The 557,211-nt window shown below is 45.8% G+C and overlaps 39 protein-coding genes, 4 long non-coding RNA genes and 1 other non-coding gene across 94 annotated transcripts; 25 read left to right on the top strand and 19 right to left on the bottom strand.

Annotated features, from left to right (window-relative positions):
• The first annotated feature begins 23,717 nt into the window (after positions 1-23,717).
• On the top strand, positions 23,718-28,940 carry LOC130536816 (uncharacterized). Its single transcript, XR_008953476.1, has 2 exons — positions 23,718-26,830; positions 27,043-28,940. It is a non-coding gene; the product is annotated as an uncharacterized LOC130536816 (long non-coding RNA).
• Positions 28,941-51,910: 22,970 nt separating this feature from the next.
• Positions 51,911-99,011, top strand: cspg4 (chondroitin sulfate proteoglycan 4). Of its 2 annotated transcripts, none has more exons than XM_057052176.1 (11): positions 51,911-52,281; positions 78,210-78,373; positions 79,037-82,588; positions 83,712-83,900; positions 83,982-84,257; positions 87,622-87,798; positions 92,445-92,643; positions 92,760-92,891; positions 93,650-93,810; positions 94,471-94,654; positions 95,002-99,011. In XM_057052176.1, exons 1-11 carry the CDS (start codon positions 52,206-52,208, stop codon positions 96,879-96,881), a joined length of 6,990 nt encoding a protein of 2,329 aa, XP_056908156.1. In that variant the 5' UTR covers positions 51,911-52,205; the 3' UTR covers positions 96,882-99,011. The 2 variants fall into 2 exon arrangements, with proteins under 2 accessions (XP_056908156.1, XP_056908155.1); XM_057052175.1 differs by having other exon boundaries at positions 92,757-92,891.
• On the bottom strand, positions 82,250-89,884 carry LOC130536320 (uncharacterized). Its single transcript, XR_008953330.1, has 3 exons — positions 89,378-89,884; positions 82,505-82,545; positions 82,250-82,369 (listed from the first exon to the last, which is right to left on the bottom strand). It is a non-coding gene; the product is annotated as an uncharacterized LOC130536320 (long non-coding RNA).
• On the bottom strand, positions 92,677-93,572 carry LOC130536319 (uncharacterized). 2 transcript variants are annotated; one of them, XR_008953329.1, is made up of 3 exons: positions 93,422-93,572; positions 93,221-93,304; positions 92,677-92,905 (listed from the first exon to the last, which is right to left on the bottom strand). It is a non-coding gene; the product is annotated as an uncharacterized LOC130536319 (long non-coding RNA). The 2 variants fall into 2 exon arrangements; XR_008953328.1 differs by having other exon boundaries at positions 93,221-93,301.
• Positions 99,012-105,527: 6,516 nt separating the features above from the next.
• On the bottom strand, positions 105,528-116,302 carry snx33 (sorting nexin 33). The gene is made up of 2 exons (XM_057051632.1): positions 113,993-116,302; positions 105,528-107,689 (listed from the first exon to the last, which is right to left on the bottom strand). The coding sequence occupies exons 1-2, from the start codon at positions 115,419-115,421 to the stop codon at positions 107,436-107,438; spliced, it is 1,683 nt and encodes a 560-aa protein (XP_056907612.1). The 5' UTR covers positions 115,422-116,302; the 3' UTR covers positions 105,528-107,435.
• Positions 116,303-116,763: 461 nt separating this feature from the next.
• On the top strand, positions 116,764-120,570 carry snupn (snurportin 1). Its single transcript, XM_057051637.1, has 9 exons — positions 116,764-116,943; positions 117,770-117,936; positions 118,022-118,205; positions 118,341-118,445; positions 118,662-118,758; positions 119,097-119,194; positions 119,332-119,409; positions 119,648-119,728; positions 119,871-120,570. Exons 1-9 carry the CDS (start codon positions 116,935-116,937, stop codon positions 120,189-120,191), a joined length of 1,140 nt encoding a protein of 379 aa, XP_056907617.1. The 5' UTR covers positions 116,764-116,934; the 3' UTR covers positions 120,192-120,570.
• A 2,202-nt stretch (positions 120,571-122,772) lies between these two features.
• On the top strand, positions 122,773-137,428 carry ptpn9a (protein tyrosine phosphatase non-receptor type 9a). 2 transcript variants are annotated; one of them, XM_057051630.1, is made up of 13 exons: positions 122,773-123,243; positions 127,497-127,640; positions 131,089-131,178; positions 131,988-132,112; positions 132,188-132,293; positions 133,051-133,161; positions 133,325-133,641; positions 133,851-133,938; positions 134,126-134,195; positions 134,584-134,662; positions 134,748-134,898; positions 135,110-135,317; positions 135,490-137,428. In XM_057051630.1, the coding sequence occupies exons 1-13, from the start codon at positions 123,211-123,213 to the stop codon at positions 135,678-135,680; spliced, it is 1,713 nt and encodes a 570-aa protein (XP_056907610.1). In that variant the 5' UTR covers positions 122,773-123,210; the 3' UTR covers positions 135,681-137,428. The 2 variants fall into 2 exon arrangements, with proteins under 2 accessions (XP_056907610.1, XP_056907611.1); XM_057051631.1 differs by having other exon boundaries at positions 123,228-123,355.
• A 922-nt stretch (positions 137,429-138,350) lies between these two features.
• sin3aa (SIN3 transcription regulator family member Aa) lies at positions 138,351-151,210 on the top strand. Its single transcript, XM_057051614.1, has 21 exons — positions 138,351-138,474; positions 141,681-141,897; positions 142,005-142,175; positions 142,416-142,522; positions 143,836-144,130; positions 144,646-144,894; positions 145,077-145,229; positions 145,310-145,465; positions 145,558-145,647; positions 145,784-145,902; positions 146,017-146,227; positions 146,311-146,427; positions 146,520-146,758; positions 146,905-147,088; positions 147,223-147,796; positions 147,940-148,109; positions 148,198-148,371; positions 148,451-148,543; positions 148,637-148,731; positions 148,906-149,098; positions 149,333-151,210. Exons 1-21 carry the CDS (start codon positions 138,377-138,379, stop codon positions 149,561-149,563), a joined length of 3,936 nt encoding a protein of 1,311 aa, XP_056907594.1. The 5' UTR covers positions 138,351-138,376; the 3' UTR covers positions 149,564-151,210.
• Positions 151,211-154,236: 3,026 nt separating this feature from the next.
• crabp1a (cellular retinoic acid binding protein 1a) lies at positions 154,237-161,653 on the bottom strand. The gene is made up of 4 exons (XM_057051643.1): positions 161,353-161,653; positions 159,197-159,375; positions 155,785-155,898; positions 154,237-154,558 (listed from the first exon to the last, which is right to left on the bottom strand). Exons 1-4 carry the CDS (start codon positions 161,420-161,422, stop codon positions 154,508-154,510), a joined length of 414 nt encoding a protein of 137 aa, XP_056907623.1. The 5' UTR covers positions 161,423-161,653; the 3' UTR covers positions 154,237-154,507.
• Positions 161,654-162,764: 1,111 nt separating this feature from the next.
• skic8 (SKI8 subunit of superkiller complex) lies at positions 162,765-166,242 on the top strand. Its single transcript, XM_057051639.1, has 11 exons — positions 162,765-162,890; positions 163,307-163,356; positions 163,449-163,476; positions 163,599-163,704; positions 163,988-164,160; positions 164,681-164,829; positions 164,984-165,077; positions 165,231-165,324; positions 165,436-165,528; positions 165,602-165,680; positions 166,050-166,242. The coding sequence occupies exons 2-11, from the start codon at positions 163,345-163,347 to the stop codon at positions 166,137-166,139; spliced, it is 918 nt and encodes a 305-aa protein (XP_056907619.1). The 5' UTR covers positions 162,765-162,890; positions 163,307-163,344; the 3' UTR covers positions 166,140-166,242.
• A 1,401-nt stretch (positions 166,243-167,643) lies between these two features.
• On the bottom strand, positions 167,644-170,948 carry slc25a44a (solute carrier family 25 member 44a). Its single transcript, XM_057051638.1, has 5 exons — positions 170,806-170,948; positions 170,309-170,617; positions 168,925-169,632; positions 168,722-168,849; positions 167,644-168,333 (listed from the first exon to the last, which is right to left on the bottom strand). The coding sequence occupies exons 3-5, from the start codon at positions 169,556-169,558 to the stop codon at positions 168,142-168,144; spliced, it is 954 nt and encodes a 317-aa protein (XP_056907618.1). The 5' UTR covers positions 169,559-169,632; positions 170,309-170,617; positions 170,806-170,948; the 3' UTR covers positions 167,644-168,141.
• A 672-nt stretch (positions 170,949-171,620) lies between these two features.
• ireb2 (iron-responsive element binding protein 2) lies at positions 171,621-180,180 on the top strand. Its single transcript, XM_057051628.1, has 22 exons — positions 171,621-171,774; positions 173,000-173,086; positions 173,219-173,384; positions 173,468-173,605; positions 173,671-173,910; positions 174,026-174,095; positions 174,195-174,378; positions 174,468-174,607; positions 174,734-174,905; positions 174,987-175,087; positions 175,178-175,294; positions 175,375-175,534; positions 175,621-175,756; positions 176,739-176,823; positions 176,904-177,060; positions 177,168-177,292; positions 177,383-177,487; positions 177,563-177,705; positions 177,833-177,980; positions 178,350-178,472; positions 178,566-178,751; positions 178,849-180,180. The coding sequence occupies exons 1-22, from the start codon at positions 171,750-171,752 to the stop codon at positions 178,957-178,959; spliced, it is 2,919 nt and encodes a 972-aa protein (XP_056907608.1). The 5' UTR covers positions 171,621-171,749; the 3' UTR covers positions 178,960-180,180.
• A 60-nt stretch (positions 180,181-180,240) lies between these two features.
• On the bottom strand, positions 180,241-187,125 carry snx1a (sorting nexin 1a). Its single transcript, XM_057051629.1, has 15 exons — positions 186,841-187,125; positions 184,804-185,737; positions 184,528-184,670; positions 184,353-184,434; positions 184,232-184,275; positions 183,977-184,118; positions 183,816-183,894; positions 183,639-183,714; positions 183,395-183,508; positions 182,935-183,028; positions 182,564-182,769; positions 182,326-182,469; positions 181,836-181,916; positions 181,687-181,758; positions 180,241-181,578 (listed from the first exon to the last, which is right to left on the bottom strand). The coding sequence occupies exons 1-15, from the start codon at positions 186,955-186,957 to the stop codon at positions 181,528-181,530; spliced, it is 2,379 nt and encodes a 792-aa protein (XP_056907609.1). The 5' UTR covers positions 186,958-187,125; the 3' UTR covers positions 180,241-181,527.
• Positions 187,126-187,143: 18 nt separating this feature from the next.
• On the top strand, positions 187,144-191,678 carry sv2 (synaptic vesicle glycoprotein 2). Its single transcript, XM_057051633.1, has 13 exons — positions 187,144-187,420; positions 188,144-188,242; positions 188,458-188,619; positions 188,792-188,954; positions 189,087-189,208; positions 189,390-189,550; positions 189,644-189,724; positions 189,813-189,905; positions 190,008-190,096; positions 190,288-190,415; positions 190,672-190,767; positions 190,878-191,037; positions 191,109-191,678. The coding sequence occupies exons 1-13, from the start codon at positions 187,333-187,335 to the stop codon at positions 191,290-191,292; spliced, it is 1,626 nt and encodes a 541-aa protein (XP_056907613.1). The 5' UTR covers positions 187,144-187,332; the 3' UTR covers positions 191,293-191,678.
• A 2-nt stretch (positions 191,679-191,680) lies between these two features.
• LOC130536036 (AP-3 complex subunit beta-2) lies at positions 191,681-213,614 on the bottom strand. 11 transcript variants are annotated; one of them, XM_057051621.1, is made up of 28 exons: positions 213,345-213,614; positions 206,773-206,848; positions 206,536-206,610; positions 206,131-206,226; positions 205,837-205,997; positions 205,593-205,659; positions 205,155-205,337; positions 204,655-204,858; positions 204,095-204,192; positions 201,854-201,908; positions 201,701-201,772; positions 201,413-201,475; positions 201,136-201,268; positions 200,458-200,567; positions 200,208-200,384; positions 199,905-200,091; positions 199,631-199,761; positions 197,355-197,393; positions 196,624-196,738; positions 196,207-196,396; positions 195,817-195,985; positions 195,615-195,690; positions 195,410-195,519; positions 195,069-195,297; positions 194,721-194,805; positions 194,442-194,539; positions 193,344-193,482; positions 191,681-193,169 (listed from the first exon to the last, which is right to left on the bottom strand). In XM_057051621.1, the coding sequence occupies exons 1-28, from the start codon at positions 213,455-213,457 to the stop codon at positions 192,983-192,985; spliced, it is 3,438 nt and encodes a 1,145-aa protein (XP_056907601.1). In that variant the 5' UTR covers positions 213,458-213,614; the 3' UTR covers positions 191,681-192,982. The 11 variants fall into 11 exon arrangements, with proteins under 11 accessions (XP_056907601.1, XP_056907596.1, XP_056907597.1 ...); XM_057051616.1 differs by lacking the exon at positions 213,345-213,614 and adding an exon at positions 209,094-210,289; XM_057051617.1 differs by lacking the exon at positions 213,345-213,614 and adding an exon at positions 209,094-210,289 and having other exon boundaries at positions 199,643-199,761.
• A 2,496-nt stretch (positions 213,615-216,110) lies between these two features.
• snx22 (sorting nexin 22) lies at positions 216,111-219,749 on the top strand. 2 transcript variants are annotated; one of them, XM_057051642.1, is made up of 7 exons: positions 216,111-216,309; positions 217,627-217,710; positions 217,965-218,069; positions 218,576-218,670; positions 218,789-218,821; positions 218,990-219,057; positions 219,134-219,749. In XM_057051642.1, the coding sequence occupies exons 1-7, from the start codon at positions 216,223-216,225 to the stop codon at positions 219,229-219,231; spliced, it is 570 nt and encodes a 189-aa protein (XP_056907622.1). In that variant the 5' UTR covers positions 216,111-216,222; the 3' UTR covers positions 219,232-219,749. The 2 variants fall into 2 exon arrangements, with proteins under 2 accessions (XP_056907622.1, XP_056907621.1); XM_057051641.1 differs by lacking the exon at positions 216,111-216,309 and adding an exon at positions 216,456-216,783.
• A 1,957-nt stretch (positions 219,750-221,706) lies between these two features.
• Positions 221,707-226,914, top strand: adpgk (ADP-dependent glucokinase). 2 transcript variants are annotated; one of them, XM_057051635.1, is made up of 8 exons: positions 221,707-222,138; positions 223,281-223,522; positions 223,985-224,210; positions 224,312-224,374; positions 224,480-224,600; positions 224,669-224,865; positions 224,941-225,039; positions 225,127-226,914. In XM_057051635.1, the coding sequence occupies exons 2-8, from the start codon at positions 223,296-223,298 to the stop codon at positions 225,688-225,690; spliced, it is 1,497 nt and encodes a 498-aa protein (XP_056907615.1). In that variant the 5' UTR covers positions 221,707-222,138; positions 223,281-223,295; the 3' UTR covers positions 225,691-226,914. The 2 variants fall into 2 exon arrangements, with proteins under 2 accessions (XP_056907615.1, XP_056907616.1); XM_057051636.1 differs by having other exon boundaries at positions 221,736-222,138; positions 225,130-226,914.
• Positions 226,915-228,306: 1,392 nt separating this feature from the next.
• On the top strand, positions 228,307-230,865 carry ppib (peptidylprolyl isomerase B (cyclophilin B)). Its single transcript, XM_057051640.1, has 5 exons — positions 228,307-228,554; positions 229,376-229,489; positions 229,638-229,731; positions 229,844-230,028; positions 230,518-230,865. The coding sequence occupies exons 1-5, from the start codon at positions 228,420-228,422 to the stop codon at positions 230,638-230,640; spliced, it is 651 nt and encodes a 216-aa protein (XP_056907620.1). The 5' UTR covers positions 228,307-228,419; the 3' UTR covers positions 230,641-230,865.
• A 7,757-nt stretch (positions 230,866-238,622) lies between these two features.
• oaz2a (ornithine decarboxylase antizyme 2a) lies at positions 238,623-245,493 on the top strand. Its single transcript, XM_057053162.1, is given in 6 exon segments — positions 238,623-238,870; positions 242,278-242,344; positions 242,346-242,426; positions 243,260-243,432; positions 243,646-243,731; positions 244,251-245,493. Coding segments are annotated over 6 exon segments (558 nt in total). The 5' UTR covers positions 238,623-238,850; the 3' UTR covers positions 244,382-245,493.
• A 1,664-nt stretch (positions 245,494-247,157) lies between these two features.
• On the top strand, positions 247,158-252,622 carry LOC130536900 (flavin-containing monooxygenase 5-like). Of its 2 annotated transcripts, XM_057053156.1 has the most exons (11): positions 247,179-247,312; positions 248,248-248,401; positions 248,603-248,787; positions 248,985-249,173; positions 250,071-250,236; positions 250,353-250,495; positions 250,583-250,779; positions 250,922-251,057; positions 251,358-251,577; positions 251,678-251,750; positions 251,855-252,622. In XM_057053156.1, the coding sequence occupies exons 3-11, from the start codon at positions 248,656-248,658 to the stop codon at positions 252,252-252,254; spliced, it is 1,656 nt and encodes a 551-aa protein (XP_056909136.1). In that variant the 5' UTR covers positions 247,179-247,312; positions 248,248-248,401; positions 248,603-248,655; the 3' UTR covers positions 252,255-252,622. The 2 variants fall into 2 exon arrangements, with proteins under 2 accessions (XP_056909135.1, XP_056909136.1); XM_057053155.1 differs by lacking the exon at positions 248,248-248,401 and having other exon boundaries at positions 247,158-247,312.
• A 240-nt stretch (positions 252,623-252,862) lies between these two features.
• LOC130536901 (flavin-containing monooxygenase 5-like) lies at positions 252,863-257,665 on the top strand. Of its 3 annotated transcripts, none has more exons than XM_057053157.1 (11): positions 252,863-253,054; positions 253,262-253,325; positions 254,364-254,506; positions 254,901-255,089; positions 255,351-255,516; positions 255,633-255,775; positions 255,870-256,066; positions 256,174-256,309; positions 256,385-256,604; positions 256,716-256,788; positions 256,871-257,665. In XM_057053157.1, the coding sequence occupies exons 3-11, from the start codon at positions 254,375-254,377 to the stop codon at positions 257,268-257,270; spliced, it is 1,656 nt and encodes a 551-aa protein (XP_056909137.1). In that variant the 5' UTR covers positions 252,863-253,054; positions 253,262-253,325; positions 254,364-254,374; the 3' UTR covers positions 257,271-257,665. The 3 variants fall into 3 exon arrangements, with proteins under 3 accessions (XP_056909137.1, XP_056909140.1, XP_056909139.1); XM_057053160.1 differs by having other exon boundaries at positions 253,238-253,325; XM_057053159.1 differs by lacking the exon at positions 253,262-253,325 and having other exon boundaries at positions 252,890-253,054.
• A 3,359-nt stretch (positions 257,666-261,024) lies between these two features.
• Positions 261,025-327,796, top strand: LOC130536898 (unconventional myosin-IXAa-like). 6 transcript variants are annotated; one of them, XR_008953499.1, is made up of 45 exons: positions 261,025-261,441; positions 279,265-280,234; positions 293,507-293,601; positions 293,684-293,746; positions 294,145-294,244; positions 294,889-294,942; positions 297,469-297,566; positions 298,039-298,165; positions 300,891-300,980; positions 305,192-305,308; positions 306,487-306,621; positions 309,844-309,965; positions 311,223-311,364; positions 312,760-312,955; positions 313,344-313,457; positions 314,441-314,516; positions 314,596-314,739; positions 314,819-314,858; positions 314,942-315,064; positions 315,231-315,311; positions 315,406-315,516; positions 315,618-315,740; positions 315,823-315,972; positions 317,055-317,356; positions 317,440-318,543; positions 318,663-318,732; positions 318,982-319,185; positions 319,808-319,905; positions 319,979-320,079; positions 320,180-320,400; positions 320,527-320,643; positions 320,777-320,965; positions 321,050-321,097; positions 321,199-321,310; positions 321,990-322,051; positions 322,592-322,784; positions 322,982-323,110; positions 323,230-323,335; positions 323,617-323,748; positions 323,843-323,966; positions 324,180-324,233; positions 324,823-325,034; positions 325,213-325,349; positions 325,482-326,775; positions 326,808-327,796. XR_008953499.1 is itself a non-coding variant. In XM_057053149.1 (44 exons), exons 2-44 carry the CDS (start codon positions 279,332-279,334, stop codon positions 325,862-325,864), a joined length of 7,299 nt encoding a protein of 2,432 aa, XP_056909129.1. In that variant the 5' UTR covers positions 261,025-261,441; positions 279,265-279,331; the 3' UTR covers positions 325,865-327,796. The 6 variants fall into 6 exon arrangements, 5 of the variants coding, with proteins under 5 accessions (XP_056909129.1, XP_056909127.1, XP_056909131.1 ...); XM_057053149.1 differs by having other exon boundaries at positions 318,985-319,185; positions 325,482-327,796; XM_057053147.1 differs by having other exon boundaries at positions 325,482-327,796.
• A 963-nt stretch (positions 327,797-328,759) lies between these two features.
• On the top strand, positions 328,760-330,546 carry LOC130536902 (DNA polymerase III PolC-type-like). The gene is made up of 3 exons (XM_057053161.1): positions 328,760-329,047; positions 329,322-329,370; positions 329,912-330,546. Exons 2-3 carry the CDS (start codon positions 329,322-329,324, stop codon positions 330,433-330,435), a joined length of 573 nt encoding a protein of 190 aa, XP_056909141.1. The 5' UTR covers positions 328,760-329,047; the 3' UTR covers positions 330,436-330,546.
• Positions 330,547-331,219: 673 nt separating this feature from the next.
• LOC130536899 (ceramide kinase-like) lies at positions 331,220-338,065 on the top strand. Of its 2 annotated transcripts, XM_057053153.1 has the most exons (14): positions 331,220-331,557; positions 332,282-332,320; positions 333,169-333,297; positions 333,506-333,628; positions 333,710-333,835; positions 333,924-333,990; positions 334,072-334,217; positions 334,376-334,450; positions 334,625-334,777; positions 335,097-335,202; positions 335,380-335,459; positions 335,549-335,754; positions 335,850-336,070; positions 336,143-338,065. In XM_057053153.1, exons 1-14 carry the CDS (start codon positions 331,422-331,424, stop codon positions 336,228-336,230), a joined length of 1,695 nt encoding a protein of 564 aa, XP_056909133.1. In that variant the 5' UTR covers positions 331,220-331,421; the 3' UTR covers positions 336,231-338,065. The 2 variants fall into 2 exon arrangements, with proteins under 2 accessions (XP_056909133.1, XP_056909134.1); XM_057053154.1 differs by lacking the exon at positions 332,282-332,320 and having other exon boundaries at positions 331,221-331,557.
• Positions 338,066-341,460: 3,395 nt separating this feature from the next.
• LOC130535741 (cadherin-related family member 5-like) lies at positions 341,461-348,448 on the top strand. 3 transcript variants are annotated; one of them, XM_057050987.1, is made up of 16 exons: positions 341,462-341,621; positions 342,028-342,203; positions 342,297-342,350; positions 342,680-342,769; positions 342,857-342,943; positions 343,029-343,130; positions 343,299-343,475; positions 343,560-343,650; positions 343,734-343,831; positions 343,952-344,149; positions 344,312-344,422; positions 344,497-344,563; positions 344,978-345,184; positions 345,304-345,639; positions 346,964-347,133; positions 347,298-348,448. In XM_057050987.1, exons 1-16 carry the CDS (start codon positions 341,531-341,533, stop codon positions 347,823-347,825), a joined length of 2,583 nt encoding a protein of 860 aa, XP_056906967.1. In that variant the 5' UTR covers positions 341,462-341,530; the 3' UTR covers positions 347,826-348,448. The 3 variants fall into 3 exon arrangements, with proteins under 3 accessions (XP_056906968.1, XP_056906967.1, XP_056906966.1); XM_057050986.1 differs by having other exon boundaries at positions 345,244-345,639; XM_057050988.1 differs by lacking the exons at positions 344,978-345,184; positions 345,304-345,639 and having other exon boundaries at positions 341,461-341,621.
• Positions 348,449-348,563: 115 nt separating this feature from the next.
• Positions 348,564-356,542, bottom strand: LOC130535742 (GRAM domain-containing protein 4-like). The gene is made up of 19 exons (XM_057050989.1): positions 356,354-356,542; positions 354,211-354,459; positions 353,975-354,074; positions 353,566-353,686; positions 353,399-353,466; positions 352,997-353,129; positions 352,886-352,911; positions 352,689-352,780; positions 352,504-352,595; positions 352,282-352,330; positions 352,125-352,196; positions 351,986-352,029; positions 351,799-351,908; positions 351,443-351,597; positions 350,643-350,787; positions 350,398-350,491; positions 349,955-350,030; positions 349,751-349,819; positions 348,564-349,009 (listed from the first exon to the last, which is right to left on the bottom strand). Exons 2-19 carry the CDS (start codon positions 354,397-354,399, stop codon positions 348,902-348,904), a joined length of 1,743 nt encoding a protein of 580 aa, XP_056906969.1. The 5' UTR covers positions 354,400-354,459; positions 356,354-356,542; the 3' UTR covers positions 348,564-348,901.
• LOC130535749 (cytosolic 5'-nucleotidase 1A) lies at positions 356,542-359,481 on the top strand. The gene is made up of 6 exons (XM_057051002.1): positions 356,542-356,789; positions 357,079-357,186; positions 357,549-357,684; positions 357,773-357,895; positions 358,006-358,121; positions 358,196-359,481. The coding sequence occupies exons 1-6, from the start codon at positions 356,754-356,756 to the stop codon at positions 358,442-358,444; spliced, it is 768 nt and encodes a 255-aa protein (XP_056906982.1). The 5' UTR covers positions 356,542-356,753; the 3' UTR covers positions 358,445-359,481.
• Positions 359,482-360,424: 943 nt separating this feature from the next.
• On the top strand, positions 360,425-367,080 carry LOC130535747 (D(4) dopamine receptor-like). 6 transcript variants are annotated; one of them, XM_057050998.1, is made up of 7 exons: positions 360,425-360,554; positions 360,811-360,892; positions 360,973-361,078; positions 361,261-362,097; positions 363,530-363,642; positions 365,229-365,815; positions 366,607-367,080. In XM_057050998.1, exons 4-7 carry the CDS (start codon positions 361,852-361,854, stop codon positions 366,819-366,821), a joined length of 1,161 nt encoding a protein of 386 aa, XP_056906978.1. In that variant the 5' UTR covers positions 360,425-360,554; positions 360,811-360,892; positions 360,973-361,078; positions 361,261-361,851; the 3' UTR covers positions 366,822-367,080. The 6 variants fall into 6 exon arrangements, with proteins under 6 accessions (XP_056906978.1, XP_056906980.1, XP_056906979.1 ...); XM_057051000.1 differs by having other exon boundaries at positions 360,445-360,554; positions 360,814-360,892; XM_057050999.1 differs by lacking the exon at positions 360,425-360,554 and having other exon boundaries at positions 360,760-360,892; positions 361,261-361,502; positions 361,776-362,097.
• Positions 367,081-368,020: 940 nt separating this feature from the next.
• On the bottom strand, positions 368,021-370,410 carry LOC130535745 (zinc-binding protein A33-like). Its single transcript, XM_057050994.1, has 6 exons — positions 369,955-370,410; positions 369,753-369,848; positions 369,418-369,648; positions 369,314-369,336; positions 368,900-369,018; positions 368,021-368,813 (listed from the first exon to the last, which is right to left on the bottom strand). The coding sequence occupies exons 1-6, from the start codon at positions 370,339-370,341 to the stop codon at positions 368,263-368,265; spliced, it is 1,407 nt and encodes a 468-aa protein (XP_056906974.1). The 5' UTR covers positions 370,342-370,410; the 3' UTR covers positions 368,021-368,262.
• Positions 370,411-370,556: 146 nt separating this feature from the next.
• On the bottom strand, positions 370,557-376,362 carry rapsn (receptor-associated protein of the synapse, 43kD). The gene is made up of 8 exons (XM_057050995.1): positions 375,720-376,362; positions 374,868-375,206; positions 374,339-374,497; positions 373,161-373,259; positions 372,954-373,076; positions 372,813-372,866; positions 372,526-372,725; positions 370,557-372,446 (listed from the first exon to the last, which is right to left on the bottom strand). The coding sequence occupies exons 1-8, from the start codon at positions 375,942-375,944 to the stop codon at positions 372,374-372,376; spliced, it is 1,272 nt and encodes a 423-aa protein (XP_056906975.1). The 5' UTR covers positions 375,945-376,362; the 3' UTR covers positions 370,557-372,373.
• Positions 376,363-376,954: 592 nt separating this feature from the next.
• kbtbd4 (kelch repeat and BTB (POZ) domain containing 4) lies at positions 376,955-379,904 on the bottom strand. Its single transcript, XM_057050991.1, has 5 exons — positions 379,842-379,904; positions 378,978-379,452; positions 378,766-378,907; positions 378,379-378,485; positions 376,955-378,295 (listed from the first exon to the last, which is right to left on the bottom strand). Exons 2-5 carry the CDS (start codon positions 379,437-379,439, stop codon positions 377,435-377,437), a joined length of 1,572 nt encoding a protein of 523 aa, XP_056906971.1. The 5' UTR covers positions 379,440-379,452; positions 379,842-379,904; the 3' UTR covers positions 376,955-377,434.
• Positions 379,905-380,429: 525 nt separating this feature from the next.
• Positions 380,430-381,464, top strand: LOC130535750 (protein FAM180B). Its single transcript, XM_057051004.1, has 3 exons — positions 380,430-380,623; positions 380,761-380,837; positions 380,917-381,464. Exons 1-3 carry the CDS (start codon positions 380,551-380,553, stop codon positions 381,259-381,261), a joined length of 495 nt encoding a protein of 164 aa, XP_056906984.1. The 5' UTR covers positions 380,430-380,550; the 3' UTR covers positions 381,262-381,464.
• On the bottom strand, positions 381,340-384,520 carry ddb2 (damage-specific DNA binding protein 2). Of its 2 annotated transcripts, none has more exons than XM_057050992.1 (11): positions 384,420-384,520; positions 384,207-384,337; positions 384,031-384,137; positions 383,611-383,802; positions 383,358-383,524; positions 382,925-383,024; positions 382,623-382,800; positions 382,378-382,523; positions 382,128-382,283; positions 381,832-381,877; positions 381,340-381,737 (listed from the first exon to the last, which is right to left on the bottom strand). In XM_057050992.1, the coding sequence occupies exons 1-11, from the start codon at positions 384,497-384,499 to the stop codon at positions 381,481-381,483; spliced, it is 1,560 nt and encodes a 519-aa protein (XP_056906972.1). In that variant the 5' UTR covers positions 384,500-384,520; the 3' UTR covers positions 381,340-381,480. The 2 variants fall into 2 exon arrangements, with proteins under 2 accessions (XP_056906972.1, XP_056906973.1); XM_057050993.1 differs by having other exon boundaries at positions 383,611-383,793.
• On the top strand, positions 384,123-390,745 carry LOC130535740 (kinesin-like protein KIF23). 5 transcript variants are annotated; one of them, XM_057050982.1, is made up of 24 exons: positions 384,123-384,390; positions 384,486-384,544; positions 385,012-385,078; positions 385,252-385,380; positions 385,465-385,570; positions 385,819-385,955; positions 386,043-386,155; positions 386,238-386,408; positions 386,582-386,626; positions 387,031-387,143; positions 387,395-387,516; positions 387,610-387,712; positions 387,788-387,867; positions 387,940-388,059; positions 388,133-388,292; positions 388,545-388,706; positions 388,792-388,958; positions 389,049-389,222; positions 389,297-389,500; positions 389,577-389,810; positions 389,890-389,978; positions 390,069-390,147; positions 390,292-390,353; positions 390,439-390,745. In XM_057050982.1, the coding sequence occupies exons 2-24, from the start codon at positions 384,498-384,500 to the stop codon at positions 390,452-390,454; spliced, it is 2,700 nt and encodes an 899-aa protein (XP_056906962.1). In that variant the 5' UTR covers positions 384,123-384,390; positions 384,486-384,497; the 3' UTR covers positions 390,455-390,745. The 5 variants fall into 5 exon arrangements, with proteins under 5 accessions (XP_056906962.1, XP_056906965.1, XP_056906961.1 ...); XM_057050985.1 differs by lacking the exon at positions 384,486-384,544 and having other exon boundaries at positions 384,169-384,390; XM_057050981.1 differs by having other exon boundaries at positions 384,268-384,544.
• Positions 387,212-387,308, top strand: LOC130536980 (Z30 small nucleolar RNA). Its single transcript, XR_008953521.1, has one exon. It is a non-coding gene; the product is annotated as a Z30 small nucleolar RNA (small nucleolar RNA).
• A 40,387-nt stretch (positions 390,746-431,132) lies between the features above and the next one.
• Positions 431,133-448,620, bottom strand: tle3a (TLE family member 3, transcriptional corepressor a). Of its 4 annotated transcripts, none has more exons than XM_057052077.1 (20): positions 447,970-448,620; positions 447,355-447,518; positions 446,749-446,849; positions 446,556-446,619; positions 445,293-445,337; positions 441,293-441,355; positions 441,043-441,117; positions 437,913-438,125; positions 435,945-436,067; positions 435,574-435,624; positions 435,327-435,479; positions 434,728-434,860; positions 434,467-434,639; positions 434,138-434,211; positions 433,817-434,066; positions 433,322-433,569; positions 433,089-433,236; positions 432,853-433,003; positions 432,594-432,670; positions 431,133-432,472 (listed from the first exon to the last, which is right to left on the bottom strand). In XM_057052077.1, exons 2-20 carry the CDS (start codon positions 447,376-447,378, stop codon positions 432,365-432,367), a joined length of 2,274 nt encoding a protein of 757 aa, XP_056908057.1. In that variant the 5' UTR covers positions 447,379-447,518; positions 447,970-448,620; the 3' UTR covers positions 431,133-432,364. The 4 variants fall into 4 exon arrangements, with proteins under 4 accessions (XP_056908057.1, XP_056908055.1, XP_056908056.1 ...); XM_057052075.1 differs by having other exon boundaries at positions 441,013-441,117; positions 447,970-448,618; XM_057052076.1 differs by having other exon boundaries at positions 434,467-434,642; positions 447,970-448,618.
• Positions 448,621-481,745: 33,125 nt separating this feature from the next.
• Positions 481,746-485,781, bottom strand: morf4l1 (mortality factor 4 like 1). Of its 2 annotated transcripts, XM_057051949.1 has the most exons (12): positions 485,627-485,781; positions 484,955-485,001; positions 484,780-484,847; positions 484,612-484,698; positions 484,432-484,509; positions 484,166-484,191; positions 483,952-484,043; positions 483,718-483,819; positions 483,553-483,641; positions 483,287-483,459; positions 482,294-482,378; positions 481,746-482,223 (listed from the first exon to the last, which is right to left on the bottom strand). In XM_057051949.1, exons 1-12 carry the CDS (start codon positions 485,664-485,666, stop codon positions 482,139-482,141), a joined length of 972 nt encoding a protein of 323 aa, XP_056907929.1. In that variant the 5' UTR covers positions 485,667-485,781; the 3' UTR covers positions 481,746-482,138. The 2 variants fall into 2 exon arrangements, with proteins under 2 accessions (XP_056907929.1, XP_056907930.1); XM_057051950.1 differs by lacking the exon at positions 483,718-483,819 and having other exon boundaries at positions 483,553-483,674.
• Positions 485,782-485,871: 90 nt separating this feature from the next.
• LOC130536213 (kinesin-like protein KIF23) lies at positions 485,872-489,521 on the bottom strand. 4 transcript variants are annotated; one of them, XM_057051946.1, is made up of 10 exons: positions 489,412-489,521; positions 488,437-488,491; positions 488,326-488,348; positions 488,085-488,231; positions 487,832-487,998; positions 487,582-487,755; positions 487,300-487,503; positions 486,900-487,217; positions 486,591-486,818; positions 485,872-486,501 (listed from the first exon to the last, which is right to left on the bottom strand). In XM_057051946.1, the coding sequence occupies exons 2-10, from the start codon at positions 488,469-488,471 to the stop codon at positions 486,409-486,411; spliced, it is 1,389 nt and encodes a 462-aa protein (XP_056907926.1). In that variant the 5' UTR covers positions 488,472-488,491; positions 489,412-489,521; the 3' UTR covers positions 485,872-486,408. The 4 variants fall into 4 exon arrangements, with proteins under 4 accessions (XP_056907926.1, XP_056907927.1, XP_056907925.1 ...); XM_057051947.1 differs by lacking the exon at positions 489,412-489,521 and adding an exon at positions 489,027-489,276; XM_057051945.1 differs by lacking the exon at positions 489,412-489,521 and adding an exon at positions 488,790-488,868.
• Positions 489,522-489,657: 136 nt separating this feature from the next.
• pias1b (protein inhibitor of activated STAT, 1b) lies at positions 489,658-496,283 on the bottom strand. 2 transcript variants are annotated; one of them, XM_057051943.1, is made up of 13 exons: positions 496,236-496,283; positions 494,466-494,898; positions 493,933-494,017; positions 493,785-493,832; positions 493,470-493,560; positions 493,231-493,365; positions 492,927-493,032; positions 492,728-492,801; positions 492,390-492,550; positions 491,906-492,295; positions 491,664-491,803; positions 491,498-491,535; positions 489,658-491,423 (listed from the first exon to the last, which is right to left on the bottom strand). In XM_057051943.1, exons 1-13 carry the CDS (start codon positions 496,257-496,259, stop codon positions 491,094-491,096), a joined length of 2,055 nt encoding a protein of 684 aa, XP_056907923.1. In that variant the 5' UTR covers positions 496,260-496,283; the 3' UTR covers positions 489,658-491,093. The 2 variants fall into 2 exon arrangements, with proteins under 2 accessions (XP_056907923.1, XP_056907924.1); XM_057051944.1 differs by lacking the exon at positions 496,236-496,283 and adding an exon at positions 494,992-496,229.
• A 484-nt stretch (positions 496,284-496,767) lies between these two features.
• On the bottom strand, positions 496,768-502,025 carry skor1b (SKI family transcriptional corepressor 1b). 4 transcript variants are annotated; one of them, XM_057052925.1, is made up of 8 exons: positions 501,795-502,023; positions 499,760-501,495; positions 499,513-499,603; positions 499,320-499,424; positions 499,165-499,224; positions 498,862-498,936; positions 497,828-497,902; positions 496,768-497,462 (listed from the first exon to the last, which is right to left on the bottom strand). In XM_057052925.1, exons 2-8 carry the CDS (start codon positions 501,476-501,478, stop codon positions 497,365-497,367), a joined length of 2,223 nt encoding a protein of 740 aa, XP_056908905.1. In that variant the 5' UTR covers positions 501,479-501,495; positions 501,795-502,023; the 3' UTR covers positions 496,768-497,364. The 4 variants fall into 4 exon arrangements, with proteins under 4 accessions (XP_056908905.1, XP_056908906.1, XP_056908907.1 ...); XM_057052926.1 differs by having other exon boundaries at positions 496,768-497,459; positions 501,795-502,022; XM_057052927.1 differs by lacking the exon at positions 498,862-498,936 and having other exon boundaries at positions 501,795-502,025.
• Positions 502,026-529,297: 27,272 nt separating this feature from the next.
• c13h15orf61 (chromosome 13 C15orf61 homolog) lies at positions 529,298-530,548 on the bottom strand. The gene is made up of 2 exons (XM_057051884.1): positions 529,903-530,548; positions 529,298-529,809 (listed from the first exon to the last, which is right to left on the bottom strand). Exons 1-2 carry the CDS (start codon positions 530,243-530,245, stop codon positions 529,682-529,684), a joined length of 471 nt encoding a protein of 156 aa, XP_056907864.1. The 5' UTR covers positions 530,246-530,548; the 3' UTR covers positions 529,298-529,681.
• Positions 530,179-531,416, top strand: LOC130536184 (uncharacterized). Its single transcript, XR_008953303.1, has 2 exons — positions 530,179-530,319; positions 531,130-531,416. It is a non-coding gene; the product is annotated as an uncharacterized LOC130536184 (long non-coding RNA).
• A 13,335-nt stretch (positions 531,417-544,751) lies between these two features.
• aagab (alpha and gamma adaptin binding protein) lies at positions 544,752-547,181 on the top strand. The gene is made up of 10 exons (XM_057051883.1): positions 544,752-544,924; positions 545,144-545,334; positions 545,410-545,506; positions 545,590-545,679; positions 545,768-545,851; positions 545,927-546,006; positions 546,085-546,181; positions 546,314-546,418; positions 546,487-546,536; positions 546,608-547,181. Exons 1-10 carry the CDS (start codon positions 544,831-544,833, stop codon positions 546,683-546,685), a joined length of 966 nt encoding a protein of 321 aa, XP_056907863.1. The 5' UTR covers positions 544,752-544,830; the 3' UTR covers positions 546,686-547,181.
• smad3b (SMAD family member 3b) lies at positions 547,169-553,823 on the bottom strand. 4 transcript variants are annotated; one of them, XR_008953302.1, is made up of 11 exons: positions 553,422-553,823; positions 551,251-551,444; positions 551,040-551,174; positions 550,857-550,931; positions 550,736-550,786; positions 549,793-550,005; positions 549,559-549,696; positions 549,342-549,486; positions 548,904-549,281; positions 548,728-548,822; positions 548,516-548,656 (listed from the first exon to the last, which is right to left on the bottom strand). XR_008953302.1 is itself a non-coding variant. In XM_057051881.1 (9 exons), the coding sequence occupies exons 1-9, from the start codon at positions 553,622-553,624 to the stop codon at positions 548,533-548,535; spliced, it is 1,278 nt and encodes a 425-aa protein (XP_056907861.1). In that variant the 5' UTR covers positions 553,625-553,819; the 3' UTR covers positions 547,169-548,532. The 4 variants fall into 4 exon arrangements, 2 of the variants coding, with proteins under 2 accessions (XP_056907861.1, XP_056907862.1); XR_008953301.1 differs by having other exon boundaries at positions 548,728-549,281; XM_057051881.1 differs by lacking the exons at positions 548,728-548,822; positions 548,904-549,281 and having other exon boundaries at positions 547,169-548,656; positions 553,422-553,819.
• Positions 553,824-557,211: the final 3,388 nt, after the last annotated feature.

The following is a 557,211-nucleotide window of genomic DNA, read 5'->3' as shown; positions in this document are numbered from 1 at the left end:
GCAGTTTAGTACGTTCCCCGGGAGGACAGGGGTTGGATAACAGCGCGCCATAAACGTCTGCGACAGGATTAGTTCGATGTGCCATGTGCTGAATAAATTATCAGGCTGCATCGGTGCCACTCCGGCTGCCGGTTCGTGTTCCGGAGATGATGACAAACAGCTGTAATCACTTCCTGGATGCTGGCTGGGCTTGTTTGACACTTTAAATGTCACGACCCTGATGTTTTCACCTGACAGCGACCTCTGGAACATGACCCGCGGTGGTTACTGGAGCTGTCAGTTAAAGCCAAATCACCATACAGCCCGAGCAGATCGCTGAGGTTCCTCTCAGGTTTATAGGGGGTGGATGGAGATTAGATAAGAAGTTTGTGTCTGGAAGGTTGCTGGTTCAAATCCCTGGTGTTACAGGGGATGGTCAAGTGTGGTTTGAGTTCAAAGGTTCATTATTGTAGACATCTTTATAAAATTTGCTCCAAAACGTTTGCAGAAAAGAGACGGAGCAGCACTCTAGCTCGCTAGGATGAGGACCCTCCTCAGGACGCACCTTAAGACAACGAAGCCCTTTGACCTTTATAATATGAAGGAATACATATGTCAACACAAAAGTGGATTTAATAACCGCGTCCTTACAGATCTTTTTTTCAAAAAGCCGCATTTTGTCCACTCGTCCAGCACTTCCCACAGTTGTTCTATTCACGGAGACAGAAAAAGTAACTGGGATTTCAGGGCTCCTCAGGAGTGAATTTCTACCTTTGTCGGGCCTGTTGTGCAGCGTTTCAACCTGCAAAGGTTATGAAATGTGACAGGTAAAGCATGGCCTGCTGTGACCCGTGAGTCATGCCCTCTCCCCTCCTATGGCTCCCTCCCACTCTCCCCTCGCTCTCTCCCTCTGGTGATTTATTCAACACTAACGGGTGTTTGTGTGTGTGTGTGTGTGGTGTGTGTGTGTGTGTGTGTGTGTGTGTGTGTGTGTGTGTGTGTGTGTGTGTATACAATAGTGCTGAGAACTGAACCGTTGATCACCTGACCCCCTCCGGCCCAGCAGCATCTCTATGGAGCAGCCCGCTGCAGTAAACACAGCGAGTGCTTCAGCGTGAGCCGTTGATTTGATGTAACGTCACACACATTGATTAGCTCCCATATCGGGAGGAGATTAAGCGAGCAGAGCCGCGCTATCACCTGCGTCTGTGTGACACTGATTTATTCACTGTCAGCTGGTTCCAGACCATTCATCTGAGTAAACCGCGCTGGATTACACTCCGGAATAAAACCGCATTGCCGCTGTGATGTCAATCTACAACTGATGGAGGGTTTTATCTCCGCCGTGCAGCAGCTTGCTGATCACTCTTCTTCTAATTTCAGCTGATCCCTTTAGGGGTTGCCACAGCGACTCCGCTCTCTCCATGTAACCCTATCCTCGGAATCCTCCTCTTTGGCACCAACTTACTTCGGGTACTCTCTCATGACATCCATAAATCTCCAGCTTGGTCTTCCTCGGGGCCTCCTGTCTGACAGTTCTGGCCCCGGCCTCCTCCCACCGATGGCTTGCTGATCACTTTAGTTACACTTTAGTTTGTTGTTTTCTGGCTCTTCTTTCAAAGTTGTTTTTTGAAAAAAGGTGCAGGACTTTGAGACAGGTGCTGACCTCCCTGCCGATCTTCTGGAGCATCACAACTGTTGTCACAGATACTTTAAAACAGCAATTTAGAGGTTTTGGGATTGGTATCTGTCGACTCTCTGCAGTAAACGAGGCGCAAACTGCTCCTTCAGCCATTAATAAGCAATGCTTGAAATGTCAAATTGTGTGTTTTAGTCATAATTAGCTTACACACATTAAACTCTAGGCTTCAGTGATCATTACGCACTCCTCATGTCTATTCAGCCTCAAACATCACTAAGGACTCTTCAAGAAATCCAATTATTGGAATAAGATTATGTGGGCGTGGCTGCTCCACCAGCGTTTTATCCCACTCCAGCCTTCCAGCTTCAAATATTGGACGCCCAACCCCCAATTTCTCGTCCCCATCCCTCATTTGAGACCTCTCTCGGCAGACCCCTCACCTTTGATAACAGCTAAATTCATCAGCAGGGACCGGCAAAGTCTTAAGGGCAGGGCAGATTGGACCGAAAGCATCCCGTCCTGCCGTATTTCTCCTTATCACCGCTGGAAACCGTCAGCTATCTGTCTCCTCACCGCCACCGGCTGGCAGCTACTGTGTGAAGAGAAAGAAAATTATGGCTCCTCATTTTAAGACTCCTTAAAGGTCAAAACCAATAGCTCTTCTGTCTTTGTATGCCTCTTATTTAAACCTGTAATACTACTTCTATTCAGTTACAGACAGAGACACATCCCCCCTCGTTAGAGTGATTTGTAAGGTGCCGGGGAGAGATATTCATGTATAGTGTGCAACCTTTTAAAGCTAATGGTATTTATTTTAGGCTGTAATGGAGATATTGGACCACTCTGGTTTTAACAGTGTGGTGCAGGTGATGCTACTGTGAGTAGCTTTAAAATAAGTCATGACAATACATCGTTTCAAGCAACTGAAGCTTCCAGTCTTGTTTGTTCATTTCCATCTAAATACAACAATTTGATAAATGCATCAGCACAAAGGCAATATTGGACTCGCAGCATTAAATGGGGAGGTGAAAACGTGACAAACTGGTCGTCACGGAGCTCAATGACCCCCTCTAAGCTGTGCTAAAATGACTTAAGCACACCAAAGTCGCGGTGCTGAAGTGGTTCTAAAAAAGTCCTGACCTCAATCTAATGGGAAATATTGGAATAGAAGTGAAAAAGTGCGCTCGAGCAAGCATGTCTACAAACCTGCGTCAGGAGGAATGAGCCTTTTCCTGTGAGGAGCTTTTAAAACGTTTGACCAACAGTAAAACAATAAATGCCAGCAAACATTGTCCTAAACCTCGGAATGACTGGAAACCTGAAGAGAACCAGACAGAACAAACTGTCCCTGAGTTACGGGTTGAGTGGGGGAAACGCTCTGTAAATATTTGTTTTCACTTCTCCCTGCTCCGTCAGTCCTAATATTTTGACACTAAAATTTCCGCAGTCTGAAAATATTTGCCGTCCTTGGCTTGACTCTGATTGTGCAGCCAAAGTCATGCCGGCACCGTTTAAGGCGATGAGAGTGACCCCGGCACAGACCTCATCTCGCCAGTCCAGCTCGTGACATTTACACCTGCCCCCAGGGAGGGACGGAATCAACAGAGGAGACAAGAGAGGAGGTGCACCTGCAGAAGTTGTGTGAGGAGGCTGCTGCGTGGGTGCTCACCTCCGATGATCCCGCTCCTCTGTTTATTTGGACGGGCATTTTCCCAGCCTGCCACCCAGTTTGGGTTTTATTGTCAGTCCTTTGCTGAACGCAGAAAGAATGCAACAATTTTCTCTCCTAAAGGACAAAAACATGGCGCAGCAACTGCAGTCGCCTCTGACAGTGGCAGATGTTCATTTATTAACATTGAAGCCCCACAAGGTTGCAGCACAGAGGTCTTGGTGAATGAATCTGCATCTATGAATGACTGTATCACCACTTCATAATGTAAACTGAGATGATGAAAGTGCTGCTTTACTCTAGATGGAGAAAAAAAAACCCTTCAGGGGGTTTTAGTCATCTGGCTAATGTGCTGTGATCACCCTCAGATTCATATAAACATGAGCTTTGAATTGTGTTAATTTACTGAATTGTTTCCTTGGATGAGGCAGCCGCATCGATGGAGAACACTGAAGACAAGAATCGATGGTTCTTACGGAGCGCCGGGAATTTATCTTAACACATCGTGACGTGTAGGTTCTTTATAAAGACGCAGCTTTGGGGTCAGCCTCTAATTCAGAGGCACCTGCCACGTGGATGGAGAGGATCTTTGGCATTAAGCTGATGTATTTGTCATTAAGTAGTGATCTACGGCAAATTTAAACCAGAGTTGGATGTTTGGGTTCAGAAAGGGTGCACACGTGAGTTTAAACAGAATCTCAAGGTTTTCTCCAAGCTTGATCATAAGATCAGTGTGGACTGAGAACAGAGCCAGTTAGTCAGACGCCCGGGGAACAGCTTCACTCGTGGCTGTTTTCCTCAGTCACAGCACCTCAGATGTTTGTGTCGACCTCCTCGACGCGCCGCAGAGCAGCATATTCACATATTCAGGTTCAGGTGAGGTGAGCCAAGCTTAATGTAGTCAGCGCAGTGAAGGACGGACAAAGATTTAGGAAACTACTTTGCAAAAACCAAGGCCGTCTTTTTCCTACTGAGGTTGTAATTACTGTGAACGGTAATAAAAGGTTCCCAGAAGGATGCCACTGTTCTTATCGTAAGGCTCAGTTCTGTTGGTTTAGCTAATTACATCCACAAACCTGTCTGTTTGCATCTAATTGCTCAGAGGATGAACAGCAGAACAGTTTCAGAGTGGGCTGCAGCTGAGCTGGCTACCCAAAATGCACTTCTGCTTTAATATTCCTGGTAAAAATCCATTATACATTACAACATCAGAAGCTTCTCTCAGAACTTTAGCGGCCGCTGTGTGTCGCTGCGCATCCACAAGCACGTAAAATAATCTATATCAACAAAATTGTTGAGTCAATTGCAGAGCCTTGTCTTAGGAAGAGGTGACTGAACGGGTTTGGTATCTCGTGTGAGAGCTATCAAGAAGCCATTAACAAGTGATTAGCTTCAGCTTTGGCCCTTTGAAGAGACCAGCCAGTGTTATTGGACGGGTTCTCCAGCCTGGCCAGGACCTCCCAGCGTCTCTTAACTCCCTCTCAACTATCACAGATTGATCCCTCCGTATATGTGGGAGCCAACGCCGCCGTCTTCACTGCGACATCCATCTTTAGAGTTGTTCAAAGTCTTCTAACGGCTGGATGCCTGGGGGACAGTTCACTGCAGCCTGGCTGACCCACATACTCCAGGTTGCAATGCTTATTCACTTTGGTCTCTTTCCATTTGCCACCAGCCCATCTCTGCCCATTTACAGGCTGCTGTCTGACAGCCCATCCATCATTCTCTTTTGTGGCGTACAATAGCTCCATCTTAATGTATTTTCCCAGAGTTCTCCAGCTGTGATTTCTTACAGGGGGAGACGTGCGAAGTAGCAGGGAAAAACCCACCAGGTTCAGAGCTGAGCTGTTCCAGTAATGTGACACGCTGCTGGGATATGATTGTTCTATTAGTGTTTAAGTTTCTGAGTTCATTTGTGGTTTAAAAAAGAAAATGAAAGTAAGAAAGAACAGCCAGCATCAAACCTCTCTAAGATAAAATGATGTCATGGTGTCCTGGTGCACGTTGGTGTGTGGCTAACATAATACTCACAGAGACCATGCCGGTGTTACTGCACGCTATATAAAAGCACGTTTGTGTTTGTGTGTGACCTGACTGGTCTCTAGGACTATGAGCTGAACCAACCAATAACAAAGTAAGTTAGCTGTTAACTAACAACTAACTGGGCTTGGCTAACAGCGTGTCGTACGGCGGCAGATCTAGCGGCAAACATTTGCGTTGTGCCAATGAAAACTGGCGACATGCGTCTGAAAGGAGGTCGATAATATGACGTCTAGATATTTCTAATAAAGGAGGAAGTGTCTGCGAAGGCTGCGTGTCCCAATAAGATGAGCACATCACTTATCTGGACAGCAGAGTCGCGGACTTGAAGCAGCACAGAGGGGCAATGAAGCATCATCACGTCTCAAAATAAAGCCCCAGTCCGTGACCACGGACGATGGGGGAGCCCAGTGGGCTGGACGCTGACTATGTGGAACGTCAGGTGGCTGACTTTCTACAGATTTTACACACACACTGTGTAATTACTGTATTTAATTTCTCATTTAAACCTATAAGAACCAAGACTTATTTCCTGTATTTATTTGCTGCTTGATAACAGTTTGCCTTTATTCTAATTGCTTTATATTAATTTCATCGAGAAATATGGCCAGAGCAGGTTTAATGTAATAGAGGATGTGTTATAAAGCTCTTTAGCTCTAAAGTTACCTTTGGTATCAAGAAATAAGCTCCTTCCTTCACTTTGGTATCGGGCTGACAGTGTCCTTTCTGAGAAGTCACTTCCTGTTCCAGTCACATGACTGTCACCTGATCACCACTCTTGGACGTGTAGCACTTGTAGCTTAGGGACTTGATACATTAAGGCCAAACAGAAAGTGAGATTAGGTCGAGTTTAGAGCATTCAACGCTCCTCTCGCCGCAGATTTTATGGGTTAAATTAAAGGGTGCATTTATAAGCCTTTAATCAATCATTCAAATCCTGCTCTCTGAGGTGAAAGACCAAATCATTCGACATGAACAGCCGACCTAATCACCTCTCAATGACAAGCAGTGCGTAGATGTCCTCCCTCAAAGGCCACGTCAGATTATGTTAGAAAAATCCATTTTAACTGGCAAAAAACCACTAGGAAGAGAAAAGAGACTGGTGCCAGAGGTCGAAGCCATCTGGAGGGCTTCTGTGTTGAAGCAAATGCTCTCTTTTCATTAATATTTGCATGGAATCAGCTCCATATTTGGGCACAAGCCGCGAGTCCGTCTGCGGGCTCCCATCCGCGGTGAGTCAATATTATTTAATTCAATCCACTGAACCTGTGTTCAATAAGTAATTTCGCTCTTTGACACAAACTAGTTCCAAGAGCAGACAAAGAGTATTTGAATGTCAGAGGTAAAAGAAGATGGAAGGAAGCTGCTGGTTGACGTTTACTCAGCCTGAACTTCTGTGGACGTACTTTGCAAAATGTAAAACAGGCCCGCCGAGGAGAAATGTCACTTTAAACCGGCTTTTGACTTTGTGAATTACAGTGCAAACAAAACTGCCATATCGAGCAGAGTTTCTGTTCCGAGGCCTGTCATCTCACCGTTTCCTGGCCCAGGCTCAGGACTCAGGTCGCGTCTGGCTGTCTGTCCATCCTGTCCTTCTGCGTCGGGCCAAACCGAGTGCTACCGACTCATCTGTCACCTCCGAAGACTCAAACCCAGTCGCTGCAGCAGCCTCGCAGCGTTCCCTCTTTCCCTCTGACTCACCTCAACGATGATCCGATCTCGTCCTGTTGGACCGGGTCAAGGTGGCAGTGACCTGGCGTAGCTCTTAACCCCGGTCCAACGCCTAAAATCCAGTTTAAAATCCTCTGACTGGTTCAATGTTACATACAGACCCCAAACAAGGCAATAGACAATAATGTGTAGGTACACAGATGATGAACATGTATTATTGTGCAATTTATAAAACGTGTCAGTGAAATTGAGCTTATTTGACATTTACTAACAGTATTTTCTAGAAGGACCATCAGGGCAACATCTGACAGAGTAAACTGATCTCAGTGCAACTAAAATACAGGTCTCTTCATCATTTGTGAAACACCTGTGCCGTGAGGTTCTACAGTATTGTGAATTGATGGGAAATGAGGTCATTTAAGAGGGATCTGTTTATCTTTACATATTTGTTAGATACTCTGGCTTCCAGGCAAAGCTACAGACAAATAACCAGGTGCTCTGTATGATGGATCGGGACTGTCCTTTTGATCAGTAATTATTGGTGCCATAGATTATAGAAACAATCAACAGTGCTTTCCTGACAGAAAACTGGGGATTCATTTATACATCAAACATCGTTGGTGTTAAATCAGAGCATCTCAAAGCATCAAAACTGTCCTTTCATGTCGCATCATACGAGTTATTAGGGTATTAATGCACGCCGATGCCTCCTCGGTCATTCCGCTGATCGCTGAGCCCCACCTGCAGTTTAGGGATGCACAAATATCGAAGAATTGGTTGCGGGACGCCGTTATTTACTTTTAGTAATTGTAGTCGTGAGTCGTGATTGAGGGGCTCAGTCTGGGACTGGGACTGGGACTGGGACTGGGACTGGGACTGGTGGATGAGCCTTAAGAAATGACTGATAGCGTAGAGACTATCGATGCCACCTGATACGTGTCTTTGAGCCAGATAATGCCGCGATGTCGCCTCCATTTAGCTCTCGACCAACTGCCATGTCTAGTGCCGTCAATAAAGGCACAGTCATTTATGTCCCCCTCGTTCCCTCAAACAGGAAATGGTTGTACACAATAGTGGAGTTGTTCCCAAGCGATCTAATAAGTGGATTTCTTCTGATCCATCAGCAGAAGCTCGGCTGATGCGGTTCCTCCTCGTTGACTTGCTCTCTTGTGACGACACGTCTGGGTTTGTTGACCGCAGCTTGGCCACGCAGCAGCAGCGTTCCCTGTATATTTTAGCAGCTTCCTAGAGAACAGCACATGACAGCGGCTAAATTGGGCCACGGAGGTCTCTTTGTTGTCTTCTGTTCCTTTTCCGAACGGGCAGTTTCTATTAGAACGGCTCGAGCAGGCAGAACATATTAAGCTCCCTGTCTCTCAGCACTTTTATGCACTCTGGCTGTGTTCCGCCGAGCAGAACGAGCTCGCAGTGGCCATTTGAGCAGCGTCTCCTGGGGTGGCTGGGGGGGGTCTGTGTAATGTAGCTTCTCACGTGGTCTCCTTGGGCTGCTAATGTGGAGCTGATGAAACAATGCAACTATCAAAACTTCATTTGCTTGTCTCAGTCCACGTCTAAAGTTGCTGGAACCGACCCAAGAGCTGCAAATCTGTATTTCTGGCACGTCAGCATGTTAGTATACTGAGAGTGTGGAGGGGGGGTGATTATAGCTGCTCTCTTATCATTTACATCCTTTGATTTGCATCATTACTGAAGAAGATCTTTGCTGTCATGGCTGCTCCCCTGATTAATGTCGTCTGGCACCAGTCAGGTGACCCTCTTCTCTTACACAGAGGAGCAGGCAGGTTCCAAATACATCACAGCTCCATATGTTTATCTTCACCCCTCAAAATGAGTAAAGGCCGCAGCATAAGTGAATGTTCTTTGTGTTGTGGTTCACCTGATGCTCCCTTTGATCATCTCACTCCAGTGCACCAACTCAAAATAAAGTCTAGTCCAAAATATGCATTTCGTCCAAAAGTGGTTTCACAAGCTGAACACGGATAATTAGACCACATCATGTATGTTCAAACCTCATTTACATGACAAAACCCTCTGTATTCTCCTCCTCACCTGTGCTGACATGTGAGGGGAAAACAGAAGCACATCTCCCACCAATCGCCGGCCTCCTTTTGTAAATGGGTCTGTCTGAATCAATGAGCAGGCGTACAGACGCTGACTGTGTGCCAGGACAGGAGAGGGCCGCCACAGATTGCTAACGGCAGGTGCAGATGGCGCCGTGTCAGCCACTCCGCTTGTTTCTTACTCGGCGCGAAACGTGTAGCCGACAGGCGCCCGTGGCCGACCTGCAGAGTGGAAGAAGCGGGCGGAGCCTAATCAGATTAGGGCCCAGTCAGAGAGCCAAATGGCTGTGGAAGCACCTGTTGTGCAGCGTTCATTGACTGAATTGACCCTTTTCTCCCGCTGCCAGTGGACAGATTTCCCGACTACGTAGCAATAAAACTCTACAAAATCCACACAGTCAGAACCAGGATGTTGGAACAACTGTTGTCACTCTGCCTGGAAATTACAATCAGGATCTGAATAAAATGCAGACTTTCAGCTTTTCCACACAAAAAAATATGGCAATTATAGTTGAGAATGAGAGCTATTTTCTTTAAATTCTCCCCTTTGCAGGGGAGAGTTTGGCAGGACGTACTTCATTATGTACAGAAAGCAGCCCAAGTTTGCTAAAACTTAATGGGAAATAGATCATAACACACAACAAACTAAAGAATATGAAGACTGGGAATTGATTGGTTCATACGCCTAGCAACAAGCTACTGGAAGCCATCAGTAAGAACTTACAGTACAGCCGTGGCTCAAACCGCCTAGAATCTGCTCTGAAAGCTTCAGTTTAAATAGGAAACCTGCTAAATATTGAATTTAACTCATGTGATTAACAACCCCAGTCATCAACTAACCCTTTTCCTTCCGCGTTCTTGAAGGTTATGCGAGAGTCACGAGGTCAGGCCATAAAGAAAAAACAGAAAACTTTGGTTTGACCTTTTAAGCCCCAGAAACGTTCCACTCCCAGCATGGAACCAGTGGATGCAGGGAGGCAGATGAAGACGAGCGGATGACAATGAAGTCATTTGGGCTGACAGTGCTTGGAAAAGTCAGCAGTGCTAGCTCATGAAAAGGCCAAATCGTACATGTTGGCCCGCGTCCTGTCTCATGTCCAGGCTATTATCATAGCTGTCTGTCTCACAGAGGCCGTACGGTCGAGTCATATCAACAGTGGGCCACGTTTGTCATCAACATCCAGCGGGTCAGCAATTATACCACCGGGGTCAAAGCAACGGATTTAACGGCGTCGTCAGAAACGAGCGAGACTGGAGTCAAGAGCAGGAGACATGTCCAATCTGTGAGCGGGAGGTTTTAAATGTCAGGTCCTGAACTGGGCTGACAGAAGACTCTTATGGAGGCATGTCGGGTTATGCAGAACCAAGTACCCATGATTCAACAATCGCGGATGGTGACACACTTGGTGGAGCAGGCCAAACGTGACAAATACCATCGCCTTGAAGCGCTCAGCCAAAGAGGAGAGACGGAGGCAGACAGGGGGTGGGGGGGGGCTATTAATGCTGCTTTGTCATGTAAAGGTGATCTGTAGCAGCACCAGCACCACCTCATCCCGTCTAGCATCTGTTACAGTCAAGATTGTCTCTATGGAAACCCAGGGTTCGACCCCTGTACCACTGTGGAGGGAAAAGCTCCCTTTTAACAGGAAGGAACCTTGAGCAGGACCAGGTTCATATGGGGGACCCTGCTGCTGGTGGCCGGGTGGATAAAGGGGGAGGAGAAAGGGAGACGGGGAAGGACAGGCGAGAAAGATCAAAGCAATAAATCATGCAGAGCAAAAACGGATCTGCTCAATAGAGCCGGACAGCAGGTCAGAGGTCAACTATGGGGTCTATGTGTGGCGTCCATTACTGAATCTGGGGAGCCCTGCTGACAACTGGCAACTTTGTGTGATACAGTATGTATGAGCACTTTTTCTGTCGCCATCCTGCTGTTTTCCCATTTCCACACAGAGGCAGAAATACACCCTGAACAGGAAAGAAGGTCATCTCAGGGGACACACTCCTCTCTCTCACACACACACACACCCCTCTTCCTCATGGGAAGAAACTGGAATAGCGGGAGGGGACATTAAAAACTCCACACAGGCAGGCCCAAGCTTAGAATTGAACCACAAGCCTTCTATAAAGTGACCGTGCTGCTCCCTGCAGCCCGTCTGCGTGGATCATGACCTGAAATAAGGGCTAAATTCCAACTGAACTTTAAGGATTTTATAGATTACAGGCTACTTTAGCTCCCAACTTGGAAATCTTCCCTTGAATCCTGAGAATCACTGACCCTCCCGGCCTTCATGTCATTGGTCTCATGGGGGTCAAAGGACAAATCGGGCGTTACAATCCTGGAAGGACATCTTGAGACCACGTTACAGAGGGCTGGTCGTGGGAACGACCACAGGTGCTTGTGTAGCAGGTTTAAACCCGTCTTCCTTCCTTCCCTCTCCTGTCACACTGTGGACATTGAATACGTCCTATCTTCTCTAAATGCTCCCCTGTGTGTACTTCAGGACGCCACACACGGAGCTGGTCTACGTGCACTTTAGTGTTTTCTGTTCGGATTGAACCATTTTCCATCCAAGTTTTGACATTTGAAATGTGTCATTTGTCAACTCGTCCCATAACTGCCTACAAGACTTTGACATGTGACCCCTCATCTGTGAGCAGGATGGGCAGCTGCTGGCCCTGCTCATCAAAGTGAATAAAGGCCACAGAAAGTCAGTGCCAATCAGCTTTTAGTCCACAGAGGGAAGCTCACCCGGTACAAAAATACCTAGGAAAAAATACTTTGGGTTCATGGAAAGTTCTGATCATCAAATAAATGCTCCAAAATGCTGTAAATGTTCTTAAAATGAATGTTACTCAAGTAAAGGTCCATAAGTCAAATCTTTCTGCACGCTGAAGTCTCTCCACTTTGGTTTTTAAAGTCGATAAACAACTACACAGGTGATGTTTGCCTCCGTTTTTCACACCTTCCCTCAGGTTTCAGCCTCGCCGGGGCTCCGCCTCTCACCACACCTGAAGTGCTCCGCTATAAACGCTGCCGCGAGTCGTGAACAAGACATTCTCGCCTCCAAACCACAAAAGAAATGACCTGTCAGTCATGTTCCAAAAATGACACCCACGTGCTTTTTTGCAGAGCAGCGGGACACTTTAGTCCCATTTGACAGCAGCTAGTCTGTTAAAATGAGGGGAACTCATCAACATTCATCCGATGTTCATTATTAAGCTGCTTTTATTGTATATTTTATCTGCGTCTCTGGGTTTAAAGCAAAGGCACAACATTTAAATTATCTTGTCAAGTCGGTTACGTTAGCATCCTAAACACTAACACACTCGCAACAAACCTTATATTAATAAAGAGAAACCCCGCTGAGTGCTTCTGGGCTCTTTTGGGGTAAGTTTAAAGTATACAAGGAGCAAAGTCACCTTATTTTTATTTAGTATTTTAATGAGGAATCTAAAACATCTGCAGCTACAAAACCCAGCAGTGTTGTTTGGTCCAGAATGTTTCCAGAGAACGGACAGAGCCGAGCGGAAACGTTGCTTATGGAGCGTGAATCAAGTGAACCCTCCGCTGATGTGGGCTGGCCACGATTTCAGCTCATTTAACCGCGATGGCGCGCTGAACTCGACTTCGGTAGCTCGCCTGAGTGAGCACAAATTTGCTTAATTTGCTGATGTAGCGCTCACTTACGAGACAACACGAGTCTGATCTGTTTACTCTCCGCTCCCCTCTGGGATCTGTACGCCAATGAAACGCCTGAATCCCAGCGACAGATGCTAATTTTCACCTCAAGGTGGACGTGTTAGCACTGCGGGGTGGACAAAAGTCATTGACGAAAAGTTCCATTTTGGACTCAGGGTCGAAAATAAAAGTGAGCTTTACTTGTATCCATTCAGCTTTGCTAGATTAGCGCGTTAGCGTTTACACATCCCATTCATGTTCCGATGAGCAGAGGCTCTTCTGAGGATCACACTTGCAACCATTCATGCAAAAATAAGCATTTTAGAGACAGACAGTGTGTGCAGAGGTATTCTAATATTCCACAGCAGCTTCCTGGGTGGAAGCACTGACTGTTCCGGAAGCTTTTCCAGTCAATATTTTTAAAGCTGTCATTGAGAGGAAGGTCTCATCACGTGCCAAGTTTCTCTGAGCGCGAATCGCTCTGGCGATGCATTTGTTAGCTGCTTTTAATGCTAAACACGTGCAAACGCTGGCCCGTGGCATCCATCCCGTCAGACCTGGTTCTAAACTGAATTTCAACTGTTAAGGTCACACCGTGGATTTGGAAACTTTCCTCTTTTTTGGCCGGAACTGAAGGTTTTTGGTTTGTGTTATTTTTTTCTGGGCGAGGTTTGGGTTTATTTTGACTTTGAGGCGTATTTCCATTCACCTAATGTGGCAGATGGTTTGTTAATGAGGAACCATCTGAGAGGCTTTGGGAACTGGAGCGGGGCAAATGTGGGAGGGGTTTGAAATCAAATATATACGGACGAAACTGAAAATAAGGGCATCGATTTATCAAAAAGGTCTGTTGGTAGCTCCCCCTGTGGGGGACAGTAGAAGCGGACGGTTCAACCCCGGTGTGGAAAATCATTGATGGTTGGAGAGTGAGGTGCCAGGATACCTCCAGAGCACCGCCAAGGTACCTTTGAGCAAGGTACTGAACCCCCAGTGAATCACCTCCCCATCCTTTTCTAACTCACAACTGCAACGATCAAAATGCCAGAAGAAAAGCTCCAACTATGGGTGCTAAATATCCTGATTGCTAAGCTATAAGGTGTATAAAACCCATGCTGTGTGTGTGCGTGTGTGTGTGAGATAACGGTCTGTTGGTGTTTAACACAGTGTCAAGCAGGAGCTTTGAGGGAGGAAACATTGTGCGTATGAATACATTACAGTGACAACAGAAGTGACATAATGGGGCTACAGTGTGTTTTGGCTGGTTTAGTGTCCCTCACTTACCGAGGCTCAGGTTAGCAGCACCGAGAAGCGATCAGACAGCCGTGGCCTTTCTCTGCGTGTCCTCAACATCAACCGGACTGGAAATAGGATTAGTCTTTCAGTGCTGCACAGAGTAATATTGTGCATTTGTTTCTGCTTCATGTGCAGCCTGATAACGGGCCAACACATGCACGCTGTCGGGCCCACACTTGGGAGATGACTCATCCCTGTTATGATTCATATTGTCTCCTCATAAAAGAGTGAGCAGTTTAGTGAAAAGCTGTTTCCAGAAAGGCATTTTCATAACACAACCCTCTGCTGGACTCTGTGACGCAGCAAAGAGAAGAAGGTCCAAACCTGGAGGTGGTCAGATTCAAAGATAAGGGTGTTCTGATGCTTAATTAAGACTGAAATGGATCCTTCCTCTGTCTCAGACTGGTCTCTGGTCTCACAGGGACTCCTTCTGCAGGACATATTTGTTGTTTGTGAGGGTTACCTGGAGCGCCGCCAGAGCCGAACAACAACCCTAACAATGTAACCCTCCCCCAAAATCCTATCACAGCACTGTTACCACCCCGACATGTACACGAAGGGCGTGTTTGAAGCAACGGCTAGCATGTTTTCACCAGCTTGAGTCCTCTGAGACGTAGGGTCATAAAGATGGACATGAGTTCCACCCCCTCCATGTGAAACACTCCTGTATTCACATTTCTAGCAAAGCTCACACTCTCCAAACACCTTCCTAGTCCCTTCTACGACCTTGAGGGCATGTAAATATAAGAACAGTGTTTGCATGCAAAAAGAAATGATGTCAAAACAACAAATTAAGCAGATTTTATAGTAAAATTAGCAAAACTGCTCATCAAATATCCTGGATGCATCTTGATTGTCCATCGTGGCAGCTTAGTGTTGCTCACTTATGTACCTGGGTGTTTTTATTGTCTTAAGGGCCGTTTTCTTCCACTCCTGTCGGGTTTCGCTGGTTATTTTCCTCTTCCAGGCTCGCCCTGTGCTTGATATTCCAGAACCACGAACTGTGGGTCGTTCCCTTAGGCAAAGTCTGCACAAACGTGCACATAAAGGGCTGAAGAACAGCTCCACAGTTTGACAGTGGGACTGTCCCTGGACCCTGGCAGAGCTGCTGGGAATCCAGCTCCAACCCTGCGACTGCGGACGCTGGGATTTGTTCACGCAAAATCGAACTTTCCCCCTCAAAAAAAGGTCCCTTTGAGGGCTCTGAGCAGTGGTGCTCTCAGGGAACGAGAGGATCTTCCTTCCTTGTAAACCCTGCAAAACCCTAAATGGACTCATAGCTTTTTACAACCACACTGCTGCAACATTTTCTAAATTAGAAGCAGCATTCTTCACTCGAGACTCCGTAGAAATGTCCTAATTTAGCTCTTTCACAGAGCACACGAGGCTGAATGTCTCTGCTTTATTGTATCGCAGTCTGTCCTTCTTGCAGGCTTATTCACGCCTGCTCTGTTGTTGTCGACAAGTTCTCCCAGACAGAACTGCACAATTACCAGTGAGGCACCATCATGGGGGCGCCATAGCGGTTCCTTCTCCCACCAACATCGTTAGCCACGCACAGCCAATTGGGATCCACAGCTTCCCACTCACCACCTCCGGAATGTCTTCGCAGTCATCAGTTGTCTGGGTTTGTCTGGACTATGAAGCTGCGTCCACCTGGATGGAAGCATTTGGGCTTTTACAGCCTTCACAGCTCATTGGAGCATGCCGTCAACAAAGTGCTGACAGCCCTCAACCCATGTTGAACCTGAGTCCTCGCTCTCTTCTTTCTCTTCCTCCTCTTCACCTTCCTTGGAAGCGTCTTCACACTCCGCAGCACGCCACTCCCGTTTGTGTGTGTGTGTGTGTGTGTGTGTTGGATTTCAAGGCTGCTAATAGCATCTGCCGTCTCTGACGGCTTTAAAGTCTTTTTTAATCTTCAAAACTGTTTTTTTTTTCACGGCAACACATCCAGAAGCCGAAGGACTCGACACGTGAAGCTGTCTTTGCTGAAATGTGAGAACAAAAGTCACGCAGGGTTTTCCAGCGGAGTGTTTAATTCCTCCCCAAACGGAGGCACTTCCTGAATTTAATCGGGTTGTTTCAAACATCAGCACAGATGTGGCGGACACGGCCGCCTGCTCCGGTTAGCGTATGTGGACGGGATGATAACCGTCCTGATCGTTAGCTTCTTTCAGCTGTTTAGCACCAGTTTCTTCGTTGTCCGTCCGATCCCTGCGTTCAAACACCCCTCTGTCTAATCGATCCCACAGTATCGATTTTATGAGCAATGATTCAGTCCGCTGGAACGGAAATCCTTCAAATATGGCGACCGCGGGGACTGGAATGTAAACGATTGGCTGGATTAAAAAGAATAACTAGCTTCTGTTGGGTCATTTGTTATTGAAGCAACACAATTATGTGTTTTAGAAGACTTCATTCCACAAAATAGGTCATTACTCACCTTAAATTCCCACGCAGGCTATCCTAGCGCACGTGGCTATCTCTTATTTAATAACGCTGTCTGCTCTTAGCTGGGACGCGCGCAGGTTCAAGGTCAGGGACAAGGACACTTGAGCAGAACACGGAACAGGGCCAGGGAATCGGGGGGATGGGGGGGGTGGGGGGTTAAGGCCACGGAATCACACCAGCAGACGCAAAGCAGCTAAAAACAAAGTGGTAATTAAAACCCAACAGCCCATCAACAGCCTGTCAGCATCACTGCTATTGTTTGTCTCCGAGTCCCCCCCCCCCCCCCCCATCACAATATGATAGCACGTGTGTTGTGTTTCCCTGTCATCCTTGTTCACCTCTCCGCACTGACAGACACGTGGAAACTTCACAGTAGCGCCGCGCTGCGCCAGATTTGATTCACGCCCCGTGATTCGGCTGATGAATGGCGCGAGGGGAAGCGGGGGTCTCGGGCCTGTCGCGCGTTAAGATGCAGAGGATGGTTCTGAGCCCAGAGGCGTGCGCTCTGGTCAGGGAGCAACATCTCTCTAATCTGTCATTTGAATTCTATTAGGCCCCGACTCCGCGCGGCGCCGTCATCGGCGGTGGACTTCTGTGGGATTTGGGGTGTGAAGGAGACGTGGGGGGGGTGGAACATCTGTTTGAGAGGAACCTCAGGGCACGTTTTGACCTTGTGTCAGCAGGCTGGGCCGTTATTCCCTGAGTCACGCTCGCCTTCACGCTCACTGACGTCCAAACGTCCTCCCGCGTCCGTGCTGGGAGCACTCACGCACATCCCTCCGTCCGTCCGTCCGTCCCGGGCGACTGCAGCGCGGGGTCAGCCCTCAGATGCACACCTGCCTTCCCCCACCCGCAGGCCATGTAACCGAACAACTACATTCCTCATGCGCACGTGCGCAGGCACTAGCCGCACGCGCCGCTGTGCACCGACGGACGCAAATAAAAGCAGAAGCGCCTCTGCAGCCACAAACACACAGACGCTCCAACAGGCCTGCCGGCTTTATTTGTGTAAACAGAAGTTTGCCAGAATTGTGCAGCCAACCTGCTCTGTCCTCAGCTGTCCTCGTCCCGGCTTCTGTCCTCCTGTCCCCCGTTTGACATGTTGCGTTACAAAAGATGGCGTTAAATAAGACGCTCGCCGCTTCCCCGGCTCTCCCGTTCCCTCCTCCCTGCTTCCTGTCCCTCTCACCTTCTACTCTCTCTCTATCACACACAGGAGGTGCCAAAGCCTTTTCCCCCCCTGCAGCATCGGGCGAAGGACGAGGAGGAAGAAGAGGAGGAGGAGGACGAGGGGGAGGCTGTTTGCAGGAGAGCAGCTCGAGCTGGCACTGCTGTTGGCATCTGGCTTATGGAGCACCCAGCTTAGAGGAATTAGATCCAGTGAGCATCTCTCCGCGGCACTGCAGTGAAATAATATTCCCTGCCCCACAAATCTGCATCTGTCTTCCTCCCTCTCTGTCTCTGTTTCAAGTGGGAAGATATTTAAGACCTTTTCTCTAATCAAATCAACTTTAACCCCTGAAACGATTAAATTAGTAAGTGTAAGAAATGAGCTAATGCTTGTAATATTGTAATCATTGGAATAATTATTGGAATAATATTTAGACATAAGCTAAATCCATGTGCAGTTTATTGTTCCTGCAACACTGAGCTACTTAAGCTAGCCAGATTAGCCCGTACTTGATTTTTTGTTGGTATGATTTGGCGTTCTGTAGCTCCCTTGCACTCTTCCTCATAAGCATTTGTGCATATTTTCTGTGCAGTAAACAACATTAATGTTCAGCAACCCTCCCCCTCTCCGCAGAAATCAAATATACAGTATGAAGCCCTCTTCTCAACGGGACTGAATAGAAGGTCATAAATTTGAATTTGAATGTTTTTGCTTCCGGTCTGCCGATCCTCCGTGATTTCCCCTCCGTGCACAGCCCTCTGCTGCCCGATTTCATCTGTCTCCCACCTCTCCTGGTCTCCTTTTATACAGCAGCCTCCCATTACAAAGTGATGCCATATTACAGGATGGGCAGAGACGCGTGTCTCAGCATCTGCAGCTCCTGCAAATATGAGACTCCTCTATGAAATGTATACATCAAACCGCACACGCACTACACATCACACACCCAGTGCCGCTTTCAGAGCTTCCCCCGAGCAGCTGATGGAAGGTGAGTTGTGTTTGGATAACGTCTCCAAATGCTGCGGCACAACTTCGCCCCCTGGTGGCCGAAGGGGGCGGTGCAGGCGCTCTGCAGAGGCTCCTCTCTGTCAGATGCCTGGGCTCAGCTCTCATTAAGCTCACACAGTCTTTGGGTGCTCACTGTGAAGTCTACAGCTGATTTAGGACACATCCTGCACCCTAAAGTGGCATTCAAAGCCTGCGGATTCCATTTGGAAAGCAGATGGTCTTCCCTCAAAGTGAATGAGGAGAAAACAATTGCTGTGTTTATCGTTTTAATATAGTCGGCGACTGGAGCGTCTCCACAGAGACAGACTGGTGCCAGATTAAAGGACGGTTAATAGTGATCACCTACCTTTCAATTATTGTATTGGGAGGTGGAAATTATATAGAAGCCAAAGTGCAAGCAAGATGTAACATGAGTGTTAGCGTTCAACACCATTAAACCTGAGCTTGAGCAGCTTTGCAGTATTTTCCTGTTTTCCCCTCGAACACTTTCATTTTCTAGTAGCGCAACAACATAACAGGTCTGATATGACATTGGAACCTCAGTGGCAAAATAAAGACTCAGCAGCACTTTTAAGCCATAATGACGTAATGAAAACAATAACACCCCCCTTCCCCCCGGTACCAAAGCATGAGTCTCTCTGTCAGCACCAGGAGACGCAGAAGAGGACGGTGGCATCGTGACAGACGTGGGGGCGTGAGGTGTCAGCATAATGGGTCCAACCTACCTGGGTTCTGTGGGGAATGCAGCATGCAGGCAGCAGAACTCAGGACTAACATGTTGACACCAGAAAAAGGGCGTTCTGTGGGTTCTCACTCCGGTTCTGGGTTCATTCGTGCCACAATAACAAATCCTTTGCATTCGTGGACGCGCGGACCTGCTTCATCAGCATGCAAAGCAGTCGGCGAAATCAATAGTGATAAAAGTGAACCTCGGCGGTCTGCTTTGTCCTGACCCAGCACAGCGGCCACAAAACCCAGAGCAGCCAGAGCTGCACATCCTCTTCCTCACGCACTCGGGTAACCATGCTAACATCCGTTCAGGAGTTATTTGCAGACTCACGGTGCTTCTCTTTGCTTGTATTGCAGGAGGGGGGATGAGGGGGAGCAGCTGCAGCTACGTGGGCTGTTCTCAGGACGCACATGCAGGCTAGCCTGGATGTGAGCGCTCTTTGGGGTTGAGGTTAGTCCACGAAGGCTTTCACAGACATTTGTCTGTTTCCTTAGGTGCAAAGAACTGGAGCAACGATTGTTCTGGCTGGAAAATGTCATATTTTACAAGAAACTGCAGAACTCCTGGGAAATCCTCACTGGAGCCTCCCACTGCAGAACATTGATGCAACCGCCATCTTTTTGCTGTTCTCTGTGCAACATTCGGGTCCATCTTCCCACAATTTACTTTTGTTTCTCCTCATTTGCCTTCGATGATATATGAGCTTCTTTTTATGTCCTCACGTCTCGTCCAGCTGTTCCTCTAAACCATCCACTCCTCGTCAATTTTAGCACTAGCGGTAAAGGAGGAAAGGCCACGCCCACTTCAAACTTCTGACCAATCACGTGACAGTTCTCGAGAGCAAGTCCCAGGAACTGAACTTAGTAACAAATGGAAGCGAACAGGTGATTCTGGCCCATAATGGCTGAGATTTCTTCATGTATAAAAGCTATAGAAACAATTACAATTCAAGAGGAGTCGTATCTTCAGCTCTGCATTAATAGTCTAAAAAGGCTGGTGAGAAGTTCTCCACTGCAAACATCAGGTTGTAACCCATCTGTTCCCCCCTGCGGGATGTTGTCTTTCACCTGTTGCTAAATTATTCATTCAAGATGAAGATCGTGGATGACTGACATAAGGCCGGAGCTCATTAAGCCTGAATCTGACATGCATCACTTTGAGTGCCTCCTCTGATGTCGCCACCAGCGCACCACAGATGGAAGGCCCGGGCTTCCAGGGAGGGCCGTCGGTCTCGTGGCGGTTGAGGTCATTTTATCGGGGAACAATGGGTTTCTGTCGCTTTGTGTGGCGGCGTCCGGAATACAAATGGCGAGAATTGAAGAGAGCCAGAACTGAACAAAATGGATTTTTCCTCTACGGCACCACAGAAAACACCCGTCCAGAGGGGTCTTTGTAACATTACGGTATTTAGAAGACGTGGAATTCTTCGAGTGTGTTGGTCAGAAACACGGAGCGGCACTGTGACCCGCCCTGGAGGAGGACCCGGGTCACATTTACAGAAATATCGTGATCTTACGTGGACAAAAAGGCAGCCGTTAATAAAAGAGACGCCCCACGTCGTGAACTCTGGGACTGACGGAACCAGTTTGTGGAAACATGAGGCCATAACGAGTCTCCTCCACGGGACCGCCGTGCTCGGCAGTCTTTGTGATGAGGTGAGGGGCTCAGACATCCGGCGGGAGCGACTGGCCGAGCCGCTGCCTCTTCATGTAGAAAGTAGCCATTCGAGGAGGCTGATGATTAGGATATCTCGCGAGCACACCCGACTAGGGGAAGACCCCCCTGGGTGGGCCAGGAATGTGCTGGAAGGGTCCTGCATGTCATGAGGCCTGAAGATTCCCAGAGGAAGAGGATCCTGCTGATGGGGAGCACCATCTGACCTTGCTGCCCCAGTTAAAAGGAAGATGTGGAATGGCCTGACGGATGGAGGAGGGGTCATTAGCAGAGCGTCTTTCCCAGGGTCCTTCATGCCTTCTTCATTTGAAGCTTCTGTCTTCATTCTTTCCCCACTGTGAAGGTTCACGCTGTTGATTCTTGGAAAGGGTTTCCTTCAGTGCATCCTTCCCCGTCCGCAGCCACTGATGACAGGAGGAAGCCTTCACATCTGCTTTTGCCTGTAGACGTAAGAGTTTCTCATTATCGGACGACAAACAGCGCCTTGCTAAACCGTCACATGCGGAAACCTGATAAAATGCCCCTTTACAACTCGTGGCGGCGAAAACGATCATGTCCCAGCGGCTACGCTAATGATCCGTACTCATTCCAAAGTGTCTGTTATTGATTTTTATGTCGCGCCCCCGCATGACACAGACACAGGAGGCGCTCTCGTGTGCAGACAGAAGTGTGCACGTGCGCGGCACACGCCTGCGTCACGTGGCGTGTGAACACGTCCTCGGGTAACCTTGGGGCTGTGATGAAATGTAGCCTAGCATAGCTTAGCTTGAGAAAGATCTCAACAGTTCTGGTGTGTTACTGTTGAAATATGAGCACAAATATGGTTGAGTTCGACGTGGTTGAAGAGCCTCAGTGAACATTTAGGAGTGTTTGTTTTCCTCCGCGACCGTCTCATGGTGGCTTAAACGATCTTAGCCTAAATAGCGGCAGGCTTTTGCTAATCTAACTGTCCTTCTCAAATGGGTTCATTTAACGGTGGAATCGTGATAAATGTGCTAGAAACGGCGCTGCCTGAGATTTAACTTCTCACTGGAGTGAAAAGCCTAAATTTATTTTACCAGATCTCAATATCGTCATTTAGTTCTTAGCTCCCTCTCTTGGTTTCCCTCTAATCCTTTTTACTCCCACACTGATGGTTGGAAAGAGGAAGGGGGGGGGGGGCAGAAATTGTGAGGGAGGGTACGGATATGGAGGGGAGTGCAACAGTGAGGAGGAGGGTGTGAGACTGGGAAATGTGAACGTCAGGATGAAGACTGTGAGCCGGAGCAGCCGAGAGAGCGGAGGGAGCAGGAATGATGGGAAGACGTGAGGGAGAACGGTTGAAAGCGCTCCTCGCCCGCCCATTTCCACTTTGGCAAGATGCTCTCAGCCTCCGTAAAAAAGCAGCAGAAGTGACATTTTCCTGATTATGAAACCATCTCAGAACGCCAGCGCTGTTTCCCAAACTGGTGGCTCATCCATGGGAGAAGAATCGCTATCCTTACGGGGACCAAACATGCACATTTCTGCTGCCAGTCTTCATTTTTATTTCATCTCGTTGTATAAAATTCTCCAAATCGTCCTCTTCACAGCAGGGTTTGACCTTGAGCTTGGGTCTCAATGCCACATGTCGGCCTCGCCGTTTAGGTTTAGCATAAACTCGCTGCATCGTGTTGCAGCACCAAGGTTGTGGAAGGCAGCGCGACAATAAGCTGCATAAATCATGTTAGCGGCTCCGGTACTGAACAATCTTGATTTATTTCTGGGAAATACAGTATTCATTCTGTTCAACTCTATTCCCGTCCTTCCATTTTTGATCCTGTTCTAGGGAATTTTCTACAAGTGCTTGTGTAAATATATCCTCTTTCGAGGTCACGAAACTGCGGAGCCTCGTTATAACTCAGGCCACGCCCACTTCGCTGTCTTGTGAATGGCGATGGCAGAGCCACCGCCGCCGTGTTCTCAATGCATGTTTAATTGAGTGAGACTGTCGATGATGCTCACGTGTTGAGCATGTGTGGACGGCAGACGGTGGGGGGTGTGGGGGGGTGACATGTCTGACTTAACACCTGGGACACACAAGCCTCATCACCGGGGCAATTAGCACACAGGTGTCCTTCCAGATAGACACTCATTACACCCCATAAACAACTGTTCCATTTGGCTCCTGGTTGCTTCAACATAGCATGCTAATGCACACACGGGTGACGCACGCTCAGCCTTGCATGTCAGCAGAGGTTACGAGATACCCACATGGTAGGTGAAGGTTAGCATAGCGCTCTTGTGCATACGAGCCCTCAGACGGGACGGTTCAGAGACTCCTCAGAGCCATATCGCCCACAGCACAACCGATCTCTGCGGGCTACACGTGTGAAGTTGCCCCATTAGCACAACCGGGTGCGGGAATTCTAGGAACCTGCATCCCAGGTAGGCTGCGGGGGCCCTCGGGTAGAGTTTCAGTGGGTGAACGGTGGTGATTTAAGGACAGAGGAGGGTCGTGGAAATGTGGAAACGTCTTTGTTTGAGGCCAAAACTGTTTGTGCACAGAAACGTGAAAAGAACCGTCAGACGGACAGTCGTCATTCTGATGCACTCCGAAAAGTGCTGAGTCACTGTTGGCGTGAAAAGTTTAGCGCGAAGTCAAGTTGGCGCTGCAAGGGCATCTATTAGTATGCATTATTAGATGGGAGAGATTTTGGGTTTGTGCAGAATGCAATTTCATTTCCAGTGTCGCCCGATGAAAATCAACCGAATCATCGCACGGGCAGGATTATTGAAAACAGCTTTCTTTTTCTCATTTTTCACTATCCAGAGGAGGAAAGAAAAAAAAAGAAAGTCAAATGGCATTTATTATTAAGTCGACACGACTAGGCTAGGGATAATGGAAAATTGCTCATGAAAGCCAGGAAAATTACTTGAATAGAAGAAGAATCGGGGCTGGATGTGGCTCGGAGCCATTACAATAGTATAGAGGCAGAACCAAGAGAGACTGCAGGGTGAGAAAATGAGTGGGCACAATTGAAGATATTGTGGACCTGAAAAGTTCGATTTTAGGGAGGTTGGAGCGGGAGAAAGGAGGGCACGCCATCCTGAAATGAACAACTCTATTTGGGTCTATATTTGGCCCGCCATCGACAGTGGGTGCAAGTTAATCCCAGGTCTGTTTCATCCTGCACCGGCGCCTTCAACCTGCGTCCCTGGCATAAGGCAGAGTCGCCCCCTCCCGCCTGCGTCGCGCTTGGCCAGCCTCCCTCTCGCAGCTTCATTTTGTAGCTTAATAAATAACGGAGATCTGCTTGCTCTGAGGGGCGTCTGCACGCCGTGCACCTGGACACCCCGCGTGTCTGCTGGCAGCCAGACGCGAGAGAGTCCGCCAACACAACTGACACAGCTAGCACCCCCCCCCCGCCGCCGCCTCCCACACCATCGTGCTCAGAAGAGACGGGCGTTTTGGCCAGACCAAGACTCAATAAACTCAAGAAAATCCATGTAGCGGCGCAGAGTTGAACTGTTGTTGCTCCTCCCCGACGGTTAATATCACAAACAGGATTCTGGACTTTCTTCACCATCTGTGAGGTGTTTTTCTGTCTTACACTTGTTCAGTCTGCTAAAATGAAATAGAAATGCGCTCCAGAGGTCCGTATCAGTGGATGCGTTGGGAATTAGAATGACTCGGTAATGGAAAAGCTTTGATCAGCCTTGAATCAAAGCATTAAAGCGGTCTTGCCTTTTGGACCCCGGGGGCGAACGGAGATCATTGAGGGACACGCGATGAATTGCCTTCCCTCCAGCAGACGGCAGATATGTGGAGACACGCTGCACCCGTGTTTGACTAACCCTTCGCTCACTTCTGCCGCAGCAGGAAGGAAACTTTCAGACTCCGTCCAGAAGGAGCTGGGAACGCTGAGCGCAGCCAGGAAGCGTCACATTCAGCCGTGGGCATGAAAGAGCAGCGCTAAAATAGAGAAGCTGGAGGACTGAGGAGGCTGTCAGAGGGTTCGACTTCCAAAACACACCACAAACAGGTTCACAGGGAAAACCACCTCTGCACGAGCTGCCGGACATCACCAAGCTTTACTCCTGTCCCAGCTGCACCATCGCCATCATCGCCGGCGCCGTCTGATGCAAAACTAATCCGTTAAGACTGAAAATGTGCTGATAACCAGGTAAAACGCAAACCGGGGGCTGTTTTGCTCGGCCGTTCCCTCATTTTCCCTCATTTTCCTGCTGACCAGGCATCGGTTCTCTTTAATAAGATTCGTTCATCTTCCCTTCGTGCTCTTTCTGCTTGCTTCTTTATTGGATCACACTGCTGGCGGCTATTATTCCCCACGGAGACTATTTACCTACCATTTAGGTAATATTACACTCACTTTGTATCAGTGAGAGGCAGCAGGGTAGTATATTAAATCCTGCAAGATGTTTTAATAACCAGGCTGCACAGACCTGCTCACGCCACCACGAGGTGTTTTAGGATAGAAAACCATGATGAACCAGGACCTGATGGGTTCCTTCAACACTTGAAGAAGATGAAGAGTGTGAAGGGGAAAGTGGCCTGATGCGACCTCCTCAAATGACCTTTGGACTCCAGGAACGTTGGCCTCTAAACAGCATCATCCCTGGCTGGTTGGTTCATTTTGACAAACCGTTGCTTCAGCGCTAGCGTTTGCACGTCCCCCTTCTTCAAGGCGAGCGTTTTCTTGTCCTCCCAGGCTTTTGCCGACGTCACGGCAGATTTCCTGATATCGTTAAGAGGAGCGATTACAAACTCTTTGTTCCTTCGTTGTGGTGAGTCACACAAATGCAGCAAATCAGGCTGAAGCCGTCAAACTGCCACCAACGATGAGATAAAGTTTTTGGGTTATTTTTATTTTCTAAAAGAATGCTTTTCCTCTGCACTCGTCTGTCCTTTGGACATTTTTCCCAGCAGCCTCATGGCTTGTCTGTCTGCTCTTTATCAAACCACAGACATGCTAGCTTCTTTTCTCCTTGTGAGGGCGGAGGCTTTCTTCGTCGTTGTTATTCACTGCTGATGTCGGACTCATTCATATTAAGCGACGGCTCTTTTGTTCACCCGTTACTCAGAGTTCCACGGTTTGATCTTTGTTGGTCCATCACTCCTGAGCGGTGGCAGCGAATTAGTCTGCGGTGCCTTGTTTTTGTCGCAGTTTAAAGCCTGATGTGCATCAACAATCGCTGGATGCTGCCGGTCCTGAGGAGGTTCTGTTCTTAATGCTGGAACACAGAGGTGCCTGTGTAAATATGCAGCTGTACTCATCCTCTGAGCTGAGCGTGAGGATAATATGAAGACAAAACAAGGGGAAAGGCCTTTATAGTGCTGAAGTGTGAACTTCCCTTTGGTGTGAGCTATAGGTGTGTGTCCCCTGGATGAGCTCCAGCCGCGGCCTAAAACATTGATCAAGAGAAGATGAATGAATAGCAAATGTCATTGATCAGATGCTGAAGATGCTGTAAAGCACAGAGACGCCTGGTCTGCACGCTGTCATCTGGAACTCAACAGCAGGGAGCAAATATCATTTGTAGGTACTTAAGGTGGCTCCTCTGTTGTCAGGGTAACGATACACTTGCAGGTTTCTGTCCTACGCTTGAGTTTGGCCAATTGGAAAATTTGAATTTGCCACTTCAGCAATGAGTCTGTGAGAGCCCCCCCCCCAGACTGAGAAATGCCATGAAGAAAAGAAGAATTGATATCGACTGACGCTGCTCAAGCTATTAGGATCAATCTATACATTCTGATTTGTAAGTAATCCTCCAACTATGACGATTGATCGCTTCACTTGTCACTTGAGTTAAATATAAATGTAATGGAAGCCACAACAAGATAATAAACGGATTTTGCCAACTCAACACAAGCAGTCAAAGATTAGAAGCGATAATAATAAAGAACATGTAGCCTTGAGTTCCACTTATGAACCAATCTTCAACGAGTCTTTTCTCCTTTCCTCCTGTAGCACCACCCCCGTCGCTGGGTCATTCATCTGAGGTTATGGTGCAGTAAAACACACTCGGCTGCCTCCACTGACCCTGTCCACCACCATAGATCTACATTACAGACCCGCTCCTGCACGTCTGCATGACGGATTCTCTCCTCCGACTTCTTCGGCAAGGGCAGAGCGCCGAGTTTCCTGCAAAGTTTTCAAAGGGGTGTCACAAGGCCTTTAACTCACAGGTTTTTCCATTTGTTTGTGACGGCGCCACAATGTGGGGCTTCATCAATAATGAAAGGAGACGTGGAGATGCCATCTTCTTAGGGAATCTTTACAGTTGAGCTCATGTGGCGGGGCCTTGATGATGAGGATGCAGATGTCCTTCAGCCCAGCCAAGGAGCTCTGATGCTCTCACATTGATAATTTTCTTATCACTTAAAGTTCTGACAGCCAAATTCAGTCGGCCCGCAGCGTCGAATCTAAAGAGCCTTTCCTTTTATTAGCCACTCTGTTCATTGCTTAGCGACCCCTGTCGGGTTCTGTCCAACAGTCCACTGCTTCCTCGAGGCCCACACTTTATGAGCAGGTATCCAGCTCTGCTTTTGGATGTTGAATTAATGGCAATAGAGGATATTGATGGGTTGCACCAGGAATCTGTCAGGATTCATTTCGGCGGAGGGTCCAGTGATGCCTCCGCTCACCGACGACGTGTGGAGTTATTACCTCCTTGTTATGGGTCGGCCTCTCGCTCTTTGCTCTGCCCCTATATCTCCCCCTTCATCTGTCTCTTCTTATCAGTTTATCTGCTGCAAGAAGAGGAGGGGGCGGGAAAAGGAAAGAGAGGGAGCGATGGAGGGCGCAACAACATCTCAATACCAAGTAGCCTTCAAAGTCTCAGCCACAGGAACAGCAAACCCACCCCGACGCTGGCGAGGCCGTGCTGGACTGTATCAGAGGTGTCAGACGAGTGGCTGACACGAGCCGTTGGACCTGTGATGGGATCATTTTAGCCAAGTCTTACTCGATAGGCCTCAGTCCTACCGTGACATTTACTGCCTAACTGGGGCTTTTTGTAAGACTGATGGAAAAAAAGCCCCCAGATTTTTCTAACAGTCCACAATAACCATGAATTAAGAATATATATCGTAGTTCCTGTCTTAAACGAGGTGTTTGACCCATTTCTTATTCATGTATGAGTGGTAAAAGCATGTAAACGGTGCCGGTTTTTGCATTTTAGGTCTTTAAGATATTTGAGCCAAAATTTTACATCTGACAAAGAAAGAGGGCTCGGAGAGGCTCCCAAAGAGAAAGTTGGTTTAATTAAAACAGAAATTCTTAAATACATACTGTATTAATGCAGCCTGACACAGACAGTTCTGAACTATTTTCATGACTTCCGAATTCCCTCCATGAAAGGATTCTGTTTGCACTGATGTGAAGCCATTCTAAGATGTTATGGTGATGCTGGTGCATTTACAGATAACACTTTCATTAAGCTTAAATAAATCAATTTAGGAAGGCAAAATTAAAATTACCCAACTATGAATAATTTGAGGCGGTTGCGTCTTGGCAATCTGTAATTAAAGTGAAATGTAAGACCCGTTAGTCACGGCTCATTAGAGGCAAGAACCCTGCTGGAAACGTTACTTCAGTCCAGGGTTTACAAGTTCAGTGCATCTGAACACGAAACGTGCTCGCTGGAGAGGGTATGGCAAAGTTTTCTAGGCTGTTATTTTTTTATCGCGATAACAAAGATGATTATCAGTTGATTTTCTTCCTCTAAGAGAGGATGAAGTGTTCCTTTAATGCTCTCCAGTATCTCCATCTAATCCTAACTCTAAATTTCATTATTTCTTGTCTCATGTATCAGTGGCCGAACATCTATCAGGGTGAGATTAAATATTAAAACCATTGTAAACACAGTGAGGCTCAGTGTTTTCTAATACCCAGGGCCTTGCTCTGACTCACCCTGGAAGGAGAACTGGGCAATAAAGTGCAAGGACATTGCCCCCCGCCCCCTCATCCCCGCCCCTCTGCCCTCCCACCACCAACATCCTCCCCTCCCCGCTCACAGCGAGGGAAATGATGCGTTAAACACGGTCGAGCAAGTCGCTCCACAAAAGGGTGGCACAACAGAGGGGAGATACCGCCTGTAAAAAAGAAGAAATTACAGATAAAACGGAGCATAAATGTTTCTTTAACCCCGGCTACAGCACCGCACATCAGTCTTAAAGGACTCGGCTGCATAAACAAGCGTTTGGAGCCTCCTCAGAAACATTTAAGATGGACTAAAGGGCAAAGATGCTTTGCTACACTGTAATTGTTTTTCAGTGGGGCGCTGATCAGCTAACTGTCCTGTCAGAACTAATAATCATTCTACCTATAGTTATCCTATGTGACATTTCCTGATGAGTGGTGCCTTTTGTCGATATGCAGCCGTGTGAGGTGGAACCTTTGAAGTCAACCGTCCAACATCGGGACACATCGGCACCAACATCACACACACCTCCAGCGAGGCCTTTACGTCAGACCTGCATCACCTCCACGCACGCTTGCCAACGCGAGTGCGAGCCGCCTGATCTGCGGCAAAAGACGCAGCCTTTGTTCGCTCTTTTTCTATTAAACATTGCACAAAGAAACAGATGAAAATCTTAATTGCCCCGAGGACAAAGTCATAAAAAATATGTGCGATGCTGTTATTCGCTGTTGTGTTGAGTTTGGCCCAGGGGCCTTCAAAGTCGTCGCTCAGCAGTAAACAGGCTGCATTATTGAAATTGTGCTCCGGCGGCACTGGGGCAGCTAATAAACCTGAGCGTGGAGGAGCCCGGCCAACACCGGCGCCCCGTTCTAGCCCACTCCCCTCACCGGTGGCATAAAGGCAATAAAGATGTCACCAGCTGCTCGTGCCGATGCGCCCAACCTGAGTCAAACCTGATACCAAAAAGACCTTCCATTTTCAGCGAGCCCCTGACTAGTTTGGTCAGATTATCTGGTGCCTCCAGATGAGACCGGAACATGAAACCTTGCGGAGAGCACTCGCGTCAGGGTCTATTGATTTAGCAGGCAGCCTCCCGCTATACTCAAAGCCCATCCCAGAAGCAGGCGCCGTCACCGCTCCACTGCACCCCAATCATATTTGTGCTTGATCACATCCCAAAGAGCTTGTCCCCTCGGTGTTTAAACCCAATATATACAGTCCTGGTTTGGAGGCTGACCTTCTCTCCTCAGGTAAACTGCAGCCGGCAGGTGGAGAGCTGTCGTTTCATCCTGGAAAACGGAAGTGTTCACTACAGAAGAGCCAAATAATGGCTGGCACCAAATAGAGACATGAATGTCAGGAACTGCACAGCACTTGTCAAATGAATATTCACATGTTTTAAATACTCAATAAAAGCATGTGAACATTAAAAGCATCTTGTTTATTAGAGGGTTTGAACAAGCTAGTGCGTGGGAGGCTATTATAATTGAATAATTTTCCAGTGAGTCATCATTCAACCCACTTTTATTATATTTTCTTTTTATATGAGCCACAAGTCTGTGCGGTATAGCATGAATTTACATATTCTCCTCTCCAGGATGCATTCCTGTTGTTGTTGTTGTGCCTGTCGGCATGCAAACGCGAGACCGCGTCGCCCTGGGAAACAGTAGACTTACCTGTGGGCTACGAACAGGAGATTTGCAGAAAGTTAGCTGAGGCTGTCTGGAATGTTCAGCATCAGTGAGCTTCCACCATGGAAACTCCTCAGAGACGCAGCCGGATATTCCTCCTGTCTATCCACCAGCCCTGAACTGGCATTATTTAGCTTAGCGCTGTCTCAGATGGACTTTCTCCAGCCTGCTTGTCTGCTGTAATCCACTCGCACAGTCATTCTGGCTTTAAATTCAAGGATCATGTCGGCAAATATCAGAAACTTCACCCATTTCTTTCCCTCTTCGTGCGTCCTGCCTTTTAGCAATCTCTGAAAGGTTGGGACCTTTGTTGGCCGTCTTCCTCGGGTGAATCCATTCTGCTGGCTCCCGAAAAACTATCAATGAAGCATCGGCGCCGCTCCGTAATGCTGCTGTTAAATGGGGCATGTCACAAACAGACTTGACCCTGGAAAAAGCAATTGATTGATAGATGCTGGGACAGATTAATGACACGCGTTATTCCACCGGGGACCGCCTGGCAAAAAGACATCTCCGGTAAACTGCGCAGCTCGCCATTCTCTCCAACACCCCCTGCCCCCTTCCTCCCTGTCAGCCTGCATCTGGCTGGTGTTGCAAGTGATTGATGGCAGCTGTCAGTCCGCGATCCGCTCCACCTCGTCAACCCTGTCCGGTGCAACTTCTGCCTCGGTAAGAGTCCATCTCCCACTCCTGGCAGGTTTGACAGGGTAGAGCCACATCGAATTTAGGTCTCATCCGCCCCGACAACAATGGCCGTCCTCTCCTTCCTCCCCACATCGCACTGACAGAAAACAGGCTCGGCAGTGGGACGTGCATTTATTTTGATCATCAGCTGAAATGGTAACTTAAAGAAAAGGAGGCAATTTAAAATGTCAAGCGTGCAGAGTAGGTGACAACCAGAGTTGCTGATCATTACGCAGCAAATGTGGCTTGGCTGCAGGTAAATTGTCCAAAATGATGACTAAAAGGCTTTGAATGTCAGTAATTAATGAGCGTAAGTAAGACCGCGAGACTCGACATCTACATCAAAGAGCGTAGCGTCGCTTTAATTTCGCTGGCAGAGCCAGGAAGCAGGCCTCTGGCGGCGTGGGGGCGTGGGGGCGTGGGGGCGGGGTGGGGGGCGCTTCTGCTTTGGAGGTGGTTCACTTTAAACGGTCTCAAAGTAACACAGGAGCCAGTCAAGTCCACGTATTTCCAAGTTTAAAATCAGCCGATGCTGGACAAAGCACCCTTTGGATGAAAAAAGCATGTCATATAGCACAGCTACAACATGTGGTTTACACATGAAAACATGAACGTACTGAATATTCATGTTTATGGGCAACACACAACGCAACAAAGTTCCAGGTTAGAACTCTGCTTTCAGTGAGGATTTTTCCCATTTCCCTCGTGTCCGTGCTGCATCCAAAGAGCTCAGGTTGAAAGGAGACGTGCATGTGAGCGTGCATGTGTGCGTGTGTGTGTGTGGTGGGTTGTGTTCTTGCCCTTCACCCAATACCTACTGAGCTGGGCTCAGGACCCCTCGTCACCCCAATTAGGAATAAGTGGCAGCCGAAAGTGTAATAACACACATATATGCAGACATATGCACATGAGTTATAACATGCTATTTATCCAGATATGCACATCTAAACAGAAAGAAACAGCAGATTGTGGTTGTCCAGCAAAGACACTGACCAAAACGTGTCTCGGTCACACATCTGAAACAATAATTCAGGGGAGCGTGTAACATAAAGGCAGCCGGTTCCTGTGGAGGCGGGGCAGAATTCGCAAAGTTCGCTATTCATCTTTGGCTGAAACTTATCTCACGGTGGACGCGCGTTGGTGGCGAGATGCAGAAAGACACGAATTAGTCACATATACAGAATGGCAAATGTCCCATTTGGGACGCTGCTCAGTGCATTTCAGATCAGTCGCCGCAGGCTAGTGTGTACGGTAAACAGATCCCAAAATAAAAGCATCTGTTTGGGCGCTGAAGAGCGCCGACGCCCCTTCAGATGACTCTGGAGCTCCTGCAGGTGTGAATCACTTTATGCAGAGGTTTGCCTGTGGGAGATGACATATGCTGCTTTTAATAACGGTTTTATCTCGCTCGGTACGGATCGTGCTGAAGAGTGAAGTTGCCGGATTCGCCATCTGCTTTGTGTGAACGCGGGCCGCCTCAGCCGGGCGAACCTTCGGGCGGCCAGCTGCCTGGTGGCAACGAGCCACAGGTCACGCATGGAAAGGTCAACCTCTGTGCCAATCTGTTCCCCTTTCTCAGGCGCTCACGTGCAGCACATCCATGTTGTTACCGCGGTATCAGCCACGCCGCTCAAGAGTCGTCGACGGCAACAACGAGGCTTCATTGAGCGTGATGAGTCATGAAATTGATGATTGATGATTATGCGTAAACCACGTCCGTAAACTCCACCTGAGCAGGCTAGCACAAGGGCCCGGCTGTGATTAATCTGCTGTCTGGAAATGGTTCTGACCCAAATATGCACGGGCGAGTCGTGTTATCGTATATCTGCGTTTGAACCAGCTAAAACAATGTGCATGTGCACACGCAGGCTCCTCCTCGTAACTCTTGTCACGGGGGATTAAAAGCAGGAATATGGTCGAGGAATCCAATAACCCTGCGCAGCGAAGGGAGAACATGCAGCGTCTACACCGCACAAACAGAAAGTGTCAGCAGGAACGGCCGTGGCTGTAACCTCGACAATGGCTATAATAGCTATTAAAGGGGGAATCATGGCGGCTTTGTCCGCCGGGATTAGCACATCTCATCTCTGTGCATCTGGAATCACCATGCCGTGCTGCAGTATAATCACAACAGATGCTAATCATTCTCAACACAGGCTAACAATGCTAACGGAACGACATAATGAAGGGAGTGGGATTACAGTGATGTTGCTTCATCCACATCGGGGCCGTTCGGAAAAATGCGGCAGTTGTGGAGATGGTTGGTGATCATTAGAGCGAAGAGCGACCGCTACGTTTCCTCGCTAATCTAAACTTCTTTGTTTGCGTCCGAAGCGTTTTCTGCAGCCGACATTCAAGATTCAAACGTGAATAAATCTGCCGACACAGAAGGTGGTGTTTGATGTTCCTCTGCCCAGCTGGAGGTGGTGGGCTCAGCAACGGCCGTGTGAGTCGTTTAACGGGAGCCTGCATTCAAGCGACATCTTCGATTTCATCTTTTATCTTTTATCATTTATCGTTTATCAGACCCAGACCCAGACCCAGACCCAGTGTTCTGTATTCAGAATTCTAGGGTGCTTTTTTATTCCTTGACTGAAGTATGAGTGCACTTATGTTGCTATTACGTCCTTGCCCACACAGAAAACTTTAAATTTCTTTCAAACTTAAAAATCTAAGTATGAATGCAGTAATATTCCACTTTGAAATGAAGTTTCACTGAGAATCATATTTTCATATTCCATCATCATAGTCCGAGAATCACTGGAGGCATAAAATAAAGAAAATGTTGTGCACACATTATAATCCCCATGCTCATTTCATGGGGAACATGTGCACAAAGTGCCTGGATGTGGAAAATCACCAATGTGGACTAATTATGGTCAAGACGGCCTGATTTAAATTTTTTATTCAGGATCCTGAACATGAACTGGAGGCTCGCTGGTTAAAAAACTGAAAAAGAATTTCTAAAAACCTTTGAAAGCGACAAAAAAAACCCCAAAACTCCTGACCCAGATTTGAGCAGCAGCCTTTAAGAGCAGCGTGTGTTTGGGCAGTACTTTTCCTCCAACTCTGCTGTGTAAACAAGTGCTCTGCAGGGTTTAGTTAGAGGTTTTAATCCCGGCCATCGGTGAATATAAAGGTCAGAAGATCCTCTCGCTCACACAAAATAAGTCGGATCACAGCTGCGGACAATCGAAGGCATTGTTTGATCAGTTTGATCAATTGATTCTATTCATATTCTTTACACAGATGTCTTTTTTCTCCATCTGGATTCACTTTTAACAAATAAAATTCTCTTTTCCAGCTAAAGCAAAGATGGTGCAGCTCCCTGTACTGGTTCACTTAATGCATAAATTAGAAAAGGTCATGTGTGAGGCAGGTTCACAAACACAAGTAAACATGTTGATTCATCTTTTTTTTTTAAATGTGGCTGTTAGATGTTTGTCCTAGTCATCATTGCGCTGCTCACAGGTGACTGGACGAGTGAAGATAAAGCCTTTCCTCTTTATAGGCTGATGTTTCCATTAATTAGGAGGTGGTCTCTCTGGTGCAGATAACTAGTATGTGTGTGTGTGTGTGTGTGTGTGTGTGGTGTGTGTGTGTGTGTGTGGTGCGTGTGTGTGTGTGTGGGAGAGAGAGAGAGAGAGGTTTATTTGACCATAATAACATTCATTTTGCACGTGACATTCAGACACGCATGTTTTGCCGCTTCCTCATCAGCAGGAAGATTTCAACTCCGATCACAGGAAGTGATGTCATCCTTGTCCATGTAAACCAGGTAGAACAAAGAATCTTGTTGGGGGGGGGGGGGGTTATTAATTGGAAATATTGGTGAATCCAACGGCGCAGATTAGTAATAGTAGAACTGTTGATGTATTTGTCTTTGCTCTCGGTAGCGCTCATTGTTTCAATCCATGCCTGTATATTAAAAGGAGTGATTATCGCTGTTGCTAGATCAATACAAGCACATCTCTGGTTGTTTTCTTCCCATTTTTTCTTGGATCTTCACTGATGTGTCACAGACTGGACAGATGTGAAACACCGCGCTCTCAACGCTCTAATTCTGTGATTGTTGTGATGAACAGATGAGTCGTGATAGTGAATTTAGAGTTCCAAGAGCACCATAGTTATCAGTCTGTCAGTAAATGAACAGCTCACAATTCAGAAACGGCGGCGTTTGGCGGTGGAGCGGCGAGGCGATGGGATGTGAAACACTGCTGTGTACACTCTTCTTCTCTGTATAAGTCATTTTTATGTAAGCTGGGCTTCAAAGGAGGCTAAAATCTTTGTTCTTCTGACTGTAAGCGGCGGCAGAAACGTTGGCTAATACGGCTCTCCTAGAGCTCGAGAGCCACACACAAAACTAAAAATCAGTATTATCCTTCTTTTCAAGCTCTTAACGACAAACAAGGAATTCTTTATAGAGCTTGCAGAACACACATCCTCACATTTCTATCTTTGGGGGGACTTACGTAGGCATAATAACTACCCAGCTGGCTCCTAACCCCTGAGCCCAACCATCCCAACTAATCCCTAACCCTGACCCCCACCCTCACTCAAACGGACCCAATACTCTCCTCAACCTCAGAACCAGGTCGGAACACTCAAATAGTCCTTTGAAGTTGTGGGGTCCAGAGAAATGGCCTCACTTGGCTGGTAGAATGAGGATATTTTTGGTACTCAATATCTATTAAATGTGAAGAAACTCTCCCCCCCCCCCCCCAAGCGCCCCCCACACACACACACACACACACACACACATGCCCACACACAGTGCAGTATTGAATAACAGCCTGATTTAAGTGCCCATCATTGTCCTAATTGGTTTCCTCTGGCTCCGCATCCTCCAGCTCTCCAACATTCCCACTCCCAATCTCTCTGCCTGCTTCAATTCTCTGCATTCTGATTCACGTGCAACAAGAAGCTGTTTACATCCATCATTTTCTAATACTTCCACAATAAATAACAACAAAGCTTTTCCCCGGGTGGTGACGGCGGACTGAATCCTCCTCTTGAATTCCCAATGAAGACTTGAACATTCTGGGCTGCCATTTTCTTCCTTGTGTTGTTGATGTAAAGGAAGAGGAAAGATAAATTACATAAATAAAGGAAAGTACATAAATAAAGGCATTTACACTCGCTAGACATTACACAGCTCATCGGGCAGCTGTTGCAGATGTGGGTCGGATGGATTCGACAGTACAAGGACTTTCATTTTTTAATGTAATCAGATTATATATTGTAGCGTTCTTCAAACATCTTAATGTTGTGACACACAAGCACCCCATTAATAGTTATACACAGGAAACCAGATGTGGGCCAGGTGTGAAAATAGATTTTCTCTGGGTCCGGGAGGGCGATGGCATGCTGCAACCCCATTTAGTAGCAGTGACAGTGTTTGTACACAGTGGACTTCCTGCACAGCCGTCAGGGTTTCGTGTTAGATTCGGGAAGACAACATCTGAGTCTGCAGTGGAGAGCTGCAGACACGCTTCTGCTAGAGTGGAAACAACAAATAAAGCTCAGTCGAGTGTTTCAGAGAAGCCCCGGCACAAACCGCCTCAGTCAGCAACGCAGCTGCAGGATTTGCAGGAATGATTACAAATGTGTTGTAATTTCAACGTGCGTCCTCTCCGTTCTATCATCCTTTCAGCTTCAGCATGCTGCCGTCCACCACTGGCAATTATTCAAATGCACACAAATCCAAGATCTTTTCATGGCTTCTTATTTGTGCTAACTCCAAACCAAGCTTTTGTCTTGTTAAATCTGGGTCAAAATTAAGGCGTCAGCCAGCAACAGTGAGCGCACGGACCTTATCTAGGACACAGAGACTCTCCTCCTTTGGGTATCAGGTGATTGACATGAAGTGGAGCATAACATATTGAGTTCACTGATGTAAAAAATACTTTGAGCACACTAAGAAAACACAGACTCAGCCAACAACAAACCTAAATTCAGGCTCTGGGTTTGTTGTAATGGATTAGTTCTGTCTGGCAAAAGTTTTTTTGTTCAATTTTGATACGATGTGTTGACAATGGATGGAAGCAACAGAGAAATCCCAGACTATGGAGTCACAGTAACCAGCTAAAGCTAACAAATCCAGATTTATGAGTGCCGTTTGGTTAAATACACATATTCAGACTGCATCACAGTTTGGATATGAACTCTCATATCCAGAATGCTGCACCCCACCTGAGCGTCTTGCGTCTTTGTTGCACCTGTACACGGTCTCATGTCTGAAACGGGATAAACCGTAAGTATCCGTGACATTTGTAATCAGGGCCTCATGCTGCAAATGTGCCCTGAACTCTGCGTCATGTAATTAGCAGCTCCCTCTGCTGCTCTCCTCTGCAGCTCTGACATCAGTGGAAGCATCACAGAGTGTCTGGAAACCCAGCAGTGACTCAGAAATGGCCTGAAGCTCTTCAGAGCAATCAAGCGCTTGTCAGGTATGAATGCAGATATTGCCCCAGGAGGAGCAGCAAAAGAGACATTAAAAGTCTATATATTTGTTTTTTTGTTTACGTTTGCTGGATGGCCTCAAATGAAAAATGTCTTCGTGGCTGGATGTACGAGTGTCCCCAATGGATTTTTCTTTTTTCCGGATCAAAATGAGGGAGCACGGAGCCGCTGTTTTAACACATCAGCCAGAGCAGAAGACGCTGCTCTAATTACGCATCACTGTTGAAGATTGTAGTTTTGTGATTCCGGCCTGGCTCGCAGAGGAGGCGTTTTAGAGGGAAGGGAACCGCTCAGAGCTTGTTTTTTTTAATCATTTTCCTCGCCATCTCTGAGCTGAACATCTGCAGTGATGAGTGGCTGTCAGTGCAGATGGCATCACCATTGCTTTATTCAGCTTTACTGCTTTTTTTAATGAAACAGCACAGTCCAACTGTTGCTTGGGTGACTATTATGGTGACTATCTATCCAGAAAACCACACTCAATATGACCCTCAGTTGCAGCTGAATGCAGACTACAGATGTTTTCTCTGCTACAGTGATGTGAGGTTGATCTTTTCACTGCAAACGGTCGATTAAAATGTAATCATCGGGCGTGCAGCAAAATGTGCTTGAGGCTTTCGCCATATTCATAGCTTCAAAAAGTGCTGAAAATTGTTTTCCAACATATATGCAGGTGCAGATGTATCATTTCTATTGTGTGTGACATCGTGGAGCTATAGAACATAGAGTCTGCCTCCTTTTTCTCCATCTAATTGGTCATATTTTTATGCATATAGACTCTCAGTCATGATGAACCTTATTTTTCTCCTTTTTTCCACAGTTCCTCCAGGACTGTAGTGCTGACAGAGTTGTGCAGACTGTGTAAAGGTGTGCATCTGTTAGCCTGCGCTGTCACACTCGAGCGCTCATCCTGTGTAGCTGGACACATCCAAAGACACCTGATCTCCAGCAGCTGAACTCATTTTATCCGTCCTGAATTAGCATCAGCCCTTCAGGGTGGAAACAGGGAAGGTCACTGAAGCAGCCACTGTGGCGTTTAGCTGACAACTAAAGGATCTCTGTTGTTTGTTCTTCCTCACTGGAATATTTTCAGAAAAGAAACAGAATCATTAATCGTCTACTGAGGCACAAATAAAACCCTTATAAGCAGCAGAGTTAGCACACTTGAATCAGACACACTTTACTGTTTTGGTCTTAAAGATACAAGAGCTTTGTGAACAAAATCCATGTAAATAGTGTCTGTTTATCAGACCTTCAACAATGTTCACAGTTTACAATTGTACAAAAGGTTCAAAGCAAAATAGGATCATGTCATTTTCTGGAAAATAAATAAATAAATAAAACAAAATAATAAATTCTACATGAATTGATCTGTGTTGGAGCAGTTAGACAGTCTTTTGGACAGAAAAGTCATATAATGTTTGTCATTCACGTAGTGGTGATGCGTTCAAACTCAACGTGTACCGGAGAACACAAACACATCAGCGCCGTGTTTATAATCTGGGTCCAGCTGTAGGATACACACCCCGTTCATCCCACCTTTGGCGATAGGTTGACAATCTATCTTTGGACCGTAGAAATAAACCCGAATGCCATCAGAACAGTTCTCAAGGAACCACAGCCGGAACCATCGCTCCAAGCGCCCCCCTTTAAGTTCCTGGTCCTGCTCAAGGTTTCCTCCTATTATATGGGAGGAAGTTTGTTTGTTTGTTCGTTTGTTTAGAAATACATTTTAGTATAAGTGGAAAGACCAGGTCCGCTAATGGACGTCGGTTCTTGGTTCCGGTCAATTCTCACCCAGAATTATGACATTTATCAAAGGAACGGACGGAAAAATGGACATATTATCCTGGAGGAGTTGTGCAGACACCAAAGTATCAGCTTCGCAAGCGAGATGGACGCCGACAAATGGTCCTGACTGAGTTTATTTATCATCGGGACCGACGCGCCTCCAGTTAAAGTAAGAACCAATATGCTCGCACTTTTCATTCTTGATGGGCTGATGAAGGACGCGTGTGTGGGTTTTGTTGAAACACTTGTTGTGGCGTAGATGCTGGTTTAATGGTTCTAAAGATCCCTACACAGGGGTCCATTCTGAGCAGGTGCGGCCAGATCATTTAACCTGAAACCTCCTCCATCGCATGCTGCAGCCCCATTTAGGAGCGGTGAAGGTGTTGGTGGACACTGGACACGGGGCTCATGTTAGATGGAGAGCTGCAGACACGATTCTGCTGCAGCGTGGAAACAACACATAAAGCTCAGTCAAGCGTTTCAGAAAACTGCCTCAACACAAACGCAGCCTGCACGTTGGCGTCGGTGACGCAGCTGCAGGAGTCGCCGCAATTTTAGGGTAATTTGGCGCGTAGCACGAAGGTTCCGGTGGTGGTTCCGTGAGAACCTTTCTGCTGGTTGCTTTATGGTATCGTCCTTTTGGCTTCAGCGGTCTGTCTGATTTGGACAACACGTGTCCAACACATGTCCATTAGACGTGTGTTGGACGTGTGTTTGGTAGGTGTCGGCGCCATGTGGAAGCCGCAGCTTGCTTTGTAACACGTGACTCCACTCTGCATCAATAAATTGATTTAAGATTTGACAGCTTGTGTGATGCTTGTGTATACATATACGTTTTTATACACTACATGCAAATATTGCTTGTCAGTGCCAGCATGTCCTAATGGATTTCTTTGTTGATCTTTACATCTCATTTCATAAAGGTTTAGCCAAATGCAGATCAAATGAGCAAGGCTGCACCTTTGAGCCACCATCCGTGACCTCCGTGGTCTCGGACACGTGCGCTCCCGGTCCGTGTCCTGTCTACATGCTATAATATGATCTATAGTTTGTATGACTTTCCCCGTAATAGCTAACGCTAAAGCTGCTGATTTTAAGGTCAGAATTGGGGAAGAAGAAAGAAGTCCTGTTCATAGTAACTTTAACTGCAAATTTTGTGTGTCAAAGACTGGAGGAGGAAGTAAAGCCAATTAGTTTTATATCTGTTTGAACTCCACTGAGCAGATGCGTCCTGGGGGGAGAGACAGACTTGTCTTAAATTTCTTCTCTTCCTCCTAAAGCAGAGCAGACAGCCGTGGAGACGCATCCATTCCTGCACCGACTTCACTGGGTCGGACAGATGGGCGTCTGAGTATGAGCAGTTCTCTTTTTCCCTTCTTTTAAGCGTTCGCCTTCATAATAAAACGTGTGCCGCTTAAAATTCTGCACTGAAATGATTCATTCGGCTTCTATGAAGTTCTCGGACCAGCTACTGATTTGTACATTTAAGTTGTAAAAATGCTCATTTGTAATCAGTTGATGCTTCAGAATAAGTTTCAGTTCCAGCAATGGTTCCCAGCTTCACATAGAGAACAATAGCTCACTGAAAACGGGCATAAATCCTCCAGCGCGACCTTGACTGCACAGCGAGGTCCGATCCCGGATCTCTATCGCTTGTTGGACTCCTCCAGCATCTCCTCACTTCCCACTAATGGCTTTATGTCATCATATATTCCTCAGTGGAGTGTATTTAACTATATTCAATTGCATCTCATTGTTTTCATCTTTAATGAGCTAAAGTATAGACAAATGGATTTTATAATCCGACGATCAAACCACCATTTAACTTCAAATATCAGCGACTGGAGCTGCTCCTCCTGAGGTAGCTATTCTTCCCTCGTCTGTCCTCTGTCGCCGAGCCTCTTCCTCTCTTCCTCTCTCTCATTTCAAATAGCAACGGGGCCTTCTTGCCTTCCTCAGAATACCCCTCTAACATAATCTATAGAAAGTCAGCTGGTTCTTTGCACTGTGCAGGAAATTTTGATTCTGACTAAATATCAGGGTCTCATTCAAAGCAGCCAACTGTCTTTTGGGGGGAGCTTAGTGTTCAGCTGCTGCTCCATCATGATACAGATGGATTTATCTGTCTCTGCTACCTCTGCAATAAGCAGCGTCCCTGTGAAAGGCAAGCTTATTTACCTCACACACACACACACACACACACACGTGCATGGAGGCACTGCAGAACACCGTCGGGACACTCCTCACTGCTGTCTTCTGCTGTGGAACATAACAAAGCTATGGTTTTTTTTTTTAAAGGGTTTTTAAAAATGCACGTTTTATCGGAGAAACTAGTTCATGTACTTTAAAGACATGAATGCATTAAATAAGACGCAATAAGATTTGTTTTATTAATACAATCTAACCAACTCTGAGTTTTAATATGCGTTACTGGCTACGCTGGAGCCCCAAAAACGGGGCTCCCGCTCAGTTTCATCAGGATTTCCATTTGTTATTGTGAATATTTTTTGGATATTTTTGGTTTAACAAGATCAATCAGTTTAATATTCAAGTTTGCTCAACTTGTTCCCATTTCCACGTAATGCCGAGCGATAAAACACCTTCTGAGCTCAAGAGAGAATTCTGATTCAGAGGAAAAGCGGTGTTCAAAGACACATGAAACCATAAAAGTGTCAATAGTTTCTGGTGACACATTTAAAAAGGCTGTTCACCCCTCCGCTGTGGTGGCCCTCGTTCCTGACTTATTCTGGATTTTCTTTCACGTATTCCTTAAAAGTGAGTTCAAAATGATAGTTTCTTCTTAATTATCTCTATCATTTAACGTAATTGCTGTAATATTCCTATTTAACACAACTACACTGTGGGTGCAGGCGTGCAACCTGCTGCTCCACCTCAGGAACATGGACGGTCACCAGTCCACATCTGCCAGGTGCTGATTGGAGTCTGTAGCCCGTTCATCCAGCAGAAATATCTTTTTTTGTTGCGTAGAAGTGGACCTTCGTTGAAACCGCAGCCGAGACCTTGGATGTATGAGATGCTTCCGCTCTGGCCCACCTGTGAGTTTATCTCCATTTTCGCTCTGTATAAAGGTTTTACCCCCCCTTAAATGTAGAATTTAAGGAAGAATACTGTTCCAGATCCAGTCCACCAACACCCCCTGAAGGATTAAGGGATGATCCATTTTTAACCAGCCCGCCCGAATCAATAATACATCCAAACATATGAAACATAGCGACTTTGCGTCGATGTTTGTTACCTCTACCTCACCTCTTGCTGCAGCCGTCATGTGTGAAATGAAAGAAAAGCAGAAGATTTGCTCGGCTACGTGCGCATCAACCAAAATTCATTACTGCTACAGAAATATTTATATAAGCAGAAAGGAGCGTTGGCCAAAACTGACAATGATGAAAATTGACTCTGCTGAAGCTGGTAATTATATTCCAAGTAGGTACAACTGAAGAGGCTTCAAATTTAAGGTGCCAGGCACATTTTCCGCGTGCTAACGTGGCCGTGGAATAGAGCGCGCGCACTTCACGGTGTCCCCTCCGCTCAGACTCTTAAAGGGTAATAGTGTACAATTATGCATAAAAGGCTGCACAGACACTCCAAATATTTTATCTGTAAAGACAATCGGATTTAATGGGTGGATTAAACAAATGATAGCAATTATGGCTGTCTCGGATGGAATTTCGCCTGCAGTGATGCGGGGAGGCTCAGTGCTGTCGCTGATAGAGTCATTCCACTCGGATCTTAGGGAATTTTTCAGCGTTCTTAGCGAGTCAAAGTGATGCTAACTGTCGCTCTCTTGAATGGCCAGATCTGGCGTAGCCATCATCATTATGTCAGAAGTGAAGTTTCCCTCACTTTTTTGAATAACTTGGTACCAAGAGCACAACCCGACCAATCTTGATGTCTGTTGTCGGGTGAATGCGGGGGGGGGGGTGCACCTCATTCCTTGTCTGCCTTCAGTGAACTGTCTTCCAACTCTTTCAAAGAAGCAGAGAGGATTAACGGAGGAATAATCAAGCAATCGTGCTTTGAGTTGAACCGCAGGGGCCGTTCATTTGTCTCCGACTTGGTTTTATCAAGTGCAAAAGTCCAGCAATTACGTTCCGCCCGACCGTCGGGAGATCAGGAAGGAAGCTACTGTAATCCTCACCCTTCTGCTGCGAGAGTGGCGTCTCCTCACATCCACACCAGAGTACCGTCTCAGTCCTGCGCTTGTGGTGAATCTCGGCCGCCGCGTTGGTATTTTTTTGTCCGTCAAGGGTTGCATTTAATTAACTGGCAGAATGTCAGTTCCTGTGAGTCAGAAGGTTTAACATCTGGTCATGTGACTGCTGCTATTAAACTGCTCCAGCATCATCATTACTGTTAATCCAAATGACACCTCTGTTTCATTAACTGGTGGTTTAGCATTGAGAAGCTGTTCCAGAGGGCACCCACGGTCAGTTCTCCCTGTGATTGTGGGTTTGGATGGACGGCACTCCCATGTCCTCTTCATCACTAATGCGATGGACCAGGCAGCGCCGCTCATAATGCTGCTAATGGAGTCCGACTTCAATAAAGAGCCAACGTTGGTCAGCTTCTACCGCTAATTTGAAAAAGGCCGTGGCATGAAAAAGGCCGCGCAGAGCCATCTGGAGCTGTCGCCCAGTGGCGGTCTGCATATGTCACTGACAATAACTGTATCAAGGACTATTAGCAGCACGAGGAGCTGCGCAGAGGTCGTTTGTTCCCTGTTTAGGGTTGGATTTGCTCACCCCTTAAATCAAATCAAGATTTCGTCTTCCAAAAGGCACAATTTCTGTCTACATGTGCTTATTCGGCTCAGCCATAAAACACAACTTGATGTTGGACTGTGGTTGTAATTATTGGTCAAATCAGCAGGCGGGAATCTGTTTTTGCTGATTCAGGTGTTAAAAAGCAGCATGAATTCATATCGCATCTCCACGTCTGTTAATTGGATAAAAAGGGAACGCTTGTTTTGCTAATTGGAAAATGCCGACTACACAATCTCAACCATGCCCGTCTAATGAATCATTGTAGAACTGTAATAATGTCGTTATTACACAGTAAATTTTCTCTCCCGATGCTATGGCTGCAAAAATCTACATTGTTGTTTTCAAGGCACTGGTGGGAATTCAAAATCTGCCGGCCCTTCCGCTCCTCTCAGGCAGGTCACCCTTTAAAACACAGAACAAACCCATTCGGAGCAGGAAAATGTGGCGACGCGCAGCATCTGCAGATGAAGCCGTGCGCAGCTTTACTGTGTTTTCTTTTGGCAGCGTGTGAGGCCTGATTATTGCACTGAAACCAGGAATCCTTAATCCACACGGCTCTCAGAGGAAAAGAAAAGCTTTTCGAACAATCCCCATTCTTGGAGCCTGCGGTGAAATCCAGCGATCAGTCAACCCTGAGCCCCTGAGCCTCCTGGGGGCTCGGGACTCAGGCCAGTGTTTTACAATGGCACCAGCACACCGAGGACGAGGGGGGTGAGGGAGGGGGGAGGAATGAGCAGGAGATGTGGCAATTGTGATAGAGACAGCCCGAATCTCCAGGGATGAAACTACCATAACACACTCTGACATAAAAAAGTGTCTCTGAATGGGTGCAGTGATAGAGATGAGTTCCATGGCTGGCAGGACATGAGTGGCTACACACACACACACACACACACACACACACACACACACACACACACACACACACACACACACACACACACACACACACACAAACAAACATGCAGGCTACACATCTGCACCAGCCGCCCGTGTGTGGATCTGCCTACCAGCCCCTGCAGTGGCGACAGCTTCTTTATGAATAAAAACTCACCATCCGCATCTCTGAAGACATCAACAGAAGCTCTCCAGGGACCGGCGTCATCATTTCAGAACCGCGCTGAAAAAACCCACTCACGCCGCTTTGCATAATCTGGCTGTTGTATGAATGAAGCGCAGCAGGCTCAGCAAATCAGCAGCTTGTGGGAGGGGGGGGTGAATAAAGATTGATAAAGCGCAGTAAAATACAATCAAGAGGTGTGGAGGAATGTGGCTGTGATTTGACATCATTTCATTCTGTTTCCACGTCGGTCATGATGACTGAGTCAGGCTTTTGAAGCATAAACATTGAGTTCCGCCAGCGTGCTGATGCTGCGTGGTTCCCAGGGTCCGGGCACTGACCTCGCATTTCTGTCCCGCTCGGCCTGACCACTCCGAGAACACAGTCGGCTGTTTATTTATGTTTGTTGACATCGCTTCCGTGTTTGTGACTCAGCAGTCGTGTGAACTGGATGGTGTGAGAGGAACCCCCCACCCCACCCCCCCGTGGGACAGATTCTAAGGGGCATTTTTCTGTCAATTTCTTGCCATGGATTGAAACTTCTGCTCGAGTGTAAATGGGGGGGTGGTCAACGCTAATGAGATCCTCCAGCAGAGGGCAGTGCTCTTTCGACCTCAGCGCTCTGCTGGACTCCCTGGTTGGGTTTCACCCCCTCAACTCACCCAGGTTAACAGATAATTAATGACACAATAATGACACGATAAATTTAATCATGCCAACACAAGCAAAAAAAAACCTTGGCAAATTTCACTTCAAAATAAAGTGTGGGAAAATGTATGTGGATTAGATAAATGGAGTGTTGTTGTCAAAGCTATGTATTATTCAGCCCTCAACATATGAAACATGCATGAATGCACATGCGGTGGCCTCGTTATGTGACACGTTTGCAGTTAAATACTGCGTTCGCTCAGAGAGTTGGAGAATAATGATCCCAATCTATGTCTGAATCTATCTCGGAGCAAACGATGGCGAGCTCCAGCGTATAGAGAACATCTGCTGAGCATCTGCCCTCAAGTTGGGAACAAAGTTTGTTTTCTAATGATCACATTGTTTCCTGCCACAGCGCTGCAACGCCTCATCAGTCAGGTTGCAGCCATGACCTCACAGTTAGAACCAACATTCACTCAAACAGAACTTTCTGCATATATGCATATATGTATAAATATACAGTATATACGGTATATATCCCATAAATCCAACAAACTTAATCAAAGCAACTTAGTTTAGGAAGACATTTGTCTGGAGGGTAATTAAATGTTCAGTTCAAATGGAGACAAAGTGATATAAATGATTGGGCCTTTTGCTGAATATCCATGTCTTATATATTGTACATCAGCTCTATGCGTCACTACAACACACTCACACACACACACACACACACACACGCACCAGAACATGGCGTTGATCTCTGCGTCGCGCCTGCAGCGGCTGACTCGGGTCAGATTCATGTAATTATGGCTCATCAGGACTTTTATAGTTGGACTTGAACACCGGGGACAGCAGAAGGCCAAGCTCACTGTATTGATTCATATTGTATTTGTGCCTCAGTTACTGGATTTTCTACTTCTACTTCTCTAAGGAGACTAAAAGTGTCGATACCAAAGCTGACAAGGAATCGAAAAGCTCATCTTGGTCCTAGTTTTTGCTCTTTAAGGGGTGTCTGGGTAAAACACGCCGCTGCCACACGACTGCGTGTTGACAGTTTAAAGGCTAAGCAGCATTGTCAAACGTAGTAACGGAAAAATGGGTCCAAAATGCTTTTTTTTTTTTTTTTTTTTTTTTTTTTGGCTGCATGTTGCTGAGTGAATTTCTGCTGCGTTTAACGTGATTTGCCCTCAAAATGGACGCCGCCTCTCAAAGCTGAGCGGCTGTTTTCGCACCACTCTGCGTGCAAATGTGAAATCATTTATAATAAAATTTTAAGCTGCTGGGAAAGTTTGAGGGTGTACGTTTTTCCTGCAACTCTGCAAGAACAAAAGCCCGCTATGACATCTGAATACTCCGCTGAGTCGGCGAAACTCTTTCACACTCCTCCAAAGTCTGAAAAGTAAACAAAAGGAGGCGAACATATTTGGAATGCCATCTGATCTGAAGCCAGCTGGGGCGTCGGACGGTTTTGCCATATGAAATGATTGAAGCGCGCGGCAGCAACAGGCTCAGAGCTGGATTTTTATACAGGTATCTATGTGCTGAGGATTAGTTTAGTGTGAGGAGAGCCTACGGCTGCGAGCGGATCCCCTCACAACTTCGGCATCATCCTCGCCGTCTGAGGCCTCGCCAGAGAGAAACGTCTGAAGCCATCATCACTGAGCCGGTGTAACATGCTCGGTAATTTAGCATCGCCCTCAGAGGATGTTAAGGGAAAGATTTACACCACTGTTGTGTCTGGAAGGCTAGCTGCCAGATTCAGTTGAGTTGTAGTTATGGACTCCAATATATGTGTGCAGGATACTGTAAATAATCACTCTCTCAACGTACCAGCCAAGAGGGTGCATATATGACTGGGAAGCTTACAAAGAGCTCTTTTAAGCTTATTACCTTGCTTCTGGAGTCACCGTGGCAACTAATGCCAACTCTTGGAAGTGACTTGAAGCTGCAGCTGCAGGTTTTAATCTTCAGAAACTAAAGGTTGAAGAATATTTGGGGGGATGGTAGCCATAAACTGTTGGCAGCAGCCTGGATTTAGTGTGTGGATAAGCCAAGATGATTCCCCGCTGATGCTGCTGCAACATCATATTTAACTTGGAGACAAATGAATGAATAAATCTGCGAGATATTGTGCAGAGTTACGCTTCTATGCACAGCTGGTCGTCTGCCACTTTTTTCATATAGCTTAATACATATGTAGGATACATCTCTTTATGTTCCTCACCTGAACTAGGTTCTTTGATCTTTAGATAAAAAAGCTATCTCACATGGGTCGAAGGTTTTTTCCATCGTTATTTTTATCACTGAAACTCCATTTAACTGCATTTAACTGTACTCTCAACAGCATGTGCCACCCTCCACCCTTCCCAGTTCATATGTGTGCAGCTTTTTCTGATAAAACAGCAATTGTGAGGTTTTTTTTAATTGAATTTTAACCAGGAAGGCCTGAAAAAACATGTTAATGGAGCTTAAGAGCCTGAAAAGCACCTATCATCAAGCCAGATAGCTTCATGTCCTACCGAGGTATCGGCGAGCTTAATCCGCTCCTCTTTTCTCCTTCAGCAAACAAATCTAAACAAGTCGCAGGAATTACCCTCCTTAATAAATGCAGCACATACGACATTAAACGTGTTTTCCGGTGGTGTCGTACATTAGCCGAGCTGCGGAAATTAAGTCGACACTGCCAGCGGAGCGTCACGACGGGCTTACGTTGGCGAGGAAGTAACTTTGACAAGAAGCATCTGCTAATGCCCTGCCCAAAACACACGTCTGGAAATGATATTTCCATGCTTTTTACACTAAACCACTGGCTGTTGGTCGTTTGGACGTGTTCTGAAAGTGCCACGAGTGACTGAGAGGACCCTCGGGAGGCTCCGGTGATTAATAACTACTGTAATTATCTTTAAAGCTGCTCTTTGTTCCTGCGGCATGATGGAAACGGGCTGAACCTGGAAATCACAGATTAATCCGCACCTTTCCAACAATGTTAGATTTGTTAACAGCGCTACCTCTGAGAGCCGGACAGAGATTTTCACAGCTTACAATGGATTTACGTGAATTAATAGTCCACCACAATGTATTCCATATAAGCCTGTTTGCATCGCCAGTACAGGATGTATTTCGGGTTCTGGCTCTGTGCCCTCACGCAGATTTATAAAAAGAAGCTGGAATTCTAATCTTATCTTAATTCTGGATGCGGAAAATTTCTCTCAGGACTCAGCGCTTGTTCTTGGATAGAACACTTAAAATTCATGGAATATCTGCCATGGAGTCACCGGCGACAGCAGAAGGTTCAGGTATAAATACAGATTAAGGAGCGGAGAGGTGAATCAGAGTTTAAAGCTTCTGCTGGAGAACATTTATCCCTAACTCACTGAGTTGGAAGTTTGATGGATGAAAGGTGAAGAAAGGCAAATATGACAATTTATTTGGATAAATCGATGAATAAATTAGAAACTTACTTATTGATGGAGTGTAATTCATTCTTAATAGCTACATGCTGATGCATTTTTCATCCGGAATCGTTGCGTTCCAGATGTGCCCATCTAGGCCTGCATCAAAGTGTTCCACTTGTGCCGTTTAATGACAGGAATCACAACCTGCAACCACCTCAAGAGGCTTTTCCACTCATAAAATCCTGTCTGACGACCTGCACTGGAGGCTCAGAGGGAGCCGCCGCTGCGCAGGTGTGTCTGCTTCACTCTCAACTATCAAAGAAAGTCATAAACGAGTAAATAAAGAGCAGCATTAGCACTGTGTCAGAGACGAGCTCAGCTAATTAAAGGCAAACGCCTGCAATTTGTTGTGGATTAGATGTGAAATTGAGAAAGTGAAATAATAAGAGAATCATTGTGTTTCCTCCTGGACTATCAAAGTATCAGAAGAGCTTTGTTCTCAGGCTGCTCTTTTCCTTAAATTGGGTTTTCAATCAAATGACTCAAGATGATCAAAGCAATCTTAGCTTGATTTTCTGCCATTTGGCCCCAGTGTGTATCCTGAAAAGGGGGTGAAGAATAGTTTGAAACAACAATGCCGTGCTCTCTGTGGTCTGATCCAGTCTGGGGAGCGGAGCAGTGGTCCAGCCAGACGGCTGCACCAGCAGAAGACGATATTTAAGAGCGTGTGGTGAAAACGGAGCCGCTGTGCTCCGCCAAAGACAACCCGAGCAGAGATATTGCTGCAAAGAGCCCAGAGTTGCTGCTTTATGTGAGCATCTTGGAAATAAATTTGATATAAGCTGACCCCGACCCACCACCAGATAGAGGTGCCAATATAGTTTGTTATGAAATATATCAGATGCTGCATATAGTTATGAAAATGCGGAACTATTTTGGTTTATGGGACAGCAATAGAACGGTCATGCATGAATGAAACCTATTTAATAAAAGGCTCCTTTCTCTCTTTCGGCCGGTCGGTGAATAAAAGTCATTGTGCTCCAAGTCTGGATAAAGTTGTTAAACGCTGTGGGGCCGATTTTTCAGCTCCCAAAGATACAATATTCCCCTCAAGAGGTTATCAAACCAAACTAAAGGAACTTCAATATCGGTTTGGACGATGCTAAGAAGGTTTTAGATGTAACGTGGTCAACAAAAACACTGTCGGCCTCACGCTTGCGCGTCTGAAGTTGAGCCTTTTTGAAAACTGCCCGACAGATGTGGGAATCTGCTGCATATTTGCTGATCACAGATCTGCTTGGATCGTTTTAAGAGCGTTTGCAAGTGCCCGCGCTCTCACTTGTGCCACACGGGCCCACACATGTCAGTGGGTGACATTTCTCCTGGTGATTTAACGCATCCCCAGGGAGACCAGAGTGTGTCATCCTCACAAACGGCTGGCTGGAGCTCAGAGGCAGCGCTTTAATTGTGGCTGGTGCCATGCTGAAATAATCAGGGACCCTGTAAAGTCAGAAAAGGTTGCCTGCAATAAGCGGTGTAGCGTTACGTGTGCCATGTGTTATTTTACGGGTTGTCTTAAGGCTACAACCACGCACATGCGCTGGTAAATACATGTACTCTTTAATGTGTGTGCGCGCTGTTTTTTGGTGGTGTTTTTTTTAACTATTTATTCACTTTAATATGAAACTGCGGCAGAATGTGAGTGAGATGGAAGCCATATTATGCATAATTCATAAATGAATCAGGAATATTAATGTCAAATGACAAAAGGCTTATTTTTAGGGAAAATAATCTAGAATATTTGCATTTTAAAAGGCTATATTTTATAAATATGGAACCGTTGGATACTTGGAGACTTTGCAATTTCCGCTTTAATCATAATTCCCTCGAGTTCATTCACGTCCACTGTAAAAAGACAGAGGGAGAAACTCAAAGCTAACTGTACATCAGTCAGCAACGGCAAACTCTGCACACTCCAGGTGCTGCGTCCATCACTTCCCTTTTGCCCTTGAACTCACCTTTACCAACCCGCTGGCATCAGCTGCAGGTTTGAGGCACCGATTGAGGGCGGTGCCAAGGACATAAAAGAGAAATGGAGCTAACGGTGCCATCGAACCCACAGCTGCTTAGTCGGGGTGAAAGCAGCAGCGTCGGATCCAGCTGCTGTCGGCTAGTTGGAGGTGTGACGGAGCTTCTGTGTGCGTCTAAATGCACGCGCCCGAGATACACCTGACTGGTGCTCTTAACCGGACAGGTTGGGAGGGAGGAAATGTTGGTTGTCGGTTCAAACAAGACGGTGTATCTGGAAAATGCTGCGTGTGCATGATTGAAAATAAGGGAGAACTTTCTAAAACTACTGGGAGACCCTCAGGATCCAGAAGTCCGGATCCCTGTGAGCAGTTCTGGGGGATCTCTTCCTCGTGTGAAATGTCTGGCCCTAATAGAGCGAAGAGGTCTTGAATGTTCTTATGTGAGTCACAGAAGACAGAGAAGATATGATTTTTCTTTTTCGAGGAGCAGGCTGAAGGGGGTGGAGGTTAAAGAGGGCGTCCCTCTCGCAGTCCCTCCCCAGCCCTGCCCCTTCACATAGAGGAGTATCCTGTAGCAGGTCCCATAACTGGAAACTCATTCAGTCCCCTCTGAATGGAGCGTCTTTAAATTGAGTGTGGAGGACTAAACTTTCAGCACGAAAACATGAGAGCCCTGCATTCGGTCCTGGTGGGTGCCTTCCTGACCCTGCTGCTCTGTCTGCCCAGCCCCAGTCACGGAGGTAAGCGCCACTGCCAATCACTCTGTTAGAGAGGGCACAGAGGAGATTAGATCATTTTGCTTATTGCATGAATGAAAGCATGAGAAGCTGGAGTTGGACTCTAATTTTAGGTCTTTTTTCAAGAAACGTGTTTCAAATTCCAATCCGATTCCTTTTTTTCTTACATTCTTAGTAACATTCAAAGCTTTGAATTCTTACTTTTCTTAAGATCAAGATCAATAGATGAGAATGATTACGCACCCAGAATCTGACATTGACCCACAATAACATCATGAAAACGTTTAATCTCACACGGGGCCCTTTTCTTCGCCGACGCTACGCTGCGCTTACCTTGAGAATGTCTGCATTGAAGGCATGTTCCAAAAGGCCGGAGGTAGCGGCGATGAAGCCCCTCTTTGGTTCGAAGGTGAGCGATGAATGGTCCTTTCATTGAGGAGCACGCGGCGGCCGGCAGTGCTGCTCCTGATCCATCCAGAGAGACGAAAATGAGAGAGGAGCTAGCAAAGCAGTGAGAGAAGCAGAGTATTTGCTGAAGGGGGGGAGGCCTCAAACCAGTGATGTCAGCTGCAAGTGTATCTATATTCAACTGGGTTTTTTTTAGGTAGTGGTGGGGGGCATCTGTATAACCAGACTTAAATGACACATGTGAGTTGGCAGGATGAAGCTTTGAACTCGGAGCAGCCTTCTTGCCCATTGTCTTCCACTGTCTGTCAGATGTTTTACCTCCTGACTGCAAACTCGCCTTCAATTAGGTTCCGGGGGCCTCTCATTGGCAGTTGGGGTGAAAAAGCGCACTCTTGATCTGAGCGGAGGAGTGCGGCTTTGTTTCTGTGGCACCAAATCAAAGCTCGGCTGGGAAGCTGGAGTGGGTTCCCTGTGATCTGCACACCGTCAGCATGAAAGCAGTCATCTGCCCTTCTGTTCGCTCGTTTATAGATAAACCCCACTGACTGGCGTGACAGAAACACCTCCGCTGAAGAATTAGATCTGTGTGTGTTCACATTGTCTTTGCCTCCTGCTTCCAGGAAAAATGGATGCATCTGTAGTTATTAGCATTAAAATAGTGCTAACTGGCTCGACGGACACCCGTTTTCCTCAGTTTCTCCTCATTTACCCTGGTAGCAGCAGCAGCGTGAAGGTATTCAACCAGTGACCCCGTTGGACGGCATGCTAATGCTAACCAGATGTACAGTCCCTGATTAGATTTTGGACCCCCCCCCCCAACCCTTTTGGTGCACAAAATTCTTCCCCCAAGCCATCGAGAGACGAACCTCCGGGAAGGCTCACAGAAGCTCTCATTTCTTCCACGAGTTTACAACTTCAAGCCGTAACCACATGAGGTCCAGATGCTTGGGCGTTCCTCAAGACACTGAGACCTTTCTTCACCAAGGCATGTGGCAGCACCTCCTCAACACGTCCTATATTTATCCACCTTTTGGAACATCTTGCTCAGTTGTACTCATGAAAGGGGCTAAACTAATGTATTCAGCACAGTCTTTCCCTATAATAACATTTTCCATGAAAATGTTTCCCTGTTGGACAGACCCACCACTTTCCCATAGTCTTACATCACGGCTCTATTTTTCACCCACACAATCTGCCACAGGGTTTATTGGGATGTTTTATTTGCATAAGCAGGAGCTCAAAAACTTGCCTCTGTAATTTTCATGTCAAATGGAATGAATGAAAAACCGGCATCTACGTGTGTGTATCCGTTTGCGTGTTTTTGGTTAAAGTCCTGCCTAATTCGCCTCCTCAGGACATCCTAATTTTAGTCGCTTTCACTAAGAGCCTCTCTAGAGGTTGGACCATTTGAAGTTTCCTGATCTTTGCTGGGCGTCCCACGCTAAGCCGGTTCACATTCCGCGCTGCCTGTTCTTTTATGAATGAGGAGGTTCTGGTGTCATCACGGGTCATTCCCAAACTGCCGTGGTGCGGTTTTCCCGCTCGGAGTGGTGGCTACGGCCCATCGCGCCATCTCTGCAGCAGATGGCGCTTACTCGTTCGTGGACCACTGACCAGCAGCTGGAAAGATTGCCGGTGTCTCTTTTCCAAACCATAAAGTGTGTGTCAGGATCTCTCTTGTTTGGTTGGCCTGGTGATGAAGTTTGGAGTTAGTTCTGTTTTTATGACTCCATTTTTGTCAACTGTTGTTAGCTTTGGCTTCTATGGAAACCTCTGTTGATGGCTGCTTCCTCCTGATGGCCAGACAGTCGGGAAAGCTATTATTATGCTGTAAATCTCTCTGGGAAGCCTCCCAGCATGGCTGATTTTGCAGATATACCTTTACAACATACTGATATGTCATAATTAATGATACTGCTCTACATGTGAGTGCTGTTTGCTAGCGTTGGTTTAGCATATAGCCCAACCACCGCCGCTTCCCTTAAATAGTTGGAATAACATAACAAGACAACAGCTTAGGGCAAACATGGTCTGATGATTTATTCATATTTCTGAGTGCTTTAGTGACATCCTGCTCCTGAATGTGTTTGCATTTTCAATTGTGAAGCTTAACGAGAGGATTTCCATCTCAAGAGTGCACACGGGGTCCTCTGCCTCCCAAGGAGTATAATGTTTCCAAGGCAACAAGGAAAAAATAAACGTGAATTTTGCCTGGGCACTGTGAAGCGTCTGTGCACAAGGCCTCCATGTGTCCCTCATGAATGTCTGCGTAGAAGATTAATAAGGACAATATTTGCATTTGGAAATCGAAGACAGTCGTGTTTGGTTGCGACAGCCTTTCGCAGGAGCAGCTCATGACCCACTGCTCAACTTTAAGTTCAAACATGAGGTAATATTTAGTCAGACAGTTGGAGTCCAATCAAGAAAATCAGAGTGTTTAGGAATGCAGACAGTGCACTGCAGCTAAAGTTGATCTGGCCGTCTTCTTGTGTTGATTTGAATCTAGTTGGGCTGCAGATGTCTGCGAACACTTGTGAGATGTGGAGCGCGATCCTCTCAGACCCTGGAGGGGAATCAATGCTGATGACGTTTGCCATGCTGTGCTTTACATTCTGAAGCAGCCTGCTGCACATGCGCCTCCTCGGAGCTTGGTCCAGAGAACCTCGCAGAACCTCGCACGGTTTGCTGCTGTGTTTTGGGGCGAGACTGTTGTCCAAAGTTAACAGTGTGGATGCCCTCACCCCGCTCCTCTCGCTAACAGAATCCGCTGCTACAGGTCAGCTTTACATTTGCAAGGGTGGACATCACGTCTGCATCGGTGAGCAGACCAGATCGGTCCTGTGAGCATGAACGTGCTCTTTAACTCCTGCACAAAATCTACCCAACAGATTAGTAATAAAACTCGACTGGATGGTAACGCTGCTGCTGAGATCTGAGCTCTGCTGGGGGACAGTAGGTGCAACACTGCTCACTTTAATAGTTGGGAGATTTTTGACTACATCTTTCAACACAAGCTCAGAAAACATTTTATTTTGATGAAAATACTCTATTGATGCTCATTAAAAGCAGCACAGGATGGGTCATGAGTCTTACACGGGGCAAATTCAACTCATCTTTCTTTCCTCCTTTTTAAAAAAATGGCTGAATTAAAGGGAGCGGCATTTTATCTTTTAGTTTTTTACTGGCATTTTTGTTTAAAAAAAGACTTTATGAAGTTATGTTGTAGTTACAAATCAGAATTTTTGATTCTTCTCTTGAACTGAACTTAATCTACACAAGAACAGCAACGATACGTTTTAAAGTCCAATCCTGATTCATGGCAAACTCTTTAATCAGAAGTAATCCACTTTGTGCTTCCCACTGATCTCTGAAATGAAAGCGTTGGCTTCAGAAAGGATTGTTTTAAAAGTGACAAACGCATTGTAATCTAGCAGAAACACAGTTATCAGGCTGCTGCTCGTGTGCTGACGGATCTGTAGGAGAGATATTTCTGTCGCTCCAGAATTCGCTGGCGTTGTAGCGCACTTCAAGGCAGAAAAACTTCAGTCGCTCGGTTTATTCTCATCCTGATGCAAGAAGACGGCAAAGAAAGCTGTGTCCCTCGCCTTGAGGACTATTCCTCTGCCAGATGATCTTTCCCACATAGCTCTCTTTGAGGATGTTGGTTGTCAGTGGCAGGCTGCTTGGATTATATTTTAGCGTCGTGATCTGCTCTGAGCGGGCAGGCGGCCCACACACAGGCCTCATTTAGCTCTGGGTGTGTACACAACAGGCTGTCTGTGCATAAACACAGGCCCAAACTGTCCCCAGGTGGAAGGTCGGAGGCCACCTCGCGTGGAGCTCCTGTGTAGTTTTAATCCTCTCTCCTTCCATCAGATAAATCAGATTAATGATGTATGGCCAACGCCCACTATTTCGGTCCATTAGCGGCAATTTGGGATTTCAAATTGTTGTGCGCTCGTGAATACCTTGTGTGCAGGCAATTTAGGACAGTTGTGAGGACGAACGGCTGCCTCCAGCGGTGACAGCAGTCGCTCAGACGGGGAACTCGGTAGCGGTGGAAGAGACAAAGTTCTTAGAAATTCACGCCCAAAACATTTGTCACAGTCATAAATCCGGAAGAGTAGATGAGACTAAATTTGTCGGACATTTATGAAGATATTGGGGTTTCGCAGCAGCAGCAGAGAACAGGATGTGGACGGTAACGGCGTTAAAGCTCATTAGCATGTAAAGTCAAACCCAAGAAGGCAAAGGGGGACCAGGGCAGAGGAGCAGCGCCACCGCCACCGGCTGCTTATGTTATGCGCATATTTTATACCTGCTAGGTCACGAGAGGATGGTTTTTAAAGAGTCATGACCCTGAGACAAACAGGCTTATACCCTCTGCTTCTGCCTCGACTGAAGTGCGCATGTTTATTTTTGATAAGAGCTATCAGGGAGTTTAGTGCCCAAAATGAAAACTCCAGAGAAAATTCTCACCATCACGGACCTGCCAAGTTTTCAATAAGAAGGAATTATGCATGACCAGATGTCTCCTGGATGGCCTCCGTGGATTTTTTTTGTTGTTTGTTTGTTTTTAGAGTGGTCCCTTTTATCTGTTTTGGGTGAATACAGCGATAGCAGCTTTATTCTGCTCTGACTATCATTATTTATCTCATCCATTCAAAATATAGCTGCCTCATAGTCTTTGTGAAGGAGTGTTCGCCTTCCGTCATCCAGCGCTCTGTCCATTTCCGTGGCAGCCGAGAACCACGGTGAACGACGACTTCTTGTGCCCCGTTGTGCGTATCGCCACTGTGCTGGTCCCTTTTTTTCCACTTTGTGGGCCAAAGGGATGTTAAAAGTCAGAGGGATCTCATCCATATTGGTGATGTGGCTGGGCGCGGTTATCTTGTCGCGGCAGTAGGTGCGGAAGATGGCCGCCCTCTCCTGGCTAGGGTTAGGGAAGATGGCCACCCTCTCCTGGTTAGGGTTAGGGTTAGGGAAGATGGCCACCCTCTCCTGGTTAGGGTTAGGGAAGATGGCCACCCTCTCCTGGTTAGGGTTAGGGAAGATGGCCACCCTCTCCTGGTTAGGGTTAGGGAAGATGGCCGCCCTCTCCTGGTAATCCGCTGGCAGCCGCTGCGCAACAGTTGTCCTCGCGCGTATGGAGAGATGCCGCCGCCTCATAAAGCAAAAACACTAAGATTGCTCGATTGCCATTTTCAGCCGCATATTTGATGGCCTGTAGTTTAAAGTAAGCCTCATTCATACGCGTCTCGCTTGACCGGCGCCATTTTAGGGGATCCTTATGCGGCGGTGTGCCGCTAATCAATTGGCGGAGCGTTTACCGTAGTGCACCCACCAAAGGCGCACAGCAGATTTTGGAACTCAGTCCACACACGGCGCTCCATATTATAAGGCGCACCGTCGATTTTTGAGAAAATCTCAGTGTTTTAGGTGCGCCTTATAGTCGTGAAAATACGGTAACTTTTTACCTCGACAGGATTTTATGGATTAAGTCTTATCAGCAGTTCTCACCATCCGATAAATTATAATCTGTCCGTATAAATCAAATCACATTTATGAACAAAACCCGCTCTGTGCAGGTCCCTGCATTGCACGTAACTTCCTTCAGTGGAATGAGCCTGATGTGGCCAGAGGGGTAGTAACAGGCTGCCAAGACAATGGAAAAACAATGTGAGTCATGGGAAATGTTTGGCTGATTCATCTGAAACGTGTCAGGAAAAGCCTGAGGTTTCCACTCCAACATCTGGAGCCTGCTTGGTCAGTAACAAGCCAATGCTGGATGCTTAAACCTAAGCGTCTTTCTGCCTCTCGGCCCTAATATGGAGAAAACGGCGATAGCCAGCCAGCGTGCGCGCGCAGCGGTTCGTCAAGCTGCTGTGGCTATTTTACTCAGGATCTTCCTGCGGTGCCTCCAAAACCAGCAATATCATAAAACCTACTTCTGTTTGTTTTTTGTTGCTTTTCTTACTGTCAGGTTTTATTTTGCATACCAGTATTCCTCTGGGACTTGAGACTATTTTTACAAGTCTAACAGGGACAGTAGCTCACACACATGAATATGAGTCACTATTTCAAATATAGAGAAGCAGTGTGAGTATGGGGACTCCCTCCAGCCCACAGGGTGCATTAGTCATGAGCACAAGGCTGCACTGGTTAATCATGAGACTGCTAATAGTTTTGTGCTTCTAATTAGTTCTGAGTGCTCAGACACCCTCGGCTCCTTTGCCAACTGATATGTAGCCACATGATGCTATACTATAAAAGATTTCTGCAGAAATGTGAAATTTATGTCATCTTCTTGATGAATTTTACCCAGCTGAGGCGTCCCATCAGTAAGAACATCTTTATTTTGGACGATTTTTCGAGTTATATCCGAGGACTCTTCGGAACAAGTGGGCAATTTCTTAGTTTATCATTCTTAACTTGGCAGCGGGAGCCTGGATTCAGGAGGGCCGCACTTTGCAGCCTGCTGGCACAGAGGCAAATCGGCATCAGCCTCCATTCTTTTGAAAGGCTTTTGCGCCGCACAGGGCACCACGAAGCGTTGCAAGTCATTTGATGCCAGACGCCCGCGCGGCACGAACGACCAAGCAGGCTGCAGATAGAACGAGATCACAGTCAGAAAAGATCCCACGGAGCAAATATAAGCAGACGGGACCACCAGGAAAGCTACACGCTACCATACAATGACAACAAAAGTTTGAGGGGGGAGGGCCCGTGTGTGATGGGGAGCATGCGTTCTGGTTGACAGAGACCTCAGTGTTTGGCCAGAGCGAATGTCGTCATCCCACCAGTTACGAAAACTTAAAATAACAGAGGGAAATTATGTGTCTCTAGACGTTAGCTTGGATTGACTGCGTGGCTGCCTGCAGTAGCACCAAGTAGCTAACAGCTGCACGCAGCTAAGGCACACGTCACCAGTCAGACAATAAAGCTGTCTGTGCCATGATGTCATCCACTCTAAATCAAAAAGTGTTCTGCAGATTCATGGAAAACTGGAAGATAAGAAACCTTGTTCCTTCGCTCTTTCAACTGTCTCATCTTTGTCACATAAAAAGCCGTGGCTGTAAACAGGTATGTTCCCTATGTTGCTGTTTGAATAAATACAATCTCAAGTGTCTCTGAGCAACAGAAGTTTGCAGTGTCAGAGGCTGAAAGCTGGTTCCATGTCCTGCTGAGGAGTATATGAACAGACTGATGATTGCTCTCGTCTCTCTGTACACTGTATATAAAAACTGAAGCTACTGTATCATCCAGCTGGAGAGGTGGGAACAGCAGAGCTGTAACAAAGGTAATAAAATTTACCATCCCACACACAAACCCAAGTTGCTTTTGTTCAAACACTGGGAGGAAAAAAAAAAGAAATGTTTGTGTGATAGATTATGCTGCTGGCTGCAGCTTTATATTGGACAGATATGAGCACCATCTAATACCATTGTTAAGTGCTGCTGTCCTCATTTTGTGAAATATATATAGCACCACATATATTGGTCTCCTTCAACTTAACAGGGAAACATTATTTTGTCACGAAACATTTGTCAAAAATCATCTTTTCTTTGTTACTTTTGTATACATATTTGCATTGCCTCACCTTTAAAATCATTCAGTTTTGGTCCAAAAAATAGGTGAACTGTTGATAAATTGCACAGAAAGAAGAAAAATGTGTTTATCAAAGCTGCTGTATCGGGAAGAGAGTGAAACAAATGGCAAGCAGTTAAATGCAGTGAGCTCAGCAGCTGATCCCCCAAACCTCGAGAAATGCAGATGACAGGAGAGACGAGTCCATGCCAACAACAACCGACACTTCTGTGGCCAACCGACCTATCTGATGGCTGGATTTGTGCTGGAACGGTCCGTGATCAGGGACCGCCGGGGGATCGAGGGGCTGCTGACTAGAGTGTTCCGAAACCATTCCTAAAAATTTCTTTAAGAAACCATTGTCTGACTGTCCGCAGAAGACTGCAGGGGTTTGAAATGTGGCTGGGTTTATTTTAGGCCTGCCAACTTTAATGGTAGTACTCTAAAATTTATGTAGATTTCTACAGTGGAGGCGTTGACTTGTAAAAGGAGCCTCACCTATAGAGACTTTTATATCTTTTCTATGCAGTGTAAGACATATTCCTGCTACTAGAGAGAGACAGTTAGCAATAGAGGCTACGCTGTTAATGCAGCTGGGCAGTTCTTTCAAATCTCTCTGAGGGAATTTGGTCTGTTTTGAAGCGGTTCCAATCCTCGAGGTGTTCAACTAACACTAACCAAGTCGATTGTTGAAAGGTTCCTCCGAGTTGTCAGACTAAATGTTAAAGAAATCAGCAGTTGAAAATACGCTTGCTCTTCTTTAAAACCTCCTAATCGGTGGATTTTTAGCTGTTTCTAATTCTTTGTATTCAGCCCCATCAGTAACTCACCCAGTGGAGACATCAGAGCCATCTGAAGTTCATCTTCATTCTCCAGTCAGAAGACATCCCATTCAATAACAACTTGCTTCATTCGGAGAGGAATTTTTGTTGTGTTTGTTACTTAACATATACCAACGATGCGCTGTGTCCCCGGATGACATGATTCAATCGGAGTCTAACAAAAGTGTCCGGCCAATTACGAGCCGGTGAAAGTCGAAACACAAGCCTCTAGAACTGGCATCTGTCTTACACGCCGGCCAGCATTCCTCAGCCGTTCGTACGGCTGACTGGTTACAGACCGGGCGCTAATGTCGTATCTTCAAGTGGAAACAGAATGTAAAACAGCTGCATAGACATGGAAGTTATTATTTCAGTACGGCTGAAGCATTTTTGCGGTTCAACACTTCGAGCTGTTCCTGACACCCAAAGGACAGCAGCCGCTAAAAGTCTGCAAGTTCCAAGTGGGGAGAATCTACTAATGTCCAAATGTGCTGCCGTGTTAATGCTTGGTCATCATGAAATGATCACGTGCTTTCAGTCGGATTGTCACATTAATCTTCACCAGTTTATAATCCGACGGTCTTTCTGAAATATCATGAGCTCTATTCGGGAGATGTTTTGAGAGAGTGAGCAGATTTTGCATGATTAATCAAGTTTGTGAGGAGTGAAGTCAGCATGCTGACGTGCAAGCTGCTAACACTCATCATGTTAATACATTTTTGAGATTTGGTCGCGTTCGTCAAGAGAACAAAGAGCCACTTTGAGACGTTTTCCTTGTGATTGTTGTTAAAAAAATGTCACATGCCACTGAAATTTAAAAAAACCCTCTAAAGTCTTAAGAACTATAAGATGATAATGTTTTTCACCAACACAGATCATAAAGAGTTGGTGGTCTCCGTATGCAGCCTCCAGAGTGAGGTCTCTTGGAAACAAAGCCTTTAACGTCTATGGTCTGTAACGGCTGGATTTATGAATGAAGCTTTAACTGTGCGCAGGTGCTGTTTAACCCAAACGTGTGTTGTTTTGTGAAGGATGTTCTAGAGACTTCTGAGTGAAATGTAGATAAATCATGTGAACCGACTCAACCCCAGGCGTGCCAAATTTTTGCGAATCATTGCTTATTACGGCCAAATCCAACAGGAAAAGCCCCTCTCGGCCCAGCTGGCTCCACCTTACTGCATCTGTCCGTGCCAGCTGTTCCCCTTGGCAACCAAGAATGGACTCTTTGAAAAATAAATGTGCCTCTTCTACCAGAGTCTTCGCCCAGGCCAACATGGGACAAGTCAGGACTGGGACGGCAGAGGCAGCCGCTTGGTTCATCATTTAGAATGTTTCATCCCCCTGGGCAGTAATTCCCGCTCCAACGAGAGGGCGTGTGAGATCCCCACCAGGAAACTTGCCAAGAAGATTGCTGGGTATGTGACACAGTTGAAGAGGATCCAGAGGGGTCCAGTCAGAGTTATCCCCATCAAACTGCAGGAAGAGGAGAGCGAGGAGGGGCAACTACGTTCTTTTGTGGCTGTTTTTCTGCCGATGATACTTTATTCTATGTGCGACTCTCCCTCCGAACTCTTTACAGACTACCTTCAAGCCCAGAAATGATCAGTTATTCTGGGATATTTATTTATTTAGTCTGGAAACAGATCGCCTAATATTTTGGGAAACTTTAGGTCATATTTATAAGACGAAGGATACACATGTGAACCCAAGCAGATTATTTTCACTACAAATATCTTTAGTTATAATGTCTTACGTATTTTGTGATGAGTTATTAGTCAGTTAGTGTTTTGGTTTTCTGTTTTGTCTTCATTCCTATTAAGACATCCGTTTCCGTGCAGACAGCAAAAATAAGTCTTACAGTCTTTGGTGTTCTAGAATTTTCTAATTTATACACACCATATCATCCTGTGGAACCAGCAAACAGCAAAATGATCTCCACGGTGTTTCTCATATCCAAACAGTTGGCTCGGAAGTCACACCGCTAAGCATGTTTATGAAAATGCATCATCCACACATTCCGTGCTCTGCACTGCAGTGCTGGAAGTGGAGTCGTTTATTCCTATGGGTGTTATTCTTGGTGAATCGAGCACATCTGTAGAACATCTGAATGCCAGCTGGATGGTATTAGGGGCCTCCGGCGGGATTATTGAGAATCGGTGCATTTCAGAGCAGCGTTCATTAGTAATCAGAGATTTACAGGTTCCATTTGGCCTGTGGAATTCAATTCTTCAACCTCATTTAAATTCTAATGAACATAAATAAATTCATAAATATATTCATAACTTAAGGCTGCAGTTCATTTACATCACACTCACACTGATGAATTTAGAGAAGAGAAACATGTAGCTTGTTCCTACCCTATTGGTTTCAAACATTAAAACCTCATCTCAAACAGATTTGGCATCACAAACGTGCAGAATAAACAAGAATATGCGAGCTGTGCTATCATTTTCACATTTATAATAATAATAATATCTTTATCAGGGGTGGTAAAATGCTGCAAATTGATTTTCTCTGCATTCTCTGGCCATCAGTCATACTCAGCGGTCTCCGAATGCATCGTTTTTGGTAAAAGGTGTGATACATGCAACTATTGATTTGTCTACATGGTGGGCGCCCCCTTACTGTGTGCGGAGTAACTGCAGTCTGTCTTTGCGCTCTGGCTGTTGGCAGTGCCACATCAACCAAGTTAAAAATACCGTAAGGACCGAGAAATGATGCTGTTGGAAACAAGGCCAACGCCCTGGCAATAAATGCCAAGACCTTCTAAAGAAACTGGCACCAAAGCTACACAATTACACCTTTTTTCCTCCTCAAACGTTGTTGTGTTGTTGTGTACCTGACTCTTTCTTTCCATTTGACTTTTCAGGACATTTACGCAAACATCCTCTGGCATTAAAACTTTTAATATCTGAAAACGCCTCCTTGGCCTTTCTGCGGGTAGGTGAATGTTGCCTGGATTGGACCGTCCAGATTTGTCCCGCAGTTTGACATGCCTAAATAAAAGCCTTCTTTTCCTGATTCAAAACCACCTCAAAGCCTGGCAGAGTTAAAGGGCAAACGCTGTAAATCCAGTAAACACACTTCTGCTTGCATCTGTAAGGGTGATGTGTTTGTGAGGTAGCACCATGTGTGCAGTTTAGTGACTCTGCTAACTCACCAGGCATTTGCACGCCTGCAGGTTGCTTCCTTGTGTGGCGGCATCGTGAATGTCGACATACCGTCCGTGCGGCAGGGTTAGAGTTAGCACGGGCGTCGGAAAAAGAGATTTTTAACACCGAGCCTCTCTCTGCTTCCATTCATGTCATTTGGCACCTCACACTGGGGAGCTATCGCTGTTAACTGCAGCTTATATGTCTTCCTCAGAGGCACCTCAGTTTTGTGGGAGGAAACGGCATTACTCAACCACCCTCCAGCTCAGCTGGGGATTCAAATGGGCTTCCAATTCAGGCTTACAGTCTCTCCTAACCTTCATGGCACCAGCACATCTTCACATGCTTCCTCTTACCCTGAAGGTCCCCTTAATCAGAAGGTTATTTGAATTGAAAGCTGTTTTTGCAGGGGTTGCTGAATCGAGCGGGTTTGTGGGGGTGGGAATGGAGATCTTTGTGAGTTTATGTGTGTGTCTCTAATGTTTGTTGTGATGCATATACGTCTTCACTGCTTCACTTTTGTTCTCCTTCTGATTTATGTTTTATAGATATGTATTCATACACATATATAGTTATGATGCAAATTAGCAATAAGGCAAATTCTCGCTAATCTGTTACTTCAGCAGACTGACAGCAAAGTTGGTGAACAAACTGGCTTGAGAAAAAAAAAAGCAGATACAGCCAAAACATATTCTCTATTATTCACGTCATATTCAATTAAGGCGAACGTTAGCCGCTTCGCCGCGCCTGCTGTCAGTATCCAGAACTGTGGTTTAAAGCTGCAGCTAATAACAACACACTCTCCTTTCATTTATTTATTTATTTATTTTTCGGCGTGGTGACTTTTCCATGTCATTATCGCATATGTGAGGTGTTTGTGATCCCTCTGCAAAACTGTTGGTTTTAGTTTGTTGGAAGAAAAAAATAAGCGTCTCGCCATCCGACGACATAAAAGCGCCTCGACATCGGCGGCCATTAGTCGCCGCTCGTCTTTGTATCTGCTCAATTTTCCATGGCTTGCTTACAAAATGGTTCAAAGAGGTCGAGTCAGTGGAATCAAAAGGAAGTCAACACGGAGCGACAGAGATAGAAGAGATATCGCTCACACACACACACACACACACCACACACACACACACACACACTCTCGATGGGGTGGAGGGGCTTGTGATGAGACTTTCTCAATGTCTGACCCTAATAGCAGCCTAATCGCATTGGGAACTGTGAAATCATGTGTTCTCCCATTTGCAGAAGAACACACTTCTCAGTCTCTCTGATTAGCCCGAGAAGCTCCCAAATGGGCCATTAGCATGCACGTTCCAAGATGTGTTTAAATCCAGAGGAATTTTAATTGCACTCAGATTGCTTTCAACCGGCTTCACTTCAGTTGATGTTAAATTAATGGTTGATTAGACTTCATCCATAAACTCAGACAGGAAGTAAACACAAACCTCACAAATAACGTGACACAAGGCATTCACACAAGAGTCAATTATCTAATTTAGATGCTGTTCTTTCAACCCAGAGTTTAAGAACTTTGGCTGGACAGACGCCTCGGTACATTACTTAAACTACTTTTATAAAAAGAAGTTTCAGAATCATCAGAATTCTCTGCTTAGTTTATCACTAACACATATTGTGTGTAGCATAAATTAGGGCAAAGAGTTTTCTATCACTCGTGTCTGATATTCAAGACTTGAAATGTGCTGCCAGCTGGAAAGATCATCCAGATTTGAGGAAATACGCAAAAAGCTAATCCTCAGATTTCTGCTTATTATATCCGCAGGCTTGGAATTTGATCTCCCTGTGAGGAATGAGTAATGTAGGCATGTTTGGACCATGTGGCGCATCAGTTCTCACACACATCGCTGTTCTGTGATGTTTGCTTACCTAATGGCTGAGCACCAGTGAACACATCTGCTCATCATTTGGGTCTGTACCCCATCGCGCCTGTTGGCTCATTTTCCCTGCATTTTACAGGTGAAGGAATTTCACCAAATAGAGAAGCGTTTCATCTTCACATCTCCTCCTCCTTTTCCTTCTCTTCCTCTTCCCAAAGCGGTGAAATGAAGGTCACTGTAAATTCCTATCAAAAGAAAAGTGCAAATAGTTTCGGGTAACAGGTAATGAATGGTGGAGAACGTCTCTGTAGGTGTCTGCGGGGTGGGGGTTTTCTGACAGAGGTCAAAAGAAGAAGCTGCCAAATCTCTGCTGAAGCCTTCTGACTATAAATTCAAACTTTAAAAGGATTTCATCATTTTCTAGGCTTCTGGGAGTTTGACATTAGTGAGTTTATGCACTGGTCTTGAACCTCTGTGTCAGTTTGGCAGAGAAATTTAAAGCGCTGGGTTTTCTATTTGTATAGAAAAATACATCAATCAATGACCCAGCTCCAAATGAAGCCACAAACAACTCGGAATGCTTAAATCTGGGACGTGAACACCGAGCACCCTGATAACAAGACCGGTTATGGAATCCGTGAAAGACCTGTCAGTCAAATCGAGCCAGCCTACCTGCACATCCGATATCATCTTGATTCAAACTAGACGGCATGAAATTAGCAGCTGCAGCCTTCGGATAGTTTGGGAAGAATTGCTGCCGCAATATTTACAATACTCGGTCCCGCAAACAGTGCATTTAGATTCCAAGACGGTGCGTTTCATTTGAGCAATCTTTGGGGGAAAAAAAACATAGACAACCTGCACAATAATGAGGAACCAGTCTAGGAGGGGAAAAATGATTTGAATATTAAATATTTGGCTTCAACTCATTGTTTTAGCACAGTCACCCGTGGGTGAGCACGATTGCATAGTTGAGATAGAGAAATCAACTTTTTCTTTAAGGTGATGCCATCCTCTCATTTACCCAGAATCCAACACTCATTTCTGAAGACATTTACATGTTTGGAATAAGGCCCATTAGTTGTTTGCAGCATGATGGATGTTAATATCACAGTTGTAGGCTATTATACTGACTTTGCACATGCAGCTGTCAAACTGAATAAATACAGCTCATAATTGTAATAAATAAACTATCTGCAATTAGAGATTCCAGCATGGCTGGAGACCCCCTGTGTCATGCTGATGGCTTTGACAGTCTGTCAACGTTAATACATCATGTATCAATATCAATCTGGCAAAATGTGTCTAGCAAACCACAATAATATCATGCATCTATTTAAACCCTGCCGTGCCCAGCTCTCCCAGTATCCAGACTGGTGGCTTCTGTGGAGTAAAATTGTTCTTAACTGAAGCTCTGAAAAAGCTGGAACATGCATTTCCCAACAATCCCGGCTCCGTGCAGGATGCCACAAGCTCAGTTAGTGTTAGTAAAGCTCTGGTTCACACCTTTGCGTAGCTTATTGGGAAATCTCCAGTATCCCAGCAAGGCCATTGTGGGCTGTTTAGAAGATGTGCGAGCAACACTTCTCGTTACCCGATGAGGCAGAAAGTCAACGGTGAGAAATGAGAAGCCTGCTGTTGTCTGCGTATGCGATTTTAAATTACAGACTCAGACCTCACAGAAAAGCCTTTCATAAAAATCAATACTCTGTCATCTGGCTGGATTTTAAGCCCTCAGATGTTTTGGGGGTTTTGGTTTTTTTTTTTTGGTATTTTGATTTTATATTTTGTGTGTGTCCCTGTTTCCTTGAGTATTTGTAGAGACAGGCAGTGATTTATATGTTGGGCCTGAGATTTCACTCAGACGAGCAGCGGGTAAAACCAAAATACATATTCCATCCCATTTGGCAGTCCCCATTTCTTCATCCTTGTTAATGATCTCTCTGTTTCTCATTGATCCTTTGTTTCCAAATTGCGCTTGCTAAGATGTCGATATCTGGCAGCCCTGTCCATACCCGCCATGAAAAGTGGCCAAAAAGCCCATCTTGCTCCTCAGTGAGACGAACAAATGTGATCATAAATTTCAATCCAGTCAATTAGCTGTCAGCATTGTGCAGAAGACGACATATAGAGATGAAGGAGTGCACGAGCCATCTGTGTCCGTGGCGTGTCTTCCTCCACCAAATTACTCATCCATGTGTGACACTTTCATCACTACACATAATTGCACTCTGGCAATATTTTTTTAGTGATGATGGATGAAATTTCCGCGAGAGCCACCAGACACAGATTAACGGGACTGTGCCGCCAAAAGGAGGAAAAAAAACTTGCTAAATTGTCGAACGCGCTCATTCCAGCACACTATTACATGCAATTAAGAGCGATGCAGTGAGCTTATTTGCATAGAAAAGTAACAAGTCACCCATTCCACTCTGTAAAGATGTGCTGTAAATAGCTGTGTGTGTGACGGAGAGGAGATGTTGCTGTCGCTAGCATGCTTTTTCAGCAGTTTGGAGTTGGTGGCGCGCTACAAAGGACAGGACGAGAAGGCTGAGCGAATGTTTGCGGCGGCAGATTTCTGCCTTCCAACGTCTTTGCGTGGTGAAGCGCGTGTGCGTCTGCAGGACCGTCGTCCTCCTGCTGGAAGATTCACTGTGGTAGTCGTGAATGAGGGTCATCATCGACATTTTTGCTGAATCGGAAATGTAAAGAAACACTTATGAGCAGCCTCTCTCTGCTCTAAGGAATAATGCTGGAATCAGAGCGAGGCACTAAAGTGCATTACTGGTAATTACATCTGTTCAAGACTCCTTTGTTGGTACAACGACCCCTTTAAAGTCTTGTTATTGTCTAAATCCAAATTAGTTGTAATAAGGAGTCTGTCTGTCTGTCTGGATGCTTTGTAACAATGGATGGGACCAGTAGAAGAGAATAAAGTCTTCTGGTGTTTAGGTTTGGGTGGTTTTGAAGATCTATGTTAGTTTCTCTGCTTCCCTTGTTTTTATCCCTTTTCTTTCACTTTGAACATTTCTGAATAGATTCTTTTGCCCGTTTTGGAGGCATCCTCAGGGCTCAGAAAGCTCTGGTGCGCATGATGAAGCTCAATAGGACTGTCACAAGTCTAGGTTTCATTCAGAAACTGTTCAGAGATCAACATAATGGAGCTTCTAATGACATACCGCATGCTCCCTTTATGTGTGATGGATGATTCTCAATAATGTCTACCCTCCACTGTACCCAATGATGCTAACGGATTCTAGCTAACCAGCACTCATTTCTCTGCATCTGCTTCTCACTAGACATTGTTTAACTTTGTATTTTCCTCTCAGACTCATTCTGATTCTACAATAATGATGCAATAAAGAGCAAAGTGTGCGTTGCACATGTCGCATGCATTTCTGCCCAGAATGTGTTTGTGCCATTTCTGAAAAGTAACATTTTTTCCTCTTACGTTATACGGACCCTGTGACAGACGGCTGTGCAGATAAACATTAGTTGTAAGCCAGCCAGGTAAAGGCAGGTGGGGCCATCATAGATTACACAGTTGGCCTTCTACTGATCGTCTGTACACAACAGAGCTGCAACACAGCAGGAGATAAATGCCATAAGCCGTCGCTCATGTAAGAGGATGTGACGCGTCGCCGCAACAACCTCTGGACTCTGTGTGGAGTTCCGAATGGTTCCCGACGCTGAATGATTCGGCAGACTCTCGCTTTTTGTTACCCTCCTGGAAAACATGGTCACCACATGTTTAAACCGTTCCCACAGATGCAGCGTGCAGTTTTAGGCTGAACATAACCTGTGTTTACGTTAATGAGGGTTCTGTGCTGCTGTATTTGTCGTGTGTAGGCAGAATTGAGCAGATGGACTGGAAAAACAGTGACAAAGATTCTGGCTTGTGACCAACACTGAGAGAGATGCATAATTAATCTGGGAGAGACGAGGTGTTTGTTCTTTTATTACTGAGCTCCTATTGTCGATTTATGGGTATGTATGTGTGTGTTGCGAATAGCGCTCAGTGAAAACTGCTATTTAGATTAGACAACATCTGTTCTTGTGCCTTTTCTATATAATGTGTGCATATGAACTGATTATATGAAATATGAAGACTTCCAACAACTCTGATGACAATTTGTTGAGAGGGGAAATGCTGGACGTCTCCAGCTGAAAGCCACAAAGAGCCTCTTTTCATCAACCACAACCTTCTTCCATGGAAACCCAGTGCTATTCGGTTTCAGGCCGATCCTTCAATAATCAAAACAAACAGTAAAGAACCGTGGAACAAAATATATTGATGTATGAGTGAGTTGGAGCTGAAGTGGCTTTCCCGGGCTTTCCATGCGGCAGACTGTGTGCCGTTGTTACCGCCGGTCGAGTCAGAGAGAGGCAAGAAAGAGCAGTTGTGTTGGAGGAGGGAGGGTGCGCCTTCTCTCTTGAATGAAAGTCAAGTCGTTGTGTGGAGAAAAGTGGCTGGACGTGCTGGGTGGGGCAGGGTGGGCCTCGTCAACAGTAGCCGGGTGGAAAAAAGGTTGAGTAATTGGCCGGAGACGGTGAGCTGACTCAGACTGTGGAGGTGGAGAGAAGTCCGAGTCATGATGGCACGGGTGTGGGTGTGGGGAGGCTACATCCTTGTGTCTCTGGATGTGTGGACGGGGCCAATAGCAAGCATCTGGAGAAGGCATTCATCCTGGGTAGGGTTAGACGAGACAGGAGTGTCTCTAGGGTTTGAAGAAGGGAGCTAATGGCTGGGGGTGCAGTGGGGGAGCGAGTCTGAACTGGGGAGAAGGTCACTGGGTGGTGTGTACCCTCAGCTGGTTCTCATTACAGGGCTAATGTGGTGCTCTGATCTCCAACACACACTGACTTTGCAGAGCCAGGTTAAAGCCGGATATGGGTTTGTGGAGGCCCCTTTCACTGCAGCTTCTGTATCACAGTTTCCCTCCTCGGAGCGCCGCGAAACCGAGGGCCTCTTTTATAGAAAGGATTCGCTATAAACTTTGGTCACGGAAAAGTGTTGAGTTATGAAAGCGAAGGGGGTCTTTTCTGCGCAACCTAGTACACCTTTTATGCAAATCTAGCCATAAAATGTCTTTTATATTCTAGCTAAGTCCACCCTGAAGGCTTTTTCCTTCATATGCAGTGTGAGGAAGCCTTGGCCAATGGCCAGGCCAACAAAATGCATCGCCCCAAGGAGGCTTCAACACAAAAATTCTTAAATATCATTAATGGACAAAGTCTTCTACCTTTTCAAGCAAAGCCAAAATAATGAGAGAAAAATCTGTTAAACTGATCTCTCACGGTGAAAAAAGGGAAAACAATACAGGAAGCTCAACTATTTATTTATGAGACATGTCTGGGAAATATTTGGATCCCTGAAATAAAACAAGTCCAACTTAAACATCTTCATAATGTAGTGCTCTGCTCCAGAGATCTGAGTCAGGTTTCCCATGGTCTGGGTCTTAAATCTCTCCCAGTGTGCTGACGTATAAGTGGAGTGATTTATGATAGTGAGCTGCTACTCAGCAAAGTGTTTTCCAGCCCACTGCAAAGCCAACGTCATGCTCATAATTAGCGGTGGAGTGACTGATTTCTGCACTTACGCTTACTGCATGACGACAGATAAGGGGCACGCCGGGCCAGGGGCCAAACGGAACCATTGATACGAATTACCTAAGGGGAGATTCGGTGTAAATCTGGATTATCAATATTCCCAAATAAATAGTGAGGGTGGAAAAATGAGCCCAAATCGTTGCAGTTTAGATCTCTGCCGCTCTCTCCCTGCGTCTATACTTCAAGTCCTGACAGTCTCACTGATGCCTCTGTCGCTGCCGTAGCAACCGCAGGCGGAACGTCTCAATGGACACATTAAGACCCACACTGGGAGCACAAAGCTCGTGTGAGTGCTGACAGGAAGTGAAAGATCAGGAAGACACGGGGATGCAGGCTAGCTGCCTTACATCAATGTATGTCTGGGTTATATCAAAGCTTAAGAACATCCAGATGCTGATCTAAAACGATGCTTAAAGGCTTTTAACCTTTGGGGATTTCTGCTTTATATATTTTGACACAGGAAAGAGAACAACATTCATGACTTTTGTATGTAAATCTAGATATTTGCAGTGCAGTCAATTAAGCTAAAGTAAGTCAATTAAGCTAAATGCACGCAGGGTAAAGCTTTACAATAATCACAAAAATAAAGTATGTACAGACTTCATGGATGAAGAAAGACTTGTCTTTATTCTATCGCTCACTCATTCCTCAAAAGGGCTTTGTCATTCCTACAAAATCTCAAGAAACACCTTTACTGGTTATTTGTGTGTCGTATTTACATCAAACTTCCACATCCTGCTTACTACCATCATTACAAATATAACCTCGGTTCGCTAAAATATGTAGCATAATTCACCTAACACTTCTACTAAAACCTACTCAAGAGCATTAAAATGTACAGTGCTTTTAGATTAGGTTGTGGGTAAACTGACGATCTACAAAAACCATCATAAAAACAATTTCATTTAATTGTCTGCAGTAATTAGAAGATGCACTATCAGAACATGGGACCACTCTGCTTTCCTCTTCTGTAAATATCAGAAAGTCAAGTGGCTGTACAGCCCTTAACTGCTTTCTAATTTCCTCCTGGTAATAACTGTGGAGCATCAGCGGTGTGGAACAAAGCTGGAGCAGCCTCGCCAGCCCCGCTAAAAGCTGGGATGAGTATTTCTACAGTAATAACACCGCTGCACTCCATCAGCAGAACGCAGCAGTGCCTAGACATGTTGTATACACACCACCGCCACCACTAGAAGGAGGGGGGGAATTACCATCCCCGAAGCTACTGGTAACATAACTATTTTACTGCAACTGTAATCGGAATTATAGGTGTAACATAAATTTCTAACCCATGTGTGTGTGTTGGTGTGAAGAAGGGTTTAGGTCGAAGCAGTATTGATGGGGGTCAGCCCTCTGATGTCATGGAGATTATTTTAACAGGACCCGCCCACTGGGACCTTGGTGGTTGATGGCTTCCGTGGCCCAGCCGGCCTCACAGAGCCACGCTTTGTATTCGCCGCTCATAAAGTACAGCAGGACCCCGAGTGGCCACAATGCTTCTGTTCATGGCCGTGTTTGTCTGATGGTGTTGTTAGGTGAGTGAGATCATCACTCCAGACTCATTATACTCCAGACTCCACCAAGTGAGAGGAGCCAACACACCGAACACACCTTATTTTTATACGAACTTGGAGGGATGATGTTTACCTTGTTACCGATGCCATGCGCTGGAAACGTACAAAAGGTCCCGCCATGACCTTCTGAAGGAGCACAGTGTTTCTTTGTTCCGTGTTGTCTTGAATTACAGTATAGGAAAATAACATGAGGCCGTAATGCAGCCAACATTTGGTGGAAGTATTTTCTTTGGCAGCTGTGCAACAGTGCGCAGAGACCACAGAGTAGATGTAGACTTCAAGCTAAATCTCTCCCTGAGTAAAAAATATTGATTTCCAATGACCTGATTAGATGATATGTGGCTTAGATACTCTCCTGTAAATTGAAAAGACTCCTGATTTCCTGTTCTCAATCCCATCATAGCCCAGAGACTTAGAAGAAAAATAACCCTTTTTGCCATATTCCTCCAAACGAAGTGAGCTTTTCTATTAATTTTCCTCAAGATTGCCTTTCTCCTGCACAAATCCAGCCAACACTGAGGCGTTCACATCTCTAACACCCTTCTCCACCCTTTTTTCACAGGTCTGGTTTACTCAAATGCCTTAAACCACCTTTGTTCTTTTATAGGGGGAGGTCATAATTTTTCATTGCTGCCGCCCTCACTAAGTTCTTGTGTAACTGCCAGCTTTATAGAGAACCTGAAAAGTTTTAATTATTGCAAGTAAGTGGCGACCCGCTGTGCCTCCACAAGCCTGTTTTTTTTCCATGTTTTGTACCTCTTAAGTGAGCCGACGGCTCGGGACTTCAGAGAGGGCTGCAGATGTAGACGGGGATTCAAAAATAGATGAAAATGGTGATCTGCTTGCTTTCACACTGACTCAATCCGCTCTGAGAAACGACTCTATAAAACCCACAAAGGTGCGTCCCCCCGTGACTTCTGAAAACTCAGCGGAGATTATGGAGGGGGGGGTAGTCCTTGTAAAGCACTGCTGTCAAGGTATGTGGAGTTGTGGCTTTGCACTGTGAGGTTTAACAATGCTGCCTTTAGCTGTTTTTCCTATACAGACTCCTGCATTCACAGTCAAGCCTGTAAAAGGAACAGTCGTTATTGTTCTGTGATTACTGTGGCTCTGTTGATAAATGAGGTTTATGGTTTTTCCAAGGAGTTACATAAATTTGTGATTCTAGCTTTTTTTAAAAACCTACATGTATTTTCCACATGCATGCACATTTTCTAAATAGAACCTACAGTAAAGGGAGAGTTTGAGTTTAGGCTAATGCATTTAAAGATGTCTTTGTGTATCCTTGAATATCTCTGCAAGACCAGTACCAGAAGGTATTAAAGTATCTGGCAACATAAACAGGAAACCTCTGAGGGTGTCATTTGGTGGGGGTCATGTACCTAGTGACCCCAAGGGTCGTGAGAGGTGAAGGAGACTCCACCCTGGATTCCAACACAACCCAGGAACACACAATTGGACTGGGATCAGGGGAGTTTGGAGGCCAGGTCAAAGCCTTGAGCTCTCTGTAATGTTGTGCAAGCCACGGGTGAAAAGGTCATGGACAGGTGGGGTACGTTCTCCTGTTGGGGTGGGGAATAAGATGAATTGTTGTTTTCTTTCTTTCTTTTTTTGCCCATCGTGATTGATGACTGTAATTATTTACCCTTTGTTTGTTCTTGGACAAACATATTACAGTACACACATTAACATACAGCCTCTCGTCTCCTGGGTGCCTCGCTGCAATGTGAGGCAGAAAAGAAATGCTCATCACAAACACATGCTATTGAAGCTACAGCTCACTATGTTAATGCTATGTTGATCATTGTGGTAAATGACATTATGCCATTAAAATGCTACACCGTAACTGTAGATAGCACTACCCCGTCCCTCATATAATTAAGTTAAAGGCTTTTTCATTACGGGGACAACAGCAATAGAAACAAATGACTGGCATTACCACTGTTTACTAAAGCAAACCATGGTTTAACCAGGAGTTATAGAGCTGATTTGTTTGGATTTCAGACAGAGTTGCCAGGGCAACAGTGTTGTATGACTTTCCCTTTTCAACCAGACACATCCAATTATTGGATTTGCGGACAGCTTCCTTTAACTCACGGATAAAAGTTAAAAAGATAGTTTTTCAAACCACATCAAGACAGTTATTTTGTTTTGAACCCCATATTATCATATCTATGGATCTTTAGTCACATTAAATATGACTCTGATTCGTCGACGTAGACGAGACACGGGACACAGCATCAACTGAGTGTCTTCAGTCTTCATGCACTCGTGATCGGTGCATCCAGCTTTCCAGGTCATGTGTTTCCAGGGCTGGATGAAGAGAGGGTGGGGAAGATTAGGAGGAGGAAAGGCAGGGAAACACAACAGGGTAGTTCATTCTGAGTGTGAAAGAGAGGAAGAGTCCGTTCCTTTGGAGCAGCATGAATACAAATGAAGTCAGTCATCAAATTCTAGCCATCTGCATTGGCCTGGGACCAGGATTCTGCTTGGCACAAAAAAAAGTAGTGTGAGCAGGAGTCTGGTATATCTAAAGGGGATCAGGGAGTGTCCTATTGAGTTGTGAGAACCCCAGCCTGGCATTAGGTGTGGCAGGAGTCTCTTAACTCAAGTCTGTGCTCTTGATGATCCTGTACGGATAAGCATGGCTCATCAGCGAAATTATCCGTGTTGTAGCCCATCTTCAGCCAGCTTAAGGTCCCTGCAGTGTGAGGAGAGCGATGTGTTGTAGTGGCAAACATGATATTTTTAATCTTTTTGTTTTATCCGTCCTCAAAGGCTCCAGTCTCTCTTTTTTGTCGCAAGCAAAGGCACACAGCACAAAAGAAATGTCACAGAGCAGAGCATTTAACCAGATAGCATATTGAAAATGTGCTTTTGCTACATGAAGCCTATTATCTGTCTGAGCTTTACACAGCTTAGCTGGGGAACTAATGAATTCCAGGTCCAGGTACACTGTGGAGACTAGTGTGTGTGTGTGTGTGTGTGCGTGTGCGTGTGCGTGTGCGTGTGTGCGTGCGTGTGTGTGTGTGTGTGTGTGTGTGTGTGTCATTAGGAAATGTGTTCCTTTTCTCCTGAAGGCAACAGCAGCAAATCTGAACCAGAAAATCCCCAGGCAGAATTGTCTTGGCATCTCTTACTCCTTCAGCTTTTTATCCCCATGCTCAATGAACAATCCAACAAAAGCTCGGGTTTAAGAACCACGGAGCTCATTGCAATTTTCTTTGTTAATGCAATTGCCAGTGAGAAAAGATTCAGTCCGCTCATTTTTCACTTTCAGCCTTGAAGCTCCTGTGCAATTAGTACTGTATTGTAATCTGGCCTACCTTAGTTGCACCTCAAGCCCTCAGCGGTGATAGCCTCTAACATCCCAAGAAAAGTGACATTTGGAAAACAATTTCACAAAAAATTTCCATTCAGCACAAATGGTGTTCACATTTTTGTTTGCACCAAACAAAAGGCTTGTTGCTTCAGCATTTGTCAATTTATTTCAGTTGATGCGGTTTATTTTGGATTGCTTTTAAAAAGCCACTAACATGGTGTCTTTCTGGCTGCGAGAGAGCAGAGCTGTGCTGCAGCATGTAATCAATAGTCTGCGAATCGGCCCTGAGCTGAGACCGTTCATCACTGGCATTGTTTATGACAGCACGACACCAGAGCCAAAAGCAAAACGGCTCTTAGTAAGAATCCAGAAAAGCTTTGTTTTTTATACTCGGTACCATAAGAAAAGGATTGCCTTGGACCGTGGTTCTGTTTGCATCCTTCATCTTTGGGGTGAACGTGACCCTCCAGTGTTTAAAAGAAGTGTGTAAAGGTGCCCTTTAAGGGCACACGTTCCGACAGAGATCCACCCTCCCCAGGACACCATCGACCAGGCCAAAATGCTTTTCCATTTATAGGTATGAATGCGAATGTTTAGCGAAGTATTTGCACTTCCTCTTTTTATGACTCAGTCGTGTCTGCGAAGTTATTTTATGAGATTTCTTGATTCATGGCATGAAGTGCGTGCTCTAGACGTTACTGTTGATTCTGAGAGGGATACTTTGGTCCCCATGATGTCAGAGTAATGTTCTAACTTTACCACAACTAGTTCTCTCGCTCTCTCTCTCTCTCTCTCTCTCTCTCCTCTCTCTCTCTCTCCTCTCTCTCTCTCTCTCTCTCTCTTTCTCCCTCTCTCTCTCTCTCACTGATATTCCAAATATTCCAATGGCTGCCTTCCTAATCTCCGAACTGCAACCTCTATGAGGGCAAAGGGCCGGCTAATGGAAACACCCCCCCCCCCCATATCTTTTGGCTAAGATCATGGAAAACCCATATAATAGAAGTTATTCCTGGAAGTAGTCCAGTTTAATTTCTGAACATGTACACTGGAAAATAATTGAGTTCCTCTAGGGTTTACATTTTGTCGAGGGCTGTGTAGAGCCATCCGAGGCAGGTGGTCGAATTTGCATTTCTCTGGATACGAGACAACTCAAGCCTGGGAAATTGGGCATCCCACAACTCATGTGCCCTGAAAACCTCCACAGGGTAATGACTGATCTCTCGGTGAGAGAATCCTTTTGAGGCCAGAGGATCTCCTCTGCAGCCCGGAGCAGCTGGTGAACACCTGATAATACAGAGATCAACCACAGTGCATGCTGAAATGTGAGACTGGAGAAAATTAACACTGGTTACTGGTAACTCTGAGATGATTACTACCATTTCAGAGATTCAACATTCAGCAGTAGTAGAATGAATATCTGGCCGTGTGTTTGCATGTGTGGGTTATCCAACTGGATTTATTTTGCTGTTACATAGAAAATGAGATATTGTTAAAGCAATTTTTTAAGCTTCTATAATTTGCTTCCCCAGTCAATGAAATAGCAAAAAAAGCTGCACACATGGTATATACTATTATTATTAAAGGCTAATACAATGCATCCTTCTTTTTCTCCTCAGAATCCTACTTTGGTGACAGCTTCTGCACCATACAAGCCTTCCAAGATGTCTCCACCTTCCAGTTGTCACTTCAGATCAAAACAAGCCGACGAAGTGGGCTGCTGTTTTTGGCTGCAGGAATGGAAGATTACCTGTTCCTTGAGCTCCAGAATGGAAGAGTTGAGGTACATAAAAAAGAAATAAAATATATATCGTAAAATAGGTGCAGCAAAGAAGATCAAAATGGAAATCCGCCCTGCCAGTTAGATGTATTCATAGACACTGACAACCATTCTTAATACATAAAAATTGAAAATGAAATCTGGAATTGGTTGTTAAAAAATGCAGCAGAGGTCTGCTGTACAAAGATCTCCTAAGAGAGGTTGTGTTACCATAGGGACATACATGTGGAATAATTCAATGGCGCCTGAAAATAGGCTAAATTGATTAGATTTTTGTGCCTGCAATCTCTTATCGTCTAACTGGACTGAGGACTATGTCATCTTAGATTAGAATGGTCATCAAATTTGCTGCCACAATGAATATTTTCTCATATTTATACCTGCCTTTGGAACCGCAGCATGTGTCTCTTTATCTTCAATGGGTAATTGCAATCCTTTTCCCTATGTACGAAAAGTAAAATAGTTCAGTGCAATAATTTTTTCTATGCATTTGTAAGAATCCCAGTGCAAATTTGGTTTAAGCACAGTGGCTTAACAGTACGAACTCTCCCAAATCTTCAGTCTTTAATGGTTTTTGTCAACAAACATAGAACTGAAAATGAAATGAAACTGTAAAACTCTGTGAAATGAATTTATAATATGTATGCTGTGTATATTTATCCATAGGCACGAATGAACATGGGGTCTGGGGAGGTAACACTGTCCTCATCCCAAGTAGTCCAGCTGAACAACCTATTGGATCACCAGATATCACTCACGCTGCAAGATGGTCAACTCACCATGACGATTGATGAGCTCTACCCAACATATGTTCCTGTGACTGATGATGGGGAGGAGCTCAACATTGACCAGGGTATTTGGCTTGGAGGAACTGGAGCTCTGGACACTCCATACCTCAGTAATGCCATTCCTCCTTTCCGTGGCTGCATGAGTGAGGTCAGATTTGAATCCCATCAGTTTGATATTCTCAGGACAGCCTTCCAACAGTGCCATGACACAAAGGAATCATGCAGCAGTGAGTTCCAAGCAAGTGACGGGGAGGCGACAAGTTTCAGCACTCCTGATTCCTTTGTATCCTTCTCAACCTGGAGCGGCGCAAGTGATGCTCCAAGGGCTTTAGAGTTCCTCATGAAAACCACCATTGAAGATTCTCTGCTTGTTTTCCATCCAGGCCGGGACACTGACTTCTTTGCTATTGGTATTGTGAAAGGATACCTCAAAGGCATGGTGGACCTCGGCAATGGCGTGGAGGTGTTGGACAATGTCCAGGTTCAGCTGGACGATGATCAGTGGCACAGAGTTGTGGTCCAAATCCGTCAAGATACTTTTGCCATTAATGTTGACAGCCAGTCTGCCTCCCTCCCTCTTGACCCCTCACAAACATTTGATCTGGTTGGGAATTTGTATATGGGAGGCATCCAAGGTAAAATGAAGGAAGTATTTCGTGACAGTGGCCCTTTAGATCGTATAGAAGAGGAAATGACGACCGAGTCCTTTATTGGTTGCTTGGGTGAAATCAAAGTCAATCAGAAGCACAGAAGCCTGCAGGATGCTTTGGTGACCAAAGATGTTCATGTTAAATGCGAAGGAGAAGACTATGACTACTCGACTTACTATGACGTAGACAGCACCACAACTTCTCCACCCGTTCATATCCGATATGTTGACATTGACCTTAATGAGCAGCATTGCTACGCAACAGATGAAACTCCAGAGGAGTTCAGAAATGTAAAAAAGCTACTTGACGTCACCCCATTATTGGTGACTGAAGGTGGAGAAATGCTCCTGGACGTCAGCCACCTAAAGCCTACGTTCGACCTGGGTGCTGCGGGAGTGCATCAGTCAGAGATTGTTTTCAGCCTGGAGAACGAACCCTGGTACGGCTTAGTTGATATAGAAGTCCCCACAAAACACACACAAAAGTTTACTCTTCTCGACATTGCCAATAACAAAATTAAGTACATGCATGATGGAAACGAGAGGCATCCGGATCAAATCAGGTTAGAAGTTGCCGTTCACACAAACAGCTATCTTCCAGAATGTCTAAAAGCTCCTCGGGAGTATGTCCTTCCAGTGGAAATTGTCCCTCTTAATGACGTGCCACAACTTGGTGGAGACGAAATCATGATCACAGAAAATGGCAGGACTCTCTTAATTCCCAACATTATTAAAATTACAGATTCAGACACACGTTGCGATCAATTAGAAGTGACTGTAACCTCAGAGCTCCTAATAGATGTTGGTTACTTTGAAAATGACAAACAGCCAGGAAGAAGAATCTCAGAGTTTAGCTGCAGGGATCTGAATGATGGAAGTATTTATTTTGTTCACAGAGGTGGTACTCCGAGTGCAATTACCTTAAAAATCTCTGATGGTCAGTCTCTAAGCCATTCAACTACTCTGAAGTTGTCTGTGACACCACCACACATAACTATTGTCATCAACAATGGCCTTGCCCTGGCTCAAGGAAGCAACACGTCCATAAGTATTCAGAATCTGGCAGCCCTTGCTCGCCCCCGTAATGGAGACCTTGTGTATAACATCACCCAACCTCTGCAATACGGAGAACTCCAGAAAATGACAAGCAGTGGAATGTACAAGCAGGTTACAATGTTCCATCAGTCTGACCTGGAGCGAGGTCGGCTCAGGTACGTCAGCACAGACTCCAGTGACCAGGAGGATGTTCTGGCCGACATGATTCAGTTTGACATCCATCTGGGGCAGTTCACTCTTTGGAACAACACCTTCTTAGTGAAAATAATCCCTGCTCCAGTTAAAGTTTCCAATCTGGTTGCGCTAGAGATACAAGATGACGAAGAACAAACAATTGGATTGACGGAGCTTCAAGCTGAAGTACGTGGGAAAAACCCAGATCCACAGTCTGTAAAATACATCCTTATGAACCCTCCAAAACTCGGTAGTCTAATATTGTTGAACAAAGAGTTGACTGAGGGTGACATCTTTACTCAAAAGGACCTTTTGGACGGTACTGTGAGCTACAGGGTGCGTGTTAAAAGAGCAGTGGACAGTACGGACCAGTTCCAGTTTCGGGTCTTTGCCGATGAGCAATACTCCCCTCTATACACCTTCCCCGTGAACATCCTCGCCAGCTCAGCTGGTCCTGTTCTGACCAATGAAATATTAGTTGTTTTACAGGGTGGTGAACACACACTAAACAAAGACTATCTTTGGCTTGAGTCCCCAGACTCTATAGACTATGTGTACCAAATCGCACAACAGCCAAAATTTGGCCACCTGATAAGAGATTCCCCTCCAGGTCAGCCCAGGTTTGAGGGGGCAATAAGAGTATTCAGCAATGAGGACCTGCAACGCAACAGGCTGATTTACAAGCATGACGGTTCCAAGTCCAGCAGCGATGAATTCCACTTTTCAGTTTTTGATCAAAGCACAGACTCAGGCAATGACGAAATCATCAGTGGAGTTTTCAGAGTTTCCATCCAGTCCAAGAATGAGCATATACCTTTCAGAGTCGTGGATAAGGTCTTCAATGTGGTGCGCTACGGCCAGCGTCTGCTAACAACCGATGTCATTAGGTTTAAAGATGATGACTCGGGATTCAACGACTCCCAGATTGTCTACGCCCGCGAAGGGATCCTCTCAGGCAATATCGTCTCTACGTCTAATCCATCGCAGTCCCTTTTCCGTTTCACACAAGCCGACCTGCGCAGTAAGAATGTTCTCTTCGTTCACCACGGAGCAGACAAGGAGCGCTTTCCGCTGCAGGTGTCCGACGGTTTCCACAAGACCACTGCGCTGCTTCAGATCCAGGCCGGCGAGCCCTACCTGCACGTAGTAAACAACACCATAATTGTCATTGACCACGGAAGCACCAAGACCCTGAACACCACCCTGCTGAGCGCCGACACCAACATGGACATCAGAGATGACGGGGAGATCAGGTTCCTGGTTACGTCCCCACCGAGCGACGGACGGATCATCGTGAGCGGCATCGAGGCTTCAGAGTTCACCCAGGAGGATCTGAAAAAAGGAGTCGTATCGTACGAACACAATTACGAGAGTTTGAGGTCCAAGGACTCCTTCAGCTTCACCCTAACAGCAGGGGGACATTCCAAAGAGGGTACATTCAGGATTAAAATCTTCAAGCGAGCCTACCTGTCTGAGCCTGAGGTCATGACCAATGAGGTCATCATTTCCTATGAGGGAGAGCACACCATTATCAGCCAGGACAACCTCAAGGTAATATGTACTCTAAATATACTGTATGAATCCGTAGAGCTTTAAAATTATCATTTCTGTGTGATGGTATGTATAGTGCAAACAAAGCATCTTGAAAAATGTGAAACTTTATTGACATGGTCAAGCAAAGCTGCGAGGGTAACCTAACATACAGCCTCACCAAGCTCCAAGATTATTGGACATCCTGGCCGTGAGAAAATGTTAATGATTGATTTTTGTCACTTTGTTCGTGACAAAACACGACCTGATTCCCTAATGAGGCGTTTCATAACATTGTCTCTGATCTGCTTTACAGCAACACGAACAGGGCAATGTGGCCCGCAACGTTGCTGCTTTTAATTTAGTTTATGTACTAAATTACAGTCTATTAAGTGTCGAAAACAGCACTAAGCACCCCCTTAGGATGTCAAGCCCAGTGTAATTTCAAAGATGAGCCTGCCTTCATTTAATCTCGGATGCAATTAAAGAGGTTTAAATCGTCCGAGCATGCGGAACTTTTTTTTTTTTCAAAAAGTCTTCTTTTGTTAAAACTTTAATTTCGCTACGGTTCATCCATTTTTAAGGATAACAACAAAAACACGCACTGCTGAAATATGCAACAAATAAAACCTTGATAAATTGACCCTTAGAAGAGCTAAAATGTTGACGGGGCTTAGAACATTCGCCGGGGTTTCATTTTTTAGTGCTGAATACCTCTGAGATATTACAAAAGGCACTCAGGTGTTGAATTTAACAAATCTATTCAAAGTTAGGTGGCCATATTTGGAAAGTGCAGCACTCTCAGATATCATGGATGGATTTTGTCAGCTGTCCTGAACAAATCCAACACTGACAGAGTGCTTTTCTGAAGTTTTATCTTATTTGCTCCACCGAGTGTCATTGGAACTGTTTGCGCAACCATCTGCTATTTTTGAAAGTTTCTCCATTTAATAATGTAGTACTGTGGAAAGAGAACTCCGCTACAATGCAGAAAAAACAAGGGATTTGATGTGAGTTTGGAGGTACACAGGATGACTCAAGCCACTTAGACAGCCCACAATCTAAAAAGTTAATGAGGGGGATGTTTAGCACACTGCACCGTTAATGAACGCAACTCTTAACTGTAGCTTCGGTCCTAATTCAGGTGGAGCAGGCTGATATTCTGCCTACGGAAATGGTGTTCACCATTAAGAGCCCTCCGTCCCATGGTCATGTGGTCAAACTGACCAACAGTTCAGACGCATCGGCCTCTCCTGTCCTCGACTACATCCACTCCTTCACCCAGGAGGACATCGACCAGGGCCGCATTCTTTACGTGTCTGCGTTCGTCCAGGTTTTGTTCTGTTGGATTCAAATCAGACATTCACTCTAGTACAGAGGCGCGAGGTCGATCATTTCCTCTGTCTTTTTCCAGGGCAGAGATGGCCTCACTGTGGACGTCAGTAATGGTTTTACCACCGTGGAGAACCTGCACATTTCTGTGGACATCGTGCCCCGGCTCATCCCCGTCCAGGCCTTCAATTTCAGCGTGAAGGAAGGACTTTCCAGGCCAATTAATGCCGAGATAATTAATATCTCGCATCCCTTCTACAGCTCAGCCAACATTGAGTTCTTTGTGGAAGAATCCCCGCAACACGGAGACATCCGCTACCTGAACGGAGATGAACTGACTTATTTCACATGGGAGGAGGTAGGTCGTGATATCGCTTCTGTTCACTTTCTCCCTCTGACCCTTGAGCAGCTCTTCATGGGGTAAACTAATCTACATTACAGCTCCACTCAGAAGGTGCCATTAGGAGATCTTTAGACCACGTGTTGGTGATCTGGGTTTCACCTCTGCGCGAACTTAAAAGCAAGACATGATATAAATCTACCTTTTATGTAAAAATAAGAGTGACGGGAATGTGATGTGACTCCAGGCCTTTAATAATCAAGAAGGAGCACCTCTGCCTCTGGCTCTCCTGGAGAAATCCTCAGAACTCAGCAGCTCCAACCTGACTAGAATTTGTCAGGAAATATCAGCAGCATTCAGAGCTCCAGAGAAAACATAAGAACCTCACTTATGCCACGTGTAAAATACTTGATTGCAAAACCTTAAGCGCGGATCTCGGGATCTCCTGCACCCTCAGTTGCTTTGGGTTTAGTAAACCGTGACGGCAGTTTGTATCCTCACAACTTTAAATTCAGCTGATTCCATCTCTACACTCAGTTACTATTACAGAAGACCAGACTATAAATACACACTGGGCAATTTGCAGAAGCAACTTCACATTTACAGCCAGTTGAGCAACACTGTCAACAGGTCTAATTTGATTCATAACAAATGTAATATGAAGCTATTAGTGCAGACATTTTATCTAATATTGTAATTCTAATTTTATTCAGGGAGGACTAAGTTGAAATGGCTCTATTAGTTGGTTATTAGCACATTGATGTGTCACATATTCCTATTTCCTGGTAGTTTCTGTGCTGTTTCTGCACCCAAACCATTAGAAAACATTTTTATTTCAGTAGTTGATACTCAACACTTGGAAAGGAGCTCAGACAATTAGCCATATTTAATCTGGTTTTAACAGCTTGTAAGAATATTAGTCTTGATCATGTTTTTTTTTGGTCAAGCAGTAACGCAGCATTAATGTTCCGCTGTCCTGAGAGAACTCCCGGCCGTTTGGGTTTGGTTGGATTGTACCAAATATAGCGAGGAGGCAGAACATGGAGGCTGCTGCAGCTGTGTGCTGTGAGGCAGTAGCTTCAGGAAAGTATTAAAAATGCAGTAGTTACGGATGGAAACTCCTTATACATCCTGAAAAGACCACAGAGTTTAGCAGAGCTACTGAAACACTTACAGTTCCTACTTTTAGTGCTGCTCAGACGCAGCCTCCCTCTACTTTGCTGAACTATTGTGGAAAAATTGACGATGCCCCTGACCGCCTGAGGCCAAAATAAACTGGCCTGATACAGGCCTGTAATAATGTGTGAGCGCACAGAACAGTTCCCCGCCTTTTGTGTGTGTGCGCGCTTGTGTGTGTGTGCTGTCTAACTTATGCTGCCTCTCAGAGCTCCTGTTGTGTTGCTCCAATGAAGCAGCGATGATGGTGGAGGTGGGGAGGCAAAACTCAACATTATCATTCGCCGCTATGGCAACATATAATCAGAACTGGCATTTGTTTTATTTTTAAACACAGGGAAAATAACCTGTGGATTATTGAAGCCACATTGTAATTCTAATTTAAATCATCCAGTCTGGCAACATGTTCTGCATGAGGGGGAGGATGGAGTCAGAACTCTGCTCATGTGAACGTGACTACATGCGCCGTTGGATTCCTCAGCATTCTGTGGAGGAGGGATGAAGATAGAGGAGCCTATCTTAGTCACTACTTTTCTCAATATGCACAATATTTTTAGTTTGCAGGTCACTGCTGCCATTTTGAGACTGTTATTTTGGACGCTCTTCCACTAGAGTAGCAGAACAACGATGTCTGTTGAACCCAAGATGAGAATATGGAGCAGAAGCAGCTCGTCACAGAGCCTGAAGATCACAGACCACACATCCAGGAACTGCCTATTGTTTAGTTTTCCACCAGGCTCTGTTTTGATCGTTATTCCACATTGATTGGGGGGGGGGGGGGTACTGCAGTAATGAGCAGAGGCAGATTTTTTTCTCAACAAAGTTCAGTCTGTCTTCGTTGCAGAGGACTCTGGAGAGCACACTGCATTTAATGATAAAGGCTCATGCCTGCTCTACGTCCCTTAATCTGCCCTGACGTGGCCCCGGATAAATAAAGCTAATATAAGTCGACCGCGCTGGCAGATCAGAATACAAGAGCAGGAATCAAGAAAAGAACCTTCTTTTTTACGTAAAGGTCACGTGTCTCTGAGGCTACAGGTGCTGTTTACTATCGAACTGACTGACACTGGGTGACGGATTCTACTGTGCATCTGGTCCCCCCCCCCCCCCCACACACACACACAGCGACCTTCCTGGGTCCAACATTAAGCTCTAAATATAACCTATAGTACATTATCAACTTAGAACAACACAAGATATCATGAGTTTGTAAACCGAAGTGTGTGTTTCTGACGACCGCGCCCAAAAACATCCAGTAATTACCACATCACAACTGTGCCCCTTTGAAAGTCTCACAAAGTTCCTGCATCAATAATTTATTCCTGAAGTTTTCGGCAAATAGCAGCACGCGTTATCACCAACTGATGTTATTAGACCCATTTTACAGAGAAAATTCAAAACTCCAGGGATGAATCAGAGCTTCCACAGACCTTCCAGCCAGTCAGGGTGGACGTCTCCATCTCCTTTAATCCTCCATCTGAATCAATACCAGTTGTAATGTACAGGAACAGAAAACTGGGACCCTCTAATTGAACTCTAACCCAGTTAGCCTAGCTTGGTTAGCGCAGAAATCCCTGTATTTTTACAAAAGTCTGTTCGGGAATATCAATTAAATTAGATATATAAATGTAATATTGGTGTATATGATGGAACAGGGGAGCATCCTGGAGCTTGGCTGGCTGCTTTAATGGTGCCGCCACACGACAAGCAAAGGTCCAACCCTGATCCAGGGTCCTAACGCTCGCTCCCCCTGAACCTCTCCCACCTCCCAGCAGACAGCAGCCGGCCGTCAAATCTTCTTTGTTTACTTTTCCCCCGCATGTTTCAAACACAGGCATTCTGTTATAAATATTTGTAATCCTCAAACCGTGGCTGAAATAATCATGTTCCCAAAAGACAGAGAAGATGAGGAACAACTGTTTTCACAGCTGAATATTATTCTGAACCAACTCTTATTATTCCAATTATATGAGTATGAAGGAAGCGCAACAACCAGAGGGAAAACATGGAATTTAAAGAGTTTGTGTTTCTTGAAATTAAAGATTTTAATGGTGCGTAACGCCACCGTGCCTGTTGCTCATATCTACATGTGATTTAATGTCTTTAGAGGTAAATAAAGCAGAATTTCATTCTCACCCCCCAAGATCTGATCTGGAATGAAGCTGAATGACAAGTGAGTTTTTTGGTTTTTTTTCTTCCTCTCCAGATGAAGCTTGGACACATCTACTACATGCATGACAGCACAGAAAGCACGGAGGACAGCTTCACACTCTCTGCCTCCGCTTATGAGATCGAACGGCGGAGCCTCCCCTTCACCATCTCAGTGACTGTCATCCCGGTCAACGACGAGCCGCCCAAACTGACGCGTAACACGGGACTGGAGGTAGCCCTTTTCCCTTCCTTTAACACGTCACGCTCAGCTCCTCTGGGACTGGAGGAAACAACCAGCACTTCAAATTTAACAGTATTTGCTTCTCTTTTTTGATTTCCTGCTGGTGATTTTTCAATTATAACGGCTCGAAGAGCAAATCAAACAAGACACGAGTCACTATTTAACTTCCGCCCACTGGTATCTGAGGCTGATGTGAATATTTAAAGTCTCCAAAGATGTGAAGCCTTTGCCTTTAATCATATAGCGTCAGATTTTAAAGGCGGTCTAGACTCTGAAAGAGCTCCGGTCCTCTGCTGAGCTCTCCAGCTCCACTGGTGCCGATCCTGTATGAACTGAATCAAATTCACCTCATGCTGCGAGGATTAATACTGCAGCGCGATTCCACGGCCGACCTCTGAGACGCCGGTGCCGGCCGCGGCGCCACGTATTCTCTATATATAAAGGGGCATGAAGTATAGGTTAATTAGCACATTCTCGGCTGGATTGCTCCCGCGCATGGAAAGCGGGTCACGTGAGTCACCTGCGCGCTCCAGGTCAGCGACTCTCTGCTGAATTCTGATGCGCTCTCGGATTTGCCGGTGTGGCAGTTTGCAGCAGGAATACAGAAAAAGGGGGCGGGCCTCGTATCCACGCCAGCGATGCTAATCTCCGCAGCTCGGCGCCGGCCGAGGGTGCGTCTCGCCGGCTCGCCTCAAATGTCGAGCGACATTTGAAATGTGTGTTTGGAAGGTTTTCATCAGGCCCGGCACAAACCCGTGTTTGTCTCAGGGCTTCCTGCACCAGGACGCCGGCTTTGCGTCCCTTTGTGTCTCTCGCTCTGCAGGTTGAGACCCCCATTCCGTCCACGGTTCTGTATTTCCTTTGTGAATGCTCGGGCGGATGGGGGGAACGGCGGGCTTTGAAGGCCGGGTCAAAGCCTTCATCATGTTCTTGAATGCGATTTGCAGCCGGGCAGGACACAGAACCACCGGGAGTCCTGTAGCAGGAGGCGGGCTTGAAAAGTGTCAAGGTACATAACATCCACGAAGGTCGGGAGGCCAGAAGGCAAAGTTTCCCAACAGAACTCCGGCGGTTCCAAGGCTGAGGCTGATGGGGATTTGAAAATACCGTCCGTCCGTGTTCTGTGGCGCTGTGACCGTCAGTGGCGTCGCTAGATAACTTCCCCCACTGCAGCCACATAAACCCACATCATTTATCTAACGGCGTCTGCACTCGTCTCTGAGAGCGTTTGTGGCGCACTTTTGAGTTGATTTACTCCGGCCATAAAGGAAGTTGTGCAGCATTTTGGACCGTGCGCCAGGCGCTCGGAACCAGGCGGCGATAATCAGCCCGCAGAGCTGGAGCCCAACTCTGTCATTCAGCCCTCCCTGCCCTGCTCTGCCTGCCCGCGGCTCCGCGTCTCCCTGGCAACCCATATTTTTGGAAAACCAAGATGGTCGCCGTGACCGCGGGTTTCTGGCGGCGCGAGGGAGGCGGGATAACGCGCGGGTGTCTGCGCGCACGCTCGCGGCCGATCTGGGGAATTGATTTAAAGCAGGAAACGCACGCGTGCCCGCGTGTGTGTCCCGACCTTTTGAACAGATGATCAGACATGATGAATAACAAGCCCGCGCTCCGGCTCTGCTCCGGCTCTGCTCCGGCTCTGCTCCGGCTCTGCTCCGGCTCACCATTGATTTCATGTGGCCTGGTCCGTGCAGCTGCTCTCCATTAGTGTTTACACTGCGTCTGTCTGCTCCGGCTCAGCTGCTCCGGCTGTCTGGGGCCTCTCGGCTCCGGCTCAGCCTCCTTTCCTACATTTCCAGGACTCCAAATATTTGGACCGCCAGACAGACGGCATTAGAGAAGCGTTGCAGTTGTACACAGAGAGGAATAAACACAACATCAAGTTTGTCTGAGTGGTTTCGGAACTCCAACGCTCCCAGACAGCGACGCCGTCGAGTCCTCGGTCCACCGTCGAGACGTTTGTCCCAGCAGCGCCTCCTTCGTTAAGAACTCGCTGTCATTTTCCACCCGCAGCCTCTCGTAGTTGCTAAAAGCCCTGATTGTTATATAAACCTCTATTTGCACAGATTACCTGCCCCAGATTGGCTGGTGACTGGCTGGGTGGGTCAATGTGGCCATCTAGTGACAGCGGCCGGGTTCTGCACCATCAGAACCTCCGGAGCTGCTGCAGAAGTCTGGCCGTCTGTGAATTATTGACACATTTTTATCAGAAGTGGGGACCTTTTCCCGTCTAATCAGGGTTTTTCTTCTCTCTGTGTTGGTGCTCCGTTTCCTAATCTCGCTCGAGGTCATTGCAGCTTTTTTGTCTCATTGCTGTCATGGAAACCAGTGAAAATGGTGCAGAAATCGTTTAAATCCCTCTATTTCCCAAACACGCGACGCGTCTCTATGTTTGATCAGTCGATGATTAGCTGCTATTCATATTAGTGAAGTGATTCTTCAACAAAGATCTTTTATATATCAGCTCCATCAAGCAAGTCACCCGGTTTTATTCCGCTTTGCTAAAACTTCCGATTGCTGTTCTGGAACACCTTCGGGTTTAAAAATTGATCATCCATCCCTCCCACACATAAAAGATTCATTCATTCCTCCGTCTGTGTCTCGCCTTCCACATGATACCACAGCTTTGGGGGGGGTGATGCGTGTGGCCGAAGATGAAACCAGCTTCAAAGTTATCGCAGGAGGCGGCGGAAAAAGTTGGAATATTCCAGCCTTGTGTGAGATGACTGCGCACATCTGACTCCCACACATCCGAATCTGTATCGATTGGAAACGAAACACCACCGACGGTGTTTGAATGTTTGCATTTCTGACTAAGTCGTTGGAAGTTTCGTCCAGAGGCGGCACTCGGAAAGTGTGAATCTGCCCACAAACATCAACTCTGCCCCTGTATGGTGAGATCTGACCAGGTGGGCAGCGCCAGAATCCGCTGAGTCATCCCTGCACAGTCGCAGCTCTCTGGACTCTGAGGATGCTGTGAAGCAGGTCTGGCTGCGTCGACCATGTTGGAGGTGCTAGCTTTAGCCACGCAGCTGCACCTTCCCTCACAGAGCTGTTGCTAACTGGTAAAATTTCCCTTTATTGTGAGGGAATAAAAGAGATTAGCTTTGATATTCATGAAAAGAAAGTGCTGTTTACTCTGATTGTGATAAAGGACCCTGCTAATGTTTTAGCAATTTGGAAGCAAATATACTCGATGATTTCTTTATCTCTCATCGAATACTGGCATATGGATCACCACATGTTTGGAACGAAGAGGAAATCAGCTTGTGGAATCAGAAACGAAGGCTAAATGGCCAGCTGATGCTGTGTGCCACCGTTGCAGAGCAACACGGAGGTTCGCGTTGACTTAAATCACGCGCATTAAATCTGCCACATCCCGCCAACTGACACTTTTTCTTATCATCAAACATCTGAAAATGTTGATGTTCCCATCCCAGCTAAATATGAGCACATTAGCATTTCCATTGTGCACTTGTTAGCATCCTGGCATCAGCAGTTAGTTAAAAGTACATGTGTTTGCCGCTAGCGTGGCTCGGCTATAGTTTTGTTTTAATTAACGATTTATGTATTTGTGATGACGCCCTGGCGCTGTATTATTTATATAGGCATTATTATAGCGACACTTTAAGCTGTAATTATAGCCCACAGTGTAAACTTAAATAAACAGAGTAATTAGGATGCTAATACGCTAAATTATAAAGGTAGTCCAGCCTAAAGCGTCTCATCATTGTTGAGAACAGATAATGGATGCCGCCATCTTCTCCTGTTCTTTTCTGCTTCCTTTTCACTAAACCCCTTTGAATACAGCACACGTGATGAGTAACCAGCAGCGATAAACCCTGGAACTGCCGGGATCACTTACGCTCACCACAGACAGATTATTTCAGGTGCACGCCGGGTCAACACTGCGGATTCTGAAGGAAAGTTAATTACAGCAACTCTGCTGCACTTCATTGGAGACTGCATTACACACACCTTAAGCTTTGAGTGATGGATACCTGGAGCTTTAATATCCACAACACAGCCTCCTCCTTGTCCTTTTTCCCCGCTGGAGGCCTCTAGCTGTTCACAGCGAGCCTCCAGAAGGAGGGAGCGCTGAAGGTGCAGCCGGGGAATAGCTCCTGCGATCGATACGTGCCTCTGACTGCAGGGCACCCTCATTTCATTCCCCCAGCTGATTGCTACTATTTAAGAATGTCTTTCTGTGGATCTGGCCCATTTCTTTCAATTAATGCTGCTTTCAGCCAGCCGACCATTAGAAGTCTATTAAGGCCGCTCCTTTCAGCCCGAGCCGCTGCGCTCCATCTTCTGATAAGAGGAGCATCTAGACGGCCAAAGAGGGATCATTATCCTTCTTAAAAAACGTTGCTCTGGCCGCGGCGGGGTTTTGTTGGCTTTAATATTATAGCTTTCCTCCTGGTTGGATTTTTTTGTACGTGTGCCTCCTGTAAAGGTCCCCTGGACCCTTTGAGCATCTTCAGACTGATTTGGTGTGACGTAAAGAGGTTCGAATAATTTCCCAATGAACTCCTGACCCCTGCTTTAATTGGATTCCTCCAAACATAACTCAGCCAGAGTAATCTCAGACTCTTCTCGTCTCCCTTTCTCCCTCTCTTTGTCTTTGATTTAAGGTTCTTGCTGGGGAGGAAGCTGACATCACCGCCAGCATGCTAAATACTGAGGATGCCGACACCCCTGTGGAGGCACTGGTCTACAACCTCGAGGCGCTGACCGGTGGGAGGGTGGCGTTCAAAGAAGCACCTGAGGAGGCCATCCTTAACTTCACCCAGTCTCACGTCAACAAGGGGGAGGTCATCTTCATCCACCAGGGTGAGGCCCCGCCCTGGCCACAGTACTCACTCATGAGTAGTTGCACATTAATGGTGCAATTTTATTTAACTGATAAAGCAGTTCGACATGTGTTAGAAACTCTTGTGTTCCAGCAGGTGAAAAGTCTGGAGGTTTCGGTTTCACTGTGACAGATGGCGAGCACACCACGCCTCTTTACCAGTTTGTCGTGACCGCCCGGCCTCTCACCATCACGATGGTAACGCAGGAGGAACTCGTGGTTTTTCCAGGTAGCACAGACATCCTTCAGACACACAAACTGCAGTTACTTTATTGATATTGTTGGAAAGAAGCTCTTGAATTTGCCCTTTTCACCATTTTACACATGGGAACACGCCCTTTTCCGCCATCTAGTGTTTAAACGCAGTATTGCAGTTGAATAACTTTTTTTTTTTTTTAATTAAATATTAATATTAATACTTAGACCTCAAAACGAAAGGAATTAAATCAGGTTATGGGTTAGAGATCCCATTTACGTTACTGTGCGGGTCCAGTGTGAGCAGACATCTTATCATCTTATTTGTTGAAAATGAAAAAGGTGACTTTAGTGCCTGCATACTTCTCAACTCCCGGGAAACCGTCTCACACCCAGACGTTTCATAGCAACAGCGGGTCACAGCAGCTCCCACATCAGCAGCTGCTGCTGGTGTCCATGTGAATCAGCAGGAGAGAACAGGAGGTTAAGAGCTGCAGCAACTGTATTTATTGGATTAAATGGATTTTATTCTGTATTTGTAGTTTTAAAAAAAGTAGCTCTTACCTCATATTCCATTTGATTTAAAATGCTCCAGGATCCTGAGTGTTGAACTGTTCTCATTTCACTGTGGAACTAACATGTCAGCTTGAATGCTTAAAGAACCACTGCAAATTTTTTAGAAGTGAAACTATTTCACACGCTCGCGCCTGTGTGTGTGTGTGTGTGTGTGTGTGTGTGTGTGTTGTGTGTGTGTGTGTGTGTGTGTGTGTGTGTGTGTGTGTGTGTGTGCAGGGAAGAGGCAGCCCATCACAAGTGCCAATCTGGGGGCTGTAACCAGTGAGGACGGAAACGAGATAAGCTACTCGCTGATCCGCCCACCTCGTTTAGGGAGACTCATCCTGGCCACTGACAAGAACCAGTATGAGGAAATTACCCATTTCTCACAAACACAGGTAATTACCTTCGCAGCACATTCTGAGCACATTTTTCTCGGATGTGTTTCTTTTAGAGGCGTGTTGATTTAATCCCCCCCCCCCACCACCACCACAAGATTTATGTCTCACTTTAACCCTACTGACAAAATAAAAAGGGGAACCCGGATTCATCATTAAACACAGGCTGGATTTCAAAAGGAGTTTTATTTAGGAAGTGTTTGTCCATCACCAGATGAATGAATGGGGCTGAGTTCCTGTTAGAACGGGTTCCTGTTAGAACGGGTTCCTGTTAGAACGGGTTCCTGTTAAAACAGTTTTGTCCTCATCATAATCGAACAGTAAAAACAAAATACATTTTTATGCACCTGAAAGCACAACTTATGTTTGTCAGGATGATTCTCTTGTTTTATCTACCACAAGTGCAAGTAGATTTGATGTTCATTTAAAAACAAAAAACTCTAAGAATGTAAAATGTAATGTTCATTTTTGGATAAAAGAATGCATTTTCTCCTTCGCCAGCAGGCGGCGCCAAACACAACCGGACGTTCCCCTGTTGTTTTACCTGTTAGCGTCACAGACAAACGTCATAAAAGGAGCATCATGACAGAACGGAGATGCTTTACAGAGGCTCTGGGTTTAATTGAGATAAACTCATCTGTTTTTTTCCCTGGCCCACAGCTGGAGTCAGGAGTGGTCTACTACGAGCACCAGGTACCAGAGGAACCATTCTGGGTGGCCAAGGACTCCATAGAGCTGGCTCTGTCGTCCCAGCCGGCCCCGGACGTCCGTCACATCCTGCCCATCGTCATCTCTTACTATGCTGCTCACAGCAACGTCTCGTCCCAGCTGTGGAAGAACAAAGGTAAAGGACTCAAAGCTCTGGTCATGTGTGATCTGTTGGTTCAGGAGACTTAGTGTATAGACTTAGTGGCTGTTTTTGTACATATTTATTCTTATTTAGATTTTCTCAGAGGTTTTAGTCTCTGTCATTAACTAGCGTTAGCTCCAGACGAACGTTTCTGCTCTGCGCTGAGGTCCGGCACCATCTCCTCGCCTGTCCAGAGAGATAAAGTGATCCATCACTCCATCCTTCCTTCTGCTCCGGCTGCCTCTGCTCACGTGCCAACATCGTTCTGCCTAATTAGTTGTAGACGGGGGTGGGCCGGATCAGGATTTACATCTCTGGCCTTTTCTTTTGTTTCTCCTCAGGTCTTGAAATAGTGCAGGGCCAGAGAAAAGCCATCGAGGTCTCCATTCTGGACGCCTCCAACCTCCTGGCCAGCCTCCCCGAAGAGCAGCGCTCCGATGCCGACGTGGTTTTTGAGCTGAAGCGCTTTCCCGGCCACGGTCGGGTGACGGTGGAGGGGCGGGATCTGCCCCGGGACGCCCCAAGGTTCACCCAGAGAGACGTGACCGAGGGCCGGCTGGAGTACCTCCACGATGACTCGCCGGCCTCCTTCGACAGTTTCTCTTTCCAGGCGCGGCTCAAGTCCGACATCCATGTTTTGAGCTCGCCCGCAGAATCTGTCATCCTGGAAGAAATCTTTAACATCTCGGTCAAACGGCGCGGCTCGGAGCCCCCCGAGATCGTCACCACAGATGTTCTCTTGGAGGTTCTCCAGGGGTCCGTGACCATCCTGACCCAAAGGCATCTGAACACCCAGGATGAGGACAGCCCACCAGATGAAGTCTTCTTCAAGGTGACCAAGGCGCCCACCAACGGTCGACTGGTCCACTCGCTCACGATGGAAGCCGTGTCTGAGTTCACCCAAGACATGGTGAATCTGGGGCAGGTGGGCTTCTACAGCGATGGCAGCCTCGCCAACGGGTTCGTGGAGTTCGTCGTGTCAGACGGGCGGCACCAGACGAAGCCCCACACGCTCCACATCGGCGTCTTGGCTCGCACCCTGATTCTGGAGAAAGCCCCGGAAATCAAGGTGAAACAAGGCGACGATGAGACGCTGGTGACCGAGGAGATGTTGAGGGCCACCGCCGGGGGCGGCAAAGAGGAGGACGTCCTCTACAAGATCACGAGTGTCCCCAAGTACGCAGCGATCATGGTGGACAGGCAGCCCACGTCCGCCTTCACGCAGAAGCAGATCAGAGAAGGAAGAGTCAGCGTTCGCTTCGTCAAGTCCACGTCGCCTCGCGACAGCGTCGCTTTCGTGGCTCGCAGCCGGGCGGCCAACGTCTCCTCTGTCCTCAACATCACCGTGCAGCCTCTCGCTAGCATCGCTCAGGATCCCCTCCTACCACAGGGCGCTCTGGTCCAGCTGGACAAGAAACTTCTGGACGCAACCGCGTTGGCCAACAAGACCGGATCCTCGCCGACGTTCAAAGTCATCCAGCAGCCAAAGGGGGCTCGTTTTGTGCGGTCTGGAAATCCCGGCGCGGGTCAGCCAGTCGACGTGTTCAGCCAGAAGGACCTGGACGAGGGACGCGTGGCCATGGAGATCCTCAACAGCTCTTCTAATCCACAAGACGGCACCGGTCAGGATGAAGCCCGCTTCCTGCTCAAAGCCCACGGAGTTCCTCCAGCAGAGTGCGTGCTTCCCTTCCAGACTGGCCCCTACAACGCCTCCGGGGTCTATCCCGCCACGCTGCTGAGAATTCCCTCTGAAGACCCATCAAGAGACGGGTTCAAAGGCCCCCCGCAGGTGGGCGGGTCCACGCGCGCCCCTCCAAGCAGACCCCGCTGGGGTGGCAACATGGATGGGACCCAACCCGGATGGGACGGACCCACCACCGCCCCTCCCGGCGACAGCCCCCACGGGAAACCGCACGTAGCTCGGCAGAACAACCTCTGGTCCATCCTCATCCCCATCCTGGTGGTCCTCCTCATCCTGCTGCTGGCAGCCATCGTGGCCTACTACCTGATCCGTAAAAACAAGACGGGCAAGCACAACGTCCAGACGGCGGCATCAAAGCCCAAGAACGGAGAGGTCGCCGGCTCGGAAACCTTCCGCAAAACGGACCAAGTGAACAACATCCCCATGTCCAACATGGACTCCAAGGACACCGACCCGGAGCTGTTGCAGCACTGTCGGACAACGAACCCGGCCTTGAAAAAGAACCAGTACTGGGTTTGAGACCCCTCCAGACGGGACTGGGAGGGACGTGAGCGCTCGCCTCCTCCGATCATTCCTCTTTATTAACAGACTCCGTTGGTTAGTTGCGTCTCTCGCGGTCACTGTGGACGGATTCTCAGGCTGCAAAACACTGAACTCTGATTGGCTAAAAAAGAGGCAGTTTCTTATCGAAGGAGGCTGAAATCTATTTATTGTAGTTTTATCATTCCTCTCTGGGGCACGAAGGACGACATAAACATGTCACATGTTTGCAAAAGGGGTTTTTTTTGGGGGGGGGGGGTCTGCAGTTTTATTCCGTATGATATTGAAGGCCATTATTAGTTTTTTCCTTTTAAAATTTTGGATTATTGGGGATTAAATGTGTACTGTGTGAGAGCGAAGATGAAAAACTGCCTCTTCTCTTTTCTCGTGTTTATGCTAATCTTGTTTTTTTTTTCTCAGGGCTAAATTCAGCTAAAGTGTCTCTTTTTAAAAAAACATGCTAATGTTTTCCTTTTACTTTAGCATTAGATGGTAGATGGACGCCACTTCTCTACCGGTCAAAATGCATAGAAGCAGCTGTCTTAACATCAAAGCTAATTGTACACATCAAAGCAGCCTGTTGTGGCTGGCCAAACGCTTGATAGTTGCAGCTTTTTAGCGCACAGCTAGCTGTCAGAGTGGCGTCCGTCCCCTCATCTGATGCTCTGGGAGACGGCAAATATGCTTAAGTATCCAGAAATCCAGTGTTTGATGTCACGCGGTAGCGTTTGAGATTGTTTGATACTGACAGTTTAGAATGAAATGGAAGGAAACTGGCTGCAGCAGTTTGCACAAGGTCTGATTGAATTTAGCTCCGGGTCACTTCCTGTATGACATCACAGGCGTCGTAGTTATTAAGGAGCGCTCGTAATTCCTAACTGGAGCGGCCCAGCAATGGCCACATAACTACCCGGTTTATAGACCAGACAGGAAGTCACAGGAATGATTTCAGTGGGATCGGCCTCCAGCACGTCCCTGTTTACCAGGAATGAGATCACCTCCAACTGGGACGTTCCCAGTCTGAAATGAAGAATCCTAAATAAAAAAAAGTGGGATGCTGTTGTAGAACCTGACACTAATCCTGGCTAATAGGTTTAAAATGAAGTTATATTATAACAAGAGCTGTTTTTGATTATGTTTAATCCATATTTGAGTCGTATCTTTGACTTTGGAAGCTAAAAGAATTGCTGTAAATCCACGACTTTGTGTGCTCCGACCCGTGAAGGTCCTGATTGTTTCCAATGTGGAACGCAGAAAAGTGACTCTACAGGTTTAAGCTGAGGCCGCTCTGAGTGAGTCAGTGCTCAAAACATTCTATTTCCTTTTTCCAAAACCTGATTTTTGCTGTAAATGTCTTTTTCATTCTTCACAACCATTTTCTACCACATTGATGATACAATAATGTCTTTGCAGTATTGTTTTTTTCTGTGTTGATGTATTATTTCGTACTATTGAGAGGAGGAAGACTCCGGTTTAGGTTGATCCAGCAGGTCTGACTCTCGTTAGAATCGTTAGCGTGCACGTCTTCAGATTTTAAGATCTTGATTTTAGCTCTAGTGGTTTTTAGCTTGATGAACATGTTGATAAATCAGAGAGACTGGAAACCCGACATGATTAGAAAAATGCACAATAAATATATATACATAGATTTATTCATGTGTGTGTGTGTGGTAAGGAGATTTTATTGGTCATCACAAGGTCAGGAGTCCATGTGGGGGGGTGAAGACGTAGTTTGGTTGGTTTTATGCTCTGGTGGGGTTGGCTTCCGGGTCAGGGGTCAGGCAGAGATGTGATGGTTACCGTACGGATCAGGAGCCGGAGGATCTAGTACTGTATCTCATAGAGTCCTTGGAAAGATGGAAGTACAAGTTGTGTGTGCAGATGTGTATGTTTGTGTTCTCTGTCTCTTGTGCGTTTCAATGCTGAAATTTCTTTGCAGAGTTTCATTTACGTTATTTATTTTTCCACTTTTCTCGCCGCCATCATCAAACCTCTGGTCCTAAGTGTCTGATATCCAAGGCCCTTCGCAGCGGTACTGAACAGTCTTTAGGTTCTGGAACTGAAATGTCTTTCTCAGCAGTTGTACTAATAAACACATTATTGCAACAAGGTGTTCTACTGTCGTTTATGACAACAAAGGAAAATAAGATTTTGTTTCCTGAGGAAACATTTTTTTTCCATAGTTGCTATAATCGTGTCTGTCCGCCAGGGGGCAGAAACGAGGCTTTACAGACCCCAGATGAGCTCTGCGGCTGTACTTCTGCATTTAACAAGTACTTCTGTGTCCGTCATTCTTTCCAGTCAAAGACCTTTCATTGAGACGTTTCTCTCCGTATTTTACATCCTCCTGTTTTCTATTTCCCCTCCAGAATAACAGGCTTTCTTTGATTCCTCTCCTCTCGGCAGGTTTTCTTGCTCGGCCATAGTCGCCCAAAAATGGGCCAAAAAGTGCAGATTAACTGTGAAACCTGGACGGAAACTGAAATGTGGAGACGCTCGGTCCATTTCTGCTTCAGATTCCTGTTTAAGTGTTTCATAACTGGACCCATCTGCTGTGTTGGGTCCAGTGGGAGACGATGAGAGTCTCATTAGCTGATGTTATCCAACAGTTTGGAACAAAGTGGCTCCTCCTTTCACCCCCTCAAGAGGAACGAAAGCAGACAAGGCGAGGCCAAGGAAGCATTTTTCAGATGCCATCAAGATAAAGGTCTGAAATCGGCGACTGCGCAGCGTCACACCTGACTGCTTTAGCTCCTTCCAGAGGTTCTGACAGGCTGATGTTGTGGCTTGTGTTGATAAAGACGCTTCATGCCCTCCAATGGGAGACTGTGTTTTGGCGCTCCCCCTTTAAAACCTTCACGTAAAGTTTCCCGGTTTGCCGCGAAAGGTCACGACCTAAAAAACAAACTCCTCCTGCTGGATTTAAGCGTCGCGGCTGCTGGACCGACCCCACAGCTGAGTCAGCCTCGGTTTTCCACAGAAATTCCGGTTTTGTTTTCAGCTCGGCGACGCAGTTTGTGTGGAGCTGCACCGTTGCCACGGCGAAGGCGTCCGGATTCGGTCGCACCGCGACGGCCTTTCACTTAGAGTTTAATTCTGCGGCTTCCTGTTCACTTATTCCAGTAAAAGCGCCGTTTCAGTGGTGTGTGAGGATGATTTAATGTATTCAGACAGTCGCTGATGTTCTTGAGCGACCTGCTTTCGTGGTTTTCACCCTCAATTGCGGGCTGAGTTTAGGAATAAAGGAGGAGAAACGATGATGTAAATTGTCAAGGGAGAAAGAAAAGAAGTATTTTTAAACACCATAAATGGATCCTGTGTGAGCGCGCGAGCATTCTGTCTCAGTTCTGAAGGATTGTGAGATTAATAGAAGCAGCTGTGGGTGAACCTCAACATATGGGGCCCCCATATGTTGAGGTCAGGACAGCCCTGTTGTTGCTGTCAGTCCTGAGGGAAGAAAAGGCTTTTCAGTCAGCGGGACACGGATGGACAGCTGGACCGGGCGGAAGCCCTCAGGTCCGAGCTTCTAACGGTTTTCCTCACTTACGTTCACAGCAGGTGACTCTTCCACTCTGACCTCTCCAGGCTGACGGAGAAACAGTGAGAAATTTGTCCCAAACGTTGCAATAAAAGATAAAAACACTCAGCAGCGAAGACGCCTGAGAGCAGCTCATTAATGTGACGGATTTAGTGTAGAAGGCTGGAAATAGTCGTGATGGTTCTCTACTCTTTCATTGCTTTTATTAGCAGCATTTTTAGTCTTAGCTGGCAGCTATTTCCTGGGAAAATGTCTGACTTTACTTAAGTTGCCCACCTCAAACTGCAGCCAGAATTAGCAACTAGCTAACGAGCATAGATTTCACGTGTAAACGCAGTTATTTATTTAAACCTACTTTAAAATGAAGAGCTTACAACCCCTTTTCCCCCCTGATTAAGTCGTCGTCGTCCCCCTTTAATCATTTGCCAAGGTGCCAGTTTGCATTTGAAGTGCTCGGGCAGCTTATCTGGGCCTGTGGTCGGCCCAGCGGAGCGGCTGATTCCTTGGGTGGAGCCAGACGTTGTGTCTGTCCTCCTCTGTGAGAAAACTCTGGTCGCCCTGCTTTGTTACTCCCACCGGCTGAAACACCATTGTCATGGAAATCCCTGCTGTTCCTCTCCCGTGTGTGTGTGTGTGTGTGTGTGTGTGTGTGTGTGTCTGTGTGTGTGTGTGTGTACACGCTGCAGTGGGAATGGACAGAGTACAAAGCAGGCCAAGAACAACACGGCTGGTTTAATATTTCATCCCACCTTACTCTCATCCCTCCCTCCCGTCCTCCACTGCGCCTCATCCCTCACAAGGAGCCAGGAGTCCGAACCGGGCCGGAAGTCTCCCCAGTCTTTGTTGGTTCAAAAGCACAAATCCATGAAAAACACAGAACAGGATCTGGTTTGTTTTCTTGGAGAACCTGACAACTTCCCCACACGCTGATGGCGTGGGGCTTTTAGAAGGTAACACACCGTTGTGTTGGCGGCAAAAAGGGGAGAACAACATCTGCAACGCGGTTCCTGCTGGGTTAACGGTGGTCACATCAGGGTGAGGTGGGCTTTTGTGGTATGTAGAACCGGACCGGCAAGTTGTTTTAACCAACAGCAGCTTCTGGAAACTCACTCGGAACATTCTGCTGCTCCGGATCACCGAGGGGTTACACAATGCTCCACAGCGCCCCTGTAGGCCGAGTGAGGGAGGACAGGTAGTGTGTTAGCCAGTCCAGGAACTGTCCCTGTCCTACAGGGAGATGAGCATTGTCTTTGGTTTTAGAGACAGTTTAGCTCGTTGCTGTTATTAGAGCACACAGATGACCTTTGTGACCTTTGTTGAGGTTAAAAATACTTTTGGTAAAAAGGAGGTGATTTTACTGGCATCGTGCATTTGACACCTCTGAACTCTGCACAAGTTCCGTGTTTACGAAGCGGGCGGCCGTCAGACTGCTTCTCTGTCTGAACGCTGGGTCACAGATCACAAACGCTTCCAACCAAAAGAGGGAAGTGTACAGAGGAGAGAACACACAGGCGTTAGCCAGAGCCGCAGCACAATGGGGGTTTTATCTCCGCCTCCCTCCTTGTATACTGTTTGACTTGTGGCATTTGCACAAGGCGTGATGTGAGCAGATCAACCACATCAGCTGCTCCCTCCGGCGTCGACGTCTCATCCATGTCACCATCTGGGGCTCAACCAGTGCAAATACAGGACATGTTGAATGTGATGTCAGCTATTTTCCGTGCAGTGATGGATGTTTCCTCGGCAGAAAGTTGGATCAGCCTCATCTGAAAGCATTAAAAAAGGGGTGTGGAGGACTTTGTCAGCAGCAATTGGATAACTTTGATCCTTGCTGCTGAGCTAAAAGCTTGTGCTCACAATTGGCTGTGAACTTTATACTGGCTGATGGTAGTTTTCCAGTGTTGATGTTTGCTCTCCTCCTGGGGGAGAAGAGGTTGTGGTCAGCGTGGTATGAGACAAGATGGCCGACGAAGCCCTTAGAAGTTTGGCGTTAGCATCTCTGGAAGGGAAGTGAGCTGCTAGCCGCCGCGCTTGCTCCGATCTTCAGGGTCCAGGTGGAGGGCTGTAAGAGAGGGCAACAGGCAGGCAGAGATGGTGATAGCGTGATTTGAGTTTATTTCTTTTGTTGCATTTCCCAACACAGGAATGTTGTTTACCAGGATTAGACGGCCTTCCAGGAATGCAGACTCCACTCCAAGGAAACGGCCCTCGTCTCCGCAGGGAGATTCTATGGCCAGACCGCAGACACCGAGGGGAAATGTTGACACGGATGCGGTGCATGTATAGCATGCCGAGGCGTCCTCTTCGCGAGGCGGTGACATCACGGTGCCTGCGCAGGCTGACTCAGCCACGGCGGGAGCTTGGATTTCACAGGGATATTCTGCGTGGGAGTCGGGTCGCTGCAAAAGCCCCAGTCTGCACTTTAATGCTCCACATCTCGCAGATTTATGGCGAGGCTGATTTTAGTGGATGTCATACAGACGTTCTCTTGTTTTACAGGCTGGAAATGGAAGCATGGCTGAAGATCGGTGTGATCTCCCACTTCCTGATGCAGATATTGCAGTGGTTTATGTCCTGGCAGGAGGTTTTACCAGGACGGTATTTGTCTGATCTGAACTGCGATTTTCCCAGCAGCCCTTGGAATCTTCACCCATTTCCCGCGTCAGATTCCCTTGTATCCAAAGACTCTGTTTCACAATCTCCAACTGCTGGAGGAACGAGTGTTTCACACATAGTTTAACACGCTCCAGTACAACCAGTACAAGCCCAGGCCTGCACAGTGTGTGTGTGTGTGTGTGTGTGTGTGTGTGTGTGTGTGTGTGTGGGGGTGGGTGAATAAGTGACACCCAACCATCTCCCTCGGACCTAAACGATGGGGTGACACCTGATGTAAATCATTTAAATTAGGGTCTAATGGGACAGCAGTGAGGATGTGGGGGGGGGTTGTCAAACCCAGTTGCCACGGTGACACAGAGATCACTCCTTCCCTTCAGCGCCTTTTCAAACGTGACCCCTATTAGAAGTCACTGGCGGCCGCGCGCAGGCATGTGTGGCCCGGTTTGCCGGTCTGCAGACTCGCTTTGGGGAAGAATGTGGAGTGAGTTCAGCTCCAACCCACTGGAATGTTCTGTCTCTCAGCCGGGCAAAGTGTCAGGGGCCACCCTGGCTTCGGATCACGGTCGGTTCTCTACACGCCAGTCTGATCAGGATCTGACACAAACGCTTAACGCCGGTCCCGGCGAACCTCTGGCCTTTAACCTCAGTAGATGTCAGATCCCGGTCAGATGATTTACTGGGAACGGGACTTAAATTGGAAGTGAATTGATTGATTGAATCCAAAACTCACCCCCCAGCCCACCCTCTCCTGGTTTCTATATCTGGGTTATCTGTGTTCCGTCACGCCGATCTGAGGCCAGCGGACTGACAGAAGCTGGGCTTTAAACCCAGCAGGACCATGACTCCTGCAATCTGGAATCCACTGCAGATCAGAAGAAAGCTTAATAACCCAGCTGAGGACTTTTCTGATGGGCAGATCCAGATGTAAACGGCATCTGGATCCAGTCAGTCTGGGGTCCAGGTCACCCCTCCCCCGACGTGATTGTCTCCTAGAGAACTTGTTTTTTTATTTTGCTGCAAGGCTAAAGGTTCCTGTTGACCCCGTGCGTGACCCTCGTTCAGACGGGTGGAGATAAGAAGCAAGTCGTTTTGGCTTCAAGCCCGATCCGACCTCGCGGCGTCCCGAAAGTGTGAAGGTCGCTCCAGGAACGATGCTGAGAGCATGACTCAGGTGTCTGACATCAGATATGAAGTCACAGCTGCTTCCTGGGACAGTCTGGGAGGTAAAACGCACCCTGGCAGCTGAAACGAGCCTTTGTTCAGATTTGAACCTTTTCGGGGGAGGACCTGATTCTGACTGATCATCAAACCCGTCAGCCAGGGTCAGACTGAGCAAGTCCCACCGACAGTCAGACGTGTTTCGGCGAAGAGACGATAATTACCCAGAAAGCCTCGACGTGCGCAGAATTCTCACACGTGCCTCAGATGTCCCACAAAAATCCCGTGACATTGAACGCAGCCTTTCTTTTTTTTTCCTAATACTTGTGTGAAGGTGTGTTTGCATGCATGTGTGTAGATGTCATGTGTTCCATGTCTGTATGGCTGAACAGGAGCACCCCCCCACCCCGGAGTCCAGACGGATTTTCCATGAAGGAAAACAAATGAGAGGACGTAAAGTCCTAGAGGTGCATTTTTCCTTCCGAGGTAAAGCTGCCCCTCTTTCCTTCGCTCCACATCGTGCTTCTTTCTCGCTCTTTTTATAGACATCTGCTGGCACTTTGGCTCCTAATGTGTTTCCCATGTGCCCCAGCAGCAGCCCTGCATACCTGACACATCCCCTCTTTTCCCTGTAGCAAGCAAAATGCGTCACTCTGGAAGTCTGGGCCCTGGAAAGAGAGCTAAGAATGTGCTCGTCCATGTCAGGTTTGACTCCATCATTGACAGACAAGCATGACCAGACCAGTAGGGGCACGCAGGTACCCCCCCGCCAGCCCCGCCCACAGACACCTAGATGATGGCGTGTTCCACTCCTCCTTCCTCACCAAGGCCTCACAGTTCCGGAATCTTTCGTGTCGCTTCGAGGTCTGGATCTCTCCTGGAAATGTAGAGATTTAAATGAATCTGTCAGATTAGCCTCCGGGCAGATGCCCACAATGTGACCTCAGCCCGAAACCACGCCGTCGGACCCAGAGCGGCACGCGTTTCCTGATATGTAACGTTTTAATCTGTTCCACAGCATCAGTGCTTTGGTTCTCAGATGGTGATTGGGGCCATGCTAATGGAACCTGTAACATCTGGAACGCGTCAGAGTGCCGATTTTCACATCACGAACCGGGTTAAAGTTTGGAACTCAGCAGCTGGGAGGAAGTGTTTAATAAAACAGGATGATGAGTGGAGAATAGTGGTTCAGTCCATCTTTTTACCTCCCAAAAGAAACACAAAGCTTAATTAGACGCCATGAAACCAATTGTAAAATGTGCCGATATGGCTGCATTCCAAACATACACAAGCGAAAAGAAGACACGAGAAAGTCGCCAGCAGCACTTTTATTAAGATTTCTTTTTGTTTTTTGGTCCCTGTTCCCTTAAGTCACATGACATCACCAAAACTGAAGCAAAGAGCTGCTGCAACACCCGGCTCACATGTCCACGCCTGGCATTTAACTCAAGAGAGAAACCAGCTTCTCTCCTGCCTGTTTTTGTCTTTCTGGGCTTTTTGTTTCTGTATTGTTTGTTTTTCCATACAATCTCTCTGCACCCCCCCTCACCCCACCCCCCTCTCTGATTAGAAAAGCAGAGAACGTGACCGGAGTGCACGCTCGGGAGAAAATGCCTGACTTCTTTGGTCTCTGGAAGTGCAATTTCTGAGCGGAGCTTCAAAGTCACATGAGCCCAGATGCATGAAAAGCAAAGGTTCGCTCAAATGGAGCATAAATAGCACCACATGTGGACAGCAAACAGTTAAAGGCTGCAGATGTGGACAGAACAGTACCAGTAACTGACACAGCACTCCCTCCCCACTCACACACACGCACGCACACACACACACACACACACAAGGACCATTTGGTTAGACAGAAATCTGCACTCTGATTCAGCACTTTTCTAACAGATAAACCACGTGGCCTCTTTCATCCGGATTCTAACCCACATGAGAAACCTCGGCTAACAGTTTAACCCCCCCGAACCCATCAAAACATATAAAGCACGGCATCATTGCTGAACACATCGGGACTTTCTTAAAGTGGAACTGTCTCAGTTGCCATGGAGGTTTTTGTTCTCCTTTTAAAGGGGATGCAACAACTCCTTAACCAGTAACAAAGTGTAAAAAATATTTATTTTAAAATGAGCCTTCGCTGCGGTTACAGCAGAAATAATTGGTTGGCTAATTAGCTATGAACCATTTCATATGACAAGCTTTATAGGATGTTTACAGGCAAACTAAGCTGTCAAAATGTTGAATTAACACATTTGTAAGTCACTTTTCCAGCTCCAAACAGAGCTACGCTAACCTTCCTAAAAATGACAGTAATGATATGTTGGTTTTGTGCAATTAAAACACTTAAAAAACCCGAGAGCTAAATGTAAATCATGAAACAGGCCCTGGAATCTGCCTCGGCTTCACCCACGTTCCGACGTTTTCATTCACTGTTTGGCTACGCTAACCTGCGGCTAAACCCAGAGGGGGGGGGGGTGTATTAATCAGCACAGTGGTTGACTCATGTCACTCACCCACGATCCAACACACCCCGAAAAACTATGACCCAACAGATAATGAAAAACATGTGCAAACTTTGTACCCACGACTCGGTCAGGAACACGTCCCAGTAACACAGACAAACGCTCCATTCAAAACCAGTTTGTTCCATTAGAATGTCTCAGGTCCTTTAGGGCACTTGTAGCATGAGTGAAGGGAGGGAAAAACCACTTCAACAAACTGGGTTTTTTTCTTCTTCAGGTGCAAAATTTCAGAAAAACCCTAGTCTCTGTGCTGCTCGTTGAGTTGCTGTTGAAGAATTTGCTTATTTGGCCCGAAATGTTGTTGTTTTATGACCTGTTGATAGAAAACAGTGACTTCGGCAAAAGCCTCAACATCTGGAGCGCTTCAAAATGTTGGAAAACCAGCCAAACTAAAAAAAATAAAATAAAATGATATGGCTGTTTTTTTTCTTTGATCACATGGAATCGGACCTGAAAGGAAAAAAAAAAAGTGCGGGACGATGGCGAGAAGGGGGAGATCATCTCGTTACAAACACCTTAAATTATGTCAAATTAACTATATACTGTCATGTAGCCTAAATGATGCGTATTTAAGAACTAAACGGTACAGTAGCTTTCTGGATTTAAACATCTTTAATCCATCAGAGATCAAATGGACCCCCCCACCCCGACCCGGAGTCCAGTCCCCGGTGCTGCTGTCCACCCCCACCGCTCCAGTCTTCACAGGCACTCGTACATGCGCAGCGTGCGCTCCAGCTGCTGCACCACCCGCTGGTAGAAGGCGATCTGCTCCCTGAGGTAGGCCTGCATCATGTCCTTAAAGTCCACCTCCCGGCGCTGGTGGAAGTGGCTCATCTCCGCCTGCAGGGCGAACCCAACCGTCCGGCAGCGCTTCCTGATGCCGTCGGCCTCGCTCTGGTCCATCTTCCCCTCGTCGCTCATGCGCTGGCTCTCCTTCACCTTGGCGAAGGCCCCTGAGGGAAGAGGAACGGTGAGGAGTGAGACCGGAGTGATGAATCAAGCCGGGTCTGGGTTTCACCAACACCAGAACCGAACAAAGATGGATTTTATTAGTTACACATTGGACTCGTTTTCACCTCGTAGAAACATCCCACACGTGTGAACGATAGCACGAGCCCGAATGGTGGTACCAGACACCAAAGAGTCGCACAAATACAAATAAGCCAAATAAGTGTCTCTTCTCTTTCCAACCCCCCCCCCATAATTCCAGTCATGTTCCAGGTTTCTTTCCCATTAAAGGAAGTTTTCCCTGGACGCTGTTGCTTGTTTGGGGGGGAGACTCTTAGTTTCTGATCGTAAGAGACGCTTTAAAAGTAAAGTATTGAATTGCACATAGTTTCCTCTTTGCTATGGCGACCCCACCCACCCTGAGGTGGGACTCAATTATACTGGAAAACGTCCAAAACACAGCCGAATAGAGGCTAAAGCTGCGTAATGGAAAAGCAACATTACACAGCCCTTTTCTATTCATCCCCTCAAAGCAGTCACGTGCATGTGCTACATGCTAATTAGCACAAGCTACATGCTAATTTATATTTTGTCTTTTTTTTTTCCCTCTCTTACCTCAAACCATTGAAAAGCAGTGAACCACATTTCTGTCCAGAAAGGAAAACCTTAAAAATAGTTGCAGTAAAAGTCGATTTCAGTCTTAAAAATGTTTTATTAGATTTTATTTTATTTTTATTGCTCATTGTCTGTTTCAGTTAGAGCTGATATACGAAATAAAACTATGAAGCGCGATTACTCTAAGAATAGAATAAAACTGTGAAGATTACTCTGAGAGTTGTTCACTTTATAGATAAAGCTGGGAACAACTCGCCGCTACTTTTTTGGTTTTTACTGCGCACCACACGGCTGCTTTGGGACGATGTGGACAAGTAGCAACCGCAGTCGCCCAGACTGCCATGACATCATTTTCCAAGCGGTGTGCGTTTCTCATCAAATCCAGCGAGAGCGTCTCTCCAAATCCAGGCTGCCCTCAGGTGGCGCGCTAATTAGCCTGCTAGCAGGGCTGGTTTTAGACAGTCTGGTTATTTAGTGCAGCCGCCACAGCGTCCGGGTTTGTTCCATCAGACTCTTCATACTGGAGTTTCTATAGCATTCCAGGCAGCACTGGGAGAACGGGAACAGCACTTTGTCTTTTTTAGCAGGCCCTGACCTACATTTGCGTGTTCTTTTTTCCACATGAGGGGAGAATGAGCATCAGCAGATAACACGTATAAAGGAAGAGGTCTGGGGGCCGTCTGGAGGGTGGTGCAAGCTTATCTGTCACACTATTGAGGCAAAAGCTGGACAACAACTCAAATACAAACATTTTTAGCTTCCAACATGTTTCTTCGGCCATTTAGCTTGCGGACTCTCCCCTTCCTGTTTTCCCAGTTAGCCTCTGCTCAGCACCACATGGCCACTGGTCTGGAAAGTCACCAGTTTTGTTTATCTGCTGCAACCAGACGGGCGGCCACATGCTTCACGGCGGTGGCCGGAGACAGGACGGGAAGCGTGTGAGTCTACAAAAGACAGCGATTAAGGCTTTTCTGCTGGAATCTCAGAGACAAACAGAATGTTTCTTTAAATAAATCCATCATTGCGGGTTCCAAAGGTGGTGCGGTGTGCAGGTTCTCCACTTTTTTTCTTTTTACAGGCTTCTCCTCACTGTGATGGACTGGTGCTGGTCCAAGCTGGACTGAGATCAGCACCAGCACTGCCGAGACACCAACAGTTCAGTGCTAATGGAAACATCGTCCTAACCCGAGCGCCCCAGCGGGGACCTTTGTCATCCACTAAAGGTCAGATAACCTTCAACACGGACTTCCTGCTCCACCATTCCCACAGCTCATTTTTCAACAGAGGTCTTTCACCATCTACGGGTGACTGAACTCAACTCCCGCTGAGCTCCCCGCATCTCCCAGCAACCGTCACCGGGTGGGAGGTGGACATTAACACAGGAAGTGCAGCATTTTTGCCACACTGACATCAACCTTTTGTCGTTTCTGTCTCTATTTGTTTCCAACACGGGGCCGTGACGACACCCGCGATGTCATTTCAGGCTACAGACTTCTTTTTATGGTGATGAGGGTAATTCCACAAGCCCCTCAAGTGGGGTGATGGTTCCCAGCAACAGTAGTGAAGCCCTTTCTGGGCTTCCGTACCTTCTTTTCACCACCAAAAATGAAAGAACACCACGAGACTTTCAGAGGCATAAACAGTCTCAGAGAGTAAACACAGTTTGCTGCCGAGCTCGTGTGTGATGAGTGAAATATTACCGCGCTCACACGTCACTATTAATGGGAGCCACAAATGATCCAGCACGCCCTCGTTCTTGGAACACAGAGAAGGTTTCACTCTTCAGCAGTGAAAGGAAACAAAGGTTTTGGCAGGTAAAAGCTGCAGCCTGTGACTAAACAACAAACACAACACAAAAAAATGCAGTCACGGCGCATGAACACACAGTTTCGAGTTTCAGACGCCGTTTTAAACTGCGTTTAAGGGTGGGAGGATTAACAAGGCAGCGCGATCAGTGGAGGCGTTTCATAAGAAGCAGGAACAAGAGCGGACATGTGAGGCTGACTGAGGCAAGAAGGAAGGAAGGAAGGAGCTTTTGAAGAGGGAAAAGAACAACAAATTCTTACCCCAGTAATCGTCCTGTTTACAACAACCAATCAGGTCTACTGTCCAAGCTAACATTTTGTCCTCGATTGGAATGTTTTTGGCCACCTTTGATAAGTCTTATGTCTGTTTATCTTTGACAGTCGTGTTTACTCTGAAGTGCCGGACAAAAGCAAATCCATCAGGAGGAATGTTGAAAACATTTCAATTGGGACCGAAAACTGAAACGGGGGCGGGGAGAATTAATCTCTTTGTCCAAATCGTGTCAAAAATGTGTTCAGCAGATGAGGAAATGCAGTGATATTTATATACAAACTATAATCTCTGTGCTGGATCATAAATCAGAGCAGAGAGAAGAGCAGGTGGAACGTTTTTCTCTGTGTTTGCGCTGCCACGAGAAGTTTGTGCAACAGTTTTGAGGGGCTGCACGAATCTAGAACGGCATAAAGTGATCCAGGACAATAGAGGAGGGGTTTGCCGCTTTACTGCAGTCAGCCATCAGGGGGCGACATTGATGCTTCACCTTGGAGGAGCTCAGAGAAACTAGTGAGGAAGACTGCAGCCGTGCCCAACATGTGCAACAGCACCATAACTCAGGCGTCCAGTTAAAGCCACGTTATTAAGTCTCAGCCACTTGGACTAAAGAGGCCTATAAACCTGTCAGCAAATAAGAACGTCACATGCTAGCAGGAAGGGATGTTTGAGCCAAGCCTCTGAGAAACGGCCAAATGCGTTAATAATGTTTCATTTTCGTTAGTGTTGACAAAGGAATGTGGCCGGAGAGGGAACAGGTTCAAATTCAAACTCAACACAGCTAAAAGACACATTTGTGGAGACGGAGCTCATTAGTTGTCCATCGCAGGACACATGACTTAATTGTGAGTTGGGTTTTTTTTGAGTATGTTGCATTAAATGAGAGGTGGATGCAGCAAAAAGCGATCACAAAACACCCTCTGGCCACAGTAACCGTGTGTTTTTTTAGAGCTCAGCAGGGAGGTGACGGTAACAACCGAGTTCTTGGAGACGTGTGTAATCGGTATGAGACAATGCTCTGCCGGGCCAGCGCTGTCAGGAATGTACAGAGTTCCACTGTGCCTGAGCAGCGCCGAGATTTACGAGTCAGCAAAAACAGGAAAGGGGCGTATTTGTGCTTCACAGCCGAAACAGTCAGCTGTGGAGGCCGGCGCCAACGAAGGAGACGAGAGATGCACAACCAAAGGTCAAACGCTGGTTCTGCAGGCTGCACGGTTCCTAATGGACCTCTCCTTTCTTATCTAATGTCAGAAATACAAATGTGCTCTGGATTCAGCACCGATTTGAAAAGCTGATGTTAAATGGCCCTCTGTTATCAGCAGAATTTGGCAGGAAATCTTCTTCTATGAAACCCCTGTAGAGCTGTAATCTGCCGTGCGGAGGGTGACCCAACTCGAACCCATCTTAAACATCTGACTGATGTAGGCGGAGGCGTCCCAGAGGAGCCCCCGACCCTCAAATCTGTGGATAGGCTAACAGCCACTGTGTTTACTGATATTTAAGTTCCAAAGACGCCACGATAAAGCCAGCGCTGCTGATTATCCCAGCAATCCTACCTTGACTTCTTTGGTTTCAGTCGTTAAGAAGCCTTGAATTTCAGGGTTTTGGCTGTAATTGCTCCCATGATTTAGTCAAAACATCAACTTGAACACTGCCGGATGTGGAGATTCCTCAGTCTCTTCACATCAATTTCAACCCCATAAAGTTAGGCTAGCTTGAAATAGGCATTTTACTTTATACACCAAACAACAGAGTAGACCAGCGTTTATCACCACGTGACGGCTAATGAGTTTTCCTTGACGTCATTTGGATGTTTTCTGCCCACTCAAACAGTGAAATACTCTAAAAGTTGCTAATTTGTGTTACAATAGCTCGAATAAAACTAAAGAACTGAATCAAAACCAGAATTTGCACCCAATTTTACGCATTTAACACGACCTGCATAAGCTTTACACGTCTGCGGATGTTCATAGCGCTTTAATGTGCAGTTAGCAATGGGAAACAGCATAACAGATATCCTGAGTCTAATGCTAACTGTTTAATCTTTTATGCACCATCCAGGCCGTGGGACCAATCCTCAGATTTAATCTAACCTGAGAGACGTTTAGTTTCAGTCAGCTGATCACTCATTTGTTCTCCACAGAGCAGTAACCTGCTAATAATGCCAAATATGTAAACACACCTTCATATTCTGTCATGGGTGCGTAACGAGAGGATTGATTTCCTGGCTATCATGTGACTGATCTTGACCAATCAGGAGCCAGTAACATGCCCTGATCAGAAAGGCTGATTAATCAGATTAAACTATATTTTCGCAAATCGACTGATGGCAGTCCAACTATGGGATTTTTATTGGCAGATGATCAGAGGGCAAAATGGGCCAAATAAATAAGGCTGACCTCAGGTCAGCGTGTTCTCCGTGCTGCCAAGGCTGGATCTGCCGTCACATCAGGCACATGTGCCACAGAAAAGTTCTGTTTGGCATTTTCTTCTCCCGCGTCTGCCTGGTTATTGAACAACGACCTCATGGGTCAGGCAGGTTTTGTTACCACTGAGCAGAATCAGCCTTTGTCCGTCAGTAATCTAATAGCACCCAGTGACACCAGTGACACCATTTTCAATTCTCTGGACACATTCCAGTCGGACCCATCGGCCTGTTTCTCCCATATGGGAGAGAAGAGCTCTCAGCAGGGGTCCGCCATCGTTTCTACTCTGCTGTTGATGTAATAACTCATGATGGTAATACCGTGACGGTATTACAACAGAAGCCATCCAGATCTCTCCCAGTAAATCAGAACAGTGATAAATCTGAATTCTGGCTCGGTGGTGATTAAAAAGATTTGTGTTGATCCATTTGGACCGCATGCTGATCAGTCTTAGGCGTTCGTGACCTTTTTAATATCTTCCTGATTGTTTTGTTTTTCTCATGCATCACTAGGCGGGGTGAGTGTTGCCGGGCACAGACGCCACACGAACGAGCCAGAGCCTCCGCCAAGCCTGGAAATCGCCGCCATACGGAACCGCCCGTGCGAGACGCGTTTAAATGCTCCTCGGTTGTGATGTTTTCAATCTTTCCGAAGTCCCTGCAGCAGCATTCCTGCAACACGCCCCACATTTTAAGATCTGAGATTATTTGTGGAATATCTGAAATTTCATGCATCGGCTTCTGGGCGTGCACGTGTGGCCAGAACTTCTGCATTATTCTCACAAAGAGAACAAATTTGCGTCATTTAGGAGACCTGATCTCACAGAATGCTGACATTCTGGGAACATGACAGTTTTCGTGCATTCAGGCATTTCCGTTGCCTCCGGCAACCGAGCAGGCAAACAGAGTGACCCTGGTTCCACCCGGACACACGCGCATGTGAGGCGTGCACGTGCAGCGGATCGTTCTGAGTTGGAGGCCGTTCATATCTGCAGCTGAGAGGAGGAGATGCTGGAGGTCAAACCTAAACTTTCAGTCATAATTAAGATTAAAACATTGGAGGAAGCAACCAGAAACCCAGAGTTTCTCGCAAGAAAACAATTTCGTGAAGCACGAATTAGCCGCCGAGCGAGAACTCACGTCGACGTCTGCACGTGCTGCAAACATCTGCAGGGGCGACAGGTTACTTTACCTTTCTGGAGATGAATGATATCAGGGAAGTTGGCGAGCAGTCCTTGGTAGAGGGACAGCTTGTCCAGCATCTGGAAGAGGTCGTACTTGGGCTGCTCTGCAAACAGCTCTCCGATGTTCTCGTACGTGCGGCCCGTGTGGGAGATGGCGTTGTTCAGGGCCTCCGAGCTGTAAGGGGGGTCCAGCATGAAGGCCTGGCTGATGGACTGGAAGGAATTTCCCAGCCGCTGGAACTCCTTCCTGAAGCCACCCAGGTGTTTACGCACCAGCTCGGAGGCGACGTGCGTCAGCTGCATCACGCTGTCGTCCATCTTTTTGGCAAAGGACTTGAAGGAGTCGACGCGCTCCTCCACGTCCTGCAGGTCCTGGTGCTCGGTGGGGATCTGAAGGGTCAGCATGAAGTGGGCCCCCACCATCTCGTCCTTCTCCGCCCGCCGCTTGCCCAGCTTCCACTGTTTGTCGTCGGCACACATCAGAAAGTGCTCGAAGCCTTCGTACTGGGAGAGGACCGGGTGACTGGTCATGTGGTTCATCCACAGTATCAGTCGCCTCTTGCGCTTCTCAATGAAGTCCTCCTCGAAGCGCCCCGTCGCCTGTTTCTCAGGCAGGTGGGGCACAGATATCACAGTAAACTTATGCAGCAGGCGGTTGTACAGCCAGTCAAAGTGTTTGTAACGCCTGTACACAGGACTTCCCGTGTGACTCGGCGTGACGCGGTACGAAATGTACGTCTTGATGCCCTTGAACTTTGTCTGTTTTGTGGGATCTTCGATGGAGCAGGAGAAAGGCTGCGGGCTCTCCATCCACTGAGCCCCCAGGGGACCCATCTCGATAGTGTACGACTCGGCTATTTTTGCCATCATGGGAACGTCTCCTAGCACAAACGCTTCCACCCCCGAGCGGACGAAGCTGGAGAACCTGTTCAGGTTCCTGCCCACCATGCTGCCCTTCCTGGAGCTGGACATGCTGTCCTGTCTCTCCATGGGTGGTTTGGACCTGTAATGTACGTTGGGGTTGTTGGGCGGCGGGCTCGGGTGGGCATGTCCATTGGCCCCGGGGCTCCTGTTGTGGTCACCTTCGCCCACCACCGTTGATTGGTCGTCCCAGTCATCCCAGTCGTCGTCGTCCTCTTCGTAGTAACTCTGCTGCGAATACAGAGTGGTGTTTGCCGATGGGAAATAGGAGGTGTCGTTTCCCAAAGATCCAGCAGGACTTATGGAACAGTCGGTCACATTAGAGTCTGAACGAGTGCGGATGATTTCCACGTAGGACGCGGGGAAGAGACCCCGCTCTCCTCGGCTGTTCTCCCCCTCATACCAGCCGCCCACAGAGTTCTCATCGAAGATAACCAGCTCCTCGTTCTCCTGAATGCTGATCTCCTCCTTGTTTTCACTCAGAAAAGTGTAGAGTGCTTTGGCTTTCACTGCCATTTTAATACTCCAGTGGGCTCAAAAGTGACTAGTTTAGTTTATATTTACGTTAAAGCCTCGACGCATGCTGCACTGGAAACATCAGAACAATATAACATTCACGGACATCTCCAATTACATAGCAGCAGTGGGATCAGGTGTGCAACAGGCAGAATGTAAATTAAATGATAGGACAGTTAGTAAACACCAAAGATGTTGCTTCTCTCCGAAGCAACAATCTGAAATGTTCCTACTGTGACCACTAGTGTCTTCAGCCCATTGAGACTATGTCTCCGTCTTTGCGCCTCTGCTGCTTTCAAAACAATCACTTCAACTGAAGGAAAAGTCTTTCGAGATTAACTTTCCTCGGTCCAACTTCGCAGGTCTCCTTCTTTCTCTCCACCAAACACAACAGCTACGAAAACAAAGCTGGTTTCCCCAAAGATCTCCTCCAAAAGCGCCGACGGTTGTCTTAATCCTCTCCGACTGTTCTGCGCCTCGCGTTGATCATTGAGCGGACATTTGATACTCATTACGACGCCTAAAAATTAATTCCTGGCAAAAACCTTTGCAAGACAACGTGGCTCTGTCGAGGAGAAAAACAAAGGGGATGAGTAATGCATCCCAGTTCCGAGCGTGGTCCGCATTCCCTCAGACTGAAACTTGCAGGCTTTTCCTTGTAAACAGGTTGGTGCGCATCTTCAGTCGGTCCTTTATGTCAATCAAACAAAGGAGAAGCAAAACTGTCTTCCCAGCTGTTTAGTAGCATCGATGCATACGGGAGGACTTGTTACCTCTTTAGGGTTATTCCAGTGCGTGCAGTAACAAAGTAACTCTTTCCATGACGTGAGGATCAGACAATTGGAGGCAAGTTTTCATCAGCTCCTTTATAGTCTTTGTAACAGGAGAGACTGGCTCACTGTCGCCCCCACAAGGAGAAACACATAATGACACATTCTGGATACAATTGATGTCATAACTGTTAGTGGGGGGGAAACACACATGCGTGATAAATTGGGGTTTTGTTTCACTTGTGAGGAAACTGTTTCTCCTAAAATGACAACTAGAACTATTACTACACCCCAATATAATGCATTTAATTAAACATAAACCTGTGGGTCCTCATAAAAATATGAAAGCGTTTTTGTTGTGTTAAACTCCGGGATGGTTTTAATTTATTGTTGACCCAATTTAAAAAAATAAAAATAGTACCGGTAATGTTTAACAGCGTTCACGACACGCCCACCTTGATCTCACGACACACCCCTTGACGTAACTTCCTAGTTTACCTACTTTTTAAACGATAAGCAAACCTTCTGGGGGGGGGAGGGGTACTTTCATTCAAATAGATTTTTTTTTTCAAATTATTAACAAGTACGTTGAGTTAACGTAACCACATGTATGAACCTAAATCATTAAAGATAATTTTGACGAATGTGCCTGTGGTGGGCGTGTTTTGTAGTACGTATCTTCACGCCGCCCTGCGTGCTTTGGGAACCATGACATCGTGACGATTCTGTACTCGCTGCTCTGTATGTCCAAGGTATGTATGTTGTTTTAGCATCAAGTATCAAATGAAACCAGATGGGGTTTTTTTGTAGTCTCTGGAGTTTTTTGTAGTTGTAAAGTCGAAACGTTAACGCCACGTTCTTGAATCAACCTGTCGGCTAGTCAACCTACGATGCTAGCACAATTAGCAAGCTGCTAAACACAATGATACCAGGCAGTCTTCCCCCGAGCTTTCTCGTGGCTTCTATCTCATATGTCACCAGTTCGATGTGATTTGTATACGTCAGAGCGTCACAAATATGTATATTTGTAATATTGTGGGAAAACCGATGCCGTTATCTCTAGGTGGTCTATGATTTACAATAAAACCATCCAATCCGGTGTCGCTCCCTTCTTCTTCGGTGGTGTTTTAGCTCAGTTCGACCAATAGGCGAAGCTTCTGAACAGCACAGTTGTTTTTCCATTGGTTTCATTGTACCGCACAAGTTTAACAGGATTTTTTTCATGATGGGTTCAGTCCAGCTGCATTTTCTTTAAAAAGTGATGAAATCCTCCATAGGTCGAGTTATTCGTGCAACTGCCAAAATGGATTTTGCTAAAATACACAGAATGGCAGAAGCAAATGATGTTAATTTTAATGGTGTAATGTTTAGTTTGCATTCTTATGACACAAAAGTCTGGTGAGGAATCAACCGGACAGTTGAAAGCAACTGGAAACATTTTGCCTCTCATCCAAAAGGCTTCTAACCTTCTTAGAAAAGCCTTTTGGATGAGGTGAAATCATTATGTTTAAATTGAGCAGAAAGAGATGGTCTGTTAAGTTGAACTGATTTAACTCTGACTTTATGGATTTGACATAGTCGCCTCCCATGGATGACCTGACCGCAGCCCTCTCAGCCAGCTTTGCTGTGTCTAAAGAGCACAACAGTACAGCGGCTCCCCACCCTCGGCTGGCTCAGTACAAGTGCAAGTACAGTGTGCTGGAGCAGAGTGAGCGACGCCGGCGCTTCCTTGAACTACAGAAAAGGTGAGAATGAAATCTGCCTGTTTTTGTAATCCCATTGGTGTCATATTGCATGTGGTTTATATTTTTGCTTGGTCGCTTGTCTCAGTAAAAGGTTAAACTACGTGAACCATGCTCGGCGTCTGGCTGATGGGGACTGGGCTGGGTCAGACAGCGATGGGGAGGAGGACATGGAAAAACAGGAAGAGGGGAAACGGGAACAAGATGTCTCTGCGGAGGAAGAGGGGATGGAGATTGAGAGGAGGAAGCTGCCAAAGCATTATGCAAACCAGGTCAGGCCAGTGCTCGACATGCTTCTTATGTTTGAAGGCGCTCATATCTTTTCCAGTTTAATTCAACATTTCGACCAGTAGATGGCGCTGATTTCCCAACCTGCGTCTATAAAACAAAGTTCTTTTGCTCCTCAGCTGATGTTGTCAGAGTGGCTGGTGGATGTCCCAGCAGAACTGGACACAGATTGGCTGATGGTGGTCTGTCCTGTGGGGAAAAGGTCCCTCATTGTGGCCTCCAAGGTAAGCAGTGCTTAATGCATTCAATCCTTTGTTTTTCCACATTTTCTCAGAAATAAAGGGAGTTTTTCAGAACATACCCGTGGAAAAAACACCACAAACTTTAAAAACCAAACTCCCGACCAAATGTTTATTCCAGACAGTATGAGGAAATAATCTCATTGTTGCAGCGATCTTTGTTTACGTATTTTCTGTTTGGTCCTGTATTATTTTTCCAAGGGTTCCACTGCAGCGTACACTAAAAGCGGCTACTGTGTGAACCGCTTCCCCTCCCTGCTGCCCGGTGGGAACCGGCATAATTCAGCCATGGGAAAAGGTAGGTGTGCCTGTTGTACTCAGACTATTTGTGTCATGACAGCAGAACAGGAAAAGATTTGCTGACAGCAGGTGCAGCGCTCTGCGCCACTGGTGTCAATCAGTTTTTGAAATTAGGTCAAACCTCAAAAGTTTTGTTGATTTTTATTTTTTTGATTTTTTTTCTGTTCGTAATTGTAGCTAAAGTAACAAGTGAATAGGGATTAGTCGGGTACGGCTGCTCAAAAGGGAAACTAGAACATGTAAGCTGTGGTGCCCTTTACTGCTCCCTACTGGTGATACTTGGTCATAGCGCCTCCGATCTCAGCACGCTAACTGTTTCATTAATAATCTGTGCAGACTACACCATCCTGGACTGCATTTACAGCGAGGTGGATCGAACGTTCTACATCCTGGACGTCATGTGCTGGAGGGGCCACCCGGTGTACGACTGCGCTGTAAGATTGGCCTCTTAGCCAGGCAATTCAAGAATGCTTATCTGACAGCTCATGTTGCAAGTCGGGCTGGTAGAAGTGCTTTTCTGCCTCTCATTGGCTCCGCTTTCGTTAGTCTTGTTCTGCTTCCTCATCAACAGACCGATTTCCGATTCTACTGGCTCCAGTCAAAAGTCCAGGAGGCAGAAGGCCTGTCAGAGATTGCCAAACGCAACCCTGTGAGCAAAGCCACCATTTTCTTCAATTCCTATTATTCTTTCTCGCGCATAGTCCTTTTGGCTTTGGTTTTCATTGTCCGAGGTCAACGTCCGCCTCGTCATCTGTAGCGTTTGTATGGTACAGCCCAAATGGATGCAATAAACACACCATTCCAAAGACCTTTTTCAGTTTTGACAAACAGACTCGTTTTGTTTACAGGATCTGATGTAGCTGTGTGTTGTTGTGTTGCCCTGACAGTTCCGGTTCGTGAGCCTCCACAGCACTGACTGCACAGTGGAGTCCTTTCAGAAGGCCCTGGCAGCCGAGTACACTTTTAATGTAAGAAGAGCTTTTTTCCATCAAGTCTTGTGACAATTGAACGTCATAATGCAAGTTGACATGAACGATTTGGGAGAGAAGGCTTCATGTGTTTATGAAACTTCATCTGAGCATCTGTCTTGGGTTTAATTCCTGGATGCAGGTGGACGGTCTCCTCTTCTACCACAGACAGACTCACTATACTCCCGGCAGCACTCCTCTGGTCGGTTGGCTTCGCCCCTACATGGTCTCTGACATTCTGGGCATCGAGGTTCCTGAAGGGCCCCTCACAACTAAGCCTCAGTACGCCAGCCATCAGATGCAGCAGATCCTGGAACACAAAAAACCATCCAGCGAAGTCCGCCCGGCTAACGCCAGCGGAGGCTACGAGTTGGAGTACCTGTCCACCCCGGTGCAGGACCGTGGGGACAATGGGACGTTTTTACATCAAAATCCAGTGAGAGAAGCACACATGGAGCTCTGAGTGGCTGAGTAAGCTGTCTGAGAACCATAGAATGTTTGTCCCCAGCCGCGCTGTTCAGGGTGCAGATGAGTAGAGCCACGATCTGTGTTTTTATGGCTAAAGCTACAACAACGTGCGTAGAAAGGTGTCAGTTTGTGACTATTGTGCTTCTGGGTCTGGCTGATGCTCTGGCCTCATCGCTGTCGGCAACCGTCGTTGACGCTCACAAAACCAAAAAGAAGCGGAGGCGGTTTGAAGAGCGTGTGGGATGCCGTGTAACGCCTGGGGACCACGTTGCTGCTGAGGCTCAAAGACAGCGTGGTGTACTTTTACACCCTTGTGTGTAAATCACGTATTTTTAGATTTACCTTCCTAAATAAATGTGTTTTTTTTATCGGCACGTTGTCGCTTTCTTTCGCACGCTTCATTAATGTAGACACAAATGTGCCCTGGTGTTTGTTCTTTCTTTGACAGGAATTTCTCAGCAAATGACAGCAAATCCTGTGTTTATTTCTTTATATTGATGATAGGAAACGCCAAGGTTGATATCAATGTTTCTACCATTCCACAGGTAGATGAAGAAACGTGCAATTAATGTGGTTAAACCATGCACGCTTCTTTTCAACGCGACCCTGCTGAGTTTGAAGCGTCGTCGTGGTGATCGTTAGAGTTTTTTATTTTTTTTTAAAGGTGTTGATAATACAACTACACACTGAAGTGCAAAGCCATCACCACACTGGAAACTGTCAAACACCAGCTCGTCTATCTAAACGCCATGTTTGTGTTTGCTGAGCAGTGTTAAGGTGATGTCGTTGCAGATGCAACCGCTCAATTTGTGCAAAAACACACAACTTTGCAAAAGAGGTTTTTTTTTTTTATTTTCCCCCCTGCAAAAAAAAACGTGTCTATACGGCAAACAGCGGGGATGTTTTTTCTTTCACACTGAGTCACCCGGCAGCCGAGAGCGCTATCAAGGACAGCGAAATCGGGCATGTGGTCGGCAGAAGAATTCAGTTATGAGTAAGCAAAACCCATCACTTTCCAGGAACTGAGCACCTGAGCCTTTAGGTGCACGTTTAAGACTGGCTTCCCACACACACACACACACACACACACAAACACAGGTGGATGTTTGTGGGTCTGATTTGTTGAAGGAGGAAACCAGATTTAACTTTCTCATGCGACTACATAAATAAAGATGATTTGAGTTGATCTAAAGGACCTGATGTTCATCATGTGCGGTTAACCTTTGTATCTTTGTGAGGCCCGGGGGTGTTCAGTGGCGGATATTTTGGAAATTAGAACTCAGATTTCTATCTAACTAATACACTGAATCGGACCTTTATCTTTCGAATTCTACGAAACAACGCTGAGGCAGTTGTAACAGGCCGACTTGATGTGAGAGGTTAAATCTCAGCCAATCACATTTTCCCGAATGACATGATGTCAGCGGGGTTGACAGGAAGTCTATTGTCGTCCACTCCCTTTTCCCTTTGCTTTTCAGGTCGGACTTTCTCACGCCTGAGTATTTACACTACTTCTATTGTGGAGATCTTATTTTAAAGAAAATGCAGAGCTTGTGAACACACCTAACCTAAACATAGAGGAGTAAACAGCGATCTGTGACACAGCGCTTCAGGCTGCCTCTTTTAAAGCAATACATGATGTTTCTTTGGCTCATTAAAAACACATCAAGGTATCAATTAAAGGATCTGATCCTGCTGCAAAGGCAATTTCCGGACTGTATTTTACAGTAATCTGGCGGCTGAAACGTATCTGCAAGCAATAATCTTTCAGTGGAGACCTGCGATGAGCTGCTGGGTCGTGTTACAGAGACTTTCTCGTACGTGTTTTGCGTTTCCTGTGATGTCATGCTGTTCCTGTAAAGTGTATCAGATTAAGATGCAGCCTGGGGATGCATGAATCTAATCTAATTGCTCTCCAGTTGTGGAAGTCCCTGCGAATATCGCTCATTGCTTCCTCTTGCTTTTACGTGCAACCCCGCAGGCCGCTGACGTGCACCTTTGGGTTAAACACTGGAAAAAGTTGATATTCTAAATGTTACCGTGCCCCCAATAAAGTAATGGTTCATTTGTCCCATTTGAAAAAACAGGAAAGTGAATTTCAATAGTCTGCACACTAATTTCTCCCCTTTGGTAACACAGCACAAGGCTGTGTTGGTCCAAGAAGAGTTTCCCCCTCCAACAAATATTATTATGGGCCCATGAAAGCCCACCGAGGTAAACTATTAACTGGTATGAAGAAAATCAAGATATTAGCAGAAATTGGAACTAACTTCAGCTTTGTTGTCAATTTTGGATCATATTTTGACAATTCCAAAATAAACAATACTCGTCAGTCACTGGCTAGAATATACAATGAGCTCTTTAAAACGATGATTTGCTTATTTATTCTTGTCAGAAATTACCTTCCGGTCAGTCTGTGTAACCTGCTGTGCAAAAATACAGTGATTAAAAGGTAAAACGATCCCGATAATTCTTGGTTTTTATGAATGAAGGCGGAGGTCGTGTTCCCGTCTCCGCCGCCAGGGGGCACTAGAAAGGAACGTGCACTCTCACGCTTCGGGAGACGTGCGTGTTTGCGCGTGCGTTCCGACAACATAAAGGCAACGTTCAGAGCGAGGAGGGGAAAAAAATCTGCAAATCATGGCACGGAGGAGTCGACGGGCAGCCTCAGCCCTCAGATGTGCGTGAGGTTCCGCGGATGAGGAGCTCGACATGATCTGAGGCCCCAGTGAGCCGAACCGAACCGAACCCCGAGCGCTGTCCTCCGCGTTTGTTCCGTGTGTAATCTGGCTCCCAATCGTCGGGTTCTCTCTCTCTAATGAGGCTCATTCTAACCCAACACTAAGAGAGAGGAAGCGCTGGAAACGGCAGGGATTCCGATGCCTTCAACCTAGAACACGAACCACCTCCAGGAACCTTTTTGTAGTCGAGGGACGGAACCTCCGTCACCCCCCCGCTGCATGAGAAAGACGCTTTCGCTGAAAACAGTGTGATCACAGATCCGACGGGGGACCATGGCAGCTACTTTATCGGCAGAGGAAGAACAGGTAGGCCCTGACGTGCGTTTTAAAACGCTTTGCGAGTCTTTCGGGAACGTTCGGGCCTGTACCTGGAGGCACTTCTGCCGTGCGCACTGCGAGGGCACCGGGCCCAGTGTCGGTAAGTGATCCGGAAAGCAAAGCGGAAATATTGTGTGGCTTTCTGGGTCTCGGGGCCGCTGCTCCGGTTGCACCACGACCAGTTCCCTCTTCGGCGGCTGCGTGTTGCGAAAGAGGCCGAGTTCGCCTCCAGCAGCCTCCGGTGATTTCAAACATCCGTGCGGGCGGTGCGGAGGGATGGAAACGCGGTCCGCGGGCCCGCGGTGCGGTCGTGCAGAAGACTCTTTATTGACAGATCAAATTAGGTTCAAATCAGATTCGATTAATTATTTTAAAAAGTTAAAAAAAAAAAAAAAAAAAAAGGAAGAACAGTTGAAGTCACATTGAGCGAGTTTTCCCCACAAACCAGGTTATTACATCATTTTATTCCTGCATCCAGTCTTGAGTTATTTGGATTTTTATAATCAAAGAGATTAATTAATCTGAAACGCAGGATCCCACTGAAGGCTTTGGGGCCCACTATGAGTAGGGCCCACCTAAAAAAACCAAAAAAACCCAGCAACAACTAATAAAAAACGAGTCCTTTTCTTGTTGTTGCAGATGCATCAATAACAGGAAATAATCTCAGAATTTGGGCAGTTGCCTGCAGAATATCACGTATTCTTCCCCTCAGCACAAGCGGACGACTTTTATCTGCGAGGATGAAGCGCTTTCTCTCATCGGCCTGTTGGCTGATTGTTACAGACGGGACCAGGAAGAAGAAGCTCAGCTCCAGAAAGATCTCTACACAGGGAATGAGATTAAGGTGGACGCAGAAGGCCCAGTTTACTACCGCCTTCTCTCTGGTAACACCGTGTCCATGTGTCACTAATATGAACTCAAAACAGACAGTTTGACTCGCATCGATCAGGAGTTTCTTCACACATACGACGGTCATCAGCAGGTTCTCCACAGCAGATGAACCCTCAGATTCTGGAGATCCTCCGGGTCGTTGAAGTGGGTGGTGGGGTGAGGGTGGAGCGATCCCTCCGTGTACGTGGAGGCGCTTGTGCCTCGCTGTCAGTCTGGGACAGCTTGCTGGTGCAAATATTTGGATAACACCCTTATAATATTAGCATCAAGCTCTGTGTGAAATGGGCTGATTAGATTGTGTTCCGATCAGATTGGTATTCCGTAAACTGTCCCCTCTACCGCCGGACGGGGGGACGGCGGCCTTGATTGTGGTCGGAACTGTTCCGAACTCGGAGGAACCCGACGTAAACGCAACACAAGCCCAGAGCCGTGACTGTGGGCCATCTGTCCAGGTTGCTGCAGGAGCGCTTTGGAATCCTCCTTTCGGCTCCTCTCCCCCACTTCCCGCTGACTCCTCATCATCTGGCCAGCAGAAAGCCTTATCTGACTACTCCATTTCCTGTGTGAGCCAGGGCCTCCGCTAGAGTACCGGAGGCCTTTATTATATCCACCGCCATATGGGGGGTATTTGTGTGTGTGGGGGGGGCAGGGTGGACTCTCTCAGGGACACACAGTGTAGTGGAACTTTATTCTGTAGGCAGCTGTTAAAAGCATTTCCACCATGACGTGAGGGGGATGGGGAGTTTATGAGTTACTGAGGCCATGTGTGTTTGTGTGCCTATCATGTGCTTTGTTTTGTGTGTGTGTGTGTGTTTGTGTGTTGAGTCTGCTCCCAGGAAGAAATGGAGTGCGAGAAATAAGGGAATAGGGACTTCCTGTTTTGGTGTCGACTCGTGCCAAATGGTGGAAGTGAAGGGGAGCTGCCTGGAACCAGAAGTGCGTCTGTAAACAGATTAGCGTAGCATCTGTGATCAAACAGATCCTGGAAGGATGATGACAAGCGCATGAATCTCTTTATGAGAAGGAAGAAATGAGCCCTGTCAGTAAAGGTGTAATAACAGTCCAGACACTTCCCAGAATCCTCCGGTACAGTTTCAGCTGGGACATAAAGACAGACGATGACCAATGATTAATGAAGGGATTTGTTCACTTCATGCCAGTTTCCAGGCAACCCTAATTTAGCACATCTGCTGCTTCAGGATTCCTTACAGCGATCATTGACCCATGACTCAGATATACTGTATATTTACTCACTATTTTTGAAGTGACAGGGATATCTATTATTGGTAAATATTGTCAGCTGAAAACAGCTATTAGTAATGTAATTCCAACATTACCAACAACCCTGGTTTGGTTCAGCCGGTGCTTCTGTTGCACCGTTGACATGTTATTTTCATGTCTTGAGCCAAAACTCGGCACGGTGACTCAGGAATTGATGAAGTTCAGAGGAAGTCCACATCCCATTTAGAACAGGTCAGGCAATGTGATCCAGATTTAAGTGTTTTTAAACGTGTTATCAAGTGCTCAGTGGAAAAATCTTGTTCCCTATTAGAGCCGGAGCTAAATGTTTATGCATCTTCCAGGAACTGAATAAATCACTCCTCCACAGCGACTCTTCCAACGCAGCCGGGTGTGCTGCAGTGAAAACAAGCTGGTCCAGAGCTGAATCTGGACGGATACGGCCCCTGTTTCAGAATAAGACCAAACAAGACGGAGTTCTGCAGGAGCAGACGGTTGCTGCTAAGATCTGGCACCTATTCCTTAAAAGGTTAAGGGCGCGAGAGCAGCCGTCGAGAGCTTGGAGGTCCACGTCTACCTGACGCTGACCGTCAACACGGCGGATTGGTTTTAACTTGGCTTCGTGTTTAGTTTCCCCAACCAAGACGTCTACAGTTATTTATTTGATTTATTATTCATTTTAACCTCATCTGCCTGACGAGCACGCGTGCATTTATCCCCAGGTATTTCCCAGTAAAACATGCGGGATATGGGATCGTTTTGCCTGATTTTAAGGGCACTTTCTTGCATCGTTGATATCAGGATAAAAGGTCACATGCTGGCATTGAATATCAAAGAGCTTTGGGGGAGAAATGATGCGTCTCGTGTCTTTAAACTATATATTTTAAGCCTATATCTGCCCACCCTGCTCTCAAACGGAGACATAATGTATGCTGTGTGTGAAGAAGATTGAATTAAAATGGAGAAACGACTTCAAAAAAGGGCCTTTAATAACATTTTGTGGCGCTTGTCCTCACTTCTCAGTGGTCGTCTTCTGGGAACGCGTTGAAATGCGCTGCATTGAGGTCATGCGTTCCCCCATCAGCCTCCGGCTGCCAATGTCCTCGTCATAGGTTCTGACCCTCTCTCTGTCAGCGCCATCTTGTACTCTGCACATCAGAAACTACAGAATGCTTAAACAATACTGTATTTGGTCAAAATGATTTGGAATCTGCTGGAAGTGTGGTCAGAGAAAGTGGCCCTGTGGTATTTTCTCACCACAGGGTTTGGATCTGAAAGCCCGAGCCCTGTCAGGTGCAGGCGTCCCACGTCCCTTGCATGTTAAACCGACTGCCCCCCCACCCAGAAGAGACACTGACTTCCTGTCTTCGGGCTCGGCACCGCTCACTGATGGTTTTTGTATTCCCAAAGAGCCGCGGCCTCCCACAACTTGACTTCCTGTCCCCAGCTCATGCCCTTTTGCGGAGAAAGCGGATCCCCACGTTTCAGGCGCGAGCTTTCACTGCCTCCTCTGTCGCCTTTTGACGATTCACAGGGTGCCGAGTCTCTCGCCCTGCGTTGGGTGGGGGCTGTTTTCTAATATGAGGTTTCTGTGGGGTGAGCGGGTGGATGGCAGGAAGCCCCTTTAAGGCAGCTGGCTAAATGCTCTCATTCTTATCAGCAAGGCGTTGTGGAAGCTCTGGAAGGTGGCCGTAAAGGCTGGTCTTTACCCACAAACGGGACTGCTGCTTGTCCTTTTTTCTTTTGGCAGAGCCAGAATTCACAAGAAAGTAATTAGTGTCTCCATCCGGGAACAGATTAGACGCACATGTAAGCCGTATCATCAGTGTGATGGCTAGTTTTCATCAACAGCCTCTTGAGTGGGTGTTTTTAATCTGCAGTATATTTCCGTCATTCTGTGTTTTCTTTGGCCCCTCATTGCCTATATTTTTGCCTGAACGTGTATTGAAAACCCATAAAAACTCATCAACTGCTCATCGGGCCGTAAACCTGTCAGATGTTCTGATGCTGCAGATGCTACTTCCTGTGAGGATGTTCTGATTTCACATCCTGGTTCTTACCGTTGGATGATGGGAACCTGGTGTTTATGACCACATCCTTGTCTGTTTCAGGCCACCAGGCAGTTTCTGGAGGAAATCAACAAGTGGACCACTCAGCACGGGGTCTCGCCACTGTCCAGGGAGTTGGCCGTCAAGTTTCTCATGGCGCGCAAGTTTGACGTCCTCCGAGCCATCGAGCTCTTCCACAGCTACAGGGTAAGAAGAGATCGTGTGATGATGCGTCAACAGCTCCACATTTATACAGACGCATTAGTTACCCCGGCAGATGTTCGGTGTCGCTTGATTAGATTAGAAAACGCCACACCAAATGTTTTTATGGCGTCTTTGATAGCCCTCATAAACAATAGAATTACACGATGAGCGAGGAGGGATGGCTGATAATCTCATCCTCTGCTCACGTGATGGATCGTGTCCAAACCTTGTATTGTCTTTGGTTTCTCACTTCCTATTCTTGCCTTTTTTCTTCTAAGTCTGCTGCTAAAGGCGGCTAGCTGCTTCAGACTCATTAGACACTTGCTGAATGCGCATGGTGGACGCAGATCTCCGTGTTCTTATTGCTGTTTTGGGCCGATTCATGTGGCAGAAATCATATTCAGGAATTCAACAATATTCAGATTCATCAGGAGGCAGAAATGTGGACTTCAGGTCAAGAATTTACCACCACTCGAGGCTTTTTCATTCAACAAATCTCTTAAGAAGGAAAGCAAGAGATTGCATGAACAGATGCACTGATACCCTGGGGCCTCACACACACACACACACACACACACACACACACACACGTGCTTGCTGTTTTCTAGGGGACTTTCAAGAAGCAACATGCAGACATTAATCTTCCCTGAGAGTTGGAAATGAAATAATCGGCCTTTGGTTGGTACAGCTGTGGAACAAATGAGGAACATAAACTTGCAACAACGGTGTCCAGGGTGCGTCCACACTGCCGAGCACCCACCATTCTACAAACGTGGCCATCAAATATCCAGCCGGAAGGGTTTTTTAATTTAATCCTTCGCTCTGCTGAGAAACACCCACAACTCTGTTCAGTGTTACCGATCTCCTTGTTTACTGTTAACAGAATAAAAATGTGTTTGATTTGCTGTTTGTGTTGGTGTTTTGCAGCACGGGGTTGGCCGGTGATGAGATGTGCACATGGTGCCTTTATCCCCGCTTTGATGGAGAACACGGCGGAGCCGTTCATTGACTTTTCTTCTTGGTGTGGGAGGATTCCCAGAAAACCGAAATTATTGGCAGCGTGCATGAATTGGTTAAAGAGATGACATATGTGCACGTGTAACTCTGCAAGTCCAGTTGAGGGGCCCCAGTTGAGAACAGAGCCAGGCAGATGATCATTGCCAAACGCAGCCACATGGCAGCACTGATAACTTGTGACTTCGATGATGGTATTAACACCATTATTAGGATGACGAGGAAGCCGCGACAGAGCCTGCAGGTCTCTCTCACCTCCCGCTCCTAAAATAGCACCTTGGTAATAACGCAATCAAGACTCTCCTCTCTGAGCCAGTGATTATCAGAGTTGGGGGTAATGTCTTTTTGTCCCTAAATGGTCTAGACTGCTGGAAGTAATTCTGGGCAGGTTCAGACAGGGAACATTTGGATTTATCTGGTTAGATCTGTTCCAGTTTCTCCCCACACAGACCATAATTCCACCTTATCGCACCTTTACCCACCTTTCACCTACTTTTTTTTCAACTCCTGTCAGCCTCGATTTCTGCAACAAATATTCGGCCTTTGGTGGAAGCCGAATTTGACCCTGGGCAGGATTAGCCTCCCCCGCCACGCCGCGGTCGGTTCAACTTGGTTCAGAACTATAATCTCTGACGTGGGATGAGAAACCGGGACAAACCTGGAGAAGGGAAGTTTCCAGTCGAGGAGAATCTAACGTGCACAGTGTTCATGTTGGTTGATTTTATACCAATAATATCAATCAAACCCTGAGAATATTTTAAAACTGGGAACAGCCCAGAATCTCCATGTGGTCTGAATGGTGACGAGACAGAACTTGTGAGGAGTTTCTTCACTTTTCTCCTGACATCAACAGGAGTTCTTTCACTCCCACATCCTCAAAACACGTAAGCTTTGTGGTGAAATCTTGACGTGGATGCACAGCGCCGCGCCTGCGGGTGCGTGACAGGATGACCATTACAGGAGTTCATAGATGCCGGTGCTGTCTGAACATGCTGCCACTGATGTTCTGTGGAGGCTGGGCTGCATTGTGCCTTTGCCTCCTGTGTGAGGCTGCAGGCCGATGAGGGCAGGCTGGCTTCAGGTTAAAGGAGTGTTGCAGTTGAATAATAAGTAGTTTACGAGTCATTTTGTATTTGCATTATGTGGGTTTATGAGACAAACGAAAGATTTTGAAGTGGATGTTTGATTTTCAATGTACCGTAGTTCACACTGCTGTTTGATGTTTTTACCGTGGGCTGGGAGCAGAGTGGAGATATTCAGAATATGATGGAAAATTTAATTATATTATCGTGCAACCAGTTTGGAGAGTGTTAAAATCCTCACAGGTTTTAACAGCTGTCTGCTGGCGTATAAATTATTAAATGGCCTTTTTTGTTCCCAAATGACGGTTGTAATTTGAATTTCACAAGGCAGCGGGACGAGATCTGCTGGGATATGCAGGCCTCCAGTCTAAGTCTGTTCTGTTTACTGTACACACAGTGGATCGCCTCCGGTGCAGAGTTATTGTTTATTTGTTTTCTGCTCCTCCAGCGAACGGCGTGATGCGCCGGTGACGTCGGCTATAAAAGGCGCCGTTATTCTAATGAAACAGTTGCATGATTGGGTTCATAATGGGTCGTCTCTTGGATTCATGTGGACTGTGTTTCTTTTGTTTTCCTTCCGCTGGGGCCTCTTTGTAAATGAGAAGCTGATCTTACCTGCTAAAATAAAGCTGAAATAAATGAATAAAAATAATCGGCCCTGAGACAAATCATTTGGAGCCACGCAGGAAATGTTCTTTTTGGTTTGCTGCAGTAAGGGCAACACATTTTAACCAAAAAACATCATCACATGATTCATTCAGTTGCAATCTTGCACAATTTAATGTTTCATTACAGTGATAAAAGCCTTTTTAAACATCAGCCATGGCTTGAAGTCAAAAGCAGGAGGGAAATCCAGCAATGCACTGGCCCCATACGATTCATTTAAATAAATGTCTTTTGTCAATAGTTGTGTATGGCAAATGGACACTTTAACTTATGTGTTAAACATGTCTAATATGTGTTTAATCTGCAGCTAAGACCATGAAAGAAACTTCAACTGATTGTGACTGGAAATAAGACTCAATCGTGGTCCTTGTTCAAATCTGAAAAACAAAACTAGTAATAAATGTTTCATGCAGGGACGAGCAAAAGTTGAATTTAACAGGAAATGTATGTTTATCTGAGGTAAAGTCTCACTTATCTGGGTGGGAAAATGTTTGCGCTCTGTAATTCTGATTATGAGGCAATCCGCAGCAGCCTTATTCAACCTCGTGGGTAATATTCCACCGAGAACCTGAGCCCACTCTGCTACGAGGCATCCTCATTGTTCACGGAGAGGAATTTCCGCTGGAGTTGACGGCCTGTTGCGGCCACTGCACCGCCTGATCTCACCTGCCGTCTTCTGCTCTTGACAGGAAACGCGTCTGAAAGAAGGAATCGTCCGACTCCAGCCTCAGGAAGAACCTCTGCGCTCGGAGCTGCTCAGTGGAAAGTTCACCGTGCTGGTAAGAACATGTCATCCCTGAAATGGAGTGGTCCAGTCTTATGGAGGTGGGCGGGAGGGCGGGGCTCCATTGTTAGTGCTCCTATTTTAAAAGAACTTAAAGTAACTAAACTAACTCGATTATGGAACTATTCCAGCCCAAAAGGAATTGGGGTAAATGGCAAAGTATTGATTGACCGATGTGCCAGCTGGATATCCTGTGTCAGATAAATCACGCCCACCCCCGTGCGTTTCCCCTCTTCCTTCCCTGCTGACGTGCCACAGTGGCGTTGATGCTGCACATCCTCTTGTCTGACGTCGGCGTTCTGTAGCCTCAGCGGCAGGCTTCATTTCCTGTCTGAGGTATTTTTATCCTCCCCCGCCTGAGAACCCAGGGCCCCCTTTGCGTACACAGGACGGGGGAGGCTGTCGCATCTCTGGTCAGCGGCGTTGTTGAGGCGAAGGATGACACATTGGCGTCGGGAAGGCAGGACACACGCGCGTTTAGCGTCAGACAGGCAGGAAGTGAAATGACCACTGCTGACAAAATGTGTTCCTCCTGCTGAGTTGTCGATTGCTCTTCTTTTTGGTTGGATGTCAGTCATTTAGGCAGCAACAGAAATGAGATGCCCCCCTGTGGCTGATTGTGAGTCCTTCATTTTTGTAGCGCTTCCCTTCATTTTTTTTATTTTTTTCCTCAGTTTTCTCATGACCGATAAGACAAATCCAGGAAGTTCCTCCATGAGTTCATTGGAAGTCTTATCACAGATGTGTTTTTAGAGTCATCTTTGATGGTTGTTGCAGGGGAAACTCTCACCTTTTCTTTTGCAGAGTGTGCGGGACCCTTCAGGGGCCTCCATTGCCCTGTACACTGCTAAACTCCATCACCCGAACAAGACGGGCAACCATGTGGTGCTGCAGGCGCTCTTCTACCTCCTGGATCAGGCTGTGGAAAGGTGAGGTGGTGTCGGGTAGATTCAGCCAACAATAATGTTTGTGGACCTACTCCAGCATTGCTTAAATACCCACAGCTTTGAGACCCAGAGGAACGGCCTGGTGTTCATCTACGACATGGCGGGCTCCAACTACACGAACTTCGAGCTGGACCTGAGCAAGAAGATCCTCAATCTGCTCAAGGTTGGAACCACAGCGCCGCATATTTAGATGTAGAAATTAAGTCTTTATACAGAAGAGCGTGAAGATCCCTAGCGTGTCTTCTGCTTTTGCACGAGTGAATGGCTGTATGTCAGGGTTCGGGTTAGAAGTGGTAGCACGTCATTGGAGATGAATGACTGGTCTCTGTCCTGATAATCTGCTGACATAATCGCCATGAAGAGACTGAATGATTGCATGCAATACCCAGAACACACCCAAGGGTGAAGGGCAGAAAATGTCTGGACGGTCTGCAGGATATAGTGCTTTAAATCAATCAAACAAGGGATTGTTGTGGAGACTGCTATTTTTCCATTCCCACCCACTTTTTCTTTGATTTTAAGGCACTTTTTATTCCATTTTAATCAAGTTGTATTAATGGAAGCTTAAGAGTTTGATGAACGTAGGAATACCGGTACTTGGTTTTAACCACAGCATATCTTGGGTTCACACACATAGTTAGCATTAGCCTTTTTCGCATTGCTAGATAATAAGTTGACTTTTCTGGTGGCATTTCCTGTGTATTAAACAGTTCTTCAAGTTCTTTGTTCTTTGTTTGTCCATCAAAGCCGGAAAACGAACAAACAATCAAACCAAAATTATGCCATGAATGTCATATATAACACAATTATGTGTGTTAGTTGCTAATGGACACAAATTAACTGTTGTCATGCACATCTTCCAACAATAATGCCCTAAAGTCTGGTTTATTGGAGGTTCTTCTGTGCTCTCTCTCATCCAGGGAGCATTCCCCGCCCGGCTAAAGAAGGTGCTGATTGTCGGTGCCCCTGTGTGGTTTCGAGTGCCCTACAATCTGCTCAGTCTACTTCTGAAGGAGAAACTCAGAGAACGTGTAAGTAGAGGTGAACATTGGTGGTTTTCTGATGAAACCCTGTTGGATATAGTAGCAGAGACACTTGTTAAAGCATCAATCACTGTTGTTTACCTTTGTTCATTACTGTCATGCATTACATCCGCCTAAACTTGGCATCTGTTTGCATCTCGTCCATGTCCAGGTTCAGATGGTCAAATTAGATGAGCTGCGCAAACACCTTCCCAGAGACTGTCTCCCCCAGCATCTGGGCGGCCTGCTCCCCTTGGATGCAACCAGCTGGAACCAACAGCTGCTGGCCGGCCAGAACGACCGTGTTGACCCTGTGGACGAGCTGGTGGGAATCCCTGTGGAGGAGACTTCTGTGCACGTGCCCGGCTCAGAGTCCATGCGCCCGCAGGAGCTGCTGAACCACCTGGGCCGGCTTCAGCGCTCGGGCATCCACCAGGAGTACGAGGAGCTCCTCAAAGAGCCGCCGGCGGGAACCTTTAACTGCTCACTGTAAGCTCAATCCAAAAGAAGACAGCAAGAGATGTCTTATAACACACACAGATTCGAAAAGTAATGGATAAAAATCCATGTAAAGTCAATATTTCTTATTGTTTTCCTACCTCAGGTTAAAACTATGAATGAACTAAATTACCCGTTGTAGGTTATCCCGTTAAACTCTTGGTTGATGGTTAACTGCAGCATGTATCACCACCCTACAGGGCGGCCAGCAATCAGGAGAAGAATCGTTACGGGGACGTGTTGTGCCTTGATCAAACAAGAGTCCGTTTGACAGCCAGAAGGAATGAGGTTGGTGGGGGCATTTTTAAGCGGCGTCTGTAATTTGGGACCAATGAAATTGGCCACGGATACTCGTAGCCAGCAGAGCGTTAACAAGGATCGCTACTGTATTCCCTTTACCTCCCAATCATAGTACAATGCTGCACAAACCCTAATACCAGGTCTTGAGTAGAACAGAGTTTTGTTGTTTCCACAGAGATCCGACTACATCAACGCGAGCTTCATGGATGGCTACAAACACAGGAACGCGTATATCGGTACTCAAGGTACATCCACGACATCGACGTTCGGTCAGATTGCAAATGAAATTGGAAGCAGAGTGATCTTATTGGGTGCTTTTCCCAAAAATTCTACATAAAAAGAACCTTTTTTTAAAAGTAGATTATCGATATCCTGGAAATAAGATGGAGGGGTCAATGTTGGACATGAGAATAAATGGAAAAGTACATATCATTGTTATATATTTACTAAAACCTTGATAAATGCCCCGGCCAGGCTTGACTAATTGCTAAAGAGTCCTTACGAGCAGGTGAGATGGTAATAACATTAGAGCGGGTGATTGTGGTCTTGTTTTGTGCTGTTTGGATGAAGGCTGGGTCATTAGACTGATAGCCCTTCTAACCATCCCTTTGGTCCTCTTGTTGACCTGTGTAGGACCCCTGGAAAACACCTACGGTGACTTCTGGAGAATGGTGTGGGAACAAAATGTGCTTGTTATCGTCATGACAACCAGGTAATTAAGGGTTATCGCACGTGGACGTGAAGTCTAGGTTTATTGTTTTGTTTTTTCCTTAAATTGAACCGTGTGTCTATTGCAGGACAAATGAGGGTAATCGCAGGAAGTGCGGACAGTACTGGCCCCTGGAGGAGGGCGGGCAGGAGGTCTATGGCCATATGGCAGTGGTTAACCAGAGGGTTGATCACCACACTCACTACAATCACACCACCCTCGTTCTGCACAACACAGAGGTACAGTCGTGGCCACAGCTGCCAAATGGGGGCAGCGGATTTGTTTTCCAACTTTAATAAGTCTTTCAGAGATAAGAAACCAAACGCTGCATATGCTCTTCCTCCTCCAGCTTCATAATTATTACACATGGTTTAAAAACATCCACAATGTTGCTTCAGCATTTTCGCCCGCTAAAATGTCACTTTTACCTTCTTTTTTTTGTAATCCCAGACATGTGAACAGCGGCAAGTGAGTCATTTCCAGTACCTCAGCTGGCCTGACTACGGCGTTCCCACCTCAGCAGTCACCCTTATTGATTTCCTGGGTGCTGTAAAGAGACAACAGAGGAAAATGGTGAATACTCTGGGACCTCAGTGGACAGGCCACCCGCAGGGGCCCCCAATGGTGGTCCACTGCAGTGCCGGGATCGGAAGAACAGGTGAGATCCTGACACGGTAGTTTTTTTTTTGTTAGTATATAAGGGTTTTCTTTGCATTTTTAACATGAACTCTATGATGTATGCGCTCTAGTGATGACTTAAGGTCTAACAACACTGATTTCTTTCTCATCATCTCCTCCGTTGTGGTCCCTTTGACGGGTGTTGTTGGCAGGTACCTTCTGTGCCCTGGATATTTGTCTGTCCCAGCTACAGGACGTAGGCTCGCTCAACGTGTGCCAGACGGTGCGGCGGATGAGGACGCAGAGGGCCTTTAGCATCCAAACGCCGGACCAATACTACTTCTGCTACAACGCCATTTTGGAGCACGCCCAACGGCAGGGCCTGCTCCCAGCCAATCAGTGAGCTTCAGCCTCAACTCTCCAAGTCTGCTTTCACCATAGACTTTAAATAAAGATGTCTGACATGAAACTCCCCAGAAGTGAGCCCAAAGTGTCTTGATTGTGGATAATAAGCCCAACCCACCCGCCTCTCCCTCCAGGGGACTCTCAGCCCCCCCTCCTTAAATCAATTAGACTTTCATTTTCTTTTTATACACCTAAAACCGGGTAAATGTGATGATTGAGTTAAGCTGACGGTTGGCTGGTTGTACAGGCAGGAACTCTTTCCACTTCCTGCTTGGTTGAGTTTTCACCATCTTCCAGATTCATTCCAATTGGAGTAGTTGTGCGACCAATTAAGAAGCCTGGGAAAAGTTTGGAAAACAATAAAACCAAGTTACTCTTTCAGCCGAATTTAGGCGAGGAAGTAAAGCCTTAGTTGCCTTCAATGTCACGGTGTTTTCAGTGTGAACAGATTCAGGCTGCCATTAATGTGACTCTGTGTGTGTGTGTGTGTGTGTGTGTGTGTGTGTGTGTGTGTGTGTGTGTGTGTGTGTGTGTGTGTGTGTGTGTGTGTGTGTGTGTGTGTGTGTGTGTGTGTGTGTGTGTGTGTGTGTGTGTGTGTGTGTGTGTGTGTGTGTGTTAGCATGAACAGCTCCCCCGATCTCTAGTCGGGAATAACAGGTTGAAATGACCAAGATAATCTTTAAACCTTTTTTCCTCCCTCCCAGTTTAATTTGTTTTACACCACCTTAAAGGAATGCTGCCAGTTGTTGAATATGTGTCTGTAGAACACAGTGCATGTAGCTCACAGTGTGTGTCACATTAGTGGCACATGGTACGCCTTTTCATGGCCTTCATCACCTCTTCCCAAGATGCAAAGAAAAGCCCATCGGATTGATCGTTCTGTCCCTAAACATGCAACGTTCCAGACTGGCAGACCTCTGACCACTGTTGCTCAGCGGTGACTGTGGGAATCTCTAAGCCCCTGACACTCGTGCACACACCAGTCCGCAGCCGTCATAGCTGTGGAAGTCATCAGCCAAGACCTCATGAGTAGTGCAATATTTTCTTTTTTATTTTATTTTACACAAATTGTCAGCACTTTTGAATTCTCAACGTTCCGAGGTGTCCCAGGTCAACACGCGTCACGTTTAGGTGCGAATAAAGTCGCGGTAAATAAACGTCCGTTCTGCAAGTGTTCGGAGTTGCTTTGGCAAATTATTATCGACGGATTAAAACATCTGCAGGTTTCCTCGGTCGGCCACAAATCGTGGACGCATATGCAGACCTGTGCCTACTCCTTATGTTACTGTTGGACGCCTAAGACTCATACATTTTGTATAAGAATATTTTCATTATTACTGTGTTGAAGTTCTATGGACTGGTTGTAATCAGCGCTTTCATCTGGTCCCAGTATCTTGCCATTGTTAGGGTTCGTGTACAAAGGTGTCTTCTTGCCTCATCTTGTTGCTGGATAAAATAAACGTGTGTCCTTTACTACAGAATTCATATTGAATTTGCTTGTAGTGAACTATTAAGTCTGTCGTCCTCACGCGCTCTGGATTTATTTTTCTTTCATCTTTCAGTGATAGATGCAAAAGTTGCCCCATTTTATTGCTCTGTTGTATTCTACAACTGTTTTTCATAAGATTGTCCATGATATACAGTTATATACATTGATTTTATATTTGTTTTATTAACCGATTACATTATCATTTATATGGCTGTTAAATTGAGTTATACTGTAATAAAGACAAACTGTCGATTCAAGCGTCAGTGTTTTTTTTTGGTTTTTTTGTCATGCTAATGTGTTGAATTGTTTGCAGAAGGCAAAAAGGATGTTGATCATATTTAAGGTTTGTCACTTCCAAAAGGAGACATAAATCTCTCTTCACCCACATATGCGATATTTGTGGTGCATTCCTGGTAAAATAAAACCATCTCAAAATCAGTGTAATTTCAGCAAATGACTCATTAGATTGGGCCATTAAATCTCACTGGCAGTGGAAGGAGAACCAATCCACAGTATTTTGTTATTTCATTATATATGATTATTATTAATTAACCATTTGAAACCCCCCTGCTGTGCATTCACATAAACGTATCACGGGTTTAAACCCATAAGTAAGTACTAGAGAAACAGCTGGTCTGTTACCATGACGTCAGACTAAATGGTTTAAACTGGCAATAAAAGAGGCTGATAAGAGATGTGTGGTTTTGACTGCAGATACAGCTGCTTGTAATAGAAGTGCGATAACTTCAACACCAGCAATGCTGCAACTTGGTTCTTGGGGCTAATTCTGGCTGAATTGACATCAATGTCAAAGTCCTGAGTGATAAAATATTCATGTATATATTTGTAGTCATCTGTGATTCAGCTGATTGGCTCTCATAAATTATAGTAATGTGTTTATATATATTACAGTAATGCTTAAAATTAAGATTTTGTGTGGGAGGACTCTGGAGCTTCTGGGGACGGAAGATGATGCTTCAGCTCTGGATTTTTCTGCAGAATATTCACGCACCAAAGTATAAAACCTGCCCAATAAAGTAGTGCGGTTTAATGTGCGGGCCTCTCATCATCGTGATTAAAGACTTTTGCAGCCACTTTTCTTTGTTCAATGCATTTGTGTGGTGGTTTCAAGGAGAGGTTTGGAGAACTGCAGCCCCAGTGTCGCTGAAGCCTCCTCGGTTTTAGCGGGTCGTATTCAAAGTAAAATGACGTATATCGCGCTGTGCGCCAATGCCAGCGGAGGGGGGCGTCTCCAACTATTTTGTTACAAACACGAATCCGGAGTAAGGAGTCTTTTTCCTGGGTATGTAACAGCTGTTTAAACTAAATATTTTTGACTGTATGGCTTGTTTAGCAAGGGGCTCGTTGTGCATTTGGTCGCGGAAAGCGCCCGGTGGTCAGCGGTGCGTTTTTACGCGGTCAAGTGAATTGAAGGGGGGGTCTTTTCTTGGCCGTAAACGATTGCAGAATGGCCAGGAACATAACGTGGTAAGCGGCCAGATCTGCGGGTCGTCATCGTTGGGTGGACAAGTAAACAGTCTCCCTGTGGTCGCGTAGCGGAGATCCGTGACACCCCTCTGTCTGGAAGTCGAAACATTTAGTCTGCGGCGTTTGTGTGCGCGTGTGACGCTAATGGTTCGGTGAGGGGGGAGTTGTGGTGAGACAGGTTAGACATTTTACTCTCGGGCTACACAAGTAAACAAAGAATATGATTTAGGAGCACGCTCGCCCTCTCTGTTGGGCAAAATGGGGGCGGTTTGACCGAGTGCTTGTGTTCTTCGTGAACGGAGTAGAATGGCGTGGCTCCTCCGCGCCGCTGTGTCCAGAACCGCCGTAGTTCTCTTTTCGTTTGACTTTGGCATTGTTTAGTAAGGGCAACTGGATTAGCTCTTGCCGCCTTGGGGGGGAGGAAAGATGCAGCGTTAAGACGTTAGGCCCCAGCGACGTACGTCCACGACGTCAATCAGATGATGTGTTTTGGTGCTGGGAGTCTTTGTTTGGGCAGGGTAGATTGCGTCGAACTACGGCGAGAGCTCGGGGCTTGCAGATCGTCCGGCAGTTCGGTGCCGTGGCGGATCTCTGAAGCCCGCACTGCGTTGTCTTGCATGCTTTTGCACAAAGCCTTCATAAAGCACTTGTTAGGTCACCTAAAACACAATTGCGCATGTGAAAACGGCATTTCGACGGCCGCTTTGGTCTTCGGAGCCTTGTCGAAGAGATGCGCAGTTCTGTTGGGACAACAACAAAACCCCTCGTCAGGGTGTCGGAGCTCTGCTGAGTACGTGCGATGCGCTCACGGACGCTGCTGAAATCCTCCACCCGGGCTGGAAGAAGGAATCCCGGGCTGGTATTGCAGCTCCGCCTGTCGTGGGCGAGGGTTTATTTTGGAAGTCCCACCTTTTCGGGATTTGTAATGACGGCTGCATGTCGCCATTGGCTGGACAGCGGACAAAGAGGAGGGACGCTGGTGCAGAAACTGGCTCCCTCCTACAATGTCACGTGTTTAGTAAACTCCAGGAAGTAATGTCGTTAAGGGCATAAAGCAGACAAAATATAAAAGGTGTCCATCTATCACTCGTTTGCCTTAACCCTTAATGAGGCGCGATGAATGTTAGTTAAGTAATGTTAAAGTCGCGAATACCAGTGTGTAAACACAAACACCGCCTGATGAGTAGGTTACAAACTTTCATTCACATTCTATAGTGACCAAGGCTTATTAATAAAGGACTCCGGTGTGTATCTTTGTGCAGTTTGTGCGTTCTCGTTTTATGTGGCTTGATTGACACTTCCAATTCACAACCCAGTCCCATAACCACGCCCACAACCGGGTCCTCGGTACGAACTGACCAATAATGACGCCCGGGGGCGGGGACGCGCCGTAGCCCCACCTCCCTCCAAAGCTAAGCGAACGGAGATTGTTTTCCTATCTTGGAGAGATTTTCACTTTGCAGTTCATAGCGTGGATTGTTTATTTTATATCACAAGCCACGGATGAGCTGTTTTTAGCAAACGGACTACTTTAGTATCGTTACAAGCCAGCAGTGCACGAATTAACCACAGAATAACGGAGACTCAGGGCACCGTTGGGATCTTGCCATTAAGGAGAGGGGTGAGTTCATCTGAATTCATTCAGCAAGCTAGCGGAGCTAGCTCCCTACATTCGTTTTGAGTTATATTAAAGCCGTATTTTTCGCAGATATCCGCGCGTAACGGTGCTTATTGTGAGATCTCGCGCAAATGGGTGGCGATTGCGCCTTTCGCCGACCCGTTCACCAGCAGTTAAAGCAGATCACTAATGGTAAACTGCATGTGCTTCTCTGCTAGTCCGGATGGTGACGGGCTACTCATTTTGTTTACATTAGCTAGCAGCTAACTGGCAGCTCAATGCCCAGACGACAGGATGAGTTCTCGGTGCAATTAAATAAGAATAGCGCCTCCGAATACTTTAGGAATGGGATGGAAGTCCGGGCGACAGCAAGCCAGTGGCTTTTTTTTGTCTTACCTGCCCGAAATGGGGTGGAACTCGCAGCGCTCCGGCGCCGCGCGTTAATGGCGGGCGTGGGGGAAGCGCCGCGCTGTAACTCGAGGTCGGTGCTTGTGCTGCAAGGCCTCAAAAGGGGGTTGGTGTGTTGCCGACTGCCGCAGCCGTTGTTGCGTTAACGTTAGCGTTCGGCTTCGGTGGTCATTGTTTATTTATTTTTACCAAGACTTCCGAAATAGAAACAATCTGGGGGTGTTTGGAATTTCGGGAGCGTCACTTTCTCGGGTCGCGCCAGCCGTTCGCGAGCGGCGCGATGTTGCTGCACCGAGCGGAACGAACGAACGAACGCGCGGACGGAGCCGACGCGCCGCGTCTGCGTCACCCGCTCGCGTTGTTTGTCAAGAAGAGTCGCTCGACACGCCGTTTCATTGAGATGCTTGTGTGTCGCTGCTGCCCGGAGCAAGTTGTGAATGGCAGAATGGTTCCCAACTTCCCACGTTTTTCCAGCACCTGTTTGTTGCACCGATGACGTCGACTGTCGCGGTTTCATTGGCTGCTCGGAAGAGTGCGCGTTACCATCGGCTTATAGCGCTTGTGCATTGACTTTTGATACCATTTTCGGAGGACATGTCAGCACGGGGAAGCCGAGCGTCGTTTGGGATGGTTAAGAAATGCAACCTTAATCATGGCACAAGCTTGGGAAAAAAAATGCCTGCAAAGGTAAACTTATTTCAAACCTGCATGTCAGAAGTTGGTGAATCGACTCAAGTGCTTCACATTTGTCTACAGTCTTGTACATCTGCTCGGTATTGTGTTTGGAATATGATCAAAAGAGCCGTGATGATTTGATTGTGATGCCAGGCAGTGGTCACTACAGATGGCTACCATGTGTTTTGTGGGTTTTTTAGTTTTTTTTTTTTAAAATAAAAGGTCATAAGATCCTCCCCAAAGTGTTTGAAGTTAATCAAGAAGCCGATTGGCAGAGATTTGGTGATGTGAAAATGGGTCCGTGTGCTCTTTGTCCGCAGGTCTCTCGGCTCTTACGAGTATGAGTTCATAATGAAGCGGAGATTGGAGGAACAGGAAACAGTTTTTGCGTCCCAACAGCGGCGCCTCACCGGCAACGCGGAGGCGTTTCAGCATCGTGTCCTGGCCCCTGCTCCTGCCCCGACCGTGTATGAAGCCGTTTCTGACAACATGCAGCCAACAGCAGGTGTCCAGTACTCTGTCACCCAGGGATACCAGGTACATTTCACTCCATTACAAACTACATCTGTTAAACCTGTTTAGCCATAACTTAGGAATCAGAAGTCGTTGTTTTAGGGGGTTAATATATGGCTGTGCTACTCCAGGTGACCCAGAACAGCGGAGGACATGGACACACTCCAAACCCAGCGGTCCACGGTGGAGCTCACCATCACAGCCCAGCAGTTCAGCCCCACGGCCCCTCGGTGATGTCGGGGCACAGCCACACCGCCGCACCTCAAGCTTCTGCACAGGGCCAGCAGTTCCAAAGGCTTAAGGTCAGTCCACCCATTTTACTTTGGCGGCATATCTTATGTCAATCAGGGTGGGAGGATTTTAGTTAAGAATAGATGGTTTGGTCTGTGTACGCAGTTTTGCCTTATTACAGGTTAATATATGAGGTTTGTTCACCGGCGACCCTTGTCATCCTGCTTTTATTCTAGCTTGGGAAAAAGGGCTTTTTTTGTGTAGCACTCCTTTGAAATTTATGACTGACTTTCCTTTTCTGCTTCCCAAAGGTGGAAGATGCTTTGTCCTACTTAGACCAAGTGAAACTGCAGTTTGGCAATCAGCCTCAGGTCTACAACGACTTTCTGGATATAATGAAAGAGTTCAAGTCTCAAAGGTGAGGCGTTTGTGCATTGTTTAAACACCTCTTCTCACTTTATCAGCCGCCTTGTATATTTAGAGAACCAAACAACCATCCCAGACACAGCAAAAATCACTTTTGTAGCAGGCAATTTAAAAGAATGCAGCTTTGTGTGTAGTAACATGATTTAACTCTGTCGTGGGGATTATTGGGAACAGTAACGCTTCCCAAGAGTGAACATTGCTAAAACGCTTAACAACCTGCAGTAATGAGCTTTTAATACTGTCGTTTTTAAAGCTGACTTTTTTTTATTTTCGGAAAGTATCGTTTTAATAAGTAGTGTTTAGCCATCCTGATTCCTGCTGCGCTATTATCACCTGAATGACATCTGCTTCAATTATTGATCCTTTCCTGATATTTTTATTCAATTATTGTTTGTTTTTTTTGCACTGACTTACAATTTTCTGATATATATAATTTAACTAAGCAATGCATCACTTCAGGCTGTGAAGACACCCCCCCCCCCCCCTTAGCTTTGAAGTGATGTATGGCATTTATAAAACAGTTTCACGGATTTTAATATTAAATCAGCAAAAAGGTGGAGTGCCTTCTCCGGGTCAAGGAGGAGATCCTGCCCCAAGTGGAGGGGTTCCAGTACCTCGGGGTCTTGTTCACGAGTGAGGGAAGAATGGAGCGGGAGATCGACAGGCGGATCGGTGCGGCGTCCGCTGTAATGCGGACCGGTCCGTAGTGGTGAAGAGAGAAAGGCGAAGCTCTCGATTTACCGGTCGATCTTCGTTCCTACCCTCAACTGTGGTCATGAGCTTTGGGTAATGACCGAAAGAACAAGATCACAGGTACAAGCGGCCAAAATGAGCTTCCTCTGTCGGTGTTTCTGAGGAGGCGCCAGGCAGGAATAGCCTGGGTGGACACCGGTGAAGAGGATCGGTCCATATGGACGAGATCACCGATCCTGACAGGACCACCTCTAGGAACGTCAATGAAGTGCTGACGACACTTAACGACTCCTAAGCTAGGAGTTCGTTGTCGTTGGTCAGAGGCGCAGTAATATCAGGCACAACGGCACAATACGCTCACTACACTGGCCAAGAACCAATCAAATGGCGTGAATCCACCGTTCTGTATTATAAATATATCTATATTTGTTTATATTTTTATTGCAAATTTGTATTGTTGTAATTGCTGACTTTATTCAGCAGGGGGCACTTTGGGTTTTTGGTCGCTGCACACTTTTGAAACATGCGATCAACTGTTAAAATGGAAAACCAGTAAAAGTTGACTGGTACATTTCACACGGACTCCATTAAAAGGTCATTTTGGTTTTTCAGCATTGATACCCCTGGGGTCATCAGCAGAGTGTCACAGCTCTTCAAAGGCCACCCTGACCTCATTATGGGCTTTAACACCTTCCTGCCGCCCGGCTACAAGATCGAAGTCCAGACCAACGACCTAGTCAACGTGACCACACCCGGTCAGATCCACCACATCACCCCGCACGGCATTTCAGTCCAGAACATCCCAATAACAGGAGCGGCCCCCCAGCATCCCGCCCAGCTTCCACCTGCTCCAACCACCACTGCTCCACCCCTGCTGACTCAGCCCACACCTGCCAAGATGACTAAGGTAAGACATGGATGCACAATAATGTTCTCTGCTGGTGATAAATATAGGATTTGATTTCAGACCCCATGTCCCTTTTTAGATAATAGCAAAGGTCTCACTTTTCACCACGGCAGCTTAGCCGATTGGAGAAGGCGTAGCTTAGTTCTGATGTGTAGACTTCAGCTGTTTCATACTTCACACTGACTTCAGAGGCTGAACTGCCCCCCCCCTTCTGACATTTAGAGGTGTTGAACATGTGCAGGGATCTTAAACATGTGTTGAGCCGTTACTTTACGTGCACCTGCCAAGAAATGTAACTTCAAGTTGTCGACTACAACTGCAGCTTCTGTTCACATTCCTGCTATTATTGTCCCGTAAACATGACCCCCCCTTCCCCCAGCAGAGCCTGAGAACACATCTGCAGACACAAGCCTTTCCATGACAGTCGTACAGACATCCCACAGATTTTACAGATTTTTAAGTTGTCATGTTTTGCTCAACATCTGGATAAACCTAATTTTGCTGCTCTTCCAAAGCCTCTCCAACCTCAGGCACTGACACCAAGCGGTCAGAGCAATCCGTCCATCCCTGCATACACCTCCCCTCGATCCCCGCCCATGCAGCTAAACCAGCCACTCAGCGGTACCCCCACCGGACCTCCTATTCAGAACAATCAACCAGTGGAGTTCAACCACGCCATCAACTATGTTAACAAGATCAAGAACCGCTTCCAGGGCCAGCCTGACATCTACAAAGCCTTTCTGGAGATCCTCCACACATACCAGGTGAGTGGCCCAAGCCTTAAGGGCATATTTTAGAATATTGTCCTCTACACACTGTCTGATTATCATGGTTAATGCTGAAACGTCTCTTTTTCTTTTGCCACCAACTTTGCCTGCTCTCTGTGGCTTTTGGAACTTATATTAATCAGAAGTGTCCGAGAGTAAACTTGTTTTTATCATTTTAGAAGGAGCAGCGCAATGCTAAAGAAGCTGGTGGGAACTACACGCCGGCCCTGACGGAGCAGGAGGTGTACGCTCAGGTGGCCCGACTCTTCAAGAACCAAGAGGACCTCCTCTCAGAGTTTGGCCAATTTCTTCCTGATGCCAACAACTCAGTGGTGAGAAGAGCTGTGACCCCTGACCCCTGTCTGAAGGTGCTCCGAGCCCTCCTTCATAATCACCTTTGCCACGTCCACAGCTGTTGAACAAGACCACGGCTGAGAAGGCAGAGTCGGTGCGAAACGACCACGGCGGCACTGCAAAGAAGCTGCAGCTCAACAACAAGCAGAGGCCCAGTCAGAATGGCTGCCAGATTCGCCGTCACCCAAGTCAGGGGGGCCCAACTCCCGTCAAGGTAGACATGCGCGCCTTTGTTTTTAACCGTCCCTCTGCATTGTTTCTCATTTCTCCCAATGTTTTCTCGTCTTCGTTTGGGCGACGCCGCAGAAGAAACCCAAGTTACTGAATTTAAAAGATTCTTCTGCGGCAGAGGTCAGCAAGCATGGGGTCGGAACAGAATCTCTCTTCTTTGAGAAGGTGAGTTTTTTGTGCTTGATTTGTCTTTATTGATGTGGGGGGGGGCAGAGTTGAGAATTTTTGTTGTCAACAGGATCCGAATGGTGTTTTTTTTTTTTAGTTTTGTCTAATTCAGTAACTCTTTTTTTAACTTCAGGTGCGGAAAGCGTTGCGAAGTACAGAAGCTTATGACAACTTCCTGAGGTGTCTCGTCATCTTTAATCAGGAGGTGGTCTCCAGGGCTGAGCTGGTGCAGCTGGTGCTACCGTTCCTAGGGTGAGCCCACACACACCCTACCAGGAAATGGCCTGGATGTTTTTTGTAATTGTGTTTTATTTATGTAGCACCAATATAATCATTTTCATCTCCTTTAAAAAAAATCCTGTTTAGAAAATTTCCGGAGCTGTTCAACTGGTTTAAAAACTTTCTTGGCTATCGGGAAATGTCCCATATTGAAACCTACCCCAAGGAACGGGCCACTGAGGGCATCGCCATGGAGATTGATTATGCTTCCTGTAAAAGGTTGGGCTCCAGTTACCGAGCGCTGCCCAAAAGCTACCAGCAGCCCAAGTGCACTGGCAGAACTCCACTTTGTAAAGGGGTAAGACTGGGCAAAGGTTTCAAAACAGGTCTGGAAACCGTATTTGGACCTTATCTAAATAAATAACCCCCCCCTCTCTGTAGGTCTTAAACGACACCTGGGTGTCCTTCCCCTCCTGGTCTGAAGATTCGACCTTTGTAAGCTCCAAGAAGACTCAGTATGAGGAGCACATCTACAGATGTGAGGATGAACGATTTGAGGTGCGCAGGAAACCACCACACTTATTGCAAGATGCGATTTGACGATTGGCTTCGCGGTGGAGCTGTAATTTGCATTTTCCTCTGGGCCGTAGTTGGATGTGGTACTGGAGACCAACCTCGCCGCCATCAGAGCTCTGGAAACGGTTCAGCGAAAGCTGTCGCGCATGTCTGCGGAGGAGCAGGCCAAGTTACGCCTGGACAGCACGCTAGGCGGTTCATCGGAGGTCATCCACCGCAAGGCTATTCAGAGGATATATGGAGACAAGGCGCCCGACATCATCGATGGCCTGAAGAAAAACCCGGCTGTTTCTGTCCCCATCGTGTTAAAGAGGTTAGATTTTCTTTAAGACCCACAGACGCTAAAAGGCAAATCAACGGCGTTGAAATTAAACAGGAACCTTTGGTTTTAGTGTGAATTTGCCATTTGCGTCCGCGTCCGGGCGTTCATTCACCGGGTCTGCATCGTTTCCCAACCAGGTTAAAGACAAAAGAGGAAGAGTGGCGGGAAGCCCAGCGCGGCTTCAACAAGATCTGGAGGGAGCAGAACGAGAAGTATTACCTCAAGTCGCTCGACCATCAAGGCATCAACTTCAAACAGAACGACACCAAAGTGCTTCGGTCCAAGTCCCTGTTGAATGAAATTGAAAGTATTTATGACGAGGTGCGTTTCCCCCTGAGCTGGAGCCCGACGTCCACATTCCCCCAATATGTTGTAATGAATGTAGACAGAGGTGCTAATGCTAATTAGCCTGATTTTCATCCGTCTTCTGACATTATGCTTCCTTTGTTTGGCAGCGCCAGGAGCAAGCGTCCGAGGAGAATGCTTCTCCGCTCTCGGGCCCTCATTTGACTCTACCGTATGAAGACAGCCAGATCCTGGAAGACGCCGCCGCACTCATCATCCACCACGTCAAGCGCCAGACCGGCATTCAGAAGGACGACAAATACAAGATCAAGCAGATCATTTACCACTTTATCCCGGACATGCTGTTCTCTCAGCGAGGCGAGCTCTCTGATGTAGAGGAGGAGGAGGAAGAGGAGATGGATCTGGACGAAGGGGCCTCCAAAAAGCACAACGGGGTCCCGGGCGGCGGAAGCCCCTCCAAGTCCAAGCTGCTGTTCGCCAACACGGCGGCGCAGAAGCTGCGCGGCTGCGACGACGCCTACAACCTCTTCTACGTCAACAACAACTGGTACATCTTCCTGCGGCTGCACCAGACGCTGTGTTCCCGCCTGCTGCGGCTGTACAACCAGGCGGAGCGGCAGATTGAAGAGGAGGTGAGGGAGCGAGAGTGGGAGCGGGAGGTCCTGGGCCTGAAAAAAGAGAAGAACGACAATCCGGCCGTTCAGCTGAGACTGAAGGAGCCAAGTGAGTATCTCACCTAGACTGTGACTGTTATTACAGAGGAATTAGGAAAATCTGACATCACTAGGAAATCTGACGACATCAGAATAGCTACAGAACGAACTGAACGAGGTGTAACGGTTATTTTTCAAACCATTTTCCTCCAGTGGACATCGAAGTGGAAGATTATTATTCAGCCTTCTTGGAGATGGTGAGGAATTTGCTGGATGGAAACATGGAGGCCTCCCAGTACGAGGACTCCCTGAGGGAAATGTTTACTATTCACGCTTACATCGCCTTCACCATGGACAAGCTCGTCCAGAGCATCGTCCGTCAGGTCGGCTTCAGCTTCTTGTTCTGCTGTGATAAAAAGCACGGTGCTGGTTTTTGCGGGTTTCTAACGCAGCCCTTCCTCTTTAACACAGCTCCAGCACATCGTCAGCGACGAAATCTGTGTCCAAGTAACCGACCTCTACCTCTCGGAGAGCGCCAACAATGCAAGCGGAGGATCCATTTCCTCCCAGTCTTCACGGAGCTCCGCAGAATCCACCTACCAGCGGAAGGCGGAGCAGATCATGGCAGACGAGAACTGCTTCAAGGTGAGCGCGTGAACCTCGGCTGCATTGCGGCACCCTGCCAATTAGTTTCACACCTCGTGCATGTTTGTGGCTTCCTCAGGTGATGTTTTTGAAGAGCAAAGGCCAAGTGCAGCTCTCAGTGGAACTGCTGGATACAGACGAGGAGAACTCCGACGAGCCCATGGAGGCGGAGGTACGGAACCCGTCGGAACTCTTGGAAATCAAGTTAAAGTTTGCAGTGTGTATTTTGGAAATGTTGATTTCTTTATTTCTGCTTTGCCTGCAGCGCTGGTCTGATTATGTTGGGCGCTACTTAAACCCAGATTCCACCACACCAGAGTTGAGAGAACACCTCGCTCAAAAGCCAGTTTTTCTACCCAGGTAAGTTTTCACCTATTTTAAAATAGAGTTTTGTGGTTATTAATTAAGGGGTTATGTGTTGATTAATAGTCGTGCATAGTTTTTAGTGATACAGGATGCGTCTAATTGGGGTTTATCGAGTCTGAGGTCTGCGTTAGCCGCTGTGGTCACTCTTATCTTTTCTCTTCAAACAAGGAATCTGAGACGAATCAGGAAGTACCAGAAGGGACGTGAGCAGCTGGACAAAGAGGCATGTGAGGGCGGCAAGAAATCCCTCGAAAAGGAGAAAATGGAGTGCATGTTCCAACTCAACTCTTACAAGATGGTTTACGTCTTTAAGTCTGAGGATTACATGTACCGACGCACCGCCCTGCTGAGAGCCCATCAGGTATTTTTAGCTATTGAATCCTCACAGTTTGCAGTGATCCACATTCATTATTTAGTATATTTCTTGGCAGTTTTCACACAAAGCCAGTGTATACAGACCAGTACAGTTTATATGACCTTTTAAACGCGTTGTATTTACCACATGTCGCCACTAGATGGCGACAGGCTAATGCTCAGAAAACACAACTCTCATTTCTAACCGCTGGTTTCTGTGATTCTTTGTGTTGTCCTCCAGTCCCACCAGAGGGTAAGTACGCGGCTGCACAAGCGTTTCCACACCTGGTTGGATGCTTGGGCCACGCAACATGTGACCCCCGACATGAACGCTGAGACCAACAAGTGGCTGATGGGCGAAGGGCGCGAAGGCCTCATACCCTGCACCACCGCCCGCCAGCCAGAAGTCCTTCACTACGTGAACATCAACAAGTACCGAGTGAAATACGTCTCGCCCACCAAGGCGCCATAGCTGAGGAGTAACGGGGAAAAGACTGATTTCTTGGGGAGGGGTGGTGTGAGTCAAATAGGTCAGGATTTCAAGGTAGGGAAGAGGGCTATTTAATGTGTTTTTAAGGCCGATATGGGAGCACAATTAAGCTAGCTACCGCGTATCTTGCAGCTGGGGCGGCAGGATCAATCTGATTTTACCAGCGTTTTTAGCTGGGTCCGTTTTTTTTCACGGGGCCGTCGGTGCCAAAACTTGGGAATCGTTCTGATCCAGACCTAAGCTCTTAACCAGCACTCAAAGACACTTCTCAAACAAACTTCCCTGAGCTTTCTTTTAACAGAAGATAGCGTTGAGTCTGAGAAAGAAAGCGGTGCTTTTTGTACTTCACCCGCTGGGTTTCAGTTGAGCGTTTGAATGGCCATTTTCCTGGAGCCATCGGTCAGAGCGTCATCAAATCAAAGCGGCTCACGCAGGGATTTCTTCAGATAGCGTGATACTGTAGTATGCTTGGAGAACAATATGGCAGACAAGTGCACTTATTTCAGAAAAGGAAATGTTTCAGAAAGTCTGTTTCCTACATTGAATGTTGGGAGGGAGCACAACGAAGTGACAAAGTCTGGTTCAGACATTCCTGCGTTTAGGCCAATTCACAAATCTCTCGATAGGTGGAGGGGGTTAAGATTCCTCTTTTAAAACACATGGCAGCATTATTAGAAACTGTGCCTGAGCCCTAAACAGTGTTGTCAGGGTCATCATCAAAAGCACTGTTCCATTTATGTAAAAAAGGAAATAATTTTTAAACAAAAACAGCCTCACAGCACTGTTTGGTCTCAGAGTGTAAAATTGTATAGCTCGTGGATGTCAGATACTGGCATGTGTTCCAGTGTATGTGTTGTGTAAATATATTATATATAGTTCTATTAACACAACCGATCCTCGTCGCCCTGGAAGTCAACCTTTTTAAAACCGCCCTCCACCAACACACCAGCTCGCTCGCTCTCTCTCTCTCTCACACACACACACACACACACACCCGTCTCATTCTGGAAGGACTGTCCACGCGCCACTCAAGTTGTAAATATAATGTATATAGTCTCAGACTTTTTATGACAGATCTGTGTTGTTGTGCTAGTAATACTTTCCAAGCTTACTGTGGACTTTAGTGATAAATGGCTAAAGTTAGTATGTATATGGAAAAAGACAAATGCAAGACCATTTATTACAGTTTTTACCAAAGGGAGTTGATTATAAAAATAGCTGTTTACCCCCTTTTGTGTGTTCCTTTATGTCTTTTCTTTTAATTTCTGTAGTAAATATGTGGAAAAGTAGAAATGTATCCAGGTCTCTCAGTTTTTATATATGAAAAATGACTTCTTTTTTCCCCCTTCTTCTTCTGAATGTGACATTTGTTGAGAATCACTACCTTGTCGTCACCCAGCCGCTCTCGCTGCGGCGTTTCCTCTTCGGTTAAACAGACTTGGTGTCTGTGTCACCTTGTGACAAACACTTCCCCCTCTTGGATAGGTTTCTGCTATCACCCCCCCCCAAACACGCGCACCCAAACACTGTATTTTTGATATCGGAAGAAGTCACGCAAGCATGTCTTTAGTCCCTTTATTTAGACCTTATTTAAAGTAATAATAAAATGACATTTGTAGCCTAAAGAAACCCTGTCTGCAGTTATTGAGTATTTGTTTGGACCAGTTTATATTGTTCTGTCGTGACACCTTCAGGACCTCCTCCCAGTTAGACGACATCAATGCCTCAAAGTTTAATTACCTGCAAAGGTTCGACCAAGGTTTTGCTTAAATAGATGATGAGATTATCCCCAAAAGGTGTAAAGTTAAACTTGGAGCACTCCGTTTCATTGTTTTAAGCAATATCAGTGTAATGATTTTATTTTGTGCAATTTCAGAGTCGGACATTGAGAAATTAGGAGAGCCAATTGATGCATGAAATAATGGGGTTGTGTGCTTAATTTGTATTGGCTGTTTTGACCAGGGGTGCCTAAACCTATTCCTACCACTGTATATACTGGTTAACCTCTTCTGGAGTGCTACTCCCATTAATGTCCAACAGGGGGCGCCCTCTGTCGCACCGGGCATTACAAATGTGTTAACGTGAGCTCATTAACCCAAAGATGTCTTGTTAGTTCACAAAAATACATCAAAAATGTTCACAATCGTTAACTGTTGTTAAAGTCAAGCATTTTAAGAATTCACACCTGATTTCCTGAAAAAGCCTTTTATTGGTCATATCCCAAAGGTGTGTTTAATAGGACGGACCACCCATGTTTCACCTGACTTACCAAACCTGCAGGGTTCAAGTCCACTCAGACACACACTCGTCGACACTGTCATGGCTCTGAGGCCCCGGTGAGAGTGATCCTGGCCAGCGGGACCCCTCCGTGCCTCCGTCTTTGTTCCTCAAAGGCAGCACCAGCCTGAAGGGACTCACCCCCCCCCCCAAAGCCCTTCTGCATGAGTTCTTCCTGGGAGCGCACACTCCTGAACTTTCAACAGCTTTCCGCTCGCTGATGTTGGTGCTTCCGCAACTTCTGACTCAGAGAGCAGGGCCATTGTCACAAACAGAGCTCCTATTGTCCTTCAAGCACGGAGGCCTTGGCAACACACAATACAGAGCAATTAACTAACTGAGAGGTTAGTTAGTAGGTTTCTGTCATTTGTGTTTGCTTGTGGAGGGATGCTTCTGTGCATTTAGAAATTAACCTTTATTTAAATCACTTGGATCGAAAAAATACACCAACTTCCGTGTTTATGTTTGGAGAACCTCAAATGTCACTTTATCCAAACCTATGATATGTTTAGGTTTGGATGCAAACCACTATGTTAACCACTCTTTCTTGTCAACGCAATTGTAGAGACTAAATTTTAATTTCAGTGTAGCTGCTCGACTGCAGCCGAGGAGCCTCGCACGCCGATTTGTCTCCATTATGACGCGTTTCCCCTGCAGGCCTCGCTCCGAAATTAAAGGATCAGTTCAAACAAAGATTATTAAATTCCATTATTTGGCCTCCCCGTTTCAGCTGCGTCGCCGCATTCTGAGTTTAGAGGATGTAAACGTTGATTCAAAGGCCAGACGTCTGTTCATCAGCGTTCTCTTGTGATACAGGAAGCCAACGTAGCATTAGCGGTAGCTGTGACGCTAGGAACTGCTTAATCAGACCAAAAAAAAGACTCGGAATTGAGTGTTTTGTGTCTACATAAAGGAAAGGATGATTTATGTTCCAGAAGCTGGATGTAAAGTCAGTCCTGGAAGTCTTTCTCATCGTGTGAAAGCAACACTTTTGCGGTGTCCTTGACTTCATTCAGGTTTTGAGCGGAGCTGCATGGCGGCAGAAGAGGAAGGGAGGGGGTTATCTTTTGTTTTTATTTTTTCAGTCTTATGAGGCAGCGATGGAGGCTTCTACTCACAGAGGCTCCACTGTTTGGTGCCCAGAAGAGAGCAGCAAGACGGGCAAAGGGGCCCCTTTTGGGTGGGGGGGTACAACAATCCCTTTATTCAGCTGTTTGGACCTGACCTGAACAGCAGCTTGTCATTAAATTAACATCGCAGCAGGCGCTCGCCCTGGCCCCTGCCTCTCACATCATTGTGGTGCACTGAGGAGGAAACCCATTTTTCAGGGGATACCAGGTCAAAAAGCAGGGGTGGCGAAGGCTCATCCGTAGCCGTGGCGTCGATGGATGGCCAGAGCCGGCGTGCCACAGCGCTCGTCCTCTGTTTGAAAGGGCGGCCTTTTAATCGCTGGCAGCCGTGAACAACGGAGACAGATTCACTTTTTGTTTTTGATGTCGTGCCACTGGTTATATTCAGCCCAAGGACGGCCGGGGAGGGGGGGGCGGCGGTCCTCCCCAGAGCCTCTGATCGCCCGTCTCACAGTTGTCTGGATGAAATCTTGTCCGAGTTCGCTGACAGCTTTCCAAAATAAAGATTTGTGTTGCTCGGCTTTTCTCATTCACGCTGCAAATCAGCCGAAACGCTGGCGGGTTCAACTAACGTAGCAGGATCAAACAGGATAAACCAACAGGGAAAAACAAGTTTACACTCTTAAGAACCTGACCCACTTGGGCCCTGGAAGACAAACAGTCTAAGTGGGCCCATTTAGTTCCTTAAGCCCATTTTAATTTCCTTCTCAGAGCCAGAAACAAAAATAGCAAAAACAGCTCACCAGGGAAAAAACCTGTGGATCCTCTGAATCCCGATGAGGACTGCAGGCATCTATCCATTACCTATCCCTGTTTACCCCCCACAGAGGTCACAGGGGCTTCAGTCCACCCCTGCAATGTGGGGCTGATATCCAGGGATGGAGCAACTATACACAACCTCTTAACGTAAGTGGGACGTCTGGACGGGAGGAAGCTGGTGCTCCTCCCTCCAGGAGGGCCAGAGCGCTAATGGTTAATGCTGGGTAGCAGGCTGGATCTGTGGAGACTATCCCAGCACTCGCCAGGCAAAGCCAAGGTTGACCTGAAAGGCACTTTGACATCACTAAGTGTGTTTAACTCTTCTCCAGCTCCTGACTGAAGGTGTGTTTGGGGGAACATCCAGACCCAGCAGGTATGAAACCTCTCATAGACCAGGCATCTGCTGAGGTCACATCAGGACAGGTGAGGAGGGTCAATTTCTTTGCCTTTAACATCAGTTTATTTTAGAATAAAGAAGCCGAGACACTGTTGCTCCTCTCCTTTTATTTCCTGTCACTGGACATGAATAGCTAATGAGTACGTCTGGTAACTAAACCCTACATAAACAGCTGGTTCCAGGACCGTCAGTCCTGCACCTAAGAAGTACTGAGACATTTCTACTGTATGTGAACACTAAGCAGACCCACATGGAACACTTGGCATATTCGCCAGCACGTTAGTGAGACAGAATGTCGATGGGTTTGAACGCGGTGGGGTCCAGGTGGGCTTCTACCCCGGCGCTGAAGGAGGCCGCAGAGCTTCATTCACGGACGTAAATTCGTGTGCAGACGACATCGTCTGCCCCGAAAACCTGGAAGAACAGAGGGAAGAACATAAGATTCCTTATTCCCAGGTAATGTCAGTGGAAATGCGCACGATCCCGTTTACATGATAAAAGTTCCTGCAGTGGAAAAGAGGCTAACGGACGGACAACGACGCATTCTGTCAAAACGATGCTGAGGTTCAGATTCACCGGCTGCACCCTTTGAACATTGGAGCCCAAAACCCCGGGGTTCCGCCAGCTTTCGATTTCATTTCGGGCCGACGGAGCCGGAGAAAATCCTCGACTTTGCCCCAAAGAGTCCTCAGACTAAGCCAATTAAATGGATCATGCAAATCGTATGGAAATGTGTCCCAGTTACAATGTGCACTGTCACAGACAATCAGACGGTTGCTCTGTGATCTCCAGTCCTCAGCAGACTCCCCAAATACTGCAACTCTGCTATTGGACGGCCTTCTGCGTGTGTCTGGAGTGTTTTGCCCCCCCCCTCTAAAGTAACGGGCTTTCTCAGTTGGAACATGACTCCTCCATCGTTTTATGCAACCTTGTAGCATTTTAAATCTTTTGATTCTGGTTATTTATTCAGACGTCAGTGGTGTTTATGAGCTGAGGTGTAAATGTGCTTCATCTGCTGGTGCGTGATGGCGTGAGTGCAGAGACGCCTTCACACCTCCGGCGGGTCGATCTTCATCACCTCAGCTCCTCCTGGAACGACCTCGGGCTTCCTCCCTGCCCGAGCAGGAGCCTTTCTAAAGGTATGGAGTCTTGATTAAAGCTACTCCTCCTCACGGCACTGAGGGAGCTGTGCAAACATCCTGTGATTACTCAAACAGCATCGAAAATATCTATATTCTTCCAACCGTCTGCGTTTTGGACACACTCAGGAGGGATAACAGAGCGGAGCGTGGGAGCGCTGAGAGAAGAAAGCTCCTCTTCCTGTGCGTGGGTTTATGCTCCTCCTCTGCTCAGGGTTTGTGGGGCTTTGGACCCACGTCTGCACTTGTTAATCTGGCTAAACACAGGGAGGATGACTGCAGTGTCCCCTGGTCGTCCTTTCACGTCTCTCCGTGGGGTGGACGAAAGCTCGGGTCTTTGGGAAAGGGAGACTCTCATTTCCTTTGCAGAACCATCAGCTTCATGCCCTCCCCACCTTCTTCTTGTGGGCTGTTTCTGATGCTCAGAACACACCCAGACACACCACCAACACTCCCAGTGACTGGACTCTAGAGCAGTCGTCACAGGTTTTTAGAGCTCACCAGTGTGAGCTCGTCCCCGTTCAGCTCCCGGGTCCAGAAGGTTTTGGGGCCGTCGCCTTCCACCAGGGTTTGCTTGCACCGGATCTTGTTCTCCGACTCCCAGGTGGGGAGACTCTGTGGGCAGAACAAACAGAGCAAACGTGATCAGACCCTTTTTTAGACCCGTTAACAGCTAGCGTGTCAGCTTTGGCGACACCTAGTGGTCAGATACGGATCACTGCAAATTTCTGCAGCCAAAGTGTAAATTCAGGTAGAACACCCCCCCCCCCCCCCCCCCAGATGAACAAAGGCTGTCAGGAAGCAGATTAATGCCCATGATGTTCATGTGTCTGCATCCTTTTAAACATCTCTAGTATAAATGATCATTTCTTTAAGTGCACCATCCTTCATATTTGATATTTTAAATGACTTCAGCGGGATTAGCTCAACCTTTGTATTTGCTGCTAAGATTAATTACTCATGAAGTAACTGAGTTAAACAGCCACTCAGATCAGGACCGAGGTGACCCAAGCTCGTTAATTTGTGTTAATGGAGAGACTTTGTTCTTTTGGACAGCTCGGGATCCATTAACTGCAGCCTCGTTTCATTACCTCAACTGTCTGTCGGAAATAATCTTAGTTTTAGATCAATAAGTGGGCAGCTTGGGTCATTTTTCCCACCCAATGAGCCAAACTAACAGTTGCCATATTGAAATGTACGGCTTTTTTTGTTGTCGGGCATTCAATCTAAGCTACATATTTTGCTCAAGCTTGGACCTGCTTAGCACAGTGGAGATCAGCTAGTCTGAAAAAGGTAATCTGAAGTGAATCCATAGTTAAATTACATTAAATCCAAGAAAGACCTCTGAAGGTATGAAGACCTCAGCAAATAGTTTGCAGTTGTGAGTTTGGACTTCAAACATCATCTGAGGCAGCAGCTGAGTGTCTCAGGGGTCGATATTCAATCACCATATCAAAGATGTGCAAAGTCCTCTTGGATCTCTGCAGGCTGCCGTCTGCAGACGCTCAAGGCTGAGAGGGAGCAGAGGTTTAACTCTGCTTTCTTCAGCTGCTGCTCGGAATCTTTTTTCTTCGTCATGTAATAAAGCCCGACTGCAGAGAGCAGATTAGCCACGGCTCCATTTAAATCAGTCTGGATGGATTTTCGCCCGTTCTTGAAACCTCGACTCACAAACTCTCACACGGGAGTTTCTGGTGGCTGAAAACCCAGAACATCTGATCAACTCTTCATTTCGGCCTTTGCTCTTCTGATTATGACAACACGAGCTGCCTCCCTCGGTCTCCAGTCTGTCCTCGAGTAAAAGAATATCTCATTTTCTGAGCAGTTTTAATTCTTCTGCACAGCCTGAAATAACCTCTGTGTTTCCTCTTGAGCTACACTCTTTTGTGATCACATTGTTTCTGATCTGAATAGTGTCCCATTCTCAGATCCTAATTTACCAACTTCGTCTCTGAAACTCTACACATCAGACTTTAAAATCCCAAAGCCGGCGTTTCATTTTCCTTGAGTATTACCGGTAATTAGAATCAGGGCTGAAGCATCGCTCTTTCCTCCGTCTCTCTCCTGTCACAGCAGAATTTCGATCAGTCCGTCATGGCCTGCAGGACTGTTCCTGCCTCTCTGTGCTAAATTAGATGCTGCCACCAACAAAGAAACCCTGTCTCAGCCCTGTGGACCTCCATCTCTCCTGAAAATACCAGTACAGCCAGTCCCATCTTGTTTGATTTAAATTAATTTTGCTATCTTAAGTATTTGATGTCTGTAATCTGTTTACAGAGATGGCCCTGTCAGCCAGAATCCATTTCTAATGTGTGTCATGCCCCCCCCCTCCCCCCCCCCCCCCCCTCCCCCCTTCCATATGACCCTGATTAACATAGGCAACAGATAACAGGAAATTGATTGGTGAATAAAAATAATTTAACCAGAAACACATTAACAGTTTGTTTTACAGTCAAAACTCAAGTTTAATTACTTTGTCTGTGTAAGATCTGGCGCCATCATGTGGTGAGAATAGAGACCATTTTAATATCCACCTGAACTTCATCCATTTTGGAGAACCCACGGTGGCCCGAATGAGAAATAAAATCTCCACAACTGAAACTGCACGAATGATCCAGTTGGTTGTCAGATGGCAGATTAAAACTGATCTAAATAATTAGGCAAAAAAAAGCATATATCTGCTCATTTCAGAGTCCCATAATGCACCACGACAACAACACGACTTGTCAGCTTTCCATAATGGAGACATGTGGCTCAACCCCATGCAGAGAGCTGTCCAGACCTGCCCAGTACCCAGCATGCCCCAGGGCACAGCCAGAACGGTCCGCACTGTCTCCTGAGATCTAAAATAGGTCACGTTCTCACTTCCTGTCTCTGACACCTACTGTCCTTAAATCAAAACCTCCAGGTTTGAGTCCACTGATGTCTGCAAGTTTTCCAAACCTGCTGAATAATTTCCAGAAAAAAAAAAAATTCACTTTGCATCTGGTACTGGATGAAAAGAATTCAGATTTAAGAGAGCAGTATGAGTCAACATTGATGTTACTTAATCTTAATTTTGCTTAATTTAACCATTGACCAGTTGTCGGTACAATTGTGTTACAGCATCTTCATCCAATGCCTTTCTTTGTCCTCTAACATTAACAAACAGATATGAACTTATTTATGCTTGAACGGATGGACTGGACAACAATGCTGAATAGTTCCTGCAACGGTAGACTGGCGATTTGTTGTCCATTGGTCAGGAATTACACGATCCTGCTGGGTTTGCTGATACCAGATACAAGACTCTTTTTCTGCCCTCGCCTGACTCTGGCTGCTAAGCAACAAGGGATAAACAGGCATCAGCCTCTGGACCACTGAGACAAAGATTTTGGTTGCCTAAAGTAACGCGGTGACGGCCTGATTTCACGGTGACGTCTCCTCTTCAGGCTGCTCAATCTCTACATTGTTTCCAAAACAACAATCAAGATGATCTAGTGGGGGTTTTATTAACATTTTGTATCAATGTTAGATGTAAAACATCATCATTAGCGGGAGGAATGATTTAAACTCCTAGCAATCATAAAATAAAAAAATAAAAGCACACCTCTGTGGCCGCACCTCACACCTTTGCAGGAACCTGTGAGCGTATCAGGATGTCAGAATTTGCCCACAGGGACTGAAGGAGCTCAGCGAGACGCTCTAAAGACAGCACAGACGTGACCGTGATACCAACCAGGATGAGGGGGAACATCTCCTTCAACCCTCAACATGGAGGCATCCTGCCTCATCCCAAATACAATTTAATATAGGGAGTAGAGGAAGCATAACTCAAAGCAGCAGGGTACAGGAACTGATTCTGTTACATGATGATGTTAAAGAATCCCAACCTGTCAGTTTTGCCTCCATCGGGCTCGAGAAGACTCGTTACCTTACACTTCCTCCCGTCCACCGTCTCCTCGTCAAACTCTTCCCCGATGTGGAAGTTGATCTCGGTGGTGCGCACGCTGGTGGAGGTTTTGATGTAGAACTTCTCCCCGTCCTGACGGATCTCCACGTGCGGGTTGGAGGCGGCCGCCACGGCCACCTTCCTCAGCATGGTGTTGACCCCTGAGCAGCACAGAGGAGGCAGGAGACCCAGCGGTCAGATCGTCGTGAGCAGATGTTGATCTTTGACGATGACTTGTCACCGTTGCCCATTTATGGACGTGTGTATTCAGTTATCTTCCCCTCAATCAATTAACAACAGGAATAAAAGTGTCATCAACCTCCTGTTTCTTCATCTTTAGCTCCGCCCTGACCCTTGACCCCCACCTGGATTTAGACCTCTCCAAGCTCTGTCTCTGTCTTTTCCTCACATGCCCACACATGTTCAACCAACTTCACACATGAACACAGAAAACAAGTGCAGACTCCAGTAAGTGTCTGACAGACACACACACACACACCACACACACACACACACACACACTGCTTTGCTAAAAAGGGCAATAATCCTGTTGAATTCCAGCTCACATCAGTGTCCATTTAACTCTGGTCGTCTCCTGTCTTTGTTCGACAGCGTTGACACGGCTGATCCAGCATGTCAAGTGTGGCGCTGTCCACGCCCGTGGCGCCGCTTTGATGCGCCCTGTTTGACACTCCAAGGCCATCTGGCTCCACATGCTGCCAGAATACGTCCGACAACATAGCTGCAGCGCTGCAAAACATTCCCAAGGTTCCAGTTTTCCTTTTTCTTTCCCTAATTGAACCAAAATTATCTTTGAATCCTCCTCCCTGCTGATGATTATAGGGTGAACTCCACCCATGATCTGAAGATTGACGTCATGCTGTTAGAATATTAATAATAAATGGTGGGGGGGGGGGTGTTCTTAGATTTTAATTGGCTTACATCTGACATATATTTGCCCTGCATTTGCACCGTAAAGACTGTGGGTTCTGAGAGAACACCTGCTCTCCTGCAGGCAGTCGGATCGGTACACTAATCTTTTGCTGCTGGATGGAGCTCCGCAGAATCAACAGATAATTATGAGGATGTTGATGGGAAGTGGCGGACCTGCAGTAATCCACAGTGGTTGCCCTTCTCGGCGAACCCTCCTTTATAGTGGACGAGTGATCTGCTCCGGCAGATGTGGTTAATGCGTTCATGGAGGGATGAAGTGCCAGACTGGGAGGGTGACTGGGTTCTCCAAGGAGTTATACAATTCCACTGGAGAAGCAGTCACTGCATGGAGAGGAAAATAGAGTGGGCGGAGCCTCTGAAGAGACTGAGCTGAGGTTTGTCAAAATGAATCACTTAATTCCAATCAGTTCATTTTTCTGTGTCCAGTGGAGCAAAACCAATAAACAGACCGATCAATTTCTCATAGTGAAATAAACTTGTGGGAAGATTGTAATCCAGAATAATTAATCAGTTTATTGGTGACTAGTTTTAGCTACAGATTGAATATTGACAGAATATTTGCAGCAGCAGGACAGTGAACTCGTCAAAACAGTCTTGGGTTTCCACTTTAATGCCTAAAGGTTCCTGTTGTAAATGAGCTAACGGGAGAGTGGTTCCAGCAGCTCCCTGGACTCACAATAAGTCCCCTCCTGAACACTTTAAGCCTTATTATTGAGACCCTCGGCCTGTTCTGTCTGCTTCAGCGTGACGAAACGCCGCAACACAATTGAATGACCCAGTTAAACTGGCCCAAACCTAAAAGCATCTTCATCATTTAACTCAGACGGTGAAAGGAATGATTTTCTCTTAAAAATGGGACACAGGAGATTAGCACTGGGCTCACACCGGCCTACTTATATCCTTAACATAAATAATGTTTTGCCACCCTCGCCCCATATAACAATACCACGTCTGTTTAGGCAGGAATTCATCATCCAGTGCTTCATATCTCCCCTGAGTTCTCCTCCGCATCACCTCAGGCATCTTTTCCCATGAGCTTCTCCCAACAATACCATGCTGTTGGAAGTCCGGCATACCATTCTCAAAGAACAAGAAAGCCCTTTTCTGTATGGGCATGATGGATAGGCAACCTCATGCAGGGATTTGCTGTGAGAAATCAAGAGGGAGGAAGAGAGAGGGCTTACCCAAGGCTTTGAGAAGTTCATCAAAATTCTCACTGCTCTTCATCTTCCAGGTGCCGGCAAAGTTTGGCATGTCTGCTGAGGCTGAGCGCAGAGAGCTGCTGAAGGAGCCTGTTCCACACCGATGTGATGCTTCGCTCTGTCCTCTGACTCTTTCTCACCCTCCTCCTGCTTCCCTGTGCTCCTGTCCCTCCGCTCTGGAATCACACTCTTAAAATGCAAGTGTGTGTTTCTGGGCGTCCTGTAAATGTATATTTCTGCTCACTCGCTCTCACCTCTACAGCGTCTCTCAGTACACCAGCAGCAGTCTCGTCTTTATAGCTACTGTCCTCAATGGGAGGAGGGCCACCCACCCCTCCCAAAAATGCTGCCCTATGAGTACAGGGGGGCAAAACTGTAGGTTTTGCATTGATTGTCATCAATATTGTGTCATTTCTATAGAAACAGATAAGAAAAACAGATTTAAAAAATTGGCAGGTAATTTATTTTTGCAAAATACAAAATGTTTGGCATTCTGCCCAGTCCTACTAAAGAATACAATGTACATTTTGTAATTACACTTTACATATTTTTGCAGTGTACATAAATAATTTAATGGTGATTAAGGAAAAAATACAACTGTATTCTTTTTGCAGACACAACTTTAAAAAAAAGTTGTACCTCCTATTAAAATTTATTGTCACAATGCAGCATTACAAAAATAGATGAAAGATGTGTGTGCTGAAGCTCACCAACCAAAATTAGGACTGAGTCTGAACTTTTTAGTGGATTTTTACTTGGATTGTGAAAATATCTCCAGATGATTTCAGCTAGGAAATAGAAATAACAGTTTAAAAGCCTTTACAAATTTTTGCATCCTCATATCCAACATCAGTCTCTGAAGAACAGATTTTTAGCTTAACTTATCATGCAAAAGGAAAAAAAATTAAAATTATCATTATTTAACAAGACACTTTATTTAAGCCGGACTTAAGTGGCAGAGCTGTCTGTAAGGGTTTCCTCCTGTTGTGTGATCCTGTTGTTGTCTGCTTGTTTGCCCCTGTTTTCAGGTTGGGTGGGGCCCCTCTGTTGCAGTTCATCATCACAGCCTGATCAGCAAAACCACACCCTCAGTTCCCGGCCACTTTACTTGCTCACAGACTGTAAAGATACATTTACATTTTTTAAAATAGGATTTTGACCATTAGACTCTATCTTGCAGCAAGACTTGCATAACAGTGCTTATATAATCAAATACATAATTAATGTAAACAGAATGATTACGAAACAATCATCACTGATTAGTGTGTATTATTGTTAATATTATCCTAAAAACGTAATTGAATAATTTTGTAATAATAGCGAACAACTCAATTACCAATTTTCCCAATGAAGCAACGCTTTTTGTCCACTGGTGGCAGTAGAGCTCTGTGCGCTTATTAGTTAACTGGTATAGAAAAACGAAGAAGAACAAACCGGAAGTTTCGTCGTTGTTATGGCTTCTCCCTTATGAATACACGGGAACTCTTAATCGAAGAAACCCCATACTAGCTGAATTCAAGGTATGGGTATATTTATATTTATCGATATATTTAAAATGATACAATCGTCACCATACAGCATGTTGCTTCTTAAACGAGGCGATAATCTAGATCTGCTGACTGGGTTTCATTGCTGAATCAATGTAGCGCTAAGCTGTCAGTCGACGTTAGCTCCCGCTAAAGTTTATATTTCACAATGGTACTTCAACCAGCAAAGAGATTAAAACACTTGCAGTTTGTTCTGGTCATAAATGTCTAGAAATCTCTAAAATGCTATTACTCATGTGGAAATTCTCCTCACATTAATACCGGTTAAACTTAAAATGGTGTGGTTAAACTCAAAAATGTATCCCATTCTTACTGTGTTAACATGTTGTTAACATGAATACATTTGCAAGGAGCTGGTGCAGAATGTAAAACGCTTAATGTTTTTATAGGTTAGCTGTCTGACTGAATGTGACTCTCAGAACCAAAAATGAGCACTCAAGTAAGCAACAAGTTCAACCAACTTCACTTTCATTTTGAGCGCCTCCTATTTTATGGGTAAAATATTTACTGTTACTGTTTCTTTTATTTCAGTACAGCATTCTTTTCAAGCAAGAACACGGTAGGTTGGAAACATTTATTTCAGTTTCCATATAGAAGCCTGCTTGTTTTTACTGCATGGTTTCTATTGAAGCGCTAACATTAAGAGAACAAAGTATGAAGAGTGCATGTGTTCCCTCTTAGCCCACGATGATGCTATCTGGACAGCAGCGTGGGGTAAAAGTGAGGCAGATGGGACAGAAACTATCATCACAGGTTCATTAGATGACATGGTGAAAGTCTGGAAATGGTGAGTGGCTTTGTTTTTATGAAAATACCAATAACACAATGTTTAAACAGTTAAACATTGTTTCAAAATGTAAACCGTATCTCTTTGTCGTAATGACAACCAGTAACTGTGAGCTGTTGGATAATCAGTCATTTATCGTGAAAGGCACCAGTTATCCAAAACTGTCCAGATTCTTACCTAATATCATCACCACTAAGAGTAGAATTTGATATTTTTTTGCCTGAATGTTGATCTAATTTGCCCTGACGTCGGGGTTATTCTTTCCCCCACACTGCGCCTGCAGGTCAGATGAAAAGCTGGAGCTGCAGTGGACTCTGGAGGGACACCAGCTGGGGGTAGTGTCAGTGGACATCAGTCACAATGGAGCCATCGCTGCCTCCAGCTCCCTGGATGCACACATCCGTCTGTGGGATCTCGAGTCTGGAAAACAGATTAAGTCCATGGATGCTGGACCAGGTAAGCGTGGACCAATATTCAAGGCTGGCATTTTATGAATTTACTTGTATTGGAATAACATTTTAACACCAACATTCGTTCTGATTTTTGACTCACACTAGTCAACCTGCTTGTGCAACCTTCAAATAAATTATAAATCGGTTCTAATAGACTAATGTTACAGAAGACTAGAAGGATTAACAGCTGCTCTACTGGCTCAGCGTCATTTACATAAGGAGGGTGGGTTTTTTTTGTTTTTTTTTATTCGGTTTGCTGTTCAGAAAGTCCACACCAATAAGTGTGTGTGTTGAACGAGGTTGTGGTAAATGCCATGTCACCTTCTATTAGTGACGCTCGGGTCCCCTCAGCAGTTGGTCCATGTCAGTGCATTAAAGATTTATTTTGTGATGTAGAAAATGTAGCCTTGAACAATGCAGTAATGAGACAGTAATACATAAAGTCAAATTATATCATAGGTAGATGAAGCATTGCACTTATTTCTGTTAAAATAAACCTTTTCCTTCTCTGTGCTGTCCTCTAGTCGATGCATGGTCGGTCGCCTTCTCCCCAGACTCTAAGCATATTGCCACAGGAAGCCATCACGGCAAGGTCAACATCTTTGGTGTGGAAAGTGGCAAGAAGGAATATTCTCTGGATACCCGAGGGAAATTCATTCTAAGTATAGCCTATGTAAGAAGAACTTGCCATAAAATCCTGTTTTATCTCAGTTGACATTTGCTTCATAGCTAAAATAGTTTTCTGCCGGTTCAAATGTTTAACAGTGAGCTATGATGCTAAAGATGCTTTAATCAATAACCCTTTTAATTGCCGGTTCACCCCTCAGAGCCCTGATGGAAAGTATCTGGCCAGCGGAGCGATCGACGGAATCATCAATATTTTTGACATCGCCACTGGGAAACTTCTCCACACACTGGAAGGTGAGTTGGGTATTTTCAATTAGGTGATTTTCAGAGACCCCTGACCTAAATCCACCATCAAACACAACTAGAAATAATGCTACATTTAAAATAACAGTTTTTTTCAGAGTTAAAGGTGACTTGATGCAAGCAGACTGTTTCCCCTCTGTTCAGGTCACGCCATGCCCATCAGATCCCTCACTTTCTCCCCCGACTCCCAGCTGCTGGTCACCGCCTCCGACGACGGTTACATCAAAATATACGATGTGTGAGTCGAGCCGGAAGCTTGTCGACCGGCTTCTTCCAAGCTTATCTAAAGGAATGTTACAGAAATTTTAAAAAGTACAATAAGATCTACATAGAAGATTCTCATTTACAGGCAACATGCTAACCTAGCTGCCACGCTGAGCGGACACGGGTCCTGGGTTCTTAATGTGGCCTTCTCCCCAGACAACACCCACTTTGTCTCAAGGTAAAACTTGAAAAACATGAGTTTGAAGAAATAAAAGGCATTAAAAATATTCGCTGTTCTCTGCTGCCCGCAGCTCGTCTGACAAGAGCGTGAAGGTGTGGGACGCCGGCTCCAGAGCGTGCATCAACACTTTCTTTGACCACCAAGATCAGGTGACGCAACTTCTCCAGACCTCAGTGCACAACTGCTGTGTTGTGCTGGTCGGCGTCAGTAGGGGTGTGTAGGAGCGCCGCCCCTCCTGTGATGGTTCATCTCAGGCAAAACCAATAATCTCATATATTAGATGTTCTGCTTGCCTGTGGGGGGGCTGGCGTGCGGATGGAAACACAGCAGCCTCTCACGGGATCAGAGGCGGCTCATTCTGCCTCATTAGATTGTCTCTAAAAAATGATTACAAAACCTGCATCCTGAACCTGAGGGGCCAACAGGCAGCCAGCGAGGGTCTGATTTGCACATGTTAGATTAATGATGCGTCACAGAAACATATTTAGTTCAGCGGTTCATAATTCTTTTCTTTCCAGGTGTGGAGTGTAAAATACAACAGCAACGGATCAAAGATCATCTCAGCAGGGGACGACCGAGCCATTCACATCTACGACTGCCCCATGTGACCAAGGAGAGGACGATCAGAGGCCATTGTTTATTTTGATGGATTTTTTTTTTTTTTTTGCACTGGGCCACAGGAGCCTAATTAAAGTGTGATTTTGTACAGTTTTGTTTTGCATTTTCTTACTTCACTGGTTGCGAATAGTCATTTTTTTATATCAGAAATTTGCTGATGTAAAAGAAAAATGTCCCCGTCTTTGTCAAATATAAAATGTATTTGGATTTAGAACATTTAACAAGATAGTTTTCATGAAACGTCAAATCCTGCACACACACGCGCGCGCGCTCGCGTTTATGTTCAACGTCTCCATGTCGAGGCTGCAGCAGCGAATAGCCAACATGCGCCCCCTGATGGGCATCCAGAGGTACTGCAGCCAGATACGCTATTTATTATTTCAGGCATGTAAGACGCTACTTTCTAGCCATGAGGGTGAAGTAGACATTTTTATTGCTAATATTTTAAAATGTGTTACACTGTCACACTTTTAAAATTTTCTTTTTAAAATTATACATTAGTGGGTTAATACAAATAGAGCACCCTCCATCCAGCTGGTGACATGTGGAGTGACTTCACTGACACCACACAGCAGAAATAAAAGGCTGTGGATTTAATCCCTGAATGACAGAAAAACATCACAACACTCTGATCCACAGTGGGAAATATAACAACTTCCAATTTTAAATCTGTACAGAACAGCAGTATATCCTTGTCCCTGGCTGAACACTCACCAGCCACCTTACAGGTACAAATATTCAATTGCTCGTTAATATAAATAGCTAATCAGCCAATCACATGGCCACAACTCAATGCATCTAGGCATGTAGATGTGGTCATGACAACCTTCTGACATTCAAGCAGAGCATCAAAATGGGGTTACAAAGGGGATTTAAGTGACTTTGAATGTAATGTGGTCGTTTGTGCCGGACAGGCTGGACTGAGCATCTCTGAAAATACTGTCTGTACGGTTTAGAGTTCAGATTTGGCATAAACAACATGAAAGCATGGATCCATTGTGCCTGTAATGGTGGGTATATTTTCCTGGCACACTTTCGGTCACCTAGTACCAATTGAGCTTCGTTTAAACGCTACAGCTTACCTGAGTATCGTTGATGACCATGTCCAACCCTTTATAACCACAGTGGACCCATCTTCTCATGGCTACTTCCAACAGGATAATGCACCATGTCACAAAGTTCATATCATCTCAAACTGGTTTCTCCACAGTCGCCAGATCTCAATCCGATAGAGCAGCTTTGGGATGTCTAACGGGGGATTTGCATCATTGATGAGCAGCCGACAAATCGGCAGAAGCGCCTGATTCCATCATGTCAACATGTACCAAAATCTCTGAGGAATGCCTCCAACACCTTGATGTATGTCACAAAGAATTAAGGCAGTTCTGGAGGCAAAAGGGGTCCAACCTTTTACAAGCAATGTGGACCCATTAAAATGGCTGGTGAGTGAATATTTCTAGGCGCCTCTTCATACACAAAAAGATTCTGACCAGCTTTCACTCTGACCTCTGAGAAACATTTAATATTTCTCTTCCTGTAACTTAGCTGGCCTCCATTTAAATAAACTTGGGGAGAACATAGTGAAACAAGTAACAGATATTTTAAAATCCCTTTACTTGCTGTCAAAATTTAAAGTGGGATCCTTGGATGTACAGATTTTTTCTGGAATGCAAATTTTACCTCAGAACTGGCACACTGTGGTGACACTGTGCTTTTCCAGTGCTCTCACAATCACTAATTAATTAAAATACAGATCGTAGATCACGCGTATGCTTTTAAAACACGATGAAAGTGGCAGTAGATCCTGACAAGGTTGCTAAAGCCCTGGGTTGCAGGAGGCGTTGATCAAAAGGGATCAAAGGTTTCCCAACCCAGAATGAGTTTGTGTAGATAGGCTTGATCACAGGATGGACACCACCGTCTCACTGTCCCCTCTTTTAAAAGTTCACATCCGTCTGCAGTGTGTTGGCCTTATTTCAGCTCTCTGCAGTCTCACCAGTGTCTGGACTCAATCAAATCAGCCCGCAGGCTCAGCCTCTTCAGCGTCTCGTATCCCACCACGATCAGCACCGACGTGGGCAGAGAGGAGATGATGCGAGCCGACAGCCCCTTGGTCATCCCCCAGGCCCCCTCCTCCACCAGCAGCTGCCTGAAGGTCTTGATAACAGATGATCGGCCCTCCACCTTCAACAGATAATACAGCATTTCATGAGCTCTGATCTGTAAATACGTTTAGTTCCCCTCACTCACACATTTACCAAACATCATTTGATGTTGACGCGACCCTGAGCTCCAGCACAGCAACTCAACTTAAGAGTTGGACTGTTTCCTAACTTCTGCTTCCAAAGGGAAAAAAAGGGAAGTAATGTAAAAGTGTGCAGCTGCAAAAATGTGAATCCAGTAGTCAACAAGCTGAAAAATGAGAAATTTGACGAAAGAGAGGAAGTGGCAGCAGGCGCCAACTCAACGTGCAGATATTTGATTTACGCTTAAACGCTCAACACCAACTAACTGCTGTTGTAGGCCGAGTAGTTTTTGTCGCTCGCGGTTTACTGGTGTTTACTGGTTTTACCTGGACTCTGGCTCGAACAACATCCATGGGGTTGGTAATGGTGGAGGCTGTTGCTGCTGCCATTGGTCCTGCCAAAGCCTGCAGAATCAGATGGGGGCACTCGCTTGGTGCTAACAGGGACAGCTGCTCTGTTACATGAAGAGAAATCAACAATGAGTATTCAAGTAAATGAGACTAAACGAGCCACATATTTCCTTCCTTACCTGCATAAAAATGATAAAAAGGCCACCAGAGTGCACTGTTTGGGATGTACGTGAGCAAAGACGCCACGTAACCTCTGTAAAAGCCCCTGAAACCGTCAGCGGCAAATATTTGTACTGTTATGTCCCGCGTCTGCCCAAAAGTTGGTCTGTGCTTGGTTGTGGTGAGCACCATTTTGGGTTTGACCTTGAAGCGGGTGAGGTGCTCTCCCTGTCCCTGCATCATCAGCTGCTGCGACACCACATCTATGGGCACGGTGATGGTCTGGGCCACCAGGGACGCGGCTCCCCCAGCCACCACTGACTTCACCGTGTTGCTGGGGGAGTACTGCGACACGTACTTGCGCACCAGTTCATACGTGGTGATGTAAGCCTGACCTGAGACCAGGGTGAAGGTGTTCACCATGAAGCCACGGTAAAGGCCTTGCACCCCCTCGACTCGCAGGATCTTACAGAAAGCATCGATGGCGCCGGAATAGAGCGCCGTCCCTCTCTGGACCTGCAGCCGAGTGCGAATGACACTGGCAGGGTAGACTGTAACCCTGGTGGTTAAGGTCATGAACACACCCAGGGAATAGAACTTCCTCTTGTCCAGGTCCTCCCATTCGATAATCTGGATAGCACCTTTCTGCTGCATGGTGCCGGCTCAGGCAGTCCTGCAACCCTACAGCCATAGATCGCTGGTCATTGCCCCTCTGACCACCATCACACCTGTAATGAACAACACATCTTACATTTACATCAATAACAGCTTTTTCCTTCTAGGTTGACAGTCAATGTTTTGGTCAGTGCAATGTTTTGTTTTGAGATGCTAGAACCAATTGAAAGTTACTGACAAGCAGGAACTAGTCCGGGCGTGTTTACACAATGTGTTGCACAAATACAAAAAAAACAAAACCAAAACCATCGCCCCAATAAAGAGGCTCTGTGTGGTTTTACATTAAATACGCTGAAGATGAATGAAAGTCAAAACTTCCAGGGCCTCGTTTAAACCCCGACACTGTTGAACATCCAGTGCAGCCGTCGCTCATGTTAGTCCCGAACGACCCGCTGCAGCTGCAAATGGAGGCGGCAAAACATGCACGAAGCAGGCGAACACGAACGATGTGCAGTTTTAATAGGAAACATAGGATGAAGAGAAGGTTTTACTGTGCGAGGCAGCTAGGGGTGTGCTCAAATCGCTGAAACCAAGACGATCATTAGCAGGAGAATGTGACAACTTTGTTGACTACACGTTAGAATCAAGACACTTTCTGGCATAATACAGGTCAGCAGAGGAGGCACGTGCAACGGCACAGCGTGTGCTCGCCCTGGGTTTTATGCTAGCTAGGAGGATACTTTAGCCGCGTTAGGAAATAACCCAAATAAACACATGGATTAAATATACCTGTCGGTAGATCATGCAGCTCGTATTCACCTTTCTCCTCCCCTGCGATCACTGCAGTGAAAACGAGCTTCTCTCGGCCTGCTCGGCTACACGGTGGGTCGTGCCTTCCGACCATTACTGCTTAGGGCAAATATAAGGTTAAAGACTATTGACTATGTTTCACCACTGCGCGATGCAAACTGTCAGTATGTACTCTAACATCACCATAATACCTGAAATAGTTTTTCATTGTATTCCAGCAACAGAGGTATTATTACGGTGACTTTCTTCTGGTTTACTTAACTTGCGATGCGGCATTCAGGGTTTGACCTAAAAGTAGGAGTTTTGACCAAAGTACAATGAACTAGCGAAGACTGTTCGCGTACACACTTCGTGTAATGAGCAGTGACGTTGATTTTTTTTCCCCTGATCAACTACTATCAAAAAAACACAACTTATGTAATATTAATTGAAAAGCAACTCAACCGACCTATACAAAAACTACGATATTGACCTACCAGTATGGTGTAGTTAGTGTATGTGTTGGTTAATTATTTTCTTATTGGGCCAGAGGTTCATGAGATTGTTATAAATCATTTAATCGACGCAATCGATGAATGCTGGAAAGTTTGCATAGAAGGGTTCTATGTTTACCGCAACCGATTTTTTGTCGAATGTTGCTTGAAGGCAACAAACTCAACGTCATATCCGTTGATTGCTGCGTTATCGCTAGGAACGCGTCACGTGATACGGAAGACTGCGGTGTCTGTTTTTTGTTATTACATCCGCCAAGGGGATTTATGACAGCTGGCGTTTGTTTGTCTGTTAGCAGAATCACTCAAAAAGACACGAACGGATTCTAATGAAAACGGTTTATCTTCGTCTAAATAGTTTATTGAATACAACACGAGTAATGTACGTTGGCAGACAAACTCGTTGGGTGGTTGGGGTGTAATTACCACATATTGGGAACATTTAGAAATGTAAATACAGTTTCTTTTTCTCAGTGAGACAAATAAGTGTTTTTCCTTCCTTTTAAAAAACTGTATCAATGTTGACCTTAATTTTCAGCACAAAAAATTGCCATTTGATACAATAACCATATTACTCGATATAGCGAGCCATAGTTCGTACAATAAATAACTAAGCTCTAGCGAAATGAGTAAATCGGGTAGGGAAAGGTCAAGCCTAAATTTCAAAGTGACCGAGGCCAGTATAAACTGATCCAAGTTCTGCTCATTAAAAATGGGATCGCCATCAAATGGCACCATAAGTATAAATCCATGTGACGCCACTTAATTGGCTAAATCTGATGGATTTTAGTCACGCGAATTATGAAAATGTTTTTATTTTCGTCACCACCACTGAGGGGGCGTGGCCACGGATCTCTGCTCTCTGATTGGGCGGCTCCGTGTCAGCAGCGCAGTCGTGCGAAGGGGTCGTGTTGATTTCAGAAGTCATCATGGCGCACACTTCCTCTGTCAAAGGTAAAGCGGTGTCTTTTGCTAACCTTAACCAGCCGGTCGACATTCGGTCCTTAAACCTGGGATACCTCTAAGACGTACCTCCATTCCCCGAGAGTGCTGATGCTCGTGTTTAGTTACCGCTATACCGAGTGTACTAACGGCAAACTGGAGATAAAAAGGCTAACATTAGCTAGCCTGCCAATGATTGATCTACACAAGCATAGCCATTAAATGTGCTAACTCGACAGGCTAAATGTAGCATCTACTCTGTTCCGTTATCAACACAATGAGTAATTTAAACTAAAACCCCCCATCAGTAGCCTTTTTTCTTTTATCTCGGAGGTCGTACCGCAATTTCAGCAGTGACGCGATAAGTAGCTCGAGTGTGTGCTTTACGATAAGAACCAGTTAGCTAAGTTAACATTCGTTAGCTCTGTTCTTTATCCCAATACTATATTGTAGACAAGGGTCGCGGGTTGGATCAGGTTTATGGTTTATAACAGGGTAACAGTCATGCAGAATAATACCGTGTTAGCTCAGTTTTAGTGCATATCCTTGGTACACCTGAGCCAACAGGCCTTCACAAGTGTCCAGCACCTGCAGTAGTGTTTCAGGTAGTTTGCCCCTTTTTAGTGGTGCTGATTTTGCATTGTGCATTGCATTATTTGAGTAAGATCAGGGATATTGCATTGCATTAAGGATCTGCAGACTGCTTTTAGATGATCTGAAAAAAAAGCTACATTCCACAGAACGTGCTAGCTCCTTTACCTGAGGGTAATGACTGCTTCTGTAGATTAAGATAGGTTGCGTGGTTTTTCTGTTCGTTTTTGTTCAGTCTTAATGGTTTTGCTGGTGTGCCAACATGAGTGATCCACCATTTAAAGGAAAGATTGTAGATGAGGAAGATAGAAGTTAAGCTTTTTGACATTCATGGTGCAGAAGTAGGAGATGAGGGCTGCACAGGCTTGGCTTGGACTTTACTGCACGAATGGGCAAAATCCTTTTCCATGACAGCAGCTGGACAGGCGTATAGAACATGATGATGTCCCGCAGGTTAAGATTACCAGATTTTTCTCTGAGGAGAATGCAATGCTGTTCATCTCGCTTCACAACATAAGAGAGCATGTCTGAGTGTGAACGTGAGTGGCATGTATGTCCTGTGATGGACAGATTAAGAATTAGTGGGGGTAAAAAAAATGAATTAATGGCACCACAGGTATTAACAATGATTGTTTTCCCTCTGCAGCGCACCCGTATAGCAATCTAATTGAAGGGTTGAAAGATGGCCAAATCAAGTTTTTCAATCCACAGAAATTAGATGATCCCAGATATGGTGAGTTCACCAACATCTAAACGATTGTTCCTATTGTGAGGATAGAGTTTTAATTTGTTATAGCATAGAAAACATTAAATCATTCACACAAAGATGTGTGTCATCATTAATTGGGCTTCTGGTACTCTGCAGACAAGCTGCCTCTGTCCATCCGTGTCTTATTGGAAGCAGCAATCCGTAACTGTGATGGTTTCTACACTAAAGAGGAGGATGTTGAGAACATCCTGGACTGGCAGCAGCAGCAGAATAAAGCTGAGGTGGTGTTTACTCCAGCCAGAGTTCTCCTCCAGGACTTCACGTGAGTCTCACTAAGATCGACGATGATCCCTGTCATGGAAGCGAACGATATCTGATATTTCCCTCCTTGGTTTGTGTTGACAGTGGAATTCCTGCCATGGTGGACTTAGCAGCTATGAGGGATGCTGTTGCCAAACATGGAGTAGATCCCAGCCTCGTCAACCCTAAATGTCCCACAGACCTCGTCGTAGATCACTCGTTACAGATCGATTATAGTAAATGGTTAGTACGTGTTTCTTTGTTTGCCTTTATAATGCCACATTTATAACAGTCCTTTTGCTTCACAGTGCAATACAGAATACTCCAAACCCTGGTGGTGGCGTTGGTTCAAACCACAGTCAGAATCCTTCCCGACCTGCCCCCTCCAGGCCCCTGTCCAGAGGATCCCAGTGTGGTGGCCAACAGGGCTCCTGTAGTAAAGCTGCCTGCAGTGACCTGCCAGCCTCCTCAGGTCGACCTGGAGGATCTGTCCAGCAGATCGAGAACACGCCTCTCCTCTGTCCATTCCACCTGCAGCCCGTGTCTGAGTGAGTTTCAGGCATTGCTGACATTTACAGCTCCTGTTATATTTCATACCACCTCACCAAACTCCCATTTCCCTCGCGATACATGGCGGGTGTTGTTTTTCTTTTCTTTCTGAAGAACGGAAACTGCCTTGAAGAATCAGGAAATGGAACTTAGCAGGAATAAAGAGAGGCTTCAGTTTTTTAAGGTACAATGTGGAGAAGATTCCACTCAATTGCAGTAATTAACATGACTGCATTTCCCCCATTGGAATATAAATATTCCTTTTTTTTCTCTACCCAAACAGTGGTGTTCAAACGCTTTTAAAAATGTGAATGTGGTTCCTCCGGATGTCGGTGCTGTCCATCAAGTGAATCTAGAGCATCTGTCCAGAGTGGTCCAGGTGACGGACGGCTTCATCTACCCCGACAGTGTGGTGGGAACTGACTCGCACACCACCATGGTCAACGGCCTGGGGATCCTGGGCTGGGGTGAGTCTTTCTTCTCTCTGAATTGGCCCCAATGTGCCGGTTTTCTGGTGATTCACATTTTCAGAACTTTGTTTTCTGTCCTCCACCAGGAGTCGGGGGCATTGAGTCTGAAGCTGTGATGCTGGGCCAGCCAGTTCCTCTGGCCCTCCCTCAGGTGGTGGGCTGTAAGCTAGTCGGCTCCATCAACCCTCTGACCACATCCATAGACATCGTCCTCGGCATCACTAAGGTACCGCTGCCCGTGTTAATGAAGAATGTTACAGAATCTACGTATTGAGGACATCTCATTAGTTCCAGTGTTTACTCAGAGTTTCTGGTCTCTGTCTTTCTTTGTTTTTGTTCTGTGACTGTTTAGCATTTAAGACAAGCGGCCATCGCCGGGAGGTTTGTAGAGTTTTTTGGACCTGGCGTCTCTCAGCTGTCAGCTCCCGACCGAACCACCATCGCCAACATGTGCCCAGAGTACAACGCCACCGTCAGCTTCTTTCCCATCGACCAAGTCACACTCAAGCACTTTAAAAAGACGAGTGAGTCGTCTCAGTGACAGGGTGTTATTTTTTTAATAATTCCAAACGGTCCATTAATCACCAACCGTTTGATTTTTCCAGATTTCAGCCAGGAAAAACTTGATTTGATGGAGTCTTACTTGAAGGCTGTAAAAATCTTCAGAAGTTATGAAGATCCCTCAGAAGACCCCCAGTACTCTGAGGTATCACTTCTTACAGCTGCTGTTGTAATTGTTAAAATTGGGATTTTCTTTTCTTGTCGAGGGGAATAAAAAGAGTTCATGTTTGAGCAGGTGATCGAGATCAATCTGAGCTCCATGGTGCCCCAAGTGAGCGGGCCCAAAAGGCCCCAGGACAGAGTGGCTGTCAGCAGCATGAAAGAAGACTTCCAGAGTTGCCTTGATGAGAAGGTGCTCAACAGTCACGAGTCATTAACTGCTCGGCCCCTCTGCCTTTGTGAGGGATAATCCAACAAGTCATTTCCTCACAGGTTGGATTTAAAGGATTTCACATTTCCAAGGAGAAGCAGGACATCAGAATTCCTTTCCTGCATTGTGGTGAGGAGTACCAGCTCGTGCACGGCTCAGTGGTCATCGCCTCTGTCATCAGCTGCACCAACAACTGCAACCCATCAGCCATGCTGACCGCAGGTAGCTACGGCGCGCCCCACGTCCAGGATCTGTCATTCCCAATATTTTATTCCTGGTGCTTCATTAATCTGTGCTTTGATTGACAGGCCTGCTGGCCAAGAAGGCGGTGGAGGCGGGGCTTGTTGTCAGACCCTACATTCAGACCAGCCTTGCTCCTGGCGTCGGCATGGTCACACACTACCTCAATACAAGTGGAGTCCTGCCTTACTTTAGCCAGCTTGGGTAGGAGCGCACACACACACACACACACACACACACACACACACACACACACACTCGGGAACACGACCTGGAATGAACCCACTCACTCAGGCAGCCTGCAGCTCATGTAGCATTACAAAGAAAAGGTCAAAGAAGGGAGAGTGAAGAGAGTAAGCACAACACTGGCCACAGAATAGCCCCAGGATTTCACAGTTAAATCAACAGAAAATAAATGTTACTGTGAAAATAAATATTATAGTTGGATTAGGTCTCTTTAGCTCTTGTATTCCATTTCAAGATGTTTTTCTTTTATTCTTTTCACTATTCTGGTTTCATTGTTCAAATGACAAACAAAGGAGATTTTGTATTTATTTTGTATATATTCATGTCTTATTTTATGCCTCAAAAGCTGCTGAGACATTTCACCAGAGTTTCGTCTAGACCAGGCATGGGCAAACTAAGGCCCGGGGGCCACACGCGGCCCGTTAAACGTTTTAATCCGGCCCGCCAAACTTGAAAAATTAAATGAATAAACCTTGTTAATGTTAAATTTTCACTGCAATTCTGGTGTTTTCCCACTAGAAAAAAGACAGTCAGGAGGAGAGTGATGGTGATACCCTGAAGGATAACAGAACTTTCAGTACTTTAAAATAGAAATGGTTATTAATTTTTTTTAAAAAGGCACATTTTATTCATTTGATTTTAAGTGTTTTAAGACTCATTCCAAAGTCAGATATTTTGTTGTAATGCTTCTCTTCATTTTCATTTGAAATTAAAGCACATGTTTTCTCCATATCCCAAGATGTGTATTTTTTCTCCAATGAGGTGAGGTTACCAAAGCACTCCATCCATCCATCTGCTCCTGGTCCAACCCCTTTGTCAAATGTTAGAACCCATTGTGGCCCACGAATCAAAATGTTTGCCCACCCCTGGTCTAGACTGATGCTCTTCACTTGAAAAAGAGGATAAATATTTAATGCTGAAGGATTTTTTCACGCCACAGCTTTGAGGTGATAGGTTACGGCTGTGCCACGTGTGTAGGAAACACATCTCCACTTCCTGAACCTGTTGTGGATGCAATCAAACAGGTGGGAAGCGTCTCTGTCACATTCTAGGATTTAAGTTGCCCGTCACAAGGTTCAAATCTCAATCCCGTCCTGTGTTTTAGGGTGACTTGGTAGCCTGTGGCGTTTTATCTGGCAACAGGCATTTCGAAGGCCGCCTGTGCGCCTGCGTGCGTGCCAACTACCTGGCCTCACCTCCCCTGGTGGTAGCTTATGCCCTTGCTGGGACTGTAGCCATCAACTTTGAGCAGGAGCCTCTGGGTGAGGAAAGAGCAGGACTGGATCCGCTTCTGTTGGATTTAGACTTTCGTTCAGACACATTGAAGTAATGAGGTTGGTGTAGCGTCATCTCTCGTTGTGTGGTGCAGGCGTCACTTCAGAAGGGAAGGAGGTGTATCTCCGTGACATCTGGCCCTCCAGGGAGGAGGTCCGGGAGACGGAAGAGGACACAATCATTTCCTCCATTTTCAAGGATCTCAGACAAAGGATAGAGGTGAGAGCGCCATCTTTCTCTCCTTCACGTGTGGCTGATGTCCATCTGCTTTAACTGGTACCAACCACCATGGCTGTGCTGTCTGTCCAGAAAGGGAACATGTTCTGGAGCAACATCGAGTGTCCAGATTCGGTGGTTTTCCCCTGGGATCACAAGTCCACGTATATACGCTCACCGTCGTTTTTCAGCAAGCTGGTAGGTCTCTTCCGAGCAGATTTGACTGTGTGTGGGGGGATTTATCACACTGACCCCAACGTCCGTGTGCCTCAGAGTAAAGAGGTTCCAGCCCCTCAGTCGATAGAGAACGCTCACGTCTTACTGTTCCTCGGAAACAATGTGACCACAGATCACATCTCTCCCGCTGGCAGCATCGCCAGGGTCAGCGCCGCGGCCAAGTACCTGCTGAGCAAACGGTGAGTGTTGGATCAGGCATCTGGTCTGGAGGTGCAGCAGTCAGGAAAAATGTTGTTCTTTATATCAAAAATAGACAAAACGCAAGATCGCGTCAGAATGCTAATCATTTATCCATGTTTCTTTCAGCCTGACACCTCGGGAGTTTAACTCTTATGGCGCCCGCCGAGGGAACGATGCTGTGATGACCAGAGGCACGTTCGCCAGCATCAAGCTCCAAAACAGATTCATCGGCAAAGCGGGCCCCAAGACTTTGCACATTCCATCAGGGCAGACGGTGAGCGCAAATATCTGACGACCACATGAGGAAATAAACACAAATAGTTGGAAACGTCACCGTTAAAACCATCAGAATAAATAAAGATTAAGAACTAAAGAAAATGTGGAGCGAGATTGTGCAGCTGCAGGTGATCTGGATCTGGTTTACAAGCAGACATTGATGTTTTATGTTTGGGGAGTTTATGATAATTTAGGTCATCAGGAGAAAACCTCTTCAACCTAGAGTTTTTGTTTTGTCGTAGCTGATATTTAACAGCAATAGTTTAGGTGCTATACCATCTATCGCCACCAGGGGCGCAGTTCACCTTTTAAGTTGGTTTGTTTCAGCTTCAGTTGCAACACTTTCAGATTAAACTTCTTTGCTCAGGTTGACGTTTTTGAGGCAGCAGAACGCTATCAGAAAGAAGGAATTCCACTCATCATCTTGGCGGGAAAAGACTACGGTTCCGGAAACTCCCGAGACTGGGTGGCGAAGGGACCCTACCTGCTGGTAAACTTAAATGTCCATGTTTTTTCTTCACGTGATGTTTAGCATTCTCCCTTCTCGTCTCTTGTCTGACCTTGGCGGCTTCCTCTCCATCAGGGCGTACGCGCAGTCATCGCCGAGAGCTTCGAGAAGCTGCACAAGAACCAGCTGGTGGGCATGGGCATCATGCCGCTTCAGTTCCTGCCTGAGCAGAACGCCGATTCTCTGGGCCTCAGCGGGAAAGAGAAGTTCACTCTCGCGATGCCCGACAGCCTGAGTCCGAGGCAGCAGCTCACAGTGAAGGTAGGAAAACCGGCAGCAGCAGCCAAAGAACAAGCTTCCCTCAGGTTTTAGTTCCTCGCTCAGCGATTCTGACGTGTGTGTTTGTGCGTTCCTGCAGACCAGCGACGGGAAGTCCTTCGGCGTCACCGCCATGTTCGACAGCGAGATTGACGTTATCATCTTCCGACACGGAGGACACCTCAGATATGTCGCTCGGACTTTCCTCTGAAAATGACCCCCCCCGGTCCATCCTACCTGCTGTGGTGGAGACACCCCCCCCTCCTCGGCTGTGTGTCCTCAGCACAGGTGGAAAAAACAAATATCGCCTGAGTGTTCGAGCCGGACGTCCCTCAGGACGTCTCAGACATCTTGACTACATCATCATCGCCTTTCTGAACGGAGTTGAGGCGGAGTCACTTAGAAACACCTGCGTCGTCCTCGTTGATGTCCGAGCGCCGAGGACGCCGTTTTCATCCTCCTCCAGAACTCGAGACAAGATGAAATGAATTCTGTCCACTTCTGTTGTATTTAACTAAAACCAAGTCCTGCCTAGAAAGGCTAACACGGTGCTAGGTACTAACATTAGATGGGTTTTTGGGTGCAGCATGATTCGTTTATTTTCCTTAACATCTGAAAAAAAAATCAAGTGTAATTTTGTGAATTGAAAATATTTACAAAATTGATGTCACTTGCCTACATTTCTTATTGCAGCCAAATAATCTTATGTCAGTTAAAGTTCTGTCAATATTTCTTTAATTAAAATGCCTTTGGAAAAAAAAAAAAAAAAAAGGAATGCCTGATCACCCACCCTGTTTTAATCCTTTTTTCAACACTAGTCTAAATCACAAAGATCTCCACAAAGGTTTCTCAGCCTGAAGTTACCAGATCTGAGCAGAAGTTAGGGTCAACTTAATGTGTCCAGTCTTCTTACACTGGCCGCAGAGATACAGGTGAACGCAGGCTTCCCAAAGCTGGAATGAAACACGAACCTTTGCCAACACAATTGGGTTCAAGTCAATAAGGCAAAAAGCAAAAATGGTGGCGATGCTACAAATGTGTTTTTAAAAATGAAAGGATGGAAAGCCAGTCCTCAAGGGCCGCGATCCAGCCGGGTTCTCTGTCCTCCCGGCCAGTTTTCACCAAGGTGAGTGGGAACCCAGGTGAGGCTTGACTACCTAGTTGGTCAGAAAACCCCTTTTGGGTGTGACGGCCATTGAGGACCAGGTTCCAACACGCTGCTTAAGAAGACAGGTTTTTAATGGACATTAAGCTAATTAAAAAGGTACCGGTACAGTATTTTAGGCTAAAATGAGCACTATTGTAACATTTACCTGTAAACTGACATGAACTGCTATTAATGAATCATTGATTTATCAGGTCTTTATAACAGGCATGAATTTTTTTCACAAAAGTTTAATTCTGGTAAAATAATAAATGTCAGTTATTTAAACTAAGTGTGTGATTTGAAATGAAAAAATACCCAACAGACCCACATTAATTTCTCAGCGCATTTTCCAGGTGTAAACAGTGCAACTTTTATTGAAGACGTTTCTCTGCTCACACAGACGAGGCTGCAGCAACAGCCACTTTTCTTTTCAGTGTTGTAGAACACAAGTGTCTCCCAACTGTGTATTAAAAAGGACAAAAAGAAAAAAATCTAGTAATGAAAATAGCTTTGAATGGAATCAAAGCTGGCTGTAAAGCTTTAATGGTTTTGTCTTAAATCTCATTTTACTGAAGAATTAAACAGTAAATTAAAAGCTACTCGGAAGATTTATCAGTACAAAGGGGGTATGTTTACATCCAACATCCTTTCATCAAACAGCGTGTTTCTTTATCCCTGTGCGACCTCCTCAACAAGCACGTGTGAACACACGAATGAGGAGCACGACCTTGAACGCAGCTCCGCGTCGCCCTGACTGACCACAGCCTCCACTGATTGTCTGAAATAATTCCACTCGGGTCTGATATGGAAGTTTGGGTGACGCCTTCGACTCTGGGTAGCCATTGCTGCCAAACTGACACCCAGGCGGCGGTCCACAAACAGCAGGTCTCTCCAGCACCAGCGACTCTGGCCGTCATGGAAACCGCCGCACAATATAACAAAAAGCACCAATCTGGAAGGCACAGACGACTTTAAAGTTTGCACTATGATTGAAATCATTCCTGTAGTTTTTAAGCACGCCCACCCCACCCCCACCCCAACCATGGCCACAGACCTCAATAATGCCCCTGGACACCCCACAGCCCCCCCCCCCCCCACAATCCTCAAGAGTATCTAAAACAAAAACATGGCTGGTGTTTGCCCATTCAACCACCAGGTGGAAGTGCTCCTAATTTCTGATTCTCTGAACGTGAATCCCTTTGATACCCCGGAAACATCCGATGAGAGAGCGGCCGCGCTGTAAACAGTGTTTTTCCGCCGCTGACGCCGACCTGCTCACGATCGCGCCAGGGGAGAAAATCCTGAGAACCAAAGACTCCATTACTATCCGTCCCCAAAGTATCAAAGCAGCCTCTCATCTCCTCTCGCGTCCGTTTGTCCGTAATCTCTGTAGGTAAATGCAAACTCTTTTTATCTACTTAAGAAAATATCTGTAGGTGGTTAAATGAAAATATACAATTATCAATACAATAGAATACAGAGCTATATGTTAAAGGTGATTTAAAAAAAAAAAGAAAGAAGCTGATTGTGTCTCCCTTTACAATGCACACATCTTCCTTGGTTTTAAAGGCAAGAGGTAAAGTGTATCAGAAGAGAAAAGGCCGCCTATCAGTCGTCTGGAGGGCTGCTGGATTAAGCGATCGCTTTAGCTTCAGGTAAGAAAGCCTCCCAGTATTTGATCAGCTGGAGGAAACAGAAAAAAACAGGTTGGGGAATTGGATTGGGTTTGTCTGGAATTCCTAAAGTCAGCTGCAGCCAAGACCAACTTCAGGATTTCTGTCGTGGACTCACCTGATGTTGAGACTGAAGCAAAGACTCCAGGTACTTAATGATCTGACTTTTGAAGTTCTTGGTCTTTTCTTTCTGTGAGCGCATAAAAACATTAAATCAGAGAGCGCCCGAACAGTCTTGAAGAGACCCTGCGTGGGCCGACACCCTACCTCGAAGCGGATTACTTCCTTGCGCACCGTTGCGGAGACGCGTTCAAAGTCTCTCTCGTACTGCGTCACCTTGGCTTCCCACTGCGACCCAGAAAAGGAAAAGTTAAAAGCTAAATGCACCAATGTCGGATAAACCCACAAAAACAGAATTAATTTGCATTTCATGTCAAAATTTATGACGTGAGAGTATGAATGTGCATTTGTAGTTAAACTATCCTTTTAGTGCTTAGTACAAATTCATAATGGTTCCATTCAATGGCTGCGCGCTGTGCTAACATCCTCAAAAGATAACAACGGACATCGCAAACACGTGGCTGAGATAAAAAGGAGAGGCAGAGGACAGAAAGCAGAACCAACTCAAAAGAAAGAAAAAGAGAAGTGGGTGAGAAGAAGAAGAGACATCTGGAGGAATTCTCTTCAAAAGGGAAAGCTCATTTCAAGCCTCGGGACAAACGCGTCAGTCAGGTCCGTCGGTGGAGCCGCGTTTTACCTCCACAATCTCCTCTTTGGCCAACTGCAGCTTGTCTGGTTTATTGGCCCACAGCAGCTTCGCCTCCGTCTCCCTCTTCTTCTGCAGCACCGTCTGAGCGTCCTGCCAACGCTGCCACGTCTTCATCCGCTGGTCAAACGACCCCTGCAGGTCACACACACACACACACACAGATTCAGCTGTGGGCATTTAGCCGTTGATTATCCGGAATAATCTGACTTCTGATTCTGCTCAGTACCCTCACGGCTCCCAGCAGGCGGATGTAATCTGCGATGACTTCGGCGAAGCCAAAGGTGTCGTTGGCGGCCTGGTCCTGGTGCAGCTGCTCCATCTTGTCCTCCACCTCTGCCAGCTGAGAGAGAGCCCGGGACAGAGCCGTGTTGTCCTCCGCGCTGCCCAGCATGGCCGTGCTCTTGGCGAAGCTGGAGGTATTTAAGGACAGCTCTGCCGGGTGGGGAGGTGAGACAAATAAACTGATCAGCTGGGAGCATCGTTGATCTTTATGTTTCTGTGAACATCCCCAGAAGTGATTCAATTTCCACATTTAATTAAGAAATTATGAGCACAGGACTTTAATAAAAAGCTGTGGACAGATCAGAGATCACAAACCTTTCCTGTGGACAACCAGGGACTCGACCAGCGCGTGGAGCTTCCGGAAATACTGGTCTGTAGACTCCACCTCCTGCAGCTTCTCCTCGAACCACTGCAGCGAGACAGACGGCCGGTAATATCTGCTGCTTAATCGTTGTGATCATTTGTGCAACATTTCCTTCTTTTAAACAGATTGACAGAGTTTCAGAGGAAATGATTCTTCCCAGCAAAGTTAATCTGATTTGATGCTACAGATCACCAGATTAACACTGTCGACCATAGCAACAGACGACTCCTCCTGTAAGCAGACGGTTCTCATCTATTAATCTCTCTGGAAGCTTTTTTTTTTTTTTTAAAAGAAGCTGAGTGACGTTTTGCTGAAATGAGGAGGTTTTGTGGTTTTACGGTTACATCAGAGTTTCGGTGTAATGAAAAGCTGTTGGTAACAACAGGACGGGTTGTTTACTAGTGAACTCACCACGTCTGACTCGTTCATCTTGATGGTCATTTTACTGACGGCATCTGTCGCTTTGTTGATCATTTTCAGGAATCCGGCGCCGCTCAGAGCCTGAGTGCTGACCGCTCTGGGCAACTGAACACACACACACACACACACACACGATGAAACAGCAATTATCACGGCACACTTTAAGAAAGCAACAAATCTGGGATGAGGAGGAAAATAATGGCGCGTATTATTCAACATCTTGATTTCAGCTTACGTCTTCTCTCTCCAGGAACTCTCTGACGTCGGGGTCCTGCAGGAGAGATGGGTGATCTACCACCCGCTGCAGATACCTGCCAGACAAAAATAAAAAGTCAACCGTTTTGCCTTCTGTCACCGGGGCAACAAGAACCTAAAGTAAAGCAGCCAAAGGTTTCTGTGCGTAACTTCTTACCTCTCCAAAGCCCCTCTTCTTCTCTCCACAAAGTCTGCAGAGGAAGAATCCTCCTTTCCCACCTTCACCTTTGTCATTCCTGCCCAACACAACATCCCATCCTTAAACTGATGCAATTAAGGTTAATTCCAGGAAGTGGGAAAAAGCTTGTGGAAGCCTACCCAGAATGCTCTTCTCTGGTGGAGGGGGAACGATGAATCCATTTGGTCCGTGTTTTTCGGAAAGCTTCTCGTAGAGCCCGAGGAAGTCGCTGAAGCGCCGCCTCACGGTGAAGGTCTTGTGGCGGAACATCTGCAGCGTGGTCTGAAACACGGAACAATGGAGCTGAGACCAATCCTGCCAGGAATATTCCAATATTCCTGCTACTTCCTGGACGGCACACATCACATGACTCACTGAATAAACTAGTTTTTCACCTGTGTTGTTACTTTGTAGGCCATGTAAGCGTTCATCCCATCCCCTGGAAGGCAATAAAATACATTATTTATGAATAAAAAGGGCTACAGCTGGGTTTCTTCTTTGTTACTAGAGTCCCACCAATTTTTTCTGGGTCTTTGACAGAAACAGAGATGTCAAACTTGTCCTCCAGCTCCTCTTCCTCCTCCTCCTCTTCTTCCAGCTGCAACAAATATTGGAGACAAATCTCATACCACTCACTCGTCACACACTGTCCAACTGCAGAGGGACAAACGGGTGTGTTAGATTTGTTTACCTCCTCCAGGGTGGCAGAAGGTGACGGGGTCAGGCTGGTCGCTGCTGACAGCGAGGATGCCGAAGCAGATGCAGAGGGTTTCTCACCTACATCCTTCTTTCTCACATTATGAGGACTGTCAAGAGAAAGCTCCACTGTGGCTTCTGAGAGAGGGGAAAATACTTCACACGGAGCACATTCAAGCCACTTATATTACTCAAATATTTCTTTTATTCTAGCTTGCATTGTAGAAAATTACAAATCCTCATATTTTAGGTAGTAAAACAGGGGACGTACCAGTGAATAAGTCAGTGTCCTCTTGAGAGTGGACTCCATTGGTCTTTGAGCCGACAGCGCCGGTGGTTCTGATGCTGGGCGCCGTGGTCACGCCTTCCTCGGCAAATATATCGGCGGGTTCTGTGGGATTGCTGCTTTTCAGGGGCCCACTAATGTTGCCCACATCCCCAGAAGCTTTGGGTGTGGCGATTTTGTTCTTCTGCTCCTTGCTGATGGTCTTCTTCGAGGCGGCGCCGAGCGGCTCGCCGAAAAGATCTTCGGCCGGATCGCCGAAGAGGCTTTTCTGGGGCTGCTTGACAGATTTAGCCTGTCGCGGTTCAGTGAACAGGTCACTTCCGTCATCTTCAAACAGATCGGCGGCAGCGGCCTTGCTGGGTTTTTTGGCATCAGCGGCAGGCGGAGCCTCACTCAGGAGGTTGACCAACGGATCAAGAATTTTATTGCCGCCTTGTGGCTCCTGCACGTTAGCTGATAGACCGCCAAAGACGTCAATGACTGGAGCAGCAGGGGGTTCCTCTGCTTCCTGCACAGCCTCACTTACAGCTTTATCGTCACCGGTCACTTCACTTGTATCCGGCGCTGCTTCAAATGTCACATCGGCTAAAACAGCTCCTCCTCTGGGCGCCTCACCTTCACTTCCAGTTAGGTCGACAAACTCATCGCTGGACTCCTCTAAGGAGATCTCACTCGTGGTTTTTGCTGCTTCTGCAACAGAATTGACAGCCGAGGCCAGGTCGTCGGGAGAGCCGGTCACGTTGTTTGTGAGGTCGACAAACTCGTCCGAGGGTTCGCCGAGAAGATCGATCGCTGGTTTGATTTCTGTTCGGATGTCTGCTGTGTCAACTAAGGGGTCAATGAGAGGATTCACTGACATTTCACTGGGCTGAAGGACAGCGGGCAGCTGGGGGTCCATTTCTGTTGGTGGAGGGCTAATCTGGGGTTGGGGAGAAAATAAAAAAATAATGTGGGGATTAAAGCACCAAATAAACAAATATTGCTAGAACCAATTAATATAACCATCTGATGAGCAAAATATTGCAGGTCTGATCTTTGTCATTTTAAAAACAGTAAATCTCTGATGCCAAAAGCTGAGTGTAGCTGCTCACTATCTCTTGTGTAACATTGTGCAACCAACTACAGGACTCCTACAATCATGAGGCAACTCCAAACCCACAACCAGTAACTTCTTGGCCTTTCTCCAATCATTGCTTCACCTCCTGCTTCTGTTAAATCCAACATTCACTGTTGCTGAGTAATGCATTTCTCCTTCCATTCAGCATTGAGAGCTGGGCAAAAAAAAAAAAAAAATTTCAAAGACAGCAATTTCTGCACCCCTCTGAACTTTGACTGCGAGGAAAACATCCGGGTTTTGCCCACGTGACCCCAGCTGACTCACATGACTGGAAGCTGCTCGAGCCAGATGTTTAATTCTCTTTGGAAAGATAATTCAATTAAATTCAATTATTCTTTTAATGCCAATTTTATGAACAGCAGAGATCAGCTGTCCGGCAGAAAGCTGCGATCAGACGCCGTTTTCCCTGTAAACTGTGATCTTCCGCCCATTAAAATCCTCAGCAGGGTGTCGGATTTTTAAAGTAAAGCAGGAAGAGGGAAAGAATCACCAATGCCGACGATGCTCAAAGTCGATGCTCGAAGCAGGGGCCACAAACGGACTCCAGCAAACCCCAAATTCCGAAACTTTCCCTATTTTACAGTCCAAAGTCATCACAAGCCGCCTGAACGCAGCAGCGGTGAAGCTGAGTGGGCAGAACAGATTTTTGTCAACAGTCAACGCTCGTTATTTGTTGCACCGCCAAAGACAAACTCAGCTCGGCATCGCAGTGAATAACCTTAATTTTCAGGCAACCTCCGCCTGTGTGAAACTGGATAAATGCCGATCGACACACTCGCAAAACTTTTGCTAAAAGTCGCCTGATTAGCATCGCCCGCTGGCGTTAGCTAACTCCTGTCTCCCCCTAATGTTCCTATTTGCATTGAGCCCCGGGCCGGCGTGAAACGATCCCGCTTGGGACTCACGGCGCTCATGAAGAGGTCGTCTTCGTCGCTGTCCCGCTGGACGTCCTCGTTGTCCAGTACATCTTGGTCCTCGGAGTCCGGGAACGGCGGAGGACTGCGCTCCGAGCTGGTCGCCATCTTCAATCTTGATTAAAACAGAAGGGGGAGGCAACGTCAAAGGCTCCGTTTTGCAGACGACGCACGCCCGCCTCCTTTAAAGATAACCCGCTGCGGTTATGTTCCTGGTCCCGAAACGCTGGCACACACCAGCTCCTTGGTTCGGTAATCCAAACTGAAGAGTTTGGCTACTGGACGCTCCGACCCCCGCTCTGTTTTTTTTCTCCCCCTTTTTTTCACTTCCTGGTTCGGTTCTGCGCGTCCCCGTCACGTTAGCTTTAGCATTAGCTCGCTGTTCATGTGACAGCAGCTGCAATCGGAACGCAGAAATGGACCCGAGCAGAACCGCGGTCGAGTAAGTCGCCCCCGGCTCCCTGGGCGGGCCCGGCCGTCGCTATGCCTCACCACCGTGTGCACGCCGCGGACGCGGAGTTTCGAGCGCCGCTGCTCACCGGGAACAGCGCGGACACCGACTCGGACGAAGGTACAGCTGCTCCATCACTAAACTGCAGAGTCATCTTAAAGCTCCTAGGGAAAGAGATAAAAATACGACACTCTGCACTGTTATTTTAACCTTTTAAGATATGAGATTGCACCTGCAGTAGTCGCCAAACGCATTTTTTATCTCTTGTTTACTTATTTGGAGTCAAATAGTCTCATTGAAAGATGCGTCACCGAGAAAAATGAGCAATTACTCAGATATCTGCAACTTTTGCGCCGCTTTACTGTTTACAGGTTCAAATCGCAGGTGTGCAACAGATGTTGGTTGTACTTTACAATGGCAGCTCCAAAAAAGATATTTTTTCATGGATTTTTAAGTTTTATTTCACAAAAATATGCTGTTACGTGAGCTGTTTAATAATTCTTTCATTTAACATAAGAGTTTTCTTTCATATTTAAAAACTAATTTTATATTAAGCGACATCTGCTGGCCAGATCCACGAATTACACTATTTGAAGCAGCCTCCTATTGTGGAACAAAATTTGAATATTTATTCCTATGAGATAGAAAACATGTATATTACTACCACATAGTTATCAATGAATAGCATGATTTTCCCCAAATTGTCTGTTTTCGTTCCTTTTTAGATAATAAACATGCATATCTGCTCTTTTTCTAACAGTATATCCAAAATGAGATGATGCATTTTGTATAATATCTTTGTATTATCAGCCCTGCTTCCCTTCTTTTATGTTTGTTTTCTAGGTGAAATAATTTTTGACCGCATGGCACAAAACCTCAAAAGAAATGATAGTGACGATGCAGGAAAAAGATTATCATATGAGGAAGCAGTGGAGAAAGCAGGTGAGTTTATATTGATTCTACCAGGAATTAATTCTAAGCGTGAGCAATAGTGCGATGTTAATAGGTTTCTGCAGCATATATACAAACCCTTTCTATCACCTCGACAATACGCGAGACAACATCTCAGGTGAAAATTTAACTGGTAATTTCTTACTTTGTGGACTTCTTCTGTTGTATAATGACAGTAAAAAGCTGCTTCTTCTTCTTGTCTTTAGGTTTTGGTTTGTTTCACTGGATTTTGTTGGCTGTGTGTGGTTGGGCCAACGCCAGTGATGCCGTGGAGATCCTCTGCGTGTCTTTTCTGCTGCCCACCGCTCGCTGCGACCTGCACCTGAGTTCTTCAGACATGGGCCTGCTGACCGCCAGCATCTTTCTTGGTGATTCAACATCATCGGTCGCTCTGCTGGAGCATTTCTCTGGATTTAATTTGATTATCAGCAAATGTCTCTACCTCCCTTCTCTCTTATGGAGTCATTTTGCCATGATTCACTGTGCCAACGTACTTGACTCATTGATAATAGTGACAATATTCCCACTGCTGTTTTAAAGGAATGATGGTGGGCGGCTACGTATGGGGATACCTAGCTGACAGGAGGGGGCGCCGCAACATATTGGTTGTGTCGCTGGCAATCAACGGGGTGTTTGGAAGTCTGGCCAGCTTGGCTCCAGTGTTCTGGCTCTTCCTGCTGCTGAGGTTCATCAGTGGCATTGGGTGAGAACGCCGCCTGCAACTTCTTCAAAAACAACATTTGGAAGGGGGGCGGCAGGCAGCAAACACGCGTCGACTTGCTGACGTGTCCGAGAAAGCGACTGTTCTGAAAGCTGTTTTTCTTCTCCTCTGCAGGGTCGGGGGGTCGCTACCTGTCGTTTTCTCCTACTTCTCTGAGTTCATGCCCCGGCTGAGGCGAGGAGCAATGATCAGCGCTCTGGCCACGTTCTGGATGGCAGGAAACATCCTGGCTGCAGGTGGGAAGCTGCAGGAAATAAAATGCTGATTTTGCAAAAACGGCACATCCATTATTATTCAGTGCGTCCTGTCCTGTTAGAAAGTGTTGTGACCAGTAGCACTTTGATGTTTTTATCCCAAACAGCCCAACTCAGTGATCTGATCTGCAGTGTTTAATCATGAATAGTTCTGTTTCTCCAGGTCTGGCCTGGATGGTGATACCAAGAACCAGACTATTCTTCTCTCTGGGCCCTCTGGACTTTCAGAGCTGGAGAATGTTTGTGGCTCTCTGCTCCATCCCCAGCCTCACATCAGCCGTCATCTTCATCTTCATGCCTGAAAGCCCCAGGTTCCTCCTGGAGGTATTTAAAAAGCTGAGTGTTGGCATTTAAAGCAGTTTTTTTTCAGTGTTTGCTTTCAGGGTTTTGCCTTTTTTTTTTTTTTCTTTTTGTCAGGCTGCTCGTGAAAAAGAGGCCGTTCGGGTCTTTCAAGCGGTGTTCCGGATTAACATGTGGAGAAAAAGAAAAGATTTACCAGTACGAACGAGACAGCATCAGCCTTTATTCATCTGTTCTGAGAAGAAAATTGAATTCATTAAAGTCATTGTGTTCAACTGTTTTCAAGGATTTTCATTTGCACCTAAGCTCCAAGGAAAGAGCAGCACCAGAGGAGAGTCAAGGTTCTCCTGGAGGAGTTCTCTCCAACATTTTAAAACAAGTACATTTACTCATAGAGCTGCAGAAATGAAAAGAAATGTCCTCAGTTAATTCCACTCCTCTGCCCTGTTTTCCTGTGTAATCTTTCCTTTTTTACTTGCAGGGGTTGTTACCCATCAAGCAAATCTTTACCAGACCCCTGAAAACCAGGAGCATCATCCTGCTCATCATCTTCTTCTCCATCTCCTTTGGGTGAGACCCTCCAGGCTGCTCATTTCTACATGCTGCCACGCGCTGATAAGACGGAGCCGTTGCAGCTTATCTTCAGCACCCAGAAATCAGTTTAGCTAACCGAAACTCTGTTGATCTTCTGCTGCAGGTTATTGTTCGTTTGCATGAGTTGCGATCCAACCTAAACATACAGAACTCTGTCCACTGTTCAGATACTATGGGCTGTGGATGTGGTTCCCGGAGCTGTTCAAGAGAGTCGAGGAGGGGGGCTCGCCCTGCGCCAATGTGTCCATCCCAGCTCATACTGAGAACACAAGTTGCTACCCGGTGAAGACAGTTGGTGTGTATCCACGGCGATGCCATAGGTCACCGCCTGTCTGTTTTCTCCAATGAACTAGAGCCTTTGTGGCAACCTGAAAACTTCACTTTGTCATTCAGACATCACCTGCTGTAACTATGCAACTACTGTAACCATGGTTACATCATTAGGTTGTCCTTCAGCCTGACCTTTCTGGCAGACAGCCTTTGCAGAAGAGGGTGGGGTATTGCAGGGTTTAGTTTCCCTTTAAGCCTTCCTGTGTCTGCTCCTCCAACAGTCTACAAGGAAGGTTTCTACGTCGCTCTGTCCAACCTGCCCGGAAACATCTTCACCATCCTTTTGATGGACAGCACAGGAGGCAAAATCCTTCTGTGTGAGTCTGACCGCTGTATAAAGCTCCCATCGCTTTGATACACCTAAAGATGCTTTGATATTTCCACAGAACCTGTTGCTTTCAAACTCTCACAGGGTTCTTTGTTGCAGCCTGCAGCCTGGTCCTGTCCAGCCTGAGCATCTTCCTCATCTATGTGGTCCAGACCAAGGTCCAGAGCTTGATCCTGTCCTGCGTCTTCAGTGGTGTGTCAGTCGTCTGCTGGAATTCTCTGGACGTGTTGGGGACAGAGCTCTACCCGACGCAGCTACGGTACAGTTTTCTGAAACGCTAACTCATCGATTCTGGAGGATCCGTTTGGACGATCTCCTCTTTCTTTTCAGGTCTTCCGCTCTCGGCTTCTTCACCGGAGTAGGCCGAGTGGCGGCGGTCACGGCCAACATCGTCTTTGGAAAGCTGGTGGACACTAACTGTGCTGTGCCGGTGCTGATGGTGTCGGCTCTGCTGCTGACCGCAGGACTGGTGGCTCTGCTGCTCCCACAGACCAAACAGACAGAGCTCACCTGACCCCCACCACATTCCCAGATCCTACTCCCAGTGCCTTCCACACCATCCCTCTCGGCTCCTCTGGCTCCAGGCAGACGTGTCTGTGTAATGTGCTCCGAGTCTGAGCAACAACCAAAGATGCTGGACCAGTTTGTCACGTTTAAGATGAGACCGTTGCAGCCCGTCTCAGTGTGGGCTTCAGCGTTCCATGTTTATTATCAATGTCTTACGTAGAAGAAACGGATCTTTGGCTGCTCAGTTGTCGGACGCGTCGACATTCCCAAGGAAGGTTACAAGCGGGAGCTTTCATGAATGTGGTGGAATGTTCTGTTCTACATTCCACTGCTGTCTTTCTGTTTTAAAGTATTAAAATGTCAACGGTGCAGAATTAAACTCACAAGCTGTAATATCGGGTATTTATTTTTATTTGTACAATAAATAAAGCTGTAATACTTGAGGATCACATTACAACCATACACAGAAGCCAGACTTCACTGTTGAAAGTTGATGTAGTTCGGAAACACTTTTCCCCTCAATATTCTGTACTGGAGACTGTTTTTTGTTTGGGCTTTTTTGTCAATTATTCCAGTAAAAGTGGAGTTTTACATTCATCTGTATCACTTTGTTTGCAAGTAGTAAACAAAAAGAACCGTCAGCAGCCAGTGGGACACTGGAGAGTGCATGAAAAGAGGCTCATGTGACTTAAAAACAATTAAAATCAAAAGCTCAACGTAAACTTCAACAGCAAAAAAATCAAGAGTGGAAAGCAAAAATTGTAAAGACCACCAATTCTGTCCACAACATCAGTCATTAAATTGGAATAAATTAAGTCCATAAGTAAAAAACAACCCTAAATTCAGATGAATTTTGGCGAGATCAAAGAAAGTCCAAAGTTTTTATAAAACTACTGCTAATTTGAGAATAATCCAACAGAACATCGCTGTGTTCTGTAATTATGTGTGTTCTGTTAATATTTGAGGAGTCAATAGTTGGTTCTAGCACACACACACATGCCTGCACACAAACACACCACACCCTTCTCACTACAGTACTCAGACATGTTGTCATACGTACAACATTAAAAGTTCACCCTTTCAGGAGCCACCCCCACCCACTTTATGACAAATACTTGGGGCACGACGGTTTGGAAGATGCTAAAATAACCTAATCTGATGTGAATATTACTTTATTCCCGCTCTTCTTCCCCTTTACGTTGAGTAACAGGTGACGGTTTCGTCAGTGCAGCCATCATGCTACATTCAAACCTTTTTACAGTGATAGTCAGGATCATCTACTGGGTTCCTACAGCCGCCACCAAAGCGCCATCGACTCGCCTGCGGGGCTGAAGTCGGGATTATTTGTGGGTTTATTTTCAGTAGTAAATTTGAGGGCTCGTATTTGATCTGAAATTGTTCACATTTATTCCCTTCATTATATTTATGTCTCGTGTTTCTCTGGGTCTCGTGGTTCCTGCTCGGGGCTCCGTGATTGACCTCAGCCTTGCTTCCTTTCATGTTTATGAAAACTAACTAAGCAACTTTCTGTGAGATGATGTGAAAACTAGAATTTTAGATGAGGTTTAAAACCACTCGCTGCTGATTGTCAAAAATACCATTTCAATGACTTTACTGACAATCGTCAAAAGAAGCGCAGGAGCTGCTACACAGGTGAGGAGTCGGGCGTGATGGCGTGATGGGGCGGAGGGTGGGAGTCACTGCGTCAAGGCCAGCAGGATGTCTTTCACCAGCATGGTGCCGATGACCATTTTCTCACAGTTGACGGTCAGCTGTGCGGCGCCCTCCTCTTTGGTCGCCACGGTGACCAACACCAGGCTGCTGCTTGTCACCGTCCTGCCTGCGAACCTGTGGACAGGGTGATCAGGAGGAGGGACAGGAGGACTGAGGTCAAAGCAGCAGAAGTCAAGAAGTCACAGAAGCAGAGGTAGAGGGACATGTGTGTCAATCAGCAGGTGGTAAAGACAACATGTCCAACAGTCACATGTTACGTTTCCATGGTAACAACAGTCTGGCTTCGACATTGAGCTGCGGGTCTTTTTTCTGGTCCCCACTCACCTGCACTCTCTGTCCGAACCACAGGGCACTCTGCTGAGGTTGGCAGCCGCGGTCACTCTCTGGACGATGGCGTGCTCGTTACGACACTTGGCGTCCAGCGTGAGCTTCTCCGCGATCTCATTCATTCCCATCAGTTGACCTGCGGCAGAGCGAGGACAGCTGATGGTCACGCTAGGAAGAACCGGACGTGTGTGACGTTTCATCAAAGAGCTCAAAGAGATCCTGAGAATCCGCATTTATGAGTATTATCAGTATTCCTGGGTCCAGTTATCACTCTGATGGTTGGAGAAGAGCAAAAACCACCAATAGATGAAATCCAATGATCGAAACGTCGCGATTCTCAGGTTCTAATTTCTTAAAAGCCGACAAACATTCAGACAAATCGAACCATTCCGACAGTGATGATCAGGGGCAAAGTGAGAGCGGAACCAGAACCAGCGTGTGAGCAGATCCTCTCAGACGGGCAGCTACAGAGGAGAGGAGGGGGGGACGGGGAGGCAGGGAGGGGTTGGAGGGGCGGGCGTGTGTGTGTGGCTGGTTATAAGACAGGTGGGCGCGCCGATGAGTGGATGATGCAGATCCGTCACAAGCAACTTACCCGGGTGATTCTTTAATAGCTGCTCTACAGAGGGCAAAGATGGAGGGAGGGGGGGTGTGACAAAAGAAAGATTTAATCTAGGTTGGTTAGAACGAACCGGGTCGAAACGGGGGAGGAGCCAAACAGCAGGAAACACGCCGGTTTCTTAATGATGGTTTAATATCACATTATAGTATTCTACTCTCATCAGTGAGAGATCTGAAAGTTTCAAATCACACTGCTCACGCGTAAACGTCTGTTTCCCTCGTGTTATCATCTTAAATGGGCTTTTTGAGCAACTAAACATGAGCAATCGACTGTTTTTGATGATAATAATTCAACATTTGTGCAGCAGACAGCAAAAAAAGTGAAAATGTTGCTTATTTTTATGCTTTTTTTTGCTAATTTTGGTCATAAAGTCTTTGAACAAATGCAACGGGCAACGGCTGACAACAATCATCTCTTAAATATCCACAGCTGGCCGAGGAGGAACCCTGCGGACGGCGCTGCTGGGGACTCACCTTGTTCCTTTTTAAACTCGTTCTCTGTCAGGAAGACGGGCCTCATCAGCTCCCCCACCGGCGGCTGAATCGACACAAAGAATTTCTTGGCGTGAGTGCTGAAAAAGAAAGATGTCGGAGAAGGAGAGGCCATTTAATTCAACTGCTTTATTTCATTTCCCGGAGACGCGGCCCAGCAAGGCGCCATCCTATCCAAACATGCCAACAGCTCCCTGTCTGTTTTCTCTTCTAAATGAAGCTGCGGGGCGCCGAGAGGCTGAGAGACGGAGCCGGGCTCACCACAGCTGGAAGTTTGCCGCTTGCGTCGAGTCGCAGAAATCGATGCCCAGCACAGCCGTGGCCGTCTCGCCCGCAGGCAGCAGCTCTGTCGGCACACAGCGACGGCAAAATCAAAAGAAAGGAATGAAGGGACACCTTTTTAAGCAGCAGCTCTTTGAACTGGGATTAAACCTGTCCTCCTCTGTCACCTGCGTTACAGAGTGAGTCACAGCGGCCCAGTTCCATCACAACGGGCCTTCGACTGGAGCCGTGATCAGGTTGTAAAAGCCACAGAACTCTGTAAACTGTCTGGAAAAACTAGGCGACATTAACAGAAGCAGAACCCCCCCAAACCAGAGTATCACTCACCGATCTCTGGAAACTCCTTCACCCTCATCCCGGACTGCAGCTTCACGTCCTCTATGTGCAGGTTCTTGGTGTCGGCGGCGCCGTTGTTGGTGAACTGCATCTGTACCGCCACCATGTTGGCGTCGGGGCTGAAGGGCTGTCGGCTGAAGCAGTAGTCCACCGACAGACCCTCGCCCGTGATGCGGTGCAGCAGCTCGAAGTTCTTCAGCGCGCTGGACGGCGAGATGGTCTGCAGGGTTAAGAAGACCGGACATGACATCGTCATAGCGATGACTTTGTGTTTGTGTTTTGACGCGTTCGATCTCTGTAAATGCTAAAAGAGGAAAATGTGAAGCATTTACAGCCGGCGAGAGGACGCTGTCGGACAGAGACAGTCCCTCCAGGTCGGTGACGAGGCTGTTGGACAGGAAATTGTTGACGGGTGTGACTTGAGGGGACGGAGCTGGTTCAACTGTCAGGAAGAGAAAGCGTTAGACGGGAAGCCCTCAGGGGTTTCATACATCCGTTCTGACTTTACATCCTCTCAGAGTAGAAAACAGTGCTCACAATCATCCAGGTCCAGCAGGGACATTTCTTTCTTCTCCTTCTTGACAGGCTTGGATGAAGGTTTGGCTTCCGCCGCCTGCAGGAAGTTGAGAGAAAACCGATTGACTTAAATTCATTTTTAGGCTAAATTCAGGCTCTAATGTACCAATTTTCCTTCTAATTATCTTGACTCTTTCATGTCCGCTCAAGAACTTTTAGCTACCTTCTTTTTCTTTTTGACCTCGGCCTCTGACTCCTCAGATTCCGATGGGCTGCTGTCAGACTCGCTCTCCTCGTCCTCTTCAGAGTTGGACTCAGACTCGCTCTTGGGCTTTTTGCTCTTTTTGCTCTTCCTCTCCTGCTTCCGCTCCTCTTCCTCACTGCTCTGCTCACTGGAACGGAAGGACGACAGGTCCAATAAGGAGCGCACAATTTGTCACCGTATTAAGGAAAATAAGACAATTTCACCGCATATTAACTCGGATTGATTTTTACTAGATAATAATAGAGAAAAGAGTTTTTATCTCTGATGAGAGATAAAAGAAAATCAATTAAATGGATCCACATTCTCACGTTAGACTCTGGAACATCATTAGACGGAAGTGTTTCTAACCTTTCGCTTTCTTGAACCGGCTTCTTTAATTCGTTCTTTTTCTTCTTCTTGCCCTTTTCGTCTTCATCCTCCTCCTCCTCCTCCTCATCATCAGACTCGGAGCCGTCCTCGCTCTCTCCGCTCTCTGATCCCGACCCGCTCTCGTTGCTGCTGCTGCCGCCGCTGTCCGAGCTGCTGGCGGAGTCTGACTCTGAAGGATCAGAGAGGGGAGAATCTCACACGGGCGGCAGGAAAACTAGGTAGGTCATTTAGATCTTAATCTAAACTCCCTCATCTATTAAAGTGTGAAGCAGATTGGAGACTTTTCATATAATTGCTACAGGAGATGTTAAACTGGAACTGGAACCATCACTGTTGGTAAATTCACACACATTTGTTGCTGAACAATGCTCGACACATCCGGAGCTGCTGACTCACCGCTGTCTGCAGACTCCGTGGGCCCAGACTCGCCCTCCGAGTCAGAGTAAAACGGCTTCTCCACCTTCTTCTCCTTCCTCTTTTCTCGGCTGCTGCACTTGGTCCATTCGGGCACCTGGTAGAGGGAGCAGAAGCGGTCAGCTCCGCGGCGGTGAAGCACCTGGCGAGCAGGAGCGGGAGTGAGGACAGATCACAGTAGCGTGGCCATGAATGCCCCTGCCTGGGTGTGATGCAGGCACTACAAGCCAGCGGTCAGATCTGCGTTACGATCAGTCAGCCAGCGAATAATTTCAGGAGACTGACTGAGCTCTGGTTTTGTGCAGATAAATGGTTGCGCCAGGTGATGCCTTCATGACCAGTTGCAGAAATGGCTTTGTTATAATAGAGGGAGCTGTTCCATTAGGAGAAGTGATGCCTTTGAGAAATGGCGCCTACAAACAGGGTCTCTCTGGTACCAAACCCATTTAGCCGTCGCCAAATGAGAGAGGACATCTGCAAACGTTAGCAAGCCTGCTAATGCATGCGACAGCGTGAGAGGACAGCATGTGTGGCCAAAAGAATCACTTCTTTAACGGAAGGCAGCAGGAAAGAGGGCGCTGTGTTTCAGGTAGCCTCGGCTGAGCTGAGCACAGGGGAGCATCTACAGCACATTCGGCAGGGTGTTAGAAAGCACGCGGGTTTTGCCGCTACATGGTTCTGAGGCTGAAGGAGGTGGGCGCTAACTGACTCACGCTTGTTAACGTTGTGACTCTTTCAAGCAGAGCAAAAACCTGGCAGGTGCAGAAAAGGAAAAAAAAAAAGATTTGGATGGAGGTCAGACAAGGAAGGAAAGGTTCTAAAAAAAAAGTCAAGAAAGCAAGAGAAACAGGCACAGGAAGGTTACAGGATCTAAAAAAAACACAGTTGAGAACAGGTTTTTTTTTTTACATCAGACACAAAATAAACCCCCAAATATCATCATATTTATCTAGCAAAAACATTTATCTGAAGATTACTCTGGCAAAATACAAAAGCCTCCAATATAACTGACTTATACTGTCTGCTAATTGCACATTTAGAAAATAAAGATCAGAAATAAAGATCAACAACATGGCAAACATGTCAAGAAAAGAGCGCACATCACAACAGTAGTCTTGACATGGCTGAACATGGACGGAATGATGGGTGGGAGACGAGGTGACACAGCACACAGCAACATTTGTGACACAGCCACAGTCACAAACGAGACAAGCAAGGTGGAAGAAGGAAACTAGAGCAACATCCTCCAGTCAGCAGCCTGTTACTGGACTAACTGGAATTCTCCCCATTTAAAAAATGAGACCAAATGTTGCTTCTGAGCTTGTTTTCATGGTGACAAATGTTCTGTGAAGCTCAAGACTGGAATCCATAATCCTTTACATCCTTTAATCTTCTACCTCTTCGGTTAGACTCTCTCTTTTAAGGAGGAGGAATAATCATCTCGTTCTGCTCGGCAGATCGACAGCCGTCACATTTACGCTCTGCTAATCTGCTCTGACTCAGCGGTTTAGCACCAAGTCTTCAAAACTTATGATGAGCCAAACAGAGACCGCAGAAGAAAAAGAGAGAGCCGCCATCAACCAAACACCACTGCAAGCTCAAACTGTGGGGAGGAGGCACCTCTCGCCAGTCTCCCAGCAAACCCAGCCGCCCCTCGCTGGTGGTTATGACCTCCTGTATCTGTGGAGACGCAGAAGTCTTAAGGAGAAGCAGTGAGGTTGGTATGATCCCCCCATCCTGTGTAGATCTTAATAATCAGGGTAAACTGGACATTTATTTCTTTTTACAGTAAGTTAGCATAATTCAGCGTTTAAATTCGGTTTCCAGGTTCTCATCTAGCAACACATTGTCAAGGTTTTCTCCTTAAATTAGAAAATAAGTGAAAATGACATCTATTTTATTGCAAATATATGCCTCAACACAAGAAGGCAGCAAAGACGTTGACCCTGAAACTGATTTGGCCACTGGAATACACAGTAACAGCTGCTCGTGTTGGTGCTTTTGCTGGTAAATTTTCAGGTGTCACAGCTGGGAACGATCCTGGCGGATAATGAAATCCGATCGTTGCCAGACCACCAGACAGCAGATGCACTTATGGGATATATTGTCAGGAAATCAATCGTGTGCCGGCTCACGGCTGCTTTCTGATTATGTGAAAATGCAAACTCACCCTGACTACCTTTCTACCTGTTGCCAAGGTAACATTTAGGGCAGGAAATCAAATCACTGCCGAAGTGACACGGATGCTGTGGAGAATGGAGGAGGGTAACGCAACCTGAGGTGGAATTAATCAGCGTCCAAGTTCTTGACGTGTTTGAAATGTAGCCACAAAGCAGTCGCTATATTAACAACAACATGAGGGACAAACCGAATCAAGCCTGGAGGCCACTTCATGGATTACCCTCAAGGTTTGATTGGCGTCACATTAGTGTCGCGCCGATGGCACATGGAGAGGACGGGAATGAAAAGAGGAGACCGGGATGAAGAATTTGGGTGCTTTCGGAAAATTAAAAATCAATGAGACTTGAAATTGTTTTGCGGCTAACGGCGGAAGCTTCGGAGCAGTTGTAGCTTACTGCTGCACGCCTCCCATGTGCTATAGGCTCAAACGTACGGCACGGATCACTGGGATGGTAGCGAGTGAGCTGCTGCAGAACAGAAACCAGTGCAGCAGAGAGGGCGGTAGAGGAGTTCCACTGCTGGCTGTTCTTAAGCATTCCCAGGAAACCACATTCATGTTTTCTGAGGCCTGGAAGGTGGATGGATGTAACAGATGTCAATGAGCTGTGAGCGAATGACATGGCTGGTGGCTTCAAAGCTATATTGGAGTTAATCTTATAGAGGATGTCAGGCTCTGGTGCCTCTGTCTTGCCCCTCTGAGGCACTGCTCTGGGGCAGGAGCACCCTTCGCTCCCCTCCAACATTTGGGCCCTTGGAGAACCCAGGGAGCCCTTGTGTCTCTGCATGTTACTGTTCCCACTGCACGCACAGACTCCTTCACCTCCACGTTGCGCACGGACGGGTCTGGAGCGGTTTCAGGCCAGTCAGGCAGCTCCTGGTAGCCGCCGGCCTTTGCATTCAGCAGGTGGGACAGTGAACCCAGCTGGAAGTGGTCTCGATCTATCACAAACAAAACAGTGACGAGAATCAGCACCCACGTGCTTTCTTGTTGTTTTAGACCAGCACACGATAAGCTTGGATGTGCGCTCTTGCTAAGGAGCGGTAGCGTCGGCTACGCTGCGAGAGAGAAATGATCGCCGCACCTTTAAACGGAGACTCGAGGACCGGTGCAGGTTTGAGGGCGAGGAACAGCTTTTTAGCGTACTTGCTGAGCGCCCCGCTCTTCTCGGTGGGCACGATGAGCTGGCGGATGAAACGGGCGCGGTCGCGGATGTCGTAGTTTTGATCGTACTTGGCCAAGTTCAGAACATACTGCGTCAACAGTTTGGTCTGTGAAGAGAAGGAACAAAAATGTCCTTCTTGTTCTTGAATTATTTAATAGGAATTAGTAGGAATCAGTTGTGAGTGAAGCAGTTTAAATGCTGAGTTTTGTGTTTGAAACCTGCCTGTTTGGAGTTGGTGAGATACAGCTTGGCCGCCAGGTTTATGATTTGGAGCTTCACAATGTCCTCCTCATTGGTGAAAGACTTCGCCATCTTCCTCAGCACATCTGGAGCAATCTTAGGCACGTGCTCGCAGTACTCTCCGATCAGCCACAGGATGCTGGCCCGCGCCATCGGCACCTGCAGTTTGGGAGGGGATGATTCCATGTGCCTCCTGCGGACACAGCGCGGGGGGAGTGCGTGAGAACCTCACCTGGATGTTGTCTGTCAGCTTCGCCATGTGCTTGATGATGTCGCTGTGTTTCTCCGGTTGCATCTGCAGCAGTTTCTTAATGACCACCACCGACTCAGCCACAACCAGTTCTGTGGGAGGACACGTACGGAAGCCCGCAGGGGTCAGAAAACTCCGCATTTACCGCGAAACAACATTTTACAACAAAATAAATCAGTAATCTTGGTTAAAGACGACCAAATGGAGTGATTTATTACTTCATAGAGAAACCAGAACTCTAAATCACTAAAACTAAGTAATTTTGAATGCAAACTCAAATATTCACTAAAGAAATGCTCTTTTCCCTGAGTTAATTCTGGTTTTTCAGTGATCTAATTTCTGCAGTGATCCTTCGCCACGCCAGGCCAGAGGGTCTCCAACAGCTTCTTAAAACGACTCTCTGCCCTCTCGCTCTCATCAGCCTCCTTCAACAGCCTCCATCACTCACAGGTTTCTCTCTTCACCGCTGGAACACAGAACTGATGGACTCTAAGTGAACCCGCAGCTGGGAAAAGCTGAGGAACTTCCGATAATTAAACCTCTGCAGAAGCCCCGGGTTGCAGAGTCTGCTTCTTCTCCAGCTGTTACGTAACTGCGAGAAATCCTTCTGAATGATCCTGCGGGGAGGAAGAGGATGGAGGAAAACATACACAGACTCACCGTCCCGGTTGGACAGCAGCTGCACCAGGCCGTTCAGACACGTGTCTCTCACCTCCCCGATGTTGGTGGCACAGCGGCCGATGGCTTGGATGGTTGCAGCCACAAAGTCTTTATCCATGCTTTTAATGTAGGTCTGCCAGAGAAAAAGATGCTGACTCGGAGCATTTTTTTTTAAAAAGGACTGTGGCTGGTGACTCCTCCTTTGCCAGCCGGCGCATTTTAATTTCAGGGATTGAGAGAGAATAAAAGTGGTCACATCAACACAGGATCCCAGTACCTGAAACTCCCTGAGAATGGTGGAGATGTTTGTCTCATTGGCCAGATTGGTGAGAACCTCCAGCTGAAAAGACATGAAGAACAGAAACCTAACATGAATAAAACAGCACCTAATCGTGATGCTGTAGTTTATTAAAATGCTGATATGGTGTCAATGGAGCTAACTGATGTGAGAACATTAAAAAACTTCTTTGGTAACATTATTATGTAAAATTCAAACCTGTGCTTTCTACAACACCACGATGGATAAAACGCATCATTGAGTGGGTGCAGACAGTTTCTCAGTTACCTTCAGGACTTTTATCTGAGTCGGGTCTGTGGAGCGGATGTAGAAACTCTTCAGATATGGTTCAAACATCCCCTGTTGCACATAATTACAGGAAGAATGAGGTTTCTAAGCAGCTTTGTCAGAGGCTTTTAAAGTTGGTCCAGTCCAGCTCACCCTTCTCTTGATGGTCATTGTTGCCACATTCTGAAGCACCACAAACTGAACCTCACTGCAGGAAGACAAAGAGAGGAGTGACATCTTCTTCCCTTTAGCTTTCTTCTTATCTAAAGTTGGCTGTTGCGCTCGTGATGGATTTCACAGCATCTTTACACACATTCCGCACGCTGACAGTTGCAACTTTATGCAGCTTTAAAGGCATTTTTCTCATAAAATTGCAAACTGCCAGCGAGTCACGAGCTGCCGATTAGACAAAGAAGCAAAGTCCCACGTACAAGATAAAACCATTGCAGTTAGATCCACGGGATGGAATGAAGCGACGCGAGAGACAACACAGAACACACACACGAGTGTCGGGTCTCCATAAAATGCAAGTTAATTAGCAGCAACTCAGGTCATAATTACATCTAACTCCTTTTTATTAAACTTGTTTAGGCAGTTATATAACTTTGATTATAAAACCCTTTGTGACTTTATTATCATTTTTAATAACTATAATTACTTCTTCATAACAATTTAATTAAATTTGTCAGCACTGTATATCTTAATGCTCCATAAGTGATTTATAACCCTTCAACCATGATTCAGTTCTATATTATTACACTCTTTACTACCCTATCTTTATGCTCTCTACATGTTTAATAGATGGATTCTGCTGATTCTCATTCTTTTATTCGTGATTTATACAATTGAGTTCTGATTCTGGATCTGTATTTGTTGCCTCATGGCCTGGTACCCCATCAAGACTGGAATCATGCGGAAAATGGTGTAAAACTCTCAGCAGCTTTCTTCCTGACATGTATAAGGTCCTGCGGCGGTTGCCATGACAGCTGACTCCATACAGACACTCAGATTTGATGGAGCGCTCTTTTGACAAATCCTCCACAGAGAGACGCTGCTGCTGCTGCTGTGCTGCTACTGTGCTGCTACTGTGCTGCTACTGCTGTGCTGCTGCTGCTGTGCTGCTGTTGCTGTGCTGCTACTGCTGTGCTGCTGCTACTGTGCTGCTACTGCTGCGCTGCTGCTGCTGTGCTGCTGCTGCTGCGCTGCTGCAGCTGCTGCTACTGTGCTGCTACTGCAGCTGCAGCTGCTGCTGCTGTGCTGCTGCTGCAGCTGCTGCTGCTGTGCTGCTGCTGCAGCTGCTGCTGCTGTGTGCTGCTGCTGCTGCTGCTGCTGTGCTGTGCTGCTGCTGTGCTGCTGCTGCTGCTGTGCTGCTGTTGCTGCTGCTGCTGCTGCTGCTGTGTGCTGCTGCTGCAGCTGCTGCTGTGCTGCTACTGTGCTGCTACTGCTGCGCTGCTGCAGCTGCTGCTACTGTGCTGCTACTGTGCTGCTGCTGCTGTGCTGCTCTGCTGCTGCTGCTACTGCTGTGCTGCTGCTGCAGCTGCTGCTGCTGCAGCTGCTGCTGCTGCAGCTGCTGCTGCTGCTGTAGCTGCTGCTGCTGTGCTGCTGCTGCAGCTGCTGCTGCTGCTGCTGTAGCTGCTGCTGCTGTGCTGCTGCTGCTGCTGCTGCTGCTGTGCTGCTGCTGCTGCTGCTCTGTGCTGCTGCTGCTGCTGCTGCTGTGCTGCTGCTGCTGCTGTGCTGTGCTGCTGCTGTGCTGCTGCTGTGCTGCTGCTGCTGCTGCTGCTGCTGCTGCTGCTGCTGCTGCTGCTGGCTGCTGCTGCTGCTGCTGTGCTGTGCTGCTGCTGCTGTGCTGCTACTGTGCTGCTGCTGCTGCTGTGCTGCTGCTGCTGCTGTGCTGCTGCTGCTGTTGTGCTGCTGCTGCTGTGCTGCTGCTGCTGCTGCTGCTGCTGCTGCTGCTGTGCTGCTGCTACTGCTGTGCTGCTGCTGCTGTGCTGCTGCTGTGCTGCTGCTGAGTGATGGTCTCATTAAAGCACACCCACAGCTACAACGCCACCTTATCAATAAGAAACCCACAGTTTTCTGGGCTTAAATCCAAGCGGCCACTTGTGTGCCGTCGTCCCTCCTGGTGTTCGATGCCTTCGTGTTTTTCGCCTCCCTGTTTAATTTCACTTTCTGCTTCAGGGCCGCTCAGATTTATGTTGTTGCCCTTGCCTTGTCATCCTGTAATCATTCTCCTTCCCCTGTGTGGAGCTGTGCTATAGCTTCCCCTCACCCGTTTACTCTCCTGCTTATTCCTTCCTTTTGTGAAACTCATTTTTGCATTTTTCAATTTAAAATACGCACTGAGAGTCAACCAAACCCGGCTGCTTATTTGAAATTATCAGCGCTGCGGCTCACCTGTGGCTCCTCAGCAGACGCACCAGTGCCTTGGCGATCACCCCGACCTCTGCTTTAGGAGCAAGATGGAAATAAAGCTGAGCCACAGCCATCACAACCTGGAATAACAGAAGAGAGCCAGAGGATATAATCCTTAACACATTGGTAGAAATCCGAGGGAGGGGAAAATGTGTTTGAAGGCTAATTATTTTCTAAAGCAACACCAGCGTATCGCAGCACTGATCTTTACATCACAGTCTAAATATAAAACGTGTCAGATTGACACGGCTGATGCGTTAAATATGCAGAGGGGGATCAAAGTAAATGCTGTTTTCTGCTCTTTGTGCAGCTTCAGTCAAAAGATCTTAATAAAAGAAGTTTAACACAATAAACTCAATGTGGTTGAGATGATGGGAGAAAGCTGCTAATCAATGTGTGACTATAAGTTAATTTAAATTTCACTGCGATCATTGTTGAAGGAGAATGTATGTGTGTGTGTGTGTGTGTGTGTGTGTGTGTGTGTGTGTGTGTGTGTGTGTGTGTGTGTGTGTGCTTCTTCATCCGAAGCACGGTTGACTCACGGCTGCGTTGCGGCTCTGCAGGAGCGGTTTGGTGTTCCTCAGGAGCAGCCTGTGGTCTGGGTCCATCACGTAGGGCTTCCTCTTGGCCATGCCGAGAGCATCGGCCTTCTTCTCTTTCTCTTCTTCGTCCTCGTCCTCGTCTTCGTCTTCTTCCGAGCCGTAGAACTTCTTGTCCCCGCTGCTCCCCTCCTCCAGCAGGGACTCCTGCAGAGACACGGGAGGATTAAGCAGCCTGCTGCCGACACTCGAGGCATTTGCTCTCTGTCAATATCCAACGCAGCATGAAAACTGCTTTCATTTGTTTCTCACACGTGAGAAAATCATCAGATTGGAGATTAAAAAAGGAGAAAATATTGATAGGAAAGGTTCAGTTTGCTACAGTGGCAACAGCAGAACAATATGATTAACCCACAAAATAAGCACCTCAGATAGTTGAACCCAGCAGTTTCCTCCCCAAATCCACAAAAGAGTCTCGGGAACAGTGAAGGGAGGGAACTCACGTTGATGTTGGGGTTGAGGAACTGTGTCCTGGCGTAGCGGGTCAGCATGTTGATGATGACCACCTGCCCCCACTCCTCCACGTCAATCAGCAGGTTGCACAACTTCCTGTAGTTCTTGTGAATCAGGTCAATACGCTCTGGACAAACCTCCTCAAAGGCCATAACCACGCTGCCGGCCACCAACTGCAGCACATTTTTATAGAAACAGCAGGGTTTGTGAGGAGAATACTGTTGCTTAATGATTTAATTAGTAAGGTAGAGATTTTTTACTGGTAGATTTGTCCTAAACCTAAAACAAGCAGAGGAGAAGCCTCGGCGCCATTGAGACCAAAATCCTCCCGGCTCATTGACATGCAGGGCTGTTTTCTTTTATTCATTTATAATTGCGTTTGTAAAACAGAATAAAAAATGTTAATCTCAGTGGTTCAAAAGACGCACCGTGGTCTTGTCAGCGAGGAGCTTCTCGATGACTTCAATCAGCTGGTCCTTCTGTTCTGGATCCAAACTGTGGAGAAAAAGACAAACCACAGGATGGATTTCAAAATAAGAATCTACACGTTTCTCCTCGGGGTAAAACGGAAGATGTGAGCTCAGCGAGTGTGTTCCTGTCACATTTGACAGGCGAGAAATGTGACCTGTTATGTTTGCCCACATCACTGCTGGCTCAGTGTCGGTGTGTCACCTGTAGAGTTTGGGGATCGCATGAGCAGCCGTTTTCCTGACGTACGGAGACATGTCAGACGCGGCCTCTTTGATGGCCAGCATCATTATGGGGACGATTATGGTGACTCTGATGCTGGAGAGGACCCGCAGGGCGCTGGCTCTGATTAGCTGATTAGGATCCTGTAGAAGCACGAGAGTTGTTCCAGAGGGTGAATAAGCAAGATCGCTGTAGCGTTGCCGCTTTATATTAGCCTGTTAGCATACAAGAGACCGCTAACTGGTTTGATAAAGGTTCAAAGAAGCATCGCTGCACCTTTAACCCTCGTTGAAATGTGGAAATGGAGAGCAGAGCCAGATCTTGCTGCTCTTCGGCATAACGCACCAAGTAAACATAGACCAGTTTCTTCACCTGCAGGGAGGAGAACAAAGGGGGACAACAGACAAATTTAATCCAATTTAGTAGATTAGTTCAATTATCTTCAGCCGGCTGTATCTGACGCGAAGCGATAAAATAAAGTGATAAAAACCCTTTAAAGGGGAAACGTGAAATTGCAATTTGTTCAGGTTAGATAAATCCCAACCTCATGCGGCTTTCCGAAATCAGAAACAAAACTTCAATGCAGATATAAACTTTAATCACCATAAACTTTAAAATGACCCCAGCTGCAGAAAAAGCAGACAAAACCATCTGGTGGAGTGACGCTGGGCTGATACGAACCTCAATGTTTTTGCAGGCCACGTTTTTCACCACAGCTGGGAAGAGATCTGACGCGTTTTTACCTCTGGCAATCATCTGCATTTAAAAAAAAAATCCAAACATTCATCTCTGAGTAACCAAAAAACGAGGAGAAATGTTTGTCGCAGTTGATCAAACTGCACTCTGTAAAATTTCCTCTCAACCTGCAGCCCTGCCTGCTTAAAAGCTACATCTAAAGTAAACATTATTTATACTCACGGCCACGATTCGCTTCATTGCCTCCAGTTTCAGGGAGTCCTTGTTGCTGTCCAGCATTTCCTTCAAGTCATCGTGCCTGCGGGGGGTAAATACAGCAAATTAGCCCCGTATATATATAAACAGTATATATATATATATATATATATATATTAAATTCATAGCCAGCCGTGATTATAGAGGTCTCAAACAAGAAACGAAGACCTGTTTTGCTTTCAAAATCCATCAAAGTCAGCAAGGGTGACCCAGAAATTACACACTTTGAAGTGTGTAGTCGAGCTGGTGAAATATGGAAACCTTTGAAACGGCAGCTCATGAAAACAGAATAATTGGAAAGCAGCATATTACGAAAACATGCAGACGTCCCAGAGATATTATGTAGATTTTAGCAGGAATGTTTCAACATCAACTATATATATCTACTCTGTATTTAAATATATATATATATGTATGTGTGTGTGTGTGTGTGTGTGTGTGTGTGCGTAAATATCTATATATGTGGATATGTGGATGGATGGATGGATGGATGGATGGATGGATGGATGGATGGATGGATGATGGATGGATGGATGGATAGATAGATAGATAGATAGATAGATAGATAGATAGATAGATAGATAGACAGATAGATAGATAGATAGATAGACAGACAGACAGATAGATAGATAGATAGATAGATAGATAGATAGATAGATAGATGCACACTGCTCATACGCTGTAAACTAGTTCTCACGTTTGATTACAGAGCAGATCGGCTCCCACACTGAAAACAGGTTCTGTGTTTGAAAGGATCTTGAATAACCTCCCTCCCTTAATACAAACAAACACAAAGAGCCACGCAGGTCAGCTCTGTCGCTGGGAAGAACCAGCCGGCTGCAACGGTCAGACAGAGGGGAGAAGCCTGTCATGTCTGTCAGGGTCACCCACAGCAAACTTTGAACTGATGCTACGGAATCAAGCGTCAACTTGGAGACATGAGAAGAAACGGTGGGTTGTGGTTGGCAAGGTGAGGGAACTGCAATACAGCTGCACATTTCCCATCAGCTGGTTTCCAAGGCAACAAAGGATGCAATAAATTGGAGTTCAGTGATTTCCTGGTTTCCTGTGGTGCCTTTGTTGTATATGACCGGTTTCCCAGGAGGGACCGAAGGTCCAAGCTGAGTAAACAGAGAACTCTGCCTACAAGACAACAAATTCCTGATTTGTAGCACTCAAGCATCTGATTAACACACCAAGACAACGCGAAAGCGGGACAATTCTTGCATAAAAGCAGATTTCATTGCATTATCATTTGATGGGGTTGGGGTTGGATTCTCTGCTAAAGTAGGAAGGAGCATCAGTGGGTAAAAGGTGAGCAAAGTTCACACACCGTCACGCACTTCAGAGCCAAAATTGATCAGATGAGCGTCGCATGAAATCTGCCAGACTATAAAACGTTGCTGTTTGTGAGGGTGGGCTATTTTTAGACGTGAGCCGATGTCTTTTAACTATATGGTCGGCTTCCCAAACAAATGAAAAGTAAGACGGGAGGTCGATGAGAGGACGGTCCTGTGGATTCACCCTGCACGGTGGAAGTGTGACGGCGAGGTCGGACTGTGACCAAAACTGTGGAAATATCAACCTTTCTATCACGGAGTAGCCATCCCATTACCTCCTCCATCCAAAGGTATCCGATGCTAATTATTCCTTTCTCACCGCAGTTTTCCGTTCTCCAGAACATCTCATCACAAGTTTATGGTGCAGGAACTAAAGAGACTAAATAATCAACGTTTTGCTCCTCGATGCTGCAGCCCGACGCTCCTCCAACCTTCAGAGAACTTCAGAGGGACCATCATCTAAAACGGTCAATCTACTCCGCCACAGGTTCTCGAATTTCTTTGGAATTTCTTTTTCCCCGTCCTCGTGAACAGCGGCTGAATTGGCAAACAGCTCTGAATTATTTAACCCGCCGTGTTCAGGTTACGTCGCATCAGAGCTACGAGATCAGCAGGACTCTCCAACTGGAAAAGTCTGCACTGAAGTGTTGCTCCGTGGGGAAACTTCAGGGTCGGAGCGCTGTGAGACAGCAGCGACCTCCAGACAGATGCAGGAAAGTGTTTTTGCATGAATAAAATGAGAAAACTGAAGATGTGGAGCATCTATACAGTTGGACTGTTGACGTTTCCTCCATTTCTGGGGCGCATATTTCCTATTTTGAGTTTAGAAAGTGATAATTATGGCTGTAGATTCTTGTCATCAGATAAACTACATCTGGTTTCTGTTAGTTAAGTTAAAAAGATTCCCTCTCATCAGTTTGTGGTCTGGATTATTCTGGTTTATCCTACCGTAAAGGTTGGCTCTGGGAGCTACTGCCACCTCTGCCCGATTCCTCCAGCGGTGCTTGTTCCTCGGGGTCTGCACCACCTGTGCCGCCGCCCCCGGTGCCTCCTGAGCGGAGGTGGCGCAGCTCGTCGGGCTGCAGGGCGCTGTACCAGGCCTGCTGCCCGTTGTCAGGGGTCAGCACGGGGCTCTTGTCCTCCTCCTGGCCCTGCACCTGACTCTGCACCGTCTTCACCATGTTCACCGCGTTCACCGGCAGCTGCAGCAGCTTTTGCATCGGAGTCATATTCGAAACTTGCTCTGAACAAACAACCTGTAGATTTTGAGCACCGATAGTCCTTCGCCCGACCCCCCCTTATCGTCCCAAGAGCAGCCTGACAGGTGGTTTAATCCCCTTTGTTGAGCACCCCCAACATTTCTGGCAGCAACGACGGAACAAACCTCTCCGTTAACGCTCTCATGCACGCAGGAAGACTTCTCCAGGGTGATGAGCTTGATGCTGTAATCTAAATCCAGCAGAGGTGCAGCGTGCTGTGGAGGTCTTTCCTGCTCCACCAGTGCACGTCCAGTGAGGCAGCAAACACCAGCTGCTACGTTAATGGATGCTCGGCAGAGAGGGGCGTTTTATTTGCGATGGAGCCTCTCCGCTCGCAGCTCCTCCCTCTGCTCCCGCTGCTGCAGCAGCTTCTCCCTCCGTCCGCCTCTATGAATACTGCATGTCCACATAGCCAACAATGACACAGCCTCTCCCATCTTTTGCCACGTTATCACCTCCCCCCGCACCGCCACGACCGCCGCTCGTCACCGCCGCCCCGCCTATTCACATTAGCGAGCAGAAGTGCTGGTAATGAGCGGACTTATGCTCACTCTGACTCTGTCACGACGATCTCACCAGCATCAGCAGAACGCCTTCGCACCAACCGGTCAAACCTTTTCTGATCTTCTTTAATGATTCTCGCTCTAGTCTCCCTCATTAGGTCTCAAAATCCCTCTAATGAATTTTTAAAAGCCTGTGAGGACTTTCTTCTTCTTACATGACTCAGCTTTCTTGGCGATGTCGTGATGAGCTCTCTCCCCCCCTCTCTCTGTTTCCGTTTGACTCCAATAAAAATAACTACCTTTCAAGTGACTTTCACATTTCAATAACAGCTCAGCGAAGATCTGATTTTTTACAGTTCTAAAAATCCCGTTTGAGTAGAACACGAGCTAAAAACACTTTTTCGTCCATCTTGTGCAAAAAACAACAAACAAAGCTACAGCATTGGCCATAAATCACACTGGTGGTGATAAAAACAAGTGCGCAGGGTCGGCAAGAAATGAAAGGATGCTTTAAATTTAGGGAAAAAAGCTGAGTTTGTTCCTACAGAAATCCACTCAGGAAGCTTTTTAAATGACTTAATGTCTTGTTTTTCAGGACACGCTCTGAAGAAATCCAATTAGCTCACAGTAAACATCATTTACTCACTCCAAACAATAAAACCCGTATCAGACGGTGTCTTTCATTAAACATTAAAGGCTCCAGTGTCAAGACAGTAAAAGCATTTGAAATGTATAGTTCAACACATCACATTCTGTAACTGGAGAACAGGTAGGATAATGCAAAATTTAAAAAGAGAATCCTTGAATTTTCATGAATGAATACTTCAACACTGGCATCTAAATCATGCTTCACCCTTAATTAGGCAAATAAAAAGAGTACAGTTGGTTTGAGCTGTTTGAAAATATGGTAATTTGCCTTCATGGAGTTGGAGATAGAAGCTCGTGCAGCTGATTAAAACAGTGCAGCTAGCCTGACGCTTTGATTTACATCGATGTTTGTCTGGATTGATCAAAGAAAACATTGCTAATATTGATTGTTAACACCGAACAGACGTAGACAATTTCTAGCACTGAAAACTGAGTGAATGCAACTGTGTTAAACTTACTAGACAGAAACCACGTTAATGCTTTAATAATTACACTGAAGAAGAGCGCACCAGCCATATCTCAAAACATGATTGTTCTGACCACATGAGCGATGTCTAGTGACGATGGTGTCAGCCCTGTCAGCAACGTTCACAGAAAACAGCCTCCTCTACTGCAGGTGACCCTGGCAACAACCCAAGTGCAAAAGCTACCATTTCCTTCTTTTCAAATGAAGTTAGAATCTAATCTCGAGCATTCAAAGATAAAGATTCACCAAAAAGCTTCAACGCCAGCACTTTTTCGTGTGTTCTACAGATCACAGGCCCAGTTTACCAATGACATCATTCATCAGTAAAGCACGGGCGCCCTCTGCTGGTGGGTCACTAATAGTGACGCTTTTAGAATAAATCAGTGATTCACAGGATACTAACACAGTACTTTTCATTGGGATGTGAGTATGTAGTGTATGTTTCTCCCTCTTAGATGCTGGGTATAAAACAAATCAGGATTCACTATATCCGAGATGGATACAAACTTGAATCAGCATATAGGACAACACTCAATGTCCATAGTAACACTGACTCGACGTGACAATACAAATACAATACTTACCTTTCAAATAATTGCAATTGATATTTTTATGTCAATCATGCTCATTTTTCTCCAGGGACGTCTTATTTTCAACATTCTGTATGTAAGCCAATAATTTGCATGTTCGATAAAGTTGTTGCTACTTCTTTTAACGTGAAATAGTGGGACATCGGAGAAAATGATCCTTGAGCGTCCGCTGCAGTCTACAGGACTTTACTCCACAATCACTGAAGCTGTAGTCCAGCCATAGACATATATTCATCCTTTAAACTGTAAACTTACCAGTTACTATTAATATTCCAAGTTTGTGATAACTATTAAACCATTTAAATGAGCTCTTCAACGCCTTAGATGCCATTAGGTTAACATACTCTAGAAGGGCTATATTTTTCTTTATAAGGTTTTTTATTATTATTCTATGTTTTTATGTATAATATCCATTTTAACATTGATCGAAAGAAGTTTTAAAAATACTTCTGAAGGTTTAATTGAAGCAGAAACATTCATCTAATGATTCATTAAAGGTTAATGTTGAGCAGTCTTAAAATAATTGCTTAAATGGTTTTTGGATTTGTTCGAGCAGCAAGTGGCAGTTTGTGGTTTTGCAGCTCTTTTCTGAAGCATGCTCACTTATTTTATTATTATTATTTAATTATAGAAATTTTAGACAATAAATATTCTCTGTTTTGTTTTCAATGACTGGGGTGTGACAACAAAACGTTTGACCTTATTTTGATTTTGTTTCCCCTTGTGCCTCCGAAAATGCTTATATTCCTTCAAGATGAATATAACTTTTATTTACATTTTGGATATATGTCAAAAAAGGCAACATTTTCTCCTTCACATAGACGACAGACCTCTTTGTGGTTCTTCCTCCCATAGCCCAAAAACATGCACATTAAATTGACAGGAGACGATGAAGTGGTGCTATGTTGTGAGTGTGTTAGTGAATGGTGTGTGTCCTGGTACACACTGCTGTCCTGTCCAGCCCTGCTCTTGCACAGACTGCTGAGACAGTCTGTGGTGGTAAACATTAAGCTTGTGCAGCAATATGTCACACAATCTTTAGAACGACGTAATCGGCAAAGGATTGTTTGAACAGATGACCTCAACACTTGTACCGGCTTCTCTTGGCTCTCCTCACTTGTTTAAACAAACACAGCTAGCAGGTGCATCACTGCACGTTCAGATATTGTGTCATTTCTGCAAAGGAAATGCAAGTGATAGCTTTTTTTAAACAGCATCACACGTGTTCCTTTAAGTCGTTATATGTTTGTAGTGTATGCGCCTCCATGCATGCATGACGATATCCAGGTGAGTTCAGCCCAAAGGTTGTCTGCCTACTTCCTCCCAACTGGTGCCGTCTATTTGCTGCCGCGCTGTCCAGCAGAGGTGGTGCTGAACAGCTCGGCGCCGAGGCCTGACATCGTTTCCAACGGGTATTTCACGGCTCACCTCCCCCAAATATCCGTAGAAACAACCGCGGAACAGCGAACACACAAACATTGCAACACCGTTATGATTAGCTTATGATGGCGATAAGAGATTCGACATTATTTCAATCACGGGCCTCATCGCAAACAAAGTTTGAGTGTCTTTCTGATGCACCTCATCCAGCACGTTTAAAGCGACCCAAAACCCTCTTTTAACCAAAGAAACGAGTGGAAAGCACCTCTCCTGCCCCCGTCTTGCCTCCCTACAATGCTTAAAAGGGCAAATAAATCCGCCCTCCAGCATCCCGGAGATAGCAGGCTTCGTACCTTTTGTAGTCGGAGGAGAAAATCCCTCCGCTTGCTGGGTCGTGACCATATTCAGGCTCCCCGACGCTGGACGAGCCCCCCTTTTCTTCGTTGAAAGCAGTACTGGACGACATTGCTGCGGTGGATTTGTGTTATGGTTTTGCTTTTTTCTTTATTTCTCCCTCCACACAGCAGAGATGGAGATTTAGCGCAGAGGACAACAGGATAACAGCTCTTAAAGGCGCACGCACCGCCGTTAGCTGCGATGCTTGTGCAGGAGAACCAGCGGGGGCGGGGCCGACGTCTGTCACGTGACTGCTGGTAGCCGGAAGTAGATGTCTTCCTGACTTTAAGGTTTAAACTTACCTGTAATTCCTTCGAATCTGTAATTTAATCATGCGTTTTTGCAGTGCATTATGCTGTAAATATTGGCACGTCCCCCTCCGCGGATGCTAGCACTGTGCTCTGCCATGTTTTTAACAGGAGCCCACAAAACAAATCGATTTAAATGCAAAGTTTATTTTATCATTTATAATAACTCACTCAATAAGGGGAAAACAACCGCAACTAAGATTTGACAGCGACTTTATAAACGCTATATATACCCTCAGCAATTAATCTTTTAACTAAAAATCGAGCAATGATTATTTTTTACTAGGATACACACGGCCACCTAGTGGACACATTTAGTCATAACGTTCTAAATCCATCAGCCATGTTATCCACGATAACATGCATTTGTGCTATGTTAGGTAGCTGTATGACCTTTTTTATATAATAAAATAGAAATTGTCACAAAAATATTGGTTTAGGCTTTTTAAAAATATTTGCAATAATCTTTAAAAGTTGCACCTTGCACACAACAGATGAGCCCATGCAGTGTAGTATTTGGACTATTAATAATAAATCATATAATTTAGCTTCAGATCTTTTAAACCCATTTTACAAACAAAATAACAGTTCAAATATATTTAATAGAGAAGCTTTAAAGTTATATGTTTTTAAAAAAAACAATCACCTCAGATTACAAATATCTTTTGTTTAATGCTTAACACACAAAAACATGCTTGTGCGTGTTTTGGTGTTTTTTCTGAAGGGCAGTGTTTTCTTTCAATGACACACCATGTTCAACAAATCAAAACATGCTTCCCAGACTGGTTGGTATGTCTGAAAGTGACAAAATCCTGTGTGTGTTTCTGTTGGAACTACACATTCCACAGTTAAGATAAAATGTGAATGCCAGGAATTTGTTTTGTTCACTGTTGTTTTTCCATATATGCAGGCAGAAGTTGCAAACATTCATGCAACCGTTATGGATGAAGGTGATTTCGGTGAATTTCTGATCAACAACAGTGTCATTATTGTATAAACAGTAATGACATTTCACCTACTATTACTAAAACAAGACATTATTACGTTGTTATTTAGCCATTTAAAGCAAGTTTTACCTAGTTCATGAAGTGATCTGAGTCATCTGGTCAAACAATGCCCAACAGCTAATATCAAGGCTTTTTTCTGCTCTGCGCAGCAACTATGTGCTGACAGTGCAACTCCGGACCCTTCAGGATAACACGAGCCTCTGACTCAACAAACAACCATGTAGGAGAAATCAGGGCTATATTTGTAACCCGCCGTGATTGATGCGGACAAGGCCACGTTTCCCGTACAGGGTCGCCTCAGCAGGTTTAGCTGAATGCAAACACAGTGAGTAATAGTGGGGAGAGGAAGCCACGAATCCTGCACAGTCAGGTCAGACACGAGGCCAGACGTTCCTGATACGTGATGACAGTCTAAAGAAACTTTGTCAGGTGAATTCAGAAGTAAGGAACTGCTCCTCTTAAACCCTCCAACCTTTTTCCAGAGACTTTTCTTCTTCTTGACTGTGTTCAGCTCCTGAAAAGAGGAGGTGTGCTAAATGTTCCAAGCTTCCTGTAATTCCTTCATCTCTTCAGGGAGGTTCTTCGCAGGGCACTTTTCTGTCTGCTTCCTTTAAGATCTGCTCCACAGGGCCAGGTGTCGACATAGCCGTCAGCTTGTATCAGCCGATCTGTTCGTCTTTCTCAATGATCTTTAACTGTGATTTCATCGTTATCTATCTTAGTTCTGCAGTTCTTTCTTCTCCTTCAATTCTCCTGCTTCTTCCACTGTTTTTTCCTCCTCCAGTTTTAGTTGTTGTTGTGTTTCATTCCTGTCTTGTCATTATTTTAGAGTATGTCCACCCTCCACCTGTCCAGGCAAAATTGCTATTATTTACTATCAAACACATCTGTTGTTTGTCTCAAGTTCTAAAACATCACCTTGATATTTCCTGTCTTCCATTACGTCTCTCCTGCTTTTCAACTGAAAATTGCCAACCACATGTTTTGACGCAATGCCAAGGGAAAATTGCAACCATGGTTAGTGAACACGTTATTATATCACCTTGGAAGTCCTCAAAATATGTAATTTGTTAAATATTTAATTGCTGATAATTCTACAGGGCCTTAGTCATATTTTACAGTCTAAATTTAAACCAAAAAAGACTTTGCGAGAACTGTGTGCGTGGGAAGTGAACCTGGATCTGAAAGTGTTACCGTGTTGTCTGAAGTCTCATTTCAATGTTGTTTGCTTTACACATTAAACTAAAGTTTCCAGACTCTTTTTGTTCCTCTCGCCATTTCGTCCAAATCCGCGTTACGTTTTTATTATCGAACTGTTGTTTAAATGCTGAGCTGCACCTTTAATTTCCAACCGGGTTTGTTCAATTAGTGTGTAGGTGGAGCCCTGACCGAGCCGAGAACACCCACGCGCACACGCACGCACGAAGTTGCGGATAGATCAGTTCCTGGACGCGCGGAAACCAGGGAAGAGACGCCTCTCAGCGGGAGATCAGTCGAATCCGATCAGCTCCCGAAGTCGGATGTTGATCAGCGAAGGTTTCCCGATGATCGAAGTATCGATACCTTCGATGGAGCGAAAGGTGGATGAGTCGGGAAAGTACAAAAAGGCGAGAACAATTTATTTACCTGTGGCGTGTTGTTTTATCCCGTGAAGACTTTTGATCCGGTTTGATTCGGTGTTTGCGCGGAAGCACGACCTCAGGTGCGCCAGGTAACCTCAGATGCGTCAGGTAACCTGCAGGAAGAAGACCGAGCTCGGGCTTGTTGCCAGCAGAGCCACAATACAAAACCTGCCAAACTGACTACAGCGGCAGCAGGGACCTGCTCATGCACATACAATAGAAGAAGACTCATTCACTGGTGGTTTAAGTAGAAACATGTGCCGTCGTGCATTTGCAATTTTACTTTAAACTGAAGAAGCACGGTGGAATTAAAAAAGCTAGTTCCCCAGCATTGGGAGCAGAAAACCAGCCATGTCATAAATGTTTGGAACGTTTCCTCTTAACGTGCACGACCTGAGATTTGCAGGCGTGTTTCAACAGGAGGAAGAGGCTCATGTGTGGAGATGTTACTGTGACAATGTAAGAGAATAAATCAGATTATTAGAGCTGGTAGGGTCATTTCAGGGATGTGGGATGAGAACGTCTTTATTTCGTGGTAATACACATTTTTAAGTCATCCATTTATTTTAATAAATTTGGGGTTGGTTTATTTGGATTCCTTATTTCTGACTGACCCCATTTTACGCCACAAAAATGGCCCATGGACCGAGGATTATACATTTAACATTAGACATTAGATTTTACTGTTTTCCAGCGTGTTTTGGAGACTGAAACGTTTCACTCCTTCGGTGAACTGGAACTTTGACAGATGTGGAGCCACTCGGGAATAAAATCGATGCACGTGAACGCACCACGGACGCTTTTTTTACGTCAGCGTGGTACTTGAGGGAACAGTGTTTTTCATGCCAACAACTTCACAGAAATAACTTTTTCCTGTTAAAGGGACAGACCAGTTGAAACTCATGACCTATTCTGCATGGTTAGTGGATTAAATCATGCAGTTTGTTAAATTAATTTACAATGTTTCAGGACAAGGCTTTATTGTAGTTTAGATTCAGTTCCTCATCACGGGGACACGGTCACTGAAACCTTAAAGGGTTTGAGCAGTTATTAAAAATGTAAAGCAATATTTTAAAACAAAAGAAACGGACTCAACGCTAAATAAGTCAAATAAGTTAATAAAAGCTTCCTCTGGTGGAGAAAGGAGAACATTTGAGTAGTAACGTTCTGTTTTGCCATCTGTATTTTAATTTATCACAATTGTATATTTGATTCCAATTTTTACCTTATAAAAGCCACATGTAAACTGAGGTTTATGGGATAATAAATGATAACTGTTATCTTTGTCTTTCCGGTTTGCAGCTTTTCAGAGTTGAAGTTCTGTTTAACGAGAGGAAACATTTTTTGCTGAGAAGAAACAGCGAATTTCACGCTCTCCACAGAAAAGTACGTACACAGAACGTATTTACAGTTAGAATGAATGTCCAGCGTTTATCCGCCGCCACGAATCCACAAATCTGCATCACACCACAAGGTGGCGCCGTTTTGGAGCAGGAAGAATGAGAAATAGTGAATAGAGACTTTACCTGAACTTTATGTTGCGGTTGTTGCTGCTGCACAACACGAAGTTGTACCTGATGTGACTGGCTGTATATCTGCTGCCTGTTCACGGTGGATTTGACCTCTTTTGTGACCTTCAGCTCAGGAAGATCATCCAGACACCAGATTTCCCCAGCAAAAGGAACCCCCACCTGAGGACCAAACCTCCGGAGCAGAGGAGGCAGGAGCTGGAGGACTACATTCAGGTATGATGACATGGAACTAGATCCCATCTTTATAATCGGTATCTTTCTACAGGGGTGCACATATTTGCTATGCCTGGCTGATCTTGGAACATCAATATTTTTAAGGTTGTGTCACTGCCTGCAGGGAGGTTCATCCTCGTTAAAGGAGCAGCCTGAATTAATTCACAATGAATGAATAAAAGTTCTGACCCAGTAGGATATAGAAAATGGCCACCGATGCCCTTAAGGCTGTGCCACCTAAGGTCAACTATATCTGGTTACGTAATGCCAGCCAAGTCATAAAAAGGGATTCTTAATTTTATAATAATAAAACTGAAGCCCCTGCCAGTGCAGAACAAAAGGATGGATTCTTAATATGAGGAGTAGGAAGTTGTAAATTAGAACCAGCTCTAGAAGGTTTCATGGCTACCATCTGTTGTACTTTGTCTTAAGGTTTTACTCTGGCAGCTCCAAGCCTTCACCCGAGTATTAATTATTTTAAAATTCTCTGTCATCCGTCTTGTCAGGATATCATCTATCAGAATGAAGACGTCCCGCAAGTGCTGCTGGATTTCCTGCACGTTAAACATTTTCACACTGGGAACAGGATTAGCAGCATGGAGTGAGTTCTCTATATTTTTTTATGGTTTGGAAACAGAATAAATCAGCATGTCTCCTAACAGTATCATTGGCGTACCACTTAGTAACAACTGCCTTACATTTTTGCTCCTGATTTTCAGATCACTTGATGACTTGGACAGTCAAGATGAGGGGTGAGTACCAATCTGGGGGGAAGGGGGAGGATTAACCATCTGTTAGGGCGCCCCTGGTGGACACTCTTGATATCAGAAAATGCTAAAAAGGAGTTTACTTCACCTTGTTGAGTTGTAAACAGGTTTTAAATCTGTGATTAATAAATTAAAATGTTCTTTGTTTCTTAGTTTTCAGTTACCTCACCAGCGAGTGTTGGGGTATTTTCGGGATCCTTTCCTGTCTGATTGCACCAAGGGTAAAAATAAAAACAGTCCACACTCTGGAAAATGATTACCCATTTCCTCCTGTCTTAAACTGGGTGTGTTGTGCAGATCTCCCAGATGTGGTCGTGGATGGCGTTCTCCAGGGTTTTTATCCCCGGGATGTTCGGGTCAGCTTTTCACCGAGCCTGAACCCATCACCGCTTTAGAAGTGAACTTTCCTATTTATTAATGCTGGAGATTAGGTTTTTATCAAATAGGCTGTTGTAAAGAAAGCCCTTTGTAGTATTTTGTCTCATAGAATGCTTAGTGGTAGGAGGGGAAATCTGGTTTTAAATGCATTTTAAAAGCCAATAAGTGACCTGTGATTTTTAGAAGTTTTTTAACAACTGCTGATTCTTGAGAGAACAAATTAGAGAAACCATTTTAGTGTCTCTCCATGAGCAGTGTGAAATTTGAACGAGCTTAAACAGGTTGCCTTCAGGTGGCTTTTGTTTAAAATCTGAGGGATTTTCAACAAAGCTGATGCTCAGACACTCCCTCTATTGAGGATCTTTTCAATAGAGTGAGCTGCTCAGCTGCTCCAGAACCTTACAAGTGTTGACAAATGTCTTTCTAGCTCAGTTTTTATCATTTTTATCTTATAAATGTGTTTACAAGGAAGTCGGTATCCTGATGATTAAGAAACAAAAGGCTAAATAAAAACAGGCATTTTCTTATGTTTTCATTTGTGTGATGTGCTTTAATTATAGCGTGGATGCACCATCAGGCTGTTCTGTCTCCAGAGTGTCACTGACAAGTCAGAACAAGCACAAGACTTCAGTAGAACTGAGATTTCACTACTGAAAAATTTAATCTTTTTGGTCTGAAAAGGTTAAGGTTCTGAGGCCAAAATAAGCATCGTTTTGACTTGTCTGTGTAGATTCTCAATCATCCAGGTCATTGTATCCAAGGTAGTTTTCTATGTCAACTGGACTGGGTTAGAGTCGTTAGCAGGGACGTTGGTCGGGTCGACCCTGCAACGACTCTCAGGTGACCACCCAGATCATTAGCATGCAGATGGTCCACAGGGGCTATATTTTTAAGCTCTGTCCCCAGCGATTTCAGAACTGAAGAAGCCTTCTGGATAGAAGGCGAAACGTCTTCAAGAGAAGAAACCCAGTCCAGTTGACAGAGAAAACTACCTTGGATCGTTTTGACTTGGATGTCTGATTTTAAAAGGTGAAATTCCATCTAAAAATACACCTGGGGGTTCTTCCATTAATATTCCATTCAAACCATTTTCAATGGCTCATTTTATGACAACAAGAATCTTTTTATATTAACATCAAATTGGCACAATAGAGTTCAAATCTGATTAATTCCCCTGCCACAGTGTAGCTATCTTGAGTTGGAATTTCAACTGGTCCAAATCGTATTGTAGATTTCTCTAAATGGGTTACGGATAGTAATCCAGATCGTCGGGTTCTGGACATTCTAGGGCTTTTGTTGATATCTCTTTGAAATGGAGATAGCTTTTAGCCCAAATCCACCAAATCAAAATGTAATTGTAGAAATCTTGTTTTGATAAAAATTACTCTGCAACAAAATGACTGTTTGACTGTCAAGTGCATCCAATGGCCATAACAATGAGAAACACATGGGATGCATCTCAAGTCATGCCTTGCACAGCAGTCATAGTTAAGTTTGAGATATTTGTAACTTTCATTTTGCCTAGTCAAACCTGAAGTCTGTAATCGCAATGTAGGATGTGTAACGCCATTTGTGATATCTGAATTTCTGGTTTGACTGGTCAAACCTGACTCGCAAACATCTAACTGTACTTTTGACCAATCAGCTCTAGGTTATTGACATCCATCATGTTAATTCCGGTTTGTCAAATTTAACTGGCTGTTTCTGAATCCCTACATAGTGCACTCAATAGTGTGGACGCCATTTTAAAGTAGTGTCCGAATTGCTAGTGAGCATCGCTGTACCCTATGTAGTGCCCTCAATGTATCAATATCTCAATGTATATTATTATTGTATTATTATTGACATATTTCATTTTATTATATAAAGTTAATTATAGGGTAAAATATTGCATTTTCATAAAATGACCGCTGAATGTATTTCTGATGGGTTGAAATAATTAAATGGACCTGGCCACTTTTCCCGGCGACCGGTTTGTAATTATTATGCGAAACCATGACGTCACTTTACGTGCGCCGTAAATGACACCGTTGTCCGAATACTAACTTTAAATTGAGTGCGCTACGGAGTTCACTCAATCCATGTCCCCCATGTAGTGAGTAGTGAATAGGGAACGAGTGGTTCCGGAAACAGCCACTATTTATGCTAAAATGGCTTGCGGTGCGGCCTGGGTGACGTCACCTGCGGGTTTGCGATTCAACTCAACTTGCAGATTACAGTTGAGAACAGCTTCCTGAACTCGAGCCAATCAGAGCCCGAGGAAGGCGGGTCCGGAAGCGAGGGGGCGGGGCTTCGCTATAATATACTCCGCGCCCGGCTTCGTCCTCCGCTCGCGGTCCTGCGCTTCCAAGTGACGTCACGTGTACGAACCTAAGGTTTGGGTTATTTATATGTTTAGTTTCTTATATCATATAGGTAAATAATTCAGTACCAGCTAGATGTGGACTTTCAAGGTTACATTATCATCTAAAGAGGAAACCAAAATCCTTTAATCGAGAGGCTCAAAGGACAAAATAATTCAGCGCATCAATAGTTCGTATTACGCCCACGAAAATAACGAATAACTGTAAATATATTTAATTTTTGCCGCAAAATTGTCTTCCACGTAAAGTTTCCAAGGTTACGAACGGTCGCTACCGTATAGCCAATCATAATTCCTGACATCACCTGGAAGCCGTACAGCCAATCACAACACTTGACGTCACACGTAAGCGCAGGACTCCCGAGCTGATCCAGCAGTTCGAGCAGATCCGCTCCCGGCACCGCGGCTGCTCTTCCCTGGCAATCTGAGGCGTCTATTTCCCGGTTAGTCCTCCAGCAAACGTCCCTCCACCTTCTGTCCCCGGGACACCGAATCCTCTGTGGTTTGCCAGCAAACTGCGTCCTCTCGCCGACTGACTTACTCTGAAGACTGGACATTGTCGGTACGTCCTGCTAACTACGAAGCTTTGGTTCTTTCAGCATTTAGCAGAAGGTGTAATTGGGATTTAAGACCATCTTTATTCAGAATTAGATTGCTTGCTAATCCGATTTTACTGCTGCCAGATTAGGCTTGACAAACTGTTACCTAAACATACATAGCATTGCCTCTGTGGGCTAGCATATTAGCCAAATTGGGATTCCCCGTTAGCAAAAAAAAAAAACCTTTTGCATTCAAAAGCAAAGTGCATGTTCGCGTCCTGGAGGACGGAACCGTGTTCTGCTTTTGTTTTCAGTTAAGAGAGCGGAAGGATGTGAATCTTGAAGGCTTTGAAAACAGTGAAATTAGTTGGTAGTGTAAGTCTAAGTGAAACTTTACATTTTATTCTCCCATGTGCAAAAAGGTAATTTTTAAAATGTTTTGCATGGCTTTAAATATTTATGGCTGGGTAGATTATTATTGTGATCCGCAGATTTAAAGGCAAAATGTCAGATGCTCGACTGCAGTTTGGGGTTAATATGTGTGGCAGGTTAATACCTACAAAGCGCAGAAGCTGAAGGACTGGCAGGATTGTGAGATAAGAGGACGGTGTGTTAGTTATTTGTGTTTTAAGTGCGACCTAATGGCTTCTTCAAGCAGATCTTAGAAATATTCAAAATATAAAATAAGCTCATTGTCTTTCACATATTGATGCATGAAACTTAAAGCAGAGATGTCCACGCTTCCCTCGCTCCAGCAACCTCCACCCAGCTATTCCGAGCTCCACTAGTGCGTCCTGGGTCTTCCTCGGGGTCTCATCCCATGGGGAACTGGCTGGAACACCTCCCTAGGGAGGCGTCCACAGAGCATCAAGAGCAGGGGTCCAAGTTGACTCCTCCATGTGAAGGAGCAGCGGCTAAGAGAGTGTCCAGGAAACTCATTTCAAGCGTTTGTGTCCACGATCTTGTCCTTCCAGTCACTGCCCAGAGTTCATGACTCACCTGTAAATCAAGAGCTTGACCTGTCGACTCAATTGTTTCTTCACCGCTGCGTCAATTTGACGCTCCGCCATCCAGCTGAAGCGTCGCCATGAAACACACAGCATTTTTATGACAGTAACGGCGACGATAGGAAGCACGACTGACATTTCTGCTCTTCCTGTTGTAGGCGTGCGGGGACATCATGTGGAGGAAAGCTTCTGCCGCTGCCCTGCTAGCCTTAGCTGTGGGCTATTTCTACCACGACAGCCCAAACCTGCCTCAGAACATTCTGCAGTATGTCAGCATTTCGAACTTTCAGTCATCGTTTCAAAACCCGAACGGCCAAACCAGAGTGGAGTGGATCATTTCTGCAGCCTGGGACACGCTGATAACGCTGCCAAACCGACAGTGGAGCAGAATGGCAGTAGGGTGAGTTAAAGATAAACGGACTTCATTTGTCTTGATTTTGCCTTTGAAAAAAGTGCACACCACAAATAGTTATTGTCCAGAGTGGCAGGTTTTGGCATTATGTCGTTTAAAAGTGTGAGTTTTGGCAGCACCTAGTGGTGACATTGCAGATTTCAAGAATTAAATAAAGAATTTAGAGGTTTGTTGTCACATGACGCATAAATATTAATATAAAGTTAAAAGTCTGCATTAGAATCTGTCCTGCAGCACTTTGGCACCGTTTGGGGGACCTTTGTCGTATTTACATTAACATCTTAATCACGACACAGAAATGAGCAGGCAGAGGTTATTATACACTATGAACACAAAAGTATGTTTAACTTACAAATGTAGCACCCTGGATTATGTGTAACGACTCTTTTCTGCTATATGTTTTGAAGTATGAGATGTAAGTAAAGCTCCTGTCTTTCCTCCCCTGATCAGCGTGAATGCCTGCGTGGATGTGGTGGTCTCAGGAGTGGGACTGCTTCAGGCTCTGGCTGTGGATCCAGGCCCTGGCAGGGATCACGAAGTGTTACACTCCAAAGAGGACCTGAAGGAAACCTTCATCCATTACATGGAACGCGGAGCAGCTGCTGAACGCTTTTTCAGCAACAAGGAGATCTTCCAGAGGATCGCACGTGCGGCAGCAGAGTATCCCGGTGCGAAGGCAAGACTAATTTACCTCCCAGACCTTCTCAGATATAAAGACTCCTTGTTGAGCGTTAGTGTCTCTGTTCCTTTTAAACATGACATTTATCACTTTTACAGCTGTATGTTGGAGGAAACGCTGCCCTCATTGGCCAGAAGCTGGCGACCTACCCTGACCTGATGGTGCAGCTGCATTTATTATTCCATACAAGCAGAAATGAGGCAGAGTCCCGTGTTTATAACGAGTGAATTGATGGCTTATTGCTGACTGTATTGGTTTAACCACAGGTGTTGTTATGTGGGCCTGTTGGTCCCAAACTTCACGAGATGCTGGACGAGCAGATCTTGGTTCCTGCCGAGTCGCTCCAGGAGACGGATGAATTTCACCTCATTCTGGAGTACAAAGCAGGTAAAGAGACAATGCCACCGCGGCTGCTCTCACAGTCCCTCCGGGTTAACCGTGTTCGTCCCCTTCAGGTGAGCAGTGGGCCTCGACTCAGGCGCCTCAAGCCAACCGCTTCATCTTCTCTCACGACGTGTCCAATGGTGAGATGAGCGCGCTGGAAGCATTTGTGGCCAGTCTGGATGAGTTCCAGCCAGAGCTGGTGGTGCTGTCAGGCTTCCACATGATGGAGGGGCAGGGCAGGGAGATGTGGGAGGGGAGACTGAAAGAGGTGAGCACACAAACCACCAACAATCTCATTAAATTAGTTCAATGCACTCACCACAACAATTCTTCGCCTTCGAAGGCTGTTTCTGCTGTATCCGACATCCGTAAAGATTTTCCCATCCACCTGGAGCTGGCAAGCATGACCGATAAAGAATACATGAACAGGATCATGCAGGAGGTACGCGTGAAGAGTCGACTAGTCAAATCCCGAAATTCCTAAGAGTTTGCGTCCTTAATGAAAGTGTTCCGCCCTGTTTCCTGTTAGCAGGTTATTCCCATTGTCACTTCCATCGGGCTGAATGAACAGGAGCTGCTCTTCCTGACCCAGTCTGGTGAGGGGCCTCATTCTGAACTGGCTGCTTGGAAAGGCATTCCCGACGTGGGCCAGGTGAGTGACATCCTCCTCTGGGTCCTGGAAGAGCACGGCCGAGGGGACCCCTCATCTGAAGCCGACCTGACTCGCATTCACTTCCACACGCTGGCGTATCACATCCTGGCAACGGTGGAGGGACACTGGGGGAACCAGGCAGCGGCCGTGATGGCTGGAGCTCGGGTTGCCAGCAGTCAGGCCTGCGGCCTCGAGGCCGTTGATGTCAATAAAGTGGAACTCAAAGCCCCCCTGGAGTTCTACAGTTCTCACAGTGAGCCGCGTGAGAAGCTGATCCTGAACCCCGCGGAGCCCGTAACCACGTGGCACCGAGGCAACGTCACCTTCCACATGACCCCTGTGCTGGTCTGCACGCAGCCACTTCGGACAGTGGGGCTGGGGGACGCCATCTCCGCAGCAGGGCTGATGTACTCGGAACTAAAGACTCAGCCGCCCTTCTGAGGACTCCACGTCTTACCTGGGATACTTTGAGGGACGCAGCTGGAAAAGTGTAGATTCACCTAAAGCTGCGGCCGTTTGGATACACTCAAACTCGACCCAAACGCCCAACGTCTTGAAACCAGCTACTTAGTCTTCTTTCCTGAAGAAAATCCTGCCTGATGACTCCTCCTGCCTCCTGGGACTCCTCAGACTGAGACACAACTTTTAGACATAGAGGGTCTGACTGGGCTGAGAGGAGACCACCGCTTAAAGCCATTCCCCTCAAGCTGTAAAGCGTTCTGTTGGCTCACCCAAATTGCTTTGACCTTTGTACCTTCAATATGCTGTGCCTTGTTAAAAATTAAGTTCTTATTGTTTAAAAAACAAAGCAGCATTTTATTCACATCTCAACCAGGAAATCTCATGAGTTTGGTGCAAAGTGTTTTTTCCTCCAGTGCTGTTGAATTTTTTTATATTTGTCATGCAAGGATAAAAACTTCTAGAACGCCTATAAGAGTCTTCTAAACACTCCCACTGCAGAGGTTTATTTAGAAACATTATGTAGTCGAATATCATTTATAAAAGGATTATTATTATATTATTACACGTGACAAACTCCACTTTTGATGCAATAGATTGTTACAGTGGCAGATGCACAGTTACCCACGATTTTATATTTTAAGTTGCCCTAAATTGACTGTTTAATTATTAATCTGCCTGAAAAATTAAGATTCTGCTTTAAAGTAAGCGTCACTTATGCTGTCAAGGTTACTGTTCTTCGTGCGACTTTTTGATTACAGGTTCCTGCAAAGTGTAATAAACATGTTTATGACTCGTGGTTTCTCCAAGCTGCCCGATTCAGATGACACGGTACGCTGAAGACACAGTTTCTGTCTTCTGTTGTTTTTCTGACCTTCGTTGTGTGACTTGTTCTGTGCAGATGTACATGTGTTGGTATACCTCACACGGCCACCGAGGACCTGCAATAATGGAATCTTAATGCAAACAGTGTGAGGATGCATGGAACCATGAATTAAATCTTTGCACTAGCTGGGACGAGGCGGGGGTGCCTGCAAAGGCGAATGTATCGTAACTCCAAACCCACCCTTTATTTTCAGCAAGTACAATCTGTGTTGTTACTCTTTTTACAGTTTCTTTCTCGTGACTTTAGAATTTTTAACCTTCAAAGTGTCATTTTACTTATACTGTACGTTGTCATTAAAACTTGATGGAGACTGAAACTCATCTTGTGTAAATGAATGTCAGTGATGGGGGGGGCAGTAAAGCCAGAACATCTGTGCTGCTTAATTGTTTAATGCTATATTTATTGGTAATCTACAGACATATTTATCACAAAGAAAATTGAGGAAACATGGACAGAAATCTTTTTTTCTTAAAATGTCATTTTGACCTCTGGAAACAGTTAATTTGCAGCCTCTTAAGGTCTTCCACTTATTGTAAAACAGTATTTGTTTTGCAGTTGTCAAATATTTGCGTTTTTGCTGCCATATGATAATAATGCCCCTAAACGAGTTATTATCAGATTATAGCTAAGTTATAAAACAAATATTCACAGATACACGCAGGCTCATTCGTGTTTGACCTAGAACAACGAGAGGAATTGTCAGTTAAAGCTGTCATCGACTTGGCTGAAATATGTTTTCCTTTTTTTGGCTCCGATAATTTAATAAACCAAAATCTTTTGAGATGATTGGATATTAAATAAATATGTAGATTGACTGATGTTTGAAACATTTGATTACCTTATTTCCTTCTGATGAACCCATCTGTACTGGTAATAGCTCCAGTGTGTGTTTGGATATTAAAAGTGTGTTTCTGGTTAAATATGAACAATATGAAGAAGGCTGGATATCAACTGTGTGCACAGTTCATCTGTAGGACAACCATCAATCCTAAAACATTCTTGCTCAATATTTGTCTTCCAATTATCTGACTTATTTGACTTTTCTTTTAGAATGATATTTTAATATAATGACCCTGTTTAGCTGGTCTTGCATTAGTCCTAAGCTTTAACGTTTAATAAAACTGTCTAAGCCTTACTTATAAGTAGATCTCTCCACTGAAAATGTAAAACCTTCCTTTATAATATAAATATGCTTCATGCTCAGTATATATTTTTTAACTTCTTGTACATTCACAAATTATAATTTTCCACTTTGGACAAAGTTAAAATAATTTAAAAAAAACTTCTTTGTCTGGACACTCACATGTCCACATCAAAGTGTGGTGGTTTCTGATGATCAGCCACTAGCTTGAGTCTAAATTCCATGAGTATGCTTCAACATAATGTCACAAACAGAAAGAAATGCTCTCATTTATGATTTTCCGTTGCTTATTCTGCTTTTAAAGATTTAAAATCGACTGCCAAGACAACATCTTTTTCCCTTGGGTAGCCATAGCCATGTATGCCATACTCAAATGAAGAATAAACTAAATTTTGAGATATGTTTTATATCGCTACAGATTTTAGCCTCATCACGCCCTGCACACATGACGAACCGCAAATTTTGGTCCCCCAAGTTTGGAAACGTTGTTACGCGTCTGCGTCTGATTGGCTACACGTCGCAACCGTGCAGCCAATCAGAACCCTGTGCGTCTGTCGGACGCGTTGAAACCCCGCCCCTACGGTGGCCGCTGAACCTCCACCCCGGATATCTCCTCCGTTCCTCTGGCTCGTATAAAGTTAGCACGTCTGCCAGGTCGTCTCCGGGCGCCCGTTTTTCTCGTTGATGCTTAGACTCTTCGGCAGAAGAATGAAGGTGCTTGTAGCCGTAACGGTCATTGTAGGATCACTGATCTTCCTCGCGTTTCCAAATGGCTCCACTGCGGAGGAGAAGAAGAGAGGCCCCAAAGTAACGGCCAAGGTAGGCGCTAGCCCCGTGGCTAATGTGGCAGTGATTGCTGGACAAAGTCACAGCTAACTAGCTTAAGACCGTAAAGCCACGTCACAAACCTTTAAACGAGGCATGCAGGGATCTGCGAGCTCGATTGCTCGAATGCTAATATTAGCAAGCGATTTGCTGACACGAACCTGGATGATTTGGTCATTTCAGACACTTATAATCCTCCCAAAAGGCGCTCAAAACGGGCTCAGATTTGTTTTCCAGGCCTGTTATGGCATTTACCGCTGCAGCGCTGCCAGACAGACGAACCTTAACGCTAGATGGCATGAATTGAAACAAAAATAAGCCCAACAAACGTGCACATCGATGTCTAAATCTTTCTTCAGAATATTTCCATGGTTGCAGCTTGTTGAGACTATAGGCGATGTTGTTTCTTATGTGACTTCCTCGAATTTGTCCACGTCTGCAGCTGAAGATGGTGTGTGTGTGTGTGTGTGTGTGTGTGTGTGTGTGTGTGTGTGTGTGTGTGTGTGTGGTGGGTGAAATGATATCAGAATCCATGTATTAATCGAGAGGGACCAAGTCTGCCCCTCCAAACGCGCATATGTGAGCCCAGTGATTGAGTCGTGATGGGGCAAATTATGATTAAGATTTATTGTTATTTTAAAGCGCACTTGAAAGATTTTCAGCATTACTGTGAGGGGAGGTCATGTTGGGTGCTGACTGAACTGTTGCAGGTCACGATCACGTGCTGCGTCAGTTCGTTCTCTCGGTCTCTATTTTACATTTTGTGAAAGCACAAAATGCAGATTTTCACTACTTTGGATTAATTTGCCCTTTAGGTGTACTTTGACATGAAGATTGGAGAAGAAGAAATCGGAAGAATCGTCATCGGAGTGTTTGGGAAAACTGTCCCCAAAACAGTTGACAACTTTGCGTCCCTGGCAAAAGGAGAGGTGAGGAAGATGAGTGGCTGAAGGTGAAAGGAGCACCATTATGTTTGACGTTGTTACTATACAGTAAATCACCCAGCCATAAATCTGCACTTTAAATATGTTCCTGGAGCCATATCCTGATTCTCCCATGTTTGTTCATTTTCCACAGAAAGGATTTGGTTACAAGGGAAGCAAATTCCACAGAGTCATCTCAGACTTCATGATCCAGGGTGGAGACTTCACCAAAGGAGATGGAACCGGAGGTCAGCTTAAGAACCTACCTGATTAAATCTAGTACAGGATTCTAAAGGCGGAGTAGCTGTGGGTCACAGAACGCTGACTGAAAATAATAACCCTTTTTCTCCTTGAATTTAGGAAAGAGCATCTATGGCGACCGTTTCCCCGATGAGAACTTCAAGTTGAAGCATTACGGCCCCGGCTGGCTCAGCATGGCCAATGCTGGCAAGGACACTAACGGTTCCCAGTTCTTCATCACTACTGTCGGTACTCCGTGGCTGGACGGCAAACATGTTGTCTTCGGAAAAGTTCTGGAGGGGATGGTGGGTGCTAAAACATGAACCTTCCAATAGCCGCAGCAAGGAACATGTTTATTTACACAATTAGTAAAGAGATTCGTATGTCCAGATGTTACAGCGCCCGTTAAGTTGTCCCATATGTCCAGAATCATCTGGATGGAGAAAGTGTATATACAACAGAATGATGTAACAGTGAGGCGCTACATGTAAACATATTAGCCTGAATTAGCTGGAGCTAAATACAGAAACCTACCTGAGAACCAGATCATGTATTTGGTAGATGAATTATTATTGCAAGAATGTTAATTAACTGCTTTTAGACGTAAATTAGCATAAAACGAAGAATATAACGCTGTTGCACAGTTCGGTTGACGATCCCATCTTTAACTTTCTGTTTGCCATTTGTAGCTTGTTTAGCCTTTTTAAGAGGCGTTACATCCCTGATTTTCCTGATGACCATATGACTTCACTGTACAATCAACAAATACTTACAATCATTCTTTAAAATTTCAGGAAGTGGTGAAGAAGATTGAGAAAACGAAGACGGATAGCCGCGACAGGCCTCTGAAGGACGTCGTAATTTATGAATGTGGTGTGATCGAGGTGGAAAAGCCATTTGCCATTCCCAAGGAATAAGTTCTGTATGTGGAGTTGATGTAGAAACCGGGACTTTTGGGGGGAGGGGTGGGGTCATTGGTGAGAAAACGGCTTTTGGTTATTCACATCTGTGGCCAACGTCTACAAACATAACCCTAACATGACACTGGGTCCATCACTAATGAGCATTCCAAGGTGCAACCAACTGTCAGTTTTTATAAAAATATATGAAATCTAAAATAAAGGTTTCATGTTTTGTTTAAATGCTGAGTGAGTTTTTTTCCCCCATTAAACCACACGTTAATACCACACTTTAATTTGAGTTGTATGTACCAAAGTATCTGAAATGCTCAGAATTATCACCAGTTTGTGCAAATATGCTAATATTCCACTTTGTTTAAACCACATCTCTAATGGTAGATATTCCTGTTGACAACACTTGGGGGCGCTATATTCTCCAGGTGTCCACATCCCGCCTCTTTTAATACAAGTATGTACAGCACACGTTTATCAGGGTATATTTTTTTTAATGTCAGCTGGATTTCTACCAAGAAAAAATGAACTACAGCACATGGTTAGATAATTTTAATAACAGATCCTCAGAACGGTAGAGCCTCATAAATCAGCTGATGAAATTTAATGCAACATCAATATTATAATGTGATTCTTAAACATAAAAAAACAAAATATAAGAAAAATGCTCAGTTCTGATAAAAATACCCACCCCGTCATGTGTGTATCTGACCGACAGGGGGCGCCATCGCCATAGATAAACTCAGGCGTTAAGTTGCGCCAGATTTCTGTGGAATTAAAATGCGCATTTTTGGATTTTCACTGTGTTACACTCGTCTGTTTTGGGGTTTATCCTTTCAGATGAAATTGATTGATATCATAGTGGTTTTACAGTGAGGATGGATCTTTTTTTATCCTGACAAGAAAATGAAGATTGACCACATTCCCTTTTAGATTCATATAATCAGACAAAACAATCGTTTCCACTGTGTCTTTTCACACAGAAGCAGCGCGCAGGTTCAGACTGACACACTTAAGCATTGTGAATAAGCTGTGCAGAAAATAGCTTTTGTCCCTGAAGACCATTAATATCAGCAATTGCATTATAATGATCCCAGTCCAAAAAATACAGGGAAGCTGGGGAGGAAAGTAATATTTATTTTTGTAAAGTTAGTCACCCCCTGATGGGAATGGATAGGGCTTTAATCAGATTTAAGTTATTTGTGTCATTAAAGTTTGGGTCGGTTGTGGTCAGAGGCCGTGAGAACAATGTGGGGGTTTCTAAAAATAACCGACCTCCTCTGATTTTGTCAACTCATCTGTGGACAGAAGATAATCTCAAATGTTTTGACAAGATGAGCATATGTACAGCTATTATTTTAGGCTGTGTTTACTTGCATACTTTACTTTTTGGCACTGTAGATGTTAAACCAACTCGTCCACTGTTCCCTCAGCTGGTTCTGTCCCAGATTAGACATGCAGAGGTCAGACACAGTTTGGTCTAGCATGTGCGCTAAAGAGGGTTTTTCAGTCACAAACACATCATTTGAGACAAAAATCTAATGAGGAAAATTCAAATCCGCGAACACACATCTGGTCTTTAAAAGAAAAAAAATCCTTTTCAGAACTTCAGCTGTGGAAGACGTGAAACCGCGAACACTGTTGGACTTTACTCCGGGTTTTGTTGTCTATCTGCAGTCCTTGTTTTGCCCAGATTCACTCAGGCATCCAGTGACTCACCAGAAGGAAGGTATGGAAGGAATTCCCTGGAGTTGGCACAACTGTAGGCTTGCTTAAACCCCCTGTTGTTCGCTTTGGCCATGTTTGTGGCGAATGGGGATTGTCCAGTGAAACAGTGTTATTCTTCACTTAACGGCTCTTCTGGAAAAGCCACGGCAGGCCGGACATATCTGGCATAGCTTCCTGCAGGAGGCTTTGTCACCCAGATTAAAAGAACACTGGGGAGAATCACAACAGAGAGAGTGGATCCGTTCCGTCCGTGCGAGGATCTATCGCCCGTGTCCTGCCCTCCTGACCCTTATACACATTTTCTGTGCGTACAGGTCAATAAAAATATCTTAATTTCATTAATCCATCGTTAGATTAATCTGTTCATCTCTCCATGAGAGGTAGGAAAACACTCTGGAAAGACATCTTTAGGCCAAACCTCCACAACAACTCTTGATAAAGTGCATCAGAATTGCGATGGCAGCAGGGGTCAGGGGTCAAGGCCACGTCTCTGACCTCCTTTGGTGTGTAAAAGGGGGGTAATTCTACCGGTAATTAAAATTGCCTCTGCTGTGTGTGCATGTCCTGTGTTTCATCCAGTGGATGGATGGATGATGGATGGATGGACGGATGGATGGATGGATGGATGGATGGATGATGGATGGATGGATGATGGATGGATGATGGATGGATGGATGATGGATGGATGGATGATGGATGGATGATGGATGGATGGATGGATGGATGATGGATAGATGGATGGATGATGGGTGGATGGATGGAGGGATGGATGGATGGATGATGGGTGGATGGATGGAGTGATGGATGGATGGATGGATGGATGGATGGATGGATGGATGGATGGAGGGATGGATGGAGGGATGGATGATGGATGATGGATGGATGGATGATGGGTGGATGGATGGAGGGTGGATGGATGATAGATGGATGGACAGATGGATGGATGATGGATGATGGATGGATGGATGGACGGACAGATGGACAGACAGACATACAGACGAACAGATGGACGGACGGACAGACGGGTTGGTGGATGGACAGACAGACAGACGGATGGACAGACGGACGGGTGGATGGATGGATGGATGGATGGATGATGGATGGATGGATAGATGAGTGGATGGATAGATGGATGAATGGGTGGATGGATGGATGGAGGGATGGATGATGGATGGATGGATGGATGGATGGATGGATAGATGGATGGATGGATGGATGGATGACGGATGGATGGATGGACAGATGGATGGATGGACGGTCAACAGAAACACATTCATTTTAAGGCTTGATAACGCTGGACTCCTGCGACTGTGCGTCCACAAAGCTCAGGAAAGACCGACGTGCGGGTCACAATCCAGAGGGGAAGCGGTTGGACGAGAGCAGCATAAACACACAAGCGGAGCGACAGCACGGGAAGGGTCGGTGTGGGAACTGGGCCTTGTCTTTGTCAATGAGTTTTAGAAAATAGACCCTGACTCCTGCAGACTGGTGGGTTCCCACCCAGAGCCGCTACAGCAGCAGTGGTGTCACATCCACTTCTTCATTGTTCTCCAGTTTCCTCTTTGGTTTCTTTACCCCTCCTCTGCTCTGGTCACGTTCTCTGGAAGGAGCTTTCCTCGGGACGTGGCCGGGCTGATACGCCGGGTTCCCACGATCTCCTGCCCTTCCTGCAGACTTACTGCTTGTTCACTGTTCAGAACAGGAAGAAGGTGCAGCCAGGCCAGCGCCTCTGCCTGGCTTCTGTTGTCCTTAACAGTGAGGGAATATGTGGAGGGCTTCGCTTCTTCCCTGGAGCAAATTACCCATAAATGGAAATAAAGTGGCAGGAAGCATTGTTGCCCGATTATGTTTTATTAGAACAGAGCAGAAGGCAACAAACAGGAAAAAAGAAGCCTGATGAAATTAATCATCTCAGATGAGGAATTCTTTCTTCCTCAAACAGGAAGACGCATCTGGTTTTAAATGGAGCACTGCCTGAAGATCAAACTCAAAATGTAGCAGAAATATTCATGTTTGGGGAAACTTTGACCTTTCCCACGAAGGATATTTACGTGCATATTTTTACATATAATCATGACAGAGAATAAACACTAAAGGCCCTTTAGTCTAATTGAGAGATAAATATTTAAAAATAGGTCAAACACTAGTTTTACGACAAACAAACTGACATGGAATAGATGTTGAGGTTTTAATTCAATTGGTTAGCATCCAGCTAACCAGGAAGCACTACAACATGTTTTTTTTTTCTTGCGATATTCCGATGAAGCATCAGTGTTTATCCTTTTTTGAGCCTTTTGTATCACCGGATTAAAACATAGTTAATAACTCAAAATCACAGGGGATGATAGCTTTCCGCTTTATCTGCGCGGAGCAGGTGGCCTTGATGCTCTGTGTGCTCTGAGTTTTGTGCTCGGTTAATTAAAGTCACTCTCCATCCCGGTCTGGATACGTATTTTTGGGGACACGATAAAACACAGAGGACTCATAAGTGCTCCACCAGAGACAATAAAAGTGCTGCTGCATTCCTGCTCGGCTCTCGTAGCCTGGTAATAGCGGCGGCGGCGGGCTATGCCAACTGGCTCAATGAAGGAGTTGTGTAACAGTATAAAATATTAATATTACTGTACTTCCTCTGGCTACGGATCAGGTTTTTATTATTATTTATTATAAGTAGAGACAGAGAAAAGTGAATTAAGACTGGAAAATGTATTTTGGATTAAATATTCATGGGGCCAACATACAGGCTGAAGCTGAAGGTCTGCTGTGTACAGACGTACTGGATGGAGGAGGAAAATGGGACAGCAGGACTTACGTAAGCACAGAACTGCGAGGCGAGATAGGCTTCTTTTAGAATAGACTGTCAGCACTTCAGGCATCTCCAGTCTGGAGCCGGCTGAGACATCACCCTCTTGTGCCCGTACATTTCTCGCCATCATGGTTTTGAGGAGGTGACACAGGTGTGTCACATTCATACCGAAGGTGCTGCCAAAAATGAACAAAACTGGGCAGTTTTGCAGTCATAACTAAAGCAGATGTTTTGCATTGAGACATCAGTTCTTTAACCCTCATGATGCAATGTGTCAACTATCCACTTTTTTTTGTTTTTTTTATTGTCTTACATTATTCAAACCAGAGCAGCTCATGATACTTATCCAATAACAAATAAAACGAGGAAGTGGAAGAACGCAGAAAAATTCAACCACACCCGAGAACGGAGACAAAAACTAGACACCACAGGCTAAACCTCTTCTCCGCGTGACGTATTAATGTGCATGTAAACAATTCAGAAGCTGCTGAGGAACAAAAGCAGACAAATGTCCCTTCCTGTGCTCTCACTGGGCTCCATTGTTAACCAGGACCTCACCCACAGCAATCATCCGTCCACCGGCGGTCTGGTAACAGCCTCCAAGATTCACTGTCTTTATAAACTGACATTAGGTTCAGTTTCAGGGCTCCACACACACACACACACACACACACACACACACACACACACACACACACACACACACACACACACACACACACAAGCTAACTCAAACGTCCTCATTGTGCACCCGTCTGATCTTTTGTAATGGAGACGGTTAAACTACAAGCACGACACGTGAAGACACAAGTTCTGGTCCCAGTTCTGGATCCTATGAAACACGTGTTTCGAAGACACAATGTGCACGTGTGAATATAAGATATTTTGGTGATTTAAAAAAAATAAAGCCAACAGCAGCCATTCGCCTCTGTGACACATGAGGACAAATAACATGTAAATGGATATGAAGGTGTCTGGTATTATCTGATGAAATGCCAGAATGTTACAGAAAGCTTAGAATTATGTCAATCAGCCTCACATTTTATGCTAGAAAAGGCTCTGAGCAGTAACTCAGATTGAGCACCTGCTGAATATTTCATCCTCAAAGCAGGGATACGGTGTCTCGTGCTTCACACTGGTCCTTCGTCGTTGGCGTGAGGGGATCGACAGACAACACCAAATACCAGGTCAGCCGTGTTCCTCTCAGTTGAGACGGGCTATCGAGGTGGTGGACTGAAACGTGAGATAATTTGTTTTTCAGCGAGCCTCTCGCGTACGTGTCTCCTGATGCTACACAGGAGCCGCTAAAGTGCAACTGAGGGACAGTTTGTCCTGGAAACTAAGACCTTTAGTGATCACCTGAGCCTGAGAACAAGTTCAGACTGCTTCTTTTCGCTGCTGCAATGAGTTAAGATAAGGGGCCTGCTTTCTTCATTATATAGCTTTTTGTTCTCTTTTTCTGTAAAATATTTTTTATGCTTGAGGAGTCTTTATTGGACACTTTTATCCATTTACAGAGGTGGTCCTGAAGTGCAGTATGTGATATCATGTTAAAGTATCATATTAGCATTGCAAAGACACCCTCATGATTTGTCAGGAAATGAAGAGGTGAACTGTTTGACTTATCTTCCACCCACCACATCACTCCCGCTGGTTCCTGATTAAGTTCCAGAATGAGTTCAAAATCCTTCCTTTAACTCTCAAGGCCATCCACAAACCTAGCCCTCCGTAAGTGTGTGACCTCTTTCATGGTGCCATTCCCTCCCAAACTCTCTCTCCTCCGTCCATCCCTCACCTTTACGTCTTGCTCGGTGACCCTGGGTGTTGACCCTGATAACTTCAATATATAAATAGAACATAATGTAGGCAACAGATAAGGAGCATCCTAACCAGCGAATGCTTCAGCGTTTGCACAACGCCACCACATTCCCTCTCAACTCTTGTTTTTAAGCCAGTCATGTGAAAACCTGAGCGATCCCTCTGTTTTTAAACACACATAGAACCGTGCAGGGAAACAATAGCTCAGCAGAATTCTTTGCATTACTGGAAAAAAACTGGGTCTTAAATGTGGTCTGACCCCATCAATATCTGTTCTTCTACTCACAGAGGTTGTTGTAACTGGACTTTCAGAGTACATTGTATTGACAATAATGTGAGAAAACCATTCATACTTTTTTTTTTCATAAATTAACTTGTTGACTCAGAGGCTGTATCCATTTATATATAATACCTTGTATTTAAAGACTATTCAACAGCTTGATGCTGTATTTGGAAATACTTGTAAATTAATTATGTATCAATGTTACTTTTATGTCCTGTGATGAACTGATTTCCCACCTTTTTCCCAGTGACTGAGGGGACAATCTATAGAACCAACAGTATAGAATCATGGATTCAGATATAAAACCTGTCTCCTGATGGGGCTTTGAATCATTTATGCAGATCTCTCCCTCACTGTTACATCATGAGGGTGCTGGCCTGTGATGGACTGGCAGATGGTACAGAGTCCCAGGTGTCCCCTGGTCACCCAAGCAAGCTAGACTGGAAACATTTATGCTGTGATGTGCCAGGATCAAGTAGCTGCACTGGGTGCTATCTTGTTACTAATCCAGTAATCTGTTTGGCAGAGATCCTTTTCCATTCCTCCTTACATAACAATCTCTATGTTTAAATTCAAGATGACTCCTGGCTAAAAGCCGTAGAGGACAGACAGAAACAGTCAGAAAAGAGGATTCTGTGATGTTGCGTGCTGATCCCCAGAACAGTCAGAGGTCAGGGTCAAAGAGAGACTAAAGTTGGACCTTTGTGAATTGTTTTGGACTGTGATCCTCAAAAAGCTTAATTGTGTGACTGATTGGGTGCATGAGTGGCTCAAAATTCAGAGTAGCTGTGTGTGCTTAATACACAGAGTAAGTCAGGACATACATGAACTAATACTTGAGGTTACTGGTTTACACAGAGGTGGCCTGTAAAACAATTTCGTTGAGGCAAGAGTCATATTAAGTAAAGAAAATAATAAAGCTGTGGTATTCATAGCTACATAATGAACACTTATTTTATAGACAAGTCAATATCGCAGAATAGAATCTTAAGAAAACAATATAATAAAGATCTTCAATATTTATTAAAATGTTTACAAAAAAACCAAAAGCTAAAACAAGTGGCCACAACTGGGAACTGAAAAGAGTGTGTAAATAATTCTCTATTAAACTAAAAAGTGAACCTAATTTATGGCTTTAAATATTTTTTAAAGCCATAAATTAGGCTCACTTTGGCTTTTCACAAAAAAATGATGTGATTTTCTATTTTTGGTTTATTTTTGTAACGGTGAAAACATCCAATCTACGTGAAAGACACAGAGACCAAAGTTACTTTTACGGTCATTTGCTTGTTTACTTTCCGAGGAAAGCGTGTAAAACTCGAACTTCCGGGTCTGGATTACCCACAATGCCTGTTGCCTGTATAAATACTTTGTCGAGCTGCTTCCGAGAGGAAAATTTTATAAAGAAGTCTTCGGAACAGTTTTATTGCTCTGTTGGACGACTTTTGACAACAACGGCATTTTCTTCCAAAGTTCTGTCTCCGTTCACGGATGGTGACGTTCCGTGTTGAGTTTTTGCTGGATAAGAATTGCATTAATTGTCAGTAAACACCCGAAAATCCGTTTTTCCCTGAAGCTAGAATGTTGAACACCGGGAAAAGGTAGGAGGATGCAAGCGATCTTTCACAAAAAACACCTTGGTTGTTATTGCTTTATGTCGTGAATATTGCTTTTAACGTCACGATCAGGGTCGGAGTCGTTATGAATCTGCAGAGCTTTGCTCGTTAAAATACCTTGACATTGTGGAGGGTTGATCTTAGACGGTAGGGAAGCAGGACTTTTCTGTTTCGACATGCAGAGAGAGATGCAAAAGATGAGTCCTTATTAGAAAACATTCTGCGTCGTGCACGTCGTCTTTCTTCTCTCTGGATACAGCGATGCATACGGAAGCCATCAGAATAATGTCGGTCTCCAAAGATCGAGTCAGAGACACAAAAGAGTCGTTGCATGGTGTGTAAACCAGGATGATCTATGGCTCTTTAAGATTTCCAATCAATCTCTTTCATCACAAACCTTATAATGGCGTTTGTAACAATATGGAACATCTAGAATTCAGGATACAAGGTTCCTTTTCCCACCACTCTTTAATCTATCGAATGGAAGATCTCAGGTTCACAGTATAAAACTACTATTTATTCTTAAGTAGTTTACGAACAATGGCCTTTTATCTAGTTTATACAAAGGTGAAAGCTATTTTGAATATTTTACCTTGTTAAAAGTTTTGTTCATCGTCAGCAAATGTGGTAATTTCTTAATAATATTGAAATTATTATGAACTTGAGCTATTTTTAGGTTTTTGTAACATCCTTTCTTTGTGGCAGTTTCTTCCTCTTTTGAATATTAATTATTACGTTTCCTCCCTTAAATCACCAGAATCACCAGTTGTTCTCCTTAACTTGGGGATATTTTGAGTCCTACTTTCACTGTTTTCACTTAATTTGTACAACTTAGAAACACGACTGTACATTGTGTGCTTTTCTTGATGCAGTCAAGCGGCGACTGCTGCTTTATTTTCTGTTGAATGCAACGATTGTCCCTTTTGCAGTGTTGCATTTCACTACTTGGATGTTGTTTTACTCTGGTCCTCTTTGAGTTTTATAACTCGACATCATAAAGACACTGTCGGTCACTGAGAGATTATCTCTCTGATGCTGAGAGGCTTGCAGACGTCCACTGACGCTGGGAGCCAGAGCGCAGTGACTATATTAGCTCTGACTGTTATGGTCCTGTCAACTGAAGGCACGAGCTGGCCTACATTTACATGGGATTATATAACCCACCTCCCCTTCACCAGTTCATTTAAGCATCAATTGGGCATATGTGTGTGCCTGCACGGTATCTGCAGCTGCAGTAAACAGCTGCATTACCTCACCTGAGCTACCTGAGTGTAAATATAGGGCACTGCTAACTGGTTGAACCTGTTGGTGGTTTCTGTGAAATATATTCAAACATTTTTTAGTAATGCAACAACAGGTACAGCAAAACGAGTGTCCCAAGCCAGCCAGTTTCTGCCTGTATCTAAAGATGAGATACTAAAGCAATAACATGCACATGGACAAAACGCCTCCTACCTACATCATCATAATTGTTATTGTTTTCTCAATGCTCCAGCATCATTTACTTAGAGATAAATATTGTGGTAGAAACATGATCTGCATTAGTGTCACACTCTGTTGTTTTGTAGTTGTACGATATTAATCTAAAGCTAGTTTTGTAACAAGAATATTGTCTTACTGTTGTGTTAAATTATGCCTCCTTGTTAGTCACATACTTCCGCCTATGCATTTGTTTCATTTCCTGCTCTTTGCAGCTGGACAGGAAACGACACAATTGCTGATTTTTACATCAAAATATGTATATAATACATTACAAAATATGGCACACTCATGACACATAAACAGTGGCGGGAGCGACTATGGATGCTGGATGCTACATTGAGTCCAGCCATCGCTAAGGAATCAGCATAGAGCCAACAGCAACGTCCAGCTTTAGGGCGGTGGCGCTGGGCAGTTTACCACCTGGGTTGAAGAGGAATCGATTGATAGATGGATGTTGATGTTGTTTCCTGTAGGTTTAGTGGTGTTTTTGAAATTCCTTGTCCTAGCTAGTAGATGTCTCGAAAAGGCCCGATGCCATCGCACCTAGCCCTGCTTTTGTTATTTACTATTTGAGAAATGCGGCGCAGCATCAGGGCGGTGAAAATGTCAGCGGCCCTCTGTCGGCACGCTGACCCTGAATGTTTAGTGAAAAGCTGATTCCAGTGCATGTACATGTCAGCTCCAGAGGTCAAAGCTACAGGATTTTATGTGGACTCCCCTTATTACCACATAAATCACCACATATTCTGTCCAATTCATCAGGATGAGTCTGACTATTGGACCTTAAATTTCTATACTTGACAACGACGCGCGCTCGGCTGTCGTGGCGTCGACTCTAGTCTTTCATTGGTCACTTTCTAACCCATATTCTGTTTTTGGAGTCACCTCCCGACCCATTGGGCCGCTCCGGGCGGCGCAATCGTGCAAGGAGAGATGGTCTGAGTACAGTGAAATGTCAGAGGACGAGAGGTGTCGCCTTTCAAAACAAGCTGGCATTTCTATCAAGGACAGGCTCTCCTGTCTGTCTGGGAAGGGGAAGATGGAAAAAGAGGTCTTGACATCTTGGCTGGCGCACTTATCTCTTCCTCCATCTGCATCCTTGAAACATTGAAGCCGTCTCTGAGTTTTGTTTTCGTGGGACAACTGTGTCTAATGCGCTTCGGGGATCGCTGCCAACCGCGTATTTAAATTCTGTAGCGGAATTCCAAAATATAGCGGGTGCCTCTGCCTGTTAGCTGATGAGCAGGACTCTTTTTATTTTAACGCACAGTGTTTTCTGTTTGAAAAGTCAGAGAGAAAGCATATTCGTAGCTGTGATGGGAGCAGGCCTGGAACAGCCAGCTTTGTTTTTCAGCTCCTGTTTTGTTTTGTTTTGTTTTGTAGCTGTGTAGACCAGGTTGTCCAGGTGACCCTTCCCGGTCTGCTGGGGAAGCACAGCTGCACTCTCATAGAAACGCGTTTGACCCTCCTCAGGGGCATCAATCAGTGTGCAACACGGCATCAAATATTTAAAAAACAGCCCTTCTCTGCCACTTTTTTCTCTACTCGTCTTGCATGTTCACATCTGGCTCGACGTGCTCGATTGAAACTCTAAACGCCAAAGATGGGCGTCATCCAGCGCCTCCTGTGCTATTTGCAGAGGTGTTTACAGGTCATGTGCTCATTTATGGGTCATGCCTTCTACTTTACACTCACCCCATCAGAAACTGCTTTCAACACCAATAGAAATAGCCTTCTTTTTAAATAAAAATTCATTTACTTAAGAGATTTATTCGAGCCTGAAAACAAAAATCATCTACATCGACTGTGTTGCATGACTGTTACACCACAATATGTAATTAGCACTTTGGATGGTGGTGTGCAGATGTACTGGAATAGTCTACTGAATTTTCTCTTTTCTCTCGTTTCAGCTCCTGGTTAGCGGGGTCTCGGGTGTCCAGCTCCATCCCTCAGTCTCCAGGGCCTCTGTGGTGCTCCTGATGCCCCTCACCCACAACTGAAGATCCCGGGTGGGCGAGGGACAGTCAGGGATCACTCCCTCGGCGTGCTACTACACAAGGTGACGAGGAACGCAACCTATCAAAACACCTCTTAAGCTTTGGGATCTGTACCATCCATCCTGTACAGTGCTTTAGCATTTTAGCTTAGCAGAATGCACATATAATGATTAATTGATTGATCAGAAACCTTTATGTATGACTTGCCTGAGGTAAAACACCAAACATTTATAAAGGAGAGTTAGCAGGCGCATCCTGTTTACATTTGGTACTTAAGTTAATGATTTAGCGTTATCCTCCAGCTAACACTCTCTCTGCACTAAATACCGGAACAAAGTGCTCCCTCATTTGGCTAAATCACTATTTTAGACCTTAGATATCCCTTAATCTGTTTTTTACTCATCGTGGAGGACAGATTAATTCACCTGGATTCCTCTTGGTAGGTTCCGGTTAGAGCACACGTTCAGCATTTAAATGGCACAAACAGAAAGTAAAATGTTACGTTTCATCATTCCATTTACATTCTGTGGAATTCACTGTACAGTCACTGTACGGTATTGGGCAGCATTCGAGCGTGCACGCACGTGACATTTTGTACCTTGCACATGTAACTGTCCTGGGATTAGAGATTTAGGATCGACTGATCGGTCCCAACTGTCATTACAAGGTCTTTATCTGTCCTGGTCGTCTTCAAACTTCATCTGCTCGTGACGCGGAGCAGAAACCACTTCCTCCTGTGTGTCAACATTTTATTCATTTCCTTGTTTGCGTCTTGTGAGGCACAACAAAGCCAGTGTTGTTAACAGCTGCCTGAATTTTAGGGCAACGTTAGCTAGCCACCCCCCAAAAATTCCAAAATAAAGTTAAATCCGGGTCTTTGTTCTGTTACATCCAGGATGAGAAACTAACCGTGACACAGGCCACTCCGGTGAGCGGGAGCGTCTCTTTTCTCCGCTTCCACTACCAGCTGAGCGAGAGCCGCTCGACCTTCTGGGAAACGGTCCTATCAAAAGATAGCCTCTTCCTGGAGATCCCTGCCGGGACGCTGGCAGAGGGGAGCAAGGAGGGGTAAGAATACATGAGGGTTAGTCTGGTGCTCTGCAGACTAACCAGTGGTGGCCAATCGACCACTTTGCAGACGCACCGCTGCATTATTATGTAAAGTTGCAGTACTTATGTAAAAACCAGAAAATCCATGTGCATCATCGACCCCCTTCTCTCTCTCTGTGTCTCTGTGTCTCTCTCTCTCTGTCTCTCTGTGTCTCTCTCTCTCGTCCTCAGGCTGACCGCTCTGCTTGGGTTTGCAGAAGAAAAGCTCAAAGTTAACCATGTGTTCCTATGGTTCCATAAAAGCAGAGAGGACCGACGTAAGTGCTCGTGTTATTGTTGCTGCAGAACAATATTAGAAATCCTCGGGCCTTGTCAATAACGGGTTGCGTTCAAACACACTTCAGATGTCTCACAGATGTGGCTGTGAGACATCTGCTTTAAATTATGCGGGAACTTTATTCTTTTATTTGGTTGTATATGAGAGCATTTCCAGATTGGTGTTGGAAATAAATCAACGAAAACAAAAGTCTTGGAGCCGCCAGGCTGGTACAGAACACACCCAAACAGCAGAAGAATGCAAAGATTACTCCATGTAAACAAGCCAAATGTTCTGCACATACAGCGAGAAACAAACCGAATTATTATTATTCCTCAAACATTTATTTTAGAAGCAATTAAACATTAAAACAATGTTGTGCTATTATTGTAGAATAGAGTGAAATAATGTTTCTGACTCACTGTTGGCCAGTTAATCCTCAATTGATGGAAACGGGTCAAACCAGTTTAGCAGACATTCAGACGTGTGACGTTGGAACTTGTCTTTGTTTGCCTGTCAGTGTCGATCATCAGGACGTTCCACTACGTGGGCTTTGAGATGGTGAAGCCAGGTAACCCCATGGTGCCGGCACGGCCTGACCTGGTCTTCATGGTTTACTCTCTGGACAGCAGCAGCTCGGACGAGGAGTGACCGCCACACTGCCTCTGAACGCCCTCCCTCCGATCTCCACCACTAACCCACAGGTGTCTTTTCATCAGCCCCCAGGGGAACCCAGTTCAGCATATCTGACCTCTGACGCCGTCAATCTTTCCTTCGACACTTTAGTCACAGAGGTTTTCCAAGCAGGCAGCAATCAGGGAATTATGGGTCAATACGTTTGAGCTTTGCATCCTGGTAGACCGTCGAATGCTTGATGTGTTGAATTTCTCATTAAAACCTGTGTTTTCATGTCTTCATGATGTATGCTAAAGCATCATTCCATTACTCTGTTGATGCTGTGATGGAACGAACCCCCCGCACAGTCATATTGAAATATTGACGAGCTTAAAAGGGGCCCCCATTTGATCAAATTCATTGATCACAAGCTAAATGATTGTTGTACGATCAATCAACCTACTTTGGTTGAAAGTATATATTATTATATTTGAATCGATCCCTCTGTTTTTGTGCCTGGTGTTTTTGAGAGGTCCCTCAAATGTCCCGATCCCAGCTGATGGGCACAAACTGGAGCTGGTGACTTATCGACCAGTCCCGTCAGCACCGGTTGAACGCTGGTTTGAAAGGAGGCTTTTTGTGCCCGATCAGGAGTTTCGTGTTGTAGATGTTTTATGCTCGAGTCTTACCAAATGTGTCCGTTTTCCTGCACTTCAGATCCAGACCCAGAGCACTTCAGGTGATCACCTAAATAGGCAGTCCTGTGGGATTAGGTTTTAATTTTCGTGAAACACCAAAGAGTCATTTCTGTTTGTTTTTTTTGTTTGTTTTTTTTGTTTTTACCAAAACCATATTGTACATCCTTTTAAACCTGTTTTTCCTCTTTTTCTGCTACGCCGGTGTTGGGATTGAGACTTTTCTGCATGTTTTCAGGTTGTTGATACTGTTTATCCTGACTACATGCTGTTACAAAGGTTTCCACACATGAATTTTTCAGAGCTCTATTTTTACGTATGTACACTGCTCGACTGTTTACTTTGATAGTTTTGTTGTTCTGACTTGATTACTATGACAGAAGTCCACACTTGTATACTCTGGAGATTTTTTTTTGTCTTTGGCTAAAGAACCAATAAAGTCGTCTAAACGGGTGATTTCTGTCGCTTCTTCATGCGCATCTGTGAAAAGCGAAAGTTTGCTGTTGCTTCCAAGAGATGTAGGAAGCTTTCGCTGATTCAGGCGCTGATCTCTGGCAGGCTTTCTGCCAAGCCACCACCCCACCCCACCCTGAGTCAGTTGATTTAGAGGTCTATTTTCAGTCACTGGGCCAGTGAGTCGTAATCGTCCACTGAAATGGCAGTGTGACCTCGAACACAGCACCATTCATTCTGCTCTGTGCTCATCACCATGGATTCAATTCAATATTTCTAAATATTCACACTTTTGTTGTAGAAATGGGGCTCGAGAAGTAATGAGGTTGAGCAATGACGCTATGTTTGACGCTACGCCAATCTGTGGAGTCAAAGTCTCCACTCATGACCTTAATCCTCAGACATGCCATGCCATCCACTCCCCGTTTCTCAGAAAACACATCTATATACAGTCTGACCTGTGATCCATTAGGCAGAGATAAACCTGGTCAGTCAATAACTAATCTGCTCTCTAGAGACTTAAACCTACTGAACGAGTGTAAGTGCCAGAGTGAAATCTGTCTTTGCGCGCTTCACTAGCACAACATGTCTTGACAGGACGAGTCCTGAGGTGATGAACTCACCACTGGGTCCATTTCACAGCAGAGGTTTTATTCTGGTACCATTAAAGGATGATAGTGAAGACTGAAATGTTATTCTCAAAATTAAAGGGAATAAAACAATAACATCATTGAGCAACTTATGAATTATTTTATCATCCCATGATAAACAACCACAGTCTCCTGGAACCCTCTCTGGCCTGCACAATAAATATTTAGGCCAGCTGCTATCATAGCACGCATTAATCCTAATCCCACATGATTTATACTTAAAAGCCACAAATTATATAGATCTTTTTTCCCGGTATTGGCATCATCAGAAGTGACTAGACTTCAACAGAGGTTCAAATCAAATTATTTAAACCTCCCGAAGTATTAAAATAGACTATATCTCCTAATTATTGTCTATTTCAACCACGATTTAAGAACACAAGTGTGGTTTCCTTTCATTGTAATAAATGGCTAGTACATCTGTCCGTATTCAATTTCTGCTGCTGGTTTGGGTCAGAGATTGGAGATCCATTCTTTTAACTTATCAGATCGGCACCTCTGTAGACCTCAGAGTTGGAGTCTTCCTTTTAGCAGTGAAAAAAATGAAAAATGTTTAAACATCTTTAGCATAAAAATCCTAAAGTATACTTTATTTTCTGTGGAATTTATTGGAAAGTTGCCTCGTAGAAAGAAGTGAACGCACAACAATGGGTAAAGCGCGCTCTCTAGTGTTTATAAATATATCATTCCCATCCCCAGCAATTCCAGCTTCATGTGGGATTTTAGCTGCTCAGTACAGTTTATAGTTTATTTTATTTTGCTTTTCTTAGATAATTTTAAGGTTCGAACGTTTCTGCTGCTGCTGCGCGGACTGGGCGTCATTGCATGTTATCTCTCCCTACCCCATTCACCTGTAGCGTTTGAAAAACAAGTGTCGTGCATAAATTAATTGTGTTTTTATGCACGATTTCAAACTAATAAATGGAATGCAACCAGTCGATTACTTTACGTTCAATCACTGTACACGTTAATTTTTAAAAAGTTGAAGCGTTATCTGTGCACGACTAGCTCTTGGCGCATTTTGATGACGTCACAATAGCGACGGACCGGTGTTTATGGATTTATTTATTTTTTTCCTCTACGCACATTTGTGTTTACTGCCAGTTAGTTTGGAAAATTACATCTTCGGGTCCATAAAAGTAACCACCTGGATTAAAGTGCGCAGTTGGGTAAGAGCTTTTACTTTATTGCAGCGATTTATAAATGTGCTAATCTATACCGATGCTGTGAGCACAATTAATATCCCAACTGTGCCAATAGTTAGTTACAGTAACTTTCTTTCTTTGTAATAACCACTGATATAACAAATAATTAAATTGTTCTTGCAAATATAAAGGAGCACTGTGTTTTCAGCACAGGTGCAACTAATTCAAACTGGTTATCAATTAGATAACATATTTAGAGATTATATCCTGTTTTATTCTGAAAATGGGAAAGATTTTGTGATATGATATCAAAGTCTTACGTCATCAGGTTATTGTAGGATATTTTTCAAAATCGTAGTTGGATCCTGCAGCCTTGCAGGTATTTCTCAATATCATAGCAACAGTGGCTTCATTACAAGACAGCCTGGCACAGGGGATAAATGGCATGTTGGAATTAAACCAGAGAATATTGGGACTCTGCCAATATTGCTGCAGTGCGTTCTAAAGTGAAAAAACAAAGCCAAACAGACCTCTTAACACAGGTGGATTAAAAACCACCATGAAATCAACACAAGATCCAGGCAAAGGGGGGGAAGAGGGTGGAAAAACCCAACACAAGCAGCAACTGGGCGGAGAGTTGGAGGACTTGGCAACAGAGTTTAGTCAAGGACATCCCACTGCACAATGAACGCTGGTCTGTCCCTCTTTTGACTTTGTGGAAAATTTTAGCACGTTGCTGAGGTTGCCCTTTGTCTCCTTTGCCAAGTTTTTACATCATCTTGGCAATTATTAATCAGAGTGATTCCTCACCTCAATCAGTTAAGTGAGAAAACCGCACTGTTTCATAAACACAAAAGAAATGTGTTTCCACAGTTTTTTGCTGGGAAAACATTGATTAATTTAATTGATTTCATGTCTATGAAAATGGTCAATCAACAGCTTGCCTGTGTGATGTTTAGGCAACACCAGTTCTCACGTGTCTGTAGATGTCTGGAGTATCTGTGGATCAATCATCAATCATTAAACTGTTCTCAGAATATGTCAATTCTCAACTGATAAAGACATTTTAAAAGCTGGTGTTTAGACTTTTAACCAGCTCTTCGTCAGAAAGAGGTAAGGGGACTTCTTTGTTACCATCAGAAAACATTTCATGTTATTTTAAATCTAGAATTGACAGAGATAATTTTTTGCTTCTTTTGAACGAGATGATTTGTTCTACTTTCCTTTTTAAAACTTTACTCTAACACATATGATTTTGCTGAGCATGAAAAAAAAATCATCATCCAGTTTTTATGCCTTTTTCTTTTCTTTCAGGCCTTTTCCTTCAGATCCAGCTGAGTCTCCTCTCTTCTCTCATCGTCTCCAACATGGTTCAGAAGGTCGCTGTGATCGGTGCAGGCATCTCGGGCCTGACCAGCATCAAGTCCTGCCTGGATGAAGGTCTGGAGCCCACCTGCTTCGAGAGCAGCCATGACATCGGGGGTATATGGAGATATAAGGTGATTTATGACTGAACGTTTGAAAAGCTTTTCAATGCTAAATGTAATTGTTTGCACAGTCCCAACGAACAATAAGACAAATATGCTGACAGTTGCTTGACAGTCTGATTTATTAATAAAATATAACAACCACCATGACTACAACAACAACAATAAAGATAAGTATTTCACTGTCACCTTTTTGTTATCCATTCCAGGAGACACCAGTTCCAGGACATCCGAACATCTACCAGTCGGTGGTCATCAACAGCTCCAAAGAGATTATGGCCTTCAGCGACTTCCCTCCCCCGGCCGATCTTCCTAACAACATGCATCATTCCGAGGTGATGCAGTACGTCCGTCTCTACGCCGAAGCCTTTAAACTGCTGCCGCACATCCACTTCCAGGTTAGTGACATCAAAGAAATGGAACATTCTGTTATGAACTATTCTGTCTTATTTCATGAAAACAGAGAGCATTTTGAAATGTGCATTTTAGCTTTTTACAATTACTTCACAGAAACAAACATTTGGAGTTTACAGGTAATAAAGTTGAAATCAGGAGGTTTAAAGCCCTTGAAACATTTGAAGGATCGCCAGAAATACCGTATTGGCTCGAATATAAGACGACCCTGATTATAAGACGACCCCCTCTTTTTCAAGACTCAAGTTTGAAAAAAGACTTTTTGATTAGATTAGATTAGATTCAACTTTATTGTTATTGCACATGTACAGGTACAGAGCAACAAAATGATCTGTACCTTTGAACACCAAATTGAATTTTTATACAGAAAATAATTACATTACATCTGAAACAAATGATTATAACAATATATTCGAGAGAAAAAGCATGTTATTTTCCCTCATTCAAATCATGCAAAAACTGTCTATCACATCTTAATATCTGAACATTTAAATATGTAAACTAAAGTGCAATCACATTTGTAAATGAATGGCTTCTGGTTTTTGAAATGTAAATAAACCAATCTACTGTGATAAAACAACAAAATTGCAATAACTGCAATTATTATATATATATAATTATTTTTCTTCTTCGTGACGGGGTTCGCTTCGGCCTGGGGAGTTAAGTTCAGCATTCGCTTTAAAGATATCTGGCGCCATCTAGCGTTGTGAATGGGTATAATGTCTAGACCCCGAATGTAAGACGACCCCCACTTTTTCAGTCTTATTTCAATGCAAAAAACACCGTCTTATATTCGGGCCAATACGATACGTAAATGATAAGTCAGGAGAGGAGAGTTACACCATTAAGCTGTGCTTAATATTCAGATTTGTGTGTTCCAGACCTCTGTGGTCAGTTTGAGACGGACTCCAGACTTTACTACCACTGGCCAGTGGGAGGTGGAGACGGAGAGGGACGGGGGCCACCGGGAGACTCGTGTTTTCGATGCAGTGATGGTCTGTTCTGGACACTACTCCCAGCCTCACCTGCCACTCTCTGACTTCCCAGGTAGATCATGGATGCAGGCAGAAAGACCAGGCGACCACATGCTGGCACAATATCCTGGTGATCTTCAAGGATGTGATCTGTTTTGGTCTAAGTGATGGATTCCTTCCATGTTTCAGGCATTGAGAGCTTTGAAGGCAGATATTTCCACAGCTGGCACTACAGAAACGCTGAAGGTCTGCAGGGGAAACGAGTGGTGGTGATCGGGATCGGGAACTCTGGAGGTGATCTTGCCGTGGATATCAGCAGAGTTGCTGAGAAGGTGAACAGACCTCCTGGTTATTAAAGATCTGCCTCCTTATGTAACTTCTCAGCACCTCATTCTTCCATGTACCGGTCTGATCTAAAGGTCTACCTGAGTACCCGGACTGGAGCCTGGGTTGTTGGCCGGGTCGGGGATGGCGGCATTCCGGGTGACCTTATTTGGTCTTCTCGTATGGCCAGGCTGATGAAGATGCTCTTCCCCTGGTGGCTGACTAGAAATCTGGAGAAGAAGCTGAACATGGCGTTTGATCATAAACTATATGGCCTGAAACCAAAACATGGGTAACAACAGACATCTTTCAAATAGCCATAACAGAGTTACTCACTGGAACCTCTGGAGAAGGTTCATGCAGGAACTATTTCCTCTCTGCCTCCTCCTCCTCCTCCTTGTTTCTTTTTTTTATGTTTGTTTCTGTTTTTGAAGTGTTTTCGCTCAGATCCCCGTTGTGAACGACGACCTTCCTGCTCGGGTCATCTCCGGTCGGGTCAAAGTAAAACCAAATGTGAAGGAGTTCCGTGGCTCTAGTGTGATTTTTGTGGATGGGAGCATTCTAGAGAAGGTGTGTGAAAGCGGAGATTAATCTCAACCGATGGGGTCAAGAACTGCAGTGGGCTCAGATAATAATTGTTTATAAATGAGTATTATTCCCAGTTGTCTTGGTGTACTGTTAGGAAAAAAACACACTGGCACTAAACTTTGTATATATATAATGAGTGTTGAAAAGCAGTACAGCTGCATAATATATTTATCTTGTGAGATGATTTAAAACACTCGATGGTCGTCCTACAGATGACTCAACCTTTTCGAAGGATACTGTTCCTGTTAATGACACGATGTTTTATGTGTTTGCATCTTCCAGGTGGACGTGGTGGTGTTTGCCACAGGGTATGAGTACAATTTCTCCTACCTGCCCTCGGATCTGCAGGCTAAAAGTGGTCACAGGCTGCGTCTCTACAAGCACGTCTTCCCACCCACCCTGACCCGACCCACACTGGCCATGGTGGGCTTCATCCACAGCTTTGGGGCGATCAACCCTGCCTCTGAGATGCAGGGCCGCTGGGCCACCAGAGTGTTTAAAGGTGATGTTTCACACTTACAGGCAGCGTTCATCTTAGAGTAATGTTTGCGGGAACATCGGGGGTTAAAAATTATTTAACAATAATTGTTCTTTTTACGCAGGTTTACTGACCCTCCCCTCAGAAAAATACATGCTGCAGGAAATTGAGAATGACACCATAAACTTGCATCAAAGGTCAGACGTTTGTTCAGGTTTTTAGGATCCGTGAGCTCTTTGTGATGATCCACAAACATTCACCAGTTTAGAAACACTAAATTCACGTCCGGTCTCTCGGTCAGGTTTGTCTGCACAAAGCGAACCCCCCTCCAAGTGGAAAACATCCCTTACCTGGACTCTTTGGCGGAGCTGGTGGGGGCTCGTCCAAGCATTCTGTGGTTCCTGATGACGGACCCCAAACTGGGTCTGGAGCTGCTCTTGGGTCCCTGCACTCCTTACCAGTACCGTCTGACTGGGCCGGGCCGGTGGGCCGGAGCCCGTCAGGCCATTCTCACTCAATGGGAGCGGGTGTTTCAGCCCTTCAGGACCAGAGTGGTACCAGAACCGGAGCCCCGACCGTCCCGTCACTGGAGCATCTCTGTGATTTTCTCAGGAGCAGTGCTGCTGTGCTGCGTGTTCTACAGTAAACAACATCTCACCTCTTTCTGGGCTCCTCTGCCATTCATCAAATCTCCCCAGTAGATGATGATGATGATGATGATGAGGATGATGATGATGATGATGATGGGTGCAGCTGAGAAGACACATTCTGTCTTTCAGGGTGCTATTTAAAAAAAAAAATAAACCTACTAGTTTTACTTAAAAATGTCTTCTCCATTTTAAATAACTTTTTTATTTGTTGCTATAGTTTTCTCATTAATATTATTTAGACCCAAAAATAAAGATTTTGTTTTTGATCTCACAAATGCAATAACTTGCCACTACTGACAAGGACTTGGGACCTCCTATGTGACAACTGCTACTATTTTAATGTGTAATTTTAGAAATGCAGAGCCGTGCAGACATGTTAAACTGCGTTTTAAAGCTGCCAACACAAGACTCGCCTATGATTTGACTCCTGTGATGTTAATTTAGTAATAATAATAATAATCGTGTAAGTTATGTAAAACTTTCTATATTCTCTAGAAGAGTAAGTACAAAACTGTCTTATAAGTTTACACTTGTAATTTTTAAGTACTTGCTCTAGTTATATTTTTGACTAGATAGATAGATAGATAGATAGATAGATTGATTGATTGATTGATTTGTCTGACTAGATTTGTCTAAATGATTCATGCTTGCTGGGATTCACAAATCTCGCGCGAACGAGATCAGGCTCGCATCTTCGTGATATGTAGAATGACGTCATTGTTAGAAAAAAATAGACTTTTTGGAAGACCCCAGTTTGTTTGTTGCTCACATTTACTCCTTATTTTATTGGCTGTTGCGACAAAGCTGCAAGCTGCGCATCCAGCGGTGTTTTGCATTCCAAATTCGCCAAGGTAAGTAAAAAAATAGCACTTTTTGTGTGTATTCCATTTAATTAGTAATTTCAGTCCCGGAGCAATCGCTCTTACTAATCACTGTATGTAATGGTGGAGGATAAAAAAAAGTCCGCTTTATTAAAGCCAGAATTTCAAAAATGTCCGATTGAACCTTAAATTAATTGATTTGTTTGTGGTCAGGTCTTTGTCTGTTTTTTCTCTTAGTTTGACAAATATTTAACGAGGGGCCTCCGACCTGGGGCCGACTGACGATTCCAACACATTCAATGTAAATAAATAAATATACGTTTCTTGTTCCTATGGCAAAGTATTTTTAAGGATTCTAAAAAAAACTGTAAAGCAGTTTAGGCCTAGTCCTAAATTTTCTGGATGTGTTATTTTCTTGTGTCTTGAGGGTCGTTAGTTGTATATTAACGGGTTTGAGATGTGTGTGTGTTAAAGTGTGACTAGACTCTTTGTGCCCTTATTATTATATTTCACATACTTTGCCTAAGAAAATTCAACTGGAATTCCTTTAGTTTTTCTGGGTGTGTCTTGGGGGGGTGGGGGTTGTCCTGAGGGACACCCAGGCTGACCGGCCAGTTAAGACTGTCCAGATCTATACATTAGATAAGCTAAACAGCCACAGCACAGACGCATGGCCCCACAAAGGAGAGCTGAATTCTCACCGCGGGATTAAAAGATAAGGGACACTCACTTAAGACAGCAATGTTCATGTTTTTACCAGAGAAGCAAGACGGTTTGAAGGAGGGTTACAGTAACCATTTTTGTTCAACTTCACTGAACCTAACCCTTCGCTGAACAAAGAGGGCGGTTTAGGACACCAGTTGTCAGCCATTAACAATGAGGTCCATCGATCCCGCCCCCATAAAGTTTAGCAACTGTTCACACCCAACATCACAGGGTGACCGGGACGATCACCTCTTTAATAATGCAAATCACCACCAACGACCACCAAGGAGAACATTCAGTAAACCAGCACATTATAAAACTCCCACTAGGTGATTAGAACCGAAGAAGCAAAAGTTAACAGAAGTTGAATTCTTTTAGCCCGAGATTCTCTTCAACCTTAATTATTGGACTAAAATGAACTCCGGGGGACAATAACATCTTTTTTATGTCCCAGAAATTCACACTTGTAGCACAAATCCTAACGGGTGTTTAGAACTTACTGGCACACATCTTAGAAAATCACTCGAAACTGCTTAAAGTGATAAAGAACAGAAGTTGTGTCTCAGTTCCCTCGTCCACTTCTTTTCTTGTTCCACTTGTAATTGTCTCAGAGTCTCCTCCTCTCCTCTCCTAGTCACCTCCAACATGGTTCAGAAGGTCGCTGTGATCGGTGCAGGCATCTCGGGCCTGACTACCATCAAGTCCTGCCTGGATGAAGGTCTGGAGCCCACCTGCTTCGAGAGCAGCCATGACATCGGGGGTCTATGGAGATATAAGGTGATTTCATAAACGCACTCCTGCATTATCAACCTGGATTATCTGTGGTGGGGCAGCTCAGTCTGTAGCGGGGGCAGCTCAGTCTTTTGAGCAGCAGTCGCTCAGCATGTTGGGAACTGCGCTGAGTAGTGGAGGGTTCTTGGTTCGAGCCCCAATGCAGACAAAATATGGGAGGTGTTCTGGTAGTAGGGAAGGTGCCAGAACACCTTCAGAACACTGCCAAGGTACCCTTGATCAAGGTACCGACCCCACAAACGCTCACTGGGAGCCCTGAGATGAAACAGGGACTCATCCATGGGTGGACCCTACCTTCACCCATTGTGTACCCTGCCCGGGAACCCCAAAGAGGTAAAGCGGTTGAGAAGATGAGACACCTTGTTTTGTCATTCTGCAGGAGACGCCCGAGCCTGGACGTGCCAACATCTACGAGTCGGTGGTCATCAACAGCTCCAAGGAGACAATGACCTTCAGCGACTTTCCTCCCCCGGCCGATCTGGCCAACAACATGCATCATTCCGAGGTGATGCAGTACGTCCGTCTCTACGCCGAGGCCTTTAAACTGCTGCCACACATCCACTTCCAGGTTGGTGGCCATTTTGATTAATGTGAAGAAAGACCAACCAGACATGTTGTAAAGTGCTGTAGAACACAAGTTTACACGTTTTTTAACAACAAATCATCACACACGAAGACTGGCGTTCATAGAATATTCCACCACCAGGGGGCTCAAGAGACTTCCAGTTCACTCTTAGGTCATTGATTTATTCGCTGTAGGTGAAAGCAAATACAGCACATTAAACTTCCTGAATATGCCTGTGCTTTCTCTCTGCACGGTGGGTTCCAGACCTCTGTGGTCAGTGTGCGAAAAACTCCAGACTTTACTACCACTGGCCAGTGGGAGGTGGAGACGGAGAGGGACGGGGGCCACCGGGAGACTCGTGTTTTCGATGCAGTGATGGTCTGTTCTGGACACTACTCCCAGCCTCACCTGCCACTCTCTGACTTCCCAGGTAGATCATGGATGCAGGCGGAAAGACCAGGCGACCACATGCTGGCACAATATCCTGGTGATCTTCAAGGATGTGATCTGTTTTGGTCTAAGTGATGGATTCCTTCCATGTTTCAGGCATTGAGAGCTTTGAAGGCAGATATTTCCACAGCTGGCACTACAGAAACGCTGAAGGTCTGCAGGGGAAACGAGTGGTGGTGATCGGGATCGGGAACTCTGGAGGTGATCTTGCCGTGGATATCAGCAGAGTTGCTGAGAAGGTGAACAGACCTCCTGGTTATTAAAGATCCGCCTCCTGATGTAACTTCTCAGCACCTGAGGTCTCATTCTTCCATGTACCGGTCTGATCTAAAGGTCTACCTGAGTACCCGGACTGGAGCCTGGGTTGTTGGCCGGGTCGGGGATGGCGGCATTCCGGGTGACCTTATTTGGTCTTCTCGTATGAACTTGCTGATGATGAAGGTCTTTTCCTCTTGGAAGATGAGAAATCTGGAGAAGAAGCTGAACATGGCGTTTGATCATACACTATATGGCCTGAAACCAAAACATGGGTGACTTTTTAAACAGTTTTCAGCTTAACAGCCTGTACAAGGTAACGGCGGTCTCTCCTGCCAAGTTCTGGAATTAGTGTGTGTCTTCTCCTCTTGTCTTGGGGCAGCTTTTTCGCTCAGATCCCCGTTGTGAACGACGACCTTCCTGCTCGGATCATTTCCGGTCGGGTCAAAGTAAAACCAAATGTGAAGGAGTTCCGTGGCTCCAGCGTGGTTTTTGTGGATGGGAGCGTTCTAGAGAAGGTGTGTGGTGCACCAGTCTGACTACATCAACACACCTCTTGATTCGCTTTTAATAGTTTGGTTTGCATCTTCCAGGTGGACGTGGTGGTGTTTGCCACAGGGTACGAGTACAGCTTCTCCTTCCTGCCCTCGGATCTGCAGGCTAAAAGTGGTCACAGGCTGCGTCTCTACAAGCACGTGTTCCCGCCCACCCTGACCCGACCCACGCTGGCAGTGATTGGCTTCATCCATGGGCTCGGCGCGATCAACCCTCTGTCTGAGATGCAGAGCCGCTGGGCCACCAGAGTGTTTAAAGGTGAAGCTTAAGCCTCAGGAAGAACGCTGTTCATTATGATTTGAAGGTTTTTTTGGGAATCAACTGTTCGTGGGAATATTATAAAAGAAAAGTTTTGTTCTTTTTACGCAGGTTTACTGACCCTCCCCTCAGAAAAATACATGCTCCAGGAAATTGAGAATGACACCATAAACATGCATCAAAGGTCAGAAGTTTGTTCATTTGTGATGATCCACAAACATTCGCCAGTTTAGAAGCGCTAAATTCACGTCCGTTCTCTCGGTCAGGTTCAACTGCTCAATTCGCAACCCCCTCCAAGTTGACTATGTCCCTTACCTGGACTCTTTAGCGGAGCTGGTGGGGGCTCGTCCAAGCATTCTGTGGTTCCTGATGACGGACCCCAAACTGGGTCTGGAGCTGCTCTTGGGTCCCTGCACTCCTTACCAGTACCGTCTGACTGGGCCGGGCCGGTGGGCCGGAGCCCGTCAGGCCATTCTCACTCAATGGGAGCGGGTGTTTCAGCCCTTCAGGACCAGAGTGGTACCAGAACCGGAGCCCCGACCGTCCCGTCACTGGAGCATCTCTGTGATTTTCTCAGGAGCAGTGCTGCTGTGCTGCGTGTTCTACAGTAAACAACATCTCACCTCTTTCTGGGCTCCTCTGCCATTCATCAAATCTCCCCAGTAGATGATGATGATGATGAGGATGAGGATGATGATGATGATGGGTGCAGCTGAGAAGACACATTCTATCTTTCAGGGTGCTATTTAAAAAAAAAAAAAAAACCCACTAGTTTTAGTTAAAAATGTTTGTCTGCCAATCACCAAATCTCCCCATCATTAGAAAAAGGCAGCAGACTGCACAGTTTTTATTCTCTATGTATGAATTTTACTGCTTTTAAAAAAAAATAAAAAAAATTCGCTTGATCATTAAGTGATCTTTTAATGATACCAAACTGTTTTTAATTTTTACACTGTAAACATGTAAACAACTGTTTTACCAATGCAACTAAAGTGCCTGTTTTTCATCGATCACTTTGTTGCCTCTCAGGACATGAAATAAACGTCAGCATTTCAAAACTACGTTCGTTTTCTCTCGTCTTCTTCAGGTTGTGGAGGCAGCAGCCTAAGTAGTGATGTCCAGACTTCCCTCGTCCCAGACATTTCCTCCAGCTCTTCCAGAGGTATTTCATGGTATTCTCAGGCCGGCCGAGAGACACAGTCTCTGGGTCTTTCTTGGGGTCTCCTCCCTGTGGGACATGCCTAGAACACCTCCCTAGGGAGGCGTCCAGCGGGCATCTGGGTGTCCGACTCACCTTGGCTGACTCCTCTGCATGTGAAGGAGCAGCAACTCTACTCCAAGCTCCTCCCGAGTGACTGAGCTTCTCAACCTCTCTAGGGAGCATCCAGCCACCATCCAGAGGAAACTCATTTCCACCGCTTGTATCCACAATCTTGTCCTTTTGGACACCACCCAAAGTTCATGACCATAGGTGAGAGAGGGAGCCTAGACTCACCTGTAATAGGTGAGAGGGAGCGTAGACTCACCTGTAATAGGTGAGAGAGGGAGCGTAGACTCACCTGTAATAGGTGAGAGAGGGGTAGACTCACCTGTAATTCGAGAGCTTCGCCTGTTGACACAGCTGTTTCTTTACCATAACAGTCCAGTACACCGACCGCATAACTGCACCGATCTGCTTGTCAATCCCACGCTCCACCACTCCCTCAGTCGTGACCCCAACACCTCAAGATACTTAAACCCCTCCACTTGAGGCAGGATCTGTCCACCAACCTGAAGAGGGCAAGCCACCCTTTTCTGGTCGAGAACCAAAGCCTCGGATTTAAAGGTGCTGATCCTCATTCCAGCCGCTTCACACTCGGCTGCACGTTGGGGTTCAACTATGGGTCCTTCTCCTCTCCAGTGTCCTGGCGTAGACCTCATGAGGGAGGCTGGGAAGTGTGATCCCAGAAACAATCCTCTTGTGTAACTAATAATATTCGCCACTAGAGGGACCACTCGCTTCAAATGTGTTTAAATGGAACCTAATTTGTCGAAAACCAACTCACCTGTATAATTTATGACCACTATTGTAATTTGCCTTTAAAGAGTTTTTTTGGGGGGGGACTTCACCCTGTTTTCTGACCTCTGGCATCTTGATTCAAGTATACAGTAGCAAATGTGACTAAGTTATGGTTTTACTGGATAATGGAAGTTATTAAAACGCTTCATCTTCCCATATATTACTGTTTTTAAATAACTTGAATTATCCAATAATGCTCTACACGTAAAAAAGATGACTCTGCCCCTTTGGTAAAATCATTATAGAACAAACCTCTTTGTTGTGGTCTGGAAGCTTACCTTGAGATTAGCAACAATAATCACATCCTCACATTGTTCTCGGAGGACTGAGGTAGAAAGTCGCAGCTGCAGCCGTTGAACGTGGAACACCAGCGCATTGTTTATTCAAGTCTCAATTTCTTTTTGTGTTGTGTTTAGTGTGGAACCAGTTCGAAATCCTTCCAGTTGAAGTTACTCTCTCTATCCTTCTTATTCCTAAAGGGAGAAACTAGATTGTGCTTTAAAGAGTTGATTACTTTCATTCTAATTAATAATTGTGTATATGAAATATTGCCTTTTATTACAATACCTGGTCTCAAAATTAGATTAAACAAAAAAAAGATATTAGAGGTGGCGGTCGCTCAGTCTGTAGGGCACTGGGTTACATTCCCTGTGCAGGACACCTTTGGAACACTGCCTATGTACCCTTGAGCAGGGTATACAACCCCCATATTCTCACATAGGGTCCTGCAATGAGCTGGCAGTGGCAACTGTTTCAGGGTTGTTTCCTGCCTTCATGCATAGCTTAAATAGGCTGCAGCACCGTCCCCATGACCACAAAAGGGATATAGCAGTCAAAAAAGATACAACTGACGTACAAAAACCAGGAAGTGGTTCTCTCCTCTCTTCTGATTGGTCCACAAGAGGCTCTCCACTGCAGCGCTTTACAGAGTGAGGAGGTTATTTTCCTGAAATGTCAAACTCTTTGGAATTTGCACTCACAAAGTACACCAGTGTGTTTTTGAGTCCTTCTTGGTGTCAGAAAATGCAGAAAAATCACTCTTGCTGCAACACAGAGAGGCTCCTTTGTTGTGTGTGTGTGTTTTTTTTTTTAAAATCATGTCTCAGGTTTCTGGATGACAGAGGAGTCTGTTTGGCCTCCTGGCTGTAACTGCCAACCACTTCAGCCTTTAGAGGAGCGTGTCTCCGTTAGCAAACCTTCTGCCCACATCTACTGTCTCTGTTCTTCTTTGTGAAGTTCTCATCCCCCTGCACACTGATGCTGATCTGAGTTTGAAGGCCGAGGGCCCCCACATGCGGGGCCCGGCTCTGGTTTCAGCACCGAAGGGAGGATTTCCCTTTCAAAATGTCTGGCTGGTAAATATGTCACCAGGCTGGTAAATGATCCATCGCTCTACAGGTAGGCTGTTTTCAAACTGCCGTTGGAGTGTGTATGATCTCTGCCTTTCCCTCGACACACACACACACACACACATACAGAGGGTGAATCGTTGACCTGCTGGTTGCACAGATGTTGTGATTCGTCCTGAACCTTCTCTGATGAAATCCTCCAAAGATCCACCGCGTGACACCTCGGTGCAGCGTAGAGTTGAATTACTTGGGAAATGTTCCTTGCAGTGACAAGCTGACCTTTGACCTGATAAACCCAGCGTGGTGGAAAGGGCTGCTGAGAGTTGGGCGTGTCGGTCTCGACCCATGGTGAGGAAAGAACGTGCAGAAATCAAATTCAATCTCGAAGTGTTTCAATTTCAGCCTGCAGGGAAAAAAAATGTTCAACCTCTCAAACAAAAACAGAGAGAATTATTGTCGGTGTGGCAACACGTGTGCTTCAAATGTCACCATAGCAAAGAAAATCCTGCCTCAAAATAACAGGAAACCATGAATATTTGAATATTTTTTGTAATTACGTTTGTTCCAAACAAGCTTGAAACAAGTTTAAATATTATTATGATAATGCACATTGATTATAATTATACTAGTTTAAATATAAATATACTATTTTAATTAGCAGAAATGCACAATTTTTTGCCATTTCCATCAGGCAGATGATTCCTTGTGATTGTTAACACATTTCAGATTAGACTCAATCAGTTTCTTCCCAATATTGGCCCAATATTATCAGGACAACTGATGGGAATCCTGGTTAGTTTCTAGGAATTTATGAAAAATGACTGGACGTTTCCATCTCTCTCTCTTTCTCTCTCTCTCAGTGTGTGTGTGTGTGTGTTTGCGTGCGTGTGAGACAGGGAGGGGGTGGTGTCCGCTCTATTGTCCACACCCCGCTCTCATGTCAGTCATGATCACACTGACACAAATGTCCGAAAAAGATCTGGTTCTTCACTCCGAGACAATTACGCGCGCTGTTATCTCACAGCTCGACCCTCCCTCCTCCACGCTGCCGTCTCACCACAGTTCCCACCCACAGACGCGTCTCGCACACACTCTGCGCTCCCACCCAGCTGCTCCCCGTGGACGCGCAAGTGCGGGTGCGCGCAGCGTCCACTGGCCGCGCTCGCAGGAAAAGGAGAGCGGAGAGAGGAGCTGCCGGAGGAACGCGAGGGGCTGAAAAACAGAAGCTGTCGGGATTACGACAGAAAAGGAGAAGCTGGCTGAAAGAAAAATGACTGCGGCGCGTTCGGAGGTTTGAGCGGAGGGATACGTGTTGCAGGCTGTTACCGCACGGCAGCGTGTCCCTGCGCTGAAACCAGCGGGGCTTTCGGGACAGGAGGCTCGGCTGCTCTTCCTCGTCATACAGCGGGCTGAGGACACTCTGGAGGAGGTAAGCACCCTATTATAGCACAGCCAGTTTTGGATCCGGTGCTCTGCTGTCAGTGAAGTAGACCCTGGCGGCTGGTATGAAACCGCCGCCTGTCCGCTCCGCATCAGCTGCAGCCTCATGTTCCCCGTACAAATGCTGCACGTTATGATGACAGGAATGAATCGGCACGGTCAAAACGCCCTCCGGCAGCCCAGTACGCACCCAGGCTCTCCTCCCCCCTTCATCCCACCGCGCAGCAGCCACTGCCGCCGCGGTTGCACATTACGGTTTTTTTCCTTACATAATGCGTAAAATGTGCTGTTGCAGATGTCGCCTTGGCGTGTGTGCTGGTCGGCACATCTGGGCTAGTGTGTGTGTGTGTGCGTGTGTGTGTGTGTGTGTGTGTGTGTGTGTGTGTGTGTGTGTGTAGACTTGACATGATGATGCAGCTGCAGCGCTCATCGTGACGCACTGGTGTAAATGAGACCGAGGGCCGCTGGTCCGGTTCAGATCCGAATGGACTCGACGTATCGTCGGGTTCTGTGAGGATGGTTGTGATATTCTTCGTCATGGGTGAGGCACCAAGGCTGCTTACATCACTGATGGGGCACCGCCGAGGCTCTTTACAGCTGGACTGGAGGGTGTAGAGCTGCTACCGCTCAGAACACTGGTGACTAGAATCTAGTGATCATGTGCATCACGAGATAAACCAGAATGATGTTTGTGAACAAACACAACAAAACATGATTGTGAGGCTTTTCTCAAGCATAAATATTTGATTTTATTTTTATTGAGAGTCTGCAGCATGAGGTCATACAGTGAGCGTGCAGGACGGTCAGGCTGTTGATCAGACTGAAACCGGAGCTGTCACAGTTGGTCTTTGGCCCGGGATCAAGTGGAAGGAGAGGGTGAGTAGAGCGCTATCAACTGTTTGATCTGGGTTTTAATAGGTCAACCAGAAAAGGTGTAATGGGACGTAATGTTTGTACCTTCTACCTGACTGGGTGGCGTGACTCGCCTTGTGCATGTAAATGCCCAGATAGTCTGATAAAAAAAAAAAACTGGTTCCTGTTCTAACAAAAGAATGGAACATTCTCTGCTAAGTGTTTTCTTTTACTCCTGTGGGATTCCACAAGGTGCCATCTTGAGTCCTGTTGTGTTTTTTTTCCCTCTGTACGGCCCGTCCAGATAAGTCATTAAAAACTGCTACATATTCAATACAATCCTCTGTGACGCTGTTGGGGGTCAGAGCCTTTCAACGTTCTGTCTAAAGTAATGCCTGCAGGGTGTTCATTGTCAAACAGAGTAAAATTTTTAATGAAGTTAAAACAAACAGAAGATCTTATTTTTTACGCTCACTTGAGATGGAGGTTATACTGGGTGTGTGTTTGAGGTCTTATGACCTCATAAACGCACAAATTTATTACAGTGCACATTCATTAACATTCCTTTTAAAGATTCAGAAAAATTGTAAATGCCCTTGACTGCATGTCACCAGCCGTTTGGTGAGATGATGCAGACAGAATTGGGCGACAAGTTGAAACGGGTCCGCGCGGCCCAGGCCAGACTGAACCGGACCAACGGAGCCCAGCGAGCAGCGAGTGTCTCTCTGCTGACTTGTGGCCTCTTCATAAAGTGCCACAGCAGAGGAGATAAAGTCACTACTGCTCCGTTATTTGGAAATACGAACACAAAGATTCCCACCTCCAGCTGGAGATCACCGCCGACTCCACCAAACCCCCCCCCAACACACACACACACACACCCTGGTTTGCCGTGCTGTCAGCACTGCTGACATTAACATTTCATGTGGGTTATTTAAGTGGTGAAGCTCTTGAGAGCAGAGCTGCAGTCATTTCTCAGGTCCAGATTCCTGTGAACACGCTCAAGCTGCACTTTTAAACATGTGGCCGACTATGATGTCACAGCCGGAGGAGAGGATCCACCGCGTGGCCGAGGGCGTCGATGTAGAAGAGCAAATCATATTAAAGGAACAAGAGATGCTCTCTTGTCATCAAGTTTGGTTCAAATCCACCTGCGAGCAGTTCTCTAATCCCGCTAATAGCTGAGCGCAGAGTTCATTTCACAGATTAACGCGGAGCGTTTCCCAGTAAGAACATGAAAAGAAAACCCTCTGATAAGTGTCTGCTTGTCAGTGGAGAAACTTAAAGATAATTTACCTTCTAACTAATCTGTGTGATGCTGCAGACAATCGTCTTGTTAAGTGCAACCTGAGAAACACTGTAAAAACCCTCAGACGCTAACAAATAAAGCCAGGGAGAGTTTCCGCTCTTCGTTCCTCTACATCCAGGCCCTCACATGTACAGTGTGTGAATAATTATGGTCCAGCGCTCAATCTGATTGGCCAACCTTGATGTGGGGCGCGTGCACGCATGGCTGATTTTAGGATCGGAATGAGGATAAACTCGCCAAGTGAAATTAGTACTTTGATCATACAAACAAACAAACAAACGCTTGAGGATTTAAAATGTATTTGGCTTCTCTGTATCTCTAAAGAGACCCACGGTCGCGCTAAATGTCAGGATAAGTGTTTGGAACTTTAAGCTGCATTGTAGGTAAATGTTCCTGCCGATGCCTCAACGCACCCATTAAACCTGATGGGTTCATTACCAAAGTGTCCTTAATAACATTGCATTTCCATCAGAAAGACTTTTCAACAAGGTCGCCCATTTCTTATTGATTTATGGGCCGTGCGGCATCAGAGCTGACCGGTCTGATGCAAACAGTCACTGGTCTCGTGCGTTCATCTCTAATGATGGTGTGTGTATGAGATCAGAGAGATAATCTCATCTGCAGAGTTAGGGCGGAGCTCAGGAGCTCATGCTACTGCAATCTAATGAAAATCATTTCACTCCCCGTGCCAGTTGATTTGACTGTCACAGCCAATTCAGGAATCTTTTAACATTTTTTGCTGACCTGAACCGAGTCGGCACCGGATCACCGCTGCAGCACCACTCAAGGATCCATGTAAGACAATACAGGAGGAGGCTGATGTTTCACATATGCATTTGGACTATTTATAGAATACTTGACAAAAGAGGGTGTGTGTATGTGTGTGTTGGGGGAGGGGGACCTCTTAGATGGCCTCTTGTTATGGTCCTGACACAGATGGGAGCTGTGGAGAAGTCTCAGTGGTCAGGTTTCCATTGTTGGCGCTATTTGTTTTACAGTTTGAGTAGTTCTCCTCTGATTGACCCAATGTATTGAGATCGAGTAGGTTCTATGGATCTAATGGAGATCATAGTGTTTATTTTGTGCTTTTTTTACGTGTTGCTACCTCAAAGCTTCTCTTTGCCCTCACCAGAACCGCACTCATGTCCCAATCAGGCACTTTAGCTCATCATTTTACAGATTATGTAAAAGAAATTTCTTAATCCTACTTACAAAATGAATTTGTCATCAGGCTCCTGATGGTCAGCGCTTTCCTAAAAGAGATCCTGAACATGGATAATTCGCTGCTCTGATACCACCGTTGGAGGATGCCTAGTGACCACTGAGGCGCTCACGTGACACTGAGGGCTGATTGTGATTGGTCACCTTCAGGACGACCAGATAGAGACTTTCAGTGGTGTCAATTTTAGCCCCTCTGCCCATGTTATAGTTTAACAAGCTGGTAATGATTGGTGAATGTATTTTCCCCTTGTTTCTCTCTTGAGCCACATGATCTCACTCTGGGCGTTAAGCTGGTAGTCATCTGCCCTGCTGACGCGTCTGTGATCCCTTCCCCGAGTCCATAAAAGCCTCAAGGCTTGATGAGACGTGGGCTGACCGGAGGGAGCCTCCCTTCAGTGATCAGTGACCCTAAAGTTCAGTTTTTACCAGTTGGAGGAGAGCCGAAAGCTTTCTCCTGCCCGTTTCTTTGCACGCGCATCAGTGAACTGGAGTGATCCGCATTCGCTCTGGGGTTCCAGATGCTGATGTCTGCATTGTTGGTCTGGCTATTTTCCCAGCAGATTGATGGAGCTGCTGCTCGGATTGACAGATCCAGGTTCAGTTTGCGGGTTTCCATGGCTGCAGCCGGGAATCTCAGTAGTAAGTAAAACTCCGGACCCTCTGCAATTAGCGCCTGTGTCAATTCAGGGTTCGCAGGCTGCCGATAATCCCACATCTATGTCACATCACGGTGTGGCTGTTAAATGTGTTTGACAGGGTGTCTGCAGAGTCAGGAGGCTGCGTCGCTCAGTGCTTATGTCACTTTCCCTGAGCCGAGTTACTGTCTCTAAATGCTCATCTCATATTTGTGCCGTCAGTCATTTCTGGAGTGCCGTCTGGCTCCTCTTGGCCTGCAGAATCATGACAACAGCAAGTTACAGTTGACACTGTCAGTAATTTGCATCTTGCCGTCTTTTTCTGCCTGTGGAAATCATCCATCCCGCAGCAGTCCGGCCCGTCTTTGTGGTTTCCACTTGATTTTAGAGGTCCTTGTACGCTCACACTCTTAATTTAAAAAAAACCCCGACTCCTCGCTGCTGCTTTGAGCTACAGTGGAAAGCAGAACTGCAACCATTCTGTATCAGAACCTTTGACGCGAAATGAGTTCAACGTCATGAAGAACGAAAAGAAAAGAGGACCTTCTGCTCCATGGCGGCCGAGAGTCGTGGCCGGAGAGGCGTGGCAGCCTGCACACACAGCAGAGGAATTTGAATACAAGCACAGTGTGATCGGAAGGCAAGATAAATGTCTCACTGCTCTGTGTGTGTGTGTGTGTGTGTGTGTGGTGTGTGTGTGTGTGTGTGTCTGTGTGTGTGTGTGTGTGAGAGAGAGAGAGAGAGAGAGTGACAGTGGTGGCCAGAGCCGGAACAAAGCAGTCTGGGACAGAAGTCTTGGGCGTGGCATTCGGATCGATGAAGCACCAGTCTGAGTACTTCTGCTTTATACACGTGTGTGTGTGTGTAGCTGGTCCGATCTGCCACAGCGCAACTACACATCCAGTCTTCTCTCCGGATACATTTACGGTCACCAAGATCCTGAAGGACAGACTGGTCACTTAGCTTCAGAATGTTGCTGCTTTCCCCCCGTGTTTCCTGTCAGAGATCCATCATTAATCATCTACAGTTACAGAGAGTCTTTTTATGGCTGTTGTTGCTTCATCATCCCGTCAAGGTTGTCTGAAAGTGGCTCCGTTCCGTTCTACTTTTGCCACAATATGACTATAGCAGCGAGGAGCCGGCGGGTCACCGACGCTCACTTTACAGACATCTGTTCCTTTGTTTCACTGTGGTAATGGTTCTGGGTCCATGGTTTTGAAGTTCGTCTCCATTGGACTGATTCTGTCCCTCGGAGGACCAGTTGTGGCGAATCTTGTCTGGACTGGTGTTTATGATCACCAATAAAAGTTTCTATGTTGGGAAGTTACACACACTGTGCAAGTGTCTTTGCTCCATGTTGGATTGTCCAGTTGGTGCTGGGCGTATTTGATGATTTCCTAAATGTATCACAGAGCAATGACAGCGCTCACAGTGGCTTGTACATTATCCTGGTGGTGACTTGTGGCTAAAGATTATAACTGGAATGATCAACATATATTGAATTAAAATGGCATTCCTCAGTTGTACTTTGTGTATATTAATGCTGTTACACTTTGAAGATCTGAGGATCAGCCTTTATGTCCTCCTCACCCAAAATGTCCTCGTAAAATGCCCACGTGTCATATGTACCAGAACACACACACACACACACACACACGCGCATCTGCAGATATTTAAAGGTTGATCCATCTCTTCTTCAGATGTTTCATTCTTTGATTTGTTCATGAATTCAGCCACTGGCTCCACAGCACTTGAGCCGTCCCCTGACAGGCAGCAGTTGCTAGGAGCCAGACTCACTCCCTCTCCCTCAAATAAGCACTGATAACAATAAGGGTCACCGCCGACGAGCTCCAGATCGTGTTTTCTTTTTCCCGTGTTCATTAACTCGGACGCAGGATCAGGTAGGACAAAATCTGTTTGTTTTTATGATTATAGTCACATTTAGGGCAACACAATATTACAAGGGTATTTTTTAGGGTGTGCTGCTCCTGATTTTTGCCATAAATGTTAATGTTTGTAGGCTCTTTGTGATATGGAAACTGATATTAGTAATTTCTGGATTGCAGTTATGCGATTAAGCAGCTGGAACTATTTTTACTGATCTATCTGATAATGGTTTGTTACATTATGGGCTTAGTTAAATTTTAATTTTCATATCAGTTGTTGGTTATCAGAATTTGGAACAAAGTGCCTCAGTGAACTCAAAATAAATGTCAGAACATCTTAAATGAGCCTTTCCGGATGTCTCGTGGAGACAGCGCTGATGAACGAAGAGCTGCATAATAAAATGATGTTAGTACCCATCACAGAGCCACGTCACAGCTGCTCGGTTAATGAAAAGCTCTGTGTTTCCTTTGAGGTAGCCGGAGATCTTTGGAATAATTAGCCGAGCTGCACCGCAGCCTCATCTGGAACAATGATGAAAGCTGCTTGGGGGAAAAACAGAGCGCTCTGATTGGTCCCTGACGAACGAAGCGGGTCCTCTGATTGGCTGGTGCTTTCTGAGTAGCAAAGATGCAGTTGGCTGTTGTCACGGCGCTGAAAGGTTTCAACTCAGTGTGATCTTGTCTGTCTGCAAATAGGAACGAAACTGATTAGCAGTGTGTGTGTCTGTGTGTGTGCAAGTGTGGTAAAATTTCAGGTCATTGTGAGCACGGTGGGGTTTAATGCAGTGAGAGCAGTGTGAAAGCTGTCTCGCTGTGGCAGCATCAGTGTGAATCAAGGGTGTTTGGGTCACTACACACACACACACATACACACACACACACACACACACTTGCATGTATGAATTTAATTGTTTCTTCACTGTTGTGCACCTTCGTTTCTGTGCTATTACTCTTGTTTTTTAACACAGTTAAATGCAGTAATAAGCAGTTAGCGCAGCGTCTTCAGTGTTTCTGTAAGCTATTTTTTTCACCTTAAACCTAATTGGACTCATTTTTTCTGCATGTGAGGCTTTCTTACTCAGCAGTAATCGGAGGTAACTGGCTTTTGTTTTGCTGTAAACGTGACGTTTGACCGGACTTTTTCTTGTAAAACCTCAAAGCACCACTGCTAAAACCACTCTGCAGTCACTTCCTAAATGCTGATGAGGTTTCTCAGCAAGTCACAGTTGCACAACTGAGAAACTCTCAGGCTTCCTGCTGGAGGTCAATCATAGATTTATGTTGAAATTCGTCTGGTTCGGTTCTCCCTCCGATCGGCCCCCGTCCCTGCATGACCAGCAGCTGATTAGGTGGTCGAGACAGTGGAGGGAGACAGAGCAGCTGCCTCCAGAGAGAAAACAATCAGCGACTTGCCCACTGGCCCCAAAGTGGATTTGGAGGAGGCAGGGAAAAGGGAAGGAAGGGGGGGGGGGGGGGGGGGGGCGTGTAGTGGCCCACGCCGCATGTGTAAGGTCAGGATGTGGCCTGCACGCGTATAATTAGACGCACCTTTTTGTTTTGATACGGTTGAGACAGCACTGTGTTGGACATGTGTCGGGTTTGTGTGTGTAGGTTGAAATTTTAATGATTCACTTGGAGAAAGTGGGTCAGAATCAGGAAACTGGAGCATTTTTTTGTTTAACAGACAGGTCTGCAGCTGATCACAGCCGGTGTGTGTGTGTATGTGTGTGTGTGTGAGTGATGGAGTCAGTGCTAAAACACACTTGTTGGTTTGCCAAATATGCCCTATTAAAACTGCCAGTAAACATGTTTTGGGTTCTAAAAGCTGGTTTGTTCTGCTGTGTGATACATTTGAGCATCCTGTTTGATGCATAAGTGCATTCAGTGCACAGCCGATGAAGCTGAGGAACCATCAGCGTGGCCTCTGAGAGAACAGATGTGGATGTTAACATCTGACTGTACCAATGAAACCCCAACAGGCTGCCACTGATGCTCGGACTGCTGTTGGATGGACACTTGAGAGGGTGTCTTCATTAATCTGGGCCAAATCGAATTGTTAATCTGTAGACGATCGAAGCATGATGAGTGTGCAGATTTAGCAGATCTGAACTCCGCTGCTATATTTATCTTGGCTGTGTGTGTGTGTGTGTGTGTGTGTGTGTGTGTGTGTGTGTGTGTGTGTGTGTGTGTGTGTGTGTGTGTGTGTGTGTAAGAATCTTGTATAACTCATTAGACCAACGTGTTTCAGTCCCCTCTGCATATTTTTATTTTTGTCATATATTTGGTGCATCAGCTTTTTCCACTCCAATATGTCGAAAATGTGCATAAAACTGTAAAAACTCAGCTGACGCGTGGTGTGTTCCACCCCGCGGTGAAACAGACTTCCTTTCTGTCCTTGACTTATTTATGAGGACGTTATCATCTTTCTCGATGCCACAGCAGATTCACCAAGCATGGGGTGTATTATTTATCTCTGCCTGTTCATGTGTGGAAACAGAACAAAACAGCATGTGTGTCTGCATGTATGATGATGAATCACCACGTGTGTGTGTGTGTGTGTGTGTGTGTGTGTGTGTGTTTGTGTGCGTGTGCGTGTGCGTGTGCGAGAGCGACATATCCCCCCTAGATTCGTTTGGCTTTAATGGCTGCATTCTTAGGACTAAATGGGGTGTACATAATCGACATCATTGATATCACTCGCACACACTCGTGGAGATCTCGTGTCCTCCCTCAGGCGCTCGGCGTACGGAGCAAACTGGTGGCTCAAGCGGCAGGCGGACCCTCCGCCGTCTCTTGAAAATGTCAACACGAATGCGATCTGTCGGGAGCCTCGTCACAGCAGCGGAATTGTGGAATTTGACACTGTTTTTCTTTTCCTCTCCTTCTGTCTGATTGATATTTTTAGCAAAGGCTGGAACTTTCCCCCCTTTTTTTTTTTCTTTTTGGCTGACGCAACACATTTGGTCTGCAGGCGACACTCGGGGTTTGAAAAACATCCTTTGGGGGGAGGGTGTGTGTGTTTGTATGTATGTGTATGTGTGTGTGCGTGTGTGTGAGGTGGCTTGGAACCTTCTCCAACAGTGAGTTTGTCACAGTCTTTCTGTCATATAATCCATCAGGATTCACTCGAGCTGTATGATGGTCCTATCTAATCTGCGCAGGATTGGACCACAAGGGTAGAGAGGTTTGACTGAGCCAGGCTGTTTCCATGGCAACCCGAGGACCAGGGATAATCAGTGGGTCGCGTATCTGTTTTCAGGGAAAGCAGAGATGTTTCTGATGGGATTCGACATCAGAGATTTTCACCAGACCTCGTTCTTGGTGTCGGATGGATTATTTTTTCTTGTATATGTATATTTATTTATTTATTTTCTGCCTAAAAACAAGGTTTGTCAGTTGATTATTGTCATTGGATTATGGTCCCTGACCTAAAAACAAAGGAATATAATCCTCCTCTGCACCGCTAGGTGTTTTTTTGTGGACCGTTAGAGACCAACAGCACATTTTACCTGCGTAAATATGGTGTGTTTGTGGTGCAACTTAGTAAATTTAGCCAAATTAGCCTCTTATGCGCACTCAGACAGACAGTTACTCGACAGCAGGTTCTGGTCTCTTCACCCTTTCGAGTTTTTGCAGCAGGTTAAGGTACTCACAGGTGTGTTGACCTGAATCCTGAGGATGCGACGCTTGCACAACTCTTGTGTGTCCGGAGACGCGTTGGTTTGTGGCGGATGCTGCAGCGGCGGAAGTGAAAGTATACGGGGAGGGGTCTGTGGTGTCAGGTTCTACAGGAACCAGAAGAGGACCTTGAAATCTCTTCCCCCTTCCCCTAATTTGGATCTGTTTCAGAAAAAAAGAGCGGCACGCTGAGGTGGGAGAATGAGTTTATTGCCCGTAAACGCCCAGCCGCAACGTTCCCTCGTATTGTTCGAGCGCCCAGCCGAGATGAAATTGTTGAAACACAAGGCCTGGTACACACAATGGGTGTGTACAATACAGGCATTTCCTCGGAGGGGGGAAAAAAAAGTCATCAAAATGTCAGGCAGGTTTTTCTTGGAAGCCGTTATGAGCTCCCAGTAATCAGTTTCCCATAATGAAACACATTGAATTCTTGCAGCTGTATTGGGAAGACTGCGAGGGGAGCCGCTGCGAGGGGAGCCGCTGCTGACTCAGGGGTCACGGCACTGAGACCTGAGCTGGGGGGGGGGTTCCCTTTGGTTTCAGTCCACTGATTTTCAGTGCTTTTGATGAGCTTCCAATGAAGACCCAGAAAACGGTTCTGGTTCTCGGTTGAAGCGGACTTTAACCAGGCTGTAACGCTTGGGTGGAGTCGGCGGTTTGCTCAGCGCGTCGGCCTTCCAGATCTGCATTAACTGCTTTTTTCATGCGTCTATTTTAGTTTTAATGCCTGACACTGGGGATGGAGGTGAAACCCTAAAATGATGTTGCGGAGGTAACATTTATGAGCTATAATGTGCACGTGAAGAGGGCTGTTACCTGCATCAGTATGAAGATAATCCATTCGTTTTCATGTAAAAACACGCACGCTTCCTGCCCGTCACAACACCTTTGGTTTGTTCCTGGTCCGGCGCGCTGAGAGCCGTTATTAGGTCCAGACTCAGCTTTGATCTGTCCCAGAATGCTCAGCGTCCCACCAGTCATTATAGCTCAGAAATTATGCACGCTCAGCCTACGAGTATCCCTCAGTCTGAGACTTTGGGGACGATTAGAAAGACTTTAAGAAAAAAGGCCGTGTAAAATGAACAGTTCAGCCGGATTTCATCCCGTGTCGCTGTTTAAGCGGTCTAGACTTTTAGGTTTTTGGATGATGAATAGGGAAACAACCATCCACAGTTTTTCACTTCTGATCTGATCCCAATACATGAGTTGGGATGTCTGCCAATGCCAACGCTAATTCAATACGAGCTCTGCTTTTATGTTATTATTATCATTATTGTTGATTTTATATAATCCCTTAATAAACTAAAAAATAAAGTTTGTGTGCGTAGGTATGCAGCTACATCCGAAAAGGCAACTTGAGGTAAGTATGAGGTCAGAAAAGGAAGCCAGAAAAACAGGAAATCCTGTTAACAAGAAAAACCCCATTCTGAAAACAAACATACAACTGTAAGGGTTTCAAATAGATTGTTAATATTTATTAAATTCCAAGACAGTGTTAAACTACCAGTGCAATATACACCATTAAAAACACTGAGATTCATCTTAACAGCAGTCTGTGTAGCCTTTCTTCAAAAGAAAACAGTAAAAAGTAAAAAAAAACCTTCTCAATAAGGTAACACAAATGTCTCTGCAACATTGGTCGATTCCTTTTAAGGAATATGAGTATTTCTGTTTTCCCTGCTGTCGGGCGCCGCTCTACAGACGCCGCCTGTATCTGAGTCACTGTGAGGCACATTGGCGACATTGGGCGGACATCTGGAGTCCAAAAAAGCGGAAGTAAAACAGGGCTGGAACTTTTCTCCACTAACTCGTTTGACCCTTTTATATAGTTCAGGTAGCTCTGATAAACATCTCCTGGGGGTTAATTACAGCTTGGCTGCAGTCAGGCTGCAAAACCCCTCTTTTCCCACCAATGAGCAGCTGCTCATCGGGTACGTTAGCTTTGACATTGTCTGCTGGAAGTTTATCTTGCTTTTGGAATGACTCCAGAAGTATTTCTTGAGGACTCGTCGTCTTTCTGCCCCCTCGGCTACATATTCCTCGTGTTTGATTACGTTGGTGTTTTTGTGTGAGACAGAGCTTCCACCTCAGAATCCAATATATGGTTTGCAAATTAGCTAGACGCAACTCATGGATCCAGTCTGGGAATTACATTGGCAGCAGAACCCGATGTTGGATCGGATCGGCCCCGTATCACCAGTTCAATTCTCCTCGTTGGGTAATGTCAGAACTTGGACCTGCCCCGTCCCGCTGGCATTTGGAGCTCAGCAATGGAAATAAAAGTCAGCTGATCTTAGAAATCGACTTTTTTTGTTTTTGTTTTTTTAATGCGAACAAGTGCTGCAGAAAACAGCCGGGCTGATATCGATCCAGAGTCCTGCTGGCAAACAAAAGATGGTGAAACCAAAGAATCAATGAGGATGATGGAGCTATTAGAGCCACAGTGACCTGGTGTTGTTGGGTAACCTTGGGACCTTTATGATGGCTTATAGCTCCTATGGAACCATGCTGTTGACGTCAAGAGTGATTTTAAGACCAGTCAACGCCAAATTGGTCACGGGGTGGATTTATTGTTAAAAACTGAGATGTGGTGCATTAAAAACAGCTGTGGTGTGACAGGTTGAGTGGCGAGGGTCTCAGATGTGTCGGATAAAAGTGCTGCAGGCTTGTTTTATGGATCCACTGACCACAGACCAGGAAAGCAAGAGGCGTATAAATGTTTCTGACTGTACTTTGTGCATTATTAAGTGCATCTGTCAGAGACGTTTCTTCAAATAAAGCTTTCTGCAAGTAAAGCAGATGTAATATTTAACAATTATCATCTGATGGAAGCAGCTTTTAACGGTTGTTTTATATCTTCTTCGCCTTCTGCCCTTTACGCCCGTTTATTCTTTCATTCTCCATATCTATTGTTTGGCTGACTGGGCGTGGAGCTCCGAATCTGCAGACACATTGTCTCTTATTCAGAGCAAAGCTGCTTTAATGCGAACCCACCTGGGGTGTTTCTATAGCCATCCAGATCTGTGTTAGCACAGGTCATTGCTACCTGGCACCTTTATATCAAAACACTGCGCAGATAGTGGGAGATGTCGTAGCCTTAAAGTTCATTGGATCTCCTTTCCTTCCATGATGTGTCACTCACTGTTGCAACAAAGGTGTTTCTGTAAGCAGCTGTGAACAATGTCCGAGAGTTAACTGCTCAACTGGAGTCAACTGTCCATCACTGAGAGTTGGTAAAAGTAGAACATCCGTGGGGTGAAAAGGCAACGTTGGGTTTGTACTTGATGTCTTCTGAGTTCCTTTTAGAGCTGAGAAAGTCATTAGTCAGAAATAATAAAGGCTAGCATTGTTAGCTGCTGTTAGCAAGCTAGCAAGACAAGCTAATAACAACATCTTGCATATTCCAGGCCTGGACACACCCAGCACCACACAAGAGGAGTTTTCTCCCAGCGGATCAATGAGTGCCCGCTGTTGGTCACTCTCCGTCACAGGGTGGTTTGGGTCGCTGCATCCCCGAGGGAAAAAATGTCAGAACAAATGTTGTCTGGAATCACTGTACAATTTAGGACTTGTCCCATTGCTTAGAATAACAAACTGTACGTTTCAGTATAAATAAAGCTACAAAAAATGTTGAGGCCATCTGGAGATGATGCAGAAAAGATGTGAGATACGGAGAAAACAATGGCTGTGAGATAAACCGTCTCCCACGTCATCTATAAAGAGCCTCTAATTTATAGATAGCTTGCTTTCATATGAGGGTTGCACCTGTTATTCATTTATGAGCTTTAGCTGGGAAGAAACTGTATGTTCTCCTGTTGAGAAACTGCGATCACGTTAAGAGACACGTGGAACTAATAGATTTCAATCAGGCTGTTACCATGGCAACAAGTATGCTCAAATGATGTCTGATTGTGTTAGGGGGGGTCTTAAATCAATACTGCTCTCTGCAGAAGTCTTTTCAGATTCTGTGTGTGTGTGTGTTTATTTGTGTGTGTGTGTGTGTGTGTGTGTGTCTTCTTGTGTCAGGAGAAAAGTGGTACAGACTGAGGTGAGGTCATCCACAAATGGGCAATGTGATAGTACTAAGGGTTAGGATGTGGCAGCGCCTCATGTCTTTACTCATGCTGAACACACACGCACACACACACACACACACACACGCACACACACACTCAAACACATCTTCCTCTGTTTGTCTTTCAACAAGTCATTCCAGAGAAACACAACCCTGAATTGTTTAATTAAGGGAAATAAATTGTATAACGTGATGTAGGTTGCGAGTTTGCTTTCCTCCAGGTTTGGAGCGCCGCAGCTTGACTTTCGGAGCAGAAATTACGCACACACAGACCCAAAGCGCCGCACCGAATGACCCGGCAGTCTGTCTCAGTGTGCACGAGTCTCTGGCACAAGTTTGTGTCTGTGTGGGCTCAGTTCCTGTGAGCTCTGCCGGCCTGCTGGAATTTAGACACACACACACACACACACACACACACACACACACACACACACACACACAAGGCATTTATTATTTAGCATTTTTAAAAAATCTTAACCTTTACCTTTCCAGTGGAAGTTGCCTGAACACATTTTCTGTTTTCCAGCCAGTCTGTGTCACAGTCACACCCCAGTAAAAGCTCCGGTGGGCGACCAGGCTAAGTGCTCCGTTTGCCTCAAAGTAGGTCATCTGACCATGGCTGAAGAAAGTATTCATACCTGATTCGTGGGGTTAAAAAGCCTTCAGAGAGCCGTCATCAGCGCGCAGGCGGCAACAGTATGGTTGCTGTTACACCGTATTTGGCAACATTCTCCGTGGAAACGGTTCAAATCCTAATTCTGAAGGTGTGAAACACACTGCCGCCTTTTTGGCAGCTCCTGAGATGTTTTGATTTATTGATGAAGAAACACCTCAGCTGACTGCTTCCATCATTATTTTCCAGAGATGCTTGAGGGTTTGAAAGGCAGCTTCTGTGTTTCTGAAGGTAATAAATACCCACGTTGCTACTAAGCGGCACCGTTTAGCCCAGCGCGGGTAGGGGTCGGAGCGGTACGCCTCATCTGGTTTGTGTTTCCACTGCGGAGTGTTTGGGATGGGTGGCGGATACGGCCGTTGATTACTGACATAATAGTGATACTGGTGAGCTGTCCAGGGCGTGTAGGCTGGACTGGGACAGACTCCAGCAACCCGGATTTGAAGCAAGCAGAAGTCGAGATTGAATGCTGGTGTCATTCATCTACATTCTGTGGCCCCCTCATGATCTGTGTGACCGAGAGAGCGTGTCAGCGCATGCAGGCCATGGTGCTGCTGCGTTCCCCTCTGCTGCAGCACAGCACTGGTCTGTGTACCCCAACTAAAGGGCACAGGGGGCTATTTTGGTGCACCTTCCAGTGGAAATGGAGGTAAATGTGGGCTGATCTGACCCGAACTGTTCAGTACTGCAAATTATCACTGAGATTGTGTGTGTGTGTGTGTGTGTGTGTGTGTGTGTGTGTGTTTGCTGTGCACGTGTACAATCTTTAATACCTACTGATCAGCAGCCAGTAGTGAGGAGTAAACCTACGGGGAGTTTAAAATATGCCTGTAATCCTTAACTGATCCTCTCTGATGAGTGATCGGGGTGGGAACGAGTGTGTGTGTATGTGTGTGTGTGTGTGTGTGTGTGTCCAGTGACTCACAGCTTAAAATATAGTTTAATCTTGTAGTTGTCAGCCCCCAATACAATTATCACTGGTTTAATGGGTACAGAACAACCCCCAGTTTGGGGAATCAAAAACACCTATTATGTAGTGTGTGTGTGTGTGTGTGTGTGTGTTGTGTGTGTGTGTGTGTGTGTGTGCGCACGGGCGAGCAAGCGAGCGAGCCGTGTTAAGGAATGCTGAGGTTTGGTGGTTATTGCTGTTACACTGCTGAGAACTGGCTGTGGGAGAGGAGGGGGTGTCGTTCTCTGAAGACCTGCTAGATAACTCCAGCTTTGCATCTGCCTTTAATATCTTGTTTGTTTGCTCGTCCCAGCCAGATTCTCCACATCCATCCTAAAGTAGCGCCGCCTTGTTTTCCTAACGCGTATTAGCCGAGGGTGATGAGAAAGGTTCCTCTCCAGTTTCAGCAGATTTAAAAGCTAAGAAAGGCTTTTGTGGCAGCACATGACCACACAATTCTAGAAATTTTCCATTTTGAAGCAGATCAGGACATTTAACAATGTTGTTTTTGGTCCATTGACTAGAAAAAAAACCTTTTTCGATATTGTTGTGGACAATTCTCCTCTGGGTTGTAGCAGAACCTGCTAAAAAGACCCTGGTTAATATGTGGTGGTGGTTGGAGAACAATGTACAACTGAAATGCATCTAACTGCACTGTAGCGTAGCAACGGCGGACAGACGCGACCACAGGGGAGACTTGTGGGATGCGGAGCAGAGACGGCACTGTTGACGTCTGGGGAGTCGTCGTGTAATTAATAACTCTTCCGGTTCTCTGAAGGCAAAGCAACAACGCCCGTTTCCACGCGTTTGTTACACCTCTGAGCTTCGTGATTGTGAATCCGACACCCTCGTATCGACCGCCAGCTCCTCATTCGTTCTCCACGTGGGCGCGAAACTTCTGTCAAACGGGCCAAAACAAGACCAAAGGTTCCGTGGCTCAGCAACGGGTCGCACTCGCTACGTTAAAGCTCGAATCAGTGGAATTCCACGATGATGCTTCCCTCTGCCGATAGCTGCCCAGGATCTGCCCGAGTGACCTCAGCACAGGTGTTTGAGCAAATGCCTGAACGGTTTTTCCACCACCAGGAAAAAAGAAAAAAAAAGCTCAGAGGCCATTTTCACGGTTGAACATGTGATTTGTCGGAGCCTCCGCTGGTATGCGACCTTGGCTCCTCTCTCCCGACCTTTGACTGCTCGCAACCATCCATCACGCCCTTCAGCGCCGCCGTCCAGGTCCTCCTCAAGTCTGCTGCAAGCCGCCGCTTCATAAAGTCACAAGCAAAAGCAAATGAAGAGGGTGATATTCCGTAACTGCTCTGCTAATTCTCTGCCGAGTCTCCTGATGGTGTGTGTGTGTGTGGGGGGGGGGATTGGAGATTTAACCGACTCTATAGCTGGTTTTGAAAAAGAAGGTCATTACCCAGAGTGGGGATTTCAAAACTGGCGATCTGGAATATCCTTTTATTTTTGCCACATCTGTGATGTTTTTGAGCAATATTTCCCAGAGGTGCTTTGTGTGTGTGTGTGTGTGTGTGTTGTGTGTGTGTGTGTGTGTGTGTGTGTGTGTGGGGAGGGGGGGGGTCCATCCTGTAATGGTTTTCTTTTACTTCTATACTGACAGAGATGATAAAACACCTGTGACCTGTGACCTCTGCCTTATATTTCTATCCAATTATCTGTTAATAACAACAACAACAACAACAACAATGCCTATCATATGGATTTTCATGTCGATTTAGACGTGAATGATTAGTGTTTTATTTTGAAAGTCTGGAGCTGGATTCTGAACCTGAGGAGCTTCGGGAGGTTCTGACCGGTTTGTGCAGCACCTGCCCGGATCGGCGCCGCCTTAAATCTCCTCATTCCAGCCCGTCCCCGTCGTGTCTCTCCCGTGCGCTGAGAGCCGTCTTCCTCCTCTCCGTCTGGCAGCGGCGGGCAGCTGCAGCCTCTCGTAGGTGGTCGAGATCGCTCCAGACAGCAGGAGGGTCCGTCTGGGCTGTTTCTCCCTTCATCCTTATCTGAGCACATGCACTTACTTCTGGAGAGGAAAGGATTATTTAAACAACCAAAAAGGGCTCTGACCTCCTCCTTCTTCATCTTCTTCTTCTCCTGAACGTGTGTGTGTGTGTGTGTGAGTGTTTTAGCAGCCTTGTGAGAACAGAATGGAGTGCTGTGTTCATTATCGGGGGAGCCGGTGAATCACACCATTGTGCTCTCATTACAGCCACTTTTGTGTGGAAGGAGGCAGCTGTTAATCTTGGCACATGCACGTGTGATAAACCGGCCTTCAAATTTGCGATGTTCCCGGTTTTTTTGAATAGTTATCAGTCCCCGGCTCTCTCTTGTGGCGCGTTGGATAGTGACGCCTATTTAGAAGCCTGGACAGAAGGTCTATTGAGTCGGCCGTCGCTGTCACGGGACACACGAAACGACCAGGACTCCTCTGACCCTGAATCCATGCCGGTCTGCCTCTTTAGAGTCATCTTTAACCCTCTTCATCTCTCCCTCTCTCTCTCCATCTCCTCCTCCAGTTGGAATGTCCTGACTCAGTCCTCTGGGCCCAAAGAGCGGCGTGCTGATGGGACCTGCATCGCCACCATGAGCTTACAAGATGGCGGCTGTGGCTATGCCGGCAGCGCCAACATGGCCACTGCGAGTGGCAGCATGCGGCGGCGACTGGAGGACCAGGAGTTCACTCTGCGCGTCTATCCGGGAGCCCTGGCCGAGGGCACCATCTACTGCCCCGTCGGCGCCCGCAAGAACACCACGGCCGCCGAGGCCATCGAGTGTCTTATTGAACGGCTGCGTCTGGAGCGCACCAAATGCTACGTGCTGGCCGAGGTGAAGGAGTTCGGAGGCGAGGAGTGGATCCTGAACCCCGGGGACTGTCCTGTTCAGAGGATGATGCTCTGGCCGCGGAACGCCCTGGAGAACCGCAGCGGCCTCGACAGCGGCGATGATTACCGCTTCCTCCTGAGGGAGAAGAACCTAGACGGATCTATTCATTATGGCGGCAGCCTGCAGATGTGGCTACGCGTGACCGAGGAGCGTAGGCGAATGGTGGAACGGGGCTTTCTCCCTCAGCCTGCTGGGAGCGACCCTCCCTCAGACCTCTGCGCTCTCCCGGAGCTGACGGAACGCGCCATCTTGGAAAGCCTCCGCGCGCGGTTCCGCCAGGAGAAGATCTACACTTACGTTGGGAGTATTCTTATCGTTATTAACCCGTTCCAGTTCCTGCCGATCTACAACCCCAAATACGTCAAGTTGTATGACAACCACGCCCTGGGGAAGCTGGAGCCCCACATTTACGCCGTGGCTGATGTGGCCTATCACGCCATGCTGCAGCGCCGGAAGAACCAGTGCATTGTGATTTCCGGGGAGAGCGGGTCCGGGAAGACCCAAAGCACCAACTTCCTCATTCATCACCTGACTGCCCTCAGCCAGAAGGGATTCGCGAGCGGCGTGGAGCAGATCATCCTGGGAGCCGGGCCCGTGTTGGAGGTAAGGACGATGGATCGAATGGGAATTCAGCTAAAGGGGGCTTTAACGCAGCTGCGGTTGTTTACCTTAGGATTTTAATAGCCGCACAAATTTCCCCTTTTGTAGGGGGACAAGACAAAAGCCTGGTGGAATCTGAACTGGGAGGCTGCATGTTAATTATCTCTGCTGCTGGAATGTCAGCTCATGTGATGGAGCGTGAAATTGAATTAAAAAAATAAAAAATAAAGCCCAGCCGTAGCGCAGCCGATCCCTCTGGAGTTGAAAATCCTCCTTCAGGGACGTTTATATTTAGCCCAGGATTTACCACATATGACTCCTGTACATGTCTGACTTGACCCAGAAACGGGGGCTGTCAAATCTCTGCATTGATGGAGGGGAAAAAATATAATAAAACATTGCCTAATCCCTCCTGGATTATATCAATAAAGGATTATGGATTATACAAATTCATTGGGAATCTTATGCTTGGTGAAGGTCCCCTCAAGGGCAGATTTTATGCTCCTTCTTCCTGTTTTTTGACCACTTTCTGGAACACAGGGTCTGTCAGGAAGTCGTCTGTACGCAGCTGCGCGTGTTGACGTATGGTCCCGCTCATGTGGTCTGTACTGTAAGACGCAGCATTTGTACTGTCGATCGGGTCCGCGCGCGTCATCTGGAAGGCATGAATCACCCGTCGGGCTTCGGCGTTCCTTCTGGAGGAGGAATTCTGCAACTGCAGCTGTTTTCACGCTCGCGTTTTCCTACCCAAGCTGTAGGTTTGTGATCAGTTCGGAATTGAGGGGGTTTTTCCTCCCCGCTCGTGTTGGCGCGCGTGGAGCCGACGTGACACCGATGACTGAGTACCTGTCAGAGGTCAGGGGCCACCGGGGCCACAGGGGCCGCCGCGGGAGGACAGGCGGCCTTGTATTGATAATAAAGCAGATAAAGACGCCGAAGCTGAAGTTGCCGTTTTGTAGCTTGTGTTCTGTGTTTGCTAGCGTCATAGCGTCACATGTTATCGCTTCCCCGTCAGTCAGCTGTCTGCCTAAGGTGTAAAAGACACAAGACAGAGTTTAAATCTCTCAAAAGAACAACAAAAGACAGGATGTCTTAGTATAGTGGTGTTAAACGCAATAAATTAAGTCAAAAACTGCCAAGCTAGCAGGAAAAAGGCTAAATATGAGGTTGGGACATTGCTATTAGATGGATATCAGATGCATGCTAATCTCAAAACAAAGCTGAGAAAAAATGCGGCCAAGCAACCATAGAAAATGACCTTTTCCATCAACCGTTGAAGCTAATTTATGAAAAATAAATGCCGGGAATGAAAATAAGGACATTTGTCTGGGATAAATTTGCTCATTTATACGATTTTAAGTAGCTTACTGCCAAATGCATGAATAGAATGAGGGAGGGGGACGTGCACGTGAGAGTGTTACTCCTAAAATCATGTTCTCTTGGAAATGTTTTACAAAAACGATTTCTGGCCTAATAGAGAGAACTGAAATGTGATAAATCTTCTTAAATAGCCCCACGGGGGGTGACTTAAACTTAATCCTGAGGGGATTATTCGCCTCGGTTTTAAATCTGGAAAGTGTCAACGGCGTCGCTTCGCTCGGCTCGCTGGAAACAGAAGAAGATGAACGTTGGGGGACTTTGATGGGAATCTGTAGTGAAGCCGGGGGCGCTGACGCCCTCCACATCCCATCTGCAGCGCGGTCAACCTGAGGAGGCCTATAGATGGCGGACAAACCGCCGCTGGCGTGAGCAGCGCCTGTGCTGTGCAGGATCCGTCTCCTGATCCTCAGACAGAACTCGTGCGCCGTAGCGGCGAGCAGAAGAGCGTCATTGTCTTGACCGTTGACCCTGTCGACGGAACGTGTCGTCCGTTGCACGGATCGGCCTCGTGACCTTCGCGGTACAGCGCAGCCTTTGTAGCCGCCGGACCCGCGTGCGTGTGTGCTGCCTGTACCACGTGGCAAACAGGGACGGTCAGATTAAATCACGCCAGCGGGGTCGTCCGACCGCTCTCTGCCTCCTCGTATCGGACCGTCTCATCCGGTCGCTGTAACCTGAGCAGCGAATCGCCCGTAAAGATGCGACCCGCCGCCGGGAAGGCGGTTTTCTGTTTGATGGCGGCGGTCATGAATCGGCTGGATTGTGACGCACCTTCCAACAGTCGTGCTTCTTTCTGTTGCTGCTCCGGGGTCAGCTGTTGACCAGGGTGAACTGGTAACTGCCCTGCAGATGTAAAGACCCCCAAAAGAGACCCGCTTCACACCCTTTATCGCCCTATTTTGGATTCGTTGGAAACAAAACTCCTTAAAGCCTCCTGAAGCCGGACTCTGACCCCGACCCCGGCTGAGGAGGTCAGATTAAAGTGCATTTTTTGTTCTTCTGGCCAACAAACCTGACGCTCTGCTGCATTAGCAGACCCCCACCCCCCGTTTACCAGATGGTTCTCATCCAGATGTCCCTCTCTGCTCCGCTCTTAACCAGGCCCTCAGGGACAGGATCTGTCTCCTGTGGCTGATAGATGGCTCCAAGTAGTGTTTTGGCGCTCCGGTTTTAAATGTATGTGTTTAGAGGCTCCGTGTGTCATTAAGCATGTTGGAGTATACGTAGCCGCCTGTACTCTTAACCACAGATCTGTAGATTCGGAGCCAGATACTTTAAAGCTTTAAATCTCATGCGGCCTGTTGACATTCTGTACCTGAACCCACTCAACCTGACAGAATAGATTAAACTGCCTGTGAAGATGCTCGCGGAAGCTTGGATTACTGCACCTTTGCTCCAGGCACACGCGCATTGCAGACATGCTGCGTTTATTCCTGCTCGAGTTAGGACGGCACTGCACCCGTGTGTGTCTTTGTGTGTGTGTGTGTGTGTGTGTGTGTGTGTGTGTGTGTGTGTGTGTGTGTGTGTGTGTGTGTGGGCTAACCTCTGCTGTGCCTGTCAGAACGTGTTAGCTGTATGATCTCCCAGCAGCGGGGGAGTGGGAGACATTCGCCCACGTCTGAGCGCGTCCTTGCTCCTTAAATCACATTGAGACGTCCAGAAGCTCCTGGAAACTTCTGTGGGTATGACAGGTTGTTTTGATGGTGCAGCGTCTCCACCGCCCCTCTGCATGCAGGTAGACACAATGGTGGCACCTTTGACCTTTTGCAGTGGGGGATGCACGTCTGGCTTTTTGTGCCCCAAACTGAGGCTACTGTCAGCGTATTTACATGCTCAGGTGTCCAACTGGATCATCTTTGCACACACAGGATTCTGTTCTATTTTGAAAATCATGTCTCTTCTCTTATGATCTTTGTTTTGGGCCATTTCCAGTTGATTTATACAGACAACAATCAACAGTGAACTAGCAAGTTAGCAAAACAGAGCCTTGACAATGGTCAATCATGCTAATTTGCACGGTTCTGTCCACTATTCACACTTTTTTCCTCAAGCTGTTCGACTGCCAGGTCAGGATTTGGCTCTCAGGCATGCGCACATCATCCCACCCCAATTTTTGGCCTGGTGTGTGTGTGTTAGCTTCTGAATATTTCAGTCAAGCTAACGTGCTTATGCCTAGTTGCAGCCATTTTATATCAACACTGATAACAGGATTGACCTGTGGACACCTGATCCTGACGTTCACATCTGCATCGGCCCTATTTCCAGTGTCAGGGTGTGGCCGGGGCCTCCCTATGTCCCCGTCAGATCACTTAAAAATAATTTTCCCTGCATTAGCTTCAGATCTTACAGCTGCTGTCCGGGCGTCCACCCCTATAATCCGTATCCTCCGGGCAGCGACTGCACTCCCAAACATCTGTTAGCTGGATTATCCTCATCTCCTTCTTAGCCGGCCTTTCTCTGGAGCATTCTCGCTTTTCCTCTTTGGGAAATCTCAGTGCAGGGTATATTTATCCCAGCGGACAGCTGTACACACTCAGACGCTCTACGGCTGTATTGTTGACCCTGACGTGGTCCAGCGCCATATCAGCGGCTCGGCTTTACATCCCCGCCGGCGAGCGCTTTCCTCAGTCTTCAGGAGAGGTTTTTTGACCGGATGTATATCCACATTCCTCATTTCTCCCGAATAAAAGCAATAAAAACATCCCTTTTTGCCGTTTGACAGTCAGACCCGCTGCAGCTCCGCCCCCTGGTGAAGGACGCCGCCACAGGAAATTAATTGTCCCAATGGGAATGACTCAATCTGAGGCTGCTTATGTGGTGTCAGGGCAATCAGACGCAGATGAGATTACTAAATTAGGAGTTGTAGACGACACGAAACCATCTGGAACGATCAGAGCAAACGAGCACGCGGCGGCGTGTTTGACCTCATCAAACTGGATCTAATTTAGGAAGCCACTGTTGTCTCCTCGGTGTTTCGGCCACCTGTTTTAAAAACTAATTTGGATTTAAACTGGAGCCATTGAAAGTTGGGTTATCTTGTCTGGGACACGGACAAAACCAGCTGTCGCTCTCTACCTTTTCCCTTCTGGACTCTGCGGTTCTGTTCTGGCCTTTGTCGAGTTATTTTAAGAGTTTAGAGAAAGCAAATTCCACTTTTGTTTGTGATATTTTGGCCGATGTTTGTTTCAGCCGGTTCCTGACAGCAGCATATTGTGGTCTGTCAGATGATGGAGTTTCAAAACTGGTTCCACTGGTTCAATACCTGAAACCACATTTGTGTGATTAGCATGTATCACCTGATACATTAGCATGTATCACCTGATACATGCTAATACCCCGACATCATAAAAGGACAACTTGTACTTTACAGCTTCACAGTCAAACTGGGTCTGTGTGTTTGAGCACAACCCTGAAACCAGTTTGATGTAAACCTGCAACTCCAGTTTTTACGATTAGATCTAGATCCAACATAACCTTGGTGACAATTTTAGCTCGGAGCTTAAGAACTAAATAACTTTGAAACCAAAGATATGTGACAGTGGGGAGGCGTTAGCACAGTTTCCTCATAGCAGCTTGGTGGAATTTGCAGATTCTCCCCGTGACTGTGGGACGTCTCCAGGTACCAGTTTCCTCCACCGGTCCAGAACCATGCATGAGGTGGATGGGGGGCTCTAAATGCCCCCCAGGTGTGAAAACGAGTCTATGTTTTCAGAGGCAATCCCTGTAATCCTCCGTCAACAGTTAAAGACATTGCTGTACAGACGTGGCTGGCGGTTGCCGTTGGTAACGCCACACTACAAACCGGACTGAGTTCCAGATGTGAGGAAGCCGCCTGCGTGCGGCCGCTCCGGCGGGCCCTCGTCTTTGTGAGCATCTCTTTGTGCAATTTCCGAGCAAACACTCAGACAACAGACATCCTGATGGCGGCGCCGTTTTTTTTCTGCGTTTTGCAGAACACAGAAGTTCAGAAGCGAAGCCTCGTTTTTCAGGTTTGAACAGGTCGGTGGATCTGTTGCCGATGAATGGTGCAGATGTGCCATTGACCAGGGTCTGCTGAGTGTGTGTGTGTGTGTGTGTGTGGGACGGTCGTGAGTGGCGGGCGGACGTTTGAACATGTTGCCCAGTGAGGTCGGCGCTCCCAGCGAGCAGGTGACGCTTTGTTTCGTCACTTTATTGTGCTCACACCTGTTTTTTTCATGGACGTTTGCTTTCATCCTTTCGACCTTCTAAACCTGCAACGTGGAACTTTTATTCATCAGGTCTCATTAATCGACCCCTTCTTCTGTTCACGTTGATTGTTGTAGCAGTTCTTCCTCTGGTGCTAAAGGACATTTATTGGGTTTAATGACGGATTCTTGTCAATTAGAATTGGATCGATAAAAGTACAATAACCTTCGTTCATGCATGACTTTGCTAAAGTAAGATTTTACAGCTTATTGGAGGTTAAATCCATAAAAAACAGACTCAAGGTTTGATGCAAGCGGGAGTTTTAATCTCTTTTACGCACGTCAGCTTTGCGGGCAGATTTGAGGGTCATTTTTAATGCTCTGTTTACTCCCCTGATCCCCAGATTTACGGCGGTTTTGCAGCGCGGTCACTCATGACCCCATGAAGCCAGAGGTGACGTTTTGTTCTAAAATACAGGTTGTGCACCAGGGAGAAGCCACTTGGTGCAGAGGCCTGTCTCACGCTTTGCTCCGGATCATCAGCTGACTGTAGAACAAACGGTATGAAAACGCTTCCTGCTGGTGAAACCACGGTTGATACTGGTTTCTTCTTGTCTCCTGCCACCTGTCCCCACCCTCATCATCCTCACTGGGACCGGCCCTTAATCCCCGAACGCTCCCCGGGCGCTGCAGGCGGGCCGCTCGCTGCTCCTCGGGGACGTGGCAGATGCAGAGGAGTTCCTCGTGCCCCCCCGTGATTCACCAACCCCGCAGAGTTAAGATGAAAGGGCTGTGTTGCAGCAGCCTCCGTCCCTGCCTTCATCTTCCCTCCATCCCGCCCACCACCAGGGGCACTCTGGGGGGGGGGGCTGGTGAGTGGAGGAGGAGTGTGGGCTGCTGAAAGAAGGGGGTGGAAATCCGCACTTAAATAATACAGCGAGAGAGTTCTTCTCATGCGAGCGAGCAGCAAATGCCCCAGTTTTGGGGGTTTGAAGAAGTGGAGGCAGATTTAAGTCGTCCTCACAGGGGCGCGGAGCAAAGCTCCGTGCACGCCGCTCACCACGCCACGCAGCCCGCTCACCTTGTAAACAAACACCAGACAGCGCGTGCGAGCGCCCTCGGTTCACGGGCTTCCGCCAAGACCCTTTTAAGGTGTTTAATAGTGCAGATCTGGAGTCTGAACACTTCCTCTGAGTAAAGCGTAAACAAACAGGCGGCAGCCCGGGGCCAGAGGTCAAGGAGGCCGACAGGAAGAAGAGTCGCGTTAGCGTCAGCCGAGCTCAGTCACCAGACAGAATGTGGAAAATGTCCATTAGAATCACCATCTTTGATCTTCTTTAAATGAGGGGAAGCACCTCATTTAAACTGCTCAATGACAATAATCCTTTGCTATTCTGCCCCAACATTCAGGTTTGTAGGACTAATAATAACTCATAATAATAACTAATGACCTGTTAAACCTAACCGGGGCTTTAACCCGTGTTCACCTTGCCTGAAGGTAATTTTGGGCTAATTATTCATGACGTGGCAGAATCATGACTGATATCTAGACTCCAGTCTCGGGTTCTTTGCTAGCATCCGACGTTTCCGCTGTATTTCTGGGGGCTGAACCCAGACTCATCCTAAATGAGCAGTTTGTTGATCTCACAGTTCTGCTGGGTGAAGCCAAGTGTGTGTTTGTTTGCGAGTGCGCAGCGTGTGTGCTGGTTATGGGATTACATGCGGTGAGCGCCCCGCCGGCCTGGGTTCTGCGCCGTTGTCCTGCATTTTTGTGGCGATTCAGTGTCAGCCACCAGCGTAAAAATAGACCCTGAAGCATTGTTCTGAGGTCTGAACCTTCGATGGGGCGGCAAGAGACGCGAGTGATAACGGTGCCACGGAAGGAAAGGGAAACGAGGACGGGCAATCTATAAACGGAACGACCCAAAATGTTCAAGATAGCACGACTCATAGAGACAGAAATCTCTCATCTTTCATTCAATAGAAAGAAATGAGACAGGAAATGCCTTTTTAAGAGAATTACATGTAGGATACATGAACGGACCGACTTCCTGATGCCAACATTGTGCGGTGGGACGTTGAGGGCTGTGCTTTAATCCACTTACCCGGTTCTGCCTGTCCAACCCGAACCAGCTGATTCCAGAACAGCTGCATTAAAATTGGGCCTTTTTAAGTGTTAATTGGCGTCTTTTTTGGCGCGTTTTCCTGCTGGTGATGAAATCAAACGCAACAATGAGCTCGCTAACATCGGCTGAACCAAAACGTCAGAGCTGATTTACACAAGGCAGCGTAAGAAGATGAGAGAGAGGAAATGCCCGAGGTTGTAATCACCCCCCCCACCCCCCCGCAAACCTCCCATGTTAAAAAAAAGATGGTCCACACAGTTATAGTAACCAACACACACTCGACCACATTTCTGCTGAGCGAATGAAGACTAGGAGCAGAAATGATTAATATTGTAATTATTTCTAGGGTCACACACGCCCAAATATCTCACACACACACACACACACACACACACACACACACTCCTACACTTAAATGACTCCTGTCTCACACCTGCACACACACTCCTGCTCCCCTCCAGGACTTTCTGGTGGGCTCACCGGAGGGATTTCCTCATCACCTCGCTCTCCGTGTTCCGTTTTCCATCAGGAAGCTCCGGGAAGAACGCCAGCTCCTCCGTCGACAGTTTACCGAACACCGCAGACCGCTCCGGCGGAGTCGCCGAGGTGCCGCTGCGATGACGGCTGCCTCCAAAATACGAGAGGGGATTTAGCAGCTGAGGCGGGACGCTGGCGGGAGTCAGAAGCTCCTCAGATAAACTCAGCCGACTTCTTTGCAACGTTGTCTTTCTCTTTTTTGAACAATTTCCCTTCAGGGATCAATGAGGGATTTTCATCTCATTTCTGATAATACGATTAGGCCGAATGTTCTAATGCTAAATCAGTTTATTTACGGACACCACATGTGCTTTTCATGCCTCCCTCTCCCCGTTGGACCGCTCCTCGTTTCCTTCTCCCTTTTTCATCCCATCTGTCTCCCATCTTCCACTCCCCTTTATTCTCCTCCACGTCTCTCCTCGTTCCACCCCTCCCACTCCTTCAGCCGGGTGTGTGTGTGTGTGTGTGTGTGAGTCCTCCTCCTGGCTGACACTGTTGACAGTCCAGTGTGGAAGGATGCTTTTATTGGAGCTCTGAGTTCAGTTCTTCCTGAGGACAATGAGATCCAGATGTGGCCACTGAAGTGACAGCAGCCATTTATGGACAGAGAGAGAAGGACTGTACGTGTGTGTGTGTGTGTGTGTGTGTGGGGGGGGGGTGACACACATGTGACACAGCTTCCCAGAGCTGAATATGGTGATTAAAACCAAAGAATTTAGTATGTTAATAGTTCTCTACGCGCTCCTTTCACCTGGAGCTGATTTCTTCCTGTTGAAAGGGAGTTTTTCCTGCCACCGCTGCTGCTCGCTCGGGGGTCAGGTTCCGGGTTTCTGTAAAGGATCTGGAGACAATTGTAAGTGAAGTGAGCTGAAGTGTGTGTTGTGGTCACGTTGAAATTTTGAACCCGGAGAAGGAGAGTAGCATGACTGGGCAGCTCGGAGCACACAGAGTTTTGGAATTCCTGGAAAGTACTGGAAGTTCTCTGCAGGCTGCCAGGAGCAGCCGTGCCAGCTTCAGTCACATTGGTTCATACTTGCTCCTCAGCTGTTTTGATTTCAGTCACCAAGAGTGTGTCAACCAATGGTGTGTGTGTGTGTGTGTTCTGTGATGGACTGGTCCAAGGTGTATTCCAGCCTCTCACCCAGTGGCTGCTGGACAGTGTAACAACAGTCGGCCTTCTCAACTGTCGTGTGAAAGCTTTCTTAAACCTCGCTGGACCCTATTGGCAAGTGTGTGTGTGTGTGTGTGTGCGCAGTGTTGGTAGTAAACAGCATAAGCCAACAATTATTGGAAAGTTCCCAGTGCTTCAGCGCTGAATGTTCAGCCAGTAAACGAGGTAAACAAAGCGAACACTGAAGCAGGAAATGAGGTAATGGCTCCTTGTACCAGCCTGGAGGAAGTGAGGAAGTCCTACATGTGTGTGTGGACTCACATACTCCAATGTTGTATTTCCAGGCCACCTCCAAATATGTGTCGGTGATTCCATCACCCGGTCTGAAGAGGCCCCTCCGGGCTGACCCGGCAGGATTACCTAACGCTACTCCTGCTCCATCCTCACCTCCGTCACTCTTTTCAGAGAATCGAGGGCTCATCCCCTGAGTCTGCTTTGAAGAAAAATAAGGAAGGAACTCAGGGAAAAGAGAGGAAGGAGCCTGCAGAAGAACATACAAGATGTTTCTGCTCTGCTCACAGTCGTGTTTGTTCTTTTGTGTTCACTTAATCGGAATTTTGGCCTCATTGTGGATGTAAATCTAGTCCATATCTGGCTTCAACAATAACAGTTTCTGGAGTTTTGCACGTTTATTTCAAGCCAGAGATTCAACAAAGGGAGCTGCAGATTGGAGTGTTTTGCAGTTTGTTTTCCCTGTTTCTTGGTTGTTGTTCAGCTTGAATCTATTAGAAATTCTTTAGTTTTGGATCATTTAGAATCCGACTTTTCTCCAACTGCTTTGTACCGTGTGATTTGCTGTAGTGCCGCCTCACTAGGATGAAAAACTAATTCCATTCATTCTCCTTCTTCTGGATCAAACTTTACAACCTGCACTTACTGGGTGACTCAACTTCCTCGCTGCTCGCAGCAAACACCAGTTATCCCAGTTAATGAGGGCTTGAGACCATCCAGACGTCCGATAGCAGTTTACAAATTCAGACACATGAAGGACACACACACACACACACATGTACACACATGCACACACTCAAAGCTGTCATTTGTCCCATCTTATGGAGGCATGCTGCTGTGACACTCTCCATGTGTGTTAGAGTCTCGCGTGAGGCTGAGCTGCACCTGTCGGTGCAGGAATGCGGCGTGATGCCGTTTTGTGGCGAGCTGCTGGAGCCGTAGAGCATGAAAACAGGAGAGAACTGCTGCCTGCCAGGAAGCAACAACTCAAGATTCACACATCTGTACATCCATAGTGTCGTTTACACTTCTCCTCCACACCGCTTAAACATCCGGCTCTTTTTTAAGGGGACATTCCTGACTGTCCCTCTATGAGATCCATTTTTCCCGCCTCTCTGCTTGTGTGAAATATCTTTTTAAAACGTGCCTGCGTGTTTGAGGCTTTCTCGCTGCAATTTGATCGAGCTGTCAACAGCAGGGCGAAGCGTGCAGCTGTTCATGCATACCAGCGGCGTCTGCGTGCGGGCCGCGGCTCTGTTTAACGGAGCAGAGAGCACTGATGTTATTTGGGGTATGCACGGGTCCCCCTCACAGATTTACTGCATCTGCAACAGAATCCACGCTCTGTCCGTGCACGCTGCCCCGACTTGCCAGTTAGCAGTGTTTAAAAATGTCTCTCTCATAACATGATTCAATATTTGTGCCCGACATGCGTTTACCCCTGCCTGTTTAATGCTAATTTCATGCTAATTTCAGGCATTTTGCACCTTTCATGTTGCATTATCACAACATCTGTGATGTCCAGATATGGAGGGACGTGCAGGGCTCTACTGTCATTCACTGCTGTGGTCACATGACCTGCAGTCTTTGTCAAGGTGGACACAAGAAGACATAGACAAAATAAAACAACAAATAGAAACCCAAAAATAAAACCTAACAGCTTCCCAGAAGATAATTTTGCTTTTTCATTGAAATGTACACCCAGCATTGATATTTCCAACAGTTATAACCATTAAAATTTGTGCTCTGCTGTTCTGACATAATTGGCGTGCTGACTTTAGCTTGGTCCCCCCTCCACACAACATCCTGCGAGCCTGGGAAGCTGCATTCTTCTGCAGCCTCGGAGAAAACATTTGGCTAAGCTAACGTGACAGCGTGGAAGAACCCACGAGGGCAAACAGGGCACATAAGCATACATTAGCATACTGTCATTGTCGGCGCTTCACACACACACGCACACACACACACACGCACGCACGCACGCACGCACGCGCACACACACACACACACACCACACACACACACACACACACGCAGTCACAACAGGATTAAGCCCAGAGGTCAGCCCATCTTCTTTGGCCTTAAATCAAACATATGGACGTCTAAGTGACGTTTCTGTCATTTGTAAGAGCCCAGTGGTGTCGAGCTGCTCTTAACACACTTAAGTTTGTTTGTAGGCTCCATCTGGTGATGAAGACGGGCTAATTCATTTTGCTCTGAATTGGTGACTCTCAAATTGAATTGTCACCTGAGTCTTTCAAGTCTGTGGGAAAAGCAGCTGTGTCTCTCCAGTTGTTTCGTGATGCTTCCTTAAAGGCCTTGAGGCTTTGTTTCTATTAGGTCACGGAACATAAAATAGTGGGAACAATGATGGATTCTGAAAGAGGTTTTGTCCAGTTTGTCTCCTTGTTTTTTTTAACTGATCACATCAACCTGGGGGTCCTGGGCCACTTTAAAGCCTTCGGCATCCATCCAGAGGATCCTAACAAAGCCACCATTTATTTACCTTTTTACAGGGATTTATTTAGAAGAAAATCATGAGGAGAGTAAGAGACTGGGTCCCATTTTTGAGAGAGCTTTAAAGGCCCACAGTTAGCGAGCGCTAGCATGTATCATGTGTCCATCATAAAGAAAGGAAGAACACACTGACAGGTTTTGAGTTAAAATTCAACCACTGCGTCCCCGTCTCTCATCCAGGGCGGTGCAGGCGTGGGCCATAAACAGGATTCCATTCAGAGTTCCCCTCTATCAATCATCCACACACACACACACACACACACACACACACACACACACACACACACACACACACACACACACACACACACACACACACACATTGTGACATATATAAGCAGTACTAGGAGCTCAAATATTATGTCCTGCAAGACACCTGGGCGCTGTGATTTATTTGATTGTCTTCAACCGTCTGCGGCAGAGCCGAGTTTAGCTAACAGGAAGTTCATTTTCCTCTGACTGGATTTATGAGCACTCAAAAAAGGATTTAAAATTCAGCCAATTTTCACAGATGAAAGTCTGACGGCAGCTGATCCGTCATTCCAGGCGGGTCATTTGTCTGTACGTTTTTTCCTTGTTTCATTATTTGTCACCACCTTCGGCTCCTCCATCGCTCCTCTAATGAACACCTAAACGAGTTCTCAAGGGTCCACTAATGCTGTACTTCCTGTGTGTGAGATTGTGTGTGTGAGAGTGTGTGTGTGAGAGTGTGTGTTGGCAGGAATGCTCCGATATTCCCACAGATTATGAGTGCGCCTGTTTTGAGTTCTGCAGTTTGCTGTTAAAGGAATCTGGCAGTTAAGAGGTGTGTGTGTGTGTGTGTGTGTGTGTGTGTGTGTGGTGTGTGTGTGTGTGTGTGTGTGTGTGTGTGTGTGTGTGTGGTGTGTGTTTTGGGTCCCTTCCTTTGGTTTTTGACCTCTGCGCAGTGATTGGTAGTTGTTACTGTTGCCGTTTTTAGCACATCATCACATAAAGGTTTTTATTTGTCGTTAGTGTCGTCAGTGTTGGATAAAACTATTTTTAGGATCCTGTTGCACGTTATTGGTGCTTGACAGCAACGGTGTGTCTGTATAATCAATAATAATGTCAGGATGTTAGCATAAACTCCCTCAGCTATGTGAAAGTGACTTCTTTATGGTCTTTTCAGGCTTTTGGAAATGCCAAGACGGCTCACAACAACAACTCCAGTCGCTTTGGGAAGTTCATCCAGGTCAACTACCAGGAGAGTGGCACCGTCAGAGGGTGAGACACACACGTCTTTCTTCACCGTTTTCATCTAAACACAAGACGGCTGCCTCTCATGTGTGTATCTGATGATGTGCAGAGCGTATGTGGAGAAGTACCTGCTGGAGAAATCCCGTCTGGTGTACCAGGAGCATAACGAGAGGTGCGTGAGACAGAAGGCAGAGGTCAGACTGTCGGTGGGAGTGATGTCGTCATGTGTGATGGCATGTTAGGCACAGATATGGTGATCAGGTGATTGGATCGATATCAGCCCCACTGATCTGACTAGTTAGTGAAGACTCATTTAATCCCTTTATTCCGAACTGGCCTCATCCTGATAATGGGCCCCGGCAGCCGAGGTAACAGCCTGGAAACGGAAGAGCCGACCTCTACCAGCGGAGGAGAACGCGCCCCGATGATTAACCTCAAACAGTCTTTAATTGTATAAATGGGGCGGTTGACAGGTTGCCACTGACGACCTCTTGAGTTACCAACATGCTTCAATGCTAATGAGTTGCCGTTTAGCTTAGTTGAGGGTGAACCAACTGTATCTCTTCGTAGAAACTACCATGTCTTCTACTACCTGTTGGCTGGAGCCAGTGAAGAGGAGAGGAAGTCCTTCCACCTCCTCAAACCCGAGGAATACCACTACCTCAACCAGGTACACCCAACCAAACCAAAGACATTTGTGTCATCATGTCATCTCCATTATAGTTGCTCTTTATTTCAGAGAATTTAGCTCCTTTTGTGTTTAGAAACTTCAGTTGCTACGAAAGCTCAACCTGAACATGAACAATGAGCGACGATGAACAAATAACATGAATTCTTCACATGCGGCACACACGCCTCCGTCTTCTCCTGCGTTGGCAGCAGATGTGTGGATTCCTGCCCCCTCTGCTCGCAGCAGCGCACGTCCTCCTTTGTTCTCCTCATTTGGCTCCTTCCCCGGAAAAAAATTAACCTTTTTTTTTTTTTTCAACTCTTTCTCATTAAACCCGCCACAACAACCCTCCCGCCCTCTGCTGCTGGTTGCCTTTTGCTGCGCAGCTCTGTTTCCATGGCGACGGAAGTTAATCCCGCTCCCCCGCTGAGGATGCTGGCGGTCGCGCGTGTTTGCCTGAGCGCGCCTTTGAGATCGCCCGCCACGCTCGTAGCCTTTGTTTTCGTCTGGCGGTGCCAGATCGCAGACAAATCTAATTTAAAGTTGTGTGTGTGTTTGTGTATTTACCCTCACTTATAAGCACCGTGTGACATATTTCTTTAATTTAATGTGTGTATATTGTGTGTATTTCATGCCTCCTCCAGATGACAAAGAAATCGCACAAACTCCACTGGGACAATTACTATGAGAGCGAGCTGGTCAGTATCGTGTTGGTGACGCTGTTTGTGTACGTCTGTGCTCACGGTTGTGTTGTGTCAGTCTCGGTCTTTTTTTTTAATTTGCCGTCTGCTCAGTCTGAAGTGGATTAAAGGTGACGGCGAGCTACGCTGCTCCCAGCAGGCCTATTGGATGCTGCAGTGTTAAAGGGATGCCTTTACTGTCTGCTAACGTACGGGATTGGAGAAGGTGACACTTCAGCTCAGGCATTTAAAGACAGGGAAATAGTTACATTTTGAACATGAGGGATCCCTTTAATGTGCTCTGTGTGGCTTTGCTCTTTGGTGATTGGGCGACTGCATCAAACAGGAAACTGCCAGCTTTAAAGGGAAGGTTTAGGATTTCACCTTAACAAGTCAGGAATTATTTTTCTGCATCAACAACAAATTGGAAACAGTAAACAGCAGCGGGGGAACCACAGCAACCGCCAGATAAAGATGTCAGGCAGGATTTTAAAGACCAGGAGATCAGAGAACGTTGTTGCCTCTCCATAATACTGCACCCAAAGCTAAGCTAGCAGCTAGCCTTTGGATTGACTCAAAAACAGGGACCATTGTCCTCAGAAACATCCCCAGTTAGACAAGAAGCCAGTGAGGAGGAGCTCCTTAACCTTCCCTTTAAATCTGTCTGTGTGTGTGTGTTTGTGTGTGTGTGTGTGTGAGAGAGAGAGCGTGTGTGTTTGGTCAGTGGGATTTGTCACGTGTGTCTAAAGGATTCACTGTTTTCTGACAGCAGGCGACATTTGACTGCGAAGACTTTATGTGAGAGTAAGAAAATTCCAATAAGTCGTTTTCATTTCCATATTCATCCAGTTAAAAAGGAACTGAACAAACATCTGACTTTTAAATATTAAACACACACACATCCTGGCGTCGGCATATTTGACATAAAACCTGGAATTTCACACAATTAGAGGTTATTTCAGGAGTGACTCAGAACTGTAAAAATGGGCTGATTTCTCCATGGCTCCATCTTTTCAGTTTTCCTTCCTTTTTCCCATATTTTTCTTTAACCCCCCCCCCCCCACCACCCACTGTTTACTGACACCCTGTCTCTCTGAAGGGCGAGCCGATGACCTCATCAGTCTGTGACCCCATGGTCCAATGATGATGTCACCGTCTTCATCCCACGCAGACACACACACCCTGAAAGCTTAGCAGCCCTGACAGCTGTCTGCTCCATCCCTTTGGGGCTCTTTACCTCCTGACCTCTGCTGCTGGTCAGCGTGTCGAGATCGTCGCCTGAGGACGAGCGCTGACATCTGTATGCAGCGTCCAGGTGTAACATCTGGATGTAAGAGGAGAAAACCAAAGACACATCTGATCCCAGAGACCAAACGTGCTGTGGATGTCTGATATGTGTAGTCTGGTTTGCTGCCCTGCTGGCTGCCTGTTTGCATTTCTTCAGTCCCGGGTTTTTCGGCCCTCTTCGGCATCTGGTGTCGGGCTGAAATGATGTTTTTGGCTCATCGGGGAACGAGTCCCTGGAGAACATTAATCATTATTAGGCCACGGTAAGTAGCAGGAACACATGCAGCAGAACCTTTAACTAGATTGATGAGCCGTCCCTCTGCCGTGACCATCGGAGGCCGTATGTGCGTTGCAACTGGCGTGAAATTACACCCTCAGATCAAGACGGAAAAAATCGTTCTTTCTGTCAGGAGCCTCTTTTCCACCACAGGGATTTTTATCTTTTACCCAGGGGTTTCGACCCGTGTTTGTGCCGAAATTACGCAGGAAAAAACATTTTCCCGATCTCAAGTTTTCCCTGCAATGAGGAGCCTAGTGAGAATTCCTGAGGGGGCGGGGCTGTGTGCTGATTGGTGGGACACGTCGTGCAGTGGAAATGCAAACCGCACAGATTAGCAGGAATTTTTCTGCCCAGGTAAATAAATTCCTGGTAAGGTTGGCGGTAAAGGGTCTAATGTGTTCTCGTTTCCAATTTCCGAGGTTTTCTTTTTGCTTCCCGAACGTTGTGGTGCTCGGCGCTGAGACCTGACGTACCCGGCAATTTAAAAAGTGGCCGTTCCCGGTTTCCCCTGATCAAAATGGAACCGGAGAAGCTCGGTGAAGAAATCGGCCGACCGTTGGCTCTGCGTTTCCCTCTCAGCTTTCAGCCACAGGAAAACAATGGCCGAGGCTGAGGAGCATTAAACGTGTAAAAGGAGGAAGAGGCAACAAGAGGGCGAGTTAGGGCTTCTCTCTGGATGCTCTTTGTGGTATCTGGTAATTAGGGATGGAGAGGAGACACACTGGCTGACCGGGTGGCTGGAGGACACACACACACACACACGCAGTCAGTGTATATTTGATACACAGCAGCGATCACATGTTCGCATGTTCAGGATTTCTTTTCCTCACCGTATCCCTCCCGACGAGCTGCGTTTGGACGCTTTCGGGAACCCTCTGGTGAAACACTAATAATCGCCCAGATTAACGCGACCGTTCAGTTTCATTTGTCTCTGACAACTGCTTCACCTTCTCCGTTTTCTCTGTCTTGTCTGGCAGGACTGCTTCACGGTGGAAGGAGAGGATCTGAAACACGACTTTGAGCGGCTGCAGCTCGCCATGGAGATGGTCGGCTTCTTACCGACCACCCGCAAGCAGTAAGATCAAGACCCAAATGGCTAAAGTTGTTTTGTTGTCAAAAGTTAAAGCTCTGCGCTGGCTTAAAAACTCCAACAGCCGCAGTTCCCTGTTGCCATGTTGGCTCCCAGTGGCCTCAGAGGTCTTCTTCGGTTTCACTTTGGTTTTCATCCATGTTTGAACTGTAAATCTGGGACCACCTTAACTCCCCATGTAATATAAACTGTTTGTGTTCTATTCTAACTCTGGGCAGCAAAACGAAATGTAGCTGCCATAAAGTCAAACTTCCTCTTTAAATCATGACGATGATTTCACGTCATATTTTCACATCAGTTGCGAAAGCAAAGATGAAACTTGGAGCCGCTGGATTTCAAGATCTGAGGATTTAATCGTCCCTTTAATAAAGTCGCCTGTCTACGAGAGGCCGGTCCAGAGTTCCCACGGACCACGGCTATCGCGCAAGCGCTAACAGGTGCTGGTCTCTTTCACCAGGATCTTCTCCCTGCTGTCTGCCATCCTCCACCTGGGAAACATCCGATACAAAAAAAAGACCTACAGGGAGGATTCCATTGACATCTGCAACCCAGAAGTTTTGCCCATCGTGTCGGAGCTGCTTGAGGTGAGCGGCGTGATGGTGAAGCTGGTCCAGTGGGTCATGTGACTCCACTTCGGTTAGCCACCTAATAAAAAAATCATTAGACTGGGAATTTTACAATATGGTTCCGTTACGAACATGTTTTCACACATGTGACAAGTGGGGGGAAACGTCAAGATAAATAAATAATTCAAACTAAGAACTGGAGCAGAACTTTACCACAGGGCTTGTTTACTCTCTTTAAATACTTTCTTTGCCAATTATTTAAAGTTTATGCCCTTCGGAGATGTAAAGCACCATGCACTTAAAAAGAAAGGAGTAACAGCCATCTGGATTTTTTTTAAGCAAGTTTAAATCCCATGTGGAGCTTGGCAAAAAGCTTTTCGGAGTGTGGAGGACTCTCTGCTCACAAGCGCAGCTTGTGGTGACACTGCAAGTTAAGAGGTGCTTCAGGCCCCAAAGAGCCGTCCGATCATCCAGCGCTTCACTGTTTGTGTTCGGGCTATTTCCAGAGCTCTTGTGCTAATGTAGCACTGCAAGGGGAAGGGGGGGTCCCCCCCCAGGATGTTGTGTGCACTGTTGTCTCAGAATCATTTAATCATTTAGCTTAACAGTTCTGGACATTTAAAGACCTTGCTTTTTAAAAATATTGCTAACCAAGACCCTAACTCTAAACTAAACCCAGTTCTAGCCTCAACCTTAAAGCCACGTCTCTCAAACCGTCCTTTGAAATTGTTGCACCCAGGAAAATGGTCCCACTTTACTAGTAGAATACTTGCTAGTACCTGATATTTATTAAATGTGAGGACACACACACACATACACGCTCACGCTCACGCTTAACCTAGGAAGTGCAGGAGGGATGGGACATTTCCCAGACCCAGCTACAAATTTTTAGCCCGTTTAGCCGGATGCACTTGTTGAATCGCTGACAAAACAATGAGAGACGTGTGCCGGAGACTCCTGTCAACAGCACGGCGGGGATGTTATGGCTGTGTCGTAACATCCAGACTGCTCTCTTTGACCGTCCGCAGGGCCGGAGGGGCTGTGACGAGAGCTGCGCCACATGTTGCCCACATGCTAGTGGGTCGCTCTTTTAAGTTCAGGTTTATTTGGATGTCTGTTAGCTAATGCGTGGGCAGCAACTATTTGTCCCTGGGGACGAATACAGCATTTTTAAGGCAAAGTAGTAAAAAAAAAAACAGGGAGCCCAAAACGTGAATTAATGAAATCAAAGTTACGTTCTGAGGACATCTCAAAAGTTTAAATGTGCTTCTCGAGAATTGTGCTCCAGACGGACACCATCACCATCAGACTAATTAGAATGCATGTTTAATTGATACTACATGACTTCACTTTGAATCATCCTGCATAAAAGTTAAAAATAGGTCACTGGGGTTCGCTAAATACAGATTTGTGAATCAGGCAAGCTGAAAGTCCTTCAAAGGAAAGTTGAGTGCAACCCCTGTCCATGGGTGAGGCCTTAATTTGCATGAAAAAACCACATTTCTGTCAGCCCATGTCTCACTTATTTGGCGTAGCGCCTCCAGGAAGCAACAGTAACGGCGGCACCAATTATGCGAAGTGGCGTTTAAAGAGAGGTGACTAGCACAAGTGTGGATTGATGATTGAATAGGTACAAAACGAGCAGGGACTTCCTGTTTCCTGTGAAACTGGAATAGGAAGTGGAGTTTGCGTGAGCTGACGGACAGTTGATGGACTGGATCATGTGAGCGGAGTGGTTCAGCCCGGCCAGAAACATTCCTGCAGAGACTGATATCAGAGCTGCTGTGGGAACACATCCCATTAGAGCTGAAATTGCTAGTTTAAATTTTGAGTGCTAGCATTTTTAAAGACATTTTCCTCCAGAAAAAAACAAAAATCAACAATATGTCAATATTAAAAGACTATTTGGAGGACTGAAATCCCGTGGTGTCCTGGTTGCTTTCACAAACAAAGAAGATGGCATCTGTCAGAGCTAGTGAACAGCTAATAAATCAAATTTGAACACATTTACTGACCCTAAGCCAGCGCTTACACACTTGTGTGTGTGTTATGGAATTAAAACTGATCAGACACGGAGCAGCGAGCCTGTTACCAAGTGACTAATACACGGATACAGCAGCTAAAGACCAATCACCCGCTGCAGAATGGGCTTCGCTCATAGCTGAGGGATTATCAGGGAGTGTGAAATGAAGTCTGATTATGCCCCCCACACACACACACTCCCACTGTTCCACACACACTCCCACACACCACCCTCCCGTTCTGTCTACTCTTTTTATCGCCTGTCTTTAGAATGGAGTCAAGACTGGAGGCATAATGATATTAAATCCTTTATCAACATCTTTAAATGTTACACACACACACTTAAAAGAAACGCGTGTGTATTGTCAGCGGCAGCTGTTCGGCCCGATCCCCTAATCCCCGTGGATGGTGGGGGCGATGTGTGCAGTGACATCTGCTTCTCCCAGTGTGGCCCTGTCCTCAAAAGTCCTATTCTAGTTTTTGTGTAAACTTGCCCAGCGAGGCCAAATCAGAGTTGTGTTTTCACGCCGATGGTGGTCGTGTTTCATCTGGGATGGGGGGGCTGCAGGATTGATTATGAGAACCAGATTTAAAGGCCTGGTTAGGCCAGATGAGGACGGATGTTTATATTCGTTATGATACTGTTCAGGCTCTTACTATATAAAGAACCACCTGTTTTAGGTGAAACACCTGATGTGTGAATCTTGCCCCCCCCCATCAGGTCAAAGAAGAGATGCTGCTGGATGCGCTGACAACCAGGAAGACGATGACAGTCGGGGAGAGGCTCATCGTTCCCTACAAACTGGCAGAGGTGAGGCTTTATTTATCTCAGTGAAACGTGACACCTTCCGCCTGTCAACACTTGGCTCAGACTTCCAAAATGAATCTATTACTTGCATACAACCCCCCCCCCCCCATGACCCTGTCCTTTCTGTGCAAATTTGATGTAACCCAGGCGATGTTGGGGCAATGCTGACAAATAATGTTTTGTATCAGGCCAAAGCAACAAACAAAAAAAAAAGAGTTGGCAGGAGGGGGTCTAGGATGGGCGAATTCCTCCCAGCCTGTTGACGACACATTGGAGCCACATGTTTTGCCCAGAAGAGCGTCAGCTGTAGGGGAGAGTCTGAGTTTGGGTTTGTTGTGGTATTCGTACACCCCCCCCCCTCCCCCAGCCCCCCAAGCCCTGTCGCTGCATTCTAAGGCCCTTTTGATAGAGCTCTCTTCCTCTGCAACTTCCTGTTTCCTGACAAGTTAAGGAACAGTGCAAATGAATCTTGACCACACCGGTCCCTGGGTCTTACTCTGCATACGTCACAGATATCCCAACTTTAGCGTCCTTTAGCTTCCTGCTTCCCTCCATCACGCAAGAATTTGCCGGTTTTGCTTTCCTTTTTTCTTGACAGGAAATATTGCACAAATACCGTTTAACTCTGCTGGACACCACCCCCTGTGGGTTCTACAAGATAGTTTAGCCCAACAATGGTTGCTCCTACTCTCAAACGCCCCCCACCCCCCCATCTCTCCAGTCATGTGGTCTGATCTCAGGAATGTGCAACCTCCACTGGAATATACAGTACGGAGGACAGTCGGTCTCTGTCTGCCCATTCCTTCCAGTTTCTGCTTCAGCCCCAACCTTGTCAAGAAAAAACTTATTATTTTTTTATAATCCAGAGAATAAGTTCTCTTTTCTGGGTTGGATTTGGAACAGAAGCTCCGACTGTAGCTGTAAAAAAAATCATTTTCCTCTTAAAATAGACATTGACAGAATGCTGTGAGTTTTAAACCCCATATTAGAACATTTATCCACTGATAGAGAAAGCACAGATGTGTACGCCTGTAATAATTGATTTTCTTGGACCGTTTTTGGGGGCCAGGAAAGAAAGCAGCAGTAAAAACACTGTTATCTCTCACTTTGCCGCTCGGAAAACGTGGTTTTATTGTAAATCCTGGTCTCCAAGAGCTCCTGAGGGGAACATTTAGGTCTGTAAGCTACTAAATACTTTACCATGTTAACCAGATGTGTCTGAATGTGCCGTATATCATTTGGCACTGCAGCAGGGGTGAAAGAGCCTTTCTGTCTGATCCATCAAGAACACACTGCGTAGATGAGGGAAACCACAATGACGGGTTACTATCACATTATCACTCACTCACCCGGCCCTTTCAAAACTGTACAGTATCCATGGAAACATGGGTAAAAAAAGACACCTGAGAATGTGACCAAAGGTTTTTTCAGATTCACCATATTTTATCAGCGGTCATCGCTTGGCATTGAGCTCCCATGATCCCTTGCTGTTTCACCCACACGTTTTGGTCATGAAGCCAGAAGTGAATTAACGTCGTAAAGTCGAGGCACCTGAAAAGATCAGAGCTGAATAAAGACTCATCAACAGGTGGAATTCAGTGAGGGGAAAATAGCAATAACGTTTCCATGAAGGTGATCTGAAGGTGGGGGGGTCACATCAGCAACAAAGCTCTGACCTTTAAACCTCTATAAAAAAGTGAAGCTCTGCTAGTTCCTGCTGAACTGTTCCTGTCCTGATCTGACGGAAGACCCCGGGAGAGAGGTGAAGACCACCTGTCGAACCCGTAACAGCTGCTTTTGTACAGGGAAATATGGAGGGGAGGAAAAAAGAGGCCTGGCAAGTGTTGCTGGTTCTTCTCAGGAAGCACGCTCTCCCGATGAGAAACGCGTCCTCGGCAGCTGTCCTGTCCACCCACGCCTGAGAGGGGTGAAACCGCGCGACCCCCTGAACCTGGATGCACTGCAGCGGACGGGCTGGATCGGGCCCCGGTTGAGTCAGAACGGAATGCATTTAAGAATTGCTCGGTTTCAGTTTAAGCAATTACAGCAACTTTGCGTTCATGCGGGGGGGAACTGAGCTTGGCCACGTTTCAGGACGTCAACATCTGCAGTTGTCTCAGCGTTTGAGAGAGGAAGCACTTTTAAAATACACCACTTATTATTTTTGCAGAAGTCCGATGGTAAACTTTTCTTTTTGGTTCCGATAGCAACAAACTCACGCTTATGTCGGAGAAATGTTCTCTTAAATAAAAAACCTCTAGAGGTTCACCTTACTGGTGATACAAACATCAGAAACTGAGATTTGGATCATTAAAAAAAAAGATTTACTGTCTTGTGGTGTCATTCGTTAATTACAAGCTACACTCCTGCTGTTATCTGAATAAAAGATGAGCGCATTTATTCTAAAAATCCCAGATGCCACTTGGTTCTTGTCAGGAATCTGTCCCGGCAGGACCACCCTGAATGGGTCACCGGTCCATCTCAGGACACCTCACATTCACTCACACCTGATTTAGAGTCTTCTGTCAAGCTGATGTGCTTTTTTTGGACTGTGGGAGGAAAGTGGATAACCCCCCCCACACACACACACAGACATATGGGAATAGAACCCAGAACCTTCTTGCTATGAAGCGAGCGTGCACCACCACTTCTATAAATGCAGACGGGTGTTTGATAGCTGTGCTGAGGAGGAAGGAAGAGAACTACTTCCTGTCCGTCTCAAGCGCGGGTTCGTATCTGACCCGTGCTGCATCCAGCTGTGCTTGCTAACTGTCCCCGGCGTGATGAATAATTAAATCCCACGGCGAGCGCAGACATGCTCGTGCTCGGTGAGCGTGTCAAACGCTCGTCATGCCTCTGCCAGAGAGTCGCCACTAAAGCATTAAACCGCGATTCTTCCTCAAGCTGTGTATTATTCATAGTAGTCTTACGTAACTCTCGGGGAGCTGTGACAAGGCCGCTAAAAATAAGAGCTAATCAATAATGCAGGAGAGGAGACGCAGCTTTTAAAAGCCAAATTTCTGCTTCATCATGACCGCTACTCTGTTAGCTTCTATTTATCCTCTTACTTGTTTTCTCTTCCTTGTTCTTGAAATCTCTTTCCTCTGCGCCACAGTAGGAATTTTAGATAAAATGTTTCCCGTCTCTGGTCTATATGTTGAAGATTTCTCACCTTGGTGGTTTCTCCCTTTTGGGAGAACTTAACACAAACTCCCCGGAAAACAAGTTCCTCCTTCCTTGAGGTTAAATGTAGTGGAGCGAGTGTGAGTGCATTTTTTTAATGGTTTAAATTTCCCTTTGTGCCAAACCTTCCACTGCAGAGAAATGCTTGTCTGGGGGGAAAAGGAGCATAAATGATTTACGATGGGACTCGCTCACACTGCTGAAGCCGTCTATTATTAAGATCACGTCTCGGCGCTTCATCTGGAATGTTTGGTGGATAATGAATTTCAGCAGGCAGGTTTTTTTTCAAAGTTCATCGTTTCACTGCTGCAGAATGGAGGCAGAGCAGTGGTCGTCCCAGTCATTTCCTCGGTTCCGGTTCGATCCGGGCCCTGTCCCAGATCATGACCCCCCCCCTCCCGCAGCAGCCTAATTAGCAGGATGGTAGCATGTTACATAAACAATGCACAATTATACGTCTGTGAAACCAAGTTTAGCCTTTCTGTAAACCAGCGTCGCGAAGGCGGAACCAGACGTTGAGTCTTTCTGACTGACTTAATGATAGTCTGATGCAGCTGAGGTCACCAAACTCAAAGGTCAACTCAAAAGCATTTAGGCAGCAAAAAGAAGCATTTGGCCTACTTGCAGCTGATGGCCAAACATTCGTTGCACCTATGTTCAATGCCAACCTGCGCTGGTTGCCAGTTCTGATCCCGCCAGTTCCTCCAAGTTGTTTTCAGCAGATGTGATCCGACACTGATCCAGTTCCACAGAGAGACGGAACACTTGTGTTGTTTAAGCCAGTCAGGTGGGTGTTTTCTGTCTGAAATCATCAGGCTCTGTTAGAAGATAAGAGAAACCATTAAAGGGGATATTTAGGTGGTTGCATCAGCACTGAATCTGCATCATCTGTGGGAAACTAAGAACATGGAGGAATAAACATGGTCGACTAACTTCTGTTCCACATGAAGGAATCCGTATGTTTTTGATCAGAAAATACTGACTCTCTCTCCCTCTGTGTGTGTGTGTGTGTGTGTGTGTGTGTGTTTTAGGCGGGCACAGTCAGGGATTCCATGGCCAAGTCGCTGTACAGCGCACTGTTTGACTGGATCGTGTTCAGGACCAACCACGCTCTGCTAAACAACAAAGACCTGGAGGATAATTCAAAGGTAACAAAGAAAAACACTGTTTTGTACCCAGATTTTTCTCGAAGACTCGTCAAAACGATGCTTCAGGAGCTTCGCTACACAACACTGCTGATTTCTTCCCGTTGTTGAACACCAACGAGACCTTTGTCTCGGATCAGCCACCCACCAGTGGAAGCATTTTGGTACAGTCGGTAATGGTTCTGATAGTCTCCAAACCTGGTGGTCAGTCTTCACAGGAGAGGTGCAGCTAACCTGCTGTAACAGGTGACGCTCAGCTAGACCCAGGTCCTCCTCTGAGGTTTCTACCTGTTAAATATTCCCCCACCAATAGAAATTAATCAGAATATTAGAATAGATTTTAAAAAGTATCCTTGCGACAGACAGTTTTACCCAGCTCAGATCCACTGAATGATGTATGAGACTGCATAGAATATAGTTTTCTTATGTATTTAACGTGTGTCCATCTGTTGCCAGTGATAAATCATGTATGTTTCCAACATGTGTCTGTTTCATGTGCTTAATCCTGCTACCGTCTTCCTGTCCGTCAGTCAGTCAGTCAGTCAGTCAGTCTTCTTCCTCTCCTCGGGGCAGGGAGTGGTGCAAATATGAAAATTCCTCTGTGTGTGTTTTGGAGTGGCAGCTGGCATTTTAGAACCTGTGGGGAGATCCGTTTTGTATCTGTGTGTGTGTGTGTCTGTGTGTGACTCTGTGACTGTGTGTATGTGCCAAGAACATAGGGGGCAGATGGCATCGAGTTCCCTTTAGCTCATTTTACCCCCTGGGGTTCTTGCTCCTCCCAGTACTCAGTGTGTGTATCTGTGTGTGTGTGCGCGCACGCATCCCTCGATGCGCTGACATCACTGCGCTGTCCCACCGTCGGTGCTCTCGAGGGGTCGATGAGGTTGCACTTTCTCTCAAGGTCGCTGCTCTTCCGAGTGCGCATGTCTGTGTCACTGAAAGGCTTTAGAGACAATCGGCCTTCAGAGAGAAATAAAACCTCCAGGACCAAATGAACTAGAACGTGAAGCAGCTTTTACAGCCACTTTCCTAATTAAAGCTTTGTTTGAGCGAGCGCCTCCCACCGCCGGCGCATCGTCATGATAGATGATGGCAGAATCCTACAGAGACTAACAAAACCGCATCGCTTAATTAGTGGATTTGTGTCGCGATCGTAACATTTCTATTCATGTTCATGTCAGATTCTGTCCATCGGAGTCCTGGATATCTTTGGCTTCGAGGATTATGAGAACAACAGTTTCGAGCAGTTCTGCATCAACTTCGCCAACGAGCGCCTCCAGCACTACTTCAACCAACACATCTTCAAGCTGGAGCAGGTAGAGTTCCACACCAACACGCCAGATAGCAACAGATACTCTGTTCTAGCGAAATGTCCTCAGAGACGAGGAGAAGAGACAGCGAGGACAGAAACTTCAGGGGAGGTAATGAGTCCTAATCTGGACTGTGTCAGTGTTGCCTCTCGCCTCCGTCAGACTGAAACGCGATTAGCTGTGACAGCTGAACAGACGAGCCGTCGCTGAAGGCTGGATGAGGGGAGGAACAGAGCGGCGAAAAGGCAGTGTTACAGTAAACGAGTGCAGTTATGTTCCTTTGCCTCCAATGACGATCACAGGACATCAATGCACTCATGGTCCTGTTACCCTCAGGCTGCCAACTGACACACACATTCTTGTTCTTCTATCTTTGTGAGACCATTCATCGACAGAGTGCATCCCTCAGACCCTCACCCCTAAACCATAACTTTGAAACAAAGGGCCCGTTTACTTGAGAATGTATTCGGAAGCTTTTCAAACAACCTCAGCAGCCTGCAGCTCTGGAGCAGATGCCCGAAATCTCTGAAAACGCGCTTCTTTGCGCTTACGCCAACAGATGTAGTGGGGACTTCCACTCTTCAGCCCGTTTTAATATCATTATTGTATTTCTCCGTTTTAATGCAGTCTAATATAAATAGACAGCAAAACAAAGCGTTTTCACCCGTAAACGGATCCCAAGTCTCAACCCTCAAACACACCTCTGGATTTTGTGAGGACCGGTTAAAATGTTTTGACATCACAATGTCCTCACTTTGCAAGTGAAATGCACATTGTGATTCTACCTATATAGCCTGTACAAACACTCATCTGTATTTCTAGCTTTGTGAAGACTCATTGACGAAACACTTCCCCCAGCTAAATTTCCCTTTAAGCTAAATTCCGAACCCGAACCCTAACCCAAAAGACATTTTTGAAGCTATCTGCACTTGTAAAATACACATTTTTGTCCTCACAATGTAACATACATATGAACACACACTTCTAATAAAGCTGCTCAACAAGATCCAGAATGTCCTGCTGTTCTGACACACTTCAGAAGGCCAAACTGAGGGGGAACCAGCAGCAGCAGCTGCAGAACGCTGCAGATTAGTTAATGAGACCTCCTCAAGAAGACAGATTCCAAGTAATTTAGCCATAATCACCATCGATTCTATTCACCTTATGTCAGTGCCCACGGCTAAAAACAGGACACAACACGTACCGTCCTGACTGAGAGGTTGTGTTACTGTAGATAAAAAAATGGTTCTGTCTGATGTTTTTTTCCCTCAAGCATGCTGGCACACACTCAGACACACACAGGACATAACGTGGTTAAAGAATTTAAAGTGCTGAGCGAAAAAACCCGAATCATCTCTTAATTTCTAATTCTTTTGTGTTAAGCTCGCCTGTTCTGGGTGGTTCTCCAGGACAAAACACACGAACATTAGGCTGATTGGAGTGTGTGTGTAAAGGACGTGTAACCCACGACCCCTCCACGTCAGCGCTGATCACAGCGGATGGATGGAAGCCCAAATCAAACGTTTCAGTTGGTGTTTTCGGTCCCCTCCCCCATCCTGGAAGCTCTCAGGCTCTCATGACACCATCCGACGTTCCCTCACAGTTTATTATCCTTAAATCAGCGGCGTCCTCCAGACCGCCGCTGTCTCCTTCTCCTCAGTCTGTTTGACAGAGCAACGGTTGAGGTGTTGCTCAACGCCGAGGGGCCCCTCCGAGGCAGGTTGATGCCATGACCTAATGCGGGGATGCTGGATCTTCACCGACGTGTGTTTATTTTGATGAAGTCCTGCAGTTTTCTGTCTGACGTCATGAGCGGAGAGAGAGCGCTCCACGCCTCTTAGCTTTAAACTGCTGACACCTGCCTTTTTTATTATAAACTCTGAAGGTGTGATTTAAGGGAGGGTTAGTTTCTGATGGCTTGATGAATGTTCTCCTTCCTGTTAAAACAAACATCAGGTGTTGAATTCTCTTTATCTGGCTGAAAAGTAATTTTGACTTTGTTCATTGTTGGTTTCACCCGTTATCAGAGGTCTGTTTACCTTTGGAACAGCAGCCAAAGCTAACAGGACCGCTGTGGTGAGGTGTGTGTGTGTGTGTGTGTGTGTGTGTGTGTGTGTGTGTGTGTGTGTGTGTGTGTGTGTGTGTGGTGTGTGTGTGTGTGAGGACAGTGTATCAAAAGTGAGAAAACACACGGCAGCCACCGCCTTGGGCCAACACGCTATCATGTTTACCCTGCGAGTTACTCTGACTCTGTAACTCTTCATCCTTCTAATTTTACTCTATACGTTAGCCACAAAGGCTCAAAGGGTGGAGCCTAACCCGTATCGGCTGTGGTGGTTCTGTCTATCAGTGTGGAGGTTAGGACACGTTTGTATGACGGTTAGAAAGAGGACAGGATGGAAATGAAGCGCATTACACAGAGTTAACTCATGATAGCGTTTGGATTATCTCCACCAAATGGACTTCCTGTTTGCCCAGTCAGTCGGTGGAATGATACACAGATCTCAGACTCTCCGTCCTTCCACTCGTGCCGTCCCGTCTGCCGCCATTGTGAGTCACCCCAGACAAACAAGTCCCATTTGTCCCGGTTGTTCCAGCTCTTTCAATCAGATCAAAGTAATTACTCTTTAAATTGATGAACATTTATGGAAAGAAGGAATAAAAGTATCACAATTTCCTCTGTAAACCTCTAAAAATGTCATCACTCTGAATTACAGTAAACTGTCAATAAAAGCACTCTTTATTGCCTTTTATTGGTGAATCATGCTGTAACCGAACAAGCTTTTCGTGTACTGAGAGGCAGCGTTCTTGTCCCCCATCAGCTGGGTCCAGGTGTCTTAGCATAAACATGCAAATGATAAAAAAAGCCCGAGTGTTTATCATCTGAAGTGCGGCTGCACCTAATTGACTGAGTCAATGTGCTCATTGCCAAACTTTGTCACGGGCACAACAGCCAGATAGTGAGTCAGCCCTCTGTTCTCGTTCAGCTCGATCGACCCTAAACACAACACACGCGTGCTGCGTTTCAATCTACATCTTTATCTGCTTAGTCAGGGACATCTGAACCAAAACAGCAACATCTTCACAATGTTTCTGCTCGGAAAGGACAAAGAGGACACACGTGTGCTGCTTTAAAGAGATGACAGTGCAAAACGTTTACATTTTACTATTTATTCAAAGCTTTTTAATGAGATAAACTGAAGTCCTTTCCTGTGTGTGTGTGTGTAGGAGGAGTACAGAGCAGAGGGCATCACCTGGCACAACATCGACTACATAGACAACAGTGCCTGCATCAACCTAATCAGCAAGAAACCCACGGCTCTTTTCCACCTGCTGGATGAAGAGTGCAAGTAAGTGAACGCACCACCTCATCCAAATGTGGGACAACCGTTAGCTCAACCGTTAGCATTCCGCCTGTTTCCACCCATTTAGGAAACATGGAGGTTCATTTAGAAACAGGTGAACCTGTGTTTTGGAGCAGGAAGGTGACAAAAAGATGCAACAGAATCTAAATTAGGGTATTTCACCAAAGCAGATTCCACTGTCATCATCCCATCCCATCCCTAATGAGTCAATTCATGAGTCCACTCTGGCCTCCCCGTCTCTCCCCAGCCTTCTGAGCGCAATGATGATGGTAAATAAGGTCGTGATGCTAAAAACTTACTGTTCAGAGAAAGACAGCCCAAAAAAGACCACCTGAATACCACTTAGATGTGATTTCTTACATAATAAAAATTTATTTTCTTACCTAACACAATATTGGATCGTGTTTGATCGCACAGCTAATGAATAAGCGGGGTGCTCTGGTTCCCCCCACCAGCATCGCCGAGCTGTTCCTCGTCTTTCTCCGTCACCACTTTCAGCGCAGGTCAGCAATGTGCCCCTCTCCCCCCCATAAATCAGCAGCAGCAGCAGCGTCTCCCTCCCTCCTCACATAAGCACACATTCAGCTGCACGGACACCATCACGTCTGTCCACGCTCGCCGGCATCTTGCTCGCCACTTAGCGATGACGGTTCACCTGGTTCTAATAACACACAGAATCAGCCAAAGGGCGCTCTGTGTCTGTGTGCATGTGTGTGTGTTTTCAAGAGGTGGGCTGCTTTTAGGAGAATTAAGGTCAAAGAGAGACCTCTGAAGAAATAAAAACGAGGGGGTCGGGGTCTCTCCAGGGGCTTATGCTGCCACAGGACGGGGCTTCATGCTAAATGATTACGCTACAACAAAGGTGCTCGGAGCCCCCGCCGCTCACAGTTAGTGGATTAGGTTACTGCAGAGTAGGGGGTAAATATGGGGTTCGTTACTATGGTAACAGCAGCAGGCTGTTGGATCTCCTGCAGATTTGCTTTCAGAAGAGGGTTTGGATGATAGGAAACATCCCTCAGTGGACGTTGAGTTAAGTGTATGAACCCCCCATGGAAGGAAAGACTTCGGAGCTTCGATTAAAGGTTTGTGACGTGAGGTTCGACGCCTGCAGGTCTGCCGAGGCTTTGCCCTTTAAACTATTTAAAAATCAAATGGGGGGAAATTAATGGACATTTCAAAGCAAGTAGAAGCCTCTGGAGATGAATTGCAGCCTGGGTCTCATGGAACGGCGGTTTGCTTTAGTTTCCCCCAGGCGTCCAATCAGACGTTGCTGGACAAGTTCAAGCGTCAGCATGAAGGAAACAGCTACATCGAGTTCCCCGCTGTCATGGAGCCGGCCTTCATCATCAGACACTACGCTGGTAAAGTCAAGTACGGCGTCAAGGTGAGATGCAAGCTCTCGTGTATCGGTGCTGCGCTGCAGCCTTCTGTCTGTCTGTCTGTCTGTCTGTCTGTCTGTCTGTCTGTCTGTCTGTGTGCCAGCAGACATCTTGTATTCAGTGAGACATGTGTATTATTATCCATTACTGCTCTGTTCATTCGAGCTTAAGGTGGATATCAGCGGTCAGTGTTGCCATGTCAACACTCAGCATCCTGGCGCAGCTTTCTTGGCTAAACCTTGGTGTTCTGATCCAAAGCGTGCACTGGAACTGGTTAAGATGCAGATATCGGTGTATCTTAAGAAAACAACATTAGCTGTTGCGGTGAATTATTAATGTCTGAGTCTGAGGGCGGCAAAAATAAAACATTCGCGATTTTAAATGATTTTTTCTCTCCCTCATTTTCCTTCACATTTTAATAATCACACTCTCGTGGAGCAAAAACTGTGGATCCAAACACTGATATAGAGGTTCATTTGGTTTTTCCGGAGGGGAAAAAACCCCACATGTGTCCCCTTTTAACAGACCTGGGGCTGTGTCACGTTAGTCAGGCTTCCTGGACTGAGAGCGTGAGCTCAATTCCCAAAACATAAATTAAAGACGAGACATCTCACGTCCCTCAGCCTTTCTCGAAATTCTGCTGCAGACCTACTTTTCTTCAACCCATTTTTTTTCCCGGACCGGGCTTAATTCAATCTTCTATACACGTCCCAGCTGTGTTTTTATAAGAAGCACATGTGTTGAACCGGGGCGAGTGTGTTGTTGTTTGACTGTATAATATAAATCTGTGAGTGTCGGCCATTGCCGATGTGGATGTGAAAGGGTATCCCGCATATCCCGGAGACGTTTGTTGGGAATTCTGCAGCGGGAGCCTGACGCTGGTGCAGTCAACACAAAGCTGAATTGTGTCACACTGGAGACCTTTTAGATCGAAGCTCCATTATTAGAACACAGCTTCGGTTGTAATCTTTAACAGACAGATGTGAATAAACAAGAAACGGGATTGATGGATTGGAATTAAACTGGCACGATGCTACTGTACAATTGTGTGTTTTTTTTATATACGTGAACATGTGCTTTTACCTTTTCGAATGCTGTGCTTGTTGTACAGACTAAACTGAATAAATAAACCAAGCTGTTCCCCATTTGTCCATCTTTTGATAAATAACCCCCTTATAAAATGGATCACTGTGGCGTGTAGGGAATTTTTCAGTGGAATTGTTGTTTCTAGTTTCCGGGGAACGGTTTTTCCGTAACACATACTCACAGCAAGCTGGCAAAAGGTGTTGGATATTATTAAGATGTTCAGATCAGAAAAGAAAAGGAAATGCAGCCTGATTCAAACCCTTTATTTTGTCGTGAAAGGAAAGTGCTGAGTCAGCTGTCCCTGTCTCCTGCAGGACTTCCGGGAGAAGAACACGGACCACATGCGTCCCGACATCGTGGCCCTGCTCAAGAGCAGCAAAAACGGCTTCATCTGTAGCCTGATGGGCATCAACCCCGTGGCGACCTTCCGCTGGGCGGTGCTGCGGGCCTACTTCAGAGCCCTGGTGGCTTTTAGGGAGGCCGGCCGCAGACACACCCACAAGAAAACAGGTGAGGCTACAACTGTGGGTCCCGTATGAGGACGGAAAACCCTCTTTGCTTGAGTTGTGAGACAAAAATATCTGCTGAAAAATTGAATGAATGTTCAGAATTTGGTCCTGTAGCCAAAACGATTCCAGGATTAATCCGAAATACAATCAAATCCAATTGAATCCCAAATGTTCTCATGTGACCTTTGACCTACAAAGTCATAAAAGATGTTTATTGATTTACTCGGTAAAATTCGCTACCCTCTGAAGTCATGGTGCACAGAAAGATGCTGCGTTCTTTTATGATTTTAGCCTAAATTCAGCTGCGCTGCTGATTCCCGTCGGTGTTTGCATCCTTTCTTTTTTTGAAGCAAACATCTGTTTCATCATGGATGTTTTGTCACTGTCAGGGAATGACGCAGCGGTTCCCTGCATCAAAACTGTGGACAGTTTCAGTTTCCTTCATCACCCAGTTCACCAGAGGAGCCTTGAGATCCTTCAGAGATGCAAAGATGAGAAATACAGTAAGTAAAGAGTCACTGTCGGATATTATATTCTATAAATATTGGGAAATTTAGGCTGAATTCCAATGTTTTCCATCCGTTTGTGTAATTCCCTGCTGCTGCAGGGGATTAAAGCAATGCAATGATTTTTTTTCCATGTTTTCTTTTTACCAAAATGGTTTAAGTTGATCACAGCGGTGCAGTGGTCAGAAAAGTCCCTTCCCAGCCAGAAGGTTCTGTGTTCGAGGCCTCTCTGCCCTTTTGTTCTGTTTCTCCGGTTTCCTCCAACTGTCCAGAAACAGGAACAAGCTGACGGGAGTCTGGATTTGCACGTTTTAATACATTCATATTCTATTTGGATGAAACCTGGTTCAGTGATCGTTTACAAGTATTTACTAGTCCTCCCAGTAAACGGTTTTCTGTAATGCTGTTATTTCAATCACATTTCCCAGTTTCTCAAATCCCAGTCAGAAGGCTTTTGCTAAGCTCAACGCAATCAATGAAATCAATTCCAGGCTTATGAATTTCAGTCTCCCTTTCATCACGGGTGATAAATCTGGGTCATTTCTGCCAGATTGTCTCCTCTAACGGCAGCAGCTCACATCCCTGCCTGGACAAATAAATCCATCCTGTGGAACCAGCAGAATTTTCCCATTTGCTCGACATCCATTATCCACATTTGGCCTCTCTGGATGGAGGCGAGTTCTGCATAAATCCAGCGGCTTGTACAGAAATGCAATTCCAGGGAAATATCTGCGTGATTCTCTGACATGTTTCTGCCACGAAGAACATCAGCACATATATTGATCATGGATAACATCATCTAACCTGTGTTTGTGAGGCTAATAAAGGATGTGAGGAATCTCTGCTGAGGCTAAAACCCCATCTGGTATCAATGACTAAACCTTCCTGTCGGTTTCTCAGGGCAACACAGACGTTTTTACACACAGTAACGTTGAGTTTGGAGTACGTTGAAGGCCGAGTTTCTATTTTTCTTCACGCAGGCATCACCAGGAAGAATCCTCGGACGCCGCTGTCCGATCTTCAAGGCACCAACGCCCTGAATGAGAAGGCCAGCAGGTGAGAGGAGACGGCTGGAGTGTCTGATTTAAGCCCTAAGCCCATCCCTAACCCCTCCCCCTCATCCCTGCCTCCGTAGGGACGGCTATGCTGTCGGGTGCAACGGTCGCAGCGCCAGGTCCAGTCGCTTGTCCTCAACCGCGAGTCCCCCCCTGGAAGAAGATGGGATCTTCATCAACTCCACGAGCAGCAAACTGCTGGAGCGAGCTCAGGGCATCCTGCTGTGAGTCAGACACGACATCTGAAGCCGATAGTGTTGCTGCTGCTCAGAAATTCAGACTTAACGCTCTTTTTCCTGGCAGGAGGAATAAAAACTGCAAAGTCAAGCCGACCCTCCCCAAGGTAAGACACGCACATCACGGCCATCATCATCATTGGGTCATCGAGGCAGGACAACGCTGACAAGGTCGGTCTTGTTTCCACAGCACTTATTGGACGTGAAGTCTCTGCGCTACCTGAGCAGCGTGACGCTCCACGATCGCATCACCAAGTCTCTGCTTCACCTGCACAAGAAGAAGAAACCTCCCAGCATTAGTGCACAGTTTCAGGTCAGAACTGATGCTGCCCCCTGGTGGAAAAACAGACAATTGCAGCAACAGCTGCCTGTCATGGTTTCATTGATTTATTTTGGATCAAAGAGTACCCGGATAATAGAACTAAGTCTGGAGCTAATCATGTGTTATAAATTCCTCCTGATTCTGTTTGTGATTGCAGGCGTCTCTAAATAAGCTGATGGAGACTCTGGATCAGTCTGAACCGTACTTTGTCAAGTGTATCCGCTCCAATGCAGAGAAGGTGCTCACTGCTTATCAGCGCTCTTCAGGTCAAACACAGCTTTTCGTCATCGGTGCTTCGCCGTATTGACTCCGCTCTCTTGGTTCCTCCCCAGCTTCCGCTGCGTTTCAACGACATCCTGGTGTTGAGACAGCTCAGATATACAGGTATGCTGGAGACTGTCCGGATCCGCCAGTCTGGGTACAGCATCAAGTACACCTTCCAGGTAACTGTCCTCTCCCGCAGTCCACATTTGGACCCTTCAGGAGGAGTGAAGTGCAGATTTTGATGTCGAAGTGCACACTTTATGAGATGTCTTCCTTGCAGGACTTTGTGCGCCACTTTCATGTGCTGATGCCTCATGGAACGACTCCAACCAAGTCCGGTATCAGGGAGTTTTTCAGGCGGAGCCATCTGCCGCCTGCCGGGTATCAAGTGGGCAACACGATGGTACTGATTCTGACTCATTTCTCCTCTAATGCGCACGCTTTTTGCATAGTAGCTCTTCTTACGCGTACCTGTACATGCACAGGTGTTCCTGCGGGAGGCGGAGCGTCAGCGCCTGCAGACACTCCTCCACCAGGAGGTCCTGCGGAGAATCGTCGCGTTGCAGCGCCGCTTCAGGGCCGTCCTGGAGAGGAAGCACTTTGTCAACATGAGGCAGGCTGCCTGCATCATCCAGGTGAGATTTTAAAAAAGTGGTGATTTTGAAATAACTATTGTTACTGTGACTGTTGTTACTATTACAACATGACTATTAAATAGTATTAGCCATATTAGCAGATGATGCTAACCTGCAGGTGTGGAGTTCCAGGGATGTCCTGATACTTCAAAGATCGTTGTTTTAGGTTTTGGGTGCGGTTGCAGACACACACACTGATAAAATCCAGCCTGAAGAACAGAAAACAGAGTTTCAGCTGCGGTGACGGAATGTATTAAACCATAAGGTGTTAACCAAATTTAAGAAATATTTAGCTTTCTGAATCCACAAGTATTTCTCACAAGTCTGGATTTAAATGTGGGAACAAAGGAGTTTATTTGCACTTTTTTTGAATCAGTGAAGGAAAAATAAAGATACAAGTGCATCCTGTTACATCTCTGAGGAGCGTAAGGAAGAGAGGAGGGGAGCGGGAGAATGAAAGAAAACAAACAGTGAAAGGATTGACAGAGGCAGAAAAACACCACATTCAGACGGAATGTTTTTTCTGGAGGACTCCGCAGAGGGGAGCTGTCCAAATCTTTGTTAGGCGGAGTGAAAACAAACTGAGAAACGGCGCAACGCTGAGCGGGAGCCAGCGCTGCACAGATAAGGTTTATGAGAAGAATAACAAGCATTAACAGTAAACTGTTAGTTCAGCCTCGCTCTCATTCAAGTGTAATTAGCGCTATTTTGCCAAAAATGTTGTGAAACCTTGCTTGTATCGAGACTTTTTACATCTCGCTGTTTGCATTGGGACAGGACTAGTTTTGAGACTGGGGTATGAAACTAAAGAATTCAAGGGGCTCAGCGTTCCAGTGGACCTGAGCTATATACTTACCTTAGTCACAGTTTTATTGCTCTTTCAATAATTGTTCTCATTTTAAAATCTCATCTTTAAAATCAGAGATTTCTGCCATTTTTTAAAAGTGAAAACCCACCTCTCACAGCAGGGTCCCATCAGCCCGATCAGCAGACCACGCTGACCTGTGGTTTTATCTGCTAATTATTCCACTTCTTCCACGTCCAGTAACCGCCGGTGTTTGTTTCCGTGTTTTTTCGTGCAGGGATGGTGGCGCCGCTGCCTCATCAGAGATTCCGCTCTGGACTCTGAGGACGAGGAGGCGGCAGCGGTGTGTCTGCAGGCCGCCTGGAGGAGCTACAGGGAGCGCAGGAGGTTCCAGCAACAGCGTGACTCTGCCGTCATCATCCAGCGGAGATGGAGGCATTTCTGTCGGTGCAGAGTTTTGGCGGCTGTGACGGTTCAGGCGGCGTGGAGGGGGTTCAGGGAGAGGTGCCGCTATCGTCAGATGTATGGGAGCGTGATGCAACTTCAGGCCTTGGGAAGGGGTCACATGGTTCGCCTCAGGTGAGTGGAAGTGAAGTTTAATCTGATTAATCTGCCTGTTTGTAGGTGGTTAATTTCTCCTGTTATTCACTGATTGTGTTCAGGTTCGCTGAATTGAAGGAGGAGCATGAAAGACTCAGAACAGAACAGAATCAGTCAGCTGAAATGGATGTAGGCCCTACGGAGGACCTTCCCACACTAGAAGATGAAGGCAACACCCAGGAGACACCCTGGGGTGTTTCAGAAGGCTTGCAGCCTGCCCACGGAGAGTCGAAGCAGGCAGAAAAAGAGGAACAAAGTAGAAGCGCCGATGAGATGACCCATAAGAACAGATCTAAGAGAGAGAGCAGGAGAATGAGGGAGCTGGAGCAGGCCCAGTTCAGTTTAGACCTGCTGAAAGTCCGGACCACAAGCGTGGGGGGTGTGTTGCATGACACTTCAGCTCCAGAGAGCAACGTAGTGGAGCTGGAGAACCAGCAGAGGCAGTCGCCGCAGGCATCTCCGATGAGCCACCGACGTTTAGAGCTGCTCGGTGGAGAAGACATGGAGAGTGAGTCCCAGGTGACGGCAGCTCAGGAATGCACCCACCCCCTGCAGGAGGGGCTGAGGGATTCGAACTACAATGAAAAGCCACCAAGCCACACGGACGGTCCGAGAGCGACGTTTTATATTGCATCGGACCAAAGTCCGGTTCACCAACAAAAATTCGAAAGCCCCAGCAAAGCTTATAAAGACAGAAGAGAATCCACATCTCGAAGGCCCGTAGTGGTGTTGATCAGCATGCAGAAGGAGAGCCCGGTGGAGGAGCAGGGGCTGCTGGCAGCCCAGACCCACCAAGGAGATCTGGAATCACAGGCAGCGTCTTTTAATTCCAACACGACGCCTATTGCGGGCTTGGAGGTAACATCGGACACTAAAGAGCCTCCAGGACCGGATTCTCATCTAGAACCATCCGCTCATAGATCCAGTCCAGAGTTACCAGGAGTTTGCTCCTCGGAGGTTGACATCCAGATAACCCTTGAGCCAAAGGATGTCGTTCCCTCCGGTGTTCCCAGTGGGCCCCCGCAGGAGGCTCCCAGCCCGATTCTGGACACCAAACCCCCGAAGGCCCAGAAGAAGAGCTCAGCCCAGACTGTGATTGTGAACATGGTGGAGAAACCGACCAACACCGTGTTCTCCCCACCCAGGCGCAAACTGCCCTTCTCCAAGTGAGTGCCATGAAGCTTTTCCATCATCATCATCATCATCATCATCATCATCATCATCATCATCATCATCATCAGCCTGGTGATCCAATACTAAAACTGGTTCTCTTTTTGTGCTGCAGGTCAGATAAGGATCTGGTAAACCAGGAAAGATCTCTGTCAATGTCCAAATCCACTGGATCCCGTAGAGAGGTGTGTGTGTGTGTATTTGCCTCAGAGCGCTAGCACGTGCTGCTGTGGTGCTAATGTCGTTTATTAGGAAGGGGAAATATCAACTCTTTCAATGTTTGCAATCGTCGCATGAATCAAAGTTATTTACTTTTACCTAAACAATTATGACTCATCTCAGGTTTGATACATTTAAAGCGGATCACGCCACGTTCGCAGTTGTCACATGATGAAATTGCCACGTGACCTCGTGTCCCTTTGGTTGCCCGGTAGCAGGTGGGTCGTCCCGGCCCCAAAAAGAAAGCCCGAATGTCGCGGACCCGCTCCGACTTCCTCACCCGCTGTAACTCTGAGGGGGCGACCCAGTCTGACGATGACGACGAGTACTACGTCGCCGCCCACTCCCGCACCCTGCCCCCCTCCCTGTCTCCCCTGTGTGCCCACCCCGAGGCTGACTGTCACAGTGACTCAGAGATGGTAACATACCGCATCTCCAGAGGATCCATGACCTCTAAGCAGACACTTCCTCTTCCGCTCAGGCCGCCTCCCCCTCCCCCTCCTTCTCAGGGGGCCCTGCCTCAGTGGAGGAGGCCGCTAACACGGCTAACATGACCTTCACTGCTCTGCTGTCCAGCAGCAGACAGTATCACAGGCTCTGTCATGGCTGAAGCGAATGGCGATGCACGTCGCTCCGCAGCCCACACCGAGCCGCCTCCGCTGTCGCCTCTCCACCTCTCTCTGCTTTACTTCACAACACTGAGGTTCACTTTAATACATAATAAACAAGCCGATTTTGGTTTTGTTCATGTCTGGTCTCGTTCATCAGGGAAACGTATTCCAAACTTTCAGACTTTCTCTCCCTGGAGCCGCTCTTCTCACCCAGATTTTTGGTTTGCAGCAGATGGACCTCTATGCTAACAGTTGCATGCTGGAATGGCCGCGACCTCCTGCTGAGGATCTTTTCACTAACCCCATTTTCTGAAAGGATCTGAGGAGCATGTTCCTGCAGATTCCAGCCATTTTCCTCATCTCAGATGTTGTGGATCGGGATTAGAACCTGCCTGTGACACATGCGTTGTTGTTTTTTTTTCTTTTCAAGGGGTCTCACAAAGATCAGAAGAAGATTCAGAAGACCATGTCTTCAGGAGATCTAGGCAAGGTGGAGGTGCTCCGGAAGACCTCTAGTCAGGATGGAAGGTAGATTCAGTGATCTGAGTGAGCATCTCCATCTGAAATGCTTAAATTTCTGACAGTAAATGTGATTGAACAGGATGAGGGGAAAAATGAGGTTCTGGAGTAAGACGAAACACAGTGAGAAGAAACTGTCGAGGGAGAAGCAAGCCAGCATGAGTGAAGTCGGAGAGACACGTGGTAAAAAAAAAATAAAAAATATATATATATATTTATGGTTTTCATTGTTTACACATTAGTTCTTAACTATTTGTTTGTCTCCACGTTACTGCTCCGGCAGAGGGTCATTCTCCTCCTCAGAGTCTAGATTTGGAGGCAGCGTCTCCCAGGAGCATCAAGGACAGTAAGGAGAACAAGGATCCGTCCCCAAAGATGAAGAGACGGCGCAGCCTGAAAATCAGCAGCATCAATCTGGAACCCACCCAGTGGCAAAACGATGCACTGCACATCCTGAGCTCAGCCCACGACTACCGCAGCATGAACGACTTCCTCATAAAGAAGGTGACACACACACACACACACACACACACACACACACACACACACACAGACTCACAGGGACTAAAGGTTCTCAGTGATTCTTTGGCTCCTGTTAAATCAAATATTCATCTCAAAATATACTTCCAGATATCTGACCTGGAGTCTGAAGATGGTAAGAATGACACCATGGTGGATGTTGTCTTCAAGAAAGCACTCAAGGAGTTCAGGATCAACATCTTCAACTCTTACTCCACCGCCCTGGCTGTGAGTCCCTTTACATTATCACATCTTGGGGTTTTTTGCCAAATGTTTGTCAGTTGGAGTCCTTTGTTGCCTGCTGGAAATGTTTAGTGAACCTTTAGTTATTCCTTTTCCTGTTTTCTTCCCTCATCACCAGATGGATGATGGGAAATGTATTCGTTACAAGGATCTCTACGCCCTCTTCGAGCATATTCTGGAAAAATCCATGCGTCTGGAACAGAGGGACTGGAGCGAATCGCCTGTGAAGGTGTGGGTCAACACTTTCAAGGTCTTCCTGGATGAATTTATGACGGAGTATAAACCCATGGAAGGAACTATTGGCCGGGTAAGGGAATTAAAATTGAACAGAGGGATGGATAAAGGAAAAAAATACCTCAACTAAATCAAACCTTTCTTATTTTCTTCCCAGGCTCCCAAACGTGAACGAAAAAAGTCAAGGAAGAAAGAGACCGACATTGTGAGTCGTCACTAAAATTCCACCCGTTTATGTTGACAATAAATCATTTGAGATTGAAACCAGTGGGTGAGACGGGCCTGACTCTCTGCTGCCCCCTGCAGGTGGAGGAACACAATGGCCACATTTTCAAGTCCACTCAGTACAGCATCCCCACCTACTGCGAGTACTGCTCCTCCCTCATCTGGATGATGGACCGAGCTTGCGTCTGCAAACGTGAGCACGAAACCTAGAACTCACACCACAGTCAATCATTTTAGATTTCGATAATTTCTGGAGTTTGTGGTATTGGTTCTTTTTTTGCTTAGTTGAGTTTGAAATGTTACGATTTATTTTTCATGATAAATGACTGTTACATTTACCCTAATAATCAGCTTTGAAACATCTGTAATCCTACCTCATATCCCCTTCTCTCTCTTTCTCTCTCTCTCTCACACACACACACACTCTCACACATGCGCCACTAGCTATTGCTAATGTTCTGCTAATTGACTTACCCATGAGCATCGAACTCATGTCTGTAGCTTTTATTTCCACCCTCCAAGTGCATCATACAATTTCTTACTGCTTACTGACCTCTTACACACGCACACACACACACACACACACGCATACACACACACACACACACACACACAAACACCTATACTTCTCCTGCCCTGACTCCCTGTGAGTCAGACAGATTCGATTAATCCTTCGTCTCCGTTTATAAATCTATATTCTATCTGGTTACACACTCCGTCTGCTGAGTGAGGCGTGGATATCACATCCAAACTGTCTGCCACTGTCTCCGACCCGGAGCCTGAGCCTTTGGGGTTGTGGCTGACTGTAGCTCCTGCTGCAGTTTCACTGAGAAATGCTACCAGTCTGATTGTGCTGTTCTGTCATTCTGTAGTGTGTCGCTACGCCTGCCACAGGAAGTGCTGCTCCAAGATGACGACCAAGTGTAGCAAAAAGGTAGGAGGGACTTTTTGTGCATGCAGCGGTTCAGTGGTGTGGTGGTGGTCTAATTTAAATATCTAAAACAGAGTTGTTGTTGTGTCTCTGAAAATGCTGATGTTTAGGTGTCTGAAATCTTTTGCTTCAATATACCTGTATCCGAACATCAAGTGCCTGCTCGTAAAATCCTCTCCTATATTTAGATTTAAACTGATGAACGTGACAGCGCTGAAACATGGTGCAGTAGCTGCCGATGTTGGCAAAGTGGAGCAAAAACTCTTAAACATTTAAAATTCCATAAGCTAAGATTTGATGTGGTAGAAAAAAGTGAGTCTCGTGACTGTAAAGTCATGATTAAGGTGCTTCTAAATACCAAGACAGACTTCGGAAACAGGAAATTTGTGTGCACATTGATATTAAAAGCAACGTAGACGGCTACAAAATTTCAAAATTGGGTTTCTGTTTCACAATCCATCATTGAGAGCCGTGGTTGGTACACTATGACAGTTGACTTAACATGACTCAGCACATTCTTGATGCCTGTGTTTGGTTCTGCAGTATGAGCCAGAGCTGTCATCGCGGCAGTTCGGTGTGGAGTTGTCCCGCCTGACCAGCGAGGAGCGACAAGTGCCTCAACTGGTGGAGAAGCTCATCAACTACATCGAGATGCATGGACTCTACACAGAGGGGATCTACAGGAAGTCAGGCTCCGCCAATAAGATCAAAGAACTGCGGCAGGGGCTGGACACAGGTGAGACCCCCAGAATCAAAAAAAACGGGCCAAGATCCAGTTTGTGTGATTGTGCGAGTGAAAGCAGTCAAACTGCCTCAGCGATAGAATTTTAACCTTCGTCCATTTCAGCACCTCAAACATTCAGTTAATCACAGCTTCTCGTCGCACAGCGAGGTGGGTGTTCTAGTTCCAACACCCAAATCTTTCTCTTCCAGATGTGGGTAGCGTGAACCTTGATGATTACAACATCCACGTCATTGCCAGCGTCCTCAAACAGTGGCTCCGCGACCTGCCGAGCCCTCTCATGACCTTTGAACTGTACGAGGAGTTCCTCAGGGCCATGGGTAAGCTCATAATTAGATCTTCCAGTGTCGTGCTGTGGTCCAGACCTCCTCTGGCTGAGGCTCCCTGAAGGTGAACTCTTCCTCCGTCTGACTGTTTGGGATTGTTTTTTCCCCCCAAGGTCAACCAGACAAGCGGGAGGTGATACGGGGAGTGTATTCTGTAATAGATCAGCTCAGCAGGACACACCTCAGCACACTGGAGCGCCTCATCTTCCATCTGGTCAGGTGTGTGATGAAATAATAAACAACAGTGGCTGTGCGGCCTTGGAACAACAACTTCCATCTAAAGGGAATGGTTTTGTAATAAGATGTGCCTCATATTTTTGCCTGCGAGCAGAGTTTCGTATCTGAGACGGTGGTGTTGGATTCTCTGTTTTTTTCATGCTGGATTTTCCGTTTCTGTCACACGCCGTGGCGCCTGTGTGTTCTGCTGGGTGGGAACGAGTGTTGACTCGGTATGGACCCACATCGGGATTAACGCCGCCTTTTTTTCTGGTGTGTTTCAGGATCGCGCTGCAGGAGGACACAAACAGGATGTCAGCCAACGCCCTCGCCATCGTTTTTGCTCCCTGTGTCCTCCGCTGTCCCGACACCACCGACCCGCTGCAGAGCGTCCAAGACATCAGCAAGACCACAGCGTGCGTGCAGCACCCTCTCACTTCTGCAGCGTTCTACCTCATTGGCCTCAGCCCTGCTCACATGTCGGGTTTAATGCTGATCTCCACCCTGTAGGTGTGTGGAGCTGGTCATCAATGAGCAGATGAACAAGTACAGGGCCTGTCTGAAGGACATCAGCAGTCTGGAGTTTGCTGAAAATAAAGCCAAGAGCCGACTGACCCACATCAGGAGGTCCATGGTGAGTCGGGACTTCTGTGGCCCTGCAGAGAGCATAATAGTTGTTGCTCCCTTTCATTTAACTCCACGAGCAAATGATAATCCCAGTTGTGGTGGACAAAATGACAGTGTCGGCTCTCCGGAGAGAATTAAACCTGCAAACCACCAAATCACCGTCATCACTCCTTAACCTTAATCTGTCCTTCCTTCCTTCCTCCCTTCCCCCTCCTTCCAGAAACCCGTACTAATTGCAGTTAGGTTTATGAGCATAACCCGCACTGCCACCCCGGTATGTATGCCCCTCCCACTTCAACTGTCTGCCACCACCATCCATGTCCCGTCCGTCCAACGAGTCGATCCGTCCTCTCATTGCTGTCTGTTTTTGACTTGTCTGCTGTTTGTCTGTAGGCTCGTCCTCTGCAGACTGCTTAATTGTTGTTGTTAATTGTTCCCTGTTTTTAAGGCTGTTTTTAGCATTTAAGGCAATGGCAATCAAACAGATGCTAAAATATATCAGTTTATTTGGTAAAATAATTGGATGTGTTGTCAGGAATAAACTGTCATTTGTCACGTGAGGAGTAGCTATCGATTAGCATCAATTTATTTCTTAGAGGGCTGCACTTATTCTTTTCTCACATCCAAAATAAATCTGTCATGAATGATGTGCAGCTAAACTGAACCTGGACCTGTGCCTTTGTTTATGCGTCTGTGTGCGTGAACACCTCTGAGCTGACCTGGAATCAGTAGGTTCTGTGTAGAACCGTGTCAAAACATCCAGCCGCCTCCTGTCTGTGCACCATCTCTGTCAGCCGCGAGCTGTCGAACATTGATGGCGGTGCTCACACTAACCTGCTCTGTGATTGTGTGTGAACCTGCAGAGCAAGGGGCGCGTTCGGCAAAGCAGCAGCCACACGCTCTCGCCTCCTCTCAGTCCCAAGGCGCCCACTGCAGTGGACGGAGAGAGTGCAGGGGGAGGAGAAGGAGGCGGAGATGCTTCAGATGCTTCTACTCTGAATGAGCAGCAGCAGCTGGCCATGCAGCAGGAGGAGCGAGTTCTCACCGAGCAGATTGAGAGTCTGCAGAAAGAGAAGTACGATGCTCGAAGTGTTTTTGTCCAGAGCTGCAATAATTACGCATTTACATGCTACAACTCAACTCAGCTGCAGCTCCGTCAACAGCTGAGAGCATCTCTGACCCTGCTTGTAATCTATCAATTGCGTGTGTGTGTGTGTGTGTGTGTGTGTGTGTGTGTGTGTGTGTGTGGGCAGGGAGGAGCTGACATACGAGATGCTGATCTTGGAGCCTCGGACGTCTGACGACGACACCCCCGAGTCTGAAGCCTCTTTTGGCACAGCAGACAGCTCTGAGAACATCACCTTGCAGGGAGCAACCTCAGACCTTCCTGGTGTGTGTTTTTGTTGTGATCTTTGTTTGTGTGTGTGTCTGTGTGTGCGTATGCCCTGATTAAAGCTGTAAATGTGTGTCGCTCATGAAGTTCAAGAGAGTCACTGTCCGATCTCCTGTCCCCACCATCCAGAGTCTGGCGCTTATCGCTCCAGGAAGTCGGAGACAAAGTGCAGACGAGCTCTGCGCCGCCAGCCCGACTCCCAGGACTCTGCAGACTCCAACTCCACTTCTTCCTACCACCCCTCATCCTCATTCTCCTCCAACACCTCAGGTTCTCCCTCCCCTCACTACCGGTTCCGCTCCTCCTCCTCAGGGCCCCTGCTCACCTCCTATGGTCTGGGGGCGCCTCTGGCAGAGGCAGAAGGGACCCAAAATGCTGGCAAAACCCGCCACAGGCTCAGGCTGAGCCGCAGTTCACCGCGTGATCCCACAGGAGGCCACCGGAGGGAGTCGGACTTCAGCTCAGGGCCGCAGCAGCTGGTTCTGTATGGCAGCAACGAGTTTATGGTGTGAAGCTGAGGCCAGAAGGATGCTGGTTACTGCCTGCTTCAGAGCAGGAGGGGAGGAGAGAGTCCCTCACAGGTCCATGCTGGGCGGTGCATCCGCAGCGACCATCCCCCTCCTCCTCTGGTCCAGTCAAAGCTGTCAGCAGTGGGGATAGAAGGCTGGTTGGCGCCGTGACCCCAGTGGCACACATGACGGACAGCATGTAAACAGGCAGCCATGTTTTTGGCCTTCTCATCTGTTGCTGTGCTGTTTCCCCCCTGCTGGAACGCCGGGGTTGTGTTTGAAGAGAGAAGAAAAAGAAGCAAAACACGAGTGGCTTGACCCTCTGTGAGATTCCACAGCTACAGCGCCAAACCGTTCAGAGCCCGTCTTTATGTAGCCATACTCACTGAGCTGGTGGACAGTTTGCAACCAGCGCCAAGCTAAGTCAGATTTTTATGTTTACAGGGAACACGGCAGCAGGAGGCTGCATGCTACTCCATTACCATTTTTCCAGTTTGAAGACTGTACAGAAATGTTACAGCTTTATTATTATTATTATTATTATTATTATTATACAGAGGAAAAGATGTGCATAGAAGGAAGTCAGTGCTGCTCCTGGTATGTTCATTGTTGTCGGTCTCTTTCTTTTACATTTCACGTGAATTTTCTGAGAGTCAGATTTTTTTGGGGCTGATTTGGGTCCTTGTTGCTTTTTTCCCTTCTCAATGAACAAACAGAACAATTTAGGTGTGTTTAAACTGAACATGGAAGGAAAAGCTGTGGATCTGGGCTCACAGTGCTGTCTGACATCATGTCTGCTCTTTTAAGTTTCAAATCCATCAGTGTTACTGCATCAGGACTTGAATTAGCGCTTTTGTTGAGATTACGTCTGTTCCAAAGCCATTTTGTGCGTGCGTGTGTGTGTGTGTGTGTGTGTGTGTGTGTGTGTGTGTGTGTGTGTGTGAAGAGTAAAGTCTTGTCATCTCTCTAAAATGCCAGTCGAGGTGAAATGAGCCTCCGTAGCCATCAAGCCGCACTAAAACTAAAATTTCCCTGCACCGTCCTTGATGTCCTCTGAACCATCCAGCACATTTTCTTCTTCTTTGACCAAAAAGCAGCAGCTCTTTTGTCTTCTTCTTCTTTCACGGCTCCAGCTGTGAACAGTAGCATTTACTATAAAACAAGTAGCATCTAACCGTCCACGTGCTTTTGCAAATATATTCCTGTCTTTCTGTGTCTGTCCACATGGTTTCCAAGCATACATCCTAACATTTATCTTTCTGGATCTCCTGGGCCCGAATGCAGGCCCGTCTTTACATGACTTTAGCTGCAGTCAGTGCTTCGTTAGCAACAGGATCGGTGTTAATCAGCTGAAGGGATCTCTGTAAAGGCTGCTGACTGCAGGGTTAAAGTCATTTTACACAGCAAACTGTTACTTTGGAGGAGATGCCCAGAAGAAATATGAAATATCATAAAGCTGATATTGGAACCGGATGTTAACACGTCATTCACTCAATTAGCTATAATAAATTTAAAAAAAAAAAAGGAGAATGTACCTGTCACTGGAAAGCATGCTCTGCTTTTTCTGGTTGTTTTTGTTCCTCTTTTATACACAGTGTATGTACTATTTATGCTTTTTTGGGTGTACATTGGTTTAAAAGTTTCTGTTATTAAAAAAAAGTGTTATTAAAGGATATATTATCCTGTTTATGGTTCATTATGTACAAATGTTTATTTAGACCATGCTGTGTCTGTCATGTTTATGCTGATGAGATGGTAGAAAATGTGTCTTTTTGTCTCTGATATTGACATCGTTGTGTATGAGGTGTAATTTGTTATATTTCTTTTTTTATGAGACGGACATGACTGTGGTTGTAAGAGGGGGGAAAAGGACTGAGGAAGAGAACCATCTGCTTATTAAAAAAACTCCGACAAACTGGATTTTTAAAAAAGAAATTTGTCATCGCTTAAGTTTTAAATAGCTCAGCTGGATGTGTTTGTGGTTCTTGAAGGCTTTTTGCCACATCCAATAGCCTTAATTTCTGTTGACAGGAATTCTTAACTTCAGCTCAGTAAAAATATACCTTTTCTTCAGAAGGTACCTGTCTGCATATTTGTGCACAGGCTAAGATAGCAGTAATTCAAAAACCAAAAATCAGTCGGCTGGGACATAAGTCACAGTAGAACCGCCTCCAGTCTCCGAGGTACCCGAATGCTCACCCGGCCAACTGCACCTCTCCGGACTTGGGATGACTCCTTATTCCCCCCAGCAAATGCTAACAGCCGGTATTTTTATGCTCTCTAAGGAATACACTATAAGACAAATTTACAATCTGGTCCATCCTATACGTATCTTGTGTTTTCAGAACAAACACTGCCTCTTCCAGCATCTGCCAAGGACAAGAAGCAGCGGAGGCCCCAGATAGCGTAATTATCAAAGAGGTCAACCCGACCTGTTCAGAACTTTGGCCTAAAAGATGGGAATGACCTGACCAACAAGAGCGGTGCCTATAGGTCTAGCAGACAACTTATCTTTACACAATGGACACATGCCATTAAACCCTCAGCTTGAGCCGCCAGCGCTTGGATGATGACTAAATAAAGAGAACATTCAGTGTCTAAACTAAGCCAAAACACACCAGTATATGCTTACATGGATCCTAGCTATGATGATTGAATTTGACTATTTAGGATGAATATATGAGGAGTCATAAGCTAAAACGTTATTAATACACACACACAGCCTGAACTATTGGCCGGTTAAGGCTGAGGCTTAGTAAATTCAGGGTTTTAACTTTAGCATTGAATTTTTTAACCCTTCAATATGTAGTAGGTGATCACATGATGTGAGCAGAGCTTGAACTCCTGCCTGAAGGAGCGCTTGTTCAAGCGATGAAGAATTATCTTCCACCTGGAAGTTGAGAAGGGTCATCCACAAGACAACCTTGAGGGGGGGGAAATGCTACTTTTCCTGGCCATGAAACAAGCACTGATTGTCTCTGAAAGAGTGAAGTTGTGTCTGTGTTTCTCTGTGTGTGTGTGTTATCACAGAAGACATTAAGATTTGCTTTCATTTACACTAAAATGAAACTACAACTAGTCACTATTCCTCCGATTCATTCCCCAGTTAAATCATCTGCAGAAGTCAGAGAGTGAACACTGATTTCTGCAACACACTCACGCTTATTGATTCTTCGGCCGACAGTGGTGAGTTACAGTTTTATATTAGTCAAACTTGGAAACTGGGGTGCCTAAAATGTTGATTTATTCCTCCATTTTGGGGTTTAGTACTTTGTAAAGAGGATTTAGTTTCACTGTTAATTTCTATTAGATTTTTTTATTAAATCAACTGATCATTAGAGCAGTAACAGTAATGTGTACATTTAGATGAAGATCTAACACCTAAACTAATTAAACAGTACAGTTTAGACAGTACAGTTTAATATTGTACTTTTCTGACTCTCTCTTTCTGTTTTTGCAGATGGCGTCTAAAAAGTTAATTTTCTTTGACCTGGAGACCACAGGACTACGTAAAGTTTTTCAATTTGCTTTTGTAGAGTCAAATTTAAAGGCATAGTTTTATAATTTATTCAGGGTTGACACATTTCAACATCATCTCAACACTGAAAATTAAAATATGTTTTTATGTTAATTGGATGTAAAACTGTCATTTTTTCATGAATTTGATCATAACTTGTTATTCCTACTACAAATACTACGAGCGTTCATCACAATATGTGGGGGAAGTGCTTGTTTTGATCACCAATAATTGATCTTCAGAGATTTTAATTCAAGCAGTTAACATAAATTAGTAACTTGTCTGGTTGATATAATGTACGTTTTACGATTATTTTAAATTTGTCATCAACTGGGAGGACTTACAGTTATTCCCCAACAGTCCCCACAGGTTCTTTGACATTCTTGACAATTTTGAATCTTGCAGTTCATATTCTGGGCAGCAGATGTCTCTAAATCAAATAGTTTGGGTCTTAAATGGTGCCAAGTGGCATTTTTTTGTTCTTGAGGTGAAGGTTTCTTATCCCTGTTGATCCATCTTTTTTCTCTTTTCAGAAACTGATGTGTGTAACATCATCCAGGTGTCAGCCATCTGTGAAGGACGTGCCTTTAATGGCTACGCTGTCCCTGAGCTACCCCTCAGCGAACATGTGAGGAATCTCACAGGCTTCGCCGTTGATGGTCCCTACCTGTATCGGCATGGTGTTGTAATGCAAACCCTCTTGGTGAAAGATCTTCTCAGGCGTTTTATCGACTACCTGAGTCAGTTCTACTGTCCACTACTGGTGGCCCACAATGCAGAAAGGTTTGATGCTCCTGTGATCATGAGAGTGATGGCAGAGAACGGCCTTCAGCAGAGGTTCAGGCAGGTGGTGTCTGGCTTTGTGGACACCTACCAGCTAATTAAGCGCCTCAATCCTTCTTTACCTGGCTATTCCCTAACGGCCCTGGCCAGGCAATTCCTTGGCCAACGATTTGATGCACATAATGCTCTGGAGGACGCCAAGATCCTGGAGAAGCTATTCATCACCTGGAGGCCTTCTAAGCACCATGTTGACATGTGTACCTCCAGCATTTGATTTCTTAATGAATAATAGAAGAACGGGCATATTGGTGGTGTCAGTTCCGTCATAATATTGTATTGTTTTGGTTTATGTCAGAAGAATAATACAATCAACCCTCACTTTCAATATCGTGATGTCTTGTGTTCATTTGTTTTGTCTGACATCCGTCGCATCCCAACAGCCCTTAAAAAACTTTATTGCTCTTAATTTCTGCTTATGCAGGAATATTGCAATTCAAATTAAAATAACTTATTTAAACACGCAGTTGTCCTGGTGCGACAATAACTAGATACATTTCAAAGAAAAAAACAGCGAAAAGTGAATTTCTCCCGTGTGGCAAGCAGCCGGCGTGATGACGTAATCAATGCTGAATGACGCTGATGCCTTCACGTGCCACCACATTTGTTGGAATTAAGATGACGAAAGAGAATAAAAAAATATAAAAGCATTTAACAATATTAACAATAGAATATGTCTCTCTACTCAAGATAAAACTATTAAAGTGTCAGCACAGCGTCAATAAATACAATATTGTCCCAAAATTTGCTTTAAAACAATCATGCAATATTCTGGATTACATGCTAGGGGGCGAAAGGGGCACTTATGTTGGCTGCTTAGTGTCGACTATCTTGACTACTAAAATATCTTTCTGAATTAATTTGACTATTCTGGTTATTTCACCGCACAGTCTTTGACATGTGTATTGCTGAGATACACGAATGAGTTTCTAAAGTAGGAGTTGTAAAATTCCATTTTTCTTTACTGTACGTAAATGCAACTCAGCCTGCAACTTCCGGTAAAAACCGCTATCTGTCAGAAAAACATCCCCAGCCAGAATCCGCTAGACGGTCCCAACATTGTCTTCAAGACCGTCGTGTATTTTCAGGGCTCGGTGCCTCTTGGAACCCACGGATAGAACATGCCCGGACGTAGGTAACCTTCCTGAGGCTGCCACTGTCTCCTCTGCGGGCTGACGGACGGTGTCGAGCGGACGGACCCAGATGGAGAAGCCGAACAGGCTGCTGCTTCTATCCGAGCTCCGCGTCAGAAACACCGCGTACGATGTGAGTCTGAGCCGCTCCGTGCTCACATGGAAGAGACGGAGCAGCAGCCCAGTGTACCATCCTTTCAGACCCAGTAAGGTTCACACAAGACCGCTGTCGGACTCGGGTTCCATTGAATGTTCCGCTTTATTATCGGCCTTTAACACGCCACGACGTCGTACGCGATAAGCAAAGGACAAAGGGAACATGGAGGACATGGACGCTCAATCAACTATGTGTTTTTAAGTGGAGATAATAAATATTGGTGTATAAAATGGCACCCGATGCTAGGGAATTAATACAAGATAAATTCGGTTACATAAGGAGCAACGGAGCGTGTTGCAAAGCTTCAATGCAAAGCTTGCACGAGTTTATAAGATTCTTTCCTGTTGTTTTTATTGCAGAATAACTACACTTGTACCACTGTTATTTCAGATTTTAGTTGTACATTTGAGTACTCTTAGGGCAGAACGGTGTTTTCAGTTAACATAATATGGCATCTGGCTGCAGAGTTGACCTCTGACCTAGAACCTGCAATACCTAGAACCCTCAAGACCCAGGCTGTAACAGACACATCTCCATTTCTCCAGCATTCCTGCTGTGTGTTTAAGGCTAATGAGCATTTAAATAATTCTGTATGTAGGTCAGAATGCTAATAGTGCCTGAAAAGTGAACACACTAATGTTCACACATTGTTTCCTTAGACAGGGAAATATAGGCTGCTTCAGCTGATTTGGGGCTGAATCAGTGCAACATTTCCCCACTGAGCTGTGCAACTGGTCTCTGGAGTATTTGGTAACTTTATGGTTCTCCTGCAGGGTTTTGCGTTCCTTCATTCTCTCGTCGGACAGATTCAGGTAGGAGAATACGATGCTGTGAGCCTCCTCCGCCTGCTGAATGCAGGTTAAAGTGGTTTGTGGTGCTGCTGTGAGAACATGTTTTTGTATTTGATGTGTCCTGATATTCATCATGTAGTTGTATTACGAAATGGAAAAAAACATTTGTAGTTTTTAATTGGAAATTCTAAACTTGGAGCCTTAAAAGGAAAAAAAGAAGACTGGACCGGAAATTCCAGACTCCCTTAATTATCCTACATTTGGAATATAACTGGAGACTTTATAGATGATCCTCTCTTGTCCTCGAGGCCACACATCAAATCCAGGAGAAACATGGCGTCCTCTTTGCTGCTCCTGGTCCGTGTGTGATGTGTAGATTTGGCTGAATAGCTGGAGCTGTTCTGCTGTAGTTGGTTAGTTTGTAGAAAACTAGCTGCTGCTCTTCTCAAACCTCAACGCTAATATCTTATTTCTTCTTCCTGCTGGAAAAATTGATATCAACAAACCATGAATGATGATAAAAGTGTTACCTTAGTCTGCAGTTTTGTTTGTGGTCATGTGACCTTACCTCTGCTGTCACATGACACAAGCTTGGGACAGGGGTGATGAACAAGTGAGTAGCCTGTGTTGACAACTGATTGATAAAGTGTTTGCATAGAAAACGATGGACTGTAGGGATTCAAACGTACAGTTTATTCAGGTTTGATGTCCACATTCTGTAGGTTTCATGTTGATTTAATAAAAGTCCTCTCTCCCCAGGATGCATACTTGTTTTATTTCTTTAATTAAAACATTAACATCACTGCGTCAGAGTAAACATGGGGTTATTTGCTAATACCCATGTGTTCATCTGTGTGTGTTTGGGTCAGGTGTGTGTCACAACGTGCCCGTCTCAGAGATCGTCGCCGTGAGAGAGGAAGAGGAGGAGAACAGAGACGATGGCAGCTGGAAAAAGATTAAAGAGAGAGAAGGAAAGGACTGCAGGCAGGCCTTTACAGGTAAAGACTGTAGGAACATCTGCAAGGTGTGAGGGGTAACTCGACACTGTTGGCAGCTCCGTTCAAGGTTGTGAGCGTAAGTGGTTTCATCAGGAGGGCAGATTCGCCGCTTCAACCTTCTTTTCTGAAGCCAGTGATTATATTCCACCAAAATACTGTCAGTACACATCATCAGTTTTGATCCTGTGCTTGTGTCCCTTCCGTCCAGTGCTGTATGTGGAGAGGTGTCAGCGCCACCGCTGGCGGTGCGCTGAGGTCACCTTCGCCTGTCCAGACGAGGCCCTGTGTCAGCTGTGGATCAGCAGCATCAGGGAGCAGCTTACAGCTACCAGTACGACTTAATGCCAACACACGTGCACGTGGCAGGCTTGTGACCGCTGCAGAATAACCGAGTCCTTCTTGTTCCCCTCAGCCAGCAGACCCAAACACCTGCTGGTCTACATCAACCCCTACGGTGGGAAGAGGAAGGGCAAACACATCTACGAGCTAAAGGTCGCGCCGCTGTTTGCACAGGCCGGGATCCGCACGCACGTCATCGGTTCGTGCTTCCTGAATCACTTCCTGTGTGCGTGGGTGTTGGTTTTGTTGCCCTTATAAACAGTTTTATGTCCGCCCTGTTGTCATAGTGACCGAGTATGCCAACCATGCCAGGGATCACCTGAAGACGCAGGCAGAGCTGAAGAAGTTTGACGGGTGAGGGTCAGCACTTAACTGTTATAACAATACAGACCACGCTGATCAGATGACGTCATGGAGGTTGGACTCCCCGTGCAGGGTGGTGTGCGTCGGCGGCGATGGAATGTTCAGTGAGATCATCCACGGTCTGATCTGGAGAACACAGACAGACAACGGTAGAAATCTAAACTCTCCAGAGGAAACCCTGCTTCCCTGCTCGCTTCGCATCGGAATCATTCCCGCAGGTCAGAAATAAAACCCCTCGGGTTTAAAGTCCCTTTGGTTGCTGCCCAGTTTCTGCCTGCTGTAGCCAGAGCAGGCGTTGAAACTCTCCTTTACAGAATACTCCGCTTCTGTGAAAGGATCCGCTGGATCTCTTGACAGCTCTGTATGTTAGTTTCAGGCTCAACAGACTGTATCTGCTTTGCCACTGTTGGCACCAACGACCCCGTGACCTCTGCTCTGCACATCATCGTGGGTGAGTCACGTGACCTCACGACGCCTCCTGCAGCATTAATCATTATACTGAGAGGCCTTTTACAACATTTTACCAAATTTATCACGATCTGTTTGTGTCAGCTATTTCACAGTTTGGCTCCATTTTATTACGATGCCCTCTGAGTTTGTTGGACTGCGTCTTATGTGTGTTCAGGGGACTCTCAGTCGATGGACGTGTGCTCAGTCCACCACAACAACACGTTCCTGCGATACTCCGTCTCTCTGCTGGGGTATGGTTTCTATGGTGACGTGCTAACTGACAGCGAGAGGAAGAGGTGGATGGGACCAGCCAGATACGACCTGTCAGGTAGAGATGCTACCATCAAGAAGAGAAAAAGGAAACATGAAACAGCGGGAAAAATAGCCAAAACATTGTGACTTTAGAAACATCAAGATGTTCTTCAAATCCTAAATGAGCTTTCAGTGATTTGCCTGGAAAGGCTGGATTTTTAATGTGAAACCATTTGTCCCAAATCAATAAAGCAAAATCATCTCATAGCGAGAAGGTTCTGGGTTCAATTACCAAATTAGAACCCTCTAAAACACCCAAAACGTATCCCAGTGTTCGCTGGGCTTGGCTCCAGCACCCCCACACGACCCTGGATGGACTTTCTCTTGACTCTCAGGTGTGAAGATGTTCCTGACCCATCATTACTACGAGGGATCGGTGTCCTACCTGCCCGCCAGAGACATCATAGGAACACCCAGAGACCCTGGCAGGTGTCGCTCCGGGTGAGTGAGAACACAAATCTGATATCTTACTCCAACAGGCCAGACTAGCGAAGTGGTCACTGTGATCTGTTCAGGGGGGGCTGACGTGTTAACCTGCCAACCACCCTCGTTGGTCCGGTGTAACACAAGGAAAGAGGAAGTAGACGACAGATTTGTTCTTTTCTCCTCCTTGTCCAGATGTTCTGTATGTCAACACAATGGAGAGAAACATTCTGAGAGCGCTGAGAGGTACAAGATGGACATCGCATCAGAGAGCGGTGAGTGTGATCACATCAGCGTTAGCGAGTTAGAACTGCAGAAATAGTTGTGTACTGTTTGTGTTTATGATTTGTGTTTATGTTTCCAGAGAGCGACATGGAGTGGAGGACGATCCGAGGGAAGTTCCTGGCTATAAATGCGGCCAGCATGAGCTGCGCGTGTCCCCGTAGTCCCAAAGGCCTCTCACCTGCCGCTCACCTGGCCGACGGCACCACTGACCTCATCCTGGTCCGCAAATGTTCCCGATTCGACTTCCTGAGACACCTCCTCCGACACACCAGCAAAGATGATCAGGTAATCATCCGGCGTTCCGCGTCACGTCTCAGTTTCCGTTGGGATTTGCCCTTCGACTCTCCTTTAATGCCCTTTCTTCTACTGGCTCGGTCCAGTTTGACCTGAACTTCGTGGAGGTCCACCGAGTGCGGCGTTTCTGCTTCACGCCTCGTCACTGCCAGAGTGACTCGGACCTGGAGCTGGACCTACGGGAGAACGGCAAACGGCAAATCTTCAGCCAGATCTGTCGAGACCACCCGGCTTGTGGATGCACTCCCGCCTACAGCAGCTGGAACTGCGACGGCGAAATCCTGACCCACACGGCCATCGACGTCAGGTACCACAGCCATCGGCACGCTCCTCACTTCCTGTTGTGAGCCACGCTGAGTGTATTTCTTCTGTTTCCCAGAGTGCACTGCCAGTTGATCAAACTGTTCGCACGAGGGATTGAAGAGCCAACCGTGTTTGAGGATCTCACCAACCCTTGTGCAATATAGCCCCCCGGTCCTGCCACTTCCTGTCAAACACTGGAGTCTTTCCTGTTCCGCTATAGTGGACTCACATCTGGTCTCATTTGTCTACCTTCTGACCCATTTCTGCTTTGGGTCTTTTTAAAAAAAAAAAAAAAAAATTAGCTTATTTTCTCTTTTAAATAGATTTGTTTACTAGATTTGTTAACTATTTAGAACGCATGTTCTAAATAGTTTTAGGAAAATACATCAGTTATAGTAAATAGATATTGCATATAATTATACATAAAAATGTCTCCAGAACCACACTGACATTTAAGATAATTCTCCCAAATCAGGCAGATCACTAAAGCGGACGCCCTGATGTTGCTTTCCTGGCCTCTTAATGAGCTCGAGGGGAGGAAAACACAACCAAAATCAGTTACTTTGATCTTTTTTTCCGGGCGTGGCTGCAGAAAAGAATCAAACACAAGTCATTACAAGCAACGAGATGTGACCTCAGTCTAAACTCTTGCAGAAGCAGGGCCGGTTCTGTTGGCTCCCCCATGTGCAACCTTTGACCAGAACTCATAGCACAACATGAGATTATGGGTCAAAAATGTAGCATTTTTAAATACCTGGGTTGGACCGGGATCTTCAACTACACACTGTTTTTATCTGTGTGTGTGTGTGTGTGCGCGTGTGTGTGTGTGTGTGTGTGTGTGTGCGTGCGTCTACAATCTCACCACAAAAGAGCAGAATTTTATCGAAAGGGTCAACAGCTTAGTGTTGAACGAATTAAAGGTGCGACGTCTGTAAACCGATGTTTCTGTTTTTTCCCACTGATTCTAGTCACAGCAAAGATAAAGGTGACTTCAAGGTGGTTCAAAATATACCAAATATTAATTGCATGCTGTGCTGTTAAGCGTCATTTAATCCATCTGGAACTTAAACTTCTGAGATTGACCAAAAAGGAAGTAGAGTATCAGCATTGGGTGGGCTGGGTGCGGACGTTTGACGTCTGGCCAACCTGTTTCCTTCCTCTGTGCTAAAACTGAGCGGGACTCAGACGCGGGAGCGAATCAGTGGCTGATTTCTCATCCAGCCAGAATTCAGTGATGTAACTGCTCCTCAGGACAGAAGAAACAGGTCTCTGCATGCCCAAAGTCTTGTTCGTGTTGATGTGGTTATTCTGTCTGAATGCTTACGGTAACCCCCCCCACCACCACCACCACCGCAACAAAACAGTCGACCAAATGTGTTTGACATGTGCACGCAGAGGTCGACTGATAACCGACAGCTGAAGTGACATTCAATCAGTTCAGCATTTTTCTCTGTTATTTACATTGAATGTATTTGAACCAACTATTAAACTGACAAACTAGTTGCTGATGATTTATGTGCTTCTGTAGCTGTTAGCTCAGTGCTAACACACTGGCCTCTGAGCAGGTGTGGGCGGTGTAGAACGTTTATGACCTCACCCACTGCAAGTAGCAGATAGAACACGGCTAATGATTTATGACGTAATGATGAGACCTGATTTATTTGCTGTTACTGTAATTAACAGAAATGTTAGTCTCAGGTAGAACACAGTACATATTCTACTAAGCCTTCGGTTTCCTTGCAGACTTTTCCTGAATCTAGCTTCCTTAGGTTAGCAGGCTAGTTTTATTAGCAACTATGCACACTTTATTATAATGACACAATGTTAGAGTGATTTTATTCTGTTTTACAATTTTGGCATTTAGACGCATCAGTTTGTTCTGAAACATTAATCCCAGTTCGATCCACTAGATCAGTCGACCTCTTGCTGTACCCTGACCTGTAACCTTTCTGCTGTAGCTCTTTCTTCATCAGGAATAAAACACGTATTTAACTCTTCAGCTTGTGTTCTGTGCTGTTTTGCAGAGCTTCAGGTGTAGGAAATAAATCCGCTCTTTGAATTCTCCTCATTGTTTGCTGTCTGGATGTTGATGGGATGTTTGCTTTCCTCCTGTTGTGGGTGGATTTTCACCTTGAGGTGGTGGCTGTGGACCTCACAGTGTCACAGCCGCATCAGTTTTTCTTTCTAGGATTCCAATATTTTTCAAAATCTTCAAGGTATTTTCCAACCCTGTTACACCTACAACACATAATTAATATAAACTTCACTGTGGTTTTGAGATATACTGCATAACAGCTTTCGTCTACTGTTCCAGCATTCCACTAGATGGCGCCATAATTCGTATTCTGGGCTTTTGAAGAACTTTAAAATGCTGTTACAGCACAAAAAAGTATGAAACTGATTTTTAAAAATGTAATTATGAAAATGTTGCCTGGAACATTAACCTGGATGAAACCAACCCCGTGCACAAACAATATTTGTAATCGAGTCTAAACACTTTGCATGTAACCGGATCAATACTCTTCATCCATATGGGGCTGTTGTCATGTGAGCACACATCCAGTTATCTCCCCCGGGTGATTAGATCTCATTAAGGAAGTAAAACCCGATAATCACTCTGAGATTTCAGGAAACTGCAGCTGGAATATCTGACTCCCCGCTCCAAGTGTTGACATGTTAAATAATCAGAATCATAAAGTTGGCTGGGGGGGTTGATAACCGGGGGGGTACAAAAGGAGGCCGGCTGACCTGGGCTCGGGATCTGTGCAGGTGAGTCTCATTCTGCTTTCACCGGAGCGCACCAGATCCAGATGTTCTTCTTCTGTGTGACAGAATCTGCTTGTCTTGTCTCAGAAACGCTTCATCTTAGACGTCGGCACGATGCTGTCCGTCCAGGTAGTCCTGCTGGCGACCCTCGTCTATTTGGTTTCATCACTTCCTGTCAGGTAAATCAAACTCAACATCAAAGTTCGGGTCTTCTGATCAGTTTTTGAATAAAAGGTTGTTTTTTTTAATGTCCTCAGAGATGAAGATGAGGTGGGAAGTTTCCTGTCTCGCGTCAGACACATGGACGCCCCATTTTTGGACCCTCTTGATGCTCTTCTGGAGGCCAGACTCAGGTGGGTTCTTTATTTCTGGTCAATAAATCTCACTGTTATTAAGATGCAGATGCCCAGAGCTTCGAAAGAGCTCTAAAAATAGATTTTACAAAATGAAATGTATGTGCTGTAAAAGGTCATCCGAAATGTGTCTTTGGTGGTTTCAGGCAGCTGCTTTCTGCTGGTCCAGACCGCAGGAGGCAGCTGGGAGACCTGGAGTTCTCCAACAGATATGCAGAGTTCCTGCGCTCCAGGGCCAAACACAGCTCCATCTGTGCCTTCCTGCAGCGCATGCAAGGCTTCAAGAAGAGGTGGGAAGCTCTAAAACACAGAATTTATCAGTCACCATCTGACAAACTCGCACGTTTTTTGGAGACCTACACGTCAAACATATATACCCGCTGATCCCATGACTGCAAATTCTTTACAAGTGTGTAATCAGAAGAACTTTCGGTGATGGTTGTTGATTATTTTTGCATCCACAGTGGGGCGGGGGGCAACACGGAGAGGGTGAACCTGCTGCTGAAACAGTACATGTGTCCATCTGACTGGCCGAGCGACCTGTGAGACGCTCTGCAGAGATTAACGAAGACAACAAGAAGTTCCCATCATGTTAAATGTTGAGAGGTTTTATTAAATTATGTTTTAGGGGGACCTCCGGGTCTTTAGTTGTTCTCCCTTTTTACCTGTGGAGAAGCTCATGCCACACACCTCCAGGTGGATCAGTGAGATATTACACTTAAAACCAAGATACAAAAATATTGTTTCGTATTTAGAATGTACAGACCTCACATATTGAGGAGCACATTGTATGGTGGTCAGAAGAATTCACAATGGTGTTGGTTGATTTGGTGTTACTGTTACATTTAATCAGTTTTGATCATTTAATATCTGTACACCAGCATAATTACATGACTTGATATCAGCTTTTCCATTCTTTAGTCAGAGATTTTACAAGAATGTGCTATTTCCTGTTTAGAAAAGAATTACAGCCACTTCACTTTATTCAGCATATCTCCATAAAGTATCTGGACAAAATGACGTCAGCATATTAAAGACCTATATTGCAGCTGCTGCTTTCTGCACTTTTGTGTCTTTGGATTTGACTTTGGTTACTCAATTTAGGGTCAAGATTCAAGTACAGTTCATTTCTCAGGTTTCAGAACGTCCCAAGTGTGTATGAAGTTGTTGACAGGAGCTAAAAAACATCATCCTGTCAGTTTTACCTCCAGTCATTAAAAGTCGTAGCCTGTTTCATCATTCCATTTTTTTTAAAGGCTTTTCTAAAACACTCCTTCAGATTCTGTTATCAGAGAGAGATTGATGATGATTGATATTTACTGACATAGTTACCAGGTAGCACAAATGGACATTTCTGTCCTCAAAGTTGACATGGTAGTAGACAGGTGTTCCCGGTCTGCGCTGTGAGCTGGTGAACTAGCAACAGATGTGAGGCTGGCCAAGGTAATCGAGTCTAGCAGAGGAGCTACTGTAGCTCACGCTGCTGGTGGGGGACATGAGCATCAGAATAGCACCACAGTACAATGGAAAAGAGGTGTCTGGTCTGACCAATCATGCATCAAAGGCAAGCCGGTGGCCGTTGATGTGGACGTCACATTGACACGTTGCACCTCCCCGTGCTGGTGCAGACCTTGCACCCATTCGTGGAGGACGGCTCAGGAATAGCTTGAGGAGCAAAACAACCGGTTTGAGGTGACGAGTTTGCCTCCAAACTCCAAATCCCTCGCAGACCCCACCCATAGATCAGAGACGTCAAAGGGTGTGCTGCTAACATTCTGGTGCCAGCAACCAGGGGGAAGGGGGGATGGTCTGGGGAAGTCCATGCCTCAACAGGTCAGGGATGAATTGATGGGGGGGGTCAACACAACGTAAGGGAGGTGGTCTTAATGTGGCTGATTGATGTATGAACAACAGAGCTGACTGTATGGAGATGGTGTCTAGATGCATGAACGCAATAAATGATGTTCACTTTTATTTTTTATTATTCCACTTTTATTGTGTTTAGTGCTTTGTTACTCTCGAACTGATGTTGTTACCAACCATAAACCAAGTTATTGCACATGAACTTTTGATAACTGTCAAAAACATGATGGTTTGTAACTGTATGAAGTTGATGTTATATTTAGTACAGAAACATTGTTATTAATTCTCAGCTACGCCCCCGAAGTGTCACAGATCAAACCGATTTGAAGCCTTTAGTTAGAAAAATCTCAAACCTGTTATGACTTTTGAGCAAACAGCTGTGCCTGTTGTGTTTTATAACGGGGAAAAGTCCACCGAGGCCATAAAACCGAGCAGATAGCAGCGGACAGACGGCTGACTATCGGCTCATACAGGACGGAGACATGGAGGGGAGTCATTCGCACCTGACGGTGACCACCTTCTTGGCTTTTCTGGTTCTGAGTCAGCTTCAAGCGTCCATTCAGGCCCAGGATGGTGAGCCCTTGTTTTTATCGTTCACTTTTATATGAAAATCATCTGGTTGTCTAACTGAATCCAGAGGGAGTTAGAGGAGAGGCTTGGTGGAGCCTCGCGCCGTGAGGCCGGGGAGATCTTATCTATTGTTTGACCCGTTCTGGTTTTATTCTGTGACAAATGGTAAAAACTACATCAGATTGAAAACGATATAAGTGAGAAAGTTGGAAATCTACTCGAATGACCACAGCCAGTGGCAAGTTTCTGAATCAGGAACTGTAAAGCAATTAGACTTGATTACATAACTCGTGTGATGGCGGCAAATATACAGTTTTTACATAATTTACTGTTTAAATTATTCTGCTCGTGTTTCAGTTTGACCTCTGACCTCTCTGTCTTTAAAATGGGCATTCTTCTCTCCCAACAGCCTGTCCGGAATCTAGCGCTGTAGAAATTCCAGAAAACAACAATGTGGGCGATCTCGTGACGACAATTGACATCCCTCCCGGGGCGACATTGAGGCTGAATCCTCCTCAAGGCTCTGTCAACCCATTCTCTTTAAATGGTACCCAGCTGCTCGCTGCCATAGTTTTCGATGCTGAGGTAACACCACTTGAATCTGATAGAACTAAGGAGCTATGAACTCGTCCAGAAATATATATATATAATAATGATTATTGCTTTTGTTTTTTACAGCAATACACAACTCTTACCGCTAGACTGGTCTGCCAAAAACCTGCAAGCAGTCCGGTAAAATTTCATCTTAAAATTAAGTGAGCGATAAATTGCGTCTTTCTGTTGGGGATACATTTCACTTCCTGACCCCTTAATGCCTACGGGGATGGGGTCCCCCAGTCCCCAGTCCCCAGTCCCCAGTCCCCAGTCCCCAGTCCTCGAGGGCCACAATCCAACCGGGTTTTCTGTCCTCCCAGGCAGCTTTCACCATGGCAAGTGGAAACTCAGGTGGATCCCTCTGGATTGCGGCCCTCGAGGAATGGGCCTAACCCCCCAGCATTGTTGTCTGTTTCCTTTTTAAAAAAAACAAAGACCATATTGACAGTGTTTTTCTTTGGCTCCAGGTTTCCTTCAGCATTACTGTAGTCGTGACCAATGTGAACGACAACCCTCCGGTGTTTCCGCAGACAGTCTACCAGTTCAACGTCAGTGAGGTAAGACGCTGAGGAAAAGACCTCTTTTGCAGATCTCTCCATGAGTAAAGCGTGTTCTGGAATAATAACTTGAGCTGTGTTTTCCAGCTGTCTCCTGAGAACACAGTGTTGGGACGGGTTGAGGCCCAGGATTTAGACAAGCTTGATCTCTACTACAGACTGATCGGAGAAACTGTACGCCATTTTTCCTGCTTTTCTTTGGGTTGTTTCAACATAGAGAACAGAAATATATGCAGGTTCTTTTAAAATGTTTTTGCAGAGCGGCTTTAACCTCTCGTCACCTACTGTCCCGGAAATCCTCGTCTCGTCACTTCTGGATTACGACAAAGTCAAAAACGTCTCGCTCACGTTGTTCGTTCAGGTAAGTGTTGGTTATAACCACAGATTTCACCCATTTCATTCATTCTCAGAGTATGAGCATTTTAATGTTCCATGCTTAGCTTCAGCCTGTGTTTAAGCTGCCAATAATGGATCCCCTCCGGCGCATGAATGGTGACCTCATTCTAATTTGTCATTTCCTTCATCGCAGGACACGTTGCCTGGTGTCAGTCCATCCTACAACACCTCCACCACTATAGAGATTACCATTCTTGACGTGGACAACAGGCCGCCTTGGTTCCAGCCCTGCACCGTGTACGAGGCCGGGACCAATCTGATCTGCTCCAGCTCTGGTTACACTGGCCGGGTCACCTTAAATAAGAAAGAGGTGCCGATGCTCCGCCACCAGCCCGAATGGATGCTGATTAATTGGATTCACATCTTTATTTAATGATCATTTTCTCCTCTGCAGACTGAACCTTTAAAGCTGAATCCTGGACCCCTATATGCCATCGATGGGGACTCTGGGATTAATGAGGAGATAACATACACAATCTTGGGGGGTGAGCAGTGCACGTTTGTTCTAAAGGTTTCAAACTACAACGCAAGCGTCTGCAAGTCAAATCATCTCACGTCTGTGTTTCAGGAGATGATGGCAACCTTTTTCATATCGACCCCATCACGGGCAACATTAGCATGCAGAAAGAAGCCGACACACTAGAGACCATTACTCTGACCGTGCTGGTAAATACAGCATCCTCCTCCTCCTCCTCCTCCTCCTCCTCATCTTCATCATCATCCTATTTTTAATGAGTGTTCAGAATTCTGTGTCTGTTTTCCAACGCGTTGTCCTTCCTCTCACAGGCCGCTCAGAAGATCAACACCATTCAGGTCTCCTCCACCTCCGTCACCATCAACGTGCTGGTGGAGAGTCTGCATCTCCCAACGTTTCAGAGTCCTCGGTACCAGGGCACCGTCACCGGCGTGGGCATTATGGCGATGGACATGAAGAACGAGCCCCTGCAGTTCCTTGCCACAGACGCTGACTACGCTGCCACGGGGGTAAACCAGCAGCTGAGCTCTCAGTCACAGCTCCCTCATACACAAGTGTACCATCTTTATGAGCTCCTGTTGTAATGTTGATTACTGGAATTACCCTGAAACGACATTTTTAAAAATTTTCCATGTCTGTGTTTGATATCAAGTGCTCATCTTTTTTTTAAGGGTCTAAATCCCAACATTATTTACTACATTGATGGCAGCAGCGATTTCTCCATCGTCGGGGGCTACCTGTTCATGACAAAGAGTCTCACAGAGGCCAACTTAAATCTGCAAGTAAGATGACGTCAGGCTGTGAAGGTCCTGGTAAATGATTAGCAGTATATTCAGCTTCGTCTTTGCACTTGCAGGTGGTGGCAAAAGATGTGTATAATGACGAAACTGCTACAGCTGAGCTGCTGCTGGAGGTCAAATCAGGTAGGGGGAAAAGGTCTGCGCAGGGTTTCCAAACAGAGGAAGAGCCGCGTCTCTCACATCACTCCTAGAACGGTCCATGTCCTTGACCACAGAATACCTGTGGCCGCCTTGCGTCATTCAGGTCTTTGGAGTTCGTTCGTATCATTGTAGCTAATCATAATGGGGTGAGTCACAGTTGCACATGGCCAGCGCAGGTGCTGTGGGGGAGGGGAGCACGCACCAGTCAGTCTTACATTCAGGGATTGAAATTGGACAATTGTGCTGCATTAGCCTAGACGGTGAGGACACAAAGACAGTTGGACTGAGGGCATCTTTCATTAACCATTTGTTTTTGCTCAGTTCACTTTGCATCCAGACTGAAAGACCTCCCAGTTCCAGAGTAAGCGGGGACATAAAAGTGTGTTCTCCTCCCAGGTCCGAAAACCACCACTGTCCCACCGACCACCACAAAAGACAAGACCACAGATCACGTTTCCCCAACCAGCCCCAGTAGTTCCACGGACGGCACCGGCTTAACGACTACCCCGTCAGTGACCACCACCAAACCCGGTGACCCCACAGGTGGTCCTGGTTTGACAACTACTCCCTCCAGCACCACCACCAAACCCGGTGACCCCACAGGTGGTCCTGGTTTGACGACTACTCCCTCCAGCACCACCACCAAACCGGTGACCCCACAGGTGGTCCTGGTTTGACAACTACTCCCTCCAGCACCACCACCAAACCCGGTGACCCCACAGGTAGTCCTGGTTTGACGACTACTCCCTCCAGCACCACCACCAAACCCGGTGACCCCACAGGTGGTCCTGGTTTGACGACTACTCCCTCCAGCACCACCACCAAACCCGGTGACCCCACAGGTGGTCCTGGTTTGACAACTACTCCCTCCAGCACCACCACCAAACCCAGTGAGCCTACAGATGGTGCCGGTTTCACGACTACTCCTTCCAGGACCACGAACCACCCCAGTTTGTCCACCACCAAGTCCTCGACTCAAGACAGTAATACAACCGCTGAACCCAGTCCAACCAGTAACGGAACTGTCCCTACGGCCAACACAGCTCTCCCTCTAACAGGTGTTTATCTCTCTCGGGCCTTTTCGACCAAGTCAGTTCTTGTTCCAGTTCTTCCCTCCTCTGGGACCTCCTCTCTGCAAGCCAAGTAGCTATTAGGAACCAGACTGGATCCTAAGTAGCACCAACACTCGCTTCGTTTAGAAAAAGTCCTAACAAAGGCTGCCGTGAGCGTCAGATGCCGTCATGGCAGAAGATTCTGCAGATAAGACCCAATCGGTGAATTCAGGCATCAGAGCTCCTCCATGTTGACAAACCCGAGGATGACTGACAGGAGCCTGCAGGGCCGATACGTAACGTTGACGTAAGGGAAGCTAAAATCACCCGTTAGGTGAAACATTATCCCATTTTAAGAAGCTAAAATTAAAGTCAGACCATGAAAAGACAACATCCCAGCTGCAGCTGAGGGGCCGAATGGCGATGGACCTCCATAACAGCAAAGGAAAGGATGCCAAGAAATAGGTCAAAGGCGTTGAGCTAAAGTGACATCCAAGCTTCAGAAGATGAGATTTACACACGTTGTCATGGCGGATCTTAAGTCACAGTGCGGAAATGCAAACTGGTTCACGATACATGGAGGCTGAACCAGTGCTGGAACTGGCTTGGTGGAAAAGGCTTGCCCAGTGTAGCTTCAGTCATGGAAAATCACTTTTCTGACATTTAATCTCGCATGAAGATGAAACTCACTTACAAAAATGACATTTAGATCACCTGGGTGTCTCCTTCTTCTTTTTCTTCATACGTTTCAGTTGTAGGTTTAGCCCTGGGTGCACAAAACCATTAATTTGCTGCTTTGATCAGACCAAAACGTGGTCTATTCGTAGTGACCCACCACCAACATTTGCTACAGTCACATGTGCTAACAGACCTGAAACACAGCTAATTAACATTAACATCGCCGGCACGTTTGGATCTGCTTTTTCTGCATGTTTATGCCGTAAAAAGTATCTTATAATTTGAGATGATCATAGTGACTAATAATGTTTAAACTACTATTACTTATAAGCTGGGAAGGAAATGCAAAGTTATTAAGATTTAGGTGTTGAAACAGAAGCTAAATATTTAAGAACAAACTGGTAGAACAGTAATAGAATTAACCATATCATGTGTTATTTTCACTTCCTATTTGCATTGTTGTTGACTGTATTTATTCTAGTATTTAGTTTAGCATTTGGGGTTTGGATGTTTTCGTATCTAAAATCTGAATATCCATCAGGCTTCAGTAGAGTTGTTGTAGCTCCTTCAGCCTTCAGGTTCAGCACAGAGGTAGATTTAAAGGTCTATGGTGTCAAATATACTGTGTTGACTGGCGGTTTTTCCCTCGCAGTGGTTGTGCCATCGGGGGGCTACGGATCAAACGACATGGCGGCACTGGGTGCAACCCTGGGCGTCCTGCTGTGCGTCTGCCTGGCTATAATTGCCTTTCTCATCATCCATATTCGAAGGGACAGGGGGGACTGGAAGAAGCTCCATGAAATCAACCAGTTTAAAAGCTCTGTAAGTTTAAAAACTCAAAAGTCAAGATGCCTTCACTGGGACATTGTGGGACGAGTTTGGGCGGCTCTGTCCTGTTTTGGATGCTCTCGATCACCAAATGAAGCTTTCAGACAGCATTTAAGGTGCTTTTTTCCTTCCTCCTCTCATATGTGTTTTCCCCACAGCTGAATAAAGGTTTGGGTGGTAAGAAGGAAGGTATCCAGTACACCAACGATGCCTTCAGTAAGGATGAAGATGGGAGCAGTACTAGGTCTGGCAGCCCCAATGGGGGAACCATAATCCAGCCCGTGGAGCCAGACACAAAGGCACGGGATTTGGAGAAGTATCTGAGCCCAGAGGAGCCTTCAGTGCTGGTCCAAGATGATGCTGCGAGCCAGTCGGGCTTAGACAGCGACGACAAAGAAAAGGAAGTGAGGCCCATTCTGACCAAGGGCAGACGACAGGACGAGGGGTACAAGTCAGTCTGGTTCAAGGAGGATATCGACCCCGAAGCAAAGGAGGAGGTGGTCATCATCCCAGACAGCAGAGAGAACGACAGTGACGAGGAAGACCAGGAGCAGACAGACGGCAACAGAGAAGAGAAGGAAGAGGACACGAAAATGCCAAAGACCAGAGTCGGCTTTAAGGACACAGAGCTGGACCGTGAAGGAGAGCACTCACAGGATGATGAGGTGCTGAATATCAATCTATAAGACATACAGAGAAATTTAGGGCTCAGCAGGAAGCACCAGGATGAGAGTCTAGTGATTTATTAGTCAGTTAAACCTGCATTAGCAGACCTGAACAGGTTGGTTTAAGTGAGATGACCTCTCCCATCTCTGTAGTCTGTTAGTCTGTACATAGAATACCTCACTTATTACCTGAAGATAAACTAAAGCAGTTTATGGTTGATGATCAAAATGTCTGGATAGAATACATTTATTTTTATTTTTAAACTTCATCTTAAATATTTAAAACACAAAATCATCACTGGCTGTGGCTAAACGCGTCTACTAACTTGCTTGAGGTTAATTGTTGTTTAAAGCCGACTGAGTCAAAGTTAGAAATGGAAGCAGTGAGGTAACATCTAACCCTCCCTCTGATAACAGCGGCTATAAAACATTGTAACTTAATTCGACTATGAACTGCCATTAAACATTTCAGCAGCTCTAAGAGCTTTCAAACAGCTGTCAAACCTTAGACAGAAACTGCAGATGTTTTCTCACATTATTCAGCGCAGCGGCTGAAATCAGACACCAGCAAACTCGTGAAAATACACCGTAATGAACTTCTGTACATTAATAAGCTATTAAGAATAAAGTAGCTCACAAGTAAATTCCTGTTTTTTCTTTTTTTTTTAATCCTTTAAAAGGCATCCGGTTGATGAGTTTCACATTAATTTATCTTTTTATCCTCCGGGTTGCAAAAGGACACAAACAAAAGAACAAGACTTCAGTGTTTCACCTTTAGGTTTTACTGGAATCATAAAAAAACATTTCATTAAAAATACAAGCTCCAACAACACCACCATTTAATAAAAGTATTTACCCTGAAACAACACGTAAACATATTTACATGCCAGCGGAGCAGCAGTGACACCCTGCTGGCCACCGAGGAAAAGACCAACTTTAAGTTGTGTTTTGTAAAAGGTGACCAGCGTTTGTCAGAAACCTTCATATAACTACAAAAAAAGAGTTTAACAGCTGCTCTGATTGGAAGGTGTCACTGCTGAGTAAGGTGAGATGGTTCCATTGTTCCTGCGACTGCAGCCGTCTCAGACGTACAACCATCATGTTTCTGGTGTGATGGTGGCTGCCGCGGTGCTGGTCTGAAGGTACTGTGCGTAAATAGCGTCGAAGGCCTCGTCTCTGTGCATCATAGCACCAAACACCATCGGCTGCAGCCCAACAAAGAAAGAGAAGAGCACATTGAGTCAAGGACTACATTTAAATACCCGTGTTACACAAGGATTTATCAGATTCTTCTGGTGTTACGCTTTGAAGCTCAGCTTCTTCCTGACTGGTGCTCTTCGGGAGAGAGCTCTCACTCTCTTCCAGATCTCTGATTCTTTTCTCAGCCCATCTTAAGTTCTTATTTTCTCGTATTGTTGTACATCTTGACCATCTGCCTCTGCTCCTTATCTTTTACCAGCTGCCCCTGTTCCATCAGGCTGGATCTGAGAGCTTTAAAGGAATTTAACTGGTTCCTTTTAAATCCCAGAACCTTTAGTTTATGATCAGCATTATATTTTTGTTCAGGAAATCAGGTGACACTGCTGGCCTGATGGACACTCTAACAGGTCTTGTCTAACAGCCTTTTCAAACCATCGATACGTTATCTTGGTTCATCTTTAAATCACCCAGAAGGCTGAATCTGGGACTCTCAGTTTAGGATATCTGACAATCAAGGAAATGCTTTGTCTGCAGAATGTTATTATTTTAAGTTAGGTTAATGCTAATTTAGCTTTGAATCAACCTGTTAGCCACAGTGGGATGTATCAGGGGACACTAGAAGCATCAATGTGTTTCACACCATTAACTGTATTTAGAGCCATTCCTGTTATGTTGTTTCAGTCAATCAATCAATCGATCAATCAATCAATCAGTCAAGTCCAAGGCACTTCCCTCTGAGCAGTTACCTTTTGTGTTGATGGAGTTGCTATGGAGATGCCCATCCCAGAGCCAGGCAGAACAGACAGAACTTTGTACTGTGAGGGACAGTGAAGACAACGTGACCTCACGTTATTTTCCGCTGCGTTATCAGATCAAAGATTTATCACATTTTGTGGCTGCCAGAGTGTCCCAGACGGTGTGACTGGGACAGAAAGTGACGCTCTGCTCACCTTCTGAATATCAATGATGTCAGTCAGTTTAATGACTTTGTTCCTTTTGGAGTTGGAGCTTTCGAAACAAAGGTGGCTGTGGAGATAGATGAGATTCAGTTGACTTTACAGCTAACATCAGGGCTAATAAGTCATGGAAACTCAACTCAAGCTGCATGAACAGCTTTTCAGGGAAAAATAAAAATGTATTAGGTTTTAATTAATAAAATAACATTGTTTATAATTAAAGGCATATTAAATTTGTCACACAGGAAAAATGTAGTCAGATTAAATCCCTTAATTCACTAATGTGTGTTTGCTGTTGATGAGTTGTAAATTTCATTGGTCTGTCGTCATCGTTTTGATGCAATAACAGAAGCGACCGGTAGGTGGCAGAGTCGTGTGGGTCAGACTCTCAGTATTTCCAGTCCAGTTTCCAGTGCTGCCATCCAACTAGGACTCACTTCTCAGTGACGTAGAGGACTCCATTACGGATGTAATCGGTTGGCGTCCTCCGGTCTCTGTTGATGAGGCAGCAGCGCCAGCCATTCTCACACACTGCAGAAGAGGAAAACAGGTCAGATAGTCAGATTCTTTTGCTTTGGATCGGCTCTAAAACATAAAAGCTTTACAGCAGCAGACAGTAACATTTTCTTTTTGGTTATGTTATCACACTACATAAAGTCTGGTCTAAAATCTCTCCACCCACCTGCCAGGGGGCGCTCACTCTCTGGAAGGTTGAAGACTTCATGAAAAGCTCCTCTCTTGGTGCTGTAGTATCGCCCACCGTCCTCATCCCGATTGACCAGAGGAGCCGTGGCGCCGACACTTCCCCGAGCCCCCGCTGCAGGAAGCTAATGTGGTGAACAGGAAGGAGAACAGGACTGACCAATCAGAGCGAAGCTCCAGCCTCACCTCTCCAGGTGAAACAACTATTTGATTTTACTCTCTGTGCTGTTTAAAATCAGTAAATTGTTTTATAGGAGCTAGAATGTGACAAAGGAGGAAAAATACAAGCACTTTGAGGGAAAAAAGTGAAACAAAGCAGATCCAACTCAAGCTGGTCCTAAGACAGCCACAACAAAATCCGCAAGTTATAAAGAGCTAAAACCAAATAATTTTTATCAGTCATGAGGCATTCACTGTTAGTCTGACCAGAAGGGAAATCTGAGTTTTAACAGACTAAATGCTGACTAGTGTACAGCTCCAACTACAGCACACATCACTGTCCTCTACACTGTGGCTATAAATACACACCACACACCAGGATCCTACCTGTTCACACTCAGACAGCTGAGAGAGAAAATGACAATGAAGTGAAACCAGACAAACCAGACGCCACCCACTGGGACAAGTTCTAATTTGTAATAACATCTCTGTAGCATTTTACTATTTCGGCTAGAAGATGTTCTGAAGACATTCTACTGGAAAGCTGCTTTGTTGATCCTGACAGGTTTATTAATAATGCTAAAGTGCATTAGCTCTGTGGCCTGTCAGGAGTGTACTGACCCGTCTGCTCATCAGGGTGTTGCTGCGCTCCTTTAGCTGCAGGTCCGTGGGTAAATTGGTCCAAATGATGTATGGGGTGTCGAAGCGTTGCCTCAGCTTGGGGCACCTCTTGAAGATAAAGTCGATGATGAAGAACTTTATGCCAGCATACATGCCTGAGAAGGAAGAAGATGCTAATCGCACTCACTCTGCAGAGTGAATTATGGACCAAAAAATACACATTGAATAATGAAATAATCTCATTTCATGTGTTTAAAGGAAGTCATCCAATCAGTTTTAGTGGTATTAAATTCAGTAAGTGAGAGTTTATGTGATTAAAGTGTGAGATTATCCCTCATTGAGAGCATCCGACCAACCTATGATGAAGCCCAGAAGTTTGTATGGCAGCAGGCAGGAGGAGATGAAGGCCACCAACAGACCCACATACAGCTTCCGAGTCAACTCAGGCCGAACCCATATGAACAAACTACACAGAAACCAGGCACATTTAAACAGTCACCACAGTCAACAGTTGAGGATGTGTTTGTGAGCAGAAGAACTCACTTCCGTATTTTCTCCAGGATGTTTGCCAACTTCCCAAACAGATTCTGTGAAAGGGAAATTTAAAGCATCTGTTATCCAAATCCGTTCAGCAACGGGGAAAAATAGTCAATAAATCTTCGGCTTGTCTATCACGTCTCACCTGAGCTCTCTGGGCAACGTCTAGAACCAGCTGGAACTTCTCGGACACTGTCAGATCTTCTTTAGGGGGCTCCTGAAAGCATCAGAGACCCAAATGTCAATAACTGTCCAACTCTGGCCACCCTGAACACCTCAGCCTCAAAGATTGAATTCCTCACCACGGGCTCTGAGACTTCAGGCACAATGCTCCACTGAATTCTCCAACCCCTGATAGCAGTGCATTATGGGAAGACACAGGTAGATATCAGTGCAAACTCACCACACAAGGTATCAACACCCGTATTCAGACTGTCAGTGAAGGCCTGCGTGTCAGGGCTGAAAATGAGGAAAAAAATTCTGATATTTGATTGGCGGAGGACAAGGAGGGAGAGGCTAATGACCTGGCAATAAGATAATTCAAGGAGAGCCGGAGGAGAGCGAGGAACAGGAACATTGGGATGGTCCAGCCGTTCCAGGCAGCATACATGTAAACCTGAGGAGGACACGCAGAGACCACAGATCAGCTGAAAGCCAGAGGTCTGATCTGGATGAATCTGAAATGTTAGCGAGGAGACCGCTGCCTTACGATGAAGGCGATGGCTGATGTGTAGACCGAGTACCAGCTTGATAAAGCAGAAAGGTTCCTCATGAAGTTGGTCACTGGCCTGAACCCTCGCTCTGGAAAACAGGCCAAAAAAATGTATAGCATATCTGCATAGCGCTTCATTCAAGGACACATTGCCTAAAGTAAAGGGACAGCTGATGATGTATCTATGTACTCACTGAGACGCCTCATGTTTTCTGTCAACCTGCAAATAAGAAACCAGATTTGAGTTTTGAGACAACTTTACCACTAAAATCAGGGAAAATAACTCTTTCCTGTCCTGTTCTTACCTCTTGGCACTCAGCGGCTCCTCCGTCTCCACCGTGTGCACCTCCGGTTGAAAGCGGAAGTCCTCGATATACACGCCAAAATGATCATAAACCCATTTCCAGAGGGTGTCTGAAAGAGTATCCTTAGGTTTTTCTGTGGTCAGGGAATTAGTAAGGGTAAACAAATCATTATACTGTATGTTGGGGTGCAATTTGATTATTTAATTATAGTAAAACCAACTTTTTTTAATAGTATAACAACTAAGAATGACCTCATCTTCTTGAAGTCGACTTAATATTGTGACCTGTGCACTAGTTCATACATTTTTAACTTTTCTTTATGAAACTGTCTTCAAATAATCTTCAAAGTTATTTAAAAGTGAGCTCAAGGGCAGAAGGTTTCAAGGTGATTCCATGGCTCACCTTTAATGCTGCCTGTAGGCACGAGAGGGGGCGGAGCTTTAGGTCTCAAAGACGGAGAGTCCTCGAGGCTGTGACATGACGGACAGACATAAACATCATGCGGTTAGTGAAGGTCTAAAGCCACAGGGACAGCCTGCTCATCGCATCAGGCGATGTGAATCAAGCACCTGGATCTCAGCATGTCGTTGATCTTCTGCTCCAGCTCGCCACATCTGCTGCGCTCCTTCTCCAGCTCCTGTCTCAGCGAGTCCACATTAGACTCCTCTTTCAGTTTCCTCAGTTCCTCCTCTGGGACGGACAAATATGATCAGACTCTAACCGCCATGTTGTGATAGCGAGAAGGGCACGTTTGGAGCCGACAGAGGGATTAACTGGACCGCTGGATTGAAATCAATAAATCTAACTTCGAGGTCATGAAGGTTCAGCTAGTAACACGATCACGAGAGAATGAGAATATAGACTTTATTCTCTCTATACTGACTCTTTAATGGGAGAAACAGCCCAGAAATTCAGCTGATTCATTTGTCGCATTGAAGAAAAAGGTACAATCTTCACTGTTCAAGGCAGCGTACTCACGTAAGAAGTGTTTCTCTAACAAGGCGATTTCTAGATGACCTTTGATCTCAACTAGGTCGGATCGAGAATCATCCTGAAGAGCGGCAGAAAATGATCCTGCCTGGGAGGCATGAAGCACAGGAGAGATTAAAACTATCCTGGTCATATTTCTGTACATAAGGGAGTTGGTTGTCGGCCCTGAATGAGCTGATCTCGTTTGTGCTTTGACACCACGGGTGTTTCAGGTCTTTGCGTACCTGTGCATCACTCTGAGGTTCTCCTCCATCCACATCCCTCAGCTCCTCTGAATAGCGGAGGGAGGACTGAGGTTTATTCACAATGTCTTCTGAGCATTCCGTGTCAGAAGTGTTTGGTGACTCAGCCAAATCCACAAAATCCTCCCGTTTTTGGCCACGGAACCGGATCCTGTCCAGGCGCTTCCGCATGATGTGTATGATGAAGCCACTCTCTACCTGAACATGATGTAGATGTTGGCACTAAAGACCCTGGAAGAGAGATTAGTGAGTGTTAGCTGCATGTGCATCTATCAGCTAGTTGGACAGTGCACTTATTTAGTGTTGTAGCCTCAAAATTAGTTTGAGCCTTTCTTTGTGTCAGAATTTGGATGAGGACTGCGTACAGGGAGGATTGGATTTATGTGGTTTCCTGTTGTATTTCTTCCTATAGTTGCTGAACGTGGCTGAGCTGAAAACCAATCGTATAGGGTGTAGCTGTAACACCATGTGACATATCTCTAATGTATTTTAAAACACTGCTTTGCGTCAAAGCTCCTTAATCCTCGAAAGAAAGATCAAAGGAGGAGGAGCTGATGTGCCAGTTTGGCCCCAAGACCACACTGAAAATATGGTTCCAGGTGATAACACAAATTTTCTACAGCTCCCTACAAAGTCCCAGTTACATTAAGGGGAGGTGCTGTACTCATCTGACATCTATTTGGGCCCACCAGCCAAGAATGAGCTTTACTGCTTCAGACCAGATGCTACCATCTGATCCCGGGAACGCCTTTGTCAGCTGGCCAACAGACCACATGGCTCCAGGTAACCGAGAGTCCGAGAGATATCCTGACCACCTGGATCAGAGCCACGTCAGTTGTCATGTTAGGCCGCTTCTATCTCAGTGGCAGGCCTTGTGTCTAATTTTGTTTTGCTGACAAAGCAATTTCCTGCAAAGCATCAATGGTTTATTTTATTTATTCAACACGACCAATTTAGCACTGTGAGTGAGTCGGTGCACAAGATGATCTGCTGTAGCAGCAGAGCGAGCTCCATGCACTGGTCAAGGCCGCGCTCAGCAGGATGACCTTTCTTTTGACTGATACCAGACGATTTGGCAACATTAAACTAGTTTACTTCATCCATAATTCTGGAGCATAAACATTTTCACAGGAGGTGTCACCAGTGAGAGATAGCAGCTCCAAGCAGGACGTCGGACACACAAGCAGGTGTGGTTACGTGAAACCATCACACTTGTTTGCTCAGAATGGTATAAATATTTTATCGTCGTGCTGACACACGACTGTGGACTGTGGTCTGTAAATAGTTGCGAAAAGCAAAGTCAGCGTGTGAGACGTTGGCCAAATGTCACGTGTGAGACGTTGGCCACGCAGAGTTATACTCTTGAAAAAAATTCTTCATTTCTGTAGAGTTTGATAAAATATGTTCTTATATTTGGATTATGTTTGTGTGCCATTTTAACGCACATGAAAATGCAAACCAGAGCTGTCATTAATGTATTTCCCCCGAAGGTAGAAACCTTTACAAAATGTCAGATTACTGCTAATGTAATGGAGAGAATGAGGGTTTGGAAATCGGAAGAAAGAGGTATTTAACACAAGCTATTGAATCAATGGGTTATTGTTACTCTGCATATTAACTAACCCACTCAAAGCAGATTTCTAGACTTGTCTAAATGGCTCTGTAATACAAGTTGGAAGGTTTCCCACCAAGTTTAGCAAACAGTGTGACCTCAGTTACAGCTGGAGCCTGAAAACAGTGCCATTATGGTGTACTGTGCGACCAGTCTGACTGCTTCTAAATGTCACTCATTGTGCATCTGAACAATCACAATGCTGCTGTGATCATGCAGGCATTGGTGATCCGCTACTGACAACTGCAAACGAGTTCGATGAGTTATTTACGGTCAGTGTGTGTACTGCTGTCAGTTCATTACTAAATAAAGCAATCAATCAACGACTGGCACAACATTTTTATTGCACTCGATCGCCTTTCTACAACCTGAAATCATCGGTTTCTTCATCAGGAGATGATCTAACACCAACAGGCGTTCTCTAGAGGCACAGGTTAAAAGACCCATGGAGAGCCAAGCTGTAAAGGACAGGGAGGGCGTACGGAAATTGGCGACAAAGGAAGAGTTTCTCACCGTCACACAAAGATGAAGCAAACTTTCCCTTATTTCCCCGCGCTCCACTCCGAACACTAATGCAATCGAGGCTTCTTTCAGTCAGGCTTCTGCTCTACTCTTAGTCCAGATTTGGAGGATTTGGTTTAAAGGCGGACTGCGCTATTTTACCTGACAGAATTATCACAACTGTGGGCGTGGCGCCCCAAGGCACCAGAGAGCGGAAGTGACATCATCACATCGCGTTCTTAAAGCTGCAAGAGGCGGAAGTAAACAGTTCTCGGTTTTGGGAAGTATAGTGTAGGTTAGTTTGTTGTTCCATTATTAATTGCAGTGTTTTACAGCTGCACGAATCCATTAGCCCGTAACGATTGTTGAGATAGAAACTAGTCCAAACAAGAGAGCTCAAGAAGAGGCCGAGATGGTCTTCACGATCCCAAACACTGACGTGCCACAGGTACGACACACCTTAGGCAAGTAGGATTCTACTGGCAGCCACTGAATTTACAGAAATATTTATATGCAGGACAAAATCTGTATTGTGAAAGTGAAGATGGCAGCACAGAATAGGCAATGTTTCATGCAAACACATACTAGGAATATTAAATGCTTTAAACTATGCTTTATACTGTTAGTAATACATTATGTTTCCGTGCTGTTGTCTGTTGGTCCAGCCCTGTTTTTCTGATCTTCGTGAAATGTTTTACATTCTTATAGAGTAGCTGGTCATTTTATGTCTCTTGCAGAAAGACGCCGATCGCGCTGCTGTTGTCGCGGTAACGTCTCGCGCAGTGTTTGAGCTGGACGAGAGCGATGACGTGTGCAGACTGGGCGTGGCTCACCCCCTGCTGCAGGTAACGTTGTTTACTAAAGGAGCCAGTGGTTAATTAAAAATGATTTTAATAATTAGATGACATTAGATGTATACATGCCATAATCACAAGCAGAGATGGCAGCACAGAATAGGTTGTTTCATGGAAAACATATCAGCAAAAGTGTTTCACTCAAATAATATTTACCACAAATGCTCATCCACATTATGGTGGTGTTTCCACCTCAGTTAAGTCGTATTTTTCAACTGTAAATTCACCCATATAGGGTATATGTCTATGTTGGAAATATATTGAAACACAAGAAGTCAAATTAACTTTGAAGACAAGAAACATTGGCATGTATATTAAATGCATATGTATATTTTACATGGTTTATTCTTCAGGCTCTTCAGCGAGTGAATGAATGTCTCCTGGAGAAAAACCCCAATGAATCACTTTTGTTTGATGTCATCCTGATGATCTCAGACAGCCAACAACAACAGCAGAGGTCCCGCATCATTAGCAGTACCAGGCATCACGGTAATGGGGCGCCAACTTAAGTCCCAGTCAGGTACTGCTCAGTGATGGAGTCTGATGGTCCTAATGTTATCTCGCCTCTCTTCCCCAGGTCTTCAAGTAAGCAAATTCTGTTTTTGTAGTGAGGACAATTTGGTTGAGGGCTTACTGCAAAATCAGGTACATCTGTTCTTGACGACGGACATCAATGAGGTGCAGCGGGTGTCGCATAAAGGTCAGGAAGTTTCCTCTTGCATATTACAGTTGACTGTGATGGTGAAGACAGCTTGGCAGCCATGGTTTCCTGGGTATGTTTGTGATTCACACTTTGTCTCTTTTGTTCAGGGGTTTTGTCAGGGCTACTGGATCAAGAACAGACTTTCTGTCCATCAGATCAGCTCAGAGTCATGATCTGTGGCGACGCCATCCTCCAGCCCAACAGTAGACAGCAGTATCTTCAGGTACTCTCAGCAACAACTCCATGACCTCTGTTTTTATTTCCTTTCTTTAGAAACTTCACATTGTACCCCTGCAGAGTTTCTTGGCTCATATTGGTGAGATGCGGCAGAGGTTTGACTTCTTCAATGCCCCTCTGGCCATTGTCCTGGTGACGCCCCATGGTGGCAGGGACAGCTGCAGTAGCGCCTTGAAGAGGCTGCGATCCCACGGAGTGAATGTGGATGAGGCATACTGTCTGGCTGGGGCCCCGCGAGGCCCCATCATGTCTGTGCTTCGACCTCACTTCCTGCTCAATGACGGTGTTGACAGCCTGGAGGAGTTATAAGGTTACACCACTCGACTGAATTGTTTGGACTAATCTGCAAGAAAAGTGCCAGTGTCATTCAGCAAATGCCATTCAGGAATTATATTGACAGATTTTTGAAGTAGCAAATACTGAGATTACAAGTGTTCCAATACTACACCAGCTACACCATCTTCAACTTCTTAAGGGCTTTCTTCACCTCATTGCTCCTTCCATTGGAGCAGAGGCCTTGAGGCCTTTTAAGAGAAAAACATGACTCCGTTGCTTCCATGCTTAAAACTCCTACAAGACATCTCTGCCTCTCTGTCCCTGAGCTCTACTTTAGACATCACAAAATGACACACTGATCAATTTCTGGGTAACAGGCTGGAGCGTGCAAAGTGAAACCAAAGAAGGCTGAATTAATGAATGAAACGAGCCCTACTTAATTCAAATTTTGCACTTTCATGGCAACTTTGTAATGCTATGTTTTTTGTGGTAGTTGATACTACAGTTTGCTGTTTGCTAGCACATGATATCTGCTCATTCCTGTCTGGTGGCCTATTGGTAAACTGGGCAAATGGATTTACTTTGGATTCCATAGCATCGTTCTGGCTTCAGTTTCCTGTTTTAATCACCAGAAATTACAGAACAATAACAGCAGTGATGCCACTGTGAGTTGAAAAGAGGAAGGCCATTTTCTGTGATGTATTAGTCCTGTTTGACCAGCCGAGAAGGCATCACTAACACATGTCAAGACTGCAACCTGTATAAAAGCTATGATTGCTCACTAATCCAGGATGGATGGAACACCTAATTTAACTTAATACCTCCAGTATTTCATTCTTCATGAGATGAGCTTCACATGTAATATTAAAGATTGGTAGAAAAGTACATATTGCACATATTTCTTTTCTAAAAGTGAGTCATTCTGCAGCAGATTGACAGCAACAACATTTAGAGAGTTTTTCTTTCTTTAAATTCTGACACTGGGTGAAAATGGTGCATCCAAAACATCCAAACAGTTTTTCTGTATCTTATGTCTGCTCATAAAAAAATAAAGATAATATTTAGTTAAATAGCTGTGGAATACGTTATTTTTTTCTTAAGAGGTTTTATAAAATAGGCCAGCAGGTGGCAGCAGATAATTCATTACAGTTAGAAAATTGAACAAACCATTTCCTCTATGAGCTGAGACTCCCAGTACTGAGAAGGGACTTCTGGAACATCTTTAAGCAGACTCTGGGGTCCAGAATAACATCATGGCTTCAGAACTCCAGGGTCACTGAGGTGGTTCCACTGTCCTCGATGTGACTACAGTGATGTTAGGTGTCTCTTCAGAAAACCTCTGGGGAAATTACTTTATTTTTGTGTGATCTATTTACAAATTATTGTAAATAATGCGACAGTGTCTATTAGAGAGAGTATTCAGTGATTCAATAATTACTCCCACACTTCCAGGCTCAGGTTCCATTTCAGCCCACAATGGCTGTAAAATGGGACCAGGATGTGTGACTGTACGTGTTCTGAAAGTTACTTTGATCAATTTAAAGAAACTATAACTTGTACTTTTTTCCCCCGGTAAAAGTCTCTTCAATTCCCACAATCTTCATTTTCCCTCCTCACCTCCCATTTTTTCCACACCAGAGTTGCTCAAATCACTGAAATTATCTGCTGTGTTGACAGTGATTTTTAGATGAGAACCCAGTATCGGGGACATAGTTTGAGAACTGGCTGATGGAGAACAGGCCGAGGCTGGAGGCAGACTCATCAGTGGGGCCACAAATTAAAACAAGCCCACGGGAATGAAAACAGACTGATGTGGATGACAGTGTGCTGCTGGTTTCTGATGAACGCTGCACTTTATCTTGTGTTCAGCTTTGCCTTCTGAACACAAACATCCTTTTTTAATTAAAACAAATAAATATAGTGACTCCATTTCTGCTGGAGTGATGTTAAACAAAATTAGATTGTCCCTTCAGTGGTGGGGGAGCAGAAGAGAAACAATCTGATCCACCGCACGGTTCTGTGGTCGTCGGGTTTAAATGTTCACTCACGTCCATCTTTAGGTTCCATATTTTAATCTCAAGTCTGTGGGCCTGCATCAACAAGAAGACAACTGTTCCCTGTGCATACAGCGTCGACGCATCAGGTATACATTAACATTTTAAGATAAAGAAAGTAAACAGGTGCAATTTTATCGACTGAACCCTGACCACGTCTTCTCCATGGATACACATATTTTACATGATATCTGATGTCAACTGGATCGTTGAGGCCCGGTTAAGCATGAAATACAGGGGAGAAACACATCCTGTTGTTTATTTTTGCACTGAAATAGAAGAATGCATTTCCTTTTCAAGGTTTTATAAAAAAATTTAATTGAAATGAGTCATTTTCTCCTGAAGCAGTTGAGTCAGCTGAAGCCTGGACCGCAGTTCAGCTTTTCAAACTTCCATCCCTGAATCAGACTGAGGTTCTGATGAGAAGGTTAGTCTCATCTAACATTATTAACACACTTTTCAAACAACCACAGAGACGGGTCTGTATAAAAGTATTCACTCTTTCAGCAGTCACTCACCTTCACCTCCTCACCCTCGCTCATCTGGCCTTCCCCAGCCCCGCTGTGCAGAAACCCCACATCGATGCCTTTTTCACCCCGTCACCAGTGAGCAGGTCTGATCCTGAACTTCAGCTGCATACAGAACAGAACCAGGCGTGAAAACGCGTCTTAAAGGGACAGTTCCCTCATTTGGATCATTCAGCAAAAGTGAAATGTATTGTAATGAATCATTTTTCAAAGAGTTAATATCATGAATGCAGATAAATCAACAGAAATTGTGTGCATTTCATTTCAGTCGACTGTTCACGCAGGTGTGGATATTGCCCCTGCAGGGGGCAATGATGGGACGGGTGGCGGCGTCACAAACCGTGTCTCCAAGGAGTGGTCGTACCGTTCAGCGCACCTGTTAAGCGGCTTTAAGCGTCTAATTCTGACCCCAGTGTGACAGGACTGGGCCCGTAGAGTTCTGTTCCGGATCCTGACGGTGGAGGAGAACCATGGACTTCTGCTCAGCCTCCTAAACATCCGATATTTCCGGTGATTTTATATGACATCTTCACGGCACCGCTCGTCATTTTCCACGGCGGCATATTTGCCATAGAGTGTTTTTAATAGAAATATAATGCTTTGATAGCGTTATTGTTGACCTGTGCTTTATTTTGCCACTGTCATATGTTTACTGTCTTAAACCTGGAGGGTTTTTTTGTGTGTTTCTTTTGCTTTTTTGTGCGTCAAGTGCGCACGGCTGCGAATCTGAACTCCGCGGATTTGAACTCTCCGTGACACCTTAATGACACAATAATGACACAGTGCGAGGATCAAAGTCCGCCACGGCATTCATGAGACCGTTCGACCCAACTCGGGACGGAACCGAGCAGCCGCGGAGATGGCAGCCAACCTGAGCGCGTCGGTGGCCGCTCCGGAGGCTGCGGCGGCGCAGGAGCGCAACCTGCCCGCGCTGGTGTTCGGGGTGCTGCTGATCGTGGTGATCATCTGCGGGAACCTGCTGGTGTGTCTGAGCGTCCTGACGGAGAAAGCGCTGAAGACCACCACCAACTACTTCATCGTCAGCCTGGCGGTGGCGGATCTGATGCTCGCCGTGCTCGTCCTGCCGCTCTTCGTCTACTCCGAGGTGAGATCTGCGCGCACACACGGCGATGAAAGTTTTAAGAAGACCTTCAGCTCAATTACAATACAGAAAAGTAAAAGAGATCTGTACATTTTATCCCACGTAGTTACTTGATTTCAAGGAGAATGCATCTTTATTTGTTGACGCAGATTGTATGATGATACTAAATAACCCAATCAATTTTGGGCTAATTCTCTGTGCTTTACATGTTAAAACGTCTGAATGAACCCTTATTCTAATCCTTCGTACATCCCATTAACTTAACTTTAATTACTTCTCAATTAAAATGCGCAGGAATTTAAAAATAAATCACGAAGTTATGTTGTTTTTGACAAATTATTTATATTTTCAAACACATTATTGGTGCCAATGTCTGTAAAAAGAGGATGCAGTGGAACGGTAAAAAAAAAATTAAGAAATGTAATTGTGTTAACAACTGACAGTGTATTTCAGTGTATTTGTGATTTAAAAAAATAACTAATTTAAAACCCATCAGCATAGGATCGTCTTGATCTTAAAATATAATTGTTTACAAAGTCTTGTTGCCTGGAATTGAATATTCTCCAGTTAATTCATTCTGAAACTCCAGAACGCCCGCCTCTTTCCTGGTCCACATGGATGGTGCCATGTGACCTGGCAATGGGAAGTTTAATAAGTTCTCCTTTCAAATGTATGAAAAACCCCAAATAGTCCAACCAGTTTCTTGCAATTTTCTTTACATTTTTAAATGTTTGGGACAAGTTTAGTTTCACTCTCAGAACTTATTTTAAAGAAAAGTGTTTGTTAAGCTAACCCTAGCATTAGCCATCAGCTTTAATGCTTTTGTGTCATCACACAGCCGTTTTCTTTGTGCTGGTGCAGTGAAACATTCCTGTTAACTTTAGTTGACCCCGGAACAACAGGCCCCTCTCCCTCTGTGGCATCGTGCAGTTTAATATAATCATGATTTATAGATTCTCATATGAACACTTTGTTCTCTGTGACTATTTTGAAGCTCGTTGTTATTTACATTAGGGACAAGTATTGCACCAGTTGGTGATGCGGAGCTTCTTTCCTTTACAGGCAATTCTAATTATAGCATCAATAGTTTATTGTCCTTCATGGCCAATCAAAGCTCAGACAGCGCCAGCCAAGCATGCTTTAGGTGATGGTATGTGTGTTCTAAGGGCCATGACTCGGGCCAGGGGCCCTGCATCAGGGCCAATCTAGAGTATGACCAACAATGGTAATGAGTCCATGTTTGCCACTTCTTCTTCTCTCTGTACATGTTCTATAAATGGAACCATTTGGTGTTACATGGCACCTGAACCTTTAAATATGTAAAACTACGTGAACAATGAAAAGATTGACAGCTAGACTGACATGTTTTGTTTAACACCTCTTCAAAATGTCATATTGTATTTATATTTTGTGCCTTTTCTGCTTCCTGGGCCAGTTCCAGGATGGCGTGTGGCCCCTGAGCACCACCATCTGTGACTACCTGATGACAATGGACGTCATGCTGTGCACGGCCTCCATCTTCAACCTCTGCGCCATCAGCGTCGACAGGTCAGCACCAAGGAAAATGGCAGCTCATTTTAAAATTCAATTGAACACAAGCCAAACGCAGGTCAACCGGGACAAGACTGGCAAAAAGAAATAGACGAATTCAGGAATGATCCCATTAACCTCCAGATTGTTTGTAGGCCTCTTATGAGAAGTGCATATTTGAGTTAAACAAACATGTTTTTACACTCAATTAACCTGGTGTACTCCAACAACAACACAACACAAAGGGAAGAACAAACCATCCTGAGCTATGTTGCAAATAGGAAACAAGTGCTTTTGAATTACAATTTGTAGCATAGCTCCATTTCCATTAAAATAGCAACCAGTTAAATGTAATATCACCATAAATAAGTGTGAAAAATAATCCAAATGAAAACTGAAGTGGATGAGGGAACAGCTACATTTAACTTCTTCAGGGAAGAAACCTGTTTCATAAACAAATCAGAATTTCTCTGTGTTTTTTCCAACATAAATTGCTGTGGATTTTGCCGGATGTGAAAGTTTGTGACTTGTAATTCCTGCTCAGCTGTAATTCACAGGGTGTCTCTACAGGAACGCTAATCAACGTGTCTGGGTCATCAAGCAGCCACAGCTAAGCAATCAAACTACAACCTTAAGTGGTCCAGTTTGCAGGGAATTTCAGCCTTCTGTTTGGAGGTCACGTCGGTCAGCCACAGCCCACTGACGAAGAAATACAATGATGGCCTTTATTCTGTTTCCTTTAAAAGCTGCCTTGGAAAAAAAAATCCAAGCAGACCAAATAAGGCTTCACATGAAGGATGCGTCTGCCGTGATGGAGTGTGAGCTCTGTCCAGCGTCAATGAGATTATCTGAACTCTCGGCTGATGGTGACGAATGAAAACCTGAGCTGGAAACCCCGAATGCTCCTCAAATCTCTTGTTGCAATGCTGGAAAAATACAATTAAATCCGTGACGGATGGACGCCATCATGCTAACGTGGACTGATGGTGATGATCTGGAGCTTTTTGGGAGCAGCCTGCAGCATTTAGATGTTTAACCAGATCAAACAGTCTAAATAATTGAACAGACTGAGGAGGAATTGGACCCCGGAGGTCTGTGGAGTCCACCTGCTGCTGCTCTGCAGAGGCAGGCAGGTCTGATGACGCCATGACCTGCTCATGGATAAATTACAGCAAAGAACCGGGGTGGAATAAAGTGTTACTATCAATATTTTCAGGTGAAAGTCACAGAGGTCAGGTTTTCTTCCATTACATTTGCACATCTGATCTTGTTTCTGCTGTGCACATTAAAATCTCTAATTTGCTTAATACATTTAAACCCTGAGAAAACCACATTCAAACTATTCAAAAGTGCATTAACATTTCCCCACAGGAGCCTGGTCGTGCTCAAGGTTTATTTCTGTTAAAAGGAGTTTTTCCTGTCACTGTCGCTTGCAACAGGCACCAGTTCAGATTAGAAGCTCCTCACATCTGTCCTCTGACAAACTGAAGGCTAAAGGTTTTTAACCATCCTAAGTTGTGAGCGCTTTAGCTAAAATTTAAATCCTTAAAAAATGGAGCAGTTTGCTTTTTTCCAAGCCATTTTTATCTTCTCCCTTGCTGCAGGTTCATTGCCGTGTTAATACCACTCAACTACAACAGGAAGCACGTGGACCTGCGACAGGCCGTGCTGCTGTCGGCCACTTGGATCCTGGCTCTGGCGGTGGCGTCCCCCATCATATTTGGCATCAACAACATGCCTGGCCGCGACCCCAGAGAGTGTAAACTCGAGAACAATGACTACGTCCTGTACTCCTCCGTGTGCTCCTTCTTCATCCCCTGTCCCATCATGCTGCTGCTGTACTGCGGCATGTTCCGAGGCCTGAGACGCTGGGAGGAAGCGCGCAAGGCCAAGCTCAGGAACAGCATCCAGGCCTGCCGTAAGCTCCAGGAGGCCGCGGCCACGCTGCCGCCTTTGGCCTCGCTGCCTCCGCCCCTGCCGCCCATCATAGAGAGGGAACCAACAGAGACTCTGGATGAGATGTCCAACTTCCCATCCCCAGAACCACCCTTTCCCTCCTCGGAGTATAGAGCGCCGGTACCAGCGGTCAGCTTCGCAGAGATCCAATTCAACCCTGACCCTCGCAGACGGAAGAGGGCCAAAATCAACAGCCGTGAAAGGAAGGCCATGAAGGTGCTTCCTGTCGTCGTGGGTGAGGTCACTTCCTGTTAAGTAACGTCATAATAATCAGAGGTTGTATGTGAATTTGGAGGTGTGAAAAGTCACCAAAGTGACAATGAGAAAGTGGTCTCAGTGTCCGAAAACCTCACTCAAAAAAGCCCATGACATCATCACGGCCTGATAAATGTGGTCACAAGTGGGTCAGAGCACCTCAGAAGGTGATTTCTCCAATCAGATCTCAAGTGGCATTTAGAACCTGCACAAAGATTGGATCACCGGAGACACGCGTAATCAAGGGTGACACTGGATCTATAGATGATTAGGCTCCATAAAATCACCCGGACATGTACCTGAATGCCTCGTAATAGCCTTTGCTGTCTGCAGGCAGTGGACACTTGAGCACTGCTCCTCCGCTGACATACATCAGTCAGAGAAGGTCGACCTATTATTAGCAGTCAGCGTTGATACTAATGCGTCGAAGTGCTTCCCTTTATCACATGGTAGCTAATCCTGCAGCGCCTTAATCTGAAATCCAATTATTGCGCCTGTTGATCCAGTCGGCATGCAGGTACTTTTGTTTGGGGAATCTCTTTCTTGCGAGTAGCTCAAAACTCCGGAGCTATTTTGAGGTAACTCAGCTGTACTGCTGACCTGGTTTGGCGGTCTGCAGGGCGCTGCAAACTGGATTTACCTGGCAACTTTGAGCGTTGCCAGAAAACTGACCACTGAACTCACTGACAATCGCGATTAACAAAAAATCTGGCAAAGAGAAAAATGGAACACTTCAATCAGTCCCTTCTTCTCCCTCGTCTGTTCCCACAGGTGCCTTCTTGTTCTGCTGGACTCCCTTCTTTGTCCTTCACACCCTGCGGGCCCGCTGTGAGGACTGTCAAATCCCAGCGGCGCTGATGAGCGTGGTAACGTGGCTCGGCTACGTCAACAGCGCTCTCAACCCCGTCATCTACACAATTTTCAACACAGAATTCAGGAACCTTTTCAAAAAGCTGCTGCATCGTTGCTGCTCCAAGAGGGCTTGAGAAGGAGGCTGCAGGGACTGTTTCAAATGTGCAACAGCAGCAGGAGGAGATGAGGCTTGTGTACAGTCAGTAAACCTGCAACTGTTTTGTCCCCCGTGAGGATCCATTTTCCTAAAAGTGCCGACAGCAGGTTGAGATTCCTCTGAGGACACGTCAGTTCAAACAAACGCTTCAGAGGACCGGCAAGTTCAAATCCAACAAGAGCTTATTTTATATGTGGAAACCAACATTTTCAGAATAAAAGTTTTGAATAAAAGCAGCTGTGATTGTTAAGTGTTGTAGGGTGCAGAAACAGTCTTTGAAAGTTAATGAAAAAAAGCCCCTTTGTTATATTTAGATTAAAATTGCTGAGCTGCCTAAACTACTTATAAAGTATTTCTTTAAGTTTTTGGGGTAAAGCTTAACAAGAAAGCTGGTATAAACTTTGCTCTGGTAGAAAAGAGAACATCAGCTTAAAAGGTTTACTATGCTTCCAAAATTCAAAATTTATTGAAAATTTGCCTTAACTTCTTTTCTTTGCTTTTAATGTTCAAGTGAAAAAGACCATTCTTCATCTGTATTGACACCGTACTGGAACAGTGGATTGTTTGCAGAAATATTTGTAGTTACTATTGGTATTAACATTAGTTATTAGTAGCAATTGCAGCTTTTTTTTTTCTCCGACAGGTTTTATTTTGAAATCTCGCAGCGGATGTTGCTGTCAGCTGACAAGCCACCATGATTTTATTCATGGCGGTTCAAGTTTTACTTTTCAAAAGTTGTATTTCAGATTACTTGTGAAATGAAAGCAAAATACGCGCCTTTTAATTTTAAAGGTGCACATTTCTATCGAACCTACCGTCTCGGTGCCGTAAACTATTGTATATAGTCGTAAACCAACGTATAGAACCCCAATACCGTGTCGAATAATTACTGCGATAATTAATCCAGCCGAAGAATTTAGTCAGTTGGTTGATAGAAACATGTCGTTGCCAAACTACGTCCTTTAAAAGTGCAATTTCTGTAGCATTTTATCTTCTCTTCGGTCCACAGACCGTTGATCCAATGTTAAGTGGTCACCGCTTTGTGGTAGTTAGTTTCAAAATAAAATGCTATTTAGTGTCATTGCTGCTTTAGCAATGACACTAAAGAAGAAAATAATAAGATCAAACCGCCAGTTTATGCTCTATTTAAAGCACCACACCTCAGTACTAACACAGTTGAGTTTAAAAATAGCTTTAAAACCAAGGGGGAAAATCCACCCATACAGAACCACACATAAATGAAGGACTTAAGTTTTCACTGAAAAATTGTGATTATTCTCTGGAATGTCCAAAGTCTTTCAGTTTATGACACAAGCAACATTTACTCTCCTGAAGATTTTTGTTTGTTACTTGTTACACTGAGACCATGAGATGAGTTACTGACTTCTGGATCAATCTTCTGATTATTATTCTACTGTCTACTCCACATTAACTGTTATTTTCCGAGGACAAACTGTTAGCGGACTGGAGCTTTTTCCGTCTTTATACAGTCCAGGTGAGAAATATGGGTATATCTTCTCCACAAATCTGTCATTGAATGTGTGTATTGTTGTAGAATCCTCAGCGTTGATAAAAACGACCTTCCCTTTATCAAAGTCCAGTTTTACAGTAATCCTCCCTGGTTTCTGTTTCAGCACCAGCTTGACGCGAGGCGAGGTCTGAGCCCAGAAGGTGTCCCCGTTGCACAGGCCGATCACCCAGAAACCCTCCGTCGGGTTGAGGAAGACTGCGTTCTTTCTCTTGATGGACTCTGCAGCTGCTCCGATGTACCAGTCTTGGCCTTGGCCCACGTCCACAGTCCAGCTGTGCTTCCCAGATGTGAAACCAGTGGCTCCCAGCACACACACGCGGCTAGTGCATCGTTCGGGATTGTCAGGTAGCAACCGTTTTCTGCAGTATTGCACACGGGTTAACTCCTCGGAAAACTCTAGGTTGGACTGAGCTGTGTTTGGATCCAGAACAAAAGGAACTGAAAGGAGATGTGAAATGTCCAGATGTGAACACACGATGGTGAACCTTGTCTTGTTTATCAGTTCAACGCACTTGTCCACTCACCACATTTCACATGTGTAGCCATCTTATTCCAGACTCCAAACTTCAGCGATCCGAGATGCTTTGCGGAGTTGATGAGGATGTCTCGTATGCACTCTGGCTCGTGAATATTGCACTTGGCCCTGAAACACAGAGACAATTTCTGCTTCTCAGCGAGCATCTCAAACACCCTCCGGTGTCAGCAGCCATGAAGGAATAAATCCCCCCATCCTCCCGACGTTCAGAGAACCCCAAAGACTCTTTGTGAATGCAATTTTAAAGAGATTTTCTGTTGTCTGTTCTCAGCCTCTGGCTGTTTGGCTACTGTGCAGTCAGACTGTGGTTGCAGACGACAACACTGGTGCAAGACTGAAGGGCTTGGATGCACTTTTGCACAGTGGGAGTTTAACTTGACTTGCCAGTGAGATGCTTGCTCACCTTTTCTTTGTCTGCTTGTAATCCTAAAGAAAGAAAAGAGAGAATGAGCAACCTTTAAAACAACAGGTTAACAGTGTGGCTGTTAACAGCAAAACTAATAATACCATTAAAAATGGCAAATCCTTTTCTTTGAGGGCCATCTCAATGTCACCGACGTTGGCCGAGAGGTTCTGGATCTCCTCCGTGAGGGTCTTCAGCTTCTCAGACATCACCTGCTTCTTAACCTCCTCTTCCTGCCTGAGCACCTTCAGCCGATGTCTCTCTTCCTCCACCAGAAATTTGTGCAACTTGTCAAATTCCCCCTGGATTGCTTCCTCGTTTTCAGCGGCTTGATTCTGAGGAGGAACGTAGAGCCGGATAAATGAAACTCTTGGGTTTGTTATCAGTGACAACAGTGAATTCCTGGGAATCTTCTTAGTGTCTTTGCTGAAAAATGTACCTGAATATAAGTTCTGGTTTCCTCCCACTCCTCCTTAGTCTTGTTGAGCTTTCTGAGCTGTTTCTTCAGCGTCTCCAGCAGAGCAGCCATCTCTTTCTGAAAGGCGATGACAGGTTTCATCATGTTACGTCGGTATGCTGTTGAGCTTTGCCCTCACAGATGAGTTCGCTGTGATTCTTTCTCTTTTTACGTTTTAACTCACCTTTTTCTGCTGAGAGGCCTCCACCACCGGACAACACTCGTGAACTTTATGCCGCTTTGAGGTTTGGCACACCAGACAGATGGGCTCTTCGTCGTTCTGGCAGAAGATCGTCAGCTTATGCTCATGTAAAAGGCAGATGCCTTGGTCTCTACTAGTCCGTTGCCCCTGGTACTCCTCGGCTGCGATCTTTAAGGCCAGGTTGATGGGAGGCCTCTCTGGGATGGAGACGGTGCGGCAGACGGGACATTCCCGGCAAGCTTTTAGCTCCCAGAACTTGTGCAGGCAAACTTTGCAGATGTTGTGGCCGCACTGCAGGAGGACGGGGAGGCAGTAGATGTCGGAGCACTGGGGACAGAGAAGGTCATCTTCACAGAGCCTGGTCGCCATCGCATCTGAGCTGGTGCAAAGTGAGAAGAAATCGTCCTGCTTCAGGTGTTGTCGCTCACAGAGTGAGAAAACCTCGGGAAACTGGTATTACTGGTCGACCGTGCATTCCACCTGTGCTGATCTAAGACACTCTTGACATTCACCTCTGCCGTTTAAAAAAGCAACAGAGGATTTTTTATAGACTTTTCAACCACCAACAGTCAGCAAAACCAAAGTCAGAGAATAATAATACTTTATTTCAAAAATATTGCTGTGGGCGAGTAGCACGGACTGACTAAATGTGTCAATACACAAGTTGCTTTAAACTAAGTCAAAGTCAAGGTTGTGTCAGCATGTCTAGAAAAATACAAGGTTAGATGCAAAACAGAGGTAGTTTAAACCATTAAAGTTGAGTCGTTGAGAAAGACAGAATAAAAGTGACTAACGCATAAAGTTGCAGGCGAGTTTACGTTCACGATGCAGAGAGAAGGGATTCAAACTGAGAAACAGGAAGTGCTCGGGCTGCTAAATGTGTTGGTCTGCCTCTTCTCTACTATTTTAAAGCTACCACATTTTGTGTGTGTGTGTGTGTGTGTGTGTGTGTGTGTGTGTGTGTGTGTGTGTCTACTCCCTCAGCGTACTCCCTTTGGAGACATCTACTGGAAAGAAGACAGATGACAAAAACTAACTCCCTTGTCCTCAAACATCCCTTCATGTTAGCAAACATGCGGTGCCCTCAGTCTGTTTTCACAGACGCTCATTGTCGCTTTTTATGCTGTCAACAAGAAAGATTATAGTTAAATAAAGTCTGCGTTCATTTTGTCCTGCTTTAGGCTACAGTAGAAACATGGAGGCGCACCCGCTCCAGGATCTATACACATATCTGACTTATATGTGAAGTAAAGCACAACTGTGGTTTGCTTAGGTTCACACTGGCGCTTTAAGTTTCAAAAAGGGTCAAAATTACTTGAGTTTGCTTGGGTTTAAACATAGCACCAATTTTACACTTCAAATTGTTTTTCCTCCCCCCTAAATCACAAAACATCTCAAATCCACAGAGCAAATAAATGAGGAATATGAATGATTAAAGCCACTGAATATTAAGAACTATAATAAACAAATCAAGTACATTTCTGTGGATACATAATCTAAAATAATCCAACCTTGCTGCTCGTCACTGGCATGAAAACATGCAACGCTGACACCCACTGACAGCTCAGCTCCCTACACTGATATTTACATATGGCTACAATTATAACAATACATTAAATATTAAACATAACGCGTCTCCTCTATAGAGCTATACTGATACGAGCGTGTGGTTGGTCAAAGATCCTTTCCCAGTGTGTTGCCATCTCCGAGAGATCACGTTGACGTCAGATTTAAGAGTCAAACATGGACAAAAATGGACAGAAAAGGAAGTGGCGTGAACACAGCGAGCATTGATCCAGCCCCTTAATATGGATGAATAAGGAGAAAAAAGAAAAACAGCTGCTTGTACCTGTTTTGTAAAGACATCCTAGTTTTTGAATGCTTAAGAGATTTTAGTTCGTTTCACCTCAAATAAATCAAAACAAATGGACATGAGAACCTTATGTACATGAATACAGTAATAAATAGAGCAGGTATGAAAAGAAATAAATTCAGAACTGGCTCTGTGTTCTGCTTTAAAAAAACAGTTGAGTAAAAAGTGATAAATCAAAACCCAGGATAAGATTACTGAATACCTCTTAAGATTGTATCATTTTAAAACATCTACTGTGTAACAGGACAAATGTTCTGGCGTTTAAACTCCCCAACACACAGATGACGTCAGCCCTCCTGCATCAGCTTACTGTGTAATGAAATAAAACTCTGCCGCCGAGCCGGAACTCCACACAAGGACGGACAATCGAGTCCTCAGAGCCGCAGCACGCGTCACGTTGATCCAGTTCGCCTCCATCGCCGGGAAGCTGCGAATTTTTACTCTGAACGGGTTCTTCACGCGCGGCCGGCTCCTCGTAGCTCAGTCGAGACGCCTGCAAGGCTCCACGTCTGCGGATCACGTCGGCGGTCACACAAACCCGGGTTTCACCGAGGACTTGAAACACTTTGGGCAACCTTTAGTCCCGTTTGTCTGGAGACACCTGAAAGGATGAAACAGTCGTAGGTCAGCGGGGAAAATGGAAACTCAGAAAGCGAGTACCAGCCCGCGGCAGCACGCACTTGAGATGGAAGATGTGGGAACAGGGTAAAGCCTGCAGTTTTTGGTCCCTGTCCCCGATGGACTCCCCACACATGCCGCAGTAGAGCTCCAGCTCCTCCACGCACTGGAGGAACTTCACCACCTGCTCTCGGAGCTCCGCCTGCTGCCCCTGGCTTCGATAGATGCCCTCGCTCAGGCAGTGCACCTTCAGTGTACAGAGCTTCAGACACCAAAGAGTGAAAAACAACGAGATGTGACACCTTCGCGCATGAGATCGTGCAAGTTCTGTGGCCAGAAGAGAATTTACCTTGTTTCCTATTCCATCCGCCAGTTCCTGTGCTCGCTGCAAGGATTCAAGGGCCTGTAAAAATGCACGGACAGGGTGGGCGCGCGTCCCGGTGAATGATGTGGCTCATGTTCCCTCACTCACCCTTGCAGTCCAACCTACCTTGTCATACTCTTTCTGCAGAAGCCAGCACTTGGCAACTCCCAGGTAGACTTGTGTTTGTCCAAGACGGTTCCCGATCTCGGTCATGATGGCCAGCGCAGATTCGTAACGAGGGAATGCTTTCTGGGGGGAGGGAAGGAGGAGGAACGTCACATCCGTGCTCAGCATAAACAGAGAGCATGGGATAAATCTGTCCCGGTTGCTCACATCGACATCGTGCCTGCAGCGGTGTATGTCTGCAAAGTTCAGCAAGCACAGGGCCTGCAGAGGACGGTCGCCGTGCTGCAGAGCGATCTTCATAGACTCCTGTTGGAGCCAACAATAAAAGAGTTTTGACACTGAACATATTTTATTAAAAACATTTCATGTCTCTGACACCTTTTGAAGCATGTCTTCAAATTCCCTTTTTCAATTTTTAATGTAGTGCCCAGAGCTGCTGCCTCTACAGGAGGAGGTCAAGCATCTTGAGGTTTTAGTCATTCTATAGCATCAGCAGCTCAGCCAGGAGGATAATGAGAAAGATCACAGAATTCAGATGTCTGAGGCTCAGCCCGGAGCTCTGACACACGAGAGGCTGCTGCTTCTCCATGTCCAGGTTGTAAACACTCATGATGGCTCGACAAGGGATCACCGGCAAGAGAGAACTTCTCTCTGCACGCGGACGTTTAGTGGGCACCTGAAGTCTGCAGAGTGGCTTCAGACACTGTTAAATATCTCTGCTCAGCTATTTAAAAAGAGAAATGTTTGGCTGACTTTCTGTTGAAATCCACAAGCTCACAAATGAGCACGAATGCGTTGGGATTAAAAAGTGAACGCTGTTCCTGCAGTCAGAGCTGAATTACTGAATTACAAATGCTGTGCTGTTATATCATCACAGGCTATGTCCAAATAAAGCAGACTGAGAGGTGATATGGAATGTGAGACACTTCACCTTTAAAACTCCTCTTGTACTCTGGTATTCTAAATACGACACGATGTGTAAATTGTTTAGCTAAATGCATTTGGCAAATGTAATCCATCTGAAATGCATCCCTGCTCTCTCGTTACTATTTTTCTTCACTCAGGAAATGACATCAAGCTATTTTTCGCCTATGGTACATAATTAGACGGCAGTGAAGACTAGACCCCCGCCCCCTTCATTTACACTTCCAACCAGCGGCTCTGCGAGCATATTTTTGTCGAGGTCTGAGGCCTGGAACAAGACAACAACTGCTGCCTGCACCTGTTCCTTCAACATCTACTGTATCTCTCCAGCTCTGCCGCAGAGAGATGAGAGACGGGCAACTTAGAGAGGAAGCAAAAACTGTGACATTCTCCGCACAGCTGAGGGGGGGGGGGGCTGCTCCGTGGACAGCAACGACAGCACGTTAGTTATCAAACAATACCTCGCAGCATTCCATGGCGTCTGGCAGGCGCTCCAATTTCCTGTAGGCAACAGACATGTGGTACTGGCTCATGGCGCGGTACTTGAGGCTCCAGCCTTTGCCGTAGTCGTTGACGAGCTCGGCGGCTTTACATGGGAAGAACAGGGCCTTCTCGTAGTCCTGTTGGCAGAGTGGCGTTGATGAGTAAGGCATCAGATGTCCTGTAGTGCTCACAAACAGCAGCATCTTAACAGCAGATAGGCCTGTATGGACTCAAACACCTGCATCCACGGCATCCGTCAGAGGCGGTTACAGGAGCTAAAACCAACCTGTTGGCAGAAGCTGAGGGATTCAAAGAGGCAACGTATTATTAAGCTGCTCAAAACAGGAGCTAAACTTTGCTCTGCAGCTTTATCAAGCTCTGAAGCGTGGTTAGAAAACACGGGCAGCCTAAATGCCCTCTTCTGGCTTTACTGTCGGAGGTGGAGCGGCCTTCACGCATCAGCAGACTTTAAGATGAAATCAGGAGCGGCTCATTTATTTGAAGTACCTTAAGTGTGACGTACATGTTTCCCAGGCTGCAGCAGACTCTGCACTCCAGCATCTTGTCGTCGTTGTTGTGAGCGTAGCGCAGGGCCTTCTCGTAGCTCTCCAAGGCCTTCTGGAAGACGCTGAGGCCCAGGAAGGCGTTGCCCATGCTCAGACATACCTGGCCGTTGAGCTGCAGGCTCACGGTGGTGCCCTGCATGTTTAAGCAGGTCTTGCAGTAGGAAACCGTTTTCTGGAAGTCGCACAGCTTCTCGTTGCTGCGCGCCAGGTTCAGGTAGCCCTCCGTCAGGTAGTCCGGGTCCTCCATTTCTCTGGCCGTGTCAATCTGATCTAAGGCGAACTGCAAAAGACAAATCCTCAAATTCAAATACACATTGGATAAAAGGAAAACAGGCAATCTTCCTGTCCAGAAGCTCTACCAAGTCCCCATTAAAGCTGTGGAATAGAGTGGGCACCGCTCGATTACGGACGATTATGTCAACAAGACACCCCGCAGATACTCGGGTTGCAGGACACTTATTTACTCTGCATTGCATGCAAGCCTGAAATTAACCCATTCCTCACAGGATCGACATAAACCCCTCAAAGACAGTCACCTTTGCCCCCCTGTGTTCCGTTACGACTGTAGAAATGTTAAAATGCTGTTACCCCAGGCCGCGGCAGACATGATGACATATAAAATTGACGAGATATGCGGTTCAGCCACAAGCATCAGTTGCATAACACGAGATCGGGTACAAAAAAGCTCTTAAATGGTGGAAGCCTAAAGGAGAACATGGCTGTCAAGTCTAAAATTAACCCTTAAAAGGAACAGCGTAGTCATCACTTTAGAGATTAGCACAGGCGCCCCTACCTTGAGCATATCTTTATATTTTCCCATTTCCGAGTGAGCTGTGATCAGACACCCCAACACTCGAAACTTCCCACCGGGATCCGAGGTCTTCTCCAGCACTTTTGTCCAGACGTGCAGGGCTTTGTCCGTCTGGTTGGACTGGTACAGCCTCAGGCCCTTTTCGATCTGCTGCTTGGTTTGGTCCTGGCCCATTTCTGGTGCGAGGAGCCTCATAAAAACACTCATTCGTTTAGGCCATGCAATTTGGGTGAGGCAGCAAGAAAGCAGATCCTTGCCATGCACAGTACAAATCCAAAGAAGATCCCTTGAAGATGATCCTCTGAGAGGTGGGAGCCAGAGGGCCTACCAGGTCCCGCTCTCTCAGCTCCGGCTGTGCTGAGACCGAGAGGAAACTGGATCCACCAAAGGAAGACCACAATAGATCAAGACCATGATCGCCAGCCGCCGTGTGTGGAGACGGAACAATACCTTCCCCATTTAACCGCACATCGATCCCCTCTCACCGGCGAGCATTCAAAAATCTCCCCCTCAGGTTTTGGTTTCAAAAATGCCAAAGAAACACATTTCTTAGCAGAAGGCTAGCAGTGACATCCCAGAATATCTACTCCCTCCACACCCCAGCGAAAGGAATTCTCTGCGACCCCCCCCTCCCCTTGCACATCGTGTCCAACCCCCGCCACCTTCCTCCTCCTGCTGGCGCTACAGCAGATGGCCTTGTCAATCCAGACCATGTGTCCCTTCAGGAATTCTGTCCTGCCCTCAGCCAGCAGCTCCAAGGTCAGTGCAGCTCCTCACGATCTACCTCCACAGCGGATCCAACGCGGCGCTGCATCACACCTCGGTGGAGCGCTCAAAAACACTCCGGGGAGATTCACACACGCGGGATAGTGGAGCGCTGGTGGAGGGGATATAAAAAACTCTATCACCCAACATTCATGCAATGCATGTCAAATTGTGTGCACAGCAGCTCTCGGTTCTTATGGGAGCCCACGTGTGCCCCCCCTCAATCTTGGCGTCAGCAACTGATGCTTAGAATAGTTCACAAAGTCTGACATGTAACTGGGTTTGGGTTTCAGCTGCACAGCCTCCTGAAACACATCAATGGGATCAAAGATTTGGCCTCTTGTGTAGCAGCTTTCTCTCCTTCAACTCCCCTTTGCCTCCACCAAGGACACAACCGGCACCTTTCACCTCGCCATTCATGAGAGACGTCACCAAACCGGAGATAAACGGGGCAGGAAGGTAGGGATCTTTATATGCACCAAAAAGTAGAGATATATTTAAAAGTGTGATGTGTGTAACAGTGACGATATATTTAAAACTGTACATAAAAAAAGTCCCTGTTTTGTTCATGAACACTTGTGACTTACAATTTACCATCTCTATATGATTTGATTCGATCACATGAACATTTAATCTTTACACTGGTAGAATAAAATAGACCACAAGAAAACAACATTGTAACAATATCATCACAAACGTCTCAGCTAAGAGATGCACAATGTTGCAGAGTGTAACACAAGCTAACACAGAGCACTGGGCTGATGTCACGCTGGTCTGGTGATGAAGTCAGAGTGGAATGTTTGACACACAAACCAGCTGAATAAATACATTTAGAGCCGTACTCGTCACTGGACGTTTGAGCAGTGACGTCGCGCTTATCCGACAGTCAGCGGTGCGTTTGTGGGCCGCGGCGTGGACGTCCGGCAAATATTTTAGGCCAAAACAAACTGCCAGTTTGTGAGGAGGATTTTTATGCCTCTGATAACCGACACCACGGATGTGGCCGGGTTAAACTTTAACGTGTTTGCGTCGCCTTTCTTGCATTTGTCCCTGAAGACGTAAATGCAGCCGTTACAGCTGGCCACCTTCCACAGAGAAGGAACGCAGCTCCACACCTCAGGGAAGCGCAAGCGGGTGAAGCTCTCCAGCAGAGGGTTGTAGCACACCAGGGAGTCTCCCTCTGCCACGATAAAGATCACGTCCATGTGCACGGCAGCGTGCATGCAGCCGGCGAACGGCAGCATATACGGCTTGATTTGGCACTTCTGGGAAGCAGTGTCAAAGCACTGAATCAGTCGAGACGGTTTGGTGAAAAAGTCCATGTCGTTTTCTTCTCCTCCCAGGAGATAGATGGTGCCTCCCAGGTTAACGCCTGCGGCCCCGGACACAGCCGTGTCCAGCTGGCTGGTCTCTGTCCACATGTTGTCCTTCACTGTGTAGTAAATGACGGCGTTAGAGAGCGTGTCCTGCAGCGTTTTCCCCCCTAGAGAGTAAATGGCATCCTCAGAGGAGACAGAGACCATGGTGTGGTGGAGGCGGTCTCTGGGCAGCGGGGCGCAGCGCTCCCAGTCCATGGTGTGCATGTTGCATTTCCACATGCGGCGGGGGATGGACCCCCCCACAACGTACAGGTCCCCGCCATGTTTACAGGCTGCAGTGATCTGATGGCACAAACTGTTCTGGCCGCTCACGCTGATCGCGTCGTCCTCGTCACAGTGGAGGGACACGGCCAGGGAGTGGGTCCGCGTCTCTTCTTTACCGATCAGGTAGATGTGAACGTTCTCACCAATCTCCTGTTCATGAGAGACGCATCAGGACTCAATGAGAGGAAAAATGACAACATGATCTTTTATTTTTTAATTTGAAGAAAACTTACCTTCAGGTTTTCTTGGAGAATGGAAGAAAACTCTTCTCTTTCCACCTTGTTGTGATTTATCCACGACTCTATGGCTACTGTTGGATTCTGGGAGGTCGGAACACCATCTAGACAGAAACACACATAACAGGCAGATTATATATCCACCTACACTTAAAATACAGAAATATTTTGGCCACAACGTTTATTGGAGGTGTTACAGTTGCAGTCCACAGTCCACACAATAAATCTGTTTGACTCCTGATTAAATCATAACGACCACACTTTTTTACATAGAACAATTACAGAAATAAAAACAGTGATTGTCCTTTCACACAGTATTATTTTCATATATGTAAATTCATTTGAAATTTTAAGAAAAAGCTGCAGGGAGAAAATATACGAGACCTTTGATTATGTCTAATAGCAGGCAGAGGGGCAAATTCAGGAATTCTTCTGTCTGATGTAGCTGGGCCAAGTGGATCTTAGCACAGTGTTTGGCTGCAGTGTACAACTCCTGGTCACTGTGTCTGTCTGCCAGCCACATCACCTGTGTACGAAAAATCATTTATGCATCTGATGCTACTTCGTTATTGCCTTTACAACAAATGAGAATTTACCTGCAGGCAGTTTTTGACCTCTACGGTCCGTGAGAGGAAGCGTGAGCATTCCTCGAACAGTGCGGTCAGCTGGTACATATCTGCCATCTCGTAGGTGTCTTGCAGCTCCTCCACCCGGAGTTTAATCGTACCGTGGTAGATGTAGTCCACCAGAAGCTGGAAGACAGTGGCGCTGACATCCTTCAGCTCAATGGTGCGGTTGTGGCACTCTTTCAGGTTGGACGTGAACATGGAGCGGAAAAAACTGCTCTGGGCCGAGAGCACCAGCCGGTGGAGATGAAACTCTTTGCCGTCCACTGTGATGGTGACATCAGCGAACAATCCACCCCCCAGGCAGAGGTCCATGATGCTCTTCACCACACGGCTGGAGTGGGAACGGTCAGTGAAAGTGTAGCCCAGAAAGTAGTTTTCCTCGCCCACAGAGCCCCCAACACTGAGACCCCGCTCCTCAGTGGAATCCATCTTTGCTGCTCACCTGAACAACAACAACGATCACACACAGATCCCAATCAATCTATAACCGGGAGAGATGCATCCTGTAATCCACAGTGCATTACTAAATCCAGTGGAAGGAAAATTAAGTCAAATTCCTTGGTGATATTTGAACAGACTCGCCATAGCGTATAGCAGTATATAGTATCAGCAGTGAGCCTAATAACAAACTGAGTTTATAATAACATCGACCCTATTTGGCAGTTTTACGCTAAGGATCCGCTAACATTAGCTCTCACAGCTGCTAAGTGGCCAACGATGCCACAAGTAAATAAAACTCTCATAATATGTCATGCATTTGATATGAAAAAAACTGTAAATGACGCACACTAGTGTAACACGTTAAACTTCCAAGTTTCTAAACTTGCTTACCTTTTTCCCCCCACAACTAAATCAGAAAAGACTGACCTCTCCACCGGAAGTAAATAAACTTCCCCCCGCCCCAATAAGTTACGCTGTTTTGAACTACTGCCCCCATGTGGAGAACGGTTACACTGCAGCCGCTATTCGATTTAATTCATAGTTACAACCAGATAAAAAGTGAATAGAATTCCATTATTTTAATCAACCCTCATGTTTAATGGTTCATTATTATTCTTTACCAAAAAGACTACAATGGACCAGGGTTGTGGAACGCATATTATCAAATTTTGCATAGCAAGCAAGAAATACTGTGAGCAGTCTAAGATATTGAGAATGATTTTAAAAAGTGTTCTGCTATGTTAAGGGTTTTGTAGCATTGCTGTGTATTGGTACAGAATGAACATATTTGGAAAGTTTCCCTACTTATTTAATGTTTCATTAGAAACTCATGTTCATACAGGTTAGAAATGTCAGGGAACTTACGCTTAAGCCTCTGTGAACTTTAAACCTTTTAAGTTCACGATCTGATTTCTGTGAGCACAAAGGATTTTAAATCGCTGCCGTCTCCTCTCTTACAGCCAACTGGCTTTTGTTCCCTTTTTCCAAGGTAAAAAATGCAGGGCAGTCCTAGGCTGAGCTGCCTCTGCCTGGGTTCACAAGAGAGACGGAGGAGAGGTGAAGAGGATCAGAAAAGAAAGCTCTGAGGAAAAAGGGTAGAATGCTCATGAAAACAGAACTAAATGTTTACTTTCTGGCCACTCTCTGCTTTCTGTTTCAGCAAATGCTGCAGGGTGAGTATCAATGGTGTCATTTGCGATGAATGTGAAGCGCATGCGCTGTTCAAGATGCAGTCTCAAAAAACAGGTATTTAATGTCAATAAGGTGTGTTTTAAATGTTTGGATTTTTTTTTCTTTTTAAAAAAAAAAGTATTATCTACTAGACATGTGGCTGCAAGACCAACTGTGACTTGGGGAAAACAATCTGATGCAAAGCTGATGTTTGAGGTATTTATTTGAATTCTTCTTCTTGTGTCGTTTGGCTGGCAGAGGAGCTGAGGTCCTGTTTCACTTTTTCTGTGCTCAGATCTTGCTGGGAGGGTTAGAGTTGGACCAGGACAACAACGTCCTTCTGCTTGATCAGGAGCTGGCATCCATGCGGTCGGGGCGGGCTTTCCTGTCCCAGATCAACGATAACATACCAAGAACTCCGAGCTCCATGATGCAGATGGCGAGCATGCTGCACAGTCAGAGGAGCAGGTCGCTGCCTCCTGCTCAGTTCGACCGTGTTGTCCTGAGTTTGGTTTACTCAGCCCTGCAGGGCCAGCAACAGGACGGAGAGGAGCGGCAGGCCTGGGGTGAGGTGCTGCTGCAGCTGGCCAACGTCACGGTCCATGAGCTGCGTGGAAGTTATCTCTTCAGCTACGCATGAGTCACATGCTGCCACTCTGGAATAGATTAACGCGACTGCGCCAAATCAAATGGAGGGAAAGGGTTGTACAACAACTCCTTCAGTTATGCATGTTTTATTCAAGTTTAGTAGAAAATTAGAAAACATTTTGTTGGTTTTTTATAAGAAACGGGAACATTTTTGAACGTTTCAATTTTTCTGACAGTAAAACGAATACAAACAGATGGTTTCTCGGCTCTCTCATGTCTTTTTTCTCCTCTGTGTTTGTTTTTCTTTCGTGCCGCCTGTGGTTTTACTTTTGGTCCCGGTCTCTTCCAGAGAAGCTAGTTTTTTCTTCATTAGCTTTCCACCCGCCGTGGAAGCTGCTCTGCCTCGGCCAGAGCGCTGCACGCTCCTCCTCTGGCTTCTTGAACTGTCTGTCGACGTTGACGTTTCTTCCTCTTCGTGTTGATCGTTGAACAGGGACTCGTTTCTGTCCCAAATCAACACCGACACACCTGCAGGTCAACAGGAAACTGCATTAATCTCATGTCCTCCCCCTCCTCTGCACCAGATGCTGACGGATGATCACGATGCCTCTGAGTTACTCACCCATCCCAGAGCCAATCGCATCACCCAGAGAATTAAATTTATTGATCTGTGAACAAATAATTAGGATGTGTTAATGGCAGTTTAGCTCCATCCATTAAGGTCAATGGTTGCCAGGGCAGGACCTGCACACCCCATTCACTCATACACTCACACTCAGGGGCAAATAGAATCTCCAGTCAACTAATTGCTCATGATTTATTAAGTTTTCTTGGGGGGAAAAAAGCAGACAGTAAGTGTTGGGAGCAGCTGGAAGTCAAACAGGTTTAGCTATGTTAGAATATTTAAAACATACTTACAGATTTGATCCCTGATCCTGTGGGATCCTGTAGCTGAAAAACAAGTTCTGCTGTGTTGGAGTCATAGATATCAACAGTCTTCTCATCTCCGGGGCAAACGCGGTCATCGGGGTAGCGGCCAGCCACAATCAGGTCGTAGACTGGGTGCCACGTGGCCTTGAAAGAATAAACCCAAGCCAAACTACATTGTAGCTTTGTAATAACACCTGTGTCGTTGTCTATTACCAATTCACTGCTATATACGACAGACCTTGATGGGTGTGAGATGCTGGTACTGCCTGTGAGGATGCTGGATGATGTGTTGAGGCTGGGACCAGTCGGAGGATGAGTAGACGCGGATCTGATCGTACTGATCTGTGGTCAGTAACTTGGAGCAGTCGAGTGGGTTGAAATAGGCTGAGACACACGAGGCCAAAGGTCACGCTCTCAGAATTTAAACAGTGTTTAACCAGTGTTTAAATGTCCTTTAAAAGCTGGACGTAAAGTAGCGTCTACCTGAGTTGACGGCTTTCTCGTGAGGAAGGTCATGGACAAAACTTTTCTTGTCTTTAATGTTTCTTAGATCCCAAAGTTTGACCGTGTGGTCGACTGAAGCTGTGGCCAACAACCAATCACAGCGTGAACTGAACTCGGCGTGGGTCACTTTGGCTCTGTGCAACTTGTCGCTGAAAATCTATGAAAACAAAGCGAGAAATGTGGAAAAAAATGACATTTATATCAGAGAATAAGAGGCATGAGGGGAGCAGAACTTTAATCCACAGCAAAAAAAAGGGGGCAAATCATGGAAGGAGGACGACCTTTTGACCATCCAAACTCAGCAGCAGCAGCTGTCCCACGTTGTCTCCGGTCACTAACATCTGCCTGCTTACTGACACGTCAACGCAGCAGAACCAAAAACTGCAACAAAACAGAGAAAAATGACAATTAGATCTTCAACTGAACACACTTGTAGTTCCACGCTAACGTGAACAGAGGAGGTTCATACTGAAATATTCAGTAATACCTAAATGGAATTTATCGAAACGTTTATTTTACATGATTAATTTCCATTAAAAATTCCATGTTTGTTTGTGTCTTCTATCAAATGATTCATTTTTAATTGCAAACCACAAATCAATATGTTCTTAATAACGGTTCCCTCTTGCTCAACTCTGAACCTAACTGCTAAAAAATAGTCTCTATACTGATTTACTGAACATGTTTGTCTGTTGCATCTTTTTGTCCCCTCACCAAACATTGTGGTAGTCGTGGCCGCAGTCTGCAGTTGTAGCCAGCACAGTGGACGTATGACCCTCGAAGCTCTGCAGGCTCAATCTGCCCTCACCAGAAGCCACATAGATTTTAGAAAGATCCATCGGACAGAATTTCATTCCCCCGATAGAATCTCCAGCTCCGTTCTGTGCAGAGAAGTTTAGATCGGTCAGAAAGCGAAGAGATGCAGGGTTCTGAAATGATCTTTTCTCTGCCACACACACGAACTCACCCCTTGCACAAAGTTCATCTTGGTGGGAACCTTGAAGTCCCAAAGATACAAATCTCCACCCTTGGACCCTGCTGCCAGAGTGGTGGGATGGGTGGGATGCCACTCCAGACAGGTGACCCTGCGGTCGAAGGGGCTGGCGGCACCGTGGAAATGATAAGAGGATAACGAGCGAACAAACGGCTCCTGGAGACACTGAATTAAATTAAATTAGTTTCAGATTAAACTCAAAATCAACTATCACGACAATTATGTCGCAATCTTATTTGGGTTTTTCCTTAAACGTTGACATTGCCAAGTGGCAAAGAGGTAAAATCTGCATAAATGACTGTCAAAGATTAGTATTAATGTAAACGTTATTTTTTCCCCTCTCGTTGCAGTAATTTCTTGTACATTCCGTCAATTTGTGCACAAATCCGCTACCTGTCTCATGTGTGAGTGCAGGCTCTGCCCCAGTGTATTCTGGTAAATGTAGTGCAGGATACTTCCATGGACACTCCTCCTCTGGGCAGCTACAGGCTTCGGAGGTTCTGTGACCAAATAAAACAGCATGGCGAAAGTGTTTTTGTGTAAAAGGACGCTGCGGCATCAGTACACACCTTGCTTCCATGATTCTGTTTTGCTCTTAAGCTTTTTAGAGAGCGTCGATGAGGAGCTGTCGGATCTTTTCGTCACTCTCTCTGTTGACGCTGATGCATTTGACTTGTTCGGTTTATTTTTCATTCTGAAACTAAAGGAGTGAGAGGAACTCTGAAGATGTAACGCGAAATATATACGCCGCAAGTATTAATACACACAATGCAAAGGCTTACCTGCGACTGCCAGTGTTTATAGCAACAGAGTTAGAGGATAAATGTCCCTGTTTGCATAACCTACAGCTGCACGTGCGCATGCAACGTTTAATGTTGTGTAAGGCCAGTGATACAACATGTGGACGGTAGGTGTCACTGTTTCTTCAAATAAAGTAATAATGATAATAGTAAGCGACGTATTGTTGAATGAAAGATGGCAATATAAAAGATGCATTATGGTTTTTGCGAATAAATGGTACTAAAAAGAAAAATAGTGTGCATTCCGGTCCAGTAGGTGGCGGTAATGCCGATTGACAACAATCCTCCAAAAAAGGAAGCGAGGAAGGCGTGACCGGCGACTCATACTCCGCGATCTTATTGGCGGTCGACGGCTCGTGTTGCGGAGGGAAAGTTCAAAATCTTAGTCGGTTTATCCGTGTTTACGAGGCGCCAGTCAAAATGACCAGGCCAGCGTAAGTATTGCTTTATTAAACTCACGTTTTAATGTTAAACTACCTTTGAGTGGTATTGGGAACAATCGATTACTTTCATTTTGTTGTTAGCCGCGGTAGCTAGAAAGGTAGCGCTAACAATGGACCATTTCTTCCCCCAGGAAGGGTAAAACACCTCGCAGGCCTCCTCCTAAAAAGCCTCCTAACAGCCAGAAAGACCCAGTTGGGGTAAGTTGTCGGAGAGTTATAAACAGACGAAGCAAAACAAGGACGTTTTGTACAAATCGGTGTGAATAGTCCTGGATGGTTTTTCTAAAATCAGGACAATGAAAGGGCAGCTGCTCGATAACACGGGCCCTCGGGTATAAATAAGTGCCATGTGTTTTTAAATCTGTCCTCAGGTATACTGCCGTGTGCGACCTCTGAGTGTAGAAGACCGAGAATGCTGCATCGAGGTGATCAGTGGCTCCACCATCCAGCTGCACCCCCCCGAAGGCTTCAAAACAACCCGGAATGGGGAGTTCAGAGAGGTACCGAGAATAGCGACCATGGGCAAGGCTGCTCATGTCGGTGTACCAAGAGGGGGATGTTTTACGTATGTATTCTCTTCTCAGACACAGTATTCCTTCCAAAAAGTCTTTGGCGTTTCAACGTCTCAGGTGGAGCTGTTTCAAGATGTGGCCAAAGTTCTTGTCGATGACCTTATTCATGGAAAAAACGGTAAGAATGAAGCTGGTCATTTCTTTCTTTGTGGTCACGGGGAGGGCGTTGGGGCCTGTCCCACATGCACCCCTAAATGTGTCGCCAGCTGCAGGGCCCAATGTGAGTATTTGGTGGTTTCGTACCTTGACATTTCAGAGAAAAAATCTCAAAACTTTGGTGTTTTTGTCTTGTAACGTGACGGTGAAATCATCATTTTCATTTCATGCTCAGGTTCGGCAGTTGACTTCTCTGTGTGATTGTGGCAGGTTTGCTCTTCACCTATGGGGTCACTGGCAGCGGGAAGACCTTCACAATGACGGGGTCTCCGGGACAGGGCGGACTTCTCCCCCGCGCACTTGACATGATCTTTAACAGTATAGGAGCTTACCAGGCCAAAAGATTTGTAAGGACATTGACTTTTAGGGGGAAAAAATCTTGAAAAAACTGAATGATCTATTTGAGACTTTTGTGTACACTTATTTTTTTTCAGATTTTTAAGTCGGATGACAAGAATGGAATGGAGATCCAGAGTGAGGTCGATGCTTTGCTGGAACGCCAAAGACGGGATAACAACCAGACTTTTCCTAAAACACCATCCTCCAAGTAATACCGCTGAACTACCAGTGCCTCAGTGCTGCCGATCACAGGAGTTGGTCAGAGTTAAATGATTATTTAATCATTTTAGACAAAAGCTGGATCCTGAAATTGCTGACATGATTACGCCCGAGGAGGCCTGGAAGGCGGATGGTGTGGACGAGGACAGCGGCTACAGCATTTTCGTCTCCTACATTGAAATCTACAACAACTACATCTACGATCTCCTGGAGGAAACGCAGGAGGATGCAATCAAACCAAAGTGAGTTTAAAACAGTCAAGCCCATAAGGATCTGAACAATGTCACAATTTTTAAAGAGGTCAACTCTTTAAAAATTGTGTTTCATATCTAGGAAATACCAAAAACGAAAGATTCACATTTGAAGGTCTGTCAGTGTCGCTTCAAGGTTGATCTATTTCTTTTCTTTTTGATAGGTGGAATGGTGGCGGCACACCTATGCGCCAGAACACTGAGTTCATGTATGTGACCAGTGGATACTTTTACATCAAACTAATGGCTCCAGTGATTTAGACTCCCCCTCTAAGTCTAGACTGTTGTAGCAGGACCTGCTAACAGTTTTTAGCTTTCAAGAGTTCCCCTTTAAAACTCTTCTAGTTTCAAATCAGTCTCACAAGTTGATTACTCTCAAATCATTTTTATAACTTGTGGTTTTGGGCAGCATGTACCGCTGTGATCCAGTCCTAAAATATTAAATCGTTCTTCGTCTTCCATTTGTCTGTTTTGTAGAAGCTCCTCAATGTCTGTTGCCTGTGCCGCGCTTCCTCCAATGCAGCGTTTCCATTCTTTTCCCATCCCCACTGATTCCCCACCTGCTTAAATACTTGCATACGCCTGATTTAACAGTGGAATGTTCTCCATCTAGACCGCCTCAGTCCAGACTTCTCCGAGAGGATCAGAATCACAACATGTACGTGGCTGGCTGCATGGAGGTGGAGGTCAAATCTGCTCAGGAGGCATTTCAAGTGTTCTGGAAAGGTAGGTCAGAAGAGCGACTCTTGGAATGTTGCATTCAGGCTAAAGTCCAAGAGGACGGAAAGAAAACTCTGCAAGGATGATTGTTGATGTGACTGACTTGGCACTGCTGGCCTCCGGGTCAGCTTTGGCCAGGAAATGACAGCTGTTAATCTTCTCTCTGAGCAGATCTGGTGTGTTCTCCCAAAGGTTAGACCTGTTTTTGAGGAATTGCCACATTTTAAAGAGATCTGTGTATCTACTGTGTTCTGCAGGTCAGAAGAAAAGGAAGGTTGCGAACACCTGCCTGAACAGAGAGTCCAGTCGCTCCCACAGCGTCTTCGTGATCAAACTGGTTCAGGCTCCTCTTGATGCCGACGGCGACAACGTTCTGCAGGTTGGCTGAAGCTGTCAACGCATCTCTCTGCAGCTTTTCAATTCAAGTTGATGCGAACAGCAACTTCTGATATCCTCTGATGTTGCCCGACAGGATAAAAGCCAGGTGGCCGTGAGTCAGCTGTGCTTGGTGGATCTGGCTGGGAGTGAGCGAACTGGGAGGACTGGGGCAGAAGGAACGCGCATACGTGAAGCAGGTTGGTTCGAAAAACCCACTTTTTTTTACCTCATTGACGATTAAGTGTAATTATAGCTAATTTTGTATCTCACAGGCAACATTAATCAGTCTTTGCTGACTCTGCGCACCTGCATCGAAGTACTTAGAGAGAACCAGAAGTACGGCACCAGCAGGGTATGGATCACAGCTGTGGGACACTGTCGAAGCTACTGATCAGCAACGCAGCTAACAGGTTCTGTTTGACAGATGGTCCCGTACAGAGACTCCAAACTCACCCATCTCTTCAAGAACTACTTTGATGGAGAGGGCAAAGTCAGAATGGTTGTGTGTGTCAATCCCAAGGCTGAAGACTACGAGGAAACGCTGGTAAGTTCCCCCCAAATCAAAAAATCCCCGTCGGCTGTTTGGGTATCACGTGAGACGCGCTCCTCTTCCTCAGCTGGTGATGCGGTTTGCAGAGATGACCCAGGAGGTGGAAGTAGCTCGGCCGGTGGACAGGCCGATCTGTGGCTTCACGCCAGGCCGTCGCCATAGAAACCAAGCATTTAAGGAGGAACTCTCTCGCAGACTTGAGGAGCGTGGTGGTCCAGTGGATAAAGGCAGGTTATTCCTCTCATCAAACATGTTGCTGAGGCAGCTGCACCGCTCCCAAAAATGAAACTAGCTAATTGAATCGAAAACTATTGTTTTTATTCAAAACTAAAGCATTCCAAGACAGACTGTTGACGTTTCTCATGTAAACTGATCTCGGTTGGTTCGGATGTTTTCTTTACAGTGGTTTCTGTACGTGGGATCGTTTTTGATCCCGCTGCAAAAATAAAAACAGCAGCTGAGTTGGTCTCTCTTCTTAGATGTGGCGTCTGCTATAAGGCCTCTGCTGCAGAACCTCCCACCTCTGCCCTCCTGTGAGCTGACTGACCCCCGCGATGACGTCACCCTGCCCAGGCTGATCGAAGCTCTGCAGCACAGACACAGGATCAGACAGACGATGTTTGACGAGTACAGCAGAGCAGGTACACGATCACGGCTCTTGGCTTTTAGATGGGAAGAAGCTGAAAAAGTGTTGAAATCCTGCTCGTTCTCTCCTCTGTGTTTAAGCCAACACGCTGAAGTCCATGCTTCAGCAACTGGACAGCAACCAAGCTGCCACGGAAAATGCTGTTCAGGAACATAACGATAAACTGTCGGAGAAGGACAGAATCATCCAGAACAACAAGTCGGAGATCGAGCGCCTGGAGAAGAGGACGAAGATGTATGAACATAAGGTGCGAAACAAAAAGAAATCACCATTTCATCCCTGGATGAAAGGTGTGATGTTGCTTTTCTTATAAAACAGCTGTAATGTTCCGTTTCAGATTGACATCCTGCAGAAAACAACAAAAATCTACGAGGACGACAAGCGCTCTATGCAGAGCGAGCTGGAGACCAGAGCGCAGAGGCTGCAGCGGGAGCTGTCCGACAAGAGGCGCATGGAGCAGCGCCTGCATGGGGCGGTCACAGACACGCACCTCAAGTGGGAGAAAGAATGCGTGAGTCAAAGCGCCGCCTGTCGGTGTAGATTAATCCACGGTCGGGTCCTCATCGCCGCCGTCTCCACGTACAGGGCAGACGCGTTAACGTCATGCAGATGGAAATGCAGAACAAGCTCCTGGTGAAAGACGAGAAGCTGAAGCAGCTCAAGGCCATTGTGACGGAGAGCAAGACCCGAGGTCGCCCCGATCCTCCACCTCGGCAGACGCAACCCACGCGTCCTTCCAGAGAGGAGCGCCTCCCCGCGAAGCGCTCGGCCTCCCCGTCTCCCGCCCCCGTAGGTGTCGAGGACTGAAGGTGGCACCTATGGTCGCATCTCACGAGTGGAGTGTGATGTTCTGTCTGTTCTGCAGACGTCAACGCCGGTGCGGCCGCTGCATCGTCGCTCCCGCTCTGCCGGAGGGGAGAAGTGGGTGGACCACAAGCCTTCCTTCAACATGGACCTGGGTACCGTTCTGCAGCCGGTCATCCCGAATGCCATCCATGTGTCGGCACCCAACGAGAAGGTCCTGTCCAAGTGCGACAGATATGTGCTGACGCACCAGGAAGTTGCATCTGACGGCGAGATTGCGACCAAACTAATCAAGGTAACTTGTCACTTTTGTGAAAAAATGTTTTTTTTTTTAACAATTCCCTCACAGGACAAGTTCGGCCCTTTTCTTTCAGGGTGATGTGATCAGAACCAGAGGCGGAGGACAGGCTGTCCAGTTTACTGACATTGAGACGCTGAAGCAGGAGCTCGCCACAGCTCCCAGGTATCGCCCAGCAGCCAGTTAGCAGCAGCAGATGTGCCAGATGTTTGCCATGATGCCTTCACTGTTTTTCTGTTCCCATTTTAACTGCAGCCGCAAAAGAAAATCTTCAGAAAACAAACCTGCCAGCGGCGATCAGACAGATGGATCCTGGACCGACGTGGAAACGAGGGTAAAAGGATGCTGACTCACTCAAAGTAGCTAAAAATGGATGAGAGAAGTGCAGTGTGTTTCAAAGGCAACGTTTGTTGCATTTCATGTGCTGTTGCTACTGACAATCGGTGAATTTTCAGCCTAATTTGCCTGTTGTTTCCAGTGTGCTGTGGCTTTGGAGATGAGGGCTGGTTCAAACATGGGCCCCAGCTGTGTGATCACCAAGTAAGCTGTTAGCTCTCCTACTGCACATTTGCACATGCTTTTTGTTCCCATGCAGTTCAGAAACTAAATTTCCTTCCCTCCCCAGGCGCAGAAAACCCTGAAAACAGCTGGCCACTCCTGGCCTCGCCTCGCTCCAGTGCAATAGTCTCACCTTTTTAAACAAATCAAATCACTTTTGATAATATTTAAATGTTTTCACCACTTTTATATATGCAAGAGTGTACATACAATGATCACCAAAGCTGCTTTATAAAGTATTTTATATCACATTTGAGTAGTAGCAAATGTTTAGTAGCTGCTTTAAAAAAATACTGTAACGATCATGTGATGATGATGGTGATGATGATGATGATGGCTGCCATTTTAATACACTATTTCCACCCTTTTATAAAGTTTCTGTGTATTTTTGGTGACTAAAATAACTGCTGCTGATATATGGGGTAAGTTTATCTTCTACCGCTAGGTGGCAGCAGCAGCATTTGCAACAAGGTGCAGAGCTTCAGGTCCTGAGGAGACAGTGATGTCCAGTAATAACTTAATCAGACTGGCTGCAGTGGGAAGGATCAGAGAGCGTCAGCAGCAGTCACAAGATTGTTATCTAAACGCCATCCTTACAGACAGAAACATATTAAATCAGTCTTAAAAGCTGTAGTCACGTCAAAAAGGGCAAAAGCAAAATTTCCAACGAGATTTCCTTGTTTTTGAAGCCAAACGGCAGTTTAAGATACGCAGACACATTGCATGAGTAACATTTCCATTTTAATGACGGCAGATCGTTATCTTTGACCCCGGCAGAAGCACTTGACCCCGTCGCACTTTGGCTGTGATGGAATAAGGAGATGATTGACTGGAACTGAAGTTGAGTGTTTGAGAGGTGAAACCTGCAGCAGAACGACAGCTTGATGGCGCTTCGGCCTCCGCTATCGGCGGAGAGTCGCCCATTTAATGACCTGCTGAAGCTGCTGTGCTGCTCTCATTCAGGCGTTTCAGTGGATGTTGAAACCTCATCTGCCGTCGGTCTGGCTGAGTTTCAATTGGAACGCGCTGGAGAGTGACTAACGCGGAGCCTCCCGGAGAGGGTCAAGAGCCGAGAGCCACCGATGGCCATTAAATTTACTCCTGCGAGATATGGAGTGCTTTGCTTTTTGACCAGGCGCTGTTTCATGTGCCGCGCCACACTATTATCCTCTGCTCTTCACTGCAGGCCCTCCACCAGCGAGTGTTATAAAGACGTTCTGGAGCTCCTCGTGGCGGAACATCGGCAGAAACACAAAGAAAAGACTAATAAAAGCCCTCACGGGGTGACAAGTTTAACCTTTGGCGTTAGCGTTCTATGTTTTTAAGCTTGTTATGATGTCACTGCGCCTCCAAGAGGACCCCGAACAGCACGTATGCGAAGGAAAAGCCAAACTATCACATTTGGAGGTTCACCGCAGCGTTGCTATGAGCAACATGGCAAATCCGATGTGAGCGGCACATTCACGGCCTCCCTGTTACCCCTGTGCAGTGTCAGGAGCCGCGGGTGTTTAAATAAGTGTAATGACAGCTTAACCTACGAGAACGACTGAACGTTGGGCGGTGACAACTAAACAGTCGGTGTTTCGCAGCAACAGGCTGAATCGGCTTCCCCTCTCACTGGTGAGAGTCTTAATCCCTGACGATGAAAGTTAATTAGTGGGAGAGAGAAGTGAATGAGAGCGGAGTGGCTGGATCTCCTCACTGTGTCCTCATGCGTCATGACGGCCGCCGCCTGCCAGCTGACGGAGATGAGCGCTGACAGGCAGTCAATTGTCATTCAGCCCATCGTCGTGCCTCTCGGGACTCATCCGGTTTGTTCTTCGTGGCTGCTTGAGTCTTAATGCGTACTGAAACGCACAGCGGCGCCGCGAGCTGCTGCATTGGCGAGTAAAAGCTCCCAGACGAGCTGCCTCAGTGAAGGGTCAAAGGTCACGAAGATGGGATTGGAGGCCGACACCTCGCCTCATCTGCCTCATCCTGAGCTGACATTATCAGGTCACTCAAACACACACCTATATATTTCTATCTTTGTGAGGATTCCTCAGCCATGACCATACAACCAGTACGTAGCGAGAACTGACCAGTTCAGTTTGCATTTCTCAGCCCGGCTGCTCACTGTGAGGACGAGCCTGTTATTTTGAGTAACAACGTCCTTTCCATCAGCCTCATACCAAACGATGATTATTGTCAATTATTTGTGAAAATCCTCAAACACTTCTAGTGTCCAGGCCCTCAGAACGTGTCTACAGCTGCTAATAGGTGATGCCAGGTCCAAACCATCAGTTCTCCGGTCGGTCTGATTTCCATTTAAACCCAAATTTTCATCTGCTGTGCTGAAGCAACTGTGAGCAGGAAAAGATTAAATATCTCCCCAAGATGATGGTTGGTTTTGGTCTGGTTTTCCAGAACAGCACCCAGCGCTCGCCAGGCAGAGGGCGAGAGATGTGCAAAAAGTGGCCCCGGCAACATCTGGGGGCTTCCAGCAGGCCTGGTTGCTCTTAGAGGAGCTCTGTGCGTCACATTTAATGGTACGAGCCCCACTGTTGCACAGGACGGTGAGGAACAAACCCTCTCAAATACTTCTCAAATCCAAGTTTGTCCTCTGGAGCAGCTTTGATTTTGCCCCTTTGATCTGAAGGAGAAAGAAAAAGGCTTGGGGGGTAATAAAGCGGTGGCCCCTCAGAGCCCAGAGAGAACCGATGGAGAAGCATCGGATCCATGGGACGTCTGGGGATCAGCTGAAGGTCACCGGTTCTAATTAGTTGCTCAGATAATTAAGTGGAGGAGAAGATGAAGAGTTTCAGTGTGGCGATCTACTGGATGTGAGAAGGTTAAAAAGGCACCACTAAAGACTGATGAAATCTAAAACAGAGGAATGGTCGCCACTTTATCTCCTGATAAACTCCTGGTGTGTGTGTGTGTGTGTGTGTGTGTGTGTGTGTGGGGGGGGGGGGGGGTCCCGTCTGCATCGCTGTAATGACACTATGAATCCCCTTGAAGGTCCAGTTGTAAATCTGCAGCCTCCTGCAGCTCAACAGCTGGCATTTCCAAAGTATTATCAAAAAATTGCAGGAAAGAAAGAACAAAAAGGTTTTTTAAAATACCATCAGGAGCTTTTTGATGATCTTTTATGTTTAGGCATATCTCAAATGTGAAATGATTCACGATGCCGCCTGAAAAGCGGCCGAATTCTACCGAAACCATCAGGCCTGGTTCACTCTTCTGATGTCTTCTTGCTTTAATTTTGACTCCCCAGAACAGATTTAAGCTCTTGATTCTTCTACAGCATCCCGAATATCAGGCAGGAGGCCCCAGCTTGCTTTAATTAGCTTAAAATGTCTTTTCAAAAGTTACTTGATCTTCAAGAATGAGCCGAAAATCCTAAAGTTCAAGTCCAGATTGTCCATCTCGGGAGCTCCAGCGCTCTGCTGGATGATGAGTAGATGCTTGATGTCCCGGTCGTGCAGGCCTACGGTAAATCAGCCGGAGCAGCGTTTCCTCTCCGGCTGCCGCTGCTGCGTCTCTTTACTAGTTAGAGATGTTTCTTGGCTGAGCTCTGAGCGCGTCGTCGTCGCCCCGGTCACGACCGAACTTCCCTTTGCTTTCGCTTTAACCGCGAGGTGTCCCTCCCCGTGCACGCAGACTTTACCTTCTTCCAAACGTGCGGGGGCTCTAGTTAACGCGGTGGAGCCACGGGGCCGTGCGTGCGGTCGGCTGAGTGGCAAAGCTGCGCTCTGAGCAGTTTTCTGATGGGATGAAAGGAGGTGAGATGCCAGGAAGGATTGCACCGACACCACCACGAGGCTGGATGATATACGATGACTTCAAGGAATTTGTGCCGCGGTGGATTGACTCATTTGAATGTTGGGCACGGGGAGGGGGGACGAGCAGTCAAAACACCTCTCATTAGCCACCAAAGTCCTGGAGTGTCGACGGAAGGGAAGAGAACAGCCTCTCAAGCCTTTTGTTCTGCCTGTGCTTTCATGTAAATTAGTCACAGCCGAGCTTATCTGTGAAAAATCTGACTTGGCATTCGGAGGAGGGTTAAAACAGTACCACATGATTTCCAGACACACAAAAGCCTCATTGAACGCACGCGTCGGCGGTTGATCCGACTGCTGCTAACACGGCGGAGAGTCATTAAAACTCTCACTCTCTGAGCTCGGTCGCGATAACGAAGCACCAGCCTTTATCAGGCGGAGCCACACATGAGTGTTATGGCGGCGGTGGGAGCATCCGCGTGCTCAAATACGATTAGCGCCCTGGCCGCTGCTGGTGTTGACCAGGTGTGGTGGACATCGCGACCGGGGGTGGACTGTGGCCTGGTGTGACTGGAGGCCAGGCTGCTGTCAGGTTGTGCTTATCCGCCTGATTAATGATGGCTTTGGTGTTTGAACGTCACCCGGGGAACAAATCGGCATCTTAGCGGATGCTAATGATGCAGCGCGCGGCTAATAAGCTGAAGTGAGATTTGAAATGAGGCCCGACTGGCCGTGCGAGGCTTGCTCGGGATGGCTGGCGGAGGATCGTCGTGACAAATGGTCTCAGTGTGAGACAGGAGCGTGGCGGTGGGTGGTTGTTCCGCCACGCTAAAGGGAACAGACTTTGTTTGTCTTTCTCTCACATGCCAGTGTGATTCTGGAAGTGTTGCTGTGTTTGTGTTTAATTTTCTTCGCTCGTTGCTGCAGTTCGACACCAGGAAGTGGCATCAGAAATGGAATCACTGTTCAGTTTCCCCCTGGGAAAGAAGACCTGTCCTTTCTTTAGCAGGACTGTTTTAACCTCACAGAAGAGTGCTGCTCTGCTCATTTTCACTCCATAATTTGCCCTCATGGTGATAAGCGTAATGCACTGCGCCCTCGCCTTTTGCCCCACGTTGCCTCTGTGGCGCCGCAGAGCCAGAAAACGACCTTGTTGCCGCCACAACCGGAGCCCAACGGGGTGAGATCGGAGAACATGTTGTTGCTATTATCTGTTCCAGATCTGTTCTGAACCAGAGCACAACACTAAACCTGCGCCGCATCCCTGGTTCTCACAGGCCGCTGCAGGATCAATAGCCACATCAAAGCTCTGTGGAGATAACCGGGTTCTTTGAAGCGTGTTTGTGGAGCTGGATTTGCTGAGCTAACATGGTCCACGCAGACAGAACCCCCCTTGAATAAGCTTGTTTGGCTAGCATCCACTCTGTTTGTAGTAGAACTGTGTGGACTCTAACAGAGAACAGACAACACCTCTCTCTTGTCTTTTTACCCCTCTTTGAGCTGCTAAATGCACTGGTACCACCAGGGTTTGGGGTTTTTTTTCTACCCATCTGACTCACTCTTCGTTGCACGCCAGTTCAAATACCTGCCCAGCTCCAAATTGGCTTCAGCACTTTGGAAGCGGTAAAGTGCCAGAAGGTACCGGGCTGCTCACCTAGGATACAAAAGAACTTGAGCCGTTTTATGGAGTGCCAAGCGCGAATATGTCGGGTAATTACCGATTGAAATGAGATGAAGTGAAGACAGCAGCGGTTCTGCGGTTGCCGCCGTGCAGGGATTTGAGTAGGCAGACGAGAGTTTCCACCAGTAATTATTCTGCTCTCTCAACAGGACTCGTGCGTCCCCGGAACGCTATTAACTATTTACAAAAGCGCTTTCCGTCGCCTAAATGGGAAAACAGTACATCTGGGACTCTGTGTGCTAAGTGGCTCCAGAAGAAGTGGGAGTGGAGTTCAACCACAATGAACACAAAATCATCCAATCGCTTCTCATCGTGCACAAACAAGCGTGGAAATTACAGCTTTAACCACGTTCGTGCCGCTTTCGGCCTTTTAGATCCATATAACGCTGAATCTTTTGGCGATTACGCTGTTTGGTGTACGCAGCAGCGAGGCAAGGCTCTCCACTCAGCCGTGGCTCATTTGAAAGTGAAATGTGGGAAAATGCTGACGTCTCTTTCTCTTCTCTCCCGGCAGCACAGGCGGCGCCACCGCCGCACTCGCACCGCCGTCTCTCTCTCTCTCAATCTCTCTTTGGTTCTCATTTACATTATGGATGGTTCATTTAGCTTACAAGACCGAGTGAATACATAACCCTGGGCGATTCGAAATACCACAAGAGCCTGTAGGGATAAAAAAAAGAAACTGCAGAACCAGAAAAGATGGCTGCACAGCCCAAAGCTGCCTTTTATGCAGCTCTTCCATTTTAATGCAGCTGACGAAGAATCGTGACCTTAACGGCCACATTCCTTAAGGTGGATACACCTAAATGCATCACAGCGTCATGAAAGTACGCCAGATGGAACGCTGGCGCCCTCGTTCCATGGCGTCATATCCAAACACCAAAGAGTGTTGATGAGCCATGACACGCGGGTTGATGGTTAAATTAGATAACAAGCTGGGAATAGCTGCCATCAACCGACACAGGTCTGCACCCATCCAACCTTCAGTGTGACCTTTTAAAAAGAGAATTTAATCAGGTTAAATATAATAAAAGACCAACAGGGGCCTGTTAAATCTACAGATTTAGCATTTTAGCTATAATGAACCTGCATTTAAGTGTGTTTTGGGACACGCAGCCTGACTTTTCTTGACTCGGAGGCACAAATGACACAGTGGCCCCAGTGTCGAGCGGGCCCCGACCTATTGATGGAAAAACCACACGTCCGCAAACACAGAACAGTCGCGCGTTTCACACGGAGCCCTTTCACAAGCGGCCGGCATTGTGCGGCGGCGATAAAAGTGGCGGCATGGGAAAACATTTGCAGGGAGCAGACCCTCAAACCTCCGCCTCGGCACATTCGGCCCACCGGCTGACAATCTCGGCTGCGGTTTCGCTGCATGTCACCCCCCGCCCCCCCCCCACCTTTCTTCCGGCGGTGCCGCAGCTCCAGCCTGGACAGGTCCACGGCTGTTATCTCAATGATGTTCTAATTCTAGTCAAACAGTTCTGTGTTTGACTCAATAGAGGCAGTGTTAGTCAGGAGAGTCAATATTAGCAGAGCACACAGAGCAGGACTGCTGTTAGGAGGAAGACAGGGCTGTGTGTGTGTGTGTGTGTGTGTGTGTGCGTGTGTGCTCCGTTAGTGAACCTTGGCCGCCCACTGCTGTAATAATACTAATAATAATAAAGATAATAAGAGGGGGGAAAAAGCGAGGAGGAAAGCTGCTGTTTACTTTTGCCTCTGCGGTTTTCATATTTGACAGGAGTGACGTTTCTTTTATTGCTCCTCTTTTATGCGGCTGTTATTGTTACACATCGCAGTTCCTGCTCTGGGAGCTCCAGTCTGGACTTGCTGACAGTCTGACACAAATGGATAAACACTAATGCTTTCAAAAGCCCCCCCCCCCACCCCCCACCCACACACACTACACACATACACTTAATTCTTTAATTCAAGGTCAAACAGCTGTCGCCCGGCGACCTTGTTGCTCTCATTGAATCTGTGCAAGCTGCTGGATATAAAAGTTGGGGCTGAATTACAGCTGCCCGGCCGAGCCATGTTTGGATTTGTCCACCGTTGCTGCGATAAAGAGGAAATTAAGAAACCATCTGCCAGCAGCACCTTCTGTTTGCTCCAGACTCGTCCAGCTCAGTCTGCAGATGCTAAGAGTTTAGCCTAGCTGCAAGTTAGTTGCCCTCAGAGGTTAGTAAATCGGACAAAAACAACAACCTTCCTCCAAACATCAGTACAGTGTCGTCAGGGCCGCCGCGCTTGACTCAGCCGGCTTGTTAGCGGAGGGAACTGGTGCAAACAAACAGCAGCGGCGTATTTTAAGGTCATCCCAAAGCTGCACAGAAACCTCCCCGTCAGCACAGGGAGGCTCTGGTGTGGCAGCACACTACTCCCATTTAAATCTGCTGACACGAGAAAAAAAAACAACATTAGCTAATGCACTACTTAAAGACCATAATCGCTCTTTCCCCCACTGTTAATGAATGCTAATTAGAAATCTGGAGCAGTTTTCTGGCATGCGCTGGCTGCTCCTCTAATGTGCCGTATTGTTCCTCTCCCCTCCGCAGCTCAGCGCTAATGCTGCTATGCCAGCTATTAAAGCCCGATAAGCTATCCATCTTTAGCGTTGCCAGCCAAAAAGCCGCTAATAGCCCAGCCACAAAATTGTTAATTTCCAGGGTTTCCTTTGCTTCTGGGAGAGTTATTTTGCAGTTCAGAAACTTGGCAGACGTTCTTCTTCTGCTCCTCAGTGTCACTGTGTTTTCAGCCCCTTTACCTAAAAAAAACCTGCTGTCAGGAAATCAGGTGTCTCATTTACAGGTGTCAAGGAAATCCTCCCTCCTCAGTAACTGGGCCTGGGCCTCCAACATCAGAGCGCGCCGCAATAACAGGACCCGATCCATCGGCCCTAATAAGGGCAATCGTAACCGCAGTTTTAACGAGGATTAGGAGAGAAATTAGCTTCTGTATTATCTTCCTGCTGTTAATTTTACGGCCGGGTTTAAGATCTGGCAGATGTCCACGATCCAATTTAGGCTGAAGAACACAGATGAGCACAGATTCAGTGGTGGTTCGTAGTTCTTGGTAAATGAAATGGAAAAACTTTAATATTCACCTGCTGCTGAGGTTTTCTGGTGACACACTCTTTCTTTAAAGCCCTTTGACCCCCCCGTAATTACTCAGCTTCAGAGAACCGATTAAAAAAATAATTCAAGGTTTTTGTCTTTTGATTTGAGGTTTTATTTACCTAAAAGTTGCACGGATGTCATTCTCTGAATGTGTGTTTCAGGCAGATTTTTGTGGAGCTTAAAGACTTTTTTTATTATAAAAGAGCTCCATGTGGAAAAAAGAGATTTTGCTATTCGCGACACGTGAGGGTGTAAAATAACTGACCTCTTTTGCTCTGATGCATGATTGTGTCAGTGAATGAATTACAGCCCTTTTCAAACTCACTGTGCTGTTTTTGAGAAGTAGATGAGGTTGAAAGCATCCTCTATAATTACCGATGTCCTCAGAGAGTTATTCAAAAAAAGATATGAATTCCTCTGTAAAGACAAATGCGGCTTTTATTTAACCGGCCACAAATGAGCCACAGGTCCTGACACATTTCTGGTTATTAAAACTATTTTATCACACACAATCTGGGTTAAAGGAGCAGAAAAGAGCCGCGAGTGTTGGCGAATCCCTCTTCCCTGTGTGTGTTTAGTGAGCTGATACGTGTCAGTGCAAATTCCACCTCAGAGTTCACATCTGCAGACAAGAAACAGGTGAGGAAACCCAGATAGGCATGAGTTTATAGAGCAGGTCTGAGTTATAGAGCTGCGGCTGTGCACACACGTCCCGCTCAGGCTTGATATGGGGAAAATGAACTTCTTCTTCATCTCGTCTGACACACACACAAGTGAGGATTTCCTCTTCCGTCCACAGTCTGGAATCATAATCAAAGCTGATGGGTTCAGAGGCTCAGCTCTGCTCCAAACTGACTTAATAAAATTTGTTTGGTCCGACGATTTGCCTGAATATCAATCGTTATCTTCTATGATTACTCATGTCTAAACTGAAAATCAGGGAAAATCACAAAACTGTTGCGCTATTTAATCTGATCAAAGAAGAAACATATTGTCTTGGAAAATCAAGAATTCCTCTGGTAATCATAAATTACTGGCCTTCCCTCAAGCAGCCACTCACGAGAAAACTACAGGATAAAACTGCAATTAGATGCTAGCATTAGCACGTTAGCAGGATCCACGCATGACCAGGGAGACAGCAGGCAGAACTAGAGGGAGGTCACCCACAGATGGACGTGGTGCTGCTGTAGTCACGTCTGACGAGTCTGTTTAGTTAAATGAGTCATGTTTTGACACCCACAAATAGATAGGCAAACAAACGACCACGTCAATATCAATATTCTGGATTAAAACAGGCCTTAAACAACAGCTATTCGTGTAAAAGTGGTTCAGAAGCGCCAGTGAGGTTCCAGATTAACGAGCTGTGTAACTCCACGTGCATGACTGCTGGGTGACCTGAAGCTTCCACGCCTGGTTTGGTCTGAAAACAGCCCGGAGCTCTCTGACCTCCCGTCACATCCCACTCCTCTCTGGACGTGTGATCGCCTTACACGTCTGACTGCGATTACATCCCAAAGCAAAGGGACAGAAGCAGGAATCTCCACACGGAGTCACAATCTGCTCCCCCCTGTGAGGCCGTCTGTGGATCCTCAGCCTGATGCAACAGGCGCTCAGATTACAGCCCCGATGCTGCAGGTCAAATACCAGAGCTGTTCACAGCCTCTGCAGCATCCTGTAATTGTCAGCCATGCGCCTGCGGGGTGGGGCGGGGCGGGGCGGCGGCGAGGGCGGGGGCGTGGCGGTGGCAGAGTGACAGCTGCTTGAGCAGTTAGCTATGTGTCATGCGACTCCTTCCTCAACGAGAGCTGTTGACTCACGCACACACACCTACACCTTTCTCTTACTTACGCCGCCACATACTTTGGAATGTACCTCAAGCCTCACCGGGGTGGGGTGGGGGGGGCAGGTCCCAACAGTCGGGGACGCTTGGGCGCCAGCGCCTCATATAACCGCCCATCACTCTTATTATTATTTTTATTATCATCATCATCACTGTCATTTCTTCCTTCCCTCTGTCATTTCTCACATAGCTCGCCTGTTGCCAAAACAACAGCTTGTTATCTGAGGAGTGATCAGCATGTGCCAGAAGGCTTCACCTCCAACTGTTACAGGTGTGACCCTTCTTTCTGTTTTTTCCACCGCGATGGAAAGATTGTCTCTGAATGAGGGTAGGAAACAGCTGCTCCTTTGAGCCTGCAGATTCCGGAGATACGGATTAACCTGGCCATTTACACCAAAACAACAACTGGAAAAACGAAGACGCTTCTCCATCAACTCTTCCAGCAGCTGCGCCCAAATATTGGCTCACCTCTGACAAGAGTAATTCAGGAGGGTGTTACACCTCTCTAAGGCTTTAATTGCTACCTGTCACCAGATGAGCGCAGCACAAACCTCTGCGGTGTAATTTATCAACCCAAATGGGTGGATGAGTAATCTGGCAGGTGAAAGAAGAGTGAAACCAGGTGAGTCAACTACGCACAAACCTTGTGAGTTTCAGGGCGACGCTGCAGTGCAAATATTCTCCGTGGGCATAAGAGGAAGTGAGGGGTGTGGCCGGGGAGTCCCCAACGCCCTCCACTACCTGGCCTGTCACTCCCCCTCCGCTCCCCAGGGGGGCGACGGTGAGGGCAGGCGGGTTTGTGGCAGCGATTGAAAGGTGAGTGATTTATGTGGCAGCTGTTGCCCCAGTGGGTGCCCTGCGGAGGGCCCGCGCCCGTGCTTGACACGCATGCTTTTACCGTCACGCTCGCCTTTATGGCCTCGCACTCCCGATTCTATGACTGCAACCGCAACCACGCGGGAACATAATGAATGAAACGTGGCGATGCCACGGTCCGAAACGCACTGACGCCGCATTCAGCGTGTTAGCAGCCACTTGAAGGACAAATAGCCCCCGCTTCATGGATGTTTGCAGTTACCCCCCTCAAAGCGCCGCTCAGTAGAACCTGAGAAACGTCCAGGTAGCGTCCATGATATTTGATATTTGAGAGCCCACAGCAGCACAGCGGGGGGGTGTAACCTCATTTTACAGTGGCTCTAGAATAGTGCTGAGAATTTGTGAGGCAGTTAGAGGCCGTCATTAATAACTGCCCCCCCACCCCGTGGGGAGGGGGGCTGGTTGACAGCTGCTGATTGGAATGAAGAGCTGCTCAATGGTAGATGGCTACACATTTCACTGACAGTCAAGTCTCCATTACTGAAGCAGTAATCAGAGATGGAGGCAAACCTTCCTGAGAACCAGCCCTTTCCTGCAGACCCTCCTGCTCTGGACCAGTTTCCACCTCGCACCTCCAACTGGTGCTGATTAACCAGCAACTTTATACATTTCTGTGGGGATTTCAAACTTTTTACTGTTGATTTTCCATCAAAATGCAAATGCTTGATCCAGAGTTTTGGTGTTTGCCCTGATAGACCAGGTGCTAAAAGTAGGTGGTACAACAGTGTTTGTGTTTAAAAATCAGACATAGCCTCATTAAAAAAGCTTTATGATTTAGGTAATGTAACATTAAATAGTCAAAAATAGCGTCTTTGAGACTCTGGTGTCAAAGGTTGCAAATGTGTCACTTGTACTGTGGCGATCATGTTTAAATAAACGTTCAGGTTAATCTGAAACTAGTCGGACTTTTGTGAGCAAAGCTTCAGTCTCTCCGTATCGGAGCCACAGGGAGGCCGGCTGTGATTCACCTCTCCTCATAATCTTCCTGCTACTGCAGATATTTCTATACTAGAAAAGCTCGTAAACCCCACAGCACTAATTTGGCCTCCTACACATGCTGTAGACAACAGAACAAATGTGTAGTTTAGGCTAGATGTGGGTGGAAATAAGCCTCTGCTGTTTTGGGATACATCTGGGACACTTTTATTGTTCTTCTCTGATTAATTTTGCGGCATAAATATAGAAAAAGGCTGAATGTTCTGTTTGCAATGACTGGGAGGGCTGTTGCAAGGTAATACGGTAATTTAATTAAAAATAAGCATCCACTTTGGTTTCAAAAGGGTAGAATTATAGTTGTTGAGCAGCTTTCAAGTGTGCTTTACACATGAATGCCAGTAAGAGAGAGATCGACGGAAGCAAAGCCAAATATGAGCTTACTCACGTGGCCGTACACAGTAACGGGGAGACGCCAAACTCAAACCAAACCGGGGGATTATGGACCGAGACTGTGAGGAAAGTGGGCGGACACAGTCGCTTTAGTGGGAGGAGCAAAAGCAAAAGTCGGTGACTTTTTGCGGTTTGATCCCCGTTACCAGAAGTGGGATTTAGTTTGGGTCAGAGCGCTGAGCGAAGCACTGGATCCCTGCAGAGCACGAGGCCTGCAACGCCGTCACACGCGCCTCCCTCACACTCGGGAACTTTTAGAGACTCGGGCTTCCGTCAGTCAATAAAAGTCTGTAATTGGCATCTGTGCTGATTATTCCTGGACATGCGACAAAATAGGAACATTCTTTTCATCCCAAATGTCTCTATCAACTTATTTATCAATAAAATCTGCAGCAAAGGACGAGTTATTACTGACTGCGTCCCGTCTGCAGAACTCTCACAGGCGATGGCCAACAACATAGAAAAGTAGGGTTTTCAAACCGCCTCTTGCTTGTCAGGTTTACTCCTGGCAGCACTAAAACACTCCACAATAAAAGGCGCAATCCGAGAGAAGCAGCAGGGCTGCAGCTACAGATAATCCGCTCGGCTCTCTCGGCTCACACAGCCTTTGCATTTCCAGCCCCAGAATTCATTTTGTATGTTTACTTCGGTGCTGAAACGTTATGGAAAGCAGAGAGCTGCGGCTTAGCGGCTGGAGCAACGCAAATAAAGGAATGCAGCGGCCTTGGCTGCTAGTGGGATGGTGAGCTGGTTAATTAGCACCTACTATATTATCCAAACAAGACCTACAGACGGGGCAGGAGTTAAACCACCGGCAGAAAACAGTGAAAGAGGAAATTTGTAAAATATTTTTTCCCTTTCTTGTAAACCTGCGTCTCTAATAAAGGGAGCAGAACATTAACGACTCTATTGAATTAAAATGTGTCAGTCTCAGGCCGCGGCGTTGAACCTGTCACTGTATTTCACTTTATGTTCTCATTGATCCTAAATCAGTCAACAGGATTCATGTCGGCGCTTGTAAATCCACACTCAAGGTTACTCGGGTCTGCAAATGAGCACATGTAATTACAGGAACGACAATTCACATAATATTTATGTTGCAGGAAAACACACACACATCCTCGTATATCTTTCTTTGTAGGGGCTTTTCATAGGCGTTCTACATTACTCAGCTCGCTACACTAACCATCCAAACTAACCTTAACCTAAACCCAAATCTTACCTGAATTTTAAAACTATGGAACAACAGTAACAGAGATACTGTTACTTGCTACCGGTATGTGTAACTCAAGTGTTTCAAGAGGTTTCACAAGGTTTCCAACAGTGTTTGTGTAATTACTCTCCCAGCCAGTAGAGGGAGGAAGAGGTTTCCCAGTGCAGGTTTGGGTCAAGTTCTTTTATAAGAAGTTTAAAAGCCAGACATGTTCAATTTAGTATCATAGTACAAATACAGAAAATCAAATACATACATTGAAAAAAAAACCTGAAAATGTGCAGAATAACTTATTCTAAATGTATTTAGAATAACAGTTAATGATATCATTCTTCAACAAATCAAATAATTTACCCATTTGTGTTTAGTTTACTGTCCACTCTGGGTCACTGCAGTGAAATATAAATCAACAGATTATTTATGCTACTCTGTGAGTAAGTGTATGTGTGTGTGTGTGTGTGTGTGTGTGTGTGTGTGTGTGTGTGTTTGAGAGTGAGAGAGGGAGCCAATCTAGGTAAAAATAGCTGCACATTTGTCACCTCTTGATAGCTATCTTTTACCATTTTAATTCATGGGAGTTGGTGGGCTCATTATCAGACGGTGTAGGTAGGTGTGGCCTGAGGGAGCAGAAGAAGACAGCGGCCCTGATTTAACACAGCGTAACGCCACCGTTAGTCATAGACGGCAATGACAGCAGCTCTCATTATCGATACCTAGATATGCGAGGCACGGTTGTCAGAGCAACGCAGGCACGGGGGACGGCAACGCGTGATCAGTACAAATCAGCCGAGAAATGGGATGTCTGATCCCTCTCCAAATCTGAGGGAAGCATAGAAATTCAGCCGTGGCTGTTGGAGGTAATGGCCATTATAATGTTAAAGTAGTTCTTTGAGTTAAAGCACAATTCCAATGGGACTACTCCCCCTTTTGTTGCTTCGTGAAGAAGAAAAGATAAAAGGACCAATAACTGACAGACAACAGACTCATGGTTGACACCTTTGAACCACTCAAAGCAGACCTGCTTCTCATCTCCATGCCTGTCTGTCAAGTGTTTCTGGTGCTGTCAGAGCCCATCAGATGACTAAAGGTGGGCCCGCGAGAGAGGAAGAGTGCGCACTTCTTGCCCTCTGGGCTCATTAAACCTTCAGCTGCCCAGCCCTCATCTGCCCCCTCAGGCCGTTCACACCAATCAAGCCTTGATTTGCCATATTTACACCATTCGCCTCCCCCCATTGTGACTCTGGGGAATGTGAAGAATGCTCCTCCCCTGCCTGCCCTCATCCAGCTCGATGTGAGCCAATCAATGGTGGCGGTGCTGGCGGAGGTGGTGGGGTTGCCAAGCCACAAAGCACATCCTCTGGTTGGCAGCCTTCCCTGCGGTGCCTCTGATCACAGTGCAGTGTTAACAACACGTGACCTGGCCCCACAGCCCACAGTAATTGAGGTTACATCCCAGGCAATACCTTGATGAATAATTAAAAGGCCAGAAACAGAACTCAGAGTGACTTAGCCAGCGCCCTGGGGTCTAATAACGTGCTTGGACTGTATTAGGTAATGTATCCACTAGTGCCAGTTAGTGCCCCCACCCACACACACACATGCAGAAACACACAAATATTCAAATAAAGACAAACTAAGTTACCAGCAGGCAGATTTGTTGGTTTTACCTCTGCCTGAGAAACACCAGGAATTTAAATATATATATTTTTGGGGTGAATCGTGGGCGCTGATCTCATTAGTGAAAAAGTAAGGTTGTCTGGTTCAATCTTATTAGCGTGCACACAAACAGGTCCATCGTGCGATGTGATATTGTTCATCACTGTGTGTGAGGCACATGGCACACACTGTAACAGGAACTAGTTGGTGACCTTGAGCACACAGAAACCTGAGCATGGAACACGAGCACCAATTATAAGTTGCCATTACGCTTGCAAAAGTGATAAAGATGCACCTCCATACCAGTACCGAGCTGTTAAACCCGCTGGCGTCATTTACAGGGTAACAGAGGTCATTCACACTATGCTAAAATATGACTTGTTTTATGGACTGCAACAGCGAGTATAAGATTAGAAACTGCATATCTGAGCCAAAGGTTCCTCAGGCCCGGGAACAGCTTGCGTCTGTAATAATTAGAGTATCGGATAACAATTCAAGTAGTTATTAACCAGATGATGACCAATGATGGGTATCTGCCTTCGGTCTAGACTTAAACGCTGATAAAGATTGCCACATAAACGGTACCTGGCTCTCTACGGAACAAAAGTGCGGCCCTTTTTTCTCACAAAGTCGTGCGTCACGGCTCCAGCAGTGAGGAGAAAGGAGCCGCCGGTGCAGAATAATTAAGACCTCTGTGGTAGTGACAGGGTCAGTAGAAAGTACACGGCATAGCAAAGCTCCTCTTCTCAGCTGTTTCCTCTGCGAGCTGTCACGGTCGCCGTGTATTTATAGCGGCTCTGCTCCAACTCCCAGACAGATGTCACCTTCAAGCTGCCGTGCATCTCTGGAGTTTAATACAATGCTTTCAACAGCCTAACAAGACACACACTGGCACTGGAGAGCACACAGGAGTCTGAGGACGACACCGTGCTGACTTTACCAGACAGGCGGGGAGCAGGGAGCCAGTCCCAGTGGGCTGCATGTGTCTACATCATCTGTTGACTGGGTCTTACCCACGTCCACTCAATCATGAAGGAGCTGAATGACGTAATCATTTTGGTGAACGTCTCCATGGCAGCCATGGTTCAGAGCCTTAAAAAGTGATTTCCTTTAGAAAGCCCCAAAACAAAACAAAAGGATTTCCTTTCAGGGCCTCATGTGGCCTTCAAACACCAGCGTCTCTGTAGCCACACTCCTGCTCTTTAAGTGTTACCTCTTATGCTAATGTATGCTCGTACCCCAGGCAGTCACTCAGCCGTCCACCTCTTACTGCCTGCTTCATTGGATTGAAAAACCAAGCAAGGCACCGTCACAGCCATGTTTTGTACTTCCACAAAGTACCAGTCAGTTAGTCAACATGGGTTCATCCCTTCAACAGGAAGTCTCATTAATGACTTCCTCTGCAGTATAATTGACCTGAGCTGACAATTTGACACACCCCACCCCCCCCACCCCTCCCAGGAGAAGAGACAGGTGGTAGGTGGTGATTAGCTGCAGCACTCGGTCCACGGCAGAATGCACCGTCATGTATCCTCAAACGCAGCTTGAACCATTCACTGTCACGCAGACGCTTTTGGTGAATTTTAATCTGCTTCCACCCAAAACGTCTCATCTTTGTATCGCGAACCGCGTAAACAAATCTGCACAGCAAACATCAGGAGGATTCCCAAACTCATTTGAATTTCTATACAAAAAAAACCAAAAACATCCAGTGAATAAACATGAGCTCCGGTAGGGTGGCGTGGGTGCGTGCATGTGTGCGTGTGCATGCTGACTTAATGTCTGTGCGTCAGATAAGAGACAAATGGTGGTGGGGGTGTTCTGTAATGTAAGCCTGACTGACTGAATGTGTTGACATAGCTTTAATTCAGCTTGATACCAGACACCAGTAGTCTGTCTGAGCCCCTGAGCAGAGGGGGGGTGTTAACCTCTCAGAGATTCTCAAAATACACAAACAGCGAGCACCACTGGTCCGAGGGGATTAAAATAACCTCTCCGAGTGCCTTGCTCATGTACTGTCATATCCACACTTGCCTGTATCAGCAATTTATCTCCCTCAAACATAAACCGCCTGGTTAGTAAACCTGCCAGTTAATGATCAACTCAGCCCATTTTCATCCTGTAGGTGTGATAAGGACTCATTTAGCTTTGCGCAGCGTCTCTCCTTCATGTGTTGCCGATGGCGGCGGAACAATATTAACACGTACAAACATAAATATCTTGTTTAGGCAACAGATGCAATTTATGACGGTGGTTATGATTTGATCCTTTAACCTTAAACAGATCGCTAATGTGTCAGACTATCTGTCCCGCTGTGCGTTCTCAGGGCTGCTGGAACACAGCCGGAGCCTCCAGATGAAGTGCCGGTTACTCAATACCGGCATGTCTTGCAGGTCATAAGCCTGTCACTGCTAAAGTGGGGTACTTTTACTGCCACAGTGGCGATAATCAGCTGATGCTGGCTGTCAGTCGAGGTGGCAGCGGGACAGATGGGACAGACTCGGAGGACACACGATCGCCCTGCTGACAAGTACCGCGACCCCAGCTGCCGGGCATCGTGGGGGAGATGAGCAACAGGGCAGCGGGCCGAGGGGGAGGTGGCAACAGGGACCTGCTGAGAAGGGGAATGAAGCGAGCCTTATGAGAGCACATTTTTTAGCACCCCTACGTTACTAAGCATTCCAGCCCTCTCAGCAAGCCAGTCTGGTTGGCCCACCCAGAGGCCATTCTTCACTAAAGCCCCCCCAGAGAACAGGAACCCCGGCTGGATGACAGGCCTGAATAACCACAAGTCCTGCGACAATTGGGTATTTGAGCTGAAAACCAATTCTGCTGAGTTCTGAGGGGGGAAATCCTTTATAAAAAATGAAAAAATAAATAAAAGATATGCTACACACAGATGATGTCAAAGCGTGTGACTCAGGTATCCGGTTACCATTAGCACTCCTGGACACATGTTATAACACGTCTATTACAGTAACAGCTCAAACACTTAGAGGAGAAACGTCGGAAACCTTCAGGTCTCTGCTGCCTTCCTACTCTGAAAGTAATCTGAATGAAATGTGCATATATAATTATAACGATGATGAAAATCTTCTCATCTGCTCAGTCAGGTGGCAGATTTCATTTAGATTCTACAAATTGGGAATGTGTTGGGTAATGTCCCCAGCTGTAAATAGTGCGGCTCCAAGTACGATTTAAATATAGAAATGTGTCCTACTGCTTGGAAAGCGAGGCATTTCCTTTAAACACCCCCTTAATTAGGTTAAACTTAACTGTGGCCAGCAAATACATGCGCTCAAATTATTCTACATCAATGAATTTGTGGCCGTGCTCATCTAAGTGCACGGCGAGTTGTCGCTGGGGAGGCACGCCAGGGGTTGACCTCTCTGGCTTTGACTGGCAGGTAAAATGGCTCAACCAGAAATGTGCTCATGTCAGTCAGAGCAACGAGCAGCTGACGGGAGTAAAGAGATCACGTCAGCTCGCTGTGCTGTTTACTGCACACGCTGGGACCCACTTTAAAGGCTCATTAGCAAAGCAAGGACTTTGGATTGCCAGAAACCTTTTTTTTTTATAAACACTGGGCGTGATAGCAGTCATGATTTCTCAAGCCTTATCACCAGATATCCCTCACATGGCGAGGGGATCGAATGTTCCTTTGATGGCTCCCGGGGCAGATTAAATACCAGTGATCTGCTGAGCTGCAGAAAGACACACCCATGCTACCCCCCCCCCCCCCCCCCACCCCCCACCCCCTACCCCCACCTCCGGTGCTGGCCAACTGCGAGTGTTGAGGCGTTGAGTGTTGATGTATGCACATCCTCTCATACGACACAGTTAAATTACAAGTGAAGAGGCCTGGAGAGCACTGCTGTCAGGGTCTGACTCCTCCACTTGGCCCCTCAGGATGGATTCACTCACGCTGCCTCTAATTTTTTTTTGTGTCTTTTTGAAAAAGTACTAATTTCAGGAAGGTTTCCTGTCATTTCATGACGGTGAACTTGAGCTGGCTACTTTTCACATTAACACCCACTCAGGGTGACTAGCTGAAGTGTTCTCTACATTGGTGACCTTCATTTGTCTGTTTATGAAAACGGATCGCAGCCGTTCGGTCAGATGAGTGTCAGCCCCGCTGCCAGAAACCCCCCAAATAAACTCTTTATCTTCAGTGGCCTGAACTTTTCTTTAGTCTCAGTTATGCTGTCCTCCCTGGGCTCGATGAGTCAAAACCATTGAGATTAGGCCTTGCACTAAATGTGCATGTTGGCTCGCCTGGCCAGTGAGTGTTGCGACCACGGTGGCGGTGCTGGCGGTGGTCTTCCTGTTGCATCTCGCCACTCGCAGACAGATGAGGTGGACAGGTGGCGTCTTTGACTGCAGTAAATCTCTGCTCATGCACGAGCGAAGGCAGCTCATGACAGAGACACGATGGCTGAGAAAGCAACAGTCTGCCTGTTACTGCCTGTTTCAAGATACTGCCTGTGTGTGTGTGTGTGTGTGTGTGTGTGTGTGTGTGTGTGTGTGTGTTGTGTGTGTGTGTGTGTGTGTGTGTTTTCACATTACAAACCTGCCCCCCAAATCTAATCCTTCATTATTTTGCAGATCTCTGGTATATTCCTTGACAGGCTGTCAAACCTCCGACTTTGTTGATTCAGCCTGGCGCTTCTGCTAATAAACACTATGAAAGCCGCTGCTGACGAAGAGTTATGGAGGAAAAATACAGGCTGCGATTTATTTATCTGGGGAAACACGGGCCTAAAAAAATTGAGTGCCCCACGGGGAATTAATGGCGATATAACAGCAGCATCATATATACATGTGGCCTTTATAAGGTCTTTAAACAGATAAATCTGCTAGATAAGAGGAAAATGGCATCTCCAGCCATAAATGACTAGCAGACGATACATGTTAATGTAATTAGTAACACTTCAGCCTTAACAGCTGCTGCTGCTGTCGTTTCTGCATGAGCAGCCATGTGTTGGCTGATTTCTTTTCTACCGTCGTATCTTCGGTCCCTCCTGGTGAAAATGTAAGTCTGGTAACCTCATGGAAGGACCTGATGACTGACAGGAGAGCAGTTATGAAATGTTGACTTATGTGAAGTCACACAAAGGTTTCCTTCACACGTGCCGACTCAACGTCGATAAGGTCTGGTGTTAATAACTTTTTGAGCGGTTCTGATGTTTTTCTGCGTAAATAACATTAAAAAAATATTAAATTCCCACTCACATTTGGCAGAGTAGTGCAGCTTAACACAGTTTTACTCATCAGTGTCTTATTTTCCACTGCAGGCGGAGGGGATGAAGGGAGAGGAACATTCTGTTAATTGGACGTCGAGTGAGGCTAACAATAAGCTGCGGATGGCGAGATTTGCCTCGGAGAGCTGGGGCTGAGGATTTGGAAGGAGAGGAGTTATAATTGGCCGTAAGATGAGGAGCTCAAGCCAGCTGTACACGCTCAAACTGTGACATTGGACTCTTATTCCCCTCTTCTCCGTGAAAATGAGCTCAAGATTCGGAGCCTCTGGAGACATAATACATGTCACAGCCTACAATAATGGTTAATTTGAAATCGTGTAGCACTCCTCTCTCTTGCCATCTCCCTCGCCTCCTCTTTTCTATTCCATGTCCCCCCCTCTCTCCTTCTTGCACTCTCGCCCCAAAATAATCCATTCATCCTAAAAATGGTTTTCATCACTTTTTTTCCTTTTCCGCCTCCACCCCCAGCCCACCCCCGTACGCCATTAGTCCAATCCCTCCATGCTCTAATGACCAAATGCATTTCCTAGATTTTCTCTGTAGCAGCCCTTATTATCCCGGAGCTAATGTTTTAAATTCAATTGCAACAATCCATATCCAGGCCAATTTACTGTCTGGTTTTTTAAAAGCAGCTCTCCCAACACAAGCTTTGGCGAGCGCGTCTGCGGAGCGGAGATAAAAGCGCTTGGCTCGCCCTATACAGCACGCAACCATCCCACCCCAAAACAACACTGTGTGTCGCTAATATATTCACAGAGAAGGTCTCCACAATACACCACCAACTCCTCCACATTCATAAAACACCAAGGCAAATGGTCTCAGAAGAGAAATGCACATCCTGAAGCACATACATTCACAAATAGGCTCCCGCTCGCTGTCACGTGACCTGCTGCTCTTCCTGGCTGTAGGCAAACATCAGCAGCGACTCTTAATGCTTTACAACATATCTGCGTATGTAACTGTGTCTCTCTCCCAGTTTCTTTTCTTTTCTCTGCCAGAGGGAAAGCGTGGGAGGGGCTTTGCGAAAGGTTGGATGTGCAGAGGCAGACAGTACCCCCCCCCCCCACCCCCAATCGCTCGTGCCTCAATGCCTCACTGCTTGCCAGACTCAATCACATGTGCATTGTGCTTTCATGAATTAATAACAGGCACTTTGGAGGCCTGGCAGGAACATGGTGACCACACACTGATGGAAGTTTAATGAGCAGCGCGGGGACTCTGGCTGCCATGGCAGTGGTGGGCCTCTGAGCACACTAGGCCGTGTCCCCGGCCCTCCCCACAGAGCCACAGTGTTTGGGTTCTCATTACCTAGATAAATATATCTGCCCTCTGGATCAGCCCACGGGCCCTGTTTCCTCCTCCGCTCCCCCCAGAGATGCTATCACAGCCCTGATTACACTGTCACGCCCTCGGGACAACGGCTGGGCTGGAATCACAAGAGCTCAGACATCAGTCTCAATTCACTCCTGTGCTAAATATCGGGCTTTAGCGGTGGAGCGGCCATGCCCGCAGTGTAACATCAGCTCCTGATTGTCCAGGCTGAGAGCTGTGGCCGCGGTGGGGTTCAGCGCCATTTCCAATGGCCAATTATCTCAATCGGATCACATTTAGATTCAGGCAGCAGCACAGGGTAATTGTGGAGGTCAGTAGTTACGAGTGCGTTCCCTCCCTCTTCCTCTTTCCCTCCGTCCATCTCTCTCGCTCTGCCTTGGTAGCCTCTCTGGGGACTGCCCACTGATGAGACTCTGAGATGTAACACCCTCATTGATTCAAGACCCGCCACAGGCATCGATTCGAAACGGCTGAGGTACCATGGCACGGCAACTTGGCTGGCTTAATGACGAGATCAAATGCATCACACCTCCTCAGATGGACCACTTACTATTTTCCTCAACAAACACAAAGAAGCATCCTTTCACTTTCTATACAGTCCCAGGTTATCAGAGGACAGCGCGAAGGATGGGTTTTTAAATGCTGCAATCTGTATTCTCACCAATAGATGGGGCCAAATCTAACTGGCTAGACTCTTAAACACTGCAGGTAACGTACACAATGATTAGAAACTGGTTGCAAAACAAAATACAACCAGACAGTACTGTTGACTATCCCAAAGCTTAAGGGCACATTTAAAAGCAGGACTTGATCAGTGCATACGATCACTTTCACTTCAATAAATAATCTCAGCATGTGTGTGTTGGAGTCTGTGTGTGTGTCTGTGTGCGTTTGAGTCTGTGTGTGTTGGTTTCACCACAGCCTATTACTGGGCGTGATAGTGGTCTGTTGGTGCAATTTGTATTCAAAGAGCAACTGATGGCTTTGGAGGCAGATGTAATATGCACTTGTAATGAAATGGAAAGACCTCCTCGAATTCCCTGGCGTGGAGGAGTCTCTTCGTTTTCTTGCCTCTCACACCTCGCGCTCTCATGTTTATATAACAGTATAGTTTCAATCATTCTCTCCAGCTGGTTGAAGGTTACCAGGGGCAAGAGGGGTAACAAATGGGCTCTGCGCACCATCTGAGAGGTAGCAGGCTGAAGGCTGGATAATGGCCTGTCATAATGGACAATATAGGCAGAACCCTCCTGAGACCAAGCAACCAAAGAACAAGTAGGCTGAATTATTCATGGTTACCATGGCGGCCTGCACAGCTGCATTACATTAGGCTCTTCATTAGCCGCGCCGTATTCTACAAAAAGCTTGAAACTAAAATATGACCAATATTTCCATTGAGGGAAGACATTATCATAAGCTCTCAGGGGGGTTTATTCCTGCTTAAATGTGCCTGAGTGCTGACCTTCCTCGCCGCAGTAATAATGCGGTGGGGATTAAAATGTGATTCCATCCACAACAAGAGCTTCTCATGCTTATTCTAATGATGGGTACACTGTGACAGCCTTGGCTCGTCTGACACAGCAGTCATTTCCCACTAATAAGACACTTAACACGGGGCCTCTCGCCCCTCTCCTCCCTCAGAATACTGCAACGAGGGCGACACAAGTGGGAAGAAATTACACTCTGGGTTATATTTGCCTTTCACCCACACATATCCTTCAGTCAGATTCCATTTAGAAGATAACAGGAAATATGTTCATGTAAATGCAAGTACGTATAGAGTGGAGAATCTTAGGTTTTTTGGTATGATTTTCCAAAAGTTCATATTTCATAAGTCTTTCTGAACCCTTCCGTTTTTAAAGGTTTTAATATTCTGCTTTACACGTTAGCAAGGCAGAATGTTGGGGGGTGTGTTTAGCTTTTACAGTGCCGTTGCTACCACACACTCACTTATTTTTAATAGACTATTAAACTAAAGTCCACACGCACTAACGCTGTTTTTATAGCTTCTGAGTTATAACAGCACTTTATTTGGGTTTGCAGCTGATTATCTTAACATTCAACAGGTGATGTGTTGTTGGTAGATTAGCTCTGGACATCGGGGCCAATTCTCATATTTTCTGGTTCTATTCCCAGCTTGGATCATTGTGCATACAGCTATCATGTTCTGTGCTCCATTCCCTCATTCTAAACACATACAGGATAATTGGCCAGTCCTAATTATCCATTAACCATGTGCTTGAAACTGAGGAGATAAAAGTAAATAAACCTGCCAATAAACTATGGACATCCTGCATCTTCAAACGTTTTTCTTCTTGCAAATGGTGTAAAACATCAAAGTGTCTGGACCGACACTGTCTGACGTCCCGTGTGATGCCACAAATACACCAATGTTAAAGGTGAACCCAATCTGCAGACGTCTGTCAAGTTGTAGATCATCCAGCTTCCAAAATAACACGCCGTACCGATCGTTACACAATCGTCCCATCTTGCTTAAGTGTTAACACCTCAGAGGAAGACATTAAAAGCAGCTGTGCGTATGGTGCGAAAAAAGGAGTCTATCATTTATTCACGGCACATGTTGGTCACTGGATGTTCTCCGAGCCACTGAAGAGTCAGCTGTTCTACCAAACAGGAAGTCAAGAAACAAGGAGTTCCTGGAAGAATGTTTCAGTCCAAGCAGGCGAGACATTTGGCAATTAGCCGTCTGGTGGTCAACTCATTTGCACCAATGTGACCCTGACACATGTTAGCCATCCAGGCTCATGCGGATATATAAATAGAGCAGGGGGGAGAGAGACAGAGACAGAGAATTAGGGATCCATTTCCAGGGAAAGCTAAATGATTAGCATCACTGAAACATGAGCGGTTATTAAAATGTCAATACATCGTCATTATAAGTGAAGACTGCCCCTCTGACTGCAGATATCGATCCGCTCATGTGCTTACTGGTCATCGACCCGGCCAGTCATTTTCTCCAAAACAGATTAAAGATATGAGGTTTCTCTGCCTGGCTGCCTCAATCCCTCCTGAGCTGGGAATTCCATCGTTAAACCATTTCAGGGCTTCAATAAAAGCCGACGTCCGAGGATTGGATGCCCCATTTTACCAGGCGAGCGGAATTTACTCTCATGCCACCCTTTTCTATTTAACAGCCAATGACAACTATCCTAAAATTGTCAAAGGTTATATTTAGAATATATGAATACATGAAATTCCTTCCATCTCAGAATGTCACAGACTGCCTCTCGATGTTGAAAGCAGCCCCTTTTTAATTGGATATTAGTAATAGTTAATTCAGACGCAGACCCAGTCATACGAGAGACCTTGAAGATTTATGTTTGCTTAATCCTCCGAATGTGTGTGTGTGTGTGTGTGAGTCAGCAATGCACTGGAGCAAAACCCAATCATCTGAAAAGAGAGAGGGGAAAAAATGTCCTCTTTAATATTCATAATCCCTTTTGAACAGTAAACTCCATCTGTTGTTTAAAGTGATGACTCATTCAGAGCATAATCTTAATCCTTTTTTATGCAGCTTAGTCGGAAAACCAAAGGGAACTGTGGGAAATTGAAAGCCACCATTAATGCAACAAAATAAATACAAATATGAGAACAAGAAGGGCACAGTTTAATTCTCGTACAAGGACGCTGATGCTGCGCAGCTGCGGGTCTCGCTGCAACATTTTGTAAGATGAGCAGAGACAAAATAAAAATCCAGGGTCTCTGTGGAACAAAAGTAGATCCTGCAGAAGTGTTAAAAATGTAAGAATCCAGCAGACATAACTCAGAAAGTTTCCAGCCCCAGCTCATTAAATTTTCACTTTTTGCCTTCGTTTGGATCCTGTCCAGACTCTCCTGCCTCGAGTTCACGGTCCAACGCTGAGCATATCAACCCAGACCGGCGGTGTGTGCCTGGAATTACTCACCTTGTGACATTCAGCCCAGAACATTCCATGTAATCGGTTACTGCCGTGTCCTGGAAAAGGTTCGTGCATGAACCCGTTACCAGGCGTGAATCTGTCCAGAAATGATGAAGATATCAGCATGATTTTGCTAAACCTGATGATTTAATGTGGCAAATACTTCCTGTCGTTTTCCCAGGAATTTTCAGGCTACACAATTAATTACAAGCTTAAGTAAACTGCAATGTGGCCGATGGGGACATACAATTTATAAGAAGGTGCAAATATTTGATAGAGGCAGAAAGCTACACTCTCGTGGGCTGCATGCACCAGTGCAGACACAGTGTTCAGAACAATTAAGGGATCGGTTCAGTTTTTCCAGCATTATGTGACAAAGCGAAACAATGAACCACCGAAGTGCTGCAGAAACCTCCTAGACTGAGAAAACAGGCTTAATGTAGATATAATGCAGCATGTTTTTAGCTTTTGTAAAATCATAATAGAGGAAATGCTGAAACTCTTTCTGTCTTTGAGCTGTTTTTTTAAACTTTTAGGTTAGGATAGGTAATGAATGATGATTTTGTTTACTGTTACATAACATTAAAATTGGGGCTGTTACATAGAGATGATTCTAAAATACGACCTTATTTTTAATGGTTCACTTTGACTTGGATCTATTTGCATAATTAAGCTGATAATTACTGCTAATTTGACTGATTACAGGGTCATTAAATGTGGAGGTTATTAAGACACATATTCTCTCACCAAAACAAAGATAAAGTGTTAAATCATTAGCCGCCTACAGATGTGTTATTGTTAGCAAATCAACTAATATATTAGGAAATGTGTTGGGGATGACGCTTTTGGCTGCTCCGCAGATGTGGAGCTTGTCTCTACAACGTAATTACAGCTGTGAAAGAAATATTAGCAACCACAACGCACTGTAACTATAATATAGACCACAAACGCCCCATCTATTCAAGATCAATGTGTTAATGTCAGAACTGTCACAGCACAGATTCATGTTTCCCACCATGAAAATAGTGCAGCACTTTTGTTCCGTGATCTCGATTAAGGCACAAAAAAATCCTTCAAGTTATAATTTGCTAGTAAAACGTAGAGAGCACGATCATGAAAAGGAAAACTGAAGCCTTACTTAGACTGTTATATAGACCGATTCCTGCAGTCACTCACATGTTCAACCTGCCAGATATTAGTTTCTTTACTTCTCATAAACTATTCTTCACGTCACTGCAGCTCATTTGAAAGTAAAGGTCTCAACCTTATGTTCATTTTGTCTGTTTTCGCTTACTTAAGCTGTGCGATGAAGGATGGAGCACTGGGGGAGCTTTCCATGGGTTCATCGTCAGCATCACTCCATCTGGTTACGCATCAGTCTGACAGGCAGCAGAGCGGAGGACTGATGACCCAGGCCTGCTGTGGCAACACCGTTCTTCCATTTTCAGGCAGTTGGAGCCTTTTTCTTTACGATTTAGCCTGTCAGTCAACAGAAGACTCATCCTTTCTTGACAACGTATATTTTATACGTAGATCTTCTCTTCCTGTTACCATTTTCTTGTCACGATGCTGCTTTCGGTGTGTTAGAAGTTCCTTTCTCTCTCAGCATGTCTGATTTGTTGGCCATCTTGATTTTGAGAGTCTTTTGCATCAACTCTGTGATGGCTGATGCACAACTGTGGCAACGATGCATGAAAATGCTAATGAACAAGTTTCTGGACTAAACACAGAGAAAACACACAGTGGCCCTTTGAGTCAGAATGGTGAGAAAAACCATTATAAGATACGTATTCTAATCCTTACTAGAACATAAGTCTCTAGATTAGCTTTAACCTGATTTCATTCAACGGCAGTCGTTTGGCAGGTGCGATTCCGTCTCCTCGTGAAGTGTGACCACAATAATATTCAGTCTCCAGCAGAACGGCTTCACAACCATTTCCACATCTTAATAATTTAACGATTCTGGCAATTTAACGTTCAATTTCTTATTTTATAATCAGGAAAACCCAAAGGGGCTTTCTCCTTGTTGGTCAAACACAGATGATTTCACAAATTACACACCCCCCCGCTCACGCACACACGCACGGCGGCAGGATTAATGTCTCGTGCATATTCATAGCTTTTTCAGTTTTTTCCAATCAGAGCTGCTGGCAGGTCTCTGGTGCACAGTGTGCGTCTCCCCTCCTCTATGAATCATTCATGCTGTTTAGCTCACAGTTGTTTGGGCGCATCTGGTTCGGGGAGGTAGGGGTTGGCCAAATGGAGAGGCCACATGGCAGCTCCAGATGTTTCGCTTTTGTATTGCACAGCTCATCAAAAACAACAAGCGCTGTCACCCTGGAGTCGATGCCATCTGGGAGACAGCAGACAACAGCTCCTCACCTCCCTGCTGAATTACTGGATGGCTCTTTTTAACAGATATCTTCCAAGTAATCTCCTTGTGCTGCTTTCAGCCATGACAGCGACAGGAGACACCTACAGCCCGGCTCCTGTTGAATATTGCTCATCGGACCGTAGCGCCGGGCACATCTTTAAGTTCGAGATTCAGGAGACACCAAAGAACGACAGACGCGCCGTCATCGCCTTTTTGGCCCTCCCTCCTTTGTAAAACAACGGGAAGCAAATTGTAAATGCGCTTTGAACACTCTCATTCATTTCAGCACGTCTCATCACATCCCAAACAAAAACATTTCATACACCGGAGACTCGAGAGCCCAAGTTCACTTTTTTCGTGAAGTTTGCGAATATCTGTCAGGTAGCGTTATTGTGAGCGCCGTGTTCTCTGCAGGCTCTTTGTGTCCAACCCCCTGTGCACATCACATCCATCTCCAGATCCCTGCCACTCGGAGTAAAATCATTATTTAGTCCTTTTGTAAGCAAGCAGTGTCCCAGATCACAAATTAATCTTTCATATGTTTCCAAGATCCAGCCTTCTGTAATCCCATCTGTATGAGACACAACAAAGCACAGCCAGAGAGCAGCCATGAATTATTCATTCAGCTCTCATGAAAGGCTTTCCTTGTGTCTGTCATGTTTCACTCTTGCAAGGAAAATCCATTGATCCCTGCCTTTACTCCGACAACAAGAACAAACAAGTGACATCACACAGCTCTGCATTTCTCACGCTCTGACAAATAGCTCTGACAGAAATGCGCCGGCTGTAACGCAATGCATAATATGCATACGTGCATAATGTGTACGCACATTACAAATGCACACTCACACTATTGTGTGCACACTACATTGAACACATCTCCATGCTCTTAACTAATAGCTTCAAGTGCAACCTCAGGGAAAATGTTTGAACTGGAACACAGTGGAGCACAGAGGATTAAGTCACTCGTGCCTTGCCAGCTATCATTTATCTCCAGCAGTATTATAATATAATGGGCATGTCTTCTTTTTGACGAGTTGCCTTCATAATTCAGTGCAACAGAATAGAGAAAACAGCATTGTTAACAAGAAAAGGCTTTAAATCACAAGCACGGGGTACATTTCCTGTAAAATATTAATGTGGAAAGTGTGTTTGTGTACAAGGAACAAAGGGCAGAGTGTTGTACATCAATGGGTTGACAGTGCTTCAGGCTCTACAGACCAGGCTCTGCTTACTTCAGCTATAGTCAACCATGTATAGGGGCTGGTGCATGGAGGAACAAGAGATTGTCATTTATAATAAATAGGCCTGCTACAGTGGGAGGTGTTGGGTCTGTTTAGCTTGGTGTGCAAAGCTAACCGCAACTCTGAGCACTTGCCTTATTTACTTTAAAATCTTAACTCTGGAGGCTTGTTTGGAAACGTGAGGGCGCGGACAGACAATACCACGATGAGCTCCTCACCTTACACAGCTAGAAACCGTGCTGGGCTCTTAAACAAATGACAGAAGATTGTAAGTCAACGTTAACAGTTGTTTTCTGCAGCATAACGAGGTTAGCCGGTGCGTTGCTTCAATAATGATGCAGATTGTTGGAATCTGACAGGGTCCTATTAGAAAACAGGCAGGAGCTACTTTTTCCATTCAGTGTGGCAAATATTTAAGGTAAAATCATCACGGTGATGTAACGCCAGCAACAAATGTAGTACAGTTGTAGCATTTCGCTATGCTCGTTTCACAGACTGCTACAGCTGTGAGATGACAAGTTACTTGTGCTGATTGTGTGCACTTGACTATGTAGATTATGCAGCAGCTTGCAGGATAAGAGTGCTGTTGTTGGCCCGGGCTGCCTCCTCCCTGCCTGTCAGCGCCAAGCAGAGATGAGCTTGTGGCCCATTCTGTCTGCTGTTAATCCTGCCTGTTCTGCTTTGTCAAAGCTGCTGTTTGAACAATGGAGCTGTCTTCTTGTCTGCTAAATTAGGAACAAACATTTGCCTGCGTAGCAAACAAGCTCTCCCAGGAAGTGCTATTAATAGGATAATTAAGCAGACGGTAATGAGCAGGATTACGGCTAATTATGACAAGATTTGTTTTGGCATTTGGCTGAGAGGCAGCCGAGTGTTAAAGTCTGCACAGGAGTTCATCAGTGCACCGAGTGAGCCGGCACCTGAGTAAACAGAGTGGGACTCGCTGGGGGTATAGGTACGCTTTGTGCACATGTTCACACGTGTGTATGGGTGACAGGGGATAAACAGAGGAGAGATAAAGGCTAAAGCACAGCGGTGCTGAAGGTAGGCCCTCAAGGTCAACCCAGCTCAGATCAGCTGGCCGTGAACCAGCTATAGACGGAATTGATCAGGAGCTATTTTATTTGGGGGGGTGACCTGCCCTGTTGGACCTCTCTCACATAATTATAGCTTTAGTTGTAGTACTGCATCATTGTTGGTAGGAGAGTCAATTAGCCTGAAGAATTAAACCAAGGGGTGTTTAATTGAACCCAGATGAATCCTTAATTCACTAGATTCAATAAAAAAAAAAAAACTAAACCAAAAAAAACAAGCAAAAACAAAAACAAACTGACAACAAGCAAGCGTAGTTGAGGTGAAGGGAAATCTTAATGCGATTGGAGCTAAAGCTCAGACGGTGAGCCGCCTCCATTAAAGCGTGCCGCACGGCCCAGCAGCTCCTGATAAGACAGCTGAGTCTGGGATTTAGAGCTTTGGCTTATCGTCATCTTCACACCACCGTCTCTCCGAGAGCGGAGAACATGGCTCCCAAATCCTCTCCGACTCAGGGCCGACCGGGGTAGTCTCTGGCTTCGCGTGGGTCCAACTCAGGAGCAGGTACATTAATGGCTTCTAACTCTCAATTAAAACGTGGATCTCCGGAACGCACGCCAGCACAGGCGCGACAGCACGACGTCTCATTCTGAAGCAGAAGCCGGGATGGGATTATGGAGTTTGTGGTGGGGGGGGCACTGTTTCAGAAATAAAATTGCTTTTATTCCACCCAACATGTGTTCAGTGAGATTAAGGCATAATCTTACAACGTTTAATAAGAGCCCGTTTGTGGCCTTCCGGCTGAGGCAGGAGAAGTGGAACACGCCCGCTCGACTTTAAATCCTGTTTATTGAATTATAAAGAACCTTAAAGGATCAGGAATGCAACTCACACATTTGAATATTTTAGTGTTTTTTGGTCCCCCCCCATCAAGTTAATCCTGCAATGTTTAGAAAACTTTCAATCCAGGAATTTTTGTGTCTGTGTTTATTTAAATATGTAGAGTCGTTTAATTCATACAATATATATATATAAATAATCAATTACCAGGGGATCATATGTTGAACACAGTGCTGATCCGTTGAAATGTAACATTACAGAATAAAAGCCCAATCTGTGGGACTTTTATCCAAGATTTGTCACTGCAACCCTCATCTGAATCATGCTCAAACATCAGGCCATAGTAGAAATCCCTAACCTCAATTTATGTAATCCAAAGCCCTTGCATGAACTTCAGCTTGAGCTCTGGCTTTCAAGAGGTATTTGGAAGTTAAAGTCTCCGATCAGATTTGAGCAGATTAGAATTAAGAGTTGGAAGTCTGGGAGGGGTGGATATGAGGATTTGAACTGCTCCACGAGACGGCCTTGTCAGTGATAAGTTATACTGAGCCACGGGTAAGAGGATTGCCCGGACTAATCCGAATCAAAAGACATACCATGTGAATTACATCCTGAAACAGGTTCGCTTACAGAGATTAGGAACCTGCATGGAAATCCTGTCATACTCTACTTGGTGCTGGAAGATGAGCCTGGAAGAACAAACACAAACAGGAGCTTTGTAGCCTGCTGCAACTGCTGGCTCCAGGTCAGCGGCTAAACCTTCGCCTTCCTTGATTAAAGCCGTCTCTCCCCTCAGAAGATTAAATATCCATTGATGAGACTATCTAGGCCGGGCCCACTAATTATTCACACCACATCTAAGAAAGTGCTTATACCGAGACTTCAGCAGAATCCACCACCACTGAACCGACACCCACACGGAGGGAGCCCCGCCAGCCCCCCCCCCCCACCTCCTCTCGTTCCTCCCACCAACAATCACTAAGCTAAGCTCCAGTTCAATGAAGCATTTATTTCTCTTCCTGTTTGACATGGGTGATTCTATCAAGGCATCTGGCAGCAACTGCTGTAAAACACGGGCCTCTGTTGAGATGTCAAAGAACGTTACTCACTGTCGTACTGGAAGGGGAAAAAAATAGCTTACATTTTCTCCCTCTCCCTTTTTTTTTCTCTCCTCCAGAAGTACTGAACAAACAAGACTTGTATCCCTGGCCCAGAAATGCTTCAAAGAGCACATGTCTGCTGGGACAGGCTGTGAAATGTAGAGCACTGTTGGCTGCTTAGCTCTGCATTTCAGCCAGAGAACACTGCAGAAATCTGGGCAGGCCCGGAAAGCACAGGGAGAGGGGTGCGACGCGCACGTTAGCGTGATGGCAAACAAGCTCCGTCCGCCATGTTTGGGGGAATACGCCCGCGCTCGTCAGGTAGAACGCTGCACCTCAGAGCTGCGCAGAATCCCGGGCTGATATGAGCCGATTAATAACCTCAGAGTTCTGAAGATGGGGTGAATCTGTCGGGTTCTCGTGTGTTCGGGGCAGATAGTGGGGTAATGACCTTATACATCAAGCTTTTGTGGTGTGAAAAAAAAAAAAAATGCAGCAAAGCACAGCCGTCTGCTGGTAGTCTGAATGGATGTAAATGCTTTAGGGCACAGTGTAAATGGAGAGCACTGAGACGAAAGCACTGGGAGATGGCGTAAGAAAACCCATCAAGCACTGGTGCAAAACCCTCTGCAGCGCTGCGAAGCATGCCAAATAGAAGTCTCTCACTGAGGTAAAATGGCTCATAAAGCTGCAAATGGTATTTCCACTTCATTCAGTCTCAGGGCCAGGTTCCAAGCAGCTCCTCAGCGACGGAATTGAACCCATTAGCAATCGATTAAAGACCCAGCAGGCAGTCACCGCTCCGCCTCCGGGGAGGAAGCGAGGGGGTGAGGCGGGGGCGGGGACCTGTCGGCCAGCCAGCCGCAGCTCCGGGGGATCGGGGTTCAAATCGTTGTTTCTGTTGAAATCGTGACAGGTACTTTAACCGCAGATCCCACCCCGCAGGGAAGATTAAGTGGCTCCTGCTCTGAGATGCATAGCGTGGCGCCGTTGATTGACACTTAGCGATGTCGACAAGCAGGGATCCAAGTCAGCGAGATGAGGCGGCACCCAGGACACCTGTAACCCCTCCAAAGGCGGCAGGTTGCCAATTTTAATGAGCATATTCATAAATACTATTGACTGGTTGAGCCTTGGTTGTTTACTCAGACCATGAGATGTGAATGATGAACAATTTGACCTTTGGAAACAGATTAGAATTTCAATCAAACGACCATAAAGATGTATGAAAATGATGAGTGGGGGTGCTGTAATCACCCCAGGACTGAGAGCCATCTACCCCAGTCAACATTTACGCTTGGTTATAAATGTATAGGTCAACATTCCCTCTATTCCTGCCATCTTTCCACATCTCTGTACATCTCCGGCCTCTGCAGCCCGTTAGCTTTTTATCCTTTGCCGACCTTTGCCTGGACGGGCCTCATAACTGACATTTTCAATTACACTGCAAATAACTTATCAATATTCATGGGTCTCCGAGCCAATACCGGAGCAAACACAGTCGTTTGGAGAGGCGAGTCTGTCGGGGGGAGAGAAATAGGGCAGACATGTCAAGGTCAGGATTTTGTTAATGAGGGACGGGTCCCTGCATAATTGAATGGGCTGAGCAGCATCGACTGTTGAAGCAGAAGCGTTTAAAGCGCTGCCAATCGTTGAGGAAAGTCCTCCCAGCACTTTATGTTCCGTGGCAGTAATTTATGCACGGGCATCCGAGCGGGTGCCCTATGGTTCACAGCACTGAATGCACAAAGCAATGAGTGGATTAGCCGAGCACGCTCTAGAAACGGCGGCCGAGCGTGCGAGTCGTTCCCCGGATGAAGTAATGACTCTGGCGGTGCAATTATTCAGCTCAACGTTCGAAACGTGCAAAAATAGCCAACGTCAGTCCGAACGGGATCAGTCTGCGACTGGAATACAGAGCAGTGACCGAGAGACGTGGTTGCAATGCCAGTAAATATACGTTCCAGAGGGACGACAACAATCTGGTGAATCACTAGTCCGATTACATCAGCCGGTGCGACAAATTGCCCGCCAGACACGACGGCAGGAGTTAGCCTGATAACGGCGATCAAAGCGGCAGATGTAAATGCATGTAAACACGCTAAGTAGTGCTACATTTATCCAAATGTGCCCCCCCCCCCTCCCTTGTTTTGAGTGCAGCCTCGGCCGTTTATAATCTGCACCCAGAACTGCTCAAGCTGTTGTTGTTGTTGCAGTAACATACTTGAGCAGCTCTCAGGTCTTAAAGCCTCCATCCCTCTCTCCTCTTTGTACGTCGGGCACTTCGGGGGGGTGCGGGGGTGCTTCTAATCCCTCTATGTAATTACTGCTCCCTGCAATGGCCAGACCATCTCTGTGTAAATCAGATTAGCTGACCCAAATCGCTCTCGTTTCCCTCTACCCTATCAAACAATTCCTTATCTGCACCCTGAGAGCTAAACACTGCAAAGACGCCGCTCCCGCGGCCGCCCGCCTCTACAGACACGGGCTGTTTATTTGACCAGTGCAGGAAAGCAAACAGTTTTCTCCATGATACATAAACAGGCTGGGCAGGGGCCGCCGCCGCTGGGTGGTCAGGCAGCAACGGCAGATAACCGCCTCCATCACGTCCTCCACTTCCAGGCTGAGGACATTAAAAACAAAGGAAGCGGGGCAGACGTGTAACGCCGCCGCGGTAAATAAAAGGTCAGCGAACACGATGGAGATGTAGCGCCCTTCTCGGTGCCGCCTCCTCCCCGCCGCCTAATTTATTTCTCAGGTCATATATTTACAACTCTGAGTGGGGGTGGGGCCGGAGAGGGGGTTACAGAGAGGAAATGCTGCTCTTCAGTGGGAACAGAGATGGGCTGAAGCAAAGGGGGGGGGGGGGGGGGGGACAAATAAGGTCTGTGATCCCGTCTGCCCCCCCCCAACCCTCCATCCTCCAGAGCCCCAATCAGGCTGAACCACTGCTCTCAGCGCGACAGCCAGGCCTTTGTTGCCGTCTGAATGGGGGTTAAATATCCCTCGAAATCAGAGCTCTTTGGCTTTCTGGACGCATAGTCAGAGACCCGGCGCCTTTCACATGCTAATGCCCGCGCTTTTTATTCCCTTTGTAACCATGGTAAGACAGCGGTATCATGCTAAAAGGTGATGAATAAAGTGAGCGAATTTGTTTTCCACCCCCTCCTCCTTTCTATCATGCTTCCACCCCCCTTTCTCCTCTCTCCATCTTTTATCACCATCCCCGTGAGCCGGCCCACATTCCATCCCCCTCCTGCAGGGGTTTAAAAAAGCACAGATGGTCTTTCCTGACCTGCTATTCATCATTGTGTCAAAAGCTCTGTCAGAATAATGCTCCCCGACAACAAGCCGGAGGATTTTATTTGTTTCCATTGATGAGGCCTGTTAATTTCACAGACGTCTCATTAGGCTTAAACCACCAATTAATTTCCTTTGTTCTCATTAAACGGCTAATTCTGAACATGAACCGTGCCGACAATGAGCGCCGCTCCAGAGCCAGACGGCGCTGCTCCTGCCACGGAGCCGCCGGAGCGTGAAGCAGGCAGGTAGAGGGAGAAAATGGAGGAGCGGGAGGGGGCGCGAGAGGAGGGGAGGAGGAGAAACGGGCGAGCTCCGGAAAAAGCCAATGAGAGCCCTGACAAAAGCCGCTGTTAATTTGCAGGTGCCTTTAACACGAGGAACGGATGGCAACTCATTAACTGCTTGCAGGATTTTTTCCCCCATCCTGTTGGCGTGAAGGGGGGGGTGAATCAAGTGGCTCTCTGGAGGAAAGGTTGCAATCATCTGTTGGCGGCAGCATCCAGCACTTGGCTCTAAGTAAAATAATAAGAAATGCTAGCAGGAGAAAAACCCAGAAGCATCTTGAGCAGGAGACAAGGTAGTCATTTTTCTATCGGACTTGTGCACACAAAAGCATCTTGGGCCTGCACTCCATTTTAGCCGTGCAAGCTGTCATTACAGCCAAGGATATATAGAAGCCTCATAATATCCAGAGATTGGTAGTTTGTTAGACAGCAATGTACAATTTGCAGCAGCCTTGAAGGATCCTTGAGCCTCTCTTGACAATTTACAGAGGGAATTGCCGGAGCGTTGCCTTTTGTCCGCTGGAGACATGGGGGCAATTATCCAGCCTCCTGTAACGTTTCCCCGGCTTTAATCTCCAGGCTGAGAGTGTAAAGCAGAATGGGCGAGGTTTCAGAGCGCCTCTGGGTTCTATTAACACACAACTCCTGTTTCGGTTCAGGCCAGGCAGCCAAGAGACAACTGCAATCTGACAGTCGGAGCTCCCCTGGGCTTTCAGGGAGAAAACGTGATTACATCATGATAAATATGTATATATGGCTTCCCTTTTCTTTTTTCAAAAGAGATCCATTTGGAGGATCGGCCTTCTGTCTTCTCAATCTAACATGGCTCTGCTTTTGTCAGGCACAGTGGGAGCGCTGGAAATGAAAGACGCTTTAATGAGCGGCGCGGGACCAGAAATAATGCGTTTACCAAAAATAAAAAAAAACACCACAGAACATGAGAGGAGGCAAAATAGATATCAGAGATTGTTTTGTATCAAAGGTTTGTCTGTCACATTTTTAAAAGCCCTGAATTTTATTTAATTGAGCTGTCTTGTTCATTGGCATCTCTTTTTTTGATTACACTCGTCCTCCAAGCCTGAAAGGGATGTTGCTCCCATCTGGTTTTCCTTGGAACGTGGAAAATTCCCACTGATTTTCAGCAGTTTTCAACATTTAGTCCAAAACCCGACGCCCTAAGTGGCCGTTTAGTCAACAAATGACAGCAAATGTCAGCGGCAGAGCAGCATTTGTTATTGAACAACACGTTTGTGAGTACGTTAGAGGATGCGGTGTGGATTTATCCAGCCTGGAGGACGCGCAGTCAATACGCCAGAATATTTATAGTTGCATTGGATATTTGAGAGGTGATAAATAAAACGCATGCTTTACTTTATGTCAGCAAAACCTTCAAACAGACAGTTCTGGTTCAAATGAAAATATGTAAAAAGTCTACACCATTAAATTCACGTTATTTTCAATTATTGATTTCCAGTTATTGATTATTGTCCAGAAGCTGGGATATATACACTTACCAAGTCCTACATGATCAATATTCTGTCCACAAACATTAACCCTGTCATTGACAAACAATGCTAAGGTGCTAGCTATAAGGCTAAACTTAACCACATAACCAGGACATTGTCGTGTGTTTATGTCTAATGTAAAGTTGGTTGCATCAGTGTCAAACACTCACCCAGGGAGGCGGTAGTTTGGTGGTAGTTCAGCTGTAGTTAGCTGTTCCAGTGGGGCTACTGTGAGGTTATTCAGCTTCATGGCTGCTATGATCCTGAGGTGATCACAGGTGTCTTCAATCATGCTCACGAAGGTCGTCATCGTGGAGGAAAATCCACTGAAACATCCACGGAAGCATCCAATGACCCATCTGACACTATTTCCTCATTGTAACTACAGCTATACTGTTGCTAACATTCAGCTAACATGAGGTCAGAGACTGTTTTGCGTGATTTGATTTGTCATTGCTTGGAATGCTTTAGCCTGTGCTTTAAGTATTAATTAGCTTGTCCAGAGTATTTTCAAAAAAAATCTTAACCCTACTTTCCAATGACACTCAGCATTCTAAATAGTATACTTTAAATTTTAATGCGGTGCACTTTTAAAGATTTGGTAAATGATTATGAATATTCATCATCCTTTCATTTTTTTTAGACTTCTGCTAATGTTTTAATCTCTTTGCGCATCCAGCATCAAAGTTGTTGAATCCTTAAATGTTCTTCCTCCAATTTTGACCCAATGGGGGACATATTTAACAAGCCCTCTTGTGCTATTTTGTGAATGAAAAGAGGGTTAAATGGTTTCATATTCTTTTACATATGGAAATTGAGGTCTCTGTAACATCTTTGGTGCAAGGCTCAGTTTATTTTTTAGTGTTAAAAAAAAATTGAAACTAATCTCCATAAACACCGGCTCTATTTTACAACCTTGAGTTACAGGTAATATTGGCATTAGGGGCCAAAGGAAAACATGGATGCTGACATAGCTCCAACTGTTTCCTCCATAATTATCCATATTTACACGCCTCCATGCTCCCTTTAATCAAGGACTTATATGCAAATATAATTAGCATGAGCATAGTGAACACAATAAAGTAGCCCACTATACTAATGTATGTGCCATGCTATCAGCATCAAAGAGCATGCTAGTTCCTTTAGCATCAAATCACACATTTCTGAAGATTTTTTTGTAACAGGTCACAAGTGGCATGTGGTCACCAAGAGAAAATGAGCGTGACAATATGGGACCAACAAGCTGCCAACGTGATGCCCTTCTGCTGTCTTGGTGGAGACACGAGGCTGCACAGTGCAGGCAGGTTTATGATCTCCGTATCTAAAATACCATCCAATCCATCCCTGTGGCCGTGTCCTTCCACTAAGCACTGAGGCTACGCGGGGTAAAGCGCGCCATCCAGTCCTCGTGTCGTGAACATCAGTAGTCCTGACACAGCTGCTAAAGCCGCGGCGGAGGCAGCAGCCACGATCCAGGCTAATCCAAATGAATCCGGGTCTCCCAGGTTTGTTCATCCCGGTTGGAAGGTGATGACTGCTCTGCTCCGCCGGGGTGCTTATCTGCTGTCAGTGGTCGGCGGCTGTACTGGCCCGGCGTTATCAGGGCTCAGGGATTGGAGGGCCCATGGAAAGTAAACACAGAACCTGTCCTTTGCTTATCTATCCCAGGAGAGATGGTGCATAATATGTGTGTGTGTGTGTGTGTCGGCGTGAGGGAGAGAAAGAGAAGCTTGTTTCCATGACAACCCTTTCCTTTACCCCCTCAAACTGACACACACACTCATACACACCCCTCCCCTCTAGAGGAGAACCCTGGTGGTCTTTGTGTAATGCGATTCCACTAGAATGCCATGTGGATTAAAGCTGCACTGCCTTTGGGCCCGAAGCAGGCCAACAGTGAAGACATTATTACCCAGATCAAATGCTGTAATCACCAGGCACCGGGGGCTTTCACATCCATCGCTGGTAAAACCGAGCACTGGCAATACTCAGGTGATTAGGGGATTATTATTTTGCATTTCAGCACAGTGCCAGTCCCTCGTTGTTGGTAAAAAAAAAGAAAAGAAACCCCTGCGATGGAAGGGGGGGAGGATGGAAAGCAAGAACACAGGCCAAAATCACCGTCCAGCGTTCTGGTGGACTGTGATCAGTGCCTGGCAACACACACACACACATTTGCATGTGCAAGCCCACACATTGGCAATACAACACCCCTTGATTTTCTGTAGGGTCTTTTGAATCTTGGCTCTAACAAATGAAGCAAAAATAGAGAATTGGACTCCATTCTTACGGTTAAAGCTCCTGTAAAACACTTAGGCCATCCTGCACTGTAGTACTTCAGATTGAAGAGGGCTACACACAGCCTTTTGCATGAGAACTGGCTGAAAGCTCTCCATTGAGAGGTAGACTGGCGGAAGGAGAGACAATGACCCCCTCAGTGTCCAGCAACAGGCACTCACAAGGTTCCACCTTTCATCTGCAGATATTCTACTGTTTGATTAAGTGAAGAAGAAAATTCTCCTCGAGCGAGGAGCTTATGCTACGAGTGCACACAGGAAGTACACACTCCAGCAATGTGGGAAAAGAAAGACTATAGCCTTTAACAAATGAGCCCGTGAGAGCGGAGTATGGCGGCCGACTCCATGCTGAAAGCATCCAGCGCTGCCTTTATAATGTAACAATAACATCTCTGAAGAGGCAGACATGAAGGGCTCACAGCTTCACGCTCAGAGTCCTAGAAGAGCCTTGCTATGGAGTGGAAGGACTGGGCCATTCACCTCATCCTGTCCAAAAGTACTCAACTACCAAAAGACCACTCAAGATCTCAAGAGCGGTGTTTGCGTCATCCTCCTAGAGTGGCACTGCATAAAAACTCTGCCTTATTATATCACTGGGAGACGGCTTTAGGGCCTTACTGCTGCGGGCACGCACAGAAACACCCGCAGGATCCCACAGCACGTGTGCTAGCCTGCATCCACAAACCTGTCATTGCCTTAGAAGTGTGCCAAAAACACCCAAATATCACTCGAGCTTTTAATATGAAAAACAGTTTATTGATTTATCAACAACTGCCAACTGTACAATTGTTAGCATTGATGAAACATGTATGCTACACAGGCTAACTTTGCGTTCATGGAGAGGCCGCCGCCGCGGCCATCTACCAAAAGGTCATCATCAAATATTAAGTACTAAAGAAAGCAAATGGTGAATACTCAGAACGCCAGAACTGGTCACGTTTGCCTGCCACCTTTTCTTTATCAGCGTCTTTGTGAACTGTGGGCGGAGCCCGCGCGCCAGTCACTGACATTCATACGAGAGAGGCGGTAATTAAACTGTTGACTGACAAATAAACTTTACTGAGCGGCGTAACAACGTTTTATACAATGGTTGATTCAACGGCCCGAAGTCGAGTCACAGCCGTCCCTTTGCACGACATCCATCACTTTCCGACTGACAGTAATCCATTGTGATGTCACTGAATGCAGCCAGTGTTCAGTAGGTCTTCTTTTAACCGTCAGGCCGAAGGGGAAAATGAACTGGAAAGCCATGTTTCCCCCCCATCTTCAGATCTGACAGAGGGCTTTCCCAGGTTTGACCTCAAAAATCCAGGGGACGAACGTCTTTGTTCTGTTACAGCAAAGCAACAAAGAATTTAAAAAAAAAAAAAAAAAAGGGAAAAATGTGGAAAAAAATCCCTCCAAATTAGATTTCCACAAAAGGTCATTCTGGACTGAGAACATGAGAAAAATTGAAATAGAATATCCTCTTTCAAAGTCCTAATCTAATTTCCATCCCCAGAAGGAAAAGAAAAATCACTGAGAGAACAAGAAAGAACCATCACAAGTGTAACTGGACACCAAAATATAAATCTATAAAAGGCCTTTTATTACTCCATTATGTACATTTTTCACAGAACCTCCGAGGAGAAGATCCAGAGTGAAGCGCCGCTTCTGGTCGTGTCGTGGAACTTTATCTCCACGGTCGAGAGGATGAGGTCAAAAAAAAAGAAAAAGAAAAGAAATATCCAACCAACAGAAAACGGCAAGACATTATTTTCTTCTTAGTGTCTCGGAGGGGGGGGGGGGCTGCACTCGCTGTACACGTGTTAGTTGCAGAGATGTGGGGAGGTCACAAGAGTGCCAACGTCCGGCTCAGTCTGGCACCGCCAAACTTCCTGCCCGTCCACGCTGGGCCTGAAGGCAACATCCATGCTGTCTGTGTGAGGAGGGAGGAAGTCTCGACTGTCGTCCAGTCCAGGAGAGTCTAGTAGATCACCTCATAAACAGTGGCCTTCTTGTCCCCAGAGCCCGTCACGATGTACTTGTCATCTGTGGAGATGTCGCAGCTCAGGACTGACGAGGACTCCTTGGACTGGGAGAGATCAAGAAAAGAATGAGATTGGACTTTTATGACAAATGAAATTTGCCGGGTTGATGATTCAGGGACAACCAGAGACGACCGTGCCCACTTTTTAGACTGTTGATGTGCATACCTGGAATATGCTGGCCCCATAAGGGGTCCTCCAAGCATTCAGCAGATTGTCCTTCCCAGTGCTTACAAACCATTTACCTGCAAATGAGATCAGATTACACTCAGGTTCTGCTCGGCCTAACAAGTGCTGGAGGAATTTTAATAAATGAGGAGTGATTATCTGTGCAGCCTTGAGCACAGCAGGCAGTCAGACGGGTTTTTAACACTTAATAAAATAAGACAGGCTGAAACTGAGCAGCTTTCCTCAGATTCATTCTCACCGCAGTAGGCGAATTTGAGGGAGAGGACGCAGCTCTCGTGCAGGTGGAGCTGATACTTGTCAGGCTTGGAATGGTGCAGCACCTCCACGTTGCTGCTCTCCATGCCCACGGCGAGCCACTCCCCGGTTGGACAGTAGCCCAGAGAGAAGATCTGGAGCCGAGGGAGAAGCGCAACAGATTAAACTCTGGATGAATTAATGTTCAGAATCAATCGCTCCTGTGCGCTCTGTCCTCACCTGAGAGGTGAAGTCGTGCTGCTGCAGCTGTCGACCCTCCCTCAGATCCCATGACCGAACTGTGTTGTCAAGGCCGCCTGTCCAAAGCTTCGTCCCATCATGAGAGATGTCGATACAGCTCGCGCCGTCCGTGTGACCCTGGAACTGCCTGTGTTCCGAGTCGGAAACAAGCGTTGACTGACGTGTTTTGTCGGAATATTTCACACAAAAGCATTAAAGAGCTTTCCTCCCACCTCACAAGGGTCTGGTTGTGCAGGTCCCAGACGGCGATGTTTCCGTCGCTGCAGCACGAGAAGCAGACTTTGGCGTCGGGGCTGATGGCCAGGGCGTAGCACGCCGGCGCTGAAGAAGTGAGCTCGGCCTTGATGCGAGGCGTCTGAGAGGCCAGATCCCAGATGGTCAGCGTGCTGGCCTCGCCTCCCACGATCAGTGTGCGACCGTCAGGCAGCAGCTTACAGGAGCGGATGTAGTTATCCCTGTTCTGTGTCACAGAGGACAAAGTGAATCAATACACGTTCAAGGTGGTGGAGACAGAGACAGAGAGAGACACAGAGTCAGAGAGAGAGAGAGAAAGAGGTCTAGGAACAAGCTGCTTGACTGTCATAAAGAGTTGATCACTTTGTACAGTCTCTAGGATCAGTTTGTGCATTAGGAACAGCATTAAGGTGTACTGGATGTAAATAAAATATAAGTCGTTAACAGAAATATGAACCAGCAGTCGTTCTCACCAGACAGTCCAGTTGGGACACGGGGCTCTTGCTGCCAGGCTGGCTGATGTCCCAGATTTTGACACACCCTTTGCCACCAGTGTAGACATGACGTGTGGGGTTGCTAATGGTAACGGCGCACACCACCTCGCCGTGGCTCAGCGTGTTGATCTGACGGGCGTGGCGTGGAATTCTGGGACCTATCAGGGCGTCGGGCGGGAAGGGCACGGGCTGCATCTGACCGTCAGCGCTCACGTGGAAGGAGTACGCCCTGATGAGGAGGACAAACTGGTCAGCGGCTTAAATCGCGGTTTAGAATTAAAAAAGAAGAAATAGCCTTACGGTTTGCCGCCAGAGATGGACGTGAGACTGGCCGGAAGGCCAGGCGCTCTCATGTGCGTGTGAGGATCGAAACCCTGCAAATTTGGCCAGATAAAGCTGTTTAAATAAGCGTTACTGCTGTGCAACTGTGGAAAAATAAAGTACAAGAGCAGCATTTGGCTAAACACACCTATATCTTTTTTTACCTAAACACTGAGCACAAAGCGTTGACCTTTTCCCTGAGCCGCTTAAAACTAATGAATGTATTTCCGAAAATGCAAACTGTTTGTTTAAAAACGCAAACGATCTGAGATTAAATCAGCTAGAAAGGTCAGGTGTGGGGGGGTTACCATGGGGGAGCGTCCATAAGCTGCAGCTGCTGCTGCGCTCATCTGAGGGGAGATGTGCAGGCCGGCGTAGACACCAGGACTGGTCAGCCCTCCGTTCATCTCGTGATGCCCCATCATTGCAAAGGGGGTGGGGTATGAGCCGGCGATGGACAACGGGGTACGTAGAGCAGGGGCTGCTACAGGCAGACGGGGGCGTTTGGTTATTTGCTGTAACAGCCTATCAGGGAGAATCATTTAATGGAAAAAACAAGTGATACCAACCGAGAGCCTCCATGCCTGGTGGTTTGCCTAAGATGGGTCTGAGCCCAGGAGTGGAGCTGGTGCCCGGGGTGGGGGCGTCGTTGCGGGGGGTGGGGGTGTTGGACTTTAGGCCAGGCGTGGAGGATTTGTCATTCTGTGGATGGAAGGAGAGAGCGAGAGGCAGTGTCACTATCCAGCAAAACAGCCGCAGCAGACTGACAATTTGAGAGCAAAGGAAACTTAATCCAGTCTAATTCTGACAGCCCTCATGGTCCTGCACAGCCATAAACTGCTATTTATTTTAAAACCTATTATGGCCACAATGGAGATGGGGCTGTTTTTATCCCCTTACTGCTTGGGCTTTAATCTCTTAGTGAGGCAGAAGGGGAAAAACCCTAGAATAGTTAAATACATTGAGCTATTAACAGCGGAGACCTGACTGATCCTGATGTGGGACAATATTATCCCTGACATTTAGTCATGCACTTAAAGCACAGACAGCCACTCCTAATCCACGCCAGAAAACGACCTAGATTTATATGCATATATCCCTTTGCTCCTCTGCAATTTGCGCTTAAATCCTTTCTGTCCTAGTTTGTTCTTAACTCTTGGTGACTTACATGACCGAGCTCCTTGGCCTTTGAGGACGGGGTGCTTCCAGAGGACGCAACTGACGCTGGGCTGTTGGGAGTGTCCTTCTTTGGAGGACGGGTCTTGTCAATGCCGTTTTCAGGTGGCGAGTGTGCCGGGCTTGCACGCGGAGTGGCGGGATCCTGATGAAACACAGTCAAAGATGGCCATTTATGCAACGGCTCCATCCCAGTGCATCTCAGTCTGCCATTTACGACGACATGCTGCACAGCCCACCTCATTAGACACGTCTACCACCAGGTCGTCGCTCTTCTCTCCGTCGCTGTCCTGTAAGATAATTGCCAAATTTGTCACGTAGCATAAAACATAATTACGACGAGGCCTTTTTAAAAACTCGCTTTAACAGCGCTGATACGTCTCCTTGCTGAGATTTTTGTGACCCAGCACCACCTAAACGTCACTGTTGCCAGATTAAATAAAAAAAGGAAGGTTGGTGCTTTATATAGAATACCTTTAGGCTGCTTGGATATTTGAACTCTGGGCAGAGGCAGGTAAAATCAGTAACTGCTGTTTACAGATGTGTGGGTGGCATGCATGTGATTCTAAGAAGGAAGGTTAATCAGTCCGTGGTGCCTTTAAGCACTTACATATCTGCTCATGCTGTCTTTCTCCTCCACTTTGCGTTTCTTTGAGTCCAAACTGTAGTCGGACGAGCTGCGATGCTTCTCACTGGACGTGTGTAGGCTTTCTGATGGTGATATAGAGTTATTCTGCAAAGAGAAAACCACACTTTTACTCCCGTGTCACCCCCGGGTAATAAAAGACAGCACTGAGTCATTCATCAGCTACTGACTTAATCCATTCACACAATGGTGGTTATAGCAAGCTAAAAATGCAGATGTAGGGCAGCTCCAGGCAGTACCCTGACACCGGCCAAGCCCAATCTCACACACAAGGCCGCCGCTTCCCAAATAACAGAATGGAGCATTATTTGAAGTGAAAGGAGGAGGGCTTGTTTTGTGAGCCAGGCTCCCTCCTCCTCATAACTGGACAACAAACAGCCTCACAGGGACATGAGCAGTGTGTTGTGGCTGAACAGAGGGCCTTTATCCAGAGGCAGTCAGGCTAAGCGAGTGAGACACAGGGGAAAGACAGCCAAAGAGAAAGAGAGAGACTGTACGTTGTAGGCGCTGGGCATTGATTGCTGTGGCGCGAATGGGCACCACGTCAACTCGGGCTTTGAGGTCCGATAAAGAAAGAGAATCTATATCCTGCCAGTGGGCACGGCAGCGTGGGACTGACTGGTGCTTCTTCTTGGATTGTTGCTGCCCACACAAGCTGGGACGAGTCACTCCAAACACCGGCAGGATGGGAGGAACTGGGCAGGCGTCCAGCAGCTTTCACAGGAGTTCGCCATTTGGATGTGAACTGCCAAGATCTCCCGATTCCCCCCCTTCCCTTCCTCTCAAGAGTAAAGTGACAACAGGGAGCAAGTCAGTGGAGGTTCAGAGAAGTGAACAATGGCCAGTGGACTTGCAGGCTGGGCAAAGGGCCACTGGCTGCATAATGGCTGACCTTTAAAGAGATGCTTAGCGTGACTCATTAACCAAAGTCACCACTCGGCTATCAGATGACCTGGGACAAGAGCACAGAAACAAAACAGGACTGCTAATCGCCCTAGGAGTTCCATTTCTTCAGACATGACTGAACCCATTCAGTTAGCCCAGTCTACAGAAACACAATCTCCCAGGCCCATCACAAGCCATCAGAGTTCGCCGGCATTCCAATAAAACGCTTTAGCAAGTCCAGCCTGGCGGAGCCGGCATAGCGAAAACAAAACAATTCCACATTTGTGCTCATAAATATTCATCTGATGCCAAGGAAGCGAACCAGTAAAACAAGAGAGACAGTGGTCGGGATCAAATAAATCCCTTAAGAAGGGGAAGTCCAAGTCTTTCATTAATTGTGATGAAATTACAAGGCTTCTAATCTCTCCAGCATGATACCAGTCATTTCCCATCTGGATTTAAAGCACAGGACTTATATTCCAAACCTCATTTCCAATTAATCATTTTACAGAAAGCAGATTACAACAGCGCATGAAATCAGCAGTGGCATGCAGCTGACAGGGAGTTTTCCTTGACAATCATGTGGACAAACAACTAGCCCGGCGATGGTGGGGGAGGACAGTCCAGGGATACTCACCGTGTTCTCTGTGTTGCAGACATCACAATGGCAGCCGGGGTGGCGATGAAACCAAGTGGAGCAAAGAGAAAAACAAGTCAGTTAACATATCATAACAAATGCTTCTGGCTGAACGTGTGAGATTCAGCTGCAGGGCACGAGGCCCCTCTTATCGCTGCGTGTTGGAGCTTTTGAATAGCTTATGTAGTCATGGGCTGGGAATGTACCAGCTCATTACCCAGACAGAATGTGAACAGACAGGATGCACTCCTCACCTAAGGGCCCTCTGATTCTGCTACAGAGAGTGTAAAACCACTCCTCACTGTACTGGGTTTTTTAAAAGTATGAGCAATAGTATTCAAACGAATGCAGGTATTCTTAACAGGTGGATTCAGGGAACTAAAGGTGGACAGCGATGTGCCCGAGTAAACCGCCTCACCTCTGTGTTCGAGATCGTGGTGGTTCTTCTCATCTTTCACTGGGAGATGGGCTTGGCTGCCAAGGGCGCCGAGTGCCAGCAGGCCCGATCCAGATCCTGTCACAGGAGGGATGCCAGGTGGCTGCAGTCCTGAGGGGTGAGGTGGCAGCTGGACAGGAGGCCCGTGAGCTGCATGAGAGAGGTGCTGCGCCTGGAGCTGCTGCTGCTGTAAGTAGACCAGAAGACAGACACCAAGTGGGTCAGAGGGAAGAGACCAGCAGGAACCCAGCACTAAAGACATGTAAAGCCTGAATACCATTAGCACATACAGTACACACATCTGTTAATGTCAGCATCAGACAGCCATGGCCCTCAGGGCGAGTGCTGCAGGAGAATACGCATTAGGCTCTAAACCCACTTTTCAGCCTGATGTAACTCCCAAATCACACATCGGTGTCGGCTATAAAGAACTGAAGGATTTTTGCATTTTACACCAATAACAGAAGGTAAAAGGATCATTTCAGGTAAACTGATGGATTTCCTACTGCACCTCCACAGCACACAGAAAACACTTCAGCAACAATGCTGGCCTTCATTGACTCATCTCCCATTCAAGTTCCCCACATTACCAGAACATGAATCATTTGCAGACCCAAACTTTAAAGAGAGAGAAAGAGGGGCTGCTGCCAGAGCTGGCACTCCCTCTCTTCCAGAATTTGAGTGCATGTTTGTGTGTCTGCAAGGCCGCTCTGGGACCCAGGACAGGGGTCCCACACTGGCACTCAGTCAACCCTCCAATATTCGCCATCAATATTTGAAAGGCAAGGGGAAATGGGATGGGAGTTAAAAGCCACTCAGCATGGAAGTAAGCAGTTTAAAGCAAGGTTAAATAATACTTAGCCGAGACACCAATAAAAACATCAGCAATTTATTACCCGACTACGAGCCAGCTGAATAATTCAGCTGCTGTTACAGCATGCACTTCCTCCTCGCTTTTACAAGACAGACTTCAATCAGTGACCATTTATGGCCATTTCAGGAATATTAGACACTTGAGAGCGCCAAGGTGGTACAACAAAGCCCCATGTGGCGGACCTGCCTGACATTAAAAATACATTAACTTAATAACCATGACCTGAACTCCAGTTCATGCTTTCCTTTTTAAAACTGAGAAATCCAATCACAGATCTCACAAAGGGTACATTGTTAGACATCATATCTGGAGGCATTCTATAATTGCGTACTGCATCTACGGCATCCACCTCGGGCAAACAGACCAGATTGGAAAAGAAAAAAATTGCAATCTTTGTTCCACAGGACAGATGTCAATCCAATTGCAAAAGGTTCCCAGAACATAAAAGTGGGCAGAGAATAGGAGTGAGTTACACTCCAATATTGTGTCCATGAGGGAAATTAAAGAGCCAGTTCATTGGCAGGGGAGAGGCATCCTTGCTCATTGTGTTTAATGAGGCACTGATGGGTAATATGCATGGTCGATCGGCAACAGCCCTCATTAGAGGTCCATAAATGATGACAATAATAAATAAAGAAAAGTCTTTTTGGCCTATTTCCTCTAATTTAATATTGGGAGATAAAGACCTAATCTTTACCCCTTTTCCCCTCAGAGGGAATGAAGCGATGAAATAAAGAAGACAAACAAATACACAACAGTGCACTGCACAGCATGCTGTGGAACACACGTGCAAACGCTGACCAACGTGCAGGGATGTTACGAACTGAGCAAGGCTCCAGCTGCTCCAAATGTTCCATCATTGTGATTACTGATGGCAATTGATGATATTAGAGGCGCTGCTTTAGTTTAACACCCTTAGTTTCATCTGAACTGCTCGGCTGTAACATATACATAGATTGAAACAAATAGCAAAGCACCACCTGTCAGGTGTATGTCAGAACACACATTTGCCCTAGTTGCATCCTATTAATGGCCCTTATCCCATCAATAAGGCATACAGCTGGCTCCTGGATGCTGCCTGTCTGCCTGGCGAGCTCTTTCACCCCACCTTGTTTTACAATATGCATGAGGATTTTGGCATGCCTACAGAGCTTCTCCTCGATGAATAACTAATGCAACGGTATTCATAAAACGCACAGTAGCTGCAGTTCCAGCCCCTCTGACATATTGGAGGCAGAACGTCAGTGCCAAAAAGAGTTAATATTGAGTGGGGCACTTCAGACTGTGGCCAAGCTCCGACTCCTAGACTCAGGTGCGGTTGAGGGCTCGTGCACCTTTGTGTGCAGGCGGGATCCCATTCGTTCATTGTTGCTCACATAAATTATTCTTCACTCACCCAGTCATTAAAAATACACCAATTCAAAAGGGAGAAAAATATCAATAATCACTCAAATGTGAAAATCACTGAGAGCAAAAAAGGTCAAATTAATACAACACTCAGACACCAATTCAGACAAATTCTGAAAGGTAATTATCCTTGAACTTAAGGTTATCAGGCAGCTATAAACTGAATTCCAAAATGTGCTGCGAGTCATGACGTCAGACTTTAGAACCGAGCACAGGCTGCAAACTTTTACTGCTCTTTTAAAATCACTGATGTCATGAGCACAACCAATCACTTCCTCTTTATGATGTCAAGGTAAATACAGCTAATCAGCAGGAAGCGGGTCTTCCGAAGAAGTGCTTCCCTTTTGTACGTTACAGCTCGGAGCGGTGGTGTGCAAACAGCGCTGCAGAAATGTGCCGGCTGCCTGGACTCTCTGCACTCGCTTGCTCACTCTCTGCCTTTTAATTCCCACAGCTAAACAGGTCAGCAGTGAAGGATGAGCCTCCTCATTAAAACCTTAGCCAATTAAAGCAGCCCAGGATCTCTCAAGAGCTCTCAGGCTCACATTTATAAACACACAACAAGGCTGTGAAGACACCAGCAAGTCCAAAGCTCTGGAGATGTGCACTTGAATGGAATATACGACACAGTCCAGAATATAAACCGTAAACATAGCTCTACTCTGACACAGATGGTGGTGAAATGCAGCCTATGTATGGATCAAGGGCAGAAAGAAATCATGAAAAATACATAAAATGTGTAGCTTTTTCCCTAATCATGGTCAAAGAAAGGAATAAAAGGGGGTATACACACGGTGAGAGGCAGATTGGGAAGTCCACGTACCCCGATGATGGCATTCAGCTCGGTCATAGTCACCTGCTTAGCCCGCTCAACTGCCTGAGCGACCTGCTGCTGGTGCTGTGGGGAAGACATTTACGAAAGATGATTGAGGCATCCGTAAATTTCACACTTCATTTTCACAGAGCCGCTGCAATTTTACAAGTGAGGGCAAATGCCGCACACTCGACAACGCACGAGAAATGACTTCCTTTTATTACGACTCAACTGTTTTAGAGCCGCTTTCAACACTCACCTCTTGTGACAGGAAAGGCATGATTTGAGCTAGAATCGCATTGAGCCGCTTGGCAATCTCGGTCTGGAAAAAACAAAAGAGGGGCAAAATGAGACGTTAAAGTATGAAACAGACAGTCGCTTCGCATAACCCTGCCGTTAATGTTTACACCGATTAAGTCAATTACTGCGGCAATCAGAACTGCTTGACTCAACATCCTCTAAACAGCGTGATATTGACATTTGAAATATTTAAAACATTAGGAGAGCCCAGGGGGATGAAGCACAGCTGTGCTGAAAGTGCACTCCATGCTAAACGGATATGAGCCGGCAGAGTGCTGCTGTGCTGAGAGGTTCCTCACGCACTCGGGCCCGCTTCCCCTCATCTTCAACTGTGGTGTCCTGCAGTTAACCTCAGAGTTAAACCGCTCCGCCACACCCCAGGAAAACAAACCCGCTAACCAGAATGCAGTGTTTGCTTACATTTCACAGTGAGGGAAGTTTACATTGAGGGTTTTAAAAGCAGGTTCAGCTGGGACTGTACACCAAAGTGACCTCAGATCAATAATCAATGCATTAGGAACTGACTGACGACTTGCACACAACAAGAGGACGGTGTCTGTTTTTCCACTGGGGCCCAGGCCATTTTTCAATCCATCAGCTGCCTGGCCCAGCTCCCTCCCACCCATCAACGCAGCCCGACTGCCATTCTTCTGCTTGTCTACCGACTACCATGGCAACGGCTGCAGCCCTATCTTGCTGGGATCATTATGCAAATGGCACCTCTGCTTGACCGTAACAGGCTTTAAAATCATATTACGAGCTTAGAGGCAGGTCATTAAATTGAATTTTCAGCCTGTCGATCACATGAACATAGCAAATGAATGGTGGATAAAAGGAGCCGAGGGAGGAGGCGCCACACATTCCCCCCTCCCCCTCCACTGCAAAAACACTGCACAGCCCACTTGCCCTGCCTCCTCCTTCTCTGAGAGATGGGAGATGGGACTCTCAGGTTCAGGCGCTGTGCTGGGAGCAGAAAAATAACAGTGCCAAAGCTACATCATCTATGGAATTTATGAGCTGCAGTTCAACCCAAGGCCACTGCGGAACACAAACACATCACAGGGATTTTCTCAGATTTTTCATTTGGAGCTGCACACACAATGTACCGTGCAGGCCACAAGCATATTTATTACACATGGCAGAAATGCCAGGCAGTTTTGGCAGCCAGACATATTACCTCTGAGCTGAGCCAGAGAGATCGGAGAGTAATGTCCAGAACGAGACCCGCTGACCCAAGCTGCAACGTCAACGGCCACTTAGCCGCGACAGCTAGCCGCACACATATCAAGCCGAAGATAGGCTATCGGCTGAATCAAAGTAGGGCCTGAGATCAGAGGCAATTATGATAAATATATATATATATATCACTTATTACATGAAGTACAAAAGTCCATGAGATAACACTGATTATAATTAGATTAATGTCTGCAGACAGTAAAGGACCTGAACTCTTGTGACTTGCAATAAATGTGACCTACAACCAATAAAGCACAGAAAGACTTTTATGAGCATTAGCATTAATGCGATGCAGCAGTGCCGAAGCTCAAGAATGCCCATAGAAATGGTTCAAAAGCAAAACAGGCCATATAATCCATGCTTGTTGAGATAAGCCATGTCAATAGCAGTCCAACATTTGATAGGATTTGTGAAAAGGCCTTGAGAGCACAGTCCGCTGCAGCTTACCGGCGTGGTGACAGCTGGCCGAGAGAGGTCAGGAGGTGTCTGATCTACCGTGAATTACACAGCCGGCAGCCTCCACGCTCACAAAACACCATGCAAACCGGCAGGGCGGGCATCGCCTCAGCTCACCGCCACTGTCAAAACAGGTGCGGTGGCAGCGCTTATTTTGTTCTGCCAGCAGATAAAAATGGGCCTGTTGTCACTTTAAGTAGATGACAGCTTGGCCCTTGAGAGGCCAGATTTGCGCTGCTGCTACACAATTACAGGTACTTGGACCCGTGTAGCACCACTTTAAGAGCACTCTCAGGCTAGCTTGTCAATTGTGTGCAGAAAGGTATTCGCCTGTTGCCATCGGCAGCGGGGGAATGGAGCCCAGACACTGATGAGCATTAAATATAGACAGAAAAACCAGCGTCTGTGGTCAAATGATCCATCTATAAACAGTGCTTGACTAGTCAGATTTGGAGGGCCTCCAATTTGTCCAAGATGAGCTTGTCAGCCCATTTCCTGATTGTTCTAGCAGGAGGAAAATTAGACTAGTACTTCACCAGCTCGTCGCAGCCAAAAAAAGTGATTAATGTCTCCACTAAACCAAGGTGTCGCAAAGCCTTTAAAGCCTCTGTTAATGTGAAGCAAGTCTAGTCTATATTGATCAAGCTCCAAAGCCTGTCTAAACAGATCCATGAGTCATTACAGTAATCTGCTGCAGCAGCACGTCCGGCGGCTGAAGGTGATGCTAGCATGAAAAACTCTGGGAGTAAAGTTGAACATCTTTGACGTGTGAGAGCACAGTTTGTCCCGGCTAAAGGCTGGACCCTCACCACGTTTGTTTTGACTCTGAGAGTAACAGACAGTCCTTCAGACCGACAAGTCTGAGAGTTTTTAATTCATTTAATATCACAAAAGTGTATCTGATGCCAGTATTTAATTAACATAGTATGCCTCGCTCCGTGGAATGGAGAGAATTTGGAATAGCTGAGCCAAAAAACAAACTTCACCTTAACCTCGAATCCCAATCTTTGTCAAATATGATATGTAAAAAACATTTAATTGAAATTACTCGGATGACTGAGTCAACATCAGAACAAATGCCGAGACCTTCTACGCGCCCTAAGCCTTAAAGAGGGTGGTGAATCCTGCCTGATATTTGGTTCCAGGAATTAGCTCTTTTTATCTGCCGACTATCACGGCTGATACAGGCGAGAGGCAGGCAACAAATGCCAAATCAGCCCATCCGAGCTGTGGCCGTGTGTGCATTCAGAAATCTGAATTATGTCCCTGCACGGTAATGAAAAAGACACAGTTAGACGAATGGATTTCCGCACTATGGAATAAATCTCCTGGCAGGAAAATAATATGCCTATGTGCATCCAATAATCCATCCCAACCCCTCCTGTTAACCACTCCTCATCTTCTCCTGCCCGAGCTGTAAGCCTGGGAGCCGCAGCTCCGGAGCCCACACTGTTTGCTCACAAACACGCCGTTCAGCAGGTTAGGGCCCCTCTCATGAATTATTCAAGTCCTTCCATCAGCTCTGTTGAGGTTCCTGATAAAAGTCAGGCGCTAAAATGGATCAGTCGATTAACCTGTTTACACAGAGCTGGGCTGGCGCCCCCTCCCCCACCGCTGTTCTTCAATTTGACTCCGGCTCCCATCCCCCCTTCCTCTTTGCTCCTGCTGGTGATAAGTGCCTGACAGAAGCCATCAGAGGAGCTGCAGCACTGACAGACATGTGGCAGCGTGACACACAGCCCACACGCTGATGGATCACCCGACCCACCGCGTCTACGATGCCGTCATTACCTAGACGAAGCCATCATGGGAGAAGGAACGCCCGTCCCCCCCCTCCCCCGTGACTGAAGCACAGCATCCTTAGGAAACCCGGGGTCACTCATTCATAAAATCTTTATCTCTTTTGGCATCGTGTGATCTCTGGAGCGACGTAAGATAGGATCTTCTGACAAAGATAAGGACACCATAAGCGACGAAGGGACTTTTACCCCTCTCCTGTAATTGTCATCCAAGAAAAGGAATACTGGCCTATCAGCAGTCCTCTTGTTCTTAATCATTAAGTCAAAGGCCGCGTCTGCCAAAGTCTACCTTTAATCTTATCAATCGGCCAAGACAAACCTGAGCTTTACAAATCTCAGAACACAGACCAGAACAATTACACAAGTCCTGCTGCAAGAACCGCCTGTTTCCACCCTGTTAGTGACACTCAGGTCGGTTCCTGGAGAAACCCCACCGAAGTGGCAGATGAGGAACAAGAGGGCGCCTACCTGTTTGTGCATCTCTATGTTCAGCCCGTAAGACATCTCGTAATACTGAAAAGAAAAGAAAAACAATGTTTAATTTTGGATTACCATCACATTCACACAGTCATGTCAAATACTGTACAAGCACAAAAATACTCATCTCAGGTCTAATTAAATAGGATCTGTACCTGAAAAGCTGCACATTCTTTGAAAAGTGAACCTCAAATCACAAATAACCCTATATTTTTAGTAACGGCACGGAAGGAAGTGGTTTGATTTATTGATCTTCCCGATCCCTCGGATCACCGGGATGTCTATTTACTTAGCATAACACAATTGCTCGACACTCTTGATATTTCAGGCCAGGTCAGTCTGTCTGGCCTGAAATGTAATCTGTGGAGCCCACCAGTGGCAGGCAGGGCAGAAATGGCTTTCCAGTCAGCGTCTATTTGATGAGGCCAATGCATTATTCAGTCCATTAGCTTCTCCGAAAATTACTCTCAAACAAGAGAGCCATTCTGTCTGAGATCAGAGCCCTGCAGCCCAAGTGTAACCAGACACCCTGCACCGGCTGTGGGATACTTCCCTACATGTTTACCTAACCTCCTCCCCGTCAGACTGACATGTTGTTTTCCTGTGAAAAGAATGTTTGACTTAAGTCTGTCTGTATTGGTTTAAGTCATCCCCAGTGTGTTTACCTGGGACAACAGTGTACACAGCCACAGAAGAACCTTCTGATTGCATCATGTCTGAGCTAAATTCCTGCGTCATAAGCACGCCTATGTTGTCCTGAGAGGCCGCTAGGATAAATGTTCATTATTTTGGTTTACACAGAACGTGAGAGGCGGACACTGCGCTAAATAAGCCTGAGCAGGTCCCACGTCCTCCATTTTGTTTGCAGCGTCGGTGCGTCTTTCCCACTCGCTGCCATGGCTCTAAAGCGTCGCCTCACACCTAATTTATGGCTGTGCATATGTGTGTGCGTGGAGTCTCCTAGGAGAATAATCAGATCAGCACACACAGAGGGCAACGCTGCAGTCGACCCTTGGAGATCAGGGGCGCGCTGTGTATAATGGAGCCTTGGCCCGATGCAGCCTGCTTGTCAGGAAAGGCTCCTCAGTAACAACAGGCTACATCAACCACCCCCTGGGGGCTTTCACAGGCCCGTACCTGACACTCAACCACAATAACCACCACACAGGTGATCAAAATAGGCTGCCAAAGCAGAGCTCCCACAAGCTTTGCTATCAGGAACCATTATCGCTCTCTATTATGATGTTTTCTTACCATGACATAGTGGCGCTGCATCTCCGTCTTCTCATTGGCCAGTTTGTCATATTCCACTTTAAGACTACAATGAAAGACAACAGTTTAATGCATTTCTGTCACTTGAAGCAAACAATTACTGCTTATTTTTGGAACAGTCAACGCTAATTTAAATATAGAGGAAATGGTCTACTCTGCAGTCTGTATGAATTACCTGTGATACTGGGCTTGGAGGAACTGAAATTCATCTTTAATCCTGTCACACGACTCTGCTACAGTGAATTTGAAGCCAGGCTGGCCGGGCTGATGTGGAGGCTGAAAAAATAAGTTCAAAAGATTTATTTTTTATTTTATTTTTTTTAAAAAAGGTAGATTTCATCATTTTCAAGCCGGTGCTGCAGATGGGAGGCAAACACTTCTCACTTTTGAAGGTAATATCATCTGCGCAGGCATTAACGCACCAAAGATGTGGTTCTGATTCACACCTCCAGAGGCTGATAACACAACACCAATGGGCTTTCACACCGAAAATGAAATCTAATCTCAAAAAAATAAAAAATAAAATAAAAAGGATTCACACCAACGCCTGTTCTAATGTTCAGAACAGTCATGAGTTAAGAGGAAATATCTGCAGGCATGCAAACCAGTTGCCAATAAGTGCACATAAGGTGCAGCTTAAACATGATAAAGAAACCCAAAGACCTGCAGCAGCGGTGTGGAAATAACTCGGGGAAATACAGCACAGTCAGGAACCGTGTCAACAGCAGTGTTGTTGGACAAATATGCGAGCTGCAGCGAGTAAAGAGGAAGCACTTCTTACCGGATGTCGGCCTTGTGGATACATCTTGAAATGTATCCTTTGTTTATCTCTCCAGTGTAAAGGTCCTTTGGCAGAAGGGTTCGAATGTGCTCACGGCCACGCCGGTGTCAGCAAAGAGGGGTGAGGAAGGGGAGGGGGGCACGGGAGGTAGAGGGGGAGCGACCCTGCGTTGAAAAATGACGCGGTTTCATATGGGGGAAAAACAGAAATTAAGAAGTAAATGCGGCGCTCGGGAGCAACAAAGTAGTTTGCATTATGAGAGCCAGTTGGAGCAGGTTCGAGTTCAGCACCGCTGCGCTCCTCTCCTGTCTTCCTGATGACCTTATTCGGTCAGTGGTCAGCGATTAACACGATATACTGCTGGGGAAAAAATCAATATTACCCCATATAAACAGAGCGCGGACGGGCTAAAGAGGACAGCTGCCCTTCTATACCCGCCTTTGTTTTTGGATTAGTTCTCGTCTGATCGTCAAATGACTGCGAAGCCCGCTCCAGGACGACTTGCAGCGCACAGAAACCCACTGTTGGACTCCGCAGAAAGCGCCGCGTTGTGTTGCGTACGCTCCCCCGGAAAAGACAACAATACGAAAACAAACGATTTTCCTAAATACATACCCGTGCGAGTGCGTGCGTCCGACTTTTTCCCCTCCCGGGTGAATCAAAACAGTGTAGGCTACAATTCATGCGGTTAATCCGTCCTAATGTAAACGTGGTGGATGAAGATCACGACAAGCATCCTCTCTCCGGAGCGCACCCAGTCGGTCTGGGGAAGCAGTTGGGAGGAAAAATCGGTGCGGTTGGGCTCGATTAAACTGCTTCTTCTCAGCCGCAAAGCTCCGTGGAATAATCCCAAAGAAGAGTGAAAAAAAATCGTCTACGCTTCAAAAAAAATTCTGTCTTCCGTCTCGAAGAAGCCGAAGATTCTTTAAAAGCGTAACATAGTGCTCTCCACAATCTCGCATTTCCCCCAGTTGTCCAGCTTACCCCGGTTGCCACACACAGGCAGCAGGGCTGAACTGCCGTGAAAGCGCCTATCTGTCCAATCGGATTACTCGGAAGGAATACGGCCACATCTGCCTATCGGAGAGCGTCGGCCCCACGTGGGGTGCAACGATACATGACATCATCCCGGCGGATCCACAAGGCATCATCCGTCCATCCCAGCGTGTACAACAACAACAGCCGCGGCGGCATTGATGTGCCGACGATGTTGTCCAAATTTGACGGACTCAACGCAAATTCCACATCTGCGCTTCATTTGGAGGAGTATTCTTTGCCGCTTTAATAGAATTAATGAAGCTTTTGGGTGAAACCACCGGTGGCGGGATGGGGAGGGAGGGAAGTGGAACAAGAATCGTTACTTTTTAATCTTCATAGAAGAAAAGAGAAAGGCGACGTGGGCTTGTTAATCTGGTGTATTTAGAAAATGTGACGCGAGGATACTGTTAAATATCCATAATCACAACCAGAATCAGTAGTGTGTAGCTTTAACCACCCCCACCTATACCGTGAAGGACGCAATGATGACCAATCGATCGACGCCGTCTTCCACGGTGAATTCCCGCATACGTATCTTTAAATAAAATTCCTGTAACGCAGTCGTGCGCATACGTATCGGTATTCTGTGCCCTAGTTGGACTGCGGGGGAAAGCGGATGATTGCCTTTGTCTGATATGAACATCAGCCATGTCTGAACACAGCCTGTACGCCTTGTTTTGAAGGTTCTACTCAGGCCCCACGTGGGACTACTTCTGCGGCTTTAAGGCCCGTCGTCCAATAGCAGCGCAGTGCACTTACTCACCGGTTTCCTATTGGCCCAGCGGCCTCGGGCTTGTCATTCACGAAGCAACGTTGTCAATCAATACCACGCGGGGTCAAGCGCTGACAAATGCCTGTGCTCCTCGGTCCTCTGCCTGTGAATAGAGCCTGGAATGGCTGCTTAATTAGCTTCGAATGGCTTTTCTCTCCAGTTCAAACAATCTGTTACCACCACGTGGTAATGAGAGCCTACATTAAACAAAGGAAGAAAGGAAGCATGCAAACAGTTCCAGCTAACATTACAACCTGTAGTTTTCCTTTACACATGCGCCCATGTAACGAGTAGTCAAAGGGAACTTGTTTACTTTAATCGCAAAGGGTGATCGAACCGTTTTAACCTTACACACAGGCCAGGAATGTGATCTAAACCGTTTTATATAAATCACCGTTAGATTCATCTAATCGTAAGCTGCATGTGGATATCCTAGAGAATAACAAAAATTGCAGCTTAATTGTATCAGTTTGTCTCTAATGTGTATCAGACAGTCAAGGCTTGTGAATAAGTGCAGGCTAGGCTAAGTCTAGTCTGTGGTCTAAGAGTGTTTTTTGTAGAGAAAATAGTCATGTCTTATAGCGGAAGTTCTCTTTTTTTAAGGGAGGGGGTGCTAAGATCAATTCATCATGTTAGGGTCTGAGCTTGCCCAGCAGTCGTCTTACTTGTCATTCTTGTCAGCCACCTTGAGGATGTGGGATAATTGTGTTACTTCCAAAAGTATGGAAGCAGTCTGTGAGAAACTCAAGCACACACAAGAGCTGGCGGGCTAATCTCAGCCAGGAACCCCCCCTTCATGCTTTTCAATAGAGAGTGCTTGGATTAAAGGCAACAAAAGGCCAGGCCAAACCCCAGGGAGAGGTGGCGGTGGCGGTGGGGGGGCACTCCCCGCCCACTGAGACCCCCACACTGTTTATTTACACGGGAACCCCAGCCTGGGTGAAACTGCTGCCCTCAGGCGCTACACACTGGCCTGTTTTCCAGAGGTGGCTCTGATTCCTGACAGAGCTGGGATTGTCTCCTCTGCCGCCATTTGGAGGCCAATTCTCCACTCTGATGTGCTAACAAATTATTGCGATTCTTCTGGTCCTCCTAGCGTGCAGCAGAGACTTTCCAGCGCAAAACATCACCACCCTGAAATTTCCTGGCCTAAATGGACCAGAGGCCTCATTAGCATGGCTGACACCTGCGTTCGGTCTATATGTCAGAACGGCTCCTGTGATGATGATGCATCTGCCACACGTTTCTCCTTCTGTGGCAAAACAGGGCTCGTTTTATAATCATGCCTCTGCAGCCTCTGAACAAGGCAAAGATCAACAACTGGCTGGAAATATTTATCATAATCCTATATTGGATGTGCTTGGAGAGCCCCCGCTCATTAATATGACTTACACTTTGTAAATGACTTGGCAATTCTTCTTTCCCATGCAGCTTTCCTGTCCGTGAAGCAGAAAATGAGGGCTGTGCCGGTGCGAAGGTTTGGGGTCGTGTTTAGGATATTAGAGCGCACACACACACACACACACACACACACACACACACACACACGCACGCACACACACACGCACACACACACACACACCTATCCTCACCACTTTATGGAGACTTTCATAGACGTAACACATTACACAGGTCCCTACTCTAACCATCCTAACTAACTCCCAAACCCTGACCCCAACTAACCTAAATCCAATTCTAACCTCAACCATCCAACAGTCCTTAGGAGTTGTGGGTCACAGCAAACTGGCCTCACATGGCAAAAATGCCCCCACTTGGTAGCATGAGAATTTTTGGTACACACAATGTAATAAATGTGAGGACACCCACACACACATACATACACACACGTTCTGTGCAACAAAGGGCCCACAGTAGGAAGATGAATTGCCATACTGTGTAATCAGCATGACTCATCAGACAGTAATCAATGAAAATGGGCTAGAAGTCCTTATCAGAGGAGAAAAATGCAGACACCAAGAGTGCTTCCAATCAAAGAGACAAGGTATTAACTGAGGATTCCAGAGCTCTACTTCACCTGAGGTGAGCCAATAGTTGATTACTTTTAAAACGCCAACAGGAAGAAATGGCCAGCGTGCTTTAATATGAATGCACGGTTGTGTCGGGAAGACCTACTGTAGCTTTAACAAGGCCAACATTCGGTTTGAGGTAAATTTTCCCTTTTGAATGAACATGTGCCATTCAGCTTCCATACATTCTTGATTTCCAATATGTCTAATGTCGCTTTTGTTTCCTGAAAGATCGGCTCAGTTCTCTTTTGCTTCAACAAAATATGTTCCATTGTTACTCTTCCAGAGTTAATTGTACACTCCCGGTTAAATGATAGCACTCTGCAATTACGCACTAAATTACATCTTCCAAGCTATTATTAAAAGCTGTGTCCTTTTAGTTTGTGCATGATATTTATGTTGATGTTTCCTTTCCTTTGTGGTTTATGCAAGCGGACCACATTCAAATTTCTCCCAAGAAAGCTTTATTGCACGTAGACAGATAACTCAGTGAGACTGTGTTTACATGCACAGAAGTACTTGGATACTGACCCTGTAAGCTCATACTCTGAATCAGACGTTGGCCTGTAAACAGCTTTCTGTCATTTGTAATGTGAATTATGTTGCTCTGGATAAGCTTTTCAACAGAGTTAGCCTTAACAGCGTTGGAGTATGTTGATTTTATTTGCATTATTGCAGCGTGTAAACACTATAATATCAGGTTAAGAGTGTTTTGCAGCACGTACAGCAGTTTGCAGGCTCTAGCTGCCACTTACTCACATTCTTGACAATATTTGTATCTCCAGATTATTCTGAAGGATGTCACATGCAAACATGCTGAATTCCTGACACTTTGCTGCAGTTCCTGCCTTCTCCACCTCCAAACTGAAATCCTCCCTGCCGACCAGCTCCATAATTGGATGACACAATTAACGGGAAAAGATTCAGCATTAAAGTGATCAGGGGATCAAGTGGTACCAGCTGATTAAGTAGACCTTGAGCTGCTCAGCAACAATTTTGTTCCTCTAATCCAGTTTGCTAAATGGCTAACGTGGTTAAAAGGGTTCTTTTGGCCTCAAATTCAGTTATTGACTGATTATATTCACATGGCATGGGAATGACTTCACATGACTGTCTCGGATAAAAATATGTTGCCAAGGTACCGACGTGCTCAAAGAAAAGGGCGTCATTCTGCGGATTGTTTATTTCCGATGAACTCACTTAAACTTTTGGCACAGCGAAATAAAATAAATATCAATGGTGTGAAGTGTGGTGGTGCGTTGTGGAGTCATTGTAAAGATGAGTACTGTGGTGTCCTTCAGTCAACTCCATAATGATAATGAACGGTGTCAATATCCCACAGATCTTCTTTGGAGACTACACACTTCTGTCCTCATATAGCAGGATTCAGCACTTGGGTCTCACCGACGAGCGTCCCTCTCTAGCACGCCGTCATATAGCTTTACGGTTCTATGCCAAATTGACTCCACTAGCGCTCCTTCACTGCCAACTGACACATGCTCTCTGAAAATGATTCTTTCTGCAGCAGCCAGCATCGCTGCCTGCTCTGGAGGGGCACTTGAGTCCATTATTAAGTTGAAAAAGACAGAGAGAAAAGGTTGACTGGCTAGAAAAGAATAATAGAGAGCTGAGGAAGTTATCAGGGCGAGAGAGAGGAAGTCTGACAGCAGATCAGAGAGCTCCTCCAGCCGGAACTCCTGCTCACGAGGCCGGCAGAGCAGAGCCGAGCGCTGCGCCAGGACGCCCCTCGTCCACGCTGGAGATGAAACCCTCGTCTATCACACCATCAACACTCAAATTCTCTAATCAGGCAACTGTAAAATTTGGCTAATTACACATGTTCAATGGCCATTACAGCTGTAGTTGGATTAAAACAGGCCATTATCTGGATATTAGTCATTTGCATCAGGAAGTAGTTTGGGTATAATTTGTTACAATATCACCAGAACAACAGAACTTTACAGATTCCAGGGACAGAGCATTCGGTGTTTCTTTGGTTGTTAAGTAAGGTCTTAAATGGGTTAAAGCATTATGGAGACAGAGGCCCGGTGAGAGAAGGCGAGACCAAATCAACAAATTAATGCCCGTCCTTTGAGAGGCTAAGCTTCTTATTTTTATTCCAAATGAGGATAGAAATTGACTTCCTTATTAAATCTAATTATTAGCCTGTGCCCTCCAAAAGTCTTCTGAAATCGCCCGGAGCGTCCTGGCGATTAGCATAAACACCACCACTGGCAGGCTTAAAACAAATGGTATATTTAGTCAGTGCAAATGGGATTAAAGTGTGCTGGATTCCGAAGCAGCTCCACTAACGTGAGCATTGCGTCTTCATTATGGATGGAGGGCAGCTCTTGTGTTCCCACTCTGTTTGGATTTCACTCTGCTCTGCTGCCTCCCACTCCTCTCGGTGATTCAACAGATTGTGCTCAATCCTGATCTAAAAAAATCCCAGACAATCATAAATAATAAAGGATTACACCAATCTCTGAAAAGCTGGTGGCTCGCCAGCAGCCATGCGCACACTGAGGAATAATTGTTTGCCATCTGTGCACCAGATTGGTAAGAGAAAGGCTACGTGCGTGTGCGCCGTACCTGCAGAAGCCCTCCCCTCTCCCCACTGCCTCTCGCCTTTTAGCCAGAGAACACGGAGAGCTTTGATGGACCTCACCCCTGCACAATCTGCTCGCGCCATCCAAGAGATTTTTTGATGAGGGAGGTTTCTGATCCACAGACTGACAAGCTGTCAGGAATCTGACATGCCTGGAGCCGGGGGAGGTGGAGGTTAGCTCTCCTCCGTGCTAAAACATGGCGCCGTGCCCCGTAAATATGCTCAGGACAGGGGATAATTGAGCAGTGAAATGATGATATTTACATGTCTGCTCAAAAGAAAGTAAAGTCATGAAAGCTTATTCTCCAAAGTCTCATAAATCACTTCTCCGTGGGCTCAGACAAGATTTACTGGCCCAGAGTTAGCAACCCACAGCCAAAACCACAGTCAGGGATGGATAAACCTGCGCTGAACATTTCAGATCCTTAATAGGGAAAATTGATTCTGTTTCAAATGAATGTGCCGAGGTCACCGGTGAATTTCACGGTGATAACACGTGTTTTACATTTTTGGGTCGGGAGAAAAAAGCAGTGTGGGATCGATTTCCTTGTGGCAACGGCTGCATATTCAATAACTCACGCACGTCATGATTAAGACTTATTTTATACCACCTATCACACTCTGGTCTGTTATGCATGAGAGCTGTTTGCACGCTTCATACTGGAAGTGAGATACAACCTCACAGGTGCCTACCCAGTGCAACTGGAGAAGCCTGGTCATGATATGGGATGAATGTATATGTTTATGAAGGGGTAATTGGTCGGAGCAAGAGAGAGAGGCCAGAATTGTGACCCACTGCTGCGTCGAGCCGCCTGAAAAGGAGCCATTAATGATGTTACACTGCTGGCACTAATTAAAACTTCTTTTAATCACCAGTGTTGGCAAGACGAGGTGCTGCAGCAGGGACGGGAGGACAAAATAGGATCAAATATCATTAAGTATTTAGACAAAAATCCCCTTTTCACATAAGACTTTTCCCCCTCAACCCAAACATTACCATTTATTTAACTGCAGAGAACAAACAAAACAGCGATATGATATTTAAACATAACAGTCAATCAAGCTCTTAAACAGCAGATGTAGGAAATATTTTACACCTAACTGAGCCTGCAGTGTGAACTGGCTCCAGTGGAAACCGCAGCTCTGACATCTGGAAATGTTGCAGCCGCCGCCGAGCTGTTCGAAAGTGGAAGAGAGCTCAATTGACTGTCACAGAGTCTGAGTGGAGCTCAGTGTGTGCCATCTGAACCGCAGCTCCATCGTTGCCTGTAATCCAGCTCACCGCCAAAGCCGCTGCTGTTGGCCGCCTGTGCATGCCGAAGCTAACTGTTTGTTTATGCAGCGCGGAGCCCCGGCCATTAAAAGTGGGAAGCCTGTCAAAAATAAAAGGAGACTTTTCATGTTTGAGGGGAGCAATTGTGGTTCTTGTGTGATGTTTTCCCTCCACACTGACCCCTTGCTTTGAGGTTAGGAAGCTGCTTAACCCCGGGGGCTGTGGAGCCAGCCGATTGGTCGGGACAAGCACCGTATTTTTGAATGTGGTGGCGTAGTGGTTCCCTCCAGCAGAGGTGCTGTGGTTGCGTGCAGTTAATATGGCGGTGCAATGGAGGCATCATTATAACAGATCCTGGGGCAAAGAAGCCAAAGATCTTTCATAAGTGTGGACATCTTTTTCTTTTTGATGTCCTATAGTTACCTTTCCTCGTGTTACCCAGAAACCACAGAGAGAACACAAAGCAACGGTCTGGCACTGAAATAACTAATCTATATAAACCCCGTGTAGACTCAACGTTCCCATTTACAGGAGGTGCTGACAAATGATAGCGAGTGTGTAATGCAGCTATTGACAGCCCACAGCATTTCAAACATTACAGCTGTATGGGGAAAATGTGGAAATTTGTTATGTAGTAAACTTGTGACAGCCACCAATTAAGTTTACGATTTGGGCGCCTTTGGGCCACTGTCGCCAGGCCTCAGTCTCCCTCTGATGTCATTACACAAATCTGAGCTGGACTGACAGAGCAACAAGACTGTAGGACAAAGGGGGGGGAGAAGGAGAAAGAAAGTTGGCTCGGCTCCTCTCCTCTGATAGCAGCAGATAAGCTGGCCTTGGGGCCTCTTATCTCATCTCTGGATTCTGTGTAAATGCAGTTTTAGTCTGGCACATTACATTAGCAGAGCCTGTTGGGGACAGAGGCTGGCAGCCGGGGGACGATGATGACTCCCTTCATGCGACAAATGCATACCTCCCCCCCCACAAACCATGGGCTAACAAAGCAAGGCCGGAAAAAAACAGTGGGAGACGGCTCCTCAGAGCCAGTTAAAGTGAGTCCCCAGCGGAGCAGGAATTAAAACTGTCAACCTCCATTCAGTCCAAAGCGCTCGCCCTGTAGCATTTGTTTTCACTGTCATCTGCACACTGTGCGCAGAGATACTGATACTACTGGACAGAACCCCTCGCTTCGAATAAATGTCTGTGTTCCAGCTGTGTGACGCACGAGTCCCCATGGGAGAAAAACTGAGCAAACGACATGGGACGTGCCCTCTGCCGTCCAGGGGCTGCAAAGGTGGCATGTGACTGCGACAAGTTCATTTTAGGATACAAAACACGCCCTGTTCTCCTGCCCGTCCAGCGTGCGGACACCGCATTCCTGCCAGAGAGACAGACGAACCACATCTGGAGAGCAACCCGTGGAAGACTGCTCTGCTTTTCCGACTCCTCTCTCGGTTCCCTGCCTCTGTCATCCCACCCAGAGAGGGGAAGTGGTGAGGTCGGGGTGGTTGGCCAGATGGGCCAGCTGTGTGACCACAGTGTGTGTCTATGTGGGAGGGAGAGATTCATAGCCCTTATTACAGACCCGACTACACAGTGGGCCTCAGAAAATCCTACTTCACAGCCAGCAGCGGCCAGTGAGGACAAAGATGGCCAAAGAAGCACTGACAACACTCGAACGTTCCCCTGTAGTAGCGTTCCCCAGACTTAAATACATGGATGATTTGCTGTAACATGGAGCCAGAAAATAAACATTAAACCAAAGAAAAATGACACAGTTGCTAAGGTGATACAGATGTTAAGTAGCTCTGGCAGTTTGGGGAGGACTGTGTTGTACCAGAGTGTGCTGCCAACTCGAATCAGCTGAAACAGGAGTGTTGCTAACTGCACCATCAGCCGGATCACAGGGCGGAAGGTCTCGGGGTGATGATGTCACTGTTTTGCCTCGGTCCCCAGGGCAGTGATTTATGAGCTAATCTGGGATGGTCTCCCCAGATATCAGGTCTTCCTCTCCCTGGGGAATCACTAATGGTACCGTGGGATGGAGCCACCGTGCAGCAAAAAGTCCTCTCAGCTCACCGGCCCCGACATCCATCTCTGTGATCACACAGCAACAGGAAGAAAAGAACAATGTGGAATCCATTTCTCCACGCACAACTGCACACATATTCACACACCAGCCAGCGCGCACACGGATACACACTTGCTGAGAAGCAAATACGGAATAAATTAAGCATTGCATATATAACCTTGGCTATTTGCAATTTGTCATGCAGACCAAGAAAGATAATTGAGGCAACCTCGCAGCATGCAAATAGAATGATAATCAGCCTGTGCCGCTCTACCAAACACACACCCTCACAGACAAGGGGAAAAAAAACACAGATTGTTAGCAATTTCTAATAGAGGACACCTATTGACCCATTTCTCTTGGAAAGCAATTTGTCTCTCAAAAAAATAACAGTAATAGGTGGCAAGATGAATGGATCACACTGGGCTAGACTGGGCGCACCATGCCACAAGGCACTAAATCACCAGATTATTAGTTTTATGAGACAAGCCCATGAGAGAATAATTGCTAATGTTCCCAGAGTAACCAAGGGAGATAAATGTAATGGAGCAATTTATAAATTCTGATTGGTACACATAGAGAACTTCCAGCCCATCTCCTTTGTTATTTTACTGTTCCTGAGAAAATATACCCTGAGCCGGCGTAAACACGATCAGAATCGATATGATCACAACCGCGACTGCTGTCCCTGCCACTTTGTTGTTTTTAGTGGAATACAGCCTGACTTGGGGTTTCAGAACCCCAGAGAAAAAAAACATCAAATTTCATTTTTTGACTTTATTTAGCCTGTCTGGGATGATGGGCCACCCCGAGAGAGACGCTAGCGTCGTCGGAAGAGAGACAGGACGCAGAGGCAGGTGTCCTGTTTAATCCACCCAGTTGGCACGAACAACCGCTCGTCGCCCATCCTGTCTCAACCACACAACTTTCCATCACACAGACCCAAATCCCTAATTTCCACTCCTTCACAGCTCTCTGATGTTTAAATTGCAAGTTGCACAAAGTCCAAACGTCTTGTGAAATGCTCTGCAGATGTGGAGCCGTCTCATGTGGTTCATGAAAGCGGACATTTATCTGGTTAGAGAGGGCTCGTTGGTTTGTGGCCGCAGTTCGCCTCACTCGTACTCCAGGCCAAGTGGGTGGTCTCAGCGTCATCTCGTCTCTATTTCTCAGGAGGAAAAACCAAGCCGTATCCTGTACCAATCAACCCCTGCTGTGTTATGTTTTATACAAACCACAGACTTATAATTGTGTTTAACTCAACATGCAGCTTGCCTGTAATGTAATTTGATAAAATAATAAGAGAAAGTTCTGCAGAATCATCAGCTGAGCAGAGCTGATGGCACAATACCATTTAGGAACACACACACACACACACACACACACACACACACACACACACACCACACACACACACACACCTAACCCCCTAAAACAATCAACTAGTTGACCCTTCAGCAGCAGCGATGACAACAAAGCAACTGAAACCTTTCCACACGCATACTTCCAGCCACTTCTTGTTTTTCCTCTGGTGCAATCTGCTTCGCTCACATGGCTTTCACTTCCTTTTGTCGCCGATATGAAGAAACACTGTCGGGACGCTGCTCACCCCTACAGACTTCTAATGAAGGTTCACCTCCAGTTAATGTGGGATGACACAGTGGTCCTTTTTCAAGGATGCATCCAGAGATCTTCAGCTCACCACAGCTGCAGGCGTGTGGCTGCACAGAGAGGCTGCTCTGGGGTCAGATTGTTGATGCATCGCAACCGTACATTTCCTATTACTCACCCGGCGTGACGCTTGACATGGTGTAAAACAGATCTTTACAAATCACGAGAGTAAACATTTCAAGAGGGCTGGAAGATTCTCCACTTGCACTGATATTTTTGTCCAATTTATGAGGCTAAAGCTTTTCATTCTGGCTCTCCAGCATCATTTAAATTGAAGCGGCTTTTGAAGTGACTCACTATCAACCTCAAATGTCAATTTAATTTCTTACACAGCTTTCAAGAAACACTGACAGCAGGATGCAAGCGCAGACTGGCAAATGGATTTTCCAGAGGATTGATTCTACTCTGGATCTCGCGTTGATCTACAGAGAAAGAAGCAGTGATGACACAGGCTGCGATCCCACTGCTTCTATACGTTGTGGTTGGGATTTTATCCAAATGGGACAAGCCTGTAATAAATCCTGTCTTTCCTTCCATCAGCTTGCCAGCAGCTGGGAGCCGTCGAGGGGAAGCCACCCCAAGCAAAATGTTATTCCAGCTTGTTAGTGTTTGAAGTCACAGCGAGCTGGGCTGCAGAAGCTGCTGCCTGTGGTTTATGGCTTGTGGGGTTGCTCAAGATATGGAGTCTCACTTTCCAAGTCAGGATGTCTCACCGCCATTGAAGCCACAACTGTAGCTGTGAGATAACGCAGGCTTGGTGAGAAGAAAGGACTCTGGAGCAGACATGTGGTCTCGAGTCAGTGAGCGCGCACGTGTGTGCACGCGCGCGGCTGCATTTGCATACTGTACTCAGACCAGTGGCTCAAATACCACTTCCCCTTTTAATTTAAACACTACAGAATGATCGTCCGCTGTGTCCCTGTAACTCTATCGTGAGCATCTTTTTTTTTTACAGTATATTCAGTCACTCCATAGCGAATAGCCGCTCAGATCAGCCCCGCCATTTAATCTGAACAGCCTCAAGCATTTAAAAGAGGTCATAAAACCACGCCCATGCATTATGGGGATGGAGGAAAAGGTGGGATGCACGGGTCAGAACCAGCGGAACGTACTCAGCATGGATGACGGGACGTGTTCTACTTTGAATAAACCGTTAGAGCTTAAGTGAAGGACATGCAGATGCTAATCGGATATGCTCTGTTGATTCTATTACACAATGAAGATAAGGTGAGAGAAAGGTCAAGAGGGCAATGTGATGCGCCATCTAATTTAGTCATTGCTTTCTCTCAAGCTTACACGCATGCACGCACGCACGCACGTGTGACCTGAGGGTCAGCCGTCACGGCTGCTCTTTTGCTCATCCCTTGGGGACAACAGGCGGACGCGCTATTGATCAGCCAGACTATTATCAGAGTTGAAGCTGTTTATCATGCTGCCCACTCACAGCAGGGATCCTCCGTCTCTAATGGGCCGTAGAATGGCACGCCCCCCCAACCCCCCGCACCTGTCTAATTCACCCCCCACACCTTAACCACCATCGATCCCCGCGTCACCCGTCCTTGGTCCTATAGTGCCTTCCTCTCTGGGGAAGGGGGGGTTCTCTTGTGCTGTCAGCACTGAAATATGTTTCCCGTTGCTGAGGAGTCTCTCCTGTGCCCCTTAGGACGCAGTCACCGTGGTAACTGAAGCATGGGAACAAGCCTGGGCATGTAATCTTCTCCTCAAACCAAAGTAATTTTTCTCTTCATTTCACAAATGATACCTGTGATCGGGGGTATTTTTTTCCCCCAGCCAGTTTAAACACCACACGAACAACCTATAATATTCTCTCTAAACATGAGTGAAGCAAAACCATCTGCACTCTCAAGAGCATCCATAATCTGAAGCATCATCACAGAGCTGTGACGTTTGTGCTGGTGAGTCATGGGAGGTATTTTTTCCCCCACTGGCAGCAGGTGATTTACTGTACGGGCTCACTTGATTGGACGAAAACATGTCTCGTCACGCACTCTGAGCCAGTGGTCGATACCGGCCTGGTGTACGGCAGAGTTGTTACAATGGCCTATTAAAAAATAGAGGTAATAAATGTCACCCAGCCAGAGCAGCGGCCATAAACAAGCCGGCGGACAGTGGCCATTCAGAGGTCACGCCAAGCGCTCAGTCGTCTGTGGCGGGCCGGCCGGGGGGAAACAAAGTGATGAGGATTTAATGATATCCAGCTTTGTGGCTATTGATAGCAGAGTCGATGGGCTGTGCTGTGGGTGTCCCTCTGATACGCAGCAGATTAGCAGATCTGCGCCAGATGCGAACGTCAGAGATCAATAGGACACAAGGGAGAATCAATAATGGTCCCGCCACTCCGGGGCTTTCATTGGGTGGATTGCTCTGGTCCGCCGTGCTGTCGGCGAGCCATTAAGTGCGTTCATAAAACATGCATCGCAGATCTGTCACAGGCATCATATGTTAATGCCTGCTGCTAATGAATATGAATGCTGCGCTCAGACGCCAAGTCCCGCTCTCTCATTACTCTGCTCTACACCTCGCCAGAGTTCGCCTCGAATAAAATGTAAATCGCCACTTTATTGCAGTCAAAACCACGAGCGTCACAGATTTGAATCAAATACACTCTCTTTGGAGCAGGTCTTTTCCAGCATTTTCCAGCTAAACACGTCGGACTAAGTGTGAGAAATAAGCAAGATCATCGTCTGCAGGCCTTCGGTGGGGAATATTCCCTCCTGTCCTAAATACCATAATCAGCATTACCTGGCTTGTTGTGCTTCGTAATAGTCCAAATCTCAGATTAATTAGCATTATTGTGCACAGTGAGTGAGAGGATTGGACAGTAATTACATTAACCTTCGGGATCACACCTTGTCTTTTAACAAGACATGTCTGAGCAATAAAAGATTGCTGCTGCATAGATGATTACTCTTATCCTTGACAGTGTCTGCCTTCTAAATTGATCCAATTAGCCATTCAGGGCTAATTTAATTACTTGGGACTGCTGTAGCCTCTCTATCTTTCTGTCCTTGCCACCAGGATAATCATAACTCTGAGCAGTGGAACAGATTATCTTTAGCGCATGCATGAAGGAAGCAAATTTAATCTGATATGGGGGAAAACTTGAATTAACAGTCCAGCTCTTGTAGAATGAGACAAAAATACCTTCTTACAATTGTCGTGTATTCACGCTCTCTAAAACAGACTCATTCCTCTACAAGGACAAACCTGGTAAGCCTCAGCTTTCTGAGAAGACTGGTAAACCTTTGCAGAATAGCAATCTCTCAGAAATTGTCTAATTTTAGACAATATTGAAGGTGAGAGCTATTTATGAAAGAACATTCTTATGATTAGTGTGCATGGAGCGGCCTCGCAGCCGATATTAGGCGAAAGCGCCGTCGTGCACACAGAGTAATCTCATCTGCTTCATTTTGAGCAGAGCAGCGGGAGGCCGGGCACGTACCAATCTTCTCTGCTCTGGGGACAATATGGCTTTGAGAAATGGGAGGTGGAACCTGCTGCGATGCCAGTCACATCCGTAATTGGCAAACCGAACAAGATGAAAATGAACTCCGGGCTCCGCTCGACTTTGGTGTAATTAAGATGAAATTCGCCAATAATTTAAACTCACAAATGGAGGTCTGACGGGAAGCCAGGAGCCCAATGAAATACCGCTGCCATGCAGTTTATGTGTTTATCTGTGTCTGCAGGATGGAGGAGTCGTTATTTAAGTTTCTCCAATCAACCTACAGGAATGGGATTCTCATACACCTCGGAGAAAAAAGTCAAAGGCTAATGCATCAGAGAAAGCAGACGACATGCACGTCATTACTGAAATTGAAATGAAATGCAGAAGAAGACGCCCGCCCCTCTACTGACACATGAAAGGGAAGTTCATTTACAGATATACCGTGTATCCGCCCGACGCCAGCTGTGCGCAAGCACAAAAAGATCCCCAGGAAACAAACCTACTGAACCCTGAAATAAATGTTTTCTCTAGTTTTCCTTTCTGCCGTGTCTCTTCATCTCTCCGTGGGCTGGACATGTAAGGATGACACATTGGGCTCAGGCCAAGTTCTGGAGCTAATGAGTTGAAACAGTTCCAGGGACTTGGTGTCGGGAGCGACATTAAAGGCCGCGTTCACAGCCCTGCGCGTCCTGCAGGGGCTTTCTGCAACGCCCGCATGTGAATCCGGCGCGGCGCATAAACGCGGCTTTAATCGCAGAATTGTTTGGGGAGAATTCTTTTAATCTGTGATTATAACACCAGATCAATGAGGATTCCTGCTCTGAGCCGTGTCAGCGATAAAAAGGAGGATTTGCATCAAATATTCATAGCCACCGTTCCCAGAGGATTCGCGCCGCAGTCAACCACTGACTTTTATTCTACAGATGGAAAACAAAACCATGAATTTTACTGGAAAGACCTGCAATTTGGGCCCCGCAAAAAGGAAGAAAACTGCAGTAATTATCACCCATGTGCAGTTTTTTATTAATGTTAAACAGCAAAACAAAAAAGGCTGACTCCGCCCACTCCTTCAAACAGCCTCAACAGTCGGCCAACATGGCTGCACGACAACACACAGTCAATTAAGTGTCCTCCTGAGACAGACGCAGCCTCCACGGCAGACGGCGTTGGGCAGCGGCGTAATTGAACAGAATGCATCTTCTTTTAATCGCGACTGCGAATTATGAATCTTTGCCAAATTAAATGGAAGCAATGGAAAAGTTTTAGGCATGAGAGCCGCTGATGTTCCTCAAGCACGCGTCCTCACACTGGAGCAACCCCATTCGTTAGGGGCTTTCATCGCTGCATTTGCTCGGTGGAGGAACTTAACAGCTGGGTATATATAGCTATAAAAACACTGCAATGGTGAGAACACGAGCTGATGTTGAGTTCCTGATTGTTTGATGATGTTTGCCTCAAAGAGGACGCAACAAGTGCATAATTATCAGTCTAATTAAGCTGCCAAGGCACAAGCACGGTGCCTGAGCACCTCTGAAACAACGAGTGTGCCATTCATTAGCATGTGCAATAAGCTTATTAATCATCTAACAGCCAATTAGCACACTGTTACCATTTGCAGTGGGTGTGTAAATAAATTCCTGGGTTAATTTCTTCCTCTGATAATAAAGGGAACATTATGAAAATTAGCTCTGTGACTATGTAAATGATCTATGCTGGTAATTGCACAGCAGCGATAGATGTTTACCGTGAACCCGGGCTGGTGATGCAACAAATATTTCCCAGGCTGTTAGAGAAATTAATCGGGTAGCTGCCGATCCCCTGGAGGAATCCACAAGCTGCAATAATGACATTTACCCAGCCCTCTGGCACACCGATAATGACAATGTCGCTGCTTGGCGGCAGGCCAGCGGGAGGTGAGGGCGATGGTGTGGGCTGGCAATCATTTCTGAGAAAGGCAGGAGAAACTCTCTCTCACACACACACACACACACACATGCTGCCCACACTGACACAAAAGCAGCAGGACTAAATCAGCTGTTGTATCACCCACTGGTAATTAATAATAATTGCTTTCTAATAAGGGCCTCGCCATTAGCAAATTACCTCTCTGCTGAAACGCGACAACGGCTACACGCCTGGAAAGAGACTCTAATGAGATTCACTTGACCAAAACAAAAGGAGTCAGGGATTCTGCGGAAAGCAAGCGGCGCCTCTGAGCGCTGCTGGCGTTAGATGCACGATGGCGCCTGTCGGACTGACGTCATCACGCGGGGCCTAACCAGAGTCGGCGCATGCCGGCGATACCCCTGGTGATGAAGTAAGAAATGTTCTGGGGGTGGGGGTGGGGGGATGTGGCGGAAGGGTGGGGGCAAGTCTTGGCTGTGTTTTGTCTTCACTTTAACTCCAGCACCTGACCACCCCCCCACCCCCCCAATACCACCACCGCCATGTTTTGGCCTTGTGATAAATGCCTCAAGCTGGTCTTAATCATGCGTGTGACAGAAGAGGAAATGGAAGCCAGCGCAGACAGACAGGATGAATGGAGCATTTACTTCGGAGGGTTCCTATAAAAAAGCAGCCCGTGCGCAGCCCCGCCTCCCTTCTGCTGACAGCGTCTGGCAGCTTTTAGCCTGCATTTACCTGAACGTGATCTAACTTTTCCGTTTGTGCAAGTGCGTGTTTGTTTATCAGATGCTCGGCAGCGAATTCTCAGAATAGCCAATTCCTTCCTCCTCAGCTGCTCGATCCATTAAGACGTAGGCGAAACCAGGCCGACCAGAGCCGGCCCGGACCTTCCCAGTCCTGTCATCTGCTGCTGGAACAATCGCTTAATATAACAGCAGACTCAGAGGAGCACTTACTGGGGTCCAATCTTCTGGAATCAATAACAACAGACAGGCTATATTGTTTCAAACAAGGAAACAGTGGGGGATGAGATGAAGAAAGAGGAGCGGGAGACGGGAGGTGGGTCAATACAAGTGCTCGGGTTTAAGAGACGCTGGTAGGTTCATAAAAAAAAGTGCCCTCGAGTGCTGCTGTTTTTCTGACATGGATTTAACCGCTGTGTCCCGAGAAGAGGGGAGAGCGAAGGGTCTGAGGAAGGGCTCGGCCTATCACCAGGCCTCTTCACAGCTATGAGAGAAGTCATGAGGTTTAACCTCTGAGCTGAAATACAAGAGCTAAAGGGCAGCAGCCCAGGGGGGGCTGCTGGGCTGCTTTTGTCACGCGTCTGGGCGTGGCTGTATCTGAGGCATTCAGGGGTCAGCGAGGTTTCAGTTTCTGGATACTAATTCTCGGGGAGCTGCCCATCAAACTTGATGAAAATTCGAATGGTGCTGCAGGCAGCTGACAAGAAAGGCATTTGCTATTGGCATAGCAGAAATGTCACAGTCTTGCTAGCATAACAATGATGGGGTAGAGCCACCCAGCTGTGCTAATGGAGAGCATTTTTCTGGTGAGTGAGGCTGTCGCCTCTCTGAGGCCTGTCAGTGTCAGAGCCGCATGGATTGCATCATTTCCTGTGCAGGCAGAGCGAGCCGTACACCACCAGGTATCGATCTGTCTGTAATCACCTGAGCAGTTGGGGCTTCAGAAAAACTCCATCCCTGAAGTGCTTGGGTCTAAGGACAGGACTCAATTTCACAGCACAGCAGAGGGCTGATGGAGGGAGCGTCGGCGATCTTTCCTGCAGGCCTGAAACTGAAGAGCAGACACGTATTGACAGCGTGCAGTCCATCATCAGCACAAGAGGCCTGACTCTGCACCAGCGTGACCCGGCAGACATTCTTCAAACGGCCAAAAGTCCAGTAAGCTTTTCTTTCCGTTGATACGGGAAGGCGGCGAAGGCACGCCGGAGAATTTTCAGAAGCCGTATCCGGCAGTGGGAAATTTACTAATACATCAAAAAGCAGCGGCAGAAATGAGGCCACATTCCTGAAAGTCTGAGCCCTCTGTTTCCAGAGCAGGAGAATTCTCCCTGAATACCCACTCACGCGTTTTTATTAAACATGATCAGCGCAGCTGAGCGGCTCTGACAAACTGTGAATTTTCTGTGGAGGGTGAAAAAAAAGGCAGCCTTCTTTGATGACAGACATTTGAATAACTGCCTATTTTAGGAGCAGATGAGCTGTTTTTTGACGAACAACCGATGGGTGAATGATCACACCTGTGCCTATTGACGAAGACACCGAACCTCGGCAGGCAGAAAAAGGACGGCGTGACGGGGGAGAGCGGGGAAGCGGGTGAAGATGAGGTGTGAACTATAGCATTCTCCCTGGAGGAGTGTGATCGCTCCTGCCTCTCATCTCGCTTCGCTTTGACGCGCTCACCTCAAAGTATCGCCAACCTAGATTCAGAATCTGATTTCAGCATCTGATGGGGAACTTATCATTAAGCTAAAATCAAGAAGGTCTTCAGTGGAGGCCGCACAATAAACGCAAAAGGGAGAAGAATGAAGTGTAAATCTTTGTGGAGAGACAATCAGCTGGTGAATCTGCAGAGCCGTCTGCTGCTGCTGCATGGCTGCTATCACACACCGCGCTGACTTCTCCAAGCTTCCAGCACGCCACTTGCATACGTCCCCCCAGTTGCCATGGTAATAGAGGCTGGCGTAAGTAGTGGCGGGCCAACCACAGACATCAGAGAGCCTCTTAAGCAGAAACATCAGACGGCGGCTGGTGGAGGTGATTTATTAAGCCCGTGTTCAAAGTCCATCTGAACCATAACAAGCCCATAAGCATGCAGCGGATCGAATATATTAAGCCGCTTCAGAAAGCTCTCTCCCTCATCATTAGTGTTCGTTTTACATTCCAGGGTGCACAAATAATAAATAATCAAACAACAATCATCGGAATAAAAGATGCTGGAGCGTGCTGGAAAAATCAAACGCGCGTTCTCGTTTGGAGCTTTTGGTGTGTGTGCAAAGCATGAGCCGTAATTTGATGCAAAATAACTGACGTCTCCTGTGTTAAAGTCCCGGGAGACAGTTTCAGATGATTCAGTGAATGGCCTTTGCGGCGTGTGCAGCACATTAGCCTTTCAGAAATGTCTTGTCAGACCCGCCACCCGGCTCTTTTCCTCTCTGCACCTCTCCCAGGATAATAACCTTCAACTAACCTTTAAACCACAGTGAATAATTTCAATCCTATTTTCATATCAATGGCTGAGTCAGGCTAGGCAATTATCTTTTATCCTTATATATTTTGCTTTCGGTAGAGAGAATATTAAAGTTCTCCCATGCGAGGAGCTGCGGAGGGAAGGAAAGGAGAGGGAGCCAAAAACAGAGCGGGATGCTGAAGATGCTTTCCAAAGACACGAATATGGCGATGAATTATTCAGTAATGACTACAAGATCTGTCAAAAAAAAAAAAAAAAGCTCCGCTAACATCTGCATGGTGTTCTGAGGGGGCTGAGCAGAGCGGGGCATTGATGCCAGAACGCCTCTGAAGATAAACATGACAAATTGGCAGATCATCTGTTCAATTAGGAGAGCGGAGCAGGTGCCTTGGTAAAGCGTCACCACCACAGGATGACACAGTTACCAAGCCAATCCAAAGGCATGATGGGAAATACCTTGTTTATGTGACAGTGATTTAGAGCGATGCACCAGAAGGATACCCCGAGACAAAAAATAGGATATTCCCCTCGGTACTCATTAAAATTCGACTGCAGACGGCACCCTTCCCCTCTCCCCCTCTGTTTCATGGCTGCATCCGTCTGCTTTTGGCTGGCAGACTGGACCTTCCAGGATCATTTCTTATTAATCCATAAAACATACTGCACCAGTGATTGGATTGAAGGGAGTACTGGAGCAGAAAAAAAGAGATACAGAGAAAAGAAAATCATACATTTCAGCAGGCAGGCGTGCAGGTTTGGATTGGGGGGGGGGGGGGGGGATGAAAAGGGGAAAATAAGTGGTGAACAGGGAATGGGCTGTGTGAGAGAGAGGGAGATGATGGAGAGGAGGGAGTCGTGGGGGCAAGGGAGGAAGGAGAGGAGGCGGCGGCTGGGCGGCGGTGGTGGGGGCGCAAGCAAGAAACATGTTTTGAAATATTAATCTGTGGTTCTGGCCGTGGGCTGGAGCGGAGAGATGAAAAAAAGGAGCGGGGGAACCTTTGAAGCGAGGGAATGTTTCATGCATTGGCGGAGCAGGCGCTCGACAGACGGCCATGTTGGCAGAGAACAACTGGGGCAGGTGCAGCGTTCCTGCCTCACATCTGAGAGCCCTCGTCTCCACTCCACCTCACACGGCTTATTGGCGCGGCGTGTATTTAGAGTGCTCCCTTTTCCCAGCCCTGACACAAATGAGATGAGCGTGGTAAGTCTCTTAATCCCGGGTGCCTTGTAAAGCCTTTAAAAGGAATACTTACTGCAGCATAAACTATCGTTCACAGTTTTAGCGGGTGCATGAGGGCTCTGCACTTTGAAGCAAGGAAACCTTCCTGCAACCATCCTCCAGTGGCTGCAGCAGCGTCACATCGAGGTAAAGAGGGCAAATTCATAACCAGATATGCAGCCTGTTAGGGGACTAATGGGAACAGGCTGTTGGGTTTGTCCTCATCCAGCTCTGCGTGACCCGGCCGGCCTGCCAGGCGGCCGCCTCTCTGTGGTATCACAAATGATCGCACCACACACTCAGCAGCACCGCTCGCCGCTCCGTTGTACGCACCTGCAGAAAAAACAAACCAACAACAACAACAACAACAAAATAAAAGGCCTAAAAAGAAATGGCTCATTAAACATCAATGCAGCAAATAAATCTTTTAGGTGGATGACTTAATATGCAGTCCTTGAATTTAACACGGCAAACACGTCTGCTAAGAAGACAATGCATTAAAACACTTTGAAAAATCACATTGGGAAAAGTCATCATCATTAAAGCGTACTCAGGCTAAGTATCTTTGATGAATTATGCTCACTGCATCAAAAGACAGCAGGAATAACATTGAGAGTGTGTCCTTTTCTCTTTTATTCTCCAGCAGCACCCTGCTGGGAAACTCGAAATTACTCTCTGTCTGGCTATTCTCCACTAATAATAATGATAAAGTTTTTTTTCTCCCTCCCTAATTATGCAAAGAACTCTCAATTAGCATAACTCGTCCTCTGTGTCAGTACAAACAGTGGAACACCCTGCGGGCCCATGATGGTTTCATTTCTCAGCCTGTTGTGTTTTTATTTCTTCATGGCTTTTTTCCCCCTGAATTCCTCCCGTGTTAATGAAGATGTATGCTAATGTGAGAGCCCGTGGGTGGTTGCGTGCGTGCGTGGGTGCAGCAGGTGTAAAAGGTGGCGCTGTCGTCTTCAATATGCCGCCCTCTGCTGGCCTCCCGGTGGGACTGCAGCCTCCTGGAAGTCAGACCCGCAGCCTAATTTGGGAGGCAGTGACACGCTCCCTCTCACACAGCCTGCAGCGGAGATTAAAGATGTATGTTTAGGGCAGATCAAATAGAATGCTAAATCCACAGGCACACAGAGAGAAAACAAAGCATTAAAAAAAGATTTAAAATAAAACCATACATACTCTACGCTCCGGGCTTTGAGCCCAGAATCATGGCGGTTGATAACGTCCATCAAACCTGCTGCCATCAAAGGAAAAGCCTGGAGAACCACAACTGCTGATGGGTGGCGTGCTTTAAAGACAATGGTGTCCTGAGGGATGGGGGGGGGGGGGGGGGGGCAGCAAATAAATGGCTGCTGCAGGTTGCTCCCTAAGAAAATGAGCCTATAATGACAGTGTGTTCCCATCAGGATGTTCAGCCCGTAGAGATGCAAAACACCTGACACTCGGGACGCAGAGGCGTCGTTTATAGGCTCTCATTTCAAGGGGAGGAAAATAAAAGATTAAAAGCTGGAAAACACAGTGTGGAAGTGTGTGCTGTGTACTACTTAATGCTGATAAAAGGAACTGAAGTCCTTAAGGGGTTGGCAGTAAACACTACAAACAGAAAATCCCCAGGGAGGCCACCCCCCCTTCCCTCCACAACAAGCTCTGAGGAAATGTTATTTAAGAGGAACATCATTAAGACCACACTGAGGGTGAGGACACAGCATTTCTTTAAAAAGGCTAACTAGACGGCAGCTGTCCCAGAATAGCTCGGCCCGTTCTGCTGACTGACGCTCTATCGAGTGTCCTCCAAACCGGAAAAAGTCACAGCTGAAGGTGCGAAGTGGACACCCAGCCACCGCATGACACAGCGATATCCAATCAGTGGATACATCCTTTTGACACATCAGCAGCGTCGCTAGGGGGGCGGCGGAGGGGTCTTGTTGCCTCAAGTGTCCGCATTCCTGCTCCAGGAAGCACTTGAGCCAAGCTGGGCCAGGTCAGGCCAGGCCGGGCCGGGCCGGGCCGGGCCGGGCATGTGCAGGGTGCAGTGATGTTTCCTGTGAGAAGTGGGGATGAAAGGTCACCTGATGGGGCCAGATTAGACCTGGTCTCTGAGCTCACTCACACATAGGGACGTGTTTCGCTATCGCCTCATTCGAGGTCCGCTCGTGGTCCTTGGCGAAATCCACTCCTGGCCCCCCCCCCACACCACACACACACACACACACCCTGCTTCCACCGCCTGGGGCCCCTGACAGAGAAGGAGACGAAAGTGAGAATGTGCGTGTGAGAGAGAGTGAGAGGATTTTACGAATGCCTTCATCATTTAAACGGCTGTGCTGTCGCCTGAGCGCCCCATGAATAATTCAGTGAGACTGCTCCTTCTTCAAACAGACAAATAGAACAGGATTACGCCTCCACAAAGCAAACGGTAAACACTGCAATCAAAACAACAGAATTAATTAGGTAATTAGGGAGACAAAATAAATGCGAAATAATGATAAAACTCTTCCGGGACCACAGCTGCATCTCTGTTACAGTATGCAAATACGCTGTTTTGAGAGTTCAGAACACATCCGCCGACTCGGCGGATTGTTTGGAAACGGCGACGGTTTAGCACATAATCCACATCCGAGTGCAAAATTCAAAAGAGCGTTTGCAAGTCGGCCTTGCGCAAACGGATCCACGGGGCCGATCAATCAGCAGTGATAAATATTCAGAGCTCTTCTCTGGATACCATCAGCAGGGAATCTGTTGCTTACTTAATGTGTTGCTTAAAACCCTGAGCAAAATGGACCAGCGCTCTTCCTAATGCCTGCTTTAAAGGAGACCGTAAATCTTCTGTGGCAGGAATATATTTGTATATACACACTGACAGTGTTGAGCAGAGGGAAGACAGATGGGGGCTTACATAATTGAAGAATGAACAGCAATCCAGCTCAAGGATTTGTAGTTCATTTGCAGTCTGGAGTCAAGGCATTTATCTCCCTCTCATTCCAGCTGGAGTATTTCACCGCTCTACAGCCGATTAAAAGTGTAAGCAAAGAGAATCCTTCTCATCTCCGAGAAATCCGACCATGAAGAACAAGTGACAAAAGCGCGCCGAGTGGTGGGGGGTGGGGGCTACGCCGAATTTTGTTTGCCTTGTGATCTGGAAAGGTCAGGCCTAAACCCCTCTGCTAGCAGCAATTAACGTATCCGACTCGAGATGCTGGAAGTGCAGCCGACATTCTTGGCTTTCATCGCGTCACCGATCCAGGCGCCGGGTGGGGGGAGCTTAGGTGAATGTGAGCCATCCATTTCAAGCAGTATTTAAATCATATTTCCAATTTGCGGCCCTTGAACGGCGGTTAAGAAGGAGTCGAGGAGGGCGAGACATAATGACAGCTTCTCTTGGCTTTATTGAAAATGATGAATGCTAAGAAGAAGGGATCGCTCGGCGTGCATTCATGAATTGGAGAGAGATTATTAACGCCGGATCGGTTTGAAGGTCCTAAAACTCGCTCTGACGTGACGCTTCAAGGGCGCAAGAAAACACCAAGCGTGGAAAAAAAAAATCATCTTCAAAAGCCTGAACCTGAAAATTAGCATTCCAAATCTGATACTGTTTCCCTCCAAACCAGCTCGATCAGCAACACCAGCAGAAAGGGGGGGGGGCAGCAGCGTGCAACAGCAGTAATAAGGGATGAGGGGGAGAAGGAAAAACAAGTTTTGATGTCCACCAAAGCAGCAGGAGGTTACAGCTCGGAGAAATAATCAGTGGTCTTCCAGCCAAACTAAACTGCTGGGATTAACCAGGCTATATTTGCCGTCGCTGATCTAAATCCCCGAAGACGACATTAAAAGCTCACCAGGACGGACTGCAAAGCTGTGTAGCTATCAAAGGACAAGAGAAACAGATCCCACTTGTCAGAGGAGGAGGGGGGGGGGGGGGGGGGGGGGGGACATCACTAATAAATGAAAATGAGATAAAAAGGAGAGGGGGAAATCTGGGACAAAGGGAACGAGGCGCGCATGTTTCATGCGAATCGGGGAGTAAAAGGGAATGTGAATGAGGAGCCGTTCCTGCCATCCTGCAGGGGCAGGGAGGCTGTTATTCTACAGCAGCACATTCTCGTCTCTGCCAGCACTCATTTACTGATCTCATTAATATCCCCACTCGGAGGAGGAGAGACACAGCAACCGTGAAACAGCTCCCCCCGTCTCCTCCTCCTCCTCCTCCTCCTCCTCCCTCCATCCTCCGTGTGCCTGTTCCACTGGGTCCCCCTCTCTTTCCTCTCATCTCCGCCTCTCTGTAGTTCAGTAATTGGGCTCAGCTCATTGTTATTCAAAACCCTGTAGAACCAATTAGCTGTGGACCTCCTGACCCCGGGTTGCTATGTAATGGTGCAAGCTAAAGACTCTAAGTGAGGAAGCCAAGAGCAAAGGTTTTAAATTCCTTTAGTTCCTGATTAATAATCCTGTCAGGGTGATCACAGACATTAAAGAGAGACTGGTTCGGCTCCTGCTTTTATGGCTTCTCCCTCATTTCTAGGCTGTCCATTAAAGCTTAATGATGCCAGGGGTCGCTCTCTCTCCTCTGTCTTGTCAGATAAATGTACAGTTAACAGGACGATGAGGGATCCCGATCTTCCACAGTCTGGGACAAAGCAGCCGGTGACCCTGCTGGAAGAGGGTGGAGGTTCAACGGAAGAGGACGAGCGAGGGGCAAGAAGACAAGCGGAGCAGCGACGGCAGACGTCCGGCAGCCCCGGAGGATGAAGACGAAGCAGACGCCGCCTGTAAAAATCGGGGTGGAAGGCAGAGATGAGAGAACTCGAGATAAGCTCATGCAACATTGATGAGGAGACTGGAGGTGAAGGAAGAGTTGAGGCTGCACTTGCAGCCTGCTGCTCCAAGTGAACAGAGCTGCAGTTGGAATTCTGCAACATCAGACGGCGTCTGACTGTTTTCCACGCTCGTTAGCGCGCTGCTACTATTAGCGCGACCATTCCAAAGCAAATTCGGAGAACTTAACTCTGAGTTTTCATCCATTTTTTTTCCCGTCCCCACTGCCAACGACGCAAACCAGCATGTCAAACTGGTTCCTGGAACGTTACAAAAACAAATAAATGACCCGGTATCCTTCTAAATCTAATCCCAACAACAACAACAACCTTGATAAGCTTGTTGACAATTTTTCAATTTCAATTTGCCAGAGTAAATATGTTCAATAAAATGTCACGGTAAGGTGTCCAAATGGGTCCTAATAAGGCCGCGGCCACGTCCTGTTTGTTTGCAGGAGATTAAGCACTTTGAACTGAAAAGACACCAAACTCGCAACCGATTTCTAAAACCGGTTTAAAAAGCTTGTTTACATTCCTGGAGCTAAAGTGCTTATTTGGTGCAGTTCTGGGACAACTTGCTTGCTATGCTGTAAACAGTAACCGCCTCCAGCCCTCTGACACCGATGCAACGTCTCCCAGGCTGCGATAAATCCTTTTACAACCAACTCCATAAAGCACTCGGGTGTCTAAATATTTATGGTTGCCTGAGTTTTCCTTGAGGGTTGTTTTGTGTCAAAGAAGCGACGGCATTTAAAAGACCGGAGGATGGACTCCAGACACGTTATCTGGGTGTCGGGCTAAAGGCTCTGGTGGGCTTCACCGGAGAGAAGAAAGGCCGGCGATAAGTGCTTCCTCCTCCATCACCTCTCCACCCAGACGTGCTCCGTCAGCGGGCTCAATTGACCGCCGAGCAAACAGGCCGCCGGATGACCTCTGCCGAGCAGACGGACAAACAAACAAACTTCCGCGTGTCGAAAACCCCCAGGCTTCCGCAAGGCGGTCGATAGTAGGACAAACACGCTGGAAATATCAATGGACGGGAGACAATAACGGGCGTGACAGGCCGCAACCCAACCTGAGCGTGGGTGACGGGGTCAAACGCTGCCGTCCCCACAGCACACATCACCCGCGTGGGAGGTGACACGGCGGGGAGGTAAATACAGGTGCACAGCCGGTAAATCTCACCGCTGGATCCCCCTCAGAAACGTGTAATTCTGCCCCGCAAAAAACAAGCGCACAGCAAAAAACAAAAAAGCAGCAGGTCTGATGAGTCCTCAAACATCCTCTCAGCGCCATGATTACTGACGTTTACCCCCTTTAATATGTGTAATTCCCATTTTCTCTGATTCATGAGCGGGGCCCTCGGGGGGACTGAGCTCAGTGGCAGCCTGCCAGGGTCGTCCTGCAGGAAGGAGAAGTCTCGTCTGCCTCAGCGGTTCCACACGCCGCCACGGACTCACTTTATTATTGTTATTTATGCTGATGATAGCTTGGCAACGCTTCGCCTCAGATTACGTGCTTTAACCTGTAGCTGTGACACAATCGTGACAACGCGGCTTTAAAAAGGCAGAAAAAAGCGGTGACACGATTCCTCTGAAAATAATGACAGCTGCTGAATTTAGCTGCAATGTAAATGTAAATGTGATGTAAAGAATATTATGATTTGGTATTGTGATGTGCACGAAGATCTTCCTGAACATTTTTTTAACCCGAGTTTAAAAAAAAAATAAAATCTTGGTAATCTGTGGGGTTTTTGTTTCCACTGGGGCTCAAACTTCTGGAAAATCTATCCAAATCAGGCTGATGAGGAGTGGGGATGTGACGCGTGACTCTGCAACGATCCGGAATTCTTGCGTATGTTCCTACAACTTTTTACAGAGTGAAAATCGGATTATCATTTTTTAGCTGCGCTAGTGATCCCTCAGTAGACTCTAGTTCGTGTTGCCCGGACCTCCTGACTTGTTAACTTTTCAAGGACATAGATCGGACCTTTTTTACCCAGATAATTTCAGTGGAACGCACCAAAGTTGTTCAAAATCCCAGGTAAATAATATCAGTTTTCTGATACATGGGAATAGTGCCGGTATCCATGTATATTATCAGCAATAATACGCGTTTCAACTCAAAACAAACACAAACCAGCATTTCCTTTGATGCTCAACCACACCTTACCAGGAGTGGCTTTTATTTTAACCCCATTCCTCTAAGACCTGTTCCTCTAAGTCTCTCACAGTCAAACGAGGACATGATAAACCCCGCCCCCCCCGTCAAAATAACCTGACGTGAATAACACGACGGCTTTCTCCCGATTCCTGGCAGGAGGCCCCAAACATCAGCAGAGAGGAGGCGAGTGGTGGTTTCATTTAGTGTCTAGTTAATGTTCTCCTTTCATCTGCGGGTAGCAGGAGGCCAAACACAGAAGGCCTACTGTTGGAGAACGGCTACACGATGACAGACCCACCAAGAATGCCGCCCCGACCGCCAAATGTAATATGAGCTGAGTTTCCTTATTAAGGAGCGAAATAATTTCCACCAAAGTGGTTGGTGGTGCTGACAGCTCAGATTAATGCTCTCTGTAAAACAGCCAGAACAACAACTGCTCCCGCACGCATGGTGAAAACCAGCGCATTTGGCTGAGGGAAGCCCGCCAGCTCTACAAATTCATGCATATTTGGGTCTGTGAACATCTGCCAGTGCAAATAATTTATGCTGTGCTCTCAGTTAAGGGGCAATGAATCCCCTCAGAAAAGTTTTCTCCAACTTCTACAGTGAGTCTGCACCCCCTCCGACACCCCCCACCCCCCTCCCCCCTCCCTCTCTGGTTTGAAGTGCTGCAGAGTCGCGCTAGCTGCAGCCCCGAATGAGGAGCGTCCTGAGGCGTGTGGGAAAGTCCCAGGCACCACTTCAGTCCGTCAAAAGCCAACTGCTTCCTGTCGCTCAGCCGGCAGGGTTCCACCGCCCTGTTGAGGCCTCGGCACTAGTGGGGGTGGGGGTGGGGGGGTTGTCTCCTGTGAGACCTGCACGCTGACATCTGCGTTCCTGCACTAAACAGTGCATTTCTCATGAGCCGTGCTGGGGAGGATCAAAACATCCGAGCCCGCTGACACGGAGGTGCTTCCTGATGCTCTGTTGTCGTGTTCCAACACAATGCTATCAGGTGATTAAACATCCGCGGGGAGCCGTGTTGATATTCCAAACGCCACCAACAGATGGTGTATTAATCATTAACTGACTCACTGCCATTTCTGTTTGATCTGAAGCGCACGCTCCCGGGCTAATTTAGCGCCCACGGTGAGCTGCTCGGAGATGATAGCTCTACTATTTATGAGCGCGGAGAGGAACCTATCATTTTCCTCTAAAATTATAATAATACTGTCTGTTCCGGCGACACGCCCGCAGCACTGGCTCGCACTGCATTAGATGAGGTTGCAGATTAAATAACAGCCATCGAAATAGTTTTGTTATTATAAACCTGACAACTAATTAGAACCCACATAAGTACCAGGAAGCAGAAGAAAAGCAGTAATTTCCTAAATGAGCACTTTGGCCTCAGAAAACAGTGTAAAAACGTAATGTGTGAGTCTGTGTTTTGTGTGTCCTTACATTTAATACGCGTTGAGAACCCAAATCCTCAAGCTGCTCGCAAAATGGGGGCATGTTTGTGGAGTGGGTCCATTTTGCTGGGTGCAACAATTTCAAAGGACTGTTTGAGGGTTAAGGTTGAGGTTAGAACTGGGTTTGGGTAGTTAGTTGAGATGGTTTGAGTTAGAAACTGGGCAATATATAATGTCTGTGAAGGATAGAAATGTGAGGATGTGTGTGTGTGTTTGTGTGTGTGTGTGTGTGGGGGGGGGTGTCTTCACATCAGCTCAGTCAAAAAGCTGTCAAGAACTTCTTCCTCATTACTCCCCTGATCTCCACCCCCCCTTGCTCCCTTGTTTCCAGCAGGCGAGGCAGCAGGTCAGCGCGGGGCCATTCCCCCGGAAGCTCCTGGAAGGGAGCTGCTGTCAACAAGAAACATGGCTGGATTTGAACGGCGAAGGCAGAGCCTCGTGATCCCGAGGTCAGGAGGAATCACTCAAGCACGAACTGACCAAGTGCAGCGGTTGGAGGCGTGCAATGAATCAGCATCACGGCCCCACACCTTTACAGGCTGCTGGCTGGATGGAGGACTTTAAACCTTTATCACAGTTTTAGACTGCATCCACAGGAACAAAACCTAGTCAACATCACCAGGATGCAGACAGTCCTCAACATAATAGACCTGAGCTGGAATCGAACCCACAACCTTTGTGCCAGTGTGTGAATGTGCTGCTGCAACTGATCATTTTTGAACTACTTCTGCCATCTGCTGTTTAAACCACAACCGCGTTCCTCTGTTGACTTTAGTTCTTATCAACACTGAATTTAATTTGAAAATATACATTTAAAATGAGACACACACATGTTCAGTTATCCATTTGTGGTAGTCAAACACATATTTTTCCTTTTTAAAAAAAGAAAAGAAATTACTTTTAATGTTTAAGCCCTACTTTGATTGCGTAAAGATCAACTAATCCAGAAACATCTCTTCATAAATCCAAATGAACACAGAGACAAATCCTCAGAGGTTCTGCTCAGACGTGCACGCCGAGCTGTGGTTAAAGGCTGCAGACATCTCATTAAGATGTTTATTAAGATGGCTTCATGTTGAGCATGAAGAGGAGGAGGAGGAAGAGGGTTATTAAGATATTCTGTTGACATAAAAGAACAACTGTGATTTCTGCCATAGTTTATCTGTAGCATCTATCTTAATCTGCTAAAACCACCAAAATAAAAGCTGCTATTTCATATCTGGAGCCTTTGGCCTTTTGCTCTCAGTGTTTTCTTGCAAGGACCTGTTGGTTGCAACCTTCGTAGCCACCTGTTAACGTCATACACGCTGATAAATCTGGATAAATGAAACTGTGACGACGTCATTGGCGCCCAACACAGGATTAGCGCATTAGCATCCACGGAGGGGGACCCGTGTCAATATTTTTATTAGGATCTCACTCCAAAGCTCATAAAAACTCAGTGCTTACCATGTTGAGGTTATTCTAATTATGTCTGTGCAAATTACTTTTACATTTCTGTAAATGTATGAGCAGTCATAGTAAATGTGACTGTTTTGGAACCGCAGCACTGCTACACAGAACCTCGCCGTTATTTGGGCTGCACTCAGCTATTCTTACTGGAAAGAGTTTGAGCAGGAATTGCCAAATCTGGCCACCTTTCAGGGAAACAAATGAACACAGATGTAGTTTTCCATTTTTACAGACTGTTTATATCTCGCAAATTCCTTCTCCAGAAGAGCGGGATGCGTTCTTTCATGTTTTAATGGCTCGGAGAGACCGCAGCCTTTTGTGGCAAACGCACTTTTCCAATACTAATGACACACAGTCACACAAGGCCCCTGGCAGCGATACGCTACTGGGGCTTCGTGCCCACTGTGTAATTACTCCACCGCTAACTCCTAGTCTGGGGAAACATTCACAACCACATTAAATGCTGACGGCTTTTCACCTCAGAGTCTGGAACAGATGGACACACTGTGGAGGAATTTAGAGCACAAATGTGTCCCATCAGTCAAAGAGATGGATTGCATTTGTTGTCTGGTGGGGAGGGTTCATAGCCTCTTATGTTCTCGTGTTACAAGAGCCACACTTTAGAAATAGAATGATCAAAAACACCCAAGTGTCTCTGGCAACACCGGGAAAATCCCAAGGAAACTCAGTAAAATAATATTGGAGCAGATGCAAACGCACTGAAACCACCACTGAGGGCGGTGCTCATTGCTGACACCTACCGGCCTCCCGGTAGAATTACATCAGAATCAGGCGGTTTTGCACTGTTGAAGCAAAAAGTGCTGACAGCCAACCTGGGATCACAGCCAGGTCTGATTACAACAGCTAGTAGGGACAGAGTTGTTATTGTCTGTGTCAGCCAAGCTGCGGATCATGATCATTTACTAGTGGTGCTTTATGAGCCTCATGTTAGCATCCAGGATAACTGGCAATAAAGAGCAACACTTTCATGAGTGATATGTTGGGAAAATACACCATGAGTGTCCCAAGCAGGTTGTTCTGCAGCCCTGATCCTGTTCAAAATGTTTAAGAAGCAAAGAGCTTTGTGGAGCTTCCCTAGTTCCCATAGACCTATGCAGGAAAAATGGACCCACGTCCACCTGATCTGCAGCTCAGCCTGGTTTCAATCACACGGTGTTCTCAGGTTCTGAGTCCGCTCCAGGACAGCCGCAGTCTTCTCAATTTAAGGCACTGGGACTTTTCTCCAGTCAGGACATAGACAGGTGACGTCTGGGCTCCACTCCTCCAAACACATTTGGAATTTCGACACGTCTATTCCAGTTTAGCGTAGCAGACACTTTCACATTGAGCCAAAAGTCATGACGGCGGTTTTGCAACATTTGAGGGAACTTAAGCATAAGGAATGACGACACCCCTCACCAAAGTAGCAGGAGGAGGCGTTCTGTTGCTGTGGAGAGTCAGAAAACGTTTATCTGATGATTTATAAAACAGAATCTGACGCTGATGAAAAAGAAAAATCATCCCCGTCTCTCCAGTGGGGGATAAACTCTGGACATTTCCAGTCTGTGACCTCATTCGTGAAGTGACTCCTTTGTTTGGCAAACCAGGACACGTGTGGGGAAAATAAATAATAAAGAAAAAAACCCTGCTGAAACAATCAGACAAGCATGATAATGACACCCAGAAGCACCCAGCAACCTAAAATGAAATGTAAATATTAATCACTGAGACAAAAAGAGGCCTCTGAGAGCATCTACGGGAGGGGGGAGGAGTGTAAACCCACATGGTTCTGATTAAGGCTGCTGGAAATCAGATTAAAGAAGACTTCTTCAAACAGTCTCAGTGGTTTCTGCCATAATAACAACCACCAGCTGACACCGGTGAGACCACAAATCAGCCTGAAACTAATATTCTGCCTCTTTTTTACATCAAGAAAGTCACAATATTGGATCTGAAGCCCCCTGAGGGGGTTCTGCTGAACACATTCACTGGGTCAGAGAGGAGGAAGGGGATCCACTCCGGTTCCAGAGGAGGAATAAAGTTCTTTCCTTGACACAAGTACAGCCGGTGGGAAACGTTCTGGTTTCCTGGCGGGTTTCTTTCTAATTGAGTTGTGATAGTTGAGGGAGACAAACTGGGCAAGATCAAACTCCTGGTGAGGTTAAGACAACAACTCCGACTGCATCATGTGTTCTCACTCTCTGGGATTTTGCTTCACCACTGGGAATACTGGACCCTCAAACCATCTAATATTAGCGAGGCACCTCAGCCTGGTCACACTCAGCACTGTTTTTCCAGCAGTAATTGAAGGTGAAACACTTAAAGTCCTGAGACAGAGCCAGAAGAACGGACTTCTAAGTGTTTCGATTAAGACCAGATGTCCAATTCATTCTCAGTCATGTTACATGTCATTTGTTTTATTTTGGGCCTTTTTTTTGCTGTTGTTGCGGGAGCGGAGGCAGTCTTGGCTGTGGGACCAAAACCTCAACAGGCTGAAGTAAAACAGATGTGAGTCTGCGTGGATGTGACTCAAACATCAAGGTCAAGGAAAACAAGCCAGAGACGTGATTAGACAGTCCGGGGGAGCGACAGAGTATCCGATAATCCCAGCAGGGCCGCGAAAGAGCGGCCGGACGGGCCGGATCAAAGCAAGCGAGGCACTAATCTAACAGCATGGGTGTGCATCTGTCTCAGTCCTCACACAAATGACCCGTGCAGATGTTTGCTGACAAAACCTCTGGTAGACCCCAGAGTTTACATAAGGCAGATGTTAACATCTGGGATCCAGTTTCACAAGTATAAACCAATCAGACTCTCAATAGTCTTTGGTTAAAGAAAAACCCAAACAAACTATTAATTGATGATAAAGAGCTTGAGTATAACGCAGACCTGTATTGCGGCAGTATATAAAATTGTACTTTATAGAAATTTTGTAATGGACTAAATATAAGGAGTTGCACTTAAAGGGACCCACTTTAAAATGTCGCTTATTGAAATATCTAATTGAACATTTAACTGAGTGGTCACGCTTCTGATGAAATGGCTCCATTAAGCGAGGTTTCGCCATCTGGTGGCGATAGTATAGATTACAGATTACTCTGACAAGTAATATAAAACACAGAATGAATGTCAGATCTTTCAGGCTATGGAGGAACAACATAGCCTGAAAGCGCTGCGAAGGACAGAAGGAGTCCATTTCCCTGTTGATGAGGCAACATATCTCTAAAACAAAGATTATCCAAGAATTTGAGAATGAAATACTTTTATTAGAAAATTATGCCAGCCTACAAGACAAATTTAGATCTGGGAAAAAAACAAAACAAAGAAATGCGATGAGACTCCTGTGTGTCTGAGTTTAGTAAGAGTCAAAGGAACTAAAGAGCCGTGCTGGAGAACACAGACGCTGGGAGAGCTGCAGCTTTCCACAGAAAAGAAAATCAATTTGTTCAGGCCCGAGTGTGACGACTTTCCTGGATTCTTCCTTCATCGTCCACCCACCCACCCACTCATCCATCCATCATACATCCATCCATCCATGTAGGTTTGTTGTGGAATCACGTCCTGGTCACAGGTGAGAAAGTTCACTCCAAACACGTTTAAACACACACACACTCCAGGTACTAAAATAACGGAGACTCTTAAACGGCCTTGCGGTGGTATTCTGGAGGAGCCACCTCGTAGTCACTGGCATTGAAAAGTGATGCAGAGTTCTTCACAAGGTACCTGCAACAAAGCAATATTTTACTCTCTGCTGCACAATCAGAGCAACGGCAGCAGCTTCTCCAACACTCACTTGAGGAAATCTTGTAGGTAATTGAGCAGCAGCGCAAGGCTCTTCTCATCCAGGGGAGTGTATGCCAGCATGGCTCCGATCCGCACTTTCAGAAAAAAGATCAACAATGATCAGTGGATCAGACGCCCAGTGTCTACTTTTCCCCGTTTCCTGGGTCCCGGTGTTGTTGTATGGTGCACAACAGAAACAACTGGAAAAATCTTTAACCAAAACCTTCTTCTGCTTCAGCGAGGTGATTCAAATGATGGAAATGAGTCCGGGCGAAGGACAAATAGAAACTACTTTATCAGCAGGTGCAGCGATACAGCGCCCCCTACTGGCGAGAAATGCGAGGCCTTGAGATCGACTTCGATCGTGCCGCTGTGCTCCACTGCTGTCGCAAGTTTGTCACTTGCAACACGTCAACACTGACTGGACGATAACGTATGCGCTCATCGAAACTGTTCCGGGTCGGCCGACGTGTTTATTGAGCAGTGAATGCATCTTCGTTGCCAAGGAATATAATCTGTGGAAGCCTCTCCAACAAAGCATGCTACCCTCCAGGAGGAAGGGTAGATATTTTAGCCACAGATGTTTTTTTAAGACTCTTTTTGGGGAGGAAGAAATCACTCGGCTGTCTCATCCACCAGAGCATGCTGTGTATTTAACTTAGTGGTGAGTTGAAAAGAACTTTTGTCACAGTTATGACTGTTATTAACTTTATTACATCAACACAGTCTGCATTGATGTTTGCACCAACACACACTGTCAGTCCAGGTTCTGTCATAAAAATACTATAAAAACAAATCCTCCACCTCCAGGAATAATGGGTGTTTGTTTCACTGGATTACCATTTGTGTGTTTGTATTTACTTTCATCTCTACCCATGTCTGTTTCTTTGATCTTTCATAGCAAATATTGGTTCATTTAACTCTTATAAGAATATTTGGCAGTGTGACAAAGTAAAGGTTTTAAATCGCAGTGGTGTGATGTGTCAAGCGGTTGTGTATTTACCGAAGAGCCGGAGTAGGTGAGGAGCTCCATAGATCTGAGACATCGACGTATCCGGGTGGTTGGCCAGGACGTCTGCATACTGTGGTCTCTCAAATTTGTAGAGAAGCTGCGTCCCCAACATAACGTTAAAATATTCCCGGACACCAGCCACCACTTCATTCACAGCAAACTCCCTAAAGAGCAGTGTAAAAACAAGTTATATGTGGCAAATGACAGAAGTAAGTATGGAGACTAGAATAAGTGGAGGAACTGGAAGGGCTTTTTACTTGCTGTCAGAGTTTCCTCTTGATTTTTTATAGTTTGCATAATCTTCGAGGATAGCATCAACGTTCTTTTTGGCAGGTAGGTGGAAAAGCTGAAGGCATTCAGGTGCATCCAAGTTAAACAGCTGTAAAAGATGCTGGTATAAATGTGTGGCAATGAAATGGAACCTGTTTTTGTCTGGTAATCAGGTCCCAGTCATCCACCAGCCAGGGTTTCAGCTCCTCTGGGATTTTTACTTTAACCTCCACTCGGTTTATGAAGGTTTCCTCCTGAACAGTAAGAACCAGGTGCAGGAAATGTAAAACTGCATATCCATTTATTTTGGTAGTTTAAAGGTGTGTGTGTGTGTGTGTGTGTTTCAGATGGGTTTCTTCTCACCCAGAAATCATTTGTGAACTTACACTTTCAACTGTCGGATCAACTCGTGCCCTCTTCTTTCGAGGAGGGTGGGTCGGGTCTCCTCCTGAACTCGTTCCTTCTCCTGCACCAGGAGCTGCACAGACAGACAAAATACACATATAAAGCGTAAAATTAGACCTATGCATTAAATCAATATGGAATGGTTCTTTTAAAAAGCCTGTTGAATTAAATTAATCAATACAAACATACACTTACCTTTCTGTTTGTTCTTTTTGGTTTTACTACAAAAAAAACAAAAAAAGACAAGACATTTTATTCTAATGCCACAATTTACAACACTATGTCTTTTTTTTTTTAAAAACAAGTTTACTAATCTGATTAGCAAAATGGAGGCCACAATGTTAGACATAGATCTAAAATAATAAAGTCTAAAACTGAGTGTGTAGTGGCAACATAAGGTTAGTACAAAGCTTTAAAATCTGAATGGGCTGGCCTGTGGATTGTTTTAAGATTTCACTCACACTTCATTTTTCTGTGACGCAGCAGGTATTTTCTTATTCGGCGCAGCACCCCTCATTCTTCCTTCTACATAATGGTCTCTGAAGTTAAAAAACAAACAACCAACCAAAAGAAAATCACATAAATATCTCATACTTAATAAAGATTGTTAGAACATGATATTAGTCAAGTGCTGGACTTACTGATTGGCCCTCTGAAGCTCTTTTTGTTTCTGTAGATTACTCTCCACATACTTCAGCACTCTGCTCTCAGGAACCCATTCGTCCCAGCTGCAAAAGAAAAAGAAATGAAAAAGAACTCAGGAAACAGCTTCTCCGAAATCAGTGAAAGTATCCAAAGCGACTGCTTACTTTTTGTTCCACCCGCTGTAATGAATAAAGTATTTGATTTGTTTATCCTTGATGCTTATCTTAACACACTGCAAAAAGAGAAATCAGGATTCTGACTGAAAGCTTTAAATGTATCTTAAGAATTTATGTTTATTAAGACACAGAAGAGTGTCGTATTGCAAGAATAGAAACCTACCTTGGCTTCGTAGAGCAATGGCCCATGAAAACACAGCACTCTTTCACCTAAATGGAGTGTTGGACCATTAAAGAAACCAAACTTGATCCAGTAGGAATGCTAAACAACTACATGGGGTCCACACACGTAAAGAAACTTGCCGTGAAAAGCTAACAAAGGTCATTAATGGCACAGAACACCAAGAACTTAATAAACACTGACGGTTTTCCTTATTAGAGACTTGCTGACCCTGGCTAAAGTCTATTAATCAACCAATACCGTTGCTATGCAACACTCTTGTCATCTTAATAGACAGCAGCAGGGGAAATAAAGCTAAATGAGAGGACACAAACTCGGAAATGCAAGACTGCAGTAGCGACCGGACCGTTTTATTCCTGCATGTATCGCGACTGTGGAAATATTTAGGTGGCACCGCGGTTGACTGCAGGTAGGCTACTGCTAATGGCCCGCAATCTTTCATTAAATGCTTAATGATAGCCAGACGCACGTTATATAGTTAGCGCAACGCTTAACAACATAATTTAGACAACAATAAAGGCTAACAATTTTAGCTGTTGTACGGCGGCAGTGCTACAACGATAAAAAGGCTAGCTTCAAGTCGAATGTTGGCGGCGGCTTTGAGCCAGACTGGGATGAGGGAACGATCAGAAATTAAGACAGACAAGTCGTTACCTTCTTGAAATTTAGGCTTCGGGTCCTGTTTCGGCGCCATTCACGGATTACACTATCGAATTATGGGAAAATTGCTAGCTCCCATTCCAGTCTGAAACAGCGCCGCTCTCTAAAGACGTCATGGTCGCTCAAAGTGACGACAAACTTCCGCGACCTTCTTCTTCTTTGTAGGTTTTTCACGCGTATCACTACCACCATCGTCAGGTTTGAAGTTGTAATTACTTCATTTTTCTTGCATTAAAAAGTCGACGTTGAGCGATTATTTATTGTCTATACCAAACACTTTAATATTCACACGTTTAAGGAATTGTTTTCTTAGTTACCATCTCTTGCATTTTTTAGACGAATGTTATAGTCATGCAACTAAAACACTATTCTTATGCACTGCCGCCCCCTATCGGTAAGCTGGCGATGTCCACATAAAGGCTGATTATATCAGTAGTTTCCAAACTCCATCAAACCGAATTCACAAATAACAGAGTATCTAGAGAAACCTCTAAAATAAACAAAAATCAGTACCATGTTGAGATTAACAGGTCAATACATTTATATAGAAATAAATTCAATAATATCTGCAACAATCGATGGCAATGCTAAATGTATAACAAATTTCAAAACAAAGCGAACAAGTGGACTTTACATTCACATTCTGAAGAGGGCATTGATCACAGGAGTCAACTGTTGCCTGGAACTGTTTAAAAAAAACAACCATAAACTGAAGGATTCAATCAACTGCAGAAGAAGGCCCCTTGTGCCCAGTGGCTGCGGCAGATGCGAGGCTGCTATCTGGAGGCAGGGATGAGTTCCTGTTTCAGTGTCTCGATGTCCGTAAACTGGACAGCTTGTCCTCCGCCTCTGGTTTTAATTACCTCGCCCTAAACCAAACCGACACACAAGGGTAAAACAACATTTAAGAAAAGAATGATGTTAAAAACTCAGGAATGAGCGCAGGAAAAAGCATCACCTTAATGAGCTGTGTACGTATCTCATCATCAGAGGCGAGTTCCTGGTGCATCAGCACGTATTTGTCGCACTTCGCCAGGGCCTTCTCACTCGGTGAGGACACCTCAATAGCATTGGGGATGACAGGCCGCATCATTGATCCCAGGTCCAGGCTGGAGGTGGGTCTGTGGTCCACCCACTTCTCCTGACCAGCAGAACAGAAACGGCGATGCAGCGGACGCACCGGAATCTGCAAATAAAACAGGAGACGAAACAGCATCAAATCTAACACGTCCGTCCTAAGGAAACGTCCCATCTTCCTCCAACTGACCTTGTAATGTTCTACAGGTACTGCTGGATTACGATCAGATGACTTGGGCTCATCGTTCGGTGGGGTCCAACACCCAGCTCTCCTCCTGGACCGCCTGGGTTGAGAACGTGCTGGGGATTCGGCCTCCATGGGGGACTGCCTGCAGGAGAAACCCTGTCTGCTGTCCCGGCCCTCTCGCTCCAGAGCAGAGACGACACTCGCCACAGACACACAGCTGTTGGTGCCGCTGCTGGGGACGGGGTGGGTTTTCCGTGGGAGGCTGTCGCTGTCCTCACTGCTTGTGTTGAATGACTCCAGCTGGGGGTGTGGGGGGCTGACCTATTAATTAATGGTGAGGTTTCTTGTTTGGTGGTCATTTAAAGCTAATGAGGAGAAAAGTGTGGGTCAAGTAAGAACATACGCAGAGCAGCAAGGGTGAGGCTGGGCTCATCTCATAGAGCTCCTCTTCGCTGGATGAGTCCTGCGGCTGACACGGACGAGGTGACAGACGAAGACACTGAAGAGTCTGGCTCTCCATTATGATGGCCTTCACCTGCTTCAGCTTCTCCTCCTTCACCAAGAGGCGAGTCTGCAAATCCACCTGGATGGCATTCACGCGGCGGTCCTGCACAACGACAAGCCTCATGCTGAGAACTCCAGGAGGTTAACTGAGGCAACGCAATACCCTGTAGGTCGTACTCACACATTCTTTCTCCCACTTCAGCTTTGTGTCCTCGAGCTTCCTGTGCAGGTGCTGCTCCATGCGTCTCCTGACGGACAGCTCCTGCTGCAGCTTCTGCTCTCTGGACTGCAGCTCTTGCTGGAGTGAATTCTTGTCATCCTCGCACTGTTTATTCGTTGTCTGGAGAACGTCAATCTGTAATCACCATGGTAATGAGTATAGGAAGGCAGGCGTCACACGCATAAACCACCACCCTGATGTTGTCTTTTACCTTCTCCTCGTGGACCTTTAGTTTCTTCTCCAGGCATTCAATATCTGCCTTGTTGTTCTGAATGACTGTCTCCTTCTCTGCCAGTTTATTGTTTTGTTCATTAATAGTGTTTTCTTTGGAAAAGAGATCACTGTCCAGTTGCTGCAGCATGGACCGGGCCGTGTCAGCTTGAAGAAGGTAACACACGCGAGAACACATCAGCAGCTGTCGAAGCCAACAGTCGGAGGGAATATTATGGGCTGTGACCAGCTACCTGCTGTACTGTACTGATGAAGCACCGTCTGTCTGATCCTGTGTCGGTCCTGCAGAGCTTCAATCAGCCTGGGCAGGGTAACGTCATCGCGGGGGTCAGTCAGCTCACAGTAGGGCAGAGGCGGGATGTCGAGGACCTGGGGGCTCGCTACAGCCAACGGGACCAGAGGGGAATGAACGGAACAGTTTTAATTCTTTTTCTTAAAAAAAAATAGTTATAGTTATGTGCAAATAGACTTAACCATTCTGTCGGTTTGTGGGATCCCTATAAAAGAAAACAGGATGTTTTACTGTCAACATCAGCCCTTTATTCACCTTTACTGGTGTGTGACCAGTAATAATGGGCTACTCACACGTCAGGGGCGCTTCCATCTTCTGCATCGCTCATTCTTCCTTCCGTACAACAATCTGTGAATTAAAAGAAGAGGAAAATGTATTTGCTCATGAATAAACCGGATCTATCTGTGGTTCGTTAATGCCACATGTTCCTACCCTTGACTTTATCAGAATAAGACTACTTTATAGTCAATTACGTAGTAAGCATTGCTTGATCCGTATAACGATGGTGATACAATATGGTTTTAGAATAACATAACTATTCGAGTAAGTACAAGCCTAGACTGTACACTAGTGTGCGTAATTTATATCTGTTAGCTAAAGCTCTGCTAACGGTCAGAAACCTGCTGGGAAATCAGTGAAACTGTACCAGTTCTTTCAGTTAACAAAATTAAATATCTAAAGTTGAACGTCGGAGTTGGCCTTGGTTGAAAAGGAAAATACATGTGAATACACGCAGAAAATAAACAATAAAGCTCCGTAACGATGGTAGCTAATAAATACATTGGCGCATTAGCCAGACAACTGATAGCTAAGTGTTAAATATAGATTTTTACAACACACTACCAACGTATCTGTCTCTCAGATATAATATTTCAATATTTACCTTATTTAAAGTCGTCTATTTTGAGCTTAGCGACCTCATTGGAAGGCTACTCACGAATCCGCTGAATATTCTAAGTTTGTTACCCTGATTCTGAATTGGCGCCGCTCACTTTTTCTTTATTTAAAATAGGAAGAGTTGGGATTTTATTTAAAATACCACTAATTTTTTTTTTTTAAAAAAAGAAAACCCTAACTAGCAAATCGTAATTTGTAAATAATTAAATATATGTCGATATATGGTATGCTGCAGCGCTTTACTACATGAAATCACGCTCCTAACAGTAATAAATGTCATGTATTACGCAGTTGCAGCGATATATACCTGAGTTATAACTTTTAAACATTTTCTTCTAAATTGTACCGAAATACTCAATTTTAATACCTACTTTTATTTTCTACCACTAGATGGTGCTCTTGGCACGGAGATGCACTGCTGACGCGATGACAGGGAAATAAAGATTATTAATACAATAACAGCCGATTTTTAAAAACAAACAAACAGTAGTTTAAATATGTGACATAACAGCTTATAAATGTGATATTTTCACACTCTCTGATGGATAGCAGTATTACCTGGATTTGGGCATAAAGCCTGTAATGAATCAGGACTTTCTTTGGAGCAACTGCAGATATAAGCTCTTATACTGGTTTAATTTGAACAAACTCCTAACAGCACAGTAGACCTTGCAGCGGTTTCGGATGACCAAAGCCTCTATTGAGTTACTGACATCTTCTGATAGTAAATGGACAGAAAAACAAAATGTTACAATGCAGGAAAAGACATCTTTAAATAGCATTAATTTTATAATTACAAAAGAAATATCACATACGACAGCGATGCATATCCACAAATCAAACAAATGTTGAAAAATATATATGATAATAAATAATCCTAGTCATAAGCACGAGAAAAAAATAATAAAGGGAGGATAATTGTCCTTAACTTCAATGGTTTTTACCCAAATTGATTCTGTGAAACACTTAAAGTCAATGTTCATATGCTTTTGCAAATATGTTAGAGAAATCATCTTGTGGCCTCATAAAGACCAGCACAGGATTCAAACAAGTGTCTGGATGAACCAAACAGACATGCAAAGCAGGGAACTACTTCATTCTGTCGCTGCTTAACTGTTCCAAAAGGCATTGATGAGGGAAAAAATACAGAAGTGCTAAAATCAAACAAAAACACTGTGAAATGACACATTGGATCTGTTTTGTAAAATATTTCAGTGTTTCAATTAAACCACGTGGACCAGAAACTGGCCATGAATTTCGAGTTACCATCAACTGGCCTCTGAGGTTTTCTCACGGTCTGACAAGATTTCTTTTCTTCCTAAAAACCCCTCATGATAACCAAAAACACAAGCGCATTAAATTCAGGGGAGAGTTCCAATTCCAACATACAAAAATGCTGTAATGACAACAGGAGGACCTAGCGTTCGCGGTTCTAGTGGCAACAGGTCTAAAGGCATAGGGAATGCATACATCCAACATAACTTACATCATAAATAATTCTTTAAAAATATGACCACAGCATGAATGTCTCACAGAAAAAATCTACAGTGATGGCAAATCCGGCCAGATCTTTCTGCTGTCAAGACACGTTTGACATACATGACGCCATTTAGAAAATAAAGAAAGTGTTTCTGCTCTGATGCAACTCGCCGTTTGTACATTTATAACAATGCCCATTTTCTTTATGTTCTAAATATTGTGTTCCACAAGGTGTCACCTCATTAGGTTCTGTGCACAATACATTAGACTGAAATAATGCCATTGACATGGAATATTGAAACAAAACTGTAAAAACCAGGTACAAAAGGTACAATATACTGTAATCAAAGGACCACATGAAGAGGTGTGAAAAAGTCTTCAGTATTCACAGAAAAATATTAACTGAAGCAACTACAGGACAGGCAGTGTCCTAAGTTTATATACATATGATACGTTAAATTGAAAATAGATTTTCCTCTCTGTACATAGCACTGTATTCTTTCATCTCTCTCTTCCTTATTTACAAGTACTTCCATTGTTGAGGGCTCCCTTGTCTATCAGTTCACTCTGGGTTCTAGTCAAGGGAGATAACGTCAGATATGGAGCCATAAATGGCCGCCGCCGCGGCTTCCACTGAGGACCTCGACAGTCCTGAGATGCTGTGGCTGTCCCTGTCTCGCTCTCTGTCTCTGTCCCGCAGGCTGCTGGACGACACCAGGCTGCTGGTGCTTCCGCTATTGCTGCCCCCGTTAGTGGTGGCCATCGTGCTGCTTCCGGGCGTGCCCGGCTGCTCCCGCAACATCGGCGAGGAGCCGTAGGGCAGGAAACGGTTGAGCAGGAGGTCGTGATCCTCAGAGGCGGAGGCCGACGCGGCGGCGGCGGCGGCCATCACCATGTTGTAATGCTGGCGAGACGGAGAAGAGGGGGCCGTTAAACTAAGCAAACATGACGGTACTGCGAGGGTCAGGATCAACGTACCTGATTGTCACCCTGGAGGAAGGATAAGAAGCTTAAATCTGTGAGAAAGGAAAAACATGTGAGCAAACAATGTTCACAAATTCATTCTGAGCATTTTTACCACATCAGCGTGAGATTACTGTGGCTATAAACTGAACTAATGGTAGCAGACGAGTGACCGGTTTACCTGGCAGGTCACTGGCCGCGTGATAATAGTGGCGGTAGTCTTGGATAAGAGGAGGTGGGGGCGGAATGTAGCTTGTCTCCACAGGGGGCATGCTGGGAGCTCTGGGAACAGGCGAGGCCTGGCTGTGTAGGTTTGGCACCCTGTGGGGAAACAACCACAACAAATTAACGACAGAAAAAAAACACCGGAGTCGCGATCAGAATCCCTGAAATAACTTCCACTGTGTTCAGTGAAAGGCTCACCCTTTGGTAGGAGGGGGAGAGATGGGGGACAGTGAGGGGCAGACCCTTTTAGGAGGGGGTTCATCATCTAGTTCATCCTCCGAGGAGCTGTCCAGCGTCAGGTCTATGACGTCGACCTTCTTGCTGTTGTCAATGGATGATCGTTTGGGCTCGTGTGTTTCCGTCCTGGATGTGTCTGAGAGGAAACAGGAAGTTGACACTAACGCAACACAACAAAGGGCTCGAGGACAGAAAAAGAATGTGCTATTGCGCATACCGCTGTCTACACCGTTGAAAGAAGCAGACACCTCCTGCACCTCCTTCTTTGACCTCATGGGGGCCCAGTTTCCGTCTTCTTTGAACTGGATTTCATCACAGTCAGAACAGCTGTTCAGGATTTCCATGAACAATCTGGAGAGGAGACAAACGAGCCATTTAAAAAGATGAAAGGCCTGAATATTATCATGCCCACATATCGCTGTGGAATTCCAAAAGCCCTCCTTACCCATCTATAAAGAGGTGCTCATAAGGCGCCTTCTTGTCGCAGACAGGACAGACCCAGGTCGGCTTCTTCTCATTCATCTGGATATAAAGTGTTGCATCAAAGCACTGGAGGTGAGAGCATGTTATTGCTCTGCAGGGAATCGTCAGCCTCATCTTGCCCAGCTGGAAGCACAAAATAAGCAAAGGTCAGCCGTAATGATGCACAATAGAATTTTGTACAGACTGTTTTGATGTAAGTACTCAGTAAATTAGTCATTTCATGATCTGTTGATTTATTATAAATCGACAACAGCAGAATATTTTGGCTTCAAAATGAGGCATTTATGATGGAGTATTTACAGGACACAGCAGGGAGACTCGTAGGCTGGTGGTGGCGATCTCGCTCTCTGGATCAGCTGTCAACTTCTCCTTGACTGAAAACGACAGACATAGGATCAAATAAGTCAGATATACATTTACGTCCCTTTAATTCCGTCACAACTTTTGACTTATTCCTTTGATCGGTATCTTTGTTTTACATTTAGAATTATAGACTCACTCAAAGCCCGTGAGTGGTCGGGGTTTCTAATTCCTTTGGCTCGTAGTCTTTGCAATAACACCGACGACGACTGCTGCATGACCAGATAAACAGCCATGGAAAAACTCTGATAAAACAGAGATTAGGATAAACAAAATTAGTCATGCTACTGTTACCTCGCGACGGGACGGCAAACATGACATCAACACACATATCAGGTTTATCCAGCCACGCTTAGCAAATATCATCATCAAAGCAACCTCCTCAGCTGCGAATGGGTGAAACTGCTCATTATGATGCAGAAAAACGACGGCGGTTTTCGTACCCTCCCGATTTCTGAGGTCCACGACACCACGATTGTGTTGGGGATGGTGGTGGACAGTCGGATGAGAGAGGTGATGTTGATGGGGCGGCTGGGCCTTTTTGGTTCAACTCCATTCTTAGTTGGAGGCAGGTATCCCTGCGGACACAGTCAAGAGCACATCACGTATGATTCTGGGCGACCGGTACGACATGCAGGGGAAAAAAAAGGGTAGAGATTAACAACAGCATGTCTGGACTCACAGGGAGATTACAGGGTTTGCTGTTGACCTTCACACACAGGTTAGGGGGGAAATGATCCTCCTGCGGACAGCTCGTCTCTGATAAACAAAATCTGGAAATATATATTAATGCAGATGTTACGGAAAACAAAGCAACCAAGGATTGGCTTTTTTTTTGGTTTGTTACAATGGCAATCTTTGAAACTGGGGATTAATAAATGACCGAAGTGAAAGTTACTAAAGATGAGGGAGGAAAAATAAAACACTGCAGTCTGTTTCAGAACTGAGAAAAGCTCAATACAGACTTGTAACTAATAAGGAAAAAGGTTACAAGTACCGTAACTGGACTTGAACAGCAAAGTCGCATTTGTTCCCAGAGATGTCCCTGAAGAATTCAGATATTTCAAGCTTAAAATCCCCATCACTCTATAATTTAAACTGTTGGAAGTTGAGGCCAGTGTGTACTGGAGAACTTTCTCACTTACATGGAGCCGCTGATCTGTTGGACCTGCTGGGGTGTTAATGCAAACGCGTAACATGCTTCCTGAAAGCGCTGACTGTTGTCTGATGCTTTAAAAGAGACAGAAGCAGAACAACAGTCAGAGGAGATCCAGCAGACAGACCTGGACACAACTATTCAGTCATACTGATGTTAAACATTCATATAGCCGTGTTATATAAACATGTTATATAATCATCCAGTTAAATCTTTGACACCAGGGTCCACATCCTGATAAACAAGCACCATATCATGCTGTAATATCTGTCTGGCAAGGGTGCACAATGCCATATTTAATCAATTATGTTGCGTCAAACGAGCCAATGGTGAACCGTAATGCTGCTACTTTATTTGCCAGCATATACACAAATGCTCACACTGAAATGTGAAGTGGTTATTCTACAACTGACATTTTCTGCATAAATTAAACTCAGACTAACTGTTCACAATGCTCCAACAGTATAAGCACGGACAGGGGTCATCACCAGCCAGGACGCTGTGCTGAAACAGTGGACTTACTCAGGCTCGTTGGCTTAATGAGTTCATCCAACACGTCATAAAACGGCAATCTCTGGAGCTTGACATCAGGATGTACGGGGTGCAGCGCAGAGGGGAGGTGCGACAGATTGAGCTCGTGCTTAGGCCCAAGTAAAGAAACAGGCAGCAGAGGTGATGGGGAACCATGGCTGTCAAATCCCAGCTGTGCGAGTCCAGCAGGCAGACTGGAGGCAGAATGAACACCAGGCAGGGTGAGGTCCACTGGCGATACCATTTTAATTGGGAAACGCCGTCTATACAGCTCCTTGATCTTCATCTGCACAGCAGGGCTGCAGCCGGCTTTGAGTAGGTGGAGGGCTTTGGTCAAAAGTTCGTGTTTTCGCCCGTGTTTATTCCGTCCTGCATACCCCAGTAAGACTTGGAGCTCTGAAACTCGAAGGCTCATTACCATTTGCTGTCAAAAGAGAGTGTTGAAAATGAATACACACAGTTTACTGTTCGGATCATCAGAGACTGGCATAAAATATTTCTGAATAAAGCTACTCACAGCAGATTTGTTCATCTTCACCTATATTTACACACACTCATGTCCCAAACGTGGGCTACCAAGCAGGGTGCTGGCATGCTATCAAACATTTCACTGTGGGTGTCATAGCCAAGGACATTCTGACAGCCACAACTCACTGACAACAGCGTTTTTAAATGGTTATTCCGATGTAATGCCGAATTTAAAACATAATGGGGTGTACAAAGCACATTAGGAAAAAGTTCAAGGACTGAATCAAGATCGAAGGTGGAAAAATGAACGCTGCCCCGTATTTCTTCTGATTAGATTCTATTAGAAGGCATAGAAAGGCATGTCAATTTCACCTCATGTCTCAGCACTTGTAAACAAATGAACCGTTTAAACTGAGGAATCCACATTCCTCAGTTTCCTCAGTCACATAAAAAATGTAAAACTAACGTGCCATTTAAATATTTACGGACAAAAGGCAGTCTTTAACATTTACAGAACAGCATATCCAAAAACACAAACTGGGGGAAGAAGCGTGGTGGTGTAGAGAATCTCATAGCATCTGCCTTAATATTGAGAAAACCCTTAATTGTGACACTTGCTACAGAGATAAAGATGAATTAAAATGTAGTTTACTGACTATAATGCTGAGCGCAGGGTTAACAGAAACTAAACACCAGCGCTGGTTACCCTACAACAATCGGGGGTGAAACAAAGCTTTGCCCTGCAGATTTACCCCTGATTGTTTTTAGTTAATCGCCAAACTCAAGTGCGTTAAAACGTGCAGCGATGGGCGTAGTGACTACATTTCTGTTTATCCAGACAAGTAATGGCCAATCATATATAATGCTAATAGAAACTAGCATTAACCTAAGCTTCCCTTCCAGGGAATAGACAGATCCCATTTTTAGATGGACACACCGGTCCTTAGTAATAATGTCAGTTGCTTAATGGTACAGTGAAACTGGATCTTAAACACTACATAAGATATGGTTTTTGTTTTTACATACGAAGTAATGTCTCGTCTTTTCAGTAAGTCAGCTGCACAGTTGAGACAGCCGAAAACGTCGGCAACAATAACAAAGCTAACGGTATCGAGCTAGCAGTCTGCTAATCGTATGTCTGGACTCCACTCCTCGGCTTCCTTGAGGCAAATGCTTTGATAACAATCATATTAGGGGACTCTACTGTCACGTAACGAGGATTTTGCCGGCAGGGGTGAAAATCTCACTGCGTGTAACGTCTTTTTGTCAAGCTAATGTAGGGGGTCGCTTTACCTTCAGTTCCGCACTCTCCGCCATCTTGTTACATTAGGTGCGCATGCGCAGAGCCATCCTCAAGGGACGGCGTCAGTTCCAAATTACGAGACCGTTCCTCATGTCAGGCAGCAGGGGGCGCTACTGTAATACAAAACTGTGGAACGTCGGTCTTGCAGAACACGCTGCTTTACTCGAGTCCACTGGACAATTTCTGTTTATTTCAGTCATTTCAGGACTGTAACCTATGAGATGCAACCTATGAGAAGGATTGAACAAATTGGCAAGCTTTTTTTGGTCAGCTAATTCATGTTAAATCTATACCGAATAAATTAAGAATGCTTATAAAAATAATTTCTCAAACAAATGCAAGTTCTTGTTGATTCTTTAACAAAATATGTAAATGACCTAACATGAAATGTTAATTAAACTTATTTCTGTGTTTTAAAAAGGTGAAAAGCGAGATGCAGCCCACCCTGACATTGGCTAAATACTCAAACATCTAATTACGCAAAAAAAATTGCGCATATTGACCACACAGATTAAAACAAAAGTCTTTTAATAAAATTGTTTATTAATTAGCGACGTAAAGAAATAACAAATAGGCTATTTATAATAGACTATGTCGTTTCCGGCAATGCAAGATGTAGGCCTACTTAAGCATACCGTCTGTTATTTAATTTTGCCCGAACAGGAAGTCGTGTTTTAATTTAAAATAGGGCTTATTTCAATGCTGAATGTATTTCCCATCACTCGATTAAAGTGCATAACAATCAAAGTAAGCAGTTGGCCTGCAAGTACGGACACAGCAACACAGCAATTAAACAATAACGAGCAATGAACCGTCAGATCAAAACTGTCCTCATGAACAGATAATAACGAAATAATAACATTAACTATTATACAGACAATGTCATTGCACTTTGCCACAAATAATATAATCAATGGTATAATTTCAGCAAATTAAATGACACCATAGCCTTTACAATTTCGAAAGAAGGCCAGACATACCCCAATACCACAAGTAAATACAAGTTTTATTCCCCCATTGAACCTCTCAGCAGTGACCCAGGACACCCCCCTCCCCCGGTGGTTCAACGGATGGATTGACGGACTTTGTTTATACAAAATAAATGTGTAGAAATGTGGTTCAAGGTGGAAGCAGAGGAGATTTGAAGGTGCAGGATCCGCTGCAGTGGCGAGGAGTCAACATCTTACACGAGAAATGGTGCAAAGCGTCGTGAGCTTCTATGAAAAAGGAAATAAAATCAATGATGTACACAAACGAGCGCGAAAACCCGAAAAATTACTGGAGAAATAGAGGAATAAAATCCCAAAATTGGACATTAGCTGCATATAAATAGCTAGACCTATAGGGATATAGACCAATATTCTTTTGTAATAATTAATTAAAACAATGTGAGTTTACACAATTTTGTATTATTATTATTATTATTATTATTATTATTATTATTATTATTATTATTATTATAAACGAAATGGAAAAATCCCGTTTAACTTCTTGTTTGAATTGTAATTCGTGACTTGAAGTGGCAAACAGAGCATCAGTTTGGTTTCTCAGTCCAAAACCTCCTCTGCTTTATGAGTCTCACCTCTGACGATGTGCAGCTGCTGAACCATCTCCTCCCGGTATGAAAGTTCTCTTTTCATTTGATCTTGAAAATTATCTAAAAAACAATAAAACCAGTTTTTTTTTAAAGTAACCAAGTAGCTGCACTAATATAGTATCAGTTGTGAAAGAATAGATATCTGAAAACAGATTGACAGAAAGTAGAACAGCGTGAGGAAACAATGACTTTTATCTTGTAAATGACCGAGCGCACCTTTAGAGGGCGCTGTTTCAACAATCTCATTTCATAGTGTCGCTTTTTTCATGCTTTTGTAAACGATGAATTATTTATGAATTTAAGAACAGCTCTGTTTTGTATATCATATGGACATTTGATTTTTTTTCCCTGACGAAACAGGTCAAATACCGAGTGATCTAATCCTGTTGTACACCTCATTTTTAAAAACTCGCTGGCCATTATCTTAGTGCACTAAAAATCCGTTTTATAAATAAAATTCTACACTTTCCAGCAACAAATGCATGGCATTACATTTATAACATCGCAGTTTGGCTTGAAGAACATTCATAAATTAAAGGAAATCAGGTTTCTCAGAAAATTAGTGACTTTTAAAATACATAGTGTAATTTATAAGACATTTTCGTAAAACCTTCAATATTAGGCTTTTTAAGTATGCACATGTATAAACTGTTTTATATACGAATTTGTATTTTAAATAAAGATGTTATCTTCTGTGTTACTTTAGATAAACACCCATTATCAAAATAAGTTTCTCACATTTCTGTAGTAAATTTGAATGTGAAATTATGTTTTTATTCTTTATGCAGTACATTTCCTTCAATCTTTCACATTTACATTTTTAAAATGGTTAATAATGCAGAGACCTAGTTCTTTTTCCCCTGTCAGTGGTTTAGAGCTCCATAACATAAACAGTTTGCTCACATTATGGGTTTGTGCAAAGCCTCATCCTCTACATTTATCGAATTAAGGGATTTTTTTGGAGAATCTGGTCTGTACTGAAACAACATGCAAGCTGGTAAAGCATTGTTGTTGCTTACCTTTCAAGCTTTGAAATTCACGTTCCAGTTTTTTCCTCAGCTCAACCTGTTCTAACAGCTGCTTTTGAAGCTCCTCTAAAATGAGACAGAAATAAAGGATCTCTAAGGGTGTTTTCCAGGCCTGTAGATCACTAAACACCTACAGATTTGGCTAATATTTATTTTTAGTTATTAACTAATTTCTCTGAACTGTCATTATTAATTAATTACATCGTATGAGTTGTATAATAATCACAAAAATAATGATAAATTTGTAATAACAATAGGATTAATATAAAAGTTTAATTAAAAACAATAACTTACCCTTTTCCATACTTTGTAAAGCTCTCTGTGCTGGCAGAGCCCTTGTTGGCATATCCTCGGCTGAACACACACACGTATAAATACACACAATCCAATTAAAAATGTGGACGAAAGCAGAAAAAAACTTGTGGGTTATAAAAAAGGAATCTTCGTACCTTCATCCTTTTCCCGCTGGATCTCTTCGCTGCTTTGTTCAGTAAAAGATTTGGTTTCTATCTCCTCCACCGTGGAAGACGGCTCCTCTTTACTTGAACCCTCGTCTTCAGAGAAAGGAGGGGTAAATATATGTAATCAACTGAGATAATTGTCCTTTTTAAAAGGAAGACTAAATGTAAAATAATGTCTGACCACTGATGAGGACCCCAGTCTGGTAACTGGCAGGTCGGAACTGGTACGGGCTGCTCCGTTGTTGCAGATCACTCCTCTCCGCTGTGTACACCTAGAAAAAACAAAGAATCCAAAAAATAATGAGTGAATAAAAAATAATCAAAATGCATTATTTCGATTCTTAAAAATAAATATCACTTCGTCTTTATATGTGCGTTAAAATGACACTAGAAAAAGTATAAGCGGCTGTTGTGTCTGTAAAACTCACCTGAGTGAAGGGGGCAGTGATGTGGCTCTCTGGTTGTTTCTGGACCTCTCTCTCGGATGAATGGGACACATGCGGGCTGCTTTTCTGGGACTCCACCAAGCTGCTCTCAGTCGTGGCCTTGGTGTCTGAATCTTTCGGTGAAACGCCGTTAGTCACGCCGGGAGGAGTCCGGGGACGCACCGAGGAAAGAGTCCGTGAGTCCTCCGCTTCGTCCTCAGCTTTATTCGTCCCCACATCCACGTCCGGCTCGCCCTCGCTGTCCACGCAGGGGGAGACGGATCGGTAACTGGAGCTCTCGCTTAAAAAATCGGGCGATAAGTAGCCGGTGCGACACCCGCTGTACGCGCCTCGGTTGCCGTAGAGTTTGGCGATGCACTCGGCGTCTTTAATAACGGGTCTGAAGGCGGAGACGTAGCTGAACTTCCGCGGCGCGAGGGTCATCCCCTCCAGTGGCCTCGTCTCGTCCCCGGACTTCTCGTCTTCGGTGCGCACGGACTGGGTGCTGGAGCACCGCTCGATCTCCACCATGCTGTCCTTGGAAGTGTTGGTGCTACGGTCGCTGTGGTCAGACATGTCCATTTCTGACGGCCGAGGAGGACAAAGTAGCTCTGTGGGGGGTTTGTGCTGAGTTTGGGGGTACGGCGGCATGGGCAGCGCGCCCGCCGCGGGCCAGAACATCGGGAAGGAGTGATAGGCGCTGTCCTTGGTACCAGGCCACAGGACCCCCGGCAGGCCTGCTTTGCTCTGCTCTCCCATAATAGTGTCATCTTTCTTTTGGCATAGGCCGAAAGCTGGGAACCCGTATGGATGAGGGAAGAGTGGCGGCGGGATCTTTTGCAGCATCCCAAAGCCTTTACTCGGCACCGGGATGACCGGGTAGCTGCGGGAGCTCGCCAGGTCCGCTCGGTTCTCATCACAGTTGAGGATTTTTGCGGGGATCTCGGGAGAGTCTCGGGGGCGGCTGGGAATTTGTGGCTTTAAAGGAGAGTTGGATCCCGAGGCACTGCATGGCAATGTCCTCTTGCGACTGCCACCATTGAACATGGCCTTCACATCCTCCCACGCGTGTAATACATCTGTCCGAGAGCTTTTGTCTGTTAATTTGAGATGTCGCCTCCAGGAATTAAAATTAGCTGCATCTGGCTGCGTGTACTTAGACTCTGGCGTGCGGTGGGAATGGAATATGAATTTATTAGGAGAAAAATACATGTTGCAGTAGGAGCACTTGATGCACTTGGCCCTGGAGCTGTTGTACCTGGCCGGGATGAAACTGCCTCGACTCCCCCAGGCGCATTCGTGGGACACATCGAAGGCGAAATTTTCTGGAAGTTTAGGAGGACAATGGTTCCCCAGGAAGGACTTGCAAAGTCTCTCTGCTTCGCGCTTGGTGATCATTCCGCAGCGCCGGGAGGATATCGGCATGGCCCCGGCTCTCCGCAGGATCTCCAGCTGGACAGGGGTGCACTGCACGCAGGTGATGCCGAGCGCCACACGCCGGTTGTGTATTTCGTTGTAGCTGTAGTTCTTCAGCAGCGTGTTGGATATCTGCGCAAGGCAAAGTCTCTCCGAGCCATCTATCACTAGTGACACGATCGGTATTCCGTACAGAATCACATCTCCCACCTGATTGGGCTTCAGATTCTTGTTACTCGGATAGCAAAGTTCTTGCTTTGAGCTCGGCGAGGAGCTGGAGTCTCGACCCGCGGATATGTTGTCCATCCTTGGAGGCCTGAGAGCTGCAGAGTAAGGTGTGAATAAAAGGCTTTATGTTAAAATACGGTGGGCCTAATAATAATTAATAATATTAATATCTCATGTTAAACTCCGAATTCTTTTCTATTTTTAATTAAAATAAAAGCTTAAACAAAGCATTTTTGCTAAGTTACTACATCTAAATTACAGTTCTGGTTAAGATGAATTAAATCCCCCCCCCCCCCGTCCATTTAATAAACAGGTTTGTGCCATCATGTTCATAACAAGGACGTTTAGCGACACTAAACGCATCAGAAAGTTGAAATCGCTCTCAGGAACTCACCTTTACCGTTTGTGCAGCTCCAAGAAATAGTGATCAGGCGAAAGCCAGAGCAATAAAAGGTTTGTGTGTGTTGTGGAGAGATCGGGACGCAGACGTCCGCTCCTCGCTGCGCTCCTCTCTCTGCTCCTCTGTCGGCGTGTGCGAGCGCGTTTGTGTTGAGACCACATGGCAGCAGACGGAGGTACAGCCCCCTCCTCTACGACACCGGCAGCAGTCAAGTGACGGCGAAACTCAGGGCAATTGGCACTCCCACTCACCCAGGCAGCCCGCATTAACCGCGGATTCATTACCGATGAAGATGGTTTGTGTCTTGCAGCCCGCGGCTCTTCATCGAATAAGAGGGATCATAGAATTTAAAAAAAAATCAAATAAAATTAGGCCTAATGCAAAATTTAAACTAGATTCCACATGACAAAGTCAATCTTTTATTTATTTTAACACCGTTGTCTTCACCATAATTGCATGTAATTAAGTCCTTTGCACCTTTCTATACAATATCAACAATAGGCCCAATGTTAGTGGAGGAGGCTCCGCCGGGATTTGGCGTTCCGCTGAAAACAGCAGGGAAGGACCGACACGGGCCTGGGTGCAGGGGTGCGAGGGGTGCGAGGGGTGGGGGCCGGTGATGAATAGGCTCCGGCTCGTGCAGGCCTTCAACACGTGCTGCGTTCCCACCCGGTTTACAAGCTACACTGAGTACACGACTTGTGACAATAACCAGCTGCTCCAAAGGTCATCTCTCTGTGAACTGCTCTGAGGTCCTCCTGTCTGGCCGGAACAATGGCAGCAGCAGTGAGGCACAAGCCTCTCACTTGGACTTAACTTCTTAATGTCAGCAGAGATCGTTTTCAACCGCAGTGGCCTAGAGTGAAGTCATGAAAGCACAACCCTCCTTAATGATTTAAATAGAATCAGGAATTGGTTATTTCTATTAAATAACCCAAAAATCTGATTGTGAAAATGACAATTTAGTGAAAATGACAGGAAATTATTTCAATATATTTTACAACATTTGAGACCCCCCCCCCCCCCCCCCCCCCCCCCACCCCCCAAAAAAAGACCAAATAAGGTAAACCCATCTCTTGGAGGAAAATTCTGTAATCAAATATATTATATATTTTATAGATCTGTTGGTTGTTTAATCCTCCATTTTCCACCACAAAACAGAAGAAAATAAACCTAACCACTCATATTGATCAATTCAAAGCTTTATTGACAGCACAAATAAGACGGATGACAAATTTGTGGTTAAATAGGTTAAAAAAAGTTTGAGCTTAAAATCCAGTTTTCTCACTAAAGACCTACATGCTGAGGATTTGCAGTTTAGGATCACATCAAATCTGAGCAAGGAAATTGAAAAAAGTAACAAAAGTAGCAAGGTTGTAACAAGGCCAGTGCTTATTCTACCTTTTTGAGAGCGAGAACAGCTCATTTAAAAGTGTGTCTGCATTAATCACAGTGCTGCATCAAAGTATGATAATCACCTGAACACTCTATTAAAATAAAAGTGCCAGCCCAGGGGAAATCTCACCTTACTCTTTAATTGTTTTGAGGCTTTGATAGGCTTTTTAATCTAAGATTAATTTATGCATTCTTAAATAACTCTACATATGATTAATAAGCTTGAAAATTAAAAGGAGAGGGTACCAATTATAACAAGTGGTTGGTCATCACCTCATTAGAGAAAATGATGCAGTTTGTGTGCGTGTTTGTGATTGGGTACTACACAAATTAATGGAGCACCCGCGGAGCAAAATGCAGGGTGATGCTTAATGAGAATCACAGATTAAAAAAGAGCAGTTTGATAATTACTCAAATATTGCAGTGATTGTTATGGTTTTATTAAAAACTGCATATCAAACGGAGATCGTCCTCAAAACCTTGTGCTGCTCCACTCCTCGGCTGAGGTGTTGATCGTGTGTTTGATCTGAGCTTAAGAAGAAACAAAAAGCTTAATGATTGGCTGTGTGCGAGGCCGCCAGAGAGACGCAGAGGAAACAGTGAGACTTGCTAAATGGTGGCTAATGTGTAAACAAGACATCGCTGCTCCCCTCTGATGTTTATTTGTCTCCTAAAAGCCCACCCTTGGGTCTTGACCCACACATCCTCCCCTGCTAAACGGAACATTTCTTTTCACAGGCGGTACATCCGCACGCCTCTGTGTGTGTTTGGATGAGTACGGGTGAGGGTGTATGTATGTGTGCGTGGAGGGGGAGTTGGGGGAGTTCATCACTGCATCAAATGAAGCTGAGCGTAGGGACCCTTTTGTCACAGACAGGGACTCATCTGCCAATGGTGAGCAGTAAGGTCCTAGGGGAAGGCAGGAACAAAGGTGCTAAAAGGCTGTGTGACAATGAGGGTGCTCCGAAGAGAGCCTTCAAGAGTGGGACCCAGGCAGCATGGGACAAGCTGTGCCAATCACTCCGCAATTACTTTTTGTGCAATTCAGAGGCCTTGTATGGGCATTCAACATGAGGCACAAGGACACAAGCAGCCACAGAAGGTCCATTCCTCTCTGTGCTTTGCTTCTTATACAGAGCTGACCCCAAGTTTGTGGCATAAATTTACAGCAAATGACTGGCTCATCTGTTGATTTCAATGACGAAAAACGTGACAAGAATACAAAATTTTTACACACCCTACACAACATGACAATAAAGATATGTTTTTTTTAAAGAGCAGGTTGCATGTAGGTGTTTATTTGTGTAATAAAAGGCATTAACCTGTGTTAGAATTGAGCATTCCCAAGGAATAAAAAAAGAAGCTCCAAATATGAATACATGCATTTCAATTACATTAGATAAAATTATTAACAATGACAGCTTAAGTAAAACAATAATTTCAAGCTGTGAATTTACACATACATATTTAAAGTATTTAAAATGGAAAAATATTTTCCTCAGTGTGTAAAGATTTTAATTCATATATGGATTATAAAGCAAAATACGAAAATAATTTATCATTTCAATTGCTGAAAATATCTCAAAAATGTGGGGGGAAAAGGAAATAGTTACATATTTTAATAGCAGGTGTACAATTTTGCTGGCTGACCAATCTGCAGCCCGAACACAGCAGAACACGGGCCTCTTGACTGCTACTTCAAATGACCAATTTTAGAGCATAATTGTTATTGCATTTACAGAATATTAGGAGGTTCAACTTTTGTATCAACACTGTCTTTTACAGTCTATTAAAAAATAGAGGCTAGAATTTGTCTATATCCAACCCCGAGCTGTTTCACTGGTGTAATGAGGAGTCAAGTGAGAGTGGGAATTATCGTAATGATAACAAAGGTCTATGCACCGTAGCTTGGGGCTATATCGTAGGGCATTACCATAAAGATGTGATGTGTTTGTGTTGCAGGGTTTTTGTGAGGGAGCAGGCCAAAGAGATAATAACTATTAGTAGATGACAGTGCTTTGTGGGATTCCAGCTGTGGAGCCCAAATTTCCATACAGATAGAATGGCTCTGGGTGGATGATATGTGTATATATATACATGGAGGATGGGCAGGGTTGACTCAGTGGACCCCCCCCCCCCCCCCCCCCCCCCCCCCCCCTCCCTCCCTCCTCTCCCCGCCCACCTACACTTGTACCAGTGTGCAAGTGCCAAATCTCAGTTTTGGGCTCAGGCTGTGTCAGACTGAAGGGTCGTCCGCAGGTCCCTGGAGGAGCTGCCCAGAGTACTGAAGCAGCCTGACTTTACCCTGCTGACAGCTTTCAAAGTCAGAAAGTGCAAATGGCTTTTGTGTGTGTGTGTGTGTGTGTGTGTGTGTGTGTGTGTGTGTGGTGTGTGTGTGTGTGTGTGTGTGTGTGTATGAGAGAATGAGGGGGGCTGAGAACAGGAGATTTCCATCATGATCCAACACTAAATCTGGTGAAAGCATGTGCAACATATGTGTTGACATCAAGAGTTGGAAAATAACCCCAGGAAACTTTCAAAGTTAGGTGAGACTTGCGTGTACGGTAGGCTACTGTAGAACCACGCCAGAACAACATTTAGCTACTCCCGGAGAGCATCATCATGACCCAGAAGAACACGTGGACATGAGAGTTTGAGGCTGAGCAAAGGAGAAAGGTGGGGTTACCAGGGTAACCATGACAAATTGCAAAGTGAGTAGGTTAGATTAATAATAGCAGCAGAGGGTGGTTTTAAAGCCTGCCCTGTCCTTATGTCCAGTCAATCCACTGGCGTGAGCAAATCCACAACCTTCTGTAAACAACGACGCAGCGCACGTTCTTTTAAACACACACAGCTGCTTGAAATGGATCCCAGTGGAGCAGGTAAGGTGGCCTGGCGTCCCCCAGCTGTTTTTATGGAGGATTTCTAGCTCCAGACATGCTGTGAGCTTTTATGTAAGGGCGAGGTTAACAGAGAGGAGACAAAGATAGCGAGAGCAGAGAGCGTGAGGACACCAATCACCCTGTAATTATCCCCCTGGTGTACCAACTGCCCAACTCTGTCCTTGATAGATTCACCTGACCTAATAACGCGACACGCAGCGATTATAAACCGGAGGACGTGCGGAGACGGCACAAAAGCGCCGCTGGAAGTTCAGCAACGAGACAAAGATCTAACCTCATCTCGGAGATGCGAGGGGCGAACCAATCCTGTTACAGCGATCCATTAATAGCCCGTGAGCTGCTTGACAAACGACACAAGTGAGGTAACACAGGATTCAATTTCTTTTGATATTAGAGAAACACCCCTTTGGCATCTCTTCCTCACACTCTCTTTCCGCCTGCTCACACCACTCTGGTACCTCAGAGTGATGTATTAAGCCACTTAAATTAACAGTGGAATGACTTATTCTAATACGGCCATCCCGAGGAGAGGCCGGGATGCTCGGCGGAGTGGGACATCAACACTGCTTCTGCACCTCAGGCTGGGCAGCCATGCAGGCACAGCACTTCCTTCCTTCCAGATAGTCCAAACAATCGGGCCAGCGCTTCGTCCAACAGACAGACGTCCGTATGTGCATACCGATGTAGAGCTTTCCACGTCCAAATACGAGAATCCTCTGTGGTGGAATTTGGAAAAATGGTCCCAGCGAGTACGTCTGAAAGTCCTTTAGAGACGATGACACTTTTGAGGAGGGGATATTAAGGCAGCTGGGCAGACAGAGCAGCCTTTATTAATGTCAGCAGCAGCTCGTGAAATATCACACTATACTGCCTCTTATGGTCTATGTCTGCTCCATACTTCTAAATCATTCACACTCAGGCCTTGGTCAACTGAATACAAATGAGGATACAGTGGGTGCCCCGTCTGTCCCTGAGGGTGTGCAGAGAAATAGATTTGAGAAAAGCACAGTTTGATTGATGCAGCTACACTCTGAATAATGATCGGTTCAGAGGTCAAACTACTCCAGTGGCACGCATTATATCATTAATTACAGACATCAATAAACAATACGACAGTGTCCATACGTTTTAAAGCCTTGCCGTTTGCTCACAATTCAAAATGATGGTTAGAGGGGGTGATCTTTAAAATAAAGGGATAAAAAGGGCACTCATCATCCACTGATGGCGTTCTTCAAAAATCATGGCAGAAAAATCTGGCTTGGTAATTACACGTGGCGAGTGAAACACATTCTGATCTCACAGTTACATACGCAATTAAAATATTATTCATTACTTCTTAAATAAAAGCCCGGTTCTGGAATCCCATTAAATTTGGGATAATTGTGCGTGTTTAATTATAAGCTGTGGCAGGAAGGGAGGAAGGAAAGAAGGAAGTTGCAGAAAAGGCAACAGAATCTGCAGTGACCTAGATAGCGGCGGAGACATTTTGTTTTAAAAGTGACCTTGCCGTGAAACGGCTCAGAATAGCTCCTGCAGTTAGCCGCGGCCTCCCAGCAGCGCACAGACCGGATCACTTCAGGTTCAGATTAAACAGAGTTTAAGGAGCGAAAAATCCATTAAGCATTCATATTTGAGTAATTACAAGCAGCTACAGTTCCACAAATTTAGGCAGTGAATATAGATGTATGATTGCAATTAAATACTAGCCGGGCTAGTAGTTCTTTAGACTCGCTTTGTAGTCTGTATGACTTTGTAGCTAAAGGAGTGGTTCAACTCTTTAGGCGATGCAGACATATATTATTATAACCAGCAGCAGGTTAGCTTAGCTTAGCTTAGCTTAGCCTGAAATAACTACAGGATGTGTGTACTGTTCCTCTTGTTTCCTGCAAAATCCTGTAACTCAATGTGCTTCCAATTTCAGGGGACCAAAATGATCTGCATGTTAGATTACTTAGAATTACAACCACAGCTTTTAAAAGTTTGGCTGAACAATGATTGTCTGGAGGTCATGGACATCACCGGCGAGCTGTCGGGTCAGTTTCAGGGTCTTACGAAACAACTTCAACAACTGTTTAAATGGGATATTTATTCCCTGTGCTATCTAACCAAGGAAGAGTTCTCATTGCCTCCTCTAGCTCCGTATGTTGTGTCAAACAGATTGGCTGCGGTCCCGTGGATCGCTTCACGTATGTGCTGTCTGCTGTCCCGGTCCAGTGTCCCCCGCTGGCTCCCTCAGAGCAGCCGGGCTCGGGCTGGTGGCTCCAACCTGCAGGCAGCCACAGGACAGCCCAAGCGGAGCTGTCTGCCACTCCTGTGCTTCATTAGGAAACAAAATATAAGGTTTCCACTCCATTAGGAATGACTTTAGGAGTGAAAGCACATAAGACGCCGACTCACCTCATCAACAATGCATTGCAATAACGGCTGAGGATGAATGAGAGCGAGCAGTGAGGGGAGAGAGAAAACAGCATTAGGCCGTATACGATGTCTTTACAGCAGAGTGGGATGGGGGGGGAAATCATTAATGCAATAAAATGTGGCCAGATTAATCAAATGCCTCAAACAAACTATGAAAATATTACAGGGAGAGAATTTTCTATTACATCTAATGGTGTCTAATCTAATAGTGGCAGTTAAAGGCTTGGGCATCTATTTATTGTGAAACACAATTTAGGAAGTTTACAGGGAAGCAGTGAGGCATGCGCGCAACATAGCCGTCAGGAACGTAGGCACGGATCTTATTCTGCTATTTCCTTCGCCTCAACTCATAAAAGCTCACCATTAAAGACTGTTGGTCTCCGAGTCTGGGGGTAGGGGGTGGGGGTTGGGTGGGGGACCACACAGAGAAGGAATGCAATATGTAATTAGCGCATCATAATCAAAATGACCCACTCGGACACTTTATGATCAGCAAGACAAAATTACTGCACTACTGGTGGCAATCTGTGGGCATGTGTTAACACCATTAACGTAATGAAAATGCACAAATGTTAATAGGCCGCCCCGTCACACCGGCGAGCTGCCGAAGCGCAATGATAATTTTACAGCGCCTTTTTTTTTTTTTTTTTTTTTTTACTAACCTGCAGAAACAGCGATCTGAGGAAACGTACAGTCCTGCTGTAAATGGCTTCAGAAGGGAAGAAGGAGAGGAGAAAACTCTTTGTCTTTTAAAACAATCGGTGAAAAGTATCATTCCCCTGCCACACTGCTCCAGTGAGAAGATATCATTTTCAATTAAAATCTCATTTGCTTAGAAGTTGAAATGAAATCATGTTGTGAATTAGCACATGAATTTACATACTGGGATGGCTGCCAGTGAGACTAATTTACCTTAAAGACTAATTTTTTTTTTTTTTTGCTAAAAGAAAGTAAAGAAAAAAAAACTCTTGGTGATGGTTTGAGAGCAATGATGCATGGGTGAAATCTGAGAAAACATTTACCAACATCCAGCAGCAGGAAAAAAAACGGCTGGCAAAATGAGAGGAGGGAAGACAGAAAAACTAAAAGTTTCAAAACTTTTGCAACCTGCACATCTGTTGGATCACTGTGAGCGGCTCCATCAAACAGATCGCACAGTGCCGCCTGGAGACACATTAAATCTTTACAAATTAAATCGTTGTGTACCACAAAGGGAAAAGACAGCAGTGCCGAATGTGTCCTGCAAACATGCATGAAGTTCATCATTTCTACCTGACAGCCTCATACCAGTAACACACACACCTTCAATCAGCATCCACTGGGCCTCAGATTGTCCACAGTAAATTACTTGCTCATTTTGCAAGACCTTCAACTGTTATTGATTCATTCTTTCAATTAAATAAAGCTTTGCTCTCCCCGCTCCTTGTAAATACCCAGAGACCCCCTATCCCACACAATATCCATTCTTTTTACGCCGGTAACATTATCAGTCTGCACGCAAAATTAATTCCCCCACTATTGCTGAAATAACTATAATTGCAAACTACGCAGAGAGAGAAATTGGAAGCGGGTTTTAATATACATTTCCAGGTGTATTCTCTATTTGTTCAAGTCAATAACATTTTTCATTAACATTTGTAATAAAAAACGCTGCCTGTGTCCCCCTGCTCATTTCCTTTTTAATTCAGAGATGAATTCACAGCACACTTCCCAAACTGAGCGTGCCTCACTTTCCTCATTCAATTTGGTTTAAGACATTCAAATGAGATTAATGTTGGCTATCAACTATAAAACATTTTGATTTACATATTTATCAGTCGAATGAGCCACGACTTACAATAGCTAAAATGCAGTAACATTGTTAAATGTCGCGGGAATGTTGTAATGTAAGAGAAATTAATATAAAAAAATGACCGTTTAAAGTTCAAATATTGCCCTTTTCAATATTTATCGAGTCTTCTCTTTGGACGATTATGCATTGGTAAGCACGCATTGAACAGCGGGGACATGGTTGGGGTGCAAAAATAGGAAAAGAGGTAAATCCCCCATCAGGGCTCCGGCAGCCATTGTTATCCCACCAACAACCCTGCAGCCGGACAGAAATTGGTGCGACGTGACCTCAGCTGTACTGAGGTCAGTGTTCTGCTCGTCTGTGCTGGAATTATAGGCTGGGCTTTTACCCGCAGCGCTCAGATTTAACCATGACCCTGAACATGGGCTGCCCCCCCCAGAGGCAGACAAACTTTATCACCACATTTTTCCCACTTTGCTTAAAAGAGGGGGGGGGGGGGGGGGGGGGCGCGAGCTGATTCAAAAAGCCACATCCAATGCGGCAGCACCAGTAGCTTCCCCCTAACCTCATATCTCATCTCAGACATAATGGGAAAACCAGACCTCTGTGAACAGGACTCTTTAAAGATTCATGGAAAAGAGGAGCACTCCACACAACAAGGGGCATCCAGAGCCCCTAGACTTTGATTTTTTTTTTTTAAGATTATGCTAATTTAAGCAACTTTATTCTGTTGATAAAATGTTTAATACTTGATTTCTATTTGGAAAATGTGGGAAAACACAAGTACCGGTTACTTGTTTCAATCATAATTATATCTGATGAACACAGAAGGTGGAGCCGAACAGAAAACTGCAAACAGATCCGAGCGGAATAATAATCGTGTCTTTGCAACACGTGAACCACTCAAATGCCACGACGTTTGAGAGCGCACGGTCCCGAGACAGGCGAGGGGGTTGAGAGTTGGGGTGTGTGTGTGTGTGTGGGGGGGGGGGGGGGGGGGGGGGGGGGTCCAACAGAGGAAACATAAATCAGAAAGCTCTTTGCTGGCGGCTGCATGCACATTAGACCACATCTTTAGGATTTTCAGAGCAAACCGTCAAGCAAGACTCCATTACTTTATGACACAGAATGCAAATGAATCACAACATGGGGTGGCATGAAATTAAAGAGGCTTCTCTAATCAATGACAAGCCAAGATGAAACCCTCTCTTCCACAACTCTGCCATCGGCAAACTCCAGGTCTGCTGAACAGACGCACACACACCTTGGCAGGATGTCTTGGCTGTTTTCCAGCTCAACTTTTCCAAATGATGGGGGATGTGGGCCGGATTGAGTTATAGGAATGTGGGCTTAATCTGCCCGTTCGGGGTGTTTTGTCAGGTGGACGGTGCTAGTTCTGGGCTGCGAGATGAAGGGAAGCGCTGTCTTTTCTCTCTCGCTCCGTTCTGCACAGACAGACGCACAGGCCTGTGTAAATGACAGCCTGAGCCGGAGGATGTCTGCTGGCTGCCACGCGGCCTGCTACAGCCTGCAGGTGAAGTGTCTGTGGCGCCATATGGAGCAGGGAAAATTAACAACGAGGAGGAAATTCACCAGAACAGCGGGAGGCTTGCTAGTCTCTCCTCCAAACAAAATTTAAAGACGTAGAGAAACAAGAGAGGGGGAGTGATAAAATTAATGGGGTTCAACATTTTACACAACACCGACGGCAATGTTTGCACAGAAAAAAAACAAGAATTCCCTTTACAGTTTAGTCACATTGTACTCCTGCATTATAAATCAGTGGCTGGCTTAAGTAGTTTGACCCATTCTATAAATGTACATTAACCCTACTTGTGCTCTCTCCCAGGTTTCTGCCTGTCCACAAGCCCGACATGGTGGCTGTTAGTGCAGGTGAGCTGCCTCCATCCCTGGTGGTCCTTTATGCTCTCTGCCATCATCGAGGAGGTGCACCCCGTGGAGTCTCTCTTGGTTTGGGTCATTGATTACAAAGAGCCTCCTGGTTTTGTCTGACAGATGTGAATCCATGCTATTTAATTTGGAGAGTAACCCTCAAAGGGACCGCCATTAGCTTTCCAATCTGACCACAAATAGGGTTCCATTAGGTGAAGAGGCTGAGAAGCTCTGCTGGTGCGTCTCCTGACAGCATGGTGGAAGTTCTGGCATATTATGCTGAATGTTAAATGCCCGGTTCTTTAAACAAAAGGGAGATCTTACTTTAAAGAACTTCTTTGTTTTTAGAGATGCACAAAGAGCACCCTCAGCGGGATTCTTCAGGCATATTAGAGCTGAAACTGTCCTTGTTTAGTGTCTAAAGAGGGTGGGGTTGGTAGTTAAAATGTTAATAAGTGCAATTCAGTTTTAATTTAACAGCCCTCTGCATTCCTAATTACTCCACTAGCTGTGAATAAATGAGGAAGAGATCTCATCTCTTGCCCTCTACTTTCAACACAACACACATTTTGCCATTTTCGATACGGAGCTAACAAGGACTGGGAGGAAAGCGATCTCAACTCATTGTCTCTTCGTGAGCAAATCAGCATGGTTCACTTAGTGAACACAGCTATTATTTTCTCAGTAGGCCTTGAAAGTCTTCACAGGAGCTCGTATGGGTTTTTATTGACAATGTAGGAGGATTCGGGTGAGAGCAGGGAAAACAGATCCAAAGACGAAGGGGAGGATGGAAGGAGTGAAATCTTCTTTTTAACAACATTCAACAATAGAAGCATGAATCCCTATGCAGCCATGGAAAAGAATTGTGCATAAATTACTTTATGTAATCATACAACGTAGATTAGCATGATAATAGTGGGTGTTAATAGATGCCAGGAAGCAGAGAGTGACAGCACTTTGAAATGAGACATGCTTGGGGCAGTGGCTCACACACGCTCATGCATACTCACAGCGTTGGGGAATAGCCAGTGAGGCCGTTGTGCCATTACGACAAATGTGAGTGACGGGGAAGAAAGTCACATCTAGCCAGCTGCCTGAAGGCTGCAGCAGTATTTCCACAAGTCTATAGGCTCCCGGTCTCACGGGGAGCTCTATTAATTGTGAGCAAAATGGTCCACCATTAGATCTAATGCTGTTAGAGACCACAGGACATCTCACACAACCACAAGGGCCAGATTCAGAAGCTTGTTGAAATAATTCCAGCCTGGCTGATCTAAAATTTTACTTACAATTTCAAGTTGTGTTTTTTTTTTCTGCCTTCCATAAATGTACAATTTTCAACTTTGCATTTAAGCTTGTAGCAAAAAAACATGGGATAAAAAGTAATAAGGGAATGGAAGATATGATCAAAAAGCCACCATCAGTGAGTAGATCTAATCTCAGTGAGGGCCAAACAACAACCTACATGATGACATTAATGCTTTGAAGGGAGCTCTACAGTCATCCAAAAAGCCCAATTTCCAACAACATTTCAGCCATTAGTTAATCAGAGTAATCTAGCCCCCCACTGAGACAAAAGGGGGGGTAACAAGATGACAGAGATGAACCTAAGAACAGGTTAAGGGTATTTATTTAAAAAGCCTACTCGAACACAGTTGGCAAATTCAACAAAAATAACTCGTCCCACTTCCTTTCATCCTCTAAAGCTCGGACAGATCACAAAGCCAAGCAGGGGGGCCAAATGGAAGCAGCGGGGGCGTATAGATTTACACACCGAGAGGGCGTGGCCATTCTTTGGGGATTAATCCAAATCGGAGTGGCTTAAAGACAAAGACAATTTGATCAACAGTGATCCGGCTTATCCACAGGCTGCAGACCTGTACTCAGGCACCGCACTAAACTCTTCAGTAGAACTCTGACAATATAATACTCTAGGCTGATTGCACTGGGTTTTCAGAATGACTGGTGAAGCCATCTCAAATTCTATTATTGAGGCAGCTGGTACACTAAAAGCCACGTACTCATCTACATGCAGCCATGGCATTCAGAATCAATACTATCGTGTTTAGCATGTGCTAATACAAGTTCAGCTGAATGGCCAGTTGCCTTTACTGTCCTCGATCACAGTCAGATTGCAAAGCTTGTCAGTTTTGGACAATTGACACAGCCTCCTGAGCCCAAAGCTGTGGAAAAAAAGGCTCGTGCTCAGGGATCCTGCACTGTGACCTTCTGACAGCCGGGGTTGCGATGAGCGCTAGCATTCATGAGGGTCAAATCACCACCCGAGCACACCAAAGAGAGCTGACTGAAAATTAATTAAAAACGCTAGTGCGCGGTGAATGACAGGCTCCTTTTGTTGGTCGTCTGCATTGAAGGAGGAGGCAGGACGGTCCCATGTCCCCGGTGCTGCCGAGCCCCCGGTGGCCTCAGCCATTGTCTCGCTGCCAGGCTCTTGCCTTATCAGCGACAGCATATCAATGAAGCCGCTGTCTTGTTTGTGCAAATGTTAATTACAACATCCACATATTTGTGTATTAAAACAATCACCTTGCAGCCAAGTGTAAAGGGGGCTGGTGGCAAAATGGTGGACATTTAAACAGACCTTTGGGAGAGATGCTGAGGTAAACAGTGGAAGTTCTGCTTTGTTTCCACCCATTCAATAAACCAAAAAGAGGCTTGACTTAGATTGTCAAGCTTCATCTGAACAGTTAAAATGACAATCCATCAAGTTCATGGATAAATCTTCTACAGTACACTTTCCTGACAGGGTTACTGCTGAAAAGATTTAGAGCACAAAAGCATTTAAGCAGGATGAAGCTCAGGGTTTAATGTGGCCCATCAATCCCATTTCCACGGTGCGGCGGCATCTACATCTGTCCTGCGAGACCATCAGGGTAGTTCAGAGGCATGTCACAGTTTAAAGGTGCGGCAAAAGAGTCAGGGAACAGGGGACAAAATAGTCCAACCAACTTAACTACCCAGGTTCCCTCTGGTCCACACTCATTAAATGCAGAATGCATTTGTCCTTGTAGCTTTTCACACATGTGAACACCCGCTCACACTTACAGTGTTGTTCACAACTCACCACATTTAAAGGCTCCGGCCATTAGGTGTAAATGGATGGTGTTTTGCCCAAGTCTCACAAGAGAACACGTTTTAGGAGCGAAGCAAATGCAAGGCTGGACAGATCCATTAAAGTCTATCCTGTAACACTGGCTCTCTGTTAAAAAGGTTCCAACATCGATGTGAGATTCAGAGAGAACAAAGACAAAAGTACAGTCCATCCATCCATCCATCCATCCATCCATCCATCCATCCATCCATCCATCCACCCACCCACCCACCCACCCATCCATCATCCATCCATCCATCCATCCATCCATCCATCCATCCATCCATCCATCCATCATCCATCATCCATCCATCCATCCACCCACCCACCCACCCATCCATCATCCATCCATCCATCCATCCATCCATCCACCCACCCACCATCCATCCACCCACCCATCCATCCACCATCCATCCATCCATCCATCCATCCATCCATCCATCCATCCATCCATCCATCCATACGAGGGTGTGGGCTCATTAGCTGAGAAAGGCTTAGGAAAATATAATTGATGAATAAAGTCTTTTTTATTGACCTAAAATCTAAAGGTATATTATGACCTGGTTCAATCCTTTCACAGCGTGAATGTAGGCTGATTTTCTCGACAGAAAATGAAATATCTTTTAAAAAATAAAGCTGGATAAAAAATGGGGGCAGTCAAAATGTGTTGTCTAAAAAATGAAATTTTAGTCTTAACTGGGGCCACCAATGACACAGTACAGTGGTTGTTGAAAACGAAGGCATTCTGTGCTGTAGTGTTGCTCTTCTTTTCTTTCTTTCTTCTTTTCTTTCTTTCTATTCCTACATCCAACCTGAACTTAAATGAAGCTCTGCTACGGATCCGTCTTTTGATTTGAGATAATATAAAATCAAATTAAACCAATCTGGCCACCAGAAAAGATATTTTCCCCATGTTATCAACCAATCACTGGTTCTTAGATGAAAATTGTTTTTATGTAATGTTTTATATGATGTTTATGTAACATCACTCAATGGAGCAAGTCTAAAAATTCTGAAGAAAAGGAAGGTGAATACATGTAATTCTATGTCTAAGATACCTAATTTCAGCATCTGGATCAGAACAGTAACTGTAAAACAAGAGAGTAAAATGACCCAATAAAGAATATGGACAAGAATGCTGTGTTGGAGCCTCTCCAACATGAGCCACCGGGGTCAAAAGAGCCTTGGTAGCCTCTATAAGCCCTGTCAAGTGACTGAATTACCACATTTGCTCTTTGTCGGCCCCTCAATTAGTGTGGAACTGTAACAATCTGCCCACCAAATACAGTCATTCATCACCGAGTGCCCCGGCCAGCATCCTGCCTCTCTGAGCCACGCACCTCCCAGGGAAGAGGGCAGGCAGGGGTCAAATTAAAGCCTGCCCTTTGTAACTAGCCTCCTTTAATATCCTCTGCTCAACAGGATAAGCTCTGGTAGGCCCATAGTCATTACAGATGCGGCGCAACAAGCCACTTGTCCATTATGGTAGCACAGAGGAGAAGTGACTGCACGGCTCTGAGAGCAGCAGCATTCTAGAGGTCAGGGATCTGAGATAATTCACAATCTGCCTGCAATATTAGAACCTTTAGGTTTGAGAACACGGAGGCAGTCTGCAGCTTTATAACTTTATTTGCACCTTTTGTCTCAAAGGTATTGAATGATGTTAGAGCAGAGTGCGGTAAGTAAGGTTAATGTAGGAGTAACTAAGAGCGCCACAGCACAGATAATCAGATAAGTGGGTGTTATGTGTGTGGCTGTTGCCCCACCAGCTCCGGCCATGCAGGACCATTCAGAAAGGCTCTAGATTTCACCACAAACAGAGCCGTGCTCCTGTTACCCCCCTCATGCTGTGGTTAGGGTTGCAGGTCCAGTAAAAGTGAAACGCTGATAATTTAATTATGACACTGGTTCATTCAGTCACAGAGGTCGGGTTTCCCAGTCAAGGGTGAACCGATAGCAGCCGAGTTTCAGTTACGGCTGCAGAGGCACACGTTGGATACTGAGTGGGTAACATTTAATCTCACTAGAAGGCCAGACAAAGGGTGAGGGGTCTCAACATCCCCTTCCATCCCACCCGGGCCTTTGTCACTCTGCAGTCAGCACAGAGGCTGAAGTAATTCTGTAAAAACTTCTCCAACAAAACGATTCAAATCATCCTGGAGGAATAAAGTGAGCCCCACAGATTCTTTACAGACTGACATGATTAATGGCTGACAGGAACTGTCCCAACTGATAACCAGCCCAAGCCCAAAGGCTTCAACATTTACCTCACCTTTAATTTCCAACAAAGCGACCAACCAAGCTAACGACTCCAGGGCCCCCTCTTCACTTTTTAGTTTGATGGCTTTCTTTAAGCTGCGATCAATACCTTTTAAGCAAAAATCACACGTCTTAATTAAAGCAAGAGGGAGATATCAATCTGCAGCCATTACGCGCCGGGCCTTATGGCGTCTGACATTCAGTTGTGATTACAGCAGAGCCTGTAAACTGTCATGGAAGCCGTTAGAGTTCTGTCAGCTCAAAATGTTTTTCCTGCTCTCAGTAACGCTGCTTTCATTTAGCAAACCTGAATATTACCTGTAATTGAATACTTTGATTGTTATTAGCTTTTTCACTAATTTTTGGTAAAACCCCAGGTTGAGAATGTCTCCTGACCATATTGAAGTGTTTTCAGTTAAATTTGAGAAAATACTCACAGTTAGTGAGAGGATGGACTTGAGTTTTAGCACCATTATCAGTTCTAGATTCAATATTTTGATAAAACATTACAGTTTTACTGGTCTTTGAATGACAATAAAAACCCTAGCATTTTCCAAGTTCTGGAATTATCAGTTCAAGTCATCATGTGCACAACGTAAACCGAAGGAGCAGAAGGCAAAAGACGACAAACATGAAGGCAGGTCTTTCACAGATGTAGCAGAAAGTTGGCTTTTCACCTTTTACATCACCACACAAGTTAATCCAGTAAATGGACTAAAATATGTAGACTAGAGCAATTATCTGATTACTCCCAGTAATCACATTTTAATGGCCACGTAAACAGGCTCACAGACCTGAGCCACCATGTTCCAGGAGCAGAGAGGAAAGCCTCTGCAGCGGGAGGATATAAATAAATGAAACCTGAACACTTAAAGACCAAACACAGTACTCTGTTGGACACCACTTGTCATCCCACACAAACCTGTGCCAGAACGACAGCAGAGGCCACGCGTCAGTACAAGAGACACAAGTGCCAGTCTTGCAGAGCTTTTCAAGTGCTGGTGCGGTTGTCCAATTTAAACTAGCATGGATACAATGTTGAAAACAAAGCAGAAAAAAATATTTCCAAGCTAAACAATAGGGTGCTTTCTTTTGCAAGTACTCTTCTACTTGCTTCTTGTTGTTTTAATTAAAAAGACAGATGGGTGGGTTAAAAAAAGGTGTATTTGGACTGTTTTTTCTTTTTTTCTCCCCCTTTCTCCGTGCACCTGCCTACAAACCCGTCTGACAGATACACAAAGAAAAGCCCTGCAGACCACATAGCAGAATTATTTTCTAGGAAAGCAATCTAATATACTGTAATATCCCCGATGACCTGTGCTGCACAAATAACCCAGGCGTAGCGGTCAGCCTGGCTGAGTTTGTGCAGGAGTTGCCACATGTACATGAGTTGGAGCATAAAACAAATTATAAGGGAGGCGAACAGCTCTGTATGATGTATTAAACACACACAGGAGGCATCCTGCACCGCTTCCATACACCAGAGGCTGGTGTCTACAATCAATTCTGTGGTATTAGTTAAAAGAGGAAGACGGAACACGAACAAATCAGGCGCCTCTTCTAAACCATGCCATAAAGATACAGAGCTGCAAAGAATATAGATTTTACACAAGGCTCAATTGTGTGAGAAGTATTTGGGCTTGCCTTATTGACTTTCTCAGTATGGTGGAACCATGGTAGTTAGGTACCTTTCCTCAACTCTAATTATGGTGTCATAAACAGGAGAGACCATTAATGAAACCCACTCATGGCTTTAAAAACTCACAGATAGGATTTGGAGAGGAGATAAGGGGGGCTATGAGAGGTCTTTTAGAGGAGTCATGGTATCAATCACAGCAAAAGACTCCTCTCTGTTGAGTAACGAGCATGAGAGCTGGTCAATAAGTCAGCTAAAGAGGCAACAGACTGTAATGGAGACACAGCAGAGGATGGGAAGACCGGGGTATTTGACCTGAGACCGCCTGTCATGTTCACAGCATCGCAGTTGTGCATCATACAGGAGAAAAAGTCAGCATGCAACGCTGTTGTCAGCAAAATCAATATCATACAGCAACACTGAATGTGCTGGGCTCTGTGCTGTGAAGAAAGGAAAGTAAATTCCCCTGCCTCTGCCTGTGTGAAGTACTGTCTGTACCATCCCTGAAAGACATGTGCTCAAGTCACAAAAGGAAGTCCTCAAAGTTCAAATATGAGCAAAATGCCAACGACCCGGGCATCAACACTGACAACGCATCTACAAAGATATCTGTCTTAAATGCCACCTCCTATCTCTTGTTTTCTAACCCATTTTATTACTGATGTGCAATATGACACGATTGCTCGTTACTCTCCGACATCCAACCCGAGTCCTGCACTTGAAAAAAAGAGACAGTTCACATAGTGGAAATTCAAGAAGGTCTTTAAAACATGGAGCCAGTCGTTCATTTACCCGATTTTGCTCATTACCACTTCATGTGTTATATCACAGCTATCATGGATATTGTTTGGGATAATGTCAGGATAGCATGTTAGGCACTGTACTTCTGGTTCCTTGTCAGTAGGAGTCCGGACCACCACAGTGTGTGCATTCAAATACCTGCTGGGAACCACTCTGACTTACAGGAGACATCCCCCCATTATTTGTTGGAGCATTTCACTTATTGACTGTTGTCAAGAAGATCAGGTCTCAATAACATTTACCAGCTCCATTTTCAAGGTATATCTATTTTTACTAGCTTGCCTGCTCAGCTAATGGCGCTAAACGCCGCACATCTACATGCGTTTACAATATGGAGGCCACTGTAAAGCCATGTTGATTTTCCAGAGTGAGAGGGCCATAAAATGTAATTACAAAATGTTTTACTATTGACTGCGACAGAGTCTCAACAGCCGAAGCGGTTTTATGCCCCCTGTAAAAACATCCAGTAAGACGGAAGGGCAGCGTCACGGTTGATGGGAGGCAGAGGGGGAACCCAGACCACATAAACGCACTGTCGGCCTAAGCTAGACAAATCTATCTCAGACACATATTAGATAAATATTTATATGCCATAAACTGTATCAATAAATCCCCCAGAGAAAGGAAGCTATTCCACAAGATGTCAATAACTGATTCCAGCAGCAGATAATCAGTTTTCTCACAATGGCGGGGCTTGATATGATGTCGATACACGGTGTCAGGGTTCATTTTGACCGAAGCTGTTAGAAAGAGCGTCGCTGCGAGGATATGGCACCCTTCTATTCAGGTCCATTGATTGGAAGTCAGGGTGTTAACAGGGAAGGGAGGGGGTTGTAGGAGGCGGCTGTCATTTCTAATGTCTCCGGGTGCTTGCTACCATAAACTGTGTGTGTCTGGGTAGAAGGTCTGTGGCTCCACACGAACTTAGCGTTGCAGCAGAATGAGGGGAGTCAAGCCCTTTAATTGTCTCATCGAGGGTTTGCTGCAAGCAGGTTGCCAGGATACATGAGGCAGAAGACAGTTCGCGAGCCTGAAACGGCCGAAGCACAACAGCGGAGCAATGAACATACACAATCAGTCAGGATAAAGATCTCACCCGTGGCGGCGCGGAAGGGGGAAGCGTACAGCTCTGAGGAAAAATCAATAAGGAACTGCTCATTTTGGAGGGACATGTGTGTCACAGTCAATAGGAGTTAATAGGCTGGGTTGTTCGGCGAAGACAGGCGGCTCAGGAGTGCAGCCCACTCTGACAGCTTAATACACACTGAGTGGCAACGTGGTTGGATGTAACACTCGCTGTGGACACATCAAGTGTGGAATAGAAGCTGATGGTCGTGGCAAAAAGTTAATTATACAACAGAGTTGAAGGTGTTGCACACAGAAGTGCAGAATTACCCATCCAGTAATCACAACCAACACACGCATCTGTGAAAGAGTGCGTAACACACATTTTCAACCTTTTGTTCCTGTGTTTCCCGGCACAAATGGGGGGGGGGGGGGGGGGACCAAAGTAACAGATTGTCGCTTGTAGTCTTGACACTTGAGCTCTACTTTGCTCTAATTAATCAGCATTGAACCGACAGGCTCGTTGCAGGTTAATTGGCTCGGCGAAAGGATGAGTGAACTTGTGGGGAGACGAGCATTCGGGTACTTCTGCATCTTTTGTAGCACATTTCCTTTTTTTCCTCCGATTTAACAAGACCTGGATTAGCCAAATACAGACTATTAACAACTTAATTAATCAAGGTCTGCAGGTCAGGCTGATTCTTCTCTTAATTAGTGCCCGTTAGGAACTAAATTAGATTGTTATCATGTCTTAATTTTTGCCAAGTTAATTAATATTTAATTACAAGCGCAGTACATGCTACATTTTGATTTTGTCACTGACAGAAAAGCTGCACGTCCATTAACCCAAAGAAGCATGGGGATGGGTGAATGTGAGAGCATAAATATCACACCAATAAACAGTTGTCGATAACGTTGTGCAAGCTGAAAACTCTGGCGCACCCTTTAGGTGACATTTGAATGCTTGGGACCAGTAAAATAGTTGTGGCAGCCATATTCTTCTGAGATGGAGTGAGAAGTATAAAGGTCTTGGCTCCAATTGACATTTCAATAAGTGGAACAGAGCGTTAGTATTCCATTCCCAACTTTTCTGAAACAATTATTGAGATGGCACCTCCGGGCGATGTATGCTCCTGGTCCCCGGAGCCCCGCTGGCTCAAACAGTAATTGACTAAATGGTAGAACATCGGGGCCATTTACAAATTCGCCAAAAATGAATCGTTTAAAAACGAAATGAGGGTGACTCTCAAATTAGCAAGGAGTATGATTGAGATGTGGCTCTGGGAATTAAGGAGCGTGATTTAGAGCTCTACAGAAAAGGAGCATCTGTGAACGGTCCTGTGTTACTCACCACCCTGAAATAACTCCTATTTAAATATCACTCTGGTTCAACACATCCTCAGTAAAACACTGCGCATCATCCTTAAATGCTCCATAACTCAGATCTAAATGGACAGTGGGGCGGACAAAGGTGTAACTTTAGCTCTCGGAACAGAAAAATCCTGATTTTTCCGAGGGGAACGTGATAAACGCCCTCACACTGATCTCCTCGGTTCGAGAGTATTGTGCTGGGGGGTGTTGGGGGACAGTGATCTTAGCTACATTTTACAAGGTGTAGTCATTTCTGGAAAACACCAGTGAACTGCTGTGACGGCTGAGGCCCCGGCAGCTTTGATGGATTGTTGTGCAGACACTGTGTTGATTGTTGCCTGTTGTGCCGTTCCTTTAGCTCCCAGCAGCAACCGCTCTCTTCGAAGGCGGATACACTCTTCCAACCAGTGATGAGTAATTACTAAGTTCATTAGCCACGCCGGTGGCCTGGAGATTTATTAAACAAGATCCGTCATTATATTCTGTTCAGAAATCTTGACATCATTTTATGCCGGTAAACACGTTTTCTATATGTCATATCTTAAAAATGAAGTAAGACGTTTGTGAAATAGTTAAATAAAGCTCTGAGAGGTCCTTGAAAACACTGTTAATCATATTTTAGGGTATGGTTGTGAATAGTTTGAGATAAACTCAAAACAAACTGCCTCATAAACTCTGGCAAATCTGCCATCGTGACGACTAATATTCACACTGTGTTCAACAAAATGTATGCAGATGCATTGCCTGAAGAGTCCCGTTATGTCTTATTGTGTACGTTTCCTTTGCCTGTGAGTAAAGCGAGTTTCAATTTTAAAAACAAAATCTGCCCCCTCGTAATAAGAACAGCGCAATGTTTAAAATTCATAAATCAAAGAATGGAAAACACATAACACAAAAGTCCAACAAAGAGCACTGATGTAAACAATTTAACAGTAACTTTTCTTCCGATGTCGTTTGAAATGAAAGAGCCACGAGCTATCTTTGTACAATGTTCAAGCAATTTTTCTTTAATAGGAAAATGGTTACTTATTGATCTGCACTTTCTAAAGCCTCCCAGCAACGCTCCGATCACCAGAGCTGTCAAGACCACCAAAACGCATCTGGTTCCTCTGCGATTTGATGGCACGGCGGTTCCCATTACTGGCACATTTCCAACGTTAATTACCTTCAACACAATATTATCTCCCTCCGAAGAGCCTCATGCAGGCCGTGAGTGTCCCACCACTGGACAGCGGGGGGGTTGTGAGTGATAGGGCGAGCGTGGAGATATGACGCTTTGCGTTTGTGTTGAATCTGTGCACCGCTGAGTCCGGCCATTAGGCAGCGTGATGGGCTTTTCTTCTCCACACCATTTCCCCTGGTCACAACAGCATAAAAGCGCCATTTTGGTTCAATCGCAAAGACTTCAGCTGAATAATCACAAGGGTGAAACTGTAACTATTACAGAGGCACCTCTGGGATAACCATACATAACAGGGGTGTCAAAAACACTGTAGGTTTTCTGGAGGGCAAAGTGTTTAAAGTGTACGCTGTTGGCTCTCGCTCCAACATCTGCTTTTAATTACTCAATTAGTGCAATCATTTAGTCTCCTTGACATTCATCCAAATGGCAAATCATAGCCGGAAGTTGTTCGGTTCAAGCAGAGCGTTAAGAAGAGTCATGAAAAATGCATACACGATAATGTATATGGATACTTAACTAATTGAACCAATTAAAGGGAGGGGACTGGTTTGAGTGAGAACAGCACCAGCTTTGCCCTCTGGGAAGAGGCTTTGACAATTCTGATATACAGCCTCCCCTCTGCCTACTCAGAGTTGTGCCTCAGGTCATATTTCAGCAGACAAAAGGTTCTGACTTCACTCATACAAACAATGAACCCCAAAATGTAAAAGTCGTCCAGATTAAGGGCCCATTTAGCGCAAGGTAAGCCATTACAGTCGCATTTCCAGACGCTAAGGTCACAGAATAAGTCCTGAGAAAATGGAGATGTTTGGCATCTAAAGATAAGATGTGTGTTGCCGTCCCTCAGAAAAGAATAATGGCGACATGCATTAATATATGTTGACACGCATATCAACAGATCAACCCGAGGGTTAAATGAATTCCTGCTCAGGTTGAGATGAGCTATCCTCCCTCCCAAAGTTAAAGCAATGCAATCCCCCACCACACACGAAAAAAGAATGATTGTGCCCCCGCGGTAGTGATTTCCTGCATGCTATGGATGCATAAATAAACATAGGCATAAATACACAGAGGACACTGACTGGGACTCGCTGGCCAAGTGGGGCAGCTGTTATTAAAAGGGCTATTTATCACTGTCACCCCTCTCAGGTTCCATCCTTCTCTGCCCTCCGGCGATGTCACCGGGCCGAACAGGAACAATGTGGCTCATCCAACAAAACCTTCCCCCTCTAATAAATACGCAAACATGTGCTTATGGTGGCGGCAAGTACCGAGTAAACACGCATTACCTTCGCGGGCCGCTGGTATACCGAGTTGCGTTTGATGATTCTGCCGAAACAAAAATGACTTCCATCAAATATCTGCGGCGCAGCTACACCGAGCACAGCGTTCATTTTCCGCTCTGTTACTTTATTGATTGTGGCCACAATTATCCACTTTTCTGAAGTGCTGCATTAAGTGAATTCCCTGTTTGTTGGACAATAAGTACAGAAGGTTGGCTAAGTCGTGTTATTCCACAGCCTGAGGGGACAGTCACTTTCTCCCGCACCCTCATCATCATTAGCAAGCCCAAGTGGGGGGAAAAAAACCCTCAATTAGTCCACCTCTGTTCAGGAAGCCACACGGACTGACCGGTGTCATAACTGCACCTCCATCAGCACACACCTCATCCATGCCGAGGGCCACAGATTGCTTTATGGGACAAGTATCTGCTGCTTAAAGCTGTCAGCATTCAAAGGGAGCATTAAATTAAACAAAAAACCCTTACATTTCCAGTCCGTGTGCTCCAGTAAAGAAGACAAAATGCAGCAGAAATACAGCAAGACCCTCAGGACAAGTCTGTGCAATGCACAATCAGCATGATACTGTATGTATACAGTCAGCAAGGCTCTAAAAAGGGAACTGTTTCTTCTTACATTGACTTAAACAAATGCTACATATATCAGTATTACAGCTTTCCTGATTGGTTAGCACTTTTTTTTTTTATTAAGCTATGAACTGTGTAACTGAACAGTGTAAATAATAGAAACACAACTTTCAGGAGGAGAATCCAACATCTTGATGATTTGTAGAACCAAAAGCTAAAACTATACAGTACAGCTAAGGTAGTAAAAAGAGCTGACAAAGAAGATAGAAAACGAAATTGTAGCAATGTTGACAGTGAATTTATGTCCAACTCCTCGAGTCTTTTAGCCGTTCCCTTAGTTCATTTTTCACCATTTTCCAAATCGAACTCTTCTCCGCTGCCTTCATCTGTATGTACAACAATACGGCACCTATAAACCTCTCACGCTCAGAAATCCACTCACGATTAATGAAGTGCTTACTTAACCCATTTAAACCCCTAATTCCTATTAATTCAACATAATAGCCAACATCCCCGCAAGAATTAACGGCACTCTAGCAGAAATGTGCTGGTCTCTGCAGGCTGGGGGGGGAGCGAAAACGACAACCTGGCAAATTTTATATGCTTTGATAAATATGTAAGAGTATGTATATCACTGGTAAAATGCATAACCCTCGTGTAAGACCCCTATCAAGTCTGCTTTACACCTGTATTGCATTTCCCCCTCAATCAGCAGCTTTTCTGAGACACCGGCCTCCCACGAGGAGCAGAAACCATTACAAGGGGCTGCAGCTCATTTGCAGAGAGATTGGAGATCATGCAGCATCAGAACGTATGTAAAGCATTTCTGGAAAGCAGATTGATTTGTTCCATTTCTGTATTGGTATGCAGCATCATGGGTGTGTTTAATGTGGATCCCCAGCCTGGTGTTGAGCGTCTGCGTTGGCTGCTGCCGACGTTCTGCCTCAAAAATGAATCTTCTTTTTCCCCCTCCATGCAAGATATTTTGTTTTCAACTCCACACATATGCCATCTAACAATCAATATCAAGAAAAGCGACCGCGATACCGTTTTTCAGATCCACTGAAGCCGCTTGTTGAAAGACATTAGCGGCAGTTTGCTGGTGAAACAAAAGCCGTGAGCAAATAAATAAATATTTCCGGATGTTTCAATTTTGATTTCAGAAAAACAGATCAAGCAGAGCCCGTGGCTAGAGGAATCTGACTGCACGCTAGCAGGGGGTAAAAGACAGCCGGGGGGGATGTGGGAGGGCGCGCGTTTTTTAATGAGCTGAAACTTTAAATACTGCATAATATAAAACAAAAATGAATAGTTCATTTAACTTTCCCGGCAAGTCATGGAAATACTATTAACAGCCATTACTTTCTTAATGTCAACAGAGTAAGCATTAAGTATGAATGGAACCAATGTGATACGACATCATCAAGGAGGAAGGAAAACAGAAATATAATGAAATCCAGCTTTAAGGAAACCGGAATTTAGCCGTAAAAGTTGGGGGCACAAGCTTGGGGGCATCAGCTAAACACAGGACACGAGAAGGTTTTATTATTGAAACCACTCTGGATTCTTATTTACTGCATCAGGTGTTGTCTTAGAAAAGGTTTGATTAAAAAACAAGACTCAATAAATGGATGACAGACATTTCAGCCGCTCACTGATGGCATCTAATCATAAAGATACAAGGGGAGGGGGGGGGGGGTAGCCGAGAGTCATGGTGCCTCTCATCATCTTTGGGGTGAAGACATACGGCAACATCATTTTTTTTTAAATCTGCTCATGCACCTCAAAACAGTAAGGCGTGGCTGACAAGAGGTCAGCAGTTATTAAGTAAACTCGTACACGCGTGTGTCGGAGCGCGCACATCTGTCTGCTCCCAGCTGAAAAGTAATGAGCTTTATGATTCGGTTGTCACATTATTAATTCACAAAGTGTCATTTCACGGAGAACGCGGTGACAGCGTGGGCCGACAGCGCCGCATGAAGCCGTTAATGCCAAAGTGATCCAAGCGATGGCTTCTGCGCCCCCGCTGGTCACGGGAGCTTGGCGGCCAATCAGGAAGCTCCATGTCAGTAACCTCGCTATTATCACCTGAAGACAATCATTGCTTCCAAAACTGTATATGACGGTAAGGAACTGCTTCTGCCTTTTGATAGAAAAGAAAAGTTTTCAAGGCTTTTCAAGACACGTGTTTGACTTTAGGGACAGGAAGTCGCCTTATTAGATACCTGCAATTACAATTTCCAGCAAACACGCACTTCCAACATGTTTCTTCTGAATTCTAAGCAGCAGTTGTGTTTAAACTATCACTTGGACTAAACTTATTACCAGCTTCAGTGTTCAATTAAACATGCCAAAAGGGCATTAATTCTTTGTTCGTTACCACATTAGATGTGCAATTTAGAGACTTCCAGACAGGACAAGCCGATCAAGGCTATTAAAAGGCATCAATCCTATGCCAACGTTGCTGTATTCTGTTAATTTACGGGAGCTCGTTTGAAGTCCCAGTACTGGAGACCTGGGTGATGGGGGGGGGGGTCCAGCTGTAACGCTGAGCCTCTGCCTGAGCCGAACACAACTGTGCTCCCCTGCAGTTTAAAGTCGAGGCCCTGAAAATGAATACAGCACACGCACGGGCTCCACAGTTTAGATTTCACTGACTCACATTATCCTGTAATAGCCGCACACAAAGGTGCAGTCAGTTGCGTCCTGGCGCAATTGTGCCTGTCTGTAAGGTGGTATCAATGCAGCTCAAGGGTCAAAGGGTCAATGAGTAATTAAGACATGGTTGCCTGAGCATTCCCCATGCACACTTTCCGTCCTGATGAAAGGCTGGAGATGAAAAGAGGGGGATTTAAGTGCAGCCTGATACCATGGGTCAGATTTCCATAAGTGTGCCTAACTGGTTCTTGGTCAAGGCAATTAGCATGATTAACCGTTGGCATGATGTCACACACATGAATTGTGCATAACGTTCATAAACTGTTTCTCAAAATAAATGTAAATTATACACTTGTGCATGTTTGGAGAAGCAATATTGACTGCCGGTAAATATTATTTACAATTGTTGGAATATCAATAATTCCAGTATTGGTTACCAGTAAAAATCAATCTAATATTAGTAATTAAAAAAATGCATTCTGGTGCACAACATCAAAGGCAAATCTTTGGTCTAGCAAAAAACAATTAGGAAGAGGTTTCACATAAACACGTTGGCTCATATCAATGCCTCCAAGGTGTGAAAGGTCCATTGATTTACATGTACAACAAGAAATTATTCGTTCGGGTTCATTGTTGCCATAAACGAAGAGGCCAAGGCCAGAAAATGGAGGTTGCTGATAAATGCTATTAGTAGGAGATGCTGAGGGCTGAAGAAATCAATATGGCAGTTTGTCAACCTGCAGGAGCTGGTCTCTACAGTGCAAGTCTGCCCTGTCAGCAAAGCACATTACCAGAAATCAAAGAACAGACAGCCCGAAGGAAGAGATGTAGATGACTCTTCACAAGGGCCACGCTTTGGTAATTACAACCTATTTTATGCACCTGTCTCACTGCTGTATTTTTTTCCAGACACAATTGACTAGCTGTTGTTTGGAGTGATCACTAATTTAACTTTAAATAAATGACCCAAAGTTATTTAAATTCTTGCATTTCTCTGAAGGTTAATGAAACAGAACTAGCAAATAAACAATGTACCACCTGATTTAATAGTGATGGTTGAGAACAAGGCTGTAAATATCACCCGACTCACTAACAACACTCCATCCAATCAAGTGTGGCGGACCTTTACAAAAACCCACTATCATTTCAGAAGTAATTGATTTTGATTTATTTCTTACATATATAATGTTTTTAGTGTGTATTGACTTTAAAAATACAGCCTGGACATAGATGTAGCATCAAAGAGTCATTTCTTAGAGAAATCCTAAACTTTACATTAAATATTAATAGAGGGACCTTTATGTTGAAGAAAGGATACTGTCAAGTATTATATGTCAGTATACAAATGTGCATAACTGACTCCAGCTTTGCTCCAACTTTTAAATCCTAAATAATTGAACACAAAATAACTGTCAAGACAATAGCAGCAATAATGACGGTCACAAGATCTCCGTGCCGATATCTCAGGTTATTAATAGAAGGGCATGGATGACAACAGTTTCTTTAAGGGAAATGTTTTCGCCGTGGTTTAGTATTGTGCACCTTCATCCTCTTTGTAGGCAAAATAAACTGTGACAGGTCCAGCACTGGTCTGCACTGTTTCTGTAGCTCCCACGACCATCCAGCAGCCAATGCCATAAGCCAAACAAGGGATGCCTGCAATAAAAACCATGGCAATTAGTTTTGATTGTGCTTTCAAATATATGTGTCTATGTAGTAAAAGATGGAGGAATAAACGTGGTTACTCACCCAAATTAATGACTTTCAACATCGTGAAAAACCTATCCTCAAAGTCCAGGTTCTGAGCTGGCGCTTTGGAACAGTGATATTTTATAAAGGGGAAACAGCCTGTTCTCAGGATCTGGTAGTTGGAATCCTCGACCCTCCAGTTAAAGTTGGAGAGTCCGAACTGGTCATTATGGACGGAGGTATAGCGGACACAGAAGGACGTCCACGGGGGGAGTTTACGCTGCAGCAGGTGGCAGGTCAGCACCTCCGAAGCAGCTGGACGCGGACCTGTCCTGCCGACTGTGGTCGGGAATAGGGCGACCTTCAGAAAGACGTTGTGCAGCTTCCTCAAAAATTCCTTCATCACTTACATATATACTTGGAGTTTGTTCTTCCTACTTTACCATCGTCTCTGCGCACCAGCTTTGATGCCCAGAGGTAAAATATTACGGCACACAACACGTACCGTCCGTGAGCAAGGAATTGTTAATGTCAGCTTAGCACCAACAACCTTAAGACAAATGAGGTAAACACATACTATACTATAAAATGCATATGGCTACAAGTTTAATACAATCAAATATAATCGCTTTCGTCAAGATAATGAGACAGTTTGTCCTGATGTTTGCTCTGAACTGGTCCTTCTTCTAATACCATCCGGGTAGAAACAGAACGCCGCGCTACAGTTCCTATAACGCCACTGAAGATTGATTTTATTTATCTGGAACCTGGAATTTGCATTAAATTTACAGCCAGACACTTTATACAACATTGATTTAAAAACTCATCGAAATTAGCATTTGTGCGTCAATGTTTTACATTTCTAGCACTACCAGAGGAGGATGAGCAAACTATTATTGCATTGATATTTTACTTTAATTTTAATGAACTAGAACTTTTACTGAATACGATAATAATGATCACAATGATTTATAATATTATTGCATTTTCAAATAAATTACATCATGACCTTTTTAAGGTTATTTAGTACACATCTAAGAATAAGGTTTATTCTTCACTTTTACATGCTGTTTCAAAAAGATATCAATGATAAACAGAAGTTTTTCGATACATAAATAAACTTAGAAGGCAAAGAACAAAACTAAAATTAATTCAATACTAGGTCCGAGAAAGCATTGCACTCAAAAACGAGGCTTCACTGAATCCACGATTTTCATTAAACAGACAAGAACAGATCGTTAAGTCATTAACACGGTCACTTCAAATTGGTTTCTCCTTTCATTTTAGATGCTGATATTTCCTGATGAATAACTGACAGATTCTGAGCAAAGGTCACAGGAGCTCCCTCGAGATCAGTGGAGATGGTCCTATTAACGACATCCCAAACAAACGAGTTCACTAATGTTCCCCATGTCACCTCCTAAGAAACAATCACCTTGTTCTTCTTATAGTGGTGCTTAAATGAAACTTTCAGCAGTGAACATCTCCAGTCTTCAGGGTGATGATCACAGCTTGATTTAACTGTTGCAACATTGTGTAATCTAAAGGATTCCAGTGATAAATATGTTAAATAACCTTGTGCTTAAATTTGTAACTACATTTACTAACTCAGAGGTGGCATGTTAATCTGCTGAAGCAAACAAATTCATTCGCAGTGTGGGGAGTGATTCGTACCTGTGAATATTCTGATTTTAGATCCACTCTTAGATACCACAAACCACAGTTGAAGTTGTAAGTTTCATTTTTGGACATAGAAAGCAGAGTGAAAGCAGCAATGTGAGACATCTATGTTGGGGTTTTGACTGATTCTGAAACATCTAATTCAGAAACAGAGTTGCCCCTTAATCTGATGAAACAATACCACATGAAGAATTACATTATTACATAAATCTGTTGCCATAATATGGAAAGTGAAACCTGGTGGACAACTGCAGAGGATTTAACATCGACAGCCTGTAAGAAAGAAACAGAAACGTAAAAAGAACAGTCATTTTTATAATCAGGTCTGATGCATAATGAAGCTGTGTGTGTGTGTGTGTGTGTGTGTGTGTGTGTGTGTGTGTGTGTGTGTGTGTGCGTGCGTGCGTGTGCGTGTGCGTGTGTGTGTGTGTGTGTGTAGAGCAGAGATGGCTGAACCCTGCACACATATCCTTAGGGTCACTTTTAGAATGCACATGATTAGCAAACAGGATGACTGTGGGGCACATGTGGAAAACTGTTGGGCTTTTCTTAATTAACTGCAGGGAGGAACATTAATGTTTATCAAAGACACACAAGTTAAGCTTTATCACACAATGCTGCTGGACTGATAGAGTTTTAAATCAGAAACAGAAAAGGTTAAAGGAGCGCTCGTCCCATAGGAACAGAGCCAGTCTGAGCATCTTTATGTCAGAAGTCACACTGGACAGCTTGATTAATTAAAAGTGGCAGGGCTCAAGTGGATAAAAACGTTTCCGGTTTGGGGACAAAAACACAAGTCTTAAGCCCCCGTGTGCTCGGGAGATCACCCATAACTCGCTGTGATCGTTGTGCGTTCACGGCTGTCAAACCCAGGACCCTCACACAACAATAAAAGTGTCCAACAGGGATTTAATTGTGTTTGTAATATGCAGGGCCCAAATGATGGCCACTGCTGAAGCCATTAACCACTGCAATGGCTTAACTGCTGCACTGATGCGCCAGGCCACCAACTAAATGAATGTTTGATAAAATAATACAAGTCACAGATTAACAAGCGTAAACTCAGGCACACTGCGAATAAAGGAAGCCTATTGTTTCAGGCCTGGCACCAGGTTGATGAGGTGTTCAAGCATGCAAACACATGCATAATGAAAATGGTATGAATTATTAATGTGTTGATTATTTAGTCTCATCTATCAAAATGATAATGAATTCAGCACCTAAACGCCAATTGAGCTCAGTGCGTAATTACAGTATTTAGTTGCATTTAAGTAAAATTAAGATCTAATGGTTGATCTACGGCGGTGGTCAAAACATCGTCTAATTTACCAGAAAAAACAGTTAGGTTTTAGATAAAAGTCTATCTTAATTTAATCAAAATAAATAATTTAAGATTGTTAAAGAAATGTAATAACTGTTATTTAAAGTAGCAGTAGTAGTCGCATATGTATATTTAAAAAATAAAGTGTTCTTAGGCTGTAATCTGATGGTCACACTATTCCTTTTCGGCTAGCCCCAGCACTTCTGAACAGCTCGTCCAGCGATTCATCCAGCCTTCCATCAGCTTCACAAACATCTGGGTCACGACCAGTTGGTCAGTGTATGGTCCAGATCAATCACCCAACACCTACAAACACAACACCATCACCTCCATGTTGCAGCACAGAATAACACACACTATAAACCTATTAATTCCTATTTAATCACAAAACGGAGCATCAAAGCATCTCACCCCCCAATCCTTTCAAAGAGCAGGTTCAGCACCCCGCAATCCTCGCAGCGTTGACCACAATGACAGGCAGGGGAAAGGAATTAACTGTGTTTATTCCTTTGGTTGAGTCTGCAGTGGATTGACACATGTAAAAACTAGATCTTTCCCTGAGTATTTGAATTCCCGTAGCCTTAGGCAAGTTTGTTTGGCTCAGTTCTGATGAGAAGCAAAGTTCAGATATGGTAAATGGCATCATTATAAGTATATTAAGGGGTCAGGTATGGTCATAGCCTTCTGCTTAAACAGGGCTAATTTCCTCAATAATAACCTAATAATGTTGCCCTCTATTCAAAAGAGGCAAATAAATCATAAGTGAAGGAGTTGTTAATAACTAAGTGGCAGTCGGCTGCCTCCTTTTGCTGTTCGTATTTGTCAAAGTAAACGCTGCTGCCAGCACATGCAAATCGCTGGCAATCTGCAGCCTGCAGTGGCGATAATCTGAGCACTTTATCTCCACCAGCATATTTCTGATATTCCAATATGGGAGACGGAGACCATTTATTTTCATTAACACAAGGATCTTGACGATTACGTTCGAAATTAGTTGTTATTGCAGATGAATTCCAAATAACTACATATGTCCCAATTTCAAGTCTGTTAGGCTTAGGATTCCATTTTGGGTTCAAGACCGCAGAAATAAATGCATGAATATTTGATCCCTGTTTAATGAACAGACGATTTTATTTTGATTTGTTGTAGGCAACCGAGGACGCTGCATTTTTAGAACCGACCCAGACCCAGGAAAAGGGAAAAATGCCTAACATTTAAGGGAAATATTAGCGTGGTCTGTCCATCCAGACTTGGTGACAGTTTGCGTCCCACCGTTTTGCCTGTGCAGCTAACCCAGGTTTGATGTTTGTCCCTCGGCATCAGGCTAGTTCAGACCTGTGCAATGGACAGACTCCACCATGCCATTCACATGACTCACTAAAAAAAAATGTACTCTGATGTCTCATTGTCGCTCTTTACAAAGCCGTAGGAAATGTAAGCCTTGATTGTACCTGTTTTCTATTGCCTTGCATTTTCATTAAAAAGCCCGATGCTGCAGCTGGGGCCCCGCTGCTTTACAATGTGAAGAAAGACTGCAAGGGCAAACATATGTGACCCACTTCTTCCCATCAAATAAAGTAGGCAGCTTTTAGCAACAGGTTTGAATCTAAATTGATGTTTAAATCCAGACAGGTTTGCCCATGTGGCTCTCTTCTGTCTGAGCTGTGTGTGGAGAGATGGTTTAAAATCTGCCTTTGGTGCTCCTGCTTCTATTGAAGGATGCAGACACATACAGGTTGAAGTCCTTATAGTCTTCTTAATTATTCTGTCACTGAATCCCATTCAATTTTGGGTCCACATTAGAGCTGGAAATTAATTCTGTGGTATTCAGGGTCTATGATGAAATTGAGAAATTGCACATTTAGTCACACAGTAATCCACTTTAAATGCATAATAAACTGTGACCTCAACGCAAATGACCCAAGATACACTAATATTAATGCTCAATTTTTGAAAAAATATTACATTTTATGAATAATTTGCAATAAGTGAACAGAGATTTCTCCCTCTGTCTTAATCTAGTTCATAAAATACCCCCCTCTAGTGGCAATCACGACCTTAACACTGAGTATATATAATAGCACATACTGTACAATTCCATTTTTAATTGTGATGACATATGATGGTTTTGTTGAAATAAAAACTGGCTGGGGGTGCATTGTCCAAAATAGGATTTGCAGGTTTAGTGCGCTATATAAACAAAGCATTGCATTTCACAGCTCTGGATCAATAAACAATCAATGTCGCCACATGTTACAAGCGGGGGTTAAATCACCATCAAGCAGTCCATTTCCAATATCATAAATCATCAAGGTTCAAGAAAAAAAAAAAATCTAAATCCTGACAGATGAGTTGCGGCTTCATTGGCTTCTCTTTATAATAACAAGGGGGAGGGAAAAAAAAGTCAGTGGACCACTGCAGGTAAACAGCCAGGGGGTTAAACACTGACACGGCATCCCCGAGAAGCTGCCAAATCACTTTAGCATGACCTATTGTCTGAACGACGGGAGCCTCCGAGTTTCTCGCCATTGTAAGGTCAAAGGGCAAGCTTTAAATGGTGGAATCAGTGTATGGACACAATAAGAACTGACACTTTATTAGATGGCCCCATGACACATTTGGTCCCTGCGCCCGCTGTTTGCCTTGGCTGTTTTCTAAATCCCAGGGGAGCAGTAGGGGAGGCACCTATATGGATCCGTGAACCAACCAAAAACATGGATCACTTTCACCAGCTTGATGAGATAAAAGCTCTGTGTTACACCAGCCAAGACTATACTCATACTGAGAGCTGGAACACTTCTTTCTGTCCCGCGTTCTCACCTTCTGCTCCATGTTTTTTGTGAGGAAAAGGTAACCACAGAGACGTAACCACCTTCCACAGAGACGTAACCTCAGACCTGGACCCGTATGCGTACAGAGGGAGCGTGACGTGCCCTCTGTGTGTGTGAGTGTGAGGTCTCTGAATGTACAGATGTCTGAAAAACAAGGGGGAGGGTTGAGTTCCGAGCAACATGGTGCCCTAACCTCCGGGCTCCAGCAGCGCTGCCGTCAGACAATGTCTGACCAGGCGAGAGCAGAGCTCAGCATCCGAAACCATCCCAGCCGGCCGGTGTCGGGAAACCTATTTCATTCCCTGGTTCACATCGGGACACACAAGAAGCAGAAGGAACAAAAGCCAACGCTGTTTTCTGCAGATAGCTGACCTTGCTGGAGGAAGCAGGCCCAGCTGGGATGGAAGGGGCTTTTAGCAGGATATGCGTGAGGGGTTTCATCTAAAAGTCTTTACATTGCAGATTTTTGCAGAAGGAATAATAATAATAAGCTGAATACATTTGCGACGTCCTGAGTTGATGAGGGTTGATCCATACGTCTTCTGCCCTCTTTGATTAAAGTCTCCTCAATATTTGAACCACCGGACGAAATCCAGACGACTTCCGTCGCCGCTTGTTATCCTTGAGACTTTTGGTGGCTGTTCAATTTTTGGCTTGTGCGTCTGAGGGAGACTGCGTGTCGGGCTGCGTCTGAGTGACAGCCTATTATCAGAAGGCCTCGAGAGTCTAATGGCTTTAACTCACAGCCACAGAGACAGCACCTGCCTTTAATAACAGCCTTCTCCACGCGGCAGCTGATGAATGACTGAACTGAGCCCATCTATCCGCCGATCAATCAGGGTTTGACCGCGATCAATATCACACTTGTTTCTGTAAGTAGGAAATGCTATAATGGGCTGAACTCTTAATTATATTGTTAATTTCTATTTTGGGGGTTTAGGTGGTAATGTTAAATCTAAATATTTTTGCTGTGCTGTTGTTTTTGGGGTTTTTCAACACGACATTTATTAACTAAACTGTGATAACTGCACGATGTGTCCAAGGGTTATCTTTGAAATAGTCGTTCTATATGGAAATTTATTCTGTGGTGCACTATTACGGTGAAACTTCATTTCACAATGTAAAATAAAACGAGTGAACCCTGCAAGAAATCTAAGTAACATTTGAATGAATGTAATGTCTTTGTTTTCCCTACTTCTATCCAAGGATTTACTACGTTTCCAGTATGTGCTGTCTGGCTTCGCTGGAGACGCCAGGGCAGACTTTGCTGTTTAAATTCAAGTCATGTACCAGCCATCATCATATTCAAGTACTGTACGAGGCGAGGTCAAATGCTACACAGCGGTTCCCCCTTATACAAACCATAAAGCACACAATGGTGCGGCAAAAAGTGTAAGGGAACGGTTGTCATTTTCAACGGAAGAGCAGGCTCACCCCGGGACTTTGCCTTTGCAGTTCAAAGAAACAGCAGGCCAGTAAGGAAAGAAACAGAGGTATTTTGCAATAAATTATTTGGACTTAAACTGTGTACAGAACCCTGTGATAGGATTCAAGCTTTGCTTGGTGTCCGCATAAAGCTATACAATCGGGCCATAAATAAAACAGATGCTGCGCCGCCTCTTTGATTGCGGTTTCATCTCCCCATTACAAGGAAATAACTGAGAAAAACCGGGGAGATGTCTGCAGCTTTGTCCCAGCAAAGCTTTGAACTCCATTTTCTTGAGTTCTGGACTGAGTTCATGCGTAACGTTAAATGAAACGGCCGTTAGTCTCTCCTTCCTGTGTCACACTGTTGGAGTTTAGCGTCAGAGGACAACAGTTCTGCCGTTGACTCATTCTTCAAAAAGCATTTATCATTAGAAGGCCACACACTTTCCTTCACAACGGAAACACTCGCAATCAAACGTCTTTCCCTAATCAATTAAGAGTCATTTAAAAGTAAGTGATTGAAGTTAATGGTGTTAAGAACGAAACACAATAATAATTCTCAAACGGAATGAACAATGTTTAGACAGAGAACATCTGCACGGTGTTCCTGTGACTCTTTGTTGTTGGTGATTATCAAATGACCCATTTCGCTGACAAACTTCTCCTAAATAAGGTTTTGCTGAAGATCTGTTTGTACACAGCATGACGAAAAGAAATACTCCATCTGTTGATGCTATTAGGTGTAATTTTTACCCTCTTGTGTTTAATGACCCATATATACACTGTGTGTGTGTGTGTGTGTGTGTGTGTGTGTGTGTGTGTGTGTGTGTGTGTGTGCCTCAGGCGTTGCATGGGTGCACATCTACATGTCTTTAACCTCTGTGAAAATTCTAAAAGATGCCGGGGGCATTCTGCAGGCTGAAACATTGTGCTACGGGCTTTAGGCCTCATGATAAATAAATAAATCAAACACTATCTCTTCCACACTGGCATCGTGTGCTCGGTGCGCGTACAGACCCTGTATTTTCCCCTTATTTTACATAGCTGGGGGCGATCTGATTGTTGGTATAATTCTGACCACATGGCATCCTTTGTGAGCCGCGCTTCTTCATGCTGGGCCCTTCAGAACAAGCAATAATTAAAAAAAATAGAGTCAATCTGCTGAAAACTAAAATAATGATCTCATCTTTTGCTTGAGTTATATTAAAAACACCTTAATAAGCATTTATTTTTATAGATTTTTAGAGAAATAGTTTAAGAATTCCTCTTTAAAAATCTTGGGATTTATCTTTAATAGTGAGTGTTAAACCATTTTTAGTTTCATAAATCTGTTGCTTAAAGCCTCAGCACTGTCAGCAGCTATCCTTTTCAAAACCTGTCCTTAAAATCTGAATTAGGTCTTTTTTCCCACTATTGTGCAGCCATAATGAGGGTTTTATCACACAATGGGCCGTCGGGGTTAAACATCCACCCACGGTCTCCATTGTAAAGAGGGCCTTGCGGAGACCCACTGATAAGAAATCTGAACGTTCCTCTAGAGGAACACAACAGAAGGGCTGCGAAAAAATAGTGGCAGATGCATTTGGATGAAAACAAATTTCTGAAAAAGAAAGACAAACTCATGCATTGAGGGGCACAGGATGTGGCCTGTGCTTTGATTAAAAGAGTAAGGTGTAAAATAAAGGCCAGTTAAAGTGTTGTGTCCATATGGCCCAGAAGCCCCGAGGCTGTCAGCCTGCACTGGGGGCCTCGGCACTCTTCCCTCTCCATGGGACCCCAGCTGGTGAAGCAAACTCCATTTACTCTCTGTGCTACCCCAGCCACCATTATGGACGTTGGCTGAGGCTCAGCCATTCTCTCCCATAATTAACAGCAGCGTCGCTGCAACAATTACAGCCGCGCGCCGCCCGTAATCAAAGAGTCAGCTAACAGGAACAACAAAGCACAAAGACGCCTGAGATGGCTGATTCTCTCAAACTGAATAAAAACTAAAATTCTTCTCCTCCAAGCCCACAATCATCAGTTGGTAATTAGTTTACACAAAGCTCCCCAGTTAGATAGCAAAATGCAGTAATTAACACATGACAGGAAATCAAAGGCTACTCTGTGAGCATATGAGAAGCCAGAGGCTCAGACGCTGGTACATATTAAAGCCTTGGTAAAAGATGCCGAACTGTGATGGCATATAATATATTCTTATATATTTTAAATAGCCTTTGTGATTCTTTAGAAAAAGGAATAAAATATTTATGATGATTACTTTGCTAGATCACAAATTTGGCTGTGAAGCTCTGAAATAATGCAGACATGGGTTCCCATGGAGCACAGTGCATGGAAACAAATAAATAACTAAGTCCACTTTGCTTCTAATGTAATCTTTTCTGCGTCACTGCCCACCGAAACTTGTCGTCCTGTGAGTCTTTGCAAATTGAAAATAGTTGCATGGTTAAAAAGATCATTTCGATATTGATTAGATGCTGTGGGTTGTGGCGACGACGCTCCAAAATACTACACGTCTGGGAGCAGAGCTGTGATTCTTGTGCTCAGCCACACAAACCTAAACTAAATGATCACAGCAGTTTGACCTCACAGTGACCCTTGACAGAACATGTTGCCTGGAGATGTTACTTATTATATTGTGAATGCTAAACTCCAACTTACTTATTATTAACAGTCCAACAGTGCCTGTAAAAAAAGAAGATATTGTGAGGCGAAGCCCAGACTAGCGGCTAACCTCTGCATCGCTGTGCCAGGAAAACTAAAGTCCTGCAGGCCTTCAATTCAAAATACAATTTTCAGTGAAAGCTTAACCGGGTTCAGATCCCTGACCTGATTTAGGGAGTTAATGTCTCCTGGACCAGGACCGTCACCAGCCTCTGCACTCCTGAAGAACCTCCTCCTTCCACCATTACTGCAGCAAAGGTGTCTTCAGCCTGTACTTGGACAGACACGTGTTGCAGGTCCCGAAGACATAAGAGGGATAAGATTACACACTTCCAGGGTGTCGACAAAAGATGGTTCCTTGACCTGATTTATCACTGTGTACACACAACAGATCTATTATTGTAGCAGCCAGCAGGGCTTTGACCTCTTCTGTGTTCCAGCAGGTTGGATTGATAGGAACTGCCTGTGGGGGACCTCCTCTATCCCTCACATCTTTAATGTGTGCTAGCAATGAGCTCCTTGGGAATATAACTAATTACTTCACATCTGTATTTATTTGATCCACATGGAATTATCCCTTCTGTCACTGGCAGAATGTGCTGGCAGCCACGGGAAGAAGCGATTCATCTCAGCAACACGTCTGGCACAATTTAACAACAACACAGCAGGAAAATCAATAGAAAGAAATGAAGACGGCCGTGTCGTGTTTGCACGTTCAATCTACTACTAAAGGGTGCAAAAAGTTAAAAAAGACTGACTGGATTAAAATATAGCAGAACCTTTAGTTTCAGCTGTTGAGAAAATTTAAAAATAATTTCTTTTTTATCAGAACTGAAACAGTGAATGAATAATTATTTGAGCAAAATGGAAAGCAGCTAAATAGCATTAATGCTAACTAAAAACACTAGCAAAGATCTTGAAATCTAAAATTTTGCTTAAATTAAGGGAATAAAGAAAAATCCGATCGAAGAGATAGTCTCCTCTATCGCCCCCTGAAGGATCAGTTACGAACTACAGATATTTGGAACGTCCCCAGTAAAAATTAGACTTGGAATCGGACAAAATCTAAATCTGTTTGACATTATGAAAAAAATAATCAACTGCTTCAGGTGTGGGGATGAAAGGATAAAATTGTCTGAAATATGGTGGGGCTTATCCCAGAATTTGTTTCGGTTTGTGGCTGACTGGTGTAACACTGCAACTTATCCCCCCATATGTTGGGGACACAAGAGTGCCACGTGGGTGTCCCAAGACGTTCCAAAATAGCTTCATAGATCTGATATGTCAACAGTTCACGAATATTTCAGTCAAACAAAAATGTGATCTATTGATTAAATAACTTGAGCAGAGGTCAGCGCGCGTGTGCGTGGAGTCCTGTTGCATTGTCCATCCGCCACAGTGCAACAAACTGTTTCACCTCCAAGATTTAATACCACATCTGTCTGAGAGAGAATCCTCAACTGAATCAAGGTAATTAAATGATTGGATTCATGCTAATTAACAACAATGGGGTTCAACTTTCTAATTATCCTTGTTCACACAGCACTCTCTGCAGCCACCCCAAGTGCAAATAAAGCATTCCATCTGCTGGTAATTAGGCTTAATAATTTTAGACAATCGCTCAATGATTTACAGCGCACATGCCTGATTGCAGTCTAAATGTGAGCACCATGGTGAAATTAGAGCAAGAACAAATCATATTTTGCACTCTATGTCAAGTGGTTATTTTTTTTTTCTTTTCACAGCTGTAAAATAAAACCTTTGTGTCTCTAGCAAATATTCAACATAATGGCTTTTGATTTGCTTAATCTGCAAATTAAATGGCCATTGAGAGGAAATTGTTCAGCTCCCTGGCATGGGGACTGTCATCATCCTGCGAGTGCTTTCCTGCAGAGAGTCATTTGAACGAGACAGAGTGCCTCCACCAGGGCCACAGACTGGGGCCGCGTGTTGCGCGGAAAGACTGCCTAGATCTGACTAGATCAGATGTGTGTGTGTGTGTATCTGTGTGTGCATCAGACAGAGAAAGCTACCTAATGAAGGGATGTGGATAATGGTCCTCTAGGAGGACTGGATGTGTTTCCAGTTGGCTGCCAGATGCTGGGGATGGAGAAAAGGAGCGATCAGCACGGGGACAAGTGCGCACACAAATCATCACATCACCGCCTGGCTAGCACATCAAGGCTATATCTCTCTGGGCTATCAGAAGCAAACCAAGCATAAAATACCACCTTAATTAAATTAAGCGTTTACTTTAGTAACATCTTCTTGCAATTAATTCAATCAGGAGGGTACATGATGCCGGTGCCAGTGGAAGATTAGCGGCTTTAATTAACAGGGTATGAATGTTTAAAGGGTGAGAACATACATTATGTGCATGTATACAGACACGCAGTGATGTTAAAACTAAATGAACTTGTAGGTACTAATTAATATTGTGTCAACACCTCTAAAGATGTTCAACCCAGATGACAGCGCAGGCCGCTCACCAGGAATGTGCGGAGCACTAGTGCTCTCTAGCTGCTCTGCACAGAAAATTCCCTTCCCTCTCGACCCAAATCTGCTCGTTGGCACATAGCAGTTAAAACTGAACAAGTACAAAATAATGAGCATTGATGAAAGCAATAAAAACCTCTAAATGATTTTAGTCTTAAGGATTTCTTGTTAATATAACTGATGAGTAAAAGGGTGTGCTTGTTGGAGATACGGAGATAAAACACGATGGATCGACTCATTTCACCTTTGAGCTGCTGTGGAAATTCTCGAGCTGTCTGAACTTGTGAGCCTGCGGGGCAATCCTGACACATGGGGGTGTGCATCAACCGTGCACCGGTGATGGTCCCTGCCGCCCATCTGCAGCAACAGTGATGCAGGTAGGCTGTAGGGTCTAAGTCGTACCTTCAGAGGGATTGAATATGGATGTCGGCAGCAGTGCGTCTCCTCTCTCCCTTGTAGCATCGAGCTGAGTGTAACACAAACATTATTTCCCGGCCACGGGTGACGTTAACAAGGCTGCAGAGACGCAGCAACGTTCCAGAGCCACTAACAAGTAGGTTAAATTTGAATATAAAGGTAGAAACATTGTCATTACTGCCATAAAGTTACTACCACCATGATTTTAATGGCTTAGCTCTAAGTTTTGATGCTTCTGTTTGTTCCAACTTTATCATCAAATGTCGTCCTCTGTCCTCTTCAGATCACTGTGCTCTGTGACAGATCACAGACTGTGACCAGGTGCTGCGAGAGTTTTCCCTCAAAGGCACGCATCTGTTCCAGGGGAAAGGTGGCACCTTTCGTCAGAAAAGCTTCACTATAAAAGCCTGTTTCCTGGCATGGAGATGCAGCGGGAAAGTGTTGGCCTGAGTTGCAGGAAGAGGAAGCAGGCAGAGAGCCAGTGGTTAGCAGTGGGAGAAGCTACGGCTGTCTTATTGGTATGCTGGACCAGGTGCTCGTTGTGTCCTGAGACATCTGTAAACCAGCAGCCCTTAGCGCCACAATCAGGTGTGTGTTCCTTCAGGAGAATGCCAATGCGTTGCAATCTGCTGCTTTCTACTCTCCACCACTTCCTTCTCTCCTGCATCATGATGACAGTCTGGGGCACAATCCCTCACATGGAGCATAAATGGCCACAAACAGAACTGCAAGATAAAGAGTGTGAAATATGTCTGAAACTAATGTCGACCTTTGCAGGGATTGATTTGTCTGGAGTGATAAACGCTGGCTGTCGTCACTAAGTCATGTGACCTTTATGTCAGCGCCTCTGTGTGTGAGGCTTGAAGAATCCATTAACTCAAACCTTTAACATCACTCCTCACCTCACCAAAAAGAGTATTTGGAGGTGAAGGGTGTGAATATCAATAAAAGGAACAATGATGCCGTCGTTCATCTTCATTGTAACAGAATGTGCAATGCTTCCTTATCAAGGTTTTGCCAGGTCTTGTGTCAATTAATATTAACACTGTGGACAGATGAATTGATTTTTCACAACATGGCGCAAATGAAATAAAAATGATGTCAAACTCAGTTTTATTATAATTGATACTCACTGATGATGAGAGCTTCCGAGAAGTCAAAACATCACTTGTAGTTAGATCTCTACAGGATCTCCTGGATGTGTGGATTCACAACCACTACTTAATTAAGTGTCATTCATTTCATGGCCCACTCTGACAAAAAATTACAGCATAAAATGATGTTTTTAGAGAACCTACTATCACAAAATCTGCAGGCAGACAAGACTTAAGTGGAATTTATGAGCCCTCTGTGTTGACTTTAAACTCTGTTAAAATGTGTTTTTTGTACAATTTGCTGTAAAATAAACAACATAATTTCCAACACAAATACGTAACATCTATAACCATAAACTTGACCAAGATGTAGCAATGCTACCTTGTGCCAAAGGAGCCAGAGGTCATATATTTCAATTATAACATGCACTGTATAATTAATTAAATGAGCATTTTCATAATTCTAAAAACCATCTAAGTAAATAAAACCCTGATGTTTTTATTTACAGTACATATTTCTTATTGCTTTTCTACAGGATGCACCTCATAGTCTGTTATTATTTTTATTCAATTAACATTCCCCAAGGAATAACCATCCAGTCCGGCTATCTAATCATTTGAGTGTTTGTAGATAAATTTATTTACTTTAAAAAAAACGTATAATGCAAAAAAAACAACAAAAAAAAAACAATTATAGATTAAAGAAAATACAGATATTAGGATAACACATGTTCATAGGGTCGATGCGGTTTTAATAAAGAGTGCACTTCAGCAGCCGTGTGTGCGTCATTAGAACGCCACACACGCAGCTGTACAGCGGAAATGCTTTTATTTTAAAAAATTACTTTTATCATCATTATCTTACTTTTTCTGATGAGAAGTTACGTGGTGAAGTTCTGAAGTGAACGTCATTGAAACAAACAGCGAGCGTCGGGTATTTACATGACGTCCTGTTTACGCGATGACGTCACGCCGTCACGCGGCAGCTGCGTCAGAGTTGAAAGGTGAACGCGACGTTAAGCTAGCTGCTGGAGCAACTTCAACAGATTGGAGAAAAATGTCATTCTCGGAAGAAAGTCATGGCGTTGCCCTTCCTTGTGTGCTCATCACCAGCTGCGATGACAGTTTTAAAGGAGAGGAGCTGGTGAAGGGTAAGTTTGACACCGTTTAACGCACCTTAGGTTGCTAAAGGATCATACTGAATGAAGCTAAGTTACTGTTGGCACAACAGAGAAACACTTCCACCGGTCTGACGTATTTTCTTTCAGGCTGCAGAAGTAGTTCTGTCTCTTTTCTTTAACCAGACTGTTTATGCATGCCGTGGTTTTGCTAATTCTGACATTGTGTAATATAAATGCGTTGCACTTCAGAGATTCTCAGTTCCAAGACTTTACCTGAACCGGTGAAGAAAGAGGAAGCCGTCACCTGGTATCCATGGTGCATCAACAACAAATACTACACAGCAGATGTCAGCCTGTGTGTTGTCCCGAGTATCTTCCATATGTCATCTGAGATTGCACAGTCTTCGCAGGCTTTCATCGTATATATTGACAGTAAAGCGGTACGTTCCATAAAATTGGATATATAATGTATGTAGTGTGTTGTAAGTCTTTACATAACTTATTGCTATTTACAGAAGGGTGGTCTGGAAAAGCTGAATCTTTGGATACCCATAGTGGAAGAACTTTCACCAGAAGTGCTCATTTTGGTGTGCGAAAGGGTCTGTGAAGATGGTGCGTTGGCTGTCTGAATTTGAGCAGAAATTTGTGGCATACAGTTGTTTGTGTAGCGTCCGGATCTCGTTTTTGTGTCCTAGGAGTCACCAGACATGAAGCACAGCAGTGGTGTTTAGGCCATGCCTTTGAGCTGGTGGAGCTCAACCCACAGGAGTTACCAGACGAGGACGGTGAGTTTAAAAGGTAGCAAGAAAATACACAAACCCACAATTTCATTGACTGATATGGACTTTGTCTTGTGTCTGTTGCCTTTATTAGATGACTTTCCAGAATCCACAGGAATAAAGAGAATAATTCAGGCTCTAAATGCCAATGTGTGGTCCAATGTGATGATGAAGGATGGTGAGATAACAACGGTGCCATATTATGTCTATGTTGTATATGCATGGCTCACCTCTGTCTGTCTGTCTTTGTTAGAGCACAGTCAAAGTTTCGGCCTGATGAGTAGTTTGGTTGCCTCAAGACACAACAATCCACACAACTGTCAAGATTCTGCGGTCAGTAGCAGATTTTGTGTAATAAATTAGAATTGTTAAAAGAGTTTTACATATGTAAACCCTTCTTTTTGGCTACAGTCTTCTAACCTACCAGAACGCAGCTCAGTTAGAAGTGAAGAGAATGAAAACAGTGAAAGTGGCACAAACATGGCCCCACAGGGAAATACATTAGTTGGTAAGGGAACAGCCGATGTGGTTCTGTTAATCATTTATGACAGTACAGCCAATTCTGCTCTCACATTTTTTTCAGAATATTAGACAAAAATAAAGAAAATAAGAATTAATTTGCTGGTATTTGTTTTTCCAGATGCAATGACCGATTTAGATATCCAGGAACTCGCTACTCTCACGGCAGGAGACGCAGACGTGGACAATTTTGAACGCCTGTTTACCAAATTGAAACAGATGAAAGGTATTTAAAATAAATGGGAAAGGGCGAAAAAAGAAAGTGGAGAGGCTGACATTTCTTTTACTTCACAGAAAAAGCTTCTTCAATGCCTCGTGAGCAGAGGAAAGTTCATGCAGAAAAGGTATCATTGACATTATCGCTGTTTATTTTCCTGCTTGTCCTCAGACCTCTAACATGAACTGTGTTTTCCAGGTAGCAAAAGCATTTTGGATGGCCATCGGGGGCGATGACGACGAGATCGATGGCTTATCATCAGGCGAAGAGAGTTAAAAGTAGCTTTCTTTGTTTTTATGTGCTCCTGCTTTCCTGAGCAGACCAGGAGATCAAGTCACATCTGGTGTGTTGATGCTTACATGTTAAATTGTAAGTAAAATCATGTATAGATTTTTTTTTTTTAATGCTGCAGTATTTTTGCGTAAGATAGAAATCTTAATGGTCGTAAGGAGAAGTCAGTGAAACTATGTGAACTTGAGATTTCTCCTTTGTCTTCTCCTTTAATACCCAACAGCATTGCAGAAGAACATTGTGTAGGTGCATTTGTCCCATTTGCAGGTGACATACTGTGCCTTATCCAGAACTAATGATACATATGCTGTTGAAATGATGTACATAAGATTGTGATTTTATCATTTGTGAGTGTGATAGTTTTGACTTTTGGACTATCTGGTGCATTAAGATTGAAAGCCTGACATCCTTGAGGTTTGCCTCATATGCCCCATATGTAATGTAATAAAGTACCATTAAACAAATAAATTTAATCCCTTAACCCATTTGCAATTTATTAAATGTTCACAGATAACAAAACAACAGTCGTCACATGAAAAAACATGTAGACCCGGAACGGAAAGCAACCAAGAATATCAACCAACACAGGTTTTAATATTGATTTAGCAGGCCGCTGACGCGCCGCGGTTCAGAGTGCTCCAGATTAGCATGACAGATGTGTGAGCGAGACTACGTGCACTCCGTGCACGAGGAACACGGTGGCTTCAGAGACGTCACAGACTGAGCACAGTTCACATGCTTGACATTACAGCAACAAGCACGTACACAGTATTGATCAGACGGGCAAACGATCACAGGACCTGAAGCTCTACAGTGGTCACAGTAAACTGAAGGTGCATCATTTTCATTTGCAGCCTGTGTCATCGATGAACCGCAGCAGGATTAGTTGTCAATCGGTTTCTTTTACACTCCATTTCCTTATGAACTCTAATAACTTTTCCTAAGTGTCACACCTGTGAACCAGCTGACTCAAGTTTTCAAAGGAAAAACATTTGCAGAGCAAGTTCCACTGAAGCAAACTGTTTATGTGAGTCTATTCATGCCGGGGGTGGACTGTTTCAAGCAATGTGAAACTACAAGAAATTGCAAGCTATAAATATCTATGTACAGCCGTACAGAGGCGTTAAAAAAATATATTCCCAGGCGGAACAGTATGCAAAAATAACTTACAAAATGTCTCTTTCATTGAGCAAAATATTTTCCATACAAGGATTCTCTTGAAATTCTGCTAATGCCTACATTTTCCTTTTAAAATAGATAAAATACCAATTCAGTCATCAGATAATTGACACTCTTAATGTAGATAATATATAATAGTGGAAAAGTACCCTGTACTTAAATTTGCATTTAATCACAACTATAGATTTCTGTATAATTTATGATTTGATAAATAAGCCTCCTGATTGAGAGATTCCAGATTGGCACTGGGGCACTGAAAGACCAGTGATGATGGAATATTCATAATTTTAGCTAATTCATAGAATCAAAAATGCTCTGAGGTGTAAAATGTAACAAAGTTGAAACTGCACCACAACTTCAACTTTAAAGACAAAGATTCCACCTTCGAAGACAAAAGACAACAGTAAGCAGGGACAGACTCTAATCTGTAATTTGATTAATCTCTGAAACCTTAAAAAAAAACAACTGTCTACACGTCTGGAATGAACCACTAAATGGACAAACTAAACAAAGACGCTAGAGATGCAAAGTGAAAATGTTAAAGCAAAGGAACAAATGAAGTGTTGATAAATGGTGAATGTTACAATCGCTAAAAGATGCTTAAGTTGCCTCCATGTGGACGAGGAGACGGTTTCCTGACAGCTGTGCAGCTCCTAAGACACGCTGGAGCAGTGGATGCTGGGAGAGCCCATCTGTGTGAGCACTTTGTCCAGCCACTGCAGAGGCCCGTTCAGGTGCAGCTCAATCCAGCAGGGGGTGCTGGTCACGGTCTGACGTCTGAGGGACACGGAGACATTTGATTATTCATCACCAAAACATCTGAAAAAACAACATGGTTAACAACCTACAACTGAGGATGACTGGGCAGGACATTCCTCAGGTTTTTCCTGAAAGGAATCTGGTATTTAACCCACACGCCACACGCGGTCCTGTGGGAATCCCCCTTAGCATGAAATATGTTCACCTCCCACACCATGTCCCCCTGCATCTTGCTCCATTACTCAAAGTTCTCTTGTTGACTCACAGCTGCGGGAGCGATACCCTTTCCTCCCCCGACCCTCCTTTCTTTTTCCTTTCCAGCTCTGCTGTTGTTGCTCGACACAAACAAAAGTGACAACAAATATCCTGAAGCTGGGGAACATGGTCCTTTCAGCCTTCTGAATTGCAAATGGGAATAAAGTGGGAGTAGTGGAACTTTAGAACAAGTACGCTTGTGTTTACTGGCAGTTTCAGACAAGCTGGGACGCAGATACCAGCATGTGTGCACAAGCAGGTACTGCGAGTTCCGCGAGGTCGTGTTTGGGGCCGCAGCTGCAGACTTGTGAACCGAGGCGAGCTCTGAGCTGAACAGTGCAGGTTCACAGAGGAACGGTCTCCGCCCTAGTGTCACATAAGGATGACACTGGAAACAAAAACAATGTGTAAACAATGCTAACAAATTAGCATCTCATCTTGTGTGTACCTGTACTCGGCCCCCCAGCCCTTGACGAAACTCATGCGGATGGTGCACATCCTGGTGAGCTGGTAGACGGCCTCAAAGCCCTGGTTGACTGACTGGGCGAGCAAAGCTGCAAACTCCTGGTTGTTGAAGATCTTCAGATTGCAGCCTGAAAAACAGACATGGGTTCAAGCCTGCTCACAACGCGAAAAGGGGGGGTTGAAGAGGGGGTCATGCTCACCTGGCGGTATCTTGCAGACGGTGGCAGGATGCCAGCCGTAACGCTGGTTGCAGTTGGGGCTCTGGACGAAGATGGCGCTGTCGCTGAGACACTCCGCAAACACCTCCCCCCCGATGTAGTACAACCTCACGCCCCGCCCTAGAGGAGACAGGGCGAAGCCTTCACCACCGTCCTGTTCACTCTGCCAGGCAAATGGTCCGATTTTACACGATCAGCCCGGCGTGAAAAGAATACCTATGTGTCTGCGCGTCAGCTCCACGGCGGAGTTGCGGTTGATGTTGGAGAGCAGGCCCAGGCAGAAGCGTTTCGAGTTGGAAGGATCTGTAAATCCGTCCACGGTGAGGGAGGGCTGGGACGCGTGAAAGATCTCTCCCACGCGCTGGTTCAGCTCGTAGTAGGAGATGGAGCACCAGAAGGCAGACTCGCAGTACGTGACCGGTTCCAAGTCTGCGTTAGAGAGGCGTAAAAGTTAGCCAGAGATACCAACAACCCCATGTTTTTTTAAATTAAGAACAGATCAGATGCTTGTGACTTTGATTCTGGAAATCAATGCAAAAATTCCTCTTTTTTTTGAGAGAGTGCTTTCCCATGACCCCACTGGCCCTGGTCGAGAATGGCAAGGACATTACGTACATATTTATTTTTTAAAGAGGGCTTTTCACACAGATAGAATAACCTGGCAACCGGATATTATTATTATTATTGCATTACCTTGAGCTTTGTATCACTGGCTTTTCAGACATGAACAGAGCAGAGACAAAGACCCCATTCATAACATACTTCCTGTTACTGCCGTCAGGTTATGGCCCCCAGACATAGTCCACAGTGGGTGGACTTGTTTTTCTCTCTCACACACACACAAACACAGATATTTTGCTGTGTTGCACATGAACTGACCCATTGGGTACAGTGTTAGTGGAGCAGGTCCATTGTTTCCACATGAAAAGCTCACGAAAGCTGCGATGATCAGTATCAATTCGGATTAAACCAAGTTAACGGGGGGGTTTGTTTGCCTATTACTAGTACCAGAGGAACAGAACTAATCTATGTGTAACCGAGCTAATGATATTAAGGTTTAGACTTATTGTAGCTTGTGTGTCTGATGGCGATGTGCCGCAAAAGCACATTTTAACATTAAAAATGTCTGTTTTGTAATTACCCCACTGGTTTGCCTTACCAAGATCGCTGTTGGCGGGTGACAGGGGATTGGGCGACAGCCTGGGTGACCCTAAAACAGAGCAGCTGTTAGCGGGTCTGATCGGGAACATGTGGGAACTGTGTGTACTGACTTGACTCACCCGTGTCCATGCTGCGGTTGAGCTGGGGGTCATGTGACTCACCATCCTCGCTCAGATACCCCGGCGGGGGGGTATCTGAGCCATAAAACAAAATCTCAGTTTACAACCTTCTCAGACAGACATTCTTCTCCAGATTAACGGTAAATAATTCCGGATGCGAGTGTGAGGTTTGTTTATTTTTACCAGCTATGTAGTTGCTGTGGGGCTCGACCTCAGCGGGGAAGTTGGTGTTCTCGGGGATGGAGGGGCTGTAGTCGTCCAGCGGTGGGAACTCCGGGGGGATATCTGTGTGTCGTGGCACAAGGACAGCAGGCAAAACTGGAGACACAGAGACGCGTCCTTTAAGGACCCGTTCACTGACTCAAAGGCAGCGATCGCGAAAAGGTTGACTCACTCGGTGTCTCCACCCTCTGGTAGTGGTAGGGGTTGACGCAGACCTCGTCCTTCTTGGTGTGGAAGGCGAATTCGCAGCGATCGACCGCCCTCAGCTCGTGGTGGGACTGCAGGTCCGGCCAGCGCCACAGGCGACAGTAGATGACGTGAGGAAGACCTTTCCGGTGGGAGACCTGGAGGCGTCCGTCTAAAGATCTGAAAGGCACAGCAGAGTGTTGCTTCGTGCTTCTATCGAGACTTTGGGCATGTCCTGTTCACCGTGCTGGTCAAAGCATTGCTCAAAGGCTCAGATTCGTAGAATCAAACCACAAGTCTTTAATAAAATAGGCCATCGCTTATTCACAAAACAGGGACACGTTGAATCTGTATAAATGAATCACAGATGAAAAAAAAGAGCACAGAAGGCAGCAATTACAGGCCCATTCCTGCTGCCATATCATGTGAATGCAGCTCCAAACAAAGGCAGATGACAACTTCCTAATTCTAAGCACCCAAAGTAGTGGAAAAGCAGAATTTCGTGTCGCACCATATATTGCTCGCTCGCTTTCTCCTGCATAGAGAAGAAATCTGCTTTTTCAGATGAGGACTGCATTCCCGTGTTTCAGCAGAGATTTGCCTCAGCTCCAGTGCACCCAGTCGCTCCGATTTGTTCCAGGACAAAAACACTGCAGGCTAATGCGGTCTCTCATCCAGAGAAGCTGAGGATTCACCTTATCTGAACAGGGTTGCGCTTGCTAGAATCTGCATCTAAATATTAGCAGCATAACTGTATATGAATGTTCTATCCAGACTCTGAGAGGAGCGAAAGGGCCTGATCTCAAAGCTGCAGGGGCTTAACAGGAGCATCTGCATCACGCCACAATGTCGCCAAAACAACCATGAAATTGAATCATTTTTGCTACCATCTAGTTTGAGGGGAATATTGTGCTGGGGGGGCCGGCTTTGCTGCAACAGGGACAGCAATTGGATTGATGAAGCGTGAGAGCTGTGTGCAAATTTTCCAGGAAGATTTAACTCATCGGGCCAGAATTGGCAGAGCTTGAACGGGCCTACGTAAAGTCCTGAGTTGAACCACCACCCAGAACCCGTAGCTGAAGAAACAGAAAAGTCAGCCTGGATTTCTCTTGTGTTTCTCAGCTTTTCCTCAAACACAAACTACCCACAGTGCATGAGAGGGAACCAAACAAGCCAGTTTCAAGAAAATCTATTGGCCACGGTGCTGATCTTGTAATTCAGGCTTTCCACAAACACGGGCTTGCTTTCTCTTCGAAAGAAAGTTTGCTGACTGATCGGAGTCAGCAAGTGGAAAAAGAAGATGTGAAGATGAAGAAAACATTTCCTCACTGGGTGACTCATTCAGGTCAGTAAGTAGGATTGTTTATGTGCACAAATGCCACAACACGCACATAAAACTCACATTAGTTCACGATGAGGTAAACAGTTGGGTCTCCCATATGGGCGATCCCAGAGCCAGCACTGATTCCCAGTTTCCACCAGTGCTCCCAGCAGTCTAAACATCCTCCGTGAATCAGCGTCCAGCTCCAGCAGCCCGCCCGCACCGGGACCCGGGGCGCTTGTTTACGCGGAGCACCCAAAGACTCTGCACCCCCTCGGCAGCGGGTGGAACCCCCTTCTGATCGCTGAGGAATTTGGGGAAGCACAAACTAAACTTTGCGTCACTTTGCCTGATTTTTCGTTGGGCGTTTTCAAAGCCCGGTTTTCCACCGTCCTTCCGGTGCACATTAACCGTGGAAAACACTCGGATGTATGGGTTCCTGAGCACAGGCGTGCCTTTTTAATCAAAGCCTAACGCTCACAGATTTAATACACATCGCTGTTTCGAAGCGACGTAACACCAAATGATGGCCAATTATGCCATTGCAGTAAAACAAAACAACTTGGACTATTAACTAACTTGAACTATTAAAGTTTGTACAGCTAATGCTAGCTCCTAATGCTAACTTGAAGCACAAACCCAGTGCTCTCAGTAATAAAGATAGGATTAATGCCAGTTGGATAAAAAAGTAGACTCGTTTTAACAGCGTGTGCTGACAATGTGCAAAATGCACGTCCTAATTAGCTTTTCTTACAATATTTCGTGCTGAGCAGGGAGCTACAAAGCTAGCCCTGGTTGTCAACAACCCAAGCTAGGCAGCCTGCTGACATCGTTACCTGGGTATTGTTAAGCATTTCGTGCTGATGCTCTGTGTTGTGATGGCTTTTTCCAACTCCTCCAACTGTCCTGTCTTTTTCAATTTCTTCACAAGACTTTTGACAGCCTTCTCGCACCATTTCTCCTCCTGTCCGTTCAGCTCCCCCTTCTTCCAGCCCAGAAGCCTCTTGACGATTGGAGGCGTAAACGGCAATATGGACATTATAAATGAGCGCCGATTGCAAATTCCAGCCGTCCACCCTGAATAACCAACGACGCGGCCCGTCGGTGACTAAATGTCCCCGTTAGCGAGACTCCCAGACAGGCGAGTGGCTGGTTGCCGCCGGGGCAGCAGCGGGCTGCGGCGCAGGATGCCTCAGAACGAGCTGGACGCCTGTCGGGAGTGGAGCGTCTATGGGCCCCTCCCCTGCAGCACCGTCAGCTGGAGCAGCGTCCACCTGCAGGATCACAGCAGCAGGATCCACCTGCAGGATCACAGCAGCAGGATCCACCTGCAGGATCACACAGGACACGGGAGAAGACTCCAGGAACCGCTAACCCCTGCAGGGGTGAAGCCGGTGGCTGGCGTCAATGTGGCTCGTATAGAAGAAGGTTTCACAGTTGGACCCGTGAGAGATGGAAATGGGTGACGCCGAAAGGGAGTCAGATTCTGTGTCAAATGCATTAAAGCATCTGTTGGAGCCTAGACCAAAAAATAATTCCTCCCCTCCCTCAAATGCATCGTCGCAGATGAAGGCCTGTTTATGCGGTGTTATCGATTAGATCGCTGTTAACTCCAGAGGTTTGAACGCTAAAAATAACCCTTCCATGGCCAGCCTCCTTCTATTTATACCTCGACCAACCACATGCTGTCTATTTTTAAGTCATTTGGGCACGCTTCCGGTTCGCCATTCTCTCCTCCTTCTTTGTGGATCAATCAAATCAAATCATGGGGTTTGAACCCATGACCTTCACATCCCTGGACAGGCGACCGTTGACTGGCTCCAATGTGTCGCTTGTTCTATCATTTTGAAGGTTGTAGGTGTTTTCTTGATGTTGAGAATGTCCTCAGTAACAGAGAAATTAGCAGTGAACAGTTTTCTAAATAGATATATACATAGATTTGTGTGTGTGTGTGTGTGTGTGTGTGTGTATGTGCGTGTGGAGGCCAGATGGGCCCCAGCAGGTGAGTAAAGGTGTGCAACAGGACTGCACTCGATAACAGAATTGGGATCAAATGGGTCGAAACGCCAAGCAAACCAAATGTTTTGCAGCAGCCTGATCAGTGACACTCAGACAAGGATGGAGTAGTAATTAGAGTAAATATACCTTCTGTCTGACCATATGGGGAAATTATAGAGCCCACTGAAGTGTTGAAAGACTGAATCTTTACAATATCGTGTAAATTATAAAGCAATCACAGTCACTATAAATACACTACACACAAACACATGCCGCGGGATCAATAATAGCTTCCAGTGCGCATGATAAAAGAAAGAAAAATTAGGGTAACTCCCATTTACCCTCGACAAACCTGTAATCGCCTCAGCAGCTAATTGCAGTGTGTTGGAATCACGGCACAGTCCCCCTACAATCGCTTCCTCTGATTTTTAATCTCCCTTTAAGTTGCAAAGACTGTTATCTTGCTGCCAGCAGCCATTCATCTGTGCACAGACGGTGGTACTTCCAAATCTGAGGCCTCCCTCTTAGTTTCCCTCGGCCTATTTGAGAAAACAAGATCCACCTGCTTCTTTAAGTATGTTGCTGGTCTTTGCAATAGCAGTATCTTCTTTTTCTGTTCATTTAGTGACATTATTTTCACCAATTATGTGATGATGGATGGGATTTTATGGGCAGATACATTTTCATCAGCGTCTATCCCTACAGAACATATCAAATTACACAATATATGTTGGTTTAATCACAATTAAGTTTACGTTTCTATATCTATATTTTGACATCTTTTCCCCTTTCCTATTTTGACTGGTTTTATACACAAATAGCCTTAATGAACAATCTTGCACTGTTATTGTATTAAATTATCTCTAAATTGTTACCATCAGTTGATGAGAAAAGCTTGAATTGCTGATCTGAACATTTTTGTGATACATTTCAAAGGCATAAATGGCAAATTTTCGAAATGTTAACAAATTATTCAAACGTCTCAGTCGGTAAAAAGTCCAACTACGTTTAAATGTCGCCATCTAGTGGTTTAAAACGATCACTACAATGTTTACGAACAATTATTACTCCCCTTTCCCTCCACTGAGAGACTTGTTTTAGTTTTATAAATCTGTTATTTATCTGATGATTAATTGAATTCTTACGTTTTGTGGGTTCAAGTGCACAACACATATTTGATGGTAGTGAATTTTTAAATTTTTTAAATGATGTTTTAATGTCAGATCCGATAACATGAAATGACACCAACGGCCATGTAAAACACGCTGCCATTAACATGTTTACACATTCTTTACTATGTTTGTACAAGAGCATTGGGGGAAAAGCTCCACGTATAACTGCCCTTTTTACTTTGTTATAACTATTTTGCAAAAGACAATCATTTTTATATAATGTAGTATCAGTGTTTGGATTTATGTGCAGTGTAGCAACCAAACATTTAGGACACGCTGTGATTATAATGTATTTGTAAATCCATGCTATTGATTTATGTGCCATTTTGTAAACACTATTTAGATGTTTATCATGAACAATGGCCCAGAACAGCATTAAGCTGATCCAGAGGCTTTGCAAACGTATCTCCTCATATATATGGATGGAATGTAGCACTTGGCCATGATTCATTAATTTCACCTCCAGGCTAAAATGGCTTTCTGTATGGCCTGTGCCACATATACACGGCCCTCTGTTTGCAAATGATCTCCCCCCTCTCTGGCTATTTCACGCAGGCATATTAGAGTAGAGACAGAAGCCAACTGCTCAGTCCTTCTGTTATATGGAAAAATAAAGCGAAATATAAACTTGTCGGCTTTGTCGCGACTTGAGCGCTCCTGCTGTAAAACTTCCTCCCTGTCATTTTCTGAAGGCTTGGAAACAAACACCCTCAGTCACTCACCACCACCAAAACTAATGATTGTGAAATTAGTTTCAGAGCAATCAGCAGCTCCCCTGCTAAGACCCACTGTATCCATATGCATGAAATTGCTTGTCTTAACGCTATGAATCGTGGGTAATGCAGTGACTAATTCTGAACGCACACAATAATGCACGAGTATCTTCTATTAGATTGGGGGGGGGGTGCTGTTGTGAGATGGAGCCCCATGGCAATCCACTTATAAATTGCCATGTATGGATAATTAAGCATTGCACTTGAACATTAAAAGTTACTTATTACAGAGAGCTGCAGGCAGGATGCTCTCATTGGCCTCGTCACTCCTGCTGTTTCTCTGGTGTGTGTTTATGTGGTTGTTCCTCACAACCACTTGGCCACGCTCAGGTCACTCACCTCCGGGTCGCTGTTTAAAGAACCTTCAGCCTATCTGGACATCAGATATGTGCTTGTTCTTTAATTTGCTGCCCACATGTGACACGAATCAAGAGCGTGGGGACTATTTGATGTAAATCTGGGCGAAGGGAAGATGTTTTTGTTGTGTTTGGTCGTATTTTGATGTGCGAGGAGGGGCAGAGGTCGCTGTGCTGTGGCATTGGGGTTTGGGGGCCAGTGGCAGGCTATATAAAGCTGAATGTTCACCAGGCGGTGCTACGTGCTCCTTGCGGGTTACGCTGCTTTAATGCGGTCACCAAGGTCTCCTCTGTTACTGAGTAACCACGGCCTTTGGTCCCGTCTCT

The sequence above is a fragment of the Takifugu flavidus genome, chromosome 13, assembly GCF_003711565.1.
Source record: "Takifugu flavidus isolate HTHZ2018 chromosome 13, ASM371156v2, whole genome shotgun sequence".
NCBI lineage: Eukaryota > Metazoa > Chordata > Actinopteri > Tetraodontiformes > Tetraodontidae > Takifugu > Takifugu flavidus.
The sequence above is the reverse complement of the archived record's forward strand: the minus strand, read 5'-3'. Positions and strand labels throughout refer to the sequence as shown.

Bases quoted from the DNA above. Each gene is read 5' to 3' on its own strand.
- slc25a44a (XM_057051638.1), bottom strand. From the start codon at position 169,558: ATGCAGCAGAAAGGTGCTATCCAGATTATCGAATGGGAGGACCTGGAC. The intron at 168,850-168,924 runs GTAAGGAAGGAA...TTCATGTAACAG, and splicing joins TTTTTATCATTTTTATGCAG to AGCAGCTGTCCCTGTTAGCA. The intron at 168,334-168,721 runs GTAAAACCAGTA...TATCTGTTGAAG, and splicing joins TTGTTCGAGCCAGAGTCCAG to GTGGAGGGCCGATCATCTGT.
- LOC130535741 (XM_057050986.1), top strand. From the start codon at position 341,531: ATGGAGGGGAGTCATTCGCACCTGACGGTGACCACCTTCTTGGCTTTT. The intron at 342,351-342,679 runs GTAAAATTTCAT...CTTTGGCTCCAG, and splicing joins AAAAACCTGCAAGCAGTCCG to GTTTCCTTCAGCATTACTGT. The intron at 344,564-344,977 runs GTAGGGGGAAAA...TTCTCCTCCCAG, and splicing joins GCTGCTGGAGGTCAAATCAG to GTCCGAAAACCACCACTGTC.
- skor1b (XM_057052925.1), bottom strand. From the start codon at position 501,478: ATGGACAACATATCCGCGGGTCGAGACTCCAGCTCCTCGCCGAGCTCA. The intron at 497,903-498,861 runs GTAAGCAACAAC...ATTGTTTTTTAG, and splicing joins TGAATTTCAAAGCTTGAAAG to ATAATTTTCAAGATCAAATG. The intron at 497,463-497,827 runs GTGAGACTCATA...CCTTTTTCATAG, and splicing joins GCAGCTGCACATCGTCAGAG to AAGCTCACGACGCTTTGCAC.
- ptpn9a (XM_057051630.1), top strand. From the start codon at position 123,211: ATGGCAGCTACTTTATCGGCAGAGGAAGAACAG. The intron at 132,113-132,187 runs GTGAGGTGGTGT...AAATACCCACAG, and splicing joins CTGGATCAGGCTGTGGAAAG to CTTTGAGACCCAGAGGAACG. The intron at 135,318-135,489 runs GTGAGATCCTGA...TGTTGTTGGCAG, and splicing joins TGCCGGGATCGGAAGAACAG to GTACCTTCTGTGCCCTGGAT.
- LOC130535742 (XM_057050989.1), bottom strand. From the start codon at position 354,399: ATGCGGAAGCGCCTGGACAGGATCCGGTTCCGTGGCCAAAAACGGGAG. The intron at 351,909-351,985 runs GTGAGTTCTTCT...GTTTCTGTGTAG, and splicing joins ATCCTGGAGAAAATACGGAA to TTTGTTCATATGGGTTCGGC. The intron at 350,031-350,397 runs GTGAGTCCTAGT...CTATCTCCACAG, and splicing joins GTCCTCTACGTCACTGAGAA to CCACCTTTGTTTCGAAAGCT.
- crabp1a (XM_057051643.1), bottom strand. From the start codon at position 161,422: ATGCCAAACTTTGCCGGCACCTGGAAGATGAAGAGCAGTGAGAATTTT. The intron at 159,376-161,352 runs GTAAGCCCTCTC...TGTGCTGCTCAG, and splicing joins TGAACTTCTCAAAGCCTTGG to GGGTCAACACCATGCTGAGG. The intron at 154,559-155,784 runs GTGAGCTCTAAA...CTGTTCTTCCAG, and splicing joins ACGGGGACGAGCTCACACTG to GTTTTCGGGGCAGACGATGT.
- kbtbd4 (XM_057050991.1), bottom strand. From the start codon at position 379,439: ATGGATTCCACTGAGGAGCGGGGTCTCAGTGTTGGGGGCTCTGTGGGC. The intron at 378,908-378,977 runs GTAAATTCTCAT...TTTCGTACACAG, and splicing joins AGGTCAAAAACTGCCTGCAG to GTGATGTGGCTGGCAGACAG. The intron at 378,486-378,765 runs GTCTCGTATATT...GTTTCTGTCTAG, and splicing joins GCTATTAGACATAATCAAAG to ATGGTGTTCCGACCTCCCAG.
- rapsn (XM_057050995.1), bottom strand. From the start codon at position 375,944: ATGAGTGTTTTTATGAGGCTCCTCGCACCAGAAATGGGCCAGGACCAA. The intron at 375,207-375,719 runs GTAGGGGCGCCT...TGTCTTTTGCAG, and splicing joins AATATAAAGATATGCTCAAG to TTCGCCTTAGATCAGATTGA. The intron at 373,077-373,160 runs GTGAGCAACCGG...CCCTCCCCCCAG, and splicing joins GCTGCAGGCACGATGTCGAT to AAAGCATTCCCTCGTTACGA.
- sin3aa (XM_057051614.1), top strand. From the start codon at position 138,377: ATGACGTATATCGCGCTGTGCGCCAATGCCAGCGGAGGGGGGCGTCTC. The intron at 141,898-142,004 runs GTACATTTCACT...GTGCTACTCCAG, and splicing joins CTGTCACCCAGGGATACCAG to GTGACCCAGAACAGCGGAGG. The intron at 148,110-148,197 runs GTCGGCTTCAGC...TCTTTAACACAG, and splicing joins TCCAGAGCATCGTCCGTCAG to CTCCAGCACATCGTCAGCGA.
- LOC130535750 (XM_057051004.1), top strand. From the start codon at position 380,551: ATGCTCATGAAAACAGAACTAAATGTTTACTTTCTGGCCACTCTCTGC. The intron at 380,624-380,760 runs GTGAGTATCAAT...TAAAAAAAAAAG, and splicing joins GTTTCAGCAAATGCTGCAGG to TATTATCTACTAGACATGTG. The intron at 380,838-380,916 runs GTATTTATTTGA...TTCTGTGCTCAG, and splicing joins ATGCAAAGCTGATGTTTGAG to ATCTTGCTGGGAGGGTTAGA.
- LOC130536900 (XM_057053155.1), top strand. From the start codon at position 248,656: ATGGTTCAGAAGGTCGCTGTGATCGGTGCAGGCATCTCGGGCCTGACC. The intron at 250,780-250,921 runs GTAACAACAGAC...CTGTTTTTGAAG, and splicing joins GGCCTGAAACCAAAACATGG to TGTTTTCGCTCAGATCCCCG. The intron at 251,058-251,357 runs GTGTGTGAAAGC...TGCATCTTCCAG, and splicing joins ATGGGAGCATTCTAGAGAAG to GTGGACGTGGTGGTGTTTGC.
- LOC130535747 (XM_057050998.1), top strand. From the start codon at position 361,852: ATGGCAGCCAACCTGAGCGCGTCGGTGGCCGCTCCGGAGGCTGCGGCG. The intron at 363,643-365,228 runs GTCAGCACCAAG...CCCTTGCTGCAG, and splicing joins TGCGCCATCAGCGTCGACAG to GTTCATTGCCGTGTTAATAC. The intron at 365,816-366,606 runs GTGAGGTCACTT...CTGTTCCCACAG, and splicing joins GGTGCTTCCTGTCGTCGTGG to GTGCCTTCTTGTTCTGCTGG.
- LOC130536901 (XM_057053157.1), top strand. From the start codon at position 254,375: ATGGTTCAGAAGGTCGCTGTGATCGGTGCAGGCATCTCGGGCCTGACT. The intron at 255,517-255,632 runs GTAGATCATGGA...TCCATGTTTCAG, and splicing joins GCCACTCTCTGACTTCCCAG to GCATTGAGAGCTTTGAAGGC. The intron at 256,067-256,173 runs GTGACTTTTTAA...GTCTTGGGGCAG, and splicing joins GGCCTGAAACCAAAACATGG to CTTTTTCGCTCAGATCCCCG.
- LOC130535745 (XM_057050994.1), bottom strand. From the start codon at position 370,341: ATGGCGACCAGGCTCTGTGAAGATGACCTTCTCTGTCCCCAGTGCTCC. The intron at 369,649-369,752 runs GTACATTTTTCA...GTTCCTCCTCAG, and splicing joins AAACCAGAACTTATATTCAG to AATCAAGCCGCTGAAAACGA. The intron at 369,019-369,313 runs GTGAGCAAGCAT...TCTGTGTTTCAG, and splicing joins TACAAGCAGACAAAGAAAAG to GGCCAAGTGCAATATTCACG.
- sv2 (XM_057051633.1), top strand. From the start codon at position 187,333: ATGCCTCACCACCGTGTGCACGCCGCGGACGCGGAGTTTCGAGCGCCG. The intron at 188,620-188,791 runs GTGATTCAACAT...GCTGTTTTAAAG, and splicing joins GACCGCCAGCATCTTTCTTG to GAATGATGGTGGGCGGCTAC. The intron at 191,038-191,108 runs GTACAGTTTTCT...CTTTCTTTTCAG, and splicing joins CTCTACCCGACGCAGCTACG to GTCTTCCGCTCTCGGCTTCT.
- LOC130536898 (XM_057053147.1), top strand. From the start codon at position 279,332: ATGAGCTTACAAGATGGCGGCTGTGGCTATGCCGGCAGCGCCAACATG. The intron at 293,747-294,144 runs GTGCGTGAGACA...ATCTCTTCGTAG, and splicing joins TACCAGGAGCATAACGAGAG to AAACTACCATGTCTTCTACT. The intron at 324,234-324,822 runs GTATGTATGCCC...GTGAACCTGCAG, and splicing joins TAACCCGCACTGCCACCCCG to AGCAAGGGGCGCGTTCGGCA.
- skic8 (XM_057051639.1), top strand. The intron at 164,161-164,680 runs GTAAGCGTGGAC...GCTGTCCTCTAG, and splicing joins GTCCATGGATGCTGGACCAG to TCGATGCATGGTCGGTCGCC. The intron at 165,078-165,230 runs GTGAGTTGGGTA...CCCTCTGTTCAG, and splicing joins ACTTCTCCACACACTGGAAG to GTCACGCCATGCCCATCAGA.
- LOC130536213 (XM_057051945.1), bottom strand. From the start codon at position 488,865: ATGTATTTTCCTTTTCAACCAAGGCCAACTCCGACGTTCAACTTTAGA. The intron at 487,999-488,084 runs GTAGCTGGTCAC...ACCTTCTTCAAG, and splicing joins TCATCAGTACAGTACAGCAG to CTGACACGGCCCGGTCCATG. The intron at 487,756-487,831 runs GTAAAAGACAAC...TGGTGATTACAG, and splicing joins TAAAGGTCCACGAGGAGAAG to ATTGACGTTCTCCAGACAAC.
- morf4l1 (XM_057051949.1), bottom strand. From the start codon at position 485,666: ATGGCGCCGAAACAGGACCCGAAGCCTAAATTTCAAGAAG. The intron at 484,192-484,431 runs GTGAGTGAAATC...TTTTTTTTGTAG, and splicing joins GCGTCACAGAAAAATGAAGT to TAAAACCAAAAAGAACAAAC. The intron at 483,460-483,552 runs GTAAAAAGCCCT...ACTGCTCTTTAG, and splicing joins AGAGGAAACTCTGACAGCAA to GGAGTTTGCTGTGAATGAAG.
- cspg4 (XM_057052175.1), top strand. From the start codon at position 52,206: ATGAGAGCCCTGCATTCGGTCCTGGTGGGTGCCTTCCTGACCCTGCTG. The intron at 84,258-87,621 runs GTAGGTCGTGAT...CTTCCTCTCCAG, and splicing joins CTTATTTCACATGGGAGGAG to ATGAAGCTTGGACACATCTA. The intron at 92,644-92,756 runs GTGAGGCCCCGC...CTTGTGTTCCAG, and splicing joins GGTCATCTTCATCCACCAGG to CAGGTGAAAAGTCTGGAGGT.
- ddb2 (XM_057050992.1), bottom strand. From the start codon at position 384,499: ATGCGCACGTGCAGCTGTAGGTTATGCAAACAGGGACATTTATCCTCT. The intron at 383,803-384,030 runs GTAGCGGATTTG...AATTTAATTCAG, and splicing joins TGCACTCACACATGAGACAG to TGTCTCCAGGAGCCGTTTGT. The intron at 382,284-382,377 runs GTCTGTCGTATA...TATTCTTTCAAG, and splicing joins AGCATCTCACACCCATCAAG to GCCACGTGGCACCCAGTCTA.
- c13h15orf61 (XM_057051884.1), bottom strand. From the start codon at position 530,245: ATGAAGGAATTTTTGAGGAAGCTGCACAACGTCTTTCTGAAGGTCGCC. The intron at 529,810-529,902 runs GTGAGTAACCAC...TTTTTATTGCAG, and splicing joins GTTGAAAGTCATTAATTTGG to GCATCCCTTGTTTGGCTTAT.
- ppib (XM_057051640.1), top strand. From the start codon at position 228,420: ATGCTTAGACTCTTCGGCAGAAGAATGAAGGTGCTTGTAGCCGTAACG. The intron at 228,555-229,375 runs GTAGGCGCTAGC...TTTGCCCTTTAG, and splicing joins GCCCCAAAGTAACGGCCAAG to GTGTACTTTGACATGAAGAT. The intron at 230,029-230,517 runs GTGGGTGCTAAA...TTAAAATTTCAG, and splicing joins GAAAAGTTCTGGAGGGGATG to GAAGTGGTGAAGAAGATTGA.
- LOC130536902 (XM_057053161.1), top strand. From the start codon at position 329,322: ATGGCGTCTAAAAAGTTAATTTTCTTTGACCTGGAGACCACAGGACTA. The intron at 329,371-329,911 runs GTAAAGTTTTTC...TTCTCTTTTCAG, and splicing joins CCTGGAGACCACAGGACTAC to AAACTGATGTGTGTAACATC.
- snx1a (XM_057051629.1), bottom strand. From the start codon at position 186,957: ATGGCGACCAGCTCGGAGCGCAGTCCTCCGCCGTTCCCGGACTCCGAG. The intron at 183,895-183,976 runs GTAGGCTTCCAC...TGTGTTGGGCAG, and splicing joins ACCAGAGAAGAGCATTCTGG to GAATGACAAAGGTGAAGGTG. The intron at 181,579-181,686 runs GTGAGTCCACGA...TGTTTCCTCCAG, and splicing joins TGCTTCAGTCTCAACATCAG to CTGATCAAATACTGGGAGGC.
- LOC130535749 (XM_057051002.1), top strand. From the start codon at position 356,754: ATGGTCTTCACGATCCCAAACACTGACGTGCCACAG. The intron at 356,790-357,078 runs GTACGACACACC...TGTCTCTTGCAG, and splicing joins CAAACACTGACGTGCCACAG to AAAGACGCCGATCGCGCTGC. The intron at 357,187-357,548 runs GTAACGTTGTTT...TTTATTCTTCAG, and splicing joins TGGCTCACCCCCTGCTGCAG to GCTCTTCAGCGAGTGAATGA.
- LOC130535740 (XM_057050982.1), top strand. From the start codon at position 384,498: ATGCAACGTTTAATGTTGTGTAAGGCCAGTGATACAACATGTGGACG. The intron at 385,956-386,042 runs GTAAGGACATTG...ATTTTTTTTCAG, and splicing joins CTTACCAGGCCAAAAGATTT to ATTTTTAAGTCGGATGACAA. The intron at 386,409-386,581 runs GTGAGTTTAAAA...TCTTTTTGATAG, and splicing joins GAGGATGCAATCAAACCAAA to GTGGAATGGTGGCGGCACAC.
- smad3b (XM_057051881.1), bottom strand. From the start codon at position 553,624: ATGTCCATATTGCCGTTTACGCCTCCAATCGTCAAGAGGCTTCTGGGC. The intron at 549,487-549,558 runs GTGAGCATGACC...TCTGTTTTTCAG, and splicing joins CGTCTGCAAGATACCGCCAG to GCTGCAATCTGAAGATCTTC. The intron at 548,657-549,341 runs GTACACACAAGA...CGTGTCCCTCAG, and splicing joins GGCTGGGGGGCCGAGTACAG to ACGTCAGACCGTGACCAGCA.
- adpgk (XM_057051635.1), top strand. From the start codon at position 223,296: ATGTGGAGGAAAGCTTCTGCCGCTGCCCTGCTAGCCTTAGCTGTGGGC. The intron at 223,523-223,984 runs GTGAGTTAAAGA...TCCCCTGATCAG, and splicing joins TGGAGCAGAATGGCAGTAGG to CGTGAATGCCTGCGTGGATG. The intron at 224,866-224,940 runs GTGAGCACACAA...TCGCCTTCGAAG, and splicing joins GGGAGGGGAGACTGAAAGAG to GCTGTTTCTGCTGTATCCGA.
- LOC130536036 (XM_057051616.1), bottom strand. From the start codon at position 209,374: ATGACTCCGATGCAAAAGCTGCTGCAGCTGCCGGTGAACGCGGTGAAC. The intron at 201,909-204,094 runs GTGAGCCGCAGC...GTCTTCCTGCAG, and splicing joins CGTCTGCTGAGGAGCCACAG to TGAGGTTCAGTTTGTGGTGC. The intron at 201,269-201,412 runs GTACTGGGATCC...TTTCTCTGGCAG, and splicing joins CCATTCTCAGGGAGTTTCAG to ACCTACATTAAAAGCATGGA.
- ireb2 (XM_057051628.1), top strand. From the start codon at position 171,750: ATGGCGCACACTTCCTCTGTCAAAG. The intron at 173,385-173,467 runs GTGAGTCTCACT...TTGTGTTGACAG, and splicing joins GTTCTCCTCCAGGACTTCAC to TGGAATTCCTGCCATGGTGG. The intron at 177,981-178,349 runs GTGAGCGCAAAT...TTCTTTGCTCAG, and splicing joins ACATTCCATCAGGGCAGACG to GTTGACGTTTTTGAGGCAGC.
- snupn (XM_057051637.1), top strand. The intron at 117,937-118,021 runs GTGAGAATGAAA...CGCTTGTCTCAG, and splicing joins TTCCTTGAACTACAGAAAAG to TAAAAGGTTAAACTACGTGA. The intron at 118,759-119,096 runs GTAGGTGTGCCT...TAATCTGTGCAG, and splicing joins TAATTCAGCCATGGGAAAAG to ACTACACCATCCTGGACTGC.
- tle3a (XM_057052074.1), bottom strand. From the start codon at position 447,378: ATGTATCCACAAGGCCGACATCCG. The intron at 438,126-441,012 runs GTGTGTATACCC...GTCTACTTACAG, and splicing joins TTCCCAATCTGCCTCTCACC to CAGCAGCAGCTCCAGGCGCA. The intron at 433,570-433,816 runs GTGAGAACGACT...TCTGTGACACAG, and splicing joins TGTCCCAACTGGACTGTCTG to AACAGGGATAACTACATCCG.
- snx33 (XM_057051632.1), bottom strand. From the start codon at position 115,421: ATGGCAGTGAAAGCCAAAGCACTCTACACTTTTCTGAGTGAAAACAAG. The intron at 107,690-113,992 runs GTAAAGTAACCT...CTCTTCCCTCAG, and splicing joins TATCATTCATCTCCAGAAAG to GGGCCTTCGCCAAGGTGAAG.
- LOC130536899 (XM_057053153.1), top strand. From the start codon at position 331,422: ATGGAGAAGCCGAACAGGCTGCTGCTTCTATCCGAGCTCCGCGTCAGA. The intron at 335,460-335,548 runs GTGAGTGTGATC...TTATGTTTCCAG, and splicing joins GGACATCGCATCAGAGAGCG to AGAGCGACATGGAGTGGAGG. The intron at 336,071-336,142 runs GTACCACAGCCA...TCTGTTTCCCAG, and splicing joins CACACGGCCATCGACGTCAG to AGTGCACTGCCAGTTGATCA.
- pias1b (XM_057051943.1), bottom strand. From the start codon at position 496,259: ATGGCGGAGAGTGCGGAACTGAAG. The intron at 493,033-493,230 runs GTACGAAAACCG...CTGTTTTATCAG, and splicing joins GGACCTCAGAAATCGGGAGG to AGTTTTTCCATGGCTGTTTA. The intron at 491,804-491,905 runs GTGAGCCTTTCA...GTTTCCCCACAG, and splicing joins TCTCCCCCTCCTACCAAAGG to GGTGCCAAACCTACACAGCC.
- snx22 (XM_057051641.1), top strand. From the start codon at position 216,685: ATGTTTGGAACGTTTCCTCTTAACGTGCACGACCTGAGATTTGCAGGC. The intron at 217,711-217,964 runs GTACGTACACAG...TGTGACCTTCAG, and splicing joins TTCACGCTCTCCACAGAAAA to CTCAGGAAGATCATCCAGAC. The intron at 219,058-219,133 runs GTAAAAATAAAA...TGTGTTGTGCAG, and splicing joins CCTGTCTGATTGCACCAAGG to ATCTCCCAGATGTGGTCGTG.
- aagab (XM_057051883.1), top strand. From the start codon at position 544,831: ATGTCATTCTCGGAAGAAAGTCATGGCGTTGCCCTTCCTTGTGTGCTC. The intron at 545,507-545,589 runs GTGCGTTGGCTG...TTTGTGTCCTAG, and splicing joins CGAAAGGGTCTGTGAAGATG to GAGTCACCAGACATGAAGCA. The intron at 545,852-545,926 runs GTGAGATAACAA...TGTCTTTGTTAG, and splicing joins CAATGTGATGATGAAGGATG to AGCACAGTCAAAGTTTCGGC.